The 576,716-nt window shown below is 33.4% G+C and overlaps 44 protein-coding genes, 2 long non-coding RNA genes, 6 other non-coding genes and 1 pseudogene across 82 annotated transcripts in view; 27 read left to right on the top strand and 26 right to left on the bottom strand.

The window, feature by feature from the left end:
- Window positions 1–9,552: 9,552 nt before the first annotated feature.
- Window positions 9,553–23,019, bottom strand: LOC109605800 (uncharacterized). 2 transcript variants are annotated; one of them, XM_049963644.1, is made up of 3 exons: window positions 22,864–23,019; window positions 11,323–11,521; window positions 9,553–10,620 (listed from the first exon to the last, which is right to left on the bottom strand). In XM_049963644.1, exons 2-3 carry the CDS (start codon window positions 11,512–11,514, stop codon window positions 10,027–10,029), a joined length of 786 nt encoding a protein of 261 aa, XP_049819601.1. In that variant the 5' UTR covers window positions 11,515–11,521; window positions 22,864–23,019; the 3' UTR covers window positions 9,553–10,026. The 2 variants fall into 2 exon arrangements, with proteins under 2 accessions (XP_049819601.1, XP_049819602.1); XM_049963645.1 differs by lacking the exon at window positions 22,864–23,019 and adding an exon at window positions 15,589–15,781.
- A 2,956-nt stretch (window positions 23,020–25,975) lies between these two features.
- Window positions 25,976–29,112, bottom strand: LOC109599936 (RNA exonuclease 5). 2 transcript variants are annotated; one of them, XM_020015993.2, is made up of 6 exons: window positions 28,993–29,112; window positions 28,445–28,666; window positions 27,520–27,980; window positions 27,011–27,464; window positions 26,773–26,940; window positions 25,976–26,719 (listed from the first exon to the last, which is right to left on the bottom strand). In XM_020015993.2, the coding sequence occupies exons 2-6, from the start codon at window positions 28,633–28,635 to the stop codon at window positions 26,086–26,088; spliced, it is 1,908 nt and encodes a 635-aa protein (XP_019871552.1). In that variant the 5' UTR covers window positions 28,636–28,666; window positions 28,993–29,112; the 3' UTR covers window positions 25,976–26,085. The 2 variants fall into 2 exon arrangements, with proteins under 2 accessions (XP_019871552.1, XP_019871551.1); XM_020015992.2 differs by lacking the exon at window positions 28,993–29,112 and adding an exon at window positions 28,820–28,944.
- A 319-nt stretch (window positions 29,113–29,431) lies between these two features.
- LOC109599938 (protein TSSC4) lies at window positions 29,432–30,457 on the top strand. Its single transcript, XM_020015995.2, has one exon. It carries the CDS (start codon window positions 29,544–29,546, stop codon window positions 30,198–30,200), a length of 657 nt encoding a protein of 218 aa, XP_019871554.2. The 5' UTR covers window positions 29,432–29,543; the 3' UTR covers window positions 30,201–30,457.
- Window positions 30,458–32,413: 1,956 nt separating this feature from the next.
- Window positions 32,414–44,278, top strand: LOC109599951 (axotactin). The gene is made up of 20 exons (XM_020016010.2): window positions 32,414–32,768; window positions 34,208–34,459; window positions 34,576–34,732; window positions 34,786–35,141; window positions 35,192–35,476; window positions 35,530–36,756; window positions 37,024–37,372; window positions 38,349–38,566; window positions 38,620–38,793; window positions 38,853–39,329; window positions 40,288–40,713; window positions 40,797–40,994; window positions 41,196–41,484; window positions 41,535–41,851; window positions 41,908–42,089; window positions 42,142–42,408; window positions 42,465–42,660; window positions 42,718–42,839; window positions 43,883–43,964; window positions 44,018–44,278. Exons 2-20 carry the CDS (start codon window positions 34,213–34,215, stop codon window positions 44,188–44,190), a joined length of 5,742 nt encoding a protein of 1,913 aa, XP_019871569.2. The 5' UTR covers window positions 32,414–32,768; window positions 34,208–34,212; the 3' UTR covers window positions 44,191–44,278.
- Window positions 44,279–44,348: 70 nt separating this feature from the next.
- Window positions 44,349–49,097, bottom strand: LOC109599942 (histone deacetylase HDAC1). 2 transcript variants are annotated; one of them, XM_049963104.1, is made up of 8 exons: window positions 48,899–49,097; window positions 48,426–48,538; window positions 48,132–48,350; window positions 47,836–48,073; window positions 45,794–46,368; window positions 45,532–45,733; window positions 45,236–45,279; window positions 44,349–44,771 (listed from the first exon to the last, which is right to left on the bottom strand). In XM_049963104.1, exons 1-7 carry the CDS (start codon window positions 48,945–48,947, stop codon window positions 45,260–45,262), a joined length of 1,416 nt encoding a protein of 471 aa, XP_049819061.1. In that variant the 5' UTR covers window positions 48,948–49,097; the 3' UTR covers window positions 44,349–44,771; window positions 45,236–45,259. The 2 variants fall into 2 exon arrangements, with proteins under 2 accessions (XP_049819061.1, XP_019871558.1); XM_020015999.2 differs by lacking the exon at window positions 45,236–45,279 and having other exon boundaries at window positions 48,899–49,092.
- Window positions 49,098–51,482: 2,385 nt separating this feature from the next.
- LOC126264619 (cyclin-dependent kinases regulatory subunit-like) lies at window positions 51,483–52,023 on the bottom strand. Its single transcript, XM_049963203.1, has one exon. The coding sequence runs from the start codon at window positions 51,789–51,791 to the stop codon at window positions 51,531–51,533; it is 261 nt and encodes an 86-aa protein (XP_049819160.1). The 5' UTR covers window positions 51,792–52,023; the 3' UTR covers window positions 51,483–51,530.
- Window positions 52,024–52,260: 237 nt separating this feature from the next.
- Window positions 52,261–53,315, top strand: LOC109599943 (uncharacterized). Its single transcript, XM_020016000.2, has 2 exons — window positions 52,261–52,445; window positions 52,521–53,315. Exon 2 carries the CDS (start codon window positions 52,527–52,529, stop codon window positions 53,136–53,138), a length of 612 nt encoding a protein of 203 aa, XP_019871559.1. The 5' UTR covers window positions 52,261–52,445; window positions 52,521–52,526; the 3' UTR covers window positions 53,139–53,315.
- Window positions 53,316–54,087: 772 nt separating this feature from the next.
- Window positions 54,088–67,519, top strand: LOC109599941 (puromycin-sensitive aminopeptidase). Of its 2 annotated transcripts, XM_020015998.2 has the most exons (7): window positions 54,209–54,631; window positions 58,542–58,724; window positions 58,780–59,018; window positions 60,040–60,324; window positions 60,559–61,609; window positions 63,525–63,896; window positions 63,958–64,466. In XM_020015998.2, exons 1-7 carry the CDS (start codon window positions 54,224–54,226, stop codon window positions 64,282–64,284), a joined length of 2,865 nt encoding a protein of 954 aa, XP_019871557.2. In that variant the 5' UTR covers window positions 54,209–54,223; the 3' UTR covers window positions 64,285–64,466. The 2 variants fall into 2 exon arrangements, with proteins under 2 accessions (XP_049819151.1, XP_019871557.2); XM_049963194.1 differs by lacking the exons at window positions 58,542–58,724; window positions 58,780–59,018; window positions 60,040–60,324; ... (1 more) ...; window positions 63,525–63,896; window positions 63,958–64,466 and adding exons at window positions 64,812–65,239; window positions 65,288–65,572; window positions 65,627–66,662; window positions 66,712–67,083; window positions 67,135–67,519 and having other exon boundaries at window positions 54,088–54,631.
- A 122-nt stretch (window positions 67,520–67,641) lies between these two features.
- On the top strand, window positions 67,642–70,283 carry LOC109599932 (puromycin-sensitive aminopeptidase-like). The gene is made up of 3 exons (XM_049963195.1): window positions 67,642–67,828; window positions 67,881–69,979; window positions 70,033–70,283. Exons 1-2 carry the CDS (start codon window positions 67,706–67,708, stop codon window positions 69,636–69,638), a joined length of 1,881 nt encoding a protein of 626 aa, XP_049819152.1. The 5' UTR covers window positions 67,642–67,705; the 3' UTR covers window positions 69,639–69,979; window positions 70,033–70,283.
- A 130-nt stretch (window positions 70,284–70,413) lies between these two features.
- On the bottom strand, window positions 70,414–191,497 carry LOC109599945 (cyclin-dependent kinase 14). 7 transcript variants are annotated; one of them, XM_020016002.2, is made up of 11 exons: window positions 191,296–191,497; window positions 168,751–168,780; window positions 142,054–142,161; window positions 90,265–90,393; window positions 76,494–76,696; window positions 74,461–74,552; window positions 74,222–74,396; window positions 74,007–74,161; window positions 73,702–73,948; window positions 73,398–73,650; window positions 70,414–73,342 (listed from the first exon to the last, which is right to left on the bottom strand). In XM_020016002.2, exons 1-11 carry the CDS (start codon window positions 191,363–191,365, stop codon window positions 73,278–73,280), a joined length of 1,527 nt encoding a protein of 508 aa, XP_019871561.1. In that variant the 5' UTR covers window positions 191,366–191,497; the 3' UTR covers window positions 70,414–73,277. The 7 variants fall into 7 exon arrangements, with proteins under 7 accessions (XP_019871561.1, XP_049819153.1, XP_049819157.1 ...); XM_049963196.1 differs by having other exon boundaries at window positions 76,494–76,714; window positions 191,296–191,496; XM_049963200.1 differs by lacking the exon at window positions 142,054–142,161 and having other exon boundaries at window positions 76,494–76,714.
- On the top strand, window positions 106,424–106,515 carry Trnai-uau (transfer RNA isoleucine (anticodon UAU)). Its single transcript is given in 2 exon segments — window positions 106,424–106,461; window positions 106,480–106,515. It is a non-coding gene; the product is annotated as a tRNA-Ile (tRNA).
- Window positions 144,544–146,287, top strand: LOC126264618 (uncharacterized). Its single transcript, XM_049963202.1, has 2 exons — window positions 144,544–144,666; window positions 144,721–146,287. Exon 2 carries the CDS (start codon window positions 144,744–144,746, stop codon window positions 146,010–146,012), a length of 1,269 nt encoding a protein of 422 aa, XP_049819159.1. The 5' UTR covers window positions 144,544–144,666; window positions 144,721–144,743; the 3' UTR covers window positions 146,013–146,287.
- A 700-nt stretch (window positions 191,498–192,197) lies between the features above and the next one.
- LOC109599937 (adenosine 3'-phospho 5'-phosphosulfate transporter 2) lies at window positions 192,198–194,215 on the top strand. The gene is made up of 5 exons (XM_049963092.1): window positions 192,198–192,670; window positions 192,726–192,952; window positions 193,008–193,234; window positions 193,288–193,469; window positions 193,524–194,215. Exons 1-5 carry the CDS (start codon window positions 192,393–192,395, stop codon window positions 193,693–193,695), a joined length of 1,086 nt encoding a protein of 361 aa, XP_049819049.1. The 5' UTR covers window positions 192,198–192,392; the 3' UTR covers window positions 193,696–194,215.
- LOC109599933 (xanthine dehydrogenase-like) lies at window positions 194,112–198,950 on the bottom strand. Of its 3 annotated transcripts, XM_049963089.1 has the most exons (17): window positions 198,876–198,950; window positions 198,654–198,826; window positions 198,327–198,540; window positions 198,004–198,276; window positions 197,728–197,954; window positions 197,572–197,674; window positions 197,393–197,520; window positions 197,050–197,334; window positions 196,832–197,000; window positions 196,660–196,778; window positions 196,287–196,608; window positions 196,049–196,232; window positions 195,425–195,998; window positions 195,090–195,377; window positions 194,908–195,038; window positions 194,388–194,851; window positions 194,112–194,334 (listed from the first exon to the last, which is right to left on the bottom strand). In XM_049963089.1, exons 1-17 carry the CDS (start codon window positions 198,925–198,927, stop codon window positions 194,267–194,269), a joined length of 3,774 nt encoding a protein of 1,257 aa, XP_049819046.1. In that variant the 5' UTR covers window positions 198,928–198,950; the 3' UTR covers window positions 194,112–194,266. The 3 variants fall into 3 exon arrangements, with proteins under 3 accessions (XP_049819046.1, XP_049819048.1, XP_049819047.1); XM_049963090.1 differs by lacking the exon at window positions 194,112–194,334 and having other exon boundaries at window positions 194,602–194,864; XM_049963091.1 differs by lacking the exons at window positions 198,654–198,826; window positions 198,876–198,950 and having other exon boundaries at window positions 198,004–198,263; window positions 198,327–198,452.
- Window positions 198,951–199,367: 417 nt separating this feature from the next.
- Window positions 199,368–201,254, bottom strand: LOC126264610 (uncharacterized). Its single transcript, XM_049963130.1, has 2 exons — window positions 200,795–201,254; window positions 199,368–200,721 (listed from the first exon to the last, which is right to left on the bottom strand). The coding sequence occupies exons 1-2, from the start codon at window positions 200,970–200,972 to the stop codon at window positions 199,481–199,483; spliced, it is 1,419 nt and encodes a 472-aa protein (XP_049819087.1). The 5' UTR covers window positions 200,973–201,254; the 3' UTR covers window positions 199,368–199,480.
- Window positions 201,255–201,509: 255 nt separating this feature from the next.
- LOC109599944 (CCR4-NOT transcription complex subunit 1) lies at window positions 201,510–217,103 on the top strand. The gene is made up of 11 exons (XM_020016001.2): window positions 201,510–201,991; window positions 202,283–202,489; window positions 202,554–204,423; window positions 206,679–207,085; window positions 207,354–209,338; window positions 210,015–210,459; window positions 211,646–212,179; window positions 212,236–213,168; window positions 215,840–216,177; window positions 216,236–216,499; window positions 216,769–217,103. Exons 1-11 carry the CDS (start codon window positions 201,890–201,892, stop codon window positions 216,842–216,844), a joined length of 7,161 nt encoding a protein of 2,386 aa, XP_019871560.2. The 5' UTR covers window positions 201,510–201,889; the 3' UTR covers window positions 216,845–217,103.
- A 1,277-nt stretch (window positions 217,104–218,380) lies between these two features.
- Window positions 218,381–223,370, bottom strand: LOC109599946 (glycerol kinase). Its single transcript, XM_020016003.2, has 10 exons — window positions 223,229–223,370; window positions 222,804–223,044; window positions 220,629–220,721; window positions 220,355–220,572; window positions 219,925–220,140; window positions 219,680–219,869; window positions 219,450–219,627; window positions 219,191–219,371; window positions 218,920–219,088; window positions 218,381–218,865 (listed from the first exon to the last, which is right to left on the bottom strand). Exons 2-10 carry the CDS (start codon window positions 223,036–223,038, stop codon window positions 218,666–218,668), a joined length of 1,680 nt encoding a protein of 559 aa, XP_019871562.1. The 5' UTR covers window positions 223,039–223,044; window positions 223,229–223,370; the 3' UTR covers window positions 218,381–218,665.
- LOC126264136 (cytochrome c oxidase assembly factor 4 homolog, mitochondrial) lies at window positions 223,320–224,041 on the top strand. 3 transcript variants are annotated; one of them, XM_049963134.1, is made up of 3 exons: window positions 223,320–223,461; window positions 223,680–223,851; window positions 223,902–224,041. In XM_049963134.1, the coding sequence occupies exons 2-3, from the start codon at window positions 223,762–223,764 to the stop codon at window positions 224,007–224,009; spliced, it is 198 nt and encodes a 65-aa protein (XP_049819091.1). In that variant the 5' UTR covers window positions 223,320–223,461; window positions 223,680–223,761; the 3' UTR covers window positions 224,010–224,041. The 3 variants fall into 3 exon arrangements, with proteins under 3 accessions (XP_049819091.1, XP_049819090.1, XP_049819089.1); XM_049963133.1 differs by having other exon boundaries at window positions 223,424–223,515; XM_049963132.1 differs by lacking the exon at window positions 223,320–223,461 and having other exon boundaries at window positions 223,589–223,851.
- On the top strand, window positions 224,033–224,562 carry LOC109599950 (peptidyl-tRNA hydrolase 2, mitochondrial). The gene has a single exon (XM_049963131.1). The coding sequence runs from the start codon at window positions 224,033–224,035 to the stop codon at window positions 224,453–224,455; it is 423 nt and encodes a 140-aa protein (XP_049819088.1). The 3' UTR covers window positions 224,456–224,562.
- Window positions 224,563–224,866: 304 nt separating this feature from the next.
- On the bottom strand, window positions 224,867–229,137 carry LOC109599948 (transmembrane protein 145). Of its 3 annotated transcripts, none has more exons than XM_020016006.2 (6): window positions 228,421–229,137; window positions 227,618–228,023; window positions 227,428–227,565; window positions 227,120–227,375; window positions 226,818–227,064; window positions 224,867–226,337 (listed from the first exon to the last, which is right to left on the bottom strand). In XM_020016006.2, exons 1-5 carry the CDS (start codon window positions 228,906–228,908, stop codon window positions 226,826–226,828), a joined length of 1,527 nt encoding a protein of 508 aa, XP_019871565.1. In that variant the 5' UTR covers window positions 228,909–229,137; the 3' UTR covers window positions 224,867–226,337; window positions 226,818–226,825. The 3 variants fall into 3 exon arrangements, with proteins under 3 accessions (XP_019871565.1, XP_019871564.1, XP_019871563.1); XM_020016005.2 differs by having other exon boundaries at window positions 224,867–226,348; XM_020016004.2 differs by having other exon boundaries at window positions 224,867–227,064; window positions 228,421–229,136.
- Window positions 229,138–229,438: 301 nt separating this feature from the next.
- On the top strand, window positions 229,439–231,424 carry LOC109599949 (U3 small nucleolar RNA-associated protein 18 homolog). The gene has a single exon (XM_020016007.2). It carries the CDS (start codon window positions 229,589–229,591, stop codon window positions 231,074–231,076), a length of 1,488 nt encoding a protein of 495 aa, XP_019871566.2. The 5' UTR covers window positions 229,439–229,588; the 3' UTR covers window positions 231,077–231,424.
- Window positions 231,425–232,221: 797 nt separating this feature from the next.
- LOC109599952 (transcription initiation factor TFIID subunit 4) lies at window positions 232,222–241,480 on the top strand. Of its 3 annotated transcripts, none has more exons than XM_020016011.2 (9): window positions 232,222–233,163; window positions 234,131–234,310; window positions 234,377–234,475; window positions 234,545–234,748; window positions 234,881–235,285; window positions 237,324–237,591; window positions 237,647–237,907; window positions 239,181–239,446; window positions 239,504–241,480. In XM_020016011.2, exons 1-9 carry the CDS (start codon window positions 232,474–232,476, stop codon window positions 239,654–239,656), a joined length of 2,526 nt encoding a protein of 841 aa, XP_019871570.2. In that variant the 5' UTR covers window positions 232,222–232,473; the 3' UTR covers window positions 239,657–241,480. The 3 variants fall into 3 exon arrangements, with proteins under 3 accessions (XP_019871570.2, XP_049818694.1, XP_049818695.1); XM_049962737.1 differs by having other exon boundaries at window positions 232,224–233,010; XM_049962738.1 differs by having other exon boundaries at window positions 232,224–233,010; window positions 234,146–234,310.
- A 5,735-nt stretch (window positions 241,481–247,215) lies between these two features.
- LOC109599940 (uncharacterized) lies at window positions 247,216–249,541 on the bottom strand. 2 transcript variants are annotated; one of them, XR_007547229.1, is made up of 5 exons: window positions 249,293–249,541; window positions 249,108–249,126; window positions 247,880–249,045; window positions 247,595–247,818; window positions 247,216–247,507 (listed from the first exon to the last, which is right to left on the bottom strand). It is a non-coding gene; the product is annotated as an uncharacterized LOC109599940 (long non-coding RNA). The 2 variants fall into 2 exon arrangements; XR_002191584.2 differs by having other exon boundaries at window positions 247,216–247,818.
- Window positions 249,542–262,093: 12,552 nt separating this feature from the next.
- Window positions 262,094–271,277, bottom strand: LOC126264642 (uncharacterized). The gene is made up of 3 exons (XM_049963316.1): window positions 271,134–271,277; window positions 263,063–264,035; window positions 262,094–262,140 (listed from the first exon to the last, which is right to left on the bottom strand). Exons 1-3 carry the CDS (start codon window positions 271,275–271,277, stop codon window positions 262,094–262,096), a joined length of 1,164 nt encoding a protein of 387 aa, XP_049819273.1.
- Window positions 271,278–273,491: 2,214 nt separating this feature from the next.
- Window positions 273,492–274,299, bottom strand: LOC109599934 (uncharacterized). Its single transcript, XM_020015990.2, has 3 exons — window positions 274,138–274,299; window positions 273,862–274,083; window positions 273,492–273,802 (listed from the first exon to the last, which is right to left on the bottom strand). Exons 1-3 carry the CDS (start codon window positions 274,297–274,299, stop codon window positions 273,548–273,550), a joined length of 639 nt encoding a protein of 212 aa, XP_019871549.2. The 3' UTR covers window positions 273,492–273,547.
- Window positions 274,300–281,083: 6,784 nt separating this feature from the next.
- LOC109599939 (uncharacterized) lies at window positions 281,084–282,137 on the bottom strand. The gene is made up of 3 exons (XM_020015996.2): window positions 281,881–282,137; window positions 281,609–281,830; window positions 281,084–281,403 (listed from the first exon to the last, which is right to left on the bottom strand). The coding sequence occupies exons 1-3, from the start codon at window positions 282,040–282,042 to the stop codon at window positions 281,107–281,109; spliced, it is 681 nt and encodes a 226-aa protein (XP_019871555.2). The 5' UTR covers window positions 282,043–282,137; the 3' UTR covers window positions 281,084–281,106.
- Window positions 282,138–282,619: 482 nt separating this feature from the next.
- Window positions 282,620–283,705, bottom strand: LOC109599935 (uncharacterized). Of its 2 annotated transcripts, XR_007547318.1 has the most exons (3): window positions 283,671–283,705; window positions 283,399–283,620; window positions 282,620–283,343 (listed from the first exon to the last, which is right to left on the bottom strand). It is a non-coding gene; the product is annotated as an uncharacterized LOC109599935 (long non-coding RNA). The 2 variants fall into 2 exon arrangements; XR_007547317.1 differs by having other exon boundaries at window positions 283,399–283,688.
- A 1,187-nt stretch (window positions 283,706–284,892) lies between these two features.
- LOC109607484 (uncharacterized) lies at window positions 284,893–290,083 on the bottom strand. 2 transcript variants are annotated; one of them, XM_049963349.1, is made up of 3 exons: window positions 289,884–290,083; window positions 289,608–289,829; window positions 284,893–285,209 (listed from the first exon to the last, which is right to left on the bottom strand). In XM_049963349.1, the coding sequence occupies exons 1-3, from the start codon at window positions 290,043–290,045 to the stop codon at window positions 284,955–284,957; spliced, it is 639 nt and encodes a 212-aa protein (XP_049819306.1). In that variant the 5' UTR covers window positions 290,046–290,083; the 3' UTR covers window positions 284,893–284,954. The 2 variants fall into 2 exon arrangements, with proteins under 2 accessions (XP_049819306.1, XP_019879519.2); XM_020023960.2 differs by lacking the exon at window positions 284,893–285,209 and adding an exon at window positions 289,177–289,548.
- A 2,105-nt stretch (window positions 290,084–292,188) lies between these two features.
- Window positions 292,189–293,140, bottom strand: LOC109607489 (uncharacterized). Its single transcript, XM_049963317.1, has 4 exons — window positions 293,041–293,140; window positions 292,918–292,985; window positions 292,642–292,863; window positions 292,189–292,582 (listed from the first exon to the last, which is right to left on the bottom strand). The coding sequence occupies exons 1-4, from the start codon at window positions 293,138–293,140 to the stop codon at window positions 292,253–292,255; spliced, it is 720 nt and encodes a 239-aa protein (XP_049819274.1). The 3' UTR covers window positions 292,189–292,252.
- A 793-nt stretch (window positions 293,141–293,933) lies between these two features.
- LOC109607625 (uncharacterized) lies at window positions 293,934–294,845 on the bottom strand. Its single transcript, XM_020024099.2, has 3 exons — window positions 294,669–294,845; window positions 294,394–294,615; window positions 293,934–294,334 (listed from the first exon to the last, which is right to left on the bottom strand). Exons 1-3 carry the CDS (start codon window positions 294,828–294,830, stop codon window positions 294,008–294,010), a joined length of 711 nt encoding a protein of 236 aa, XP_019879658.1. The 5' UTR covers window positions 294,831–294,845; the 3' UTR covers window positions 293,934–294,007.
- Window positions 294,846–295,898: 1,053 nt separating this feature from the next.
- LOC109607485 (uncharacterized) lies at window positions 295,899–296,852 on the top strand. Its single transcript, XM_020023961.2, has 3 exons — window positions 295,899–296,099; window positions 296,184–296,405; window positions 296,463–296,852. Exons 1-3 carry the CDS (start codon window positions 295,923–295,925, stop codon window positions 296,799–296,801), a joined length of 738 nt encoding a protein of 245 aa, XP_019879520.1. The 5' UTR covers window positions 295,899–295,922; the 3' UTR covers window positions 296,802–296,852.
- A 1,955-nt stretch (window positions 296,853–298,807) lies between these two features.
- Window positions 298,808–299,737, bottom strand: LOC109607486 (uncharacterized; the record flags this gene model as incomplete). Its single annotated transcript, XM_020023962.2, has 3 exons — window positions 298,808–299,192; window positions 299,250–299,471; window positions 299,555–299,737. Coding segments are annotated over 3 exons (744 nt in total), but the record flags the coding sequence as incomplete, so codon positions are not given.
- Window positions 299,738–301,400: 1,663 nt separating this feature from the next.
- LOC109598796 (uncharacterized) lies at window positions 301,401–302,266 on the bottom strand (the record flags this gene model as incomplete). Its single annotated transcript, XM_020014717.2, has 3 exons — window positions 301,401–301,739; window positions 301,797–302,018; window positions 302,084–302,266. Coding segments are annotated over 3 exons (744 nt in total), but the record flags the coding sequence as incomplete, so codon positions are not given.
- A 454-nt stretch (window positions 302,267–302,720) lies between these two features.
- On the top strand, window positions 302,721–303,470 carry LOC109598797 (uncharacterized). The gene is made up of 3 exons (XM_020014718.2): window positions 302,721–302,882; window positions 302,951–303,172; window positions 303,225–303,470. Exons 1-3 carry the CDS (start codon window positions 302,721–302,723, stop codon window positions 303,447–303,449), a joined length of 609 nt encoding a protein of 202 aa, XP_019870277.2. The 3' UTR covers window positions 303,450–303,470.
- A 21,640-nt stretch (window positions 303,471–325,110) lies between these two features.
- On the top strand, window positions 325,111–337,680 carry LOC109598812 (BTB/POZ domain-containing protein Tiwaz). 2 transcript variants are annotated; one of them, XM_020014734.2, is made up of 4 exons: window positions 325,111–325,342; window positions 326,766–326,972; window positions 336,013–336,218; window positions 336,727–337,680. In XM_020014734.2, the coding sequence occupies exons 1-4, from the start codon at window positions 325,284–325,286 to the stop codon at window positions 337,185–337,187; spliced, it is 933 nt and encodes a 310-aa protein (XP_019870293.2). In that variant the 5' UTR covers window positions 325,111–325,283; the 3' UTR covers window positions 337,188–337,680. The 2 variants fall into 2 exon arrangements, with proteins under 2 accessions (XP_019870293.2, XP_049819751.1); XM_049963794.1 differs by lacking the exons at window positions 325,111–325,342; window positions 326,766–326,972; window positions 336,727–337,680 and adding an exon at window positions 334,346–335,926 and having other exon boundaries at window positions 336,013–336,175.
- A 14,167-nt stretch (window positions 337,681–351,847) lies between these two features.
- On the top strand, window positions 351,848–362,305 carry LOC109598809 (H(+)/Cl(-) exchange transporter 5). Of its 2 annotated transcripts, XM_049963792.1 has the most exons (15): window positions 351,854–351,989; window positions 352,139–352,230; window positions 355,354–355,480; window positions 358,425–358,451; window positions 358,782–359,116; window positions 359,175–359,336; window positions 359,394–359,541; window positions 359,767–359,906; window positions 359,957–360,139; window positions 360,194–360,408; window positions 360,465–360,771; window positions 360,826–361,079; window positions 361,258–361,421; window positions 361,650–361,863; window positions 361,918–362,305. In XM_049963792.1, the coding sequence occupies exons 2-15, from the start codon at window positions 352,153–352,155 to the stop codon at window positions 362,006–362,008; spliced, it is 2,445 nt and encodes an 814-aa protein (XP_049819749.1). In that variant the 5' UTR covers window positions 351,854–351,989; window positions 352,139–352,152; the 3' UTR covers window positions 362,009–362,305. The 2 variants fall into 2 exon arrangements, with proteins under 2 accessions (XP_049819750.1, XP_049819749.1); XM_049963793.1 differs by lacking the exon at window positions 352,139–352,230 and having other exon boundaries at window positions 351,848–351,989.
- Window positions 362,306–364,711: 2,406 nt separating this feature from the next.
- Window positions 364,712–373,099, top strand: LOC109598810 (nocturnin). 4 transcript variants are annotated; one of them, XM_049963797.1, is made up of 5 exons: window positions 364,712–364,907; window positions 369,442–369,686; window positions 371,720–371,940; window positions 371,995–372,060; window positions 372,112–373,099. In XM_049963797.1, exons 2-5 carry the CDS (start codon window positions 369,619–369,621, stop codon window positions 372,957–372,959), a joined length of 1,203 nt encoding a protein of 400 aa, XP_049819754.1. In that variant the 5' UTR covers window positions 364,712–364,907; window positions 369,442–369,618; the 3' UTR covers window positions 372,960–373,099. The 4 variants fall into 4 exon arrangements, with proteins under 4 accessions (XP_049819754.1, XP_049819752.1, XP_049819755.1 ...); XM_049963795.1 differs by lacking the exons at window positions 364,712–364,907; window positions 369,442–369,686 and adding an exon at window positions 366,388–366,734; XM_049963798.1 differs by lacking the exons at window positions 364,712–364,907; window positions 369,442–369,686 and adding an exon at window positions 370,475–370,840.
- Window positions 373,100–373,530: 431 nt separating this feature from the next.
- Window positions 373,531–374,728, bottom strand: LOC109598803 (uncharacterized). The gene is made up of 2 exons (XM_020014724.2): window positions 374,136–374,728; window positions 373,531–374,072 (listed from the first exon to the last, which is right to left on the bottom strand). The coding sequence occupies exons 1-2, from the start codon at window positions 374,557–374,559 to the stop codon at window positions 373,576–373,578; spliced, it is 921 nt and encodes a 306-aa protein (XP_019870283.2). The 5' UTR covers window positions 374,560–374,728; the 3' UTR covers window positions 373,531–373,575.
- A 1,439-nt stretch (window positions 374,729–376,167) lies between these two features.
- LOC109598801 (uncharacterized) lies at window positions 376,168–378,020 on the top strand. The gene is made up of 4 exons (XM_020014722.2): window positions 376,168–376,274; window positions 376,326–376,899; window positions 376,952–376,996; window positions 377,058–378,020. Exons 1-4 carry the CDS (start codon window positions 376,257–376,259, stop codon window positions 377,936–377,938), a joined length of 1,518 nt encoding a protein of 505 aa, XP_019870281.2. The 5' UTR covers window positions 376,168–376,256; the 3' UTR covers window positions 377,939–378,020.
- Window positions 378,021–378,097: 77 nt separating this feature from the next.
- On the top strand, window positions 378,098–379,426 carry LOC109598798 (proteasome subunit alpha type-1-like; annotated as a pseudogene).
- A 1,885-nt stretch (window positions 379,427–381,311) lies between these two features.
- Window positions 381,312–382,014, top strand: LOC109598804 (respirasome Complex Assembly Factor 1). Its single transcript, XM_020014725.2, has 3 exons — window positions 381,312–381,531; window positions 381,599–381,702; window positions 381,752–382,014. The coding sequence occupies exons 1-3, from the start codon at window positions 381,415–381,417 to the stop codon at window positions 381,936–381,938; spliced, it is 408 nt and encodes a 135-aa protein (XP_019870284.1). The 5' UTR covers window positions 381,312–381,414; the 3' UTR covers window positions 381,939–382,014.
- A 1,205-nt stretch (window positions 382,015–383,219) lies between these two features.
- LOC109598805 (F-actin-uncapping protein LRRC16A) lies at window positions 383,220–394,150 on the bottom strand. 2 transcript variants are annotated; one of them, XM_020014726.2, is made up of 17 exons: window positions 393,915–394,145; window positions 393,185–393,282; window positions 389,601–389,651; window positions 389,334–389,543; window positions 389,048–389,277; window positions 388,738–388,997; window positions 387,842–388,029; window positions 387,693–387,770; window positions 387,305–387,638; window positions 386,251–387,247; window positions 385,152–385,374; window positions 384,633–384,831; window positions 384,280–384,581; window positions 384,051–384,228; window positions 383,799–383,996; window positions 383,547–383,605; window positions 383,220–383,394 (listed from the first exon to the last, which is right to left on the bottom strand). In XM_020014726.2, the coding sequence occupies exons 1-17, from the start codon at window positions 393,949–393,951 to the stop codon at window positions 383,290–383,292; spliced, it is 3,747 nt and encodes a 1,248-aa protein (XP_019870285.2). In that variant the 5' UTR covers window positions 393,952–394,145; the 3' UTR covers window positions 383,220–383,289. The 2 variants fall into 2 exon arrangements, with proteins under 2 accessions (XP_019870285.2, XP_049819747.1); XM_049963790.1 differs by lacking the exon at window positions 383,547–383,605 and having other exon boundaries at window positions 393,915–394,150.
- LOC109598808 (adenylate kinase isoenzyme 6) lies at window positions 385,556–386,243 on the top strand. The gene has a single exon (XM_020014728.2). It carries the CDS (start codon window positions 385,636–385,638, stop codon window positions 386,176–386,178), a length of 543 nt encoding a protein of 180 aa, XP_019870287.1. The 5' UTR covers window positions 385,556–385,635; the 3' UTR covers window positions 386,179–386,243.
- On the bottom strand, window positions 389,857–392,942 carry LOC109598807 (DNA/RNA-binding protein KIN17). Its single transcript, XM_020014727.2, has one exon. It carries the CDS (start codon window positions 392,806–392,808, stop codon window positions 391,660–391,662), a length of 1,149 nt encoding a protein of 382 aa, XP_019870286.1. The 5' UTR covers window positions 392,809–392,942; the 3' UTR covers window positions 389,857–391,659.
- A 169-nt stretch (window positions 394,151–394,319) lies between the features above and the next one.
- On the top strand, window positions 394,320–397,556 carry LOC109598800 (ubiquinone biosynthesis protein COQ9, mitochondrial). Of its 2 annotated transcripts, XM_049963799.1 has the most exons (5): window positions 394,320–394,480; window positions 396,504–396,781; window positions 396,831–397,043; window positions 397,098–397,307; window positions 397,362–397,556. In XM_049963799.1, exons 1-5 carry the CDS (start codon window positions 394,435–394,437, stop codon window positions 397,395–397,397), a joined length of 783 nt encoding a protein of 260 aa, XP_049819756.1. In that variant the 5' UTR covers window positions 394,320–394,434; the 3' UTR covers window positions 397,398–397,556. The 2 variants fall into 2 exon arrangements, with proteins under 2 accessions (XP_049819756.1, XP_049819757.1); XM_049963800.1 differs by lacking the exons at window positions 396,504–396,781; window positions 396,831–397,043; window positions 397,098–397,307; window positions 397,362–397,556 and adding an exon at window positions 394,593–396,417 and having other exon boundaries at window positions 394,333–394,480.
- Window positions 397,557–397,633: 77 nt separating this feature from the next.
- On the bottom strand, window positions 397,634–399,488 carry LOC109598802 (suppressor of cytokine signaling 6). The gene is made up of 4 exons (XM_020014723.2): window positions 399,071–399,488; window positions 398,878–399,015; window positions 398,581–398,827; window positions 397,634–398,525 (listed from the first exon to the last, which is right to left on the bottom strand). Exons 1-4 carry the CDS (start codon window positions 399,338–399,340, stop codon window positions 398,236–398,238), a joined length of 945 nt encoding a protein of 314 aa, XP_019870282.2. The 5' UTR covers window positions 399,341–399,488; the 3' UTR covers window positions 397,634–398,235.
- Window positions 399,489–399,610: 122 nt separating this feature from the next.
- On the top strand, window positions 399,611–407,761 carry LOC109598813 (probable helicase with zinc finger domain). 3 transcript variants are annotated; one of them, XM_020014736.2, is made up of 7 exons: window positions 399,611–400,056; window positions 402,684–402,725; window positions 402,783–402,880; window positions 403,092–403,416; window positions 403,473–404,428; window positions 404,481–405,050; window positions 405,106–407,761. In XM_020014736.2, exons 1-7 carry the CDS (start codon window positions 399,771–399,773, stop codon window positions 407,233–407,235), a joined length of 4,407 nt encoding a protein of 1,468 aa, XP_019870295.2. In that variant the 5' UTR covers window positions 399,611–399,770; the 3' UTR covers window positions 407,236–407,761. The 3 variants fall into 3 exon arrangements, with proteins under 3 accessions (XP_019870295.2, XP_049819745.1, XP_049819746.1); XM_049963788.1 differs by having other exon boundaries at window positions 402,684–402,880; XM_049963789.1 differs by lacking the exon at window positions 402,783–402,880 and having other exon boundaries at window positions 399,965–400,056.
- Window positions 407,762–407,834: 73 nt separating this feature from the next.
- LOC109598811 (discoidin domain-containing receptor tyrosine kinase B-like) overlaps window positions 407,835–576,716 on the bottom strand; it is a 198,896-nt gene continuing 30,014 nt past the window's right edge. Inside the window, exons 3-16 of the mRNA XM_049963791.1 lie at window positions 573,951–574,059; window positions 499,539–499,770; window positions 487,492–487,639; window positions 468,595–468,774; window positions 462,645–462,778; window positions 455,432–455,639; window positions 441,017–441,607; window positions 438,145–438,341; window positions 428,928–429,080; window positions 423,749–423,861; window positions 422,510–422,701; window positions 412,435–412,527; window positions 410,630–410,771; window positions 407,835–410,572 (exon numbers count right to left, since the gene is read on the bottom strand). Of these exons, the coding sequence (XP_049819748.1) occupies window positions 410,261–410,572; window positions 410,630–410,771; window positions 412,435–412,527; window positions 422,510–422,701; window positions 423,749–423,861; window positions 428,928–429,080; window positions 438,145–438,341; window positions 441,017–441,607; window positions 455,432–455,639; window positions 462,645–462,778; window positions 468,595–468,774; window positions 487,492–487,639; window positions 499,539–499,770; window positions 573,951–574,059 (2,804 nt within the window). The 3' untranslated portion in view covers window positions 407,835–410,260. The remainder of the gene's footprint in view (window positions 410,573–410,629; window positions 410,772–412,434; window positions 412,528–422,509; window positions 422,702–423,748; window positions 423,862–428,927; window positions 429,081–438,144; window positions 438,342–441,016; window positions 441,608–455,431; window positions 455,640–462,644; window positions 462,779–468,594; window positions 468,775–487,491; window positions 487,640–499,538; window positions 499,771–573,950; window positions 574,060–576,716) is intronic.
- Trnag-gcc (transfer RNA glycine (anticodon GCC)) lies at window positions 537,452–537,522 on the bottom strand. The gene has a single exon. It is a non-coding gene; the product is annotated as a tRNA-Gly (tRNA).
- Window positions 538,073–538,146, top strand: Trnan-guu (transfer RNA asparagine (anticodon GUU)). Its single transcript has one exon. It is a non-coding gene; the product is annotated as a tRNA-Asn (tRNA).
- Window positions 545,569–545,642, bottom strand: Trnan-guu (transfer RNA asparagine (anticodon GUU)). The gene has a single exon. It is a non-coding gene; the product is annotated as a tRNA-Asn (tRNA).
- Trnan-guu (transfer RNA asparagine (anticodon GUU)) lies at window positions 545,798–545,871 on the top strand. Its single transcript has one exon. It is a non-coding gene; the product is annotated as a tRNA-Asn (tRNA).
- Window positions 546,552–546,625, top strand: Trnan-guu (transfer RNA asparagine (anticodon GUU)). Its single transcript has one exon. It is a non-coding gene; the product is annotated as a tRNA-Asn (tRNA).

A 576,716-nucleotide genomic window follows, 5' to 3' on the forward strand; every position in this document is an offset into this window, starting at 1 on the left:
CAGACTCGTTGTGTAATATTGGCTTATTTTATACCCGAGTGAGTACTTCAAAAGGTAGTTTCCATAGAAACACTAAAGTGTGCATGATTACATAAAATTAATTGAATTTTCATATTTATTACAATAATTTATGGATATATTTTGTGTATACTTTATGAGAATAAGAAATTTTGAAGAAGCCATTTCTATTCAAAAAAATTGAAGCCAAAAACTGAAACGTTCTCACAGTTATGCACATGTAAAAGTGTTTGACAAAGAGAATGGTCGCATTGTAGTTCAAGAGCTAGATATTGTCGATGGAGGCAAAACATATCGTTTGCAAATTGGCAAGTTTTCACGCCTCGAGCCGAGTCCATTACCGCTTACAATGGGACGTCGACCGTGCCCTTTAGGTCCCGATGAAAGAAACGGAATAGAAAAGTGGGTGGGACCTGTTTCACAGCGTGGGGCTGAATTTAATGTTTTTTTGATGAAGTGGCTCTTTTTTCCTTTCGGTGCCCCGACTTCGGACAATGGAATCGAAATGGGAACCCTGTCCTCAGACACGCGGAGAAACGTTCCTTTTTTTTTTGCTTACAACGAACAGGTCAGGAATTATGAAAAGTTCAACGAAACTGGTGACTAATTAATTGTGTTGGAAATATGTGAGGAATCCCCCACAGCTGAAAGGAGCGTTTATTTTATTGGACGGGCTTTGATTGGCCTTTCGCTTTGACAATTGGAAGCCCCAATATTCAATATTGTTGTGTCTCGTACATATAATACAAACGTAATGTATTCAACCGGACTAGGAAATCGAAGCCTGACTGTTCTCATTTTAAATAAAACGTGAGTCACAGCTGTTGTACGCCGTACTTCACCATTTTCAATCAATAACATAAAGGCGACGGAACAACAATCTTGATTATCATCGTTACACGTTCACCCCGTGTAGTAACCTTGACTTCTTTTACACTAAATTATTACCTAATTAGTGGCACGTCTTGTGTGCATCAGACAATGGAATTTAAAATAGTCCGGAGGAGAATAACCAGACGTTTTTTGTCTACATTATTCTTCTCAGTCGGTCCGAGTCGAGTAACATTTTTTACCCACACCAAAAATTCCACAACCTAATTGAATTTTAATATTGGTACATTCGAGCGTTTCCAACGTGAATTGCGTTCCATACGAAATATCGCATTCCATGAAGGAATTTTATTGGGTTAAAGGATGACATCATCGGACCCGCAAATGACTAACGAATCCGGCGTTGCATTGGAACGAAAAAAGACTTCCAAAACGAAATTGTGTTATTGCCCGGTCACGGCGGCGTAAAAACACAGCGATGACGCCCGCAAGATGCGAGAGATAAAGAGACGCAACCGAACAATGGACATGGCAAAAAGTCCACCTCTCGTAAATATTCAGTGGAAGAATGGACGCGGTTGTCCCCCGACGGCCACAAAAAATTACTATAATCGGCTTTTAAAGGTAATCATCTTTAACATCAACAGGTCGGTTGATTGTTGTGGTGGAAACAGTCTCGGCAAAGCGGCGGTGGAATGCGGCACGTCGATTGGCCCGGCAATCCTCTTATCGTTGAATGACCCCCCGAAATACGTATATTTTTTATTGGTAATGTCACGTTGGTACGCAAGAGTGTTCATTCAAAGCGGGGCAACTTCAGCTTTTACTAATAATGGAATTTTGAGTAGTGTAGTCAAGTGCTAATTTACTTTATGAGTCAGCTTAGAGGAACAGGAGCAACGCGTTGCATTCGCTAATAGTTTGGAGGAGATACTCCAAGTTTCGCAGGTTCCCAATAAATATAATGAAGATGAACAATTTCATTTTCCATAAACTTTTATTGAATAAATAGGTGAATTGCCACGTATGTAGCCTACCTGGGTGTCATACTTGACAAGAAACTCAGTTTCTCTCGCCAGGTCGCTTTGGTAAAGGGGAAAGCTCTAGCAGCCTTTGTTGCTTTGAAATCTTTCTTCCTTTCTAAACGTCTTTCCTCTTCAGTTAAGCTGCGTGTTTTTAACGCGACAGTCCACTCTCTCTTCACCTATGCTCTTCCTATATGGGGCACCGCCGCCCCTTGGCTCATTAGGTCCCTGCAAGGGACCTACATGAGGCTAGTGAGGTCGGCCCTGGGTGTCCCATACTATATTCGTAACAGACAAGTCTGTTTCGAATACAACATTTCCTCTCTTTTGGAGCTGCGGCGCAAACATGCCCTCAATCTCCGGAGATCTATCTTTCAACACTCTAATCCGGAGATTGCATGCTTGCATGACATCCAACCCTGTGAATCTGACAGATGCAAGAGACCTTGTCTCTTGGCTGTCTAGACCTCTGCGTCTCTCTGGGACATCTTTTCTTTAGTATGTGGCGGTTAGCCGCAAACCTCTTTAATTTTTTCTTTCTCTCTATTTTCCTAAACCTATATGGTAATACTCTTAGGCCATGATCTTCGGATCGGTGCCCGGAGAGGGGTTTTTAGTCGGTTAGTCCGACACTGCCTTCGACTTACAGCAGAAGGCGTCTTGTAGATTTTCCCCTCTTTGACCCAATAAAAAAAAAAAAACGTATGTAGCCTGTGTGTGTTTGTAAACAAGCTTCGTTTATAAGTTACTGAAAAGTTCGTTCAATGATCCCCCGAAATACGTATTTTTTGTCAGCAACGTCACGCTAGTACCCAGGAGTATTCATTGAAAGCGGGGCAACTCCAGGTTTACCATAAAATGGAATTTAGGTGATGTAGTGAAGTGCTAATTTCCTTTATGAATCAGCTAAGAGGAACAAGAGCAACACGTTGCATTCGTCTGTCGTTTGGAGAAAATGCTCCAAGTAAAGAGGTCGCAGGATTTTGGATTCGTATGTTTAGAATAATTAAATTAAAGAACAACCCCATTCCCCATAAACTTGTAATGAATAAATAGGTAAATCGCCCCGTATGTAGCCTGTATGTGTTTGCAAACTAGCTATTTATAAGTTACTAAAAAGTTTGTTGAATGACCCACCGAAATACGTATTTTTTTATTGATAACGACACCCTGGTACGCAGATGTGTTCATTGGAACTTCAGCTTTTTCATAAAATGGAATTTAGGTGATGTAGTCAAGTGCTAATTTACCTTATGAGTCAGCGTACAGCAACAACAGCAACAAGTTGCATTCTCAAATCGTTCAGAGAAGATGCTCTAACTAAAGAGGTTGCAGGATTTTTGTTTCATAGGTTTAGAATCAATGTGCTGAAGATGAATAACCTCATTCTCTATAAACTTCTAATGAATAAGTAGGTGAATCCCCTGTTTGTAGCTTGTATATGTATATTCAGCACTGACCACTTCGTGTATTTCAAGTGGCAATAAAATGAAGGTCTTAAATTTGTTCAATAAATTTGTGTGTGCAAAACAACTATTAAAATTTTTTCTTCCAAACTCAAGCTATAATTGTCTACTTATTTAGTTACGTAAATGTTTATTAATAAATATCAAAGAGATTTTAGTAAAAATGTGTAAACGATATAAAATCATTATCATAATTAAGTGCAATAAACAAATAAATAACGTAAATTAAATTAAAAACGTTTGCTTTAATATATAATTAAATGAAATGGTTAACAAACACAAATAGTGTTTCAATTGTTTTAAGCGCAAACACTCGAAAGTCCATAATCGAATTTAGAGTCAAAGCAAATATTTTAAATTTATCGGGTTTGTTAAATTAAATATCACTAATTTGTAAAATCACGTTTTAAACGCATCTGAATGTGTCCATTATTTAAAATTATCTCGCAATCATGACTGCAGTTAATTTAGCTGTTTTAACGTTGCTTTATGTTAATATAAAGCCGGGCAACAATGGATTTTAATTATGTTTATATTAATTAGTTCAGATAAAATTGATAAGTAATCATTGTTTTCCTTTTATTTTGAAATAATTCATATTAATAAATTCGCAAAATCGGTTTGATGAAGGTCGACAATGTGACAAAATTAATATTCAGCGTGGCTCCCGTCATCTTTTGATACTTAATTATTATTCATGTTTTACAACCAAGCCGAACCCGCAGAATGACATTGTTAATACAATAACAAAGGTGTGCGATAATCGTGCATCGTTTCAATTGCAATTCGTAATAATTTAGCGTTAGAGGATACTATTAACAACTTTCTTTAAAATAACGTTTATTGAACACAATAATTAACAATACAATAACAAAAAGATTAACAAAATTGAAGGTATATAACGAACACTCTGTATAAAATCTGGATCCAAGATCTCCTTGGTTAACGCATATGCCAAAAATAAACTTTTCAAAATCATTTTAGTTAGACCATCAATCTGTTAAAATTTTTGGAAAAAAACTAATAACTCAGAAACTATTGTGTTTACATATTGGACATGGTATGGCCATTTTATTTGTAATTACATGTAGAATTTAAAAATGTATATAGATACAGGGTGTTTCATTGAAAGTAACAAAGTTGATGTGTTTTCCGGCCAAAGTACCTTTTTCTGTTCTTCATAAACTTTTAAACTTAGGTGAATTCGCTTATATCTTAAATTAACATAACCTCAAAATAAATATGTTGTCAGCACTGAGGAAGAAATGATGAGTAAAATACATAAATTATTGCCAACAAATTGTACATAAAATAAAATTGTATATGTAAAACAGTTATAACAAATTTTTAACTGTTACTTGCGCATTCGCCATAATTTTATCAGTTTTTCAAAAAAAAAAAATAGTTAAAATAAATACACAAATGTGCAAATTCATGCAAATAAACTGATGTTGAATTTGAGATGACCCACAAAACTGAATTACTTAACTACGCGCATAAATATAAATGAGTACACAATTATGCATGTTTGATAAATTTGTTTACGAAATCGCTATCTGGACACAATGATTAATAATTCAATTTCGGTTTTTACAGTAGTCAACATCAAACGCGTTATAATGTTTACAATGGATCAAGTAAACAGACTGGCAAGACTATCAGGAATTCGAAAAATATAGTTTCTATAAATTACAAGATTAATGTTAATGTAATAAACCGGTATTTTATTGATAATCTCAATGTCATTAAAAATAACTTATCTACCACATAGAAAATTCCGTTGAACTTATATCTCCGGCCAGGTTTTCTATAAATAATCCGAACAATGAACGCAAATAAATCGTTATCCTTTATAACGGCTGTAGTAACAATTACAGCCCCAATTATCAGCTTTTATTGTTTACAATTTATTGTCTAATTGAATTATAACTGTTATGCTAATAGACCGTCGAAATCAAAAGTCAGTACAATAAACAAAACGTCGTTTCTCAACACCATTTTAATTAAACCACTCTACCCAACTAACTATATTTTGCAGTGGTTAAACTTTGCACAGATGTTCGAAACAATGGAGCCATTAAATGTGAGTCACACGTGGTACGTTCATTTCATATTTCCATCCGAGCTGTTTACGTTTTTACTACGTATCACGAGTCTAATTGTCTTGGATAAATTTAATAGTGATTTGCGGTGAATTTTAAGTATGCAGCTCGGACACCATATAATTATAGCGGATGTGACTCAGTTCGGTTCGAGTTTTTTTAGATTTAGATACTGTAGCCTGCATATTAAATGCGGTTTGTTGGTGTTAGTTGTTTTTTTTTTTTAGTTGTTGCGGTTGATCTTTTGTTTGGGTACGTTGTGTCCGACATCGTCATTGTTATTGTAAAATGCGCCGCATTTAATTGGGTCTTTTATTACGAAATTAACAAGTTCTGTGGCGTTACATGGAAGAGCTGGTTAATTTATGCAGATGCTGCAAAATGATATTACTATGGGGCTGAAAAAACGTTTCTGTTTTAACTTGTCCGAATGTCTAATTGTGATGTTTATTTGCGGCAACAAATAAAATATGTGCAGATAATAAATTTTATTGTGGAATTAATCCAATTACTACGGACGTGCTGTTTACGAACAAAGCTCGATTAATTTATAACACACACGATAATCGAACGAATAAAAAAAACGTAAATACATAGGAATTCGTAACTACTATGTGTACGATTAAGGGAGGTTATCTGTTGCTGTCGGTCAAACAATGATATGTTATCATGTGGCACAGCTGCTGCGGTTATAAAATAATGTTTACGCATCGGGAAAGGGCAAAGGGTTATGCAACAAAAGATTTATTCTATCGTAGTTTTCAGAAGGCATCAATTAATTATCTGAATTTAGTAGTAGAACAAGCAATCGTCTGTCGTATTTATTAATTTTCCATTAAAATAACATTATCTTCGTAATGATATTTTACATTACTAAAGATTGTTAGTTCAATGTCAATTGTTGCTTTAAAATGTATAACTCCATTACGTCGTATGTGGTCCACTATTAAAAAAATACAATTAATTTTGCTTAATAATTATTTTAAATTAATTATTAAAACATTACGAATTTGTTTCATCTTTTCTTTTGTGTGGAATTTACCGACAAACGTATTGCCGCGCCATCTATGAGTGTTAGAAAAAAACTCATTATTTTATACTGATTCGTGTATTTAAAATTATATCTTGCAGGGAGCTGCTTTAATTTTTTTCATTGCGCCATCTGGTAAATTTGATTATAACTTTACTAAATTTATACAGTTTCCTATTAAGGGAAAATACATTACTTACACCATTTTTGTAGACGAAGTGTTAAAAAAACTTGATACTTTAAAGAGTTTTTAAAATAAACGTTTCAATTCAATTCTTTCTCATATTTCCGTAATATTTAATCGAAATGTGTTTAAATTTGGTGTGTTGTATTCTAAATTCATGTTTATAGTTCATTTTAATAATTTTTTTTCATAATGGTACAGTAACTTAGATTCTGCGGGGTTCCCATCTTTTTCTCACTCCATTTTTTGGTAAAGTTGCAGAATCGGTCACTCTAAGGAACATTATGTAGCGCATGCGTCGTGAGGCGCTGATTTCGCGCTTCTTGAACATTTTGAAGTGCAGTGTTGTCGGTTTGCAACGGTCAAAATATTCGAATCATTTTTTATGGTTGAATTATTGTTGTGTTGTTGAGTATGTATTATACTTTTTATTTTTTTGGTAAGTATATTATTTCTTCTAATTTGATGATTATTGCTCATTATTAAAATATTATACTTTACAGATTATATACTCATGGCTTTTTTAAAAACAATATATTATTTTCCTATTCTTCTGCTAATTACTTTCTTAATTTATTTGTATGCTCATTTAATATATTTTACTTCATAGATCTTTCTCATTTTTAAAATATTATACTTTTATTCCTTTAGTAAGATTATTTTTAATTTGTTAGCAGTCATATTTTAAGTTATCTTACTTTATAGATTATTTGTGTGCTGCATTAATTATTTTTTTTGTACAATCTTAATTTATTGATACGGGTCGTTAATTAATTAATATATTTTACTATATACATAATTGTATTGTATTTAATTAAAAATGTTTTTAATTTTTATTATTTTTTAATTTATTCCAATTTATTAATAAATTTATACTATATTTGCATTGAACAATTTTTTTCGAGTTACATAGACCATGACTGTTCCTCGGAAGATCTGTTTCCATCGTACCTCCACGAATTCATATGGAGAAATAAATTTAAAAATCATAATATGTTTATGAGCATTTTAAATTGTATTAGGGAGCAATATCCAGTGGAATAGATTTTTTTGTTTTAATTGATTTTGTTTTTTATTATAAAATATATAAATATATCTTTTTTGTTAATTTTATATTAATGTTGTAAATTTACCTAATTTACCTTTGAAAATTTACCTAATTATTTAATAAAGAACTTTTAATTAGATAGTTAAACTACCAAAGAAATATAGAGTAAATAAAAAATGAATATACTAATTAATAAAGTGATTTGAATTTTATCTCTTTTCGAATTCAACCACATAAATAATATAAGTCATACATAAAAAACATAATAAATTACATATATATTTTTCTAAAAATCATTTCTCTACATATTTCGTTAAAAATGAAATCTGGCAACTATGCTGTCTAAAATCTCCGAAACAGACGATTTCAAATCCAGTTGACGCATGCGCTACAAATATTCCTTAGAGTGACCGATTCTGCAACTTTACCCATTTTTTAATCTAGTAAATTTTTTGTAAAATTGTTAAGGATTTCATATAATTTTCACAATTTCGAAGACAAAGTATAAGATATATTATTCATTTTGAAAAAAAGACACTTTTGATTAGTTTTAATAATAAAAGAATGAAATCTTTTATTATATTTTTTTATTAATCTAATATAAACATAAATTTCATTCACATTTCTATTTGGATTCATATATAAATTTATTTTTGTTTTTGCAAATTCTCTTCTCTGGTTTTATTAAATACTTATCAATTGTTTGATGTAGGTAATTTTTGAATGTTTCTGACTGACTTAATATAGACCCTCTTTTGAATCTATACTATAAAATCTAATGGCTAATTTATAGGAACGTCATTTCCACAATCAAACCACTGATGTAGAAAATTTTCGCATAGCTCCTGACGCTATTCCTGACCAAAATCGTAGGGACACCATGACGTATATATCAAATATTATGTCTTCTATTCAGTGGTATATCTTCGAGAAACTGGTAAAATCGTGTTTCTAGAAATTGAAAATACATTTCTCTAGTAAAATTGCAAGGAAGAACAGTATGGCCTAGTAGTTTATTACCTAATGTTACACCTCAAGCATTTATTTTAAATGCAATTTTTATTACATTACAATTGCCTTTAGCCAAAACATTGTCGTACATATTAAAAAGATATATATTTTTGATTAGACGTGTTCATGATATGCTTGGAACCATTCTCATAAAAGATCATGAGCTTGTCAATAACGGTAAAGATGCATCGTTTTTTACAGTTTTTCGTAGTACTGATGGCGATATATTAGTTTATTGAAATAAAGGTGTAATAATTAAATATATGTCAACTAATTGCAACATATTACCTTCTTTTAGTGGAAATATTTTCTAATTAGGTAAATGTCTTCAGAGATATATTTCTGCTTATCAGCATAGCACGGGCACTTCCAAGATATTCATCTAGCCTTAATAACATGTGTGTATTTTATTTTTATTGTTTACAAATACAAATAACAAATACAACATAAATACTATCTCAGACTATCATATCTTATACCTACTTGACTTTTTATTTCGTGGAAACTACTGAAATATCTCAACTTTTTTTCTAAATTGTTAAAATAATATGACAAACCTAACTGTTTTATAAAATATAAAACGTATAAACTAGGGCAATAAAAAGGGCGAACTCCCCATAATGTACGATACTGTGTGGAAAAAATTAAATAATTAAAATAATTATTAATTATTATTAAATTGATAAACTCGATTGGACCAAAGGTTACAAAAATATAAAAACACAAACAATTTTTAAATTTGAGGCTATATTTCTTCATTATTCTAGCTGGTCCCAAACTTATTTTAGGCAACTTGTACATAATTGTACAGACTTATAAATTATAAATAAAACAAAATTTCTTTTAATTATTTTTATTAACAACACATTTAAAATTCACATCAATAATTCATCGAATCAACAAAATAATTAAGAATTTCATACTTCTATTTTAAAAAGAATTCCTTTATCACATCTATCACAATAATATTTTCTATATTAAATAAATTTATATAAGTAAATTATCTATGGAAAACATTCGTCCCATGAACACTGATATTGAATATACAAAAGTAGTATCAGAGAGCTTTATGTAATAAGTTAATAACTAATAAGAAAATGAATTTTCGTTTTTTTATTTTTATCTTTTATACATCTATAATCATTAACAATAATTCGTTTAAGAGTTAATAAGTTAACTCATCGAGACGTTCGTCATACAACCGTAACAATGCATTTAATTTATTTTATCATTTGCTATATAACTTTGCATAACAATTCTCTCATTTATTTTATTAATTTAGAGATTCTTCCAGAAAATATACTTGCATCCTCAGTCGAAAACCGCGCTCCAACAAGCCAAACAGTTCACCAAACCCCTTTCTGCCGAATTTAACTTATGACTCTTTCGTTCTTGCGTTCGCGACGGAGCCTCAAAATTGTAGTACTTTTCCTTGGAGAAAATGCGTTTCTTCGAACCGTTATACGGCAGAGGTCTCGTATTTTCTTTGTTTATATAATTTAGAATTTTATTAATTTCGATTTCGTCCAACAAATCTTTCCTGTCCGGACCCTTGAACGGTCCCACCGTTCGCTGAAGGAACTGCTCCTTCGTCATCAAACCGTATCTAGGGGCCATAATTAGTTTTTTCATCTCCGGTGTAATTTCGTTGAGACATTTGATGTTCTCGCTGGCCTCTTTGTTGTTGGTGACGTATTTCCGTTTGTGCAACCATTTCATCACCGCCAAATAAACGATCAGTTCGTTTTTCACCTGTAACGTGTCGCTTGTGGTTATCGTTACTATGTCGTCGAAGGAAAGGTCGGCGATTTCGTCCTGTTGCAGGACGAATTCGGCGTTCCGGTCGATTTCCCAAAAAATATTTGACAGCAGTTGATCTTGCAGCTTGGTTATGAGAGCTTCGCCCTGTAATGGAAATAACGTAGTTAATATTAAGCAAGGTGTTTATGTTTGAATGTAAAATTAAAAATCATTTGTTCTAAGAATTTATCACTATTCAATTAATTGTTTTTATCGATTTGTATTTACATAAGTTGTTTCTTAAAATATATCTTTTTTATCTAAAAAAGATATCATTTACGAGAATAATCAATTATCAATTACTTGACTTTAATTTGATAAACTTAATATTACGTATAATAAAAAATGTTCTAAAACATAAAATATATATAAATTGTTAAAAAATGGGCAATATTAATAAAAATCAATATGAAAATTATTTTACTGACTTTAAAGGCCAGCTATAAAATTAAATAATAATAATTTGGTAATATTTATTATTTATTTATTTATTAGATCTAATTTATATGTATACGTGAAAAAACATAACATTAGATTTTAAAAAAACCTCCACGTTTCAAATCTGCTATTTTTAATAAAAAATAATTTACGTTACAATTTACTATTAAAATAAATATTTAAATTTGACAAAATAAAAATGATGAAGAATGAAGATAAAAAATTGACAACTGTCCGAATAAGATTTAATTGAAAATATAATAAAAAAATAATAATTCCGTTTTTATAAAAATCTTAATTTGGTTAATTTATATATTATTTATTTATTTTGATAAAAATATTGAAATTTTTTGTCATTTTTATACTAACCCTGGTTAAGTCCTTCTGTGGAGGAGCGGACGGCGTTGTCATCACTTCCCTTAATCTTTTTAAAACTGGTAAGAGATTTTCTCTTGAACGTATTTGCTTACCAAGCTCCAAGTATATTTCGTAACCTTCATGAGGACGTTTATTCTCACTGGAACAACCCGAGTTGTCGGGTGGGATGTATGCAACACCCATGGTTTTTCTATAAACAGACCAAACTAGGACGATTACTTTTCACTCATATATATATATACAATAGATAGAACGTTCGTTATCAACGAGATGCCTAACCGATACTCCCGTCGAATTAAAATATAGCTGTACGTATTTTTTAGAGTAATATATACAGTAAATGCATTCATTATATTTAAAATTTTGGCCGCCTTTAATTGGATGCGATAAGTCTGTTTGCAAATCAACATGAATTTATTCTTTACAAACACTACAGTTGAAAATTATGCAAAGCCTAATTAACGAACAAAGTTTTGTATGTCTATTGCGACCGTGACCGTTAAATTTAATGCGGTCTTAAATATTTAATCAACAATGGTCATAGGTTAAATGTTGTTACCCAAACTATTCATTTCCGTTTCCCCGCTAATAATTTCTGACTAACGTCATATCTTTTTCACTTGAAGTTCATTTTTTTGTAAAATAATAAAACACAATATTATTGTAAAAATGAAAAAAAAAATAATAATTTTAATAAAATTGCATTATATTTCAATAAATATCTTGTCAAAATAAATTTTAATAAACAATGTCATCTTCTGTATAAATTGAACAAAATTGCTTCAGCTAATGGCACCAAATTTATTGGTAAATTAATAAAACAGTATTATAGTAAAAATAAAATAAAAAAATAGAATTTCATTATATTGTGATAAATATATTATTCACGTCAGTTTTAATAAACAATGTAATCTCTTGCACAAATTGAACAAAATTGCATCAGCTAATGTCACAAATTTCTCCAACCAGTACATGGTCGGTCCCCCTTGCTCTACGAATAGCTCCCATCTTCCTGGGCATACTTATTCTTTCAAAAATTGTGTATTTTTTTAAAAAAGAAAAATACCTAACAATTTTTTATTTTATGTTCTTTCATTGCTTTCTGTGAATTTAAATTGGTTATTCACTAGCTTTCTTTTGCTTATTATAATTATTTAACCTTTGGTCGAATTGAAACTGTAAGAAAAAATATAATTCAGCTTTACCAAGACCGAGAGATCCAAGAAGAGTTTACGGCTAAATAAGTCAGTCGTTTCTCATATTATTATAAAATTTAGAAAAAATGGCCAAGTGGTAGCTGCGATAAAATTTATCTGGGTTCAAAAAACTTGAAAGAAAATCGATAACTGGATAGTTAAAATGTTCAAAAATAATCTAATCTTATCTGAGTTCAAAAAACTTGAAAGAAAATCGATAACTGGATAGTTAAAATGTTCAAAAATAATATAAATTAGAAAAAATGGCCAAGTGGTAGCTGCGATAAAATTTATCTCGGTTCAAAAAACTTGAAAGAAAATCGATAACTGGATAGTTAAAATGTTCAAAAATAATCCAATCTTATCCGGGTTCAAAAAACTTGAAAGAAAATCGATAACTGGATAGTTAAAATGTTCAAAAATAATCCAATCTTATCGTCAACTAAAACTAAAGCCAATCTGGAGGAAGTGGAACTAGCTGAAATTACTTCAAGGATTATGAGAATATGGTTAGTGGATGGGGGTTGGTTTAACCTTACACCTACAAGGAAAACCCTGACTTCCCCACATACACTACCGCTCATATGTAGAGGAACTTCAGAAATGTTCATATGTTTTGTTATAAGTGGGTTTACTTAGGTATTCAGATCGTTATCGTGCTGGAAGATCCATCTTAAACTCATGTTATTTTCGACTCTCTAGAATGTCACGATAAATGAAACGATCTATTATCCCCTCTGCCTTAACCAGCCAGCCAAATCATAACGCCTCCTTTACCGTGCTTAGGTAGGTGTAGGTCTAGTGTACTAAATGCCATCAAATTTGAATAATTGGAATCGACTTTCGTCCATTGCCCATCTGTCCAGATCACATATTCTCTTGCAAAAAGTAGCTTCGTTGCTCTATTTTTGGAAGAAATGAATGGATTCTTTGCGATTTTCTACAGTAGAGACCAGACTCTTTTAGTCTCCGTTTTATAGTACTCACCGACATACTGACTTCGTATATTTTTGATTTATACGGCATGTGTTGATTAAAGGGACCCCAAGATGAATCCACCTTGTCGTAGTCCCGTTGCTCAGTACCACTCCACAACCCAGTGGGTGTGGGAAGCTAACGGATCCAACCGCAATTCCAATCCATCTCCCATCTTTCTCGATTGGTCTTGTTCTTTCCGAACCCAGTTGACTGGGGGCTGACATCTTTGCCTTCATTGTGTCTTCTGGTTCAGTTAACCCATGTATGCCTTGCATATATGTCTGTCATTCCTATATGAATGTTCATATAGGAATGACAGAGAGGGGTTTTTAGTCGGTGGGAATCCAACACTGCCTCCGAATTTCATCAGGAATGCGTCTTTTATAAGATTTTCCCCTGTTTGTTCCAAAAAAAGATAAAAGGGTTGCGAACAGCAAGCATTTTTATTTTCTTATCTACGGCTCTGTCAGTCTTGCGTTTTCAACCACTTTTGGGAACTCCTTTCAGTGTAAATCGTTCTTTTAATAAAATGTTTTGTTGCTCTACATATGACCAATAGTGTGAAAGTCCAATTTTGACTTGCATAGTATCACATTCACTAAACCAAATAGAGGGAAGCTTTTAGTGACTAGTTTAATTTAATTTATAAAAAAAATGGTTCTACGTCTAAACATTCTACAGGGACATCCAATGGAGACGTTTCAATTTGCTTCTACATATTAAAGAAATGATGCTTTTAATAAATGAGTTTAAACATGAAAACGATTTCAAATAAAAATTAAAAATTGTGACTGATTGATTAAAAGACCAAAGCATTCGTCCCAATCTCCAAACAACAACACTATAGAATACATGTGGAATCATTTTTATAACCAATTATTTATAACTCACTATAGCAATTCAAGAAACTTGAAGGAATATAAACTTGTTGTATATTAGAGAAATGGTAGAGTGTATGTCTCAAAAACTTAATTCAAATTTACAGTTACCATATTTATGTTTATGTTATTTTTATTTTAAGATATGTACCATAATATTGATGCCTGTAGAACAAAAACGGCATAACTGATAATTTATTTATTTAGGTTATTAAAAAGTGTTACCAAAACCATCCAATCTTTCTCACTTTAGATTCATAAATGACAACATTCTGTATAGCAGTAGAAAGTATATTTATTAATCATTGTAAAAATAAAAAAAAATATACAATATATACATTATAAAGTCCCATTCAGCATTAATTAAAAAAATAATAAATAAATAAAAAAATTTGATTCAGAAAACCGGAGTCTTGGCCAGATTGAATCCGAATTTGAAGGGGCTGGCAGGACAGCTGCAGGCGGTGCAGCCGGTCGAGGCGCATAGCTTGACACCAGTGTAGGCGCCCAAGTAGAAGCAAACGGCAAGTATGGCTATGACGAGCGGCAGATAATAAACGGAAGTCTTGTAACGCTTCAGTCTGCCCCAAAACGTCTTGCTCTTCTCCAAATCCTTCCTGTACAGATACATGCGGGCGGACAAATGGTCCATCTGTTTCTTTATCTTCTTGACGACGGGACATTTTACGTGAAGGATGCGATGCATCATGGGCGCTTCATCGTACGGAGCCAGCTCGCCGCAGTTGCAGTCGCTCATTATTCCGGATTCGACTTGAGTTTTAAATGTCAGTTTGTTTGATTTGAGTTTTATTTGTTGCCATGAGGGGGTTTATTGTTGGCCGCTTTTTATTAGTGCAATTGTTTGTCGATAAGCGTTTTTATTGGTGTGTATTAACCCTGAGTCGAAATTGTTCTGTGTTGATACCGCCACGTTAATTGTTAGACAAAATAGAACGTCCTAATTAAAAACTACTCGCCACTTTGTTGACTCATTGTGTATTTCGGATAAACATTTTAGCATAATTAGCCAAAACAAATATGATGCGTCGCGTGGTTATCATTATACCTTTATAGTTAATTGAAAACGTAATATGTACTAGAGTTTATTAGATTTTTTTTTGGTCATTCATATTTTCCTGGCTTTTGATAAGAAAATTCGATTAAGATCTCATACTCATACAATTAATACTTATATATCCACTTACTTTTTTTTATTATGAGAGTTGTTAATCTATTTTTTTCTTGGGGTTTTAAATGCTCCAAATTTGTTTGAAGCGGTACGAAAATCGCCGAAAATTCCACTGTGAAAGGTTAAACAGCAACACGGCATCACTAAATTTTACAACAAACACAACTAAGGAGAAACATTTGCACGAAAATACTATAACGAATTTACTTAAAAGTTTGAATTAATTTACAGAAAATGCTCAACATTTATAACTTGCTGTGATTGAAATTTTATCATTTGATTAATGTACATTTTATCATTTGATTGAATATTGTGTAGACAAAACTAATTACGGAAAATAATTAAATTTTTCGTCCTCCACTATTTTATGCAGATAAAATCTTTATAATAATTTATTATATATAATAATTTAATAATAATGGCCCATTATTATATTAATAGGAGTATTTTCGTTAGTCACATATATAATTTTATCAGAGATCACTGATCTACTATATACTTTAATACTTGTAAATTTCAGATCAGATATAATCAGAATATATGCCTTTAAATATGTTATATAGGTATTAAAATCGTTTTGATATGATGACAATATTAAACATTGAAATTTATCAGCAATATTAATTTTAGTTAGAGAGAATTTACATTATAGATAAATAAAATCTTAAAGGCAAATGAAATTGTGGTTTTCTTTTGAACTAAAAAATATACATATTATATCGACAATTTAAATTATCATATGTTTTGAGATAAGCACAAGTTTTAAAGTCAAAATTATATTATTAATGTAACAACACTGTGAGTGTTACAACACATATATAAAATTATATAAGTGAAATATTGAAGGTAATATTCATATTTTTATTTGAATTAAATATTGGACAACATAATATACATAAAAAGTGATAATATACAACAAAAAAATTGAATATAATATAAAAAAAATTCTCAAATTTTCTTTTTAATAAACATTAAAAAACAAAAGTCAAAAATGGACAATCAATGAGTTTAAAACATATGGCAAAAAACATTAAAACAATAATAATTAATTAAATACATTTACAATACAAAAATGTAATTTTAATTCAACAAAATAACAATAAAATTGGAGTGTCTGTTTGTAAATTGAAATAACCGTTTTTTACTATATGCATATGAATATAAATACGATACATATACCAAAATAACATTCTTTACAATTTTTGTCTCTCTGTCTGTCTGTTTGTTCCGGCTAATCTCTGAAATGGCTGGACCGATTTTGACGGGACTTTTATTGGCAGGTAGCTTATGTAATAAGGAGTAACTTAAGCTACTTTTATTTTAGAAAAATTGTTTTATTTTAGAAAAATAAAGTAATGTTGCAATGTCCAAGTACTGTCCAGTACCACGCGCAGCTCACGCGCATGCCACCACTGAGCCGTCACGTCGGACGCTCTCGAATGAAGTTGCGGATACAGCTAGTTAATCATAAAATTAATTTAAATTAAAAAGAATTATTCTTTTAATAAAATGATTATGTCTTTTAGGTATTTCTTACGTTTGTAGTAATTTTTTGGGAATCCAGGAAGAATTAGAATTATTTATTTTTACTTTTTTAATGATTTTTCAGGAAATTAGTATTAGCAAAAAAAATAAAAATCCATAAATTTTTAAAGTGAAACATTTAATCAGTACGAATTTAACGTATGAATTTTATCCTATGGATTTTAATTGTATGGAAATTGATCGTATGGATTTTGATCATATGGAAGATGATCGTATGGAAAATGATCGTATTGATTTTAATCGTATGGAAAATGATCGTATGGATTTTCATCGTAAGAAAAATAATCATATGGAATTAGGTCACTTTACGTGTTTTTGAGATTTTAGTAGTTTTTTACGTTTTTAGTAAATTTTTACATCGTTATATTTATATATATATACTGTATGTATATATATTTCTTTAAGGCTACCACTCGTAATTGTAGCAATTAATGCACCAAGAAATTTTGAAAGTATGGCTCATTAGTATTTACTACTCATACGGGAAATTTTCTTCGAAACTAAATTGTTCGAGAGGAGCGAAATTTCTTCCAATTTTGCTTTCACAAGAAATTTATTTCACAATAATTTTCACATGAAATTTTTATAATTAAAAATTTTTTGGTTATAGAAGTAATGTATATGTTCTTCTTGAAAATAAATATTGAAGAAAATAATATATAAAAAGGTAAATAGAAACAAAACAAAAATCACTCAAATTTTCTTTTAAATAAATGTTAAAAGCTCTTCAAACAAACATAAAAAATGAATCTAAAATATATGTTAGGTTAAATATTAAAATATTTGTAAGAAATATTTAATAAAAATTAAATTAAATTTATTTATAATATTAAAATATAATTTAAATAAAAATAAATAGATATTGAAGAAAATAACACGCAGTATGACTCACTACAAAATAAAATTTGTACTTTTTGTTCGATTTTGACAAAATTTTTTGAATTATAAATGATAAAATGTCACATATTTTGACCCAAAAGCGAAACCTATTTTTAGCCCTGAAAATTGAAAAAATCATATTAGCAAATTTTTTATAATAAATAAATATAACTACACTACCGGTTTAAGCACCCTTTAAAATAGGTATATGCAAAATTTCACAAAAAAAATTATGTGTATTCATAATTCTGTGAAAATAATATTTTTACTAGCGATATAGACATTTATTTGTGGTTATTTTAACATTAGTAATTTTAAATCCTATTAAAAAAAGTTTCTAATTAACTTAAAAACTGTTAGTCCTTAGTTTTAATTTTCTAAATTTTATTGAACAAGCAAATAATTAGATCCTAAAAATTCGGAACTAACTTAAAATCACATTTCTTGAATTTTACAAAGACTGGACTAAATTGCACTGCATTTCATTCAGAAAGTTACTGTGAGTGAGAATTGTTTTTTCCGGTTAATGTATTCTGTACGGGAGAAATACCTATTTATGTGAGAGGGCTACACATCATTGAAATGGTATTTGACATATGTTACGTATCTTTAGGCTTCACAACGGACATAAGTAATATGTTGTTACAAAAATCTTAGAAAAATATTACCACTCTGAGGTAATTACTTTAATTTTTAGTTAAACTAAAAAAATGGAGGGTTAAAAAACGCCTGAGTAATATGTCGGGATCCACAGCGGTATATTAAAATATTTGCAATATTAAAACACCATTTTAATTCAATAAAATAAGAATAAAAACAATGTTATGTTAAAACATATCTTAAAAATGTTGTCACACTAAATCCAAGTAATAAAAAATTAAAAATTATGTTTATAGCACTCATACATTAAAAGACCACCAATTTAGTCAGTTTATGTAATTTAGTTTGGTTATTTTATTTTCTATCAAATATTATATAGGATTTTTCTCCGTTTATTATTGCAAACTTAAAGCAGTATGGTTTCAAAACATCATTCTGTATTCACTCCATTAGTATCCGGATTAACCGGATTATCAGTCCTATAATTGTGAGTGAATTAAAAGGGCTCATATGAAATTCAAATTTGTTACACACAGAACTTTTATTTATATTTAGAGAACCATTCACCATGGGCATTCCACAATCGAATTGCCAACTCCCTACAGTCTATTTATAAACCGACGAAAATAATAAATTCTTGGATACATAAATTATCGAAAGTGCATCCCGAACGCGGAATCAGGTTGATCAACAAGTTCGAAATAGACTGTTGCAAAATCACGAACATTTCGTCCGGTATAAATAGTCAAGATTAAAATATACGTCGAGGTTAACATACTGCGAAGAATGGACCGAATGTTGAATTTAAAGTGCAGGTGTATAATATTTGTGTTTAGATCCGAAGTGTACGGCAAATACAATATTTAAACGAGCATTATAAAAGTAATTAAACACATTCTTATCGCTGTGTTAATTACCGGGCAATAGAGTACAGTAGATAGTTACACCAGTTAAAAACTGAAACAATTTCAACATGCTAATTCGACCATTTTATTGTGTGCAATATATTTCCTCTTTTAATTTAATGATGTTAATCAATTTCAAGTGCACGAAGGATGCGGGTCCACGTTCAAGTGCAGAAAATTTACAATTAACATTGAGAATTAACATGTGGGTGCAAGTACACGTTTTTTATAACCACAGGACCGTCACCAAGAACGGAATAACCCCCTACGACTTAAAATATGCGTTAAATTATTGATTAAGGCCGTTTTCTCCTTGCACAACAGTTGGAAAACGATCGATTGTTGAGAACGAGGGAAGTTAACGTGAAACTCGGTGGTTGATAAGTAACATCGCATGACCTAAACGTTGTTGCCATCACGGTTTATTTTTAGGAATTATTTTTCCAGCCCTCTCGCATATTTGCAAATAGTACCGAAATAGATTCGTGTTATAAGGAGGTGATGAAAATAGTTGGGTTTAAAATAAATTCGATTACACTTTCGGTGGAAAATTGTTTAATTTAACGTCTAAGTTATTTGGAATACATTAAATGTATTTTAAAAAATGACTGGATTAACACTTCTAAATAGTAATTAGAATTAATTATAAATTCATATATTGTATAAATGTTTCCTTTTAGATTAATTGAATTGACCCGATGTTCAGTTCAATATCAGATTAATACATTTCTGTTAATTAATATACAATGATACACACTTTTAATAATTCAACGCTTTAAAATGTTGTCAATTAATATTGACATAATATTATTCTATGATGCATTAAAAATTACGTTTTGGTCCTTGAAATTATGCCAAAATCCTCTTTGTTCATGTGTATGAATCAAGTGACCAAAATAAATTTAATGAAATCTTACTTATAGTTAAGAGTATTTATTTCTTTTTGTGGAACTATGAAATTAGCGATAAACTTCATGTAAATTATATATGTAAAATATTAAAGTAATGTTTATATTTTTCTTCGAAATAAATATTGGAGAAAATAATTTGTATAAAATGAAAAAAAAAAATAATAATAATAATAAAAAGTAAAACAAAAATCACTCAAATTTTCTTTTTAATAAATGTTAAAATGTCTTCAAATATTCATAAACAATGAGTGTAAAATATAATTCGAGAAATATTAAAATATTTGCAATAAATATTTAATAAAAATTTAATTAAACACAATTAAAATATTAAAATATAATTTTAATTAAACAAATAATAATAAACGCACTGTTATGTTACAAATTTTATAAAATCCTAAATATAATTATATGTGACAAATATTAAAGGTAAAAAAGTAAATACAATGAAAAAAATTAATATAAAGTAAAACAAAAATCACTCAAATTTTCTTTTTAATAAATGTTAAAATGTCATATGTCAAGAAATATTAAAATATTTAATAAAATACATTTACAATATTAAAATATGATTTTAATTCAACAAAATAATAATAAAAATAGTGTTATGCTGAAATATGTATTAAAAGATTTTGTCATACAAAATTCATATAATAAAAAATGGAATATAATATTTATAAAACTCTTACTCCTACATTAAAAATGATATATGTATGTTTAATTTATATAAATACAATTGTTATTACAAAATTCAAAATCAAACTGGGCAGATTTATTAAAAATTTACAAAATTAAAAATATGTGTTTTAGTTGAGAACTAAAATAAAATTCTATATGTATTGTAAGAAAATATTTATATTTTTTGCCAAAATAAATATTGAAGAAAATAAAATATTGTTAAGAAAACACATATAATAAAAAAATTGAAAAATAAAAATCACTCATTTTTTTTTCTTAATAAAGAGTAAAATAAAAAAAAATCATGTTAAATGACCGTTTCGGAATAATATAGGATGACATGGTGCATACGGTACTATCCGTGCTTTCCTTGAATATTCTCGCGGAAGATGTTTTACCTCCTCGATCAAACCTTCCGGCGTTGCGTCAAATCATTTTAATTCAACAAAATAATAATAAAAACATGTTATGTTGACACATGTTTTAAAAGATCCTCTCCAAATACATGTAATAAAAAATGAAAATCTTACATTAAAAAAGTTATATGTATGCAATTATAAGATTAAATATCATTAAAAATTGCTCTTTGGTCCTTGAAATAGTGCCAAAATCCTCTTTCTTCAAGTGCATGAATCAAGTGATAAAAATAAATTCCAATGAACCCCACTTATAGTTAAGCTTATATTATATTATATTCCTTTTTGTGGAACCATGAAATTACTCATAAAACAAAAAACTGACATTCAAACTGAAACATTAATATTTTTAATAACAATGTGAACCTTGATGAATTATCGAACGAAAATTGTAAAAAGCAACCATTTACTTGTCCATTTAATGTGTAAATAGTTTTGCGTTACTCATGATTTCATTGTCGCGGTAGACACTGGTTTCTTTGTGTCGCAGAAGATTTTAAGCCTAATTGTTATTGGAATATTTATAATAATAGTCTGTCAGATTGAATTGAAGATAATATAAATAAATCATAATTATATTATCTTATAAGTGACATTATAATCTTAGAAAATTTTTTTTATATCACCTGTCGATAATCTGTGTATATATAAATACCAGTTTCACTTTTCTCTCACGCATTCACTGATCGGCACATAAACATCCAACGACCCCCAAACAACAGTCCTGGGCGACTGAAGACGCGTGTAACCCAGTTTCTCATTTCTAGGTCACCCGCTTCCTCCCCTAAATCTTATTTTTTCCCCTTGAGCGTCGCACGCTCCTGAACACAACATTAATACACTTCCCATTGGCCAATGCGCTACAAACAAAAAGTAAAAAGCAATTCGGTCCGGATTCAAATAATTAACTTATGATTGTTTATCGGCGTATTAAATCTGCATTTACGATTTACCTTCCCGAAACCAGCTAAGCGTGACCGATCTGTTCCACTTATGTTTAATAACTTTGGTTCGCTTGAGACCATCTTAAAAAGTGTTCGTATGGTTTTGAATTTGTTTTGCCTCAGTTGTACCCGGTATGTCTAACGATGGTGGCGGTTTGTTTATTCAGTTAATTGGTTTATTTGAAACAGCCTAATTGGAATGATGATTTTACGATGTTTATTTTACAGCTGAATTCACTACCCGACCGTGGCGTCAGACGGTGTCAGAAATTAATCTGATCGATACACATTTAATCAGCCAAAACTCTCGCTTGTCGTCATCTGGCAATTGAACGTGTGTGTCGAAAATACCGAAATATTGCAATGACACAAGTCTGATTTGGTTGTAACGATGCTCAATAGATCGTGACACTCACCAGGATCAGTTAATCCAAAGTCAGACAATGAAGCAACGCACTGAAAAGACCACCGATCCACCGCCACTCCGCCAAAGTTTCAGGCGTTAAACTGACCTGAACGCCGGGCGGTGAGCTTGAGCTTTTCCTGCTGCCGGTGTACGCAGAATCATGGTAGGTCGTCGCGACGCACAGTAAACACCATTGCCCAGATCCTTGGGATATTCTGCAGTCGGTTTTATTTCGCACACGTATTTTTTATTGATTGTGATTTACTAACAGTCAATGTGGCAATATTTTTTAAATATTAGTATCTAATTGCATAAATAGTGCGCATTTGTTTTATTTATTTATCTTCACATATTTATGTATTTTTTTTGTAATAGGATTACAAATAGTTTTATCACACACATTAAATAACAGAGTGTTTTTTAAATTTTTACAAAAACAATTAATCATTGGGAAAATGATGTTTATATCATTATTTTTATGAATAATATTTATTAAGTTTGTAAATTGGTTTCTTGGAGGGGCTACTGAGACACACATTTCAGACCACTTTAAATAAACACTTTTTTTGCGACTTCACAAATTCCCGCAACTGATATAAAGTGATTCATCTAGATAAGCACTAAAAAAAATATAATCTCACGGAAAACTTCTATCGTAAAAAAAATCCCATTAATGATTCATTTACAATAATCACAAAATAGTAGTTACAACTTTTTACATATTTTACATCTGGTGCAAAATAAACAAACCATCAGGAATGTTATGAATAATTTGGGTAATTAGTCACGGGCATAAAACAAATAATTTGGGACCCGGATCAATACGAACTTGACCGACTGACCTACTTAAGGGAAAATAAAAATTTTACAGTATGTTGTGGATAATAAGATGGAAATATTTTTCATGGCCCTTATAAACAAATATTTTTGTATGTGATTTTTATAGTTTTATTCTCTTTTACTGAACGTTAAAAATTGGTGCATGCGCCAGTTATGAACGTTGAACTTGATATCAAGGGCAAATATATACTTCATAAACATATACTTCAAGGTGTCAACATTTTTTTATCTTAAGTGTAAAAATAAAAAAATATATTCAAATAAATTGATAAATTAATAATTAATGATATTGATCTTTATATTTTCGGATAATCGATTTATGACTATGAATTTATTATATCATAAAATGATATCTCAGAAAAATTCCCTTTTATTTTTTTGTAACATGCGAGACATGTTTTCAGGACTATTTTAATTAGTTTAAGTTCATGTAAATATTTACTTCATTAATTAAATAACTGATTGTTGCACAATATTATCCAAAAATAATCAACCAATATAAAATAAAAATACTAAACAATTAATATCTTTCTTCTAACCCCCTTATCTGAAAAGAACTATAAAAGATACGCTTCCCATCACTGCATCACCAAAGAAAATACTTTTCTTGAGCTTCAGTGACCAATGAATTCTTTCACGTAAAAAATTCCTTTGAAAAAGTTTGCAACTTCGTTTTCTTAAATCTTTCCGAAAATGATGCTGAAAATAAAATTGTTATAAAAAGATTATTAGTCTAGCTGAGTAAAATTATTGTGAGTCGGAAACTGGCTCTGGGTCGATGAAAAATCACACAGAGACAAATATTCCACGACTATAAGGTTAACGCTGGTCAGCCTGTTCTACTTCTCTAGGAAGCACCAGCAAGTTGGCGAATGAGCACCCTATTTGCGAGTAGAAGATCAGATGCTGGATGTCGGTCAAGCACGAAGGCATCCTGTCGTTGAGCTAAACGGTGATGAAGGCGTAGTGGATCATGTCACACAGGCTTATGTTCGGATTCATAACAATTCGTAGGCAACCAATTAACCACAATTTATTATATTATTTATTGTTATCTTAAAAAGACTCAGTTTTATTCTCTTACGTGATATATTGTGAGCAATATTTTAATTAGTTCAAGTTTCTAGACTAGGCATTAAATATAATAAAAAAATCTGTGTAAATATTTATTTAAATAATTAAATAATAAGTAGTAGCACAATGAATATACAGTATACAAAAAGTTATCAACCGGAACGAAATTAATAATACTATAAATATTAATTGAAGAATTAATATCTTCCTTTTATTTTGTTGAAGTATATAAAATATATTCCATTTCCTTTTGATGTCCACTAAATATAGTTAATTTCAAACTCGGCTTATTGTTGATCATCGGATATTTTAACGTGGCCAGTATTTAAATGATTAATTTTCATGTTATCGCACATCTTCACAACAACTTCTTGTTTACTTTCATCTGAAGACAACTTAATGCTCTTGGAATCCACTTCTTCCTTCTTGGAAACGTAAAATTATATTTATCCACCAGATCCGCATTCGCTGTGACAGTGGTAGTGTAATCAGCTCTGATGCACAGTTTTAACATACTAGTTGTATAATAATATGATTGATGACTTTTCTTCAATTGTGTTAAGATCATGCACGTCCTCTGTCGAGTAATGCCTTCTTTTACCTTCTTGTATTCTTGAATTCTTTCAAGCAAAAATTCCTTTGATAAAGTTTGCAGCTTCTTTTTCCTAAGTTTCTCATCAGTTATGTTGAAAATGTGACTAAAAATAAAAAAAAGAAAATTAAATCATTGTTTCTTCATCTTTGGGATTATTCCTGAAAACCTGTAATTTTATACCAAATTGCAAGAGTCAAGAAAATAAAGGTAAATGTCAAAGCTAATCTGGACAGCACCTTGTTAAGTAATCAACGATTTTGTTATCTGGTAGGAAGGGGTGATCACCTCTAGCTAACGCATAAAATTATTGAGAGTCGGAAACTAACTCTGGGCCGACGAATAATGATACAACAGTAATTTCTCAACGATTATAAGGTTAACGCTGTTGCTTGTTGTAGTTCTCCAGGGAGCACCAACGAGTTAGCGAATCAGGTGAATGGTCCTCTATCTACTCTATCTCTGTCAGCATCAGATTTTGAATGTCGGACAAGCACAAAGACATCCCTGTCGTCGAGGTCGACGTAGTGGTCTACGTCGCACAGGCGAATGTTCGTCATATTGTGAGCAATATTTTAATTAGTTTTTAAGTCAGGCATCAAATAAGATAAAAAACTTTCGTGTAAATATTTATTTAATTATTTAAATAACAGACAGTAGCACAATGAATATATCTCAAAGTAATCAACCAAGTAATCAAGATACTGTACAATTAATATCTTTCTTTTATTTAAAAATCTCCTTGTTGAGGTATATAAAACAAATTCCATTCCCACCCTTTTGATGTCCGCTAAATATAACAATGTTCAAACTCGGTTTTTTGTTGTTATCCACCATTTCTTTCACCCAACCATTAACTGCAGCAAAAGTGTTGTCCTTATCATTGTTTAATTGATCATCAGATATTTTAATGTGGCCAATGTTTAAATGATTAATTTTCATGTTATCGCACATCTTCGTAACAACTCCTTGGTTACTTTCATCTGAAAAGAACTTGATACTTTTGGAATCCACTTCTTCCTTTTTGGAAACGTAAAACTTATATTTATTCGCCAGATCCGCAACCGCTGCGACAGTGGCAGTCTGATCAGCTCTGGTGCACTGTTTTAACATACTAGTTGCATACTGATACGATGCAAGATCTGGATATGCTTTAATTTCATTTACACTTCCCATCACTGCATCACCAAAGAAGAGGCTTTTCTTGAGCTTCAGTTGTGTCAATTTCATGCACGCTAAACTGTCCTCTGCTGAGCAATGCCCTCCTCTACTTTCTTGGATTCTTTCACGTAAAAATTCCCTTGATAAAGTTTGCAGCTTCGTTTTCCTAAGTCTCTCGCCGGTTATGTTGAAAATGATGCTGAAAATAAAATTGTTATAAAACAATTATTATGTGAAAATGTTGGGGCATACCTTGTGTCTATCACATAAGGATGCATCATTTTTAGTGCATGGAAATCGTTACTTAGTGACTGACCAACAATTATGGCATCTTTCGGCAATAGTTTTCTTAAATCATCGTGAATATCTTTCAGTTTTGTGGTAACATTCTTCATCATCTTTGGAGTTATTCCTGAGAACCTGTAATTTTATATCAAATTGTAAGAGTCAAGATAGTAAAGATAAATGTCAGGACCAGTTTGGACTGTACCTTGTTAAGTAATCAACGATTTTGTTGTCTGGTTTAACCAATTTGTCGTAAATTGTTTTATGTTTCTCATCTACTATAGACACCCTGGTGAGTTCCATTTCCCCAGTAGAAGTCTTGCACATCTCACAATCCAAAGCCAACATTGGGCTAAATGCTGTGACAGGACTGTACTCGTCCTTGGTGAGGGCGTATCCCTGATATTTGCGCTCCATCAATCCTTTAATGGGCAATGGGTAGTTTTCTTCAACCATCTGCCAGCCAGAAAGTAAAAGTTTCGTTCGAGAAAATTTATCGGTTGGGGGCAATTCACCGGATTTGGACGCCTCATTTGAATCAGTTTCTTCAGGCGATTCTATAGGGAAGGTATTCCTAATCGTGTCGAATACATCGTCGCTTTTCTCAACAGCCGACTCGATAGTTCCAAACTTATCGATGAACCTCTTCATTTGTGTACCTAGTCAAGTTAAATTTCTTAAGAATTAATACAGTAATTAGATCAAACGCCTTACCAGTGATTGGCACCATAGACAAATCTTTAATGACGTCGCTCATGTACGACTTCGGCGTGACCACTTCGAGCTGATGAGTAAAATTATTGAGAGTCGGAAACTGGCTCTGGGCCGATGAAAAATCATACAGCGATAAATTCTCCACGACCATAACGTTAACGCTCGTCAGCCTGTTGTACTTCTCCAGGGAGCACCAACGAGCTGGCGAATAAGGTGAGTGGACACCGATCTGCGAGTACATAATCAAATGTTGGATATCGGACAAGAACAACGGCATCCTGTCGTCGAGGTCGACGGTGATGGAAGCGTACTCGCCCATGTCGCGCAGATGGAAGTTCGGGCTCTGGCGGAGTTTGTTGGAGCGTTCGCGGAGCATTTTCTTCAGCTCTGCGTATTCGGCGCCGCTCAACTTCGGTTTACCGGACGTTCCAATCAACGGGGGTTCACTTTCATTTGCTACACTAAAATCATAAATTAAACTCTTCAAGTTTTCAAGTTCAACATATAAATATGTTTTTCACTTAAAGCAAGCTGTTTAATTTTTACTACCATATTATTTAAGAATATAAAACTAATATATGGAGTGTGTCTCTGGCTGTTAGGACTATTTTCAGACTAGATACAGGAAAACAAATAGTTTAGTTTTTATCTATCTAATGTGGGAGTAATTACAATAACCAAAGAATATCATCATGGAACCTCCTGTATTAGATACTTTTTAATTTCAAATACAAAAGTTTATAACAATCTTTCTTATTTATGGAACCATATAATATTTTAAACTAATAATCCCGATAATACTAAAGTATTATGATATGTATATGTAATCACATTTTAAAATAGGCAATGAAGTCAAAGACATATGTTATTGTCTGATAAACTTGTTTTGTACATGTAAAAGTTAAAAATCAAAATATATACATACATTTCACTGTTATCAGATATCTTTACACGTTTTGGATTGGGTTCTGCCTCAGATTTCTCAACCTCTTTTACTTCCTTGGACTTTTTCTGAGCTCGATCATATTCATTCAATTGTGATATGCCAACCAAAGCAGCCATTTTCTTCTTTTTGTTCTTAAGCCTAAGTGTTTTCTTCGTTGAGACTTTTTTCATATTTTATGGTGCACCATGTAGAATGAAACACCTGAAAACAAATGTTTACTATTATTTATGTGTTGCTGTAGGACACACTGAAAAGCGTGCTCAGAGTTATTAAAAACGAAAACTTGAAATTTAAACGAATTATCCTGTTCAGAAAAATTCCTTGAGGTTAAAAATGCTTTTAACAAAAAAATACCTTGGACATTTATTCACAACTACTAATAATTACTTTTACACAAAGTCTAATAAATTTTAGCCAACTTTTTCTACTATTTTCGGTATAATTTGAAACAAACTGCAACACGTGGATCTTAAAAAAATGTTTTGAACGTGTCTAGAGCTTTACTACAATAATAATCAATAACATACCTTCTTACAAATATAATCTGCAGTAATGTAAAATAATTATATTTAAATACTTTCTTTATCACAATATGTATTTCCTATGGTCGAATTCAAAAATTTAAATCGATGTTTTTAAAGAAAGTCTTAAAAATACTTTTGGTAAGCGTGTACTGCCCCCTAACGGTTGCTGTAGACCCACGGAAAAGGAATTCTTAAATTGAAAATACAGAGAACTTTGAGAATTTGAAATTTTAAATTTATATGATATTTTAAATAGTTAAATAATCTATGTGTTGTCATCGCTTTCAATTAAACGACTCAATGAAAAAAATTCAACACAACGATTGACGGCAGTGCAAGTGTGAACCCCACATTATTTCGTAAATTCAACTCAACTTAAAAAATGTTTAAATGATAATGATCACAGCAATAAGTATGCCGTAAATACCTCATTTATATAATTAATTTCCATTTTGAAGCAACAACGTACTTCCTCCTGGTTGTCATCTGATACACGAAACGACCATAACCTACAAACAAAGTAAACTTGTCAAAGTCTATCGATCAACAATAAAATGGTCGACGGACATCAGCCGTTCAGCTTGAACTCGGGTGACAGTCAATTCAAAGAGCGCCAGAAAAATGTCTTCACACAGCTGGACTTCCTGGAGACCAGCCGAACGACGAGAGGTACGCAAACTCCGTCGGAAGACATGGAAGTCGATCAGAAACCCGCGGACAAAAAACTGTATCGCAGGGCCACCAAACAGTTCAGGGGCAAGGAGAGCATATTCAAGAAGCCACAGAATCCCGCCCCCAAGAATTACATAAACAAGATACCCGATTTCAAAAAGAACCCGCACAAATGGACCAAATACTCCTTGGATGATGTCAGAGATGAAGACATCAGTGACAGAAGCAATACGAGGGCGGCCCTGTCGTTTCTGAACGACTTAAAATCTAGGAGGTCGATTGAGAACGCTGACAATGAACAGGCAGAGTCTGATCGACCAGCAAAGGTTTTGTTCAACAGTAGCAGGCTTGAAAAACCTGAAAAGCAACCAGACGAAGAGAAACCTTCATTCAGAAGTTCCAAATTGGTTATGCCTGAATATGTGGTGGGGCAAAAAATGAAGAAAGACAAAAAAAATGCCAGCATTAAAAAGACCAAGATAAAGGAATTAAAGCTGGACCATTTAATGGATGATGATGATGATCAGGAATCAATTTGATTGATAGATGATTCCTCATTGTATGATTTAAGTTAAATTAGAAATGTTTTATATAGATGACTGCATTAATAAATTTTTGTATAGTTACAAATATTTATTTATTTTTTAATTATATAAAAGTGGACCATCTGCGTTTTATATTGAAGGTGGTCCAATTAAGATTGAAGAAAATTTTATTATAAAAAATACTAATAAGTCTCAATAAATGAAATTTTGTAATTGTTCTGTAACTTTCAATAAAATGTGAATATAACAAATCTTTTATTTAATATTTATTATTAATTATAAATATTTAAAAATTGTAAATAAATACGTATATATTTATGTAAATCAACACTTTTCACCTTGAATAGTTTACTGTGACTATCCCAAATACACATGTATTGTAAATAAATAATTATTTTTTTATTTTTCCATTTATTAATTTATTAAATAATTATTGTTGTGTGAATTTAAAATAAAATTGCCACTTACGTATTTTAAAATTTTTATATATAGCTTTAATATAAAGCCTTGAAATTTTACTTCAATAACATATAAAAACTAATTGCTTAATAATTTAGCTTTCAACAAATTTAAGAATTACTGTCCTTGATTTTTGAAAATAATTATTAAATATACTCAAAAGTATTAATATTCATTTTTTAAATGCATTATTGTTGAAATGTAATTGAATTTAACGCACGTGTTAAACTCAACAGAAAAGTAGCATTTTTTATTGCACTGCAGTTGAAAATCTATTATAAACATTTTGTGCAAGTTACACTGCACGTCTTTTAAATTATTTCAATTCACAATATTACTGGTGTCAAATATATAAGAAAATAAGTTTTAATAAATAATGAAATCTGCTAACATTAAATAATATTACTTCAATAACAGAACTTTTAAACTAATATCACCAAATTCTTTGGAAAATGATTCAAACAAAATCAATTAAAATTAAAAAAGCATAATATTAAATGCTTGGCCATTCCACTCTTGGTCTATGAACAGCTTCCTTGGCATACTCACAACTAATGAACCAATAAATTTTTGAGTCTTAGCTTACCATTCTTCTATAACAGCATTATCAATTTCCTCCAAATATTGAGCTAATGATTTTGAATATATCTTTGAAAACTGTCCCATACCTGTTCAATTGGATTGCAGTCTGGTGAGCACGAGGGGCACTGCATCCGAGTAATGTCATGATTTTAAAACGCTATTCTTGAGCAAATAGTATAATAATTGGTTGAATATCCTAGTCGTAATATCGTCGAGCTTTCATAGTTTCTTGGTTTAATATGAGAAACTCTGTGCATGTCCCCAAATAAATTTCACCCCACAGTGTAACAGTACCACCTCCAAAAGTAACAGTTGGAACCATTTTTTTCTCAAGATATCTTATACCTAGACTCATCTGTGAACAAACAATTAAGCAGTCCACAGCTGGTGATATGTGGCCCGTACTCTGCAGACAACTTAATACTCCCTGTACTCCCTTCAGGTGTCGAAACGTCTTCTAGCTCTTCAAATTTATTTAACAAAAATAATTGGGAAACGGTCGTATATTGGCATTATTAGTTTGCCGATAACGATTACACTTTAAAAACAAACGTTTGAGCTTCTTATAGTTGACTCAGTTTGCCATATTCCAAAACACCAATTATTGTGGCAAAATCTTCAGAAGAAATCCTTACTTGAGACATGTTGGGGTACTACGCAACAGATAAATTAAAAATGAACCGACTAAAATGTGTTCAAATTTTACAAGAAATTGTATGTTGTTTATTTTTTTTATTTAAAAAGTAAAGTATTTTTAAAATGGTATTCTAGAGATACATTTATTTCAAAAGATGTACAGTGTATTAAACTTAAGCAATAAAAAACTTAATTGAAATATATATTTATTACGTTAATTCTAATTAAGCAACAGGATAATTTTCTAAGAAAACATTTAAAAAATTAAAAGCAAAAACGGAGAAGTCCCGGAACTGCCCACAATTTACGTGGTACGTGATTCCAAAGCCGTATTACCATATACTCCTCCAAACTGTCCATAAACACCATCATTATAATAATCGTTGCAATTATTCACAAATCAAAACTAAATCTGATACCCATGTGCGCGACAATGTCGACACAACCTTGATCGAAAAGAAACGCGTCTCGCGCGATGGACAGAAGCGAAACGGGAGCGCGGAGCCAGAACGATTTGCATATCGCGTAGCCGCACGAGGAAGGGCAGAATTAACGGCAATCTTATCGCGACGCGGCTCCGTCGTCTTCAGAGAGTGCCCAACAGTCCCCGGACGGTCGTGCACCACGTCGTGTCGCCGTGTACCCGTTCAATTGTTTCGTGCGGCTCTTGGACCGCCGTAGTGGCTTATCTTGTTAATGTGAAGGAACTGGTGTATTTGTTTATCGACAGACAGTGTTTTTTTCGGGGGTCGCGGAAGATGGCCGATTAATATTTAAGGGGGTGGATTTGGTGCAGACGTACAGTTTCTATAAGCAAGTGGTTAATTTGGCACCGTGTATAAGTTCAATTGTTCTTGTGACGTCATTGGTTTCCGGTGCAAGAGGGTAAGTCACTCTTAAGATTTAAATTGACGGTTATTATTTATAATGGATACAATTTCGTTTATGGACAATTGACCAGGCCTGGGCAGCTCACTGTTTTATTCGATGATTGCGCTCTGTGTTGTTTAAATTAAATTTATTTTAAAAGTCGGCGATTACTGATGTCGGCGGTTGGAATGGGAAGATTCATCGTCTGCCTCCAAATTAATTTTAGTTTAAGTGGTATAAATACACTTTTTTATTTTATATTTCATTAAAATTAATTATGTGCTTTGGTTTCTTCATTAATAAAGATAACAATTGTTATCTATAAATATTTCAAAACATTGAATTTGTTGTGTGTGATGGGGTGTAAATTATGTTTCAATTTTTTTTATCTCATCATATAAATATTTCACCTAATAAATCTAAATAAAATCATACATTTTCGGAATCTGATAACAATGTAAATCTTTATGATTCATTTTAAATAATCATTTTATGTTAGTAATTATTTTTATGTTTGGCCTAGATCAAGCCTAGTGGAAGCACATTCCTAGTAAAACATCAAATAGTTTTCAAGGTTCAACAATAAGATTATAATTTATTTAAATATACAAGATGCTAATTGTCCAAAACAAATTTTGATAACATTGTGGACAGTTCATTAGTTTCCAATTAGCTGTTTACATCTAATCAAATTAATTCAAGAATATTGAAGTGCTGAACTTATGCAATCATTTAGCACTCTTCCAAATGCATATTTGTACAGTCACACAAAACATTTTTACTTTAAAATTGGTCGTAATTAAACTATTATTTTTTTAAAACAAGGAAACAATTAGTTGGTTTAGATTTAACCAGTATTTTTTATTAAATGATTATAGCCTTCCGTAAAATTTACGTGAAACGGACCAAATTGTGGGAAAAAACCTAGGGGATTTTCGTAGATCCTCAAAAATCGTAATATAAACTAATTATAATAAAACCTGTTTAGTTAATTGATTTGATTCATACGTTTACTTTATAATATTTAATCGATTGGTTCACTGTAGTTGTTTTTGTGTTTAGTTGCATTTTAATCACATTATAATTATAAACCATAAAAGTAATTAAAAGATAATGTTGTTGCGCAACATTAACTTAATTTTGAACGTTGTGATTAAATTTTAAATTCATTCATCGCCACCATCCCAATAGATCTTTTTTTGACAAACGTGTTGTAACATTTTGACCTTAATCGTAGACTTAGATAAAAAGAGAATTATTACAAATTGTGCAAATAAGTTAATTGTACAGTACAGTAGGAGTATTAATGCTGCTAACTTGTTTAGGTGTCAAATATTTTTGAAATATTAAAGAAATTATGGTTAAACGAAAGTGTTTTATAAATAAATCCGGTCATGCTTCAAGTGGGTGGTTGGTTTAATTCAAATTATCATTAAATGTAGTTCTTTCCCTAGGTATAATGTGGTTGCACTTCTTGCACCTCAGCACATTGGTGGTTGTCATATTAGCTAGGCCTAACACGAACGGTAACCGCCCCTGTCAGGGACCGGTTGTGAGGGGCACGTGCAACAGCAACATACAAAAATGGGCCTTCAACCACGACCGGCAGTCCTGCGTCAAGTTTATGTGGAGCGGTTGCGGCGGCAACGACAACAACCGCTTCGACAACGAACAACTTTGTCTTTTGAAATGTCAACAATATAAAGGTAGGCTTTGTGGGTATCAATGTAATCTGGCGGAGAATTTTGATGGTGTTGTCAAACCGGGTTGGAGGTTTACTGACGTCTGCAAAGCTGCACGAAATAAACAGGATCTCTTTCAGGGAACACGTCCATAACACCCATCGAAACGATACTAAAGGAAAAGAGGGGGTCCCAACTGACGTTCCAAGAGACTGGTACAACGACCACGTTCATGTTCGCCCAGTCCAACACTTTCATCCAAATTGATGGTGACATCATTCAAACCTTCCAGCTGAGGTACTCAGCTAGTGCTATTTTAAACAGCCTTCACCAAAAAAACGTTGTTCCAGGTTGTGCCGACAGATTTCCTTCAGCTTCCGCACACGGCTGCCCCACGGCCTCCTCGTCTACCACAACGTTCAGGTACCAAAGGGCGAGTCTTTGTTACCCTACGCTTTGTACGTTATAGTACAGCAGGGACAGCTCAAAGTTGTGCACGTTTACGACAAACACTCAACGGTTTTAACTGTGGGAAGAGGCCTGAACAGAGACGAATGGCACTCAGTAACGGTCAGAATAGATGTGCACAGCGGAAGACTTATAGCGATGGTTGACGAATTAAAAGAAGAAACCGACTTAATGGGTCTGGATAAAGAAACCAACTACGGCGTGAAGGCCAACGTTACGTCAGTAATCCTTATTGGAGGTGATGAACTAACTTTTAGTTTGTCTCCAATATTTAGTTTGATGTTTTAGGCTTAAGCTCGGAAGAACGACTGCACGGCGTTAAATACATCATAGAGTCGTTCGTTGGTTGTATTAAAGACGTGACACTTAGCACGGGAAAATCAGCATCTGATCTTCTACCAATCACTCCTTTGATCGCAACGAAGCACGAGAATGTCCAGGAGGGTTGTTTGGACAAGTGTCGAACGATAGAGAATTTGTGCTTTCAAGGGTCAAGGTGCATAAACCATTACAATTCATTGACTTGCGACTGCTTTGGCACCAAATATGAAGGGGAATATTGCGACATGTATAGTAAGTATAAGTCTTCAGTAATCAATTAAATACTTATAAACGTTTCTTCCTAGCGGCAACAATTTTGACTTTGCGAGGGTCCTCGTACGTCTCATATAGAGTTTATGACTGGAAGGATCGAGTTCACTCTTCCACAACCCGCTTCTCCATGATGTTTAAAACTCGCTTCGACGACTCAGCGTTGCTTTACGCTGCTGGAGGTGAACAGGACATCGACCACCACATCGCAGCTTCTATCAAAGACAACTCGGTGCACGTGAAGATTAATCTAGGTTTGGAGTCAATTTATAAAGTCCTGGGACAAACTGGCGACTTCAAGCTACACCAGTGGAACAACCTAACCATTTATCACAACAACGACAAGATTCACTTGATCTTGAACGAGGAAGTGGTGACTGTGAACGTATCTAACAATTCGTTTTTGTACATCGACCCGGAAATTTACATTGGAGGCGGACCGGAATTGCGGAAGAAGAACGCCCTGAAGTCCGACAATAATTTCGCCGGGTCTTTGAAGTATGTGTTTTACAACGATGTCTCGATAATTTACGAGCTTCACAAGAACAACCCGAAGGTCCACTACATCGGAATACTGCGGCCGGAGTTTTACGAAGCTGACGTGAAGGAAATCCCGATAACATTCCCATTCTCCGCCTCACACATCTGGTGTTTAAACAATTTCACAGACAGTTTAAGCCTTTCGTTTTACTTCAAAGCCAGCAGTAACTTGAGCGTGGTCGCCTCCAGTGAGGTGCAATCGGGCATGTACTGGGAATTAAGGATAGTCAACGACGAGATGCGATTCGAACTGACCAACAATCTGAAAAACACCACGCATCTGATAAGCGTGAAGAAAACGCCGGGGATCTGGCATTTCCTCAACCTGACTTACGCCCACGGCGAGGTCACCCTCATTGTGGATAACAGGGAGAAACAGGAACGTTTGGGCGACATAAAGTTTTCGATCGGCGACAAGATTAAAATATCGGCTGGCTCACGTGCCAATGCAGGTATGGTCGGTTGCATGCGTGAGATCATCATAAACGGTGAACAGATAGAACCTCGCAGGATCCTGCAATCCGAACGCACGGTCGGCGAAGTCACGCTGGACGACTGCAAGTTCATAGACGCGTGCAAAAGACCGAACACGTGCGAACACGGTGGCAAGTGCAGTGTCAAAGAGGATGGACTGACGTGCGACTGCACCGGCACCGGCTACATCGGGAAGAATTGCCATTTCACCTTGCACCGGAAAACCTGCGAGGAACTGGCATTGCTAGGTGAGTTTTTTCGTGATTGTTTCGTGCATGCAATCGGTTTTCGAGGATGTTGGTGTCGTGGTTCGGTTGTTTAGTAATTTAGTAGTAATCATTGAGTTTCCTGATTAGGTACTTATGGGGTATTGTCACACGGTGTAATTTATTGTGGAAAAACGCTATTAAACTAATCAGAAAGTCGATTTTTCCGGGAAGGTTGCAATTTGGTTCCACTAATCACATAATATTTAATAGAGGCAAACAAACAAAATTAAACCAATAAATTTACAGGTTACACAAAACCGGACGTGTACCTGATCGACATAGACGGAAACGGCAAGTTTCCCCCTGCTTACGTACGATGCGAGTTCCAAAGCATCGAAGAATCAACCAAGACAATCGTGGAACACAACCTGCCTAGCCAAATCGATGTTAGATCTCCATCTGAGAAGGACTTCAGTTTCAGCATCAAATACAGAGAGTTCACACCCGAAATGCTGCAGGAGTTGGTGTCGCATTCGCTTAATTGCAGTCAATACATCAAGTACGATTGTTTCAAGGCCCCGTTGCAGCTTCACTCGGCCACGTGGTTCTTGAGTTCCGCCAATCAGACCGTCGATTTTATTGGCGATGTTAAAAGGTGTGTAAGGTGTTTTTATTTTGGCACTTGAAGTTTTTCGTGGTTAAATTTGGCTCCAGACGCGCTGGTGTGTCATGATAATTATTTTGTATAAGAGAAAATTGACCGGTATTTCCTGTTGCAAATGATAGTTTAAAAATAGACGTTTAGATTACTTAAACGCCTTATTGTTGAAGTAATCCCAGAGAACTTGGTCGCATTTACATTGGAAAATGGTTGTGTTATATTTATTATGACGATAGAAATTTAAGCTAAATTTATTATTTAACATAATGAAATTTCACAATTAATTGCCAGTTTTGTAATCAAATTTCCCCAATGATGTAACAGTATAATTGATAGGTGATGTGGTCGCCCAGAAACTGCTTGTAATTTGTAAATTATTTTAAATAATAAAACGAGTTTTTTAATCTCCTGTTATTATAGTAATGACGATTATTGGGCAGAAAGGTTAACTTATTACACATTGTTTATTTTTAAATGTTTAATTAAGTATATTATTTATTGATTGAGCACTTGTGCATTATAATATATACTGCGGTTCCTTTGAAGTGGATAATTTGAATTTCCTAGATTATATAGATTTAAAAACATTTTCCATATGTTATGTTAAACAGAGAGCATAAGAGTATGCCAAAGAGGAACTGATTAATTATTGATTGGATATGTGTAGCAGTTAATCATGTTTTTTATTTCATTTTAATTAATTTTGTTTTATTAATATTTCAAAGAATTTGATGATTTGGTGAATTTTATTACTGGTTTAAAAGATCTGTTATTGATGCACTTTTGTTTAATTTATCCAAAAGATTACATTGTTTTTTATAATATATATGTAGCACAGATTTGAACTAGTTCAAAATATTCCTACTCCAGTTTAATTAGGACAGAAAATAACAACTTAAATCTTCTACTTCTACTTCTTCTAAAGAGGTCTCGCGCATTAGATTTTTGTACGCTAAATAAAGATTTACAGGGGGACTTGTCCATGTTCGATAGGCAAGAAATGCGAGAACTCATCGCAGTGGTGCAATTGCGATGACATCAACGATGACAAGTGGAACACCGACGAGGGGCACTACACAATGGCTAACAGTTTGGGAATCACCGAAATGGTCTTCCTCCAACAGCCAGACTTGCCAGAAGATGCGGTTGGTAGGATCACCCTTGGTGCTCTGGAATGTGTGGAAACAAGTAAATTTTGTTCTTAATATTCTGCTTACTGGTGTTTAGTGGGGACTTTTCAGATACACAAAGATATGTGGTCACTTTTACCACCAGTCAGTCGTACATCGAAGTGCCGGGTTGGCGGAAGGGTGATCTGGCCTTTTCCTTCAGGACCACGGGGAGGAAAGCTATTCTTCTCTATCAACCACCGATCAGGCCCAATTATCCTAGCTTTATGGTTGCACTTACTAGCGGTAATACAACAAGCATTAATTAATTGTTACATTAGTCATTTTGATTAATTTGTTTGTAGATTATAATTTGACCTTTAACTTCACGTTAAACACTGGAGTGTCTAAAGAATTGGTGATTAAATCCGCCAAAAAATTGAACGGGGGCGAATGGCACAAACTATGGATTGACTACAACAAGTACCACGTTAGATTTATGATCAATGAAGATAAGGCTTTTGAAGATCTAAAGTCCGAAGAGGAGTTTGGACCTTTCGAAGGATCCATGTTCATTGGAGGGGCACCATCCAATTTATTGGACGCAAAATCCTCGGTTCATCAAGGACTAATTGGATGCTTCCGTGGCTTGGTGGTCAACGAGGAGATCTTGGACATCTACAGTTACATGAGCGTCCACCTAAGCGAAATTATCAAGGATTGCAAGCCGTCCTGCGTTCCGAATCCATGTCAGAACGGAGCCCAATGTAAAGAACTGTGGAGCACCTTCGAGTGCATCTGCCCAAACCCCTGGGCTTACAACGGAACTTATTGTGAAGAGAGTGAGTATATTTTATTATAATTAGACTAGACGAGTTTATCATTATTCGAAAATATTGCGAAATTCAAGGTTAAGAAACAATAAACTAATACATTAGCAGTCCACAGTAACAGTTAAATTCGACAACACCGTTTGTTGCATGTTACCTCATTTGTTAAGTAAATATCAGTCTAAAAAATTATCTTTGACACTTAAATGAAAACGATTATCAAGTGAACCAGTGCGATCTTTTCTAGCGCGATGAAATGTTATCGTTCGTTGTAATTAAATAAATTTATGTAATTTATTAAAAACCACAAAATGACTCCACTTGTTTGCCTGTTGGTATTTTTGCAAATCAGTGTAGTTTTTTCAAAACCAATTGATTATTTTGCATATCTGCGAAGTGATCAGACAATTGGTAAGTAATATTTTAATTTGATTAGTTAGTTGATTGAGTCTGTAATTTATGTAATTATATAGTTTTGAATGACGCAAAACTCATATTTTTATCAGATAAATGATGAAACAGGAAAAATTGAATCAAAATAAGTATGGATTATTTAGGAATGTTTTCAATTTGATTAGATACATTAACTAGAAAAAAATTGTTTAGTAATATTCAAAGTAGAAAGTACATTTATATCTTTAATTGTAAAACTATAAAAATGTACGACTGGAATGCTAATAATTTTTCTTCTAGATTTAAATTTGAATACTTAATGAATAATTTATAAATAAAATTCATAAAACTTTTGACAAATTATAAAAATTAATTATAAAAGATTTAAAAAAATAATGCATCATATTCATTTATTTTTGTATGATACAAATATATTATCTTATGTACTTAGCATTTATGCGAGTTTGCTAAATGAATTAAAATGACGAGGTCACAACTTTTCCACTCAGTAAAGATGTAAAAGATCTTAAACTAAATCATGCCAATAAACGTCAATAAATATTTAATTTTGTACCAGATATCAATACCAATGGGGTCACTTTCACCCAACCGGAGTCGTTCTTGCGGCGCAACTTCCTAAGCACCGATTACAGTAACGAAAAACTCGTCCTGCGAGAAATGTTTCAAAAACAAATCCTGGTCAACCTACGAACCTACGACGACGTGGCCCTTATATTCTATGCGAACGACCACTTAAATAATTTCGTTCATCTGTACATTGAGAACGGAACTCAAGTAGTTTTCCTGTTCAATCATGGAAACGTCATACATAACGTGACCGTGAGCTATGCCAAGTTGAATTCAAGCAATCCCGTGCAAATCGCAATTGAAAGAAACAAGCAGAAGACCACGGTGCATGTGAATGAGAAAAACCAGTCCATTCCCTTCGGCGTGCTACTTCTGGATGAGTACTCGCCCAAACCTTGGACCAACCCAGATGACGGTGAGATAATTTGTTTAAGATCCAAATCACTTTATCTTAAGTGGAGTACCAATTTATCTAAACGGTCTTGTTTACATTTTCAGAGGTGCTCGCACCGCAGAGACCTCCGGCACCACCCACCGAATATTTTCAGCTGAACCTAGGAGGATACGACCCCGAAACGCTACTCAAAGTGTCCGATTATCCCCCCAAGTTGCCCGGCTATGTGGGCTGCATGCGCGGCTTCCAAATCGGCGAAACGCTCCTTGATCTGCCGTCCAAGATTAAAAAGGATGATTCAGGTAAGGAAGAGGAACTGGAGCGGGAAAGTGAGAGCGGATTTAGTGGGTTTGTAAATTGGGTGATGTCACAATTTTGTGCGTGACTTACGGCTAATTGGTTAAGTGGCGGCGCATGGGTTTGTAATTGAGATTTTCCTGCTACTTCTTTTCTGGTTGTAATTATTAAATTGTGTCTAACATTTATGAATTATTTTAATTCAGGAGTCATTCCGAACTGCACGATGAAATGTGACGAGGAGCCGTGCAAACATGATGGGATTTGCATAGAGAATTTCAGACAGCAGGATCATTCTTGTGACTGCGAATTCACCAGTTACTACGGACCGTTTTGTAACGACGAAAAGGGTGCCGATTTCAGTGGTGAATCCATGCTTTGGAGGACTTACGTCTTAAATGGAACGGTTGAATATGTTAAAATTCAGCTGGCTTTCTCCAGTGCAGACGACAAGCAAAAGAACACCGTATTGCTTCTTCTTCAAACAGAGAATAAGTAAATTTGCTTCAATAACAAAAGACCACAATTTAACACATATGTTACAGCCGTAGTTATTACCTGTTGGTGGCACTTACTGAGAAAGGACATCTGATTGTCCAAGAAGATCGAGAGGGTGAAGTGTACTCAGCTACCTTTAGCACCAAGAGCTTCATTAACGGGGCCAGACACTCAGTCTATTACAGAAGGGACAGAAACGAATCCGAGTTATTTATAGACAGAGAAGTAATTCCAATGCAGCAAATTCCTGCAGAAAGTTTCACCAATGTACCGGAAAATGGAGCTAACGATGTGCAAATTGGTGGACACAACACGCAAGATCCAAGATTCGCCATTTATAAGTATTACAGTGGATGTCTTTCTAGTAAGTCATAAAATTAAACAGCTTTCCTTATTATTATCATTAATTGTTGTTAATAGACATATTCATCGAAATCAACGAGCAATTGATGAAGCCATTGGATGAGTACATGTTGTTCAAAAAAGATGGATCTGAAAAAGTAAACGTTTCCAACCCAGCAGGAGTGAGAAGTGCTCAGTGTAGTTCCGACTTTGACTTGCACGAAAAAATTCCTGGACCCACAAATCTCAATCAGACTATTGTAGATGTAATGTAATTTATTTTTGTTCATCTCGTTAACACTAAGTTTTTAGGGAAAGGACAAAAGTTGGGTACAAGATGCACCTCAAAGGATTTTATACACTTCCCTGTACTCCACGGATGATGAAGAGGAAGAGCACACGGAACAAATCATCGTTATCGTGCTGGCCACATTCTTCGTGCTTGTCATAATAGGAGGTACTTACCATCTATACAGAACTGATAAGAAGTACAGGGAACGCAAGGAAAGAGAAACAGATGCTAATATTATATTGTCGAAACAACAAGCGGCGATACTTCAACAAGAGAATTCAAAAACTGTAAATATTAAATAGGTATAAAGGCTGAATGAATTTTTAATTGTTGTTTATTGTAGTTGGAAATGGAGGAAAAACTTAAGCCAACGTTGAACGGCAAGTTACCCAACGAAGAAAAAGCCCCAGTCATAGTGAACGCGAATGGCAAAAAGGCCCAAAACGAACATCCTCCTGAAGTTGTGCCAAGCGAGGAAATACCGCTCAGACCTTTAAAACGTGTCGACAGCAAACGAGAGAAACGAATCAGTTTTAGAGGTACTAAAGCATTAACCTGTGATACATAGTACACAAATTAATAATGAATTATTTCAGATAGTGCTAGTGAATTAGCTTGGGACACGCCAAACGAAAACTCCGATTTGTTGTCCAACGTGCTGGAGGAAGACGAGAACGAATACCAAAGCGATTCAGAAAACGAAGAGAAGAAGCCGCCTGTAAGTAAAAGCGCTGAGATTGCACCTCTAGCAACAATAAGTGAATTTAACTTATTAAGAAATTCTATGTATGTAGAAAACAAGCATGGGACCTAAGTAGCTTGTAAATTAGATCTAAAATTAGAGATTTTTGTCTATTTTGCATGTGTCTTTCGATGAAAATCTCGAATAACAGTATTAACTAGAGCATGTACATATTAACATAATACATATATATCAAGGAAATTATTTCCATCTTCACCTATCACTTTTATAATTCGGTATTAGTACTTTCTATAAGACTAAGGCCTACTATATAGTCTTCTGCATGGAGCCACTGTAAGAAACAGAAGAATTAAAGCTAATAAACAGAGATGACTTTAGGTGGTACCGTTAACACCTGTTCGTCCAAGGATTAGAAATCCGCCACCGCACAGCAATCCATTATCTACACAACTGCCCTACATGATCGATGAAATGGCATCGGTGGAGGTCGGCAGTCCGTCGTAACGTGTTAAAATTCTGAAGCTTGCAGACTATTTGCGGTGTAACACAGTGATAAGTGATACGAGAGAGTATACGAAGTCTAGTTTAAAATCGTAAAACGGGACTGTACGTTGAACGAAAGTGCTATTAAGAGAATTCCATTAACAATATTTAAAATTCATCGCTTGTAGAATTTTAAGGTACCATGTCTCGGTTCCTGAGCACTACAACTCATTTTAGAAATCATCTTTCATTGTTCATTGGAATACAGAATTATCTATTTGGACGTTCTGTGATTAATGGTAAACTATATGCAGCCCATAAAAAGTAGATCATTCTGTATGTAGCAACAGCTTGATGTTTGGGTGAAATATTTTTTGATGGTAAGCTGTATTGACTGATTAGGTTCTTTTTGAAATACATAATATATAGAAATGTTGAGTTTTATTATCACCCTTGTACCTAACACCCATCGATTTACGGTACTAACAAACATCTTAACAGAAGGGGTTTAGCTTTTGAAAGTGACTATTCATTTTTAACACAGAATTAATCGATTCAACTTCGTTTAAAAACAGATTGTGGACGTGGAGGTGGACGTAATGGATACGCCAAACGAAGAAGAGCAAACAAATCGAAGACCGTCATCAAAATCAATTGGTAAGTATCTTTTAACACTATTATGTATTTTCAATCATCAATGTTTTATTTAGGAACGAACGGGGTGGCAAACTCTAAAGGATCTAATAAATTCAATCCGATTTTGAAACCAATATTTTTAAATGAACAGCAAAGAACGTTTGGGAATCCAATCAGTTATTTAGGAGGTCCTAGACTACCAGCCAGAAACAGGTCCAGTGTTGAAAGCGTTTTGTCTCTAGATTAATTTTTATTAATCTGTAGTTTTGTAGCAAAAGACTGAGTAGTATTATTATGTATTGTACATATTATATTATAGTAAATTATTTATAATATAATAAAAAACACGTTTTATTACACCTTTTCAACCAAGATTTTTTAGGTAAATAAAGAAAAACAACTATATATAAAAATGATTATTTAATAAATAATATTCTTCACAAAAGAACATATTAAATCTACTTTATGAATCTGATACAAATACTGCATGACACAGAAAATGACAATAAACATCACACACTATCATAATTCAACACATTCTTCCAGGCAAACAAATCACAGGTCAAATGCACAGTATAAAAAATAGGAGAGAACATGCTTGATATCTGTTAACTAAAAGTAAAAAATAAGATTGTACAAACTGTATGACTGTACAACTGTTATTTATATTATTTAAAAAAGATGTAGTGTTCAAATTGTCACTGCACTGAAACACTCTGTTCTTAATGGATATACAAAATAATAGTTTGTATGAAAACATCGGGTTTTACAAAGGCATGGGGTCAAATATCTTCTTTACCTCTTCCGTACTAGATTTATCGTCATCTCCTAAAAAATGAACGCTATTAGTTACCTCATATTATCAATCAATAAAACAGCTAGTCAAGAAACGTTGATCGTGCAAATAATAAATCATATAACACATTTAACATGCATATTATTATTTTAGTTGAAACAATAAAAAAATATTAGTTAATAAATGCGCATCCAATTGTATGTCAAAGCGTTTTTAAACTGTCTCGATAATCGACGTACCGAAAATAATAAAAACCTATAGGCTACACGAATTTGACAAGTGGAACAAAGTACAAAGAAAACTACAAAAACATGCTACAGTTATACAGTATCTGCACTTGCGAATTTCAGCTGAAAACTGAATACAAGATAGTCGCTAGTGCGAATACAGTAGAATCAGAGAACATTGTAAAACAGCCATCCTACTGGAAAGTTAAAGGATATTTTCAATAATAACGCAACCAAAAAACATATCCTGGTATTTGTGTTATACACACCTATTAATTACGGTATTTAAGTTTTCATCTACCCTCCTGTTCCACTGCAAAATGGAAAACATGGGTAATTGTATGTATGTTTGATGATCATTAATAAAAATATTCGCCTTTTTCATTTTAAAATGTTCCAACTCCTTAATAATTTAGCCAATGTGTTACTTGTTATTTACTCCAAAATTATCACTACAATCTGTGTCAGTAATACACATTTGCAAGCGATTTTTAAACCGTTGATTAATACCGTCATAACCAGTTCACACAACACATCTCCAATTTAATAAATTAACAATGCTTACCTTTTTCTGATTTGACTTCATCCTTGACTTTTTCGTCACCCTCTTTGGCATCGCCCTTTTCTAAGCGCGGCCTCTTCCTACCCTTGTAACTTCTGTTGTCCCTTCTTCCACCTTCACCTTCGTCTTCGCTGTCCGAAAACTCGTTCTCGGGCACGATTCTTTTGTCGAGATCTTTCTGAGGTAGGCGCTCGTCTTTGTCAACCTAAATAAACAACACAACAGTTATAATAAATTGATAACAAAGATTCAATTTAACACATACTTTGTCCTCGTTATCTGATTCATCATTGATAGCGTCTTCTGGAATGGCGGTGACTTGGACGCCAGGAGCGTGCGGCAACATCCTCAGATTCTCAAACAGTCTGGTCTTGATCTTCTCCAGATATTCAGGCGTGTTTTGGTTGGCCATGTTGCTAGGGCTGATGTGCAGCTTGAAGTCGGGTCCGAAGTACTCGAAGTAATCGTTGTAGGGCAGCTCGTTGGCGATCTCGACACCGAGAGCGACGGACGTCTCGTACGTCCACGCCCTCGACACGTTTCTGATCGTGTAGCCACCGCCGCCGACCATCATGAACGGCAGATTGTACTTCTTGACAAACTCGACGCACTTGCCGTGACCGCGCACGGTTAAGTTAAAGCAACCCAAGCGATCGCCGGTCAGCGAGTCAGCACCGCACTGCAGCACGACGGCACTAGGCTGGAACGTCTCCATAACTTTGCTTATGATGGGCACGAAAATGCTCTCATAGGCATCGTCGTCCATGCCGTCCCGCAGTGGGATGTTGACCGCGTAGTATTTGCCTTTGCCGGCGCCGATGTCACGCAAATCACCCGTACCTGTTATCAAAATAATTTTATTAAAATACTTGAATGAGTAAAAACACTGATTTTAATGTCCATGTTAAATTGTTTAATCTTACAAAATGATCTAATTAATGATGTTGCAGGCCAAGGAAATTTTTGTTAATCAACCTTATACTAAATGATAATTTAAATTCAAATTTTGATGTATGCGTACATCTGTAGAGTTGTACGAAATATTCTTGAGATATGGGTGGCAGAAAAGAGATTTGTTGAATTTATGGAAGTGAAGTGTGAACACACTAAGAAAGAGATTTATAAAACTAGACAAATGTCATGTGTTTGTGCACTTTTTTCAAAGGTTTGTAGTTGAGAAAATCTGCACCCCGCACTTTGTCAAAACGGCATAATAATTACATGGGATTTCGGGTTAATTTCGGCCCAAGAGTAAAAATGTTGGGCTTCAAAAATCGATTTTTTATTTAATTGTTAAGTAAGATTGTGTCAACTTATTAAAAATATACGGAGGGATACGGTGAGTAAGAAATTTTTACAGCATGGGAATTTCAGGTTTCTTACATACCAAATAATGTTCGTAAGTAAAAAATTTAGACAGTTGTCTCATTGAGTTTAAATGTTTCTGTCTATCATAAACTAATTTTGGGATAATATGAATTACCGTTTTGGTAAGGATTAACTTTTTTATATTTTAAATAACTTTATGTAATAGCAGTCTCGTTGTTAAATTTGTTGTTTAAATAATTGTATCTTTCAGATTAGATGTATTTTGGGTTGAAAAACAATTTTTTGTAGTTTCAGTACCATGTTTATTCAAAAAATAATTTAAAAAAATAAAATAGGTATATCTGAAAACCTTTACTAAGGGATTTTCGAGTATATTATTATATGAGGTTGGATATCTTTATTTTTCAGAGGAAACTCGCCAATATTTAGGTCATCGATTTCTGTCCACGTGCGATCTTCATAATAAATTGCAGCAGTCTAATTTTGCGGTAAAGCTACACCCCGCATTTTAAAATTTTAAAAAAAAAAACTGGTTATTTTTAGAGCCCAAAACTTTTACTATTAGGCCGAAATTAGCCCAAAAAGAGTCCGAAATTTCCATGTATATGTTATGCCGTTTTGGCGAAGTGCGGGGTGCAGCTTTTCTCACCTAAGGTTTGTTAACGTATGTATTTTATATCATCCCCATATGCAAAAAAAAAATAATATTTTTCTAAACAAAACTCTGGCATCAACCTTTTTAAAAATAGTTTCTGATTCTTTCACTTTTAATGAAAATATTTTTAAATTGTATATGACATATTTTCAACTTTTTCCACACGTTTTAAAAAAAACATACTTCTTCCACTACTATTATGATTTAGACATATTTCAATGTTATTAAACGTCTCTATAAAACGTGTTCCATTACTTTAACCATATTTTTTACTGCCTATTAACTTACAACTTTACAAAATGTCTGATAAAATATTTACATACCTGGGAAATATTCTCCGTATTTGTGGAACGACACAGTCATAACGCGATCTGTTGTATAAAATGCTTCTTCAACGCCATCGCCGTGGTGAACGTCAATATCGATATACAACACTCTTTGGTGATACTTGAGCAACTCCAAGATGCCCAGAACGATGTCGTTTACGTAGCAGAAACCAGATGCTTCCGATTTTTTAGCATGGTGAAGGCCTCCTCCCCAATTAATGCAAATTTCTGAAGCCTGCAACAAATATTAAATCATAAAATGGTGCTTTGTTGCCTCTCTTAGTTTTTCTCACCTGTTTGTTGAGCTTAACGGCGGCGGCCACCGATCCACCAGCGGACAATTGACAAAATTCGTACAGTCCGTCAAAGACCGGACAATCCTCGCCCACGTTGAAACGTTGCATCTGTTTGTTGTACTCGGACATGTTGTCCGGCCTGATGGATCTGAGGAATCTTATATAGTCGTCCGAATGGAACTTGGTCATTTCCTCGGCGGTCGCCTTGTGTGGACGCTGATGGAACAATAGTTTATTTGTTATTGCCGTTTTTTATACGTTGTTTGTTTACAACAGCCAAAATATACTCACATAAATTTCCATTTTTCTGTACAGTCCATAATTTAGGAGCAAGTTGTGGGTCATGCGTATCCTGTGCGGTTTCATGGGATGTCCCTGTCCATAGTAATAATTGCCAATGTCACCTGCGAACAAAACGTAAACGACATTGTAATCGTCGATAACAAATTTTCGTGGAATCGGTTGAGATCGACGGCCGACTTTTCGTGTCGGCATCGGGTGACCGCGGTAAGTAGCGTCATTTCTACGTCGCGCCTAAACCTGACCAATCACAGCCCCGGAAAACTACGGTCGCCGCCGTCGGCCGTGGACGCCTGCCCTTACGGTTTCGAAAACAGTACGTCGGAAGGCACATAAAATCGGCGCCGCATTTAGGTTATACGGGTAATTTTTATACACTTTCCGCCGCACTAGCGTGCGAAACTGAACTGTTTACGTGCAAGGGACGCCAGAAAGAAGTTTTAGAAGAAAGCGTGGATACTCACTGTCGTAATAATAACAGACTCTCTTTCTGCTGTGCGGCTGAGTGGACATTTTCGCTGCGTTCAACAAAACTCACAACCTACACAAAAACCGCAACGAAACGGCTGATCAATCGGGGTACTAGCGCCCCAAAACACAACCACCCACAACGCTGTTTCGGAATAGACGGAAGAATTGGATGTGCCGTGTGGTCTTAAAACGGCCGGTGTTTGCGCATGTTCCCACCAAACAAACAGTCCGTGGGGTGGGGATGGGATAATCATGGTTCTGCGAAATAACTCCTCTAAACGATAATCTGTATTTCGGCTTTCTCAATAATCCTTTGTTTTATGCTAGAGGGGTGACCGTTTTAGGGCCTTTGCGCTTTCATTTTAGTCACATGACTCCCTAATAAATAAAATAAAAGAACTTTAATGTTTCTTTGCCATTTTTTAAAACTGATGAAAATTAGGAATTAAGAAAAATTTGTTAGCTACTTATTATATTACAGACATATTTTATTATTTTAATTTTTGTTTTCGTATGCAGTAAAACAGGGCGTTAAGAAGTGTCATAAAGTTTAAGAAATGAATAAAAGCCCCAATAAAATCCCCAAAACATAATGGGGAAAAAAGGATTGATCCTTTACAGACCTACAGTTGTGTCCAGAGAAATGTTATTGATAATTAGGTAATGCACATCTCTAATAAAATGCAACCAAATTATTTTAAATTTTATATAAAATAATTACACTATTATTCATTTTATAATTAAATCAAAATAATATTTACTTAAATTAAATCTTCTAATAACCACAATTCACATAAATTTAATGGTTTTTGGTGTTTTAATCGAGAACTCATGTCGTTCAATAAGTTTTCAAATGAATTTAGATCCGGTTTTTACTCCGGCTAATCGAGGACTTCAAATGATTATCTTTTAACCAATGTTGAACAACTTTGGACGCACGTTTCTGTTACTTAATACATGTGAGTGGTAAATTATAGTTGGCCAGTGGTTGTGTGACATTTTACACGATGTACTGTAATGGTACTACACCGTGTTTCATATTTTTTATAATGTATGAAGGGTCCAAACTTTTATTTGGAGGACGACGAACGTATTGTTTACGTCCGATCTTATTTTATTAAACTTGCATTAATCACTCCAAACTTCTTTTCGTCAAAATTCTGGAGGTAAATTAATATATGTTTCTGTGAACTCAGTTTTGTTCGAATAATATGTTGATACCAATAGTTTCTTTACAGTAATACATTTTTGTTGGTTTTGTTCATTCAGTCGACGTCTAATTACTCCGCTGGGCACACTATTGTTTGACTCAATTAATACATTTTTTATTTGCTTAGTTACTGATTCTTCCAATTTGTCTGTCTATAAAAGATGTTTTTTGTTAGGTCGTTTTCTTATTTTATTTTCAAATGAGTGTACTGTGTCATATTTGTTAATAACATTAAAAACCAATTTCAGGGTTCAGCGACTTCAGCAATATTTAAACTTTGATTTTTTATATTAATTATTATTTCCCTTTTCTCTGGAGGACAATGTTTCTTTCTTTCTACAGAAAATGATTGTTCAATAAAATAATATAAATCCTACTAAGAATAAATTCTTAGTATCACTAAATAATGTCATAAGACGTAAATAAATTTGAATATCTATTTTTTTGAACAACGAAATCATACTATGTTCTTTTAAAGCATATCTTCGTCGTTTTTAAGGTGTGTAACAAAAAAGTATAGAATATTAAATTATGTTTTATATACAGTGTCGCCCATTTGAAAGTCAAACTAGCATTTTTTTTATTGAAAACCTAACTATCAACTGTATTAAGAACCCCTGAAATAGGTGTACACTAGATTTCATAAAATCATTATGCATATTCATAATTCTGTGGAAAAATTAAAAATCATTTTTTTTATGCATTAATTTTTTATATTAAGTTATCTATGGAATAAACCGATAAAAATAGCGTAAATTATGTTATTACTCAACGATATAGGAATTTTATACAAATTATACTATACAACTTATATTAATATCCTTAAATACTAATGGAAGAAAATAAAATTTGTGTATAAAGAATATTAATATAATAATTCCAATATTCTTGAAAAATAAAATATGTTAATTTGTGCTATTTTTGATAGTTTATTCCATAGACAAGTTGTTAAAAATTAAATTCATAAAAAGAATATGTTTTTTAATAATATTTTTTTACAAAATTATGAATATGCATAATTTTTTATTAAATTTGGTATACACCCATATCAGGGGATGCTTAATCCAATGATGTACTTAGATTTTGTAGAAAATATTTGATAGTATGATTTACTTGTTAAACTTTTGTGCTATTTCTCTATCCATCACTGTGTACACACCCTTTGTTCCTTAATAGTGAAAAAAAGTTCACTGTTGTATAGAAAAAAATAATCCTAAACATTTCCATTAGGACTTTTCTTTATAACTTGGATCAAGTTAAGTGTTCCTGTGCCTATAAATTTTTGTCACCATTTAATATTTAATCAAAGGTAACTATCTGGAAATGTTTATTAGTAAAGGGAGGTTCCAACAATAAAACAGCTCATCTAAAAAAATATACAAATATATTTAAATGAATATTAAAATAACTACAATCTACTGGTTTCCATTTTCTGCGTCCGTGATACGTCTCTTGAATAAAAGTATGTGGGGCTCAGGCGAGTGGATCATGTAGTGAACCCATCCTCTACTTTGTTGCACCCCAATTCCCCGCCACTCATCCTCGGACATCAGATGCGACTTCGGCACCAACTTCACCATCTCCTTAGGCAATATTACGTGTCTGTACTCATACTCGTCATCACTGTACTTGTCCGAATAAAATATCTTCCGTTGCAGATCCTCCCTCCTGATCATGGCAACAAGAACCGCAAATGTTAATTCACCCTGACAGTTCCTGACTGTTATTTCAAACGCGAAACCCGCGCACGAAACTTTTGTTGGTACTTTCTGCGGTACTGCCCAAATATAGGTTAGGTTAGAAACACCAGATGAAATTTGAAAATTTAACTTTTTTCTACTGCGGTGCTCTTTAAATTAAATTAAACAGAGATTGCTGAATTTTTTGTTTTTTGACATATGAAAATATTTAGAAATATGAACAATAAAAACAAAAGTATTTAATAATCTTTAGTTTTAAACATTTTACTCTGACATACATAAAATATTTTACAAGGTATGTGTTAATTTTGTCGTTACATAATGGTTTTTATTTATTAAATGACCAATTTCGTTACGTATTTCCTTTTCTGCTTGCTGTGAAATATATCAAATTTTTAAATTATGCATAATTAAGGAGTATAATATATTTGAATGCCGCGCTCCTGGGGTCCAATGGCAGCACTGGTCGTAAAAGGCTGTCATTAGTCATCGTTATTTGTGTTTTGTTGTGCGTGTTTACATAAATTCGTAAACATTTACCAGTTTTGCAGTTGGAAGCAAATTCGTAAAGAGAAATTCTGAGTAATTCGTGTTACTTGTTTCTGATAATGCATATTGATTTCACAAACGGTAAGCGAAAATTTTCCCAGGAAATGTTTTTCTCTGTCAAAAACCTTGACCTAAATGTAGTTTATAATTTTCCAGCTGAAAATGTCACAAGAAGACTTGAATTTATCGACGTGTCTGAACAAGCTGGAGCTAGAGACTAACGTCAAGAAACCACAGATCGAGGGCTGCAATCCATTCATGAGACGCCGTAGATCAAAATCATTGTCTAGCATAAACTTTGGATCTGCATGTGATTGTCAGAAAAAATCGCAAAACGTCAGACACACCGTCTCATTTAAACGTAACAATAAGAAACTGTTGAGAGACCCAATTCTAAAATTCATAAAATGTACACATAGTGAGTGTAAAGGTAGATCTGTTAAATTTAAGCACAGGGAAAGACTGTTTGGACAATGCTCAAAATTCGAACAGAAAAATTTCAAGTCCATAGTTGACGCCTGTGAACAATTGACACTAGATGCAACCACAACGGATACACCTAGTTTCAATTCACCTAGTTTCTTGAATGCTCGTTCTCAATCTGCTAGTAATATCTCAAAGTCTGAATCTAATATAGGGAGTTGCTCTCACCAGGCACGTATGAACGTGCCGCCACCTTGTGATGTCACAATTGATGAATTAGCTAGTTACTTTGAGACATTCGTGCACATACCCAAAAAGATGAGCTCTATGGCTGAAATGATGTACATTTGATTTAACTTCTCTGTGGTAGAAAAATAATGAATTTCTTATACTATTTTATTGTCTAGTTATAGTAACTGCTCATTATTTTGACTTAATTAAGGTAAATTATTTAGTACAGGATACAAGTGACATATATGGCATTTGTTGTGCTTATCGTGATACAATAATAAAGAGTAGTGACATGAAGGCGTGTTTTATTGTTTATTGAATCAAATAAACACAAAATTGAATGTAATTGAGAAATCCATCAGCAAAACCGACTTTCTGGGATTTTGGAGGCTTCGTATTCGTTTACTACGTTCGTGTGAATAGAACATTTTTATTTTAATATAATTATATGAAATTAATAATTTAACTACAATTATAAAATAAACCATATTAGGTTATTAGTATATAAAATTAATTATAAAATTATTTAAATAATCTTATACAATAAAATAATTCTGAGAGGAATACTACCAAACTTATTAACTAAGCGCCTTGTAAATATCAATATTGTTCAACCTACAAATTGTTCAATAAATTCTAAATTATTTAAATATATATTTAATTTAATTATTAAAAATAATTATACAATTATAGAAATGTAAATGTTAAAAATTAACAAACCATTTGTATGTGTAGGAATATTATTACATCATTCAATTTTGTTTGGATAATAAAATGAGAGTAAACATTTATTTTATATCTAAAGTGTGAAAAATAATGGTTATAAAATTTCTGGTAAATGTTAAACATTAGTACTTTATATAATGACTATTTTTAATAACAAGTCTGCAAGTTTGCCCTGTAGTGTGAAATATTTACTCTCTCTTACATGACCTCCCCTAAAAATTCAGTTGAATTCTTTTTGATCGGTATATAAGAAAAAGATAAAACACTTGTTTACTTCAAAAACCGAATCGTGTCGAACGTTTTTAACGAAAATGATCAATCCACAGAAAGTTGGTTTACCGAATGGCAACACCGGCAACCCCGATTACACGACGGCAATGGGATTGCCTAGACCCCGGCCTCCACGATTAACCTAATTCGGGATTCACGTGTTTCCCTGCTAGGCACCCGTCGTAAAAAAACAAAACTGCCGTCCGCTCATGTCAAACAGTTTGATGCGTAACGGCGTCGCGTTGGCCAGACGTGCAGCGAAAACCGGCGTCCTCCCCACGGTACCGTTACACGGACAGCAGAAGAGCGGTTTCCGCGCGAACCGCCCCCTACCCCTCCCACTAGCTCGCACACGAAACGGTTCTCGTTGCGTTCATTCGGTTGTTGTGTCAGTGGGGCGCAGCGGCTTCGATTTTCGCCGCAGCAGTGATTTTAGTTGTAGTGCCAGCAACAGATTTTCGTCATCGTGTGCCGCACAGACCGCGGGAAATAAAATGCCTGAGGGAAAGCCGTTCGAGAGACTGCCGAAGAGCGTCAGGCCGATCCACTATCGTCTGGAGCTGGTGCCCGATCTGAAGCTGCTCACGTTCCGTGGTGTGGTCTCCATACGGATTGAGGTAGGTCTCTCTTGTTGGTAAGACGCGACGGCACGGGATGGTCCCCGCATAACATATGCCGGTTTTCACGATGTGCGTCGCGAACGGGGCCAGCGCGTAATTCGCCAGTCGCCGCCACTCACTTGGGTTTCTGCGAAACGTACGGATTTTTGCGGTGACCATTTATTTTTAACTTTTTTGGAGGCGAACCAATTCAATATAGAATTCGGCGTTTTAAATTATTTCGTTTTTGTTTTCGTTCAGCACCGTTGTTTTCGTCGCCCTCGGGACTTTCGATTGTGCAAATGGAACGCGGTCTTATCTTATCAGAAATTCGAGTGTAATCAAGTGATTTTTTTATAGCGTTCTATTTCTTTGATACGGTTTTTTAATGTTTCATATCGAGCGAATAAAAACTGCCATTTTATATTTGTCATGTTAGTATTTTACAATTGGTTGGAAGTTTAGTGAAAGCCACCCAAATACATAGAAACGACAGATATTGTTAAAATCAATACTTATCTGAATCACCAGTTATTTTTTCCGTCTACGGGGTTCACCACTGTGTAACATGTTATCCATGAAATTAAACTGTTGAAGTCTAATTGTTACTTATCAATTGTCAAATTAGACATTCTACTCATTTTCTTATAGTAAAGTAAAAAAAATCTAACTGTACATTGAAAAAAAAATTAATGGAAAGACCGGACGATACTTCATTGAATTCTCTAAAACATCACCTACTGTATATATTCGACTTTTTTGTTTTTTAATTGAATTTTAAAAGATAACCTAATAGAAATATATTTATGCAATTTTAAAATATTTTAAACATTTTGAAATGGTTAAAAGTAGTACAACTATGTCACATTTCTGTATAGTGTCTCAAAATCGAATAAAATTTTATCAATATCCAGTTAGAATCTAATTACTTTACAATAAGAAAATGATAAAATCTAAGCAACAATTAGACTTATTTTATATTTTAATTTCATGAATGATACGTAATTAATTGTTATACATTTTTTATTGTTTTATACAATTTTTAAAATATAAACAGATGAACACATATTCAGGAAATTTTTGTTTATTTTATATATTTTGGAATGTTAAAATGTTATCCGACATCTGTAGATATTCAGTGAAATAGTTTTGCTTTATTATAAATAAATCGCTTTATTATAAATTTGAGTAGGAATTTATATTTCCTATATTTTTCCTGACTTTTATTGATGTATACGATTTTTAAAAAGTTATTTAATAAACACATATTCAGGAAATGTTTCTTCAAAAATTTTTAGAGATTTTATATATTTTAGAATGGTGAAAATATTATCTGACCTGACCTCAGTGTACGTTTACTGAAATAATTCTACTTAAATAAACCTGAGATAGGAACTTGTGTATTTCTTGTATTTTTCGTTTATTGATTCATTCAATTTTTAAGAGATAATGTAATAAAAATATATTCAGGCAATACTTTATCATATATAAACCTGAGATAGGAATTTAGTTACTACATCTATTTGTCCTGTTTTTATTGATTTATACAATTTTGAAACATGAACTATAAAACACATATTCAGACAATGTTTCTCCAATAATTTTTGAATATTTTATACATTTTAGAATGGTTAAAATATTGTCAGACCTCTGTGTACATTCACAGAAATAGTTTTACTTTATTATAAATATATCTGTGGTAGGAATTTATATATTTCTTCTAATTTCCTGTTTTTATTGATTTATACAATTATTTATTAATAAATTTTTAATATTTTATACATTTTGGAATGGTTAAAATATTTTTTGATCCTACTACATTTACAAATGTCAAGGAATTTATGTATTTTTCTATTTTTCCTGTTTATACTGATCTATACAACTTTTAAAAGATGAATTAATAAATACATTCAGGTAATATTTCTTCAATACATTTTTTAATATTTCATACATTTTGCAATGGTTAAAATATTGTTTGACTCCTGTACATTTAAATGAAATAGTTATCCTTTATTCTAAATATACCTGAGGTAGGAATTCATGTATTTCTTCTATTTTCCTGTGTTTATTAATTTATATAATTTGTAAAAGATGAATTAATAAATGCATATTCAGGCAGTGTTTCTTCAATAAATTTTTAACATTATATTCATTTTGGATTGGTTAAAATATTGTGTGTCCGCTGTACATTTACTGAAATAGTTTTTCTTTATTATAAATATATCTGAGACAGGAATTTATTTATTTTATATTTTTCCTGTTTTTATTGATTTATACAATTTGAAAAAGATCAACTAATAAATCCATATTCAGGCAATGTTTGTTCAATAAATTTTGAATATTTTATACAATGAATGGTTAAAATATTGCATGATCTCTGTGTACATTCACTGAAAGTTTTACTTTATTATAAATAGGCCTGAGGTACGAATTTATTTATTTCTTCTATTTTTCCTGTTTTTAATGATTTATATAATTTTTAAAAGATGAAGTAATACACACATACTCAGGCAGTGATTATTCAACTATTTTTAAATATTTTATAAATTGTGAAATGGTTAAAATATAGTCTGACCACTGTGTATATCCACTGAAATAGTTTGACTTTATTATAAGTTACGAATTTATGTATTTCTTTTATTGATATATACTTTATGTAAATCCGCTACATGTTCAGTCATGTTATATTGATTTATTGTACAATTTTAACACGATAAACAAATACACATATTTGTGTAATGTAATTCTTCAACCGTTTTTGAACACTTATTAAAAATTGCCTAAATCAGCAAAATCATTTGACCTCTCACTTAAGGGAATTTGTGTTATCAGCTTGTTTGCAAGTGAAACGAAAGTTTCGTAAGGCGAACGTGTCGAATTTTCATTTTCGGATGCGTCCCGTGACCGGCACAGCGTTAAACTGCAAAACGACTAGCATCCGATGGTCGTGAATTTCCATTGTTCGATTTAATTGGCGATTGTAAAAAATAACGGTAACCAAGTAAAACAATGAATAATCTCATGCGCCGACCGAAAATAAACCCAAGTGCTAAATACATATGCAAATTGACGGATATTACAAAACAGGCAATTATCGTTCGAATGCAACTACAGAATTAAAACTATTTCAGTTTTTTTATTACAGCTGTTACTTAGAGTAAACTCTACTAACTGTTTTTAGTTGTTTTTTATATGTTTACAAATTAATCAATTATCATAAACTAGGAAAAATACTACCCCGGACATGAATAATTTAATGACTGATCAATATGTGGCGATTTCATGTTGTAACGTAACGTACCTTGGAACTGGGAAAAGGCAGTTTTTCATTTCCATTAATTACCAGTCCTCCAATCATGTAACATGTGAAAGGTGAAAATCGTATGCATATTTCAACGATATTTTCCCATAAATTTAATTATAAAATGCGTTTGCCTTCAAAAGGCAATAACTTGATATGAGATGTCGAAATGTTATTGTTGTTGTTTGATTTGGGAAATTTTGATTTTCAAATTTTCCGTCAGTGAACAAGTGTGAGAGGTTCCACATGAGGGTCTGAGTATTGCAACTTAGGTAATTGCTGATTAAATAACCAGTCCATGACCTCTTATTGCACATTTTAAGCACCTAAGTCTAATTAATTGAACACCCAATTGGTAAAATGGGAAAACAGTAATTTACTCTCGTAGTTTAATTCCAAGTAAAACATTTACAGATGTACGGTATAGAATGTTGGTCATTGTTTCGCGACCTCGTATTTTGATCCCTAAAAGTACACACCATAAAATTCTACGGTGCTTATTTGCATTGCATTTGGAATCTACGCACTTGAACCGACCCCAAAAATAAAATTATTGCATGTACAGAGGTCATGGGTTGGTTAGGAGTTTTGGGACGTACATCTCTCCTACAGCCGCATTGATTTTAGGTTGTGCAAGCCACCGACCAAATAGTACTGAACGCGCTAGACCTACAACTAGACTCCGTGACGGTGAAGGGCGACAAGGAGCTGAAGCCGGAGGTGCAACTATGTGCCGAAGAGGAGGTCGCCAGATTCAAATTCAACACCACCCTTCAACCTGCCGAATACGACCTCGACATTATCTTCAAGGTACGAGATAAAAACTTTTAGTCACTTAATTTTTAATCCTTTGTTTTTTTATTAGGGGGAGATCAACGATAAAATGAAGGGTTTGTACAGAAGCAAGTATGTGAACGAAAAGGGCGAGGAGACTTACGCTGCTGTGACGCAGTTCGAGTCCACGGATGCTCGTAGGTGCTTCCCCTGTTGGGATGAGCCCGCCCTCAAGGCCACTTTCGACATCAGTCTCACTGTGCCAAAAGATTTGGTTGCCCTGTCCAATATGCCCGTCAAGAACTCCACACCGGAAGGAGATTTAATCAGGTAAAAGTCGATCATCATGACGTCTAATTATCTTTCAGGTCCGTGTTCCCCAAATTTTGTTTTCGTTTTCTGTTGTTAGGATAACAGGCAACCTAGTTGTTGTTTTTAGAGTGCTCAATATTTTGTAAATTATAATTACCTTACAAAGAGTGGTACAACTGAATTCCTTTCAGCAACAGTTATCTAAAAATGTAATATCTATTTAAAATTCAATCTTTTGAATTTCGTTCATGATATCTAATTAAACTTGTCCTCCAAATTTTATTTTTATTTTTTAATAATTCTCGAGATATTGCCTAGAAATAACATTGTACACCACCCTGTATATTGAATGTAAAACATTCAAACCCTGTTTGAATATTATGGACTAAATGAGCATTCTCAAATTTGGAGAATTAATTTCAAAAATGAAATTTTTTAATGTTATTTTTCTAGTTATTGCTTAATTACTGACTTGTTAACATTCCTTTGTCATTAAATACTATTTGCTCGAAATATAAATAATAATCCAGGTAATTACTGTAATTAAACTGATCATCGTTTTAATTACCATTATTTTATTATGGATTATTTCAAATAATTACTTAGTTATTTAGTTTTTCTGAATGAATGAATTTAATTTTAAATGTCTATTTCTGCATCCATATTAATGTTATTATTCATTCATAATCTTGATGATATAACTGCGTTGAGTAAAATCAATACAACATCTAAATTGAATTTATTTGAAAACAGTAATTGACTTCTATTATTAAAATAAACATTTACGTAAACGAAACACTTTGTAATTAAACAACATTTTATAGCCATTACCAATCCCTTACTACTAAAAAAGACGTTGATTGATATTGCGCCGTATTTATTATGTAAATTTTATTTATAATAATAAAACATGGGTACAGTTATTTCGGTTGCACAATATTATTAGAAAACGTATAAAAAATCCTCTTAAAAAAATACCTTTCCCATGCGAGTAAAAGTTCGCTGACGCAACCACAATTAATTTATTTCGTTTTGCTAGATACGATTTTCAAAAAACCCCCATCATGTCCACGTACCTGGTGGCTGCTGTTATCGGGGAGTACGACTACGTGGAGGACAAATCGTCAGATGGAGTTTTGGTTAGGGTGTACACGCCCAAAGGCAAGAAGGAGCAGGGTTTGTTCGCCCTGGAAGTGGCGACCGAAGTGTTGCCCTACTACAAGGACTACTTTAACATCGCCTATCCGCTCCCCAAAATCGATTTGATCGCCATCGCCGACTTCAGTGCCGGCGCCATGGAGAACTGGGGACTCGTCACCTACAGGTAACTGTTAAATTTATTGTTATTTTGAAATAGACTACCAATATGGATAACGCATGAATATTAATATTCTGTCGTTGATTCTTCACGTGGCCAGAAGTGATTTACTGTCACCAATTAACATACAAACGGTTATGCAACTGGTGCTGTCACTAATTTGTATCAATCAAGGTAGCCGGCTAATCGATTTGAGTGAATAATATTAATTGGTTTCTTAATGTAATGTGTTTTTTGTAGGGAAACTTGCCTGTTGGTCGACCCACAGAACACCTCGGCGGTGAGCAAGCAATGGATCGCTCTGGTCGTAGGCCACGAGCTGGCCCATCAGTGGTTCGGCAATCTGGTTACCATGGAATGGTGGACCCATCTCTGGCTGAACGAAGGCTACGCCTCGTTCGTCGAGTTTTTGTGCGTGAACTATCTGTTTCCCGAGTACGACATCTGGACCCAGTTCGTCAACGATTCGTATATCAAAGCTCTGGAGCTGGATAGTTTGAAGAACTCGCACCCCATTGAGGTGCCGGTGAACAATCCGTCCGAAATCGACGAGATCTTTGATGACATCAGCTACAACAAGGGTGCATCGGTGATCCGGATGTTGCACCACTACATCGGCGACGCCGATTTCCGCAAGGGCATGCATTTGTACCTGACTAGGCACCAGTACAAGAACACCTTCACTGAAGACTTGTGGGCTGCTTTGGAAGAAGCCAGCAACAAACCGGTGGGCGATGTCATGTCCACCTGGACCAAACAGATGGGTTTCCCCGTTGTAACTGTGGAACAAAAGAGCTGCGCCGAAGGAGGCGTTACCCTTTCGTTGTCGCAAAGCAAATTCATCGCTGACGGTTCCAAGCCCACTGAGGAGTATCTGTGGATGATCCCCATTTCCATTTCGACCTCCAAGAATCCGGGTAAGGAGGCCATCAGCACCGTGCTCAGCACCAAGCAGGCTGATGTGCATATAGCGGACGTTGGACCAAACGACTGGATTAAAATCAATCCAGGAACCATAGGCTTCTACAGGACCCAATATCCTCCTGAAATGCTGGAGAAGTTGATCCCCGCCATTCGCAACAAATCTTTGCCACCTTTGGATAGATTGGGTTTGCTAGATGACTTGTTTGCGATGGTAAAGGCTGGGCATACCAGCACAGTCGAAGTGCTCAAGATGCTTAGGGCGTACGAAGACGAAACTGATTACAACGTCTGGTCCTCCATCTCTAACATCTTGGGCAAACTGGGACAACTCATGAGCCACACCGAGTTCGAGGATGCTTACAATCAGGTGAAACATTTAATAATAGTTTCGTCCAACACATCATTAAGACTAATTAAATTCTCACGTATATCAACAAACAATTACGTCCGCCGGTGCCCCAACTCGAATTATGCAAATCCCTGTTTTATATAATAAACCAGTAAACAACAATCTAACGGGAAACGAAACGCACGCTCGTCCGATCATTGTACATTGAAAGCGATCAATTAATTACGCCCGTTTACCGTAATAAATCGCCAACCGTACTTTCTAATCTGATATTGTTCTTTGTGTACGGGGCGGCATTTGCAAATTGGGCGTCGCGCGTACAAAACAGGTTGAGCGGCGCGTGCGTTTTTTTCCTCGCCGAAGATTCAATTTACATTGCACGCATTAACATAATTAAATGATCGTAACAATGTCGAGAGAGCCGTTTGTGCACGTGCTATCTAGCTTCATTAATATTCATAATGGCGTAATTAATACATCTTGTAAAAGGGGATAGTGCCGATGAATTATGTACGAACGACGTTCTCGGAATTTTTTATATGTAATGGCTCATTGTTTATTGATATTATTGCATGATTTACACAGATTGCACTGGCGGTTTTTTTTCGTTGTGCAAGGTGTATGTAAAAATAATTACTAGATAATTGATTACATAGTTCCTGTTGCAAGTAGTTCACACGTAGATAAATATTTATGCGAAGTGCCTTCCAAAATAAACAGGATTTGTGGAATAATAGGGCATTTTGTGGAGGTAGCTCCCATATGCGATCATTACCTTGTGGCATTATGTTTAATCACTATCAAAATGATCAAACATTGCTCAGAATTCAACATTTGAAGAATATCATTGATTAGGTCCAAAAGAAAAAAAATACAACAAGAACTCCAGAAGATCAAATGTCCTGAATTTTGATTAGAAATTTTTCTGAACAAATTTTGATCATTTTTGTACTAATAAAATAAAAATGCAGTCTTCAAAACATAGGAAATCCAGAGAACCAAATGTCATGAAATTTTGTTTGAAAGCTTGTCTCCTCAATATTTTTTGAATTTTTGTACAAATAAAACAAAAATAGTTCTTCAAATCACAGAAATTTCAGAGTTCAAACTCTTCTAAAAAGAAGAGTTTGAACTCCCTCCTTGTTAATATTTTTTTGAATGTTAAATTCTGAACAATTTTTGATTATTTTCGTACTAATGAAATAAAAATACAGCCTTCAATCACACAATTTCCGGAGGGCCAAATTTTATGAATTTTGATTAGATGCTTTTCTTGTTATTCGCCTCCTTATTGAAATTTTTTGAAGGTTGAATTCTGGGGAATTTTTGATAACTTTTTTGTAATAATGAAACAAAAATACTGTCGTCAAAACAGAAATTTTAGAGGAACAAATGTCATGACTTTTTTATTGGAAGCATTTCTTTTTTTCGTCTCCTTTATAATAGCAATTTTTGATCATTTATGTACTAATGAAATAAAAATACAGTCTTCAAAACAGTGGAACTTCAGAAAGGTTGAATTCTGAACAAATTTTGATATTTTTGTACTAATAAAATAAAAATATAGTCTTCAAAAGACAGGAATTCCAAACGGCCAAATATCATAAAATTTTGATTGAAAGCTTTTCTTCATTTTCTCCTCAATATTTTTTTAAGGTAAAATTTTACTAATGTGCTAATAAAACAAAAATACAGTCGTCAAATCACAGAATCTCCAGACCACCAAATGTCATGAATATTGATTAGAATTAGATTTTCTTCTTTTTCGCCTCCTTAATAATATTTTTTGGAGGATGAATTCTAGGGAACTTGATAACTTTTTACTAATGAAACAAAAACAGAACTAAATATCATATGGGTGGTACTATCAGAAAAGGCTCTGTGACAAAAGTCCCGTACATGTATCAATAATTAAAATATTGATCTTTTCCAGTACCAAAAAAATCTGCTGGACAAAGTATACGTCCGCCTTGGTTGGAATTTAAAATCTGGCGAGACTCACCTGGACACCCTACTACGCGGCTTGGTGCTGGGTCGTTTGGCCTGGCTCGACCACGAGCACTCGACCAAAGAGGCGCGTGAACGCTTCGAAGCCCACGTCAAGAACGAGAGCAACCTGCCGGCCGACCTGAGGAGCGCTTGCTACAAAACGGTGTTGCGTGCCGGCGGCAAAGAGGAGTTTGACACGTTGCTGAAGCTGTACAGATCCACCGATCTGCACGAGGAGAAGGACAGGATCAGCAGGGCGCTGGGCGCCGCCAAAGATGTGGAGTTGCTGCTCAAAGTCCTCGAGTTCGCCATGTCGGTAAGTACTAATAAACGGTACAAGTTAATTATTGTTTTATTCTAATTGCCCACAATTTTAGGCTGAGGTTCGTTCTCAAGACACGGTCTTCGTAATCATTTCCGTGGCATTGACCCGTTTGGGCCGTGAATTAGCCTGGCAGTTCTTCAAGGACAATTGGTCGAAGATCGTGGAAAGATTCAGCGGATACCTGCTCACCAGACTGGTGAAATACCTGACTGAAAGTTTCGCCAGCGAGGAAAAGTCCCGTGAAGTCGAGGAGTTCTTCAAGGAACACAAGTCGCCTGGCACCGAAAGAACCGTGCAACAAGCCATCGAGACCATACAGTTGAACACGGCGTGGCTCAAGAGGGACTCCGAGGCCATACGCAAATACCTCACCTCGTAATTGTACTTACATGTACTTAATTCTTTATATTTTGTATACTTAAAAGTTTTTTAACGGTAAATCATGCCAGTGACTGTACCTAGTTTATTAATTTTAGAATTTTTGTAATTGTTTACGATTAATTATATATAAAAGTATTTGTTTCATATTCAGTTGTAAAAATATATTGTTGAAAAAATAAATGTGTGTTTTAATTTCACCATAATCCACCATGACATCATAGGCACTCGTAAATGTTGATAAGTTATTAGATTAAATTATAACCCTTGAGCAATCAACGTTATCACCATTTAAATCCTTTTATATAATTACTAGAATTTCATACATACGTGTGTCTATGAACCATTAAAATATGTCTAATGAAAATATATTTCAAAGACTGCCAAAAAACATAAAGCCTTCCCAGTATGAAATTCATTTGAGGCCAAATTTGACTTCTCTCACATTCTCGGGAACAACATCAATTAAAATTACGGTATTCAATTAATTAACATCAATTAATAAAACCCATTAACGTTTATTTATAGATACTGGAACCGACTGATCAAATTATCCTGAACGCTATAAACCTCAACTTCGATTCCGTCCGACTCGAAGGCAAAGAAAATCGCAACCCCACTAAAACCATTTTCTGCTCCGATGACGAAAGAGCAATAATCAAATTCAACGAAAAAATCGAGGAGGGCGAATACAACCTCAACATCACCTTCAACGGTACAATAAGCGACTCCTTAAGAGGATTCTATCGCAGCAAATACGTCGGAGAAGATGGAACACAAAAATACGCGGCCGTTACACAATTCTGTGCAACCGACGCCAGAAGTTGCTTCCCTTGCTGGGACGAGCCGGCCATCAAGGCGACATTCAATATCAGTTTAACAGTGCCTAAGAATCTTACCGCCTTGTCTAACATGCCTGTGATACAAAGTAGAGACGAGTCCAACGAATTGATCAGGTAAAATGGTGTTATTTTTGTTGCCCATGTACTAATTGGTATTTTCAGATATGATTTCGATAAAACCCCGGTTATGTCAACCTACTTAGTGGCCTTTGTCATTGGTGAATACGACTACGTTGAGAAAACATCTTCTGATGGTGTTTTGGTACGTGTATACACACCTAAAGGAAGAAAGGAACAAGGTTTATACGCGTTGGATGTAGCAGTCCAAGTTTTGCCTTTCTATAAAGACTACTTCAACACCGCATATCCACTGCCAAAAATAGATTTGGTGACGGTTGCAGACTTCAGTTTTGGAGCTATGGAAAACTGGGGCCTTGTAACTTACCGGTAATTTTTTCTGGAGTCAATAAACCTTTGTTTATTTTACTAATAATTTTGCAGTGAAACCCGTTTATTAGTCGATCCGGAAAACACGTCAGAAATGAACAGGCAAGCCGTTGCAATGGTGGTGGGTCACGAACTAGCCCATCAATGGTTTGGCAATTTGGTCACAATGGAATGGTGGACCCACCTTTGGCTGAACGAGGGTTTCGCTTCCTTCATTCCAAACTTATGCCTGGACAAACTATTTCCGGATTTCCACGTTTGGGTTCAGTTCATAGACACCTACAACAAAGCCCTAGAATTGGACGGCTTGAGGAATTCCCATCCCATCGAAATTCCCATTAACAATCCGTACGAGTTGTTTGAGATTTTTGATGCTATTAGTTACAACAAAGGGGCGTCAGTGATACGAATGTTGCACAGTTATATTGGCGATTGTGATTTTCGCAAAGGCATGAACTTGTACTTGACGAAGCACATGTATCAAAACACGTGCACGGAGGATCTGTGGAACGCTTTGGAGGAGGGGAGCGGAAAGCCGGTTAGTAAAATCATGCCCAGTTGGACCAAGCAGATTGGGTATCCCATGATATCTGTGTCGGTAGCACCTGCTGAAAGTGGAGTTCTATTAACCTTTACTCAGGATAAATTCACCTCCGACGGTTCTGACCCTCCTGAGGAATGCTCATGGATTATACCTATTGATGTGACTACTGCAAAAAATTCTGTAGTTAGTACATTGTTGGAGGCTAAGGAATGTTCTCTTTTCATCCCGGATGTCACCATAGATGAATGGATAAAAGTGAACCCATTGAGTAACGGTTTTTATAGAGTGAAGTATCCTGAAGACATGCTGGCGAAATTGATTCCCGCTGTTAGAGAACAAACTTTATCCACTATTGACAGGTTAAGTATTTTAAACGATTTGTTCGCAATGGTTAAAGCTGGACACGCCAACACGGTGCAAATTTTAAAAATTTTAAAGGCATACGAAGGGGAAATGGACTTTAATATATGGGCGTCCATTTTAAATATTCTTGGAAGTTTGGGAAAACTTTTAGCCAGCACTAATTACGGACCCGACTTCAATAAGGTAATTTCTTAGAAAATAACTATTGCATGAATTAAATGGATTTTTTCAGTATCAAAAAGAGTTGTTGAAAACAATATCTGGTCGAATCGATTGGGAGGAGAAGCCAAACGAGACTCATTTGAAGAAACTTCTTCGAGCCACTATTTTGGCAAGATTGGCAAGTTTAGGTGACGAAAATGTGATTCAAGAGGCACGCAAACGGTTTGAAGCTCACGTAAAATGTGAGAAAACTTTGCCGGCCAACCTACGAAGTGTGTGTTATAAGGCTGTGATCCGCTGTGGAGGTAATAAGGAATATGATACGCTGTTAGGACTTTACCGGTCTACGGATTTACATGAAGAAAAAGAACGAATAATTGGTGCTTTAGGGTCTACTGTTAGCCCCAGATTGTTGTCAAACACTTTGGCGTTTGCCATGACTGTACGTGTAATTAATATATTTATTTATTTGTTTCTAACTGAAATTTTTTAGGATGAAGTGCGTGCTCAAGATATGCCTTCAGTTATATTATCAGTAGCTACCTCACTTGTGGGAAGGAAACTAGCTTGGAACCATTTTAAACAGCATTCTAAGAAGATCAGTGAAAGAACAAGTACTGTTTTGTTGACTAGACTTGTGAAAACTCTGGTTCAGGATTTTGCTAGCGAGGAAATGGCTCTGGAAGTAGAAGAATATTTTTCGACAAACCCACTTCCGGGCACCGAAAGGAGTATTCAACAGGCAGTCGAAACCATCAGATTAAATTCTAAATGGTTGAAACGAGATTCCGACAGCATTAGGATATTTCTTAAAGAATGTTAATACTTGAATTTATTAGTTGATTGTCCCATATTACTTTTATATAGATTTTACATTATTACATTGTTTTATTTTCCATAATCACCAAAAAATTAACAATGAATGTATAAATTTAAAAATTATCTAATCTTATAATGCAATTGTTATATGGTTATCAAGGTATTGTATGGGACTGTATAGATATAAATTAATCACCAAAGTTTGTTAGAATGAATATGTTGAAAAATTATTATAACAAATTAAAATGTGTAACCGGAACATTCCTCTGAGGCTACCTAAAACAGTGATTCCAATTCATTATAATTTGACAGTAACACCCGATTTAAATTCTTTCACATTTCAAGGCAATTTGTCCATTAAACTTCAGGTAGGATATTGTAATATATTAATTTGAAATAAACGCTTATACTTGTATGTAGATTTTAGAACAAACAAAGGAAATATTTTTACATGCAGTCGACCTTAATATTAAGGAGGTGAAAATATTTAGCACACATTCGGAAAGTGTGAACATTATAAATAAATACGATTTTGTAAAGATTGTATTTGAAGATTTTATTCCCCCAGGAATCTGGCACCTTCACTTTTTATATGAAGGCATTATAAACAATGATAAAAGAGGTTTATACAGGAGTAAATATAACAATGAAAATGGTAATGAAAAATATATGATTGTAACACAGTTTGCTCCAACAGATTCAAGAAGATGTTTTCCTTGCTTCGACGAACCTTGTTTTAAATCAACCTTTAGTTTGACTGTAGTCGTACCCAATAACTTAATCTCTCTCTCAAACATGCCTGTAAAGGTAAAAGTGCAAGAAACAAACCTGTTAACAAGATTTGAATACCAAACCACTCCAATAATGCCGACGTATCTACTGGCGTTTATTGTAGGTGAATTTGATTACGTTGAAGACAAATTTAATAAAATTAGAGTGTATACGCCCAAATTAGAAAATAAATGCGCTACAGTGGCTTTAAAATATGCATCAGAAAGCTTGTCTTTCTATAAAAACTACTTTGGAATGGATTACAAAGTGCCAAAAATGGATTTAATATCAGTTGTCGAATTTGACTTCGACGCTATGGAAAACTGGGGACTAATCATCTTCAGAGAGGACGTACTACACCCAAGTACCGAAAAACCGTCCCTGCATTACAAAATTAGAGTAGCCGAGGTGATTGGTCACGAATTTGCCCATCAGTGGTTTGGTAATCTTGTCACGATGGAATGGTGGAACAAATTGTGGTTAAATGAGGGCTTTGCATCGTATTTTCAATTTATCTGGCTTAGTCACGCTTTCAGTCTAGATGTTTGGGAACAATTTGTGGATGTTACGTTGGAAGCGTTGCATATAGATTCACTGATAAGTTCGCGCTCACTGGAAGCTCCAATAACGGAGGCGGAAGGCATATTGGAGGTATTTGATGTCATAACTTACAGGAAAGGTGCTGCAATCATAAAGATGCTGCACGATTTTGTTGGTGACGATGTTTTTAAGAACGGCATCAGAAAGTATTTGAATCAAAATAAATTTGGAAATACCTCAAGTAGACACTTGTGGAAAGCGTTTGGTGATTTTAAAAATGGATTGGTTGGGGAAGTAATGGCGAGCTGGATCAATCAAACTGGGTATCCTTTACTTGAAGTAAGTCGGAAGTCAGAGAAAGGAACTGTTAGGTTGGTCATCAGCCAGAAGCACTTCCGGCATGAGTTGCAAGAGTGTAACGTTTTATGGAAGATCCCCCTAATAATTTCGTATGTGACAAGTGACCTAACTGTTCAAACAATAAAGTTGTTATTGGAACAAAGAGAAACTGAACTTAAGCTTTACAATATTCCTACAGATTGTTGGATAAAAGTTAACAGAGGATATTATAGAGTTCAGTACACACCAGATATGTTAGAAACTTTAATACCTGCAATTAAATATAAAACAATTTCCTCCTCTGACCGATTAGGAATCCTCGATGACATGTTTGCATTAATGAAATACAGGAAAATTACAAGTGTTTGTTTCTTAAATTTTTTAAAAGCATATGAAAAAGAAACATTTTATATAATTTTGAAAAGGATGTTAAGTATTTTTCGATACATGTCTTGTTTATTGGAGTACCACGGATTGAAGGAAGTTTTTAATAAAGCAAGTATTTTAATTTTTTTATGTATAAATTAACTTTGTAACAGTTTCAGAGGAAGTTCCTTCATAGTGTTCTGGATCGCATTAATTTAATTGAATATGATTTACGAAAAATTTTGCTGGAACACATGATGACATGTGATTATGAGTTTGTATCTGATAAAATAGAACAATACTTCAACAGTGAATTATTTAAAATTGAAATATCGTATTACATGAAGCACATGGTTATTGGTAAGATGAGTGAAAATGATTTAAATCGAATATTGGGGATGTATACTTCATCAGACGGAGGCGAAAAATTAAAAATTATCAAGTTATTAGGAAATATTCGTCAAGAAAATTTACTAATAAAACTATTGAGTTTTTCTCTTTCAGTGAGTAAAATGAATTAATTATCTATTAATTAATTTTAAATTTGCTTTTTCAGGATAGAATAGTTTCACAAGAATCTGTACAATTAATTTTGACCATCTCATCGTCTCTGTTAGGAAGAAATTTAGCTTGGAACTTCATAAAAACAAATATAAATTATATTTTTATGCGACTGAAAAAACAGTATTTTTATATTCTAGTCAAAAAGTTAACTCTTTATTTTGCAACTGAAGAAATGGCTGTGGAAATTGAGAATTTCTTTAGAGGCTGTGAATATTTGGGCAAAAATCTCGTCCACCAGTGTGCGGAAAATGTGAGAATAAATTCTAAATGGCTAAACAGTAATGCCAAAACAGCATCAGAGTACTTGTTATATTATTAAGTTAATAATAAAATTAGTAACCATTATTTAATAATAATCCAAATAATACAAATATTTTATACAAAGACATTTATTTATTATTAATATTTTCGATATTCTTATAATTATCTTATTATAAACAACTATTTCTATATACAATGCAACATGGTACAGTGATTTACGTACACCATTATTCCTTGGTATTCATAAATATACCTTTAATAAATACATCATTATATAACAAATCAAAATAACAATTCAACTCTATCACATAAGAGCAAAAACATACACCAATTTTGTACAATGTAAACAAAATGAAATAAAAACTGGTGCAATCAAAGAGCAATAATGATCGAACGGTGCGTCTCAACTTGCCAATAAAATAATACACTCATCAATTATATAAGGCATAAAAACACACGGTATTATATTACATTAAGCCGTGCACGCCCTCATTTAACCAGGACTGAGACGCAGCGTTCCAATATTTTGATTTGTCTTTTAAATGAAATAAAAATGTGCGCATCAAGCGTGCACAGAGCATTGGATGTGTTTCCATATAATTTTTCTTCTCTAAAGCTAATTTGAACATGTCGCTAACGATGTAGAAAATCAGTGAACGGCATGTTTTAATTCTTTCATTATTTAAATAATTGGACGTACCATAGGAGGGGTGCATTGCCGCGTTAACTTAGTGCCTTCTTCCAAAGATGGACTACACTACAGATTACGATTTTTTTTCGCTATTTTCCATTTTTTTGTACAGACTAAAAAGATGGTGTTCTAGAGCTCACAGCGTTCTATGTGTCAACTAAAGAACAAATTCATCAAAATTACCTGAACACAGTGAAATAACACATTTTCAACGCGTTTGGACCCGCCGAAATAAAGCTGTTAAACTTGTCTTGTTCCATCACATAAACTAAGCGACACGTTGTTGATTAATTAATTGCCGAAAATTAATTATTTCACGTTTTCCGATAACAAAAAATAAATCACTTTTTGTAAGAAATACCGTGTCTGCTCTAATTATTAGGCCTAAACTCTCTTCAATATCCTAAATATTTTGAAACCTCGAAACAAACTGAATCAAAAACTTGAAACTAAACAGTACAAATGCGCCTAAAAAATTATTCTATTTTTCACTAGAGCTAATGCTTAAGCTATTGCCCTTTGGCACTTCAATTTAATCACTTTTTCTACACATTTACGATCAGATTTTCAATATGTGTATTCTTCTAAACGTGACGGAACCACAACTATTTAAAGGACGTGATAATTATTATATCGGAAATGATTTACTTTATGTTATTGGCACTGTAGGCTTTTGCCTTATATAATTTGGTCCTTTACATATTTGTACTTCTGTGCTGTGCAGTAAGAACGTAAAAAACCAGTTTATAAATCTAGAAGACAACGTTGCAAAACAACAAGGTGTATCAAATTAATTTCAACAACAATTTGTACATTATTTACAAGAATATTAATATTTTTAAATCTGACGGTAAATTCTTGACAGTTGCTGGCTTACGCAAAAGTCAAATGTTAAAAATAATTTATACACAATAATTACATGTGGTGAAGGGCAAAATTTTTAATACTACGTCAATTGCTACGTTATTTTTATATAAAAACTCTAAATCTATCATATTGACAGACACTCTAATTCGCTTAAGTAAGACACTACGAACTCGGATTTATCCTCCTCTAAAATGTTTCGGATTAAAGAGAAGTTGTTATAGTCTAAGTGGCTAAGTGATTGATTTAAAAATTCTGTCCTTCACCGTAAATATTTCTAAACAAACAAAAAAAAATTTGTGCCGGCAAGGCAATGGCATATCCCAGCCTTGTTTTATATCAGTACCACTGCATAGCAGTGTTTAAATTTTAATTCTTAAACAGCCCCATGTTTTCGACCAGACACTTAAAGTCTTAGTTTTCTTTTTAGTATTAATTGAGCACCATGGAAGGAATGGATATTTATGTTTTGAGTGTACATGAAAAGTGTTAAAATATATCGTGATTACGTCATATAATGCTCGTTAAACGAGAGTAACAATTACCTAGTGAATCTTTGCTTGGTCCAGATTGTCGAATTGTTGGCCACAAAAACGTCATTTACCATTTATTGTATTAAAAATGGTTTCGAAGCGGGCGATTCAGCGATTGTTACTCAGGTTCAAAAGAAATTGCTACGAAAATGCTCAACTAAAAATACCAATCTATCTAAACCTTTACACACTACCTCAACTGGAACCGTTAACAAAAAGTCCTTTATACAAAAAAAAAATAAACCAATACGTGGATTCGTTCAAAAGGTAACTAAATCCGTACAATATTCGATAAAGTTTAAAACTAAAAATAAACAAAAACATGATTGAAATGCGACATTTGAACAACGTATTATCTAGAAACAATCCACAGTGAATTAGAATCGAGTCAAACAGCTAACAAAGTTGAGTTTGAGATTCCGATTCACTGCGGTTGGTCGGTTCTCTCAGACTTTCTGAATGGATTTCAGTTCGGAATTTCGTCTAGCCTAAAGGAAAAAATAACATAAGATTCGTTGACCCTTGGACGTGTGTTTGCAATCCACTCAGAACCTTAACGATTAAAATGCAGTCTTCTCTCAAACGAAAAAATCAATACACAATAAAAAAACACCGGACTCTCCAAGTTTCAATGTATATAACAAATTGTTTATTATAAAAATATTGCACTCCTATAATTAAAATCATGACGTAATATGGATAGCGTCTTTAAAAACTAAACAATTATGCATAAACATAGAATGTATAGTAGCATTGTTTTGTAAGATGTGAGGGTGGTTGGATGCATAAGCTTGCACATTAATGGGGGGTGTGGGAGGACAGCTTTGACTAAATAATGGTCACTGAACGATGAACGACGTGTTTCTTCCTGAGAGAGATAGGTAACCCTCATTTAATCCCCGAGTACGGCTCCGGGTAGAGGTGCACACCTTCGACACTGAATATCGAAACATCTGCAGAAAACAACCACGTAAATTAAACAAATAAATGTAATAGCTAAACGCGTACCATCTGGCAGTTCTAGTAGTTTGTTGGGTAGCTCGCTGAAGTAAGGGTGAACCATGGCATCTTCGGCGCCGAGCCTCCTCAAAGGATCGAGCTGTAGCAACGACGTCGCCATCGCTTCGCCGTGCATGACGTCGTGCAAACGGGGCCATGTCATGCCCAGACGTCGCGACTTGTAGGTGCCTATCCTGTGCGGCTTGTAGCCCGGCAGTCTCGTCACCCCCGGCCAATCCTCCTCCGTGGGCGTTCCCAAAACCTGTACGAATTGCATTACAATTGCTCCACGTCATTAACCGCCAATTATTACCTTGAAGATTTTGTCTAGCTGGTCGTAGGTGTCGCGAACGCCGGGGAAGATGGCCATGCCGGTGATCATTTCCACGAAAATACAACCGACGCCCCACATGTCCAAAGACGTTGAGTACTCGGTGCTGCCGAGCAGAACGTCGGGAGGTCGGTACCAGAGCGTCACCACCTCGTGCGAGTAGGTGTGCGACGGCACTGATTTGGCTCTGGCCAAGCCGAAGTCAGCCAACTTGAGTTCACCCATTTCACTGAAAAAAATAAATAATAATCAAAAGTTCCGTGTGACCAAACAACTTGATGGTATACCTGATGAGCAAATTTTGGGGCTTGACGTCCCGATGGAGCACCCTGCGTTTGTGGCAGTACGACAGTCCTCGCAACAGCTGGAACAGGAACAGACGCACGTTCCTGGGATCCAGACCGCCGCTGTGTCTTTCCAGGTACTGAGACAAATCCGTGTGCTATAGAAAAATAAAAACTAGGTCAATTTACCGCAATAAAACAATCACAACAACACTTACGACATATTCAAACACGAATGTGAGCGTCTCTCGGGTATGTACAATGTCGTGCAACGTTACGATGTTGGCGTGTTTCAGTTCTTTTAGTAGGGAAGCCTCGCGGATCGCGGTGAAGGGGGCACCCTCTTCTTCCTGCAGACGGATCTCTTTCAGGGCCACCACCTGGTTTTGTAAACTGGAAAAGGACACGTTTGTTTTTAAGCACGTGACGACACACTTACGTTAAGGGGTGCACTCACTTGCTAAATCCTTTGTACACCGTTGCATAAGAGCCTTCACCTAATTGTTCTAATTTTATGTACGCCTCCGTTTTCCCGAACGGAGAATCACCCTAAAAAAGAACACAATTCAATTATCACTAGTAAGTAAATTTGTGCAAAAAACGTACAATGAATATACTTGATTATTTAAGTAAAAAAATTTTAAAATTTGATTTGGATTGTTTATGCATTTTTATTGATTTAAAACTTCTTTATATATTTTTTCTTTATTAATTTAATTGAATTATTTTCAACAACCAATGTGTTCCGCATAATACTATTCATTTTCATAAATTTGTAATGTTTTAAAAGTAGTTCCACCAAAATATTTGGCAACAAGCTGTAGAACTATAAAGTAATTTATGTAAAGTTGGTTTGAAATATGGTTTTCTTTATTTATACTTTTGAAACTTCTGAAATTTTATACTAATTAATTATTAAACCACTAATGTGTTTAATAATAATATTTTATTATTCAGTTCAAGGTTTGTAAACACAATTATAAATCAACTCAAAATATTTGTTGAATGTGATTCAAAAACTTAATGAATAGAAAATATTTGTATAGAAGTGTCGTAGATAGCAAGACGTAGTTCCTATAGTTACAAAAATTGGCAAAAGTTTTAGAAGTAAGTATATAAAATATTTGATAACAAACTGTAGAATATTAAAGTTTTAAATTGTTTTTAGTTTTAGACAGTTTATAAGTTAAAACTTTAGTTGGTCTGTTTATACAAGGTTTTCTTGTTTTATGTTCGAAACTTTTTAGATTTTCTTTTCTTATTTGTAGAATTAAATTGTTTCAAACCACTCACTAAATTAGCTCAAAATATCTCTTGAATATAATTCACAATTTAATGAGGAGAAAGTGTTTGTCAACTTTCCTAGATAAAATTATAAGAAGATTTAAATGGTAAGTGATTTCACAGCATGTTTCCAACGAGTGAATCATAAAGAATCTTTATAAAACAAACCAAAACAAAAGCCGTAACTATTTCAAAGTACAATATAAAATTCGATACGCGTTCAAACACTACTTTTATCTACTCACTGAGACCATGATGGAGAAGCTGCCTTTTACAAACTCCGCACCGTTAACTGCGACCGGCGTAAACATTGCCCGACGTATTTTTAACCGTATTTACAGGAGCCGCGGCCACGCAAACTCCTATCGCCGTACCGGCGAATTAAGCAAAAAAACGCGTGTGTAAATACACGTCAGTGCGTTTACCGTTTCATTAATTAATTAAAGGGGGGTAAACAGCGTGATAATTAGTGGAGGATTTCTTCGTCGTAAATTGTGTCCTAGAGGAAGCGGTCCGAACCGCATCCGAATTGTAAACGAACCAATGTTTGCAATAGGTAACATCTATTTGTCCGACCTGGTTTTTACGAAATTAATCGCAATTTTAGTGACGTGGTGCACGAGGAATTTTATGATTGCATTTACATAATGACAACGCGAACGGAACGGAAACCGATTCGCGATTCAAAGATGCAAGGGCATCATCGGTGCGTGAGAATCCGGCGGAAATATATCAAATAAATTAATCGTTTAATGCACAGGATATGGCGCAGTCTGGTTCATTGGGCAACTGTGACGTTTATTTTTAGCTGCCCAATCGATTGATTGTCCTCGCATCGTTTTAATTGAATGTGCAGAAACTCGTCCCTAATTTAGTCAAGACATCCATTGTCTATAGTCTCCAAGATGTTATTCGACGATAAAGGCATTGTTTACTTTGCCCGGCGGTCCGCGATGAGCATTTCATTAAAACCAAATTAGAGGTATTCAGGCAAAAATCCTACTTCGTTCGGGACAATTAAAAACTTTCTCGACTTGTAATTAAGGCACAATGCGGAAAGCAGAAAAAACTGCGTTAATTTCAATTTGTTCCTTGGAGCGACAACAATTTCGCCGTACGAAGAAGGCATAAATTTCACTTAGTAAACTCGATAAAATAAAAAGTGAACTTAATGAGTTTTTTATTTGCACAAGTCCCCGTACTTACCCCAAAGGCGGAGTAGCGCTTCGTCCTTCTGTGGTCCGAGCCCTGGTTGAGCAGCACCTCGCTCTTGGGCCGTGGCGGCTTCCTCGGCCTCAGTATCACCTTGGTCTCCTCGCGGATGTCGTCGTCGAGCAGCTTGCTGTCGCTGGAGACGCTCAGCTGCCGCTTGACGCGGTCGTGGCCGCCGCCGCCGCCGCCGTTCCATTCTGAAACAACGCAGGAACCTTGCGATCTCATTATAGCGGTCCGTTCACACTCAGGGATTGGGGAGAGGCGTCGGGACGGGGGATCGGGGGACGCGTGGACGCGGTTATTGACAAATTGTGTCGATAATTTTTTTATCAGGTTCATTTTGCGGTCAGCACCGGAAATATTTTCCTCGATTACTACTGATCGAATGGTACTGACTGAAAGCTTGCCAGATTTGTGCGACACAGGTAAATATTTATTTTCTATACCTGATATTATGGCACTGGTAATAAATAATTAATATTCAATCTGGTATGGGGGAAATACCTGATATGTTGGTATACTAACAGATCCCCAAAGGTTTAATAGCATAATGCAATTTTATGATGTACAAATAACTTAATTATGTTATTAACAATGCAAAATATGTGTATTATATTACATTATCGGAGTCATGAAAATGTATTTTAATTAAATTATTACATACATTGAATATAAACATCAAAATAATTTAATTTTGTTAAAACACCCATATGATTTAAGCTATTTTTATCACAAATCTAGTATCAATGCGTGTCTTTTGAAGTGGATAATTGGAATTTGACTAGTAATTTATTATTATTATTATTATTATTATATTTGCTGCTTTAACAGCCATTATACGTTGATTTAGAAGTAGCAATCAATGTATTGAACATTAACAACTTCAAGGTCGTTCTAAAACCTATACCTACAGAGAAATTAACAAAATTGTTCAAAATTATCTTACAATATGTTTGAAAATAGGCTTGTCATTAAATTACGATGAATCAACCATTAGAAGAAGCTTTTCATCATCAAAGTTGAAGTTTCTAGAATTAATAGCTTTAAAAACATTATAAATATGTTTTATTTTGTTTAATAATATTATTTGAATATTTGTATCTCTATCTGTATCTATTTTAAATCCGTATTTTAAATTTGTAAAACTTTTTTTAATTTTAATTAATTTTGTTTTATTAGTTTCCCCAGGAATTAGGTATATTATTTTTATTATTGACTTGTGAGGCATTAACAGATGTGTCATATTCTTTTTTACTTCTTCCAGTAAAATTGTCGAATTTTTTACGATTAACTCTGAATTGGATGTCGAACCTGAAGTTGATTATTTCTTCAGTTCCAATGTTGTAAAAGAATGGCAAAAATTCTTGATTATAAAGGTGATTATTTTGTTGAAGAAATACAAGTTAAAACTATAAATAACTTTTTCCAGTAACTAATAGCTAACTGAATCTAAAAACTAATGGTCCCGAGCTGCACGAAAACATTTGCACCCGAAAATAATAAACATAAATTTCAATAAAGACACACACGTGCGGATGCGGTGCACCCCATACATCACCGCAATAAATGTTTGCGGTGGTCTTTCCGTGAGCACGTAGGCGAAATAAAGCTCGCAGTCTTCGACGGTCGCGTGCGCCACTTCGCTAATGAGCCCGTCGCCGTCGTGTGTTGCGGAGGTGAGAAGGAGCAGCACACGGCCGATATAATCAAATTAGTTAATGGGAGATGGGAATTTCAGTCAAAAAACAGGGGGGCCCAACGTTTTTATGTAAGTTAAAGAGTAGCAAGTTTCTCCCCTCGGCGAAATCTAAAGAATATCACTAATAAGTTTTCTATAGAACCAACTTAATTAAGTCATTCATCGAGTTCGTCGAGTACCATTTATTTTATCGCCGATGCAAAGCAAACCGGGGGTGGTTTTAACTTATTCATATTTCCCTCGATAAAAACCAACATCAATTAAAAACGAAAAAAAATCGGCTCTTTCACTCCATAAAATCGCTGGTCGTTATCGACGGAACGTGAAAAAAGTGGATTTAATTTTTTTCCGCTCGTTTCACACCCCATCTAGGACACCTCATTAAAATTTATTAAAAACGTAAACTAATCCATCTTCACGTGGAAACTTTAGCGTTTTAATCGTGCCCCAGACCCCCCATTCCAATTTGAAAAGTGAATTCCCCTGCACTTCTCGAATCTCGTATTCAATTTTACGTGAGTAGTAGTAAATACAAGAGCCGAGGGGTGGATCCGAGTTATAAGAGGCTTTTAAGACTTAGCATTGTTCGAAGAAATTGCTCCGTGTAATAAGACCGGAGGGGCATTTCGTACAAATGTAAGCTAATGTAGTTTAAGGTGAGTTATTGCGTCGAAGTTATTAAGAGAACTCGACGAAAATGAACTGGAGCAGTAACGAGAGATGCTAATCCCCTCGTAACGATTACCGTGTACACGTACACACACACAGTCGTATTTTCCATGATTTTTAAGAATGTCGTTACGAAATTAGGTGCGAGCAATGTCGTTGCCTGCTTAGAACTTATTTAAATGTAAAGTGCGCAACCGGGCGTCTTGTTTATAAACGGGGAGACTTCTTAAAATGCACGGCGTCGGAGAGTCGTTTTCCCTTATTTACTCACGGTTTGTATTTACAAATGGCCCATCTAATTAACTAATCCAAATTACTCGGTGCACTAACGACGCCTTTTGATCGGTCGCAATGCAAAGTTTAGGAATGTGTGACGAAAATTAATGCGAGGGAACTCGATTAGTCGCCACAGGAATTAATCATGCTCGCGTATAGTTTATGATCCGGATTGGACGGTGTTAGGATTAATTTAATGTATATTTGGATTTCGGTTTGGATTATTTACGTCTGGCCGGTGGTTAAGTGAACTGTGATTTATTGTTTCAGAGCTCCCATGTTCTATTTTAGATCATTTCGTCGAAATTTATAATCCATATTTGATGTTATATGAAATAATGTGTAGTAAAATGTAACAGGAAGAATTTAATTAGTTTCTTATCAAACAATCATTATCAAAGGTTATTAATAAACAACCGTATACATTCATAGATGAATAAAATAGTATACTACAGCAGAGTAATGTCATGCTATAATTAGTTTTGTCTCTCAGGAGTAATGTTTCATAGCTTGTCTCCTGGGTAACCTTTGACAGAATTAATGGTGATACGTCGTGTGTGCAGCTCATTGAAGAAGTAACATATGACCATAAAATTTTTCATTCTTAATTAAAGTGTGCACTTTCATCATCATTTTTCTATATACTAAAATTTATACTAGATTTATGGCAATATTAATTATTGTTGTCTTGGCTATTTGTTACAAAGTTATCCACTTCTAAACATCTGATCTTTCACTGTTTCTGAAATATCTACGAAAATTTTTCCTTTTAATTTGATGGTTTATAACGTTTTTTTTATTGAGACTATGCATCGTCCCATAAGTTTTCAATTAGATTTAGATTCGGATTTTATTCTGACTAATCGAGAACTTATTTCAACATGATTATCTGTGAAGTAATTGTGAACAACTTTGGACGCTTGCTTGGGATTATTATCATGCATAAAAATCCTTGCAACTAGTAAATTATTGTTGGCAAATGATTTTATTACATCCCCTATGATATCTCTACACACGAAACGGTTCATGTTACCAATAATTAACTTTACTGATCTTATATCATGCCAAGAAAGGGAATCCTAAACCATAAACTTTAGTCTTGTTCGAATATTCTTTTTTGATATCAACAGAACCTTTACTGAAAGTATATCTTTGTAAGTATTTTTTCTTTCAATCTACGTCTGATTGTTCTATTAGTATTAATTAATTAATAGTATTAATTAATTCATTCATTTTTTACTTACCTGGAAAACAAGAAAAGATTTCATTTACTGATTATTCCATTGTCTGATTGTTTGTCTATAAAAAGAGTTGTTTTTTGTTAAGGCGTTTTTTTATTGTATTTTTAATTGAGTGTGTTGACTCGTAATAACATTGTAAACCATTTTCGGGAGTTATTCAATAAAATAATATAAATCCTTCAAAAAATACATTTTTAGGGTATTGCTAAATAGTGTCAAAAAATGTAAACATATTTAAATGTCCTCTTTCTTCTTTTACTATTATTTCCGTTGTTATTACGATGTGTGAAAAAGCAAAAAAAAGTATGTAAAAATAATGAAAAATAATTTATTTTTAAGTGTAATCTTGGTTGCATATACACACACAATAGACAAAATATTTATCTTGGTTTTTAAGAGTAACTTGAACACGACAAACACTCATTTTTTTAATATTTTTAATTTACGTTCAGAGTCAATGTGAACGAAAATAAATTAGATTTCTATATAAAGATGTATAAGCAATTCTTTTCGATTACATAAAAGAAAGGGAGTTAAATTAACTAACGATCAATTTTTTCACCTTTTTTGTCACTTGCGCAATTTTTTCCAATTATAAATAATTTTAATGATCTTCACAGACGTTTAAGGCTATAATAGATATATAAAATCGAATAAAAATAAAAATGTTATGGTAGAGGGGACATTTCAATTTGCTGAAAATGACTCAATTAAGTTTAGCAATGAAATTATTGTTTCCTTCTTTCCATCGTAACATTTACAATTTTTAATCCAATCTAAATCTCCTAGGACTTAAAATGTTTGTAATTTAGTAAAATGTCATTTAAAAATATTCAATTACTTTTTATTAGAAAATTTTTTTCTGGATACCAATTATTAATAAAAAAATAATTAAAAAAATTATACATTATATCTAGGAAAATGTCCCAAAAAAATAATATATTTTGCGCTCTCAGGCCACCGAATCGACTAAATTATTAAAATTAAAATTTGCAAACCACTAAAATAAAAGTCATGTTATTGTGTCTGCATTTTTAAAACCGTCCATTTAAAAAATTGAAACGGTCCTTTTTTTTGCCGCGTTTTGTTTTTAATTACGCCGTCTCGTCCATCCGTACAATTTTCGTGCCGGTTAATTAGCCCCTAATAGAGTCGTCAACGTTGTGACAAGCTGCGGCTGCATAAAACACGAGTCCCGGAATGAAACATATTTTTTTTGAGCGGCATAAGAAATTGGCTCCGGGAAAATGCATGCCGGAAACAAAGGAGCCGCCGCCCGCACGTTTAAATATACATCGTGCCGTCCCGTGCGGGGGACGTCTCTCCACCTACCAATTCAATTACAACTTTTCGTCTGCTCATCGCCCGGCATTATTTGCGTCAGCTCGACACTCAAAAAAATAAAAAAAAATACAGAAAACTGAACCTGAGCAGAGGCAGAATTGAATTAGCGTCTGGCGGATGCATTTATTCCGTGTGAAGCTGGGCAATTTTTTCGTCCGTAATCTCGTTACGTCCGTGTCCTGCGATGAAAGTTTGAAAGTTTTATGATGCACGATACTTTTTGCATTCGAATCAATTACCCTGTGAGGAAAACACTGGTCTGTTTCCATAGTTCGTTATGTATTATTTAGCGGGCTGAAAAAAAAAAACACAAACATTTTCAAGTTTAATAGCATTTTTTGAGTTTTCCCGGATTTACTGGTGGTATTCGAAATATGGCAATCTTTTCATTCGAAATTAAAGATAAAGATGTTTTATCAGAAACATTATTTAAAATGTCATCGAAATACGGATAAAATCATTTTAAATTCAATTAGAAATTAAACAACCTTTTAATTTTTTCAATTTAATTTGTTACTTTGATATTTTCAATAGAGTGAATTTTTAATTTTAAAGATTTAAATTGATAGAAATATTTATAATTTTTAAGCATATTTTTTAAATTTTATAAACATAAATTACTAATTTTAATTTATTTTACATTTAATTTATTAATTTAATAATAAAAATTTAATTTTTTAAATTTAAATTAATAATTTTAATTAGGAGTGAAACACTTAACAGTTCCCCCATCTATTATACCAATTAAAGGTACATTTAAGACATTTAATTATTTATCTTGAGAAAATTTGCTATCTTATTTATTTTCCATCAACTGTTAGAGAGATTAAATAACCACTCTATAAAATTGAGCCCTTTCAAAAATGTTTTCAAAAGAATATAAGCTATTCTAAATTACCACTTAAATGGAGTGTCTGAACACACACAGACATCAAAATCTATTGAACGAAACAAGAAAATAGGATTCCCTTTCAAAATTTGACTCATCGAATTTAGTGCCAAATATTTTAATAAAAGTTCTATTGTTGTATTATAAACGTATTGCACTTTTTGCACCCTATGAAGGATTCCTAAAAAACGTTCTGGGCTTTGTCCATCTGGGGAAATTCAATGCTCACCCTGGTAACTTATGAATTATAAAACCAGAATCAAAATTTTAGCAGCTGAACACTAATCTGAAACATTAGAATAAAGTTGTAATGGAAATGCAAATTTCTGGTGACGTAGCAGCAAAATGGAAGCTATAGGTATGCAAATCAGTTTTAATAATCGTTTATTAATTGTACTGATACAGTTTGCATTTTAACCGAAATAAATGGAATATAGCGCATGTAAAGTAAGTCCTAAACGTTCGTCTGGTCTACAAATAATCTCATTTGTCCATGTATGAATAATTTCCATTGTTTGCCGAAGGCAAATGAATAAATTTACTCCGGCTGCAACATTTTTGTGTTCCGGTCTCTCTGTGCGAGGGCTAATAAACTAAACAATTAAATGTAATAAAATGTTTGCATTTAGCAGCTCATAAATTGGCACGTCATTCTCATTCGGGTCCTAAAATTAGTTAATTAATTCAACCCTTCCTATTAGAAAAACTAGTGGGAATATTAATTAATAAATTCACCAGGCCGGAATTACGACCAAAGTTTTCTCCGGGGATCGCCCGATAAGCTTAACCTTTTCGTCAACGCTGGTGATAACAAAAAATTAAACCAATTATCGTTGGTTTTGTAATGGGTTCGGAAATGCCGGTTTTTTATAGCCATTATCTAAATTATGCCAGCGCTGTCTAGATAGGATTACTGCCAATAAAACCCCTGGCCTGGTGACGTTTATTTTTCAGATAAAACCACCCTTAAATATTAAAACTGACACCTCAATTTGTTAATACACTTTATTGATTCAAACCGCATTAATTCCCAAACTCCACCAAACTAAACGGCAAGTGCTCTCCGTCGTGCCCTTCCATGAATCCCCGATATGCAAATAGTTACAAGATGGATAGTCGAGATTATTTCGCGCGCCCTTAAATCATACCGTAACGCCCGCGCCCCCGTTTAGCATATTCCTCGGGCATAAATCGCACGTAGGTGAGAGCGTGTGCCCCGTCGTCTAATTGGACCCGTTATTTCCGACCGGAGACATTTTCGGGACGCAAATCCCCGCACCGCAACGTTTAATGTAGTGTGATGTACGGTTTTATATCGTGGGAATTGGATGCGTGAACAATCAGATGTCGGGGGTGCGAAAATGCTGTTTGCAATTCGAATATTTATTATTAAAAGTAATGAAAGCCCCGCGCCATCGAAACCCGAACAATAAGCCGAGCATTAAAATGTGAGGTGCGTTCCGAGGGGGAGAGTTAAAAAATTTAAAATCCTTTCGTCTGTGGACTTAATAAAGGAGCAATGGCGAATTTTTAATTGCAAATTTTCTCGCTAAGACAAAAAAAAAAAAATAGAAAGACGAAGGAACGTGATTCTCGATTACAGACTAAACGAGACGTAGTGCAATCTGCGTGTCTCGTTGCGGATTTGCATTTATATACGATGCTCGACTCGGGATTAGGGAAGAATCCGCGAAATTACTTTAACGGTACAAATGGTGCCGGCAAGAATTATAATGTCCGACTGATTGCACTGAAAATTTGGGGTTGGCTTAATGAATGTTTGTTTTTTAAGGAGGTTGGACGTTTGTTTTAATTATCTGGATTTGCGTCCAATAAATTTCGGTGTACGCATGTAAAATTTCAGTTGTTGGTATTACTAATTTCATTATACGATGAATGTTCCGGGTACAGAATATAATTGATAGGAATTGGAATTGTGCAGGATAGCCCAACAAATAAACTGATTTAGGCATGTGGAAATTCAGCGGGGTTATTCGCGTAGTTTATGTTAACAGAATATTAAGTGAAAACTACATACGTACGTACATAATTATCTGAGTAATGTTAACTCAAAACCAGAAATATACAACCTAAATACGCTTTATGTGAAATATTTAACATCAAATTTAATATATTGTATAACAAAGCAGAGGGAAGAAATCAAGATAGGAGTTTGTATTATCTCCATGTATAAGCTATCATCGGGAAGATGGCAGTCTGATCGCATGTATAGATTAATTAATTAATTGATAGAATCGAAGAATAACTTAAAATGGGTGTAAGATAAAATCCTTGCAGCATAAAATATTCTGCTGGTCGAGAACAAAAGTTTCATCAAAAATTGACGAATCTTCCCACACCTCTTCACGATTGCGTTAATGGAAACCAGCGATTTTCGCCGGGATCATCCGGAGGGGACGAATGAACAAAGCAATCGAAATTCGGGACCAATTTGCCGGCGCCTGTGTCGCCTTAAAAAGCCAATTCGCCCCCGAAAACACGTAGCCAATTGATTTTTTATTATGGCCAGTTTGTTCGACGATCGACGGCCGCGATTTATTCGGTCGAAAAGTTACGGCCGCCCTTCGGCCTCCGTAAAGTCACATTAGTCCGGTTTTCGTACACGAAAGCCGAACGTAATTATTTTTTGATGTTTTAATGCGAGCACACTCGAATTTAAACGTGTTTTCCGCGAGACGTGTCACACGACAGCCACCCCCCGAGCTTTGATTTAGAGCCGTCAAAGAAACCCTCTACCGGATGTCGCACAATCACGATGGTAATTCGCTAATTGTGCGGCCCTAGTGCGGCGTTTTTATCCTTCGAATAAAGAATCATTAATACGGAAAATGGGAGGGTGGAAAAACCGGCTGAAACGGGTTGAAAGCGGCCGAGTGACACATCACGTTGCGGGGGTCGCCTCGGGCGCGAATAATAAAACCCGGTTAAGTTGAAAACCGGGAATATGGGCGACTCGGTTAAGTAGAATGTATTACGGTAGGACGGCACTAATCGGAAACCGCAAGCATGTTTATTACGGTCGAGTTTCGCTCGAAAGCTCCCGGTATAAATTGAATGTACTGGCGATAGAATAGGCGAATTTTTAAAGTTCGTAGAGTTTTCTAAGCGAACTACAGTACGACAGCCATATGAATAGATGATGGCAACGTGAAACAAGCGAAGGAGGAAAACACGAAAACGCGATTTTCCCTTTTTACAGTCTCGCAAAATGGCTTTCGGAATATTATTTTTACGGGTCGCGTCTCCACTTACTTTGAGTTCGCATTTACATCGGCAAATTGAAATAGTAATAAAAAACTTTTTATTTTTAGAACTGGGTTACGAACAATACTGGTTAGGTAAGGGTAGTTAGTTGTGGAATATGGTTGATTCGTCAGTAGGATTGTATTGTTTATAAAGTCGGGTGATTCATCAGTTAAAATATACTTATTAAAAAATGGAATAATATTAGGGAGATTAAACAGAGGAGTTTAATAAGAAGAATATGAATTCTGATGTAGTGGATTTGATAGACTGATCAGTACTTAAAAATATACTGATCAATTATTGGAACATCTTGATTAATCAATAGAATATGAATGAAATCGTTTTCATTAACAAATGGAACTGACAGATTATTCAGTGAAATTTATAGACTAATGAGAACTGATTTATGTATAGAATGTGTGTGACCAAACAATGAAAATTTACTAATAAAAGTTAGAATTATACTGATCAATCATTGAAATTTACTGATTAAAAAATGGAATTAATTATATCGGTTAGTCAGTGGAACATGCCAATTAATATATAGAATTTGAAGTGTAATTATCATAGAAATAATGAAATTTATAGATTAATAATGTGGCTTATTCAAATATTGAAACAATCACAGAAAATTTACTAAAAAAATCAGCATTTTTTCCTGATTCACATTGAGAAAACGATATCAAGGACGACTCCACACAAAAAAATGTTTTATTCGAATCCCCCGATATCAAATTTGTCTTAATTCGTTTATTCCAGTCGTCTTAACGCAAAAACTCACGCCAAGAGAGAAGAAAAAAAAAACACGTCCATGAATTATTCGACATTTTCATCTTCTCCCCGATATTTCCCCGCGGAATTTATGCTTGCACGTTACACCGTACACACGACCGACGTTAACGTTGATATTCATTTTCCGATCGAGTTTACGGGCGATGAATCCCGCGGGCACCGGAACACAACATGCTCCCCGGAAAACAAAGCGTGTCTGCGTGAAAGTTTCCCATCGCGGGTTCTGCCGCTCGTTCATTTAAGTTTCGCCGATGGGGAGAGGATTACGAATTTATGGGGCAGCGGTATCCGACACCCGTGAAAAACTGACAACGAGGATTTTCCTTTGCCCGAAACGGGAAACTGATCGATTATGGTTTTCTTGCAACTTTCTTATTACGGACTTTTATCAACTTTCTAATTAAATTACAGCTCGCAGTGCGTTCTATTACTTTCTTTAACTTAAAGGATAAAATTGATAGTCTAAAGTTCACAAGTTTTCAGATTTATAATTTAGTGCAATAAATAATTTCTTAAAAACAGAGGATTTTATAACCCCAACGGAAAACTTTTGTTATCTATAATGAGACATTTTAGGGAATTGCTAAGCCCTTCCAATACAATATTGACAAAAATATGAATTGTTCTTGAAAATATAATAATAAATTAATAATAATAATAATTAAAGCAACTAAATATATAAAATCTATGCTATAGATCGTAATTACAAAAATCTCTTTAGCAACTTTCGTAATTTGTTTTTTATTCAAATATTTTTTTTTTATTATTTATTATTTCTTATAAGTTCATATTTCGACATTTGAAAAATGTCGACCAAATGGAAATTATTATTTTGATACTCCTACAATTTTATTTTGTTAAGAAAATGAAAAAAGAATCAGAAATAATTAATAACTAATTAATGACAAACTCTGTGACAACTGTCGCTGAAAAATAGAAATTAGTAGAAAAAAAACACCTAAATTAAATAAAACAAATTTCATTATAAAATATTGATATATAAAAACTTAATGATTAAAGCTACTCGTATAACTTAAAAAAATTAAATATATTTAGAAGTAAGAGATTTTTTTGGGAGTACTGATTCTGCTACTAAAAAGTTGATAAAAAACAGAATTTAACAGTAGACTAATTAGCCTAAATAAAACAGCTTATGTTTAATTAAAATGGACGCACAACATAAACGCAAAAATCTCTGTAAAATGGGAAAATAAGCTGCTAAAATAAATAAACAAAAATTTTGCGGCACTTTCGGTCGTTTACGTCCGAAATAACTTAATGATGATGACCGTAATGAACATTAAACATCCCCCTCCTCCATTACACCTGTTAAGTATATAAATTACGTCCCTCCGTTGCTAATTCTTGACTACACTCTTCATAGCAATCAACCGTTTTAAATTAACGTGCCCGTAATGCATTGTTGGAGAATGTTTTGAGTGGAATTAATTAGAAGTAATGCGCTTTCGACATTTATTTAATATAAATTCCAGGTAATTAGTAGGTAATCCTGTACTAAAGTTCAGACAGTTCTAATCTGGTGCCATAGTTCTTCGTCGTTTCACCCTTCACCTTTTTAATCCTGTTTTCGGCGTGTTTAATTTTAGCTCGGCATTCAAACTTTGTTGTATTCGCAAACAGTTTATTTCAAATTTGTACACAACACTGGAATTTAATTAATTAACCGTAAAAGATAATTAATAGGTCGCAGATTCGTTTAACACAAAACGATACCAGGTGAACGGTTCCAACGACGAACGAGATAATTTCCGCCTGCAGACGTGCCAATTCCGAGTTTATAAACTGTTTCATTAAAACAACAATAACACTTCCAATTATATTTGGCAGAAGTTACTGCGATCGCAGCATAGATTTACTAATTAATAATTTGCATAACTGCATATCCTCGACGTCTGTAGACGGCTGACGGCCTCCTTTTAATACAGAGCCCTTCAGGATTTAATCGTCTTTATTAAATCTAACGTGCCGAAATTTGCATGACACATCTCCATGTATACGAACAGTTTACGTTTACAGAATTAAGTCGGGCTCTTCAGAAGGACCGATGAGAGTTAATATCGCACAACTTCCGACAATGAACACGTTCTGGAGGCTGGGATTACACTAATTATTCGGCAATTTCCTAATTTATGAATCGCTCGAAAGTTTTAATTGCAAAGTAAATTACTCGGTTAATTGAAAATAAGCCGTTCCTTGTGGGAAGGTGCGAAAATCTATCGTCACATGTTCCTCTTCATGGATATTCGGTCATTATCGGGGTTATTGGGCGTTAAAATGGGTTTTCGATACATATTTTATGTGCAGGCATCACTGGGGAACTACTTATTGGATTTTAATGGAATTTGGCTTAGCTATAATTTACATATGGAATTAATATTTAAGATAATTTTTATGTCAAAATTTCCATAAAAAAATTGTGTGTCAACATCTTTTATTGAGTAGCAACCTTTCGAAACCATCATTAAATATCGATAAATAGAGGATTTACACAGAAAAATGTGATTCCCTTTAGTGCTCAATAAGTTATTTCAGTCACATATCTCTTAGTGACGAAATTAACGCAGCCCTGAAAAGGTTAAGTCTCGCCTTTTAAAATTAAATTTAAATTTATTTTTAACACAGAAGTTTTAACAAACTGTCCCCAAATTTAGGATAAATGAAGTTGATCAACTACTTCTTCGAACCCCTCAAATATGCAAACGAAGTACAGGACATATTATAACCAATGTAAATTGAATTCGTATTTTAGATTTAACATTCTTAAAATATGCAAAACATTTGCTTACATTTATTCAGACGCAAATTCATTGATTTTACTTGCTAACATGTTTTAAAAAAATATTGTTGGGCCACATTTTCATTTACATATTAATTTGTGCTTAATAAATTTTTAAATTACACTAATTGCGTTATTTTTAATTACGATCCCCTCCATTAAATCAAATAATGAGTCAAAACAGCGCACGGCCCCCATAAAAAATAATAAAAACAACGCCGTTAGGACCCTTAAAACCGTCGTACAGATTAAAATGTGCGACCGCAGTGATATTAAGACCCGGTAATAACGCAAAAACCGATTTAAAGCGGGACTAACGAGCCGTCCCGGGTGCACTCGTTTAAAACGCAGGACGTACCGAGTCACTTGTTAAGGAAAATGGCGTGGTTAAAGGTAAATTTTCCGGACGCAACGATCCAATTAGACCATTCAAATTTGCGTCAATAAAATCGACTAAAAAATAGGGGTTGCAAAGTGTACTTGTTACACGGATTACAACGTCGACCCGCGACCTTTTTGGAGAGATGAGCGAATTTAGAATCGAATTAAACTCCGTTAGCGGAGGCGCAAAGTTGGCGTGGGCACATGCAGAAACTTCCAACTTGCCACATCGTCTCGCCAAGTTTAAACGCTTGTGCATACAACGGGACTCCTTTGTTCGATTCCCCTTTGGAACTTTTCATAACAAGTTTTGCCCGATTTTTTTTTTAAGCGCCCCGTGACATTTAGCGACGACTATAAGGGTCGGATGGGATTTTCGGGATTGCCATAGACAGAAATCTACTTACCATATCTAATATCACCTTTCCCGGGCGGTATGTTACCATTCGGCTCCAAACGATCTAGGAACTCATCACTGTAGCCGTTATAGGGCAGTTTTCCGTGGTTGTGTTCGTCCGCTTCCTCCTTTGACACCGCTGCAACAAACAAAAAAACATTCAATTTTAACGTACAGAACGGCGGGGATTCCCCCAATGTAACTGACACTATGGTTGCATTGTTCGCGTGTAATTAACGATGAATAATTAAGCGGTGGCAAGGAATTGCCTTTTTGGAGCCGTTTGGGAACTGCAAATGATTAAATATTAACCGGACAAGATATATGGGCGCCAGGCGAGGTGATGGTGGTGAATTTAATTATTAATCGGTGATGGGTCTGAATTAATTAATATGTCGGCATAATGTTATTAAATAATTATCTCTCTATTAAATATTTAAGAGCAAAGTTGGTTGTTGTTCTGTTTATTCTTCCAATTCCTCTAATTACTCCTTCAAGACGGCTTCGTTTACTCAGAACCGATGTAAAATTCGTACTTCTCAGGAGGATACAGACAATTTCTATGTTAATGACGTGTTTCAAAATTCGCGTCGGTTACAAAGCGATGCCAATTTGTGTTTTCTGCGTGCGAATAATAACAATATTTGTAAAGAGATTGTAAGAACGAGTCAAAGAGTGGGCGTATTTGCATTTAGAGGGCGAGCTCACGTTGAAATATGACGGATTCTTTTGATGTGAGGCTGAAACGCTCCTCCAGGGGGAAAACCGGCCTGAATTATGCCCCTACGACAGCGCATCATGCAGATAGAGTCAGCATGAAAAATCAACTAGATAAATTTTGCGTCGTGTCGTGGCACCGACAAAAAAAAAGAGCTCGTTTATGAAGAGATTTTTTATAAAGAAAATACAAGCCGGTCACCCCCTAGAACAACTTTTTCAACATTTTACAATGTAATAAACTTTTTATCGCACCGACAACATTTTCGGAGCATTGAATCATTTTAACCGAGATAGAAAAGAGAGTACACGGTGGCACATCCAGGGGGTTTATCTCGGTGCAAATCCTCCGGAGGCGGGACGTGCTTGGAGCGCTGCCGCCACCGCCGCCGCCACCGAGGTCGGCCGATCGATATGAGGGTCACGGGACTGGGAGGAAGGAACTCCGGGAGTGCGGGAGAACCGGCTGGCAAATGGGTCAACGGTGTGCGGATGAGTCATCCGCACCGGAGCAGGGCCGCCGCCCCAAAACAGACCCGAACATATTTCATTTCTTTGTTAACAACCTCCTTTATCGTTATGAATTTAATAAATTAGAAACAATTATGTATGTTTGTTAATTTATACGTTTAATTTAAAATAAAACTTAAACAAATGAATATTTTAACAATTTTGATTATAGTAAATTATATGAAACAGTTTGTAATATTTCTGTTGACCAAAAAGTGATTATTTTATAGTTTTCTACCACTATTCACATATATGTAATTATAATTATTAATTATCTCTGTTAATTAGGTCAATATTGATTAATATTTTATATTAATAATTATCACTGATAATCTAAATAAATATATTTAGTTTAATAATTATGAATAACTATATTCTTGTTAAATATCGACATTTATTAAGGTTTCTTGTGTACTAATAATTATTATTGATATTATCACTGATAACTTGATAATTGTATTGGTATTTATGGTTTAATAAAAAATCAAGTGATAATTGATAATTATATAAATGTTAATTAGAAATTTTTGAATATTAATAATGATCACAGTATACTCTTATCTTAATGATAGTTACATTAATTTTAAAGATTCGATAATTATCAAGTGATAATCAGATGATAATTAAAACAGATTAAGAATATTTGTTATAGTTATTTTAGATATTTGTAATTTGTTAATCACTTGATATTACATCAAGAAGTTTTGCATTACCTCAAAATTCATGTAGAAAAACTTCTGAAATAGAATGAACAAAAAAAAAACAAATAAATCACATTTTGATATACTTTATTTAAATCAAATATTAAAAATAACACATTGAAAATAATTAAAAAACATATATTAACAACAATCATATTTCTCAGCCATTAATAAAAAATAAGGCCTAATTCCAGTTAGGCCTGTTCGGGAGCTTCCGATTCCTGCACCGGAATTCTACCGACGAAACGCCGACAGACTGGGTCTGTGGAATTGTGGAACGTGTTCACGGGTCCTTGGCAATGAAAGATCCGCCGAAAAATCAGCCCCACAACACGTACATATTGATCGGGGCAGTTTTTCTCCTCCGCACAAAGGTTCATTTATTAATCGTTAAAGAAACTGACGTGAATCGATTACAACCACGCGAAATCTTTATGGAACATAAAGTGAAAGGACTGTTTCGCCTGTATTTTCGAATATTTCGCCGGCGACAAGGATAATTAGGTTGCGGGCCATAAAATCGACTGCGGCGTAGAATGATAATCCAGGAGAATGGTTCGGCCGGAAATTTCGGAAACCGGGTGACCCATTTAAAGTAGCTGCGGCGATTAATTTCTACCCGGAGACAGAAGCAAGTTAATAATTAAGCCGTTTCATTATTGTTTATTCCCGATAGTTGCCGTTCGATTTTATGGAAAGCAATTTCGTTTGCGTTTCGGATTTAGATCCAATCAATGCGCATTTTTCAACGGGCAGACAAATGGAAAAATGGGCTTCCCGTCCGTGACTTTTATAAATGTCCGTTTAATATTTACCGTGCGACGTTGTTTGAATAATCGATTTTAATTTCTAGATAAAAACTCGTATAAATTGAAAACAACAACGGCAGGAAATAACATAACGAATTAAATGTCAGAAATATAAATTAACTCGCTCCTACATATAAAAACCGTCTATTTTTCATTCCCAGAACAAAGACAATTTGCATAGTCATAGAGAAAAAGGGGTGTATGTTCCATAAATCAGGTTGTGAACGTAATTCTCGGCCAATTTGCAACTAAACAAGATATTTCATAAAACCGGACTTTAATAAAATGAAGTAAACGTCCCCCAGAACCCAGAATCCTGCACACACCGAACATTCTCTTCCTGGTATTTCGTCGTTGATATATATCATGGTTAATGCTCAGTGGCGGGACAACTCCACGACAAAGTTTCAACTAGCTCGGGGCATAAATAAACCTCTAAAAACATTTTATAGTCGGCCAGACAAAAGAAACTTTTATAAATTGAACATTAGCAACCGCGTACAATGTTTAGACAAAGGAGTTCGTTTTTAACGGCAACGAGTTATCGGCAGTTCCCGTTTATTTTTGACCCAATAAAACTGCTGCGGCAAAATATCATATACAATAATTTCTAGGAAAATCCGCGGGAGTGAATGTCGCACACGAACACACAATGAACCACTTCTCGCGACTGCAACAAAACGGAAACATTGTTACGACGAAAATCCACATTTGCACCCGAGCTCGTCATTGTTAAAGTTAATGTAGGTTAGTGTAAGTGGATGTTTGTAGTGCAAATGCAATTTTCAAAGAACCTACTGTGCAATTGTCACCTGCAACGATAATTTTTTTATAAAAATGTGTTTTTGGTTTGAATTTCTCCACTCCCCGAGTACCAGTTAAGTGTGAGATACGACTAGCAATATTTGATCACGTCCGAGAGTGACCGCATAGATAGTGCACAAGGGCGGAGGGCAAATACGAATTGCACAGCAGTGGCGTCCGCAAATCGATCGATGGTTAATTAATCCACGTCGATACAATTAAGGGATGTTATTCGGAACAACTGGCCATTGTGTAATGATTACGCAGGCACAATTGGCCCGACAAATTCGTAATTTAGACGATGACATTTCTATATAAACCGCTCAGTTTGATATTGGTCGAATAGTTTATTGAAGTCTATTGAATTGTGTCAGACCGGTGAACAGATAATTAACCCATCGCATCATTCATAGCACACACGACATTACATTACATTAGTTAATGAAAAATACATAATTGAAAATAATATACTCTATATTCGTAGAAATCAAAAATATTAAAGGTTTAAAAGTTAAGTTTCCCCTTCGAAATACTCGCCGAAAAAACATATTTATGCAATTTTTTTTATGTGATTTTACTTTGTATTTTATAAATTTCAGGAGAAAAATAGACGTACATTTTATCATTAAACTATTATAGTTTGGTTATTATATTTTGGTTCGTTTTCTATATGTTTTGGTTTACAAGTAGCATGGAAAACAAAAATGTTTTTACTTATTTGAATGCAGTGAAAGCACTATTAGTTATGTAGGCAGTATTAATTAATTTTTTCCTCTCTTTATAAACTTTTAATAAACAAATATTATATATATTATATATTAATAAAAAGTAAATTTATAATTGAACAAGTTTTAAAAATACTTGATTTTATCAAGTCAATTCTGATTTATTTGTTCAATTTGAAAATCAAAAATTTTTTAAGATTAAGATACGTCTGTCCTCTGAAGTGTGAGGGAAGTGTGAGTGCTGAATTTTCGCCTGTACTTTACTTTTAAAACACTTGAAAAAACAATAATTATAAAAAATAATATTAAAATAAACGCTCTGTGTATTAAAGTACAAAATAATAATAAAACACGGTCTAAACTTATATATTTCGGTGTTTTAAAAAATATTATAAGAAGTAGACAAATATCCAGTTATTCTCTAAGAAATAAGTTCGGAAACCTCTTAAATTTAATTTATTTTGACCATCTATCAGAATTGTTTAGCTTCTCATTGTAACATAGTATACGAATTAGTTTTAATCAAATCAAAACGAAAGCAAATCCAAATAGCCTTGTAGATTTTAGAAATTAGAGTATGCCGTATAATCAAATTTCTGAAATTTTGTACATCAATAAAGGGGCTATATCAGAAATTAAGTATAATTGATACTTGTGGATCTGTTGCGGATGGTTCTCGCAGTACGGAAACAATTTTAGAGGGCCTCATAAATCGTATATCCCAGAAAAATCCCAGATTGACAGCCAATGATATCCATCAGGAATTACTGCAGGGTAATGTACATAATTTATCCACCAAGACTATGTAAAGAAGACTGCAATGAATGGGACTGTTTGGAAGAAAACGCGCAAAGAAACCCCTCATATCATAGAAAAATAGGAAGAACAGATTTAGTTTTACAACCAACGAAAAGTGGAGATTGGTGTTATTTAGCGATAAAAGTAAGTTTGGTGTTATTTGGAAATGATGGCAATGATGACAGCACACAATAAAAAGTAAGATAGAGTCACTAAAAAGGTTTCAAATGAAATGGCACAAAATATAGATTTAGAATATACCAGAAAATTGATTGATTTCATGAACAAAAGGTGTGCAGCAGTGACACAGACTAATATTTACACAAAAAATATTAATGCTTCTATTTGTTTTTATTATTATTATTATTATTATTATTATTATTATTATTAAATTATTTAATAAGGTTTCCAAACTTATCTCTAAATAATATTTTAGGTGCTTTATAATATCTTAATAAAATTAAATACAATTTATAGAAATATTTTTATTAATTCCTTATACAGGAGGAAGAACAGTAACATTACCTATCATTATTTATTAATTATTTGAACAATAAATAATTTTAGGGTTTCCAAACTTTTGTCCAGGAGTGTATTAGTTCAAGTCGATTCTGATTTAGTTTTCATTTTGAAAATTAAAAAAATTTAAAAATAAAAGTAAATGTTCGGTGAAAACAGTGTGTGTTAAACATTTGTCTGTACTTTTAAAACCTTTAAAGTAAAAAAAAAATATAAAAATTTTTCAAAATATCTCCACTGAAATGAGAGGTAACCTTCATTTCTATTCTACATTATTATACTGTGCCTGAAATTGAATAAAATATCTAAACTAGTGTAATTAAATGTCACGTTAATAATTACTGTTGTGTATAAATAAATCAAATTCAAAGTAAACACAGACAAACAAAACAAAGCCGGTTTTTTCGATTAAATTACAAAAACATCCGGCACTCCAGCTCCGGGACTTTTAATCCTCGCAAATGAAATTCCGTGTGCGAAATCGCGACCGCATTTGCACGTTCAAACAGGCGTCGGCCGCGTCGTCCGAACCGATGAACTGTTTACGCGCAAAATTACCAAACACAAAACTGAAATCACGTACCGTGCTACGGATCACGTAGGAGCCGATTTGCGAATAAAACTGCCGGTGCAGGCGTCCGCGAGGCACGTTCTCGCCAGTCTGCACTTTTAATCCCAACCCCGCGGGGACGACGCGGATGTCTTAATTATGTTGATGGAGCGATGGGGCGCGAACGGTAAATAAAAACGGTGGTGGTCGTTTTTTTGTTTGTTCTTTTTTTTTTGTTCTCAAGCACAAAGGATTGCAATAAATCACGTTCGAGCGGTTTAATGCTGTCGATATATCAAAACAAGTATTGCTTAGAACACAGCTATTTTCTGTCGTATAAATCAAACGGATGATTTACGTCCGCACTTTTTCAAACGACTTTCTTTCGGATCTCCGTTCGTATGGCACCGATCTGATGTGATCTGATCTGATGTAATTTCCCGTTTAAATAACACGGGAACGGTGTTCTCTGGGATTTTGAAATTTTTTAACTCTCGAGATAATATTTCAAAATGATTAAAACAGATTTTTCTAGAAAATTTAACACTCTACAAAAAATGTCTCTTACAGTTTTTTGATATATTCATTTTTTCAAAAGTTATTTGGATTGATTTAAAATTTTGATATTTTGCTCATTTTCTGACGCAACCATCAACTTTATGGGAAAATTTTACATGACATTTTTTGTAGAGAATAACTAGCAATAAGTATTGTAATTGTATTTTTCGTGAAACGCTTATTGCTAGTAATAAGTGAATAAGAAAGAATTACCAAATTGTAGTAAAAGTCTGTTAGTGTAACGATATATACTACTTTGATTATAATAAACAATCAATTTTTTTAGTAAATATCTATTTATTTAAATAAAATGCTTAATTTTAAGCACTAAAATAACATTTATTTAATAAAATTTTTAGTTTTTTGCAGATAACTTATGATCTGTAAAAAATATCAAAAACTTTTTCGGAGATAAATTATTAATATTACTTAATTTATTTTAAAAAGTATAATTTTCTTTATATAAATTTAAAAAAAGCCTAATTGTTCTTGAATATTAACAAAATATTATTTAAATAAAAGTAAAAGCATCATCATCACTAAATTTCAAGTCGAAGTTGCATTGAAATGTTAAATTAATTGGTGAAAAACAAAATAAAATATTAATTTATTATTATATTCATATTATTTACTTTATATTAAAATAAAATTAAATATTTTATATTTTATTTTTGTATTTTGCATTTGAATTTTGTATTTTATATATTTATATATTATTTTAAATATTTTATATATTTTGAATTGTTGAAATGTTAATTAGTGTAAAACATAATATAGTATTAATTTAATATTAATAATAAGAATATTTTAATAACCACTTTTTGTTACATATTCATAATCTTTTAACAAATACATTTGCCTTATTATTTGAACTCAGTTTATTTTCCTCCTCTTAGTAAACGATATTTTCAAATATTTGACATTTATAACTTCGTACTTGATCCATAACTTTAAGTATTATAATTTTTGATTTTATTTAATAAAAGAATTGTAATATATATTATATAGGTTATTTAAAAAAATATATCTAATTGTTGAATATTAATAAAAGACTATTTAAATAAAAGAAAAATAAAAAATATTATATTTTTTATTTAATATTATCACTAAATTTCAAGTCGGTGAAGTATTGAAATGTTAATTAGTGGAAACCATAATAAAGGATTAATTTATTATATACTATACACAATATAGTATTTTCTTGACTAATTAGACAATATTTTTAATAATTTTACATTAAAACGTATTAGAAAATATCAATTCAATTATCTAACAAAACTAACTCAATATTTTGTTAGAACTAAATTCTACATCTTTCCAGAATGTTTCCCGAACTCGAGAGACTGACTTAATGACGTCGAAATGTGTGGAGCAAATGGAAATTTGGACAAGTTACTTAGTTTAAAATTATGTTTCCACGCAAGTTATAATCGCTAATTTAATACGGGCTCCACATCAATCACCCCCGGCGCACCGCGTTCACGTGTAGCGTGTCGACGACAGCCGAAAGCGCAAATTAAAACAACCCGTTGACGAAGGACGAGTGCGAAACACTTCTTGTTCGCGAGTTAAAATCCCATCAGCACTCATAATTCCGTCACGGTGAGAATGGAAGACACGAGTCGCGTCAAGTTTATGTTAAAAGGATCAAATCCGCGTCGAACTCGCAAGGAATTAAACTCGACAGAAGTTGTTTATTGTTTTACTGGAGCGCTTTGTTGGCCCGTCTCTCGGGTCCAAATCGTCCTCTTGTTTTGTCGTCGTCGGATTTAATTACTTTCGCTTGTTCTGGGGCCCATTGTGTTTGGGCCATTGTCGGATGGAATTTACATTTTATTAGGGAAATCGGGTTTTCCGTGGCTGCTTTTGTTTCTTTATTTTTTATTGAGTTCATTCGATTTGTGGTGATGTTTTCTTTCATCAAATACAATCACTAAAGGCGTTACGTCAAGAAAATAATGAGGAAAATAAGATAGTGTGTGTTTAACAACAAACGAATCGTGATTGTAGGTGTTTAAGGAACAAAATCAAAGGTATTAGTATTTTTTTAACCCTGAACTGAATTTTTATAGAGCGTCCCGTTTAATTAAACGCCCCCCAAAATTTGTACACAATCGATCATAACGCTCATCGACGATAAGTCAGCAGCCGGCAATGGAACAAACGACCGGAGACAAAAGAAAAGCGATACAAGTCACCCGGATCCGATCCCCCTGTGTCAGCGTTTCCGCAGCGATGCTCTCGACGCTGGAAGTAATTCAATAACGTCCCATAAGCTCCGACGCTCGCAGATGGATTCCGGGACGGAACCCGCCCCCTTTTGCAGATGAAAACGTTAGTGCGAGCGAGTTAACAAACACCCGGATGCCCGAGCGGCTGATTGACGCGTGAGGTGCAGTGTCTAAGGAAGATCAGGAACGAAAGCAAAGTGTGGGTCCTGATGCATTATTTATGGTTTTTGCGGCGGCAACTTTTGAGGGCTTTGCATACGTGAATTATGTCCGGAATTGAGTAACAAGAATAAATAATACGAATATAATATTTCGCCATTCGTTCAAAATCAGACAGACTAAATGTTAAATTATTGATATTCAACATTTATTTATTTATTTATATGTTTTAATATATATAAAATTGTATTTTTTAAAATAAAGTAATAATTATAAAATAATATAATAATAAATTAATATTTTATTATATTTTTCAAAATTAATATAAAATTTTAATAAACAAACAATTGAACTTTAAAAAATCAGTTGTTTTAATGATATCCAGTAACATTTATTATTATTATTATTATTATTATTATTATATATACAACAATCTAATTAGACAAATTAATAAGAGGGAAATAAATTATTAGTTTATTAAGAAAAGAGCAAAAAAAACAGAAAAAGTAAATAAAAATGTATCCAAAAAATAATAAAAAATTGAGTAGTTAATTAAATTTAAAATTAAATTAATTTTTTCTAATTATATGATTTTCTTATAACAATGTCAAATTTATAACAAAAATTGTTTTCATTTATATTTGTAAAAATGATGTAATTAGATGAAAAATTAAATATTATTAATTAATATATTAAACTATACTAAAAATATAGTATATAAATTGTAGAACTAAAGAAAAAGTAAAAAATGTAACTAATTCAAATAACAAAAATTGATTAGTTACAAAAAATAGAATATTATTGATAAAAGAATTTTAATTAAAATATACTCAGTCAAGTATTTACCCAGAAAAATTGAATTAAATTAAATTAAATATAAAAGAACACACCCCACTGTCTCCTCAGCAACAACAGCAACAAAAGCAACTATAATTATAAAAATTACTTAAGACAATAACTTTTATAAAACACCAGAATTAACCATTTTTAACGGACCCGTAAATTCCAGGCAGAATTTACCTTAAACGAAGTGTGTTTTCGCGTGTCCAAAGAATGAACGTTTATATTCATTACGCCTCGCTTGAAATTCGCAGCAGCGAAATAAATTTAATAAGAATAATTGCTCGACAATTAAACCATTAATAAATTCCCGTGCAAAATTGCATGGAAAAAACCTTTTAAAGGCACTCACAAAACTCACTGAACTTGCATTAGTAGCGTACAGTGTGCCAGTTAGTCACACCTGGCTCATCACTAAAAATCTCCTAATAAATCGAATATTAACTAGTTTATTATACGGAAAGTGCATTTTCCGTCCGAGCCTCGGATGAAATAAGGCGGATATTATTTCCAGCGTGTAATTTAAACGGGCCAATAAGGATTTAATGCTGGATTTTATGAAGCCGGGTTATAAAATATTACACTTGAATCCATTTTTACGCTGGCAAAATTGCACCCCACCATCGTAATTCGAAATCTATTTTTCCTGTGTGTTTTCCAGGTGGAATTCGTATGGATATTGCATTATCTATTTGAGTAGATGCACTTTACGAGTTTGTTTTCGGTGCATTACCGTTACTTTATTACGTCACGCCGTCTAAAGCTACTATAAACTATCGATAAGGCGTCAGGCCGGAAAAAAGAAAATTAAAATGGAAATGCGCATCTAGGAGGAGGCTATAAACCAAATGTAGGTATGTACCCTATCCGATGTAATAAACGTTCCAACTTTTATCAGTCCCATATATCACCCCTTTCGCTTCGGCATGTATCTGTTTATTTTCCAATATACGATCGTATTTCACTTATTCATATTTGGGAGCGCTCCACTTTCCAAAGTGTCAGGCGAAAAAGTTGCCATCCAAGTCGTACACCATCAACTTTCGTGTCTAAATTGATCAACTTCCAACAAAAAATTGAATATAATTCTTCAGCAGCGTTGCTCCCTTTATTAATTCCACTCGAGTCGAGTGTCATAAGTTGGTCGGCACATTTCTGACCGCCCTCGGCCTTCTGCCGGAGCTGTCACATCACGTTCCCCCGCCAGACGGAACGAAGTGCCTGGAAACGTTTCTCATCTCGACTTTATTACACGCCGGCAAACACCGAGGTGAAATTTTTAGGGCAAACAACTTTTATTGCGGCGAGGCTGATTTAGTTCCATCTCTGATTAGTTAAACAATCAAGACCTGAACAACTTCGCAGACGTTGCGCATTAAACTGGATTCAAATCAGGGCATCTCAACTTTTACATAAAATGCGAATACATTTTCTAGATTCTCTCAATTGCCTCCACAACCTTCGTTGAAACATTTTTAAATATATATGAAAATATCGATCGTTTAGTAAAACTCAAATACATCCAAGATTTAAAATTAATTTCCAACTGATGGAAACATGTCATCAATCATATTTAATTACAAAAAGTAGAACGAGAATGGGACATATTCATGAAATTTTTAGGCAGGCAAACAACTTTTATTGCGGCAAGGCTGATTTAGTTTCATCTCCATCTATGACTAGTTAAACTATCAAGATCTGAACAACTTCCCAGACGTTGCGTATTAAACTGGATTCAAATCAAGGCATCTCAATTTTTACATAAAATACAAACACTTTTTCTAGATTCTCCCAATTATATAACATATAACATTCGTTGAAAAATGAATCAATTCCATTTAAATATACGCGAAAATATCGATCATTTAGTAAAACTCAAATACATCCAAGATTTAAAATTATTTTTGACCAACTGATGGAAAGATGTCATCTTCAAACATATCGATTAGAAAAGTACAACGAGAACGAGACATATCCATACCACTTAATTTTAAGACTATAAAAATGATTGTGAATTGTCAGTTCCCTCCATCATATTCGTTAAAAAATGAATCTATTCCTTTTAAATCTACGTTAGAAATATCCTCAAATAAGATTTTTTAAACGTTGCCAAAAGTATAGAAACTTACGTTAAGTGAAACATCTTCTCCCCTTTATTCCAGCTCCTTAATTAGTTATTACAGGCGAGGTTACGTAGATTGTGACACCTGTGAGTTCGATACGAGGGATAAGGGCCACGAATTACATCCAACGATTACTCGGATTTAATAGACATACCTAGTGTCACATGGGGAATTTTCGTACGGCGCCTTATTAGAACCGAAGACCGCAGGATTATCTCGTTTAAGTCAACGTTGATTTGGTTACCAAAGCCTGGAGGTAAATTATCCCCATTCTCGTTTGGATTCCACCACATCTGGGTTTAAAGGAGAATGTATTTTAAAGATCATCAACAAAATTAATCTGCTAGTGCTTTAGGCAAATATTCGCGATTTCAATATCTGGAGGAATCGATGTTTGGCTTTTGGGCACAATCTGTCACGGACAAATTCTAATTATTAACCTGTCATAAATTAATACGGGACTAACAATAAACCCTTGTCGTCTGTTCAACGCCTTCCCAAAGGATAAATCGCTTGAAACAACATCGATCCAATCTGGGATAGAGATGCGTGGGAAGAACGTTTCAAGATTGATGAATTCCCAATAAAAGAAACGACTCCGGATGAAATATCGATGGAAGGATTTATTTGACGAGGCGACTATTACATCGAGGATTTAATTTAAGGAGTCGTTTCTAAGGTACATAAGTTTCTAATTAAACGTCTTGTTAGGAGCCCAAACAATTGATCTGTCTATACGAGTCGGAAACCCCAAGAGTCTCCTAGTAATTAACCAATGTTATTAGCATCAGAATAAAGCGAGTGTATCGAGAAACGATCGTCTCCAGACAAATAAGGGATGAGTATTTGTTTGTACAACTCAGTCCCCACGAAACAAAGAACCAATCCCCAAATTTATAACGATTTACACCCCATAATCTGTTTCGCTTCTGTTCGGTTTTCGGGAATCGTCCCGCACGTTATTGGCAGTATATCAGAAAAAATCTCGTTACGTCTGGCCATTTATCACGTTTATATCGACAAAACGTGTTACATTAGTGGACAAATTAGCAGAAAACCGGGAGTCGCACACGGAATAAATCAACCGCCGTCATAATGATGATGTATCATCTGGGGACCGCCGTTGCGATTGTCCATTAAGAGAGCAGATTCGAATCAATTTATTACGACCTTTAAACGTATTTATGTATGGACAAAAGGACGACGAGAAAAAGCCGACACGATAATAAATCGCGGCGATTTTTCGTGCGGGGGATTCCCGGCGACGGGAAGAAAAAACCGATGGAGTGCGGACTGCGAGAAAGGTTCGCATTATTCACCACGTCCGGTGCTTTAAAAACACCTCCGAATCAAGACCTGCAATCAGCGTTCTTCTCGAAGCAGTCGATAAATCACGGAAGGGTCTGGGATAACCGATTCGCTGCCCGTGCGAAAAAAACGATAGAAAAATGTGTTTTGTTTTTAAATAACTTTTTCTGCCGCAGAATGAACGGAAAAATTATTTTACGCACAAGAGTTTGTCGGTTTTTCTTTGCCGAGGCGTTGAAGAACTCTCGAGAGTCGCAGACGTGGATTGGCACGTGAGATAAACACGGCGAACGTGTCGTGAATCGTTGCGACCGGACCAGGGAAAATGATAGTTTGAAGGGGGACAAATTTGCCCTGTTCTCGACCGCAATGTCTCTCCGTGTCAATTGACTCGATGGTACTTGGCTTTATTATTGCTGTGAGTGGAGCGTTTCGTTCTGTCCTCGAGTTTCTGGTGACAGTCTACAGGATGATTGCTGGAGGGACAACTAAGATAAAAATCCAAAATAATATTAAAAGTATAAATAATTATATGAAAATATAAAGATTTTAAGATACATCTCTAATATTTCATAGATTTTATACTTTGAAGAAAAAAACACCAGAAAATTTTGGTTTTAAATATATGATCACTACAATTTTTTGTTATAGTTTTACACTTTGTATTTTTAGTTGATTTTTTTGTATTTTGCCTGTAAATGCACGAAAATTGTCAATTATATATTTGTGAAAATGAGGGAATAATCAAACAAGTAATTTAATTTTTTATTTTTAGTATACCATAAAAAACAATTATTTTAACGTCAAAGCCAAAATGACAATATATACGCTTTTAAAACATATTTTTATATTTATTTATAAAAGGTAGAAAACAAAAAAGGAATCGTAATTGATAAATTGGACTGGAATGCCTCATGGCCGAGTCTTTGTTTCGGCAAAAATTCATCACCGAATCGTAATTTGGGTGTATTTTATTGTCACCGTAATTTTGTGATGATTAAACCTTCAAAAACGGTCGAAGCGACATTAATACGATCATTATTCTGCGCTTCTAAAATCCGTGAGCTCCGTAGTTAACAAACGGTGAAGCAAATGGGAATTTTTGGGGTGCCATTAGTCGTTTAAATGCCGCCCCAACGGCGGCACGATTACAATGCGGGAGCGGCTAATTTATTTCGAGAATTATTATTCAAAAAAAGGCAGGGGTTTGTCACCCACCATTAATATTTGGATGTTATTTTTTTGTACCGCCCTGCAATTACAGGTGATTTTTGGAATATGACACGCACGTCGGTCTGATGGGGAGGAATAATTCTCATGAATAAAAAATGGATTTATGTGAACGTCAAATTAGTGTAGATGGTATTTGCCATAAATATAATTATTACAAATTGTTTTGAGATAAAATACGGTATAATAAATATTCTTTTTTATTTAAACACAAAAAATATATGAATATTAATTTAAGAACTAGTAATTTTGTCCATGTTCCCAGATTATCTCAACAAAAACTATTTTTAAAAATCCTAATATTTACATTCTCACATAAATCCCGAAAAAACAAACAGGAAACAGACATTTGCGAAAGACCGTGCAATTCTGGTCGACTTTAATTTAACCGAACGCCATTTTTATTGCATTAAAACGCAAAAACACGCCGTAAATTTCCATCAAACCCTCCCGGTGTCCCGTAATGGATAGCCGGTGGCTGAAAGGGGGACGAAACACGGGGTGGGCGACCATCATAATAACTTAATTAAAAAAAATCCCGTGTCTTAACGTGAAATTAGTCCTGGAAAAGGATCGCGCCCATTAATTACGGTTGCGGACGGGTTGCTCTAATGAATGCTGAAACCCTTGATTAAATTTAGGAAAGATTCCTTTTTGGGTTATTGATACAAATGTGTCTGGTACATTCAAATGGGGGTGATTGATGTGTGGTTCGAACGTACGAATTGTTGTGGCGTTTTATTATGACGCAAATTTGATTTATGTCTCACATCCAAAAGTCGTCGACTAATCCGATTGATCGGTTGCCAATAGAGCAGCCAACGTTTATCCCAACATTTAAAATGCCCGAAAATTGATTTAATTCAATCATTACGGCCATTACACAACAGGATAGTTATCAAGCCGAGACTCGGGCCACTGGACGGGCATTCGAGGCTCTTTGTCCATCCGAAATGAATCCTAATTGCGTTAAATTCCCCGAGTCCGTTTTCGAAACTTCGGCCGAGGCAAATTGCCTGCCGAATACGAAAATTGAGTGTGTGTGTGCGTGGATTAGATACGATGAATATCATTTCGGATTCGGTAGCAATTTGCGGTCCGGTCTGATGTAATTTCTGGGGGGCCGTTCCGGCCCGCGGGGCTTTGATGTCGGACAGACGGCGGTGCACGGAAGTGGAATGATGGGGATTAAAACTCATAATTGAAAATGTTGGCTTCCAGTAGATAATTCTGTATTGGATCAAAAATTTGTGTCATACACGTACGTATGTAAGATATTGTTTATTGTATATGTGAAAATCACACATAACATGGTAAAGTAAAAATGATAGGACTGTGAATGTTCGTTCAACAAACTCGTATAAAAGAATACAGGTACAAATTCAAATTTTGTAACGTATATCGAAAAGTTGATTAAAAACCATGAAATGTTTATCTCCACCTGTACTACTACTATTGTGCTTTATCAACACCAAATAAGGTGTTTAAATTACGTCTGACTGATAAATAAACATAAAGATTGTGAAATAATAGCAATTAAACATAACGTGGTGTATTTTTATTTGTGGGAACGTTGGAATCGCCATCGCTCCAGTGGCGCAATTGGTTAGCGCACGGTACTTATAAGGCAGTAGCCGTGAGCCATGCCGGGGTTGTGAGTTCGAGCCTCACCTGGAGCAAATATTTTTGGATTATAATGTCCCAAATTTTGACTACAAAACAAATTACAAACCTCGAGTTGTACCGAAAATTTATTGAACATTGTTATATTATGTTTTTCCATAACTTCGAATATTTAATTTTTCATAATTAATATTTTAAATTATTTATTAATTATTTATAGGACGAATAGAGATTTAAACAATAATAAATATTCAATTATATTTGTTCATTTTTTACTTTAATTTTTTTTAATTTGCGTATGTAATTAGTCATTTTTGAAGTAAATAAACAGACATATTTTAAAATTTTGTGTCTCTTTTATTTTTATAATCAAAAATAATGTTTGTAATAATAATAATATATATTAATATTTATTTTCCATGTTTTTATTTATATTTTCAATTCTTAAAAGTAAAAACAAAATGAAAAAATATCATCATAATATTTAAAATGTCATTTGTTAAAAGCAATTTTATTTATTTATTTTTTATTTTATTTCACAATATATGTATTGTTGGTTGCTCAACATGAAAAGGTCTACGTAATGGCCTCTGCATTTCATAATTATTAAACAATGTGTGTTCAATAATATATGTTGTTACCAAATTTATAATTGATCATAAAATTATTTATTAATATTTTTCAATATGTTTCTTTTATATTTAGTTTATAGACACTAATTTTTGAACTATAATAAATATTAAAAATTATTTCAAAATTAAAACAAACATGGGCAATATTACTAAAATTTCTCAATTTATTTAATATTTCTCTAGAAATACGTACTTCATCAAAAGAGCAAATAAATAATTAGTACATCATCATTTTCTTACATTTACGTATAATATCGTGATTTTGTGAAAATTTATGTTTTGGTTATATTAAAATTTAAATGCAAGCTTTTCTGTCCACTAATGTCGTACAAAATATTTCACATTTAGGGTGAATAAATGTTACCTCCACCGTAAAAATAAACATTTTATTAAATCAAACGTCGAACGTTAAAAAAGACCACAACCTAACAACCCTTGAAAACACAATACAAGTACAAATATATTTATTTTAAAAAGCAGAAACGGAGCCAAATAACAAACCACTTAAGACGGCACAAAAGAAACCGAAACTCCCCCGCAAAAACCGCCGCGAAAACTTCCAACACACTTCGAGCACCGAGATCAACAATTTCGAACGCAACAAAGCACGCCGCATCAAAAACACCCCCGCCAAACAACAAATAATAATTCGGGGTCAACGGGGGAAAAAAGTTGTTCGATTACACACCCATAAAAAGTTCTGCGATCCGATGAACCTAGCCATCGAATCAACCACGGCTTAACAATTTTATTTGTGAGAGGATGTTTTTTATTGGGGAATGGAGAGGGAACGATTTTTTAAGGGTCGGTTTTCGACGTTTCCATTTTGATTTTCGACAACGGATTAATAAGTTCGAGTTAACAACACAACTTTGTGTTAGCTCGAATAATTTAAAAACAAAATTAATTTATGGAAGCTTCGATTTCATCCTGAAAATATTTATTCAGCACAAACCACCGATGTGCAGTCGATTAAACGACCCCAAAGCATTTACATTCAATTAAACTTTATTTAACAATTTCGGGGACGTTCCGCTGACATACCGCGAATTTCCGAGATTGTCCGTTCGCCCGGGGGGATGAGGGAACAGGGACAGATCGAAAATTAAAATTAATTATAAGTTGTAAAGACGTTCGACGGCATTCATGGAATCGGACCATCGAATCCTGCGGCATTCTCCGTTGTCAGCCCCCTCCTTTTACCGCCTGCAAGATATTGTTTTGGAAGTCGGCGTTTTTTGCCAGCGGCAGGAAAGTTTCGATGCTGATGAAGTTGTTCGAACGAATCTAAACTAATTAAATTTCAAAAGTTCCAGTGCAATGTTCAAAGTAAGACTGGTGCATATATTAATTTTGATTGAAACTTGAAAATTGAATAAAAAAAGCCCTCCCCCACTGATTTAACCATGATTAGACCCTTTTCGGCCACCCTTCGTCTGCAGAAAAACTTCTGCGAGTAACTTTTAAAAGCATTCAAAGGCACAATTATATAAGAACTATTTAGAGAAGTAGAAAACTCGAGGCTGAAAAAGCCGCCCTCGGGCAAGGAAAATAAACCGCGACGTCCAGAAATAAAACGGCACCGCCGAACGCTATCCCAAAAGTAAAATTGGCCTTTGCTCCAGAAACGGACGTGGAACTTTCGCCTTGTGAATCGGAAGGCATTGTTCGCGGCACGCGGTCCGCAAAACCGCCCCTTTATTCATCCCGAAACTTCAGTTCAGTGGATGAAATTTAAAAGTCCATTGTTCCATTTCTGTTTAATTGTTTCGCTGGAAGTGAAACTGTCTGTGCGGTCCGGACGTCGTAAAACACTTTTCATTGCGCAAAATTTAGATTTCTGCAGACGAAAACGGCAATCGATGTTTTCGCACGTAATGGAATTGTGCACTTCGGATGGTTTATTGGTGTTTGTACGTGGAACAATCGTCAATGATCACGTATTTGTGAGGGTGTTATCGTTGGGTCGAAGGAAATTCATCAACTTGTCGACCGGTTAATAACGCGAAAGTATATACAGGGTGATCTATTCTAAGAGTTTCTATAAATATATTAGGATAGTAGAAATAATTTAATAAAATTAATATAATTTGACAAAAATAAGAAAAAAAACATATAAGCTTTTAAACATTTTTAGAAACCTAATTTTCTTATGTGAATATTTGAATAATATTCCTTAAATTACATATTTTCAAAAAAATTAAGACAACAGGATACAAAAATTTGATAAAATTAAGATTTTAATCATTTTTTATATTTTTTATGAGGATATTAATTAAATTTTTTGGACTAATATTATTTTCCTGAGAGAAATCCTCAATATTACATATTTTCACTTCATCGTTAGAAATCAATGTATTTTTTTTGAGAGGTATATTATTATTAATTTCTTTATTATGCTGGGTAAAATATTTTCTATATTTCTATCTAAATATAAAAATAATTTCATATTCTTAGACGAACAAGAAAAACGTCAAATTACCCACTTCTAAGGTAATAAGTTAATAAATAACTTAATTATAACAAAGGGAAGAAACCCGGAGAAGTTTTACTTCTTTGTTAGCATTGTACTTCTCAAATAAATCTTGAATGGCCGAGTGTGTTTCATTTTGTGAAATCCCGCACAAGTTCCAGTATAAAAATCCACTAAAACCATATAGAAAATCCCCAAAGAATAGTATTCCTTTGAGAGTCACCGAATTGCATTACTTGTTGCATTATCTCGTCCCCGAGATTTACGTGCGTTTCCTTTAATACCGGTGGCAAACATTATATAACGGCTGGCCTTATTGCCTTCCGTGGAGATTAGGATTAATCGGGTACGGGGGACTGTACACTCACTCGAAATCCGGGTGGCGGGTCTTTTTGTGTTTGCAACGCAATATCGTGTGTTGGTTCAAGTTTTTTGTGTTTGCTGTCTTATGGTATTTGTAAGGGATTAGCCACAGCGGCCGCCGTGGGATTAACGATCGATAATCCACTTTATAAATTGCTTTTGCCGATGCGATAATGATTAAGTGTGGGAAACGTTCGACACAAAACCTAAACACGGTTAACAACGAAATTGTCGCATTCGCTGCCGAAAACTTTCGGCCCCGGAACGTTAATAAACACAAGCCGAATTAGTGTCGGGTGTAGTTTGCGTTCATTGAACACGTTCAAGCAGTCGGCGAAATCGTGTGTTTAACAAGAACGCCATTTCCATAAAGTTTCCAGACGGCTTTCGAACTGTTGCGGTCCCCACAAAGCGGCCGCTTCTGTTTAGGTTCCCACTGACGAATGGGATTTAAATTTTGTTGAGGGCCATCATAAAACCAACCAACGCCATAAACCGCATCTGCGAGGAGAGTTTTATACCATGTCGACGGCAAAACAAGCAATCGGAATCAGGTACGCGCACGCTAATTGAAGGGGGGCAGTTTCGTCTGGTTGCACATCATTTTGACCCTTCTGCTGCGAATTACGTCGACATGGGGGGTGCAACCCTTTCACAGTGCATCCCATTACCGTTCGAATTGAATTCGTTCGTTCAACGAGAAACGTTTCAATAACTGTTATGAGAGTTGTGTGTGCACGCATCACGAGAAAACTACTCGATCAATTTTCAGGAAACTTGACACGTTGCACGAATATAACCTCCCCAAAAATTTGGAAACACTTCTACTTCAGGAAATAAATAAAAACTAAAATTTACATCCATCATCGAGTAGTTTAAACATCAGCCTTTGTCAATATTTGATAATAAATTCGGACACTGATGTTGAAACGAAACAAAATACATAGATTACCTAATAATTAAAAAAACAAAATTCTAATTAATTGCATCTATTATCGAGGAGCAACATCCTTATATGTGATATCTTGAACTACGAACTATTCGATAAACCAGCCAGTACACAATTAACTCAAATTGTCGACTCGAAAGTCTCTTTGAAGTTGATGATGGAACAATCTCACATGCTAATGCACCCTTAAAATTGCAACTTAGAGACGATAGAGGCGCGTACATCTTACAATAAGTGCCGAGAATGTGATACATCAAAACTTTCGGAGCACTTTACGGTATAATATATCACGGTGTCTTGTCGACTTTAATATTATCGCTGTTGCGAACAATAGAGTATAATTGCGTTGTACGTTTTCTCTTGGGAACTGGAATTAAGACGTGGCCCAAAATGCGTCACCATAACAATACGTCAGGGTGAATGTAAGTTACGAGATACGCTTTTATTAAACTGATTTTTTAGCCATCTTACCCTTTGTACCGAGTTAGATATGACGGAAACTTACCTGCAACAAAAGAACAAACAATAAATTAAAATGAACATGAGGATTGTCACGGCGAAATTTAATGCCCAGGCCATTGAAACCAGTACGACTCCCCCGCAAAAGGACCCCTTTGAAATGCACGCCCTAAATAACAATTTTATATAATTACTGTCCAATGTTTGGCATAGTTGAAAGCTAGAATGGATTTTTCTGACCCGAACATCTGGTTGGAATTTACATACGTCGCCATATGGAGAAAATTGTTTATGCGAACAATGGAAATTATTATGATACGCTAGGTAAAATGTAGCAAATTGCATGTTGCACCAGAATTATGGACTGAAACCGGCGGTATTCCATTAGCCGTTAAGCAGCTAATTCCCGATTGAATCAGCCCGTAATTAATAACATTTGGCACGAACTCCGCTCTATCGCAAAATCAGATATCAGATATTGTCGGTTATTGGTCTGGCCCGCCGGCCAATTAAACATTTTCCGAACAATTAAAGTGGAATTTCACAGTCAATGCCGGGGCCATAACCAATTACCCGGGGAAGGCGAACAATGAACGAAGACGTTGTGGACTCCCCAGCACGCACACGCACACACACAAAGAGTGACAACAATTAAGGCGAGATGGGCAGACCTGGAGGGGTCTCCTCTTTGAACCGTCACCCCTTTTGTCTTCCACGTCCCTTTCATTAAGGCAATCCGGCCGCAAAGACGGGGAACCCCGTATGGGGAAATGCGAGACGGGCTTTGTTTCGTCGGGACCGGCTCCCTTGGATTGTCCAGAATGACCCTTAATCATCCGAAAAACGAACGGATTGTGTCTATTCGTGAAATGTCTCAAGGGAACTGGACAAAATTGATAAAGTTCCCCAATTGGTTCATCACTGAGAATCCAACATACATATGCATGTCTCATCAAGATTCACTTCACCTCCGTCTGTAACATTTGAGTCGAAACCCCACATTGCATCACAACATGTAGTAGTAGCAATCAGGTGCATATTAATATCAAGTTAGAAAACAGCAACTTCCCGAACCCACAAAGTTTCAAGCGATGTCCGAGATCACGTTTGGTGCTTTATAAACAACTTGAGACAGTTTAATTGCTCCGGGGTTGATGGCAATGAAGTTCAGAGTTTGCTAATTGCAATTTATGAGGAAAATTATCTATCAAACCTGACTCAAACAAGAACTGTCGTAATATCGCACCGTAAAACGTTTCGGCGTCAATTTATTCGAATTAATCCGTCGAAAAATTCTGACGCGTGTCTGGGTGTGCGTAGATACCGAACGAACGTCAAAATTAATGCGATTTACAACCAAATGAGTGTCCAATTTCAACTGGCACTGTCAACTTAATTGTAGCAATCTCCCAGACTGAATTCCGAGAGGGTGAATCGATGATGGGGGAGTCCCAAAACCGATTATAGCCTCACCACGCATGAAACCCTACTCAACATCCAGTAGCCTACCATTATGCCACGAGTGTGGAAGACAGTTTTGCTGCTTTTTCAAAACGTAATTAAATGCGGTAGGAACATGATTAAAGCCAATAAAGATAATTGTAGACATTTACACAAACTTGCTTAATAAAGAAGCAATCTTAAATCAATCACAGTTCCAATTACTTCGAGAGTTTAGTGCCATGATTAAAGCTTGTATCAGAATAAATAGTAATAAAAACTACTTCCCCGATAATGAAGTCGCCGTAAAAACGTTATTATGAACCGTTCAACATTTATTGGACTCTTTTATTACTTTTATGATAATGCAACAGAAAAAACTATCAACTTCATTATGGCCATTAACTACCAACTACCGAAATACATCTTAATCTCCCCCCGAAATCCATTTCGTCCCGCATAAATCTCCGTGTCTGAGGCACAAGAAACTGTCCCGTTTGATTCATATGGTCCGACTTATCTTGAACTACTACCACAATACTAATAACTACAAGTGCTTGGGGAATGATATTTTTCCTCAGTAGGAAAAACGTCAATATAAATCAGATCCTCGGGGCGACCGCCGAACGAAATTTAAAGACGCAACTTCACAAAATTTAACATAATCGTATTCCGATCGTCGAACATGCGGCGGCTTATCATAAATCAATTTGCGTATTAACACTGCGTAAAGACGCGAACGCGATAAAGAACACCCATCAATTTTATTATGCTCCGGTCGCGAAATATTCTTTGGCTTTTGTCGTCCTGTAGCATGGATGGAGGAGTCGAAAGCGGCTAATGGAGACGTTGAGGATTTTACGGTTCAAATGACTTTGACGGGGGAACTAAAGTCGATGAAGCGTGTAATATTTTTATGGGATAAAGATAAACAAACGGAATATTGTTTTCATTAGTGTACATATTAATTCAAACGTGCACTGAGCAAACTGATTAAATTAGAACGTGAATGTAATGTTTGTTTTACGTAACCAGACGGTTAAAACTGGCTTTTGGTGTTAAGGAGATACACACAATATCAATTTCTGGCATCCACTCGTGTGCGTTTGCATTTAAGCCATTAAAGCCCTTTTGTTGGGCGCTCTGTAGCTGGTATAAGCCAGAGATAATGGATATTTACTGCACGCACGGGACAACCATTATTTAGCGCCACTAAAAACTATTTACTACAAAACCACAATTTTTACATATTATTATACAATTGATTAATTCCTTATATTATTTACACAATTAAGTAAAATTACTCTCGTGAAATAATCCAATATTATTTAAATCAAGTATTGAATATTGAAATCGCAGGATAACTTTTTATTTAAATTTTGAATCAATTCATAGTCCAATTTCAATTAATTTGTGAGCATGAATTGAATGCAAATATTGATAGTGAAATATATTGCTTTTTACATTATTGAATTTGCTGTAATAAATTCTAGTAGGAGATAATTGGTACAAAAATTTAGACAAATTGAATATTCGTTTTTATGCAAATTTGTAATTTACGAATCATGTATTTTATTTAACCTCTATATAAAAGTAACAAAAATACATTTTGCATATTATTTATTAAAATAAAAAATATGGCCAATTTCGTTGGTTTTTATACAAACTAAAATTAAGACTTCTTCGTTTATTTAGTACAATTTCTATATGAGAAAATATATTCAATTTATTATTCCTAAATATATGATACTTGCAAACCAAATTTTATGTATAATGTATAATTCATGTAAGAAATTATTTAATTTAACAAAAATTTATCTATCTAGTATCTAGGCTTATATTAATTTAGTGTTTGATTAAAAATATGTTAATAGTGTCAATTATTTAAAGAAAATGTACTCAAAGCATGATTAGTTAGTATCAAGAAATTTTTGAAGAAGTATATCCCATTAAATAGGAAGGTTAAACAATTTCTTACTATGTTCCTATGTAATTAAAATAAAAATTCGTTCAAATTCGTTGATTTTTATTGCAAATAAAATAATAATGTTAAAAAATACTATAGTTTTTCTGTAAAAATAAACGACAAAACAAAATTCTCCTTCTAAAAATACTATACAAAACCATATCAAAGAAAAACGATCACTTTCAGTAAATTCATCAATTTTTCTTAAACCCATCATTTCTACCCTAAATCGCGTCATTACCAAAGGCCGACCGAAAATGCGATACACCACAAAAAAACGTCTAATCATCACATTCGCAGCGGCAGCTCCAAAGAGAAATCCCCACCGAAATCCCGTCCCGTTTTTTCACATACAACTCGAACAATGACCGGACTACGTGTATACCCATCATTTTTCGTTTGAACGATTCCTTTCAATCGGCGGTCTTATTGAAAAATACATACAGGTACGTTTTCGCATTGTGCGGCCAAAAAAATATATCCAGCCCCCGTTTTGGGGAATAATATTGGATTAGCAGTGGGGGATGGACGGACCGCGGAATGTACGCTTTCCATTTCACGTGGCCGAATATTTTTGGCTTAATCGGTTTCGGATGACGTATTTTGTATTTAATATGTTTTTTTCCGTGGGCACACACAACGTTTTGTCCGCTTCAAACGTGGGGGATTTCTTTTGAAAGTTTGATTAATTACATTTTTAAACTGATATAGAAATAATTTTGTTTGTAGATTCAGAATGGGATGAAAGTATTGTGGTCGTAACGTCGGGGCTTTAAATAGAATTTGTTTGGCAGAAATGCATCCGCTATTAAACGTTTGATGTGTCCTAGTTTTATGACTTTTTAAAAAGGAAATGGAAGCTTCACGAATTTCTTGGCGAGACGCATAAAGCAAATGGGCACTAACAACGAACTAATGGATGTCATAAAACTGTATTGTCCCGGGCAATGATAAAAACACGTTCGTTCACTTTACGAGTACGAAAATTGGCGGATGCGACATATGTGTTAAAAATTGGCGGATGCGCCGGTCGAAAGTTACAGTTGAGTATCGCGTTTACAAAATACATTTTCAAATCTATTTTTTTAGAAAAATTGTCAATATGTTAAATTTGTTTTAATTTTTATTCCCAAGAATCGCATTTTGTGGTTTTGAACACACAAGAATTTGGTGATATTAATTTTATTGGATATTTAAAAGTTATATTTTTGATGTAATTTTGTCTATTATGCAGAAAATTACACTGTTTGTTAAAATATACATAGTCAAAGTATCTAGGGAAAATTCAGAAGAATCGAATTAAAAAATAATTTAACTTATAAACTATAAATTAACATAATGAAATTTAAAGAACACATTTTTTAATGCAAAAAATAATGTTAAACTGTGCAATTTGTGTCACTGACCCAATATTCATCAAATTATAAAAATAATTTAATTATTATGGAAAGGCACCATCTAAGATTTTTCTAGATTACATATTAAATTTCCTCAGGTCGTTTTTTTTCTTCAGTTTCAGACATTCAGATTTTGTTTTCGTGACTCCAAGTAGCTTGTCATATATTTAGCATTGACAGTATCAATTTCTACTGGCATTGAACTAAATTTCTACAAGACATGTTTGATACTACTCAGCTCAGAAAGCAACTACATTGAAGATCATGTTTTACATGTAAAAATTTAATATAAAAATTATTGTCATTGTCAACACTAGTTGTTGATTTTTGTTTTTATGTGAAACAATATTTTTACAAGTGAATTTATTGTTAAAAACCGTCTTTACACAAAAAATATTTGTTTAAAATGAGTACATCAAAAAATCATAAAATAATAAAAATATACTTGAATCAAATCAAAGTTTACCATTTCAGGTTCTTTCTTTTATATTATTTTTTTTTATATTATAATGTAACGTAAATTTAATTTTAAAGCCCTACTGAAAAAACTTCCTTAGAAAGTATCTATTTTTGAATGAACTTCCGTCTAATTCAAAGAACTGTAAGTAACAATTTAGTAAGCAATCCCCTGCTATACAGGAGAAATAAAATTTGATCATTCAGACTTTGAAAGGTCAAACGCGTCCGCTTTGTGGTCCCCGTCGTAATGGACGAAAAATTCGCCATAACTTAATCCGACAGCCCTTATTGAATTTATATTGAAGTTTTGGGTTCACGGAATCGAATTATTCGTTTGCTGCCTTCGAGTCGTAAAGAAAAAACGACAAAACTATATATATGCACACAGAGACACGAATTTGTGTCGTCATCAATCGCCTGGTCGGATGTAATTGCATTATGTTAATCTGTGGCATGATCGTGCGACTGGAAACTGGAAGTAATCCCGAGTCAGACAGCCCGTCTGCGAAAGCATGCAACTTACTCCACTTGCAGCCAGTAACACAAACTGCGTCTGAATTGCAACTTGATGTATATCAAATGAAAACTGTATTTGTGTGTTGAATTTAATTTCAGCACAAGTATATGAAACTTGTGCGGCAATCGTAGGAAACTTTATTAAAACAGACTCGACCAAGCGGAATCGAATAATAAAATTGCCGAGCGATTCTGCGTCGTAAAAATGAAAATTCCACCACATGCGGATCTTCATAACGGCGAACATTGTCCGTTTAATATGGTTTGCCGCACTTTACGTTACGGGGAACAATTCGGCACTCAAAGCCCAATTATCCCCGATTATGGACGTGAGTGGCGGTAGCCGGTGCACGGAGTGGACGCCACTCTCCGGTTTATTATGCATTTGCGATGTATACGCAATAGTGGCGTTGATCTAAGGGACGTGTCTGCACGTGCTCAGACAGGTCGTTGTACCACTATCACTGTGTTGCATTGTCCGCACGACAACAAACAAAGACGGGCCAAAGAATGAACAACGGAGGAGACATTCCGGATTTTACGATCCGTCTGTCTCCCGTCGGAGTTTTCCGTGAATAAATTTTTCCTTCGTCCAATTATAAAATGAAATTGCGGTTTCGGCACACGAAAAACGTTAATTGGATCCTTGAACTTAGCATAGAAAAACGGTGAGCCCACACAAAAGTGTGCGATAATCACGGGCGAAATCGACCGTTTTACGTTGGGACGTAGCATTTTTGGTTCGATGATTTCGCGGCATTCACTTCTGGTTTTAATGTACGGACGCCGGAATCGCCTCGGATTATTATTAGTTGTTGGCGCTCGGGATTTTTGCACGCTCAATTGTTCAACTTGTGTCAGAGGAAAAGGAATTAGCAGAGTAAACTGTTATTTTCATTATTATGCATTTTTACTTTCAGACAATGAAACTGCAGGAGTATCACAGAATTCAAAAATTAACCCATGGCTCAGAATTTTGTCAGAGAAACTTTATTTCAAATACTTTTCATTTTTACTTTTTGGCAATAAAATAACCTGGGACTCACCAAATTGAAAAATTGATCGATAAATCTCATGATTTTATCAGGGATACAATTTTATTTTCAAGGAATGAAATAATCAGACGCTCAGGAAGCTTAAAAATTTGTCGTTAAATCTCAGTATTTTTTCAGAGAAAAAGGAATTAACAAAGCACATTTTAATTTTAATACTGTTGATTTTTACTTCCAGATAATGAAATAACAAGAAACTCATTAAATCTCAGAATTTTATAAGAAAAAATGAAATTATTCAAGTAGTTACTTCCATCATTATTCATTTTGACTTTCACATAATAAAATAACCAAAGATAACTTAAAATTTAGTCGTTAACTCTCAGAATTTTTTCACACCTATTGTTTAACTTGTGTCGGAGATGAACTAAAGTACAGATTTTGACATATTGAAAAATGACTTTCAATCGTAGTGAGTCAATTGTAATTGTTTTAGACATCAACGAGTCAATCAATTTATTTATGCGGGCGCCTCCTTGATTTACTGCCCCGAGGCACAATCATTCTTTAATCGGAATGTTATCTTAATTATTTTAATTGACGTTAAATAAGGCGCTTTGTCATTGTTTATTAACGAGACGTGTCGTTAGTTCAACAACACATTTCACACACTTTCAGTTAATTTTTTTCAAGGATCATCTAAAAATACAACAAACTCACCGATAGAATACTTAAAAATAACGGTCATACTGAGCACCAAAACATACATCAAACCCTTAAGATGTTCTGCCACCAGATGGATGGTGCTGTAATTAAATCCACAAAGAATAACATTAGCCATGCCATAAAAACGTCGAACATCTTGTCTGAACTGATTAAAACTACATGAAGCTAACCTACATCAGTCCCCGAAAATAAACAGTCGATGATGTGCCACTTGAACGCTCATAAAATTCGCGCCGTTAAAAATAAATAATAATCGCGATCGGTATTTTTAGATTGAGTGAGCGCCTAATTTGAGAGGAACGGAATCGAATAATCGTTATCGACGGATGATGTATTATTCAAATACTGCGATATATGGAGAGTCGGGGGAAAAAATAATGATAGATCATTCGAGTGAAAAATAAGCGAACATCAGGTTTTAAAAATATACCGAATAATTCGATTGTGTTATGAATTACGAGTAATGATGAGCGCAGATATTTCTAAACATACTTAGTTTTAATTATGTTTGTTCATGTTTAATTTGTTGTTATTTATATAATTATTATATATTATATAACCTTTTGTGCAAATGTATTTTACTGTATTTTGTGAACGGTACAATTTCATTATTATTATTGTTTTTTTTTTTTTGGAATTCATATGATTACATAATCATTGTATATCTTTTTATATTAATGACCATTATTATTTACTGGATTTTCCGGATTTTACAAATATGCTTTTGATTGAGGATTTCTTAAGAATTTTATAGGATACTTTTAGAAGATTTGAATACTTATATATACCATAATTTATTTAATTTTCTAATATTCTTTTAATAAATTACTATATATCATGAATTCCTTTCTATTCAACTATGAATTTCTCAAATTTTACAAATTTTGTTTTTTACCTCATTATATTATTATACACAGTCAACTGAAAGGTAATAGGGAATGACGGAGGTGGATGTTGATCCAATATGTCGTAGTAATGAAATGATGACGCAGCTTCTTACTGCGTATTAAGTAGGACTATTTTCTGACGACAATATACGACTGCGATAGATGTTTCAACAAGACAACGATCGAATGTAGCAAAGAAGTGGTTTTCAGACAATAATGTTTAGCTTTGGTCTGTTCATTCACCTGACCTAAATCCTATCGAGAACTTGAGGCATGTTGTGAAGATAGCTCTGAGGGGTACAAGTGTCACTAATAAAGAAGCCCTCTGGTTCCTGGTGAAGGAAGCGTGAAATTCAATTCCCCAGGAAACGTGCCAAAACTTGATAGACTCAATGTCTTGTCGATGAATGGCAGTTATTAAAAATAGAAACTTAGCAACTAAGTACTAAATACATTAAAGAAATCCATTAAAACATATACATTTTTGACAATTCTGAAATTGTTCCTATATTTTTCGAATGAAAATTTAAAGAACTTTATAAATCAATTATTTTTCTTTTTTTTTATGAAAGGAATTTGCAATATTTGTTATTACTGGTTGTACACTAGAAACATAAGAGTACTTAAAAATAAATACTCATTTTAAAACGTATTGAAAATATTGGTTTAATTTGCATTTTTTCGGTATACCGACAAGGGGCCTAATTATTTTTCACATCTTATTATTTTAATAAATTACTATATTTTCTGAATTTCTCTGATTTTGGACTATTGATTTCAAAGATTTTATATGTTTTTATTATTGTGTATTATTGTCCTAATAGGGTTGTATTCAATAACAAACAATTAATTAATTTAATACAAATGATATTTTGGATATTGAAACATTTTTCCTTACAAAGGATAAAATGTTTTCGTTTGCCTTCTTTCGATTTCCCCTTCAAAATAAAGGAAATTCACAAAATGGCTGGTTATTCAAATCACTTCAATACTGAGTAGTCAATAACGTGGTTATTGAAATAAGTGGGTTATTCCCTTTTAATTTTTATACTACACCCTCTGACAAAGCTGCAAATTCCACGGCTTAACTTGAAGCTTCAAATTTACATAATCAGCGGTTCTGGTTTCTTGGCGGTTTTGGAGCATCTACGGGAAAGTAATTAACACGGCGTGTGTGCACGTGTCTTCGTCGTAAACGTGTTAAACGGTTTTAAGCCAGGGGTATTTGCATTGTAAGCGGGCTTTTCCACCTGGGGCGGTGGCTGATGCAGTTTCGTCGGGATAAATGGGTAATTGATGTTAGAAAAGTGTAAGAGCTAAATCGCAGTTTAGAAGCAGTCCGAAAAACCTCTTATCCACGTTCAGACAAACATAAAAACACACTTTGGCCGAGGCGGGAGGGGACATTGTTTAATATTGATGTACGTCGGGCCGGGGGCAAACCGGCCCACTAAAACTGCAACTACGCTCTCGTAAACAATTTTAATGCAGCATAAACGGGATTATAAACTCGGATACTTTTCTGGTTAAACGGGAATTTATTGCGCTGGATGGCGCGATGAGGGCGTACGGTTTATTGGGCGTCATTAGTGGCAGACCGACGAGATGTGCTAAAAGATAATTCGTCTGGAAACGGAGGAGGATAGTGAAATATTCAACAATTTTCTTGCTCGCGCAAGACGCAGTGCCAACATCAAACGTTCAACTGACAAAAACGCGTGCTTAAGACAATGGCGTCGCGAAAGGATAACAAATCACTAGGCGCTGTGTAACAACAGTGGCTCGGGAAACAATTTTATTCATTTGCGAATGTCGGCTGTCACGTCATCAATCTTCATAGTGCGGAAACATTAGAAGCGACTGCGAGTGTAAAAGGTTTTCGTACTTCAATTTACCATGATAGATATTGTCAAACGACCGGGAAAATATTTTCTTAGCCCGTTCCCCCGAGGGCCTTATATATCTCGGTGCCGGGCTCAATGTTTTTCTTTGTGTTGCGACATTTTATTCGCTTTTATTTGTCTAGGCGGAGACGGTCGGTCAATACAGACCATCGCATCGGCTTAAAACAAATAAATCGAACCCAACTACTGGAAAGCTCAATTTCAATTCCAATTTAGTCGCTGGAAGTTAATTAGTCTTTTATCAAGCGCCATCTCGCACATGTCTTCAAATTTCGGTTATCGACTCGATTAAATCGGCTACAACCCAAACGGCGTCGAAACGCAATTACGGGGAACCCCCGGTTCGACCCGGTTGTCGTTTTTAGCGCCCCGCCATCGGATTAATTGTTAATTATTAATCTGGCAGAGGTAATTGGTGGAAGGGAGACGGATTGCTCCATCCAGCCACCCCCCTCGAGGGGCTCAAAATACTACAACGCCGCTCACACGGTTTAATTTTTGTCCGCGAACCTCGGCAATGATTTGCTGCACATCTGGGTGGTCCGGGGTGTTTAGACACACGCGACAATCCGCCGCCGGTGATTTATTGTAAACAGATGCGGCCACTTAACTGGATGAGCTGCTGAAACCGGTAAGGAGAAATCTGAAAGAGGAGACATTTTCGGTCCCCCATATGCTTTCAATCAAATAAATGGGGCGGAGAAGGTGCATCTAGCTACTGTTCCGCTGGACAAAGTCCAGGAAGGCGATACGTCATTAGTGTCGAGTGAGGTGATGTCAACAGTCAACGGTGTAACAATGGTCACCGTAATTAAACTGAGCCGGAAACTCCCCTAAGTAAGTCTCAGGTGACGCGGACCATGTTGATGTCCACACTCCAGTTACTTATTTAATAACGTTCACACCATTAATTAGTCCATTTATAAACGAGAAGAGAAACATTTGTGGTCAAAGATCTTGGGGGCGGTTCAACAAACCAAATTCATATTTCAGAGGCAGACGGGCACGAACTTTCATCCCCTTTTCGGCTATAAATCGGGAAAAATTCCCGTACAGAAACTCATAAGGATCTTTATGCAATGGAATTTATTTGTGAGCGGGCCCAACGGTTTTATGAAGTCGAGATTTCTCGGACGGCGGTCCCATATCGTCGATTTGTGCAGATGTTTTCTCCCCCCTCAATTTCCATATTGGAAATATGCACAATGCGTTCGTTCATTTCGGTTATGAAAATGGCATTTTGTACTTACGGCAACCAACTGGCGGGGTAGATAAGGAATGGCAAACTTACCTGAAACAAAAAATAAAAAATATTAACATCTGTTTGTGTTTGATCTGTACGCGGTAACATCTAGAATATCGATAGTTCCGCTCTCGGATCTCCTCCATGAATATTTCAGAGGCAGCTTCTTATTCTTGGTAAGTGGCGGACCCGGAAAGATTTCCCGGGACGCAAGAAACAACTCGAAGGGGGATCGTTTAATTATTTCGCAACGCCTACAGCTTATCTAAATTGCCGATCAGGCGGTTACATTTTTTTACATCTGTCCGGAATTGCGTCGAGATTTTCGATCGTATCTTCGTCCGGTTTATGAAATTTAATGCTGTTGCAAATGGCTACAAGATCCGTTACGTTGTGTTTAAAACCGTGGCACAAAAATGAGCAAATTTTTTAGACCGTCCTTTTTTCGTTTCTTTAGTTACCAGAGCTAATTGAGCCGAATTTAAAAGGCTTCTTTGCCTTCCCTACAGATTTATTTATTATGCAACCGGATCCTACGTCGCCCTAAATGCTAAATTTTCCAAGGGGGACCCGGACATCATCCATCCCGAAGGCCTAATTGGAATTCTTGCCCTTATTCTTTTCATCAAATCTCAAAGTTTATGAAATGCAAATCGACAGTTTCTGAGCTTGATTAAAAGTGCGCCCGCCCGCCAACCACTCCAGAAACCGGATCGATAAGTTCAGAGGTAAAATCAAATCGAATGTCCAAAACCGTTCGGACGGCAAGACGTCCAAGTGAAACTCGCGGGATTGCAATGTTTAATTCATGATCGGTCGACGCGAACCAGTTCGGAGCTGCCAAGTGGGCAACGGACCATGTGGCCTGACCGCTGACGATAAAACACAACACCCGCATTAGCTGTTCATTTACGGTACCGGGAAGTTTTATGGGTGAATATTATGGAAATGGCGTTTCGCATGTGGGAGCGTAAAAATTAACATCTGGAGAACCGCAATTATTATCTCTCATCATACCAGTTTACAACAAAAATCACAATGTCAAAATGCATTTTTTATGGTGAAATTTTTGGTATAATTTGAAAGTGTTCTAGGGTTTAGCAAAATATCCACAAAACCATATTTTAAGCCAACATGGAGACATATATTAGTCAGAAAAACTGTATTTCTGATGGAAATTTGCATGATTTCTTTTTCTTAATTGTAGGAAAACAATAGACAAAGGTTTTTGAACCACTAGTCGGTAGACTATGAGTCGATGAATGTAAAAAAGATATTCTATCCCATATTCCATAAGTATTAGGAATCACAAAAGATGATTTAGAATTCAGTGATGTTCACTGTGAGAAAGAAACTTTTTTATACTTTCAAATAAAATGGATATATATAAAAAATCAAGTTTGACTAATGAAGTGCCTCCACGTATTGTAATTTGCATAACTATAACTTTTAAGTGGACGTGGGATTCTATGGAGAGCTGTTTTTCATACACAGTCCCTGAAATTTGTCATAAACTGTAAAGTAATGTCATAGCAACACCATAAATTTTAAATCATTCCCTCGTGTTAAAAGTTCTTATTACTGCTTGTTGTAATTGGAGTCATGTAGTTTTCCTGTATCATTATGCACTTTCCTGTTTCTAAACTTTTAACATTCACGTAGATCTAGAAAAATAAACGAACAGGAGGCTTGAAACACAGTCGGGGATTTATAACTTTTCCATAAAGGCACGACATCTCTTTCAGACGACTACAATGGAGCATACATCCACTATATGCGACACACAGGCCATTGTGTTGCACTTTTTCTTTCCCCGTGTGACCGTTTTTCCCTCCCCCGAACTTTTGAACTAGCTCTTTAAACCCATAAAACGTATTTGAAATGATGGATTAGTTGTAATATTACATTGATAAAAAGCACAACAGGTTTGTTAGCGTAATTGCAGATTCTTTCAATTAACCATCAGCAGCAACAAGGTCATACGGAAAGCATTCCGTTTGCTTTTATGGTAAATAAATAGTAAACATGATAGGAATTGTTTACATTCTGTGCATGAGCAAAAATATGGAAGAATGTTGTATGCAATTATTCTCAGCCGGTACTTTAATGAATTTCGTATTGTATGAATAATTTACATTCAACAAACTTTGCGCCACATAAAATATAACATTTACGAGAGGAATCAAAACTAATCCATTAATCTATAAGGCTATCCAACAAATATTCCGAAACTCCGAAAGTCTGATATAATTCCATACATCCTCTTCACGTGTCAACTTACAAATCTGTTCCTTCCAACCCCCGAGTACCGACTTGTTGCCCCTCGCGTTTCTCATTTTGGCGCACATGCCGCCTCCCGAAAAACTCATTTTGACGCACGTCACGACTAATGCCGCCGACAAAATGACCGCCGGCAGGAACACGCCAGAATGATCGATCTCCAAACACGAGACGGGATTTACTGATACGTACAATAATTGAAAAAACTTTTTGTGAATTTGTGGCACCCTTTCCTGCTGTTGCGACCAAAAAATAGGTAAAAAGAGTCAGCTGCCCATACAGCTGACTCTTGAAATTTCCTGCAAATTACTCCACCTGTTCCTTTGTCTCCGGACACCCGATCTCACCGGCGATGCAGCTGCCCCTTTGATTCAAGATCATCGCCATCGACACAGACCGCAACAACCGGCCGTATGATTTCATAAACTGGTCCATTAAATCGTCGGTCCGTGCGGTAATTCAATAAACGGTCAATTTGCTGCAATAAACTAATCAAAGCGGAGACCGGGATTGACGCATAAATCTCGGGAAGTGCCGGGAGCACGTTGCAAGAATCGGTAAAAGAACGTTGATTAATTAATCTCGGTGTATTGTTGTTTGGGATGGTAATTATAACTTTAATCACGGCGTAAAGTGTTCTAATCAGTTCTGTATACAGTGTCGAAGTGGCAATGAAACTTTGGGGGATGTTTGTCTTTGTAATGCGAACGACGTAATTAAACAAATGGGTCGAAATTGGCCTTATAATCGTTCTAGTCAAGTTAAACAAAAAGAAAATAATATTCGACGTTCACAATGCATTCAGTATTCATCATTGTTTTCTCGATGCGCTCCAATAATCCAGATTTAATGGCACTTTTACTATATTTAATTTATCGTCGAGAAATCCACGAATTCAAATCGGAAACGTAACATTGACAGGTACAAATAACACAGTCTTCACCATTTCCAAATATAATTCAGGTTGCGGCATGTTTATTTAGAGCATACCAAAATATTTACGGGCATAACTCATATTTAGAAGATTGCAGTTGACACATTTTAAAATTTACAACCTCTTATACAATCTTATCTGAGACACTCTAATCCGGTAAGCACCACATAACAACGATTAAATTTATTTATCTTGCCCCATAAATGCAATTTAATGTTACATTACATGCCTTTAAAATTTAAATCGACCCTTAATATTCTCCTTACAATCACCACGGAGCACATAAAATAATACAAAGCCAGAAAATTCCTCCCCGGTGGCAAATGTAAAACAGAAATCCCGTTGAAATATTATTTCGCCCGACAATGTTTCAAGCGTAACGAGAAATTCGATAAACTTCAATCACATACATCGAGATTTTGTCTGCAACATTTCAAATTGCAGCAAACAAGAACTGTTTACTTTTTTTTAATGCCACAATAAAATACCGAACGCGAAAATCAAACCACTGGAAGTCTTTTGATGTGTGCTTTCGTTCTACCTCTTAGACACAGGAAACGATTATTGGTCGGCAGTGATACGAAGACGCGGGTTTACTGAGTATATTTAAACGATTTTATTTGTTTAATGAAATATGTTTGTGGCTCCGCAAAACTTCTGAGTATTTGCGCGTGTAAATTTACTAGAACGTATGTCATGTGAAGGGATTTTGTTTGCTTTTCATCATGTTAAGATAAGTTGACGAAAGTTATCTGTTAAAAATACCACTATATATAAAATTGAAAAAAAGTTTATTGTACTATTGTTCATATTAACAATTGCAAATTATATTTACATAATGACTGACTGTATTTATCAAAATCTCTAATTGAAATTTATCATATTATTATTTTCTATATTAGACTGACAATAATTTTGTTGAATAACAGTCATATTATTTTTTTACTAGTATAAACGACAAAATTAATTTTCTCTAAAATTTTTAGAAAATTAATAATTTTATTAAAAATTACAAAATTTGAGATTTATTTATTAAAATTATTATTTTTTTTTCTAAAATATTTTAAGAAAAGCTAGATTTCATGTAAAAAATTATTGTCAATTTAATACAAATTCTGAATTATCATTATTACTTAATATTATTTAATTAATTTAACTTTTTATTATTATATTGACAATTAATTTTATTGAATAACAATCATATTATTTTTTATTTAGTTTTTTCTAAAATTATTAGATAAAAAAATTAATAATTTTTGTAAATAATACAAGATTAAAAATATTTGTCATATTTTAATTAATATTCAAGGTGTGTGTTTATAAAATATGTTAAAAAAGTTAATAAATGTATTTTTTTATTTAAATGTGACGCATATTAATTACACAAATATCAAAATTAATTAGTAAATCTATATTTTAATATAAATATTCATTAAACTGGCAATAATTTATTAAATATTCTTACAATTAGGTATAGATGGATATTTAGATACAACAACTATTAAAATAAATGATTAACAATAAAAATGTAAAAATAGATTTTTTTAAAACTTATATTAGAATATTTTTTATTTTTCATAGATGATAAATTATTTATATTTAGTAGCTTAAAACACAGTAATTTTTATATGTTTTTATGTATTTTTATACTGTCTATAATATACATTAGAGGAGAAATTAAATAATATTAAATACTTATTTTTTCTTAATTTTAGTTTTCTTTAAAAATACACAATTAACAAATTCTTTTGCGATTTTATTCATTATTTCAACGATATACCAACTTAATTTATGACTGCAACTTACTTAATTAAAATAAAAAAACAAATATCATCCGTCAACAATATAAATAACATAGGACAAAAAATATTTCATAGTTGACCAGAGGCCGTTTAAAAATTGAGAGAAAGATAAAACATCATGGGGTCATAAATCTGCACCCACTTTAACCTTCCCGCCGATGGTTATTTTATTCACTATTTGGAACCCCCGGAATAGTCAAATCGGGCTATTTTATGATGAAAATAAACGATATATGGACGTTCTACGATTCCCCTCACATCGAAAACAATCCGTCCGTTATCCGATCGGTCGCAAAACGTCGAACGTATGTCGCGATAAAGCCGTTTTCGAACGGCTTTCTTCAAGAATTATTACGTGGCGGAGAGCAGCGAGACGAATCTACAAAAACTGGGTCAATTTACTAAATCGAAATGAATTACGGGGGCTAAAAATAAAACGAAAACGGCGATGTAAATCGCGATCCTACATTTTAAATTGTCTGAATTAGATCGTCCGTCACTGATTCACATCTCGTCGTAGTCCGTTTTATGTCGCTTCTCAGGTCTCTGGGTTTAATTAATCGGCGTAAGACGGCCGGATTTTTTTCCAGACCCGAAACGCCGAAGATGAACATTTGCGGTCGGCATTCCCGGGACCGTGACGTGCGTAAGGGCGAAATAAAACGACCGGTTAAACGAAACCCGCACAAAAACCCTCGTTAACACGCAACAGAATCGAATTTAATTGTAAAATACGAACGAAACGTTATATATATTTTTTTAAACTAAATCAGTATACACAATGGTAAAATAAACAAAAAACGGGGTCGTGTTAATTACGGGGCAATTACATAAATTACATACGTCGAAACGTTATTGCGGCCGTGCACTCGTGTACCTATGTGCGCCGCGGTCGGAATGCCGGTAATTACTTTTGAACAGTGCAATTACCAGTTTTCATTCATTTTGTCAACGTCCTGAGAAACATCCAGTCTGCAGGGCACACACAAACACGCCAAACGCTTTTCCGCTGATTGTTCATTTTGTTAAAACGCCGCGTGTAAAAAAAAATGCGTGTTTTTTGTATTAATGGGAAAAGGGAGGGAGCAGTTTAATATTTGGATTTGTGGTCGTTTCGTTGGAATTAAAGTGCGAATTGTACGGTGTGAAAATATGTTTTTTTAATGTATTATTACTGAAATCTGAATCAAATGTTGTTAGGGCTGTGATTTCTCTAAAAATTCATTTTCATATTATTTGATCTAACCACATAAAACTTGAATGTATACCAGTACCTATGATGTTTGTTTTGCTTGTTTGTTTTTTTTTTTTTTGTTATTGTTAATTCTATTATCCAACTGATCAATCTAATTTTATTCATTAAAAAATTTATTAATTAAATTAAAATTGTTTAATTTAATGATAATATTAATAGTATTTATAATATTTTTGCATGTTTAATTGAATTAAAATTTTAAAATCTTATGAATACAAAAAAATAAAATACCCTTCAAAATTAATTACATTTAGAAAGTTCTCCCCTAAGTAGAGCAACTTTAGAAATTTTCAATGTCTTCATAAAAATATACTTTTAAATATCCATATTAATGTCAGTTATGCAGAAGGTATAAAAACAACAATACAATAATATAATACATTTTAGTGGGTTTATTAGTTAAGTTAGTATTATTAATATTTGAAAAAAATTCAAGTGTCAAAAGTAGAGCAACTATAAAATAAAAAAACTTTATGTACATTTAGTCTTCCTTTATTCAATATTAAGAAGGATAATTTTTTAACTTCTAAACACTTTATTTTCATTGATTTCAGTAGCTTTTCAATCATTCGATATTTCTTTCCACTGATATTGAACTTCTTCGTAGAGATCATTGAAATTTGATAGGCTTTTTTCATGGATTTTCCCATCAGTTTCACTTCAAGGTATTCAGTTGGATTGAGGTCTGGCCTCTGTGCTAATCTAAAGAATCTAAAGAATCTAAAGAATCTAAAGAATCTAAAGAATCTAAAGAATCTAAAGAATCTAAAGAATCTAAAGAATCTAAAGAATCTAAAGAATCTAAAGAATTTAAAGAATCTAAAGAATCTAAAGAATCTAAAGAATCTAAAGAATCTAAAGAATCTAAAGAATCTAAAGAATCTAAAGAATCTAAAGAATCTAAAGAATCTAAAGAATCTAAAGAATCTAAAGAATCTAAAGAATCTAAAAAATCTAAAGAATCTAAAGAATCTAAAAAATCTAAAGTACTCCTTGAGAAGCAGGTCATTCTTCAACTAACTTAAACTTTAACAAAATATTAATATTTCTGTTTTTGAAATTTATCTCCTAAGTAAATTAACTGTCAGAAATTAATAATTTTTAATTATAGTAAGACTTTTTTTATTTAAGATCTTAATTGCCATTTTTTATAAAAATCTGATTAGTGAAAATTTACAAAATTGTAGTTAAAACATTACTTTGTCATAAAACTAATTTAATAATTAAGGTTGTAATTGATTTGAACATTTACAAATATTAACCTCCTGTAGTAAATATAAAAATCAACGACTGAGTTTAGATCTCTTCAAACACAAATTTATGGAATGTCAAATAAAAATGATAAGAAAACTTGATTACTTAAGGTAAATAACATCACATCAATATATACGGTATTTCCATTTTATTTCTTTATAATAATATCTAAATAAATCAAATACAAAATCTGAATGTGTCCATCAAAGTTTAATTTAATTTTTTGTGTCCCTATAATTATTGAAATGAACGACACAAATATAACAACAAATAATTAATGGGAATAGCAAGTTGATTAAAATCACAGTTTATTTATACATCTAGGTATTTATTTAAGCCGTGTCAAGCTTGACGTTCCCACATCGTAAACTATTTACGACACGAGGGCGGGCTATGAAAATAAAAACTTCAAGCATTATTTTGTTTGGTGATTCCGTCAGTCCAAACTGTAGTTTAATATAAATGAAAGCATTAACAGGTAAATTAATGTCGTTGCGCTACAACATCTGGTTACACTTAAACGATACTCGTGTTTTAGTGAACATCTGTGCGCAAATCGTATTGTTGCTTTTTTTTTTAATTTAAAGTCTAATTTACCACGTAATCCGGCTAAATATTATTAATGATCGTGGATTTATTTAAGGGCGAGGAAATTAATTTTAGGAGAAAATCCTATATCAATAAGCCGGCCGGAAATTAAATTTAAACAAGAAACAAGATGAAATTTTCGTCTGCAAATATTTACGCAGCATTTGACCTGATTTTAATCGAGAAGACAAACATAATGCTAGAACAAATATGGAAACTACCTGTGGTTTTAAATCCACACGGATTTTATCTTTGTGAAAAGTTTATAATTAACCGTCTTCCCAGCTGATTGAAATCAGTTTAAAACAACGGAGTTGGGAAACATTCAATTAATTAATTATGCGTTACCATTTTTACCGTTTGCAAATTTTAAATATAAAAGTGCAGTTTCAGCAATAGCGTTATTTTTTTCCTCAACCTAATATATTATGTAAAAATGTGGATGTAGAAAGTTTCCATCACTAGTCAAAAAAAAAGAAAAATGAGAAAATGATATGTTTCTTACACCAGGGTTGAGAATAGTTCAATTAACCACCACTTAATTAATTATGCATTACCATTTTTTTACTGTTCGAAAATTAATAATAGAAAAATAAAGTTTCAACGATCACGTCGAGTTCATTAATAAAAGCGAGCTCCATTAGATTAATTGCGCCCGAATGAATTAATCAATCAATTAGGGACGCCGCAATTAGAACGCGTTTTACAAACCGCGGTCGGAGATGAAATTAAAGAAAACGACAGTATAATGGAGCCGTTTTTACGTCGGGAGAACAATTTATCAAACGTTCATTCGTAAATAATTTGTGTGCAGCTTTATTAAATTCCCGTTTCAGCATGAAATTTCGATTCCTATCGTCGTGCACTCAGTGTAACAGATGCTCGGGGCCGTAAGTGCGATAGAACAAAGCCAAGTGAGAAATCGAAAAGGGGCACAAACGAAAATGGACTGTTTATTATTTACAATGAGGCAAAACACCGTTATGCGTTAGCAAAGCTATTTGTTTCGTTCGGGTTTTGTTGCAGGAGTCACTCTGCAGAATTACAATGAAAATGTCGCATCAAAGAAGAAACAATTTTCGCACAGTTTATCGGAATGAATACAATAAAACGTCAGTTTGCTGAAGTTGATTATACAGGAAATATTACTAAGATTAGTCTCAAGGCTACAAAAAGTATTACTGGTATGATAAATTGAATGTAAACGATACGAAATGTTTATTATTCGCGGAATAAAGGATTTGCTTGAGACTGGTTTTATTTTATGCCGTCCATAATCTGTAAAGATCTAGCAAGTCGCCAGACAAATTTATTAATCAAATACAACTTTGGTATAAATCTTTTTTTATAAAATTTTCATATATTTTCTCGACGAATTGCGACTAAAAAAGGCGCCTTATTTATTAACGTCTAAAAAACGATTTAAAAGGTTCGTTCCAGGCCTTGTTTCGCCCACGTGAAGGATTTGTTTTCGAGTCACGAACTTCAGTTTGCAAATTGCTGGGAAAATGTGTTTTCCCTTAAAATATCACACGAAAGCTCTCTGCAACCAGTCAATTTCTTCGATAACTAGAAATCTTTGTTCCAGATTCTTTTGAAACGAAAAAATATGTATTTATGCAATGCTGGCTAAACAAATAGTAAAAATTTAAAATTAGAACATTTTCTTAGAAATTTCATAAAAGGATTAGTTCAAATTTGGTCCAGTCAGTGTTTCAGTATTCTACACTTTTTTTAGTTATTTTGACAAACTTTAAAAACGACAGAAATATTATTTTTTAGCCTGATTTGCTAAAGAAATAGCACATTCAAATATATTTAATTTTTATGGTTCTATTTAACAATACTCTTAATGAGTGATAAGTGACAAAAAAGAAAAATTTCAATCCAAAGAATTGGGAAATAATAATTAATATGAAACATCAAGTTCTAAATATTGTTAACGTAAGTAAAAGCCTATAAAGCTCGTGAAAATGGTTTACAATATTGATAATAAATATAAAACAACACACTCAATTGAAAATACAATAAGGAAACACATAACAAAAAACGCAGCTCCTTTTATAGACAGACAAATTGAAAGAACTAGAATACGAAATCCTTTCTTGTCTTTTAAACAAAGAAAAACTGGATAATAATTGAGATATGTGTCTAGTAGAACAATCAGACGTCAACTGTATTTTAGTAAAGAAATCATTGGTATCAAAAAGAGTATTCGAACAAGTCTAAAGTTTGCACAAAAATATATTACTACTCTCCAGAATTTTGATGAGGAGTACTTTGGCGTGATGAATCCAAGTTAGAATACGATCAGATGATAAACAATACCTTCGCCGTTTTACAAATCAAAATTTAAACCTTAAATACACTATAAAAACTTTGAAACACGGTGGAGGTAACGTTATGGTTTTGGAGTTACTTGTCTTGGCATAGTATACGTCCTTTAGAGAAAGTTATTGGTAAAATGGACCATTTAATATCTAGAGATATCATGAGAGATGTAATGGAACCATTTGCCAACGATAATTCACTAGTTACACGGGTTGGTATAACATACATTCAAAGTTGTTCAAAATTAATTAATCATGTTGAGGTTCTCGAATGATTATCGCATAGTCTGGATCTAAATCTAATTGAAAACTTATGGAACCACATGAAGTTACGATTAAACAAAAGATACGCAACAAAATATTAACAATTTTTTAAGTTACATTTGCCCAATTACATTGTTCAAATTTGGATTTAAGTAGAAATTAGTTTGATTTAGGTACAAAATAAATAAGGGTAGAAAGAATATAACGTAATTAATATTTATAAAACATAAAATATTTTGTCTGCAGTTAATTAGATGGGTAGATGTCCTAATTAGTATTATATATTAATATACGCTATTCCTCTGAACATCACTGTATATAAATCAAGTCTGGTACTTGTAAACAGGAAGCATTTTGTTGATTATTCGTTCACTTAACGCAAACATGCAAATTACTTCGTTAAAGAAGTGCATTAAACACTTGTGTCGTAGTTTTCGTACAATGTGAATAAAAAAAATCTAATAACCAACTGGGCCACTATTTGTATCTTTTTAATTTTGTCGCACGATTCGTTTTCCGGTCACGATTCCCAACGTGGCAAATTGCGGACAAAATGTCCTTTGCCCGGCATCCTTTTAAAATATTTCGAAGCACCGCTGCAATTTTGTAAATAAAATTCCTGCCCTCAATTTCGACGGAAATCAATTTTTATTACGATAACAGTCTCAAACAAACATCAGTCGACGATTTTCCTTAATACAAAGGGTAAACTGTTAGGAGAGCACAATATAAATTCAATTCGTCTTAATTTAAACTTCCTCGCGCTTTTAATTGAAACTTTCCCGTTTCATTTCCATAACGAACATTGTGCAATTCGTGTTGTAATCATAATCAACCAGTTGTTCGGTATTTCATAAAGATGCAAATCGAGATGGGACACAAAACGGCACGAAACATTCCATTCATTAATTTGTTAAATGAAATGCTTTCATTATCTGGATTATACACTGTTTTTTTTTCTCTCATTAAACACGGGTAGCGTGAAAACAACTTATTAAATTTATACAAACATTGTACAATTACTGCTCTTTAAAAATAAACCATAGTAAATATGCGTAATCTAAATATAAAAATATTAAAAAAATTTAAAATGAACGGTTTTGATTTTTAATATTTCATCACCAGATTTACAGTTATTATATATTCGCTCACACATCGATCGTTTTATTTTTACAAGCACTAATCCAATTAGTCTCAGTCTCATGCATCAGCTAATAAACCGGCCTTAAAATAACCCGAATTTGTTGCCGTTGTCAGTTAGTTAGTGACTTGACAAATTTGACCGCTAATAAATTTAAGGTGCGAATTAAACTTGTCTAATGAACGACCCAAACAAAGTTATTCCACATCCACTGCGGACCACTTTCACTGTCTATTATATAATTCCACCTACGAGTATTGCGAAAATTTGCATTAAGGGAGTCCGATTTGTCGGATCGCAAGGATCAATCGTATTTCGCACGTTTCTGTTTCGAACGATCGCATCATAATCCCTGGAAAACGAGTCCGATTGTGTTTCGAATAAGGCGCTTGAAACTACAACATAATGGATCGTGACACCTACAGACCGCACGATTTTAATGTGATTACTCATTAACGCGATTCATTAATAACAATTGTTCGATTGTTCAACCACACGGACAGCTGGAACCCAACACATGCCTCATATGATTCATACAAGTGCATCTTCTTACATCTTCTCACGTTATGGCACATCTGTGATACAAGTGGAGCAATTAATTGTGTTTTAATAACTTTCGCACATTGTGACTCATGGTTTCATTCATTTTACGGCCGCAAGTTTAAAATGTTGTTTGCTTTGTTATTTTCATATTTTATGTTAGTCACATTCACTGTATTTTATTTTTATAACGCAATTCATTGTACAATATTTATGTATTTATATATAAAATGTTTATATTTTTATAAGGAATTGTTAGTTTATGATGTGATTTTATATGTTTAGAAATTTAATGAATAGTTAAAGATGTCCTTCCAAAACAAATTAAAAGTAATGTTTCTCATATTATTATGTAAAATAGAAAATTTCATTAAGTAAATGAATAACATAATAAAAAGTGAGAAATTTTCACTAAAATGTTAATATATTGCTTTTTTATCTTAACTTGAGAAATTATGAATTGAGTTCTTCAAAAATAAAATAAAATAAAACCGTTTAATAAAATTAATAGGACGACGCATAAGGAATCTTGCACCCCCAAATAACCTTCAAGAATTAGTTCAACAGGTTCAGAGAGAATGGAACAATGTACCCCAAAACTTGATCCTTCAGTTGATACAATCAATGCCTCAGCGTTTAGCTGAACTCCTTAATTTTTCGACATTTTATAATCTTACATTAATTTGAATATTAGCGCATATTTTCATATTTGTTACACCCTTCACTACTATAATTAAATTCTGCAAAATTTCATATATTAAATAAAAAGTTACAAAGACTTTTTGTGATATCTATTTTATTGTGACTTGTTTATATGACATTTATAACTTAAATTAGCCAATAAAAATATTATACATTTATTTGAATTACAAAACATCATGTTTTAATTTACTTTTTTAATAAGGTTTTCATTAATTAAAATGTTAATATTTGCAAATAAATTCTTAATACATAATATACATTACATTCAATTACATGACACATAAACGTTCGATTTTCATATTTAATACAAAAAAATAAAATTTAAATGTAAAAAAATATTGAATGAAATTAAATTAAAATAAATAAATACGTCAAAGCATGAATATTTGTTTAAATATTTTGTAACTCAATTTGTACACTTTAATACCATGAACAAATTACTAATGTACAATTTAGGGGGAGAATATGTTATCTATCCCCTAGGTATTGAATATTTAATTTAACAACTTCCAAGAAGTGCGTATAGTTAAACTGTATATCGATTTCCCGATGGCAACGTTTTTAATAATTCCCCAGAATTTTCAGCCATCATTAAACATTGATCAATTCTTAATGAATCTATTACTTAGATAAACACCTTGCATTACAATTTTAACAACGAAGTTAATGTGGGCAACACGTTATTTATTTTATATGAATATAAAATCATATTGACAGTTGTTTTTATAGGCCTCATAAAACCACAATGGAATAAACATTTAAATAACTTGAATCAATTACGAATTAAGAATAGTCAATAAATTCAGGTGTATTTATTTTCCGCCTGCGTAGATTCATAAGCACGGGGAAAATGAAGTTAGTTAACCCGGAAAAACAACGGACGCAAACAAAGAGAGAGTCGAAAACGGGAACCGGTATCGGATTTCAGGAATTACTTTGCCGGCAAAAACCAGAACCAAACAATTGCTTTCCCGAGACAAACAACCACTGTCTAACGACCGGGGCTAATTTGCGGATTTATGAACGTCGTTGCCCCCGACACACACACCAAAGAAAAAACTAAATTACAGCGAAAGGGGTTCGTTTCTTTTAAATCGTATCGATTTATTTTAAGCACCGTTGATTTAATTACGAGCCTAATGCGTCAGATTCGAAACGAAGCGAAAACAAAGGTTCGGCAGGAATCTCAGACAAGTGGAGTAAGCGAGTGCATTTATTTCCACAAAGCGTTTCATTTAAGCGACAAAAGCTGTCGTTGATCCGGCGCTGGAAATAAATAACGTCGTCGCATTGCTCCGCACTCCCGAACGGCTTAAACAGATGAGATCATTACGGGGATTTTATTGCGGAGGGCTTTCCGATGTACCAATGTCGCGAGCTTTTCCGGGACCTGTGTCAAAAATCCGGTTCAACGTTCGCGGATCGTATGCACGGCGTAATGTGGGCAGGTCGTTAATCAAAAATTATGTTGCGTTTTATTGAATCGAGTTTAATGTTGGGGCGTGTCCGTTGACTTTTGCACCGGGAGCACCGTTTTAAATATTTGGGTCATTTGGTCTCGCAAGCGGTGGTATCCTATCGAATTGGCAAAGGATTTGATTTGTGCGAAAGAAAGGCTTCCATCTTGAGCAAGTGAAACTGGCAATTCAAGCGATGCTAAAACTAATGAGGACCGAATTAACCGGTCTTTGTTCGAGGTTCGTACCGATAAATTACTTGTTTTATTTGACTCGAGGAAAAATTACTTTCCATTCATAAGATTCATGACAAACTGTAAATATCACTGGAAGAAGCCATGAGTCAAAGTAATAAAATTATCAAGAACAAGAAATGCTTTAATAGCATCCGTTTATAAACTGTTTAAAAATGACTCACGAGAATAAACAACCATTTAAATATATATATAATTAATTACATTTTAGGACAAAATTAAGTTTAATATTAATTTGAAAATATAAAATTCAAAATATCTAATATTTTGGGAGATGCTCCAATTTTTTTAAAATTTAAAAAAAAATCAAAACATCAAAAAAAAAAATTTTTCTAATAAATAAATAAAATAAATTAGTTTAAACTGAATAACTCCATTATTGATATTTTAGTTTGGATTCAATACACAATTTACTGAACATTTTAAGAAATACCTCAAATCCGAAAATATGGGGACAAAATAAAGATATCAAAGAAAAAATTCTATTTATTCTACCTATAATAATATAAGATTATTCTGAATTGATTAAATGTTTCAAATTTCAATTTAATAATTATTGATTTTTAATTTTACAGATTTAAAAAAATGTTTACACAAATTTTGATTAATTGGAAAATTGAAAATTATTTTTTATGAATTTAAATGTTAATAACAACAACAAACAAAATTATGAAATCTCAATTTAATAAAAATGATATTTTATTTTAAATATTAATTTAAAAGTATTCTTAAATAAAATTCAATATATCATAGAAAATTGTGTCATTTTTATCTTAATTTTAATTTAATTCTCTGAATTTTATAAGAAATGTTTCAGTTTCCAATCACAACAAAATTTAAAAAAAAATCATTATATATTATAATTATGAGAATTTTATTATTAAGTATTAAACAAATTACTAAACAGTTACAGTTTCCAAACACTATCAAATATCACTAAATTCTTTTATTTCTAATAATAAATAAATTATTTTAAATTGATTTAGTGTTTCAAACTTCAATTAATTCTAATTATTTATATTTTATTTATCAATATTAAACAAATTCTTTAACAAAATATCACAGAAAACTGAAATTCAATTTTACCATGAATTTAAATATACACTTCTAGACACAAGGGGGAAACCCTAGGATATAATTGTTTAATATGGGAAATACACAATAATTATAAAACATAATATTAAAATAATAATAATAATTATAATAATAATATATATTGCAGTTTATTTCGGTATTATGAAAACAAATTATAGGCTTTAGAAATGAGGGTATGTCAGAATTTCTGAAACTATACCTATATTTTATACATTTTTAAAATTAATTAAACAAATTCATAACAAAGTGAGATTTATTACCCAAAAATCAATACAGATATTTATATTCATTTAATATTATTTAATTTAATTTAAGTTTAATGTTAAATTTAATAACATTTATATCTTTAATTAATTAATACTTTTAAAGATAATCTAGTTGTATTAAAAACTGCTTATAAAAAAATTCAATTAGTTATAAGTGGCATTTTGGCATCCGACTTGTGATTCTAAATATACACTTGTTCAAATCCACCATCATCAGTCTGCCAGCAGAAAACGTAAGGAGTTCTTAACGCTGACATGGTATGCATTTGTTAATGTCACTCATGTCAGCAATCGGGCTAAAATCATTTCATACACCTTGTTAACCGTCCATCACGTTTTTAACATTCCCCTCGCGACTTCAGCTAATTCCGGACCTCCAAGTTCTTGTATCAGTCATCAGCACAACAATCCGACAACAAAGACCATCCGCTATTAATCAGAAAAAAAAACTTTTCCCCGGAATCTCCTCACGTGCTCCACCCCCTTTCATTATTCTTAAAGAGATGATTGATCACCAACTTTGAAAATCGCACGGAGACAACAGTTATCGTCCAGATTAATGCGCAGAGGCAACAACATAAATCGGCGGGAGCCAGTTCCAGTGCCCCGTAATATTTCAAAGGACGTCCTATGACAGTTTTTATTCCGCACTTATGAATATTTCATTCACTTCGGGAGTTTCAAAAGTTTACAGCACGTTCCTTTCCGAAAGACTGCGGTGGTTCCCCCGGAATTTACGACAGATTTGTTGGCTTTGTTCATCGATTTTATTGTTTTAATTGTCGGAGGGAAGAAAGTTTCAAGATGTTTATTGTGCAATATGCACCGAAATGGGACGAGGCGCAATAAATATTTGATGAAAACGTTGATATTCCACGTAATGGCGCGTAATCTACATGACAAAAGGATCGCGGAGCTTCCGCCGTCGATTCCCGATAGAATTTTCCCCGGCATACCGATGCCGTAAGAAAATGACTCGGTTCTCTCATGTTTTTATTTTTTTTTTTTTTCTTCTCTTTCGATCGAACGTGCATACTGTGACACAATGGAAACAAATAGCTTATCGGAAATTGAAATAAAACGCCAGACTTTAACGGTAAGTTGGCTGTTGTTTACAATACACGGAACACACAAAGGAATGAAGTCGTAGAACGTGCTCGATAACCTAGACGAAAGTGGAAATGAAAACTGTGTCTGGAAGGAAACGGCATAAAAAATTAATTTTTCTACTGCTATCAGTAAATTGGGAGTTTATCAATTGGGATCGGCAATATGTTATTGACAGTGGAACTAAATTAATTGGAATCATCAATCAAAATGCCTTATGGTCTATAACACCAGCATTGTGTGCTTTTTTCGTGGAGTTTTAATTGATTGGTGATCTTTTTTGTAAGCAACAGTGAATTGTTTCACTGATTGCCAAATTATTAATTATCTTGATCTTCTTAGCCTGTTTTGGGTGTGTGCAAATAGCTACAACAGTTGTTTGTTTATCCTAAAGGGGGATTATGTATCTATGGCATAAATCATATCGGCGTTAGATACATTGGCCGGGTTTCAGATTTCATCTCTGGACGTTTTCAATTAAATCGTGATTTATGCGTTCACTGTGCTTGGAGGACACGGCCGGCCAAAACTTTGTACCAGTTTCAAAATTAATTCGATTGTTTACAATTTAACACCAAAACAAACAAAAATTAATAGTTGTAAATGTTCGACCTTAGCTTGTATCATTAATATACTCCCCACAAAGAACTTTAAACTATAAGGCGCGCCGAACGTTTTAAATCAAACCCATTCCAATTTGGCCGCACACAGAACGGAAACCACCTTGACATTTAATTATATATTTTATCCGAACCAAGGATATTACAATCAATACAGCCAGACATGTACGGTTTGCTACGCTGCACATTGTGCACATGTCCCGACATTTCTATTTTTGGTCGTTACTTACTTTATTAACTACCATCACCCCCTAATCTCATCTACTACCCATCTACTTTAACTAATGTCGGCTTTTTGGGCCACATGGGAACTACCTGAAACTAATAACGTTCGTTTTAGCCAGCTCCTGATAACCAGAGAGCGCGAGCAGGCGAAGGAACTGTCAACACAATGAATGATCTAGAAATGACAACATCCACTACCAAAATCTCCCCTGTATCAAAGCCAAAACGCGTTAAAAAGTAATCACAGTTAGTATCCAGCTTGATCCATGAATTGATCCGGTGAAATCGTTTATTCTTATAAATTGAATACAATTTATCAAATACTTTAAAAGTCGTTTCAATGTCCAAACACTGATTATGCGTTTCAAACTTAAAAAATACTATTAATTTAAGAGCATTAAAGAAAATCTTTCAGTTAGGCATCATTAATATAAATATAATATATAACTTACTGAACATTTTAAGAAATTATTCAATTTCAAAATGTAAAATAAAATTGTAGTAAAAAAACAAATTTAAAATATTTATTTATAATTAAACTTTTCTTTGAACTACATAGAATATTTTTTATTATAAAAAATAGAATTTTATTTTCAAATCCAAAAAATAAAATATCTATAATAAAAGTTTTTCATTTCATACTTCAATTAAAAATATTTTAAATCGAAATCGTAATATGACTACAAATAAATGCGATTTATACATAACGCAAATGCTTCTAAAAAATTATTATCATTTTGTTCGTGTTTGCATTTCGAAACACTTCAATAGTTCAATTTGCAAACATTCCAAAATTTTAGTTAGGATTCAAAATATCTAAAGAGATGTATTCTAAACAGATGTTTCAAATTTCAATCGAAATTATTTATATTTATTCCAGCATACTGCTACTTTAGCTGATGTAGTTTTTTTGCTTTTACTTATGACCTATGAATAACATAAAAATGACCCACCACCAGGAAACCGAAACGACTCAAAAGCTCACGACAGTTAGTAACGGCCTGACACATGAACTGATTCAAATGTGGAACGTCCAGGAACGCAAGGGAAGGGAAACTTATACAACAAACTTACACAATCGTCCGAAGGAATGCGACAGCCTCTTCCGCAGCTTCTGCATCCTGGAGAGGGCGCCGCTTTTCTTCTCCCGCATCGTGACTCCGGACGTCGGCAGACCCACTCCTGCAAACAAAAAACACATTTCAAATCGATCCGTACAGATTTTTCACTCGTCGTCCCGAGTGCAAACACTCCGGAATTATGTAACCAAACAATGTAGATCGAAAACAAACACGTACTTCATTTGACACGTGCGGGGAGGCTTCGAGTCGAACATGATGGATGGGGGCGTGTTGCGATGTTATGAGGGAAAATTATACGCGTTGTATTATTGATGTTGACAGTTGTGGCGAGTGGATTTTTTTCGTCTGGAGTACAGAAATAGACGCAACTTTCACTTTTACGTGGAAACAAAGGTGTAGTTATACAATAGTGACCGCATCGATCCGTTCGTACGTAGCGCCAGGAATAGATCTTTGCATTAATAATTAATGTGTTGTTTGGGGGGTGAAAATAATTGAATTTGAATTAAGCGAGTTTCCTTGAGAAGACGATTACCAAATCGGTCGCCAAATGTATAAATGTTAACGTTTACAGCTTTAATCGGCTGAAATATCATACATAAAGTGGTTGTGTGGGCACCGAGTACAATTACAATGTTAATAACTGTCTTGGTTAATAATGCCATAAAAGTTATACACCCACGACAACGCTGTAAAAATAAAAGCCAGCTGTGAATGGAACATTATTGGTTTACATAATATTAATTAGCATATTATTGGTAATTTACGGTTTGGCCACTGTCGAAGACTTTACAAGGAAGTATCCGCAGAATCAGAAAAATGAGAAGCATAAAAGTGTGCCAGTGTCGCGTAGCGAGCAACTTTTTATCGTCTGACAGCGACCAGAAATGCATATATGGTCCTTTCAAGTTTTTAATGGGCTCGCACAGTTAACTAGCTACCTTGCCCCAAGCGTATCTCTTTCTCCGCGTTCTGAAATCATAACACACTTCTCGTTAATGCGAGAACGGTCAGAATGAAATGGTTCAATGAACAGTGGCAAATCAAAATTAATTTAAAAAGTTGGGGTTGGCTTAGACGAAATTCCGTTGACAAGTAATTAGGGATGAAGGACCAGAAACGCAGGACGTGAAACACGCCACCTAGAAACAGCTAAACGAGAACCACTGGAAGTTTTGTTGAAAGATTAGCTGTCTGCTATTGTCGGGTACTGTTTCGATTTGAATATGACGTCCGCGCTTCGAATTCTAACTAGCTGATATGGATCCAGGACTGTTGAACTTGGATAATCGAAATTTTGCTGTTGTCAAGGTTAAATCGAATTTACATATTGTAAAAGCAAGAGTTCATTTCACTTTTACATAGTTTATTTGTGTATACCAAACCACAATATTTACACAGCTAAGGAAAGATGGGTGTTTCTTTATTTTTACAAATTATCTTCATGTTTATACCTTGATAATTATCATGTGAAGATAGCAGAAATTAGTGATGATTATCTTGATCAAGATATGGTCGATGATTATGAAATGTACGTAGCAAGGACTGATGATAATTATCATGATATTCATGCACTGATAATTAATCAAAATCGATTAAGAATTTGTTTTGCTCCAAAATTCCAAAATAACAAACAAAACATTTATTAATATTAATTTGAGTAAAAATCTTTCCCTGTGTTATTTGCGTTGAAAATTGGCAATTAACAGGAAATATGATTTTAGGAAAATCGAACGTTTAACGAAGTTTAAAATTCATTTGCACGAGGTCGAAGTCCCCGTTCGAGGCTGCGTTGCTGTATCAATTTTACACTAGAGCAGTAATTAAGCAGTGACTCACCGAGTTAGCGCTAAATTAAATTATCAAGCGGTCCGTTTTTAACTAGGAAACAGGGTGGGTATGTGAAATACAACCAGAATGCATGTGTGCATGTACCGAAGAATCAAAAAAAGCTGCATCAGAATGAAAAAATGGTTGATGGAGTCCAGATAACTAAAAAATACTTCAATGAAATAAAACGAACGAGGGGGTGCTTTCAATTTGTAATTAAAAAAAAAAATAAACCAGACCGAACATTCTGTTGCTTTATGAGACTACGTCAAAAGCTTTAATGAACGCAAATTAATTAACGGGACACGAGCATTTAGTTTGTTTGAAAGAAACTTCCAATTGTTTATTAACACTTTTATGGTCTCCTTAATTATTTTTGTTTTATAATGTCCAAGTAAATTTGGAAAGAAACGTGTTTTTGTCAGCCTTCATTTCACTTCACATAAAAGATTCCCAATTATTTAGAAAATTGACAGATACCAATAAAAACAATGTGTTAATGAAAATAATAAAATAATTAACTAATTATAGTTTTGTAAAATTGTTTTATGAACGCACTGTAGATTTTTATTGTGCAGTCATATAATTTTTTGTTGCAAATAAAGCGTTGTAGGTGACACAAGTAAATTAAAACCTATCGATAAAACAACAACAATAACGTTGGTTATATCCTAACTTGATTAATAGAATATAAATTAATATTGATTATAATATTATCTATATATAGGACGACTACCTTTGTGCGTTTCATATAATAACAATAATTAACATTAAGGTATGTAACGTATTATAAATATGATTGCCCTAAACTCATAATACCCTGTTATAGCAAGTTAACCCAAATATACCAATATGTCTGAATTGCTTATATATGGATCTACTCACCGTGGAAACAAAACACTGACGTATCAAGGTTATAAATACCTAAGACATCGTACAACAACTAGTTCCGTCATCCACTGGCATTGCATAAAACGGCCTACCCAAAACTGCAAATCTATCATGCATACAAAGGAGGAAAAAATAGTCCAGCACCCTGGCGAACATAAGTGCAATCAAACCAAATCAAATCCAAATCTACCAAAGAATTCGAGTAAAGTTAGAAATACCCAAAAGGTAGTCCAGACACAGCTGGAGGAAAACGCCAAAAGCGACCAATCAACCCACCCCGTTGAAAATAACCCCAACTCACAACTCGTACAGAATGAGTTAAAAAGTACAACAGATGTTTCCAAACATACTATGATTCTTTCGAAAAAAGGCGAAGACTTGGAAATGCGAACTGTTTTAAACATAAAGCGAGAGATGTTAACCGAGCTGGAGAATTCTGATATATCCAGAAATACATTAGAAAATGAGGAACATCCAGACGACATTTTCACTGAGGAACCTGACACTTCAGTTACTATGATTATGGACCATGAGGTTGTGCGAGATAGGGTGGAGGGAGCAGCATGGACACCTTCGCTCGGCGAACCCATGTTAACATTTTCAGAGAAAGACGGACACCTGTCGCAAATGCACACTGTTTTAAATATAAAGCGAGAGATGTTAACTGAGCTGGAGAATTCTGATATATCCAGAAATACTTTAGGAAATGAGGAACATCCAGACGACATTTTCACTGAAGAACCTGACACTTCAGTCACTATGATTATGGACCATGAGGTTGTGCGAGATAGGGTGGAGGGAGCAGCATGGACACCTTCGCTCGGCGAACCCATGTTAACTTTTTCAAAAAAAGACGGACACCTGGCGCAAATGCACACTGTTTTAAATATAAAGCAAGAAATGTTAATTGGGCAAAAAACCAACCAAGAGTTGAGACAAGAACAGTTAGATATAAAGGGAGACGACTCACAGGATGACGAGAGTATCGAAGAGTTAGATGAAGATGATATTTTTCCTCCCACACCTGTGAGTAGTAGAAAGAGGAGAAGGAGCATATATTCCGTTGACAAAGACAAATTATTTAAACTTCGATTGCATGTGGCAAAGTTAGATAAGCAGATAAAGGAAGAGGAACTAAATTTGGTTAGGATAAAGGCAAGAAACGAGGAGCAATACCACGAAATGAGAATTAAATTAATGAACAATGAATTTAACAATTGTTACTATTAATACTATTATTATTATATTATTATATTTTAATAAATTGACATCCTATTATGAATATTTACAAAATTGGATTACAATCAACAATTAAGATAATAAAATTTTTAATATATATATGTTAGCTTACGTCATCACCTTCATCGATGGACCGATGCGACGTGCTCACATCTATTTAGACTAGTTTTGTTTTATAAGCAAATCTGAAGTATTTGTTTACATTTAATATTTGGGGCAGTTCTTAAGAAAGAACCAGGCAGTCAAGCTTTAGATGTCGAGGGTTAAACTACGTTTGTTGTAATAAAGCGTATTATTGTGAATTTAGTGTTTTAATCAAACTAAAAAGACAGATTAACAGTCGCTAATCTATCATATATATATATATATATATATATATATATATATAAGTTTGTATTCCTTAAAATTACTTTTACACTAGAAAAACAGGAAACAGAATTATTTTCTTCAAAATAAAGAATCGTGACTATTACAAGTAAATCAGATTCTACTGATCCACAAACAATAGTGGATCTTATATCTTAATCTGATTAATAGTATTTAAGTTAAAATTGAATTAATAGTACCTGTACTTAGGGCGACGATTTATATAGTAAATAACTAAGTAATTAACACTGACAGGTATATAATGCATTATAAAAATGACCACACTTTAAACATTGTATAAACTCAGTCACAGTAAACCCAAGAATCCCAAGATGTCTGAATTGTTTAACTACGGACTTACTAGACGCGGACACAAAACTCTGATTTATCAAGGCTATGAATACATAAGGCATCGTACAACTGTTAGCTCTGTTTCCCACTGGCGTTGCATAAAACGAACTAGTGAAAATTGTAGGTCGATCATGCATACAAAGGGGGTAGAAATAGTCCAGCACCCTGACGAACATACGTGCGTCAAAACGATATCCCCAAATCAACAAGCTAATTTGGATATGTCCAAAAATTCTCAAGAGTTGGACCAAGAACAGTTTACCAAAGATGTGAGAAGCAAGCAGTTGATCCCTGAAAACCCCGTGCGTGATGAACTAAAAAGTACAACAACCATATCCGAAGATATATTAATTCCGTCTGAAAAAGACGAAAGCTTGGAGCAAATGCGCACTGATTTATATATAAAGCGAGAGATGTTAAACGAACAGGAGTGTTGTGACATATCCAAAAATCCAGACGACATTTTCACTGAAGAGCTTGACACTACAGAGATCAAATCCGAAAATCAGACATATTTGGGGAAAAATGCGGAAGAGGGAGAAAGCTTGGAGCGAAGTCAAATAAATATAAATCAAAATATGTTATCTGAGCAAGAATCTAATCTAGAGTTGGTCCAGGAACAATTGGACATAAAAGATGTTTTTTCACAGGATGGCAACAGTCAAGACTTAGTTGAACTCAAGAATCTTCCTCCTACTCCTGCGAGTAGTAGAAAACGGAGAAGGACAATCCGTTCCTTTGACGAGGACGAATTACTTAACATTCGGTTAAAAGTGGCAAAGTTAGATCAGCAGATAAAGGAAGAGCAACTAAATTTGACGAGGTTGAAGGCAAGAAACGAGGACCAATATCACGAATTGAGAATGAAATTGAAGCTGTATGAATTTAACAATTGTTAATACTATACTATTAAATTTTAATTTATTTAATTATTTTAAAATTTGTGAAGATTTGTAGATATTACAATTGAGAATTAAATTGAAGCTGTATAAATTTAACACTTATCAATAAAACTATTAATTAATTTATTTTATTATTCTAAAAATTGACATAATCTAATATGCATAATTACAAAAATGAACCACAATCTTTATATTATACGATATATGTAATCTTAAAATCATATATGTATTAATAAATTTATATTCTTCAAAATTACCCATAAAATACAAATAAGTATTATTGTGAGCCTGAGTAAATCTATTACCTGCAGGGCATATATACATACACCTAAGAGTACGTTGTCACAGCATTGTTATCTCCTTCTTCAACAGTATCGGAATGTCAAATAATACAATTACATATAGACCAACTCGTCGGGGAGGTAAAGTCCTCATATATCAGAACCATGAATACGGAAAACATAAGACGACCACAGAAAAAATCACTTACTGGCGTTGCATAAAACGATCGGCTACAAACTGCAAGTCGATCTTGCATACCAAGGGGGTAAAAATAGTGAAATTTCCTGCAGAACATACATGTGAGAAAGTTGGCACACCGAACAGTAGCGATGGTATATCACTAGATGAGTCCATTACTGAGAACTTTAAGACGGAGATGGACGAAGATGAGATCGAGTTCAACATTGTGGGTGAATCTTTGCAACAAGCGGACTGCAGTTTCGAATCACCTGAAATTTCTACATCGGTCAGGAACCAATTGCTTGATCTTCAGTTAAAGACGGCAAAATTAGAAAGAGAGATAAAGGAAGAGGAGTTACACCTGGTAAGGAAGCAGAGGAAGAACGAAGAAGAGTTTCACAATTTGAAAATTAAAATATTGCAATTAAAATACGAAAACATGAAAATGAATCCTCAATAAAATCTTATATCTTATATCTATATTTTGTTGTTTAGTTCTTTAACCCCAATATTTCCATAGAAAATATTATGTTGCAAATGACATGAAAACTAATGGACACACTATAAATAATAGTGTAGATCAAAACCAGCAGAATATTCATATTTAATCAGAGAAGGGAAAAATACACGAGAACAACGGTTGTAAATAAAATTGTTGATAAATACATTCGTAAGTAAAATGGAGCTTTTAAAAAATTCCCACCGCCATGTCCCACAGGGAGACCTTCTCGCACGCAGCCATAACTAGCTCGCAAAACGATTCAGGACTAATTGATGGATCCGAATTCCCGGACGACATTCGATTTCCCGGATTTCGTCAGCCCCTCAAACATTGTGTAACTACGTTATGGGGGTTTTGAATTAGGTTATTAAAAGTGCTGTCGAGACAAACCGATACCAGATCTTAATTTAGTTTAGTAGAAATTGCTTGGCTTTCGAAACAATATCATATTTCATTCGTTCCAAAGGACTGAACGATTTCTCCATTTAGTCAGAAGCTTGGAGCATATCAAATTGCTTTGCTTCCTGACGTTATCTCGTCCCTTTGTAGAGACATTAAAGAAATTTATTTCAGTTTAGTGTACTCCGAAACAAAACATGAAACAGCTTCAAACATCTGCATGTCTCACTTGAAAATGAATAGAAAAGATGACACACTTCAATCCTTTTTCCCCGGGCATTCCATTTGAGAGAACGAGGCCACGGGGCTGCATCCCCGCACCCTTCGGAGACATTGTATTCGGCGTGGAAACGATAAACGACAATAAATGTCGGGAATCTCTGGCGAGGCGTCGCGGCGTTTCAATGTGGGTCACGAGCTTTTATCGCGGCGCGTGGGTTTCCCCCGCGTTCTTATCGTCATCACACCTGCGTTTCGTTATCGCGTTACATGTGTTGCAGTAACGGAACGGAGAAACAAACGGGACTCGTGAATAAGATACGAGTAGTAAAATTTCTCTCTGCCGTTCTACAACAACTAATCTCGCGCTAGCTGATTCAGGTTAATGCGGCATTATGGTCGGACGTTCAGTTTTAAATCAGTCTGTCGTATGGTTTTTTTCATTCCGCACCACCATTGTGCTTAATTCGACTCATTCACCCGTACATTAATGCGACTAGTTCAAAAGAAACTCGTTTACCTCATTAACGTCGAATTAGCCTAAATTAGTCCGATTATGGGAATGTCGTAATGGAATTAGACTCCCCGAAAACAGCAGTTTGTGTAGCGGGCATCGTGCAACCCGCGCGTGGACCGGGGTGGAAACGGTTCACGTTAGGCGGATAATTAATTTAAATTTTGTACGAATAAAAACGGAAACTTAATTATCCTCATGGATAGAGTACGGCTTACGTTTTCGTACATTAAAAACGCCGTGCATCATGTGCATGTAGTTTGGGTAGTATTTTTTTTTGTTTCATTTTGTTCAGTGTCTGAATTACTGAATAAAACGAATTATTATTCAGATATGTAGTTCACTAATTTACTAGTGATAGTGAAGACAAATAAAAACCATAATATAATAGAAAATATGTCTAATAATATTATTATTAATATAATTTAATAAAATTTATAAAAACTATATTATTTTTATTTTTATAAATTTAAATAAACTTTCTAATGTGAGTTTTTAATATTATTATATTAACAGATACTGTATACTATTCTAAGAAATGAAATAATAACTGCCATACACTTTATTTTTTTAAAAATGTGTTTTATTTATATTTCTTACTCTTAATCTTAATAAATATTGTTTTTCTAAAATAATTACGAATTAAGAAAATTTGATGTTAATAAGTGGATGGATTAACACATCAACTATGAATAACAGTCTCACATCTTCTTTTCACACTCGAAATCTGGATTCAAATTTCATTTTGGTCCAAATTCTCACAAATTTCGAGTAGAAGACGCTCCACATCCTCAAGTTATTCGGACGGTTAGGATGGCCGATTAAACGTTTCCAAAGAATGTCTCAGATATTGAGTTAAGACCTGGACTGTGAGCTGGTCAGGCCATAGCTTAAATTTAAAGTGCAAATAACAGGCCAATTGAAAAGTCCCCAGTGTGACACACAGCTGACGGTGCTAGTATTAAATCCATATGATTTTTAGTTAGTATCAACATTCAAACGATACGTGTCAAAATTTGACCGCAGCCCGACCATCAGTTTGTGAGATATTGCGTTGCAACTGCAATAACTTTTGTTATTTGAAAAAAGATGGGAAAAAAATGAATTTCGTGTGCTGATAAAATATTGCTTTTTGAAGGGAAAAAATACAGTTGAAGCAAAATCTTGGCTTGATTAAGAGTTTCCGGGGTCTGCACCAGAAAAGTCATCCATCATTGATTGGTATATTAAGTTTAAACGTAGTCAAAGGAGCACCGAAGACGGCGAACGCAGTGGACGGCCAAAAGAGGCTGTCACCAACGAAAACATTAAAAAAGTTCACAAAATAATTTTGAATGACCGTAAAGTGAAGTTGATCGAGATAGCGGACATTGTGAAGATATCAATCTGAACGTGTACATCATATCATTCACGAATATTTGTACATGAGAAAGCTGTGTGCAAAATGGGTGTCGCGCGAGCTCACAATCGATCAAAAGCAACAACGTGTTAATGATTCTGAGCAGTGTTTGAAGCTGTTCAAGCGCAATAAACCTGAATTTTTGCGTCGATATGTGACAATGGATGAAACATAGCTCCATCATTTCAGTCCGAAGTCCAATCAACAGTCAGCTGAATGGACTGCACACGATGAACCGAATCCAAAGCGAGGAAAAACACAACAGTCAGTTGGCAAGGTTATGGCATCAGTACTCTGGGATGCGCAAGGTATAATATTCATTGGTTACCTCCAAAAGGGCCAGACCATCGTCAGCGATTTTTATATAGCGTTATTGGATTGTTTAAAGGATGAAATCGTTAAAAAACGGCCCCATTTGAAGAAGAAAAAAGTGCTCTTTCATCAAGATAAAGCACCGTGTCACAAATCAATGAAAACAATGGCAAAATTGAATGAATTGGGCTTCGAATTGCTTCCGCATCCACCGTATTCGCCAGATCTGGCCCCCAGCGACTTTTTCCTGTTCTCAGACCTCAAATTTAGAAGAAATCGCCGAAACTGAGGCCTATTTTAAAGCGAAAGACAAATCTTACTATAGAAACGGTATCGAAAAGTTGGAAGATCGCTATAATCGCTGTATCGTCTTCGAAGGCAACTAAGTTGAATAATAAAATCTAATTTTGCAAAAAAAATGTGTTTTACTATGATAGACCGGGGACTTTTCAATTGGCCTGTTATGTAATTTTAAAATTTTATTTAAGTTTCGTCAGAATTTAAGAACAAAATATAATATAGACTGAATAAGTTTTAAAATTTAAGTCAAGAAAACATGTGAGATACTATATAAAATCATTTTTTATGTCAATACGAGTTATTCAAAAAGTATATTATACATATTCTTAAAATTGTTGAAATAATATCTGAAACTCATTTCCATGGTAACACAAATCCAAACTTGAAAGTGGAACCTTACGAAAATCGGCGACATCCGATCCTCTAAAATAAAAAAGGGACAACCATTATGCGCGCAACCTTCCATTATCCCGTTGAAAGTAATGGGCCTGGTACAAAGCGGCAGTAACACTAGACAGTAAAACGCACGTACGTATTTTTTGTTTACAGGCATGTAAAAGACATTCCCGGGGATTTGTGTAAGTGAAACGAGGCCACCGGGTACGCTGCACGCCCTTCCCGCGGGCCATTGTGCTCGGCGACGGGCGGAAGCGATAAACGATAATAAAATACGGGGGGGAAAGGAGCCCGAAGACGTTCCCGCGAACCGACAATCGCGGACGTTTCAATGGGGGACTTTTTAATATTGTTCGGTCGGTCGAATAAAACTTTTTTTCGGTGAGGATCATTTCGCATACGTACCGTTCGCATGTTACAAGCGACAAGTGCAACGCTTCATTATAATCGCAATCAACAATTCAATTAACCTCTGCATGGCCGGATACGCAGCGAACTAACTAATGAAACGCGGCCGGCGCGCCGCGGCGTCGTGGAACTCGTTAAAAAAGCACATTCCCCGGCTGCACGGCCCTCCGGTTATTGCCTCACTTTTGGACGTTGGTGAATAACGAAGCTCGGGCGTCCCGGACGTTATTTCGTCTAAGGAACTTGCCCGGAAATAGGTTATATGTAATAAAGGGTAAAAACGACAAAAAATAGTTCTATTAAAAAAAATATTGGGTGTTTTTTTCAAGAGAAAATAAACAAAGGTGTTTATAATTTAATAAATACAACAAATATTTGATATTTGTCAAACCTTAAAGAAAATATTTATCTCTAGATTACGAAAACATTTCATAATATAAAATAACATTATTCTTTCTAATCCAGAAGAGAATATACACCAAATATTTGGATATAATGAAACATAAAAATATACCTTGTTATTTACATTTAATTTGTATTAAATATTATGATTTTTTCTGTTTTATCTTACCTACTTTTAAACATTCTAAAATTTTAAATTTTATTATTAAGAACAATTTTTATATATTGACAATTTATTCATATTCAGCATATTAGACATATATTTTATTAATTTATAATATTATACGTTATTTTTAATAATTATTAAGATACAATATTAATCTTTTCATAAATTAAAAAAAATCATTCATATCATTAATAATATAAAAAAGACATTAAAAATAGTAATAATAAATTCATATTAAAAATCTTTTTGTAATTATTGTTAATGTATTAAAAAATAAAATTCACAACAAATTTAATAACCATATTAAATATATCAATAAAATTCTTAAAAATTGTATTCAATCATGGAAACATTTCTTAAAATTCATATTTTTAATATATCTTTTAGAAAGCATAAAAAATTTAATAATCATATTAGAAATTTCATTAAAATTCATCAAAATCATATTAATAATATACAAAAACATGACAGCAAATATATTAAATTCTTTAAAATGCACGAAAATTATAATAATTATGTTTTAAAATTCATAAAAAATTAATAACCATATTACAAAATTCTTTAAATTTACAAGTTGTTTAAAATTCATAATCCATCAATAAAATCTTTTAAAAAAATTAATAAACAAATTAGAAATTACATTTAAATTAATAAAAATCATATTAATAATATAAAAAAATATGAAAATGACAATATTATATTAAAAATATTTATAAAAATTCATAAAAAATGAAATAACCACGTTAAATATTTTATTAAAATTCTTAAAAATTATAAATTATAAAAAAAATTCATAATCATATTCAAAGCCTTTTAAAAACGTAAATAAATTAAAAATCATGTTAAAAATTACATTAAAAAATTCATAAAAATCATTTTAATAATATATAAAACATGAATTTATTTAAAAAATTATAATAATCATATAAAATCATTAAAATTTACGAAAATTACAATAATTATATTAAAAATATTTTTAAAAATACATAAAAAATTTAATAATCATTTTAGGTACCTTATTAAAATTCTTTAAAATTACAAATTAATTATAGAAAAATTCAAAATCTTTTATATAACAGAAAAATTGTTTAAAATTAATAATCATATAAAAGTCTTTTAAAAAGCGTAAAAAAATTAAGAAAGAAATTACATTGAAAAAATTCATAAAATCATATTAATAATATAAAAAAAACGTGAAAGTTCTTAAAAAATTATGAAAATTACAATTATATTAAAAATATTTTTAAAAATTCATAAAAAAGTTAATAACTATATTAGAAAATAACATTCATAAAAATCATATATAATTAATTATAATATAAGAAAACATAAAAATTCCTAAAAAATGCAGTGATCATATAATTTTTTTTAATTCATGAAAATTATAATAATAATATTAAAAATATTATATTATTTATATTGAAGTGTTAAAAAAGTTTATATTCTATAATTTTGCAATTTATAAACAAAATAAAATTTTAAACTCACATTATAATATGTTTGTCATTTTGAGTAATATTAAAATAACTCCATAGTTTAAAACATTTTTCTCTATCTTACAAATTCATAAATAACTGTCAGATGTTTTATTTATTTAAAACCTACTTAAATTTAAAAAAATCAGTTTTATATAAGAATATAATATCATTATTTAATATAAATGTATAATTAATAAGTGTAATAAATAATTAAAAACCTAACATATATGCAAAGGAAAAAAATTATGAATTGCGGAAATCTGTTTAGTTACAAAATACAAATAGGATATACATTAAAAATCAAATTAATTGCAGAAAGAATAATTGTATGTGTATACTAATTAGTTAGTAAAAACTTACTGGCCTTGATAACTTACCTAAAACAAAAAAAAATCAATTAACAATCTACCAAAAGAGTACACATATTCCACTAACAAGTTTTATTTATCTTATCAAACATCAATTCCAATCACCGATTTCGATTCATATCATCACGATAAAAAAGATCCTAAACAACTCATGCAAATTTTCATTCAAACACCTAATAATAAACAGCAAAACAAAGCGATTCAAAATAACTAGGCCAAGCCATAACAACATAGTTTCGCACGTCCTCCAATTTGATATATGAAAAAATCAATGAGACTATCGCATCGTCCCAAAACGCGTGTTTGTTTTTATCTGCGTTCGGATAACGAAAACGCCGCCGTCTCCCTTCTCAGCACAATCTTCGTCGCTGACTCACGCCGACCGTTTCCCATGCAAATGAAAGACGATACTTGTGCTATGTCGTCAAAACAACCTATGTAAATGTAGTGTTTATGTATTTATTTGTACGACAATTGGAATAAAGGAACGACGATAACTACATACCTATTTATCATCTGCGATTAAGATAAAAACGCTTCGGTTTGCGTCACACGAATTCGCCTTCGAATTGTGGAAAGCCATCAAACTGCCATAACATTAACAATCCACTTATCGTCGTTTATTGTGCCGGCCCGAACATGTCACCCCGGTCAATCATTCCGGACGGCTCGTACGCAATGAAATCGAATCGCCGGACCTCGATGTCGATTGCGTCCATTGAATATAAATGCGAGCTCATTAGGCCGGACAATTGTCCAATCGGATGGGTCGCAAAAATTTTAATTCGCTTGTGGTAAATTTGCAACAGAATATAAATTAATAAATGTGCATAATTCCACTTATATAATGAATTGCATTCTTTGCATTAAAACGTCACGAATAATTGTTGTATGACGAACAACAAGCAATAAATTATGTTGCGTCGACCGACGATAATAGAATAACAGATAGTTTTACTAACATTTTTAAACTGTCATTTTTTATCATGAAGCGAGGAATGTGCGCGGGCATTGTTTTGAAAACAATGTGTGCCGGTGTAGAAAAATATGATATTATCACTCATTGTTTTGGCCATGGATTTACATACACTGTTTCCAATTTGGAACGACTGCAATTAAAGTTAGTTAGTCGATCAGATTTGTGACTCATTGGATAATGTACAAACAAAAAATTACGCAAGAAAGAAACAATTTAAGATTAATGCCATATACGACACTAGTCTTTGAAATGAAACACTACACTCAAAGGTCAATTAAAAAATATATCTAGATCAAACCGCTGAAATGCTAAATTTAACATTTCTACGTATTCCGTATCAATACTGGGAATTATAATAGTTTGTGTCACCTTTATTTTAGATTTACTTTTGATTATTTCATTTTTCTTGGAATTCTAAATTATGTAAAGTATAAAAAATCATCTTCAAATGTCGAAAGCATTTAATAAGATGTGTGCAAAAGCTTCTTAACAAAAACCTGTTTCGTTTGATGTTTACATTGGTTGAAATCATCGAAAAATAAAATTTGTATTTCATATAGTAATCAGTCAAACATGTTTATAGCATCAATAAAAAATAATAAATTATTTTATTTAATACAAATAAACGTTTAGAAAAAATAAAATTCCCAAAGAAATAAAGTAAAACAGATACATCTCAAAATGTCATTCTCATTACGTAAATTTACATAATGTAAAAATAAATACGGATTAAAATTTTATATTATACAAATATTTAAAGAAAAATAATTTATTTTTGCAAAAATAATTAAAAATTCGACAGTTTTAATGTTAAATAAATAAATAAATAAATAAACATAAATTGAATATAATTTATTTGTCGGAAATTTTATGCCCAAATTATACCATATATTATTGTTAAAGAAAATGAAAATATTTATTAAAATCTAAGAAAAGCAGTTATCAATTAATTTTGTAAATTATAAAAATTTATAATTTACCTTAGAATATTAGATTTTTTTGGAATTATAAATTATATATAAAAAATCATATTTAAATGTTAAAACATAATTGCAAATTTTAAAAATTATTAGTTTCAAAAATATTAAAAATCTTGTATTATAAAAATTACTGAAAATATATTGAAAACATAAAAATCGTTTAGAAATTGTTAAAAGCCAAAAAAGATTAGAAAAAATTTTGAAAATTATTATTATTAAAATAAGTTGTTCTTAAAAACCTAATAAGTTAAATTAAATCATAAAATACACATTTCGTGCGTATTTTCACTTTTTTTAATGTATTCTTTAAATATTAACAAATATCTTCTAAAATAACAGATACAAAAATAATGTTTGTATTTTTCTTATTGCACTTGAAAAAGTTCCTAAAATTCATGACTCTAGACCAGAAACCCTCTTTTGACAAAAATGATGAAAATCGTAAAAATCGCATAAGAAAATTAAAAAGTTGTTATACTTGTATATAAAAAGAAATTATATTATTCAAACTTTTAAATCAATAAAGATTACATCAAATGGAAAAAAAACTTCCTTCCAGTATATAAACATCGGATTTAAAGAATTAATCTTATCAACGTGAGAGAGCAAATTCTAAATTTAAACATAACATCATTTCGATCTCAAAACACAACGCAACTCTCAGATTATACATTCCACAAGATAAGGACCCAATCCGTAAACATTTTCTCACGTTCGACCGCAATCAAATGATCTCGCGAAAAAACGAAGATCGTCGGTAATCCCGGGCACCGGACCGATAATAACACAGCAAATCAGGCCGTAACAATAATTATGCTAACAGATTAAATTATATAACATTGTGGTAGGTTATAATAACTGTTCAAATATCGCATGGCTTTACAGTTAACTTTCCTTTCCAGTTCTCGTCGGATCGCGTTCCGACCGGCAATCGAATAGCATTGCAGGAAAAATATTTTACCTGTACCGCCAGCAATAATTACGCATGAACGAGCAAAGTAACAGACATATTTTCGGGGGGGCGCCATTTGAATTCTAATTTCCTGCGTCAATAGCAAATGACGAATGCTCGTTATCAAATTAATTGTGCGGCATCCTGTTTTATTATCGTTCGGTGGCTTGAATGGACGGCTTTGTGTGCGTTCGACTGGTTAGGGTTTATTTTTGTTTAATGTTGTGTTTCCTATTTTAATCAGCGAATGTTTCCATACAAGAGACGGATTGTGGACTAAGTAAACAGATTACTGAGTCAATGTCGGGTTAGTGGACGAATGGGAACGGCGATAATGTTTCCTGCATTACTCACAAAACTACCAATTTCAACTTCTACGAAAATATAAGGAATCGGAATTACTCCAATAAATTTTAAATAACAACTTACAAATAGTGAATCACAGTCGTTATGTTCTCGTTACAAGAACATTCCGAATCTATGATTCATACATATCTATACCTGAAACCCGCATTTCATATTTGGATGGTGACTTTCAAAGTGGTTGTTGTTCTAAGAAGTCTCTCGCCTATGGACCAAAAACTTTAAGATTGCAATTCCTTCATGCAATAAACGAATTCTCAAATTCAACTTTAGTTGCTGGCCATAAAATGCATCAAATTTTAATGTCGCTTTTAATGTTATATTGTCTAACTGGGAGAAAATTCCTTTCTAGCGCCAACAACAATTAACTAAATTTTATGTATATGTATGTGCAATTTTATGTTTATTCTCTCTGATGTGAGGTGAAAACGCTTTTGCAAAAACACCGTTAAATTTGTTAATAATTTAATTAAAATAACATGAAAATTTGAATTTTAATTAGGAAAATTTATATTAACATATACTTCAAACTTGTAGAAGATTGTGGATAAGAAGTTTAGAATAAATTACATCACAAATAAAGCAAAGTTGTTTGAACAAATCAAAAATGTTTGGAACAATATAGACGAGGAAAGAATTTACAATCTAATCTCGTCTATGCTAAAAAGATATCAGAATGTTATAGGCAATAAGGTATACCGGACGAAATTCTAAATATTAGGATATTTACGTTTATAGTTTTATTAAATTTATATAAGTGTGCTTTATTATTTCATACAACAAAAATCAGTCTTGTTAGTATTGATTCATATTTAAATAAAAATAAGATCGTTGTACATTTGCATGATACTGTACATATATCTTTCTGTAACGAAATAAATAAATAAATAAATATGAAAAATATAAATAATAAAATATATAAATAAATATTTAGTTAATATAATTGTTTCTAATCAAAAGAAAATACTATTAATTTTCAAATAAAAATTAACAAATCAGGAAAACATTAATTGGAATATTATTATACCGTGTGACTCGTAAAAATAAATTTACCAACTATGTGAAACGCAAAAAAAAAAAATAATCTCGTTTAATTTGCATCCATGCAATTCAATTGTATTACACGAATCGTTAACAGCACACAATAAAATTATCGGATTTCAAGGACGAATCGGTCCCATTGTTCCAATACCGTTCAGAAACGACAATTTCCCATTATGTTCCCATTAAAATATCGCTCCCGTCGAAGATTGTAAGTACGTTCGGCCAAGTCGCGATGGAAGGCTCCGCAATAACTGTTCAAACACAAGATCCTCATTAACGAAACAGTTAGATCTTGTTCCGTTTTATCCGACGGGAAAGTAGGTAAGCAAATAGCTGAGATAAAACCGAAAGGCTGCGTGTGTGCTTCTTCGTAGCTTAAACATTCCGTGGATGGCATCGGATGACCTATTACCTTTGGGCAAGCACGATTAATGTGTGCAGAATCCAAGCCGCTCTTACAATCGTACAAACAACAAATATGATGATTTCGGACACGTATTCGTTCAAATTTATTCCGTCATTGACGCTTCCGGTTGACGGAGATCGATGCCCAAGACTTTTGAATAAAACTTAATAAACATGAACCTGCGGCACGTCGTCCTTACCAATTTTTCCATCGGCTACACCTTGAGATCCGTTCTCGTTTCCAGTAGTTTTTATCGATAATTTTAGGTATTTACGGCCGGTTTTATGGTACATTTTCAATTTATCTTTTATCTGGTTGATGTAAACGATTTGCGACGCGCATATATTTTAATTAATCGACGTAGGAAAACATGAATTCGTAATTATCCGTAATGGAGAACGCAAATTAAATTTGCAGACACAATATCGGTGTTATGGATCATTATTCCCGGACGAATAATTTTAATCCTGTACTACACATACTCAGGTTTTAAATTATAATTTGATATGTTCATTAATGTTTTTAGTTTTGATTGAAAATTCAATTAATCTTATCATACACATGCACGCATGCACAAACTCAACAACTAGATTTTAATAACTTTACCTCTTTTAATGCTAAAAACATAGTTTCATATATCTATTTTTATTTAAGCTAAACTAAACTTAATTAGTTATTTTATTTATTATTTATTTTATATTACTTATTATTTAATTCTTTAAATTACTGGAAAAGAAAATTTACTCGAAGGAAAGCTGTAAATTTTTTAACATATGGTGGTGGAAAAAAGTATGGAATATTTTTAAAAGTTGGATTTTATCCTTTGAGATTTTTCATATCTGTTGTAATGGTACTAGTGTTGCCGTTCATAATGTTCCGTTTAGGTCTTTTTGTCCGATACGTATTTTTGACTTGGAAACAAGTATGGAATATATAAATATAACATGATGGCGGAAGCATTAAGGTTTGGAGGTGCTATTCTCGATCCAAAACTTGATTCAAATGAAGAGTAAAATGGATCATTTTCAATAAAGGGACATATTGGAAATCACCATTCCATTTACCGAGAAAGAGATGCCACTTTATTAGTTATTTCAATAAGACAACAATCCCAAACACATCTAAAATTATTAAAGAGTCCCCCGATCTAAATCCTATTGAGCATCTTTGGGAAGTATTAAACCGTCGCATCCGAACAAAAACCATCAAAAGCAAACAAGAACTTCTCTAAAACACACAGGAGCAGTGGCAACAAATTCCTATTGACACATTGGAGAGACTGGTAGATTACATGCTTAAAAATGCCAAGCAATAATAGAAGCCAAAGGTTACGCCACAAAATATAGAAATATATGAGTTATTGTTATTTTTTATGAGTATTAATAAAATATTCCATTACCAGATTATGCAGTAAATTGGATTTCTTCCGATTACCAACAGATTAGAAGAAAACAACTAACTTTTGTAACAAGTAAATAAATATTCCATAGTTTTTTCCATCACTGTATATTATTATTTTAAATTTTTTAGATATATAATTTAAACATTTATTAAGTTAATTTTTATTCATTTATGAAATTTAAGTTTAATATATATTATATATTTATTCCTATCACATTGTTTTATTTTATTATTTTTAACGAAGTTTACAGTAATAATTACTTCATTGTTACATATTTCTCAATATAATTTATATATTTATCATACTTCCTGGCATGACTCTTATGATACCCTCTTATGATTATTTAGTTAATATCGACAAGTTACAATGTTACATTACTTCCACAATCCAATGTTTTAATCAGCTTTGTAATTAAACTCTTGTGACGGTTTCATTTCACTTTGATTTATATACATATACAAAATATTCACATTAATATAACTAAAATCAATGTTTTACACACATGAAAAGATAAATTTTTAATAAATTTAATCTAAAATATTTAATCTAAAGTACGGAGTGAATTTTATACATATTTCAATAGAGTATTAATAAAATTGTGATTACATATTTCATTTTCCATCATATTACATTATAATGGATATTTCCAAGAATATTATTAAATATTTAATACTCGTAATTTTTTGTATATTTTCTATTTAAACGAACAGTAAAACACACTTATAAAGTAGACGTATAATACGTACTTCATTCTTATACATAAAAAGAAAGAAAAAGTATCATCGCTTATTATGTATTTGTAATAGAAATTATCTAATAATTTAGAATAAATACCAAAAACTAATTGTAAAGTACATTTTATAAATATGTTAATTAATAGTAATATGTTAACTAATTATTGAATTCCGATTTGAAACTTATATTAGTATTTTTTTACATTTTTAACCGAAACCTGTATAAAAATCCATTTATAACGTACTCTCATAATACGTACATAACTTTAAAGATTATATGGTAGAAAGCAGAAACAAAACAGAAAAATTCACGTCGTTAAAATTACAAATATTTTCGTAACAAAATTTTATAAATCGCCAAAAGTAGTTGTCTTTTTCCCAATTATCTGTTTTCAATAATGTCATACACATGTATTTTGTTATTTTGTTGCTTTACTTATCACAAAGTAATAAAAACAATAAAATATGGTTTTTAACTGTTAATCTTTAACGAAATATGAATTTTGTTATTTTATTGTTTTTTTATCATTCTAAATAAATAATTTAAACGAATCTTTGTGTTTAACTTCTGATTTCAGTGTTCATGCTTTTTATCTGTCGCTAAAGGATACCAATAATTAAAAATATATATAATTTCAATAATATTTTATTCGTGCATTTGTATTAATCAAACATGTATCGTCTTGATTTGTACATTTGCACCGATATGTTTACAAACACGCAACCGAGGACAACACCACCAACAACACCAAAACAAACCTTTCAGTCTTCCGCTCAGAACTCCGTCGAGCACCTCAGGCCGAGCCGACAACACTGCACCAAAACCAACCCGAGTACCGGTCGCCAAGTCCTCTCACCACTCGCACACTACCCCAACAACCGCGTCGGGTAGGTATATGAAAAGGAGCGGCGGCCCTCACCACCGACCGATTCGATTAAAATCCATTAGCGAAATTGACGGCGTGAACGTGCACGGCTCTCGCAGCCACAGGTAAAAACGAAAACAGAACCAAAACCCGGTGCACAGGTGTGTCGTTGCGTGCACGACGCGCACTGAACGGGGGAATGAATCAGTTCGTTTCGTACTTTTCGTTCCACCACCACCGCCGGCCGTCCGCCGTACGTACGTTCGTTCGTTCTCCGGTGCGTCGTGCTGCGACGGATGGATGGCGTGTGCGTTTCGCGGCGTTCCCCAAGCGACACTGAAACGTCCAGGCGGGCGTCCCGCGTGTCGAGCACCCCGGGACCCGTTGGTAAACAGACGAGGGGACGGGCGGCGGAGGGTGGCGTTGCGTCGAGGGGTGGCGGCGAGGGTGTCGATCGGCGTCGGGGACGTTTTTAAAAGTTTTGTTTTTTAATCGATTCCCATTAGCCGGTCGGTTAAGATTCGACCTGAACTTTAATTGAGGCCGGCTCAGCATCTATTGGTTCGATGGTTCGATCGGCGATTAATTTGTTGTGCATTAATGATTGGAAAATATGCTCGTATGAACTTAATTAATGTGACATTTCAATCTAGTTTTGTAATCTGATAAGAAAGATGAAATATGCTAAATATCAATATTAATGACAAATCCATTTTGCGTCATATGAAAGTAATTAGTTTAAAATTGTAAATCAAATTTATATATGATATAGTTATTTTATCATTTATATAGTAAATGGTTTTACAAGTTTACAATTTTAGAACAAAAAATGAATCTTAAGATCTATAAATTTAAATAATAAATAATAATAATGATTAATATTAATATTTAATACAAAGGACACAAACAACCATTAATAAGTTTATTAATTATTAATGGTTTATTAATATTCAATTTTATATTAATTATATAATTTTATAGTAATTACTATTATTAATATTTTATTTTATTATTTAGTTTTTTCAGTATTTTTTCAACGTATTTGTATAGAAAGAAAGTTATTAAAATCTTTAATTATACTCTCGATACCTGTAGAAATTGTATCCATTCAAACAGACATGAGATTTACATTTTTTAACATGTGTCGGGCCATTCATTTCTGGAAATGCATATATTAGGATAAGGGGTAGCCTATGAATGAAGCCGCGTACACCCTCTTTTTATTAAACAATATTCAAAAGAGAGCAGATTTATGCTTTAGTAAAATAAAATTAACAATTCGTTTATATACTATTTATAATATCAATATTTAATAATAAAGTTGATGCTATACTTAAAAACAAAAATATTTTCTACATTAATATAATTAATTATATAATATTTATAATAAAAATTAATACTATCCTTATGTCGACATTTTTTTAAAATTAATTAAAAATTAATAAATGAAATTCAATTAAAGGTAATTATAACATACTCAAAGTGTCTAGGAAATACCCAGAAAAATTGAATTAAATTAAAAATTATTCAACTTATATATATTATAAAATAGCACAACTAGATATAAAAGAATACATTATATAACACATTTTTAATGCAAAAAGTAATATTTTTTTACCGTTTATCGTATTTCTGGGTACCCATTAAATGGTGCAATTTAGTTTATCTTGTGTTATTGTTCCAATATTCATCAAATTTTTATAAAAATAAGTTTATTATTATGGGAAGGCACCACCTAAATGACAACCAAAAATTAAGAGCAATTGGGATGATAGAGAGTGGATCATCACAACGTAAAGCGACTCGTCAAATGGACACCTCTGTGAGTATTGTAAATAGCTTGTGGACACATTACAATGAGTAATTATACTCATCTAGGTCCAGGCCGCAGTAGGATAACTACCCTTGTACAAGACCGCTTTTTGCTTTTACAAGCTAGGAGACACCCGAAAATAATAGCTCCCGAGCTAGGACAAGAGCTTCTTGGGATCCACGATGTGATTGAGTCAGCTCAAACTGCCACAAACCGTGTCCGAGAGCAAGGTCTATTTCAGAATGGTCCTTTAAGGGTACCTCTATTTCGGGGTTGGGCACAATAACATCTTAATTGGGGTTCTGATGTTTGGAGTTGTATTCTCTTTTCTGATAAGTCAAGATTTTGCTACCACCCAGTTCTGGAAGTATACATATCTGGAAATAACCTGGAAACCAAGTACGCCCCAACATGCTACTGAGGTGGTGAACTTTGGAGGAGGTGTAGGGCGGTCGTAAACAACCGAGGAGGAGAATTAGTCTTTAATAACAAAATATACGTGGCATAATTATTATAATTAACATAATAAATATTTGGATATTTGGTGGAGTTAATAATTTAATTATTGAAGGGGTTATAACCTCATTTTATAATATATTATTTATTTAATTAGTTTTTTTATTGTAATAATTTAAATATATTTAGGTGTTCCTTAGACACTTTGACTTTCACTGTATATATATATTGTATTATAATTTTGTAATTTATAATATTTTAAATAAGATTAATAATGTTAAATTTCATTAAAGGGAAAAACATGTTTTAATATATATTTTCCGCGTGTATGAGTCATTCAACACCACATAAAAACACAAGGGTGTCGAATTAACAAAAGCCAGGCGGGGGTGGTGGCGAATTAAAAATGTTTCGAAACCGGCAATTTGTACGTGCACGAGGAAAACGTTTTAATTAAAAGTACAACTCCCCGTGACCTACATATTTAAATTATGCTTTTTCACCACATAAATCACCCCTTGCAACAAGATGCGAAGTTGCGTGACAACGCAACGAAACGTTGTGGGTGACTGCGGGGTAGATTAGAGCCGTAAAATCTTTACGAAATGGGTTTCCGAAGCGAAGAACCATACAGTAACTACCCCGTCTATAAATCCATCTCGTGTGCCGGTACATCGTTAAATAATGCAGACGCGTTGCTTTGTGTGGGCACCTGAGTTAAAGTGAGAGATTAGTGACGTTGAGGGGGGGGGGGACAAGACTTGAATCACCCCCCGGTTATTAAAGGTTATTAGAAATATTGCATGAGGACGAGGCCGACGGATTACCGAGATTCGTGGGGGCGAGATCGGGACGGAGTGGCTGCTTTACGGCCACTTAAAACGTCTCCCGACAACGTATACACAAAAATTATCGAACAACGTTGAATGGGATCAGATAATGAATGATGGCAAACAAAAAGGAGGGGTGAGGGACGATTCAATCTAAAAGTTTTCGGAACGGTTATGAAAATGGTTTCGAATGGTTTTTGGAAGCGTGGCTGGAAGAATGTTTTAATGGAACGGTTCCAACTACAACCAGAAGGCATTGTTCTGAAACCTGCTTGTTTTTGTAGCAAAAACATTGTTTCAAGTAAACAAGTACGAGAATTTCACATTATTTTTGTTTAGGTGTATTTTGACTTTGGCTCTGATACAAAAATGACAACTTGAAATAAAATACATTTGTAGAAATTCAGTTCACAAAAAATCTGTAATTTTTGTCCTTACCGATTACAATTTAAATCAATTAAGCAAAATTTTATAATGTATATTTTTAACCATCTTCCTAACAATAAAACTAGAAACGACACCCAAACATTTATTTTAAAAGAAATCGTCAATCAACTATGACATATGTAAATGATTTTTTATTTTTTAATCAAACATCAAAATTATTATTAGATTATAATTTGTTCAAGGAAAATAAAAAAAATATATATAGAATTGGAAAAAAATAAAAAAAAAGAACCAGATACTTAAAATATGATGAAAATATTCAAAAATTATAGTTAAAAATAAATGTTTTTAAGGAAAATGATATATTTTTTGTAAAAAACTAGATTGAAAATCAGAGTAATTTTGTTCTGTTCAAATAAAATTTAAATCAATTAAACAAAATTTTAAAATTTCCATTTTTATCGATCTTACTAACAATAAGACTAGAAATGATATCCCACACATTTTTAAAGAGAAATTTTTAATTAACTCTAAAATAGGTAGTTGATTTTATATTATTTAATCATCATACAAAAATTATTAGAAAATTATAAATTTTCTAAGCAAAATAAAACTAATTAAATAAGTGTAAAAAATAAAAAAATTGACTTAATAAAAAAAAATTTTTACAGAAATTGTAGTTATATATAATTGTTTTTTAAGAAAAATTATATTTTTTTTATAAAACTAGTTTAAAGTAAATCACAGTAATTTTATTTTGGTCGAATACAATTTAAACCAATTAAACAAAATTTAAAAATGTCTATTTTTAACCATTTTACTAACAATAAGATTAGAAATGACACCCACACACTTTTTTAAAGAGAAATTGTCAATTAACTCTTAAGTAGGTAGGTAGTTTTACATTTTTAATCATCATATAAAAATTATTAGTAAATTATAAACTTTTCAAGGAAAATAAAAATAATTAGAAAATTTGAATAAAATAAAAATAGAGAATTAATGAAAACATAATTTTTGTTAAAACTAATTATTTTTTAAGGAAAATGATAAAATTTTTCTCGAATACTAGTTAAAAGAAAATCAGAGTAATTTTTTTTGGTCGAATACAATGTACCGATTGAGCAAAATTTTAAAATGGCTATTTTTAAACCATCTTACTAATAACAAGACTAGATAGAAATCTAACCTACAAACATATTCAAAAAGAAATAGTTAATTATCTCTAAACTAGGTAAATAATTTTAGGTTTTTATAATTACTCAAAAATTATTTTCAGAATAATGGTTTTTCAAGCATGTCAAAAAAAAAAAAAAATGTAAAAAAATTAAAGAATAGACAAAAACAAAATTATACAAAAATAGTTATTCAAAATTGACTAAATTGTACTAATTTGATGTTATCAAAAATAAAAATAATTAAAGGAAACTAAAAGAAAATAAATAAACTTAACTTAAGAATCTTAAAAAGAAAGGTATAAATGAAAATTATAAGATATGTTTAATTAAAAAATAAAAATAATAAAATCTTAAAGATAAAATGTAATTTAAGTGAAATGAAGTAAAATCTAGAATATTAAAGAAAATTAATTTCCAAGTTATGTATTCAACTTTTATTTATCTAGCAAACAAAGAAAATAATTATAATATTAATTCATGATCCTGCAATAGCAGGAGCTGTTGCAACTCGTAATCAATATCGAAACAACGGTTACTTGGCAAGATGCGAGTTCATCGCGTATTGCCAATAAAAGCATCATAAATTACAAAACAACCAGTTATTAAACATTATATTAATTGTCTATAGAAAGCCCGTCATTACGACGCGCAGAATGAAAATTTCAATAATGGAAACATTGAAAATGTTCACTCGAGTATAATTAAAAAACAAAACCGCGACCGTTTCACTTTCTCGGGGAGGAGAAAAAAAGACAATCTTTCACGATATCTCATGTGCACCAGACGAAAAGTAAATGCATCTCGGTTTGTTTGGGTGACTCACACGGTCTCTTATTAAGGAGTCCGTGTACAAAAAAAAAATAAACAGGCGTGAAGCTTGTTTACAGACAGTGCATCTCCCATATGGTTTTCTAGTTTTATGAATGGCTATTTCGAGCTTCCACTACAAACAATCCATTGGACTAATTTTATTTGATTGAAAAAAGCCCCAAACAAAACGTTAAAGAATTTACAGCGTCTGGAAACAACTATTAATCATTCTAATCGCGTTTTAAAACTCATTAATTAGCCGCACCAAATAAATTCAGATAGGGCAATCCAATTATTCTTTGTTGACCCACTATTAGAAAAGTTTGCGGGTCAAAAAAAATTAGATCGATCATTTTCATCCAATTCAATTAATGGGTCATGAACGTGGCAGGCAGAAAGTCGTAAAGACCGGGAAAAATTTACATGAGTCATGCACATTGTGAGTGGTGAACGAAAAAATTATGCACGCCGTGAATTACGAGCGAGACGATTAATCTAGATGGTCTAGAATGATTCAGTGTGCAAAGCGAGGCAAAGGAATGGGGAATTTTAATTTATTAAGTATATCCAAATGGAATTAATTACCTTCGAGTCTGTTGGGAAATGGGAACTCACCTGGAAATAAAATTAAGAGTCAATAATAAATACGACACTATTAAATAAATCGACTACGGTTTAAATTGGTTTTGATTGATAACTTTCATCAGATTTTGTTGTTATAGTGTTTACTCATTGATTATAAAATATCTCAAAAATATATGAGATTTCAAACTACTTTAAGATTATTGGGCCTACGAAATTAGTCAATATAAAGTAAAAATCTTAGCTCCCTTCTAAAACATGGAGTATCAAAATTCAAAACGAAATATCATAGGGGGAGGAAATCAATTTAGGAACCTGTAATTTGTGTATTACCTATTGTCGGAGAGGTGGCAGCGCGAACACATGATACAGACACAGAATAAAATGATTTGAGCAATAAACTGGCTGGACATGGCATACAATGTTTAATTATAAATAATTATCACTGCACCATTGTGTTGCAAAATAAACATCAATTTTAAAATAATTATTTTATTACTTAACTGTAGATAAAGAACAGTACTTGAGCATAATGGTACTTTGAGTACTTCGTGTTTTATTTTGTTTTGTTGCGATTTTCAATTAAATTCTGACACCGTAATCGGACATGTACTTGTTTTTGTTATCGCCCGTAAATCACTTATCAATTACACACAATTTAAATTAATGGATTCGAAAGGCAGTTATGGACAATTGCGTCTGTAAGTACCAATCAGCACCGACAGCTTACACTGCCCGTAATTGAGTGCAGCTTCAAACGTTCAATCAGTGCCACATTTCTAATTTTCACACAAAGAACGGTGAAATGATTATTTGATTAGTTTATACATCAACAAAATCAGAACAGCGATAAATTAACATATTTATCTGAGCCAATGAATTTATTTTGGTACAGAGCCTGGACCAGACATTTTAATGTTATGTTAGTGTTACAGTTTGTCACCGGTTTGGGGTCAATAAATTTATCAGTAAAAAACTTTTATGTATTTCGATGTTTATGGAAAAACAAGCCTATAAAGGATGAAAGTTTTACTTTAATGACTCGTAACGGACTAAAATTATTAAATATAATTGCATATAATTATTTCATGTGCTATTATAAAGAATTATAATTTTTGTTAACAAGAAAGTAATCAAACAACTGATGAGGCAAGCTTCCTGGAAAGAATATAGAATAGAAGCGTCGTAAATTTATAGTTATTATTACATAGTCAAACGCCACGAATGTGTTTTATTGATTTTAAACGGCGGCATTTATGGTACTTCATAAATCTAAAGGACAAATCACTTACCCCGAAACTTCCCCCAAGAAAACAATTGTAACCGCGTTATCGGTTTGAATGTTTGTCGCCGTTTGCAACCCCCCGCTTATGAAGTAGTTCTACGATCAGGTAACAGACGAAATGGCGCGTAAAGATTTATGTGCGCTCTCCCTTTTTGGCACTTCAAGGGGTACGTCTCAAACTTTCGGACTCTAATGAAGTCACGGCGGAGGCTCGAGGAGCACTTGTCGCGTTTCGAGTGCCACGGTTGAAACAATGGTTGGTTTAAGAAATGTCTGGGCTGAAAATGGAAATGAGACTAATACGGCTGGAGTGGCAGCTGCTGATTTCTCGCATAATGCCCGAATTGATTTACATGCTCCGATATGGTTTGCACGAATTGCAAAACAACATTTCGACAAAAGTGTCAACACCACAAATTACACCGGAAAAGTAAAGCGTTTAATTAAATTGACGTGTCCATTGTCATTGGTAGGCAATCGATACGCGTCGACGAGGTGGGACTTTTTCCAGTTTCCTGAAACACCCCCATCAAATCCATTTAGCGCCGTAATACCCAAATCCTCGGGGCGAAAAGGGGCCCGGCATGTGTGGGGTGCCGGGGGGGACAACATGGCAACAAAGTTAAACGGGACGACCCCTTTTAATTCGCCCTGGATGCTGAAAGGAGTCGAAGATCATTTAGCACCTCTTTCCGATCCGTCTCCGCGACTCGATCTCGTTATGATTTTTAATTGACGCTGGTGAGGAAGTGCTGAGGTGTCTGGTTTGTTATTAAATCGTTCGGGGTTGGGATTATTCGCGATTGTCTGGATTTCAGACGGGTCGGTGGGAAAACTGTTCCGTGCAAGGGGCTCGGCTGAAGGGTGGACGAATTATTGGGTTGTACGAGGTGTCGTTTGCCATTTCATGAGATGCGACAAAGGAAAAAGAACAAAAAGAGTCCCCTTCAATGCATTACATATTTCTATAAAAAGGGTTGAATGTTCGAAGAAGAAAAAAATACAAATGCAACTTTACTAAACAATATTTATAAAAATTTTTACGAAATTGACATACAGAAGTGTATAGCCTCAAAGCATTACAATGTTTGATATAAAAAGTTCAAAGTTTGAAGAAAGGCGAAATTACTCGATATTAAAAAAAAGTGGTGTATTTTTCATGTGGGAATAATATTTCTTACTTATTTTATAAAATAAATTTTAAGTTGCCTTTTTTTATTTCTTTCATTAAAATTTTACTATTCAATTTCCATTTTTTATTTTTTATTATTTAGTTTCTAGAACTGAAGAAGCAATTTCAAAATTCACAAGTTTTAATAAATTTTAAATGACATTTTTCATATAATTATTAATTTAAATAAAATGTTAATTGTTTCAACTATCATATTTCTGTTAATTTATTTTTTAATTTTTAAGTCAATTTAAGAATTAATTATACATCACTAACTCAATATTATTATGTATTTGTTAATTATCTATTTAAAACTTGTTTGATTTTGAAATTAGAATGTTATCTAAAGTGTGGCATCCGCAAACAACATTGTTAATAAACATTGTTTTATTTCCTATGGTATTTCATAAGTAAACAGTACTATTGTATTTTTAAACTAATGTACGTCTTGTTTGTAGCTAAAATGCGTGACCTCTGTCTAATTATATTAATATTCCGTTGCACATACATAGATAAATGATACTAATGAGTTATGTGTATTAATAGGTTATTTACAATTTATTAAATAAATTTGATTGCGGCACTTGAATTTTTTTAATTCCTTAAATATCCCCAGATAAGAATACATCGTAAATAATCCAAAAGCCTTGTAAATCTCGCTCCCAAAAACAATATCTGATCAATGCCCAAAGGAATGCGGTGTCACGTTACAAAAGAGACATTTTACAAATTCGTTTGTGGGGAACGTTCGCCCCCTTGATTTAATCAGACGTCTTAAGAGTCGAACGCGCGGTCCATTTGAAAGATTACGTTTAGAACAAAAGGAATAAAAAATACACGACAACGATACAGGGAAGATTTACTTCCTGCACTGATGAAACGATTTATCCCCGTCCTGCGATTTGGTTTAATTAAATATTTGACGATACGGGGAATATTAAATGCGTGGATAAATTGGGATTAGGGCGCGGGAAATTATGACAAATGTTATATGAATATGTATTATAGTTTCATTTCTCTATGTTCACTTTTTGCGAAACAATTAAGCCATTAATTAACGCGCATGTGAAACGGCTAATTAGTACGATTATTCTCGTAATTATATTCAAATATCGATTTATGAATGTTAACCCAACACAAATAGTTAACAGGTCATTATTATATACCAATATTTGTTCAATATAATTTGATATGTTTTAATTCAATTATACACATTGCATACAGAAATTTTTTAAAATATTAAATAGTTTAGCTAAAATGTGAGCTGTTAATGGCATATACACTTTTCTCGACACACACACATATAAATTTGTTCAATTTTTTTATCGAATTTGGTTATAAACGTGATCTCCATGTTTTCTATAGGGTTTATAACTGGATATTAGAACGGGATGATGAAACATCGATATTTTATACTTTAATCAATCCATTACAGTTTTGGAATTATATTTAGGATCGTTGTTTTCATAAGCATCATTTCTTCCATATATCCCTGTACTTAAATCAACTTTACGTCAGAAGAATTAAAACATCCCCATAGCATAATTGAACCACCACCATGTTTCACAAACAAACAAACTTTTTCTGTAGTTTCGACTATGTAGGATGTTTAATGTGAGCAGGACTACCATTTTTTATAAATTAATTATAGACTCGTCTCTAAAAATCACTCCCCACTGTTTTGTGGTCCAATGGATGTGATCCTAAGACAAAATTGGACCCATGGTTTTAATGTGGACGCTAAGATCCACTTTGTTTTTTTTTTTCAAGTTTTTCAAACTCAGGTAAATTTTTTCGTAGTTATCTTGTATCCATTGAAAAATAAAAAACTACGCAAATTTTTAACACGTTGAAGACCGCATGGACCACCGGTGAGTCACTACGCAACAACATTACCGTCATGAGTGCTCACGGGTGGGCACACGACATGTTTTTCATGACCGTTTGTACACCGGTAGGCATGGTTTAAATACAATTTATGTACAGTAGCTACTGCAAATCTAGAGGTTATATAATGTCTACCTCAAATTATTGTACCCTAAAAAAATATTTAAAAAATAATATACATAATTAACAATAAGAAAAATTCCGGTCGTGAAAATACGATTTTGCAATACGGTCTTCAACATGTTAAAGAATAAAATTAGATTGACCAGTTGCATAGAGTAAGGTTCATAAGTAAAGCAACCAAATCGTATATTCAATACAGTTGATTTTATAATTTATTATCCTTCAAGCTAAATGCCTAGAGGTATTCATTTATCGATACAAATTAAAAAACAAATTGTAGACCACATACTTGCTGACGTTGGGATTAATGCTATGGCTTGGCCAGATCGCAGTGTTCACCTAAATGTAATAGAACATATCTGGGACATTCTTGAGAGACGTTGAAGGGACCATTCTAACTGTCCGAAAGAATTTTGAGCAAATTGAATACAGGTGAAAATACCCCATATTATATTATACCTTTTTATTTCTTAAAAACATTAAATGTATTTGATTTTTATTTTTTTTTTAGAAAAACAATATTTTTTGTAACAATTATAAATAAAAACCTATTTTTAAATAAATATACAAAGAGATTATACGTTTACTTTTCCCGTTTTCAGAAAATATTAATAATCAATTATTATAGATTTCTTGGAACAGTGTATTTCATGAATTCGCATTTCTTTAATAAAAACCAATAAAATTATCAGAATATTTAAAATTTCATCATTTTAAATTCTTGATTTATTCATACAATTAAGTTTAGAAGGAAATATTATTCAATAAATAAATAAATATAAATATAAATTTTAAAATTCTTAGACTTTGGCCTAAAATCACTTTAAGATATTGAAAAAATCTAAAATTCCATCTAATAGTCACATATACACCAAAAAAATACACATTGTCAAATTTACAAGTGCTCAAACTGCAATCGCACGCCAAATTAAACAACGCCCGACTCCCGCGACGTTTTCGTGTTCCGCTGCATCCCGCCACGAAATTCAGTGCGACACATAGAGTTCCCCAGCCTTAATTCCAGATTCGCAGTGATTTCCCGGTCGGATTCGTAACGTCTGGCCCGCGACGATGTTTTGCAATTCCACGAACCGAATTAAATCATTGCCGCTCTTCTGGCCCGCAATGACAGCGTACACGGCGCTGGAAACTTACCAAATAGCGACCGCAAAGAAAATCCAATGCGACATTTCCGACCTCCTCCCAAACTGCACCAGTCATTCCGTTCGGTTTGCATTAATTTTTGTTTCAATTTCGCATCGACGTGTTCGAATGGAACGCTTATTGAGACGGGAGCGTCGGGAGTAGTTTGTCTGGAGAATTAATTAGGAAAACTGGCCAGCCTTAGTGGAGCCGTCAATTGCTCAGCGGAGTGCAGTTTAAATAGAACGGGTATTTAAAGCTTCATGGCGATCCGAATTGCTTTGGACAACTTAAAGTGGGAAAATGCCGTTCAAACTCAACTGCGGTTAGCTTCGATATCGGTTTGATTTAATTGTTAACTGCATCAATCATAGGATATGTACGTGGATGTTGATTAGCTATTCAAACCGCAGATATAGTTGGGTGGATGAATTATTAGGCAGTAGAATTGAAATTGATTTTCCCGTCATGGTGCTTAATAGTCCGACCGCAAGATTTCGGTGTGCGATCTGAAATGAAGTTGGAAACTGCTAATTCTGGAGCCTGATACGTTGCGTGATTTCATCGAATAAACGTTGGACTCAATCAAAGTATCAATTTACAACGTCAAAAGGCAGAACAATAACACGAGAGCATTTGCTTTAGTTAATTAAATCGACCAGAAATTGTATTACTTTGAATTACAAAACGTTGCAAATTAACTTATTGTAAATGTTTTAAGAATAAAATCGTACAAAAATGAGTATGGTATGTAATGTTTTAATTATGTTTTTCTATTTTTAGATAAAGTCAACATTTTTAATATCTAATAAGATTCATAATAAATTTATTTTTTATTAACGTATAATAAACCTAACATATCAAATACTGTTTAATTTGTATTTTATTATATTATACACAATTGATTATCAAAATATCTTTTAATTAAATTTAAATGAATGCTTTATAATTAATTATTAGAATTTAATAACATGTTTTCAGGTGAGAAAAGCTGCACCCCGCACTTCGCCAAAACGGTATAACAATTACATGGGAATTTCGGGCTCATTTTGGGCTAATTTCGGCCCAAAAGTAAAAATTTTGGGCTCGAAAAATAACCGCTTTTTTTTAATTTTAAAGTGCGGGGTGTAGCTTTACCGTAAAGCTACACCCCGCACTGAGTTACAAAGGCTGGGGCTATCGAATCAAAAAAATTTTCATGTAGGAATTTCGGGCTCTTTATGGGCTCACGAATGATAAAAAGAAAAAAAATGTGGTTCAAAAAATAATGGGTGATTTTTTAAATTTTAACTTTTCTACGTACTTGCACTTTTCTCATTGACATTACAGGGTTAATTTTGTCGATTCCGAAGTGTTCTTGGTATTCAAATTTCGGACTTTTTATGGGTTAATTTCGGCCCAAAAGAAAAAATTTTGGGCTCGAAAAATAACCGTTTTTTTATTTTTAAAGTGCGGGGTGTAGCTTTACCGTAAAATTCGACTCCGCTCTGTGTTTCAAGGGCTGGGGTTATCGAATCAAAAAATTTTACATATTTATGAATTTTATAATTTAATATATTTTTGTGTATAAATTATTTTAATTATTTTTTTTTATTATTATTAATGTTATAAACCTAACGAAATCATCAAATATTTGTAAATTTTATAATTTTCTAAAATATATAAATATTATTTTTTATTATTATCAATTATGTTATAAAATTAAACTTAACGAAATCATCAAATATTTGTAAATTTTATTATTTTCTAAAATATATAAATATTATTTATAATTTTAATACGTTATTAATATGTAATTATTAATACTTGTTTTAATATTTTAAAATATTTATAATTTATATTATATTTTATTTTTTATATTATAGAAATTATATTGAATATTAAAGAATTTCATAATTTTTATGAATTTCAATGAATTTTTAATATTATTTTTTAAATAGTTATATTTCCTAACTGTCAGAAAAGTTTACAAAACTTAAAAGTTACAAATTTAATTTTCTAAATTTTTATGAATTTAATTTTTTTACATGTTATAATACATTTATAATTTATAACTATTTTATTTTTTAACATTAAAGTAAAAATAAGAAACATTTTTAAACTGTACTTATATTAATTAACTATTAAAAATAAATAATATGATTAATATTATCTTTATAAATAAAAAAAGATTTTATCAATATTATAATTTTTATAAAATTTGAGGACATTTTTCTTGGTTCTATATTATTTTTATTAATAATATTTATGTAAAATTTTAACAGTTTAAAAATTGGCGGATGCGCATTATTACAAAAGTCATTATAAATCTTAGCTATGAAAAATATTAAAAGTTATCAATCAAACTAAATTACTTCATGTACAGTTGCTTTAAATATTAAGAAAAAAACAATTATTTTTTTATGTGATAACTTTTCCATTTTTGCCTAAAGTAAATCACACAACCAGAGATTTACAGCATCCAAACACGTGCAATAAACAACCCAAGTATTGGCGCAAAACACGCTAATGGCCTGTTCCAACGGTTTTTGTTCAATCTATCCGGCGGGCTCGTAAATATATCGCCGGTCCACCCACCGAATTTATCCTCTCAAAAATTCGGATTATGATTTATTTTAAAGCAAGTTCCGCTCACGGAACTTTTTCCCCCTCGAGTTTGATGAGATGATAATTGTAAAAGTTGTGGTGTATGGCCGCAGTGGAAATCGGCACTTACGTGAAAGTGTATCGGACTCAAAATAATTCTGGAATCGAGCCAAAAGAATACTTTCGCATACTTGTCCACTGCATCACCCATTTCTTCGTATTAATAGTATGCTCCTCTGGTGGAACGACGACATTACTACGATGACTTAACCGTTAAACAACTCGGGGTATATTTGTTTTGGTCTTTTTGCACGTTTCCCCGCAGCCCATCAAAATAAAAGCCAGTCAGCGTAATTTCCATTTCGTTTCGCGACAAAGCATATGCACGGCTGATACGGCCGCAACGTAAATTACAAAGTCAAATGCAACGAAAACATAAACATGACGGAGCTCGTTAGTTTTTGAATATCGAATCGGTCATAATATCATTCCGGATTTCCATGTGATGTGCATGGTTTTTTTCTCCAGACTGCGTTGGGGTATGTTCGGAGAGGCCAGATTGAGCGCAAATGCAGATTTGATTATTAGGATCATAAAATTAGAAACAACGTGAACCATAATTTATTAGTTATATACTAGTTTCAACCGTTGGTATAATAAAGTATCTTTGACTACATTGGTTTTTATTTAATCCATATGAGTTCTCAATTTAAATAAAATAATAATTTTATTAGAATTATCTTAAAAATTCATATTAAATTTTTATTGTTTAAATTAGTTAATTTTTATCACTAATTTTATAAATTTAGTTTTTTAATATTATAATTCATAATTTTTTATAAAAATTCTATCATTATTTTCATTAATTATAAGGAATTTTAAAAGTATTTTTTACGTATTTCTATTAAGATTAAAATTTTAAAATATATTTATGTTTTATTGTACAGTGTGGCCCATTTGAATAGGACAAATTTGTATTTTTTGTCCTATTGGGATATTTTTTTTCCAATTATAAAACATGAAAATATGTACTTATAAATATGATGTCACGTTTTTGTTTTCTTGAAAAATAAGATATGTGCTATTTTTGACAGTTTACTCCATAAACTACTTAATTAAAAAATAAATTCTAACAGAAAATATGATTCTTAATTTTTCCACAGAATATGAATATGTATGTTTTTTACAAAATTTGGTATATATACATTTCAGGAGGTGATTAATACAGTATTTTCATGCATAAAAAATGATCAAGTAGGTTTTGGTCTAAAAAACGTGACATTTTGTCATTTTTAAGCTTTACAATTAAAATAAAGTTTGTCAAAATCGGACAAAAAATACAAATTTTATAAGGGTGTCCTATTGTAAAATGAGTATATAAGAAATTTATTTAATTTTTTGTCCTGTAAATTAAATTAATATTATAATTATCAGATAATTTTAATTATATTGTACTAATTAATATATAATAATTTAAGATGTCAAAATTAATTGACTAAATTTCAAAAGTAGAAAAATATTTACGATAGTTGTAATGTGATTTTTTAAAATGTACTTATGACAACTCCCAAATGTTTGTTCGGGACGGTCGAATTCTGTCAATTCGATTCTACTCGGTTTAAACTTTTAATTTTGCATTTGTACCCGTAAGAGTGAAAGAAAAAGACATATTTGATTATGAGAGTTAGAGAAGGATGAATGATGCCTGTCTAAGTAGGCTGTGCATTTTTCAACGTCCTTCGTAATTACTTGTTTTTCTTAGAATTGTAGAAGGGGTAAATATTGGATTTTTGATGTTTGCCAAACATTTCGATAAGGTTCCACTAACAATGTTATTATGTTTCTATTTCAGTTCATTTCATCTTATATTCATTTCTTATATTTGTGTTATTTATTTATAGTATATTTCAATTTTCTTCATACTTGTCTAAATGTATGTTATAATAATGTAGTACATATTGAAATTAGATATAAGTACCAAGTAAAGAAATTACTTAAATTTTAAAGAAGTGTTATTTAATATAATGTTCATAATGTACGAAACCTTTATCAAAATGAAATTAATTCCTAAAATAACCCAATAACGCATACCCAAAATTCTTATTAAATATTCTACTATTATATTAACTATAGTTAACTATGATAAAAAGTAAATGCTCTTTAGGCCAACATTAATAAATAATATCGATATGTTTGAAAATGAGTTTAATTCTCAAATTAATCTAATAAACGGTGTCAACAAAGCATATCTGATATTCTGATAAATTTTTGTAAGTCCATAGAAATCACATCACACAAACCAATCAGAGGAATCATAAAACACAACACGACGCATTACAATAAACAAGACTCAAAAATCAGTGAAAATCGCCCAAAGATTGGAGACAATTCGTTAAAAACCTAATAAAAAATTAAATTATTTTTTTATATATTTTATTATTAAATTAACTTCCTTTCTCAGTCGCCGCCATAACAGATTTAAAGCCAACTATAAAGATATGTGGTTAAAAATTTGCATTTTTTGTTGTACATATGGAATTATATTTAGATAATTAATTTAAATGATAAGAAAGTGTTGCTTAATACAATTTTATTAATATCCATGCGTCTCAAAAAGAAATAAATCCCGAATTAAACTAATAAAGGTCTCAATTATGCATACCTCAAATTTTTTCAAATTTTCATAAAATCCTGGTTTAAATTCACACATAGCAGTCAAAAGAATCTTATAACACCACATGACACGTTATCGAACTTTACACAATAAAAAAATCATGAAAATTGTCGAAAAATCGGATGAAAACCGCGGACGCGTCTTAACTTTATCAAAACCTTTAAAATGCACTTGCTAACCGTCGACCAATTAGAATGGTGCGTATTGCCGCGAGACGCGCAAACAATACTCGGTACCCCTATCTAACTTGCAAATCCACAGCCTACTATAAAAATATGTGTTGCTAGATTCGTAGCTGACAATAAAAATATGTAATTTAAATTTACACTTTTTCTTAAAATGTAAAATTATATTTTCACTTGGAGTCATATTTTGATATTAGTTTAAATGATAAAAAATAAGTGTTGTTTAGTTCAACGTGGGCCTCAAAAGAAATGAACTCCAAAACTAACCTAAAATATTTTGATCAATAAAACATACCCAATATTTTGATTGCATTTTTGTAAACCCGCGTGAATATCATGCATATCAATCGGAGAAACATGATACAAAAACAATGAAAACCGGCAAAATATCGCAGACGTTTCAAAAAATGCATTCACTCAACGCCAAACATTTGGTGACACTTGGAAGCAATACTCAGTGCCCCTATTTAGCTTAAAAATCCCTAGCCAACTCTACAAATATGTAATTTCAATCTTAAAATTTTTACTTTATTTATAAACACAGATATTCAGATAATAAACTACCATTCACCTAATTCATTTATTTACGTTTCAAATACACATTGTAATTTCATTTTTTTAAATATTTATAATATATTTTATTGAATTAAATATTTTTCTCAGCCGATGCCATAAAAATTCATAGCCAACTATATAAATATGTATAAACATTTAAAATTTTAATGGAAATTGAAATTTATCTACAGATAATTTGTTCTTGAACGAAATGACCAATGCTCTTTAGAAATAAATTCATTCCTAAATTAAACTAATAAAATATTTTAATAACGCATACCCAAAATATTTTCAAATTTTCATAAAAGGCTGGATTAAATTCACTCATTTCAGTCAAAGGAACAATAATGACACGTTTCCAAAGTCTCCACAATTGAAATAATCGTCAAAAATATCGAAAAACTTTAAAAATGCACATGTATTGTGATTCCTGGAAACGATACATATATACTAACTGCAAAAAAGGCAACATTTAGATATTTTATGGTATACATCTTATTGAAGTAAGAAATGATTAAGATTTGAAGACAATCGGAAACCGCATTTTCGGTTTTTTGTTATTTTTTCTTCATATCTTCAAGATATTTCAAACGTGTATTTAGTTCTTGTGATAATTTATTATATTTAGTAATTTTTACTAAATGTTTAATATGTCTAAAGTATGAAGAAGAAATAGTATTATATATAATTAGCCAATTAAACCAGTTTTATAGAGATATAATAGAAAGCCTGGAAGAAGCAGAAATTTCGTCGAAAAATACGATGTTGATAGTCATGGAGTAAAGAGGGCAAAAGAGGTAGAGCAGGAGGTTCTAGAAGATCTAGACCTAGACCTACCACAGAGTCACAAGACGTCGTCTTAGATAATTGACCCTAAGGGAGAGGATGAGAACAACGCAGATGATTGCCGATGAAAGTAAGTCAATTGGTATTCAATGTTTACCTTCGTATAAGGTCTTTTGGCCTATGGATTTATCTCCCCTTTTTTGGACTTAGTTCTACTGGCAAACTATAGGCACCAACGTAGTGACTGGCATATGGAACAGCAACAATGGGATTGGGGAATGGAACCACAACGTGTACAATAGGCATGTGTTAGTAAGTCGACGACGTGGAGAAAGACGTGATCCTCGCTTTGCTGTGGACAGTCATATTCATAACTCTGTGAGTAAAATAGTATTGCTTAAAGTAAGAGGTCACCTTTAGTTTTCATTAGTTGCAATATGGCGTCCCAGTCATATGTGGAAAACGTTTTGGAGCCTTATTTTCATCCCTACAGAAGAGATCTCGGACTAATTTTTCCGCAAGAAAATGCCCGTCCACATATTGTCAGGAATACATTAAACTTCATAAAAGCCTCCCATGTGAATATAGTGCTTTGATCACCCAGATCTTCAGACCTTTCCCCAATCGAACATGTGTGGGACATGTTGGGGCAACGCTTAAGGAATTTACAGAACCATGCACAGCCCTTAATAAATTAATACGTTAGGTTAGATTCAGTTCGTGTGGGATGAGATACCACAAGCAAATGTCGATAATCTCATTAGATAGATACCACAACACGTCAATGAGTATCTTAATCAAAGAGGGGGTTCCGATCCATTATTAGCTTCCGACAATTTATGCATAATGATATGTATTATGTTAATATTTTTCTGAAAAAAAATTGGAAAAAATCAATTATTTCTAGGTGTAGTGACCTATTTAATTGTGTTAAAAAACAATGTTTTAAAATATAAAATTACATTTAAATATTTTTTTTCAATTGAAAAGCATGAAAATATATATTTATTGACAAAATTTCACTTTTTTGACACAAAAGCAAAACCTACAGGGTAACTTTTTAGACATGAAAACTGAAGAAATCATACTATATAGTCTATAAATATAACATATTAGAAATACACTTTTAGAACAATAAAGGCACTGTTATTGTACAACAGTAATAAAAAAATGAAAATCCTCACCTAATAAACAATTCCAATAAAACTTACCAGGAATACCCTCAAATTTTCAAAATGATTTTTTCAATGGAAACATGAAACACTAAACGTCACATTTACAAGATCAAACAAATTCATGAAAATTAATGAAAATCTAATGTAAAATCTAGGTCTCCACTTATTCCCAACGAAATCCATCTATAAAACTGCGTTAATTCACTGGTTCACGGCCGACCAGTAAAAATATTGTGATTCCTGGAAACCATAGGCGGTTAACCTATCCAATTTATTTTTACAGTTATTTTTAAATATACTTATAAAAACCATATTTTCAAACCTAATATGATGGAAGGAAGGAAGTAAGTATTATTCGAGTCGTACATTAAACTTGAACCGCAGTCCGTCGTTATAAATAACAAAAATTTTCGATTCACAACCCCAACATTCGACACACGCCGAACGCCAAGTTGAAAATCACTTGACCCCATTATTCGGTAATGACCGGGACCCCGTCTTATGTGCGATTACAACGGGCGCGATGTCGCCGTGTATCACCGCGGGGCATCGGATGACGAGCCATTAATCAAATTACACCTAATGAGACGGGACGAGACCCTCTTGTAACGGTGCGCGCAGATTGCCATGATGTACGTACGGCCACGGCTAATTTCCGCGTTTCCTGTATTCGATACGTGCGCCGTGTGAATCCCACACGTCCACTGAATGTTGATGATGCTACATCCTGGGATACGGTGATTAATCACTCATAAATGAATAAGTGGGTATTATTTTGCACAAGAACCGGGGGATCACGTAACTAAATGGCAACGTTGATTATTAATTTAACATAATTAATTTAGCACAGGTTTACCAATTCCAACTTGTGTAATGAGTAAGAATCATAGTTTTTTAAATAATTAGGATGGATATGAAGACAAAATTCATATTCAGTTTTATATTTTTCGTCTGGACTATGTACTAATAATGGCTTCTTATAAAATGATTCTTGGTTAACGTTTAATCCAAAAGTGAACTTTCTAGCAACAAAATTGGTAATTTTACAGACATTCTAGTTAGACCATCAATCAGTCGAAATCTTTGGAAATATTAGTTCAACCCAAGTTAAAATTGCTGTAAAAATTTCAAATCAATACCTTTTTTCGTTATCCATAAACTATGTATAAGTTAAGTGAATCTCCCTGTATATGATGATTCACCAACATACTTACACACGACGTCATTTCGTGTAATCCACCGACAGTTTGCGACTGTGGAAATCTAATTAATGAAGTCAAACGATTGTTCGAAAGTCAAACATAAACAAGGGAAGTGGTTCACGTAGGAAACTGACTCCGGAAAATTATACACAAGTTATAACTGGAGTTGCGAAGCGTGTAAATTGATGGTGTTATCATTACTGTGTTGCTCCAGCTCGTCGCTTTTGTGATATACGTGCATTTAAATTTTTTCCTCTTGATTCACGGAATCTTCTCAAATAATTACGAAAGCTCGTTACGGATGTGAATAATATTTAAAATACGAATTTGTAAAGTGGACGTAAAAATGATTGTTTTATGTCTTCTCCTACACGTTTTCATAAATTTTCAGGAATAGTAAAGGAGTCGTTACTCATTCTATGGAAGCCGCAAAAGTATTTTAGCAATGTGGCGGTTTCAACAACTTTATTTATCGATTGGTTTCAACGCAGACTCGTAATTTATGGTTCAAATAAACGTTTTGCATTTCTTTAAGTTATATATTTTAGCAGAACAATAAAACATGCTTAAAACTGTTTACAACAGGAATTAGTAATATTGTTTATATGCATTAAAAATAGAAAATAAAATCAGTGGAATCAATTTTAACAAAATTTATAAAATCAAGTTCTAGAAAATTGTGATGATAGTTAATAGAGTATTTTTTTATATTTAAAATATATTTAAATGTATTATGGTTAATTATAACAATTGTTCATATTTATTTATTCAGTTTTTTTAATATAATTAATACAATATTTATGAATTTTACCAACAAATATTATTAATAAAATTACCTGTAATAATAAAATACACAAAAGAGCAAAACGAAATAAGTCTTATAAACAATTTTTAATACGAATTACAAATCTTAACCAATCTTATAAGTTTATTTTCATTAATAATAATATATATTTTAATAATTTTATTTTATTCATTTTTAATAATTTCTAAAATAATTACAATAATAACATAATTTTGAGTAATTTCTAATATAATTTTTATGAATTTTATTTTAATTAATTAATTTATTAATTTGAAAAATTGTTTATAAAACTTTATTTACATCAAAAAAATTATTTACAATCAAAAATCAAAGCGATATTAAAAATACAGCAATTATGAACAATTTTAGGATTTATTTATTCAGTTTTTTAATACACAAAACTTTTTTATTTCTTTAATCAGTAAACGTTAAATATATTTTATTTATTATAATTTTATCTTGGTACTAGGAAAATTCTTAAAAATTATTTAAAAAAACACCTTAGAAATGTGTATGATTATTTAATATACTTATTAAACATATAAATCTATATTTTTATAAATTTCTAAATATGCAACATAATTTGGAGGGAAGTGTAAATAAAACGAAGGAAAAAATTAAAAATAAAATTTATTTCAAAAAATACTATTCACAACAGTAAATTTAAATTAAAAGACTGACACTATAATTAAACACTTAAAACTAATACTAATAATAAACTATTCACTCATTTATTTTTAGACGCATGATATTTATTTTAAGACCGTCCGTTTTTCATTGATTAATGGTGATTTAAATATAATTTTAATATAATGTTTGTACTACTAAAAATTTTATAATTGTTAAAAATAATGTAAATAATGATTGAAATTTAGTTTGAACATTTTCAAAAAAAATTATTTTATTTTATTTATTCACTCAAAATTATATAATTTCTACAGATATGATAAGAATTTTAAGGTAATAAAAATTTGCGTATATTAAGAATTTTTATAATTGTGTTTTATAATGTTTATTAAATTCGTCGAAAATTGTACACGAATTTATATTTACAAGATTATCTACAATTCAATATACGTGAGCAGAGGGCAAAATAAATACAAGTGGAGGACAAAGGAACAATTCGACGTGCACCTCAAAGAAATCATATTTCCAAATAGTTATGTCACAGCTCAAGCGGAAACAGCAAACTGTGTGATCTATGAAACCCATCCGCTTTTCCACAAAGGCCCGACACAAATTGTGTCCGTATAACCATATTTCGAGCACGACCGACCGGAAAAATCCAAGAAGAAAACGAAACTGCAGACATTTAATCACCGTTCAGGTGAAACAAGCGTGTCGGCGACGGTCGCAAAAACTGCCAATATAACGTTTTACATTCGCCAATATAAGCCGAAACTCTCGTTCGGTAACTTTTACGGGGACAGATTGCAGAAGTCGACGAGACTGCACCGACTCGCGGATTAGGACGGGGAGAGCGACAGCTGAAGCCGCAGATCGCCGAGATTATGGAGATATCAACGCTAATAAATGCAGGTGCCCGGATAATGAGACGGAAATGCGACTTTTATTTTTGTTTCATCGGCGTAGTTGATCATGTTGATCCGATGTAGAGGAATTGGGATGCGACGGATGGCGTGGATGTTTTCCCATGCCGATGTTTTCACTTATACATCGGCGATGATTTTAAATAATTAAAACACTGTATACAGTGAGGTTGTAAAAAGTCTCTTTCCTTTTTTAATTTAATTTGTTCATTTTTTATTTTACGAAATTAAATTAATTTTTTTTTTATTTAATTAATAGGATATTTCATATTTTTTAAGTTTAATTATATTTAATTTTATGAATGAATTAATTAAATTAAATTAATTAATGTAATTTAAATATTATTATATTAAATGTATAAGATTTAAAATATGTTAATTAAATTTAAAACAATAAAATAAAAAAAGTAAATAAAAAAATAATAAAAATTAAAATTAAAAAAATCAAATTTAGCAATTTATTATATTATATAAATATATATATTATAAAATTAAAATTAATTATTTATATCTTACTTAAAAGTAAAATTCAGATTTAAAAAAGTTAAAAATGTTAAATTTAAATTGTTAGTTTTAATTTTGTTTCAAATTTAATTGGTAAATTTGATTTTTGAATTTCTCATAAATTAGATATTAATTTTAATAAGTTATAATGTAACATTTTAAAGCATTTTTTAACATTTTATAAATTAATTAAATAAAGTAAAATCATTTAAATATGTAAAATTTAAAAAATTAAAATTTACCAACTGAATTTAAAAATTAATAAAAATTTAAAAATTAAATTTATAACAGTTAAAAAATTAAAAATTACCAATTAATTGAATTCAAATTGTCAGTTTTAAATTTAAAAATAAAATTAATTTATAAAATTTAAAAAATTAAGAAAAAACATTTAAAAAATTAAAAATTTTCAATTAATTAAATTTAAATTACCAGTTTTAAATTTAAAAATAAAATTAATTTATAAAATTTAAAAAATTAAGAAAAATCAATTAAGTTAACCTTTTAAAATTATTAATTTTGATTTATAAAATTTTAAAAATTAATCTAAAAAAAAACAAATTTAACTAAAAAAAGATAAAAATAAAAAAAAATAAATTCATATAATTTAAATAATTATAATTAAAAATATCCAGTCAATCAATTAAATAAATTTATTTTATTTTTTTGTTTTAATTTTATAAATCAATTAATTAAAATTGTTAAAATTATTTATTTAAATTTATAAAATTTAAACAAAAAAATTAAAATTTGCCAAATGAATTAAAAACATAAAACTAAACAATTTTCAAATTTAATTGAATAATTTTAATTTTTTTATTAATTTAAATTAATAATTTTATTATTATTATTATTTAAAGTTAATTGCTTCTTTTTAATTTTGTTTATCTTAATTTTTAATTATGACAATTTAAATTAATAATTTTATTTATTTATTTTTATAATATAATTGGTTATTTTTATATTTTTAAGCTTAATTTTTTTTAATGTTATAAATTTTTAATAAAAAATGGTGAAACAAAGAAAACAGGTCGATTTACGATGTTACAATATTACAGTACAGTTGAATTTCTTGATCAATCAGACGGGCAAATTAGTATTTTAAACCACAAAACAAATAAATCAATGTAACTTGTAGATGGGCAGGTGGCGAGGCAGATGGTGAAATCCTCCTCCACTGATGCTGATGCCAAAACAAAAGTGATGGTCGAGCCCCAAGAAGAACCGGTGCACTCCGCGTCGAGTGGTGGTGGGTCGACCGACTTGCCGCAGATCACGGAAATCGGTCGATCATCGAGGACAAACGTGACGACTACATATTCCAGTGATTGTCGTCTTCTAATAATTCATCGTTGTTCAAACACAAGAGTCAGCGGAAAAAAGTGCCCAGTTTGCGTTCTACCCGGACGCAGCATCACGATGCAAATTCCAGTTGGCGACCAGACGGTCAACAAACCTGCCCCGAACAGTACGCAACACCACATTCGAATGTTCCGCGTTCCTACAATAATACGCACGCCAATTAGTCTAATTGGCTGATTAGGTGCGTAAAAACTTAATTAAAACACGCATTACATTGACAGATCGGCCAGGTTGGTTGAACACTTGTTGCTCCGCAATGCAAAATACTTTGCGCGGCGGATCGTGCCGATTGCGGCCGCAAACGGCAAAGACACCGGCCTTCGACCTTCGTCGCGGCGTTTTTGTCCGTAACCGGCCCCCACGGTCTGGCCAAACACACTGACACATCGACTGTTTGTCGATCGAACAATGGATCCGTTTTGCTGGTTACTTTCACGTGGAGTTTTTTTTCGCCACAGCATGCAGAAAATTTTTCTGAGGAACGGTCGAGAAAGTCGCAACGCTTTGTGCAAATAAAATCCTGAGAACTTTTAGCACAACGTGATTTATGAGGAAACATCCTGTTAGTAAAAAATACACAGCATTTAAATGTGGAGCAGTTTATGCGAAGAGTCCCAAATTCACATCCTGTGTATAATTGAAACGTAAATGCTTCAAATCAAAAATACAGGGTAATTCACTTATCTTTAGATATTTATCAGAAACCGAAAAAAATTCTAATTTAAATTTTTATAGCAATTATAACTTGACTTAACTTAACTTTTCTCATTTATTTTGAACAAAATTTCATTTCCGGTTTTGCCGGAAGTGACATCAACTCTATTATTTTCAATGGAACACCCTGTACATTTTGGATTTTTAAATTCTACATATAATTACAAATAAAATGACTAAATTCAATGTCTGTAAAATCACCCATTTTAATGCTAGAAAGTTGATTTTTGGCATACATATTAACCAAAGATCATTACATAAGGAGCCATTATTAATATGTAAATAAAACAAAATTTATACATGGTGTTCGTTATTTACGTTCAATTTTGTGCATCTTAAAACAATAAGAACGGAAAAATGAATTGCTTTGAAATTTTTATAACGATTATAACGTGAATTACTGACACTAGTGACAACTTTATTATTTTGAATGAGACACTCTGTATATTTTTGCATGTTTGAATTCTACATGTAATCATAAATAAAATCACTATACAATGTCTCATTCCTACTTAATTGTTTTTGAGTTATTATTTTTTCTCCAAAAATTTCGACAGATTGATGGTGTATCTAAAATGTCTGTAAAGCCACAAATTTTGATGATGGAAAATTCATTTTTGAAATACAAGTTAAGCAAAGATTATTCTATAAGGAGCCATTATTAGTACCCCAAATTTTATACAGGGTTTTCGTTATTTACGTATAATTTTATGCGTAATGAAACAACAAAAATGAAAAAAGGTATTGATTCAAAATTTTTATAGCAATTTTAACTTGACTTGAACTACTTTTCTAATTTAGTTTCATTTCTGGTTTCGCAGGAAGTGACATCAACTTTGTTATTTTCCATAGTACATCCTGTATATTTTTAGATTTTTAAATTCTACACCTAAACCAAATAGTTTGAATTTTTCCAAAAATTTTGACAGACTGATGGACCTGTTATTTGCACATTAATAATTTTGTTATTTTCAATGAAACACCATGCTTATGCATCATCTGACAACATTAGACTACATTTTTATTAATGTTAAAAATCACTTCATGACATAATGAATGAATAAGTTACGTGAATCACCCTGTATAAATCAACGCTTCACTGTCACGTTCCAATAAAATTTAATTCAGTTAAGCGATTGAAAACTGACATAATTTTCATTGTGCAGTCCCATAAAAATTTGTTCCCTCCATTTTATAGCACCGAAATTGAAAAGATTGAGTGATAATTACCGTAAAATATTGTGCCATAGTCAACAAAAGCCCTTTGTGCTTTGTCCACCAAAACGTGTACATATTCATCATAAATAACAACAATAGATTTCAAGAATGAAGTATTCAAATCATAAAAGTTTATACACTTTAAAAAAATATACAAATTCCAAAACATTTTTATATACCAGAGTGCTAATAAAATCTATTTTTAAAAATCCCATTTTGCTAATGCACTTGAAATCCAGCAAATAAAATTTACGATGTGATCCAATACGTTTTACACACCTCAACTTAAATAATAACAATCAGTTTTCTACAAAGTTTCAGTAAAAACCTTTGGTCACAATTAACCAGAATTTCAAAAACACATGAACTCAAATAATATCCAGTTCTCTACGTAACTTCTACAAGAACCTTCGCCAACAATTAACCGGAGAACGAATTAAAAATGTGTACAACAATAAAATTGAATTGTTTGCACCATAAGTAGCAAACAATCCTCGGACGTCGTCTAATAAATACAAGTTTAAAATGCAAATGAATCGTAGAATTATTAATTCGCAGACGTAATTATAAATATGAAATTACGTCACACATGCAATCAAAGCAAATTCAGTTTTTCCATGCACACGTCGTGTGTTTGTTTTCCACATTACGTGCTATTTGTTCATTGACTTTTTAGAAACTGGTTTGCAATTTGTTCGACTATATAAAAAGCGGATTGTAATAGAATTAAATTCACAGTTTCACAGTTCATTTTTATCCAGCTGCCAAATTATTTTAATACTACTATTCGGTATTAAAAATAGTTTTATTTATGCCTTATTGGACTCGTTAATCAATTAGCCACAAAACACAAACGTGACTAACGAAAACATTAATTAGGAATTTATAAAACACAGTAATTAATTATGCAAGGTTGTTAACGAGTATTATTAACGTCCATATCGAATTAAAAATGTGATATTACATCACAAACATTAAGAAAACTAGAGTCCTGAAGTGTTTATTTTTGAATTTTTGTCCATTGACTTTGGAGAACTGGTTTTATCGAACTGTGTATTTATAAACTCGATAAAAATACATAAGTTGTATTAAAATTGCAACCCAATAAATAAGCACAGAACACGCGTGGGATCTATGCCCAAAACCATTACGAAAGTGTATCTACATATTGGAAGAGCGGAATAATTATACACGAACCATTTACAGATAAATTCTTTGTTATGAAAACTAATTTGGTGGTTTTGTGTGGGCAGATTTATCTACGAGATTAGCCACAGTATCAGGTATCTCTCTTTTTTTATTTGAAAAACTCTTGTTTGTTTTGTCTTAGCTAGATTTTTTTTAATGAATAAAACACAAATAAAACGCATGAGAGTTACGAGTGTATTTGTAATGTTAGAAGTAAAACTGGAGGAATTACACTCCGTTTCACTGCATTGTTTTTGTTATTGTTCATGAAACTTTCTCACAAACTCGGCGACTTAAAAACACACCGGTACCAGTGCTGAACGAGCGAAGTTTGACTTGAAAATTCCAAACTGTTCTTCCACTTTTCTCCGGTTGTCCGTGCAGAATTTTTTTCATGTATAAATAGTGGCCCAACAAGAAAAAGTCTACACTTACCATCCTTCATATTTTTAGGTTGTGTGCTGGTACCTTCACTACAATGACTTTTGTCAACCGTACAATACATAATAACACACTTTACCACTAGAATTAAAGTCACTCTCACCGAACTAAAATTATCATAATTATATGTTTGGTAGAATTAAGTTTTATGCAAACTTATCTATACCACGAAGAACACTGCCAAAATTCAGCGGCCATTACTATTTTTGTTTACATTTTGCTATGCAGATGGCGTTGAACCCGCTGCTGTTTGACCTTGATTATTTACTATGTCGCAAATATTAAATATTTATTAAACTAAACGCTTTCAATTTATCCAATATTTGTTTATGCAATACTAATTGCTTACTATAACAATTATAGCCCATTAAAATTTAAACGCACTGTTCATTAAATGCTTTTTTTGCATTAATTTTAAACCACTATTTGAGTTAGTATTTAAGTAAATACACTCCCAAATAGTTGTGAGTTAATTATATATAAAAACAAATGATTATTTTGTGGTTATATATTAAAAGTTTAAAACATTAACAACAATATTTAGGTTGGCAACTCTGAATATATTTTATTCAAACATTTCGATCTGTTTTGGACACAAACTTAAAAAGGTAATTTTAACATTACTTCTAATTATTCTCAAATAAAATTATTTGAATGACATGTAATATACAGTTATATTGAGACAAATTTTATGTTTTTAAACGTGGCATTTCAAAAAATACAATAAATATTGTTGCTAAAATGTCTGGGTTACTACAGTTTTATAAATAAGGTATATTTTAAATGTGTTGTTATACAGCAAAGATTTTATTGATAATAACAATTTGCAACAACATTTAGGTTGGCACCCCTGCATATATTTAATTCGAAAGTTTTTGAGGTCAATTTTAACATAGTTGACTCAAAAACGCAATTAAAACACAAATCATAATTGTTCAAATAAAATACGTTCAATAAAATGTTCCACTCATTTGAAATGCAACGAATTCATGTTTACACACCTGTCACGTCAAAACATGGGGACGTCAGCTAATGTCAAAATTTTAGGTTAACTTACAATAACGCGAATATTTTATTCCGACTAAATTAAAATGTACTCTAAAAAGAACCTGGACCTAGATCCCGAACCGGAAAAACCTAAAATAACCATCTTATGCCTGGACATAACGAACACTGGCCAAACCAATCAGTTTTTCATATGCACTGCGGCCGTTTTTATGTTTTTCTTACTTTATGGGTACATGCAGGAGTTGATTTTCACCATTGACGGTTTCCAGCCGTACGGATGGTTCCTGACATGTCTGCAGTTTGCTTTGTACAGCGTTTTCGGGTTCATTGAGACTCGAATTCGGAGTCTTACTTCCAGAAAGTAATACCACTGTATCTTACACAAACGACAACTTTTATTAACACAATAATTTTAGGATACCGATAAAAACGTATTTTCTTTTAGCCCTTTTAACATTAGGCACAATGGGTTTGTCGAACGCCTCTTTAGGCTACTTAAACTACCCAACACAGGTCATCTTCAAGTGCTGTAAGCTAATTCCAGTACTGATTGGGGGTATTTTAATCCAACAAAAACGGTATGGTCCGTTGGATTTTATTGCCGCTCTTTTAATGTGTGTTGGTCTAACATTGTTTATATTGGGTGTGTATGCTTTTTAACTTGCAATTAACAGCATGAGTTTTTGTGTGGTTTTTAGCTGATTCACAAGTGCAACCAAACTTTACTACTAAGGGAATAATAATGATTTCACTAGCACTGCTGTGTGATGCAATTATAGGTAATGTTCAGGAAAAGTCAATGAAGAATTATGGTGCATCAAATGCTGAGGTTGTCCTCTATTCATATTTCTTTGGGTTCCTTTTTATTTTTACAGTTATGATCCTTTCTGGAGAATTTATTGATGGTATACAATTTTATGCAACTGTAGGTTTTATTTGTTAGTTTTAACAGACAAGTTTTTAATTAGTACATTTTAGAATCCCAGAAAAACTTATGGGTATACATTTTTGTTTTCCCTGACTGGCTATTTAGGTATACAAATAGTTTTAACTTTGGTGAGGACAACAGGGGCTTTTACAGCCATAACAGTAACCACCTGCAGGAAAGCTGTGACAATCTCCATGTCATTTTTGTTTTTTAACAAACCTTTTACATTACAGTAAGTTGTTATTTAAATCTTTTATTGTCTGATTGTCTGATATATTGTTTATAGGTATTTATGGTCTGGATTGATAGTAGTAATAGGAATATATATGAATTTATACAATAAAAAAAACCCAATGTCACTGACAGATTTAGAAGGAATATTTTTCAAATGTATCAACAGGTTCAAAGGTTCCCTACACAGAAAGAAATATAAGGATGGGGAATATATGTCTGTTTAGGTTTAAAATTGAACTTTATTGCAATATTAGGCTCTAAAAGTAACTGTTTGTATAGTACAAATTATTAAAAATCCGATTTTAACATTTTAAAATTCAACAGACTTGCTTTTAAATAAAATTAACATTTAAATAATTTTAATTCTAGTCATAAAACTAATTGTTGTATTTCTCTTTTATAAATGCTCAAGCCACACAGTTTTCAATATGGCATTATAGAAAAAATAATAGGCATAAATACCAGTTCCTGCATATTATCTTACTTAAAGGTGTTTCTTGTATATTACATGAAAATCAAATTACTAACCCAATTTTGTGATATGTTTTTAGTAAAAGTTATCATTTTTGTATTAACTAGTAAATACATTCAAGTTAATAAATAAGAATATTGTTAACGTTTCTAAAAATTTATCATATTTTTCATTATTTAAATATTGTGATATGTAAAATATATGTATGTAAATTTTTAACGTAAATTATGTTGTTTTGGAATTATTTAAAATATATGAGTTTTACAATTCGACTGTTTTTTTTATTTATCGAGTAACAAATTAATTTACTGCTGTACACAGATCTAAAGTATATAATCCTTTGGAACATTTAAACTTTCCAAAAATGTTTGTTCAATATTTGTGCATCCATCTGCAAACAAAATTAATTAGTTTATTTATTATATTAAAAAAAACACTCTCTACCAAATTTAAACCATTTGTCTACGGAACTGTCCGCATCTAATCTGGCCGATGCCACTGCATTCCTTATTGCCAGTGCCACAGATACGGACAAACATAACGGTGGTTCAGCGATGGCTTTAGAGTGCAAAACGCCGACTTTATTTGGATTATTCGACGGAAATTTTATTCTGAAATTAACGGGAATGTCCTTCATTCCCGGTGGATAATAGTTCCATGTTCTGTTCGTTAAAACTTCACCTTGTGGACTGAGTATAATTTTTTCTTTTGTGTGATAACCTAATCCCATAACGAAAGCCCCTTCAAGTTGCCCCATATCAATAAGGGGGTTCATACTGTCACCTACATCTTCTATAATATCTACGTCAGTTATTTGCATTTGACCTGTTAAAATGTCCACCTCGACTTCTGTGGTTGCTATCGCATAAATTGGATAGTTTACGATTTGTGGTGGTTCTGCACGATACCTGATGAAATAGACTATTATTATTTGTTACATAATAGTTTACAAAGTGAAATTTACATGGAATTGGCGCTTAAAAAAACATATTCATCATGACATTTATTAACCAGTTGAACCCACGTTGGGTTGATCATTTTGTCTTTAATTGGTTTCATACGGTCTAGCAGTATATCACAACACTTCAACAAGGCCTTAAATAAACTGAATGTTGTAGTGATTCAATCTAATAATTATAAACTTACCCAACAAACTGATTCGGTGGTGTTACTTCCACCAGATGCGAAGCTATTGGGATTTGCCAACGTGTTAGAGGGCTTAACAGACACCAATTCGATTGGAATGCCCAGTTTGTAAGCACATACTTGGGCTACCTTAGTGTTAATCCCTTGTCCCATTTCAATACCACCATGGGCGATTGCAACACTCCCATCAGAGTGGAAAATGGACACGATCACCGCAAAATTACTGTGAACGTCATAAGGCCACACCATTGGGACAACTGAAATGCCCCGTTTTTTCCAACGGTTCTCCTAAAATACAGTCAATTAACTAGAACATTTTTGAAGTTAAATAGTACCTTATTGAATTTAGCCGCATCTTGCTTCCTTTTAGTAACATTCGCCAGAGATTCCATTTCACTTGAAAACTCTACCAGCAGTTTGTGTTTGTCTTTATTAAAATTATTGAATTTCAACTGATAGGGGTCCATCCCCAGTTCGGTGGCTACGTGTTCCATAATAGCTTCGATGGCTGCTAAACCTTCAGCAGTACCGGGAGCTCTAGCCGAACAATTAGATGAAGTATCAGTCTTGACGGTGTGCGTCTTGAAATTCCAAGTGTCGGAAATGTAGCCACTCGGAAACATATTGACTATCAACGGGTCCACAGCTTCATTTTCGCTGGATCCATTATCAGAATACAATTGGGAGTCCATGTATTGAATAACTCCTGCGTTGTCCACTCCAACTTCGTATTTCACGTAAAGTGGCAACCTCTTCCCAATAATCGACATGTTTCTTTCCAAGTCCAGCCGAAACTTAACAGGTTTGTTTTGCTTGGCGGCGGCCAATGCAGCTGCTACCGATACTAATCCGTTCCGTAGTAACTTACCTCCGAATGATCCGCCCAAACGACGCACCTGCATGTTAACTCTAAAAATTATTATTATGTAGTTTGTTCAAGTTTGGTTATTTCGTAGTACTTTGTTTGAGATATTCCCAAAACGTTAGCAATTCCTATTTGAATTGAGTCCATCCATTGGGTAGCTGAATAGACATTAAGTCCGTCTTCAACCGGTACTACACTGCAGCACTGCACCTCCATATGAAAGTGATATTGCATGTCAATAAAGAACTCCCCTTTTACCACCTTTTTCACGTCGTTTCCTACAGAGCTAATCGTTAATTTTGATTAAATCTTTCAAAAATTAGTCGAGTAACCTTTTCTTTTAGCATTATGTGTGGTCACAACTTTAATTCTTTCATTCTGAACATCTTGAGGTGCGTTAAGAACATCACGTACGTTCAGCAAAGGCTTTTGACCAGTGGCCGTATAAGTAACAACGACCAAATCGGCGGCTTCGTTCGCTATCTCCTGTGATTTGGCCACAATTATCCCGACCGCTTGGTCAAAATACTGAACTTTCCCACTGCAAAATAGCTCCTCTTTTACTTGAACGATCGGCCCCATTATTTTCGGTGTCCAGTTGTTCTCTCCTGGGATGTCGTTGTGATCGTAAAACGTCACGACACCAGGCAATTTCTGAAGCACACCTGTTGTAAAAATATGCAATTAAAAACTGGCGTAAATTACCAAAGCTGCAGATGGATCGATCTTTTTAATCATGGAGCTGGGGGGCGCTCTTGCTTTTACAAACTGTACGAACAGTTGTCCAGGACGATCTGGCATATCCTCTATATACTCAGCTTGACCTTATAACACAAATAAAATTCAAATTAAAAAAAATAATAGTTCTTTTAATTACCTGAAGTTTGAGCTAAAGCCTCGAGTTTGACTAAAGGTTCACTTAGCGGGTACAGTTTTTTATTTGAAGAGTAATCTTGCACCCCAGAAGATAGAGGCCTTTGTAAAAGAGTTCCACCAGACCTATTTCGATCCGATAGTTTATCAGAAGGTGCAATACTCAAAACAAACTAAAAATAAACATAACTAATTCCAAATCTTAAGCATAATATTTCGTACCTTATAAAACAATGCAATGGCCAGATTTTTTCTGAACTGAGGAGTGTCATCAGGTAAAACATAATCGGGCTTGAGTTCGTTCTCTAATTGACCATAGACACCTTGCAGAACTTGATTGTCAAATAAACTTTTGTTAATCAAATATTTTTCTGTTTCACGTGCATGCACAAATTCAGAATTAATTCCACCATAAACAATGGTTGATTTAGAAACCACACCATGTTTTAATTTGAAGAAAAATCCGGCGTTTACCACTGCATGGACGTTCTGAGCTCTGGGCATTATCTAGAATTGTTATAACGATTGGACAAAATAATAAAAGGAAAAAATATTGACGTGATACTTTATAACTGGTATAGACGTGTTGGTCATCAGTTCCACTAAAAATTATGTGTTTTATCAACTTTTTATTCATGTTAATTTTAAGAAAATGCTCTGGTGTTACCCTGGTCTCATTTTCATGAGAATCCACTAAAATTACACAATTAATAGTTGTTTAACATTATTGTTTTTATTATGAACCTATTACAAGAGTGGCGGCAACGGTTTCCAATATTAAAAAAATATCAGAGGGAAATTCTTGGTGAATATGTTTCAACATCAAATTTCCGGCAATAGTTCCAATCTATAATAACACATATTCAGTTATCATTAATTTTAGTCAAAACAATTTCTTACATTTCGGACAGGTACGTTTGCGATGAGATCTATGTGATCTGCAAGTTTGCCCAAATACAGCAGTTTTGAATTCTGCTTGGATACGTTTTGAAAAATACGTATTGTCTCATTCAATGATATATTTCCTCCCAGGATTAGTGTATTGTCCACTAGTTTCCAACTGATGAGCTCTAATACGCTAGTAACATCAATGTAGGTCTTTGGAAGAGGATCATGTTTATAAACTCCTACAATTGTCATTAAATATTTTTAGGTTTTATTAATTTTGTTGTGTACCTCGTGCAGTATTTCCTGCAACCAGTCGGTAAGTATCTGCTGTTTCACTAATCGTTTCTAATAGATCGTTAAAGTTATAGACCTTCATCCACTTTGATTTTTGATGATCATAAAGTGTTGTTGGTTTAGATTTGTGACAAGGTGTTGTGCATAGTTTCTGACACTCATCAGTAGGACATAGCTTAAAGTCTTCTATGTCCTCAATATTGGTTGTTGCAAATTTTCTGAAGCTATCAATAATTGGACGATAACCTGTACATCTACAAATATTACCTAAAAATGGAATAGCCAAACCTGATAAGATATTAGTTGGCATAACCTACCTCCAAAGGAATTTTCAATAGTTTCAGCAGACACAGGTCCATTTTTAGTTAACGCAAACATATTCATTACCATACCACCTGAACAAAAGCCACATTGACTGCCATTTCCTTCAGCGAGAGCTTTTTGGAGTCGATGATAGCCTTGTATGGGGTTACCAATTCCTTCAATCGTATGAATTTTCCAGTTTTGACATGAGAAAATGGATACCAAACACTTAAATAAAATATATTTTATGAATCTAATAACCTTGGATGGATTACGAAATTTGTGATAATCCTAACAGCAATAATTAATGATCAATATATATGTAAAAATTTAAAACTCACAGAGTTTACAGCAAATATTTTATTAGTTTTGGTAACAGGATCGACATGTTCAACGGCAACAACGCAACATCCGCATCCACCTTCCAAACACATCCTTTTTGTTCCCATCAATTGCACCTTTTCCCTTAAATATGCATTAAGGGTTGTTTCTGGTGTGACATCATCAGGAGTAACTGAAATATGTTTGTATCGACACTATTATATTTTAAGGCAGTTTTATACCTGTATGCAGTTTCTCCCCTATCAAAAATTTTAGAGGCATTGTTGAATTCATCACACACTCTTACTAAAAGTCCGTTCAGCTTGGAAAATAACAAACAAATCAAGTTCCTTGTTTATTAAATCTTATTAATATGCAATATGGCTGATAACATTTCTAATGCAGGTCATTCAAAGTTTTAAAAAATGAAATTATCAAATTGGTATGTTGTTAATATTATTCATTTTTTTAATATACAAATGTTTACTCATATACATGTATATGATAAATTTCAGAATGACTTTGAATATTCATCATTATAAAAATAATTTATTTGAATATATTTAATTTTAAAATGCTTTTACTTTAGAATTTTATGCCAACTGTTCTAAAACTAACAAATAATTACGCTAATATATAATTTTAAAATATTCTTTTATTTTCATAAATATTTGAAAATTTAAGCGAATGTTTAAATAAGTTTTAACATAAGTTGAAATAAAGGATGAAAAATATACACTTAATATAAACATAATTTATTTAGTCAAAGTACAAACAGTATAAATAACATTTGCTATTATCAGATTTAAAAAAAACAGTATAAAATAACACACTTTATTCAGTCCAGCTAAAATTTATTCAGGCTTTCAATAAAAGTTAAAACTTTTGAATGCAAGCCTTTCAGTCCATGTGCTTTTACATTATGCACTTTTAGTATCTGACCAATTATTACTTTAAACATATTTTTAGGAACACCCTTAGCTTTCAAAATGTTTTGTAAATACTCTTCAGCAATACTATCATCAAACTCATTTAAAACAACGAGTTCATGATCTGTTTTAGATTCATCAAAATCCTTTCGAATTACATCAATAGCTTTATAATTTACAGAATAATTCAAATCATTGTCAGTTGTATGAATGTTGTAAATGATTAAAACTGTTATGCAACAGTCCTTGGGTAAACTATCCACAAATGAGAACATGGCTTCTGAATCTTCATGAATTAGATCATCAATCACAACCAAATTACAAGCACTGGGAAGTATTGCTTTAACAATAGTCTTTTCCTTATGTACCTTACCCAAGTCATGCCCAACCATGTCATGGATCAGGGGAGCTTTAAAATTTGCCTTTAAAATATTAGCAATAAATGTCTTGCCCACTCCTGAGGTTCCAATTAAACCAATAATTTTTAAATTTTTTATATTTTTAGGTCGATTGTTTCTAGTTTCCAAACTCTGAATTATTGCTTTAATGGCAATGTTTTGCCCTATAACTTGGTCAGTTAAATTCAACTTTATTTGTGCCAGTTGTTTGTCATGGTCTTCGAAAATGAAAAATGATTGCAACACTACTATAATAAGACCTACAATCCCAACTAGAACAATAAGTTTAGTGACAAAACTAAATATTGACTGTTTTTTCTGTGGCTGTATGGTTGTCAAGACTGTTCTGTTCTCTATCTCTGTATCACTTGTTCCAATTGTTTGAACTTCATTCGTTCTTAAATTTTTAATTATCCTTTTACGTGGTTGGTCAACATTTTTATTTATTACAGTTGCATTTACACCATCTGGATTCATTTCATCCATTGATGTATCAGTTAGGTCAATAGTTTCATTGGTTCTTAGATTTTTTATGCGCCTTTTTCGGTGTTCGCCGACGTTTATTTCTTGCATGTCCTGTTTTGTTTGACATGGAGTTAATTGTTCATCAATATCCATAGGTGTAATATCCTCAATTTGAGGCCATTCAGGTTTTACATTTAAATTTATGGTATCTATTGAAGGATATATGTTAGGGGTGGATACAAAATCCGTCTGTAGACCACCGCTTCGTGGTAACGCAAGGGCACAATTTTTTGGATCTAAAATACGTTATAATTATTATGATTATGAATTAGGTTAAGGCTACTTTGCCGATATAATGGTGTCACTCACCATAAATTTGCTCACAGCTGATTTGTCGGTATGAAATTGGTTGAAAATTACCAGTGAAGTGCTGTTCAACAATTTGGACTCGCCGCAAAACCGACCCCCCTCCTTCAATCTTATCGTTCAGGCATGACAAATCGGGCGAAGACAGGGAACGATTGAAGGCACTACGGGGTGAATACATCGTCGACTGTCACACTAATAAAAGCGTACGAAACCGAACTTCAAATTTATGACGTCTTTTAACAGTTTTTATTTAGTAATTTGAAAATTCGCACACGGTGACATCTGTCCGCCATGAGGGGTAGTAAAATTTGCGAATTGAGAAGGTCAGTGATTTTTCAAAATTTTCGCATGCACTTTAAACTGTTCAATGTTCGAAACATTTGCGGTGATTTTACTTAGTTGGATTTTTTTATCAATTTTTTAAGTTCCGTTTTTGTAACTTTTTCATGTCCGCTTATGGATACAATCTGTGCGTAAATTGGTGTGTTTTTAGTTTTAAGCGGGGTGTCGAAATTTTTCAAAATTTTTGTAGATCCCAATTAAATTGAACGTAAAGCTGTCAATTTTATGGAGTAAATGGAATAGTTAATTAAATAAAAAGTTATTTCAAACCAGTTTCTTTTTATTTTAATGGTTGGCAACGAAAAATTCAACAAACTGAAAAATAAATTTGAGATATTAACCGTTTAATCATTGCTCATTCGGTTGGTGCCATTGAAAGTCATTTTCTAATGACACATTTTGTCAATTTCGATCAGTTAATAATTTAAATGAAGCATCAAAATTTGCAGTGAACAATACGGCCACATTATACATCGTCGGTGACATGAGTCGAAGAATTGGTTTCGAAACATGCGCATTGGCCGATCCATGTTTTATTTTGTGCATGTGTTGTGTGTTGCGTGATTGAGTATCTACGATGATTGTGGTAAATTAAAGTGGAGAAAGTTCATTGAAAGACTCGATGATGGTCTTGGACCATTTGAAATTTAGTTATTTTCTAAAAACAAATAAGACTCAGTGGATTAAAGCACCGTGCATACGTAAGAAAGCTTCAAACGTATTTGAAGCTTTCGAGGCCGTGTTCATGGAACTATGAACCTAGACTCGTTGTCCTTTACTTTGTCACAAATAAGTTATTTAGTTGAGTCGCTCACTAAAAAGAATCATAAACAAGTAGTAGCGGACCTAACGAAGGTGAGTTATGTGCATGCGATCGAATTCGATGATCGACGTGTCGTATGATTGCCCATAAAGCCCATTGACAAATTAGATCATCCGCCATGTTCGTCGCAAGCATTTCGGCGGCCTTCATTACCGACCGAGTTGTTAACGATGAACAAAGGTGTTTTGATTATTGTTTTTTTTGTTGGTTTTTGATGTAAAAATGTCACGAAAACCATCAATGAACATGGCCCGTGTTCAGCAACGTTTTTGTAGTATTGCGCGGAGTCGAGCGGCGTCTGATTTTTGTTTTTTTTGTAACAGTTAGTCAGTTTGCATGGTCTGGAGGCGGACCGTCACTTGCTCCAATGTCTGTTTTCATCCGTGGACTTTTCTGAGTCTGCAAACAAGAATTCAGTACCATCAATCCAAAGTCAGGTCCTGCTGAATCAGTTTGCCAACTTACTGAACAAACCATCACTGTTAACATCTGTTTGTTACCTCACAGACAATCGACTAGTTACCCACAAGGTAAGTTGTCACTGTGACATAAGCTGTCATGCTTGGCATAATGACAATTCAAATTATTTTCCAGACTTTGAAATTTGGACCCCATTTCTTTGTTCAGTTGAGCAAGTGCCTTCGCCTCTCAGCTGTCCAGGAAGTTGTATTTGCCCTTGCTTTGCGCCACTCTTCCAACCCCGAGGTCGCAAATCTTGCCCAAAACCATTTGAGAGCTTGTGTACCTGCTCTTGTTCAATCCTATATTGACACTGAAGGGAGCAGCCGTCAGCACGAGGGAGGACTTCACGAAACAACACCAGAAGTTCTCCATCTCATCTTATCTGCTGTACTTAAAGCTCCCAAAGAAGTAGGACTTACTAATAACATCCACACCAGTTTTTTAAGCACCTTGCAAAAGGATTTCCCTAAAGAACTAGTTCCCGTAGTGCTATCACCATTAGTGTACCCAGAACAGTGTGAAATTGCTCCAGAAATGTCATCGGAAGGCCCCGGTCTATCCGGGGGTATGTTAGAAACATCACTTGCTGATGTAATTGGTGAAATTGGTTACACATTTACCGCGTCAGTGGAAGAATGTCGAAATCATTTAATCAAACTTGGGGGCAGAGATATCACCCCAGGTGTTGTAGCCAGGGTTCTATCAGTTATGTGCAGAACACACAGTGGCCTTGATGACGCCTTCAATAAAAATTCAGAGAGAGTCTCATGGAACATTGAAGTATTTATACAAGCTCTAAAAGAAGTTGTACAAAACATTCAATGGAACAGTGTGGCCGCTGAACTTGATCATCCTGATTTCCTCATCAAAGATAGGCCTGGATTGGCTCTTCTCATTAATGCCATTAGACAAGGTATACAATCAATGGGTTTCCATCCAGAAACCTTCCCCATTGATCAGTTTTACAAAAGGTGGGTCAATGTAGATGGTCAGTTTAGTCTGATCCATTCCATCCTCAAGAATCCTGACATATTCTGTTTTTCTGAATATCCTTGTGTATCAGTATCAGTAGAAGTTTTAAAAACTCCCCCTGAACAAGACAGCAAAGATTTGGCCAACTGGCGGTCACTAAACCTCATCGAGTTACTCCTTCACATGTCGGAAGTCGGCCTCTATAATCACGTCCAAGAACTGTTCAAATTTCCATTAAATAATTGTCCAGATGTTTTAGTACTGGCCCTCCTACAAATCTCAGGTCCAGTCACACTTTTAAGGCAGGAACTATTCACCAACCTTATACCTATTTTCTTGGGCAATCACCCTAATTCGGCCATAATCCTGCACAACGTCTGGCACACCCAAAACCTCAACATCAAACCCATTATAATGCATGCCATGGCCGAATGGTACTCCAGAGGCGAGTGCGATCAGACCAGACTATCCCGCATCTTAGACGTAGCTCAAGACCTTAAAGCTCTCTCCATGCTTCTTAACGCGCAAAACGCCCAATCCTATCCGTTCATCATCGACCTGGCCTGTCTGGCATCGCGACGCGAGTATCTCAAACTGGAGAAATGGCTCAGCGACAAGATACGCGAGCACGGCGAACCGTTCGTACTAGCGTGCATCAAGTTCCTGCATCGGCGGATACAACAGGTCACCAAATCGGACGAACTGAGCATGAAGAACGCGGCACTCCCCACCGAAACACTAACGACGATGATAGTCTGTCTGCAGAGCGCGATCCAGTCGGTCGGGCCCGAATGTCAGGATCACATCGTGGCCACCGTGAACAACGCCAGCATGATACTCAAACAGAGGCAGCAGCAGCAGCAACAACAGCAGCAGCAGCAGGCACAGCAGCCGGCGGCGATACTCAGAGGTCGCGGCGTTGAGGGGGCGATGAATCCGTCCGTCTTCGCGACGGGTCAGCTCTACAATCACACGGCGGTCGATGCGATTCCGGGACTCGCAACAAACTTAGCCGGCCTCAACTTGACTGGTGAGTTTGTCGACTTGCTTTCACTTCCTTGGATATTGACAATCTGTTTGACAGGTGGAATAAACAGATTGTAAAAGAAATTGGATGTGACAAGTCACAATTGAATACAATTGTTTAGATCTATTTTTACATCACTAAGTTCTATTTTAAATACCTGATTATTCCGTAGTCAAAACTGAGGTGAATCATTTTTTATTTTCAGGTTGTTTCACTTATTTTTTTTTTATTTTCCGAACTACTTTTAATATTTGATTATTTAATCGTTTCCTTGGTTACCACTTCATTTTTTTTTATTTTATTTTATAGATTTAGAAGAAACTGGATAGAACACTTGAATAAAATTTAATTTCTTAATTTACCATATAGTAATGTGATTTAGTTTTATCAATTTTTATCATTTCTTTGAAGAACATGACTATAGGTATCTGTTATTATTTAAACAGTATAATTGTTTTAAAATAATCCATTGTTTCTTACCTTAGTGAAATTTGAGTATTCACTATCAGTATAAATATGAAACGAAACATTAAACAATGACTATAGTTGTTCGGGTTTATTGGTCGACGTTTGTTGGAATTATTTCCTAACGTTTCGCTAGCACGAGTGGCTAGCATCTTCAGAGGTCTGGTTTGATTCGTGTCACTTTGACATCTTATTGACAACTAAATGACAACTTGGACAACGTTCTAGAAATTTCGTTTTATTAGTTTGCCGTTTTAGAACAACAATTGTCCAAGTTGTCATTTAGTTGACAATCAGATGACAAACAATCACGAATCAAATTAGACCTCTGAAGATGCTAGTCACTCGTGCTAGTGAGACGTTAGGAAATAATTCCAACAAACGTCGACTAATAAACCCGAACAACTATTAGTCATTGTTTAAATATTTCGTTTCATGTTTATACTGATAGTGAATACTCAAATTTCACTAAGGTAAAAAACAATAGTCACGAAAGCCTCAACCTTTTCATTTAAACAATGGATTTACGAATCTTTTAAGATAGGAATTACTTATTTTATTTACCCAAATTGATTTAAGTAGAATAATTATCCGCATGTTATAATTATAAAAGAATACAAAAGAGTATTAAAATACTATTTCCATATTTTATGTCAATATTGTAGAAATAAATAATTTTGAAGTGATTATACAAGTACAGCAGAGAATTGTGAAAATATTTTTTTTGATACATTAATGTTTTTTTTTTTATTTACTAAGATAATAATGTCTATAATGAGAAATTATTTGTAAGCTCATAATTATTGAAGAGCTTAAAATTAAAATTCCATATTTTTATTGTTAATATTGAAGAAATTAATAATTTTAAAAAGAGAATATGCAAGTACAACAGACGGTTTATTAAAATTATAATCTTTGACACCTTAATATTGGCCATTTTTTTTATTTATTAAAATAATGACTGATGAAAAATTATTCAAAGGTCTATTTTTATTAAAGAATATATAAAATATTGCTATTAAAATAATTTATCCATATCATATTTTCATAGCTACTATTGAAGAAATAAATAATTATGAAAAGAGAATACACAAGAACAGCAGAGGATTTATTAAAATTATTTTCTTTGACACCTTAATATTGACAATTATTTTTATTTACTAAATAATAAGCTATAATAAAGAATTATTCGCAGTCTCATAATTATTAAAAAGGATAAAATATATTCAAATAATCTGTTCATATTAGTATAGTAGAAGATATGTTAAAATTATTTTCTTTGACACTTAATATTAAGTCAATTTTTTTAAAATATTATTCTTTTTTTGGAATTTTAATTTATTTCATTTTAGTTTTATTATCAAAATTGGTAAATATAATTTAACTACAAATTAAATAATAATAATAATTGAGTTATTTAATAGATTTATCTCATAATTTTTAAGTCAATATTCTAAAAATTTTGTTATATTTAAATGTTAAAATTAGTAGACTTAATGAAATAATGTTTTTTAAACTTATAATCTTTTACTATTATGTTCTTGACATTTTTTCAAATAGGTTATGTTATGTTAAATAGTCATAATGACATAAAATCGAATTCATTTTCGAAATAAGTCGAAAAAGATGTTGCCAGATATAGACTTTACAAATTGGCCTCTAATTACAAAAGGTTTATTTTTTTACATCGACGATTTCCGATAAAAAAACTATTGCAGGCAATGTCTGTACGGTTGAGTTCAACCATTCGACGAATATGGAAAGAACGATTAACACAAACAGCCACGTTTCAGGACCGGCCAGTTCTGCGTTCAGCATCCAGGCCGGTCTGGGCCAGCTGGTGTCGTCGCCGGGCTCGCCGTCCCGCATCCTGAACGCCGGCCCGTCCAACAGTCCGTTCCCGATGATGCCGATGGGTCATCAGGGTCCGGTCGGCGGCACCAGTTCGTCCATAGTGCTCGGCGTGAACCAGATGAACAACATGGGACGCATGCCGAATCCGACGATCGACAAGACACGACTGCCCGACTACAACCTGTTCCCGGAGGTGTCGCCGAACGTTTCGAAGGAGATCGAGGACGAGGCGAACGGCTACTTCCAGCGGATCTACAACCATCCGCCCAATCCCATTTTGTCCATAGACGAAGTGTTGGACATGCTTAGGCAGTTCCAAGACTCGCACAAACAACGTGAGAAAGAAGTAAGCTGTATACGTTGTCTATATTTTTATGTCCGTGGTTTATAAATTTAGTAATGGCAACACTTCTGGAACTTTTTATTTTTGTTGTCCCTGGAGACAATTATTATTTGAAAGACGGTTTTTCTAATGGTGTTACCAGTCACAAAGTTATTGCTGCTTGTGTTGCTTTCTTCATGTTGTTTTTTCAAATTGAACCTAGTTCTGTTTGTTCAAATATAAGAAAACCGTAAAATTTTAGTTTCCCAAGTAGTAAATTGTCCGTTTCCAGGTTTTTAACTGCATGCTGCGCAACTTATTCGAAGAATACAAGTTTTTCCCCCAATATCCCGATAAAGAACTGCACATAACTGCCCAGCTATTCGGCGGCATAATCGAACGAGGCATAGTGACATCCTACATTGCTCTAGGCCTAGCCCTACGCTTCGTCCTGGAGGCACTTAAGAAGCCGGAAGGCTCCAAAATGTACTACTTCGGCATCGCGGCGTTGGACCGTTTCAAGAGCAGACTGAAAGAGTACCACAAGTATTGCGAACATGTGCGTGCCATACCACATTTCAGTGATTTCCCACAACACCTGCAGGAGTACGTCGAGTACGGCTTGCAAAGCATGGAACCGCCGAACAAACCACAAGGTCAGGTTCTACCCGCCAACTTGGCGGCAATGCTGGCGCCACCCACCACGCCCGTCACTCAAGTGTACAAATCAAATTCATCAATAGCTGCGATTTCGAACAGCAAAACGAGCACGACGACGGCGTCCAGCCAATCGATGGGCAGCAGACCATCGATAGCCAATGCAACGAACATCGACACTCTTCTAGTGGCGACGGAAAAGGAGGAAAAATTGGTGGCACCGCCCGAAGTCATTCAAGACAAGACTGCGTTTATATTCAATAATTTGAGTCAGTTGAATTTGAAGAACAAATGCGACGAACTTAGGGATCTGATAACGGAGGAGTACTACGCGTGGCTCTCGCAATATCTGGTCATGAAACGGGCATCGATCGAATTTAACTTTCACGTGTTGTATTCGAATTTCTTGGACACGTTGGCCGTTTCGGAGATCATGAGGATGGTCACGCGGGAAACATTCAGAAACATCAAAGTACTGTTACGATCCGACAAAGAAATCGCCAATTTTTCCGACAGGTCTTTGTTAAAAAATCTGGGACACTGGCTGGGTATGTTGACCCTGGGCCGCAACAAACCTATATTGCAAATCGACATCGATCTGAAAGCCCTGCTAGTCGAGGCCTACCACAAAGGACAACAGGAACTGTTGTATGTGGTACCCTTTGTTGCCAAGGTTTTAGAATCGTGTTCAAAAAGTAAGGTCTTCAAACCGCCCAACCCGTGGACGATGGCCATCATGAACGTTCTGGCCGAGCTGTGGCACGAACAAGACTTAAAACTGACGCTAAAATTTGAAATTGAAGTTTTGTGCAAAAACCTAGATATAGACGTATCACAATTGAAGCCAACGATGTACCTGAAGGATCCCGAACGCATACGCAAGATTGAGTATCAACTGTCCCCGCCGACCAAGAAGGAGACGAACGCCACTACGATGGCAGTTAACGTACAACCCGGCAATCTCAACGATCCCGAACTGTCGAACATAATGCCCAACCAGACGGCCGGTTCGCCGGTGGTCCAGAACAACAGCACGACGCCCACATCGTCGATGGCCGGCCCGCCAGATCCTCGTTTCTCGTACAGCGACATCCAGATCGTTGGAATGGTCGCCTTCCAATCGCACACGATCGTCAGTCCCTCCATTATGCTGTTCCAGAATCATCCGCAGCTTAAGCCGCTGGTGAAGACGTCTATCGAACGTGCCGTCCAGGAATGGATAGCACCTGTGGTCGACAGATCGATCAAAATCGCCCTGCAAACGTGCGAGCAAGTCATTAGGAAAGACTTCGCCCTTGACGGTGACGAGAACCGAATGCGTATGGCCGCCCATTACATGGTGCGGAACCTCACAGCCGGCATGGCCATGATTACCTGCCGCGACCAGCTGCTGACCGCCATCAATACGCACCTGAAAACCGCCCTGTTGGCAAACTTGGGCACACCCACCGTCCAACAGAAGGAAATGATCGATCATGCCGCCACCGTCATCGCCAACGAGAACATGGAGTTGGCATGTGCTTTCGTACAGAAAACAGCGGTGGAGAAGGCTATTCCAGAGATTGACAAACGATTGATCAACGAGTATGAAATGAGGAAACAGGCCCGACAAGAGGGAAGGTAATAAAGACAAATAAATGAATTTTTTATCTTTTTACTTCGTTTATATAGTCAGTGTTGTTCTAGGAGGTTTTCATTTTGATTGTCTTACCACACTTTGCGTATTTTCTAATAGCTGTTTTATAGACATCAATTTATAGTCGTGTTATACAGAAATTAATAAATTGGTCGAACCCACTTTTAGCCATTTACTTGGAACTTCTTAGTAAGTTATTGGATAATTCCAGTACTACCAACTTATAAACAAAGTTTACGAACTTTATAATACGGAAAGTGTTTGATCCGTCTGAATCATCTGTCATATATGATGTCTCTCACAAAATTCAGACGGATTAAACACTTCGTACTGTATAGGTTGTATGTGCGACATAAAAACATAAAAATTGCAATGTTTTGCCAGAAAAATATTAATAATTTGGACAATAAATTTTTCAATTAATTAGTGTGTGTAAAATACTCAACACCAAAGAGTTTATATCATTGGATATTATCATGTGATTCCCAAACATGCAGGATTGTTGTTTCGTAGCATGCATTATATTTCTATTTAATTCAATATGTCAACTATTAGAATCTTTGTAAATCTCTTTAGTTTTTGATATTTAATATAAATATTAGGAAATATATTAAATACAATTCTATTATTCTGTATCGTTAATTAACGTGCACCTTGTAGGCGTTACTGCGACCCGGGCGTGTTGTCGTTTCACGCCGAGCGCATGCCCGAGCCGATACGACTGAAAGTCGGCGGCATTTCGGCCGCCCAGATGGCCGTCTACGAGGAATTCGCCCGCAACATTCCCGGCTTCTTGCCGAACGAACGCGACACCATACTGATGTCGACGAAACAGACGACGCCGATCGATGCGCAGCAACAACCGCAGCCACAGCCACAGCAGCCGCATCCGTCGACGCCGTTCCAATTGGCCCAGGCCTCCGTCCACAACGACGAGCTCGGAGTGTTGTATGAGAAGCTCGCACTGGAACTGGAGCAGTTCATACAGGCGATCGGTGCGCAGGCCCAGTATCAGTTGATAGCGAACTGTTTGACGATGCAGCGGGATTACCTCATGCATTCGATTCGCAGCAGAGAGACGCCACCAGCCAATATCGTGCAGAAGGTAAAGGATTCTTTAAGAAGAATAGTGTTATCAAGAGCCAGTCATACTAATACTCTTCTTAATCATCTGTGGGCTTTGGTAGCCCATTTTTAACAAGAGTTGTCATTCTATATAGAGTATAATGTTAAAGTATTTGTTTAAGAAACATTTAATTTAATTATTTTTATTAAATACTAGAAGAAAACAAAGGACATTATCAAGATGTCAATTATTTTTAAAGTTTAATTAAGTCACCTCCGTACTGAGGTATACTCTTCTTAATTTTCTGTAGGCTTTGGTAGTCCATCTTTAATGAGTTTTCATACAATATTAAGTTTAATATACCTCTTGCTATAAAATTGATTTCATTTGTGTCTAGTTGTAGTATTTATAAATCATTGCGAGTTAAAAATATTAAAGTGATAAAAGTATTTGTTTAAACATTTAATTTCATTATTTTTATTAAATACTAAATGGGAGCAAAGGATATTATCCTTTATTATCAACAATTTTATTTAATTAAGTTATTTTTGAAACTTAACTAAGTCATCTCCATACTGAGGTATACTCTTAATATTCTGTAGGCTTTGGTAGTCCATTTTTAATAAGAGTTCTCATACAATATTAAGTTACTAGAAATACTTTTTTGTTTAAAAATGTGCTCATTTGCGACTAGTTGAACTCTTTAATTATTATCATGAGCCAAGTTGTCAAAGTGTTGAAAGTTTAATTATATTAATTGAAGGATGAACAAATTCCATTAATGCTGTACCGATCTTTGTTGACATTAAGATAATATTTTTTGTTTTCATAGTAAGTTTCAGAATCAGTAAAACAAATTAAATTGTTGATAATAAACACATATTGTTGAGATCCTGATAATAATTTGTTTCCTTCTCATAACCAATAAAATAAATGAAATTATGTGGTTTCTAAACAAAAACTTTTAACTTTAAATCAATGAAGTATTTATTAATCTAATATATTTTGTCCCCATTATTAGTTATGAAGGTTATTAATCTTTGTATAATAAATATTTTTTTAAATATTTGTAACTTTTATGACTAACTTTGTTCGTACAAAACTATTTTTAATCAATAGTGAGTTTGTTCAATTAAGTGAAATTTAACTGATCAATTGATTTGATTGAGATTTTGCCTAAACATTTGAAAAATATAGAGAATGTGCAATTTTTTTGGTTTTCCAGTCCGTGGAGTGCCTGCAAGAAGGTCTCACGCCCACGATGAACGACACCGATCTGGTGGTGATCAAATTCAAAGAGATTATCGTCCGCATCTTGAAATCATTGCAAGATCCGCGTGTCTTTGGCCAACAATGGACGAACAAGGTCGTCACACGTTGCCTGACCGAATGTCGCGAGGAGTTACGTTACAACATCGACGCCTTCGACACCCTCCTCAAATCCGGTCTGGTCAACATCAACCAATACGACATGGCACTGGCCAACTGCATGGAGAACGGTCTCAACTACATCGCCGTCACGTTCGCTATGCAACTGGTCCAAATGTATCTGATCGACGACCGAACGAATCAATACATAGTCGACGCGGATCTGTGCAACACCATCGACATGCTGGCGAAAATCAATTCGCACGCACGACAGCCGCCGGAAGGACTGACGAACATGATCGACATCTTGAGACAGTCGCACGAGCCCAATTTCTTCGGCGAACGAACGCCGATCGGACCCACTGTACATATTCACAACGGTATCATGCAGGTTCGTCAAATTAAAATCTGTTTTTACTAATTAATATTATGTGATTGCCGTGATAGGTGCGTGCACCAAGCTATGAGGACCCGCCAGGTCTGGTGGAGAAGACCGACTACCTGCTCAGGGACTGGATAACGATATACACGTCGCAACATCAGGGACGCGACTCAACGAAGGCCTTCAGCATGTTCGTCCACCAGATGAACGTGCACGGCATACTCAAGACGGACGATCTGATCACGCGCTTCTTCCGCCTGTCGACACAGCTGTGCGTCGAGACTGTGTACCGATCGCTGACCGACAAGAGCGTCAACATCGCGTTGATGCGTCCCAAGTGCTACCACACTTTAGACGCATTCGTCAGATTGGTGGCGCTCCTCGTCAAACATTCCGGCGAGGCGAACAACACAACGACGAAGATCCATCTGTTAAACAAAGTTTTAGGCATCGTGGCCGGTTGTCTGTTACAAGATCACGAAATGCGTTCAGTCGAATTCCAACAGTTGCCTTACCAGCGCATCTTCACGATGCTCTTCCTCGAACTGAACACGCCCGAACCTGTGCTCGAAGCCATAAACTATCACGTGCTGACCGCCTACTGTCACACGTTGCACATACTGCGACCGTCGAAGGCCGCAGGTTTCTGTTACGCCTGGCTCGAACTGGTGTCCAATCGCGTGTTCATGGGACGCATGCTGGCCACGACGCCGCAACAAAAATGTTGGCCGCTCTACGCCCAACTGCTGATCGATCTCTTCAAGTACTTGGCGCCGTTCTTGAGGAACGCCGAACTGGCCAAGCCGGTGACGATGCTTTACAAGGGCACGTTACGGGTGCTGCTGGTGCTGCTGCACGACTTCCCCGAATTCCTATGCGACTACCATTACGGTTTTTGCGACGTGATACCGCCCAACTGTATCCAGATGAGGAATCTGATTTTGTCGGCGTTCCCGCGTAACATGCGCTTACCAGATCCTTTCACACCCAACCTTAAGGTGAGTTGTTTATGTAATTTGCATTTGCCAAAGAATACATGATTAGCACTCATGTAACTATTACTGAAATAGCCCAGTTTTAGAAGACATTAGTTTACACTATTTATTTACAGTTTTTGTAATTTTTAATAAATTTTGTTAAAAAAACATTATCGACTTTATCTATGGGAGAGCGGTTTAATAAAAGCAAGGGACAAAAACTCTTTAAAGTGATTCAGTGAATTCTTGTCCTGTATTTAGGACACGCTGTTTATTTACAGTTTTTGTAGTCTAATGAATTTTGTTGAAAAATTCGTCTTTATGTGATAAAGCGGTTTTTCAAACATCATATAAGGACAAAAAATAATTGAAATAACCCAGTGAGAATAACCCCCTGAATTTTGGCCCTTTATTTAGACACCTTGTATACTTGTAGACGAAAATTCGCTTGTATAAGAGTAAAAAATTGAGACTTGTAATTTTCGATTATTCGACATTTTGATAGATTTAAACACGTTAATTAAGATCAGCCAAAAAATAATTATACTCATAAAAAAATAATTTACCTTTTTATGAATAATATAACATGGGATAATACAAATAAGTTAGAAAGATTATAAACTGTTTTATGTTATAAAATATTAGATACCATTAATTTTTCAATTTTATTTTATTTAATAACAATACAAGTAATAACTAATTTTGAGGATGAATATTGGAATGAAACATATAATAGAAATCGTGTTAATTAAAGGATTATCCAGAAGTTTATTAAATGAAATCATTGATTTAAATTTTAATTATTTGTTTGTTTTTATTAAAATACAACATTCGTAATAACTAAATAATGTATTACATTACAGTATTATTCAATATAGCTAACTGATTAACGTGTAATTTTTATTATACTACATTATTCAGATTAGCTATTATAATATATAGAATTAATGTCTCTCATTTTTAATACTACAACATTCAGAATAGCTAATTAAAATTATGTATGTCATTTTTTTGTGAATTTGTTTAAATTAATATAATTTACACTCAGTATTCAGAATAGCTAACTGTAACAGAGTTGGGCTGAAAAATTCGTAGATTAGCATAGACAAAAATCTTTTTTTTTATAGAATTTGATTTTATTATTCAATATAGTCTTTAGCCTCAAAATAGGCTTCAGTTACCTCTTCATCGGCGAAAAATTGGACACCTGTATGAAATGATTGAGCCACGTTTCATCCACTGCTCAGAATCATCAATTCGCTGTTGTTTTTGGTCGATTGTGAGCGGAACCCACTTTGAACATATCTTTCGCATACCAAAATATACTTCACAATATGATGTCCAACCCGTTCCTTTCATATATTTAGGGTCTTAGCTATTTCAATCAACTTCACTTTACTGTTATCCGAAATTATTTTGTCGACTTTTTTGAAGTTTTCCTCGGTAACAGCTTGAGGTGTTCACTGCTTGCATCGTCCTCCGTGCTCATTTCGCCTCGTTTATACATAGAAAACCACTTCTCAAGGAATGCTTCACTAACTTCAACAAAAGTTGCTGTAATAGTACGACAGCTGTCAAATTTATACACGTGTCTTTTGAAGGTTGGGGCTAACTGAAAATCAAAATCAGTGGATTTAATACTAGTAGCGCCATTTATGTGTCAGCCTACGAACTTTTTAGAATTTTTTAAATTGTTTCTGTAGCTACTACTGCTACTACTGTAAGTGTTAAGATAATTAAATAGAATTGAATGTCTTTTTGCATATTTTTTAAAACTATTATATAACAGTATTAAGACTTAACTGAAATTAATGTTTCTTTTTTTGAACATTTGTTTAAATAGTTTTATTACAATTATAACTAATTACAGAATAACTACTGATAAATAATATTTTTAGAGAATTTTTCATTTGTTTCACTATAATATTTAGAATAACCATCTGAAATTAACTAGTTTGGCTTTGTAAGATTATTTTTTAAACACTACATAATTGAGATTACCTAAATAGAATTAGTCTATTTTATTATTATTATTATTATATATATAATATATATATATATATATATATATATATATATATATATATATATATATATATATATATATATATATATATATATATATATATATATATATATATATATATTATATTATGTAGTTTAAAACTATTATTTATACTACAATATTAAGAAGAGACATTAAGAAATTGTATTAATTACACAACAGTATTTAGAATAGTTTAGAATACACAATATTTAAAATAATCAACTGAAATCTACTAAACTCTTTTTTTATATTTTTTTAAAGTTTGTTGAATTACATCACAATACTCAATTTAGCTATAAAGAATTAATCTTTTATTGTACTACAAACTGAACATATAATAATATAAGTTTCATTTTCGGAGACACCGTATTCGGAATAACTTATTTATTTATTGTTCTTTAAATAATTTTAACAAGAATTATCTCCGTAATAATAATGTTGGATAATAAAAAATTACAAATTTTTATATAAATTTTTACTACTGTACATGAGAGTATTTGTCCACGAGTATGCTTCTCTAGAGTGTGACGGCAAACGGATATTAAGTGAGCATACTGACAATGACTATGTAAGTTAAACCTTTGCCTTATACTCTGTTGCATTTATGTTTTCACCATTTTTCATAAATATGTTTTTTACGTCCAGGTGGATATGCTAGCTGAGATAACATACGCGCCGCGTATTCTGACGAACATCTCTCTACTCATCACTCCCGCCCAATTCAAGAAGGATCTGGACTCGTATCTGAAGGCAAGGGCGCCCGTCACCTTCCTGTCGGAGCTGCGAGGCAATCTGCAAGTGTCTAACGAACCTGGCGTCCGATACAACATCCAGCTGATGAACGCGCTGGTGCTGTACGTCGGTATTCAGGCCATCAATCACATAAGGAACAAAGGCCACCAGCCCAACATGTCGACCATCACGCACAGCGCACACATGGACATCTTCCAGAATCTCGCTGTCGATCTCGACACGGAAGGACGGTACGTTAATTGGCACTTTGACACAACGGGCAAGTTATTAAGTTGTTGTTTGTTACAGGTACTTATTCTTGAATGCGATCGCGAACCAATTGAGGTATCCGAACAGCCACACGCATTACTTCTCGTGCACGCTCCTGTACTTGTTCGCGGAAGCGAACACCGAAGCGATGCAGGAACAGATCACGAGAGTGCTGCTCGAAAGGCTGATCGTGAACAGGCCGCATCCGTGGGGCTTGCTCATCACCTTCATCGAACTTATCAAGAACCCCACCTACCACTTTTGGGAGCACGAGTTCGTCCATTGCGCACCGGAAATTGAAAAGTAAGTTTCTCGCACGTTTCGCTTTTATAAATGTTTAATTTCTCGAACTTATAGTGAGATTAACAATGCATGGAGAGCTGGTAATTGTCTTAGAAAAGATTACAAGGTATAAACATATGAGACATTGTTGAAATTTGGTAAATGTTCAGCAAACGATTTAAGATGTAAAAAATAAATTTTGAAAGAAAGTGCTTAATATTAACTGGTATTACTACATTTTTGTTGTTCTGCAATTAATTGTATTAACAGTAAATTAATTTTATTTTCAGACTATTCGAGTCGGTTGCCAGATCGTGTATGGTAAACAAAACTGTCCAACCACAAGAGGGGGAAATACAAGAGTGATAAACATTTTTGTGATCTGTACATAGTATAAAAAACGATTATTCTCTGTGAATTTTATTTTGTTTATAATCGATTCATTAATTATAATTAGCTTATGTTTAAGTTTCGGGAAATGCATTTTATTTTTTTAGTTATAAGGTACATAGTGTATAGTACAGTACTGTAATATATTAGATATTTTTAAGAAATTTTCAAGTATTTGTAACTATTATACATATAAAATTGTGGATGTAATAAATGGTTTTCAATGTTTTGAGCATTTAAACAAAATTTTATTTAACATCTTCAATCAATTCAACCAATTCAATTAAAAAGATAGGAGAAATCGATTGAATTAGAACCCAATTAACATCTTTAATTAAACGTGTAATATCCACAAAAAAGACTGTCATAATAACAAATACTTTGAATCTTAAATAATAATAATTGACTGAATATTAAAAATAATAAATTTGAATTACCAAGTTTCATATTTACAAAAGCAGTATGTTTGAGAATTATTTCATGTGGCGTTTTTTGGAGTATTTATTGGCTTTCGAAGGACCTTTCCATCTTCCACTTGGTGTACCTTGCGTCGCGTTCTAAATTTTAATAGACGTTAAAATCATAAAGTAATCTAAAGATTAAGAGTACCGTATTCTGTAGACGTGAGCAGAGATGTGTCGCTAGATGCGATCTTTCTTCCTTCCAAATTCATGTCCTAAACTTCGACTCCTTTGGCTGAGCGCGCCACGTTAATGCGCTTATATCCTGATTGAGCCCCTATCACTGGAATACCACTAACGCCCGCATTGAAAGTTTAATTATTATCAAACAACAATAACTGAGTAATGTTTATTCGTTTTATTTTTATGGCGAGTTGTAAAATTAAGAAATGCGTACTTGTAGTTGCATCGACAGTAGTTCGTCGTAAATAATCTCGTCCACGAGTAGTTTAGTTAACGAAAAACCACAATCCTCCATTGACTCCAAAATATGTCTGGTCTGGAAACAGTGGAGAAGCCCTAACTATGTGCTCTTTGTCGTAAAGCCGCAAATAATTTTCAAACAGTAAACCTTAATAAACAATACTTTTACTTGTAAACTCACAAACTGATTAAAGAAAAACTTACCTTCTAGCATCTTTTCTCCATAAGGAGTGTATAAAATCTTAATGGCAGAAACGAGGTTCATATCGTTGAAAACTTCCTGAATCAGCCACTTCTTTTTGTACGCTTAATAAAACCCATATTGTCCGACAGCCAAATCATTGTTGCCTCAGTCAGCAATACTACCTGAATAAATCAATTATGAGTACAACAATCATAAGTAATCATTCAAAGGTACCTTGTAAGGTGTATATATATTGGTTGTTCGTTGCCGAATTTATGGGTAACAGCTGCTCGTGTATAGTGATAACGTATATAGTACATATACTGATCTATTTTTTGAAAATTTCAAGTGTTTGTAACGATTAAACATTTAAAATTTCAATGTTTTGAGGACAAAATTTTATTTAACATTTAAAGGATGGGGAAAGGTCAATTATCATATAACCCAATTATAAACAACTTTTATTCAAATGTATAATATCCACAAAACATAACAACCAAATAAAACAATTAAGTACAATAACAAATTTAAAGGTACTACGACTTTAAAGAAAATATATATATTCTTTAAGACTAAAAACTGTCATGATAACAAATACTTTAAATCTTAAATTATAAATGACTAAATAAAAAAAAATTGGAATTACCAAGTTTCAAATTTACAAAATCAGTACGTTTGAAAATAATTTCATGTGGTGTTTTTTTATTTTTTGGAGTATTTATTAGTATTTTAGGCTTTAAGTCCAGCATCTGGTGTTAAATACGACGCCCATGCGATGAGTCCGAAACTAGTAATCAAATATATACCCGCCGGCACGCTCGCCAACATTTTGTACCTCTCCTCCGTCATTACTGCCGACTTCTTCGGCAGTGCCCATCCAAGGGACCTTTGCACGGCCATCTTCCACTTGGTGTACCTCGCGTCGCGTTCTAATTAATTAATTGACGTTAAAATTGTATTGAAATATAATAGAATAAACGTACCGTCTTCGGTAGAAGTTGGCAGGAATGTGTCACTTGGTACGACCTCTCTTTCTTCCGCGTTCACGTCCCAAACTTCGACTCCTTTGGCTGAGCCTGCCGCCATTGCCGTGCCCAAGGCACTTATGTCTTGTGATTGAGCCCTTATCACTGGAATACCACTAATGTCCGCCTGGAAAATTTAATTATGATTAAACAATAATTAAGTAATGTTTATTCGTTTTATTTTTATGATCAGTTGTAAATTTTATAGTTACAATTAGAAAATGCGTACTTGTAATTGCATCAACAAGTTGTTTGTCGTCATAATCCCATCCACGTGTAGTTTAGTCAACGGAAAACCACAATCCTTGTCCATAGCTTCCAGAATATCTCTTGTTTGGAAACAAACTGCTTCGAGTGCTGCTCTAACTATGTGCTGTTTGGTTGAGAACGCCGTAAGGCCGCAAATAATTCTAAAACCACCAGTGATCGTCAATAAACAATACTTTTATTTGTAAACCCACAAATTAATTAAAGAAAAACTTACACACCCTCTAGCGTCTTTTCTCCAATAAGGAGCGTATAAACCCTTAAAAGCGGGAACAAAGTAAACGTCCCCAGTGTTGAAAACTTCCTGAGCCAGCGACTCTGTATCTTTTTGTACGTCTTTAATAAAACCCATATTGTCCCTCAGCCAATTCATTGCCGCCCCAGCTACAGCAACACTACCTAAATAAATCAATTATGAGTACAACGAATATAAGTATTCATTCAAGGGTACCTTCTAAGGCATATACTGGTGGTTCGCTGCCGAATTTATAGGCAACAGTGGTGACTAGACCGTGCGTAGATTGCACTCTGGTGTTTCCGGTGTTGTACAACAGAAAACAGCCGCTCCTATAAGTATTTTTGGCCTGACCCTCTTTGAAACAACTCTGACCAACGAGGGCCGACTGTTGGTTACCTAAAATCTACAACCACTTCCATATACAACAAAGAAAACGTGGTCAAAAATAGAAAACTTACACCTGAGATTGGCAGTCCCGCGAGCGGGTAACCCTGAGCGATTTTGCCATAGATTTCCGAGCTACTTCGGATTTCTGGCAGCAGTTCGGGCGGAATTTTGAAGGTGTGCAGCAACAGGGGGTCCCAGTTTAACGTGTCCAAGTTCATCAGGAATGTTCTTGAAGCGTTCGTAACGTCCGTCAGGTGAACGCCACCATTTGGACCACCCGTTAAATTCTAAGGGAAAATTTTCATTTAATACAGAATGACTGTGCAAATTGGATCTATTCAAAGATTGATAGTAATTTTTAAAACAAAACAACACACGCAAATTACATGTGTAAACTTTCACTTCTAATGATAACCCCTTAGTCACATGTGCAGCAATAAAAATTATATTGGCTTATGAATTTATGCCTCGTAATTTAGGATAAGGATTAAAAAATCGTACCCACAGTATCCAGGTATCTACAGTTCCGAAAAGGCACTTTTTGCTCTTGACAGCTTTCTTGACATCCGAGGAATGGTGCAACAGCCATTTCAGTTTGAAGGCGCTAAAGTACGGTGAAATTGGAAGCCCGCAAATGGGTTTATAATAATTCTTGTTGTGTTCAGGCGTCCTGCCAATGATTATATCTACTGTCGAGTCTGTTCTTATGTCGTTCCACACTGAAAAATCGATACTCTAATGAATTGTAACAATAGGTGGATTTGTGTGGATTTACCGATTGCGTTGTACAGTGGTTGGCCGGACACCTTGTCCCATACTATTGTCGTTTCTCGCTGATTTGTTATGCCTATTGTTACAATACTGCTGGCTGAAAATTCAATAATATATTATAAAATTATATATTTAAAACGTGTCTCCTCATAAATAAATTAATTTTTATAGAATATTAAGCAATAAAACTAAATTTATACGTCTGTAAAGATTAATTTATCAGCATTAGGTTAATAATTTAGTCGCTTTTATTAAAATTCTATAAGAAAATTTACAACAGATACAGAAACTCTAAACAAGCCAGGTCAAAAAAATGACCCATTATCATCTGGTCAATTAAAAATGTTGTGCAAATAAATTTGGTGACCCCAGACATTCATTAATTGATATCACAAAATAATACTGAGAAAGGAAATAACACAGTAAGCAATGGTTATCTGTTTATACGCAAGTTGACGCTTAAAGACAAAACCTTGTGTTTAAAATAAACAAAATTGTGAAACGTACACACGTGTGACGACCGAACGCTCACCCACAGGTAGTATGAGATCTCGCGTGACCGTGGCGACTCCTTGAAAAATGAAAATCACGCTGGTATTTAATATTATCTAACCTGGGGTCACTGGCTATTAAATTTAAAAAAAATCCGGAGATATTTCTTTGAATGGAAGAATTTTGAATGACACGGGGATTTTCGCAAACCCAGTGGGCTGATAAGAAATTGTTACCAAGATATTTTTGTAAAATGTAGAAAAACTAATCAAGAACTAATTATACATCCGCCAAAATGAGTTTCTTGTGCGTCATTTCAGGGGTACAGAAATAAATTCTTTCTTTTTTTAACATCCAGTTTAATTTTTCCATTGTGTAAATAACTGATTGACGAACAATTTACATAAGCAAATATAAATGCGACATTCAAGTAAATAACAGTGGGGAATTGTTATCGTCCAAGTCAATCTAAATTTATGTTTATCAACTATAATATAGTGAACATAATTGCTTTTTGTATAAAAAATAATATTGATAGACCAATTATTAAAATATTGAAGTAAATAGGCTCATTATTAATTTGATAACGTTAGATTTTGGCGAGATTTTTTACTAATGATACTATATTTATTAGAATCTTAAAATGATATAATGTAATTGCTTGGTTTTAGTAAATAAATTAGAATTTAATATATGTATTAATTCTGTTTCATGGAAATGTAATAGTCGTTACTGAATGTGTATAATTTAATACATATTAACAACATTTTTATAGTAATTATAACTTAACTTGAACTACTTTTCTAATTTATTTTGAATCCTGTAGTTGTTGAGTATTTTTTAAGATTTTTGATAGATTGATGGCCCAACTAAAATGTTTATAAAGCCATCAATTTTGTTGCTGGATTGTTCATTTTTGACATACACATTAACCAAGGATCATTCTATAAGATTGTGCATCTTAAAAAACAAAATTGAAAAAAGGTATTAATTTAAAATTTTTATAGCAATTATAACTTGACTTGAACTATGGAACACCGCGTATATTTTTGATTTTTAAATGCAATATGTAATTATAAATAAAATGGCTATGCCATGTCTTATACCTAAATCCAATAATTTTTGAGTTAATATTTTTCTAAAAATGTTTACAGATTGATGGTCTAACTAAAATGTCTGTAAAGCCGGCAATGTTAATGCTGGAAAGGTGATAAATTAGTAATTTTATTTGCAATTACATGTAGAATTTAAAAATAAAAAAGTTGATGCCACTTTCAGTGAAAACAGAAATAAAATATTGTTCAAAATAAATGACAAATAGTTCAAATTAAGATATATTTGTTACAAAAATTTCCAATCAAAACCTTTTTTCCATTCTCCATAAACTTCTAATGAATAAGTTAAGTGAATCACTCTGTATTGTTAAAATTTATACTTTATTAATTGTTGTTTTTATATGACAAACAACAATGTGGGAAGTAATATCCTTATCAGACAATCTATTAATATGCAATTAGTAGAAATATTCTATTGTGTTTTAATCTGAGATAAAGGTCAGAAAGTGAACTTTTACCCAAGTCAAAAAACGTGTTGGGCACACACCTTTACATAATTAATTAAAACTAATTGAACTATTTATAACCATTGCACAAAGCAGTACTAAAACACACAATATAAACAATCTCACCTCTGGGACCCAAAATTTCTAGCACCCTTTCAATGCATTCCCTGATTGCTTTCAAAATCTCCAGTGGGTCCTGTTCTGACCAGCCCTCCCTAGGCGTTATCCTTTTCACATCGATAGCATGCTCCGCAATTTCTTTTGTGTGTTGACTGGCGAAAACGCAGAATTTAACAGTCCTCGTTCCAGCATCAATCACCCCAATGAGTGGTCCTGCATCACCTCCACCCTGTTCAATCATCGCTCACTGAAATCGCAATTGCGATTAATTAATCGTTTTGGCCGACAAATGAGCGTATAATTAGTGTTGTGCCGATGCGAGCCAGGATCATTTAAAATTCAAATCGGGACCCGATTGGAAAGTGAAAACGGCGTGGTCGGTGGCAATTTAAGCGGGCGATTTTTATTTACTTATTTTTAAATCAACTTACGTAATGTCGCGTCGGAAAAATCTACACAAAAATTATGATTCAAGCTGTTGTTTTACGTTGCGTCTAACCACATGCAGCACACACCTCCACTACGTCACTGCGCTCAATTTGTACTGCTGTTAATCTACGGCCGGCGATAAAGTTCAAACATCGCATCGTGACACATTATTTATGTACGGCCGTGGAGTTGGTAAACAGTGATAATTGTTGCAATTCAAGGGAATGGATTAGAGGTTATTTATTTGACTTGTGTCAGTCTGTGACAGCTTTGTTCACGTTCTTATTTGGTAAAATTGCTTTGTACAAAAAATAAACAATCTAGCATTCTTAAATTTACAGACTTGTTTGATGTTATCATATTTAACAAAAAATTCTTATAAAAACAGATAAGAAAAATGCTAAATTTAATAATCTGGAATAAAGGTGTAATCTGAGTTGCCTCCATTTTTAGATTCAGTCACGCCAACATCAATTCATGGTACTTATGAGGTTAGGATTCAGAATTTAAATAATAATTTAATTTCAATTTTACCATGTCCGGCCACGGAAAAACAGAGATAACAGACCCCGTGGAGGAAATGCTCAAGAAAACCGGCTGCCTCGAACTGCATTACAACGTTCAAGTAACGTAACAATTCTAACCAGAACCATTTATTAAAAATAAAATTTTTAGGAGTGTATCGCCGATAAAAAGGACTGGAGGAAATGCCAGGACCAAGTGACCGAGTTCAAGGAGTGTATGCAACGTTACCAGCAAAAAAAGGGTGCGACATCCCCTTAACAAATATTACATAACATTTTACCATGGGCATTATTTTATTAAAAAGTAAAATGCTTGGCAATGTTTTAAGGACTTTAACGGACTTTGGTGCCGTGAAAATGGTGATAATTGTGCGGACTGATCTTAACATGGGCAGGGGCAAAATTGCCTCACAAGCTGCCCATGCAGCAGTTTTGTTGTACCAATCTGCTATAGACGATTGTAATCCACACTTAAAAAGTTGGATGCGATATGGGCAACCCAAAATAGTTTTAAAAGTGGATAAAGATGCACACAACACTTTGGAGAATTTGTACAAAACAGCACACGCAAATAATTTAAATGTTACCAAGGTGTGTGATGCAGGAAAGACACAATTGGATAGTGGTACTTTAACTGCAGTAGGAATTGGACCAAACAAAACTGAGGATATTGATCAAATTACAAAGGACCTGAAATTGTTATAACTATTACTATTTGTTGCATTATTAGGGTAAAAAAACATCTGTTAAGTTATATGATTTATTTTATAAATTTGTTTTATTACAATAATAATTATACTTTTTAAAGCAGGTATTTTGTATTTTTATAAATTGACATCATAACACACAAACTAAGTAAGTAAATAGTTAAGTTAATAGTGTTCACATTTTTAATTTCATTAAATTTTCGTTGAATACTTTTTAATATTAAATATATTTTTTAATAAATAACAAGAAAAATTGTATGTAGGTAATTACATAATATAAATATTGTGACAAAGGTAATTATTTGGACGGATATTAAAAGTTTTATGTTCAAAACAAATTGGGGAGACCACAAATTGTGAAGGTTGTAATTTTCATTATCTTATGGCTTTCACATAATGTAAAAGAAAATTCAATACAATTGTATTATTTATTTTGTGTTATAAGAATATTTTTCTTGTTACAACAATAAAGTCATTTCTTTTAAAATTGATCGATGTGTATTTATAAATTGACTCTATAAGACACAAACTAGTTTGAAAACATATTGCAATAAATGTGACAAACATCTATAAAAAACTTGCGTGGAATTGTTCATTAAACACGAATCACAAAAATGGTAAAATCTATAATAACATCAGCAGTTACAGTAATTTTCAAACGTGGACAGAGACAGATTTTTTAATAATTTACTTTAAGAAGAGAAAGTTATCACAAATATATCACATAACTTTAATAAATTATGCAAAGTTAAAAAGTTTTCGACTGTTACAGCTGACTGTTGTTAAGATTTAGAAAAAAATACACCTTATATATATATATATATATATATATATATATATATATATATATATATATAGAGAGAGAGAGATCACAATAAAAAATATAAACGACCGATGCTAAAAACTGAATCTTACGTCCTTCTTGTCCTTATGCTAACAATAACAATACCTATTGACGAATTGACAGACTTTTCAAAAACCTAAGGTTCCGAATTAGCACCTGGAACCAAGTTAAAGCAATTCACACCATGTATTTGGTGGTATCAACTTGGCACTATTTTCAGTTTCAGCTTGTAGGAAAAATCAACTATAAGTTTTTCAAAATTTAAAATTATAGCACAAGACAGGCACGAGATTGTACTGCGAAATGGAAAAATAATCCTAGGTCACAGGATGCATAAACAACACTACATTCACGCGTAATATCGTAACACCCTGTATTTTTTCTAATTAATCACAAGGATATACTATTGAGCAATAAATAATGTTTCCTTGCAGGCTCCACACCAAGCTGCTTTTACAATGGCCTGTGGAACCTGCAAGGATCTTAGTCTAAATTATATTGAACTAAAATACGTATATTGATCAGCTAAGTCTTTCTTATACATAATCTCATTGGCGAACAAAACTTTACAACCAATATTCTTCATATATTAATATGCATATTTATATCTAAAGTACTTTTAATTATCAGTTTATGTATTTAAATCTAGTATTTACAAAATTTGGTGCACTGGTTAGTATATAATGTACAAAGATTGTGCATACAAGTACCCTTTAAACGATTCGTCACACCTAACAAATTCGTGTTGTTCACGTGTATTGCACATTGAACCAGGTATACTTATGTAGTAACACACCAATTGATTATTGGCTGACATATTTATAATGTTAAAACGTGCTTCAACTGTAAGGTAAAACAACATAGATGTGCGACATTTTCTGTGATACATTGAGAAAAAATTACGTCCTGGTATTTGGGCGATGTTGGTGAAAGTAACACCTGATATTACACTAACAATAAGCATAAATCTCCGTGGATTAAAAACAGTTCATAAGACTAATTGGCAAGACGTTGGGATCGTTCTCTTCGCCTCCAACTATAAAACAACTTTCCAAGTACGTCATAAAAATACATAAAATAAATAAATCGTAATATATATTTACACTGCAATAATTAAATATGCAATTAACGATTAATTAAAATTTAGAAAGTGTAACCAAGGTAAACAAGTGATTAAAATAATATTAGGGTAAATTTAAAGTTTTCTAATTGGGCTTGAGTATATTTTTATAACAATTTTCGTCTTAATAAATAATAATTTTTACACCATATAATCTGTATATAAAATACTTGTCTTATAACTTAAATGATAAAATAATTACAAAAATGATAATAAAGTGCTTGAGTAACTGTGACATAATACTAAATAAACTAACAATAAACCGCATCTTTGGCTTTAAATCATTTAAACACTCTCATCCGCATAATACTGCCATCAAACCCGGAGAGAAAACCGATACCATGTCCCCATCGAACAATTCATGAGGACTAATCAACAACAATCGAACTAACTTACGTAACATCTCACGCCTCCACCGAGTTTTTCTTGGGCGGATCCTCGTAGCGACAGATCTCCATCGACGCCAAAGTGCTGAGCGACGTGTAGGAATTGTTGACGATGTGCGGCGCCTCGTTGAACTCGTTGAGTTCCTCGATGTCCGCTGATGAGGGGCCCTTCAGCAGGAAGTACTGCTCAGACCGCGTCGGCCACAACAAGTGCGCCATCACACAGTAAGCGAAGCAGTCCGCAGAATACGTTATACCTTGGTATGGTAAACATTATCAGTCATTAATTACACACAATATTGTAAAACTTACCGAGAAGTAGCTTGAACCTCCACAGGGCGGAGACGTGAAGGGCAATAAGTGCGAGGATGGGGAGGTAGATGAACCAGACAAGGCTGGATGCGGCGAAGTGGAGCAGAAAGTTAAGTTTTTCAGAGTTGTGCTCGTAAAGCATCGTTATGCGCAACTCGTATAAGAACCAGATCATTATCAATGACCTGAACACAATAATCAGCCAACCAGGCCATGTCTGGTACTCGTCTATGTCTTCTATTATGTCGACTTCCGTCTGGAAATCATAAAAATTAAAACTTGTTATACGTGAATAAATAAGGCTTTACCAAATTCCAAACGTAGAGTAAAATGTGTACAATTCCATAGCATAGCCAAATTGCGAACACCAAAGGTTTTCCTGTTAGATCTATTCTTGTCACGGCCCAACCTTTGGCCAACAATAGTAGCAACAGCATAAAAGTAGTCTGAAATAATACACTCATTAATACCCTCACACATCACTTAACAAAGTCTTACCCTAGACATAATATCAAATATATCCCCAGTCATCTCCAATTTCGGATAACCAACCCCATCAAGTGCGTGTTTTAGTGTGTGTATCAGAATGAAACACAGGGCGACGAAATCCAGTAACAAACTGACGGTGAACAACCTGGTAACTGGATGCCGTTGAATCTTAACGGCGTGGCATTGCAGCGGTACCAGCACCATGTAACAAAGCCAGAAGACTAGATAAAGTTCGAGGGTATTTTGACGGTCGAACGAGAACTGGTACGTGAGGGTGCTGAGGGAGGAAGAGTTCGGGTTCCCATTCACCAGCCACATGTCATATTGGATTTCAAGAGGGTGCGGGTAGTCGTAGTGACGCCACTCGCACATCGTCGTGTTGTGGTAGCACGCCACCATCGACACATACCAAAATCTAGAAAGATTTATTATTTATTTATCAATATTTTAATGTTATATATTTCAGAAATGGACATTTCTATTAGATATAAAAACTTGTGTGACAAGTTTTTTTTTTTAATTTAAATCATTTCTTTAAATAAATTTTGGGAGCTTGGTCTAAAAATTTATTTTATTAAAGAATTTACATTAAAGAACATGAATGAGTTTATGTTAAATATCCTTTAATTAATATAACATATTCCAACACTAAATGTCAAGCAGATTTGAATGCCAATTAACTATCTTCATTAATATTCATTACCCAAACAAATATTTATATTAATACATAACATATGAAACACAATGGAAATATCCGCTTATCTACATACTTTAATCCACCTATCACAAAAATACCACAAAATGGAACTTACGAAGGTTGTTTGAAGTCTTGAACAACATAAGTAAATTGATTATGTTTGACCACATTGAAAGGATCTGTCTCATCAATACACAATTTGCCTTTGGGACAGGGTATCCTCCTCAAGTAGTCCTTTCCTTTGGGGCTGCATTTAGAGTCGTACGCAGTAAAATTAAGCCTCCGAAACATCTGCTTGCATATTTGGTCTTTGTTGAAGACATTGTCTGAATGGCTATTTTTGTAGAATTCCAAAAAATGATACCTGTCCAGCACAGCCAATGTGACCGGGACTGGAAAACGGCTGTTTGACGTTATGTTGCCAAATATATAGCCGTGCGTTAAATCTGGCTGATGTCTGTCTGTCTTTTGGAACCCGAACTTTATTAAAAATTTAAAGAACTCGTCAGTCCTGAACGTCCCTTTCAAATGTGTACAATCACTTAACACTAAGCACGACACAAGTATAACACTAAATAATGAAATATTACGGTCGAGTAACATTTTTGTTTGAAAATATGGGAATAATTGACAGGTTATGTCAATCTGACATCGTTGATGACAGTTCTTTATCTTGTTGTTCGATTGGCCATTTTGATATTTTCCAGCTGATTGGATATGTGACAATTTATTAAAGCAATTAAATTAATAAAATTGTTACGACTTTTTAGCACTATTAACTAAAATACTACTCCTTGATAGAACTATCAGGTTCTAATTTAAACTAATTTAAAATCGGTGACGTCTTCTGATGCTAACTTCAAGTATATTATTTCAACCATGAAATCAAAGACAAAAACAAAACGATTTTTATTGATATTAATTATTATATTAATTTTTACTAACAACATATCTTAGTATAAATTTATTATAGAATATTGTAATTACTAAGATAATCAAATTATAAATTTTGCATAGTCCTGCACTGAAGTGAAGTTAGTCGCACATTTATTTGCTGCGGAAATGATCATTCACGAATTTGTGTTCTCCAGTATTTATAAAGCATAGTATTGAACAAATAACGTTACTGAAAGTAATTAGTTAAAATAAATATTAGTCAAAAACTCGCCCACAAAGAAAAAACGCAGTACCAGTTCTGCCAACCGACCACCCTCAGTTGACATTCCGAAGAACGTGCGCGTTAAAACTCCGTGCGCCTTGTTTTCGGAATAAAAACCGTCGCCATGCCCAAACAAGCAAAGAAACGTAAACACAACCCGAAAACCGAAGATGTCGAGTACGAGATCGACGCCCCGAAACCGAAATTCAAGCCGTTCGACGAGGCGGCCGCCGCCGAGGAGGAGCAGCTCTCTCAGATTCTGTTCGGCGGACCCACCAGTTTTTTGAAGTGTCTGGAGGAGGCGGAACAGGAGGCCGGACCGTCCAACATCGATTCCGGCGTCGGGGAGGACGATAGCAACGAGAGTGATGGGGTGGTTGACCGTAAGCCCGTGTGGCACGACGAGGACGACGACGGGATCGAGGTGGGACACGCACTTAAGGCCCAAAGGAGAAAGTTACCGAACGGGGGCATCAACAGCAGGACCAACAAATACTCAAAGTTGCTCAAGAGCAAGTTCCAGGCAGCTGTCGGCACACCGAAGTGGGCCCAGCTGGATAAGGACAAAGCTGAGGGTTCTGATTCGGACGACGAAATTTTGCAGTCGTGCGGATTCATCAGGAAGACCACTAATGTCAATTTACCAGCTTCCATGCTTGAGTTCAAGAAAGTCAAAGATTTGAATTGTGAGACTTACACTGAGGGTCCTTACATAAACGCCATAGAGTTTCATCCGACCTCAAGTGTGGCATTGGTTGCTGGCAACAAAGGCATTGCCACTCTGTTTGCAGTTGATGGTAAAAGGAACAACAAACTACACAGTATTGCATTTGAAAGATTCCCAATACTCAAAGCAAAATTTGTTCATAATGGAAATGAAGCCATTCTGGGCTCCAGACATGCACACATCTTCAGTTATGACTTGATGACTGCCAAACCAATCAGGTACAACCTTCCCCATGGTTTGACTCAGTGCAAGAACTTCATCATCTCACCAGATTCCCAATTTATGGCTGTGGCTGGCAAATGGGGTGAAGTGCATATTATGTCTGCAACCACCAAAGAAACTGTGGGAATGTTAAAGCAAGAAGGTGAAGTAACAGCCTTGACCTTCAATCCACAAGGCACCCTGTTGTTTGGCCACAGTGATACTGGAGAGGTGACAGTCTGGGATATGAAAACAAGACGGGTAAAACACAAGTTCTATGATGAGGGTTGTCTGCAAGGAACATGTTTATCAGTTTCTTCATCCAATCAGTTCATAGCAACTGGCTCTGCTCAAGGTGTGGTGAATTTGTATGGAGTGGAGGATGTTTTGCAGCAGAAGACACCAAAGCCCAGAAAAACAATCATGAATTTAACAACAGGAATCTCTAGTTTGGAGTTTAATGCGTCCTCTGAAATTCTGGCACTCGCCTCCCCTGATATTCAGAATTCAGTTAAATTGTTCCATGTGGGAGCTGGAACAGTTTTCAAGAATTTCCCAACCTTCCAAAGCAAGATGGGACATATAAATGTACTTAATTTCTCACCAGGAAGTGGATACGTTGCATTTGGTGATAGAAATAACACTGTGGCACTGTACCGTCTCAAGCATTTTAAGAATTATTAATCAATGTGATTTTATATAAGAATATGGGCAATTATCACAATGTTCTGTTGATATTAGTCTACTAAATATTACACGTATATTTAAAATTCTTCCATTTTGGTAGTAATGGAATTCAAGACAATTTACACATATACAATGTTTAGGAGTTACACCATGATGATGTATTCAGTTGGTTTAGAGATTCATTTTACGTTCATTCAATTCATCATTTTTATACCCGTTTTCTATGTTGTAAATATATGTCTGACTATTGAATTATGTTTCTATTGTGTTAATGGTAACTTATTCAAATTATTTTTTAATTTATGGATTGTAAACTTTTGTGTAAATAAAACTGTTAATGATTTACGCTGGAATTTTATTTATCTGATATCTTCGACTGAAAAGCAAAATAAACATATTTTTATATATCAGTCGTATAAATGCCAAAATCCCACTAAAAAGAATTTTATAGAAATCGTAAAAGATATTTGGAAAGTTACAAAAACCTGTTTAAGATATACATAAATTTCAGAATTTTTTTTAATAAATTAAAATGTTACCAAAAGCATATTGTTTTCATAAATCCAAACTTATGGAAACCACACATGAATATTACAGGGTGCTTATTATATTCATAAATCCAAATATTTTAAAAAATTTACATAATATAACTTGTAATTAAATGTTTCTAGTCATCCTGTCCCTTTGGGTGACGTTGACTCGTACCTAATTTTATATATCATATAACTTTCGCGAGTTGTATTTGCAAGTAATATGAAAATGGGAGGTTTTAAAGAATGAATAAAACGGAATACGAATACTAAAATGTGTGAATGTGTTAATTTTTGTTATTTAAAGGTGATTTTTACCAGTAAATAAAATACTAAAAGTATTATTCTATATTTTAATATTGAATCACCTGTCCTTTATTGGTAATAAACAAGATTACCTAGAACACCAAAATGTATTTAAACCAACCATATAAATTGCATTTAAATTTAAAATAGGTGGTTTAAATTGAACTATTATGTTATATAGGTAAGCTGAGAAGTAATTTATTTAGTTGCACCTGAAAAGAGCGTTTGAACACATCGCCAAAAAGAAAAATAAAAAGTGCGTAATTTATTTGAATAGTGGCGGGAACGTGACGTGTGATTGGTGATTGCGGGATCGGAAGGTGAAACTGGTGCGAGAATGTCCGCGTTAATACTGGTACTGAGGCAATTTCGCGTTAGAGTTCCGAACGAATTTCGCCCCCGAAAACATGCACAAAACAAGTTGTGTGGTTTATAGAGGCGCGATCGGAAGTTCTGTTTCATATGCTTTTCTGCATCGGCCGAGTCGAGTGGCCGGTACGCGCAGCCGCCGCGCGCTAAGACGCGTGCGCTCCTCACTTTTCAGTTGGGTCTCGGAAAATGGCGTCGGCAAAGTTTCTCGAGGAAGCTCTGAGCACGGATGTCGACGAATCGGCCGTGAACGCGATCGTGGGCTCCTTGGAGAACCAGCTGGTGACGTCGACGCCCGCCGCGTCGGCACACGGGACGGCGGGCGCCGTCCTCTCCCAGAACCACGTAAACAGCGCGATCCCGAACGGCGGGATTGTCGGCCCGCAACAAAAGCACGGCACCGTCGCCAACGGGGACTCGATCACGGACCCCGCTAAGTCCGTCAACAGTGCCATGATTGTTGGGGGGCCCGCACTCACCACCAGCTTCGACGCGAGAACGGCATCGGAGCCTGTGAAGATAGTGTACACCCAGGGCCAGGCTTCGCAAGTTCTGCCCAGAGTCTCCATTCCCAATGGCACTTTGGGCCTGCAGCAGACGGTGCTACAGTCCAATGCGGCGGGCAAACAGCCCACGCTTGTGTTAAAGACGAGTGGGGCGCAGGCCCCTAGTGGTATCGTGACAGTGCCCATGAACGTTACGTCGACAGTGCCCCAAGCCAATAACGTAGGTAGTCCCAGCACCCAATCCCCTAACATCCTATCCAATCTCCAAGTGGTCAATGTCAGACCTGGAGTTCCCTCACAGCAGCAGAAGGGACAACCAGCCCGTGTAGTGCTCAGTGCACCTCAAATTGTAGGGGCCCGACCTGGAGCTCCAGTAAGTTTACCAGTCAATTGAACGGAACGGGAGGATTCTTTTTTATCTCATCCATGCACCCAATACTAATAATCGACATCATCAGAGCTTAACACATCAGTTACTAATTACATGCTAGACACTATATACTCCTCAAGGAATCCTCCCATTCCACTTTGATTTTGTGTTGTATTTGAGCATGTCAATTCTGTCAGTTTTGAATTAGTCATTTGACACTTTCTATTTGAAAGTCCAGATTCTTAACACTGACATTAATTTTGACAACTAGGTTATGTAAACAACTTGCTAACCTTATTGTCAAAACAAACGTTTTTAAATATCTGGTCAAAACTGCATTATTGATTTTAAGAAATTTGGAATTTAGCTGTTATTGTTGACATATGGTTTTATTGGAAACATAGTTAGGCCACAAGCCACGATAAACCTTCTTAATTACTAATCATCCACACAAAGCTGTAATGTTTAGATTTCAAAACAAAATTATTACAAGTAAATCAGTAAAACACAGTGCTGGTTGTATTTTAAAATAGAATTAACATTAAGTGCTTAAAATAACATCCTCTCTGTGACTAACAATAATTTTGACAATGATAATTTTACAATCAACTAAATTTTTAAATCTGACAAGAAAAATGTGTATGAATGGCTAGTTTTAGAAGCCAGTCGTCGGCTTTGCTTTTGTGTAGTTATTGGATTATTTTATATGAATCCTTTGCTGTAGTTTAGTTGCTTTTTATAAACATTTTTCTTTTGCCAAGTATAATTCGTAGCACTTGTAGTTGGAGTTCATGTCACTTTGTTGATATACCAGTTTAAGGCAAAATATTTTGACGTTTTTTATTGCCAATATTCCAAAAACTGTATCAACGAACTCGCATTGGATTCCATTGTTTTCTTTTTGTAGATATTGCGCGACCTAACACGAAAAACATAAAATCACTATTAATTAAACACCAACTTATTTTAGCAATTAACTCTTCAGTCATTTCCTGGCCTGCAACCGGGTCAGCAAGGGGCACTGTTATTGAAAACAGAAAATGGACAATACCAACTACTGAGGGTGGGTCCACCAGCAGCCGCCAACCTGACGAACACATCGCAGCCCTCTGGACAGCCGGTGACGTTCAGAATGCAAACAGTTGTAACAGTGAGTTGGCGGCCTTCGTTTAATTAAATTGGTTGCGGAGTTTTAACACAAATTTGTTGTTTACAGCAACCACAGATCAGTACAGCAACAAGTCCTGCACAAGCGGGAGGTACAACGACGGTCACATCAGCGCCACAAGCCGGACAAACGGTCCAGACGCCGCAGGTGTGTTGTTCATTGTTACTTGCGCTTTGACACGGATGTTAATGCCCGCTTTTGTCGTGCCATTTACAGAAAGACAATACCAAAGAAAAGTGCCGAAAGTTCCTAGCAAATCTATTAGAATTGTCCAGCCGAGAGCCGAAACAGGTAGAAAAGAGTGTCCGGACGCTGATACAAGAACTAATCGACATGAGGGTCGAACCGGAAGATTTTTGCGACAAACTAGAAAAGTTGCTTAACGCCTCCCCACAACCGTGCCTCATTGGATTCTTAAAGGTAAGTATGTTACGCATGTTTACCTCATGCAAGGGCTAAAACACTTAACGTGGCGGCTTTTAATCATTTTAACCGCTTAATAACGCATTCACCTGACGCAAAATTAATGCATTTTTTTACGTACGATTGCAGAAAAGTCTACCGTTGCTGCGGCATTCGCTGGCGACGCAGGAACTGACGATAGAGGGCATCCGTCCGCCGCCCGCGAACGTGGTGTTCTCGATAGCAGGCGCCACGCCCACCGTGCAAACGGTGGTGCGACCCGCGATGACGACGACGGCGCAGTCCGGCCAACAGCAGGTTACGGGCGCCGTGCAACAGCAACAGGTGAGGATCGTGGGGCCGGCGACGGTTGTGCGGCCGGCTGGTGTGGCATCAACGGCCGGCGCCCAGGTTCTTCAACAGAGGCTTGTCACACCCGTGAGGGCGACGGCACCCGGAGCCACGCGTATGGTGACGGCCATAAGGCAGCCGGGCAACGTGATAGTGAGCGGGTCACAGCCGCCCGCTCTTCATCCAGTCTATCCCAACAATCAGGTAATTAATAAGTGTGGTGATTAATTCAAATCAGCTTGGACTATTACTTGAATTGTTATGAGCAAAAATTCTTAAATTAGATTGTTGTGATTGCAATACTGATATTATTTATTACAATGTTTCATGGACTAATTTTTCTGTTTTGCTGAACTGGATGAAAGTAGCTACTTCTATTAGTATATTATAATTTTTTTTTTTTTTGATTTTGTCATAGAGAGGTTTAAAATGGGCATCGCTCCATTGTGATATCCCATATCGTTTTTCAGATATCTAACAAAGTTGATATTTAGCATATTTTGAATTGTTACAATTATTCAAAATCTTAAGTAGTATTCTTACACTATAAATATCTTACTTATATTAAAAAAATATATATTTTTCGGAGATTATGAGATAACATTCATATATTTTTTATTGTAAATGAAAATATAATTGAATTTGTGGAATTAAATCAAATTTTCCAAAAATATATAATCTGTGATATATTAAATTATCTTTAGCTAAGATTTAACAAGTTATTTCTGGTAAATTTAAAGATAATAAGATAAAGATTTTTTTATTCTCTGAAAGACGGAAAAAAATTTCTACAGGCACTTTTACATAGTATAAAATACTTATTTCATAAAAATATGTTTCAATAAAATTTTGTGAAAATATGGGTAACTCTTACCAAGATACAATGATGCTTCTCGTAAATATCAAGATACAATTTGTATATTTTTTTTTATCTTAAATGTAAATTATAATTGAATTTACTTTGAAAATGTGGTATAAAATCAAATTTTCCAAAAATATATAATCTATGATATGTTAAATTATCTTTAAAATATGTAATATGTGATGTATTAAATAATATTTAGTTAAGGTACTTCAATAAATTTCTGGTAAATTTTAAGATATTTCATTTTTTTATTCTGTGAAACATGGTAAAAACTTTCTGCCGGAAGTTTTTTACATAGTATATATACTTATTTCACAAAAATAGATTTCAGTAAAATTTCAAGATAATATGGGTATGTCTAGCTAAGAAACATATACTTTTCCTGTAAATATCAAGATAAAATTTGTATACTTTTTATTTTAATAAGAGACTAGTTGAATTTGCCTTGAAAATGAAAATTTCCAAAAATATATATTTGTTGTATATTTAATTATATTTAGCTAAAATATAACAAGATTTTTCTGATAAATATTAAGATATTTATTCCATTTTTTAATCTCTGCAACATGGTAAAAACTTTTTGCGGATACTTTTTAATATAGTATAAGATATTTATTAAAGAAAAAATCAATAAAATTTTGAGAGAGAATATGGGCATCTCTAGCTAAATTACAAAGGTATTTCTTATAAATTTCAAGATAATATTTGTATATTTCATATTTATATATTCTGCGATATATTAAATTATTTTTAGTTAAGATATAAATATTTCTGGTAAATTTCAATAATATAGGCATCCCTAGCTAAGATACAAGGATATTTCCATAAATTTCAAACTAACATCTCTTATTTAAAAATCATGATTGAATTTGCCTTAAAAATGTGGAATAAAATCGAATTTTCCAAAATATTGTCTGTATTATATTTAGCGAATGGTATCTTTGGTAAATTTTAAGTTACATTTAACTTCTACGGAACAATAGAGTAAAAACTCACAATAATATTTATTCAGTTAATTTTGTATGGAGGTTAGTTTCTTGCATAATTTAAATGTTAATGTTAATTCTTTCAAGATGTTTCTTGATACTCAGTGTTAACCCAAACATCCTTTCTACTCGAAATTATGCAATAAATGATAATCAAACTCAGTTTACGTAAACTTTAGACATAGTTAATTCGATTTAAAAAGAATCTTGAATTGGTCCATTTCTAACATATTTTCTTTATTTTAATAATCTATTGTATGATCATATTAACAATGAAAGTGTAACTAATAAAATTCACCTAAATCAACTTCCAGATTATTTTACATTGTTTCACTGTTTTATAACTGAGTGTTTAACATAATATTATTAAATGAGACATTATCGTTATTAGGTTAGGACGGTGGGCCCCGGCGGACAGATTAGGCAGCCCATAACCATCAGGGCGGGCACGCCGATCACCGCGGCCAAACAACCGGCCGTCGCGCAAGTCAAGATAGCCGGCGGCCTGAAAACCACAGTGCCTTCGGCCGTGAATCGGCTTCAAACCAAGGAAAAGGAGAAGAAAACGTTCTCGTCCGCATATACGGGCGACGATGACATAAACGACGTGGCCGCCATGGGCGGCGTCAATCTGGCCGAGGAATCACAGAAAATTTTAGGTAACTTGTTACTTGTAAACAATTTTGGCACAAGTTAATTGTTTGTTTTGTTTAGGCTCGACGGAATTCGTCGGTACGAAAATACGTTCGTGCAAAGAGGAGGTGTTGTGTTCTATGGGCCCGTTGCAACAAAAAATAAGACTGGCCATGGCACGGCACGGCCTCGAAGACCCCGGTTCGGAAGTAGCTGCCTGCATATCGCACGCCGCCCAGGAGCGGATCAAGAACCTCATCGAAAAGATGGCCATTATTACTGAGCACCGCCTTGAAATCGTCAAGGCTGACCAACGATACGAAATCACACACGACGTGAAAGGTACATAAACCGCCCCCACATGAATTACACTAGTTTACATTAATAATTAAAAATTCTTCTAATTATTCTTAGGGTAATTCGTCTAGATTGTGGCAAATTTTATTTAATACGTCTTTCAGAGTAAACAGCAGGTCTGATCAAAATGAACAATATTTCATTAGAAAGGTGCCTAATTTGTTTCAAACGGAAGAAAAATGAAACAGCTGCAGAAAGCTCAAATTTCATGCAATTTCTGACTATTTTCATGCCCTCAAGATTTTCATTTTTAATTGATAGTTTATCAATTACAAGCATTTCAAAATCTGTCACATTATTATTGAATAAGATGTGATGGAAATGGAAAAAGAAATTTCAATTATTTATCTTTACATCATAATATTATCACCTTTTACTTTTTCTGTTGGTCTTAACCACTCATAGCCTGACATCATTTGTTGCTACCTGAAGCTTTATCTTTTTAATTCAAAATCTTTCACTTTGTTCATCTCTTTGACCTCTTAGAGACTGAAGAGAAAATGAATCTTATTGTCATTTTTGAACTTATAATCGCCTTAGAATAAATACGTAAATTTGTTTGACGTATGTGGGACATTTGTATTATTCCAAAAATATATTACAAATACTCCCTGGAACTTCTCTCCCTGAATTGCGTTCATTAAATATGTTCTTGAACATAATTTTGAAATGTCTACTTCAACTGAACTTTTGTCAGAAAGCAGATCCTAATTCCCTTTTTCATCGTTTTATTGTTTATATTATTATGAAAATATTAAGACTTGGTAGTTAGCTTATTTACTTTATTTACTATATTTATGTTCTTTGTCTGAGATCATTTGCATTTTTCATTTAATCTTGGTCTTCTAGAAGTTGAAATACAAGACATTGAATAAGTTCTCGATTATAAATGTAAAATTTGAGATATTGAAATTATTTATTGTTGAAAATTACTCCAATGGTGATGGTGACTGAAAATCGTTAGAAATTGAATGAAAATTGAACATTCTACAGACGTAGTTGTTAATTACATCCGGTCAAAAAGAATTAGGTATAACTGAATAAATAATTTATTCACCTTTCCAATGAAATATTAATTATTCATTTGAATCCCGTTTGTTGTAAATTCTGGACGCCTCTTGATAGGTTAGGTCAGGTTAGTTTAAAATAATAAACCGAAAAACACAATTTATCATCTAGATGTACCCAAATATGTATGTGTAAATTTGTAAGTTTGTAAACCAGATATTTAATTACTAAAGATTCCATTGCGGTTTAGGTCAGTTGAAATTTTTGGAAGACCTTGACAAGGCTGAAAGAAAGAAGCACGAAGAACTGGAGAGGGAGATACTGCTGCGAGCGGCGAAGAGCAGATCGAAGACGGAGGACCCGGAACAGGCGAAGCTGAAGGCTAAAGCCAAGGAAATGCAGCGAGTGGAGATGGAGGAGCTGCGACAGAGGGAGGCAAATGCCACCGCCCTTCAAGCCATCGGTCCGAGGAAGAAGCCACGGCTCGACGGGGACACGCTTTCCGGCAGTTTGCAGGTACGCATCGCAAATACATTTTTATAATAACAAATAAATAATATGCGTCGTTTTCAGGCGAATGTCGGAGGGGTGAACAGCGGGATCAGGGGCCAGATGCCGCTCAGACAGCGAATGAAGAAGGTTACCCTGCGGGATTTGCAGTTCCTGTTCGAGTCGGAGAAGGATCTGTGCAAAAGTAAACTGTTGTTCAAGTCGTATCTCAAGTGATGCAAGCTTCTTCTTGTCAGTGTTGTGATATTTACCACGGACACGTTCGTCGTTGGTTGTCTGCGCCGACACTTGTTCTCAAATTGTTTGTTTCATCTGTTCACGAGAAGTGTATGACGCGCCCGTTTTTTCTATAAATGTTCTTTGTTATTTGTACATTTGTATAATTGATATGATCGAATTAGTTAAGCTTAAAAAACATATTGTTGTGGGTTTTGGCGACGGCACGGGCAAATCTGAGCGTTCAAAGCGGCGAGACTTGGCCTCGAATGTGTAATACAAACGAAAAATGTTGTTATAAGACATTGCTAGCTCAAATTAAGGCTCAAATACCATTTTAACTATTTAATCAGAACGGATTTGAAATATACAAGATTCTTTATTATTATGTATTTGATCTCTTTATTAAATTTAATTTTAAATCTGACTTTACAAGCAGTTAACATGACTGAAAAAGACCACAGAGAAGTGTCATTGCTTGACACCACTTATAAAACAGATAAAACCAATGGTACAAACAAATAGATCAATTTTAAAATATATCCAATATAATATTTATCTTTTTTATAGGTAATTAGATATAATATATTTGATAACGTGGCAGTATTCGGTTTAAATAAGTCTTATCGTCGACCACTGAACTAAATACATGCGCACTCTCCAACCCATGGATTCATCACGGCACATTTAATTTAAATCTAGTCTAAAAAACGTCCAACGCGTCCCCCAGATGAAAAAGTCCGCGACTCGCGCTTTTCCATATTTATAATTCTTCCGATTTTCATCTTGTGGACGGGCGAACGCGTGATGACCAGCCCTCGGGGCACAATTTTGGCCAGTCTTTGACGTATGGCGGTTTTTTCGGTGCTACCCAAACGACAGTGAGCGTCAATCAAATACGTAAATTGGAAAACTATTCGGATTTGCCGGCCGGTCACCTCCGATATATCTGTGTGGTTGGGTCGACTTGTTGAGGGGCACCTCGACGACCGTTCTGATGAGGGTTTTCTTATTGTAAATGACGGAATTATTATCGGTAATGATTTATTGTGGAATATTTTTGCCCGTGGACGGCCGTCGATGGGGACCAATGAGGACTGCAGTCACAGAATAAATATTATATTGTATAGTTGGAAATTTTTGGCACCAAGGGAGAGAATGTGAGAGAGAGCGAGTGATGTTGTTTTGTATCAAAACTGTAGCAAATATACCTGAAATTAGAACCTGGTTTTGCACGCCAGTGTCCGTCGACAGGTGCAGTTGGTTGTTCATTGAATGCGTAATTTATTCTAAATTTGCGTAGATAATCATTGTAGTTAAAAAGAGAATTGTCCGTAAACATTCCATTTTTCAGAGGTTTTATAAAATTTTCGTGCTGCGGTAAGATAGTTCTCTATTTAAGCTGTGATAAAATTTTTATTGAACAACAGGGTTGATCATTTTTTACATGGAATTACCGAGAAATTCAATTTATTTTTCTTACGGACCCTCTGCACTTTTTGGTGGGCATCGGCGCATTTATTTTCTTACTTTAGAACACTAATAGAATCGTTTTGAATATAGAGTTTTGTTAAGAGGATGACACATCTTCAGTAAAATAATAAATATATATATCATAATTTTTTCTACAATTTCATGTACATATACTGTAGATTTTCTATACCAATATCAATTTTTTCTTTATAAGAAAATATTTTAAAAAAAGGTCATGTTAATAATCTGTAATTAGTTGTATAATTGTTTTTTTTTAAATCTAATATGAGTATAGATATATAATTTTTGTTATAGATTAATATTTAATATAATAAAACGATAAAAGGCGAATTTGTTTTTTTGTTTGTTGTAATTGTCAACATCGTTGGACAAAGATTTTTGTATCTATTTATTTTGTAACATCAATGAATCTATTTTATTACGATTAAATTATTTGTACACTTTATAATGCGTGTTTTCCTGTTTGAAATTGTGAAAAATATCCCTGTAAATTCAGCAGTTTGTGAAAAAAATCTTTGTTCAACACTGATTTGTTTTTTTTTAGTTGTTTTGAGACAAAGATATTGTTGCATTATTATATTTTTTTTATCAAAAAATAAAGTCATTAAAAGCTACAAAGAAAATTTAACATTTCATTAGTTAAATTTAATGAGTGTACTTAATTAAAAAAACGCATGTAATTGTAGATGATTCAGAATTAGTTTTAGAGACCGTTAAAAAATTTATTATCTTTGAAGATAATTTATTAAATTATTTTTGTACTGAAATATGTATTGCTAAAACCACCAAAAATTGAATAATTATAAAGAAATTAAAAAAAGTGAATTTTACTATTATTCCTTCCTCCGATACCTCACGTCGAAATTATTTCAACGATGTGCTCAAAAGGAAAAACCTATTCATGCATAATCTTTGCGTAGTGTTGGCCGTTAATTAAATATATTTAAAATTGGGGTCAATATTAATGAAAACGGCCTCGCTTTGGGTGAAACGACCAATTGAAATTTCGTAATCGGCTTTGCCCAATATTGCCCATTTCGATAAACCATTTTCCGGTTAATTGTTCATTTTAATGTAGAACGCTCGCGGCGACAGCGAGGGCGGCTTTCTGGGGAGTTCGCCCCCCACATCTTGTTCTGACACGGGCCTGCCTCGAAAAATTACGCGCTGGATGTTTTGTTCGGCCCTTCAGGCCATTCAAAAATAATCCCACTCTCGTTCTAATTAACTTGGATACCGTCAAACTTAAGGTAAATATACGAGTAAGTTTTCGAAGAATCAAAATTGGCTAGAGTCGAGTTACTCTAAGGAAAAAAGTATGCTCGATTATTTGCGAAGGTACATTGAAAAATCTCAAGAACAAGCGCAGAGATGCTAAATGCTAAATGTTGGCAATTGTAATAACCCACCGGTGAAATATTGTTAGATATGTAAATTTGAAATACCAGTCAACAAAGGCGAATACAATTGTATTTTCTCAGTTCTTGGGGGCGTGAACAATTTCCATATCACTCAAAGGAATATTTATATGCGATAGATTATTCGGTGCGGTGTTTCTTGTTGTAATTTCACAGGAAGTTATAGATAATATGCATGTAACGTGTTACGGTATGCGGTAAATGACGAAACGCATAAACTCGATTAAAATTAGCAGAAGTGTGTCGTGTTTTGAAAAGAAGGAAACAGGATATTATACTTAAGAAAGGTTAACATCAAGACCACCAGAGGTGAACTGAATCGTTAAAACTGGGTATGGTGGCCCCATTTTAATAAAAACAATGTAAATAATAACTACAGAAATTTTGAAGGCTGTCGAAGAGTTTTTGTGCTACTTTTTATTTGACTATTTTTGTGTTCATTCATATAATACAGATACAGTTCAGTATCCATTTCACTTTTGTTGTGTTCAGAGGATTCATTCATTTCAAATGCCATTAGTATGAAGACGTTCAAATTTTAAGTATCTAAGTGAGTTTGTGTGGACTAATTATTGGTTTAAAAGAAGCAGGACTGTTCTCATCAAGTGAAGGATGAACATTTCTACGATATCACTTTATGACTACTCGTCCAGTTATCAACCAGTAATTCATAGAAGAAACAATGTTTCGTAACATATGAAGTGTTTATCATAGTTGGTCTATTTGATGATTTTTCTTATCATTCTTAGTTTATCAGATATTGAAACGTAGCTATCAAAGATTGAGGAGTGCAGAGAATGATAACTTTGAGATTTTAAGTAGGAAGAGATTTTATTAGTCCATCAGTGAGTTACAATTTTCTTTGACCATGCAGGATCGACATGCAAGTCTCAGAAGGCATAACAAATGAAGGAGAAATTCACAATTTTTTGTAGAGAGGTTTATACATCTAACAGTTGAATGCCATTGTACCTGATAATATATCATCTTTAATTTTTATTTGAGCTAATATGATCGTCTAGCGATACCTCCAGAAAATGGTGTTCTAGCTTCGGGCCCTTTAAAATCCAGTTTTCCAACAGGATTGTTTCGGATTGAAAGAGTTACCTTGAAGTGTTTCCAACATTCTAATATAAAATTGTTGTCATGACCAGCAACATAGGTAGGATAGGAGAAATTTAACTCTTTCCACAGTTTTTGGTGGATCTTCAGTTCAATATATTCAATATTTTTGTATGCATTTTAAAGATATTTTACTATTTATTATCCCAATCTAAACTCCAAAAATCAATGAATTCTGTCTATTGGACATATGTGTTCTATTGTCTATGTTACTGAGATCAATTTTAATATACAGGATGATTCACTTAACTTATTCATTATAAGTTTAAGAAAAATCAAAAAAGTTATTGATTTGAATTTTTTATAGCGTTTATAACTTGACTTGAATTAATTTTTAAATTTATTTTGAACAGAATTTCATTTCCGGTTTTACCAGAAATAATATCAACTTTGTTATCTTCAATGACACCCTGTATATATTTGGGTTTTAAAAATTTACATATAATTGTAAATAAAATGACTATATCACGTCCTATATCTAGATCCAATAGTTTTTCAGTTATTAATTTTTTTCAAAAAATTTTGACAGATGGTCTAATTAGTCTGTTTAGTTATCAATTTTGATATTGAAAAGTTCTTTTTTGGTATATGTTAATTAAAGACCATTCTATAAGAAGCTATTATTAGTACTCCTAAAATGATCGTTACACTCATTTAATTTTATATATCTTAAAATATCAATAACATGTTATTTTCAGCGGAACTCCTTCTATGTTTTAGAATAATCAAATTGAATATTAAAAAACCTTTCAATTAGTATTTATAGTTTCCTATACATAAAATGAATTTTAATAGATATTTTGGTAAAAATGTAAAAATAACGCTCGTGTTATTGATGTTTTAAAATAAACAAAGTTAAACGTAAATATTCCTATATAAAATTTAGAAGTACCAGTAATGGTTTCCTGTAGAATGAATCTTGGTTAACGTGTATGCCAATATCAAAATTGGTGACTTCACAGAGATATTAGTTAGACAATCAATATGTAAAAATTTTTGGAAATAAATATTACTTATTACTAATAAGTAACATAAAACTATTGGGTTCGGATATAGGATATTGTTTAGCCATTTTATTTGTATTTACAATTTAAAAATCCAAAAATATACAGAATGTTGATGTCATTTCTGGCGAAACTGGAAACGAAATTTTGTAGAAAATAAATTGAAAATGTAGTTTGCTGTAAACATTTCAAATTATTACCTTTATTCACTCTCCATAAACTTCTTATGAATAAGTTAGGTGCATCTGTATATCTAACGACATATTTATATTTTGATGGGCATTTATGAGTAAAATAATATAAAAAGCTTTATTGTTGTAATAAAGAAATCTGGAAATTTGGTAACATTTTTTAAACAATAACATCGACCAAAGTCTTTGTGTTGTTTCAAATAAAATCGATACATCTTGTAAACTAAACTAAAATCACGGTTGCGCATATTGCGACCCTTTTAATTGCAAGCCTTCAACGCTTTTTCGTCCCGTCGACAATTAAACCGAAATGAAAATTTCCCAAGTTTGATTAACAAAACGTAAGCGTGCACGAAATAAGACAACGCGATTGTGGCGGTTGTCGTGGAGAGAGGCCGTGCGCACGGTGGTGGCGGTCGGGGCAGAGCGTTTTGAGTTGTGGAAGGGCCCGGGGCCACGTTGGAATGAATTCCGCCCCGGGCTCATATCGTCCTCTGCGTACCGCGCACCGGTCCTCCCCTCCTATCCCACTGCGCCCTGGTCCGTGTGTGCACACCGCGCCCCGGGGCGAACCAGCCTTCAATACCGTTTTTATTTTACAACTCCTTCAAGGTATATCGGGTCGTGTATTGTTTCCCGGTTTTATGGATACTACATTTGTCGGACGGGTACGGGTTAATTTCGATTTTTACATTGTCACCAGAGGCGGTACAGTTCCGGACAAGAATAAACACGACCGACTACACATTTAAATGTGATGCGGTGCCCGTTCCTCCATGCAAATACAACGTTTCTGTGGTTGGGTTAGGTTGGGCTAACACTCAAAATATTTATGACAAACCTCAACTACCAAAGCCATGTTGAAAACAGTGGGAAACATTAATACGGGAAGACGAGCCAAACGCAGAATCCCGACATTCAAATAATATAAAACCGTCCGAGAATTAACAAAGTTTAATTAAAAAGCCCGTCCGTGGAAATAACAAAACCGAAAGAACGACGAGGAGGGCTGCAAGAGGGGGGGGGGGCGTGTATCCGCGGAGAATGGAATTTTAAGGCCCGGGGTGGATCGGGTCTGAGTGGAGAGAGAGGAACGAACGGCCCCGGGGGCCCGTGTATTTTATATGGCGCAGTGGAGAGGCCGTAGGCGATTTGGCCCGCAACCCGGGGCCAACAACGCTCCGCTCCGCTGTTTGTATAATATACAAATTATTCCATCTACCTCTGCGACGACGAGCTCTCCGCCAGACTCACTTCCACCGCTCTGGGGCCGTGATTAGGCACGAACGGAATGCCGGGGTCGGCCTTGTGTCGGGGGACGCCGCCGGTGGTGTTTTTAATCCGCCGAATCCGATCGAAGGATGTTTTATCCGTGATGGGAAACTACGAGGCAATAATTTCGTACGGAGAAAACTGTGGAGCAGCTATTCAATCAGATACTGTCAAAAACGGTACAACAGTCTCGCGCAAAACTTTAAAATAACTCCTGGGCAACGTTAAGAACCGGCCCTACGTTTGCAAAGTTCTCGGTGTGCGGATGACTGGACTGGAGGGCCGACTGCAACTGTGTCTGTGAATTGGACGTGTGCACAAATAAACCACGTACCTTCCTGATTAGTACATTAAGTACCTGCCAATAATAATTAGTTTTGGTTTGTTTGTAAGGGTGTTTCGGATCCGTGGGTAATTAATTAAGTGAAGACGAGAATTTGGTGGAAGATAAGCGACGTGAAGGCTGTCGATTGTTGCAATTGCACCGGGTTGTTTACCCAACTTATTGATTAAAATATTCATTAAATTAAAAATATTTTTAGGACTTTAGTTCAATTTTATATACGAGTACATACGAACAAAACAGAAGCTTTGTAGCAAATTATTATCTGGAATTTTAATTGCCCGAGGGTGGAAACATTGTTTCACAAAATAACTATCCATCCATAAATATAAGTTTATATAACAATTGACCTGTGGCATTTGTTTTGTGCAGTATTGCTCCTAAACAAATTTCAGTTTTCGATTTTTATACACTGTTAATTTACGTGCACTAATGCCTTTATTGCAAATTAATTAATGTGCACTGGCTGTTTAAATATTAGATTTGTTATTTGTCTACCCCAAAAATGTATTTGAATGGATTTAATATCCTACTGGGTTCACGAAATCACATTTCATTTTACATTACTGATTGCAAATAAACCAACAATGCAAAAATTACACCACAAACTGCAGGGTAAAAAAATTGTTCGTTGTCGAATTGCAAAAGTTTAATATTTTGCAACAGAGATAGTAAATGTTTACCTATAATTTACACCAAAAATTACTCATTATGTTCGTGAACAAGTTTTTATTTGGCGAAGCCCATTAATTGAACGTTTTAATTAATTTGAACCATTAACCATTTCCGCCTCTCAATGCGCCTAGTTTGTTAAATAGCTCCACACTAGTGCCTATATCGGTCTATTTCACGCCTGTTCGCACCTTCGTCCCATAACTCAGTTTCTGGCTGGATCAACCCACGATCGATTCCGCAAAAATGCCATTACATGTCAATTAGTGAGTTTAAATTATGCATTATGTGTCACAGACCTCAAATTACATTGAGCGTCTTTTGAAGTGGATAATCTGAATTATTTCAAAAATTAAAATACCAGTAAATAAAACAAAATTGCACCAACAATAGAACTACTATTACAATTAATATCAACAAACCTTCTGGGAAATTAATAAAACAAAGTTAATTATAATAAAAAAGAATATTAAGCACTTCTTTTCCAATTTGGTCGGTTCCCTTCGTGTACGAACAGCTTCCACCATTCTTATCATACATTCTTCTTTACCATTCTTGACATAACTAAGCTCCAAATTTCAGACTGGTAGTTTAAAATGTAAAATTGTCTCTGAAGGCCTCTGCATCCTCGCATGAGCTTTATCGTCTACAAATATGAATCGTCGAATAATTAAGTTGTGATATTATGCATTGAAATTTCATCCTACATTGTTACAGAAACTCAACACGCACTACAAGAAGCTCCAAAAACAACAGTTGGAGCCATATTTTAATCATGATATCTCTCATCACGTTCATGCTATATCCAGGTCATAATATCTCTTTAGAATTAGTCTTTCATCTAGGTATCTCTTGAAGTAAAAACTCTTACTTCCTACGTCCCAGACTTAAAATATAAAAAATGATCAATTAAAAGCAATTTCCAAAAATGTCTAACAAAAACAAATGGCAGAGTGTTCTGCTGCTGATTTTGACCCAGCATTCCTTGGGGCTTTTATGTATATGCATGGTTATGGGTGGACGTTAATGAATACCACATGGACATTCATTGGAGCAAATGAAAAGTTCTGGCACTACGTGCCAAACTGGTTGACCCAAATTTTTTTTACATATAATGTCATGTCTGTAACTACATTTTAATGATTTTTGTTTATTTCTCCATTGAACATTTAAATGAATCTTAAAAACCGGTCCGGAAAATAAGTTGAATTATTACACTGTAATATTTAATAACATTGATTGGTAGCACTTTACTTTAATTGATGACTGTGTGGTGATGAATTAAAAATAATAATATAGAAATTATTGGAATTGCTTCTCGAAAATAATCACATTCACATTGTTTCAAAACCACCTCCAAAAGTGACAGTTGGAGCCATGTTTTGACAATTACGTCATTCGGCTGCAATCCAGTGGCGGTGATCAGTGGCCCACCCATTACAGCCAACCCGATGCTCCTTGAGTAGCAGAGGGTTTTAAATACATCTTGTGGCTCTAATACTAGCTTTATGCAAACTTTTTCTGATGATAGTCATACTTACAGTAATTCCACCGTCTGCACGAAGCTTGGTCATAGAGAATGTGAGACTTCGTCTAGCAAAATTGATCTGAAAACGGCTTAGTCTTCTGCTGGTAGTTCGTTATCGACAACCACCATGTCCAATATTGACTAATGACAGATTCTCGATAGTGATTTCAAGAGCAATCTATTATACTTTGTGAAACATTATATATTTGGGCTTCAAAATTTTTAGAAGAAAATCATCTTTGAATCACTTTACGATATAAAACATCAGATAAATTAAGAATTAACCAAATAATATGTGCTCAAATCCACAAAATTCATCTTTTGGAAACAGATTTTGAATCTAATCTAAGAAATTCAAATTACCCACTTCAAAAGAATGTTGATAAAAAATTAGAGTAAAAACTTACTTTTTATGGCCAGTCTCACCTATAAAAAATAACAGAACAGTTAAATTAATTGTTGTTTATAAATACTGAAACTGAAATACTGATGTAAGATAACAATAATTCAATTGATGCACTTACATAAAATGGAATCTTTAAACAAAATATACCTGCCCATTTTTAATCTATCTAATTTAAATTACAAATACCTTTATTGACAGTTTTTGTTCCCTCTTCAAAATGGTCCATTAAAAATGTCAAGAGTAGTCATTATTGACATTTATATAGTGGCTGATGTTTATGACATTTTCCTTTATATCTTTAAAATATGTAAATAACAGTGATGTTAACGTTAGGCCCGAAGCGATGCGCAGTCTAATTTCGATTCAGCATTTTGTTAAACACCTCAGGGTATTAGCCTACATCATTTTACTATGAATTTGTAAATTTAATTTTGAACTGACGTCTATACGTTCCCCAACGTCGATCTAAAAACTTTTTGATATTCATGCGTAATTTTATTTACGAACAAACTATTTGGCAACAATTCAATTTGTTAGCTTCAATCGCGGAGTTTAACACCATTGATTCTTTGTTCGTTGCACCGGATTCTTTGAGCACCTTATGGCGAACACCGTGGACTTCATTGTATGAAACGGTTCGAAATAAAACTTTTAATTTACATCGTCAGCAGTGACGCTAAGGACCTGGCAAAGAAGTACGTACGGTAGCATTATCCCAGTGCAATCACCGTGTGTCAGCTGGTATACGTGTACCGGCCCCGCGGTATCCTCTTGTCATCCCGAGGCTGATGATCCCATCCGGAAGGCATCACTATCTAAAAATAGATTGTCTGCAACTGAAAAAAAACTACTTGTACAAAAGGCACAAAGACAAACAACGACATTGTGTGTGATTGGTAACGGGTTCGAGTTGATGTCTTGGATGCTGCTGAGTTTAACGACTTGACCTTAGTCTATAAATCGTCTTTGCGTTGCTGGTGTTAATATTAACGAAGATTCGCAGGGGTTGTCAATAGATCGTCGACAAAAACAAAAGCAACACCTGTTGAAAGTTGAAATCATTTTCTGCGTATTTTTACTGTGCCGTTTCTTTGTCATCCATTCAATCTGCTCTTGTACACGCTACCCCGCAGCAATTCAAAGTTGACAAAAAATAAATATTTAACCGTCAGGAATTCTTCTTGTTACGTAGCGGCGCCCCACAGCGGTTTAATGAATGCCGCCGTGCGTTTGAGTAGAATGTAGCGAACCGACGTCGATGACGAAAACTCTAATTAGCCGGCCTGGTAATTTTGTTTTAGCAGAAGCCAGAAATTAATAATAAACGCGCTCTGAGGATTTAATACGAGCTACTCTTTATTTGACTTGGATTCATTCATATAACTTTTGCCTCAGAATTTTCCGGCAATTGTCATCCCCCCAGGGGGGGCACGAATCACATCTCTGGTTTATGTACTGGACAGAAAAAATGTGTGGGCAAGTATTGACTTGCGAACAAGCAATTGGAGTAATATTTAATTAAAAAGACAAAATATTGAGTCAAACAACAAAAATAAATGTTAAAACTGGTGACATGGATTAAGAAAATTAATTCCGACAGCCTTTTACATAGTAGACATAAAGAGCATTCTACTATCTATTGTGATAACCAGTATAATTTATATATTATTTTATGACCAGTGCAACTAATGGTTGAATCATAAATAATTTATAGCAATGTTAATGATTGAGTATAATTTACGACCGTGTTTGAATTAACGCTCCACAATAATGGACACAGAGCTAAAATAGGAAAACGTTCATTCAAGTAATCTCGTAAAATCTTCGTATCACACTTTGAGCGTTCAAAATCGTTGTAAATTCACAACTCGTTAAGGCATTACTTACAAATTAAACGTAACAGATTGCAACACGTTATAACGTTTTTAAGCGTCCAAAAGGTCACATAAGTTCCGGTGAAAATATTGATGAATTGTAGGTGTTCGTCAACATCCCAGCAAATTGCAAACAGTCTGGGTGCACCGAGTGCGAGTTGTAAAAAGCACGCCTATGTCGGTGGTGACTCAGTCACTCCACTCCCTTCGACTCCTCCGCAAATGTCATTCATTATTCGACCCAGACCGGTACCGAGGAAGTATAAATTACGACGATTTCTTTCCTTCTCTTTGCTCTTGTTCGTGGTACGTTTTGCGAGGCGACGGCTCATGTCTATCGTTAACCTACAACTATACGGCCTTATGCTAATGTGCTCCAGGTCATTATCTTTCTTGTAAGTGATTGTGGGCTGTTTGGGTTCTAACGAGATATGAATCGCAGGGTTGGTGCCAAGAGATTTCCTTCAATTTTATTCGGAAGGTTTTCTTTAAACTTCTCTTAACCTGTGGTCTTAAACCTCTTTGATCTTATTAGTATTTGTCCTCCATCTTGTCATCTCTTGTAGTAAAATAATAGTGTTTACTGATTTCCAGACTTAATATATAAAATGTGACCAATTAAAAGCAATTTTCCAAAAATGTCTGATAAAAGTAGAGAGTGGCTGAGTGTTCTGCCACTGATTGTGAGGTGTAGCCTCGAACATTTTACAACAAGCCTTCAAGCCACGACCCAGCATTCCTTGGGGCTTTTATGTATATGCATGGTTATGGGTGGACGTTAACGAATACCACACGACCACGTTTTATGGTCCACTTCATGGACCATTCGTTGGAGCAAATGAAAAGTTCTAGCACTACGTGCCAAACTGGTTAGTTCAAAAATTTTATTACATACAATGTCATGTCATGTCATGTCTGTAACTAAATTTTGATGATTTTTGTTTACTTCTCCACTGAACATTTAAATAAAGAAATTTTAAAAACCAGTCTTACTGTAACCTTGATTATCTTGGTAGTTTATTGTTAATTAATGACCTAATGGTAAAAATATTGGAAGTTGCTTCTCGAAAATGATCACACTCACACTGTTACAAAACCATCTTCAAAAGTAACAGTTGGAGTAATGTTTTGCTCATGTGTGAATAAACCATTACACCATTCGGCTGAAGTGTTTTTGTAATGATCATTGGCCTATGCTCTGCAGGCAACCCGATGCTTCCTGAGTAACAGAGGGTGTTCAACATGTTTTGTTGCTCTAATACCAGGTTTAAGCAACCTTCTTCTGATGGCAGACAGACTTACAGTGATTCCAACGTCTGAATGATGCCGAGATATCTAGCAGAATTAATCTGCTCGTAGTTCGTTGTCGACCACCACCATGACCTGATTGCTGATAACCATTTCAAGAACAACTTATGAGACATTATACATTTGGGCTACTTCTTGTGGACTCAGATTGAAATGTTTCAAAATTGCAATTGTAGCGATAAAATCTTAAATTTTCAGGCATTTTATGATATTAAACGACATATAAATTAAGAATGAACCTAATAAAATGTGCACAAATCCACAAAATGCGCTTTTTGGAAATTATTGTTTATTTTTATGTCTATTAAATACTGATCGTCGAGGGCTGAAAATATTCAAAAAACATGGATATTGGACTGTTGAGTTTCAACGAGATACGAATCATAGGGTTGGTGCAAAGAGATTTTCTTTAATTTTATTTGGGAGGTTTATTTTAAACTTCCGTAACTTTAAACCTCTTTGATCTCTTTAGCCTTTCATCTCTTTAGTATTTGCCTTTCATCATGTCACCTCTTGAAGTAAAAACTTCTACTTACTAATTCTCAAGCATAAAATATAGCCATCAGTGTTCTATCAGTGATTGTGAGGTGAAGCCTCCAACATTTTACAACAAGTCTTCAAGCCACGACCCAGAACTCTTTGGGAGTTTTATGGTCTACTTCATGGGCCATTCGTTTGAGAGAATGAAAAGTTCTAGCACCACATGCCAAACTGGTCGGTACAAAAATTATGTCATCTCCTCAACTACATTTTGACGATTGAATAAAGAAATGAACAATTGAATGAAGAAATCTTACAAAAGAGAGACTAGAGAAACTATTGGAAGTTGCTTCTCGAAAATAATTACACTCACACTGTTACAGAACCACCTCCAAAAGCAATAGTTGGAGCCATTGGTGGTGATAATTAGCTCATGCTCAATGGGCAATCCAATGCTCTCTGAGTAACAGAAAATGTTCAACACGACTTATGGTTTTAATACTAGCTTCATATAACCTTCTTCTGATGGCAGACAGACTGACAGTGATTGCAACGTCTGCATGATGCCTAGTACCTAGGGAATGTGAAATTTTGTCTTCTTCTCGTTGTCGACCAACACCACCTCCTATATTGACATTACCAGTTTGGGTAACGATTCCAAGAGCAAATTATTACACTTTATAAGACATTATACATTGGGGTTTCTTGTTGTTGACTCAGATTGTGATGTTTCAAAATTCAGGTATTTTATAGTGCTAAACAAAAGATAAATTAAGAATGAATCGAATTACTGTTTATTTTGATGTCTATTAAATTCCGTCGAGGTCAGCAAATATCGAAATAATATTACTGAATTATGGACTGTTTGGATTCTAACAGGAGGTACTAATCACAGGCTTGGTGCCAAGGAATTTCTTTCAATTTTATTCGGGTGGTTTTATTTAAACTTCTTTTAACTTTAAACCTCTTTGATATCTTTTGTATTTACCTTTCATCTTGTCATTTCTGGAAGTATAAACTTCTACTTACAGGGTTGGTGTCAAGAGAATTCTTTCAATTTTTTTTCGGGAGGTTTTCTATAAACTTCTTTTAACTTGTGGTCTTAAACTTCTTTGATCTCGTTAGTACTTGCCTTTCATTATGTCACCTCTTGAAGTACTACTTACTAATTCCCAGATTTAAAATATAAAAAATGATCAACTAAAAGCAATTTCCAAAAATTTCTGACAAAAACATGTAGTGGCCGAGTGTTCTGCCATTGATTGTGAGATGTAACTTCGAACATTTTACAATAAGCCTTCAAGCCACGACCCTGCTTTGCTTGGGGCTTTTATGCATATGCTTGGTTAACGAATACCACACGACCAAGTTTTATAGTCCATTTCATGAAGCATTCGTTGGATCAGATGAAAAGTTTTTAGCCTACGTGCCAAACTGGTCGGTACAAAAATTACATATTATGTCACGTCTGTAACTACATTTGTACGATTTTTATTTACTTCTCTTTTGTAAATTTAAATAAAGAAACCGGTCCGGAAGATAAGTTGAATTATTACACCGTAATCTTGATTAATGACGATCGGTAGCAGTTCATTGTTAGATTTATTGATTGATTGAAGACTTAATGGTAGTGAATTAAAAATGATTATATAGAAACTGTTGGAAATTGCTCCTCGAAAATAATCACATCATCATCAAACGCTAGTCCACTTTCTAACCATTACCTTTATCACTTGACATTTTTATGGCTTGGCCCATTATGTCGCGTCTATTGTCTTAGACTGGACAACGTAGCAGATAATCCACATGTTCCAATGTGGATTACACGAAAGCAATTCACTATGAGCAAACAAGTCCTGCACAAATAGAACGCGAATGGCCACAATTATAAATTACTTAAAATATACTGTGATATATTATAGTTAGTAATTTTTGGACCTCCGGAGGCGATCGGTATGAATATTTATCAGAATATGAACGTACATAAACATGGCTTTCGGCGCTTAAGGCCACGCAAAAGAACATACCCTCATATTGTGTGCGTTCAAACCGGAGCTTTAATAATATAAAATTAATTTTAAATTTCGGCATGTGGCCAAGACGAATCCATAAATCATACCGAATCGTACATTCGGTAATGCCATGTAATAATACCTGTACAATATTAGGACGGGGGTATTGATTTTATTTACAACAACTTAGTGTGGAGGCCCGACGAACCGGAAACAACATGTAATATCTATCAATTTACAGGCACAGATAATTCAGTGAGTGGTTCGACTAGTTTAAAAATGAGATCTAGCGCACGTTCCACAACAAAATAATCGCCTCGAATCTTAATAATAGTCATGAACACGAACCTGATCGGAATTAACATGGACCACTTCCAGTGTTACGCACGTCACATGTCGACCGTTACGGTTTATGTTAATGCCTCTTTGGTTCACGTCCACTAAAACTGAAGTGCGCCATAATTAAATCGCCATGCGGCCGGCGAATATTTGCATATGGTACTTATAGGTACGTTTCGCGACCGGAGCGTGTGGAACATGTGTGTGGTTGCTGGTACCCCGGGATCTGTTTACGAGACAATGTAAATTCGTTGGCGCTTACGTGCACTCCGGTGGTTTTTTAGGGGGTTCAGATGCATTTTCTTTGTGTTCTACCAGCATTAATTGCGTCCCATTTGAAATTCATCGTTCGGACGCAGCCACTTGCAAACCCGTCCGACTTGATCAAAGTCTATGACACAATAATGATTTTGCTTCTGGGAAAATTGACGTTGTGCACGTTGTGGAAACGAAAAACTGTCTTGTCCATAATTAAAAGTAACGACCCGCATTACATTTCAATTTGCGCATAAAATTCTTCATTCAATATGTAGATAAATAAATAGGTTGGTGGCAAGGCATTGAGTAAAGTAATTTGTGAAATGCGCCAGTATTTACGATAATGAGACTGTCTATTGCGTGCGAGGTGATTACTGTTATAAAACGTGTGCCGCTAATTTCATCGGAATTGCTTACATTAAAATTAATTTCGTTTAGTTCCACATCAATTACATGTAGTTTACTTTGGCTGTTAGTAAATTAACTACTGCATTTACATTTGTACTATTGTTAGTAAACATTTATACTTGTTATTTGCATAGGGAAATTATTATTGCATCTGTATTACTAATTATAATTTTATATTATTATATAAATTTCATGATGAATTACATAAAGCTTAATATTTTAATTTTAATACCTACTATTAATTAGTTTCAATGAGGCTAATATTGCATGGTATAACTTAAAACTAATAAATAATTTGTTACTATTTTGTCATAAATCAAAAACATTCATAACCGTAAAGTGTGTTTCAATATAAAACAGTAGGAAGAAATTAATATAGAAATCTGGATTGTCTGGTTATATCTATTCTCAGATAGATGGCAATACTACATCCTGTTATTTAAATATTTTGTAAATTGTAAAATATAATTGAGTAAATTGATATTTATTTTATATAAAGTAATTTATATTAATTTGTTGCAAATCTATGTATGTAGAGTAGCATGTTAAAAATGCTTGCTTAATTTTTATATGTGCTATATATATTTTTTATATATGCTAAGTAAATTTGTATTTACTTTAAATATTTTTTTCTAATTTACTTTGTATTAATTGTGAACAAATTAAAAGTTTCTTATAGTAAATAATATTTACTATTGTTATTAAACATGTAAACTTCTTATTTGCATAGTGAACATTATTATTACACCTGTATTACTAATAATTTTGGTATTACATAAATTTCATTATAAATTACATAAAACCTTAATATTTTAGTACATACTAACAATAAATAATTTTATATTTAACTATTAAATAATGTATTTATTACCTCCTTTTAATTAGTATTAATGAGGATATTATTCTGGTTATATAACAGGGCAGCGTGTTAAAATACTCACATGATTAGGTTTTTAATAATATTATTTAAATATTTTATAAATTGTAAAATATAATTGAGTAAATTTATATTAACTTTACATAATGTGAGCTTTTTTTTAACTCTTAATTTGTTGTAAAAATTACCTTGTATTAATTGTTATAAAGTTAACAGTTTATTATAGTAAATATTATTTATGAACTCTTGTTAGTAAACATTTTAAATTCTTATTTGCACAGTAGAAATTATTTTTGCATCTGTATTACTAATTACAACTTTTGGTACTATATAAACACCACAATGATTTACACAAACCCCAACTTAAACTTTTAATACAAACTAACAATATATAATTTTATCTATAACTATTGTTTATAAATATTGTTTCTACTTACTTTTAATTAATTTTCATGAAATGATTACTTTGAGGCTGACACTAATAACATTTTATTGTTCTTGACGTCGACACAAAATTTTCACAACTGTCACTATAATTTAATACGAAATAGTAGGAAGAAATTAATATAGAAACCTGTATTACTTGGTTATATTTATATTCAGGGAGATGGCAGTAGGATGACATTTTAAAAATACCCACTTAATTAAGTTAATATTAATTTTTTGAAAAAGATTTCTAATAATATCACTTAAATATTTTTTGAATCGTAAAGCATGATTAAGACAATTTATGTTTATTTTGGTAATATTGCAGAATCCGTGACTTTAAGGAATATTTTTAGCGCATACGTCAACTTGATTTGAAATCATCTGTTTCGAATATTTTAGACAGCATAGTTGCCAGATTTCATTTTTAACAAAATATGTAAAGAAAATTGTTATTAGAAAAGTCTATACTAGCCCGGCGCATTATCTCTGAGAGTGGGGATTCCTACTATCGGGCAAATTTTACTCTCTTTGTCGTGCATCCATTTTTTACAACATCCAGACACGGAGAGCATTTTTCGCACTGTATGTAATTTATTATGTTTTTCATGTATGACTTATATCATTTATGTGGTTGAATTCTAAAAAGATAAAATTCGGCAAATCACTTTATTAATTAGTATATTCATTTTTTATTTACTCTAAATTTCTTTGACAATTTAACTATCTAATTAAAAGTTCTTTATTAAATAATTAGGTAAATTTACAAAGGGGAATGAATAATTTTTATAAAAATTAATACATTAATTTAAAATTAACAAAAAAGTATATTTATATATTTTAAAATAAAAAATCTATTCCACTGGATATTGCTCCTTGATACAATTTAAAATGCTTATAAACATATTATGATTTTTAAATTTATTTCTCCATAGGAATTCGTGGAGGTACGATCGAAATAGATCTTCCGAGGAACAGCCATGGTCTATGTAACTTGAAAAAAATTGCACAATGCAAATATCGTATAAAATTATTAATAAATTGGTAATAAGTTAAAAAATAATAAAAATCAAAAACATTTTTAATTAAATACGATACAATTATCTATATAGTAAAATATATTAATTAATTAATGATCTATATCAATAATTTAAGATTGTACAAAAAAAAAAATAAACAAAGCACACAAATAATCTATAAAGTAAGATAGCTTAAAAAATGACTACCAACAAATTAAAAATGATCTTACTAAAGGAATAAAAGTATAATATCTTAAAAATGGGGATGATTTATAAAGTAAAATATATTAAAAATGTAATTACCAGAAGAATAGGGATAATATATTGCTTTTAAAAACACCACGAGAATATAATCTGTAAAGTATATTTTAATTAATGAGCAATAATTATCAAATTAGAAGAAATAATATACTTTCCAAAAAAAAAAATAAAAAGTATGATATACAATATTAACAATAATTCAACCACAAAGAATAATTCGAATATTTTGACCGTTGCAATGCGACAACATTGCACTGTAAATTGTTCAAGAACCGCGAAACCAGCGCCTCACGACGCATGCGCTAGAAAATATTTCTTAGAGTGCGGATTCTGCAACTTTATCTTTATTTTATATAAGGTAAGTTTTTTTATATAAAAGTTCATTTTAACGCTTGATTTATATAATCGACGTTCGCGTCCGCGTTTGCGCTCTCATTTGTCAAATTTGGTTTATTTATATTATCATAACCTCAAATTGTTTGTAAAAGGTTCAAATATGTATTTAAATTTGAAAATTATCAGATATATATATGTATAAACAAATGTCACGTGACCCAATAATGAAACCATCACATTTACATTGCATTAAATGTTAAAAAGTTAATAGTTTATTATGTTAAATATTATTTACGTACTATTAAACATTTAAACTTGTCATTTATATAGTTTTAAGAAGAAGTTTTTAAGAATTTAAATTCCATATTGAATTCCACAAACCTAAATATTTTATTTTTAGTTCAAATTAACAATAAATAATTTTATCTTTAACTATTAAATATTGTATTTATTATCTCCTATTAATTAGTTTTAATAAAGCAATTATTTTATGGTATAATTGACACTAATAAATGTTATATATTGTTATAATTCAAATATATTCACAATCTTAAAGTATTCTTCAATATAAAATAGTAGGAAGAAATAATATAGAAATCTGAATTATTTAGTTATATCTATTGTCAGGTAGATTGCGGCAGAGCAGAGCAGAAGATTTTTAATAATATTATTCAAATACTTTATAAATCATAAAATTTAATCGAGTAAATTTATATTTATTTTATATACACAAGTTGTTACAAAACCAAATTTATCTTTCACTATGTATGTATGTGAGTTGAAAACAAAATAGTAGGAAGAATTTAAAACAGTAATCTATATTGCTTACACTATCGTTTCAGAGATGGCAGTGGTATAGTATGTTGAAATACTCTTGAAATTTTTATACTTATAATATTTTATGATTATAAAATGTGGTAAAGTAAATTTATATCTTCTTTGTATAAGACAAATTAAAAAAAAATGTAAAATTTATTTTCCATTAATTATTAAAAAGTTAAAAGTTTGTTACTAAAAGGTACAATATTGTACCTATTAGTTACTTTTTATTAGTTTTATGAAGCCATTTCTTTGTGGCCTTAGCATTAATAATATTTTATTGTTTTGAAATCAATAAAAAATATTGACAACAATTGTCTCTATACTTCAATACACTATGAAGAAATTAATATAGAAAACAGTAACATCACATTTATATTGTGTTAAATGTTAAAAGCTTAATAGTTTTGTTATATTAAATATTATTTTTGCACTATAATTAGTAAACATTTAAACATTATTTATACAGTGAAAATTATTGTTGTATTTGTATTATTATTGTTTTTGGCACCATATAAATTCCATATTGACACAAACCTAAATATTTTAATTTTAGTACAAACTAACAATAAATAATTTTATGTAACTAATAAATATTGTATTTATTTCGTATTATTAATTAGTTTTAATGAGATTTTATTGCCTTGAAAACAATTAAAAATATTCAGGACTGTCAATATAAAACAGTATGAACAAATAAATATAGAAATTTTGTATTGCTTAGCTATATCTATTTTTAGACAGTTGGTACAAGGTAACATGTTAAAAATACCCACAAAATTAAAGTTAATATAATAAATACACATAAATATTTTATTCACGATTTATATAATTTTTATTTATATTATAAGAGGTTTTCTAATTATAATCTACATTTAAGCTAAAATATTTGTTATATTAACAAATTAACAGTTTAAAACAAAACAGTAGGAGGAAATTAATACAGAAATCTGTATTGTTTGCTCTATTGTCGGTGAGTAGGGTAGCATGTTAAAATAGATACAATTTAATCAATATTTTTCAACATTAATATTTATACCATTTTATGAAACGTAAAATGTGCTATGTAATGCTTTATATGAGATAAGTTGTTCTAAGCTTTTAGTAAAATATTAAATATTATTTATGTACGTTGTTAAAACATAATTCCACCGATAACAGGTAATTATGACAGCAAAAAAATAAATTTCCGACCGGCATAATTAATCATAATTAATGTTATGTTGTGTAAATGACCGGTACAAGTGTGTAGGTATAATTTAAGATGCGTCCGATAAGTTCAAGACTTGGGGGTTCGTTCGTGGTCTTGAAAAACATTCGAATTCCCACCGCGTGGGATCAGGACGGATGCATTGTTTCGTAAAAAATCGTCTCAGAAAAGTCTCAAGGCTAAAATCCATATAGCCTATGGGTGACAGTATTTTATTCAATAAATTACAAGCTGAATCGCATAATTATCGGTTCGTGATGAACGTTTGGCCGGTCAGAACGTGAAAAATTCTCATGAAAAAAAAAAGTCAATCATGGAGGCATTAGCGCAAGAGAGTCGCGTCGTTCTTGTGCGTTTCGTGTCAAACCATCGTTACTATAATGACGTTATTATAGACAAATTGCTCCGGGTGGCGTGTGATTTACCGAATATCACAATCTTCTGATACCTTCCGGTCAAATAAAATGGTTATTAGGTCGTATAGAGTTACAACAATATAACAATCGATATGATGCATAACAAATTACGTGAGAGAGAGACGGAATAAACCGCGAGGTCGTGAGATACCGACGCAAAAATTATTAATTTACGATCTACATAAAAAGCCTCCAGTCAAACGGTTTATATTTAAATTCCGATCCTTTCGACGTGTGCATTTGAAAAATACCTACGGAACAACGCACCCGACAGTAATGGTCTTTTAACGATACGACCACATTAAAACTGTTGACCGTTTTGTCTCTTCACCGCTATGAATCTGCAGAGTGACACTGATACTCTAACGATGCGTACTCTTTCAAAGCCAAACAGAAATAGTACGGCGTCAAATGGCTCCTTCCGTGATTGAGGTGGCCGCCAGACTCATTTGCCAGTGATTACAGTGATTATTGGCCCAGGCCGACTTAACTATCGGTCGACGAGAAGTGAACGCGGTAGCAGGAACATCATCCGTTAACGCCTGCCTACTTTACCGCATCAGCTCCTGCTGCTACTCTTCTGCTACGGCCTGAGAAATGACCGTCTATGATTGGATAACACGTGTGTTCTCATCTTTGTCTGCGAGTGATTAAGGAAGTCATTATTTTAACATTAACAAATATTGCAGCAGGATTTGCATCGATGGGAAGGTGCGAAGATATCTACAGCAAATTATTATTATTTACTTTTGTTATATATTATTGATTTGTAAACCTTAATTTGCGAATACTTAATTAAATATATAGTTAAGAAGAAGTTAGCATTTATTGATGCATAATAAATATAAAATCACACTAACACCATTAAACTGATAAAAACAATAAGTTTATTAAATAAAGTTCACATAAAATAAGAATCTTCAGCTTTTAGATTTGTGTTGGTATTATTCCATGTCCTTGGGGTAAATACAAATAATAATCATCCTTTCCACTACGAACAACACAAAACTGAGGCTGTGACTAATAAGAAGTTAAAAAACTGGCTGTAAGTTGTATAAATGTTTATCCAAAATTTTATTTTTAATTTTTTCTTTCCCAAAGGCCTCTGAAGAGAAAGGTGATCACAAGTAACTGGCTCTTCCACAGTATGAAACAGAGGATAATCATCTCTCTCAGCAACTCTAGTACTCTAACTGGTGGCCAACTGTTACTTACTAAATAAGCCCCTTCGTTATGTCCTGTTTCGATTATTTGTATTAGTTTTGGTTTTTCCTGCTGCAACTTTTCTGATGCCATAGGAACTAATAACGGTTAGGTTAGTTCTTAGAAAACCATCCAGAGTGACAATGTCAGAAGGGTTTCTGGTTGTTACAAGTGCTTGAAATAGTTTTGCTTCGAACATGCCACATACAAACATTATTGTAACGTATCAGCACATATATAACGGTGTAGGGAAAAATAAAACTGGTACTTAGAGATAATCTTAGATTAACCAACACAATGGTGTAAGAAACTACCAATAAAACACACAAAATAGCAATATAAGGTCATCCATAAGTAGCTGATTTCATTTATTGAGGCATAATAAATATTAAATCACACTAACACCATTAAAATAAAAAATAACAAGTTTATTAAACTTCACACAAAATAGGAATATTTAGCTTCTAGTTTTATGTTGTTATTATTCCAAATCCTTAAGATAAATAGAAATAATATAAAATATACTTTAAATATCATAGCTTTCTAAATTATTCTCATCCTTTCCAATAAAAATACCACAAAACTGAGGCAGTTACTTACAATAAGAAAGTAAAAAACTGTTTGTAAGTTATATAAATAAAAATAAGTTGTAACGTCCGTATGTTTGTCTAAAATTTTAAATTTTTTCGTTGTGATCAAATTTCTCATACCGTAAGCTTTCACCAACAAAACTATCTTTCTCAAAGGCTCCTGAAGAGGGGAACGATGCTGGACCAAATAAACCAGGTGTCCACAAGCAACTGGCTCTTCGACAGTATGAAACAGAGGATAATCATCTCTGTCCACAACTCTTGTACTCAAACTGGTGGCCAAACTGTTTCTTACTAAATAAGCTCCTTCGTCATGCCCTGTTTTGATCATTTGTATTAATTTTGGTTTGTCTATGAATTCAAAGTTGGCCTGCTGCATCTTTTCTGATGCCATTGAAACGTAGGCTCTTGCAGTAAAAACGGTCAGGTTAGTTTTTAGAAAATCGTCCAGAGTATCAATGTCAGGAAGACTTCTGGTTGTTACAAGTGCTTGAAATAGTTTTGCTTCAAACATGCTGCATACAAACATTATTGTGACGTACCAACACAGATATAACATTTTAAACTTCCTGTTCCCTTCCAGTTTAATGGATATTCTAAACAAAGCGGAGTAGGCAAAAATAAAACTGGTGCTAAGAGATAATCGTGGATTAACCAATTTAGTGGTGAAGCAAACCATCAGTAAAGTACTCAAAACAGCAACATAAGTAAACGGTTGCATGGTCATCCACAAATAACTGATTTGTGGAATGACTTTAGACTTTGGTACGATCAGCACCATATTCTCAAACGTATTGAAAAAGACTCGGTCAACTTCCTTTAAAAAACTAACATCGTACATGGCGTTGATACAAATATCACTTTTGTTGGCCACAATGTTTTTCACAGCGTCAGGAAAGTCAGCTGGATAATCTAATTCCACAACACATTCAGTAGCGTTGAAGGCTTTGACGAATGACTGGAACTCCAAATAGTCCTCGCCCACCCAAACTCCATCTTGTTTAACCAAATTTGGATTGCCTGGGAAAATGACACCTCTTAAAGGATAATTGTGCATGTTTCCTACTCTGTCCTCGAACAGTTTCGTGTAAGCCTGAAGGGTTAGATTTAAAACCTTTTTGGGGGTGAAGGGGGTGTAACTAAGTATTTGTGTTTGGTTGTTGTGATTGTAAACGGTTATAAATTTGTATACAATATTCCATATGTATTGCAGTTTTGGTTCAATTTTATTCGATGGATAATTGTTGAGATATGTTAAAATTATTGTTGGCCGAGTTAATGTTAACAACTTTGATAATTTTGTTATCCGTTTGTGCATATTATCTGGCTCTATTAGAAACACGTTTATGTCAATTTGTAAATTGTTACTGTCAAACATTTGCCCTGAATTAACTATGTAACTTGTTGGTAGTGCCTTTATTATTCCTTCGATTTCATTATTTTTCTTCATTCTCATATCCATTACCAGATACGTTTTATAAACATCATTATTTAGTTCAGTAAACCTCACGAAAAAATTTAATAATTCATAATTTTCTGGTTTGATATCAAATGAATATGCTGAAATAACAGCTAAAAAACATAGTATTGATTTCATTTCCAAATTGATGATAAATTAAATGTTCATCAAACAAATTCAGATATTACAACATTAAAGTAATCTATTACACAATAACGCAGAATTAAAAAATGTTAAATATTTTCGAATTGGAGGAGTTAAAAACTCAAAACTCGAAACGTGCGTTTATAAAATTACACTGTTTCAACTCCCTATTGTTACTGAAAATTGTATTATTATTATGATAACCAAACCACAATATTTACCGTATATATAATTGAAATTTAATTTAAATACACATATTTTTACACGGAATTGCTTTTTGTGCTTAGTATGAATATATTAAATGAAACGTTCTATTTTTTTAAATTTCTTATAAATCTAATTCATTGTTCCTTCCATAAATTAAAATTTCTGTAATAAAAATAACAATACTTATGAAGTAACTGAAACCCAACATCACAAAGAAATACTTGAAAGTATCAAATCGAATTTTATCATCTTTTGCCAAAATATTCTTTTTGTGTGTACGGCCTTTTTTCTTATGACGATTATTCAGTCCAAACTCTTTTTCTAAAAGTATACTTTTATCTAGGATATTTATGTAAGGTGAATTTTCTTGTAGGATAAATTGATTGTACCCATATGTTACAACTTCATCAAGTATGACATAAATTTGATCACCATCATCGTTAACAAGGTCGTTCACAAGAAATTCCGCTGATTCAAACCGTAAAAGATACGATTTGCTGATATTAATATGATCCTCCAAAGCATTCGCCTCGTGGTTGGGCAAAACTACAGTGCGATTTACAAGATCAAGATGTGGGGGAATCAGTTTTACGAAATATTCATTAGTATAAACAGTTACATTCAAGTCGGTCAATTCTTTAATACTTTTGATGTTGGGGTTGAAGATTGGGGCTAAAAGAACGGTTAAAATACCACTGACAAAGGTGGTAGATAAAATTATGCACCCCAAGATCCATACCACAAGAAACATTCTCAATTCTTGACTGCCGTTTCTTAGTTGTGGTACATTAACTTGAAAGAATATCATCCAGGGGGTTAGGAAATAATCCCAGTTCGAACCGGTCTTTTTGTTCAAGGTTTTTATGATGAAAACGAAGCAGATGAAAAGGACCATGATTGAAAGCCAAACGAGTTTATCGAAAAGTCTGAATAGTTTTAAATATGGAGACACTCTTCCTGCACTCGGTGTCATGACAACCAATCGTTCCAGTCTTAAGGGATATGAAACATACTTAAAGATATCCATCGTTCTAAAATTGCTCACTATGATTATATCAGCCAAATCGTTTGTTAAATGATCCTTGGACGTATAGAAATATTGATCAGACTCAATTAATAATTCGGATGCGTTTAAGATGTCCACATAGGTTAAATAATTATAGTAGTCCACACCTTCCCAACCGTTTTCAGTTTTACCAGCCAATGGTTGAAATACGAAGATGCTTCCACGAAGTGGGTCTCTGTGGAAGTTTCTTTTAACTTCAGAAATATCTTTGACTGTGAGATTTTTTGGAGTAGATATTTTGGGGCTTTCGAATTTGTTGTAGTGGTAAACTTGAACCTCTTTTATGTAAACAATTAGATGAAAATTTATCAGTTTCCTTGAGCTTATTTTTTCGATTAGTCGGATTGGATAATCTCTTCTGGTGACATTTTTTAACATGATAAATACTGTTGGTCGAGATGGATTCCATATTTTTATTTGGAAAAGGGTATCAAGGTGTTCTTCCAGATGTGTAATATTAGAAACCACAACGTAGGCTACATTTACTACTGGAAATGCTGTTGAGTTAACCCCTAGAAAGATATCGTCCAGCATGCAAGGACATGCATTGGCTTTTATTAATTTATCTTTTAAATCATTTTCACCAAAATACAAACACATTGTGTAATTATGTGATGACACTAATTGGGAGTTCAATGAAAGGTACTGCTGAAGACTTTCCTGCACTTTGTCATCTTCAGACTCTATCCAAGACAGTATTTCAGTGGTGTTTAATAATAAGAAGAAAATGGTAATTATTAGAATACTTAGAATATGCATGTCTTAGTATATTCTGTATACACAACTGAATGTCTGTTTAGTACAGAAAGAAATTTAATGATATTTTTATTAAAGTTGTAAAAGCAAAGTTTACAATTAGTTGTTCTCAATAATTTTAGAAAAAATATTTTGTGAAGTTTAATGGCAGCAATAAGTTATTCAGTGAGTTTTATTCATAAGAAGTAAAATAAATGTTCCCTTTTATAATATTTTTTATACAAAACATATGTGTATGAATATTCCTGTTTTCTTTTGTTAGAAGTAATTTTTATTAATAACATTTTAAACTTATGTATCAAAATTTTAACTGAAAGATACATGATAATTATTTTAATTAACCAAGGAAGTTTTAATAGAGTTAATGTACGACAAAACAAAATGTTAAGAAAAATAATTAGAAATAATATGGTAAATGTTTTTTTGTAAATTATACTTCCTTGTCCACTTCAAATTCCATTAAAACTTCCTCACACTATTAGTATATATATAATAAAATATTCCTAAATTATCTTACACTTGGGCAAATATTCACACAACAGTACCAACAAAACTCTGATTATGTTGATTTATAAATGTTTCCTGATGTGTTTTAATTACAAGTTAATTTCCACCTTAATTTTATTAAACAACAACACCCAAGAAAAATTATTGGAAAACCTTTTTGTAGAAGCAAACGTAAATCTTAATTATACAATGTGTTTATATGTGGGAAAATCAAATATTTTAGATTGGCTTATTGGTTTTAACAATTGTCCATTCGTGACATTCGAATCAAAGATGAGTACAAATTCCAACCTTTTAGTAACAGACGCAACCTTTGTTTTTTTCGAGAACGTAACAGTGCTTGAAACTTATTTGTCCCTTTTAAAATCGTTGACTTATTGGAGTACCCATCAATATTCTGTTTTTGTAACAAACTGTAAAGCAACTAAAGAAGCTGTAAATTTTTATTTGTATTTCCTTTGGGGCCAAAAACTGATAAATTTCGTGGTTGTTTTCCTCCACGACACCATCGAACTGTACACTTACAAACCATTTCAAGTCGGTCGCATAAAAAAGCTGCAATCCTTAAACGACATGAAATCCAAGAAATTAATAGAAAATTTTCGCGGATTGCCATTACGAGCAGCTATGTTTGAATTAAGACCAATGCTATTCAAGAGGCGCAACGCTTGGAATGGAAGGGACTACTATTTTTACCAAAGTTATGTATCTATGTTGAATGCCTCAGAAGAAATTATTGATTGTAGTGGATTGAATGACTCTGAACGGATGTTACAAGAGAATAAATCCGACATTATCATGGTGTCGTCTTATAAAATCAACAATGATAGAGGTACAATGGGTTTTGATATAGAAAAGTTGGTGGTGTTGGCACCAAAGGGTAGGAAAGTGGATGATTTTATTAGGTTAATCGTCGCCACTGACAGTGCGGTATGGATTTTTCTCAGTCTCAGCTTTTTTTTGGTTGTACTTATCATTTACCTTTTCGGTTGGTTCTACAATTTTCACTATAATTATTATTTTGATATCTTTAGAATATTATTACAGATTAGTTTGTCAACAAAAATGCCAGCAGGCAAATATCCACGACTATTAACAGGAGTTTGGATCGTTTGTACTTTAATTTTCAGTGTCCACTTTTCTAGTATCATGTTTAATGCTTTAATCGTACCAAACTACTCTCAAGAACTTAAAACTATAAAAGAAGTAGTAGATTTGAATGTACCAGTTTATACAGTCGGATATTATGCAAATCTAATAGAAGAACACGAACCAGAATTGAGATCTAGATGTGTGGAACTCCAAAGTATGGCCAACTTCACTGATACCATTTTGAAATTTCAATATCATCTTGTTCGATACAATATGGCCATGTATTATGAAAGTAGATATAGGGACAATGATGGAGAGCCTTTATTTTACATCCTAGAAGAAGCTGTCTCTTATGGAGTCACTCAGTACGTCATACAAGAGCATTCGCCATATTTGGACATTTTTAATAGAATAATTAGTTTGGAAAAGGAGTTTATGTTAAGTTTTCCTTACCAGCAAAGAAGAAGAAGAAGAAGGCGACTGAATAAAGTTAAGTCCGGATTCGTCAAAATTAAAATAGGCATGTTGAAAGGAGTCTTCTTTGTGCTTGGTCTGGGTTATTTGTGTAGTATCATAATTTTTTTGGTGGAGCTAGTATATTGGAAGAAACGTCATTAAAAACATTAAATTTTATTTGTTTTTCGAATTTTTAATAAACTAATGGAAACTTGTAATAACACGTTATTAATGTGTCATTTGAGTTTTTCATAAAAAAGTGTTATTAATCACACGAAAGTTATTGTTGTTTAAAACAGTTCACTCACAGTTTCAATATGTTAATTTATAAAATATTACTTGTGACTTTTAAAGTTATTATGGTGCATTCGTTACTTTTAATAAACGATAATAAACGTGAGGAATCATTTAAGTCCCTCTTAAGAACACCAAATTATAGTATGTGCTTGTATGTGGGTACCTCAAACATTTTGGACTGGTTGATAAAATTTAATGACTGTCAATTTGAATGTTTTCTTTCAAATTTGTCTTCAAACACAAGCTTTCAGAGAAAAGCAGACGTAACGTTCGTTTTCTTCGACTCAGCAACAAATCTTGATCATTTTTTGTCTATCCTCAAATCTATAACATGCTGGACCAATCATCAAGAAACTATTTTTGTTACAAACTCAAACGCAACCCAAGAACTTATCAATTGTTATCTTTATAAAATATGGGAAAACAACCTAATAAATTTTGTCGTGGTTTTCATCCACGACACCATAGAGCTATACACCTACAGTCCATTTCAAGTTGGCCGAATAAACAAAATTACATCACTGACGAGGCAAAAGAAACCAATTGAAAACTTTCAAGGAAGTCCACTTAGAGCTGTGGTATTTACATTTAAACCTCTTATGTTTAATCATAACAATACCTGGCATGGACTTGATTACGAAAATTATTTAACGTATGTTTCGATGCTCAACGCTTCTATTGAACTTATGGAATCAAAAAAATCATTTTCAGCTGCCAGGGAGATATTGACGAATAACAAGTCTGACGTAATAATGGTGGCTACTATTAAAACGACCAATGAAATTGTTACCTGTCCAATAGGAATAGAAAAGATAGTACTGTTAATACCAAATACTAGTAGAGTCGACGGAATTATTCATTTGTTGACTTCTGTGAATCAAGTTTTCTGGATTTTAGTTGTTGGAAGCTTCCTCTTTGTCGTATTTATAAATTACTGTTTTGGTTGGTTTAATAATTGGAATAATGATTCGTTTTTTATAACCTTAAGAATATTGTTACAGTCCAGTGTACCAAACCAGAGAAGATTGTATAAGTATCCAAGATTGTTGTTGGGAATGTGGATTTTGACCACTCTGATTCTGACTAATGCTTTTGGTAGTATTATGCTAAGAAAACTAATCATACCTGACCGATTAAAGAATTTTAACACCATAGATGAAGTACTAGATTTAGAAGTACCAATTTACACTGTTAGACATTTAGCAAACTTCATAGAAAACTATGAACCGGAATTAAGATCTAAGTGTCGTATTGTTGACAATGTACAAAATTTAGTGGGATCATTGGGACAACCTCGTCATTATCTGCTACGTTATTCAATGGCCAAGTACTTTCAGTTAACTATGAAAACAGAGCATGGAGATTCAGTATATCACATAGTTGAAGAAGTGGTGGCTTATGGTTATAATCAGTACATAGTACAACAAGATTCTCCATACTTGGACATAATAAATAGAGCCATATTTCTGGAAAAACAGTTCTATTTAAGCTATCCATTTAAAAATAAAGAATGGTTACGGTTTTCTGAGCCTGCATTCTTGAATCTTGGATTTCAGAGATTGAAAGGAGTGTTTTATCTGGTTGGTATTGGTTACATTCTCAGTTTGTTTATTTTTATTATAGAATTGATTTATTGTTTATAGTTTGTGTTGTTTGTATATTTGAAATAAAACCAGAAGCTAGAAGTAGTATTTTATTTATTGTTTTAACCTCCGAAAGTTATTTTGAATCCATCAGTATTGCATTGACGGTTCAGGTCAGCATTGGTCATAGTGATGGTGTCAGGACAATCGTTTGAACACCAATCTGTGTATTTGTTACTATTGCAGTTATCACCTGAGTAGTCGCCAGAACAACAGTACTCGTTGTTGTTGAAAGTCACGCAGGCCGATTTGCAACCTAGAACACCTTGAGATGTGTCCTACTTCAGTTCGTCTGGGCAATCGTTGTTGATTCTTGTTTAGCAGGAGATGGAGTCACAGTTTCCAGGCAAAGACTCAACCTTTAAAAATGTGTGATCAAATAAAATTAAATTAATGAAAATGTTAACTTTGCTATAAATATTAGTATGTGATATTTTAATGTGTCTATTAAAATAAATATAAAAAACATAATCAACTTGAACATCAACCATTAATGTAATTATGTTATAATTGATTAGTGTATTGTTGTAAGATTAGAAAGTTTCATTTCATTAGTTCAGTTACCCTGGCCAAGATGTTGAAGCCTCTTTTGATCGAGATAGCGTATCTGTCATGTCCAGACGGCTGCATCTGGAACTCCACCAGCGTAAGCGGCGGTTTAGGATCAGCGCTAGCACAGTAAAGCTTGTTACCGCAATCGTCTCTCATCGCTGCACCAAGTCCTGGCCCAAATCCTTCCGTGTCAATTCGGCGAAGTGCACAACCTGACCTAAGCTCATAAAATTAGTCGTACGATGGTATACGAAAAGTTTGCTTGGAACCAATTACGACTCCCCCGTAATTCAAGTAGGCGTTGTTTAATTATTTTTATCCTATAAATTGTAAGTAAAAGTACAATTATTCAGTAAATAAATAATGTTAGGAAGATAATGGTAAAAAGTAAAAATAACATGAAAAAGTTATAATTGAAATTTATCATGTTTGTTTACATTTCAAATCACTATAGACAACTTATAGATTTTTTTAAACCAATCCTTGTTTTCATTAATAGTTGCCATGTGTTTTGTAAATTATATCACCCACTTTTTTGATATTTGTCTCTGACCATTTTAAAATGTAATGTGTTACAATTTTGTTTATAGCAACAACCCCTAAAAATATATAAACATTTCAATTATTAGATATCAGATAATTTTAAATTTTTCAATGCAAATTTTTATATTTACTTTAAACATACACACTTAATATTTATCCACCGAAAGTGATGATGTAATATAAATGCAACTAATTTGCAATTCAATTTCAATTATTGGATATCACATAATTTTAGATTTTTTAATGCAAATTTTGCATACATTTTAAACGTACACACTTAATATTTTTCCACGTGATGATGTATTATAAATGCAACTAATTTGCAATTCATCCTATTTGTCAATCTTTGTTTTATTAATTTTCTTTGAAACATTCCGAAATAAATTGTACAGATTGAAAAGCAAATAAAAAAAAAAATTCGAGCTATATATTTATTTGTAATAAACCCCAAAGGTGACTTCGTACTTGTCAGCTCCACAAGTGAAGATACTGCTGAGATCATTGTAAGCATACGTGTAGGCATCATCATCCCTTGAAGAATTTTGTCGACTTCTGATGCTTCAAACAGGACGACATGCAACCGAGAACTCCTTGTGGTGTGTTGAATTTCAGTACGTTGTTAAAATATAAATGGGTTTGCTTATCTTCAATAATTTCAATAAAAACAAGAGTGTGTCATTATTAACCACTCTACTTTTAATCAACTACAATTCAGCTTATAATGTTTGTAAATATGTTACAATTTTGTATCTATAGCAACAACCTCTAAAAATATATAAACATTTCAATTATTGGATATCAGATAATTTTAGATTTTTCAATGCAAAATTTTATTCACTTTTTAAACGTACACACTTAATATTTATCCATAGAAAGTGATGATGTACTACTACTGTTGTCAACATACGTATTGGTACCCTTATCATCAGCTGTAGGCGTCCGGACATTCCTGTAATTTTAGATATTTTCTTGAAACATTTTTTGTTAACAAAATTTAAATTAAAAATATTCAAGGTTTTTTGAATTTTTTTAAATTCATAAATCACTGTTGTAGGTTTTATTACTATTGGAATATTTAATTGTTTGTATTATCTTTATGAAATGTTCATAAGGATAGTGTAAATGTTCGATATTATAGTTCTGTTTTATTGGGTAAAATAAAATAAAATATTTTTTGTTTGAAACATTGTCTTGAAAGTGCTAAAAAAACCTCGAGTTCGAACATTTTAATTTACAATCTCAGATAGATTGATAATTAAAATATATCACAATTTTTAGTTGCAAAGTTTTTAATTATCTTGCCTATTTATCATAGAATAAATAGAATAAATAGGAAGAGGTATTGATTGAAAATTTTTATAGCAATTACAACTTGACTTTCATTACTTTTCTAATTTTGTAATAAAATTTTAATTCAGTTTCATCCGAAATGAGATCAACTTGTTATTATTAATGTAACACCATGTATATTTTTAAATTCCAAAAATTTAGACAGATTGATGGTCTAATGGTCTAACTAAAATGTCTTTAAAGCCACCAATTTTGTAACTTTATTTGTAATATATGTATACAAATAAAGATATAATATTTCATTATTATTTATAAATAAAATAGAGAAGTTCATAAATTATAAATGATATCTCTTAATTTCCATAAATTACCAACTTGAATCAGTAAAAAATATATGCAACTTATTTGCAATTCAAAACATTTCTGATTCGTCCTATTTGTCAATCTTTGTTTTATTAATTTTCTTCGAAACACTTCGAAATAAATAAATAACAAGTTGTAAAACAAAATAAACAAAATTTCAAGCTATATATTTATTAGCAATACCCTCTGATTGACGCAGAAAATACATAATGTTTGAAAGATTTGTATTGTTATCCCCCAAAGGTGATTTCGTACAGGTCAGCTTTACAAGTGAAGATACTGCTGGGATCATTGTAAGCATAAGTGTAGGCATCAGGACAATGTTCCTTGAAGAATTTGGCCGAGTATTCATGATTCATACAGGACGACATGCAACCGAGAACTCCTTGTGGTGTGTTGAATTTCAGTTCGTTGGGACAAATATAGTTGATGCGGGACTTGCACTCAATCGCTTTGCAGTGCCCTTGACCATCTATTGGACGAATCTAAATTAAAATTAAATTGGAGGGCACTCTTAAGAATGTAATAAATTAAAAGTTATTACCGTCGCAAGAGTACTGAAACCTTTAACCAAAGAGATGTCATAAAAGTCCTGGTTTCCGGAACCTCTGAGTGTAATTTCTACCAATGTAACTGGAGGATTTCCACTCCTTCCATGACATTCCACTCCGTTGCAATTGCCAACCAGGCATTGCCCGGTACTAATGTCACACCACTGCCTGGACCAGAATTTTCCAGCCCAATTATCTGGTGCATATACGCTTCTCTATAAAAAATACGTGATAAATAGTTGCTACCTTAACCTAAATTATAATATTACCGTTTCTCCAAATTCCAGTTTGAATCCACCACTTTCCAAAGATGGCTTATTACTATTGCTCTGAATGCCTATCCAAATCTCACCATCGTCTCTGTTCGCGATGTCGAACTGCACACCACAAACTGATGCTACTAGAAGGAAATAACTCAGTGCCTTGAACATGTTTACTGGTTTGATGCATTTGATTTTCTTCACTGCTTTTATATTATGACGAGCTGTAGGCTATGAATCGGCGCGCCAGAGAAAAGTATGGAATGATCTGCCGACGATCGCTGAGTGCAAATATTCTAGAAGAACCGACTGAGAGTTCCCGAAATGATGAAATGGTACTTCAAGAGGCGTTTAGAAATAAATCGCACTAAATCTGTCGCCTTATTCACTCAGGGTAAGCGATAGCCAAAATCGATATCAACGACCATCTCATTGATTGGAATCCCCCATGTCAAGTATCGTGGTGTAATTATTAACCGGAAACTTTCCTGGTCACAATTAAAGCTGTTAGAATCAAAATCTTTGCCGCTTTTTCCTCTCTTAAATCTTTCTTAATGTGTAAGAAAATCTGCCAATCCACCAAATTGCATGCTTTCAACGCAATTATCCACTCCATTGCCACCTACGCACTACCCATCTGGGGTACCGCAGCCTGCTTTCTCAAACTTCAGGGTACATATATGCGTTTGGTCAGAAAATCTCTGGACATTTCATATTATATCCGAAATATCCAAATCCGCTCGGCTTTTCGTCAAAAACCTCCGTAATTCTGTCCTTGCCTGTAAATTATCGTCCCCAGAACTACCCCGACAGGTACAAGAGACCTCTCTTGGCCGTCTAAGTGGTACCGAAATATCCTCTTGGATTATGGCTATATTGAGCCGATCCCACAGGAGAGGGGTTTTTAGTCAGAGAAAATCCGACACTGCCTCCGACATCAGGAGTGCGTTTTTGAAAGATTTTCCCCTTTTCAAAAATACACACAAAAAACAAGAGTAGTCAGACAGCGTGTCTCAGACTTACAGCCATGAGGGTTAGATAAAAATAACTATAAGGGTTGAAAATAAATATCAGTGATTTGTATATAAATAACTATAAATAGTATAAATATTGTTTAAAAGAGTTTAGTTTTTTGGCGTTCAACCGTAGATTCAATACCTAGTTATAAATCTTCTGAAGTAAATAATGGGTGCACGAATTCCGGCGTTATACAACAAAGATGCAACTGAGTTTTGCTTAGGTTTATTGATCGGTGTGAATTTAAGGAGAAGCTGGTTGAGAACGGGAGGAGTACGGATGAAAGCATGAGAGTACCTATTTCTGGACGTTTGACTGCATGCTTAGCTGACTGGTCGAGATGAACTGACTGAGTGTGAGAGAATGAGACATCGAGACAGGAGGTTCAGGTGCTCCTACATCTGATGTGCCTTTACGAAACTTCAAAACATTATAAAAGAGTACATCGAAATATTTATTTAATAAATAATAAATAAATAATAAACGCTACTATTTACAGTAAAATATAATTATAATATATTCCAAGGAATTTCCCTGGGGAATGGGCCCTACAATATCAAATGAATATGCTGAAAAAGCAGCTAAAAAACATTGTATCGATTTCCTTTTTAAATTGATGAAAAATTAAATTTTCATCAACAAATTCAAATATTATAACATTTAAACAATCTATTACACAAAAACGCAGAATTGAAAAATGTTAAACATTTTCAAATTGGAAGAGATTAAAACATGAAACGTACTTTTATAAAATTATGTTAACTCCCTATTATGTATTATTATTATAATCAAAACATAATATTTACGATATAGATAATTGCAATTTAATTTAAAACATTTTTAATAAAAACACGGAATTGCTTTTTGTGCTTAGTATGAAAATATTAAATTAAAGGTGCTATTTTTTAAATTTTTTACTTTATATAAATCTAATTCATTCGTCCTTCCATGAATTAATATTTTAATAATAAAAATAACAATACTTATGAAGTAAGTGGAACTCAACATCACGAAGAAATACCTGAAAGTCAAATCAAACAAACTTGGTGGTCCTTTGCAAAAAAGTTTTTTTTGTGTATAGGGTCTTTTTTCTTATGACGATTATTCAATACAAAATTTTTATTCCAAAAGTATACTTTTATCTAGAATATTTATTTAAGGTGAGTTATCCTGTATGGTAAATTGATTGTACCATAAGTCTCAATTTCATGAAGTATAACATAGAGTTTATCACCATCGTCGTTAATAAGGTGGTTCACAAGAAATTCCGCCGATTCGAACCGTAGAAGATACGATTTGCTAACATTTATATGATCTTCAAAAGTATTAGCCACGTGGTTGGGTTAACTACAGTATGATTCACAAGATCGATACGTGGAGGAATCGTTTTACGAAATATTCGTTAGTATATACTGTTACATTCAAATCAGAAAATACTTTAATACTTTTGATGTTGGAGTTTAAGATTGGAACCAAAAGAACAGTTAAAACACCATTGACAAAGGTGATAGATAAAATTATGCACCCCAAGATCCACACCACAAGAAATATTCCCAATTTTTGGCTGCCGAATCTTAGTTGTTGTACATTCATTTGAAAGAACATCATGCGGGAGGTTAGGAAATAATCCCAGTTCGAACCGGTCTTTTTGTTCAAGGTTTTTATTAAGAAAACGAAGCAGGTGAAAAAGACCATGATTGAAAGCCTAGTAGTCTGGTTTATCGAAAAGTTTGAAGATCTTTAAATACGGAGACAATCTTCCAGCACTTGGGGTCATGACAACCAATCGTTGCAGTTTTAAGGAGTATGAAAAATATTCATCAGACTCGAATAATAATTTGGATGCGTTTAAGATGTAGGCTAATTAATCATAGGAGTCCACACCTTTTCAAACGTTTTCAGTTCTACCAGCCAATGGCGGATGCTTCCACGAAGTGGGTCTTTGTGGAAGTTTCTTTTAACTTCGCAATTATCTTTGATTGTGAGATTTCTTGGAGTAGATATGGGATTTTCGAATTTGTTGTAATGGTAAATTTGCACTTCATCTATGTAAACAATTAAATAATTTTATTTGGAAAAGGGTATCAAGGTGTCCTTCCAGATGTGTAATATTAGAAACCACAACGTAGGCTACATTTACTACTGGAAATGCTGTTGAGTTAACCCCTAGAAAGATATCGTCCAGCATGCAGGGACATCTTTAGGCTCTGTTCAAGACAGTATTTCAGTGATGTTTAATAATAATAAGAAAATGGCAATTATTATTCTGTATATACAACTGAATGTCAGTTTAGTTCAGAAAGAAATTTAATGATATTTTTATTATAGTTGTAAAAGCAAAGTGCACAATTAGTTGTTCTCAATAATTTTAGAAAAAATATTTTGTGAAGTGTAATTGCAGCAATAAGTTGTTCAGTTAGTTTTATTTATAAGAAGCAAAATAAATGTTCCCTTTTATAATATTTTTTATATGTAACATATGTGTATGGATATTTCTGTTTTCTTTTGTTAGAAGTAATTTTTATTAATAACATTCTAAACTTATGTATCAAAATAACTATTTAAAACTTTTAAGTGAAAGATGCAGGATAATTAACCAAGGAAGTTTTAATAGAGTTAATGTACGGTAAAACAAAATGTTAAGAAAAATAAATAGAAATAATATGGTAAATGTTTTTTTCCTACATTATACTTCCTTGCCCACTTCAAATTCCATTAAAACTTCCTCACAGTATTACTAAATGTATAATAAAATATTCCTAAATTATCTTACACTTGGGAATATTCACACAATAGTAACAACAAAACTCTGAATATGTTGATTTATAAATGTTTCCTGGTGTGTTTTAATTACAGATTAGTTTCCACCTTAATTTTATTAAACAACAACACCCAAGAAAAATCATTGGAAAATCTTTTTGTGGAATCAAATGTCAATCTTAATTATACAATGTGTTTGTACGTGGGAAAATCAAATATTTTAGATTGGCTGATTGGTTTTAACAACTGCCCATTCGTGACATTCGAATCAAAGATGAGAACAAATTCCAACCTTCCAGTAACAGACGTAACCTTTGTTTTTTTCGAGAACGTAACAATGCTTGAAACCTATTTGTCCCTTTTAAAATCGTTGTCTTATTGGAGTACCTATCAATATTCAGTTTTTGTAACAAAATGTAAAGCAACTAAAGAAGCTGTGGATTTTTATTTGTACTTTCTTTGGGGCCAAAAACTGATAAATTTCGTATTTGTTTTCCTCCACGACACAATCGAACTGTACACTTACAAACCATTTCAAGTCGGTCGCATAAAAAAATTGCAATCCTTAAATGACGTGAAATCCAAGAAATTAATAGAAAATTTTCACGGATTGCCATTACGAGCAGCAATGTTTGAACTAAGACCAATGATATTCAAGAGACACAACGCTTGGAAGGGAAGGGACTACTATTTTTACCAAAGTTATGTATCTATGTTGAATGCGTCTGAAGAAATTATTGACTGTAGTTCATTTAATGACTCTCAACAGATGTTACAAGAGAACAAGTCCGACATTACTATGGTGTCGTCTTATAAAATTAACAGTGATAGAGGTACGATGGGTTTTGATATAGAAAAGTTGGTGGTGTTGGCACCAAAGGGTAGGAAAGTGGATGATTTTATTAGGTTAATCGTCACCACTGACAGTGCGGTATGGATTTTTCTCAGTCTCAGCTTTTTTTTGGTTGTTCTTACCATTTACCTTTTCGGTTGGTTCTACAATTTTCACTATAATTATTATTTTGATATCTTTAGAATATTATTACAGACTAGTTTGTCAACAAAAAGGCCAGCAGGCAAATATCCACGACTATTAACAGGAGTTTGGATCGTTTGTACTTTAATTTTCAGCGTCCACTTTTCTAGTACCATGTTTAATGCTTTAATCGTACCAAACTACTCTCAAGAACTTAAAACTATAAAGGAAGTAGTAGATTTGAATGTACCAGTTTATACAGTTGGATATTATGCTCATCTAATTGAAGAACACGAACCAGAATTGAGATCTAGATGTGTGGAACTCCAAAGTATGGCCAACTTCACTGATACCATTTTGAAATTTCAATATCATCTTGTTCGATACAATATGGCCATGTATTATGAAATTAAATATAGGGACAATGACGGAGAGCCTTTGTTTTATATCCTAGAAGAAGCCGTTTCTTATGGAGTCACTCAGTACATCATACAAGAACATTCGCCATATTTAGACATTATCAATAGAATAATTAGTTTGGAAAAAGAGTTTATGTTGAGTTTTCCTTACCAGCATAGAAGAAGAAGAAGGCGACTGAATAAAGTTAAGTCCGGGTTCGTCAAAATTAAAATAAGCATGTTGAAAGGAGTCTTCTTTCTGCTTGGTCTGGGTTATTTGTTCAGTATCATTGTCTTTTTCGTGGAGCTAGTATATTGGAAAAAACGTCATTAAAATATTAAATTTTATTTGTTTTTCAAAATTTTAATAAACTAATAGAAATTTGTAATAACGCTTTATTAATGTATCATTTGAATTTTTCATAAAAAAGTGTTATTAATCACATGAAAGTTAATTGTTGTTTCACACACAGTTTCAATATGCTGCCAATTTGAATGTTTTCATTCAAATTTGTCCTCAAACACAAACTTTCAAAGAAAGGCAGGCGTAACGTTCGTTTACTATATCTAATCTATAACATGCTGGACCAATCATCAAGAAACTATTTTTGTTAAAAACTCAAAAGTAACCCAAAAACTTATCAATTCCTGTCTTTATAAAATATGGGAAAACAACTTAATAAATTTTGTCGTGGTTTTCATCGACGACACCATAGAGTTATACATTTACAGTCCATTTTAATTTGGCCGAATTAACAAAATTACATCACTGACGAGGCAAAGAAACTAATTGAAAACTTTCAAGGAAGTTCACTTAGAACTGTGGTATTTACATTTACACTACTAATATTTAACCGTAACAATAGCTGGCATGTACTTGATTACGAAAATTATTATCTTTCGATGCTCAACGCATCAATTGAACTTTTGGAATCAAAATAATCATTTTCAGCTGGCAGGGAGATTTTGGCGAATAACAAGTCTGACGTAATAATAGTGGCTACTGTTAAAACGACCAATGAAATTCTTACTTGTCCAATCGGAATAAATACTAGAATGTGCGAATTTATTTATTTGTTGACTTTTGTGAATTAAACTTTCTGGACTTTAGTTGTTGGAAGATTCCTCTTTGTCGTATTTATAAATTACTATTTCGGTTAGTTTAATAATTGGAATAATTTATAACCTTTAGTAATATTGTTGCCGTCCAGTGTACCAATCCAGAGAAGATTGTATAAGAAGAAAACTAATCATTTCTGACCGATTAAAGAATTTTGACACCATAGATGAAGTACTGGATTTAGAAGTACCAATTTATACCGTCAGACATTTAGCGAAGTTCACAGAAAACTATGAACCGGAATTTTAATCTAAATGTCGTACTGTTAACAAGATGCAAATGTTAGTGGGTTCATTGGGATAACCTCGTCATTATCTGCTACGTTACTCAATGGTCAAGTACTTTCAGATAACCATGAAAACAGAGCATGGAGATTCGGTATATCACATAATTGAAGAAGTGGTGGCTTATGGTTATAATCAGTACATAGTACAACAAGATTCTCCATACTTGAACATAATAAATAGAGCCATATTTCTGGAAAAACAGTTCTATTTGAGCTATCCATTTAAAAATAAAAAATGGTTACGGTTTTCTGAGCCTGCATTTTTGAATCTTGGATTTCAGAGATTGAAAGGAGTGTTTCATATGGCTGGTGTTGGTTATATTGTCAGTTTGTTTATTTTTATTATAGAATTGTTTTAATGTGTATAGTTTGGGTATTTGAAATAAAACCAGAAGCTAGAAGTAGTATTTTATTTATTGTTTTAACCTCCGAAAGTTATTTTGAATCCATCAGTATTGCATTGACGGTTCAGGTCAGCATTAGGCATGGTGATGGTATCAGGACATTCGTTTGAGAACCAATCTGTGTATTTGTTACTATTGCAGTTATCACCTGAATTGTCGCCAGTACAACAGTACTCGTCGTTGTTGAAAGCAACGCAGGCCGACTTACAACCTAGAACACCTTGAGATGTGTCGTACTTCAGTTCGTCTGGGCAATCGTTGTTGATCCTTGTTTGGCAGGAGGTGGAGTCACAGTTTCCAGACAAAGACTCAACCTTTAAAAATGTGTGATCGAATAAAATTAAATTAATGAAAATGTCAACTTTGCTATAAATATTAGTATGTGATATTTTAATGTATCTATTAAAATAAATATAAAAAACATAATCAACTTGGACATTAACCATTAATGTAATTATGTTATAATTGATTAGTGTTTTGTTGTAACATTAGAAAGTTTCATTTCATTAGTTCAGTTACCTTGGCCAAGATATTGAATCCTCTTTTGGTCGAGATGGCGTATCTGTGATCTCCAGACGGCTGCATCTGGAACTCCACCAGCGTAACCGGCGATTCAGGACCAGCGCTAGCACAGTAAAGCTTGCTACCGCAATCGCCTGTCAAACAGTGGTTATTCAAACCGCTGCACCAAGTCCTGGCCCAAATCCTTCCGTGCCAATTCGGCGGTGCGTACAACGTGACCTAAGGTCATTAAATTAGTCGTACGAAAGAAACCTTGATGGTATACGAACAGTTTGCTTGGAACCAATTACGACTCCCCCGTAGTTCAAGTGGGCGTTGTTCGGGTCGCCTTGGATGCCTACCCAAATGTCGCCGCCGTCATCGTTTCCTATTTGGATTTCCACTGCCTGGGTACATGCCAAAAGCAACAGGCTCGCCACCAAGACGTACATTGTTTATAATTAAACCAGTCCGTTTGTTGATTACACCGATATTATTTATGTGTGTGGAACTGAGTTGTCGAAATTGTTATCATTGGAAAACACTTGTAGATTGCTGGTTTATTTTGATATGCGTGATTCACGGGCAAAACCACTTAGCAACGTCCCAAGGTTTTGTTCTAATTAATACGTTGCGCTGTTGGGCTTCGGGTCCAGTTATTGTTTTTGGAACGTGCTCAGGATTTTTGGGATAGAACTGTTATCGGCACGTGAATCATCTTGACAAATTTTTATAGGGGAAATTTTTGGGTCTCATGCTGGTAAAAAATTTAGTTACATATTTATACTTTTATAATTAAACTTCAAATATGAAAATAAAAGTATTTTAGGACTATTTTTTAATTAAAATTTTAACTATAATTTACTTATATTTATTATGTTTTATACTATTATTTCTATTATTTCTGTTTGGTATTGTAGCTTTATGATTAATTATTTTTATTCTTTATTTAAATTGTAAGTAAAAGTACAATTACTCAGTAAATAAATAATGTTAGGAAGATAATGATAAAAAGTAAAAATAACAATAAAAAGTTATAATTGAAATTTATTATGTTTACATTTCAAATCACTTATACACAACTTATAGGTTTTTTTTAACCCAATCACTGTTTTCATTAACAGTTGCCATGTGTTTTGTGAATTATATCAGCCGCTTTTTTGATATTAATCTTTGATCATTTTAAAATGTAAATGGGTTTGCTTATCTCCAATAATTTTAATAAAAACAAGAGTGTCATTATTAACCACTCTACTTTTAATCAACTACAATTCAGCTTATAATGTTTGTAAATATGTTACAATTTTGTATCTATAGCAACAACCTCTAAAAATATATAAACATTTCAATTATTGGATATCAGATAATTTTAGATTTTTCAATGCAAATTTGTATTTACACTTTAAACGTACACACTTAATATTTATCCACCGAAAATGATGATGTACTTGTTGGCAAGACACGTATTGGTACCCCTATCATCATCAAAGGCATAACTGTAGGCGTCCGGACATTGCTGTTTGAAGAATGGCTCAGAATTTGGCTGGGGCCACTCGTTAACCTTACAAGTTTCCTTAGTGTTGTAACTATTCTTGCAACAATATTGATCCGTATTGAATTTAGCACACGACGACATACAACCCACGACACCATGATCGTTGCTATTGACTTTCAATTGGTCAGGACATTGACTGTTGATTGGGGCGTTGCAGGAAAGTGCCTTGCATTTTCCTTGTCCGTTGTCCGGTCTAATCTAAAGTTAACTTGTTTAACAACATATAAATGAAACAACTCAGGAATGTTCTTACGCTGGCTGGAGAACTGTAGCCGTCCACCAGAGAAATGTCGTAGAAATCTTGTCCCTCGTGACCTCTGAGAGTAATTTCGACGAGTGTGACCGGCGGTACACCTCCTCTTCCTTGACACTCGAGTCCGTCGCAGTTGCCAACTTCGCAGTGACCGGAACCATCGTCACAGTACAGCCTGGACCAAAATCTGCCCGCCCAATCGTCTGGTGATTGGACGCTTCTCTGAAAAAACTCTACGTAACATCAAATTTGCATTGTCTGAATTACTTTACCGTTTGACCCGACGCTAATTTGAAGCCACCGTTTTCCAAGGGGTAGTAGTACTTATTACCTTAAACATGTTTATGTGTAGTTTGAGGCATTATTATGTTACTTTTATAATTTTGCTGAACTAATGGAATGTTTTAATAGTGCTCCTTGTCAATAAAAATGGTGATAAGGCCTAAAATGCCACTTTTGTAAACACCAGGTAATTTATTATGATATGCAGGACGTTTGTTATCTGAAAAGTATTTTTCCTGGCAAATTATAAACATGCAAATAATAATTTAGTAATTTGTATACCAATGTTAAATATTTAAAAATCATAAATTTATTCATTCTGGTATTAAACCACATTGTTACTTATGGAGTTAATTTTAGATATTTTGTTGAAACATTATTTATTAAAAAAATTTAATTTAAAAATATTCAAGGTTTTTTTGCATTTTTTAAATTCATAAATCACTGTTTTTGTTTTTGTTACTATTGTAATATTCAATTGTTTGTATTATCTTTATGAAATGTTCATAAAGATAGTGTAAATGATATTTATTATAGTTCTGTTTTATTGAGTAAATAAATATATTTTGTTTAAAATATTTTTTGTTTAAAAGATTTACTTGAATGTACTAAAAAAGCATTGAATTCGAACATTTTAATTTACAATCTAAATAGATTGATAATTAAAATATATCACAAATTTTGCAAATTTTTTAATTATCTTGAATATTTATCATATTTATTAATTATTAAAAAAGCATAACACTTTTTTATACATGATGATTCACCAAACTTATTCATTAGAAGTTTTTGGAGAATAAATAGGAAGAGGTATTGATTTGAAATTTCTATAGCAATTTCAACTTGACTTAGTTTTCTATTTTTTTTTAATAAAATTGTATTTCAGTTTCATAGGAAATTACATCAACTTTTTTATTTTTAATGGAACACCTTGTATATTTTTAAATTCCAAAAATTTTGGTAGATTATAGATTTCATTATTATTATATTATTATATCTATAAATAGAATATAGAAAGTCATAAATTATAGATGCTTCATATCTTAAACCTCGTAATTTCCATAAATTACTAACTTGAATCAGTAAAAAATACATGCAACTAATTTGCAATTCAAAATATTTCTGATTCATCCCATTTGTCAGTCTTTGTTTTATTAATTTTCTTCGAAACACTCCGAAATAAATTGTACACGTTGTAATTTCAAGCTATTTATTTATTTGCAACACCCTCTGATTGACGCAGAAAATACATAATGTTCGAAAGGGTTGTATTGTTAACCCCCAAAGGTGATTTCGTACTTGTCAGCCCTACAAGTGAAGATACTGCTGGGATCATTGTAAGCATAAGTGTAGGCATCGGGACACTGCTGCTTGAAGAATTTTGCCGAGTACTGATGCTTCATACAGGACGACATGCAACCGAGAACTCCTTGTGGTGTGTTGAATTTCAGTTCGTTGGGACAAATATCGCTGATGCGAGATTTGCATTCGATTGCTTTGCAGTGTCCTTGACCGTTTATTGGACGGATCTAAATTAAAATTAAATTGGAGGACACTCTTAAGCACTTAATAAATTAATAGTTATTACCGTGGCAAAAGTAGTGAAGCCGTTAACCAAAGAAATGTCATAAAAGTCCTGGTTTCCGGAACCTCTGAGTGTAATTTCTACCAATGTAAATGGAGGATCTCCGCCCCTTCCATGGCATTCTACTCCGTTGCAATTGCCAACCAGGCATTGCCCGGTAGTACTGTTACACCACTGTCTGGACCATAATTTTCCAGCCCAATTATCTGGTGCATAAATGGATTTCTATAAGAAATAAGTGATAAATAGTTGCTACCTTAATCTAAATTATAATATTACCGTTTGTCCAGATTCCAGTATGAATCCACCACTTTCCAAATGTGGCTGATTACTGTTGCCCTGAATGCCTATCCAAATCTCACCACCGTCTCTGTTCGTGATGTCAAATTGCACACCACAAACTGATGCTACTAGATAGATGTAACCCAGTGCCTTGAACATGTTTACTGGTATGATGCATTGGATTTTTTTCACTACTTTTATACGGAGCAGTTATCGTCATTCTGTAACGGGTTACCGATGATAATTCAGTTGGTATAACCAAAGTCTTTTTGAAAGACTCGTTACAACAGGTTAAAGGGAGCGATTTAATTTTACACAAAATATTTATGAGGTTAGACTATACAATTCTTACTCCATAATTAATTTCAATATCACTAACCTTTGTTTTTGTTGAACAGATCTTCTTCAACTAAGGTGATGTATTACACTCAATACTCACACCTTTCACCAAACCGAAATATTAGATAATTTCTACTCACTGTTTTATTGTTCTTTAATTTCTAGTTCGGAATTAATTAAAACTCAATTTTAATTAACCTAACTATATTAACAAAATAAATATAAGAAAAACAAAAACAAATAAATATAAATAGAAAAAAATTGAATAATTTAAATTTACTTAAATTCTTGGCAAAAAGGTTGAACTTTGACAAACAGTAAGTAAAAACAACTAAAAGAACTTCGATCTCGACACTTGAAAAATTCGGGTAAAAATCTACCAAAATAAATGAATCCCAGAGTTTTATAAACTCGGATTCTAGGAAGGGGTGAAGTAGGTGGTGACTTAAGACCCTTAAGAATCTGAATGTCTCCAACAACGATCCTACTTCAACCAATCAGATGAACTAAACAAATGTTCCTTTTCTCAACATTGTTGCCAAATTAATTTAAGAGTTTTTCTATATGAAACCCTAATCTAAATAATAATAATGTACTTGGTCTAAAAAACCTTAATGCAATTCAAAATACAATACAATTCATTGTTTCAATAATATTACAATTCTGATGTTATTTGCATAAGGAAAAACCATTGTACTTACAAACATTTTCAATCTTTTTTAAAAATCAATTCATTAACTTAAATAAGACAAAATAAAAGAACAAAGTTACAATTTTCTAAAATTTCCTGTTGGGGTAAATTATTACATTTTCCTTTAATTAATTTAATTTAATTACTGAATAAGTTCTACATAGAAATATCACTATTTAAACTTCGAACCCACTGTGCGACCACACCCTGACACTAGATAAGGGTTCGAAAAGAACACATGTGTTAAAAAAAATCAACGAACGTTTAGATTAAGATAAGTAATTTTTAAAATAAATTTTGTATTTTACGACTATTTTACGATTACCAAATGTAAGATTAATTTTAAGAAAACCCATAAAAATATGAAAAAATTTGTGAGAATCTAAACAAAGTGGTGGTCTAAAAATTCTCCCACGAAGTCATTTATTAACGGTTTTCTAGCTCTGTTACAATTCGTTAATTAATAATAACTGTTTACTCAAAGTTGATATCACTTCCGGCGAAATCGGACATTAAATTTGGTTCAAAATACCAAGAAATTAACGCACCACACAAAGAAAAAATGTATACACTCTTTGTATACTTATTTAAAAATAGGTTTTTTTAAAATTGTTAAAAAAATTTTGAAAAATATTGTTTTTCTAAAAAAATTAAAAATTAACAAAATTTAGACTTAATATGGAATACTTCCAATTCTACTGCGAATGGCAGCCCACATCTTCTGTTCATACCAATAATCTGAATTCATATTTCATTATGGTCTAAATTCTTCCAAATTTCAAGTAGAAGACGCTATCCTCTAAGTTATTCGGATGGTTAGGGTCCCTCAAACGTCTTCCACGAATGTCCTAGATATGTTCTATTACTTTCTAGCACAACTTAACCAGGCTCTGCAATAATCCACTGTTAAGGTTGGACCTCGATAAGTAAACGGAGTTGCAAATTATCTTCCCTAAGTTGATGTAAAATTATGTCAATACTTATTCAAACCCCTTCTACGTTTTTTAACCGATACTGTAAACTTCTTTTAGTCAAAAACCGTTGACTCAAAGTTAAAAGTCTCGAAAAACGATTGGTCTCCTAGTAGAGTCACCTGTCCCCGTGTACCGTTGTAACATACGGGAAATGCCAAACCTCTTGTGATAACTCCAACCTTCTTCCACTAAATCAACTGTTTGGGCATACTCATCGCGAGTTAAATTGCTAGATCGCCATTGTACATTGACAATTATCGAAAATTAAAAAGCAAATGGGGATAAATGTGTTCTAACTAAACGGAGTATTAAGACCATAGTTTAACCTGTTGTATTAATTTACAAGAATCGCTATATTTAAAATAATAAAATACGAGAGTGGTCTGAAAAGATTCCGACCTAACAATGATACAACAATTTTTTTCTTAAATTTTTTATTTATTTTTCTGTATAGTTTCCTTGTACCTCTACACACTTCTCTCAGCGATGCTCCCATCTCTCTAACCCGTCCAAATAATACTCGGCGTTTTTCTCTGCAAAATAATTGTTCACAAAGGTGATTGCCTCCTCATTTGGCGAAAATCTCCGTCCTCCTAGTGCAGTTTTTAGTCACTTGGGGATGGTCAAGCAGTTCAAACTGTAATTCGTGGTTTTTGCCATAGCAACCGTAGAGGTGTGAAAGAGGATTTGCTTTTTCTGCAAATGTGGCCGTTTTTCTGCAATTTCTTCCTTCAGTTTGTCAAGTAATGATCCGTAGTATGCTCCTGTAATGGTTTTTCCTTTTTGAAGATAATCAATTAAGATAACTCCATGACTATCCCAAAAAACAGTCGCCATCAATTTCCCAGTCGAAAAAACAGTTTTTGTTTATTTTGGAGCCGGTCCCCATTTGCAGTCCACTGTTTTGACTGTATTTTTTTTTGGGCGTATAATGGTGTATCATTTCATTTACAGTAATTAATCTACGCCTAAACTCGGATTTATTGCGCCTAAACTGCGCCAACAGAGCGTTGGAAATGTTCATTCGAACACGTTTTTGGTCTAACGTGAGCAAACGCGGCACCCAACGCGTGGACAGTTTTCTCATGTCTAAATTTTAATTCAATATGTAACAGACACGTTCTTTGGACATTTTCATTACCGCTGCTATCTGTCTCACTTTAATGCGGCAGTAATTACAGTTTTTGGACGTCTCGAACACCCAAAATTTCACTCTCATAAATGATGGTGCAGAGTCCTCATACACACAGTCCAACTCTCACTCAAACGACTGTCAACTAAAAACTGCGAGTCCAAAATGGCCGAAACTTTGGTGAGTAACTGTAAAAGATGTACAACTACGTTCACTAGTTTTTATTGACAAGTGCCACCTTCTTTAGGTTGAGGTCGGAAACTTTTCAGACCACCCTTGTATATCTTGTATATTTGTTATTATTTATAAATTGAATGTAAAAGGACATATTACAAATACTTCATATCTTAAATTACTGAGTTGATTAAGTAAAAAGCTAAATATAAGTAATTGGAAATTCAAAATAATTCTGATTCATTCCATTTGTTAAGTTTTGTTTTATTAATTTTCTTCGAAATACTCAGAAATAAATAGTACAGGTTGTAAAACAAAATAAAAAAATCAAACTATACATTTATTTGTAACATTTGTATTATTAACCTCCAAAGGTGATTTCGTACTTGTCAGCCCTACAAGTGAAGATACTGCTGGGATCATCGTAAGCATAACTGTAGGCATCGGGACAATGCTGCTTGAAGAATCTTGCCGAGTTGGGATTCGGCCAATGATCAATATTGCAAGTTTCTCTGGTACCGTATTGGTTTCTGCAGCAGAACTGATCATTATTGGTATGCTTCAAACAGGACGACATGCAACCGAGCACTCCTCGTGGTGTGTGGAATTTCAGTTCGTTGGGACAAATGTTGTTGATGCGGGACTTGCACTCGATCGCTTTGCAGTGTCCTTGACCGTTTATTGGACGGATCTAAATTAAAATTAAATTGGAGGGCACCCTTAAGAACGTAATTAATTAATAGTTATTACCGTGGCAAAAGTACTGAAGCCGTCAACCAAAGAGATGTCATAAAAGTCCTGGTTTCCGGAACCTCTGAGTGTAATTTCGACCAATGTAACTGGAGGATTTCCACCCCTTCCTTGGCATTCCACGCCGTTGCAATTTCCAACCAGACATTGCCCGTTACCACTGTTGCACCATTGTCTGGACCAGAATCTGCCAGCCCAATTATCTGGTGCATGAACGCTTCTCTATAAGAAATACATGATAAATAGTTGCTACTCTAACCTAAGTTACAATATTACCGTTTGTCCAGATCCTAGTTTGAAGCCACCATTTTCCAAAGTTGGCTTATTACTGTTGCCCTGGATGCCTATCCAAATCTCACCACCGTCTCTGTTCGTGATGTCGAACTGCACACCACAAACTGATGCTACTAGAAGGAAATAACCCAGTGCCTTGAACATGTTTACTGGTATGATGCATTGGATTTTCTTCACTGTTTTTATATGGAGCAGTTATCGTATTTTTACCACCATATATACAAAGAATTGTTGCAATAATACAAAAGATAAGCTTTTCTTAGTAAACTTAATTATATCATATTCATATTTTATAATTAGTTCAATTGCTTGCAAAAATTGAACTGATTATATTAGGAATTGTTTGCCTAATAATAAATGTTTACCCACCGTTAAATATTTAAGGCATGTAAGGTTCCAAAAAACAAATTGAAACACATGTAAATAATTTAATTTAATTGCGAATTATATTTTTTATTTGACATAAATTGACCTCAAGCAAATAACAAGAAATAGTTTGAATTATTATCATATCGACATTACATTGATTTAAATAAATAAATAAACGTTAATCATTATGTTGGCAACTAAGAACTGGAAAAACTATATTTGTACGAAATCTTTATTATATAAATGTTTTTATTATCAGACCTTTGCACTATAATTTTTGTTGTTTTAATCATTATAAGCGTTATTTAAATAAATGTTAATTTTAGACACTTGCTAAAGATAATATTCTTAATAATTTATCTATAAAATCAACAATAATATGATTTATTAGTTACTATGTAAAGTAACTATGTTATTGATGTTTTAAGATGCACAAAATTAAACGTAAATGACAAACACCCTGTATAAAATTTGTGAGTACTAATAATGGATGCTTTAAGCGAAGTCTTTGTGTATATCAAAAATTAACTTTCTAGCATCAAAATTGGTGATTTTAAAGATATATTAGCTAAAGATCTTTTTTTGTCAAAATTTTGGAAAAAAAAATATGATTGAAAAATTATTGGGTGTATGTATAGTACAAGTTGTATCCATTTAATTTACAATTACTTGTAAAATTTGAAAGTCTAAAAATATACAAAGAGTACCAATGAAAATAGCAAAGTTAAATTTTGTTCAAAATACACTATTCCAAGAAATTAACGCACCACACCAATAATAATTGAATAATATTAATATTTTCCGAAAAATATTTATTTAAAAACAAGTTTTTATTTATAATTACTACAAAAAATTTTGAAAAATATTGCTTGCCTAAAAAAATTAACAAAATTTGATGTTTATAAAAAATAAAATTTAAACTTAATATGAAGTACCTCCAACTCTACTGTGAATGGCAGCCTCACGTCTTCATACTAATACTCTGGCTTCATATTTCATTTTGGTGTGGTCCCTCAAACATCTTTCATGAATGTTCCAGATATGTTCTATTGGGTTAAAATCTGGACTGCGAGCTGGCCAGGCTATAGCATTAATCATAGCGTCAGCAAGATAATTGCGGACAACCTAGGCAGTATGTGGTCGTGTATTATCCTGCATTAGTAAAAAATTTGGACCTATAAAAGAGATTCTCTGGCAAAACCTAACCAGGCTTTACAATGATCCACTGTTAAAGTCGGACCTCGAATAGGCAAACGGAGTTGCAAATTATCTTCCCTAAGTTGTTGTCGAATAGTGTCAATACTTATTCGAACCCCATCTACGTTTTTTAGCTGATACTGTAAACTTCTTGTAGTCACAGATCGCTTTCCTAAAGCTAAAAGTTTCGAAAAACGATCTTGAGTAGGAATTGTAGCACGATTTCTACCCTGATTTGGTCTCCTAGTAGACCCACCAGTCTTCATGTATCGTTGTATGGGATACACCAAACCTTTAGGCTATTCTGCGGTAACTTCAAACTTCACTAAATCAACCGTTTGGGCACACTCATCGCGAGTTAAATTTCTACATCGCCGTTGTATATTGACAATTATCGAAAATTAAAAAAAAAAAAATGTGGATGATAAATGAATTCAAACGAAACGGAGCGCTGCGTTTATCGTTTAATGTTGTATTAATTTATCAGAATCGCTATATTTAAAATGACAAAATATATTTTGTATATTTATTATTATTTATAAATTGAATCTAAATTATAAATACCTCATATCTTTAACCTCTTAATTTCCATAAATTACTAAATCGATTCAGTAAAAAGCTAAATGGAAGTAATTGGCAATTCAAAATAATTCTGATTCATCCCATTTGTTAAGCACTGTTTAAGATTGTAATACAAAATAAATAAAATGTTTCAAGCTATATATTTATTTGTAACATCTTCAATTGACACATAAAATGCATAATACTTCGAAACAATTGTATTATTAACCTCCAAAGGTGATTTTGTACTTCTCAGCCCTACAAGTGAAGGTACTGCTGTGGTCATCGTAAGCATAACTGTATGCATCGGGACAATGCTGCTTGAAGAGTTTTGCCGAGTTGGGATTCGGCCATTGATCAACTTTGCAAGTTTCTCTGGTACCGAATTTGTTTCTGCAGCAGTACTGATCATTATTGCTGTACTTCAAACAGGAGGACATGCAACCAAGCACTCCTCGTGGTGTATTGAATTTCAGTGCGTTGGGACAAATGTTATTGATGCGAGACTTGCACTTGATTGCTTTACAGCGTCCTTGACCGTTTATTGGTCGGATCTAAATTAAAATTAAATTTGTGGGCACTCTTAGAAACGTAATAAATTAATAGTTGTTACCGTGGCAAAAGTATTGAAGCCGTCAACCAAAGAGATGTCATAAAAGTCCTGGTTTCCGGAACCTCTGAGTGTAATTTCTACCAATGTAACTGGAGGATTTCCACCTCTTCCTTGGCATTCCACTCCGTTGCAATTTCCAACCAGGCTTTGCCCGGTATCATTGTTGCACCATTGTCTGGACCAGAATCTTCCAGCCCAATTATCTGGTGCATGAACACTTCTCTATAAGAAATACATGATAAATAATTGCTACCCTAACCTAAGATATAATATTACCGTTTGTCCAGATTTCAGTTTGAAGCCACCATTTTCCAAAGATGGCTTACCACTGTTGCCCTGGATTCCTATCTAAATCTCACCACCGTCTTTGTTTGTGATGTCGAACTGCACACCACAAACTGATGCTACTAGAAGGAAACAATTCAGTGCCTTGAACATGTTTACTGGTATGATGCATCGGGTTTTCTCCACTGCTTTTAAATGAAGCAGTTATCAACATTTTAACACCATAGTATATGAAATATTGTTTCAATATTACAAAAGATAAGCTTTTCGTGGTAAACTTAATTATACCTTTTGTAACAATAGAAGTGATTGTATTAGGAATTGTTGACCTACCATTAAATATTTAAGACAGGTAAGGTTCTAGAAAACAAGTTGAAAAACACGTAAATAATGGAATAATTTTAATTGATTAAGATCAACGATTATGACATAAATTGATCTCAAGCAAATAACAATAAATAGTTTGAATTATATAACATAATTATTATGTTGGCAACAAAGAACTGGAAAATCTAGATTTCTATAAAATCTCTAATTACATAAATGTTTTAATTTCAGAACTTTGCACTATAATTTTTGTTGTATTAATCATTTTTGGACACTTACGAAAGATAATATTCTTATTAATTTATCTATAAAATCATCAATAACAATAATTTGATTTATTAGTTACTATGTAAAGTAACAACGTTATTGATGTTTTAAAATTTGTGAGTACTAATAATGAATGTTTCTAGGGTAGTCCTTGCTTAATGTCTATACCAAAAATAAACTTTCCGGCATCAAAATGGCCTTACATATATTTTAGATTATCAATTTGTCAGAATTTTGTAAAAAAATAACTCAATAATTATTTCTACATGATACATTCATTTTATTTGCAAATACATCAAAAATTTTAAAAAAACAATATATATATATATATTTAGACTATCTTTGTTTTATTAATTTTCTTCAAAATTCTCTGATATAAATAGTAAAGTTTGTAACACAAAATAAAAAAATAATGAATCAAGCTATATATTTATTTGTAACACCTAATTGACACTAAAATGGATAATATTTCGTAATAATTGCATTATTAACCTCCAAAGGTGATTTCGTACTTGTCAGCCCTACAAGTGAAAATACTGCTGGGGTCATCGTAGGCATAACTGTAGGCATCGGGACACTGCTGCTTGAAGAGTTTCGCCGAGTTGGGATTGGGCCATTGATCAATATTGCAAGTCTCCCTGGTACCGTATTGGTTTCTGCAGCAGTACTGATCCGTGTTGTACTCCAAACAGGACGATTTGCAACCGAGCACTCCTTCTGGTGTGTTGAATTTCAGTTCGTTGGGACAGACGTTGTTGATGTTGGCCCTGCACTCGATCGCTTTACAGTTTCCTTGACCGTTTATAGGTCGGATCTAAATTATAATTATATTGGTATGCACTCTTAAAAGTATAATAAATTAATAGTTATTACCGTGGCAAAAGAACTGAAGCCATCAACCAAAGAGATGTCATAAAAGTCCTGGTTGTCGGAACCTCTGAGTGTAATTTCTACCAATGTAACTGGAGGACTTCCACCCCTTCCTTGGCATTCCACCCCATTGCAATTGCCAACCAGACATTGCCCGGTGCCACTGTTGCACCACTGTCTGGACCAGAATCTTCCAGCCCAATCATCTGGTGCGTTAACGGTTCTCTATAATAAATTCATAGTAAACTGTTGTTAATCTAATCTTAAGACAATAATACCGTTTGTCCAACTCCCAATTTGAATCCACCATTTTCCAAAGTTGGCTTACCACTGTTGCCCTGGATGCCGATCCAAATCTCACCACCGTCTCTGTTCGTGATGTCGAACTGCACACCACAAACTGATGCTACTAGAAGAAAATAACACAATACCTTGAACATGTTTACTGGTCTGATGCACCAGGTTTTCTTCCATGCTTTTATATAGAGTAGTTATCGTGTTTTCACACACACATATTATATGTATGTTATGCAAAGAATTGTTGCAACAATACAAAAGATAAGCTTTTCACGGTAAACTTAATTATACCTTTTGCAAAAATAGAAGTGATTATATTAGGAATGGTTGACCTAACACTAATTGTTCACCCAACATTAAATATTAAAGGCAGGTAAGGTTCCAAAAAATTAATTGAAACATGTGATTAATGAAATAATTTAATTACTTAAGATCAACGATCGATTTTTTTATTTATATTTTTAAAGTAAATAACTTCAAGTAAATAACAATGGAATAGTTTGAATTATAATGTTATCGACATTTCATTGATTTAAATAATTATGTATGTAATCACCGTATTGGCAACTAAGAACTGGAAAAAACGTATTTGTATGGACTGTCTAACTGCAAAAATATTTTCTTTATTATTTGCACTATAATTTTTGTTGTTTTAATCATTATAAGTATTATTTAAGTAGGTATATTATTTTTAGAGACTTACTAAAGATAATATTCTTATTAATTTATCTATAAAATCATCAATAACAATAATTTGATTTATTAGATACCACGTAAGGACAGATTTTCCTCGGATATAATGATAATGCACTTAATAATAATAAACTGTCTCTTCTACTTATATACATGAATATTTCAAAGAAAAATGCAAAAATCCTTTATTCCGCAATCACAGGCCAATTAAATAACGATTAAGATGTGAAATTGTACACAAACAACAAAAAGCATATATAATTAACACGTGCGAATTAATTTTTAATATAATAAAAATTTTTGTTGTTAATTTTCTTTATAAATAAACAGATAAATCAGTATTTTTTTCAATTCAATTAATTAATTTAGTGTTCAATAAAAAAATTAAACTTTTATCTATACTTGTCTAGAATAATCTGCATCGAAAATAATCTTGATAATTCATCGTTTCGAGTGCTAATCTAAAGATAATTAATAAAAGTGACGAAAGAAACAGTATATATAAACAGAAAAATCTCAGTGACAGCATTATCGAAACAAAAATGTTCAAAATAGTCGCGGCTTTGTGCCTAGTGGCCACAGCTTACGCTGTAGAATTCGAAATTACCAACCACGACGGTGGAGATATCTGGGTTGGTATTTTAGGAAACGGAAAACCAGACGGCTCACACTACGAACATTTGCACAACGGAGGTTTCATTTTGGGATCCCAACAAAGTGTAAGTTTTCTAAGAATTTTTTTTCCTTAAATTTTATCCGATGTTGAACCGAATGGTTTATTGAGAATTTTTTTAACCCAACAGATCTCCATCAGTGCTCCCGATGACTGGCAAGGTCGTTTCTGGGCCAGAACCTGGTGTGACGAATCGACTGGTCAATGTTTGACTGGTAACTGTGGAAGATTGGAATGTGCCGGTGCTGGTGGTGAACCTCCAGCTACTTTAGTAGAAATCACCCTCAGGGGATGGGGTGGAATCGATTACTACGACATCTCTTTGGTTGACGGTTTCAACACCTTGGCCACCGTAAGTTACTTCTTCAGTTAAGCTGGAACAGTTTTATTAACTTTCCTTTCCAAACAGATCGAACCCATTGGAGGATCCGGTGATGGCGGTGAATACAGTTGCAGGAAGGCCGTCTGCGAATACCACATCAACAACGACTGTCCTGATGAATTGAAGGTCGATGGTGAACACGGTGTTATCGCCTGCAAATCTGCTTGTCTTCGATTTGGAGGTGAGGAATACTGCTGCTCTGGATCTCACAACACTCCCGAAACTTGCAAATCCTCCGACTGGCCCGTCGACTATCCCAAATACTTCAAGGACCGTTGCCCAGACGCTTACAGCTACGCGTACGACGACCACAAGGCCACCTTCACCTGCTTGGCCAACAAATACGTCATCACTTTGGGAGGTTAAATATTGTAAAAAATTTGGTTATTTTTAAATAAATTTATTTTCACAACACAAGATTTTTTGTTATACCACATAAAATGTAACACCAATATCTTTATTATATTTTAGTGCTTAATTCCAAAAATCTATTTTTACTGAATATAATTATTACATAAAATAATATAATAATATTAAAAATAATCAACTTCAACTGCACTACTTACCTATAATTGATAAAAGAGTGATTAGATTGTTATTAAGATAGACATTTTGAAGTTTAAATATTTTCAAGGCATCAGTGGGTGAAACAAAAATAAACATATGTTTTTAATATATAAACTTAATGTAAATTACTACAACAACTAATAACTAAATGTTTTAATAAAAAGTTAATTGTTCCAAATGAAGTATTTCATCTAATCTTTTTAATTTGAATATACATTTGCCTTTAAATGTGGTATATTAAATTGATTAGACTTTGTAAGCTTTTTTCTTAAAGCGTTCAAGTTAACAACGTAAGCTTAACGTGACTATAAATTTGTAATTACCACCTGAAGCAATAATAAGTCTTTAGAGGTCGGACTTCAGGATGTTATGTTTTCAATCTTAATGATGTGATGAAAGTAAATTTCATATAATTTTAATTTTAAATATCTTTATATTAGTAAGTTAGTTTCTTAGTAGTTAATTAAAATAATAACAATTAATACAGAATTGAATAGTTAAATATAAATAAATAAAAATGTTTAACATTATTTAAAAATCAGTGATTATTGAAATTTTTTATTTTTAACTTCCTTACCAAGGTGCTTGTGTGAGCACTATTTTATTTTCAAAATTTTAAATTTTATACATTACAATAAATTACCATTAAACATCCTTAAAATGCTATAAAACCTATTAATAGTTGTTCTTGCTTTGTTCCAAATGCAATATTACATCCAATATTTTGAAATTTAGACCGTATTTGTCATTATATATACTAAATTGATTAGTCTTCGGCAGCTTTTTTCTTAGGCGTCCAAGTTGACAACGTAAGCTTAACAAGACTATAAATTTGTAATTATCATCTGAAGCAATAATTTTAGGTCTACAGAGGTCCAATTTTAGCAGTTGTTACGTTGTCAGTCTTAAAGATGATAATTTCATAAAACAAATATCTTCAGTTTAAGAATTCTATACAATTTTAGTATTAAATATCTTTTTTATTTTCATATCCAACTGGTACTTGTGTGAGAAATACCATATAACAAAGTAACATTGATGAAAGGAATGGAAAAAGTCAAAAATGTACTGTATTATTCTTTATTTGTAAAAAAATATTCTATTACATAAATTTCACCTCCCAAAAAAGTTATAACTTATTTACTGGTCAAACATCTGAAGATAACCTTGTGGTCATCGTAAGCGTAGTTGAAAGCGTCTAGGCAACGATCCTGGAAGTATCCCATTGAGGACAATCAGACTGGAAGGCGATTTTATCACGACAGTTATTGTTCATGTGGTATTCGCCCAAGACTTTTTTGCAGCTATATTCATCGCCATAAGCGGATTCTCCAATGGGTTTGATCTGTTAATAAAGGATGTTAATAGGACTTTCGGAATTTTATTGAAGAAGTAACTTTTGGTAAATAACTCTCCATCCTTTAATTAGCTGGAGGAGCTCCACCGACATCGGAATATTTTAGTCTTTCATAGTTATCAATCAGACATTGGATAGGTCACATTAGGTTCTGGCCTAGTAACGAACTTACCAATTATTAAGAGCACTGATAAAGATATGTTGGGTTTGAAAATTACTTGCTAAAATATTTGTATATTAAAAGTCCCAATAAAAATCTTTAGTAAAATGCTATTAATGAATTATCTAAAATAACTATTATATATTTAAATAGTATACAAAATTCAGTGAATCTTTATATTTTACTGTTGTACTTTATCAGTTAGCACTTGCTGTGCGTACCAGAGATTTATTTCCAAAATTTTTTGTGTATAACAATAATGATGAAGGGAATGGAAAAAGCTAAAAATGTATTGATTTTGTCTTTTATTTATAAAAAATCCTATTACAAAAATTTAACCTCCCAAAGTGATGACGTATTTGTTGGCCAAGCAGGTAAAGGTGGCCTTGTGGTCATCGTAGGCGTAGCTGTAAGCGTCTGGGCAACGGTCCTTGAAGTATTTGGGATAGTCCACGGGCCAGTCAGAGGATTTGCAAGTTTCGGGGGTGTTGTGAGATCCAGAGCAGCAGTATTCATCATTTTTAAAATGAAGACAAGCAGATTGGCAGGCGATAACACCGTGTTCACCATCGACCTTCAATTCATCAGGACAGTCGTTGTTGATGTGGTATTCGCAGACGGCCTTCCTGCAACTGTATTCACCGCCATCACCGGATCCTCCAATGGGTTCGATCTGTTTGGAAAGGAAAGTTAATAAAACTGTTCCAGCTTGACTGAAGAAGTAACTTACGGTGGCCAAGGTGTTGAAACCGTCAACCAAAGAGATGTCGTAGTAATCGATTCCACCCCATCCCCTGAGGGTGATTTCTACTAAAGTAGCTGGAGGTTCACCACCAGCACCGGCACATTCCAATCTTCCACAGTTACCAGTCAAACATTGACCAGTCGATTCGTCACACCAGGTTCTGGCCCAGAAACGACCTTGCCAGTCATCGGGAGCATTGATGGAGATCTGTTGGGTTAAAAAATTTCTCAATAAAACAATCGGTTCAACCACCTAGTAAATTAAAGTAAAAATTATTATTAAAAACTTACACTTTGTTGAGATCCCAAGACGAAACCTCCGTTGTGCAAATGTTCGTAGTGTGAACCGTCTGGTTTTCCATTTCCAAGAATACCAACCCAAATGTCTCCACCATCACGGTTGGTAATCTCGAATTCTACAGCGTAAGCTGCAGCTACAAGGTACAAAGTTGCGATTAGTTTGAACATATTGACTCAACTGTGCCTTCAGTTTTTTGTTTTCTGTATTTATACAATTTTTCAAGGAATCCACTTATCACTGATTTAATCTAAAGTGTGCCATTCAAGATGTTTGTTACGAGGAAAAAATCATAAATACCCAAATTTTTTTAGTTTTTATCAGCTAAATTAATTTATACCCTAGTTCAATAGCACAGAAGAGTTAATCTGCATGAGATAACCAATTATATTTTTCATTACTGAAATCATTCTTATAGATTATTAAAATTTTTAACAATTAATATAGTAAATTGTAATTCCTTTTAGAATTTTCTTTAACTTTTATAACATATTCTTTAAATATTATTCATGAAATTAAATATGATTAATGATATGATGAATCATGGAACACTTGACGTTGTTTCTTGGCACCCACAATCAGTTGATAACATAATAAAATGAGTAAAATAAATATATTTAGTATATACATCCTTAAGATGCTATAAAACCTATTAATAGTTGTTCTTGCTTTGTTCCAAATGCAATATTTCATCCAATATTTTGAAATTTAGGCCTTATTTGTCATTATATACTAAATTGATTAGTCTTCGTCAGCTTTTTTCTTAGGCGTTCAAGTTGACAACGTAAGCTTAACAAGACTATAAATTTGTAATTATCATCTGAAGCTATAATTTTAGGTGTACAGAGGTCCAATTTTAGCAGTTGTTACGTTGTCAGTCTTAAAGATGATAATTTTATATAACAAACATCTTCACTTAAAGAATTCTGTACAATATTAGTATTAAATATTTTTTTTATTTTTACTTTCATATCCAATTGGTACTTGTGTGAGAAACGCCGTTTTATTTTTAAATTTTTTACATATAACAAAGTAACATTGATGAAAGTAATGGAAAATGTCAAAAATGTACTTTATTATTCTTTATTTATAAAAGAAATTCTATTACATAAATTTCACCTCCTAAAGTAATAAATAACTTATTTATTGGCCAAGCATCTGAAGGTAACCTTGTGGTCATCGTATGCGTAGTTGAAAGCGTCTAGGCAACGATCCTGGAAGTATCCCATTGAGGACAATCAGACTTGAAGGCGATTTTATCACGACAGTTATTGTTGATGTGGTATTCGCCCAAGACTTTTTCGCTATAAGCGGATTCTCCAATGGATTTGATCTGTTAATAAAGGATGTTAATAGGATCTTCGGGATTTTATTGAAGAAGTAACTTTTGGTAAATAACTCTCCATCCTTTAATTAGCTGGAAGAACTTCACCGACATCGGAATATTTTAGTTTTCCATAGTTATCAACCAGACATTGGATAGGTTACATTAGGTTCTGGCCTAGTAACGAACTTGCCAATTATTAAGAGCACTGATAAAGATATGTTGGGCTTGAAAATTACTTGCTAAAATATTTGTATATTAAAAGTCCCAATAAAAATCTTTAGTAAAATGCTACTAATGAATTATCTAAAATAACTATTATATATTTAAATAGTATACAAAATTCAGTGAATCTTTATATTTTACTATTGTACTTTACCAGTTAGCACTTGCTGTGAGTACCAGAGATTTATTTCCAAAATTTTGTGTGTATTACAATAATGATGAAGGGAATGGGAAAAGCTAAAAATGTATTGATTTTGTCTTTTATTTACAAAATATCCTATTACATAAATTTAACCCCCCAAAGTGATGACGTATTTGTTGGCCAAACAGGTAAAGGTGGCCTTGTGGTCATCGTAGGCGTAGCTGTAAGCGTCTGGGCAACGGTCCTTGAAGTATTTGGGATAGTCGACGGGCCAGTCGGAGGATTTGCAAGTTTCGGGGGTGTTGTGAGATCCAGAGCAGCAGTATTCATCATTTTTAAAATGAAGACAAGCAGATTGGCAGGCGATGACACCATGTTCACCATCGATCTTCAATTCATTAGGACAGTCGTTGTTGATGTGGTATTCGCACACAGCTTTTCTGCAACTGTATTCACCACCATCACCGGACCCTCCAATGGGTTCGATCTATTTGAGAAAGGACTTTAATAAAACTGTTCGAACTTGACTGTAGAAGTAACTTACAGTTGCCAAGGTGTTGAAACCGTCAACCAAAGAGATGTCATAGTAATCGATTCCTCCCCATCCTCTGAGAGTGATTTCTACCAAAGTAGCTGGAGGTTCACCACCAGCACCGGCACATTCCAATCTTCCACAGTTACCAGTCAAACATTGACCAGTCGATTCGTCACACCAGGTTCTGGCCCAGAAACGACCTTGCCAGTCATCGGGAGCATTGATGGAGATCTGTTGGGAAATTACTCAATAAAATAATCGGTTCAACAACCTAGTAAAGTAAATTAAAAACTTACGCTTTGTTGAGATCCCAAGACGAAACCTCCGTTGTGCAAATGTTCATAGTGTGAACCGTCTGGTTTTCCATTTCCAAGAATACCAACCCAGATGTCTCCACCATCACGGTTGGTAATCTCGAATTCTACAGCGTAAGCTGCAGCTACAAGGTACAAAGTTGCGATTATTTTGAACATATTGACTCAACTGTGTCTTCAGTTTTTCGTTTTCTGAATTTATACAATTTTTCAAGGCATTCATTTATCACTGATTTAATCTAAAGTATGCCATTCAAGATGTTTGTTATGGCTCCAAATTTTTTTTAGATATTATCAGCTAAATTAATATACATCCTAGTTTAATAAAACATAAAATACTTAATCTGTGCATGATTAATAATTTGTTCATTTGGGAATTAATTCCCAATTATTATATAATATATTATAATTTTAACCATTTAATTATTAAAATTTACTTTATTTTTTATATTATTCTCTTTAATTAGTACACATTTAAATATTAATCCAGGAAATTTAAATACGATTAATGATATGAATTGTGAAACACTTGAGATTATTGCTTGACACCAACAATCAATTGATAACATAATAAAATAATTAAAAACATAACACTCAAATTCAACCACGTTTAGTCAACATGATGAAAATACTGTGGTTGCTAGGAACATTGGCCACCGTTTACGGTGTCGAATTCGAAATTTACAACTACGATGGAGGAGACGTATGGATTGGAATCCAAGGATCCGACGGCTCAGAAAATCTTAAAAACGGAGGATTCATTCTAGGATCCGGTCAAAGCGTAAGTATTTGTTTAACTATTTTTATCAAATTTGTTCTTAATAAACACTTGTGTGTTTACCTGTGTAGGTGTCGATTGTGGCATCAAACAATTGGAGAGGCAAATTCTGGGGTCGCACCTGGTGCGACGATAGCTCAGGAAGATGCTTGACAGGCGACTGCGGTAAATTGGAATGCAACGGTGCGTCAGGAGAAGCTCCAGTCACAATTGCTGAAATCAACTTGTTAACTAGCTCCAACGAAGACACTTACAAAGTGTCCCTGAGCAACGGTTTCAACACCTTAGCTTCGGTACTATCAATTAAATCTCCAAGTGGGCGCAAATACTAAGGTATTGTTTCAGGTGGAGCCAGTTCGTGGAGTTGGAGACTGTCAGAAGGCGAAATGTGACTATCATATTAACAACGATTGTCCTGACAGTTTGAAAGTGGATACTGAACATGGAATAATTGCTTGCAGAGTTTCATCAGATGAGGAGCAATACTTCAGGGATCGTTGTGGAGATGCGTACTTTTCCAAAGAATACAAATGCAAAGCTAGTAAATATATTGTAACCATAGGTGGTTAAAAATAAATTACTTCAATTGTCTATAGATTGTTTCAATTTATTTTAGTATCAATATTTGATCTGTGATAATAGTACAAGTTGAGTGAGGTAAGTGATTTTGTTCGTCTAATCACCTAGCAACCGTTACTTTATTTAATCTGAAGTGGTAGATGCACAACTTTATAGTTACATTGGACATTAATTCCAAACTTTCGAAACAATTGCATTCGATGATTGCGCGGCCACTCCACGTAGCATCAGTTCAGCCGTTATTGGAGTGACTGAAGATGTCCGGGGGCCGTCGAATAAACACTTCAAAGAATGGAAGGAACCCGCCAACCTGAAAAACACCAATTTGTCTGGAGGGTCGTACATCTGCATTTCGTGTGTGTGTGTGTGTGTGCGGAATGAAGTTAGATACATCTCGCTGGCCCCAGGTGGGACTGTATCGTCATAAAAGCGGGGAGTGGCCGCGTGGGCCGCTTTGCCTCGGGGGGCAGAGGGTGCGGGTGGATACGTTCGGTCCGGTCCCAACCGCAAATCCGATTCTGGTGCCCACGAAATCGTACGACAAGACGACACGATCGGACCGACGCACTGCAAGACCCAAATCTGGCACAGTGAACGTAGGAGCGAAGATGTTTATTTTAAAAATCTTCCGCAGATCTCTTAATGGGTAATAATTCAACGGTAAAATAATTCAGTTCACACTGATGTTTATCTGCAACGATGTGGTGCATTACCAGCCTGTTGCATTCCATTAGAAGGACTTGTTCAGTAGAATCTTACGTTGTCCATCTGTCGGGCATGTTTATAGAATCACGAGGCTCACTTCAGTTTGTCTTCTATTTAGAATATCGTGTTTCCCAGTACTGTACTCGTAAAAAATCCTAAAGAAGTTTCCACCACAGTTACAATCCTTTTGATAATCTGAACGAAATGTGCTCATCAACAGGTGGCGAACGTCTGTACCTCAACCATACGAAACCTGATTACGTCTCTAATTATGTTTTAAAGCGAATAAAAATCACAAAGGTGGAAGGAGTCCGGTTCTGTGTGCACGGTTTAATTGATTCGTCAAAGATGCGTTCCGCAGATGGCATTTTCTATTTGCAGCGTTCTCACAATTTGCTCCGTACATATTCATTGCAATAAATTTGTATGATTGATTGGATAAAAGTGAGACAGAGCTGTTATGAATGGCACCTACTCACGCACGTTCTAAAGGAAAGACGACGAAAAAGTGGCGTAACAAAATTAATTAGAAGGATGCGCTAGGTAATTAAGATAGTTTTTACCAGATTAACACCGCAATTATTAATCTACGTTGGATTATTAATTAAATCACAAATGAATCAAGTGGCGTGCTTAAGTGGTAGCGTTTTAACATCCACAATTATGCCAGAATGTAAAACGCATGGAATCGTTTAATTTTATATTGTGATCGTGAAAGGTATGTTGGCCAAAAATTCCTGCATGCGGATGAATCACGGTTCTCTCGCTCAGGATCAGCCCTAGGCCAACATCCACTCACAACTGTTGATTGACCATATGGGACGAATGGAACGGCTCTGTCGAAACGCATTGTTTTCGCCATAATCTGATTAGTCGACGACGAAAAAGGAACAAGGATTGTTAAGTTAAATTTCACGTTACAGTTTGATGGGATCACGCCGCCAGTAACCTCGCGCATTACCTCTGTATTATGTTCGCTAGTTTATGGCCAAGATTTAGCATTCAGAATAACATACAGCCAGTAATATCTTTTATTTCAGTCAAGATTTATGTCCTAATATGTTATTTAACTTAGCTATGAATGAAACAGATACCAACCTCTTTTAATAACATATGTTAGCTATAAATACAAAGATGCAAACAAAATAACAAAAACCCAAACTGCCAGAAGTATTTAAATGAAATTGTATTAATGTCTTTGTAACCATGCTTCTTTTTTCTGTTTAAATCTATTATCAAAATCATATTTGTTGAATTCTAATTGTTTATACAACAACATTATGTCATTAAAAATATTGACATATGGCTACTCAGGAATCGTACTTAATGGTGTAAGCACTTTTATTAAGTTTAAAAACTGTTTAGTTTTGAGTAAATATTCTCTAGATCAGGAAATAGTTAACCCGAATTGATAATTTGTTGTGGTGAGTTATTCACAACTACCGCAAGACACAAAAAAATCTAAAATGATCCAAGAATGCTTGTTAAGTTAAATTTCACGTTAGATTTTGATGGAATCATCCAGCCATCAACCTCGTATATTACCTTTGTATTACTTCATCAGTTTATGGCCAAGATTTATTAAGCCTTCAAAATAAAACACTGCCTGTATTATTTTTTTATGTCAGTAAAGGTGTCAAAATAAATTTTATTACTACTCTATGGATGAAACAAAGGTGCCAATTCCGTTTAATATAAGTTAGTAACTCTATAACACATTTCAGCTATGAAAACTAAAATATACAAAAAATAACAGATACACAAACTGACAGAAATATTTAAATGTCTGAAATTATATTAACGCCTTATACTTGTTGAATCCAAACTATTTATACATCAAAATAATATCTTTAAACATGTCCACATGTGGAGAATTATAAGTATTTTGACTAACACTAAATGTAACTGTTTCCCCCCATATTCAGTGTATCATGGTTTCCTCCATAATGTGGAAGTGATCTTGTCCTTGATCATCAAGATAAGATTATTTGATGAAGGAAGCAATGTCGTGTCTCAACAAATATGAGTAGTTAAGATTTACATGCTCCTTAATATTTATGACTACTTCAAAAGGTAATATAATACAAAGTGCTTTAAGATTTTCAAGCTCCTCAGCAATTAATTCTAGGTAGTTCTACTAAGTACCTCTTTTATTAGGCCCCAAAAACTCCTTTGATGTATTAATATTGTTATTGTATCGACACATGAAAAGTAAACTTAAGATGTTTCTCAATTATACAGTAAATATTGATCATGAAACACATGATCCATACTGAGATGAAGTGTTTTTATTTTCATACATTTTAAATGCCGCACGCTGCTTTGAACAAGGTTAAGAAGTTGATCAAAATTGTCGATTCGTTGTTGTGTAAATATTTTACAAGCATTGCAACATACAGTTTATGTCCAAGATTTAATATTCAAAGTAAAACACAGCCAGCATTTTTTTTATTTCAGTTAAGATTTATGTCACAATATTATTTTACTTTAGTTATGAATCAAACAAAAATAACAACATCTTCTAGTATAAATTAGTAATTCAATAACACCTTTCAGCTATGAAAACTAAGATGCAAACAAAATAACAAAAACACAAACTGATGCAGAAATATTTAAAAGTGTGAAATTGTATTAATGCCTGTGTAACTATGCTTCTTTTTTTCTGTTTCAATCTAGTATCAAAATCATATCTATTGAATCCAAACTGTTTATACAACAGCATAATGTCATTAAAAATATCAACATACGGAGAATTATTTTGAAAAAGATAGTTATTAACACCATAAGTCACTGCTTCCCCCACAATGTGAAAGTAATCTTCTCCTTGATCATCGATAAATGTTTGTTTGATGAAAGAAGCAATCTCGTGTCTCAACAAATACGAGTAGTTAAGATTTATATGCTCCTTCAAATTTGTGACAAGTTCTGGAGGCATTAAAATACAACGTGCCTTAAAATCTTCAAGGTCCTCAGAAATTAAATCCAAGTAGTACTTAATAGTATACACATTATTATTTTGTTCCAAAAATTCCTTGATTGTATCAATATTATTATTGTATTGGTGCACCAATAGCACACTCAGTACGTTACTGACAAACACACTAAATATTATCATGGAACAAAGAATCCATACTGAAATGAATAGTTTAATTTTCCCTTCCATCCATCTTAAGTGTGGCACGCTGCTTTGGGTAAGTATCCTCCAGGTCAGGAAGAAGTTGATCCAAATTGATGATTTGTGGTTGTGTAAAAATTTTACAACCATCGCAACAGACAGAAAGGAACTGGCTAAAAGGATCCAAGTATATTTGTCAACAATCTTACTCATTTTAGCAAACGGTGTAGCTTCACCCGAACTTGGAACGAGCAGTACCAGCTTCTCCAATTTGATGGGGTATGAGGTGTATGGATGAACGTAGGTTTCAAAGTTACTAACTGCCACATAATCAGTTTCGTCATTATAAACTTGATCTTCGGCTGTTCTGTAACTATTATCAGAATTCATACATACATATGGAGAAGCATTTAGCATTGTAATTATTGTATTGTATTTGTAATAATCCAAACCAGTTAGCTTCTTACTTTCCTTAAACATCAGTGGTTCATATTCGAAAAAGCTCGCACGTAAAGGATTTTTGTGAAAGTTTATTTTATGATCTATTTCGTATGTTACAATTAAAGATTTATTGTTGGTGATTTGTTGTTGTTGAAATTTGTAATAGTTGAAAACTTGTACGTCTTCCCTGACAACAACCACGTGGAATCTAACAAATTTTCTCTCAGATATGTGCTTAATCATTCCAGTTACACTAACACCTTCTAAAGTTTTCGTTAATATAAATACAGTAGGATGAATTGGTTTCCAAAAATACATTTTAAACAATAAATCAAGATATTCGTCAAGAGCAACTAAATTGTTAAAAGCAACAAATGTGACACTAACTGTTGGAAATAATGGAACGTTCACACCCAAATCATCAATCAAACAAGGACAATTGTTATTTTTGATTAGCAAATCCTTGAAATCAGCTTCACCCAAATAAAAACACAATTTAAAATGTTTGTCTTTAACAACGTTTTCACTGAGAAAGTTTTCCAATTTATCTGGCCCACCTAATTTTGATTTGATAAAATCTACACAATATATTTCTTTAGAAATCAAAAATATAAGAAGAAATGACATTACTAATATCATATCAGTAGCAGTTTAAATTCAATGTGGTCGTGTATTTGATTATTGATTTGAATGTTGTCAGGCTTCATAATATTGTACTAAATGGAGTTTCCGCAATAAAAACAATTTGCTGCGTTTGTAAAACATTAAAATTCAAATTGATAATTGGTAATCTAAATTTGTATCTTGTATGTTTTAGGTGTGTTACTTTGTTTAAATAAATTATGTCTGTGTTAACAGTATAATGAATTATATATTTGACAAATTAAAGTAAATAATGAAATACAATTTGAATATACAGACTTCTCAAATGTAAAATATAATATATGAATATCCAAAATAAAATCCAAAAAATCACTAATATATTTAAAAAAATTGAAAAACGCTTGAAAGTAAAATGATGTTATCAAGAATATCAACTAGTGAACTTATAAATAGTTCACTTTTCATTAAAAGACCTTAGTTGAACTGTGATTCTTAAATAATGACTAATAATACTAATTTACAATTACAACAATTGTTTTAATAAACTTATAAATTGTTGATTTTTCATTAAAATATGAATTTTTATGAGGTTCTCCTACTGGAAAAATGTGTTATCTGTGTTAAACTTTGTTTCTGGAAGAAGGAAGTGGTCTAATTTTTTATTAAAAATGTCAATGAAATTTTTATGAGGTTCTCTTACTGGAAAAAAGTCTTGCCTATAATACTAATTAGTGAAGTATACCATATAAGAAATGTAAACTTTTCATTAAAATTTCTATTCGTAAATTTTTTGAGAAGTTGTCTTGCTGGAAAAATGTTTTAGCTATGCTCACGCTGTGTTTCTGGAAGATGAAGTTGACTGTAATAGTGATTATTGAAGAATATTTCTGATAAATTCTCTCCTACTTGAAAATGTCTTAGTTATGCAGAACTGTTTTTATAAAAGAATGAATATGTTTATAATACTAATTAGTGAATAATATTTCTAATAATCTAATGTATATGTATATATTTCATTATAATCTGTGTTCGTAAATTTTTTGTGAAGTTGTCTTATTGGAAAAATGTCTTAGCTATGCTCAACTATGTTTCTGGAAGAACGAAGTTGGCTATAATACTGATAATAATATTGAAGAATATTTCAGATAGACTTATAAATTCTAAATTTTTCATTAAAAAATGTCAGTGAAATTTGATGAGGTTCTCTTAGTGGAAAATGTCTTAGTTATGCTGAACAGTGTTTCTAGTAGAATGGAATTGTTTATAATACTAATTAGTGAAAAATATTTTTGATAAACTTATAAAAATATAATATTATATATTTTTCATAAAAATCTGTATTCGTGAATTGTTCTACTGGAAAAATGTCTTAGCTATGTTCAACTGTATTTCTGGATTAATGAAGTTGTCTATTATACTAATTATTGGAGAATATTTCTGATGAACTTATAAATTGTAAATTTTTCATTAAAAAATGACGGAGGAATTTTTATGAGGTTCATCTACAGGAAAAATGTATGAGTTATGCTAAACTGTGTTTCTAGAAGAATGAAGTTGTCTATAATACTGATTATTGAAGAATATTTCCGATAAACTTTTAAATGTTGATTTGTCATTAAGATCTGTATTCGTGAATTTTATGAAAAGTTGTCCTATTGGAAAAATGTCTTAGCTGTGCTATTTAGGATAAACTTATAAATTTTAATTTAATTTTTTAATAAAATCTGTGTTCCTGGATTTTTGTATGAGATTTTTATAATGGAACAATATCTTACCTATTCTGAACTGTGTTCGTAAAAGAATGAAGTTGCCACTGATACTAATTAATATTTTCTGATAAATTATATATTGTATTTATTAAAACTCGTATTCGTTTGATTTTTTGTGAGTTTGTCTTATTTAAAAATGTCTTAGCTAAGCTGAATTGTACTTCTATGATAAATTAATTTTATATATTAACAGGAAAATCATAATTTTGTCGACTATATATGAATTTATCCTTTCATGAATTATTAAGATCATTAAAACAAAAAAATAGTTAAGTCAAGAAAATGCATTTTTTGCTATTTAGTGCATAATTCGTTAGCCTTAATTAAGATAAGATTGCTCGGATTAAAGGAACGGTTCTAGCTGCATTATAGATAAGAATGTGGAATATCCGGAACATCATTTTTCTGCACGCGCACTTACATAACAAACCTAATAAATAAGCAATGAAACGAGCGGTCAGAAAATAAAGCCCAAGTGGAACTCACTCATTACAACGTCTGTAATTATGACGATATAATCTTCCTTTCGCATCCACCAGATCGCCTATCAGAAGCTGTCACACGACGCAGTCTCGTTTTGATTACGAGAACCGCGTGGATTTTAATAAATTGTTTTTTTGCTTGCGTTTCGCATTATTTCTAATAATGGCCGTGGTAATTGATTTGACGGATGCCGGTCGTGAAATTATCTAAATTTTATCTGACGTCTTCAATCTAAATGACTGACGTCCTAGAAAGCAAACATGAGTTATTACCCGCTCATTGTTTATCGTACTCGCGTCCGAGTCGCAAACAATCGGCCCCCGGACTGCGAACCAATTAACCCGACCCGCACGAAATTTCATCGGTTTTCGGCCCCGTCGGAAACGCCGCGTTCGAAAAAAAGACCAACCGGAAAAAGAAGGCAGAACCGTCCAGTTGTGGCGATTTTATCGACCGCTTGCACGTGAACGGCCCGCGGCCAGGCCCCCGGGGCCCCACCGGTTGACAGAGACCGGTGTGGCGCCGATAAGACGCGGAGCTCGGGGTCGTCGACGACCCGCTTCTCCCTCGGTCTTTCGTCGGCCGCGCCCCGGGGGCCACACGTCCACTTTCCAACGAGGCACGTTGGAGGAACGGCGAGGCGGCGGCGGGTCGCCGAGGCCTACGCTCGTAACGTCGGACCACTCGCCGTCCTCGTCCTCTTGTAGGTGGGCACGGAATTGATTTCGGGACGGGAATGTGTCATTCGATTTATGCGGATTGTTTCCAATTGACTTTTATGGACGGCGTTGTAGTACGGCGATAATTTTTCGGACTTATCAGATACCATTTGGAATTGTTGTTCCTCAACTTAACAAAACGATAATTCAATTTTCGACTTTACAACGGTAACCGACTAGATAACAGTTTATAAACCCACTCCTAAGAAAAAAAAAAAAAAAGAAATAATGACAGACCGATTTAACAAGTTACAGAAATATGGGTGAGCATTGTTTGTAACGAACATCGCTCCGGGGACTCAAGGTTTCTGAGAGCTGCTTTCGCAGCCCCATATGGTCATATTTAATCAGGTTTTCGACCACTGAAACCGACCGTTTACTAATGTTTCCACTTTCGTTTTGTCACTGAATTATTATTTTTTAAATGCATCGGTAACGAGCTTTGTTATGATTGATAACTTACTGTTTGCGATAGACAAACGTCAAGGTAACTAATGCAGTACTTACTTGTATCAGACATACAATTTCAAATACAACCGTTTTTATTTATTATTATTTTTTTTAATTTATAACATAAATGATTCTTACCTGTTTCTTTTATAAATTGATTACTAAACCCAAAAATGAAAGGTTAAAAATTTATTATACATTGTTGTTGTAGTAGGTAAAAACTAAATATAATTATATGCAATCCTCTCTTCAAAATAATTATAAAGGAGTCAAATTTAAAATGGAAGCTAAAAAATAACATTTGGTGCAATTTTTAAAAAGTTTTGGGTTATAAAATTAGATATTTCGAGTAGTTTTCATAAATTTGAATTTTTTATTATTATACAGATATTACTTTATAATATAAAACATATTTTTAAACTTTTTATAAATTTTAGACAAATACAAATAAGATTATAAAATATAAAAAGATATATTTAAACTGTCGATGGAAGTGAATACTTTTAGTATTATTAGTATTAAAATTTGAAATTTCATAATGAATTAAAATTATCAATCAATCTGGTTTTCACATCTATTGACACTCCGAGCAACAATTATATGCATGTTTATATGGTTTTTTATTATTCAAATATATTACGGGCTGTACAAGATCATGACAAAATATAAATACAAATCAATTGAAATAACAGTTGATTCAAATTTATCTAAATATCGCGTAAAAACAGCATCGATTGTCTTTTTATATTTTGTAGTACTGTAACTGTAACTTTTTTCTTTTGTCGAAATTTAGAAACTAACTAAATTCTCAGACAAAGGAAGGACGAACAACAGAAACAAAAAGTCACTCTGAACACGATTCCCTGGTTGTTAACCAAACTTTGAACAATTGATGAACTAGCATGTCGGTGACGCGAACCCATAAGATTTTCCCCTACCAAAAACTGCTCAACGCGGCTAAAGAAATTTTCATATTAAAATTTAAAACTTTTTTTAAAAAGTTGTTATTTTAAAAGGTTATCATAAATTTTTATAAATTATCTGAAATGTCTAAAATTTGCAAAGTTGATGTTAATTTAGAATACAGTCGAATTGATAACTTGAACCATGATTTGCCAGAAAAAAAATCGAGTTATCAAGACTTCTGTGTTATAAAGTAAAAACTACACATAATTTTTACCCTGGTCTGAACCAGTGTACTAATTATTAAAACTATGAAATATCAAAGTTTTACTGTATTTTATAGTTATTTTATAGATATTTTATAGATATTTTATAGACATTTTATAGATATTTTATAGACATTTTATTGACATTTTATAGATATTTTATAGATGTTTTACAGATATTTTACAGATATTTAATAAACATTTTATAGATATTTTATAAATATTTCATACATATTTAATAGATATTTTATAGATAATTTTTAAACAATTTATAGACATTTTATAGATATAATAACTATTTTGCAGATATTTTATATATATTTCATACATATTTTATAGACATTTTATAGATATTTTATAGATATTTCATATATATATTTTATAGACATTTTACAGATATTTTATAGATATTTCATACATATTTTATAGACATTTTGTAGATATTTTATAGATATAATATCTATTTTGTAGATATTTTATAGATATGTCATACATATTTTATAGATATTTCACAGATATTTTATAGACATTTTATAGATATATAGACAAGTTAATGACAAATGATTGGGCAATGTTCAATTATTGAATGAAACTTTAAGATCAAAACGTTTAAAAAATTATCTGATTTTTTTATATAAATACATAAAATTATAAAACAAAGGGATAATTTTTAAGATTTCAAAAAAAGTATGTATATAAAAATTTTCGAGTGGAAGTTTAGTGTTAAAAAATAAAAATAAATATAGATTTGTTAAAAGAATATTTTTTAAAGAAATCATAATCATAAAATTATTTGGTTAATTAGAGGAAAAAATAAAAGTTGAATGCCCGAAAATTGAAAAAGTTTATTGTGAAAATAAAATTAAATTTGAAAAGAAATACTAATAAAGATTAAAAACTGAACGAGATATAGAAATTATTAAATGAAAATACAAGAAATAAAAATATCCCCAATTATTTTTACTAAAATTCATAAAAAAGTTGGAAAAAAATTCTAATATCATATTTGAAAGTAAAAAATAATAATCTAGAGGAACTAGAAGTAAAAAATACAAAAAATAAAGATTCATTAAATTCTTTTAACTGAAGAAAAGGAAAAATTTAATAAATATGTCCTCTATCTAAGAATTATTTGAATTTTCTATAAATTATATAAAAAAATTATTTTTTATAAGAATTTTAACACTGTTCAAATAAATAGACACAATAACCAAACGTAAAAAAAACCATCTTCACAAACTTCTTAAAATCCATAGAACCGGCATAATATTTCTCGCGTTCATTAAACAGTACAATGGTACCAATCAGAAAAATCCCGACTCAAATAATTGCAATTAAACGATCCAACATCCTGGGCAGTGAAAATAAGAGAGCGTAAAATCGACCGTCAAACCGGGACGTAACTGTGGCACACCGATTGTGGCAGATAGTGTAGACGTCCGATTCGGTTCGTTTTGTGCCTTGGAACCATTTTAAAATTGTACATTGATTGTACCCGGGGCACGGATCGGTCGGATTAATGTTTTCCGGGGGCCATGGGATGGGTCCATAATTTATTGATCTCGGACGATGAAAGTGACTTCGTTTCAAATCCACGGAATTGCATTTATCTGCGCGCTGCAACCTCAGAAAATTACTCAGGTTGTTTTTGGTACTCTTTTTTTTTTTTTGAAATCTTCAGTAATTACTAACAAAACATTTCTTTCATTTAACTCCAGCTCAAGCATCTCTTGTTCACGTTGTCTCCAACTTGTTCATCCGAGTCCCCCAAGACAATTCTAACGTGTTGCCTGATGTATGCCGGTTTGTTTGCTCCAAACCTAACATTCCAATGATCACAAGTCCGAATCCCCTCATTAATTCCATCCCATGCGAAAAGAACATGCCTTATTTAAAAGATGTCCCGATAGCGGATAACCGTGGGGTTTTGTCCGCGGGCCAAACGAGACCATTCGATATTTTAGCGAATATCTCTCGGTCGTGACTGAGGAGATAGAGAACGGATGGATTGATGTATTTAACGGGCTCGCGGCATTGCAGGCCCCGGCTTCATCAATGTCACACTCTAATGGACTTTATCTTTTCCATCCCGGTTAAGGATTTCGCCATTTTTAAGATGCGGATGGGTAATTTACAGGTCGGCGTAATAGTTTTTAATAGATTATTGTTATCACTTATGTGTGGTAGGTAGGGTACCGTCATTATTAAGATGATTATGCACTGACAAATGTAATTATTACGATAAAAATTGGACCCTTTTCAAGTTTAGAAAGTTAGAAATAATGATTGTAACGTGTCACTTTTAATTGCACAGGTAATTAAGTCTTTTAGGAATCATATTCAATGATTTTTCCTCGTCCCTTAATTATTGGTATTAAATCATTTGGCCTGGAGTAATTTAGCTCGCCTACATTGCGACGCATACCTTCTCCTTTGGCTTGCTGTTTGTATTAACCTTTAAATTGTTACCATAATTCCATCTTATTATACTACCCACATGTCACGGTGTAATTTTCATCATTCTGAATTGGATAAACAATAGTTAAGTTTTAGTTAAAGCATTTAACTCTAAAAACAAAACAAAACACTTGTTATTTATGCTGTTGTATGTTAATTTCTTGGGTCAAAATAAGATATAATTAATCAATTTAAGCAAATTAATGGATGATAATCGAATAGCCCATTAACAATATTAATAGGAACAAAAAATAATTTGTAGACTAATTTATGTTTATAATCACTAGTTAACTAGTAAACTTAGTTATTAATCTCCGTTTAAGTACTTTCATTTTAAATGGCTTACAAGCACTTCTGTTTACGATCTATTCCGTGTAACGAGTTAGTAACGATAAATGAGCTTAATAATTAGGCGAGTAAAAAAGCGTCGGTCTATTAATATCTGGAGAAATTTTAACGCTGTTATCCTCTAGCTACTGAAAAACGTGTTAATTACTTAGAACATTATTACTTTGAGAGTTTCACAATTACGTTTTGCCTTCACGTAATTGGAAGAGTTTTGTTTGTTTCTATTTGATTTAAACAATTGGTTGATCAAAAATATAAGTTTCAAATACCGTTAGTTAACATTTTTAATTAAGACTCTATAGATTCTCTTGAACTTATGTAGGGAATATTTAGATAATCTACATTTGTGTATATAGAAGTTACACATAGATTTTACAGATTTTATAAATATTTATAGATATTTAATAGATATTTTATAAATATATAGATATTCTATAAATATTTTATAGATGATTTATAGATATTTTATAGATACAGTCGAATTAATAATTTGAACTATGATTTGTCAGAAATAAAATCGAGTTATCAAGTAAAAATTACACATAATTTTCACCCTGGTCTGAACCAATGTACTTCAAGTTATCAAAACTGCAAAATATCAAAGTTCGACTGTATTTATAGATATTTATTTTATAGATATTTTATATACATATTATAGATATTTTACATAAATTTTACAAATATTTTATAGACATTTTATAGATATTTTATAAATATTTTATAGATATTTTATAGACATTTTATAGATATAATATCTATTTTGTAGATATTTTATAGATATTTCATACATATTTTATAGATATTTTATAGACATTTTATAGATATTTTACAAATATTATACAGACACTTTATAGATATAATATGTATTTTTTAGATGTTTTATAGATATTTCATACATATTTTATAGATATTTTAAGACATTTTTTACACATTTTATAGATATTTTATAGACATTTTATAGATATTTTATAGATATTTCATACATATTTTATAAGCATTTTATAGATATTTTATAGACATTTTATAGACATTATATAGATATTTTGTAAAATATTTTATAGGTTTACATAATATTAAATATTATACATATTTTACATACATTTATATTTCACATACATTTACATTATACATTATTTCATACATATTTTATAGATATTTTTTAGACAATTTATAGACATTTAATAGATATTTTATAGATATAATATCTACTTTGTAGATATTTCATACACATTTTATAGATATTTTTTAGACATTTTTAGACATTTTATAGATGTTTTATAGACATTTTATTGATATTTTATAGACATTTTATAGATATTTTATAGAAATTTTATAGATATAATATCTATTTTGTAGATATTTTATACATAATTTATAGACATTTTATAGATATTATAGAGATATTTTGTAGATATTTCATATATGTTTTATAGACATTTTATATATATTTTATAGATATTGTATAGGTTTTATAGATTAGATTTTATAGATTATTATAGGTAAATTTTATTGATATATATTACAGATTTATGCAGATTATAATTTTTTTATAATTTATGGATTTTAAGTAGTAGAAGATTTATCATATCATAAAAGAGATTTTATACAAACTTATGCAGTTTTTAAAATTTTTATAGTTTATGAATTTTTTGTACTTAATATATTTAACAAATCTTAAACGTTATAGAGATTTTATACAGTTTATAGTTATTACAGACTTATGCAGTTTATTAATATTACAGATTTTGTACAGTCTATAAGTGTTAATGATTTTATACAGTTTATAAATCTTACAAATTTTAAATAATTTATTTTATGTACTTTTAATATTTTATAAAATTTCCAGATTTTATACATTTTTTATGGATTTTGTAATAATATATTTCTCTAACGTTTGAAACCAATTCATCCCATCCTCATTATCCTTAAGCCTTATCTCTTCGTCAACACAACTTAGCGTAAACTGTTATGAATGTACTTATAACTTTTAATACTTAAGTATTTAAAGTCGTGGCATTTTTGTGATCAACGAGATGGAAGAATGGAATCGATCCCTCGGCGACTTCGTAACGGTTAGCGTGGAAATGCAGTAGACGGTATCAAATGGCGATTATGTAGTTATAAAGAAAAACGACTTCCCTGAATAAGTTGCACAGATAAAAACCAGACGTGTTAGAGATATTGTGGGAATCGCCAGCAGCATCGGTCGAGGACGTGTTCTCTTTTGGTCTCCGTGCACTTTTTTTTTTATAATCGCCACGCACTTTGTCTCAGTTCCAAGTAACCGATCGCGTTTCGCAACAGATAAATTTCCCATTTACGGTCTCTATTCACAATTTAATTTTTATTGCGAGAACGTTTTCGTCCGCCACAGCGACCGCATTCGTTTGCTAGTTAACGAATCAGATATTTCCGGCCGCAGAAATTGAAAAATCGCGTTTTCACCGGACCGTTACATTTTGTCGAACCCGGACATGAAAGCGTGTCGTTCGCATTGTCCTCGCCGTACGTACGGTCGTCCTGCGGCCAAACCGCAGGGTTAAGAGACCACATCCTCTCGACAATGTAAACAGAACGATGGTAATTGACGTGCAGGCTCTAAATTGCATTCGCCGCTACCATCTCTTGTCGGCTACCTTTGGTCAGCACCTGCCACCGGGTAACCGATTCGAAGTCGACGGGTAATTTATGGCGGATGATTTTACGTAATTTGATGCGGGGCGTCAGACGTTTTGGTATTGACGGTTATTGTTCTAAAAGTTCTTTTGTACATCGTAACCGATAACGGCCTAATTAATTACGGTGGTTGGGTAATTTTCGACTTTCGTAACACCGAAAACGGTGAAGGATTAGGATGTAATTTGCCGGGCACGTTCCGACTGGTTCGAATAAACATTTCACTCGGCAGATCGGTGTGTCCGATAACAGAAATAAGGCGCGATAATATTTACATAGATAGGTTACCTTGTTAGGTTGTTTACCCAGAGGTGTGTAAGACAGAAGCATAAAGTAGACGCCCACAACGCGTCACGATCCTGATATATTGCACATGTGTGTCTATTACAAGAATTTGTGTAGTTCACACATTAAATTAATTACTATTAACACAAACACACAAAAAACAGACACAGTAGTAACAAGACCTCTCTTTTGATGTTACCGTAATGTTTTATAATAGTCCCCCGTCTATGAAATATCTATGAAATATCTATAAAATCCATGAATTCCATGATAAAAATAAAATCTGGGAATTTGAAATCTGTGAATGTGTATATAAAATGTATAAGTGTATAAGTGTATAAGTGTATAAGTGTATAAGTGTATAAGTGTATAAGTGTATAAGTGTATAAGTGTATAAGTGTATAAGTGTATAAGTGTATAAGTGTATAAGTGTATAAGTGTATAAGTGTATAAGTGTATAAGTGTATAAGTGTATAAGTGTATAAGTGTATAAGTGTATAAGTGTATAAGTGTATAAGTGTATAAGTGTATAAGTGTATAAGTGTATAAGTGTATAAGTGTATAAGTGTATAAGTGTATAAGTGTATAAGTGTATAAGTGTATAAGTGTATAAGTGTATAAGTGTATAAGTGTATAAGTGTATAAGTGTATAAGTGTATAAGTGTATAAGTGTATAAGTGTATAAGTGTATAAGTGTATAAGTGTATAAGTGTATAAGTGTATAAGTGTATAAGTGTATAAGTGTATAAGTGTATAAGTGTATAAGTGTATAAGTGTATAAGTGTATAAGTGTATAAGTGTATAAGTGTATAAGTGTATAAGTGTATAAGTGTATAAGTGTATAAGTGTATAAGTGTATAAGTGTATAAGTGTATAAGCGTATAAGTGTATAAGTTTATAAGTGTATAAGTGTATAAGTGTATAAGTGTATAAATGTATAAGTGTATAAGTGTATAAGTGAATAAGTGTATAAGTGTATAAGTGTACAAATGTACAAATGTACAAATGTACAAATGTACAAATGTACAAATGTACAAATGTACAAATGTACAAATGTACAAATGTACAAATGTACAAATGTACAAATGTACAAATGTACAAATGTACAAATGTACAAATGTACAAATGTACAAATGTATAAATGTATAAATGTATAAATGTATAAATGTATAAATGTATAAATGTATAAATGTATAAATGTATAAATGTATAAATGTATAAATGTATAAATGTATAAGTGTATAAGTGTATAACTGTATAAGTGTATAAGTGTACAAGTGTACAAGTGTACAAGTGTATAAGTGTATAAGTGTATAAAATGTAGAGACTGTAGAAAATGTAGAAAATGTAGAGACTGTAGAAATTGTAGAAAATGTATAAAATGTAAAAAATGTATAAAACGTATAGAACGTATAAAATGTATAAAGTGCATAAAATGTAAAAAATGTATAAAATAAATGTATAAAATGTATAAATTGTATAAAATGTATATTTGTATATAATGATATATCAATTATATAGATTTATTGTACAATATATAAATCTGTAACATCCATAGATTAAAAATGAGTATAATCTGTAAAATTTATTAAATGTATTAAGTTATAAAATATATAGTATATGTATATGTTTTAATGTAAAAACTGTAATTTTAATACATTTTATCTAGTATTACTAGAAGTCATGAATGTATAATATCTTTAGTTCCCAATTCATTAAAAATCAGTAAGTGATTTCAAAATCTATTAAATAAAAGACTGTTACATAATTCATAAATTTTTATGATCCAATCAGTTTAAATATATTTGAAAAATACCTGTTGTAGAATCTCAAAAATAACTAATAAAACTGAACAATGAACAACCTTGTCAAGTCATCTAATATTCCGATTCGTGCTCTCAAAAAGAATTCCCGATTAGATAGACTAACCATTTCAAATGCATTTTAACGATCACCCAATCATCGCCATTTCTACTGCGGTTGGATTTAAAAACAGTTGTAATTATTTTTGTACGTGTTTGTTCTACTTGTTTTTATTGCAGAACTGCGAAATTGATTTATTTAATGGAAATTTGATAGGTCCAAATTAATCGGTCACGGGAACAGTTCTGTAAGTTGGATAAAAGAAAGATTGAGTTTTATTTAAATGAAAGAATGAAATGTAACAATAATTAGAATGTTTTTTTTTTTAAAAAGGCGTATAAGTAATTAAACTTGTTGTTTTGCATTGATCTGATTCTGAAAAAGAAATGTCAACCAGTAGCACCAATGGTAAAAGAATTTTGTTGCACAATGTTTGGCACACAAAAATGTCACAACCATATTAATAAATACCTGATTGTTATAGTTATAACCCAGTAGAAATGTAAACCAATAAAATTATTATTATTAGATCACGTATATTTGAACAATTTTTAATTAAAATGCACATATAATATCTCGTTAAAGTTGTAAAATCAATAAAAATAAATTGAATAAAATATGAAATAGAGTTAATTAAAATACGAACAATAAAATATAACCGAAAGGAGAGCATTATTATTACACAAAAGTTTTGGACCAGCAAATTTTAAGAATTAAATTATTTATAAAATGAATTATTATAAAATACATTTTCATATCTTTGTACGTAATTTAAAAAATCCACGTAAATATAACCCACATCCGCACAAAATTTATTCAACGCTTGTTATTTTTTTCTCTTCTCCAGTTAAACACTTTCATTTTACCTGTCCCGGGGTGGAAAGCACAACGCGAACAGGGACACCGCACTTTTAAATTATTAACCGACTTCGGCCTTTATTTAATGCGGGCGAAAACTTCTTAAAAAAGCACCGAAGGCGCTATTTTGTCATTCGCCAAAATAAATATTAGCGTTCCAAGGGGCTGTGTATTAATTTGTGCTTTGGCGTCGGTGCCGGTCTCATTTTAATTTCAATTAACTTGAACAAATATCACACGACCGACCCGAAATGGTGAAAAACGAAAATAATAGAACACCAGCGAAACGATACGGCCACTCGACTATTATGCCACTAACGCGAGTGGTGCTCTATTAACTGAGCCCTCAGTACAAAAACATACTACATACACTCACTCAATAACGTTTATTTAATTAACGCATACGGTAATGGCCACGGAATAATTCCGGTGTCACACCTTACAAGTTGCCTCTACGTGTTCAAATTAAACGAAAACACGAATTTTAGCAGGTGCATTTCGGACCGAATTTTACTTGCAAAGAACCACAAGGATTGTGTTATTGAACTTTTGTGGTCTGTTTCTTGTGGATGAGAGAATTATCCTGGTCTATTCAAATTGAAATAGACAGTAACCTGTAATAGGTTTATTTGAATTTTATTAATTTACTCTCAGATATTTATACAGTGTGGAACAATTTATTTCCTGTCCTGTTCTATTTTTCTCTCTATTAACTATACCATAGAGATATTTCAATTTTAAAATTTGAAGAAAGTTATACAATACAAAATAATGTAAATATGAAACTAAAATCCTACAAACAAACATTTATTATTTCTCAACAAAGAATAACATAAATATAAGTATTTAATAAGAAACTCTCTTAGGCTTAACAATATGTTATGTACAATGGAGTCGAAATTATACTTGACATTCTCTGATGTGCCACAACGATATAATCTGAGGACTCTTCTTTTCCTTCTACAATCTATACATATAAATAAAATTGGAGTGTCTGTTTGTAATATTGAAATAACCGTTTTTTACTACAAGCATATGAATATAAATACAGTGCATACACCAAAATAACATTTTTTACAATTTTTGTCTCTCTGTCTGTTTGTTCCGGCTAATCTCTGAAATGGCTGGACCGATTTTGACGGGACTTTTATTGCAGGTAGCTGATGTAGTAATGAGTAACATAGGCTACTTAAAAAAATAAAGTAGTGTTGCAATGTCCAAGTACTGTCCAGTACCACGCGCAGCTCACACGCATGCCCCACTGGGCCGTCACGTCGGACGCAACCCGGACGATGTCGCGGGTACAGCTGGTTAATCATAAAATTTATTTAAAATTAAAAGAATTGTTCGTTTAATAAAATGATTATGTCTTTCTTACGTTTTTAGTAATTTTTTGGGAATCCAGGAAGAATTAGAATTATTTATTTTTACTTTTTTAATGACTTTTCAGGAAATTACTATTAGTAAAAAAATAAAAATCCATAAGTTATTAAAGTGAAACTATGTAATTTAATCAGTATGAATTTAATCGTATGGATTTTATTCTATAGATTTTAATTGTATGGAAATTGATCGTATAGATTTTGATCGTATGGAATTTGATCCTATGGAAAATGATCGTATGGATTTTAATCGTATGGAAAATGATCGTATGGAATTTGATCGTATGGAATTAGGTCACTTTACGTTTTTAGTAATTTCTCACGTTTTTAATGAATTTTTGAGATTTTAGAAGTTTTTTCCGCTTTTAGTAAATTTTTACGTTTTTCATAACATCGTTATATTTACATATACTGTATGTATATATATTTCTTTAAGGCTGCCACTCGTAATTGTAGCAATTAATGCACCCAAGAAATTTCGAAAGTATGGCTCATTAGTATTTACTACTCATACGGAAAATTTTCTTCGAAACTAAATTGTTCGAGAGGACTGAAATTTCTTCCAATTTTGATTTCACAGGAAATTTATTTCACAATAATTTTCACATGAAATTTTTATAATTAAAAATTTTTTTTCTTATAGAAGTGTAATAAACAGCTTGTAATAAATAAAATCTATAAAATATTTTTCTTCTATTCATTAATGATTTACCATTGTTCATTACTTGTAATAATTTATTGTTTACTGATGTTTTCACTAATTCTGTCAATCCTGTCTCCGACTGTAAATATTTAAAATGATAAGTTGTGATGCTGTGTGAAATATTTATATATATATATAAATTTGAGTATTAATGTGTCTCTTTTATTAATAGAATCAAACCCATTGTTTTTAATTACACCATGAATAATCAATCCTTTTCTTCAGCACAGCTATATTAAGATTTATGAGATCTGTTTTATGATAAATTAACTTTTAATAGTCATATTAGGAAGATCTTTATTTCAGCACATAAGTTTATTAAGCTTAATGTCTCAAAATTACCTTATTACAGTTATGTGCAATCGAAGTTGGATCAATTTGGAATCCATATAACAAAACAATGATTACGCTAAAGAATCCCGTATTTGAGTTTTTTTTTTTAAATTTTACCAATCTACAAATAAAAGTTTCTTTTAGGTATACAGTGAGTATAGACAGTTTTCCATAGGTTAAAAAAAGAGTCAAAAAATTCTTTCTTGTGGGGAGAGTTATTTACAATTTATCAGCTTCTGTAAATGAAATCTATGAAACATATGAAATCTATGAAACATATGAAATCTATGAAACATATGAAATCTATGAAACATATGAAATCTATGAAACATATGAAATCTATGAAGCATATGAAATCTATGAAATCTATGAAATCTATGAAATCTATGAAATCTATGAAATCTATGAAATCTATGAAATCTATGAAATCTATGAAATCTATGAAATCTATGAAATCTATGAAATCTATGAAATCTATGAAATCTATGAAATCTATGAAATCTATGAGATCTATAAGATCTATGAAATCTATGAAATCTATGAAATGTATGAAATCTATGAAATCTATGAAATCTATGAAATCTATGAAATCTATGAAAAATATGAAATCTATGAAATCTATGAAATCTATGAAATCTATGAAATCTATGAAATCTACGAAATCTATGAAATCTATAAAATCTATAAATTTATAAAATCTGTGAACAAAAGGCTCATTTGCTTTGCATGCAAGGAAGGCATTTATTTTTGTCATTTAAATTAATTATGTTATGTACGTGTTCAGTGTTTTGATTAAATTTATTAAAATTGGCCTGTTTCTACTACTTTCTTCCCCTCAACTTAATGACTGGCCCATTTTCAAAGTTGTTGCACAAGATATTGCTCAATTTCTCCGCTGATGCAGGTTTTGGGACGTCATAGAATTTATTCATTGGTTGTACATGATAAAATAGCAATACTTAGATGTTTTCCTCAGCCAAAATTATTAACAAATCAACAACTTCCCCGTAAAACAAATTAACAGTCCCATCCCCTTACAAACGTGTCTGTCAACGAAACGATCGGGAACGACGAACGGGCCGACCATCTGGCAATTGAGACGCGTCGCGACGAAGAACGGGACGGCACCGTACGAACATTGGGTCAGAAAATGCGGACCGCATTTAATAATCGGTCCGCGAGCCCGTCAGAAATGATCCCGAGCCAATTTCCAAGCCCCACTCCGCGTTTTCAGAAAGTGCCCTAAGGGCACCGCCGAAACGCGAGATCGTGCAGTTTGCCACAGCGCTCGGGCTCTCTTGTATCAGTGTTACGTCGGCCGGGTTGGCGTTCTCATCTCGTCCGCGTTTATCGGCGCACGAACTGGCCGCGATCGTAGTTGTTGTGTTTGGGGTTTTGATTTTGATTTTTTGGTGGATGAGGACTGGTTTGTGGACGCCAAGATACGTTGGGACGTCGGGGTGAACATGCTGCTGGGGAAGAGGAAACACAATCATGTGGTGGTCAAGCAGGAGGATGTTGACAGGTAAACAACGTTTCGTTTGTACCACGTTGGGACTTGGTAGTGAGTCATTTGTGTGGCCGTCGATTGCCAATAATGGTAATTATCCTTTAGATGAATGCAAGTGACATTAAAGACCAGAACAACTTTCAGGACACAGTATTGAAACGTTTCGATCAGTTCTATGATTTTGTATTTAATTCAATAAATTGATTGATTAAATTTGTTGTTTATATTACATTTAATTAAAAATTATACAACTATTTTAGTTTATATTAACAGTCAATTTAACATCTTTATGATTTTCTAGTTAAACTTTATCACTTTAAACCACTTGTTTTCATCTCCGTTAATGGTGTTTATTATCCTGAATAAATTTTAAGGGAGTTAGCTATGTTTAATGTTGATTCTCAACTTCAGTCAAAATTGCACCATCAGTTTTAAATAATTGTAAAAAGTTATACTTAATTATTTTTGTTAATTGAAAAACATGCACAATTATTATTAAATGAAATTAGAAATGTTTGTAATTAAAATGTCATAAAATCGGCATATTGCTATTAACAACTTAAGATTTTGATGTATTATATTTACTTTGTTCGTTTCGTATTGTTCATTGAAAAGGAAAACATAATTTTATTAAAACATTTTTTTATTAAATAACATTTATGAATAAATATCAAAGTCTTTGTTTTGGTTGAATTAAAATTGTTAATAAATATTCTATAATTATTATTTAATTGTTTAACAAGCTGTTAAAAATAGAATATAATGTGCACAAATTTACAATAGAAATAATGAATATAAATGATATATTTTAATTAAATTTATGTTCATGTGAAACAAATTAATTATATTGCAACATATTAATTTTTATCAAACTTTCAAACATCCGGAGGAAACGACCGTACCAAACAGTCGTACCACTCTCATACATCTATATTTCTTGTAAATCACTTATATAAATAAACGTAACAACTTTTCCTTAAAAATACCTTAAATATGATTACATAAGATGGTTTTTAAGCAAACACGACTAATAGCTTTTGCTTGTGTTAAACAGTTTGACCTACAAAACGGATTGTTTGTTAAAATTTTACGTTACTTAAGAAAATGTGAGATGCAATAATTGCTGTCGACTACCATTTACAGTTGTTTTTGAATATTTATTTCCTCGAACCAAACACCGACATCTATCGGTTTTCCTAATTTATGATGATTGGACGGCTTTTAATCGTCCTAATTAGCATTTTATTAAAAATCACGCTGCGGGCCCCTCTCGACTTTCGACGTGTCGACACTTTCGTATCTTGAATTTTACTATGCACTTTTTTGTTTAAAGATGGCAGATGGAAAGTACACAATTGATTCACAGGTTTATCGAAAAACGGTTGGTTTTAGTAGGTTCGTCGTCTGATCGCAGGTTGAAGTCGCCGATTTGTTTCAGGCTGATGTCGCCGAACAGTTCGCCGGCTACGTCACCGACGATGTCGAACTCCTCGTCACCGACGCCGCCGTCAGCGTCAGCGTCCAACTTGAGTTACACTAAGATCACCGGCATACCGTGCGTTGCGGCGGCGTCGAGGTACACGGCGCCGGTGCACATAGATGTTGGTGGCACCATTTACACGTCGTCGCTGGAAACTTTGACTAAGTAAGTTGAGCAACATAAATTTTACGATCTTTCGACAGGGCGGGCAACATGTTTATTTTTGGGTTAGGTTATTTAAATATATATAACCTGTACTGTTTCCTGGCAAACTTTATTTATAAGTTGGTAGTATAAAAAGTTTGTAAAAATTATTAGAAACTTAACTAACTAATTCTACTTTTCAACAAAATTTTGATGTATTATTATTATTTTTTTAATTTCAAATGGAATTAATGACTTAATTTGCATTTAAAATATAGGAAAAAACAAGCAAAAATATGCAGGGTGATTCACTTAACTTATTGATTAGATGTAAATCGAGAACAGAAAATGTTATTAATTTCATATTTTTATAACAAGTATAACTTGATTTGAACTTCTTTCCTAATATGTTTAAACAATATATAATTTCCAGTTTCGACGAAAGTCACATCAACTTTATTATTTTCGATGGAACGTTCTGTATATTTTTAGATTTTTAAATTCTAAATGTCACTGCAAATAAAATGGCTATACCTTATCTTATACCTAAACCCAACCGATTTTTAATTATTAATTTTTTCCAAAAACTTTGACAGATTGATGGTGTAACTAAAATATTTGTAAACTCACCAATTTTAATCCTTTTCAGATACCTCACAAATGGCCATTGTAAAAGATATTTACAAAATACACCACTAAAAATATTAAAAAAATGAAATGTTTATATTCTAAGTTAGTACACAGGGTGATTCGCTTAACTTATTGATTAGAAGTATTTTTAAAACAAGTATAACTTGATTTGCACTAATTTCCTAATTTATTTTGAACAATATATAATTTGCGATTTCGCCGTAAGCCACATCAACTTTATTATTTTCAGCTGAACACCTTGTATAATTTTAGGTTTTTAAATTCTAAATGTAGTTGCAAATGAAATAGCTGTAACAATATGTTAGTTTTTGACATGTTAATTTATTTCTAAAACTTTTAACAGAAAATTTTAGAGAAATTAAACTTTTATTTTAAGTTGGTAACTTATTCATTAGAAGTTTATGGAGATCAGAGAAAAATATTGATTTGAATTTTTTTAGCAATTATAATTAGGTTTAAACTATTTTTTAATTCATTTTAAACCGGTACGTCAGATGTATCAGGAACTTTGTTATGGAACGCCCTGTATATATTGATATATTTTAATTATAATATTATAATACACATAATTACAAATAAAATGGCTATATCATATTCTATATCTAAACCCAATACTTTTTGAGTTATTATTTTTTTTCCAAAACTTGAGAAATGGATGGTTGAACTAAAATTTTTGTGAAGCCACCAATTTTGATTTGAATTGAAAAGTTAATTTTTGCAGACCATTAACCATCCTATAAGCGACCATTATTAGTACTCCCAAATTTTATACAGTGTGTTCGTTATTTATAAAATATCAGTTAATATTAATTTTATGTTTGAACAATGCTTATACTAGTTGATAGATTTTTTAATATTCAATTTAATTATGTTAAAACATACATAGTTTTCAATTGAAAATAACGAACACCGTGTATAAAATTTGGGAGTATTAATAATGGTTCCTTATAGAATAGTTTTTAGTAAAATTTTTTAATAAAAATGAACTTTCCTGCAGCAAAATTGGTGGTTTTACCGACATTTTAGTTACCCTGCCAAAATTTTTAGAAAAAAAGCGATATTAAGTTTAAATATGTAATCTGTATAATTTTAATATTAAAGTTTCTATTTATGTATTTTTAAAATCAAATATAAAATAAATCATCAGTTACTCATTCTAAGTGAGTATCTTAGCTAAAGAAAATTTAATGTAAAACAATTTTCCTCAGGTTTTAGTTACTTGTTTTTCTCTTATATCCTGGAAATACTCATAAAAACCAAAACCAAACAATTTGAGACACACTCTACTCTTATTTGATTTATATTTTGTATATATTTTTTCTTTAATTAATTTATCTAAACCTTTCAAATACAGAAGCCGGCCAGCTCCATAAAATAATTATTTTTAACCAAAAACGTTTGTTTGAAATTACCGTCAAAATTTAATTTATGATGTTAAAATATAAATAATTTATCTGACGTTATTAATCATTCAACAAATATAACAGGCCAGTTAAACATTTACATTTCCAACATCCTGTGTAATATTGGTCGTCAATTTCGGCCGGCATAATTTAATAATATTGCCAAATTAAGTAAATACAAGTGGATTATTAATTATTTAATCATTAATTTCGAAATAGATTAATTGCGAATGATTTGTTTGTGAAAATATGATGCAAAATCGAACAATTCATTTCCTATTGCGGCTAATTAATTTGCCAACAATCGGTAATAATTATTAATTTGCTAGTGCACGCGAACAAACTTGATACAAATAGGCGGCGGATGTACGATTATTTGAATAATTAGATCCGAAGTAAATTGAGATCGACGTATCTATTTAATGAGCGGTCGCCTTGTTTGCCATCGGGTAAAATATGAGAAATGGTTGATTTAGGTTGTTACTGTCAGTTAACTAGCGTCATGTACTTTATTTTTGGGAACGGAGATCAATTCGATGATGTTGGAATTTTGCTATAAAATCGAAATAATGGTTCGATTATTAAAAAATAAAAACAATTTTATAAAATAAATATTCTATGCTCTTATTTTTTGACTTTCTTCAGTTTTACACGATTACTTTTCTACTAGTTTTCAACAAAATCGTGGACTTTTATATTTTTAAGCCAGTGCACTTTCTTCCTTTTTTTTATTTAGGCCATTCAATTTTGATTGAAAATTGTCTTAAATTTCATAAAATTTGAACTTTAGTAGAAAGTTGCTAGAGAAAATTGTGTTTCAAAAGTGTTTAAATTTAATTTAATTAATCTAGTCTTAATTTCATTTAGTTAATTAAATGCACATATGTTTATTTTTAAGTTCATCCTTTGACCAAAAAACATAAATATCACAAGAAGCATTTACATATGTTCAAACTCATTAAGATGTGCATTTATTTACATTTTAACAATCATTATCTTTCACTCCAATCAAAGAATTAGACGAATTAAAGTCACCATTTTTTTTTTAATTTCCTTTTTGTTTAGTAATTGAATGAAAGAATTTTTAAAGAAACTTTTTGTAAAACATTAGAGACATTTTCCGAAAGAATCCTTGAAACAGGCAGACGATAAAAATCCGTCAAAAACACCAATTAAACCCGGCATCGAAGGACCGTGCCGTGGGCCGTTGCCGTCTGCACGACCTGCCCGATCGGCCGCAATGAAAAATGACGAAATTTCGTTGAAATCACGCCCGCCGTTTGTGCGGCCTCCTCGCGGGGTCTTATTGATGCGTTCGTGCGCCGTGTGCGAACACACCGGGTCCCCCGTCCTCGGAGATCGGTGACCCGGGGGTCTCGTGATGACCACGGGGTGACACCGTCATGGGAACCCGCACCGAAGGCAGGGAATGCGCCGCGGGTGCGACACGGGGTGACCGCAGGTGTGAGAAACCAGGTATCCCACACCCACGACTCGGCTAATGATTCGGCCTGCGTTGCTCGCTTCACTTGGGGATGTTTCCCAGCGTTCTGGGTACTGCAGGTCCGATGATTAGCGTCTCGGAATCGCAGCACAGGCCTCTCGCTCCATCTGTGTACTGAAGAAAAAACTGTCTGTTAAATTTGGATGAATATTTTACAATAAACTGTCAAGTCACTAATGTAGATTCCTGCACATCATTACAAGTGCACGGGGTTGCATACAGTTAATATTTTTCAGACTATTTAAAATTGCCTTGAACCTGATTCCTGAAAAAACTCTTCAGACATATTTTCGAGCTCGTTTGCATGAACCATATTTCACGGTTGTATCTCGTCCTTGACGATCATTATTATGATTCCAAAGAAGTATCGAAGTATCGGCTCATATTAGCGTAATTTATGGACTAATCGCCAGCCGATCTGGGCATTGTTTTCTCCATCCATAACTCATCTTGTGTCGTTCGACTTAATCGCCCTCGTATTTATTCGCTAAAAGCTATGTGCACACACACAATATTTTATTCTTTTATCGTACTTTTGCTTTGGTGCCCACCTCCAACAACTGATTTATAACCATACAGATTCTGATAAGCGATTGCGTAAACACTTTAATACGTTTGTTAGTTAACCTTTAGAACATGTTCTAATGAGACATAAAATATGGTCAACCACACAAGCTCATATTCCTTAAAGCAACTTCTAATAATAATTAATCTCCGCAATAAGAGTAATCGATATTTTGCTCCATAATAGGGTTTTGGCACCATTATTCAGGCTGGAAGTTACTTATTTAAACATTATATACCTATTTTGGCATTTTAAAAAGGAACTTACTTTGGACACTAATAGTATCAAAGAAGTTTGAAGAAACGATATTTTCGAGACGTGGAGGTACCCAAACGAAGTTTCCCCAACACTTGACCTACATCGTACGTTGAATTTGTTTCGTAAATAGTGTTTTGTCGTAAGCAACTCTTTACCTTGCTAATCTAACCGAAAAGCCGGCTTGTGCAAATGCTGCGGGCGATTTTCGGGGCCTTAGCGGGCTCACATGCACTTTTGTATTCCAACGCCGGCGGCACTTTCCAACACAATGACGCCGTTTGTTGTTAGACTAATAATTTCGTTATGTTCTTATTCATGCTCCAGGTTTATTATGCGCTCGCAACAGCCATTGTTCGAAATGACTTGACACATGAAACGTTTGCTTTCGAATGGTAAAAAATAGAACTTTCGCAAATTTGTTCTCTGTATATCCGCTGTGTTGTTAACGATTTTCAAACGCATATCTTTATTAGTAAGGCAACATATGGTGTTTTTATTAGATGCGGTAGAGTAGTAAATACACCACAGTTAGTTTTTATTGATAGGACTATAAATAAACTAGTGAAAAGAATATATTAAAAATGATGTGACAAATTTCAATTTTAAATAAGAGTCTTAATTGAGTTGTAGCATATCATTTCTACTTAGCATAATCTCAAGGTTATTAATAATAAATTAAAAATATGGTCTAAAGAAAAGTTCAGTCATCTACTTGTGTATGTAACAAGGATTTATTTATTTCATCATTGTATATTATAATCGGTAAAAAATGAATTATCAGTACTATTTTTACATAATACTACATTGATTTCCACTCTTCTTTGAAACACCTTCAAAAGACTTTTGTTGGTAGTTTATGCCCATCTTATTATCACCAGCTGTACTCCGAATGTTGTCTCCCACTGGGCTGTTGTGCATGGTATACGAAGACTGTGTGTCCAATTTATCTTTAGATTTGTCCATTAGATTCCTCAAACTCTCCTCTAGAGTAAGCTTTTTGTCAGAAAATTCGCTGCTCTCCGTCGTGCCAATTAGAACTTCATTTTTGCTGAGCACCGAATCAACTTCTTCCTGCAGCTGATTCTTCTCCCTCTCCAACATCGAAATCTTGTCCTGCAATTTGCAATACTCGTCGGCAATTTGCTTGGTCGACTCCTCCAAAACCATCTGCAATTGGTTCAAGAGTCCAGTTCTTTCCTGCTCCAACTCCAGAATCAGGCTGGCCTCCGGCACATCACTTTCAATGCTGCTTGCCAATGATTTATGGTAATCACCCTCGACCTGCTTCTTCAGATGTGCCAATTCGTACTGTAGCTCCCTAAACTCCGACCTGCTGTCGCTGGTGTATAGACTTTCACTGTCAGTTTCGCACTGAGTCGCTTCGTTCAGTTTCACTTCCTTCTTAACTTCTTCCGTCTTCGTGGCCAACCTACCCAGAATGTAGTTCTTGATTTTTTGCTTCGCGACGTCGATGTGCAACAGTCGTGGCACTCTAATAAATTCTCCAGGCACCTGTAAAATACCGACGAAATTGAGGTTCGTCGAGTCGAGCAGCAATTTCTTCAACGTTTCGTGATCTTTGCGCAACTCGTCCATACTGCTCGAGTCCATCTTGTTTTTCTCCAAAAGTACGATCAACTTCTTCCTCATGTCGATGTTGTCGGCTTCCAATTTTTGAATCTTCTTGGCAATATCGCCCTGCGGAATTTTGTTGATAAGGGTCTGCAGGAAATTTTTACTATTTGGGTCCACGACAGGTTCTTTCTCATTTTTGATTTTCTCCTTCTCGTTCTCCAAGAACAGCAACGTTTGTTTTATGAAGTGAGCCTCATCTCTCAACCTTGTCAAACCCAATGTCTTTCTGATTGAAAGCTCGCCGGTCAGTTGCAGTAGCCTCCTGAAATTTGCATTTTGAATGTTCAACTGCTGGATTCTCCTTTCATATGTATCTTGTGTGGTCATTTTCGGTGCAACGATTTTACAATAATTTTACATGTTTGACAGAATATACAGTAATCATTGTCATAAAGAAAAATTGACGCATTCAGTATAACCTCAAATGTTGTATTTGTTTATTACATGTACAAAATTCATATAATATACAGTAATGCAAATGTAAAAAATGTATATTTATTTATTTTTATAACCTAGTCGCTTTATAAGTGACAGTCTCGTTTCTTTATCATGATCGTGGACGTTCCAATAAGTTTCATTTTCCAGCCCGAGGACATTTTTAATTTGACTCAAAACTGAATTTCCATCCCCTTGAAGATTTACTGAGTCGCCACTACAACTTGGCAACTCCACGGCTAAACATTCGTCGTCTGAAACGGGAAGGCTCCTGAAGTCCCCTGACGAATCCTCACTTCTCTTGTAATACTCCAAACTTCTTACAGATCGGCCTGATCTAGGCTTTACCTTGGTTAGAACGAACTCTTTGATTTTTCCTTTGCCCTCTTCCAATGAAATGAACTTTGGTGAATCGAGTTTTTCGCCAGGAATTTGTAAAATGCCCATTAAATTAGATTCGTAGATGAAATTTTTTATTTCTTCTTGTTCCTGGTTAATTTTTGTCAGTTCTGATAAGTCTCGTGATAGTTTTTCGATTACATCCAATAATTTGTGTCTTAAATCTACGTTTTCTGCGTCCAATGTATTGAGTTTTTCCAAAAGTACATCTTTTTGTAAATTTTCTGATTCAGTTGAAGGTAATGTAAACGTTTCCATACTAATAATATCATTATGAAGTTTTTCTGATTGTTTTTTCTCATAGTCCAAGAATAATAATGTTTGTTGAGTAAAACGAGTTTCGTCATCTAATTTTGAAATACATGCAGCCTTATTGGAAGAACGCTTTTTGGCTAACAGCAATAATTGCTTGAAATGTTCATTTTGTAGCCGTAGTTGCTGCACCGCTGTATTAGAGGGATTTATATCTGACATTTATAACAATAAATAGGTTATTTTATTTTAATACAATATACATAAACTACTTGGACAACAATTATCAAATTAGTTGTCATTCATAAATTCATCCGTCAGAATCACTCCTCAAAATTCTTAGTGTAAATCTTTACTAGACCTGCCGTAATGTCCGATTTGTTAATTTTGAGGAAGCGGGTTATCCAACTGGAAGTACAAAATAGCAAATTCAGGACTTTGCTCAAATCGGCAGTAGATTTGATAGAAAACAAGGACAAAGTGGCAGGTAATGACGTACAAGGAAGCCAAATTTTAAATCAAACTATTGAAAGATTGGAAAGAGAGAAGGCATTCTTAGAGAATGAACTTCACAACGTACTCGAGGTGGAGGGCCAATCACCTGAACTGGTCGAACGGATTAAGACTCTAGAAAATGAGAATCTAGACCTCAGGTCCCAACTGAGCGATGTCTTGGTCAAAACGAAATTGATCGCAGGAAATATAAAGGAAGTTTCAAGTAAGAACGTAGAATTAAAGAGCACCTTGGATAACTTGGAGTCTGAGAGACAGAAATTCGTGGATGAACTGACCAGATTACATCAGATGAGTGAGAATTTACCCGATCAACAATTCTCCCAGGAAAGCTTGAAACTCCATTTAAAAATTTTGGACCTGGATGAACGTAAGTCAAAAGTACAAAGGGATATGCAGAAACTGGCTTCTTCTGATGTGACTAAGAAAGAATCTTTCAGTCACAAGTCAGATCAATCTAGTGAAGATTTGCAGTTTCCAACACCTATTCAACCGCCCACTTTACCTTCAAATGCCAGCAGCGAACTACCAACATTCAATTATTTTACAAACTCCAGTCCAATTACCGGAACTGTACCTGCTGCAAATAGCATATTTTTAAACCAGCCACCACCAGCTGCTATAACAACGGAAATTCGAAGTTCAGCCGATACCTTGAGTCAACATGCTGAATCTACAGCTCCTACGCCAAAACCAGATAACATTCAAGTACTTACAACTGAAACATACGTATTGGAAGACGATGGAAATGTTTATCCACCGGCCCCACTTCTTCCACCAGCTCCAAATCCAGTTTCTGACCAAACATCAGCACCAGTTCAAGAATCAAATCCAACTCCAACTCCACCTCCAACTATTGGTTATTTAGCAGATGCTGGTCCTCAACTTGGAGTACCCACACTCATCATTGAAAACGATATATCCTCAGTTTACAACTCGGAACCGCAGCAAATTCCCAGTCCGATTTTCAACAACTTCTCATTTTCACCACCACCGTCGGTACGTGCAAATCCAATAAACTCCGCAGTTCCAAGCGTAGAAGAGAATGTCATATTCAACTCCTCGAACTTTGCCGCCAAGAGCGAGTCCGAAGCAAAGTTGGAGCAGAAAATTGCCCAGTTCGAGGACAAATTGAGGGACAACATAACTAACTTGAATCGGAGCGATTCCACCGAAGGGGCGGCCAAAGCGGATGAGCCGGCACAAGGTGAAGAACAGGAAGGCGGTGAGAATAAAGAAAGTGGTTACGCCAGTTACTTGAACCCAATGAAACTACCAATTATTAGAAATTTGGGGGCCATTACGCGGAGAAGCCAGAGCGATGAAAATTCACCAACATCGAATGAAGACAACATCAATGGTACACCATAATACTCGCATTCTACTTGTTTGTTTTTGATTGATTACTTTTGAAGGATTGATAACTAATTATGTGCTTTTTTCCAGATACCCAGAGTCCCGACTAGCTAAATTATTCAACGGTAGCATACCCATTGTGTTGGATTCCCTGAAACAGCATTATTTCATCGACAGGGATGGTGGCATGTTCAGGCATATTTTAAACTTTATGCGCAATTCACGACTACTCATTCCCAACAATTTCACCGACCTGGACCTTCTTCTCGAAGAAGCAAGATATTTTGACATTGCACGTAAGTTGTTTCTACAACTTAACCCCCTCATCCCCTTCAAGACAAGTTATCGGACGAACAGACGTCGAATGTAACCCACTGTGTCTCAACCAACAAACTATGATAAAACAAGTACAAGATACTAATATTGTATTTAATAAATTTCGTACATCATGGACCAGTTTTTATTTATTATTTGGATGATTGGAAGGAATGATTAAAGTTATTTCAAGAGAACTAATTGGATCTTCATATTTGTAGAAGATAAAGAAATATAATTGAATATAATAGGATAATGCTCTCAAAATTACATATAATTAACTTGTTAGTATGTTAAATTTATGTCCATTTAATAGGTGTTTTTATACTAATAGATCATTCTGACTAACATATCTCATGGACCTTATAATATGTTAAGAAGACGTTAATTTATTACTGAACTCATGCTGTAGCATTATGTCTGTAAGTTCTAACCCAAAACATTCATATTTTGTTGTACAGTGTCCTTATAACTCAAAAACATTTTCAGCAATGATCCGACAACTGGAGCAACTGAAGAAAGACCGAATCAAGAACGGATCATTGTCCCCAAACAGCCTTAAATCCATGGACGGCAACACGGGAAGATCGCAGGCCTCATCAGAGAACACAAGACAATTGGGTCAGGACATTTACGAATGCGTCGCCTTGCACGTCAGTCCGGACCTGGGCGAGAGAATAATGCTATCGGGCAACAGATGTCTTCTCGACGAGGTCTTCCCCGAAACGAACCAGGCGGTTATGGACGCAAGATCGGGAGTCGCTTGGAATCAACAGGACACACATCACGTCATCCGTTTCCCTTTAAACGGTTACTGCAAGCTGAATTCCATGCAGGTTATTACGAGACTGTTGAACGCTGGATTTAAGATTGCTGCGAGCAACGGTGGAGGCGTTGAAGGTCAGCAGTTCTCGGAGTATTTGTTCGTTAGGAAGGTGTTACCGGGCTGATGCAATTTAGCTTATAAGTCTGACAATCAGCGTTCGAAGAAACGCCAAAATTTCATATGTTAAAGTTTAGATAATATGCACTAAAAGTGTTTCGGATGATACTTAATAAGTACGATCTAATATCTTGTTGGTGCTTTTCTTTTGAGAGTCTACTTAATTGTTACTTTGCCAGTTGTTTTTAACTTCTTGTAAATACTAAAATAATTCTAAATCGGTGACTACTTAATTATACGCAAATTTATTGGCTGATCTCAACACACCTTTACTCGGCTGTGATCCGTTCTCGACTGTTGAAATGTCCTTTATAAGCCGTTGATGCAAAACGTAATGTACGAACTGACCGTGAATGATACGTTAACGATTTGCTCGGGCATTCCAAAGACAGTCCTAAAATGAAAACAGCGATGACTGTGATGCTGACTTAACAGCTGGCGGATCAAACATTGTACTGTTGTAAAATGTAATTATAATTCACAATAAATCTTAACTATTATATCTGTGGTCTTTTTTACTCAACGTGAGAAGGAAAGGGCGTTCAACTTCGAAGGTAAGTACACTTTTGCGTCGTACAAAAAAACGTCGAAGCCCTAGGTGCAAACCCCAAAAGAATAGACCCGTCTCCGCGCTAGGAGACGAGCGTACGGATAGTGTGGGCAGGGTGGTTGCGGGCGGGTGGTTCGGCGTACATGTATTTATGCGGCTTGATGCGGTGCACCCGCGGCAACGTCATTATCTATGCAGATGGGCCCCCGGGACCCGAAACCGGGACTCTTTGTCTGTGGCGCGGCCAGCGTGGCGGCCTCGTGGCCCCGGGCCCCAGATCAATAGGTCACAACCTGGCGTGCCTTTCAATTCTTCCACTGGGGCTTCGGTGGCCGCGGGCGGCGGCCGGATTGTGTGCCGAGCCCCCAGGACGGACCGAGAGGAACTCGAGGGCCGAAAGGAGATTTGTGGGGACTGTAAATGTTTTAGGAGGGGGTGCATGTTTAATGAAGGATCGATAGAAAAAATCGTGTATCTTGTTCTTGGCGATCCGGACGATGAGGTTCTGAAAAATGGTACGTGAACTAAAAGTTAAATGACTGCGAAAAGCAATTACAATTGAAAATTTGATTTAGTTCGGTTCTGCGTGTTGTGAGGCAGTTTAGCGCTGGAGGTGAAGTGTGGGTGATTATATTCGTCGAATTGGCGAACGAAATGGACTGCATTGGAACCCCCCGAGGCTTGATTGGTATAAGAATGTTGTTCCCGGGCAATAATAAGCGAAACAGCGGAACAGAACCCACTCACTCGTATGGACAAATTCACTTGGTTTTCTTGTTCTGATGCTAAATATAGAAAACGCCTGTCCATGTTAATGTTTTAATCTTTGATTTGCCTCACTTATAAATTATTTATCACTGTGGCTACCAGTGAAGGAATAAAATATTTTTCTCCACGTCACAGCTATTTCCAAATTAAAGAAATTGTCATCCTTGAACTCCAAAGACATGGACACACAAAAGCAGTCAATTATTTGAAACATCAGAATTACGTCTTTTAATAATAGTAATAATGGAAAAGCTAAATCGATTAATGTAGCCAATGGACACATTGTCACAAAAACCCTTAAGCAAATTGTATCGACTCCATTTGCAGACAATACATTCCAATAATGAATTTTTTGATAATAATTTTATCTGTTACACTTGTAAACTCCTTGTTCCTGCCAAAACTTAAAAACGATTTAACAAAAGACAATGTGTCACTTCTTTGGTTTCTAGAATTGACACCAATTGTAACAGACGATCAATGTGTAACAGTACATGTACTGGGCAACTTAAATAACCGATCCAATGACATAACAGAATTGTTCTTAAAATACTTCGAAGTACCAATGGTGCTATTGACTAAACCAGTGCCATCAAAAATTCCAGTTACATTGTTGATAATTTACGTCGAACATTTTCATACTTTCGAAGACTACATGAAAAAAATCAACAGAAATATCCTTTGGACACCACGCACATTCATATACCTCATACCTTCCTTTGAAACAAACCAAAGTGTGTTACTATCCATGGCGGTAACAATGTGGCATTTTAAGATAATTAACTTCTTGATTTTCACCAAGTCCGAAGCTATATCTTACAATCGTTTCACGAACTCACTGTTGTCGTTTACAAAAAGTGAAGACTTAGAACGTTACTATAGAAAAAAACTTGAAAACCTCTACGGTTACCACTTCAAATCAACAATTTACAACGAGTTCCCAAAAAACTATCAGGCCTCCAATTCCGTATGGGTCGGAGATGATGTAAGATTGTTTCAACATTTCGCAGCAATCAAAAATGCAACCATTAAATTAATCGGAACATCTCGAAGTAACTACACTAGTTTATTAAGACGTAGCAAATCAGACTTCCATATCAATCCAGTTCTGCTTTCAAAACGTGACTTGAGATCTACAAGAATCAGTTATCCGATGAGAATGGACAATTTGATTGCTTTAATACCAAGCCAACGCACCCTTTACGGTTATAACCATTTATTTTTCATAAGTGAAGCTGAGATGACTTTTATATTGTTTTATTTCTTTTTCCTTGGCATTGTTGCCAAAATTTTTTCCAATGCTGACAGTTGGTTGAACTTTTGCTTGCAAGCCCTGAGAGTGTTCTTCGGACAATCAATCGTGGGCATGGAAAAGAAAGAAACAACCCTTAAAATTATATATTTCTCCTGGATCATCATTGGATTGTTATCATCAGTCGTCTTTCAATCACGACTAACGTCCTTGCTCTACAAACCTAAACTTACAAATAACTTTAACACAATTTCAGCATTGGCAAAGAGCGAAATGAAGATCTATCTCATAAACAGCTCCGCCTCAATAATTCCGAAAAACCTTAATCTCCATAAACAATTTGAGATTATAACCCACGATGAACTGATTCATGTGTTCGAACTGGATAATAACAAAAATGCAATCATCTTACTACAAAGCACGTTAATGTTCTACCTCCAATACATGTGGTCATCAGGATTATCTTTCGGATACAGACCGATGAGGTCTACTATTGTACCGGGATTCACTGCATATCTATTTCCTAACAAGTCACCCTATTTGGAAGACTTCAATAAGTATTTCATGAGGCAGTTTGAAAGTGGAGAGAGAGGCGCTGATAGACTGGTATTTCAAAGACTCCATAACGAAATGGTGCGAGACAGAAAAGAATTGGGTTATGAAGACTTGAAAGGAGTGGTCAATTTGTTGGTTTTAGGTTTAGGGCTAAGCACTTTAGTTTTTGTTGGTGAAATTATTTATTACAAATGTTGGGATAATATTAGAACATTCTTTTACAGATTTTAAACTGACACATTGTTATTAATTAAGTAATATGAAACTAAATAAAAAGTAAAACCACAGTTTATTTTTCTATTTGACAAGTTTATGGAAAATATTTTGAGTAAACAATTTCCAAAGCAAAAACAACCATACTAATACTCAACCCCAGTAATAATAAATAAAAACTTCCTTTCAAATGTTCCAGGCCTAAATCTCTTCCATGGTGATACAATCCTCTTCGACGTTTTGCGTGGAGATTAATATAATTCCATGCAATTCCACCTTCGAAACTGCGAATGATGAACTTGTTAACATCATTTAAATATGGCGAATTTACTGGAAACATATATACACTATAACTAGGAACAATATAATCTCTCATTTGCCTGTATCTTCTGTCGAGGTGCTCTTCGGGAAAAATTGCAACCAAAGCTTCCGCCTTGCTACTTGGTAATATAAAAGCTTCGTTCACATTATCACTGATTTTCTTAAATATTTTACTGTAAGGTGCAACAATCATACGTTTATGGAGTCCATAACTTTCTGGTATCATGTCTAGAAATAATTCTTTGATATTAATGTTCATATCGCTGTTGCTCAAATCTCTAATAGTTTCAATTGTATTTTGTGACTCAGGCTTTACCAATTTAATTATGAGAGTAGATTCAAATGATATTGTCATAACAATTCCACCTAACATCCAAAACATCAAAAGAAATTTAATTATTGTTTTCCTTCTTTTAAAACCTTGCAAGGACTGAGTTATTAAAACAGACAGAGAATCATAAAACAGTTCTGAAGATGCACGAGATTTGCTCCCAAATAGTGACAATATAATAGAAAGTAATACCAAAATAATTAAATGATCCCAACTAAATACGAACAAACTCTTTGATCCATATGTCATATCCGATTGTGGAATGAGCGCTATAAAATTATCTTTAAAAAACGGATAGTTGATGTGGCTAAAGTTGAAGTACTTCAGCTTCATTTGAACTGGAATAAATAAAAAATCAATCGATTTATCGATCAATTTGTGAATTAGGTTGCCAAATTCTTCAGCTTCTACGAGTTCGACGGTGGCATTTTTGTGTTTTAGGTATCTGTTCAAAAGTTTAATGTCATCGCCGGTCCAAATACCATCTTTGTTTTTCATATTTTTGGGGTAATCCTTAAAAACTGCAACTTTAAGCTTGTGACCATATAAATCTTTAAACTGTTTTATGTAAAACGGTTCATTAGTCTGGTTAATTATTTTGTTTTGAAATGGGTCATAAGTTACGACGTTCACTCCATTTAGTTGGTAAACAAGGGAGTACTTAAGGATTTTGGATTTCCAAATTTCGGAAACGATAAATTCTAAATCCGCTTCTGAGCTTAAAGATTCACATAAAATTATTATAATAAAACGAGGGTTGTAGTATCTTCTAATAGTCACGTTTTGTAATGTGAGTGAGAAATGATTCAGTTTACTTACAAAAATGAACAAAAGCGATGATGGAACATAATGAATATCCTCACTGTTTATTATCATTACAGGAGGTTCAAATGTTGTAAAGAAGTAGAGAGATGCATACTGACATTCTCCTAAGAAGTCACCACTTACACTAATAGTTTTGAGGTAGTTGTCCTCAGACAGTTGTTTAATATTATGAGTGGACCAAAGAAAGTTCATGTTTGTTGAATGTTGTATTTTTTCTATGGAAGCTTCAGCTAATATAAAATACATGAACAATAGAAACATCATTAGATAACAAGCTTGCACCCCATAAAACATGAATGGTATTTATTTACAGCAGCAATTTAATTATACATATATTTATGACAGCAGTAAGAAATTAGATAATTGAATTATTTATTACTTCATTAAATAAAGTGTAGATAACACACAGTAGTTTTGAACCCTAAAAAAGTGCCAACGATCAATCAATGAAATTTATAATAAGCAATCTCCAGTAGAAACACAATTAAACTAAGTGCATAACCGAATATCAACAAATAAAAAGCACTCCTAATGTGGTAAAGTTGCAGGATGGATGGTGAGGTTTCTTTATGTCGAGTGAAATAATTTGTCAGCCTGTTATGTGAGATACCACTTTCAAAATTGCGAATTAAAAACTTATTCACGTCATTGAAATACGGCGAATTAAATGGAAACAAGTAAACCGAATAACTTTCGACAATAAAATCTTTCATTATGTGGTATTTTCCGAGGATCATTTGATCGTTAGGCGATTTCAAAAGAGCTGCGGTTTTACTGTTAGTCAAGAAGAAGGCTTCATTTAGCTGTGCTCCAACTATGCCTTTATAAATTGTGGAATATGGCACAGGTTTTAAGAGTTTTTTCAAACCATATTCTTCAGGTATGACTTCAACCATGGTGTTCTTTATGTTGATGATTAAACCGCTTTCTCGCAGTTCTTTAATCGTATCGATATTATTTTGGGCTCTTGGTTTTAATAGCCGAATAGTAAAAGTACACTGGAAATTAATACTTCGAGTCATTCCAAGGAAAATCAAACTCAGACACAGGAACTTGACAATAGACTTATTTCTTTCAAAATTATTTATGGGCTGCAAGAGTATGAGTCCTATTCCATCAAAAAACGAAACGACATTGAAACGTTTTCTTTGGTCAAATTTGTACATTAGTACAGAGAAAATTATACATATAAAAAACCAAAAAGGAATCGACCACCAATGGAAAATAAAATTCTTGCTTCCAACAATTATTTCATTAACAGGAACTAAACCTACTAAACTATCCTTTACCATTGGATAACTAATTTGGGCAAACTTCAGGTAGCGATGCTTCAAGAAAACAGGCACAAATAAAAAATCAATGCTGGTGTTGTCTAAGTGGCCATCAATATCGTTAAATTGTAGTTCAACGTATTCTACTGTAGCATTTTTTTGTTTCAAATAGTCATTGAGAATGTTTATGTCTTCGCCGTGCCATACTCCATCGTTACCTTTTATATTTTTTGGGAAGTCTCGATAAACTCCTACTTTTAATTTATAGCCGAACAAGTTTACTAGTTTCTTTTTTATAGATTCAGCTACAGTTAATGTACGGTTTTGAAATGGATTGTTTGATACGGCTTTAAACATTCCGTTGTAGTACAATAAAACCATATTTAGTATTTTGAATTTCCAAATTTGTTTAAATAAGGGCATTAAAAAGTCTTCAGAATGTTGTTCTTCACATAACCAAAATATGATGTACCTATTAGTGAGGAAAGGATTGGCGGTGGCGGTCTTTAAGATCCACGTAGCACTTTCCAAATTGGAAATAAAAATAATTGATATGGAAGTACTAAAATATGAACTGTTAACATTTTTGTTGCGGGAAAAGATGGGATAAATGGAACCTTTGTAGAAAGAATCAATTTGTGAATTGCATTGATGATTGAAATCACTGATTAAATTGATTGTCGGTTTGTGTTGATTTTCTAAATAAAGTTGAAAGTACTTGATATTTTTCGGATTCCAAAAAAAATCCAAATTTGGAGGTTCCTGAATTGGTTTTAAATAAGCATAAATACATGTTAACTGCAACAGTATAATATACATTTTAGACTAAACAAACCAGGGACTGACTGGTATATTAATTAAATCAGGTAATAACGTTTTAATGGACGTTTTTACTTAAATACATTTACAATTACCAAATGTAATTTTTCAAACAAGAACGTTTAAAAATGAATTATCAGTTGTAACAATGTTTTTATTAAATTTTATTTGAAATGTTTTAAAAATATTATAAAAACTTATATAATGAGTATTTAGTTGATAGTTACTTGGATTTAAACTAAATTACTGGTTAATAGATACATGTGTACTGAGCTTTGGTAAAAAATATTAATTGTAAAGCCAATATTAATTAATAACGTTCTCGGAAAAAGTTTGTTTATTTCAAGATTTTCTTTATTCACAGTTTACTTTAACAACAGGAAGTTCAGACATATCTTAATAGTAATATTTTAATAAGATATCATCACTTACAATAATTTTATGCAAAAATAAAATACATAAAAACTTTATTAGAGAACCAGCAAGGACTTACATGTATTTTTTTACAATAACACTCAGAAATTAGACAATTGAATTAATTACTAATAGATTAGTAAATAGTAAAATAGTTGTGAGGCCTAAAATAGTATATAGAATTCCTATAATCCATTAATGAAGTTTATAGTAGGCAATTTCTAGTATAAAAACAATTGTACTAAAAATAAGCCCAAATATCAAAATATAAAATGCACCCCTAATTTGATAAAGTTGCAAATTGTGTTGTGGAGTTTTCTTATGTCGGTTGATGTGATTTTTAAGCCTGTTGTATGACATACCACTTTCAAAATTACGGGCTAAAAATCCATTTATATCTTCCAAATACGGTGAATTAAATGGAAACAAGTAAACCGACTAACCTGGTACAATATAATCGTTCATTATGTGGTATTTTTCAAGTATCATTTGACTGTTGGACGATTTTAATAGAGCTGCAGTTTTACTGTTAGTCAAGATGAAAGCTTCGTTTAAATGGCCCTCAAGTACGCCTTTATATATTGTTGAATATGGCACTGATTTTAAAAGCTTATTTAAACCATATTCTTCAGGTATGAGTTCAACCATACTGTTTTTTATATTTATTATTAAACCACTTTGTTGCAAGTCTTTAATAGTGTCAACTTTATTTTGGGTAGTGGACTTTAATAGACTAATAGTTATAGAAGACTGAAAATAAATATTAGAAGTCAGTCCATAGAAAAGAATACACGCCCACAAGAATTTGACAAAATATTTTCTGCCTCTCAATATATTTATAGGTTGTGATAGTATAAGACTAAGTCCATTAAAAAATAATAAAATGAACTGAGTTTTTCCATAAAATTTGTATAATAATATGGCGAAAATAGTACATAGTAAAAACATTGGAAAAATCGTCCATAAATGAAAGATAAAACCGCTCCCAAAAATAACCTTATACATGGGAACCAAACCAACTAAACTATCATCAACCATTGGATAACTAATTTGGGCAAACTTGAGGTAACGATGCTTCAAGAAAATAGGCACAAAAACAAAATCAATGCTGATATTGTCTAAGTGACCATCGATATCGTTATTTTGTATCTCAATGTATTCAGCTGTGGCATTTTTGTATTTCAAATAGTCTTTGAGAATATCTATGTCTTCGCCGTGCCATACTCCGTCGGTACCTTTTATATTTTTTGGGAAGTCATGATAAACTCCTACTTTTAATTTATAGCCGAACATGTTTACTAATTTATTTCTTGTAGATTCACCAACAGTCAACGTACGGTTTTGAAACGGATTGTATGCCACAGCTTTTATCTTTTCCTTATAGTACAATAAAACCATATTTAATATTTTGAATTTCCAAATTTTTTTCATTAATGGCATTAAAAACTCTTCAGAATGTTGTTCTTCACATAACAAAAATATAATATACCTATTGGTGAGGAAATGATTGGCGGTGGCGGTCTTTAAGATCCACGTAGCACTTTCCAAACTGGAAATAAAAATCATTGACATGGAAGTTTTAAAATATGAATAATTAACGTTCTTGTTGCTATAAAAAATTGGATAAATAGAACCCAGGTAGAAAGAAGCAATTTGTAAATTGCATTTTTGACTGCAATCACTGATTAAATTAATCGTCGGTTTGTGCTGATTTTGTAAATAATGTTGAAAGTACATGACATTAGTCGAACTCCAAAGAAAATCCAAATTTGGAGGTTCCTGAATTGGTGTTAAATAAGCATAGGCGCATGTTAACTGCAACAATATAGTAAACATTTTAAACTAAACAAACTTCTAACTGGCTAGTACATAAATTAAATTAGGTAATAACGTTTTAATGTACTTTTTGCTTGAACACATTTACAATTAACAAATGCAATTTTTTAAACAAAACGTTTAAAAATGAATTATTTGTTGAATAACGTTTTTATTAAAGTTTATTTGAATTGTTTTTAAAAATATAATAAAAACTCATCATAATGAGTATTCTGTTAATACTTACTTTGATTTAAACTAAATTACTTATTAATGGATACATGTAAATGGAGATTTGGCAAAAAATATTAACAATCAACTTAAATGTACAGCCAATATTACTTAAATGCCTACGATAAAAGTTTGTTCGTTTCATTAAGGAAACTGAAAACAACGACAATATTTTGGACTTCCTCTTAGCATTGCTTATAAAATTATAATATTACCATCAGGCTTTCATTGATCATAATTTATTCTAATAACGGGAGGTTCAAATGTGTTAAATAAAGAGACAGTAACATTTTTCTAAAAAATCACCACTTACATTAACAGATTTATGAAAAGGGTTTTTAGATAATAGTTTGAAATTATCACTAAAAATAAATACATTCATAATTGTTGATTGTTTATTTATATTGTACAGAAATAAAATAAATAAGAATAAAGAACCAACATAAACTTCATAAAACATACATGTATTTTTGATTAATATAATAAAACTAAGAGTTATTTGCCAATACATTAAGTAAATGGTAGTTACAGATAAAGTATACAATTGTTGTGAGTCCTCACATTATGTGTAGAATTCTTATAATCCATTAACGAAATTTATAGTAAGCAATTTCTAGTATAAAAACAATTATGCTAATAACTAGCTCAAATATCAATGTATAAAAAGCACCCCTAATGTGATAAAGTTGCAAACTGTATTGTGTGGCTTTCTTATGTTGGTGGTTGTAATTTTTAAGTCTGTTATATGACATTCCACTTTCAAAATTTCGGACTAAAAATTTATTCACATCATCCAAATACGGCGAATTAAATGGAAACAAGTAAACTGAATAACCCGGAACAATAAAATCGTTCATTATGTAATATTTTTCAAGTATCATTTGACTGTTAGATGATTTTAACAGAGCTGCAACTTCACTGTTAGTCAAGATGAAAGCTTCTTTTAGTTGCCCTTGAAAAATGCCTTCATATATTGTAGAGTATGACACTGGTTTTAAAAGCTTATTCAAACCATGTTCTCCTGGTATGACTTCAACCATAGTGTTTTTTATATTTATTATTAAACCACTTAGTTGCAAATCTTTAATGGTATCAATTTTATTTTGGGGATTAGATTTTAATAGTCTGATTGTTAGAAAAGACTGGAAACAAATATTACATATCAGTCCATAGAAAACAAACATCAACCACAACAATTTGACAAAATATTTCCTGCTTTTCAAACTATTTATAGGCTGCGATAGTATGAGTCTAAGCCCGTTAAAAAACAACAAAATGAAATGTGTTTTTTGATCAAATTTGTATATTAATACGGCGAAAATCGTACATAGTAAGAACGATGGAAAAAGCGTCCATAAACGCAAGATAAAGCCACTGCCAAAAATCATCTCATACATGGGAACCAAACAAACTAAACTGTCCTCAACCATTGGGTAACTGATTTGAGCAAACTTCAGGTATCGATGCTTCAGGAAAACCGACACAAATACAAAATCAATGCTAATGTTGTCAAAGTGGCCATCGATATCGTTAGATTGTATCTCAATGTATTCAGCTGTGGCATTTTTGTATTTCAAATAGTCTTTGAGTATATCTATGTCTTCACCGTACCATACTCCGTTATTACCTTTTATATTTTTTGGTAAATCTTGATAAACTCCTATTTTTAATTTATAGCCGAACATGTTTACTAGTTTGTTTCTTGTAGATTCATCAACAGTTAAAGTACGGATTTGAAACGGATTGTATGATACAGCTTTCAAATTTTCGTTATAGTACAATAAAACCATATTCAATATTTTGAATTTCCATATTTTTCTTAATAATGGCATTAAAAACTCATCAGAATGTTGTTCTTCACATAACCAAAATATGATATACCCATTGGTGAGGAAAGGATTTGTGCTAACGCTCATTAAGGTACACGTAGCACTTTCCAAATCGGAAATAAAAATCATTGATATAGAACTGCTAAAATATGAATAATTAACTTTTTTATTGCTGGATTTTATTGGATAAATAGAACCTTTGTAGAAAGAACCAATTTGAAAATTGCATTTTTGGCTAAAATCACTGACTAAATTGATTGTCGGCTTGTGTTGATTTAGTAAATAATGTTGAAAGAATTTGACATTTTCCGGTCTCCAAATAAAATCCAAGTTTGGTGGTTCCTGAATTGGTGTCAAATAAGCTTGGACGCATGTTAACTGCAACAATATGATATACATTTTAAACTAAACGGATCAGTAACAGACTGAAATACGTATTAAATCAGGTAATAAATTTTTAATGTATTTTTTATTTGAATGCATTTACAATTATCAGATGCAATTTTTTAAACAAAACATTTGAAATTGAATTGTTAGTTGCAACATTGTTTTTATTAAATTTTATTTGAAATATTATAATAACTTATTTAGTTAAACCTGAATTAAATTACTTGTTAATTAATGCATTAAGCTTTGTCGACAAACGTTAACAAGCAGTTTTATTGTAGAATCAATATTACATAAATACCGACGATAAAAGTTCAATTCAGTCCAGTTCATTAAAGAAACCCAAAAGCAGAGTTCCTAGCGGTGAACATTTTCGGCCTCCCGTTCGCATTCCTTGTAAAATTATCATACCCCGTCGATCGCCCGATTCGAAAGGCCTGCGGCCTCCTTTTCTTTGATCGAAAAGAAAATCGCCGTGACCGTCCACCCGTCCGCCTCATCACCATAAAACATTAACAAGAGCACGCAGAATAACCGGAGGTGGGTCGGAAAACGTCTCCTCGGGTGCCAGTTACCATGGCGATCCCGCGAACTCAATACCATCGACAAAGAGTGGGACCAGTTCGGGGGGCCGCCGGGCCCGGGGCACGGTGCCGGCGTGCCGCCCCAGGGCGACGTAACCGGGCGGCCCGCGGCCTTCGGAACGGAGACCCGCGGGCGGCCAGACGATCGCGCCGCTGCTGCCCCGGGACGTCCCGACTCTCCATCTCGCTTCGCACAGACCGCCCCGGGGCCATTGCGTCCTCTACATCTACAAATGAGGATCGGACGGTTTTCATTAAAATCCGGCTGTGAAAATTTGTTTAATTTTTCGTTTGTTCAGCACTGGTACAATGGTGTTGTTGCAGCAGTTTTCTTTTCCAGTTAAACTAAACTATAACTGCAGCGAGGAAGTAAAACGTATTAGTTAGTTACCAGCTAACTAACAAAAAACTTTAGCAAAGCCCCAGGACTTAATTAGGTACAAAATCATAATAAACTTATATTTAACTAGTATTTTATTAATATATTTTATCACAGTGATATTAAAATAAATCAACATTCACATTTATAAAATTAAAATCAAAAAAACAATTTTTAAATTTTCATATCAACCGTGCAGTTTTTTTGTAATTTGCACTCGATAAAATTTCACGCGGTCTCCTCCCTGCCGATGAATATACTCGGTGCGGGTCTGTTAAGTGCCTGGGGCGCGCGTTCAAACAACCTTCCTTTAGTTCGCTCTTTGCCTGTTTAATAACCCCGCACGATATTATTTTATATTTAAATAAATCGGAAATTTACACAAAACCTACTACACGCCTGAATTACAATTTTATGTTCATGCGGACCTTTCAGACGCAAAAACCATTTTAAATGTCACCCACCCCCAAAAATTTCGCAAGTGGGTCAGTGATTCATGAAAATAAAAATGGTCAGTGGTTTTTATGAAAGTCCTAAACGGTTTCATTAATGTTTTCAGATTGTCTACAAATCAACTATGGTGCTTTGATGTCGACAATCATATCGTCAATCATTTTCATAATAATTGAAAATGATTGACTAGAATTCGTATTTTACCATCTTCCTTAAACGTGTCTATGTTTCATGTTGGTGACACTTTATTTTTATTTTATTTTAAGAGAAGTAATTTTTTCAAGCAAATCGTCTGACAATATCGTCTCGTCACACTAATCCTAATATTTATAAAAACCCTACACACCAGGACTATTTGAATAACGACAACATCGTCATAAAAATTGTCCTGCCCAGTAGTCAAGGTTAAATTGTTGTTTCTGTTTTTCACTCAGTCTCGTCACTCTAATTATAATATTTATAAAAATCCTACAAATCACAACTATTTGAATAACCATTAGACTGATGAAAATCATCATTTTGTGTCTCGTTATTCCAATCATTAATAATATCATCGTATGATCTGCCTAGGAATCATCATCAATTTTGAAATAATATTATTTAAAAAAATTGACAATGCAAATGACAATGTTTACGACGACATTGTCATAAAAATTGTCATGTCATGTCCTCAAGATTAAATTGTTATTTTTGAGTGTTTTTCAAATAAAAGTAATTAAAGCATCACTAACGCATAACATGACTATACTTCTTGACAGTCATACTTAATTTTTATCTCATTTTAAGAGAAGTAACCCAAACTTCTTCAAACCTATCGACTGGGAATATCGTTGACGATCTGCATGACGTGTCGTCATTCTAATCCTAATATTTGTAAAAACTCTACAAACCAAGATGGTTTGAATAACCAATAGAATGATAGGAATGGTCATTCGTTGTGACCCGCCAAATCGTCATTCGTAGTGACTCGCCATCCAAATCATTAATGATATCGTTAAATGACAATATTAACGACGTCGTCATTTTTCAAATAAGAGTAATTAAATCATTACAATACTTCTTGTCAATCATACTTTATTTTTATCCTGTTTTAAGAAGTAACGTGAACTTCATGATGTGTAATCATGAAACAAACGAGTCTCGTCATAATAATACTAATATTTATAAAATCCCTACAAGCCAGTACGATTTGAATAACCATTAAAATGATGAGAATCGTCATACCTTGTGACTCGTCATTCCAATGATTAATGATTTATCATCAAATCTTCTGAATCATATTATTACAAAATTGATATGAACTTCCTTAAATAGATCATGTGACCATACAAGTGACCACGTAAATGATGAATTCGTCATAAGAATCGTAATGTCGAGTTATTTCTGAGCGTTTTTTTTTTTTAATGTAAATAAATCAGTTAATGCAGTTTTAATTTTACACATAATAAAAGCTGAAAACAATTTTCGTTATGAATAACGATTGCAATAACGTCATGTCGTCATAATTTATAAAAATTTAAAAATATCTGTAGTTTTGATATATGTGCCGCCCTCTTTGGATAAAGCTGAGAATCCATTACAGTAATCTGTGATTACACCGTGCGTCAGGTTGTCAAGAGATGCCTTCCGAGAATATCATCGTCGAATGACATTGACAGTAACAAATGTGACGTTTAGTGACGCATATTACTTTTTATCAGTCAGTAGATTTTAGCGTGAAATTTCACGGACCCGCCACCACCGTGTGTTCGTACATTATTGCATGCGACGGTCCACTCGTAGGAATTCCGCGTCGATGTGTGCAAAAAAATGGTAAGTTCCGTAAGCGACAGGACCGATACGGTTTCTGTGCACCCCCCGAAAAATGATTTGCTTTCACTGGCCGATCGTTGAACTGAGCCGCCTCTCGCGGCTCCTTGAGCGTGGCGATATGTTGCAGTGTATCCGATGCGATTTTTTAGGTTCTTGAGTGAATATGGAAAAATACCCATTAAAACGGACTGGACTGTCGTCGCCGCATAATTCGCCCACGTATCAGTCCGTAAACAAAAAGGTAATGATCCTTTTAATTCTTCCAGTTGCCTCTGCAACTCTAGTTAACTCTATTAGATGCTATGATTTAGATGTAACGAGCGTAACTTCGTTTGTAAATATTCGAGGCTTTGAGGTAGTTTTAGTTGAGGTCTTATTGGGACATTTTGGAAGGTGTTGAAACTGTTTTTGTTTGCATTTTTGTCACGTGATAACTAACAGGTACATTTTGAAAGAGATAACAAATAAAACCGACTCTTTAAAATAACAGTAAATGTCCCAAACATATGTTAATATATTTATTTAACAGCAGCACTTCGTGACGTATTTATTTTACATATTTTATTTATGAATCTTGTGCTTTAGTATGCACAAAAAATAACGATCAAGTAAATGTGCAATTAAATTGTGAAATGTGGTTACGCTTGTGTGGTGTTTATATTGTAAATGGAATGGAAAAATAATGGAATATAAAAGTTAAAAATATGTTATTACTAAGATGCATAAAAACACAATAAGTAGTTCATAAAAATAGAATAGAACGGAAGGATAGAAAACATTTACCTTTAAACAAACATAATTCATTAAAATGAATTAATTAAATATCATTGAATCAATTTGAACAATTTAAGAGAAAAAGTTTTATCAGGCTCTATATGAATCACATACACAGATAAAATTTTTATTGTAAACCAGATAATAAAATGTTCGAGTAAATCCATTCAAATATTTGTGCAGGATTAGTGTCTAATTAGATTCCCGGAAAGCAGATATGCCAAGCTTTACATTTTACTTATTGGGTTACAATGCAGGTGAAGGCATCAGCTTCAAAAATCGATTTGAACAAACTCCTTAATTCGGCTCGTCTAGACAACTAATGCTTCGTAATCCCTCGTTGAACTCCCCAAAGATGCAACGAAACCAGTTTATGGTTTTACCTTTAACAGATAATTTTTGCAAAGGTTACATAACTTCTGCCAATCTCGTTTTTCCCATGAAACCTTGATCAATTGTCTCGTTCGTTCCCACGCAAAAACCTAAATCATTCAATAGAATTGCACCGAAGTATCTAATCAAACAAAAACCACATGTACACATATGAGATTTCCTCGCAAAGATCGAGTAACATTCGTGTTGATGTAACACAAAACCAATCTGATTTATTTTTTAATTTTAATTTGTGTAAATGAGAGTGGCAGGAATGTTTCGACGTCAATGAATCTACGTTTAGTTTTATTCGTACTGATTTATCTGAAAGCTGTAGTAAACTGTAACGACTGTTTTTGGATCGTCCTTGTCCTTTGACTCATTCATTTTACAAGTGCAACGCACAGTGAAATGAATTTGACTCTTGAACTATAATAATGTACATTAAATGTATGCTACAATTTTTAAATAACAGTTGTGTCCTAGCAAATATTGTAATGTTTTCTAGGGTAAAACTTTCCCCACAATTATAAAATAAAAAAAATTATGTTACATTTTACATCTTATTCTTTATGATATATTTTGTATTTCTTATATTTTAAGTTTCTTAAATTTTTTAGGTTTTATATTTTATCAATTTTATATTTCTTATATCTTATATTTTTTGTAAATTATATTTTATATTTATTTCATATTTTGTATTTTATAAGTTACATTTATTATTTTATTATTTTATATATTTATTTCATATTATATATTTTATAAGTTACATTTATTTTTTATATATTAAATATTATAATAAATAATAATTAAAATATAAATTAACTTAAAATACTTATATAGTATATATTTTTATTATTTATATTTTACATTTCTTATATTTTATATGTTATATTTTTTATATTTTGTGTTTTTTGTATGATATATTTCTTATATTTCATATTTTTTGTAATTTATATTTTATATTTATTACATATTTTATATTTTATAAGTTACATTTATTATTTTATATATTAAATATTATAATAAATAATAATTAATATATAAATTAACTTAAAATATTTATATACTATATTTTACATTTCATATATTTTATATTTTTTACATTTTATGTTTTTTATATGTTATATTTCTTATATTACATATATTTTGTAAATTATATTTTATATTTTTGGTTTTATATTTTTTATATTTATTGCATATTTTATATTTTATAAGTTATATTTATTATTATATATATTAAATATTATAATAAATAATAATTAAAATATAAATTAACTTAAAATATTTATATACTATATGTTTTTATTATTTATGTTTTACATGTCTTATATTTTATATTTTACATTTCTTATGTCTTACATTTTTTGTAATTTATATTTTATAAGTTACATTTGTTATTTTATATATTAAATATTATAATAAATAATAATTAAAATATAAATTAACTTTATACTTATAAAATACTATTTGGTAAATGTACTATCCAAGACATTAATTATGAAAGTGTTAAATATCAAAAAGAAATTGACATGTAGAACAAGTTTTTATATGATTTAATTTCACTTAAAATACAAAATGTTCGAAAAACATTACGAGGCACTGTTTCAGTAAAACTACCTTATTTATTCTATGTAGGAAATACATTGCCCATTTCTGTGGTCTCAAAATAGTCGTCATATATAGTAAAGACATCATTGGTTTTCATGTTTCTATGTTTCTAAATGCTTGAAAATTCATAGTTATAAAGTCATACAATGGTTTAAAATGATCGTCATTTCTCTAAGTTAGAAAAATATCAAAATAAAGTACCAAAAAAATGCAGTTTTAAAAAACAATATTAACTTGTAGAATAATTTTCAAAAACACGGATAGTTTTTGTCAATATTTTAAAAATTTTTACCCAAGTAAAATTTTACTATGGAAAAGTCAATTTCCACTTGACACTAGCCTAATTAAGTCATTTAAATTTTGCCAAAAATTTCATCCCACCGTGCGACGCAAACTGACCCGATAAAGTATCGATCGTGCGCCGCCTCCGCACACCCGGTCACACGCCGTTACGCGCCTGTCCCGCGGCGCCGCTCTTCCCGTCCGCGACTCCCGGCCCACGGCATCTTCTGGTTTGATCCCGTGGACGCGACTACGATCCCGCGACAATCTGGACGGCGTGCGGCTGCTGTACAGGGGCGACTCTGACGATGTGATTGTGTTGCAGCACTACAACGGGAACGGTTCGAGGGCCACCTACACGGCCAATGACGATATGATCGACATCACGACGTCGGGGGGCGGCGCCGACCGCACCACCAGGCTCGGCGAAGATGAGGACGGCATGTCGCATTGTAAGTATTTTTCTAAGGTTTTGCCTATGGGGGCCTCCATTCGGCATCGGTTTTGATGTATGGTAACTACTATGCATATGGTCGACGTATGGGTAACGGTTACATATAATCGGTGGCGGTTTTAATATTTAATTTCGAGTGGGAGGTAATTCATTGATTGGTTCTTCCGTTCCTATTTTATATACGGGTCAAATGTTACATATTGGTAATTATCTCGAAAATACTCGTTTATCATTTTATGGGTGCTAGATAACAAATGACTGACTTAAAACATAACATTTTGATCACAAACACTAAATTGCCAAGTCATTACTATAATTACATGTTCTTAATTGGATCAGTGTGGTAAATACAGAAAAGTCAGTTGTTCCATGCAAAATTACTTAAAAACAAATATTAATTTAATTAACTGGTTCTTTTTTCTTCTTCTTCTTCTTTCTGTTGTAGATACAGGTCAATAGTTATGACCAATATTATATAAAAATTTGGTTAAATGAATTAGTACTGATCAATCATTTTATAAAATACTCAAATATTCTTGGTTGTTTTTCATTTTGTGGTTTCTGGACAAATGAGCGACTTGTAACATCAACATTTTTATCACAAACACAAATTTATTAACTTATTATTCTAATGACATGTTCTTAAGTGAATGGTAAATACAAAAAAGTCAGTTCTTCCACGTAAATTACTAAAATACTCCATAATCTTGATTATTTGTCATTTTATGGATCCTAGATAGCAAATGACCAAGTTGTAACATCAAAATTTTCCTTCCTGCTTCGTCTTACTATTTTAGATTTAGATTAAAAGTTATGACCAATGTTTTATATAAAAATTCAATTAAATGAATTATTACTGATCAGTCATTTATAAAATACTCCATAATCTTGATTTTTTATCATTTTATGGGTCCCAGATAGCAAATAACCAACTTGTAACATCAAGATTTTTATCATAAATAAAAATTTATTAACATATTATGATTACATATTCTTAAGCGTACCAACATGGTATGTATAAAAAGGTCAATATTTCCACGTAAATTACTTAAAAACAAACAAAAATTTAATTAGTTTTTCTTAATGGCTTCTTCGTGCTTCTTCTATTTTAGATTTAGATTAAAAGTTATGACCAGTGTTTTACATAAAAATTTAATCAAATGAATTATTACTGATCAGTCATTTATAAAATAATCCATAATCTTGATTTTTTTATCATTTTATGGGTCCTAGATAGCAAATGACCAACTTGTAAAATCAAGATTTTTATCATAAACAAAAATGTATTAACATATTATGATTACATGTTCTTAAAGGTAAGTACCAACATGGTATATATAAAAAGGTCAGTTGTTACACGTAAATTACTTAGAAACAAACAAAAATTGAATTAGTTTTTCTTAATGGGTTCTTTCTGTTTCTTCCTTCTATTTTAGATTTAGATCAAAAGTTATGTTTTATAAAAAATAAATTAATTCTGCTCAGTCGTTTATAAAATACTCCATCATTTTAAGTAAGTATCATTAGTAGGTAGCCAGATAGCAAATGACTGACTTGTAACATAAATATGTTGACCACAAACACCAAATTATTAAGTCATTATTATAATTACATGTTCTTAAGTGTACCAGCATATTAAATATAAAAAAGTCAGTTGTTCCATACAAATTACTTAAAAACAAACAAAAATTTAATTAGTTTACCTTAATTGGTTCTCTCTTCTTCCTTCTGTTTTTAAACACAGTTCAAATTTTTATATACAAATTTGGTTAAATTATTTAATACTGAACACCGATTTTTAAAAACATATTCTTAATTATAAAACATTTTATGAGAGCTAAATTCTAGAATGATCGACTTATAGCATAAACATTTTGATCACCAACACAATATTAACACACTATAGGCGGGTAGCAAAATGATCCAAACTAAGTTGTTGAATTATAACAAAAAATAAGAGACAATTCTTTCAGTTCCGTATATAAACCAATAGAGTAAAATTATCTCACCCCGCTTTTAAAGTAAGTACATTCAAAAAGGTAAAAATTACCCGATCAGTTAACAATCAACAGTTCTCGAGACGGGTATTTTTACCCGACCCGCCTATAGTGTGTTAATATCAATTCTTATTATTAATACGCGTTCTTAATTGTATCAGTGAGTAATCACATAAAAGTTAATTTTGACAACAAAATTACTTGAAAACAAACAAAAATTTAATTTAGTTTTCTTAATTAGCTCTTCCCGTTTCTTATAAATATTTGATTAAATGGATTCATACGAATCAATCATTTCTAAAATATTCCATTATCTTGATTATTTATTTTTATGAGTGATAGATATGAAATAACATAAACATAAACGTTTAGATCACAAACACAATGTTAACATCCATTATTGTAATTACATATTCGTAAGTATAGTAACACAGAAGTCGTTTGTTACATGGAAATTAGCTAATTATTTAAAAACAAACAGACAAGAAGTTAATATATATGTAGGTTTGTGTATTATAAAGTAGTATAAAGTATAAAAATATATAAAAGTTTTATTAAGGGGATTCATACCGTCATTTTTAAAATACTCGATAATATTCATTATTTAACAAACATTTTGATCACAAACACAATATTAATGACAATTATTATTATAAATGTATTTTCCTAACAATACCATTACAGTAAGTACACAAAAATCGTCTGTTGCATGAAAATTACTTGAAACGAACAAAACCTTAATTGGTTTATTTTAAAACCGTTCATATCGTTCACCACGATTAATTAAAACAAACTTCGTATCGCAGTTAGTTTCCTTAATACATGGTTTTAAACTTGTTTGTGGCAGACAGCTCATCAGATTTAAACGTAATAGTTGATAAATTCATTCAAACTGTATACGTGATTTATGAACTGAAATGATTAAAACATTCAATTTGCTTGCAGATTCCGTGGCGTTTGGAGGGATTCAAGGTAAGTGAGAACTAGTTTCACCTGTGTATGGGATTTATTTTTTATATTTTCGATTTTAACACGAACAATTTTAGTATTGGTACGTTTGTCCTGAATTAAGAATAATTCAATGTACATGTAAAACGGTTGGAAAATTATGAGAAGAATCGATTGTGAGAAGTATACGTCATTGCTAGAAGGTCTGAAAAAACATATAAATACCTTCAACAATTTATTGAAGTGGTCAAATTTAATTTTGTTTGTTTATTATTTTTAATTTCAACCTTATGTTTTACAATTTGCCTATTAATTATACTACTTATGGTAATAAAAAAGCATTTATTCATTCAGAATCCGCTGATATACCGGGCATTGGACAGTACGATGACTTCCACACAATCGACTGGCAACGCGACATCGCTCGCGACCGCATGCGACACCGTTACATCGTCAAGCGTAAACAGGACTCGCTCTGGAACCTAATAGAAGGAGCACACGATGCCTGGTCCGGGTGGTTATGCGTCCTGATCGTCGGTCTGTTTACCGGAGCCGTGGCAGGCGTCATCGACATCGGCGCCAGCTGGATGACGGACCTTAAGTTCGGCATTTGTCCTCAGGCGTTCTGGTTGAACAAGGAACAGTGTTGTTGGTCGTTCAACGACTTCGAAGAGGGCAATTGCCCACAGGTACAGTAATTGCTAACCTGAATTCACTGTGTACTTACTCATTGTGTCGGTTTTTCAGTGGTTATCGTGGTCAGAAGTCTTGGGGCAGACCAGAGAAGGAGCTGGTGGTTACATTATTTCTTATTTGTTTTACGTCTGTTGGGCCCTGCTCTTCGCCGCACTGTCCGCATCTCTGGTGAGGATGTTTGCACCGTACGCCTGCGGTTCAGGTATTCCAGAAGTAAGTCCAGCTAACCACCTACGAATTAACCATTAAAAACTTCTTTGTCTATTTTAGATTAAGACAATCCTAAGCGGTTTTATTATCAGAGGTTACTTGGGAAAGTGGACACTTATTATTAAGTGTGTGGGCCTGATACTGTCGGTATCTGCCGGCCTGAGTCTAGGTAAAGAAGGTCCAATGGTGCATATAGCATGCGCAATAGGTAAATACAAGTTTTTACTACTTTACTAAAGTCATAAACCAAAGGAGAAATGTCCTAGTTGCATGTCTTAGTTTAGAAGTTGATACACAGTCGATTACAGTGGTGTGTTAATTTCGGACACCTGACATGAAAACTGAAAACCATATTACTGTTTAATATCGTTTTTTGTTCAAATGTCGGCTTAAATAAACAGATAGAAACATACTAGCGACCGAACACTTGTAGGCAATATTTTCTCATATCTATTTCCCAAGTACGGAAGGAATGAGGCGAAGAAGAGGGAAATTCTGTCGGCGTCTGCGGCGGCCGGCGTATCAGTGGCCTTCGGAGCACCCATTGGAGGTGTACTCTTCAGTTTAGAAGAAGTAAGTCCCGCCATCATCGTTTAATGGGTTTAATAATTGTTCCCTTGCAGGTCAGTTATTACTTCCCACTGAAAACATTGTGGAGATCCTTCTTTTGTGCCCTGATAGCAGCTTTCATCCTCAGATCTATTAACCCCTTCGGTAACGAGCATTCTGTATTGTTCTACGTTGAATATAACAAACCGTGGATATTCTATGAACTTATACCTTTCATTGGATTAGGTATTATTGGCGTAAGTCGTTGTTATTTCAGCCGATGAGTTATGAAACTAAATTGTTAATTGTAGGGGGTTATTGCAACGATTTTCATCAAGGCGAACTTGTACTGGTGCAGATACAGAAAGTTCTCCAAATTGGGACAATATCCAGTCACTGAGGTTTTGGTTGTCACAGCTTTAACAGCAATAATCGCATATCCTAATCCTTACACCCGTATGAACACTAGCCAGCTAATTTATCTTCTGTTTAGTCAGTGCAGCATCTCGAACTCAGACAACTTATGGTATTAAAATTGTTTAACAATGTAGCAACTAATTAACTAAATTACATGGGTTGTAGTGACTACAATCGTAATTTTACTGATGTAAAATCAGCAATAGAACTTGCACCAGCTGGTCCGGGCGTATACACGGCGATCTGGCAGCTACTCCTAGCCCTCATCCTGAAGTTGATTATGACCATCTTTACCTTCGGCATGAAGGTCCCCTGCGGACTTTTCATCCCCAGTTTGTGTTTGGGTGCCATTACAGGCCGTATTGTAGGCATAGGCGTCGAACAACTCGCCTACAACTATCCCAAACTGTGGTTCTTCAGCGGGGAATGTTCGTCCGGCGACGACTGTATAACCCCCGGCTTGTACGCCATGGTAAATATATTTATGCCATCTCAGCTAGCAAAAATTAATAGTAAATTGTTTCAGGTGGGTGCGGCAGCTGTTTTGGGCGGCGTCACCAGGATGACGGTGTCTCTGGTGGTCATTATGTTCGAGCTGACGGGCGGTGTCAGGTATATAGTGCCGTTGATGGCTGCCGCCATGGCCAGCAAATGGGTGGGCGACGCTCTAGGCAAACAGGGTATTTACGACGCTCACATAGCCCTAAACGGTTATCCGTTCTTGGACTCCAAGGACGAGTTTCAACATACGTCTCTGGCAGCCGACGTTATGCAGCCCAAGTGAGTGTTACATAACATTTTTGTCAACAAATAGAATTATTTTAATCAATAGTCCATTTACTTTTTTGTGTCACTGGGTCAAGTTCATACAAAGTCTAAAACGTCAAAAAACAAGATAACTTCTATGCGTTTTTGTACATTTTATAAAACAACGGAAAAATATTTGTTTTTGTTGCAGGAGAAATGAAACTTTGAGCGTGATAACTCAAGACTCCATGACGGTGGACGACATCGAATCCCTACTCAAAGACACCGAGCACAACGGATATCCTGTTGTGGTGTCGAGGGAGTCGCAGTACCTCGTCGGTTTCGTCTTAAGGAGAGACTTGAATTTAGCTATAGGTAATGCCATTAAAAGCGACAATAGAGTTATTAATCGCTTTGTTTACGTAACTTGTTCTAGTTTTCCTGGTAGCATATATTTACTATTTGTGTTAATCTAGAATTGCGATAACAAGTCTGTCTGTGCTTGCGAATTGGAAAACAACAAGCGATTTCTATTTATGGGAGATTAATAAACTTATTGTTCTGGAATTCCACACATTACTATAAAAATTGTTTGTTTCGCAGCAAACGATAAAAGAATGGTAGACGGTATTTGCGGACAGTCGCTCGTCTTGTTTACCAGCGGAAATCCGCCTCAGACCTTGGGGCCACCACCGCTGAAGCTGAAAAAGATATTGGACATGGCTCCAATCACCATCACAGATCAAACGCCGATGGAAACGGTGGTGGACATGTTCAGGAAATTGGGACTGAGACAAACCCTAGTCACACATAATGGGTAACACTTTATTAGGCAATAAAAGTTTACGTTTACTAATACAAAATTTTTCAGTCGACTATTGGGCGTGATCACAAAAAAGGACGTCCTTCGACACATAAAACAGATGGACAATGAAGATCCGAACTCAGTTCTTTTTAACTAATCATATTTCAATTTTGTATGATATATAGTTGTTTGTATATTGTTTGAACCTTACATAGACCTATACATACGTTTATATAATTATACTTAATATATTATTTATTTTGTAAGTAATTATTTTAATTATTTAGCGACGTTATTAAGTTAACGTTTTAACAAGTCTTCCCCCTGTATTATTTTCTTTTATTCTGTCCTAATGATTAGACCTTAAGCTAAACAGCAAATATTTAAAGATGTATATGTTATTTTTGATTAATGCTCAGAACAGGTATATAAATAAAAAGTTTTATAAGTATTATTTCCAAAGTAATTTTATTTAAAGGTAAATTTCGTTGAGGTGAGTGATTTGTAAGATAATGGTATGAAAAATTCCAAACGTTAGTTTTAACATTTCCATACAAAGTTCATATCATTTACAATGTTTTTTAAACAACTGTTATCGACATGCAAATAAGGTTTGATTATATGCGCATCATTTTAAAACACCAAAATTAAATTTTTGTTGATTACAACAAATTTAAATAGTGGAAAGGTCACTTAGATTAATCTGTTATTTTTTGGTAATTATCAGTTACTAGAAAGTACATTCAATCTAACATTTTTATTATAGTGACAGATATCAAAAATGTACGTAAGCGACGTCTAGACACGGCATGTGGTAAAAAAACACCTAACATAACTGTACTTTTGTCCAAAGTATCAGATCAACTTTAAGACCTTGTGACATGTTAAATTATTTTATTTTGGTGCGTTTATTTATCAAAGACAAATATTAAATATATCAAGCTTTAAAGATAATATTGGCATGCCATAATTAAAAATTGGTAAGTATAGTTTTCAAAAAATGCGTTTCTAATAGTAAACCAATTTGGGCGCTGCTCTCTTATCGGCTAACTGTACTTTTGTCCGAACTATCAGGTCAACTTTTAAGCTTTGTGAAATGCTAAATTATTTTATTGTTTCTTTATCACAAACAAATAAACTTTATTTATGCTTAAGTGCAAGTAGTTTAATTTATTTAAGTAAATATTAGTTTATGATAATTATTATTTAACTAAATATTTTTCAAAAAAATTTAATTTAAAAGCAGTTGTTTTTTGACCTTGTTGCTGTTCATTTTACAATAAAAAATTAAATAGTTTTTTCATTATTTTTTTGCATTAAATTAACAACCCATCTCAATAAATAATACTAATCTTGTTTACCAGTACTTATTATCTATTAATTTTAATTCTTTAAAGTTCTACTTTGTCCTTATCAACACTCATTTATAAAAAAAGTGGTACACAAAACAATTAAATGCAATTAATGAATGCATATTTATCTCGAAGTATGATAAAACACATCTTATCAGATTAAAGTCTAACGAATGAAAATTCGGAAATTAATCTGTAATAATTTTATATAATAAAATTTACGTAATTATTTACAATATGTGTTTAATAAAGTAGTATATTAAAACGGAAGAAACAGTTCCCTACTATTAGTGCTTATTATTTACCTTTAAAAACAAATATCTCTGCAAAAATTCAAAACAGAACAAAATAGTAAAATCGACTATATTATTGAACCTCTCGTAAAAAGAATAGTAATTGTTTAATGAAGTGGAATATTGAAGCTAAAAAACTAGAAGAAACAGTTTTCTGATATTAATGGTTCGTATTTACCTTCAAATACAAATACCTGCAACTGCAACTGCAAAATAAAATACTAAAGTTATATTAACGAATAAATCAATGAACCTCACTTAAAAGGAATAGTAAATAATTCCATTGTTTGTTTAATAATGGGGAATATTAAAGAAGGAGAAGCAGTTTTTTACGTTAGTGCATATTATTTACCTCCAAATACAAATACCTCTACTAAAATTCAAAATAGAATACGAAATCTCTATTATCGAATAAATGAATGAACGTCACTTTAAAAGAATAGTATATAGTTCCTTTGTTTAATAAAGAGGAATATAAAAGAAGAAGAAACAATTTCTTGCTATTAGTGCTTCCTGTTTACCTTCAAAAACAAATACCTCTGCCAAAATTCAAAATAGAATTCAAAATTATATTACCGAATAAATTAATGAACTTCACTTAAAAAGAAGAATATAATTCCTTGTTTGTTTAATAAAGTGAAATATTAAAGAAGAAGAAACAGTTCTTTGTTATTAGTGCTTTTTATTTACCTCCAAATAGAAACAACTCTGCTAAAATTCAAAATAATAATATTATAAAATAAAATAATGAATCTCACGTAACAAGAATAGTAAATACTGTTAGTCCATTGTTTAATGAAGTGGAATATTGAAGCTGAAGAAGCACTTCTCTCCAAATACATACACCTCTACTAATATGGATAGCACAATTAGAAATGGAACATTATCGAATAAATTAATGAACCTCACGTAAAAAGAATAGTAAATACAATCCATTGTGTGTAAGTGTACAAGTGCAAGTGACACTTGACCCGCACTATCAATCGAATGGTACATTATTCAATAACTTTTTTACAGACAAGTCGGCAAACAGCACATCATCGATCCAAATCCTTCCCCCCAAGACAGTGCGTCGATAACCCACAAATCATCTACTTGGCAAACACGAACGGCTCTATAATTAAACAACTGATTGACCTTATCGCCACCACCAGCAAATGAACGACGACGCTACACACTATCGTCACTAATAAATTGAAAATTATCCAGATTTATATTTATAATTTGTCTGACGGGCGAGAAGGTTGGACACACGCATGTATCAGCAGTCATCCGAAATAGCAGTACGTACCAGTGGCTGTGTGAATTAATGACTCGCACTTCGGACAGTCGTTTTTAGTTAGTTAGTTAGTTAGTTGATTAGTTCGTGAAGTGTACCCTCGGGATAAAAGACATTCAGCTTGATATGGTGGTAAGTGAACGGTCTCAACTACGTCCGGTTTGTCGTTGCTAATGGTTGTTTTGCGCGGAAACGCGGAATGTCTAGGTGAAGTGGTTTTCTGGCACCGATTAACGAACGAAAACGTAATCGCTGCGTGGGGGGGCCGCAGGTAGGAACATGCGAATAAAAAGTAGCAGGTTCGACACGTGGGTATTATCAAAAATTAAATAAACATTGTTTACGACCATCGTAAATTATAAGGTGAATTGAACACGATCGATTAGCCAGTTTTTCTAAAGTGCCTATAATTTCATGATTTGCATGTCTAAATCATGCAAACTATAATTCCATAACTGGTGTTCAGTTCGTGCCGATAATCAAATTGATATATTCAAAGCATGAACAACACAACTACATTACACAGATGCGTAAAAATAAACAAACAATTTTCCGCATTTGTCGATGGAAACATGTTGTCGTGCCAAAGGTAATTATGATAATCGTTGCTGGTCCGAAGGTGAATTCTACGTCTGGTAAAGTAATAAGTTTTCCCAATATAGAATGGTACTCACATAATGTTTTTCTCAAATTGTAATAAAGCAATTACATTTGCGTACGGTGAAAATAGAACGTGAGGCTGTGGAGGTGTTGAGTTGGATTGTATATATATATATATAAAACTGGTTGTGCTCGCCAAGTTCCAAATGATTAATATTAATGAGCGCCATAGTAGTAAGGAAATGATCCACATTCGAAGTAAAGCACAAACAACAAGAAATACTGCGGCTTGATTTCCATATATCATAACGTGATGATGTGAATTTGCATACCTACTGATTTATGTTGCTTTTTAAAATTTAAATGTACCCGATAACAAATAAAACATACATCAACATGAAAATTACCAACAAAAACTGATAATGGTATTACGACGTAGTTTAATTGTAAAAAATGTAAACAGTTGTAACAGTACTTCTTAATGTCTAACACGGTACTACTACAAAGATCTTTGATTCATTTTGAATGTTAAACATGCTTTTCACAAATATCTTGCGTTGGAAGCCTAAAACTGAAACATTTTTATGCAAGAATGTCATTAAGTTGATATTTGGTTAATTAAATCACATTAACATTCTAATTAGCTCAGTTTAGTGTCACTTTTAAGGGTTTTACGAGTGCCAGAGATAATTTTCCAGTTCACATTAATACACAGGAAATCGTTTAATTGATGACTCAGTAAATCCTTATTGACACATTTTTTATCAATTAAACCTTGAGGAAGTGATAAGAACAAAAATTTAATATAAAACAATGAACATCCGCGGCAGTCTTAACAAATTACCGAAAACCTCCTTTAATAAACACCACGAGTATCTGCGTGGTGACGCCTATGTAAACATTAAATTGAGCGCCGCGACGTTCACCACACACCGACTGACCACTCCTCGGAAGCTGCCGGCTCACATGTGACCGCAAAGGTCGCGACTACCAGACGTGTACCATTAATACCGGTACACAGCCACGCACCGATCCAGTCTCCGTTGACCGTTCTCTGCGAGTTTACCATTTGCGATACGAACACCGGAAGAACGACACGATTTGATAGTACCGAAGAGTTAGCCCCAAAAACACGTGCGTCCACAAGATGATGGTTGACGAACAGTGTCCGACCCTCGATCTGAAGAGGATCAAGGAGGATCTGGAGCTGGCCGAAAGTTTGGCGAGGGCCAGCCTGATGACGCCCACGGCGGCGAAGAAGCGTCTCCTGGCCAGAGGGATGCAGCTCAAGTTCGGTTACATGGACGAGACGTCCGGCGATTTTGTTCCGCCGAAGGAACTTCTCTTGTATCTTGTGAGGTAATTTTTTGCTTTAACTATTGGAGGGGTTTGAGCACTTTAGTTTCTTCCAATTGTCTTTGTCGTAAAGTTAACGTTGCAGCAGGAAAGATACTGCTTACTAAAATTGATTTCTAAAAATATTAACGGTTACCATATCCAACAATGAATATTTATTTAAATAAAAATTCTTATTTGTGGCCAATATTATAAAGGTCTTGCCAAAAATTATTATTAGATTACCCACTTTTAAATTTATATAAAATCTTAGGACAATGCACATGTGTTGATTGTTTATTCACATTAAAAGAAAAAATTATAAATTTAGTAATGAAGTAATTGAGGTTTTTAATGATTAAAATGCAATCATTTAATATTATGTGTCAGGTTTAGGACTAATAAAAACATTAATTTATATATTTGTTATAAAGTTAAGGTACTATTCTATATAATATCACTTTGATGTACGGACAATTAATATCAAATCTTAGGTCAAAGCACATGTTTCTTAAAAAAGCATTGTTTATTCTGAGTATTAGAAACCGCACGAAAAAAATCCCAAATTTAGTAATGAACTATTTGAGGTTTTTAATGATTATTATGAAATCATTGGATATTTTTGTATGTGTTTATATATTTTATATAAAATTTAAGGTAATATTTTACATATTGCGCTTTAATATACGGACAATTTCCGATACGATTTATCTTCGGATTTAAAAACGAGTTTTATTGACACGATCGGAAATATCTTAAACTATCACAACTAGTTTTCTATCTGACTTTTCTATGTACAGCATCCAATTCTGATAATAGAACCTGTTCGGCAGATTAAAAAAAAATTGGTGTCTTTAAATGTCAACTTGTAAATATTCCAATTCAAAAATTCGTGTGCCAACTAATATTAATGTACAATGGCGCAATTTTTATTGCCGTTTAAACAATATCTATTGTTTGAGTAACAGATATCAGAGTTACTAAAGCTATTTGAAAAAAGAAACCTTGATCTTTTAACAATCGCAGAATTTGAAGATAAAAACGTTGGGGAAAAACGTTTCCAGAAAACTCTGTTGTTAAATTGCTTATTGACTTTTTTATTATGTAATAAATGAGTACTTAACTACTCATTCATGTAAACTGAGGTGGATTTTCTGGGAACGAAAGTTTATGACTAATTGATATCGATTAAGCTATAAGCAAACATTTTTTTCTAAATTTGTTTATGCGAATAAATTTAGATTATCGGTAAACAGGCTATTTGTGCCGAGAGGAGCTGCAAAAAGTTTTGGCGTAAACAACTCCATCAAAAATAGTTATAATTATACCATGTATTATAATCGATCATTTTAATAAAGTGATTGTTAAGCTGAAGACAGCGGAGTTCACAGACCTCGACGTTAATTTGCCATTAACAAACATTGTAAAGTCGTTTTTGGAGTTTCTGGAGCGGATTTACTTCCTCCATGGCATTCACAATTCCGCAACACACTGAAATTACTCTTCCGCCTCCGAACGGCTCGACCAGTTCCTTGCATAAAAATAATACACATCGGCACATCCGGTACTTCTGTTTGTGTCTACAAACAGGTCCGATATAATAACCCGCCAATTAGAATCAATTCGTTTAGATAAAATATAGGTTTGTGGGACAAAAAACACTAATAAAAAATAATTACCGGCTGATTTTTTTACAAGCACGATTAGCGTGTAATGGACTTACGCAATGGATTTTTTTTTTTTGAATCGGTACCATTTCCGCGGTACGACTCCGACAAATTATATAAATCCATCACCGAAAATTTTTGCACAAACACAATTCGGATCAGATATTTTTTTTAGAAACTATAAGGAAGACTTGCACAACACTTCCTCATTGTTTATACGGAGATATCCACGTGACCGATTTAAATAAATAATCTTATTCGTATCGCGTTGGTTGGCGAGGAACTAACATGAAAGGCATACAATCGTTGCTTCTTGGTCTTTGTCCCTACACTATCGGAAACAATTAAGTCACACAAAGCAAACTATTTGAGAATATTAACTTCTTGTTAATATTTGTCACGTAGCAGAGAAATATTTTGTTCCAAGATTAGCTTTTACTTTACAAATCTAAAGTTTGGCTGAATTGTATGAATTTCTTTTTGTTACATAAATAATTAATATAAATAGAAACCATTTACATTCATTGCAATTATTTAAATTTCCACAATTGAATAATGTTATGGCGGAACTTTGCGAGTGTGTTTAAAATCCAGCATTTGACATAAATCGGCTTGATTTATTGTTAAAAGTTAGCAATTAATTATACAATACAATATTTTATGATTGTGCTAGGCAATAAATTTTCGTTTTGTTTGTTTATTAAATTACTTACATTATTACAAGTGAGTTTTCGCACGTTAATTAAGAAATTAATTGAAATTCAGATAATTTACGTGTTTCAACAGGATAATGAAAATGTAAATTTGTAAATTTATCTCTCCAATAATTTTTTACGTTCCCACAAAGAATTTAAGGATAAAATTTAACACGAATTCTTTTTAAATTACATAATTAAGGATTTACGTCATAGAACTCAGACAATTCCCTTTCACTTCGGACCAGAACACCATAGGGATTCCCGCGTCGCTCCAATTTATTTGATCCACAAACAAAACAACCATCAGCAACAAACCGTACAGACAAAAAATTTATAATATGTCGTCAGCATTTTTTCTCCCCACAGGGCAACAAACCTAAAATACTCGACGTACGTCAGGTGATGGGACAAACGTTGTACATGTACTACGTACAGAAGTGTTTCAGAACTTTATCTTGTGCTTTCGAGGAGTTCTTGTAGTGTCGTTACAAACAAAAACCGCAAAAAAATCTGTTTGAATTCGTAGTGAAAGTGTTATTAGCAATGGCATCTAGGGGCTCACGTCTGGTCGTTTCGGCCAGGAGGTTCGGACGTTTGCTGGCGATGCAGAGGTAAGTGAAACAAATCAATTGGGTCAATGAATCGTGCGAAACAATCCAACGCTGCGGTGTGTGTGACCGTCGAGAATGCCGATCGTCACGTAGAATTTAGATCAGGGATGATTGAGACCGTGCAATTAACGTACAATTTCGTACCGTAATCGTCAACCTCACATCTCGGCTTGGCTGAGGTCAAGTTAAAGGTCGTACGTGTGGCACTTCCTCGATCTCGTTTCCCGAAAATTTTTTCTCGATTTGACGGCGAAGAAAATGGATAACCCATTTTTGATGTAACTGGTTTGTTAACCGCTGACATTGACGGTACAATAAAGATGTTGAATGGCCATAAAAACGACGGCAACTTGTGTTGATGATTGATGGACTGAATAATGATAATGATTGTTGCAGAGTGCGCTGCCGAAAATACGATTACATATGCACTTTTGAAACCTTGAGTTATTAACAATGGGAAATAATTGAGAAATAGGGCGGGGATAAAGTTAAAGAAAGAACCTTAATTCCAAGTAGTTTTTCAAGGGAACGAGAAAGCGGCTTCTGGAACCTTCACAATGTTGGAAACTTCCTGGGTAATCAAAGGACTGAAAATCTTACTATTTGACGTAACCTTCTAGCCACATAAAAATAAGAGAATTAATAGAACGATTATATAAACAACAGATAAACGAGATAAATTAACTAATCTAAAGTATGTTAACCATTAAAATTTTGGAGAAAGATAATCTACCAGGAAACATTGACACAAATGAATCACCTACAATTTACATTAATATTCAATTTGGTGTTTTGAATTGGCCATAAAGTTACTTATTTGCTTATTTAATCCTGAATACTGACACATTTGTCTACATAAAACATTGAAAATCTTATCTTAAAATGCCCAATTATCTCCTTGCATTGTCTATAAGACAACATTATCAAATAGAATTAGTGGACGTACGTGAATCGGCACGAAACAATACCGGCTGCACCAAAAGCAAAAGCACTTTTGTTACATCAATACTCATCATAGAGTTCACATTGGTGCGTCATACGAAACGAATTTAATTAAATCGCCTTCTAAAAGTCAAGTCAGTCATCGAGATGAACTGTTTAGATGATATGTCCCAATCGCACGTGATCCTGACTTATTTGAAAAAGCAGCAAAAGTAAGTCCCTTGTCTTATCGGTTAAATGAACGGGTTCGTGTTCTTTGTTCAAGCGTTTCGGAGCGCGGTAATTGTTCGAAATATATTTGTAAACAGAAAGCAGGAATTAAACATAACCTGAAATCATTGAACTTGAACTAATACGTCATAGGTCGATCGGTCTCCTGCTAATCAGCAGGATTTCGTATGGTTTTGACGCAACCTCACAGATGTCGCCTTGATAATCAATTATAGTTTTTTTTAAATAAATGTATAATTAATTAAAACAAACATGTTTGAAGTCAATATTGAACATGTAATTTTAATTAACTGTAATAACAATGCATTAGACCTATTGGAAAACAAAAACTGGAATAATCATGTAAAAGACATTTGCATATAAGCAAATTAATGTGTATGATTATTATGAACAAATAAGTCCAATAATTTCTTTATAAGGACATTTATAACCGTATTAATTTTATCGCCTAAAATAAAACTGTAAATCTTCTTACAAAACCCGCAGGAATGGTAGTTACTTAATAGAACTTTGAACGGTTTCGGCATTCTAAAATTATTCACAAATGTGTAATCGCGATGAAGATAGTGGTGTTTGTTTGCACCTTTGCCACTTCTAAACTCACATGAGTATTGTGTGGATTGCCAGAAAAGAAATTCAAATTAAAAACCGACTGAATATTTATGTGTTTATCTCAAACAAAACGTTTGTATATAAAGACCGTACTGGGAAATAAATTTTTAGTACATCCTCGACAATGTTGGAGACGACACAAATTGAAAACAAACTGCTGCAAAATGTTAAAATACAAAAAGCCATTTTGCAGAGGTCCTCACTAAATATTTGTTTAATTCAAAGATAAATTCTTTAATTCTTTGCAGGATGGGCAGCTTCAGTTCGGCGCCGAAGATCCTAAACGACGACGTCCAAGACAATGACTTGGTCATACCAAAGAGCTTAAGCCGAAACGAGCTGCTGCAACATTGTCAGAAGCAAATCCGCATCGGCTATCCCATTTTCAAGAGGGCCTTCAAGAAGGCTCGAAATCCCAACGACCACGACTACGGTTTCAAGTTCAGAAAGCTGAACGCTGTCACTAAAGGTACTTTCGTTCTTCACCTATTGACCAACAACTAACAATTTTGACCTTTTCTAGGATGCAGCGATTACGTTACAAGCCCGGACAGCTTGCGAGTGTTCCAGTGGAACGTGCTGTCGCAAGGTACGTTCGAATATTTAGCCCACTTCGAAATATTTAATTTTTTTGTTTCAGCTTTGGGACAAATGAACGACAACTTCGCCAAATGTCCGGACGAGGCCTTGGAGTGGAGCCACCGCAGATTTTACATAATTGAGGAAATCGTCGAGTATTGTCCGGACATAATTTGTTTGCAGGAAGTCGACCACTTCAACTTCCTGAAGAACATACTTGGAACGCAGGGATATTCCGGACTGTTCTTCCCCAAGCCCGACTCCCCGTGCGTCTACATCCATGGCAACAACGGACCGGACGGCTGCGCCATATTCTATCGCACCGACAAATTCGAGCTGCTCAGTTCATTGAGCCGAATTTTGGAAATATGGAGGGTGCAAAGCAACCAGGTGGCCCTGATGGTAAACCTGAGAATAAAGGAAACGGGAAAAGAGGTATGCATCACCACCACCCATTTGAAGGCCAGGAAGGGTGCGCTCCTCTCCACCCTTCGTAACGAACAGGGAAAGGATCTGTTGAACTTCGTCAGCGAGAACTGCGGCAACAGACCGGTGGTGCTTTGCGGGGATTTCAACGCAGAGCCGATCGAGCCTGTTTACAGTACCATTTTGAACTCCACCACCATGGGTTTGTCCAGCGCATATGCGGACTGCGACAGTTCAAACGGACATTCCGCGGATCGGGAGCCGCCCTACACCACGTGGAAGATTAGAGACGAAGGGGAGATCTGTCACACCATCGATTATATATTTTATACAAAGAATAACTTGGAAGTCGAGTCGGTTTTGGAGTTTCCGAGTGGTGAGGAGATTGGCGAGCACAGAATACCTTCGTTCGCCTATCCTTCGGATCATTTTTCATTGGTGGCGGATTTCAAGATTAGTGACCAGCCGATTTGCTCGTTGTGATGGGATTGAAATTTTCATTGTGATATGTTTTGTTTAGTAAATATGTTTAGGTTAAGCAGTTCTTGTGTATTATAGCTTTAAATTATTTGTTTGGTATGTCTGTATATTTTTATAGATTTTAATAAAAGGTTTACATGAAATTTTGATTTAATTGTTGATAACTTTTAAATATATAGTGCGTTTCCTAAAATGGGTAATTTGAATTATTTCAAAAAACAATATATTAATGGCTTTATATTGCAACAAGGTATATTTTAATATACAATGTAATCTTCTGCATAAATTAAACAAAATTGCATCAACAACAGAACTTTTACACCAGTATTAAAACAAATATCACCAAGTTCCTTGTGAAATTAATAAAACAAAACAGATTATTAACTGCATATATCTCCAGTGAATACTTGGTCAGTACACCCTTCAATTGTTCAGTTGTTTTAAAATAATAAAGTTGATTATTTTTATGATCAAGTTGCAACATGCAGGGAATATAACAAATTATTAAAAATAATGGTCTCTTGTACTATCATTTTGTAATTAATTAGGGAATTATATCAGGAAAAATAAGGTATTTAGGCATTAAAAAAAGCTTTATTATTTTTTACACAATTACAGTTTAGAACTTAAAATTATTTTTTTTTATAATCCTTATCACTTGCTCACAACATTCGTTATTACGAATTATTGAATCAAAATTGATGTTATCTTGCTCAATATAAAAATTGTAAATATCACAGGTAGAATCAATTACGGGTTTACATTTTTCAAATTCCAACCCATCTTTCAATGGGCATAAAAAGACACAAAGTAGTGCCGCACACAATCTTCTAGAATCACTTAATGGTCTTTGAGACCACTTCTCCATTTCTGAGTTCTTTTCAATTGCTTTATAAAGTACATAATCAGGAATTTTTAAAACATCTTGCATTGCTTCATCCAAACATCTACCAACAAGCATAGTCTGATGAGAAAATTTGTTATAAATAAGTAATTCCCATTTTTGTGTGTCATAAACATTATTCAATTCAATATTAATTTTTTTTAGGTACTGTGCATGTTCTTCTCCATGAACAACTTTTTGATGGATTTTTGACTGCAATATTTCAGCCAATTCTTTTGGAAAGTTTTCTTCATTAAAATTCAAACAATCAAATACATAAACATTAAACTTATTACCCAGAATCAGCAGTGCCATGTTATTGTGTCCTAAAACTGACAATCCAATAGTTTCAGTCATTTTTAGTGTATCAACAGCCTTTTGATATGTGCTGTCTTCTGATGATATCAATGGTGCACACTCAGCAACTTCTTGAAGTCTCTCAATTTCTTCCATTGGTAACATGTAACTATACAGACGTCCGTCGGAAACTTTCGACGTTTCATCCCGTTTTTGATCTTGTGAAATATTTTGCTGTAACTTTTCAATTTCATCCAAGTTAAATGAATAAACTCCCAGCAATTGTTTACCCTTCTGATCAACTACGTTGTTTATTTCTATTACACCTACACTACCGCCACAGAAGGTCCCAATAAATACCTCGCCCGTGTCTTTAATCTTTAATCGAATTCTGCAATTTTTTTTTAGTATTGAATTGCTCATGTTTGTTTTTAAAATTTAGTGCGTTTTCCTATTGGAATGTTCTTTGTTCATCATTAAAGAATTATGTACATTAATATATTATATTTACGACATAACTACAAGTATGGAAGTCACAAAAACATTTGAGGCAAAGACTATATCACTCTCACTACCGTATTATAAAAAGTTAGGTTATGACTATTATATGTGACAAATTGTCACTGACAATGCCTCACATTTGTACATGTAACTTGGGTTGCCAATAACGTTCTTAAAATGTACTGTACTTATATATACTTATATGATATAATTCAATAATTAATTTCAATGCAAGTTAACAAATTAGAAATTAGTTATATTTTCGTTAAAGTATAGATTATTATTAAGTAGTAGCTTTAGTTAGTTATTTATCAAGATGTAACCTCATAGAAAACCTGGCCAAACCAACATAACATAGTTATGATATTGCTGATATATAAAAGTGCTCATTAAATTACATTTGTCTAGTTTTTTTTTCAGTTTTTAGATCATCAGTACTATTTATTAATCTGTATACGCAACCTGGTCAAGCCAACGTATATATCATAGTGACTTAAGGAGTTGCTAAGATTATAAAAGTATTTATTAAATTACTATGGGCTTGTATTTTAAGAAATTTACCCCAAATCATTAATTTTAAAATTTTAGTATTTAGTATTAGTTAATTAATATGTATAACCTGATCAAACCAACGTAGTTATGACACTGTCTTAAGGAAAATATTACTGAATATATAAAAGTTCTCATTAAATTACTACGGTCGTGTTTTTTAAAAACTTAGTTCACCGACTTTAAAATTTTAGTACTATTTATTAATTAATGTACATTACGTATGTACGTAACCTGATCAAGACTGCGTAGCTAACACACTGTCTTAAGTAGTTTCTGTGAATATAAAAGTATTTATTAAATTACTATGGACCTGTTTTTTAAGAAATTTACCCCTCAAACAAGAATATTGTCAAGTACTATCCTAAATCTTTAATTTTAAAATTTTAGTAATATATTAATATATAATTAATCAATATAAATAACCTTATCAAACCAATGTAGTTATGACATGAGAATATTACTGAATATATAAAAGTACTTATTAAATTACCTACAGTTTTTTTAAAATGTTTACCCTTCACACCAGTCTATTACTAGCTTAGATTACCGATTTTAAAATTTTAGCATTGTTTATTAATCAATGTACACAATCTGGTCGACCCAACATAGCTATGAAACTGCCTTAATGTATTGAAGAGAATTTAAAAGTACTTATTAAACTACTATGGACCTGTTTTCTTAAGAAATTTACCCCTCAAACAAGACTATTGTCAAGTTTTAGCTGTAGATAATTAATTTTAAAATTTTTGTATTATCTATTAATCAATATTCAAACACTTGAACATTGTTATATTCCTTGAATTTAATATCTAATTCCGGTCAATCTCTAAATCTTTTCAAAATTTAATATAAACGGACTGAGGAAGTCGTAGTTTTGGTCAAATAAGTCAAATAAATATTAATAATTCTTGTTGTTTTATTTACAGTAGTTTCTTGCATCTTGACTAAGTGTATAAAGTCAGAGCAACAAAAAATAATGAAGGTTAAAAAAGGAAATAAATGGCTGGCATAAGTTTTTGTTGTGTTATAATTGAAAATAGTAATCGTGTTAATTTATATGTCCCAAAATGAAGGATTTCAAAAGTGTAAGTCCAAAAGCCTTGCGACAATAGGTTGAATTAAAACTGAACTTTTAGAATCACTGCAGGCTGTGTACTTTGGTATTTTGTTGCGTTCAGTGTCGGTTGAACCACGAGAAATCCGCACACAATTTGACATTTCCAGAATGCGACTTTTGTTTGTACGGGATAGGAACTATTAAAAATCCAACTGTCGAACTAATCGAACACATAATACAGACACATTGGCCCATACATTGTGTACTGTGTAAGAAGGTTTTCAATTCACCTGAAGATCTGTTCATTCACGGTAAATGCACACCTACTATAGCCGTATACAACTCACCAACGGTCGCTGAAAACAACAAGGAGTACGACTCGCCACCGATCACCGCACTCTTCGGTAAAGACGGAACAGGAAAGAAATATTTGGACGTCTTGAAAAACCTGGCCACCAGCACACCCATGCAAGTTAACGGGGACACATCAGTCGATATAAACCCTTTCAGTCTCAGCAGTGTAAATAAGACTGAAGGTGATAAGAATTATTGCGAAACTCCCAATCAGGAGTTAAGCAAAAGGAAGGTTACATTTTGTGAAACTGTAAGTGTTGAATATATTGATCCTGAATCGTCGCATAATCAACCTAAAGGTAACACACACAACTAATTAATATTATGCATAATTACTAGATTATATTTCAGGACAAAATCAACAACACAGTCCAGCCAAGAATATCAGTTCACCAGGTAAAATATCACTTATCTGTCGCCGTGTTTCATTACTCGAATTATTTCATTTATTTTACAGTGATTGTAACGCCAACAATCGAATACCAAACAGCAAACACCGAAATACAAGAACCACAACTTCAAGTACAAGAAGAAAAAGTAGGTTCTCCAAACTGCACACTATGGGAAAGTGCTACAGACACTTCTCTAATGGATTCCTCAGCCAATCATAACGATGAAATAAACATTTTTAAAGTACCTCCGGTAATAGATAAGTTCGCACCTGCTTCAACGAATTCAAATAAAGTAACAGAAAAAGTAAATCTATCGGAAACATATACAGATTCTCCGGAACCCCAGGCCAAACGACCAAAAGAAGCTGATGAAGATCAAAATATTTTTGCCAGCACGCATATTGAAACTTCTGGTGTGTTTAAAAATGTATTTAACCAAAATTATATGTCGAACGAGAATCTGTCGTCTATTAAAACGGATGTCGACAAGGAAACATCTCATAAACAATTGTCTTCTATAAAGTGCATATACGATGGAGATTCATCTACTGCACACAAATCAATACAGAGTAGCATGGACTCAGAAATTCCTGCGGTTGATGGATCACAAACAAAAGACAAAGGTTTGTGGTCTTCAGTGAGGAAAAAGGTGAAAGATGTTATCATTTCGTCCATTCAAGAATTGGCAGGTAATTCAAAGAAAAGATCTTATTCCGATGATGATGATGATGACTCGTTGACCAGCAATAGAAAGGAAGTGAAATTTTTGAAATTTTCCGATATTAAGGGGAGGAAACCAATTAGAGATTTAAATGTACCTATTCCGGTGAATAATCAAAGAAAATTGACGCCTTTGAAGGCGACGTCTTTAAAAGAAAATGTTCCAGAGGATCCGCCAAAGCAGATTAAAAAAGGAATTGATAAATGGACACAGACCGATTTTTAATTGTGATTTTGTTTACTTTTACCTATTTACTATTTATTTTTATAAAAGTCCATTAGATGATTAAACATATTGTTCTATTCAACAGTTTTTTGTTTTATACAATATTAATTATTATATATATATATATATATATATATATATATATATATAATTAATAAGTTTTTATAATTTAAACATTTAAATAATATAAATTATTTAATAGAATTTTGACAGGTTATGATAAATCATTTGACTAGTAAAACCAATTACTTGATACTTGTTAATATTAACACTAATTACAACCTGTGAAATATTCAGGTTTTCTAGTCTTTTTATTTTAAAAGGTATAAATACACTCAGACCCTTCCAAAGTGAATACAAAAATTCAATTCATTATTAACTTATACGATTTAAAGAGAGACCTACTGGTAAACTTGTTAATACCATTAGAGAAGACCTTCAAATAGAAAATGTGTAAATTCTTTTTGCAAAACAATTCATCAATTGATAAACAATAGTTATTACCTGGTTTACAGTTCTCAATTAGAATATATCATGATCACATTAGAAAAGCGATGCGATATTAGATAAGACACGTAAAATCCTAAAAAAATGTTCCGAAACCAATACGACAGCGACGTGACGATATGGAGTCCCCAGGGCCGCCTCCATCAAGTGGAATACGCCATGGAAGCAGTTAACTTGGGTTCGGCGATTGTCAGTTTAAAAAGTAAGACTCATGCTGTTCTAATCGCTTTGAAGCAAGCATCTTCTGAACTGTTCGCGTATCAGAAAAAGATTTATACCATCGACAATCACATTCGCATTACGATTTCCGTTTTGACAGCTTATGCGAGGATATTAAGTAGATATATGAGGGTTGAGTGCTTGCATTATAAATATTTCTATGATGATTATTTTCTATTAGACAGATTGATCAATCAGTTGAGCAACAAAATGCAGATTTGCACTCAGAAGTATGACAGGAGGTCTTATGGCGTAGGGTTTTTGATTACTGGATATGACAAAGACCCACTCACTTACCAAACGTTCATCAGCCAACTACTATGACTGCAAATCTATGTCAATTGGAGCCAGATCGCAAGATCCCAGGACTTATTTGGAGAAAAATCTGAATGAACTAAAAATGGTAGTCTAGATAAATTAATCAAATCTTCTCATCTTAACAACAAGAACATTTCAATTAGTTATGTAGGGAAAGATAAATCCTTCAAAATTTTGGATGAGGAATATGATCCCTATCTTGCAATGATCCAAGGTGAGGAGAGAAGAGGTGGCAGTGAGTCAACCGAAGGGGCTCCACCAAGGAATGATGCAGGGAAACAAGATCCTACATAAAAGTAAATTTGTAAATAAATTTTATATAATTTTTTTTCTATAAATTTGTATTTTGCAGAGGTCCTGCAGAAACGATGGATAATGTTTTTGAACTATTCTTAAGCTTTATAAGTCTACTTTGTATTATAAATTTAATAAATATTTGCTTATATAATGTTTTATTTCAGTCAGTTTATACATGAATTCAATTATATCAGACTGCTTTTAACCAATTACTCCTTCCCTTAGTTCTTTCAGTTTACTATCCAATAAAGATTCATCTTGCTTAATATAAGCATCAGCAATAGTAATAATTTATTGTTCAAGACTTCTGGCAATATCTTGTAAAACTCCCTTCTTTTTACATATTTGTTCTGTAAGCCTTCACTGTGTTCTTTAGTCACCCTTAAAAACAATTTATTAAGAACAAAATTGTAAACTTTCTGAGTAATAGGAATAAGGAGGAAAGGTTAATTCTTGATTATTCTATAGCTTTTAAAACTTCTTTGTTATGTTGAGGGAAAGTGACCAAATTCACAATGAAGGATTTTTTATTACAGTCTCAACAATTTCACATAAGATGTGTTTTTTGTCATTAACAACTACTGGTAAAGATTCAAATGCTGCTGTTGTGAACCTTAATGATAATTGTCTAAAAATTCATCTTTTAAAATATCTATACATTTACCCATTTAAATGTTTAAATGTTCACCAATTCTAATACTTGTTTATCATTTACATGTATTTTTCTTTTGCCTAAAACAATTAATTGAAATATATTTTATGTTAATAATATTTTTTCCTTTTTGTTGTCCTACCCTGTGGCATTATGTCTGCTAAATATATGTGAGGATTTGTTAATCTCGTAAAACAATGCACTTTTTTCATTATTAAAACTATTTTACTTTTCTAATGTAACATTTTCAGAGGAAAACTGAGTTTTGGTTTATTTAAATATTTAATAATAATCGCATTAGCTTTGTTTAATTACACAAAAAATTAACAGATTTGAACTCTTAGTACAGTATTATAAAAAGTTAGATTGTGATTATTAGATGTGACAATCAAAGACTACATACACTTATACACTGATTTGAGGTTTGTTTTAGTGACGGGCGATTATGAGTGATATAATCGAAATATATCGATTATGGCCGATCACTCGGTCATTCGATTATTCCAAACGATTATGAATGATATCTCGAAAACTCGAATCTGCGCATGATTCTAAAGGATAATCGAAATATTTCGAAAAACCGAGTGATGAAATATTTCGGATGAACGAATGATTTGTATCACGCTTCTGCGCATTTTTGTTGAACATGAAAGCAACACTGCCAAGTTGACATTGTTATTTAAGTCTTCAGAAAAATTAATTTGCACTGAATTTATATTTTGATCTTAGTTGTCCCAAATAAATTTATGTGGTAAAGTGATCTATGATTTATAGTCTAAATATTTCGATTATCATTCAATATCTAAATTTTGGCACAATACGCTTCTTGACAACGTTGCATATAAACGACCGAATATAGAAACACACCTAAATAAATAATATATAGTAAATAATATTTGATTTTTTATATTCATAACCTTCAGTACAGTTAAAACATGCATAAATATTAAAAATTTACAGAATCGAATAATCGAAATACTACATCATTCATTGGAAATATTTTGTCACTCATTAGTTCGAAATGTGCGCAGACAACTCGATGTCTGTATGAGATATGAAGTATTTTGTCATTCATAATCGATCATTCGAATGATCATTCGATTATTTGTATCGATTATTTCGAATCATTCGATTATTGAAATATATCGATTATGCCCAACACTAGTTTGTTTATGCAGAGTTGTATAAATTTATAATCAAAACACAAGTATTGTAGTTATTACAGATTTCTGTTTGTAGTTTTCATTAATATATAGGCGCAATTAAAATTAACAACTAGGCTTAAGTGACACAGAAAAAAAGGTGAGGATTATATATTATACTTTTGCTTTTATTAGGAAAAATTTAAAACGCTTTTTTAAAAAAATTAAAATGCCTTGTGGTGTGATTCTGCGCCGTCAGAGTGTAGCACGTCACCAGTCAAATGACTTGACAGATGAGACGTCATTAAGAAAAACTTTATTTATTTAATTAAAAATTTTAAATGAAAGAAACAATGAGTACAAAGACAAAAACCCTCGAGAAAAATGGCGTTTCTAAAACGTCGACCGCTTCAGTATGGTCTAGAGCGTTTACTTCCAATTCAGAATGGCCAGATAAGGTAAATAATAGGTTATGTGCGTTTGAACGAGATAGATTTTTACAAAATGTGTTTAATTATTTTATAGGAGGAATTTTTAGACGTAATTTATTGGGCAAGGCAGGCAATAGGTATCATTTTAGGGGTATTTTGGGGTTTTCTACCATTGAAAGGAATTATAGGATTAGCTTTGTAAGTAGACAACAACCATTTAAATTGAATGTTCATATTTCCTTTTCAGATTTGCCCTGATTAATGCGGGGATTATTTACTTTTACTTTACAAATTTCCAATGTATTGATGAAGAAGAATTTGGTGGTGCCTGGGAACTTACAAAGGAAGGTTTTATGACTTCATTTGCTGGATTTTTGGTTACATGGATAATAATATACTCAGGACTTTATTATGAAGTAGGGAAAGAAACGTAACGTTACACGACTCATTTTATATGCAGCAATTTTTTACCAAGTCCTATTTATTCCCATAATATATTACAGAAAATTTTATTGGGTTTTACTCTTCCAAATTCCCTTTTAGATTATTGTACGTTTTGTAAATTAAATAATAAAATTTTGGCATAAAAGAAAACAATTAAAATTTGAGTACTTTTATTTTTTGAAAGTATAAAAAAGATTAATACAATAAATGGAAGCATTATTACACTACATGTGTATAAAAAAGTACATATACATAATACACATGATAAGATAAAATGATAAATTGAATGGCTTCACATAATCTAATTCACAAAGTAGAACATTTCATATTTTTGTTTAAGAAAATAATTTATATACAAAATTGCATGTTGAATACAACCAAACAAATGTAACTAAAGCTATAATTTGATTAACATAATTGGTTATAGTTTGTTCTTAAAATATCACAATGTAACTGAAATCTATGCAAAAATATCTAAACATAAGATTCGAAAGTTTTGTATATGGCTACAAAATTTAATACTAATTTATGCTGGAATGAATTTTTTTTTTGGAAATTAAACTGTATATGGAGCATTTCATACTTATTAAGTGATATATGAATGCCAATGGATTGACATCTACCAAACCATTTAACAAGCATTACATTTGATGTTCTTGGTTTGAATAGACTTAAAGATTGTATCCTACAGACACACAGAAGCAACAAAAATTTAGGAACAAGTAAAAATTCATGTATTTTAAGTGCCAAAATTTTTGCTGTAAATTTATGTGTCTTTACAATTATGTAACATTTTAAAATTTCTAAAATACTACAAAAATATTTAGATAGAATTTAATGCGTCACTAATTGAAATTCTTTATCTAAAAGACGATTAAAACCTTCTTAAAACAACTATGAAAAGTGATGTGAACTCCACCAGATTATAAAAAATATGTAGTTTAATTTGTTTTCCAAGCTGTCTAGTGGCATAAAATTTTAAAAGAGCAATTTTAGTGATGTTAGATTAATTAAAATAAAACACATAGTCAATAAAAACATTTCCTCCCAAAAATAAAAAAAGGCGGAGGAAATCCGAACACGAAATTCCGTCATTTCCAGTCGATCGTATAAAAAATACATGAAAATCTAAAAATTAATTTTGATCCTATTCAGTACAGTGGCAGTCAAGAATTTTTAATACTAACGAGTTATAAAAAATAAATTCGAAAATAGTTGCCCTAACATAGAAGCTAGAGAAGAAGAACGGAAAATAGCAACAATATTAACGCTTTAACGGTGGGAGGGGGCTTTAATCTACACATTTTTTTCCTACGAATTAAGTATGCCTCCAAATGGTTTTTATCTACCTACGTGTGCATCTTCCGTGTCTCTACAGTTGAAGTTGTTGTCGCGACGTATTGCATTCGCACTCGGAGCCTGATCTTGTTTATTAGTTACCGTCGCCTAAACAAAAACACACAATTCATTCAGGATAATTCACACATCCAGTCCATGGGGATTAAAACAATATTTTTGTGCAAATTAATATATTAACAGTACATGAAGCAACGCGATAAGGGTAATAAAGTAGCAAATAAAATTAAAAGAAATAATACCTTATAACGGGATAAAAACTTGTAATCACCACGATCGGGAAAATAACTGGTCAAAATTCCTTAAGAACAGAAAAAGAATATTAAAAGCTGGCAAACACACACACATAATACTTGAAGCAAGACAATGATTTTTGTAAAGCTTCATATAAAGTAAATTACATAAAAACAATATACATGCTTTAAATTAGTGTGGAAAAGTAAAATATAATTAATGCGCTAATATTTGCAGTAAGTTATTTATTTTAAACCCACCAGCACGTTTGAGTTTGATGTCCTTGCCGATCCGGCGATCAATGGATGAAGACTCGGAGCTGTCCAACGCTTCGGCGGAGTCGGGCGTGTTGCCTGTGGAATTATTTGGCGAAGAACCGTCGCTCAACAAGCTAAGATCGGTGCCACCACCCGTTTTTGCCTCGGAATTGACCATCGACCACGGACGTTGTTTGGCAGCTGCATAATTTTAAGTTATAAGCAAGATTTATAGTTTGTGTCTCAAAGGGTTACCTAATTTGGATCCATCAGGCGAAATTTTTGAAAGTGTGCTGCCTGGTGAGTTATCCAAGCTCGCTTCCGCCGCCAAACTACCGTCGCTGCTCTCCTGCGACAGAAGGCTTTCGCCAGTGAGACGCCTCGTTAAAGGTGACGACTCGCACGTCGACTTCCTGCCAAACGATGGGGAACACTGCAACAGGCATGTTAAATTCGATTTTACTACATGCAAATTACGCGGTACCTTGTCAAGGTTATCGATAGACCGCGACCTCGGTGTGGGGGTCATGACGCCCCGCAGCAGAGGCGAATTGCGGCTCAGTTTGGGCGTGCGCCTATCGTCGCTCATGTTGGGCGAGGCGAAATCGTGGTTGGGACTGCCGTCTGCTTGGAACGAATGACAATCGTCCGACGTCGGCGTCACGGAGCCGGGTCGGAAGAACGAGTCCAGCCCTTCGACCAGGTCTTGGCTTATCGAGTCCGTGACGTCGGGTGGCTTGACTAGCGGCCGCGTCGGCGCCCTAGTCTTCGCTCTTCGTGGACGACCTGAATAAGTTTAATTTTTAACTTATGTCAGTTTGTGGGAGGATATCTTACCTTTGACTAGATGTTGTAGTTGGTATGAGGTGTTCGGTAGCTCAGTGACCGAGTCCTCCTCTTCGGAATTCCTCGGTATTGAAGGCAACAGACTGGGTATGTCGTCGGCTGATAGGCCTTCAACGCTGTCCACAACAGATTTTGGTCGCAGTTTCCTGCCGTGCAAGCTTTTCCTTTTTATGGATAAATGTGGTGTTGCCTAATAAATAAATATTTATCATTTATTTTGTAGAAACTAATTTAAATTGTATACAAAACTTTAATTGTGCCATTTAAATAAAAAAATATATATACGGGAAGTAAATGTTTTACGTGTGTATTTCTACCTAAATAATCTAATATAATAAACTACAAGGATATAAACATAATATATTAAAAATAACACTCATGCTTTTGGGGACACACGACCTCATTGAGTACTTACTAAATTTAAATATTCCAACTTCTGCGATAACACAATTAAAAACATTTTATTAGTATAACTTTACGAAATATGTACATCAGTTTTAATTGTCTTACCAGTGGGGAGTGATCTGATTGATGGCTGCTGTCAGTGATGGATATATCACTGGCTCCATGTCTGGAACTGTCCGAGCTGCTCAGTCGAGATCTTCTGGGCGGAGAATCGATTCTTATTGCACTTGCGTCCCCAACCAATATTTTATAGCTGCGCATCAACGCCTCGTGTATTTCATCGGTGATTTGTTCAGACAAATGTGAGGCTAATACTACGTTTAATTCTCTGAAAAATTATCAAATAATTAATAATGATAACAAACATTTTTTACACATATAATGTTTATATAATATTTATTATAAATATACAAAATCATTGTCACTGAAAAAATATATCTATAGTAGTTTTTTATATTTTATATAACTAATGGATTTCCCCCCGTATATGCAGATTGCCACACCTTCGTATACTTTTGACATTACCCACTTTTGAGGTTATGTTTACATGAGAACTTTCACATGTTTTAACATTTGAATCATTTTAATCATGGAAACAGTGCCAAATACTAAAAGACAGGCCCCAAATATACTGGTGACTGGTACCCCAGGCGTAGGAAAGTCGACGTTGTGCCAAAAACTATCCGAATTGACAGGACTGCAGTGGCTAGAAATTTCAAAAATAGCCAAAGAGTACAATTGTTTAGAAGAATATGATGAAGTTTATCAGTGTCCAGTGTTGGATGAGGACAAACTTCTTGACGGACTAGAGGAAGTTATGAGCAAAGGAGGTAATATTGTTGATTATCACAGCAACGAGTTCTTTCCAGAACGATGGTTTGATGTGGTATTTGTGTTAAGAGCTGACAACACCACACTATTTGACAGACTGACAGCTAGGGGATATACTGGCAAAAAACTGGAAGACAACATTGACTGTGAGATATTCCAAACAATTTTGGAGGAGGCAAAAAACTCATATAAACCTGAAATAGTTCATGAAATGTACAGCTTAACTCCTGAACAACTAGAAGATAATTTGAACAAAATATGTCTGTGGCTGCAACAGTGGTTCCAGGATAATAATAGTTGATTTATGTTAATGTTAATATAAAGTGTGAATGACCTTGTTTATAATAAAATTGATGACTAAATCTTTACTCACTTTAATTTGTTCATGATATCAGTCCCAGCTTGTTGTTTGATGCATGTTGTGACAAAATCAATGGGTATCTGTTTTTTTTTCTTGCACTCCTTCTTGATTTCCAGCACCCTCTCATCATCATGAAGCACATAGGGGCATTGTTCTTTACAGCATTTTAACATCTTATCAGTAGTAGCCTGCACATAGTCACAGATACTGTTGTGTATATCATTGGCAACTTGCTGCAGTTTCTCTTCAAGCGGATGAAGCCGTCGATCGTCCCGATGTTGGGCCACTTCCTGCAATCGCACCAGCAATTGTTTGCAGTTCTCCGCGTCTTTAATAACATCCGACGCATGATTGACGTCGTTTTTAGATGCCATTCCATCTCCCGCCACCGTTTTAATCGCCTCCTGGGTCTGAGCCACCAACCTTTCCAGCGCTTGTTGCTTGGAGGCCAAAAGGAAACCGGGTTGTAACGGCAGGGTTTGTGTCATATGTTGTTTTAAAGACACATTTCTGTTGAGGGCGTCTTGGATTTTACGCATGACTATATCGGTTTTCTCTGCGTTTGCCTTCATGCACGGACCTATGTCAAATATTGGGAACGGCATGTATTGCACTGTCTTATTGCTTTCAAGGGCGTAAGCTATATCGTTGTACCCTTGCAGGGTAATATTATTTCGATCGTAAATAATCGTCTTTAACTTGCTGTTAATCTGCAACGCCTTGGCCAACAGTCGGGCGCCTGAATCACCGATCATGTTTCCACTTATGTCGAGTGTTTCAAGCGATTTGTTGTCACCCAGGGCGTTCAGCAGATTGAACAGGTCTGAACGTAATCGGCAGTCGGGAATGATCAGCGATTGCAACAGACATTCGTCGTCTTGCACGATCTGCACGATCGAATCCATTATCAAACCCATGTGCTTCTTCATGCTTCTACCCATGTTTAAGTGCTTGAGTGATTTGTTCTTACTTATTGCTATCACAACGTTACACAAATCTGAGTCCATATCTGTAATTTAAATAATTATTATCATCAGTCACTTTAAAGTAAGTTTCATACACTTACTGTTATCAGAAATGTCCAGACTAGAAATGCATCGGACTCCGTGGACACAGGATTCAAGCACGTGCGCCCCTTGACTCCCCAAACCGTTGTTGCTGATGTCCAGGCTCATCTCCTTCGTGAATTCATTGCACGCAAGTCCAAGGAGCAGGTTTTTTAACGCCTCCTGGGGCAGTTTGCAGTGCGACATGTTCAGGTATTTGAGGTTGAGAGTCGTGCTGAAGAACTGCTTGAACGAAATGGGAGCCTCTTTGCTTTTTTTACTGCTGAATGGATTGCGCGAGATGTTCAGATGCACAAGATTCGTTGTGCAACCCTTCACCAAAGCACCGAAGAGCTGCGAATAATTAATTATATATTACCTCTATACTTATATTATCTGTACACTTACATTTTCTAAAATTACATCCGTAGAAGAAATATCGATGTGCTGTAGGGCGTTAGGTTGCGACAGAAAGTTGTGGAAGTTCTGAAACAAGATTAAACCACACACCGTGTAAATTAGGATAGTTTTAGAGTTTCCACAATAGTGACACTTACAGATATATCATCTTTGAGGCTGTTCCCGCTCAAATTGAGGTAGGTTAAAGTGGTTAATACGCTATTGTTATCGCTCAGGGCGGCGGCGAGATTGTTAACGCCCTTGGAACTAAGCCCGCAATGTGACATGTTCAAATGCACCACACCTTTGTTGAGCCGTTTTATGCAAGCCGCCGTGTAAGTAGCACCTGCGAATTTAAAGTGAAATTTCCCCCACAAACCATGCACGAACCGGAAAAAATCAGAACCGATTATCCACAGGCAAACCGTTAGTTCCTTAAATAGATACAGAGAGTCTCCCCTAACTTATTCATTCAAGTTTGTGGAGAAAGGGAAAAGATATTGGTTTGGAATTTTTATGGCAATTATAACTTGACTAAAACTTTTAAATTAATTTTGAACAAAATTTCATCTTTAGTTTTTAGCCGGAAGTAAGGGTGTTCTATTGAAAATGAAAAATGTTTTAGGTGCATAAATTTAAACATAAATAATGAACACTCTGTATAAAATTTGGGAGTACTAATAAAGGTTCCTTATAAGATGGTCCTAGGTTAACGTGTATCCCAAACATGAACTACCCAGCATCAAAATTGGTGGCATTTTTGTTAGACCAAAATTCAAAATTTTTGGAAATAAAATTATTAACTCAAAAACTATTGGGTTTAGGTACAGCGAGAATTTGAAAATGTTAAGTTATAATTAGTATAATAATTTTGAATCAATATATTTTTCTGATCACCACAAACTTCTAATTAATAAATCAGGCGAATCATCCTGTACAATCCACCACCTCAGATTTTACATTAAACCTTAATTGTTCGTCCTCCACATTCGTGCATTGTGGAAAATCGGTCCCTGTATTTTTCCTTGTCCATGTTATAATCGCTTCCCCTTACCTTTATCTTCGATGGGATTGCACGATAAATCGATGGTGTGTAAAGCAGTGGCTGGATTCTGTTTCAACGTGTTGGACAGTTTATTGACGAAATCCGATTTGAGACCAAGATTATCCAGATAAATTTCCTCCAGGTTCAGCGAGTTGCGCAGGACATGGAAAATCCTATCTATGTTGTCATGGGAGAGCTTAACCTGGTTCGCCCTCAGTTTCGTGAACCAGGTGTTGTATTCTAGGGCACTTATTATGGGTATCAAGTCCCTGAAACATAAACCGTGAGTAAAACGCTATCTCACGTCTTCCCCTCATACTTTTGATCCAGGTATTCGAAGTCTTTCAGACTTAGTTCGCGGGTGTTGAGCGAGACATAGATGTTGTCCACGTCCCACGCTACCTCCTCGCGGTACGTCATGCTATGGAAGTCGCACATGCAGGCGTATTGCGTCGAAAAGCCGCCGCAGGGTCCGACTTCCCTCCTGCTGCTCGCTATTGCCTCCATGTCCCTCAATTGTTGCAGCCTCGTGATCGGTATAACTTCGATCTGAAACGTGTTAAATTGTTTATCAAGTTGGGAAAACATACAAGTTTTTCAGTTACTTTTTTAATTATGTGTTGGAGGGGTACGGTTGGAAATATGTTCCTGATTGCATTGTTTAAGGCTCCTATCATGTTGTCGACTTCTGTGCTACACGTCGAATCCTCTCCGGTCAAAAACGAATAGACCTTGTCGTTGACCGTGAGGCTTAGATGGTTGCCACGTTTGCTCTCCAGCGCCTGTATTTCCAAATAGTGGAAGTGGCAGTCGATCTATGGTTAAAAATAAATTTTATAATATTATTAACTGGGTATTGCCATAAATGTTACCTTCGTTGGAACTTTCGCCGTGAGCAACAATATTCGACATGGTGAAAACACCTAGAAATAATTTAAAGATTAATAAAATATAAATATATAAATAAAAATATAGTTTTTATATCATGACATGTCCAGTTTAATTTATGAATAGGTTAACCACAAAACTTGTTGTAAATATGACTAATATAATTGCAACAAACAGGACGTGGTTTGTCAGTCATCCAATAACTAGTTCAATTAAACAGTAAAATGAAAAAATATCAAATTGACAATTTAAAAACGATTTATTTGTATATTACATTTATTGTATAAACAGTCTTTATTAGGTATATCCTATTATATCCTATATATAAATCTGGACGAATTACTATAAATTTGAAAATTAAAATTAAGTCAATTTTATAATTATTCACACATTTGGCAAATGTCTTTATAACTGACATCTGGAATAACTCTTCCTTTTAATATGCCAGACGTAATTTCAACTTCAGAGCAACGTTTAATTTCATTAATTGACCGAATCAATGCAGTTTCACCCTTAAAAACTCCTCCGACTAATTTCACTAATCGTCCAACGTCTGGTATGACAGTCTCCAAATATTCTTGAGGCAGACTTATTTTCTTCCCCGTGTTCAATAGTTTAAGCGCCGCTATATTTCTATTGACTACTTGTTTAATGATTGCAGTTTGCTTGTAAAACTCTTTACCCAGATTTTTTTTGATAATCGAGACAATTATTCCTTCAGTCAGCCAAAAATCGGTTTTTGTTTTTAACGCCGACTTCCTCATCTTTGGTGTTTCGTTGGTACTTAATGAAGGATTACCTCTTTTGGACATACGTTGAAGAATTAGAGACTTCAGATCATCAGTTTGTAAGTCATTATCGTTCGTTGAGTTAGGTTCCTGTGATTCATCTACCTTCTCAGCATCTGCGTTTTGCGTTTCTTCATTATCGGGCTTCTCAATTTTTACGGTCGCATTATTAATTTCTTCATTTTCTGTAATACAGGAATCTTCTTGTTTATCTTCATTATCAGTTGCTTGGGCTTGTACATTTTCATTTTCCAAAGCCTCTGTTAAAGGTGCAGTTTCCTCACTAACATTTTCACCTTGGGTTTCTGTCAAGCCTTCATCGATTTTACCCACATTCATTGACCAAGCTTGTCCTGCTTCTACCGGGCTCATATCCTGATCTATGTAAGTAACAAACCATCCTCTTTCCGTTTTCTCCACGAGACATTTGCCAGCCCACCCTAGCCATTTAAGAAAATCAGTCAATGAGGTCCATTTCGTCAGGGTAATGTTTATGTGATCCTCTGTGGAAACGTATCCCTCGTAAACTTTGGTGGCATTCACTCGTCTACAATTATATTTCCTTTTTAGGAATTTGAGGAAACTTATGACAAAATCGCTGGACGATCCGTCAAGGCATTCATTCTTGTTGGTGCTTACTGCCCGGTCGCATCGAATGTGAGAGTTGGACTTGATGTGAAAACAGAAACCTCTTCCGTTTCGGTACTGCTTCAAGCACACGCGGCAGTACCACTTCAACTTCTGTAAGACCTTCGTTTTGGATGAGAACGCGTTCTTATAGGGCATGTCTGCGTCGAATTTATTTTTGTAAAAAAGTATAATATTATCCAGACACTGAATCTATTATATTTCATAAGTTGTTAATCGTTGTTATAGAAATGTAATGCCAACTTTGTTTATACAGTCTAGATATCAAATTTTACTTAAAAAATTAACAACTGAAGAAAGTCAAATAATACATAGTTTAAATTAAATTTAAATAGTTAATGGAGTAATGGTAAAATCTCCACTCCAATTACAATTTGACTGTAGCACTGCAGTTTCTGGAGACCCTTCGTCTTCATTTTGTTGACGTGGTGCTTGAATGTATCCTTATCAGAGTGTAGATTGTATTAAAAAACAATTTAAGGAAATGACACATGGTTTAAACTTAAAAAATCATTATTTATTGTACAATAAATACATACAATTTATCAACTTGCATATCATCCAATCAGTTCTAATTATGTACATTATTATATAAGTAAAAACAGTTTCATGAATCATCTAGTTTACATATGTCTTCATATTGTATACCAGTAACTATCCGCCCTTGTAACAAGCCAGAAGCAATTTCAATTTCAACACAAAAGTTCTTTTCATCTATTGATAACAAAGAAGCTGTTTCACCTCTATATGCTCCATTAACAACTTTCACCAATTTCCCAATTGCTGGAATGACAGTTTCTAAATGTTCCTGGTCCAACTTCAGTTTCTTACCAGATTCAAACAATTTTACTACAGCCACATATTTGTCTATAACTTCTCTAACTACCCCTTTTTGTTTGTAGAACTCTTCACCAATACTTTTGGTGATAACTTTAACAACAATGCCTTCAGTTAACCAGTAGTCCTTCCTGTTTTTCTCTTCCTTTTCTTTCTCCTGTTGCTCCTTGATTTCATCCAAAGCAGTTTTCTTCCTGTTGTCCAATTTTGACTTTTTGACTGCAACTTCTGGGATGGCAGGTTTTTTAAAAATCTTAGTTAATGGAGTACCAGTAATATTTTTTTTCGTTTCAAGTTTAATGTCTAACTTTAAAGTCTCCTCTCCATTCCTCTCCAACTCAGTACACTCAGGTTCATCTGATGGCCCAGCCTTTTCTTGTGCAATTTTAACTTGTTTCTCTATGAACTTCATAGTTTTTTCTTCGTCTGTTTTATCCATTTTTAATTTCTTGTTCTTTCTCTCCTCCTTTTCAATTGTGTCTGGATCTCTGTCTATGTAAGTAATGAACCACCCCTTTTCAGTCTCATCCACAATACATTTCCCAGTTCTTCCCAACCACTTAACGAACCCAGTCAACGTGACCCATCTAGTACCGTTCATGTGCACGTGATTCTTATCCGAGATATATTCCTGGTACACCCTGTTGGCATTCACCCTCTTTGATCCAAACTGCCTCTTCAAAATCTGGAGGTAACACTTAGCGAACTCATACGAAAAGTCGTCGATGTACCTCTTCGAATTGTCGGCGAAAAGGAGCAGTTGCCGTTGGTGCGACTCGGACATGGTGTGGCATTTGAACCCATTTTCATCACGACACTGTTTCTGACACATTTGGCAGTACCACCGCAGTTTCTGAAGGCCTTTTGCCTTCATTTTGTTAGCGAGGTACTTGGGCGTACCCTTTTCGGCGCGCGGCATCTTTGTTTTGTATTTGTGGACCTTTGTATTCGATTATTACAAAATTATTTGACGTTTTCGGAGTCAAAACAACCACTGACAGCACTATTGACTGTTTTTCGCAAATTACGACTGAACTTGACGTTTCCAGTGTTGCCAACAGTGGGGCAGTGGGAAAAAAGCGTACGAAATTTAAATATTTATTTATCGATTACTCTTTTTGTATAGATCAGATGTTGTTTCATTCAATTACTTCATATGCTTCATAAGTACTTTGCGAAGGTATGTAGTTATAAATTACGTGATCAAACACAACTAATTAATTTAATAAAGTAAAGCTTGTTTCATTTTTTAAGGCATTTTCAAAAATTTGTGGTAAGTAAACTGTTGTACTTACCAAAACCCTATTTTCAGTCTTGTCTCCTTTTGTTTCCAGACGCACCACATTTTTGAAAAGGATCTTCACCTTATTGCCAACCGAAGATTTAATACTTTCTGTTGAAGCAGAGAAAAATTGTATTAGTATTTAAATAATGTGATAATGGGACAATGAGAAATTGTAGGAGATAATGTTGATGTGATTACATGATTAAATAAAGGAAAGTCAGTTAAAAAGACACACAATTGCTTAATGAAGAGTAGAGATTCTTTTAATTACCATCAGACATATCATAAACATCATCAATCTTAACTGTAAAACATTTCGAGCACATTGTATGATTGTTTACTGAATATATTGTGAAACAACAAGGAGCTGATGTTGACTTATCATTGTCTATGGTTTCACTGAAATGTGGGTGATTAGGTGTATGATTCACTTGAGATTGCATATTCTGGTCACAGTTTCAGCCATGTACAATTTAATAATGATCAATTACAATTCATTAATGCATTGTTTAGGGTCAGTGGGTCAAATAATATTGTTTTGGTCAATTGATGCTACCTATTTGACCATTTTAATTCATCTCGTTTTTGGGCGTGAACTGTAATTTTAAAACACGCATCCCAATTATCAGCTACTCGACACGTCAGAATGTAAATATTTATATTTTGAAATTATTTCCTTGATATTGACACTCCCCTTTCAAGGTTTCGCAAAACAAATGAAACTTAAAAAATGTACATACCATTTAGATCCTTTGTTAATTGTGATCTGGTCGACATAATTTACACAAATATAAATCAGACTCTTCATTTAAATACAGTTTATTTCACTCATTTCATTATTTAATTGATTACAAATTAAAGTCATTTAGCTGTCACACTCATTTTTTGGGTTATTCGGGTGGTGTCAGTGGGTTTTTGTGTATTTTGATTGTAATTCTGCCACCATAAACAAAATCCCTAGTTTTTGCAATGTACGAACTCATTCAAAACAAATTTCAAACCGAGATACAATTTAATACATAAACAAACATTGTTTATCACTTTATATTTTTTAACTGATTGTGATCAAACGAAATAAATAAAACGAAAGTACATGTCAATAACTTCGTCTTCTTCTTCCACGTTTCAATAATTCGTCTTGAGTCAAGACTCTTGACAACGTGAATTCCCCTAGGATCTTAACCCTGTTTAGTTAAAAAATATGTCAAAGGCGAAAGTTTAAGGATATTACTGTTAACAATTCATAAATGTAATTGAAGCATGTCCCTTGCTACCCTATTAACCGCCGTACGGATTAACTTCAGATGTAAGTACCGCTTAGCTGTCGTAACCTAACTTAACCTATAAGAACTGAGTTTTGAGTGCTCGCATTCGCCGAGAAAATAGTCCGGTCGTGTCAAATTATCGTTTGTTTACAGACTTTGGTGTTGGACTTTGAATGCCCGACAATGACATCGACCGATGACTATAGTGATTTTGTGAAAAGTGTTCAAAGGAACCTCGAAGAGGGCAACACGGTTCACGCGCTAACAATCTTTACCGACAACAAGAACAGTGTCGAGGTGCAAAGGAACTCATGGGACCTGATCCCGCTCATTTGCAAATATCTCACAAATAAATATGAAACAGAGCACATTGAAGTGTTCAAATGCTGCGAAAAACTATTGTCTATTGTTTCTGAACAGTCCAATCCAGAGGAGTCTCTTTTACAGTTCATTGAAGAGATTGAGGAGTCCAATGATGATACCAAATTTATAGCCCTCCTTAAGCCTCTGCCTAAGGTTTTTTCCAGAATTCCATTGAAAAGGCTGAACTCCCTTGCCTGGTGTTTGAATGCCATTGAGGTGTACTTGAAGAAAATTGAGCCTCCCAAAGCTGTGAACCTGGTAGGAAAGGAGAAGCTTTTGATGGATACTGATGAGAACAGTGTCAGGATAACCACTTTGTATTTAGACATGTTACCATTCTATGATATGTTCTTGCGAGAAGTTAAAGTAAATAAGAATGAACAAAGGGTTGGAGTCATTCAAAAATTTATGATACAATTGCTTGGAGATCCTTTAGTCTATCTGGATATGGAAGTTTTTGATGGTATTAAAAGTAGAGCTAGAACTATAGCAGAACATATAATTGAAAAGCTGTTTCAAACTGTATTAGACCCTGTCAAGTTTTTAAAAATGACACCTAATGAGAAGGATGGGGACATGTATGTGCCAAGTTTGTTAGGAGTTGCTGTGATGTTTTATTTAGTTTATTCAGAGTTTTTGCAAGTTGGAAATTATCCTAAGGTCTATGCTTCAGACTATTTCTTCCAGAATTCCTTATATCTGGTGACTGAACTGCTCAAAAAAAATAATCAAATTACTGTAGAGAAAGGGCTAGATTTGGCTGCAGCATTGCTAAAACATGTCGAAGGTATGAATTTATCTTATTTGATGCTAGATTCACCAGATCATAGTGAATTTTGCAAAACATTATCAAATGTAATAGTTTACAATGAACTAGAGCTCATAAGAAAGAAAGCTATTGAAGTATACAAAAAATATTTGTGGTGTTTTGACAAGCATGGGGTGTATCTTTTAGTATACAATATTGTTACTAATGAGACTCACAGTGGTCTTATTGGATTTACAATAACTCAGTATAAAGAAGTTTTATTCCAGCAGTTTGCTAATGAAACTGAAATCTCAGAGTATTACAGAGGTGAGAATCTGTTTAAGTTACTGAAACTGGTTTGTTGTTTAAAAAAAGGACCAGAAACAGATTTACTGGAAGTTTATGAACAGATATTGTCATCTTTAAATTTTTTGAGATTTTTGGCTTTGCAAGACAAGGAAAATAGAACAAATATTTGGAATTATTTCCCACACTTGGAAGAAAGCTATTTGTCTCCTTTAAGAAAGGGAATTGAACTTTCCAGAGCACATTATGAACTTAAAGTTAAAGAAGTTAAGGAAGAGAAACCAGAAATGTCTGGGTCTAAGGAGACAGAAATGGTTGTGACAGTTTCTGGGCAGGATCTCCCACATATGGAAACTAGTGAGAAGCTGCAGCTATTGCATTGCTCATTAAATAGATTTGATGTAATGGATAGTGTTTTAAGCAGGGTGATTGAATTAACTGATAAAAAGTAATCTGTTATCATAGTTACTCAAGCAATATGCTATAGAATATAAGAATAAGAATTATTTATCTAATTTATAACTTTTATATCAAGTATCAAATACATTAATTTAAGTCCAACCTGTGTTTTATTTTGTTATTGAATAAAATATACATAAAAAAACTATTTAATCTTGAAACGATGAATTAAATTAAACATATTTTAGCGTCATGCAACTTGAGGTCAACCATTCGTCTGATTTCAAACCAGTCGGCGAACCCGGAGCCCAATGACAGCTACGAAGACGACGTGAAAGAAAAAATTCTATGCGCATCCTTAAAATTTGTACCGGAACTGGGATGGACCAAAGAAGCGTTAAGTGCTGGTGCACAAACCGTAGGTTACCCCGGAGTCGCCCACGGCATATTCCAGAGTGGCGGTGGAGACCTGGTCCACTATTTTCAGCTTTCATCGAACAAAAAATTGGTGGACATATTAAAAAAAGTAAACAATATAGTTGGTTGACGTTTAAAATGTTGTATTTTTCGTGTAGTTTCAGGGAGAACACGCAAATGACCCGATACCTCCGGCTCAGTTCGTGGAGAGAGCCTGTAAGGAGAGGTTGCAGATGATTGTGCCGTATTTGCAGAAGTGGCCTCAAGCTATTGCTATTATGTCGCTTCCGCCCAACGTTCCTAACGCACTGGCGGCCTTACTTACGATGGTTGACGATATTTGCTACTACGCTGGCGATAGATCCGTAGATGTATACGACTTTGTGTGGCTCAATTTTAGTGTATTTTTAAACTGTTTGTTGTAGTTTAACTGGTACCTTAGGAGGATAGGAATAGCGGGTGTTTACAAAGCAACTGAGTTGTATTTAATACAAGATAAATCAAAGGACCATGAAGAGACGTGGAAATTCTTAAACAGACGGCTTATAGAAGCAGTGCAGTTACATGACCTTATAAGTAAATCAGATGTAGCTAGTCAAGGGGCCAAGGATGTCGCTGCTTCGGCATTCGTGACGGTGACAAAAACATTTAAATTTTGCATAGTTCAAATTTTATTGTTTGCTTTTTAGGCAAGAAACATTCTTGGACTAAACTGGAATAGATAGTACAGGATGGAAGTACAAATTTAAACGACATATTTTTATATACGCTCCACCCAAGATAGTTCAAAGTATTTGCTGTAATATATTAACATTTTTGTTGATTCATTCAATTTGTTATTATTTTATAATTATTTAATAAAATGCTGTTGATTTAAGACACCATTTTTGAATTTTATTGTCAAAATGTCCTTTATAAATACATATAAGATAGGTAATTAAAATACTTTATTATATGGAACAAAATTTAATAGAAATTATTTTACTGGAAGCCATAATATAAAAACCAGCTAATTTAATATATTAATAAGCCCATTTTTATATTATTTCTTTCAAATGAAATATATCACAAATTCATAAATATACAGTCAATAACAAGGCATAACAAATATATACTTATATACTATGAAGCAATATTTAAACAAAAAAAATTATATAATTTTAAAAAATAGTTCTCTAATAGTTGTCTCTTTATAAAAATATACTACTGTAGTTATATAGACTTTGAAATGGAAGAAAACCTAGATGGGCGGAAATACAACAATTTCTCCTTATTATCTCATAATACAAACATAAATAAAAATCTAAGACTAGTCATAAAGATATTGAAAACTGCTCAGTCATGGTTAAAAAATATTCAAAAACCTACACGTTTTCTTACACACAAAAATAAAAATCCAAAAATTGCTTTGGATTGTTTAGATCAAAATAACTTACTAATAATAAAGTAACAAATATATCTAGATATATTCTTCATAAAATCTCTCTGCTTAAATATCATGAACTTGGAAAGCAAATTAAAGCCAAGTGGAAAATGATAATTTCAGGGTGCACATACATTAATCTAAAAATATGGTCCATCTTCTTGGAGATACACTATAACCAGAGGTGGTAGTGGTAATTTAGATATATCATTAATATTGGTACACTGTTTTATGACAAATCTACACAAATACTTGAGCGGTCTAACACTTGTAAATCTAGAGATTGGCTTTGTTAATCTAACTGGATAATTTGGTTTTGAATCTTGGCTTTTTGAGTAACAAAAAATTGCCTCACTCGAAATGGTCATGGCATGATCTATGAGCTCCCTAATTGTTGAATAACCTTCCTGGTCAAAAAGACTGTACGTTCCTGAAAATAGTAAAATATAATGCAGTCATGTAATATTAAACTAATTGAAATTTACCTCTTGTGTGCTCAATTCGGGTATGAAGTGTTTTGCCAACACTCCGGAATGATATACTGAATAAATAACTAGAGGATGATGAATCTCTGATAAGGAAAGCCCCATCAGGGCAGTTTTTGAGCTTGTCTTCAGCTTCTATTCTGGATAATGGTCCCCAGTACCAGTAACAATTGGACAGACTAGATATTTCATCAGTGGGAACCCTGGCCACCTCCTGTGACCGTGGTGAAATTTGCAATCTTTCAGGCTGAAAATAATTCATCATGAACTGTATATTTAATATAACAACAAACAAACATTTCTCAAGGGTAGTTCTGGTGGTCTACCATTAGTTGAACTGGCAAGACTTAAATCTGGACTTGTATCAGATTTCTCCCTAACTGGATCCAGGGTGTAAATATTTTCTGGAGGCCTACTTGTATCTGCTAATGTTACCTAAAAAGAAACATCTAAGCAATTGATCTAATGAATGAAAGTATTTCACGTTTACCCTGAGGTTGGCTGAAGATGTGTCCCTTGTAGGACTGTTTGTATTGTGAATTGTGTGTCTGTTGCTTCTGCTTCTGGACATAGCGTTTTTCACTCTAGTTTGGAACTTGATGAAGCTCCTCCTAAAACTGTTGCGGGTCCTCGAACATGTTGTGGAAGTTTCGTTTGCATGTCTCAAAACGACATTATCACTGCTTGTGCTCCTCTCCCTCTGTCTTTTACCTAATCTCAAGTTTTTGAAGCTGGTGAACCAGCTCTTATCTCGTTCCATGCTATCTGTACTACATACGGTTATAAATGTGTGATTTATAACTAATTTGTATTAATGAAAAAATGTTTATCAACAAGAACTTATCTAGTCGGCGTTGCCATTTCTTATCTCTTTGACATTTCCTGGATGTGTCTGCAATGACGTACTAGTTAATTGTCATTAATTACCAACGTAACTGACGGTCAGACAACAATAAACGACACGCAAATGAACGTCATAACTAATTGTTTACGAAACAGTAGTACTGAAATAAAAATGCACCAGTTCAGAGTAATTCGGTAATGTGGTTGGGGATTCCCGTGATCTGAACCACAGTATTGGCAGACCGTCATGTAAACCGAGTTAGGGACGAAGTGTTTTAAAAATGTTTGTGACTTGTGCTTGTAAAACTTCAATTTTTATTTTTATTATCACCCTTTAGTCCCGTCCCATGTTTCGCCCCATCAAAATGGGGCTGCAAGCAAATGAATATTTGAGACGTAAACATGATAATGTGTCGGACGGAATTTTGGAAAACAATCGACTTGACGAACAATACACGGTTGATTGTTTATTGAAAAAGTCCGAATCCCTTTTTGAATTAACAAACTACCAAGATGTGATCATTGTTTGTAAGAAAATTATCGAAATGCTGTCAGACAAAGTTCATGATGTTAAAGGATTTTTGGCACGAAAGAGGCTGTTGCATGCTTTATTTTTGATTAAAAACACTTCAGGTATGATTGTATATTTGGGGGAATGTCTTGAATAAGTATTTGTTTGTATTTTAACCATTGATGTTTTTTTTTTTAATTTTTATTCAATACATTATGTTATTTATATTGTTCTTATTATATTTCATTTAATCAACAACAATGATGGTTGTTTTAAATGAAACTTATATTAAATAAAATGTGTGTAAAGGATTTGAAACAAGTATATGGATGTTCCCTTGATAGTTGTAAGTAGCATTCTGTTACTGTTGAAATGAATCTTTCTTTATAGCTTTTAAACAGTTTCATAAATTTATTTCCATGTGCAGTAAACATTTATTACACATTACATAAGAGTATAGGTGGTGACAATAAAAAAGTTTAATAGATATATAGTTTTATTAAATATTAAACATAAGAGTATTTAAAAAAAGATTCTTCATAATGTTTTTTTCCTTGTAAAATTGTAAAATTACATCTGTTATTAATACATGTTAATATAAACATAAAAAATGATTTTAATCCATGTAATCGACAATATTTTGCTGTATAATTAAATAAATATTAATGACAACACTGACAAATTTTATTTACATTTTTTATTAATATAATATTTTTATGTATTTTGTAACTGCCAAAATTATTCTAGCTCATTTATTCATTATACTGTTATTGACGCTTGTTACTAAATAAACACAAATGATTTTAATTCATTGTAATCAGTAGATTTTTGCTGTCCAATTAAATGAAAATTAATGACAACACTGTCAACAAAATTTTATTTACATTTCCAATTAAAATTATATTTTTATGTATTTTGTGACTTCTTTTTCAATTGTAATTCAATAAGATGTAATATTGTTCCAGACCATTTATTAATTATCCTGCTATTGATTTTTGCTAATATATAATCACAACAAATAATTTTAATTCATTGTTATCAGTAAGATTTTACTGTACAATTAAATGAAAATTAATTACTTTACTGACAACACTATTTTATTTACATTTTTAATTAATATTATATTTTTATGTGTTTTGTAACTGCCTATTTATCAACTGTGATTTAATAAGTTGTAATATTATTCCAGCCATTTTCATTATCACTTTAAGATAAGAACACATTCAGAATCGTGTTACATGGCTGATTAATTGTTGTTTGATTCAATTGCTAAACAATATCATATAAATCAACTGACACCTAAATATATTAATATGCATGTATATGTATAATAACAATAAATTAATTATTTTATATCTAATGTTTACTTTATATTTTCTTATACCTTAATTTTTGCCGACAATTTAAATTGAATCTTACACTTACCATGTTTAAACTTTATGTGAATGAAACAAAAATATTGAAACAATATTTATATTTTATATATAAATTATAAGGTCATAAGATATTCGTGTGACTAACTCGTGTGAGAGAATATGAGAATGATAAATGATTGTTGAAGGAATCATTTCAGTTTCAAAAAATAATTGTTGACCTATTTATGAACATTTTGAAAAACATGGAAATTAATGCATAAATAATAATAATATTGAATAAAATTAATTAAAATGAAGTACATATTTGAAAAACAAAAATAAATATATTTTAGACTTATTTATTATCATGTTTATGTAATTATCATTAAAATAAAAGTTTATTCAGAAAATAAATTATTAATTTTTTTAATACAATTATTTTATTTTCTAAGTACACATAAATTTTACACGGGGTCTACGTTATTTATATTAACATTTAATTTTATACATCTTAACCAATAACTTGGTTATGCCATGCGCTTTTAGTATAACAAAATCGAATATAGAACAATATTAGACATTTTTAGTAAAATCTCTGTTAATATTTCTTTTATGTTTAGGATACGTTTATATCAATCGAAAGCTTTTTTAATATTCAATTTTATTGCGCTGGAACATATATATTGTTCCATTAAGAAAAGAAAGTTTTTAAGAATTACAAAATTAAATTTAAATAATGAACATCCTCTATAACGTGTATGCCAAAAATGAACTTCCTAGCATCAAAATTAATGGACCCTTAATCTGTCAAAATTTTCTGAAAAAAATTAATAACTCAAAAACTATTGGGTTTAGGAATAGACATTTTAATTCCAATTTCATGTAGAACTGAAAAATCCAAAAATGTTCCATGAAAATAACATATTTGATGTTCAGACGAAACCGGAAATTAAATTTTGTTTAAAATATTGTGTATTTCGTTAATTATATATTAAATTAATTAATAAAACTTAATAAATGAGTTAATTATTTATATTATGTAAATATAAAATAAAGTTGTTTATATGCAATTTTCTTTAATAATTCTTTATCAAAAGAAAATAATTTAAGCTTATTGAACGGTATATGTTCTTATCATTGAGTGACAGTGAGTAATGTGAATGCATTATAATAACTTTACATCTTATATCATCACAATTTATAAACAGATATTTGTAACTTAGATTAGATAAACATTTTAAAAATAAATAGAACATTCATTCATAAAACAAGAATGCTATTTGCAGTAGCTCAGTAACTAACAATATTTCTTAAGGTGTGGTTAAATAATTACAATATCTATCTGTAGATTTTTATTTAAAAGTTCATAGTAGTACATGTTTGTTTTTTTTCAGAAGCGGAATTGGTTGTGAACGATTGGCTGATATTAATAAACGGTAATGACCAATTAAAGGAACTAGAATGCATACTTAAAAAAATATTATCAACTTTAGGCCTTGTACAGAGTAAACCTAATCAAAAGGATTTATTCCACTCTTTAGAACAAATCATTGAGACTAGCATGCGCACTGCAATTCAAATACAACCAAAGGTAAAGAATATCATCAACAGATAGAGTTTTAGGAAAATTAATAACATCCATTGAGTTGTTGCGTTTGCATGACCGTTATTTTGTACAGAATTACTTACAGCTATATCACGAAAATATTTACAGTCTCTTATCAATGCTGTGTTTTTATGAAAACAATACGGTGTTGTATAGTACACATTTTTTACTTCCTATAAAGCTATGAATTTTCCAGATGGAGAGACCTGGGTCGACCTTCCCATGCATTTACTGCAACGTGTCGTTCAACGACAAATTAGAATTACGGGCCCATTGTCAAACCGAAACGCACGAAATGATGATCATGTCGGACGAAGGTCACGACTGGCATTGGAGGGCGCCGCCTCGTGGCGCCAAGAGCGACAACTACGTCCTTTGCGAGAGCTTCCGCGAGACCGGAAACTGTAGATACGGATACCAATGTGTGGAGGCGCACGGCATTGATGAACTCGAGGAGTGGAAGCAGCGCTTCAAATACAGAGAGATGAAGCTGCAAAGGGCCAAGGATAAAGAGCTGTTTGGTTAGTGAGATGTTATGGCCAATCTGTTGTAAAACTAAATTTTTGTTTTCAAACAGGTAAATCGTACACTGAAGAGTTCTTGGAGAAACTGATAAAGACTGCCAATCCTAGCCGGCTGATGAGGGAAACATTGGAGGAAGTGGAGTTTTCCTCCACCATGCCCTTGACTTCGACGGTTTCTTCGAAAAACAGTCAACACGAATGGACGTTGTTCATCCACACTAAAAGACCTCTTAGGGCTGTCGCTCTGTTACAAGACACTCATAGAAATCACTATTACATCTCCAACATCATCATCAAAACCGCAGAAATCGACATAAAAAACGACCAGGAATGGTTGTCCCCCATTCAGATGGCGGACGAATACAAGTTTGCCATTGACTACAAGATCAAAGTCGTTTTTAAAACTGACATTTTCGGCACCTTCCGCCAATCGATTGTGTTCGACTTCTATACGGAACCGGTTCTGGTAAAACATTTATGCGTTGATGTGATTCCCGACACGGAAATCGAGAAGATTAACGAAATTCGGAAGGAGGTTTCAATCTCGACCGAACGGTGGACGCCGCAGAACAGTAACATCCTCACCTTTTGCTCGCAATTGGTTGGGGGAAGTGCCCATGAAGAATGGGAAGAGGGGTTGAAGTCCTTGTATCCTTGTCCCCAATCGGAAACATTCTACCTATCAAACTCAACGGTTAATGATAAGTTTACCAAAAACAATTATAGGGAACGCATGCACCAGTTGTTGTATGTCGAGGAAATGGCGAGGTATGAGTTAATCGCACAGTACAACTTGACGACAAAGTTGAGAGTTACCCACAGTTACATATTATCGCCAAATAGTATGGCTGCCAGTACCGCTAAATATTCCAGTAATGGGGAACTGTTCGCCTCTTTATCATTGGGAAAACAACTTTCGGAGGACACTTCCGAAGGCCGGCTCATTCTTATGCACTGCACCATGGTGCTGTTAAGTCCATCCCACGCCGAATTCAGCGACAAACGAGAGGTACCTTTGTTTTATCCTTCTTTATGAAAACATTACATTTTAGAAATTCTAGGTGTATGAAGCATTAATTGAAGACAAGGGAAAGACAACCATTTATCTAAGACTGTCATCGGAGACCGTAAAACACTTAGAGTTGACTCCCGATACTGAACTCGAAGCTCACATACAATTCCAACTCAACCGGATACCGTATTGTCAATGGCACTTCGTCCTCGATAAAATGTGTAGTTTTAAGATGATTTTCCCGGAAACTTACATTGAACCAACCATACCTTGGTCCCCTTCAAGGCAGTGGTCCGGTTCTATGGACTCAAGATTGAATGGCAAGCAAAAGGAGGCCATTATGGCCATCACAACACCTCTACAAATCGTCCTGCCGCCAATTTTGGTAATAGGGCCCTTTGGAACTGGAAAAACGTTCACACTCGCTCAAGCCATTAAAGAGTTAATCAAAGAACCGGGGAATAGAATTTTGCTTTGCACACACTCGAATAGTGCGGCTGATCTTTATATTAAAGATTATCTGCATCCTTTAGTGGAAGGGGGCGACGAAAATGCCCGACCCTTAAGAATTTATTACGAAAAGCGTTGGGTTACCACAGTGAGCAACATCGTCCAAAAGGTAACATTCCATATTGTTAATTCGACTCGCATCCAACTTTGTTTTTTAATTCCAGTATTGTTGCATAAAAACAAACGCCGGCCTGAGAAGCTTCCAAATACCTACATTGGAGGACATAAAGCGTCACAAAATCATAGTCGCAACCTTGTCAACGTCCGTGTTCCTCTCAGCTTTGGGTTTACCCCAGGGACACTTCACGCACATCCTCGTGGACGAAGCGGCTCAGGCCATCGAATGTGAAACAGTTATTCCTTTGGCTCTAGCCAATGACCATACTCGAATCGTGTTAGCTGGCGATCATATGCAGTTGGGTCCGGATATTTTCTCCGACTTTGCCCGAGGACGAAACATGCACATATCATTGTTGGAACGTCTGTACGATCACTACCCTCCAAAGTTTCCGTGTAAGATCTTGTTGTGTCAGAATTACAGGGCACATGAGAGCATCATCCAGTTCACGTCCGAGTCGTTTTACGACCAGAAACTGGTGTCGAGCAGTAAACAACCAGCACACAGCAAATTTTTCCCGTTGACGTTCTTTACGACCAGAGGGGAAGATGTTCAAGACAAGAATTCTACTGCATTTTACAACAATTCTGAAGTCTATGAGGTGGTCGAGCGGGTGTTGGAGTTGAAGAGATCCTGGCCGCCGGAATGGGGGAATTTAAATGATCAGTCCATTGGCGTCGTTACTCCATACGCAGATCAAGTATTTAGGATTAGGAGTGAATTGCGGAAGAAACGGATTGACAATGTATGCGTTGAAAGGGTACTAAACGTCCAAGGTAAACAATTTAGGTCTATAATTTTGTCTACAGTTAGAACAAGGGGTACATGTACAAATGATTCGAATAATAATGTTGATTATGGATTTTTATCCAACTTAAAATTATTAAACACTGCAATTACTAGAGCACAAAGTTTAGTGGCGGTGGTTGGAGACCCAATAGCATTATGTTCAGTGGGTAGGTGTAGTAAAGTATGGGAGAGGTTCATTGAAATTTGCACGGAAAATAAAAGTCTCTTCGGAATTACATGGTCGCAGTTAAAGCTCCAATTGGACGGAATCGAATTAAAGAAAATTTATACGCTAAATCCTCTCGCACCAGAATTTTATCCAAGGTCATACCCCACACACAAGGTAGAACCAGTTATAAGACCCACAATGTCTAAAATAATTCCTGCAGTGCATTCGCCATTTTTGCCGGAGTATAGATTTTACCCTCCTATTATGTTTTCTGGTGCCCCACCGACTGCAATTAAAATACCTCAACCTCCAGTTCCTCCAATTTATTACAACATGCGTCCCCCTCCCGTTCCGAATCTGATGCCCTCTCCTGGATTTAATCCACCGGTGAGGATGATGAATCCTCACCATGAACTCGGTCCTCCAAGGCCTCTTCCCCCTCCTTTAAATCCGATGATTAATCCAGCCGTGCCCATTAATATGGCAAAAGCTATGCCCCTCCATCCACCACCACAACAATCACCTATCACCAACAACAATTGTGCACCACCCAAACCCATTCCTCCTATTCCTCAGTCAATACCAATCCAACAACCGACTTCGTCGAGCAACAAACTCATTCAATTTATGAGCAACGTGCATTTCCCAGAAGCCCAAGTCCTGAGCGACTGCATCAATTTGCTGCCCCAAAACATGTCGCTTGCGGACATGCTGCTACAGCCGCCCAATTTACAAGAACAGTGGTACAAGTACCTGAGAGAATCCTCTGGGCTCGAGGCCGCCGAAAAGTTCAAATACCTGCTGCAAACCACCAACCAGAAGGGCACGAGGGTGTCGGACAAAAACATATTCGAACGGGCCACTCCACAACCGTGCGACTCGCCGACCTTCAATTGGTACGACAGTCCCACAAATCAGATAAACTTCAACAAACCCGTGTATATGAGGGAAAACCTCCCGAATGGTACTAACGCGACTGCTGGTCGGACTGACAGAAATAAACCGGCAGGTGCGAACAATAACGTTCCTCAACCCGTTAACTTCAATCCTCCCGTAAATCAGGCCGACGTTCAAAGAAGGGTGAACGAGGAGTTCGCCAATTTGAGAATTAATAACGAACACGTGGACGCATTTACTCCTTTCCACAACAATGAACGTCACGACAACGTTAGTACTAACCACCAGGTGGCACCTAGGTTTTATAAATATTTTAATTAACTTTATATGATTGTGTAAATATTGCCCAGAAGTATTATTATGATTTAAGTTCTTTATTTTCGTTGATATGTTTTTTAATTTTTTAAATTTTAAAAATCTCTTTTAATTTATTATTTTTTATATGTAAATTGTTACATAATTTATATAGATTTCCAAATGAAATAAATATTTGATAATATAAAATGTGTGTGAGTTTTGAACGTGAATCAATGTTTCCTGGAATCTCTCACTTTATCATCATTTAGTATAGTCATTTTATAATAAATGTGATATAATTGTACTCTTAATACTCACGTTTAAACCGTATACATTTCTATATAGGATCAAATATTTGAGGATATAGATGTTTATTTGTTCTTTCCACTCCAGTTTCTCCAATATTTTTATTAGATGTTAAATCTTAATGTGCATAATTGTAAATATTGTGAGAATGTTACTGTAGTTAGGTTTTAGTTATTTACGTTTTGTACTGTATACATTTATATACATCTTATGATATAATTAAAAATATAAGATGTTTCTGTATAAAATGAGTATTATTTACATTATTTAGGGAATTTGAATGGAAGGTAAGTGGGTAATAAAAAGCAACATTCGAATTGTCATGTGTCATTTATTTATCATCCTATCTGTAATATAAATAAACATATTTCATGTATGTATGTACAGAAAACACATATGTCTGACACATGCTAATGGGGGAATCGAATAAACTTATTTATGATATGTATTTAATATAATAAAACACCTATATAAAATTTTTCACATGAAAGGACCAATACTTACGTGATATCAACAGTGAAATTACACAAGAGAAAAATTTATTATATTCCGTACAATAATAATGCTTTTTATCATATTTTATCAATGATTCACGCGAAGGCAACGGACAAATTTGCTGGAGTGGAGACAGTGAAATGGCAAAGACAAGCAACACCGATACTGTAGGTGTTTTTATGCTGGAAATGGTCAGATGTAAACAGGAAAACTCAGTCTTTTCAACCGGAAAATTAAGTACTTTGGTTTTCTTTTTACACGCGGTAATTTAAAAAATCATTTGTCCTGACCCTTTACAAAAACCACTTCCAACAACCCTGATCTTCCGATATAATTTATTATTTCTTTTAAATTAAATTTCTAGAACCCTGCTCTATGTGTGTGTGTGTATGTCTAAACTACGGGCGTTTTCTAATCCATTCCACTGACAAATTCGTCCTGGTTGTCTCAAAAAAAATAATCATGCATAAGTAATGAAAATGTGATACTAGTTTCATTTTTTTTTTTGCTGAATAAGCATACGTTTGTGCAACACATCGAAAATCTTTGACCGTCTTTCAAAAACTTGCTAATTGCTAAGAAAACTATGCTTTCTATCCAAGCATAAATTAAAGCACTTGATTGTCGTGTGCCTTAAAAAAATGATTAGTATGATTTGCATGTGTAAAAAGTTAACAGTAGTACATCATCTCCATTTCTGCGAAGTACAGCGTGGAAAGAAGTAATTGGCGCATCCACCAAAAACCACACATCTTAATGCTAGGCCATTTTAAGATTATTACATTTATTTATTTTGGAATTACACATATATAGGTCAGTAAAACGAATATAATTAAATACAATGTAATAAAAATACTCAAGAAACAAACACATGCAAATCAAATTAATGTCTATTTTCTGGAATGAATTCAAATATTAAGTATACGTTATTGGTTAATTTTTAACAAGATTCCGTGTTTATAGAAAATACGTTATAATACTTATCTCTACTTATATCTAAAAATAATCATGCCTGTATACGTTCCTTGGTACTTGAATCAAACGTCATTATTTACAAAAAGGGTCACATATTTACAGGGCAAAATGGCACTGGAAAAGTCGAAACATCAAATAAATAAAAATATATATAGTCGAGGTTTACAGCATTCCACCACAAATGCGACGAAAAAAATTGGTTCTTGGAATGTTATAAGCTTGCAATCAGAGTATAAAAATAACTATATGTATGTACAAATATAAAATACACTCAAAACTGAAAAAGTAACGTTGTAGATCTAAGTAGAAAACACAACAGGTGAAAAAATAAAAGGGAAAATTAGGTACATACGGCTAGACTTTCGCATGACATTGAAATTATAATTTCCAATTGACAAGACGCTTAGGAGAAGTTCCTGCGCACGTCGATAATGTGTTAATCACAGAAAGTATGACGAATACGTACCTAATTTACAATTTTTAATGCTACAATAAATTTAGATCACAACTTTGACACAGTTTCGGCAGTTGTAATTAGTCGAATCGAATAATATTATAAATCCAATTATTTATAATACTATATTACAACAACATTATATCAGATTAAGTCTTATGCGCTAAGTAATCTTGACTAGAATTCTTTATACAAGCCCCTTTTCTTAATAAAAAGGTAATTGAGGGTTATCATTCATTGTAAGTGAACCGTGGTTTAGTAGATGGGATCTACTAATCAAAAAGGTATGGTACAAGACAGTGTAAATTAGGAGAGGAAATTAAACACACTATCGTAACATGTACACACATCGAGTGAGTTACATGAGGAAGCACATAATTAAGAAATAGGTCTTACACCTAAGGAATTTACAGAAATCGTACAAGATGTTCCGGGACAAAATTTTGTTTTACTCTGCATCAATGTGCTCAATTATGAGACCAAAATGTTAATTATTGGAAATCATCTGTTTCTTGTACGGTTTCCCTAAAACATTTCATAGAAATTTTATAGAAAGATATGATTAAATTTGCACAACAAGTTTGCGCGATATCACAATTGGGTTTACATCGAGTTCCAAAAACAGACTGGTACTGCAATCGTAGAGTACGTCGCTTCGAACCAAAACGAACCGAAAAAGTAATCGTGGGAACATTATGCCTAACAGTCTCTTAAATCTACCTTGCAATTTATAATAAAACATTTAAATTTATCTCATCATCATATTAAAAGAAACATTGATCACACGAAATTCATAGAAAAAACAGTCGGCGCCGTCCGTTAGACCTGCTGGTTCGGTGCGGGCATGTAGCCCAGGTTCTTCCTCTGCAAAAAGAGATGAATCTCGGCGAACCTAGGCCTGTCGGAGGCGTTGCGCTTCCAGCACTCGCCCATCAGATCGTAGATCTCACGCGGACACGCCGGTGGCCTTGGAAGGTAACGCTGACAGCCGTCGTTCTGGTACCAGTGGTTGCAGTTCTCCACCACCTGTTCGCTGGTCAGTTCCGCGTACGGCTGCTGAGTGCACAACATCAGGATCTCCCACAGGGTAACGGCGAACGCCCAAACGTCGCTTTTCGTCGTCTGTCGGCCCTAAAAACAAGATTGGGGTTGTAAACATAGGGTTCGGTTCGTTGGGAAGGTTCTTACCAGAAGCAAACTCTCCCACGACATCCACCGAATGGGTAGTCTGGCTTTAGTATCGCTGATGTAGTAGTCCTGGTCGTATTGGTTGCAGTACATCGCGTGATCTGATACTTTTACAGTGAAGCTTTTGTCTATGACACAATTCCTGAAACATACACATGTTTTTATTATTTGAGATGTTATTATATTTCACACAAATTAATAAAAATGTTTCAACAGGATGAATGTTATTGAATAAAATAATAATCCCAGTGAAAAATTTAAGTTTCAATATATTTTATCATATTTAACATATATGATTGAGGACTGTATTTACGTTCTAACACTGAAGAATCTACATTGTCAATATTACTCTTTAAACTTCTTGTAGCTCTTCTTCAGTTAAGTTAAAGTCAAATTCTTTTTTTTTTCAAAGTCATGTAATAATATGATTATTCATTTACTGGATTAAAACTAATTGATTTTCAAGAAAAATATTGTATCTATTAAACTAAATCCACTTCAAGCAAGAGTATATATTGTTTTTAGTAATGTCATTTTTATGTTTACTATAAAAATAATCCATAAATATATTCAAAATTAAAACAATAACGTTTATTGGCAGTTAAACTTTATTACATCTTATTGTTAGCAGAGTTATTCATTATTTCATGGACCATAATTTACGAATGACTTTTTTGCTGTGCCATATTTCAACCGGTTTACTCCACTGAACTAAAACTAAACAGAAATTGTGACAAAATCACGGCCTTCCAGGCAGGGAATTCCCCAAATATTGGTGTAATTTTAATGAGACGCCGACGGCGGCAATTAAAATGAATTCCTAAAATGGCGCATCCAGTTGTTTTCAATCGTGCATAGGTGAACAATGGCTTTGATGTCTTTTTGTTTGTCGATAGTTGGAAATTGAAAATACAGTTTATGACGGAATCAATAAATTGTTCCATATGTCCTGTACAAGCTTGTTCCGATTAAATTAAACTTGACCAAAGTTTTGTGTTGACATTTGTAAATGCATTGCAAACCAAAATAGTGGTTGCATGTTTAAATATATAAGCGAGATGATTAAAGTTTCAGAAATGAGAAAATTAAATTTATTTTAAATTACGTAATGGTTCAAGTAATTTAAAGTTTGTAGAGATATTATATGGAAACTGTATTTGTTCATGTTATTTAGTTTTAATTTAATTTATTCAGTAACTTTTATATAAATTAGTATTTTTGAATAACATTTGGTGGCTTCTTAACTTGAGATGTTAAATTTTTATCATTATTTTGATGTATTATATATTAAAGGTAGTACGTAGGTTAGGTAAGGTTGGTTATGTTAGGTTAGATTAAGTTAGGTTAGGTTAGGTTATGTTACAAAATATTTAATTTTAAATAATATGCTATTTCTCTGGTTACCACTATATGTTATATCATGACCCATTAGTTAAGGGACACAATGAATATAATCCACATTAAAAATCAATATTACAATTAATTAGTTTTGGGGCGTATATAATGTTCATTTCGATGGTGTTTTCTAACCGACACATATATTTATTTGTAGTTAAATAATTATTTAAATAAATAATTAACCTGCAACTCGCATATTTTAAAATATTAATTACAACGTTGAAATCAAAACAATTAATATGGTTTGCGATTTACTTTAATGACTGCGGCCATTATTTATGAATTCATTAACGTGTTGTTATATAATGCGGTTGCAAATTGTTTTGGGTTTAGTTTAAAACAGAAATTGGCACATATATTGCATTTGTAATATTCATTGTATTAAAGTTTGTGACGAATCTACTCACCTTGCAGCTAAATCTCTATGTACCAAGTCTAATGATTCTAAGTATTTCATTCCTGAAGCAATTTGGGTGGCTACATACACTAAGCATCCATAACTGAAAACAAAAATGTAATGTTTAAAACGACAAACATTTGAAATTAAATACAACAATATTCGGTCAATAAAAATATGATTGCCTTTTATCTGAAATATGTGTACCGAATAAAATTACCGTTTATTGTATTATGTTCACAATAATGAAACGGCATTTTTTAACTGTAACATTTAATATGCATTAAAACGAGACTAAATAATTTAATATAGTGATTGAAATTTAATTTTGGACCGGGAAAATATATCCGACGTGATAAAACAGAGGAAATTAAAACTGAACGAGTATTGATCCGCAAAATATTAAAATTGGATCAACGAATATAAATAGAACATAAAAATAAATTTGTCAGTACCGTAAAACGGCCACATTTTAACCGTATCGTGTGCAAAAAAAATGTCATCCTGGGACTACAATACAAAAATATGATACAACAAATAAAAAACCCGCCGGACTATTTTCGTTTGTTCGTAAAAACAGGTTTTCACAGCTAGTGGATGTGGCGGTTAACAAATCGGCAAGTCGATATTTGTATCCAATTAGTCCGGATTTATGCCGAGGAGGTCCGTTTCGGAATTTAAACTGGAACGGGCGTGAATAGTATTTAGAGGACCCATTCGGAATTGTGTTTTGCTGGCAGCCCCGGCAACTGCTCCAAGGATTATGGGATCACGTTAGGTAATTTCCGCTCAGATATGTTTAATATTACGGCGGAATGAAACATGAACGTTTCGCACAATGTTCAAATTTATATCTGGGAAATTCGTAGGAAATTGGAAGGAAATTTTATTATCTTATGTCGGATTAAAAAATACATTTACCGACGTAATATCCTGCTAGACACCGTCCCCATAACACGCCCACGTAAAATACTTTTGCAACTGTACGTAAGATAATTTTCGGTGGTTCGTTGTTAATGTACGGAGCCCCCCTTGATTATTTAGTAATACGCGTCAGAAGCGTATTAAAGTTCAAAAAGGACTCGAACACGATAAAGCCCATAATTCCTGCGATGTGCTGCATGAAAACGGACTACTAAATTACTAATTAGCCTTATTTGCCGCGGCATCTGGTTAAACTTTACGCCATTCCGGCCCGATTCCCTCAATTCGATGCCGTGAAACAAGACCAAACGAGTTTTAGCTCGTTAATTTTTTCTTTTCTTGTTCGACGAGACAAGCCGTTTGGTAATTGTCCCCAAGGAGATGTTCGTCGATTAAAACATGGAAATTATTAATTGTCGCTACTTTGTTTAGGGCACTAGTTTATAGATTTTGAGAAATTTCATACGCATTCTCTGAAACATAAATTTTCTGAGGTAAAATTTTCCTCTAGAATTCGTATTTTTTAATTAAATTCTGTTTTCTAAAAAAGTAATTTTTATACAAATGTATATTTGATCCTGATCTGTAAGAGCGGTATTTTTTATGGGATTTAACTTTATTTTTATTGGATTATAGAGAAAACCTAGATAAACATTGTAAACAATTAAATGACTAAATTGGATAACTATGACACATTCAATGTAGAAATACAATTATTTTTTCATATTTCTCCACATATAAACATTCAGAGTTATTGATAATATCTAAAACAATTTGGTACTAGACTGCAACAAATTTAATAAACAAACTCATTTAACAATTTAACTGTCTTCTTTTGCATTCAATCTATTTTAAATATTATAACACAAAATAATGTCACTCACTGTTTTTACTCAGAAAAGTGTATGTGCGGAATTTTGTTCTAATAATCTTGATGCTTGATTTCCATAGTAATTAAATTTTGACCTTGTTCATCATTTTTGGCTACCCAATTAGGTGGAAGATATTCTAGATCTAGCGCATATTGTCGTTTATAAAATGGTTGTTTAAAACGTAGTAAATTCTAAACCATTTTTATATAACTATTAAATGCCTGTAACAACTAAGATCCTGTAAATTTTTATACAAATTCGCCATCCTTCTGCATCAGCTTAGTATCTGAAGGTTTTTCAAACATTCTTAAATATTTAAAAAAAAACTGATAAACAGACAACATCTAACAACATTTTTCAGTTTTTTGTTAGATCTAAAACTATAGAAAAGGTTTTAACTCTGCTTGCTTTTATAATGGCTGGATTAGCAATAGATGCTTTAAATCAGTTTGTCAAATTGAACGGATATAATATTCTGATTTTTCTCAATTACAAAGAAAGAAGGAAAATGAGGTTGTCTATCATATTCAGTTTCTAAATTAAACAACTCTTTTTATTTGAAAAAATGAATGAAAATCGGGCATTTATAGTGAAATTTGACATTTTTCTGTATCAATTTGCGGATTTGAGAGTCTTTAAACAAATGTTTTATGATCGAGAAAGCTTCAGTTTTTTATTACGTCGAGATTTATTATATGGAGAGACTTGTTTCTGTAACAGTTGGATTACTTCGAATTCTTTTTATAATGGTCAATTGAACGTATCTTTCTCAATGACAAAGAAAGAAGGAGAATTTGATCAAAAAGTTCACCTTTTTCATCATATTCAGATTCTAAATTAGGAAATTAGGAATTAGGAAAGTTATCTCTCTTAATTTCAAAAAACTATAAACTAAGAATAATATTAAATCACAATCAAAATTGATCAGCATTTACTTTCATTAAATTTCTGCTCAAATTCGTCATCTCTCTGCATCAGTTTATATATTCTAGAGTTTTTATAGGTTCTAGGTTCTTTAATTTTCTTATTTTAAGACAGTTTCTGAAAAACGATGACGAGATATTGAAATACACGTTTCTTAACATCTAAAGTCCCCAGTTTTTTCTTAGGTCCAGATTAAATGGATTTATAACAAAAATGAGCTTTATTCTGTAAGGGTTGGATTGGTTCGAATTCTTTTTTTAATGGCAAAAATTGAATGTATATAATATTCTTATTTTGCTCAATTACAAAGAAAGAAGGAGAATTTGGCAAAAATGTCCATCATATTCAGCTTCTAAATTAGGAGAAAGTAATCTGTCAATTACCTTAATTTGAATATCAAAATCGTGCATTTTCATTAAATATTTCCTCAGATACGTCATCTTAAAAAATCATTAATATTTTCAAATCCAACGTAAAATTTTATTATACAAAAGATCATTTCCATTCGATGGGAGGCAAGTAACACATATGTAACCATTTCAGTGGTCAAAAATATTAAATTAAGTAGTTTTCTGTTCTATTTTTTGATGTCAATTCTTATTTGCCCGTTTAGCGTCGTAGTCTCGAGAGTGGATCCCCACATTTCAGGAACTAAATGGACCATCTGGCAATCCATCTGGAAACATTTCAAATGTCTTTGGCGGCGGGTATTTGCATACTGTTGCTTGGCATAATTCCCTGATCGATGCGAATGCCATTTCGTTCTCCGGAAAAAGATTACACCACAATTTGCATATTTATTGACAGTTATTCATTGTGCAGTCGTTTCTAGGTTTTTCATTTTGTCGTAAACCGCAACAGAACTGGCCGAATAACGAACGGAAGTTGTGATTATTTCGCAGTGTCGCCTAGGTGCTAGGCTCCCGGCATTACCGGGCGTAAATGGGCCCGATTTAAGGGCTTATTGTTCATTTGTCGGGCCGTATGTTCCAGGTATTAGCGAGTTCGCTCCTCTCAATACAAATTGCCGACTTCGACCCGACTACTGGGTACTTGTAGCCCACTTTATGCCACCCGGCTTTCGCCATTGTTTCAACGGAGTAATTGCCGTTTTTCCGTAGTCTTGCATCTGCATTCGAACGTTTCGGTGTACATTTTTAAGGAGTGCACAATGAATGGCCAAATTAGCCGAAAGTTTCGCCTCTGCAATACTAAGATTGCCGTATCCATTATACATAATCACTCGAGGAATCCGTAACGTGGACTTCCTTTCAAACTTTCGCACAATACAACAGAGATTGAAAAAGCCGAATTTGGCGGCCGTGCAATTATCGGGGGCTACGTTTTAACGAGAATGCGAAATAAAACCGATACAAATAACACAATAAAAAAAAATATATATCGTACAGCATTTCAAATATGTTGGAAAAATTTCATATTGTGCCGTCGGACCGGCAGAAAAATTCTATTATATGATTTTAGACAGGGATTTTATCCCGTTCATAAAAATTCCGCATTGTGCGACGACGGAGTTTGAACGGGTGCGGTTTTCAACGACAAACGAATAAACTGCCTACGGTAATAGAGACTGTATCCATAACAACAAAATATTGCCAGCACTAAAATACTTACAAGTTGTTTTTTATGGGGCTCCGAATTTAACTGCATGCGAGCCCAACATATTGATGTGCCGCATTACCATATATTATCGCGTCGGGGCCATAACCCAAACTAAATTCCCTTTTATTATTTATGGCACCCGCACTCTCTATTTTATAGGTATTTATATTGGCCGTCGCTGCTTCCTAAAATTCCTTTCGCAATCTACGCTGATACCATTTAATACATTAAGTACCGATTCCGGGCAATTTCGTTCTGTCTCCAAAATCCAACCGTATAACTTACATATGTTACTTCTTTAAATACTAGCACAGACAAGATGATATATTTCATACAGAACAGTTTGAATTTGTACAAATTTTCTTACAAATGTTTACAACTGTTTTAATTTATAGAAAGCCTAAAAATATCAGAACATTTCATATATTTGATATTAAAGTTTCTCATTTGCTTTAGTTTTATACAGAACTACTTATAAAGTTTAAAACTACCTGTGGTAGTTAATTTGTTTACAAAGTTTTTAAGTAACTAAGTAAGTAATTTTATACATAACTGGTTAGGAAGTTGAAAAGTGTACATATTTTCGAAGCTCTTCATGAGTTTTAATTTTATACAAAATTATTTAGAAAGTTATCTGTATGGTCTATTTATAAATTTTAGATTCAAATTCTCTAAACCTTTAATCTTATAGAGATTTATTTGGGAAGTTTTAAACCGTCTCAATTGTTTATTAGAAAATTGAATACTATCTATAATTTGTATAATCTATATTTTGTATAATTTTGCATATTAAATATCTAAAGTGATTTTATTTTATACAGAAATTCAATTTTAAAGTATCTATATTGTCTTTATTATCAAATTATAGAGACTACAGAGAGTTTTAATCTTCTTAAAGAGTTTTATATAAAAGTTTTTCAAATGTCTTATTTTTTACAGAATAATTTAGTAAGTTTTAAAGATATGTATTGTTTATAAATTTTCTTTCAAAGTTTCTCAACTGTTTTAATTATGTAAAAATGTAAAATTGTTTGCAAAGTTGAAAACTATCTGAACTGTCCAAAAATCTGCTTAAAAAGTTACTCAAGTATTATAATTTTATACAAAACTATTTAGGAAGTTTAAAACATATGTATTGTTTATAAATTTTTATACAAAGTTTCCCAAGAGCCTTAATTTAATACAGAACTATTCAGAAAATATAATAATCTTTGTATTGTCTATAAATTTGTATACAAAGTTTCTTAAGTTTTTTAATTGTATACAAAACTCTTTAAGAAGTTTATAACTCTCTGTACTTTCTATAAATTTTAGATACAAATTCTCTAGTTTTTATTTTTATACAGAATTATTTGGGAAGTTTTAAAATATCTCAATTGTCTATAAATTTGTTTACTAAGTTTCTCAGCCATCTTAATTTTATACAAAGTTGAATAATACCTATATTTTGTATAAATTTGTATATTAACATTCTGAACTTCTTGAGAAAATTGTTTCGGAAGTTGAATACTATCTATATTTTTTATAATTTTGCATATTAAGTTTCTAAAGAGTTTTTAATTTATACTTGGGAAGTTTTAACTATATCCATATTGTCTTTTTAATCAAATTTATAGACTAAAGATAGTTTTCATCTTCTTAAAGAGTTTTATATAAAAGTTTTTCAAATCTCTTACTTTTTACAGAATAATTTGGAAGTTTTAAAGTATATGTATTGTTTATAAATTTTCTTACAGTTTCTCAACCATGTTAAATTTGTACAAAACTGTTAGCGAAGTTGAAAACTACCTGTACTGTCTAAAAATCTCCTTATAAATTTACTCAAGTATTATAATTTTATATAAAACTATTTAAAACCATCTATATTATCAATAATTTTTTATACAAAGTCTCATAAGAGTCTTAATTTAATACACAATTTTTGTTTTATACAAAACTGTAAGAAGCGTAAGACTATCCGTATTGTCTATCACCTGGTTTAAAAAGTTGAATACTATTTATATTTTCCATAAATTTGCATATAATGTTTTCCAAGAATACAGAACTCTTTGAGAAGTTTAATAATATTTGTATTGTCTATAATTATGAATTGTGGTTACAAAATCTCTCAATATTTGAAATTTATGCTTCGGGAAGTTTAAACCTATCTGTGTTGTCTAAATTATTTTATAAAGTTTTACAAGTATCTTATTTTTTTAGAGATAATTATAAAGTTTTAAAATATCTGTATTGTCTATAAATCTAAATTATATAAGTATTATAATTTAATTCAGAACTATTTAGGAAATTTAAGGCCATCATATTGTCTACAAATTTTTATACAAACTTTCTCATGTGTGGTCATACATAAAAACATTTTTTCATTATATATACGATCTTAATTATTTTTAAATAGAATAAGAAACGGATTTTAAATATTTCCATATTTTGTGGGGATAAAAAAACTATATTATATTTTACATAAAATTGCATAAATTACTTTTTTCCGCCACTCAGTTTTATAATCTCATATGATATTAAACATCATACGAGATAAACTTTTGTTAACGAACCCCGAAATAAATTATATGGAGATCCGGATCCGCCGGGATTTCATAAACGATCCAGCTCCCAGTACTTTTTAATCCGTCGTCTAGACTTTCCGCGGCAATTTATAAATTGCCCAGACACTTTATGTTTGATTGTTTGGCACTATATATATATATCTATATATATATATATCTCCGAAAAAAAGTCCGTCTCACCCGACGAATTAGTTCTTATTTAAAATTTTCCTTGGGAACATGCGAAAGTTTTAACTACCGGCAGTTCGAGCGTGTGTGTTTGCGTCGCTACTTTTACGCCCCAGCGTCCTGGACGGAGTTTTAAATTAGGCCGAAGAACTTACGGAATTTAATAATAAAGTTGCCCCATAAAATCACACCAAAACGGGAAAAAATGTAACTATTTTAATCGTATCGGCAATTATCTTTTTTTTAAGGGCACCGAAACTTCTATCGAGGCAATTTTCGACTTCTTTTATGTCCACAAAGGTGAAACTCTCCATAAACGTTTTTTTATAATCGAGAATATTATAAACAGGTCTATTAATGCTACATACATATTTGTGAATTAGATTCGAAAATCGTCAGTACTAATTGTACATTAGGAATCTAATCCGCTAATTACAAACGAGCTTTGATGTTCCATAATTGGATAAGATGTGATACGATAATTAGTGACAACAACGAACATATCCACCATTTTTTATCGAACTAAGCCATTACTTTGCAAGGCATTGTTCCAGACTAATTGGACTCTTTCATGTGCCTATTTGATTACTCACTGTGTTATTTACTAATTAAATACCCTTGTTATATTGATCTTTATGAAGCATTTCACTTAATATGGAAATATGGGTCAGAATCAATAAATTAACATAATAATAAATAACATAATCTGTTTATTTGAAATATTTAGTACCGGAGGAAATAATTTACGTTTTTGCTGCATGATTTATTTGAATAAATTTATATATACAGCTATATAGGGTGATTCACTTTACCTATTCATTAGAAGTTTACAGAGAGTGGATTTATGTGAAAGTTTTATAGCAATTATAACTTGAATTGAACTACTTTTCTAATTTACTTGAAGAAAATTTCATTTCCAGTTTCGCCGGAATTCAAGTTTGTCATTTTCAGTGAAACATCTTGTATATTTTAGGATTCCACACGTAATTGCAAATGAAATGGTTTTTTTTTGTTGGAACAGAGAGGGGAAAATGTAAAAACCCCTCTCCGGGTACCGATCCGGAGATCATAACCAAACTGCTTCTCATATGCAATTACTCACATATGGGGAAATAGGGCGTATATTTGCATATACAGGTTTACTGAACCAGAAGACGTGGGACTGACAAAGATGCCAGCCCCCTGTCAACTGGGTTCGGAAGAACAAGTCCAATCTGAGGAAGATCCGAGATCTGCCTGGGTATGGATTGAACTTGCAGTTAGATCCGTTGGCTTCCCACAACCACTGGCTTGTGGAGCGGTACTGAGCCCCAGGACCACGACAAGGTGGATCCATCCTGGTATGAAATGGTTATGTCATATTAATAAACCGAACAGTTTTTAATTTTTTTTTTCCAAACATTTTGACAGGTTGGCTAAAATGTCTGTAGTCACCAAATTTGATGCTGGAATAAGTTTCCATTATTAGTGCTCTCAAATGGCTGTTCGTTATTTATGTTTAATTTTGGACATCTTAAAATATCAACAACTTTGTTTTCAATGGAACCCCATGTATATTTTAGAATATTCATATACACTCCTGGACTAAAGTTTGGAAACCTTAGAATATAATTGTTAGAAACAGCAAATGAACAATAATTGTAAAAAAAAATATTAAAATACACACTCTGCAGATTATTTTGAAAAATATTATAGAAAATAGACAAAGACCTAGTTTTAGACATAAGTTTGGAAACCCCTTAAACTTAATTTATTTTGACCATCCATCAGTATTATTTTGCTTCTCATTGTAGTGTGTTTACTCAAAATATTAGACAAATTGTAGACTTTAGAAATGGGGGTATGTCGTGCAATCGAATCTATGATATCATCAATAAAGAGACCATGTCCAAAATTGTGAATAAATTTGACACTTATGGAAACATATGCTACCTTTCGAGGAGAATAATATGCCACTAAGATGATTGTTTCAACAGAACAACGATCCCAAGTTTGCTTCCAAGTACATAAAAGACTGCAGAAGAAAAAGTATAAGTTTTGCTATGTCCTTCAGAATCACTGGGTCTAAACCTTATAGAATATCTTTGCGATTATTTAGAAAGGAATATATAGCAGAATACAATAAAAAATAAGGCAGAGCTACTGAAAAGACTCCAAATGGAATAGCAAAAAATACCTCCAGAACATACCAGAAAATTGGTTGATTCCATGAACAAATGGTCATACAAGCTGATCGTTATGCAACAAAATATTAATGCTTCTATTTATTTTTTTGTTTATTATTCGAAAATTAAATTATTTAATAAGGTTTCCAAACTTATGTCGAAATAAAAATGTTTAATTTTGAATGAAATTATATTTCACTTTATACTATCTTAATAAAAGTAAATATAATTTATATTATTATATAATTTATTTTTATTAATCCCTTATACAGAAGATAGGAGAGTAATTTTATCTAAATTATTCATTGTTTATTAACTATTCATATAATAAACAACTCAATTTTAGGGTTTTCCAAACTTTTGTCCAGGAGTGTATGTAATGTATGCAAGGTGATTTACCTTATCTATTCATTAGGGAAAAAGTGGAAAAAGATATTGATGTGAAATTTTTAGAGAAATTATAACTTTATAACTTGAACTTCTTTATAATTTGAACTACTTTTCCAATTTATTTGAATAAAATTTCATTTCCGGTTTCGCCGGAAGTGACATCAACTTTGTTATTTTCAGTGAAACACCCTGTATATTTTAGAATTCTTAAATTCCACATGCAAATAAAATGGTTATACCATGATTTATGCCCAAACAGAATAGTTTTTAAGTTATTAATTTTTTTCAAAAATTTTGACAGGTTGATGGTTAGCAAAAATGTCTGTAATGCCATCAAATTTGATACTGGAAAGTTTGACGTCCGCGTTAACAAAGGACCGTCCTATGTTTCTTATGTTATATAGGGTGTTCGTTATTTACGTTTAATTTTGGGCTTCAATATAAAATGCCGCACTTACCTAATGGGTGGCGTAACTTGGTTGCCGTCCTCGTTGACAGCTCTGGCGTTCAAGAACCTCGGTAAATCCCCGGGTTCCGAGTGCTCGAGCAGCGCGCACATCGGCTCGTCCTGACTGCACAGTCCCACCACTCGGGCCAGATTCGGATCCCTGAGGCCCGCCAACCAGCTCGTCTCTCTCAAAAATTCGTGTCTGGAAACAAGGAAAGCATGTAAATTGCGATGATTACTCGTTCGGAGCCGTGTTTTGAAGACATAATGGGCTGTAATTATTGTCCTTTGTTTATAGTATAAACGTAATTAATCATGTTCTGCTGTAACTAAACTAAAATGCGGACGGCGCCTCCCACGAGATACAACGGTACACATGATTTCCTTAATAACCTAATCCAATTTCGCGTAATTTCACTATGGAAAATGTAATTGGAAAATGACTGTGAGTATCTGATGTTAATTATTTGCCCGTTTTGTAACTAACCCGTGCATTATTTTAATGAAGTTTCCACGGAAAATAATTATCAAATCGTAGAAAATGCGGTATTAATTATCCGTTGCGGAGGCTTTATGGCCTGATGATTTGTTTACCAGTTCGATGGAAGGGGCTCCTCGGACGCTTAACCCAGTTTTGCTCTTTCTGATCCATTAAGCATCGCTGCTTCATTAGTCCGTTATTATTATTTAACCTCGACAACCTCAAATTATTTTATTATTATTATTTAATCTAATCTATAACTACGGAGTTTAGATAACTTTCGGAGGTTTAGTTGGGCACACGTGCCCACAGAGTGTCGAACCCGTGATAAATGCGAAAACTTATCGTCTGCAGCAACAAAATTCATTACGGGCCACACACACAGACGCAGCTAATATGCACTTCCCCGAAGTCCTGAAATGCAGCAGGGGATCGTAATGTAATCCACAGGCAAACTTTCCGCCGTACAAAGGGACGCAAATGCACCTGAGGACACTCGGGGTGGTACACAATGCTCAAGTGCCTTCGATTTTTTCCGATGCGCAAGTGAGCATTAGAGGTAATCCTCATGTTAATTGGGGCTTTGTGCGGCACACACGGCGAAAATCCTTGGAAATACACATTAAAACGGCCTCGTTCCGCACCACGCATGGTTAATACTTTTATTTGCCTTTATCAAAACACGAAGCTCCATTTTGTTGTGTTGACACAATTATTTTTTTTTTTAAATGAAAATCGGATTTTGTTGTTTAATAAAATTCTAATTACCTTTTCGCATCCCCGCATCCCCGCCAGAGACTTTTAACGATGACGATCTGCTTCTTGTGGAAAGACGAGCCTCCATTAAAGTCGGGAAGTCCCTCGGCCTCGCAGAGGTGCACCTGAAATTCAAATCAGAGAAAACACTTAGCGGCGCTTGTACATTTAATTGATGTTTGAACAACCACGAGGTGTCTTTTATCTAAATCAACAGCTCGAATGACAACTCCATTTAAAATAAAGCGGACGGGGAATTTGAAATTATATCTTGGCTGTTTTGTAGCTTTGATGAGTTTTAAAATGAAACATGGCGAAGAACGTTCCGAGGATTACATCTTGAAATTAGAACAAGTTAAAAACGTTAAAGGGTACTCGTGTGCATGTTTGCTCGAGTTTCAGATCCCGTACAATAATCTGGGCCAAATCTGGTCCCAGTCAATCTCTTCGGCAAACAAACCGGGCCAGCAAAATGGAAAAGAAAAACACACAGAGAACAGGAAGAGACGAAACTCATATTGCTACGGCTTTTACATTTGGAGCATAACCTAATTGCTACATATTGGCGGAAGAGGAGCCCTTTGTCAATACAAAGGCCTTCGGACCGAGACCGTCTGACAGCGGCCGTCGGTGGAGAAAAGAGTCGTAATAGAAAACCAATAACTGTAATAACTGCACGTTTATATAAAAATAAGGACCCGATTGTGTTCCGCACTGGATGACACGAGAAACGACGCCGCGACGTCTGGAACACTACAATCGGCCTGCGAAGTACTCTATTTTCGTCCATACGGCGAAATCGTCGAGTGGTCGGGGCCAATTGTACCATTGAAATTGCGTTTTTTTTTGGTCCTAAGTGTGATGAAAGTAGTTCGCGAACTAGTAAATTGGCGACTACGGACTTAACAAGTGCGAAGATTTTTCAATGACTCGAACACAATGAATCGTGACATAATATTAAATTTTTCAGATTCCATCGGCACATAAAGCTCTTTTTAAATATTTATACTTGGCACTTCTGTGATTCCATTATTGTTTGGTTCCTGATTTACTCTTATTCTCTTCCGACACGCTTTTGTGCATTTCCCATTATCATAACAATTACATTGGTTTAAACAGCAAATCCCACCATGTAAAAATTAACTTTTCTGAGATTTTTTAGTATTAATCATACAATGAATGTAAACATGATTTCTGTAATTTTATCAAAAAAATCTTTTAGCTTTAACGAGAGTTAAATTTAAAAAGACATCAATATGGTAGACTATAAGTACATCAATCTAAAGAAGATTTATTTCTTCTTTACCACATTGTGCAACTTTCAAGCATCAAGAATTATAGAAAAAGGCCCAAAGAAATTATTTCTTAATTTGATTGTATAAAGAGTATTTTTACAGTTATTTTAAGCCCTTTCACAGGTAAGTAGTACCATGCATAAGTTATAAACTATGGAAAAAGTCTAATATATAGTGCTTTTTACATTAAATTGCTCAGAGTCATCGAACTACTTTAGTTTTGATGGTGTGTAATTATATCAAATGTTTGTTCCACAAAAACTAAACCAATTCCAATAAAAAAACTTTGTCACTTTAAGAACGAGAGTCAACTTCAGAAAGTCATCAACATGATAATTCGTAGACTGTGAGTGAGTAAATAAATGAGGAGATTTTTCTCTTCGTTACTATACTGTATGACTTTCAAACATCAAGAATTATAAAAAACGGTCCAAAAGATTTACTTGATTGTATAAGGAGCTCTTTTACAGTCATTTTTAGCCCTTTCCCAGGTAAGTACTACTGTGCATAGGTTAAAACTAGCGGTTTTTGCATTATATAATTCCCACACTGTGAGTAAATGAATGCAAACATTTTTCTCTTGTTTACTATGTTGTATGAGTTTCAAGGATAAAAAATTATAGAAAACGGTCCAAAAGAATTTTTTCTTTACTTGATTGTATAAGGAGTTCTTTTATAGTTATTTTAAGCCCTTTCCCAGGTAAATACTATGCATGGGTTAAAAACTATGGAGAAAACTAAAAAATGGCGGTTTTTACATTGAATTGCTCAGTCATCGAACTACTCTAATTTTGAAAGTGTGTAATTGTATCAAATGTTTGTTCCCCAATTAGAAAAAAACTAAGCCAATTCCCATCAAAAGCTTTGTTACTTTAAAAATCAACTTCAGAAAGTCATCAGAATGGTAATTCCTAGACTGTGAGTGAGTAAATAAATGTAAAGGAGATTTGTCTTTTCTTTACTATACTGTTTGACTTTCAAATATCAAGAATTATAAAAAACGGTCCAAAAGATTTATTTGATTGTATAAGGAGCTCTTTTACAGTCATTTTAAGCCCTTTCCCAGGTAAGTACTACTGTGCATAGGTTAAAACCAGCGGTTTTTGCATTATATAATTCCCACACTGTGAGTAAATGAATGCAAAGATTTTTCTCTTGCTTACTATGCTGTATGAGTTTCAAGGATAAAAAATTATAGAAAACGGTCCAAAAGAATTTTTTCTTTACTTGATTGTATAAGGAGTTCTTTTATAGTTATTTTAAGCCCTTTTCCAGGTAAATACTATTGTGCATAGGTTAGAAACTATAGAGAAGACTAAAAAATAGCGGTTTTTACATTGTATTGCTCAGTCATCGAACTACTCTAGTTTTGAAAGTGTGTAATTGTATCAAATGTTTGTTCCCCAATTAGAAAAAAACTAAGCCAATTTCCATCAAAAGCTTTGTTACTTTAAGAAAGAGAGTCAACTTCAGAAAGTCATCAGAATGGTAATTCCTAGACAATGAGTGAGTAAATAAATGTAAAGGAGATTTTTCTTTTCTTTACTATACTGTATGACTTTCAAACATCAAGAATTATAGAAAACGGTCCAAAAGATTTACTTGATTGTACTATTGTGCATAGGTAATAACTATGGAGAAGACTAAAAAGTAGCGGTTTTTACAATGAATTGTTTAGAGTCATCGAGCTACTCTAGTTTTGTAATTGTATCAAATGTTTGTTTCACAATTAAAAAAAATCTAAGCCAATTCCCATAAAAAACTTTGTTACTTTAAGAAAGAGAGTCAATTTCAAAAAGTCATCAATATGGTAATTTCTAGTCTGTGAGTAAATGAATGTAATTTTTCTCTTCTTTAATACACAGTATGACTTTCAAGAATCAAGAGATATAGAAAACGGTGCAAAAGAATTTTTTTTACTTTCAGATCTTTTACAGTCATTTTAAGCCCTAAAAGAAAAAAAGTTGATTGGTCATCGAATTGCTCTAATTTTGGAGGTGGTTCATCAAATCAAATGTTTGTCCCACAATTAATAAAGATCTAAGTCAATTCCCATCAAACAACTCTTTGGCAAAAGCATATATAAATAACTTCTGGTACGCAGACACAGATATTTGTCAGAAGCTGCAAACTAACGTTATTTATACCACATTCAATTTATCGTTCAGTGCTGAAACTCTATATGATTCGGTTCGATATTCCGTATCACAAAGAGGTGTAAAATTGATGATCGCCCCAGTTTATAACAATAACAATAAAGCAGCGTTATAGAGACACTTTATTGTTGTAAACTGAAAGATCAATACCCAATAAATCCCGTCTTAACATCCATCTTCCACCCATATATCGAGATTTAGTCCTTTTAAATAATACTTCTGAGAGTCAATATTGTCAGAAATGCAGAACGTATATGCGGAAGAGCGCAATAAAATCGACTTTAACTTCCATGTTAATCGTAAATCTAACGGATTGCCAGCAAGGAAACAACCTTTCCAATCTATTTAGTAAAACAATTTCGGATTCCGGTCCGGTGTTTATTTTCTGTTTTAGCCGTTACAAAGTGGTTTTACTTAGTGGCAAATTGGGTGTAAGCGGTTCTTTTACCGTCTTATTTATCAAGTTACCAGTCTGGTACATAGTAAAACGTATTGCAACCTTGTTTAGAAAATTAGCATTCAGGCCAGCTTAAATATTACGAACATACATCTTTGTGAAATCCCCGCAAGCAATAAAAAGAGGTTAAACTTGAAGAAAACTGGAGCAACTTTATAAAATAATTATTCGAACAAAAGCGGAGGAGACAAAGGCTAGATAAACCGTCCTAATCCTTTCAATAAACGTATCGTGTTTATGATTGCATTACGTTAGTGAATTTATGTTCCTCCAATGCGGATTAGACTAGAAATATAAGTTAATTAAAAGTTCCTACATCCGGAGCTTGTAGCTCCACTGCGGATGTATATTATATTTTACTGTTTTCCTGTTCTTCAAAAGTGTGGGGCATGGAGCAAACGGAATTAAAACAAAATGTGTGCATTTATCTCGACGATTGTCTGGGATATTGAGATTTCTTAATTAAGTGCGGATTAGTAAAAATGAGTGAGGTGTATCGATTGTATATTGTTCCATTGTTTTTATTCGGTTTAAGTGTGTTTGTAGCTTTATGTAATAGATTGGGGGATATTTAAGGGAAACAAGGTGCCGTAAAAGGCGTTATTGGACCCAGGAGCACGTTTGAGACCCTCGGGGTGCGTGGGTGTATCTTTCGTTTCAATCATTGGGAAATTTTCAAGGAAAATGGAGTTCAAGACATATTGTCTGAGCCCCCGTTGTTGTCGTAAACAACTCACCAATTATTTTCCATAATATCGCTATTCGAAAGCGAATAAGCCATATACAAAGGACCTTTATCGATAAACTTACTCATCTTAAAGGCCGATCGGGTGGCGATTGAGAAAAATAAAAGTCCGGATAGAATGTGACAATGAATAACATTAGTGATCCTTATTGTTGCGCAAGGAACAACTTGCAGATTTGCATAACTGTGTGTCGAACGTTTTTGTGGCTTCTGTTATGACGGACGTATTTCTTAGGGCCTCCATAAAATGTTTCCCATGATTGAGACGGGAAACATGCCTAACGCATTATGCTAATATGGAAACGGGACTGACGTATTCAAAAGCCTTTCAATGTTATTAAGAGGATTATACTTTTCCTTTTCATACGTTTTACTGCTAACATTAAGAAGACATATTTTACAACTCCCGTGCATCAAGCCTCGGCATTATCAAATCAGCTATTAAATTTAATTAATCGCCAAGTTTTACGAGGCAATCCTATGCGAAAGGCACAAAATTACAAATACTGTAACACTTGCAAAACGAATGACCACAAACCATTCCGAAGTCGCCTTCGCCGAGCTTCTCCAGCAGCCGGAGCCGATGTCTCGGAAAATCCAATAGGTGCGCCACCCCCTCCAGCGGCGGCCCCTCGGGCAGCTTGATCGGGGTGAAGCGGCCCGGGGTGAAATGTTGCTCCCTGCGTTCGCCCTGCAACAATATACATAATTTACCGACGGAATTTATCGTTACGGCCACTTCTTACGGATGGATATGCACCTCTGCGATTGGATTAAACGCCGTGCCAACGGTAATGGGGGATGTTTTCGTGGGGAATTATTTAAATTCGGCTTTTATTGGTTTCTGTGTCGTTGGAGAGGGGGAGTTATGAGTGTTGTTGCAATAATTTCGGACCCGGCGGACCAGATTAAAAACAATTATCGCCGATGTAAAACGGCGCCGCTTTCGTACTTTATTCGATTAATCCGGAATAAGAGGGGACGTTTTACTTGGCTGTAACGTTTAGTACCTGTTGTAAAAAAGTTTTAGTGAAACGGGACAATGTATGTAAAGTTTGATTGGAGCAGTAAAATTCTAATTCATGGGAGATGTCTCCTAGATTTTTCGGGGGTAGTTCAATGCTAAAGGGTATCAAATAGTTTTATTTGTAACTTTGTGGATGTGCACGTTTTCCATGATTGAATTGACAATCACTTTTAGGAATGTAAATGAAGAAACTTGATTTGCATTCAAAAGAAAAAAGGTGAATTTCGTGTCGTACTAAAATTGTACATTGTAAAATTAATGATTTTTTACTTTACTTTATATAAATTGTAATATTGTCAATATTAATTGTTTAAAAAAAATAAATAAGTAATAATAAATAAAAATAAATAAAAAAAATTTATGGAACTAAAGATAAATTTGGTGTTGTTTTTTCATTGTTTATTTTTTCTTTTTTTTCAATTCCCATTTAAGTTATTTTAACCAATTTTTATTGAACATTTTATAAAAATTATTCTTTTAATTTTATTCGATAAATTTGAATAATTCTAATTCTATAAAGTTGAATCAAAATTTGGTTGTGAGAAAGTAAAATTAATAAAGTTTCGTATGAATAACAAAGTTTAGAGTTGCTTTTCAATTTTTATTATATTTTTTAGCAAAACTGTGCACTCATTATTATATTATTATCAAAAAATTTTTTATTTTACGTTTTATCAAAACTCTGCAATTTTTACTCTATTTATTTGCCTCAAAATTTGGTTGAATAAAATAATATTTAACTAAACTTTTTAAGTCTGAATTTCATTTGTATATGTTAGTTTATATAAAATAAAGTTTAGACTTTTGGTTTTCAATTTTTATTATACATTTTATCAAAACTATGCATTTATTATTATAGTCACCCCCAAAATGTACATTAATTTAAATAAATATCAAATAAAGTTTTTAAAACTATTAAAACATTCATAATTAGAAATATCATGTATTTAAACCAATTTTTATTTTATATTTTATTAAAATCCTATAACTTATACATAAACTATTAATATTATTATTTTACTAATCTTTTTAAAACTATTTGTCATAGACAATTGTTTTATGTAACTTAAGTTGGAATCAAAGTTTGGTTGTAAAATGGAAAATTAATTAATATATATTTTTTGAATACATGAAAACAATATAGAATGATAATAAGGTATTATTTAGTTCTGCCCTCAATTTTTGAGTAGGTGAAAATTGATTGTCACTGGAGGAAATTGCTAATAAGAATACAGAATCTTTAAAAATAATCTTCATTTTTATCAATTTCTAAAAAAAATTAACTTACTCAACATATTTTATTAATCACTGTAATTTTCGTATGAAGCACGATAATAGTACTAAAATTAATCCTGTGTTTTAATATATATTACAGTATGGATAGAAAACATGGTATTATTTCGTTCTTCTTTCTATTTTTGAGTAGTTGAAAATTTATTGTTATTGCAATAATACATAATACTTAAAAATTTCCTTCATTGTATTATTTAATTATAACTTTATATTATTAATTTTACAGTTTACAATCATCAAATTTTGATTCCAACTTAAATTACATAAAACATTTGTTTATGACAAATATTAGTAAAATAATATTAATTGTTTATGTAATAGCAGGATTTTGATAAAATATAAAATAAAAACGGGTTTAAATACATGATAGTTTTTAAAATAATCATGAAAGTTAAATAGTTTTAAAAACTATATTTGATATTTATTAAAATTTACGTATATTTTGCAGGTGAATATAAATGAATAGTTTTGATAAAATGTACAATAAAAGTTGAAAAGCAACTCTAAAGTTTGTTATTTATACGTAAACCAAAATGTATTCAAAAATATATATTAAAACATATCGCATTATTTTTGGTATTATTTTAGTTCTTGACATGAGAATTATAATTATTAATAAAATTGCCCTGTTTTTAATTTACCTATAAATTAAAAAGTTTTTCAACTTATATTATATATTTTATCAAAATTCTTCATTTATTCAGTCAAAATGTATAAAGTTTGATATTTATTTAAATAATTATTAAATAAAGCTTTTAAAACTATTCAACATTCATGTATTTAAACCAGTTTCTTCAGCCAGTTCTATTAGCTTGTTTCAAAATTTGGTTGTATTAATAATTATTACTTTTAGATCTGTTTAGTTAAACTTTTTATTAAAATTGTACAATCTTCATCATTTTTACCTCTTACAATTATTTTTAGTAATCCAGTTGGACTAGTTAGATTAATTACCAGTTAAAATTTTTAACATTTAAACTAATTTAAAAAATATGTTATAATTATAATTAAAAATAAAATACTGCAGCACCCTAAATTAATTAAAACATAACATTTGATTTTATGAATTCCAGTATGTACTTTTTAATTTACAATGTTTAATTTTAATTTTAAAATTGACTAACACTGTTGGTTCAATTATACACATTTGTACAAGTATAATCTTCATTAAATAAATATTTGTTTTAATGTGTAATTAATACTATAATATTCATTTAACTCGGAATGAAATTATGTATTTACTTTAATCATTTTTCGATTATTTTTACATATAATACTTGAAATTGAAACTATAACCATTAGTAATATAATATTTGAAAAGTAAACAATTCATTTGTGTTTTGATAAATCGCAGGCAATTTTTTCCACCCTCGCGGAGTAACCTCATGTGTACACGAAGACATAATAATTTGCGTGCATTATTTTCGCGGAAACGGAGGAGACACTTTGAGAAATGGCTCTATCAACAAAGTGCACATTCGCAACACACATCCCCATATATTTGCAATTCATGGAAACCCATAATGTGATAGTATTTATGGTCTGTAGGTGGGAAAAAAAAAGGAGAGACGGGCTCGTTCTTTATGACGAAAACAGCTCCGTCGTAAAAATGAACCGACTTACTGAAATTACAATATTATATAACGGAGGCCATATTTTACTGGCCCGAATTTGCACTACGCATGTTATTTAGAAATTGTAAAAATTTATGGCGGGACGCGAAATGAGAAACGCCACGGTCGTTTTCCCTCCTTTATGAGCCGTCATTAATTTTGGTTTGTTAAGGATTTTTTATGCAGTTACTAAACACCATATAGAGATTCATATTGAGACCTCTGGAATATTATTTGCTAGGTTACAGTCAGGAATAGGAATTGGTGTCGAGCATTTGAATGTATTTCCACGTCGGCTTAAAATATTAATGTATTTTTTATGGGAGACAAACTTCACCTCTGAATGGACGGGCTGTAAATCTTCGTGTTAAAAAACCCTCACATTGTAACATACATATTTCATTGGGCCTGTTTTGGCTCACTCTCGCAAGTGGAAAAACGGAGGGGGGACAGATGAAATATGGCCCTATCAACAAAAGTGCGCACTTAGATATAGGAAAAGGCTTTATGTTTTTATCGTGTCCGTACACAAACCGACCACAACCGCAGGAACGGTACAAAATACTCCATTTAATTGAACTCTGTCCACCGTTTTGTTCTCTGTCAATTTTATAATTGGGATTATATTAAGTACCGGAAAAAATAATTTATGGGTTATTATTTATTTGAATACATACAGAAGTGCTCATTATGTTAAATATTTTAGCCATATATCTTTTATTTAATGTGAACTGTTAAAATAACATTTAGTATTATTGTTTTATCATAAAAACTATATTCATTAAAATGTTACATAAACACTACCGCACATATGTACAGCAACAAATTAAAAAACCTAATCATTTTATTAAAAGATCGATTCTTTTTAATTTAATTTAACTTTATAATTATTAAATATCTAAATATTTCGTACCTTCTTTTATATTCAGATATCTTTATTGGCAAAATTTTTATTTCAAATAGGGTTCCTAAGTAAAGCAACCAAACCGTATATTCAATACGGTTGATTTTATAATTTATTTCTGCGTTCGACATCGTTCGTTAAAGTTAAAAATGCCTAGAGGTATCCATTTACCGATATTAATTAAACAACAAATTGTATAAAAGTTCCGGAATGGTGAAAAGCAGAGTAAAATTGCAGTGGATTTAAATTTAAACAAATTCATCATTTCGAGGACGATTTCCAACCTTAACAAAAGGAATACAGTGTTCACTGTTCCTTTAATTTTCTTGAATTGCTGTGATAAATTCACTTAAATTTCTGAAATTTTTATGTTGGATTTAGATATGGATATGTTTTCTATAGAGTTTATGTCTAGAGATTGGGAAGGATAAGACAAAACATCGAAGCATTGGTCTTTTAACCAATTCGATACAATTCTGTATTTGTGTATGTATTTGGGATCGCTTTAATGTTAAAACACATTTATTAAGAGTATTGTTTCATCAATATATAGAAGCAAGCAGTTGTTTTAATATATCCTTGTACATGAATTAGTCCAAGGGGGTCTACACCAGAAGAATTGAAGTATCATCACAGCATAAATGGTCGTCACCGTGTTTCACTGTAGGTGTAATAAATTTTTTGTATACTTTTGTTCTCTGTAGAATTTTTACCATAAATAGAACCATATTTTTTATAAATTAAATTTAAACTCGTCACTAAAAACATTTTAGGTACTGGCATCCAGTTCTAGTAGATTAGCTTATATTTTTAGTATATTTTAATAAGTTGCTATTGTATAGTATATTTTAATAAGTAATACCTTATATAAGTATGAAATAATGAAATATATTTATTGTATTGATTGTACAAAATTTAAGTTAATTTTTGTTTAATGAAATATCTATAAAATGGTTAATTTTATATTTCGTGGTATTTTTTTGGTTACGTTACATATTATGTTTCAACTCATTTGTAGATATTTCTTTATATATTTGAATTTCATCAAAATGGAATTCACATAAATTAAGTGGTGATAATATGAATGGTATGAATTATGAAAGTTACTAAAAAATTATTGTTTTTAAAGGATGATATGTTATTTTGAAATTCAACGTAAATTACTTTGATTTAGTATTATATTTTATTTTATAATTTTTTTTATTTCACATTCCAAACATTTTATTTTAATTAACAAAGTACATAAATAAATAACTGTTAAATGGATACACAATTTTAAAACTACTAAATGAACAATTTATTTTTAAATTATAAAACACATGTTTGGAATTATTTAAACAATTTAAAAACGCTTATTTTCAATTCACAGATTAAAATCATAAATCCTGTGATTTCGAACACTCTTCTAAATAACTGAAACAATAACAATACTACTCAAAAATTTTTATGAACGAATTGTTTTAATTATATATTATTTCGGAGATATTGTTCACCAAAAACGCAGTTCGTATTTTCCACCCACAATTGAGAACACCTGAGACCGCCGGAACTGAAGCCACCCCAACCGCAACCACTTTATTGAACAAGTATCGGCGGTGAACTCCGTCGATACTTGTATACGCGTTAGTCACTATTTATGTTTGCCTTGCGAGGCACACGTTACTTACAACCGCCCCTCATCCACCCTACCCCCAATCCCACAGGACAATCCAGATCCGGCGTACACATGAGCCCGCAACATCCAATTTTAAACGTTTAAGACGTGCGCCCATAAAAATACTCGTCTAATTACGGCATTATTGCACCGGCCTTTAATAAAAATTTAATTATCCACCCGCATTAATTAAAAAACAGCCACGGTCACAGTCGAGGGAATCCCCGGGAGCAGCCGGTGTTTTCTTTTTCCGAGCCTCCACTTATTGTTTTATTAAACGGGCAAGAATATAAAACCGCCGCCGAGGGTTATGGTTACGTCGTCGTTAACGTCGGGGAATGCAAAAGCGGATTTTTTTGGTGTCCCCCCCCTAGGTTTTACGTGCCGGGTCGTAAAGTTTCCGGTTTGATTAGTTATTTGAGTGATGTTTATGGGTAGTTTTGACGGTTTAAGGTGGATATTTCCGGAGACATTTGGTTAGGGCAGAAATTAGCCACGGTTTCACCCACTGCGAGAAGTGGATGAAGATTTTGTAGGGTTGTTAAGTAAAATTTTGAGAGTGTGGAATTGCACTAGTTTACACGTTTTGACAATGTACGAAAATTATCTTTTCTAGAGTAAAATTTTCTGAAGAATTTATTAGTCTATATATTTAATTATCCACTTTATTGGCAGCAATTTGTTCTATGTATGAATGAATTTTTTGGCAAGTTAAAACGAAGATACTAAAAAAATATTAGAAACTTGAAAATTGATGTTCTATTTTCCAGAAATTTATTGGTAAATGAAATGAAAGAAACTTTTATATTTTATTAATCACCATTACCAAATCATTATAACAGATTTCTGTAATTTGTGTTATAATAGCTATTAAGTTGCGGCTTCAATTGTTCATCTGTTCTTTCTCTATAACTCATCATCATTACCTCTATAATTATCATCAAATATTACTGTTATCTTCAAAGTAATGTAACAGGCCAATTGAAAAGTCCCCGGTCTGACACACAGCTGCCGGTGCTAGTATTAAATCCATATGATTTTTAGTTAGTGGTCAAATGAGCACCGAAGACGGCGAACGCAGTGGACGCCCTAAAGAGGCTGACACCGACTAAAACATTAAAAAAGTTCATAAAATAATTTTGAATGACCGTAAAGTGAAGTTGATCGAGATAGCAGACATTGTGAAGATATCAACTGAACGTGTACATCATACAAAAAACGGCCCCATTTGAAGAAGAAAAAAGTGCATTTTCATCAAGACAAAGCACCGTGTCACAAATCAATGAAAACAATGGCAAAATTGCATGAATTGGGATTCGAATTGCTTCCGCATCTATCGTATTCGCCAGGTCTGCCCCCAGCGACTTTTTCCTGTTCTCAGACCTCAAAAGAATGCTTCCTGGAAAAATTTAGCGCCAATGAAGAAGTAATCACCGAAACTGAGGCCTATTTTGAAGCGAAAGACATATCATACTACAAAAATGGTATCGAAAAGTTGGAAGATCTCTATAATCGATATATCGACCTCGAAGGCAACTACGTTGAATAATAAAATCGAATTTTGCCAAAAAAATGTGTTTTACTATGGTAGACTTTTCAATTGGCCTGTTATGTTATCATAGCTTAAAATATTCTTTACCACAGATTACTGTAATCTGAAAGATAATCTAATATAGTTGTTAAGTTGTATATTACCTTAAAATGTTCATCTGTTCTTCTTGTATAGGTCATCATCGCAAAACTATTATCACAGATGATAGTAATTAATTTGTATTATTATAGCTACTAAACAGAATAATAGCTTAAAATGTTTGTTTGTTCTTCCGTTTTAATTCATCATCAACAAATTATAGTAATCTGTAAAGTAATATGTTATAATAGTTGTTAAGTTGGATAATATCTTAAAACGTTCGTCTGTTCTTCATCTATAGCTCATTACCAAACTATCATAACATATTTTCTGGTTTTCCCCTAAAGCTTATCCTGACCACACTATCATCAGATATGATTGTAAACTGTATTTTGATTGCTATTAAGTTTAAAATTCTTCCTTTATAAGTAAAAAAGTAGCAGAATACATTCTAATTTTTTTAGAACACTGTGTGCCCTCATGAATTACAATTTGTTTAAATATAATTATTTGATTTGATTTGCTGATCATGTGTGAATTAGTGTTACAAGAGAGATTTTACAGTTGGCGATTCAAATCTTACCTCCACATCATAGTGGTACTTCCCCCGTTTGTTCCGCCAGTCCGATAATAATTATTAGCTGTGTTCAGCAGGAGGAAATAATGAAACGGCAGGCAAATGATGATTTATGAATGTCTAATATCAGTTGCGAAATAGGGGATTTTTTCGTCATTCCGCATGACGGCGCCGTAATAGAATTTTTATTACATCTCCCGCCATTTATCTTTAATCTTGATAATAATTTTTACGAGCCGTACTTGTTGCGTTCCCGCCCGTTGTTTTCGTTGCGGACGTAACGTCTTCTTATGTTTCGGGCATCTTTTACGACACGCCGCGTCATGCCCTTCGTATGCTTTCGTTTCCGTTTATTAAAATATCTGGTTGCATTTGGCGGAGAATGTCGGATTGCATGCCCGCCAACCCACCAAAAACTTCGTGCACAGCGTTCCGAATAATAACTGGTTTCAATTTGTAAACTCCATTCGGCTGGCGCTTATGAGATTATTTAGTTTTAATGGAATGGAAAACTGATTTGTGTCAGGATCGTGCTGTTTTGATTCCATCTGGAAATAAAAAAAATGGGGCGCCGGTTTTACAAAATTCAAATTAAACAACTGCTGTTTTGGCCCATCTGTAATTAAATTGCGGCTAGGAATCGAATCGATCATCGGGATGAATTGCAACCGACACATCCTCTTATCGCATAAATTACATGCGTGCACAAAGATTTGATTTTGGATTCGGAAATACGCGGACAAATTAACTGAAAACAAGATCATATCTGGTGGTGATTGTTTCGGGCTGATGAAATTTCCATTCGTTGTTCGGAATCACGGGAAAAAAAACACATCGCCGAATCCTTTTAAAAGACGGAGTGTTTTTCTTCGGGGATTATGATTTTTTCTAGTGAATTAAACGCGGTGTTTACGCTGCGTCTGGGAAAACAGATATTTTATGGCAAGCTTGGTTGTATGTAATCCAATTTTGGGGATTAAATCGATTGTCGGAGCTCGGTGTGTATTTTTTAACAGTCTGGTGGAATAATTGATGGGATTGCCTAAACAAATATTACCTTAATTATGTCCGTGGCTGCGTAGTAGTTTTCCGAAGGTATTGTCGTTCCGTTGGGGATGTTGTTGGGGGTCTGGTAGTTCTGCGGATCGTAAGTCGGCGGCGGCCTGGAAGTTGGAGGCGGAGGCGGCGTCAAGTTGTAAAAGGACGGTGAAGAAAATTTCAGCTCGTCTCCGAAGCTGTTGACGCTGGTGAAGTCTGGAACAACAAAAAGGGTGTTTAAAGCGACACGAATCGATTTCCTTGGACGGCATCGAACTGTTTGGGGACGTCGGTCTTGGAAACTGTTGACGTCCGTTAAATTCGAAACAATTAACCGGTGATTAGGACGTGGCGGATTAACATAAATGTAGTGCGGGGTGTCCGACCATGGTGACTGGACAGATTTTGTGCAAATATGCTTAGGTCCACAGAATAGTGTGTAATGATAACACAACAACGGGTTCATTATGACCGGCCGGTCCAAAATTCAGGAAAACACACATCCACCACGAAATCGTCTGTTTAAACAATTTCAACTGATTCACAATGCTGATGTACCATATAATTAGTGTGAGCTCAATTAGACAAATAAAAAGCGACGGGAATGGAATGTGGAACGGCACGGCGATTAAACACAAAGGTCGGATTTACCTTCGCACGAAAAATGTGAAAACACTTTTCATATTTTCCGCCGTTTAATAAAACATGCAACACATACGAAGTCTGTAAAGATAGCGTCTCTACCTTGGCGTGTTTATCGGCTTTTATTTTCTTATCTTTTCAGTGAGAGTTTCGCCTTACAATGGGAATATTCATGTGTCTCGGCGTAATTCTCTTGACGGCGAATACCGACGAAAACTCGGGCAGATCCACAGGTCTTCTGCACATTATCATCTGAATGCCCCGACACAAAAGTGTTTATATACCACTTAAGTTGGCAGCACCCGCTTTGAATGTTGCACGCTATTGAAAAATAAAATGTCGCAGGAGGGTTTGCTTTCAATTTCCTCTAATGGTTAATATTTACCTCCAGATATAAGCTCTTCACAACTATTTTTGTTTCGCCCCAAATACAACAAAAAATCTATTCTAGTAAACTGAAACTCATGCAGCTGCAGAGCATTTCAGTTAAATTAATCATTACTTGAAGTTTACAATTTGAAGATATCTTCACCGGATTTTACTCTTTAAATGAAGAACTGATTAAAATGAAGTAACTTATGAAGTTGTGAATGTTTTTTTACTTAATATGATAACAGAGAAAAGCAAATATATTCTGTGATGCAGTTATATGATGAGTAAACAAAAAAATCCTATTTATTTTAGTTTCCTGAAAGTCAAGCAGCTGCAGAACATTTTGAGCTAAATTAATCATTCCTTGAAGTTTGCAATTTGAAGAGTATTTTCATTGGATGTTACTCTTTAAATGAAGGACATACTAAAATAAAGCAACTAATGAAATGTATGTATTTTTACTGAATATGATGATAGAGAAAAAGCAAATATTTCTGTAATGCTGCTGTATAGTGAGTAAACAAAAAAATCCTATATAGTTTTCTGAAACTCAAGCAGCTGCAGAGCATTTAATTAGAATTAATCACTTCTTGAAGTTTTGCAATTTGAAGAGTATCTTCTACAGATGTCACACTTTAAGTGAAAGGCAAATTGAAATGAAGCAACTAATGAAATTTATGTATTTTTACTGAATATTATAATAGAGAAAAAGTAAATATTCTCTGTGATATTGCTCTCTGGCGAATAAACAAAAAAGTCCTATTTATTTTAGTTTCCTGAAACGCTCGCAGCTGCAGAATTAAATGAATTACTGTTTGAAATTTACACTTTGAAGGGTATACTCACTGTCTGTCTCTTTTGAATGAAACTGATTAACAGAAAGTAATAGGTATATATTTATAAAACGGAAAAATAGTGAAAAAGCAAATATTTTCTGTGTCACTGCACTATGCAGAGCAAATTTAATTTTCCCACTGTGTAAATGATACCAGTCTGTTATTTGATTAGCTTAAGACCAAAGCCCGGATAAAATTCCGGAGACGTCACTAATTGTGATTCGTTTATTTAACAAAATTAAATGTTCTTCCGTGACTGAAATTAATAGATAATCCGGAGTGGCAATTAATTTAGTTGAAATTTATGTTAATCGTTTTATTTCAATTTCCACCCAACAATTATTCAGCTGTTATTGTAACAGGAGACTGTATAATGAGCGACTAATTTTAATAAATTAGCACGGGAAATGCAATTTTATGGCGGGAAATGAAGAAGCAATTAAATTAATAACGCGTTATAACGCTAGTCGGTCTTTTCCAGATTTACGTGCACCTTATTGATGTTACAAGAAGTGAAATTTATGGTCGACAATTAACACGGAAACGCAAAACTTTATTTGAACCGTTTGAGACTATTTAAAACGTAAAAAGCTCGACAAATTTGCAAACAAAATAAATCACATTTTACGACTACCCGCTGCATTAATACAAATTTACCATTCAGATTGACTAAATAAAAAAAGCGTATAAACCCGCCGCCTCCCGAACAACTTGTCGCAGCGCAGCTCCGAAAAAAAAAAACGAGAACGTCTAAAACCATAAACCAAGCAGGAAACGGCAATAAAACCAGACGCTCATTTCGGACCGCGTAACGCCCTCCCTCCTCCGTCTTGTAAATCATAAGAGATTCATATGTTGCGCCCCCAAAAAGATTCATGTTTAATAGAAATACGTGCTAAGTGAGACGTGGAGGAACGTCAGATGTCTATCACGACGAGCGGCTTCCAGAAACCAATTTCGTGGAACGCAAATACAAGCTAAAGCCGCATTTTCCGCCCTTCATGATTTTCTCTTTCCGCCACCCACGTTCGAATTTCTTACCTGTGTATTCGCCGCTCTTGCTGGACGCCACGCCGTCCTTCTTCAACAAGCACCCGTACTCCTGCTTGGTGTTGGGGAGTAGTTTGTACGGCTCATGGTACACCGATGAGTTTTCGCTGTCCGACTCCTCGCCGGCCACATTGCCGTACAGGTTGCACTTCTTCTGCTTCTTGGTGTCCACCGTTCCTAGAGTGTTGGTCTTGCTTTTAACCGAAATCCTGGACCTGGACAGGCCGTTGTTGATGATTGGAGTGGACATGTGCTTCAGGTCTTTCATGTTGATAGTGGTGGGTTTGGTGCTGCTGGAGACCAAAGCGGTGTGCTTGTGCAACAGGGCCACCTTCTTCCTTCCACGTCGGATCATGAGGAAGACGGTGCAGGCCAGCAGCAGTACGACCATGGCCAACACCCCAGTGATGAGTCCGATGTAGGCTTGGGTGCTGTTTGTGGGACTGCTGGCAGGTGTGACTTCCTTTCGGGCGTGGGTGGTTTCGCCGCTGGACGATCCGGGGGAGTTCGTCGACGGTATGACTTCGGGTAGAAGGTAGTAACGGTCCAGCACGTCCTCGGTTAAATTATTGGTTAGAGAGGCTGTAACAAAATAAGTTGTGATTAGTTTATGGGCGTTGGAGGAGTGCCAGTTAACAATCGATACGGTCCTTTTGTTATATTTAGCGTTATTACAGGCCACGTGAAATGTGAAAGGCAATTTTCCTCTCTATAATCGCAAATTATTTCCACTTTTCTCCATCGTATCATTAGGCTCCTTTTTTATTTTCAGCCTCATTGACCAACAATGTGACCACTTCGGGCTCTATGGCCGGGAGATCGCGTACAGAAATTTATAACCAGTAAGGAAAATTACCGTTATTTTATGTCCGTAGTGGTTTTACAAAAAAAAAAAACAAGTAACAAGAAACGATTCGACTGAGTACACGGCATAAAACTCTCAATGATTTAACAATGTCGTTTACCTCAGTAAACAATTTTTGCGACCGGTAAATAGTTGTGGTTGGTTAAGTTATGGCAGTTCGGGCGAGGCTTATTTCATCCCTGCACTTAGCGTACGGCCATAATGCAGTCGTTTTATGAATTTAGTACCCTATTCGGCGAAAAGTGTCCACGGTGAAGTGCACGCCGTTCACCTGGTACGTGTGCCGTGTCCCGGTAAGCTCCATCTGCACGTGATTATAAACAACGTCGATAAATTAGCTTTTAACGTCGGGGCCCCGGCGAACAGAAATCATTAGCGAGCGAGCTTTCAAAGCTTATTTCGTCTCGGAGTGCACACCTGAGCCACGGCCATCACACTCTCCGGCCCGCCGTTCCGCACTGTTTTAAAGGGCCGCCACTTAATAACCGCGGGCTTTCCGCCACCAATATGTTGCGGATCCTAAATTAACAACGTCTTTTTATAATTTGGGGACGTGGGCGCGTGCACAGGGGTAAACATTGGTTTAATTTTGGTTTGTACAAACAGTCGAGTTAATAATGTAATAATGCGTTATATTATCACAGAAAACACTAACAGCAGTTTATCTAGGAGGTTCTCTTCTTCATAATAATCGTGGTGCAACATACACACGTCAAAATAAATATTAATATAGAAATAGGCTCATGCAATTACAGTTTTTTTGACGTCGTGCAAGAACATGTTTCCGTCTACCTTTAACAGAACATTGATAACAATTTCTCAGCCTGGTGTAAATATTTACTAAAATAATTTGTATCTATTTGTCGAAAAATGCCTGAAAATCATATTTTTAATTTTAATAGAGCAAGGATAGTCGCCTTACATCAACAAGGTTGCCAAAAATATTGGTAATAAAGCAACAAATTATGTACAATTAATTATAACATTTTATTTTTGTTTATTCACAAAAATATTAGAGCGTCCAAGAGTTTTGACTGTGTATTTGGAAATAGTCCAGTCATTAAACTGACAGAAATCAACTTTTAGAAAGATGTTTTAAGCATCATGCTTCATTAGAGACGCAAAGGAAGCATTAAAATGTTAAATGGGAGTTCTCCCTCACCCACCATGTGCCCATATGGTATAGTTTTGATAAAGAAGTCAAAACTGAGGTTGATATTTACCTCAGTTTCAAGAATTCAGAATTGTTTTCTTGTGTCATGAATATTGATTATAATGCAGGTTATTTTGCTGAATAAAAGTTATGTTCTATGTTTTACTTTTTCCAGTACCTAATATTAACTTGATGAACTTAGAGATGGCGAACATGTACTTGATATTAAAAAACACATACTCAGTATATTCCATTAATTTAACTAATGATTCTCGTTCGTCTTGTCGTTCCCTATTTATTTTATTTTGTATAACTCAGCAATCCAATCCAATTTAGTATAAAAATAACGAGAATGTCGTCGTACCGTGAGCAAAAAAAAAAAAAACGCAACAGTCCTTTTTAATATCAATATAATTACGGCGAACTAGTGTGCTCATAAAAATGGTTGCGGGACATAAATAAATCTTCTACAAAGGGATAATTTTGCACCGGCACACAGGAATGCCACGGGACGCGAAACCTTGGATGGGAAAGGCGTAGGCATGAAGGAAATCATTCACGTCTAAGTTTGCATTGTTCGCGTGGATGATGCATTGCGGCAACCTGTTAAAGAATAATGACACCCTTTTAAATAACTTGTAAGTTAGCACAAGATAAAGCTGTTTGGCGTTTTGTTTTAATATAATGATAAATTTCGCCGACGCCTAACGGTATTTATTCTTAATGGCCGTCTTCGCTTTGAATACCATTAATTTGCACGTTATCTTTCTGCCTCATCTGTCCCTTCCTCCCTGCCTCACTCTCTCTGTCGCTCCCGCTGCCACGCCTAATTTTTCCAGGCGTATTTTTCATCATTTTTTACTGCCCAGCTCAGACGTGGGATGATTTTTAACAATTTCTCCGAGGCTAGGTGAATGAAATTTGTTCTGTTAATTATACTAAATGTTCCCATTAGCATCGAGGGATTATTAATTAGTTTTTTTTTTTTAAACTCCCTACTAACGGCTAATGGAAAAAAATCATACTTTTTACCGCGTTTAATTTTTAACGACCGGAATTATTTTGGCGAAAAATTTACGTTTCAGTCTCCGTCAAGTTTCACCAACAAAACCAACACCCGGAACTATAGTTACACAAACACACGTTACAATTTCGGGGGTAGAAACGTTGCAAATAGCCCCGAGGTCGGTCTGGTGGAAGAACATGTGAGAATGGGCCGACAGGCAGCGTGCACGTGTTTGTCTTTGCACCGGTCCGACCAACCCCCGCACTTGGCAATTCAAAACTAAACAATTACTTATAATTGAATACAATGCGCGAAACCGTATCCCCCGTCTTGTTTGTTTTGTTCCGTCAAGGCTTAATTCGAATCAGACGGCAATTAAAATTACCTTGTTTGTTTTGGAGTTATGTTTATATAATAGTAACAATAATAATATTAGTAAGAATAATAATACTATTAATTACAAACCAGATTTTAATTTATTATATAAGGTGTTTCTAAAATAGATGGTCGTAATTTAGGAGAACCTTTGGTCCAATTGTGTTTGAAATTGGTATCAATTTAAAATATATTTTTACAGTTCCATGTTTTTACAAAATTATACAGTAGTGTAGATTTTAAGCAGGTAACAAACAGATATACACACACCGTCAAAACTTTTGAGCCCCCTAATAATTTAAGGATTAAAAAAGAGTAATTTAATTAATTGTACATAATTTGTTGCTTTATTACAATGGTTTTTAGCATATTTGTTTGTTTAGTTTGATACTGATAGAACGAAAAATAAAAATAAATTAGAACCAAAAAAGTAGTTTTTGAAAATTATTTTTAAATTAAATTGAATTGGATTGCTGAGTTATTAATGGATATACTGAGTATGTGTTTTTGAATATTATGTACATGTTCGCCATCTAAAAGTTTATCAACTTAAAATTAGATACTGGAAAAAGTAAAATATAGAACATAAGTTTTAATCAGCAAATTAACCAGCATTATAATTAATATTCTGTAAAACAAATTTGTGTCACAAGAAAAGAATTCTTAGTTCTTGAAACTGAGGTAAAGATCAACCACAATTTTGACTTCTTCATCAAAACTTCAACTTTATTACGAAAATAATAATAATAATAATAATAATAATAATAATGGGGATATGGTGGGTAGGTATTTTATAGCTTCCTTTGAGTCTCTAATGAAACATGTGGCCTGAAACCTTTTAAAGGTTAATTCCTCTTAGTTTAACGACTGCCAAATATAGTTCCAAATACACATATGTATGTATAACATGATGAAATAACCACAGACTGTATTTATATATGCATATACTTGTTTGTATTTGTGACAAGACTAAAATAACTTTCTGAATATGTTGGTATATCATCTGGATGCTACGATTACAGTTGCAGCAATTGCAAATGAGGAGAATATATTTTGTTGATGTTGATCTATTAGTACAAGAGGTTGTTATAACAAATAATGTATTGCATTCGGTAGTTTGGAGATCTTTGAAAGAACAACAGCTGCATCTTTACCAATATCGACAAACTTAAAATATTATAGAAGGAAATCTGCCACTAAGATTAAAATTGCACCGATGCAAATAGAAAAAACAAAATAAAATAAGAATTCCACGATAATAATAAATACAACAAGTATGTTGGTTGTAGAAAAATAATTTTATTGAAAGGAAGCTGTCTAAATATTAATTTAAATTTTTTACATCATTGTTGACTTGGTGTAGTTTCGTAAAATGTTATTCAAGACGTAATATTTATTTAAGTGAAATAAACTCATATAAAGTATAAACTGATTTCGAATCTCAAAAATATCACATATAAATTTCACGAACAGAAATACGTAACTTCGAGAATTCCCTTTATTGACTCGAACTGCCATAAATATGTATAAGATAGGTGAAATTTACAAACTCCTCTCAACTTTCTTACAAAAGATAACTGCAGCTCAGTGAAAAAATATGTGGAACAAACAGGAATGTATCCAAGATAAACCCGTATATAAACATGCCAATAGCTTCAGCGACACGTACAAAAAGACGAAGTTCGCAATTCCGATAAGGCATTCCTTGAAAAATACTGGTCGTAAATTTGCATTTGCTGAATAATAACGACAGAAAAATATGTGACGAACGAATGCAAACAACTTCATCTGAAATTTTGTTATTTATCCATTTTACCTGGGCTAATAACACATTCAAACCAAACTTTCTTCGATGATTCGCCCCAATTTCTAACTACAGTTAAACGCAGTAAAAAGGTTCAATATGTAAAATAATCAAATACCACACAAGAATGACAGTTAACACTTGAAAAACAATGTTCTGTCACCTCCCCGAGTGTTAAATTGTAACGTCCTCACACAAATACATCGTTTCCCACTACCCCGCCAACGACTACATTTCCCGTCCCGGGTTATTTAATCAGACCCCCGGAAATAAAGCTTTAAACTCGGCAGTTAAATGTCCCCGCGTTCAATCCCGTGTGTGTGCGAGCCGCGCCGCCAGTCATCATCATGTGAGGTTTAATACGTGCGGTGGTTTCGTAATAATAAAAAAAACGCGAGGTGAATGGCAAGAGGCACGGGAGCGTCGGGGGGTGGCCCGGCACTTGCAAATGGGACCCCGCGATCCATAAAACAGCCCGGTGGAAGTTCGGGTTTAATGCGTATGGATTGCGGGGAAGATGGTTCTTCCGCGGCATCTTGATAATTTTTATTATGATAATGCCGATTTTTTGTTGTGGGGGAAGTGCATCCCCTCTATAATATGCAATAAAGAGTAATAAAAGACTTTTTTAAGGATTTCGTGCACGAAAATAATCCGGGATTTTTTATCAATTTTTAACTTTCTTATAAACTTTGGAATTTTTGTAATAAAAATATGCATTTAAATTAGATACAGGCAAAAGTTTAACATAACATTCTTTAAAATAACTTTTATTGAAAACGAATATAATCAACAATTTTGTATAAGGAAATCTATGCCACGAGAAAATAGATTAGTTCTTGGAACTGAAGAAAAGATCATTTTCTGTTTGGTTCTCTTCTTAAGAATTAAACCATTTATTACGTCCCAAATTGAACAATGACAGAAATAAATAAGTCATTTGGAAAAATATAAACAGTTAAAGTATCTAGGGAACACTCAGAAAAATCTAATTAAATTTAATTAAAAAATAATTTAACTTATAAATTATAAAATAACATAACTAAATTGTTTAATACATTTTTTAAGGCAAAATATTTTTCACTACTTATCGTATTTTTGGGTGCATTTTAGCATATCTTGTTTTACTGATCATTATTCATCAAATTTTTATAAAAATACTTCTATTATTATGGAAAGCCACCATGTAAGTGGCAAACAAAAAATTTAACATGATTTTACAATATATTTTTCATTTAATTAGTAAAAGACATTTGTTTTTATTAATTCATAATAATTACACATTAGTTTTTTTGGTTTTATTGTTGAAAAGGTGTTAGATGAAGAAATTCCCAGTTAACATTGTGAAGCTTTCTTTGAGTTTTTAATGTGTCGTAAAGTCTTGCGTTTGCAAAGAACTTCTTCTTTGAGTAAGTTTTTCATGAACTCATTTGTTGAACCTTTTGATGAAACTGGCCTATTACCAAACACGTATTGAATTTCATTGTTGATGCAGCTTTTAAGACGACTTTGACGTTCTTCATATTCAATGGATGCCTTGCCAATATTTTATAACAAAAAGAATATTTTTACATTTTCAAAATCTCTGTGCATCCACCAAAATTGTATCTGCAAATTTCAAATTTTGGTGGATGCACACTTGAGAACCAAATTTTGAACAAACAATGCAGTATTCAGAATTATTAAAATGTCTCAATGATGATGTCAGAAAGTCTTTGCTAGTCGAGTTCTCGATGTGGGTTACGTATTGAGAAATGGTCCCGGTCAATGAGATGCAGGAATGTAAAACGGATTTAATGGGACATTAAGCCCAAGAACCCGGTAAATGTTCGTGCGCCCGCCGTCCTAACCCACTTCGCTAAAATGCAATTTGCCTGGTCCCTGAATAAGTTTCGAGGGGGTGGCCGTTTTATGTTTCTGTATACGGTGTTCTGCTTAATGTTCTGATTGAGTATTTCTTGCAAGCATTGCTTTATTGATACTAATTTAAACTGCTGCAGTTTTCTAAGGTGTTAATTTATTATTACTATTATTATGTTGACTAGAGGGGGTTGTTCAATTTGGAGGAGATAAACCTCTGTTATCTTTATTGGTCACACTTTTATCTGAAAGCACCTACGAATAATTGAAGAATTCGAAATGATGCAGTAAAAAAACTTATTATAGTACTAATATAAAAGCACTCAATCAGAAACACAGAGTGCCTTGTTAATATAAGTCTGGTACGTTTTCAAAAGAACACTCATTTGTTATACTATTAAAGACTAACAAAGACAATATAAACCTGAAAGTAGCTAGGAGTAATTACAGTCTCGGGAATTTTTCACGTATGTATTTTATTAGGTTATAATACAACCAACAGGAAAATTTCCTTTTAAAATTAAATTTTAACTCAAAGTCAACTTTCCTTTGCTTTTTGTATTTTTCATTGATTGGGAATAAACTTTGACAACCTCATGGTGCACTAATTAAAACGCACTTCAAAACCTTTTATCAAGGCATACATATTCGCTTTTCACGTCAAACATTCTAAAGAACATAAAACAAACTTTAAAATAAATAAAAAACGTAAAGTTTAAGGCAAAAATCAGCTTCCGCATTCTTAAGACTGTCACGATACAGTAAACGTATTGTCTGAACTAGTTGTTAGTTTGCAGTCATGACGAGTAGTTCCAGATTCGAGAGAAATATCTGGAAAATGTCCTACTTCGGAAAATTGCAGTAGACTGTACAATTAAACCCCCGCCGTTGCTTCATGTGCTCGGACTAACATCGACGTGGCTTTTCATTTAAAATAGACTGCCGAAATAACTGGGGCATGCAAAAATGTCGGTCGATGAAAATATATCGTAACACAACACACAAGTTCCAGATCAGATTAAATTTCAACGTGTCAATAATTCAGAGTAAAAAAAAAACCACGTTACATAAATCTGTCTTGAGCAATTTTCCGGACGTTTCCACCCCAGCCTCGTTTAAAATATGTTAACTGGCCACACGAGGGACGTGGGTGACCGTTCCGTTCTCTTATCCCCGGGCCAGAAATTTATCGCATAAATATGGATGGACGAGTGACGAAACCGCAAAATGGATTAAAAATTATGCCGCACATTTCTCGCGCATAAAAGGCGTTTCGAGTCCAATTTTTCAATTCGTCGGTGAACGTGCGTTCCGGGTCAATTTTTCTTTTGATGTTTTTATAAATAGAAACGGGGCCGGAGCGTGGAAAAATTAATTTTAGTTGGAAAAGAAGGCGGCACCGGGTTCGCCTACGTACGTACGCTATTCCGTTTTCATATTGGTTGCGGCTATTTACTTTTCCCGGATTCGAAATTACATGTGTGCATATTGGACCTGAATTAAATATCAATAATGTTACGGATAAATGAATGTTCGGGTGCCTTTTCTGAAACCCGAATCAGTTTTTCTTTTTGCATTTTATGCATTTGTATAATCAGTGTTTCTTTCAGGCAGTTTTATTAAACAAAATCAGGGGTGTGGAAGCTTATGCGTATTTCTAGTTTCCTCCGTATCGTATTTGCATCTCTTCCTAGAGTAGAGGAAGAAATTCTGGTAGAAGTATCATATGTCTATATTTTTTAAATTCATAATAACTTAGATTTTGTGCAAGGGCTAAATATAATATGTATACTATTACCCCTTTAAATATTTTACATTTTTGAAGTGAAAACTTCTTTAGCCGCGTTGGGCATCTTTTGGTAGGGGAAAATCATCATCGACATGCTCATCTTTCTTTTGTTAATAAATTCAGACAAAAGAAATAAGTTTTTGATTTGGCTGGTAACCTCGGTTGTCCATAGTTTGGTTATAATTACAATCGAAGGAAGGAAAATATTATGCGTTCGCGTCACCGACATGCTCATGACTGACGCACGCATAGTGTGCTGCGTGCTTTTTGGATGGGTGAAATCTCGTGCGTTCGCGTCACCGACATGCATATAGCAGTATATCTGTAGCTTTCATTTCTTACTTTAGTTAGCATAAGCCTATTATATCTTTTTTAGAACAAAATGAAATAATTGAAAGTACAAAAAGTCTAAGTATTGTTGAAATTAATGATGACAATGATGCAAACAATTAAAATAATGTTAAAAATCAAGTACATTGAAATTTAAGTAAATACAAATATGATTGTATATTAATTGTTATTCCAATTGAATTGTATTTATATACCATACAAACATGTATAAAATTGTTGCTCGAAGTGTCAATAGATGTAAAAACCAGATTGATGTTGATAATAATAACATAATAAAATAATAACATTATAAAATTTCAAATTATAATACTAAAAGTTTTCACTCCTATCGACAGTCTCTATAAGTTCCATTTTTTTTTAAATTCATAATAACTATTACCCCTTTAAATATTTTACATTTTTTTCAATACCATAGATATTAAGTATATTTGAACTTTCTGACAATATTTTAGAAAATTCTCAATGTGTTTATATTTTATAGTTATTATTATTTATAATAACTTAAATTAGGTGTAGCGAAGCCAAGGAACACTAATAAATAATAGTAATTTCCAATAAATCATAATTTTATTAATATATATTACAAAAATAATAATAATTATCAATAAAATCAGAAATCAATAAAAACAAATCAAATAAAAATCATTTTTATTAGACTTGAGTGAATGGGTTACATATTTATTATTCACAGTAACAATCTCGTACAGCAAAGTAACTCAACTGGTAAGAAATAATAATTCAACAAAGTTTCATACAGTATATAACTTGGATATTTGGAAACTTTGATTTATTCTCGACGGCCAAAGTTTTCCCATGCCTCAGTTATTTCACAGTCGATTTTAGATGAAAGGCCATGTCAATGTTAGTCCGAGCATGGAAAACAACGGCGAACGTTTAATTGTACAGTCTACTGCAATCTTCTAAAGTAGGACGAACATTGGGCTCTGACGACCGCTTTCCAGATATTGCTTTCGAATCTGGAACTATTCATTACGGCAACAAACTCACGAATAGTTCAGACAATACATTTTGTGTATCGCGACGGTCTCAAGAATGCATGTTTTTATTTTCGACGTTACGTTTTTTCTTTCTTTCCGTTCATTCAAAAGTCGGTTCTGCGTTCTTTAGAATTTTTTAAGATGGAAGAAGGCGAATACGTATTGCTTTGTGAACGTTTCTGATGTAATAAACGTTTTAATTTTTGCCACGACGTTGTCGACTGTTTACTATCGATTAATAAAAAATGGGGCAAGCACAGTTGACTTTCTGTCATAACTCACTTAACTTGGAGAGCTTTTATATCAGTACTATAATACAAGTTTTACTTGAACAGTGTTAAATCCCTTAATTATTCAGAGTTGCTTTTAGATAAAAGTGTTAACCAGTAAAGGTTGACGCTGGTATAACAGACGTTTACATCCTTCAAATTAAACAACCCGCTATAGTCAACAAAATTATAAATTAACACCATCGAAAACTGCGGCAGACGTTGTATAAATTAGTATCGATAAAGCACAAGAGCCGCTTGCAAGCAATATCCAGCCAGAACATTAAGCAGAACACCGTATGCAGAAGCATAAAACGGCCGCCCCCTCGAAACCCATTCAGGGAGCGGGCAGATTGCATTTCAGCGAAGTGGGTTAGGACGGCGGGCGCACGAACATTTACCGGGTTCTTGGGCTTAATGTCCCATTAAATCCGCTTTATATTCCTGCATCTCGTTGACCGGGACTATTTCTCGATACGTAACCCGCATCGAGGACTCGACGACCAAAGACTTCCCGACATCTCACTATTGAGATACAATTTAATAATTTTGAATAATTCATGGGTTGTTTCAATGTTTCGTCTACTCTGGTGCATTCACCACAAATTTAAAGTTTTATGTACAATTTTGGTGGATGCGCATCAATTATTTAGATTAATTAGACTATTAAAATTGATTATGGGGTTTTCACCACTGTAATATCAAAACTGTATGATTTTTCTTATATAAAATCATAAATCAATATTTACTGACATGTTATTTGATTTTTAGTAATAAGCCAAATAACAAAATTGTATTAAATGAGGTAATCTTTGGGGTAAAAAAACGTAGCACGCATAAAAGATGAAAAATGCCACGACAAACTTTTATCAGAAATTATCTGCAAAGAAACCAGGAAGAGAGCGACTGAAATAGGAGCAAGTTGCAGCCGCAATTTGCGGCACATCAATAGATAAAAGCTAAACGTGTCTAGAGCTTACAAAAGTGTTACAACTAAAAAGTTTTTAAAGTTATCTTTCGGTTTATATCGAGTCCTTTCACATACACGTTCCGAAACTATTTACCCACCCCTTTGGCCGTATTAGACTGTTTGCAGTCTCGAGATTAAGCTAATGCGACAAAAATTGTTTATGTCGTCCGAAAATATTTTTTGTTGTAGAAGTTTTAATGGACCTCGATCGGTATTCATGTCCAGTTTCAGTGATTTTCGAGGCTGGTGTTTGTTGTTTTAGGAAAATACCATTAAGGTGGCCACTTTGCTATAAAAACAAACTGCTTCATTCGTCCGGACTGTTCAAACATGCTTCCAGTAATCGGTTAATTGTTTAGTCCTGGTTTATATTAAGTTACCAAATAATCAACGGCATATTGAATTGTATTCAGTTACACAGGAAATAGAACACATGGTTCTATTAGACCTCGTTCTATAGGAGGTGATTACTGAAGAATTTTTCTCGGTAACTGTTAATAAATTAGTCTTTATCCATAAAAATAAAGTCCCTGCGATATTAAATATGTTACTTCCTTTAAACTATGATATTCCAACGAATAAGGCATACTTAACGTCATTCTCCAAATTTACATGTAATGTTGAGCATTATTACAGAGGAATATATTGTTTTATGTCCAATTGTTGGTATTAAATTTAAATTAAATATCTGGTGAGTACTGAATTCTATATCATCTATTAACTTTTATCCAACAGGCTTTAGGAATATCGTAAAGCTTAACTTTACTAACTCTTTGTTCCAATGAGGACTTAGTTGTTTCAATGATAGAGTCACTTATCTCATATAAAATAAGCAGGGGAATCTTCCATAAAAGGTTTTATTCCTGCAATTCGTGGTGGATGTGCTTCTGCCTGAGGACCAACTGAGTAGATTTAACTTCTGGTTTATTTTAAGTAAAATATATCAAGTTTGTATGATCTAACTCGCCGACATACATTACTAACCTATCCATTTTTAAAGTCACTAAAGACTTTCCACAAGTATCTACTTGAGATGTTACTAAACTTAATTTGTCTGAAATATAGTCTGGTGGTGGCATTCTTAAAAATATATTGTCCAACAAAATTCATTCAACATCTTTATGATCTCAAACTTTATCCTATTAAATACCTTCAATATACCTTCCACCTACATTATTGGAGCTTCCAGTGAATCTATATGCAACGTTTCCAACGTAACATCCACAAATTACATCCAAATATATAGATTGAAAGTGTCTCTAATCCACAGGAACTGAATAAACAATGCGAAACCCTCATTCAACCAGAATTGGTTCCATCATCAAAATAAAATTTGACCACTGATATTAAATCTTATTTTGGTACCTTACAGTCAATTTCAAAGTAGCCTTTGTAGGAAAACAAATTTTTTCATGAATATTTTAAAGGATGTCCCACATTTCTTTTTCAATTTGGATGTATTATACTCTAATTTTATTAAATTTGTCTTCAACGTAATCAAACTTATGTAAAATAAACGCTAGTAGATACGTCAGCATTATTGGAATGAGGAGATTTTGTTAATAGATTTGTTGCTATTTTACATTTATTGGCGTATATTGATATTAAGTTATTGAATGCAACTAGAGTTATGTCATCATGTATTTTTCGTTATCATATTCATGGTTATATTTGCTATTTATTATTTATCTCTGAGTGCTATATTGTAGTGGATTTGAAAATCCAGTTTTCCAACAGGATAATCCTCACCCGAATATTGTGAGGATTACTTTGGAGTATTCCCACATTTTGATATAAATTTGTTGTTATAACTAGCAAGGTCTCAAGACTTCATCAATGATTGTACACAAGTGGGACATCATAGGCAGGGGACTTCGAAATTCAATCTTCCCTCTACAGATTTTTGTGGACCTTCAGCATTATGTTAGGGTTGAAATGAAAGGGTCTCACTAAGTCAATGCTAAGGTATCGACAATAAATATCTGGATCATCCAGGTCTAAGCTCTTACTAGTTTAAAAAATGATTCTGAGCAATATATTCATCATGTATTTGTCTTAATGTTTATTCATTTCTTACTATCTGTTTCTCCAAATATATATCAAATTATCAATGATATCTGATCAATGGATTTGTTCTATTTTTTGTAACTAATTATGTTATAGAAAAACTCATTCTCCGATATTAATATTAATAAAAATCCCCATTACATCTCTTTCAAGATTATTCATTTTCAATTTTTAGTCGGCCCGGTAATTCGAATTAGAAAAACATCTTTATTAAATTAGAGTCTGGAAACGGATCCGCACGTATCACTCCCTTTTTGTGTTCAGCCCGTAACGGGGGGAAACACACCGGCAAACATTAATTTCTCTAAAAGTATCTTCGGGGTCCAAATCATATTCGACTACATTTCCAAAAAAAAAACGTAAAAAACGAAAGAAAAGAAACGCGGCAGAAAAACGATCCGTTTAAGCTAATGTAAAGGCGCTTTACACGTTTGTTTGGAAAATGAAATTGGTCCTGACAGGGGAACAAAACGCGAATTCCATTCGTGCAACATTAAAATTTCACCGTCCCGCGGGACCGACCAGAACTGTTTCTCTTTTAAATGGGCATTTTAAAAACGGCGTGCGTCCCGATGGACCGGCGTGAATAATACATATTAATACCGTCTACTTACGCAATTTAATTAATTACGTTTCCTTCCTGACGGCGGGGGCGGCGGTTGCGGCGATGTATTACGCGGCTACAGAGTTGCGGTTACGATGTTTAAAGAGTTGCGCGTTATTATCGAATAAATTGCTTTATAAAGTGGCAACCGCTCGGAAGAAATCTCTCGGATGAGACGATAAAAATTGAAGATGGTAATTCACGTCGCTCCATCGGGAACGTAAACTTTGTCGCTCCGTTTACTGCGCTGCACGGTAGTTCGACAACGCAACGAATTATATACAGGAATACTCACCGGAATCGAAGGAGATCTCGCTGAGCAGTATCCATTTGTCGGCGAAGGTGAGACGGATCTTGATGAACTTTGCTGGTCTTCCGCGCAGTTGAACGGTGATGTTCCTGGCGGATTCACGCATCCGGTCGATCGGTATCACAGCAATGACCGGCGACGGCTGGTACCGCTCGCCGTCCAGGCTGAACCACACTTCGCACAACGAGAACACCTGCAAACGATTTCGATTTTAAAAACGATCGGAATTTTTCGATTAATTAAAAGTTAATAAAAGTAAGTTTCGTAATGAGTTTTATGAATTTTAGCAATTTGAATGTTTGATTACATTTTTTTCCGTGTAGACATTCGTGCTCCGGTGTTTTTGAGAAATATTTTAATTACAGCTTGGATTACGAGGATTTCCATCTTTTTAATCAAAGCGTTTTCGATGTAAATTAATATCGGTCACTGTCGCATTTCGCATTGATTGATATCGCCGTGAAGAGTTATTAGAATTACGTTATATTTTTTTGACTTATATTTAAGAAATTTTTAATAAATACTGTAAGTAATTAATTAATTCTCTGAATCTTCCAAGCGAATTTAATTAATTAATGGAAAATTAAAATCAATAATGTGAAAAAAGAAAATACAACTTAAACCCTTTAATAATAAAGTCTAATCAATCTCAGAAACTTTAATGTCACATTTTTTATGCTAAATTAATTTATCAACAAAATTAATATACATAAGTGACCATAATTATTAAGATACATAGTGAAAATAGGGAACACCCGGAAAATTTCAATTAAATTAAATTAAAAAATTTAGTATATTTTTGAATGCAAAAAATAATGTTTTTTTTACTATTTATTGTATTCCTGGGTACCCCCAAATTTTTACAAATATACTTTTATTATTATGAAAAGGCACCTCTTAAGTGACAAACAAAAATTAGGATGATAGAGAGTGGATCATCTCAACGTGAAGTGGTTCGTCAAATGAACACATCTGTGAGTGTTATAAAGAGATCGTGGAGACGTTACAATGGGTATAATGATATAAAAGAATGGCATCCAGCCCGTAGAAGGACAACTATCCCGCTATTTGCTTTTGCAAACTTGGAGACACTTAGAAATAACAGCTTCCAAGTTAAGACAAGAGCTTCTTAGGACCCACGACGTGATTGTGTCAGCTTAAGGGTACCCCGATTGCTCCCTGGAAATCGCGCTGCTTGTTTAGTACGTAGTAGTTTGGTACCACCCAGATTCTGGAAGGATATGTATCTGGAAAGAACCTGGAAACCAAGCTACAACATGCTCGTGAGTTGGTTTATTTTGGAGGAGATTCATTGATGTTTTAGGGGAGAAATTAATATTGACAGAAGAACCTAGCTTTTTTTAACGAAATCCATTTTGAGTGCAGTTCGATATCGCGACAACATAGTTTTACCCATTGTGTTACCCTATTTAAACAATATGAGCCCAAATTCTCTTTTCCAGCAGGATAACGCAAAGCTACATACTGCGAGGATCGTTCGAACAGCATTCGAATAGAATAACATAAGTATATTACCTTGACCAGCAAACTCTCCAAACTTTAATCCAATAGAAAAAGAATGGGATGTTATGAAAAGACTTTTGTATCACCAAAACCATTATGGAGACTAGCAGCAGCTAATTTTGACAGTACAATAGGTGAGGCGAAATTTGAACCAAAACTTACTCGATAGACTAATATTGAGTATGTCAAATCGACATTATTATAAATAACATAATAATAAATTTTTGCCTATTTGATAGGTGTTTAATTTGTATTATCATTTTGTATCATTAATTCATTATATTAGGTTTTTGGTTTTATTACAATAATTTAGAAATATTTAGGTGTTCCCTAGACAATTTGACTGTGTTTATATTAAAAATATGTTGTACTACTTGAATGGATGTCAGTATCAAGAATGTTTCTTGTTCTTTCTGTTATTGTTATGTGTATTGTGCGACTGGTTACTCCAATTTTATTGTTTAAAATTACAAAATTGCGTACCATTTGTCAATGGAAAAAATTATATTTTTTAACTTTCATTGCCCTCTATAAATTTAAATCGATTATTTACTAGCGACCTTTTGCTTATTGTAATAATAAAATGATTAGTCCAGGTGAAACTGAGGGAAAAATTATAATTTAGTTACCAACCAGAGAAACAAGAAGAGATAGCAAAGATTTTACAGCAATCAAGTCAATCATTTTCCTTAATTAAACAAAAAATAAAAAAAAAGCTAATCAAGTTGTAGCTACATCTGAGTTCGAAAAAAATGAAAGAAAATCGATAACTGGATAATTTGAATATCAAAAAATAACCTAATATTGTCAACTGAAATAAATGCAACTTAAAGAACATGGGACATCAGACCACAATCACTGGACCACAGAACAGTGGGGATGAGTAGTTTTTAGTCGCGAGTCTAGATTTAATTTATAAAAATATGATGGTTTTGCTTATATTAAACACACTACCGGGGCAAAACTATAATATATAAAATGCTTGTACCCACAGTAAAACGTGGTGACTGTTCAATTATAGGGGGATGCTTCAATTCTCTTGACTTAGGCTCTTTTAGACTGATTTATGTACAGGGATATATTAAACAACAATTTGCGTTCATATATTGAAGAAATGATGCTCTTAATAAATGTGTTTTAATATGAAAACGATCCTAAATACAAATCCAAAATTGTGATGCATTGATTAAAAGAATAAAGGCATTGTTGTCTTGACGGTCCCAATTACCAGACATCTATCCTATAGGAAACATGGGATATCACGTTTAACATGGACTCAAGCAATTCAAGAAGCTTGAAATTTGAGACTGGAGAGTATCTAAATTGAATTCAAATTTAAAAAACTGAAGTTGAAGATATACCTTAATAATTAACCAAGTTAAAATAATAAATTATATTTTCGTCATAACATTCTAGAGAAAATTTCATTTATATTTTGTATAATTAACTGATATAAAATAATCACTCTAATGGATTATTACGCAAATTAAATTATTATATTTATGTTTTACGGAAATTAATATTAAATAAAATTCTACGTTTATAAAAAGACATAAAGTTATAATTTAAAATAAATTAGCAAAGTTAACATACTTTAATGAGTGTTTTGTTACATTAGTCATTAAATTATAGTAGTTTATATTTTAAATTAACGTTTTAATTAAGTAACTTAAGTAATAATAAAATAATTATTTTAAAGTAACTATTAACAAGAAAAAATAATAAATTAGGTTAAGTTAGGTTAGGTTAATTAAAGTTATATAAACATTATTAATTGCTATAAACTTGCTATAAATTCATCACACTAATGGACGATTATGCATATTAAATTAATAGTGTTGTTATAATTTTGTATTAATTATTCAAATTTGTTTAATTAATGTAAAAAAAGTTATGTAAAAACATTTGCTATTCCAGTAATTTTTAATAAATTATCTAAATAAAATGCACTAATTACAATTTAAAAGTTAATTTAGTTTTTACTAAATTCAAACGATTTAATTAATTCAAATATGTAATTTATTTTATGAATTCATTTTGTTTACTGCGCAATGTAATATAATTTAAAATGTAATTTACGTGCGCGTGTACATGCATTTAAATAATTTAAATACCAAAGTTAAAACCAATTTGACGACTGTTCTTGTTGGTCTTAAGAAAAGAAATGATTTCGGTGTCAAAATACAGTTGGAACAAGAATTCCTTTGCTCCAGTTACACTTCCCGGCGGGAACCGGATCCGCGATCAAAGACCGTTCGCAACTTTAGCCTCGTCGGCACGTGAAACTTCTGAAAATCGTCGCCGTCGAACGGGAAGAGAAGGCCGCCGTCCATAACAAGTAATCCTCTTAAAAGAGACTCGAGCCCGCCTCTTATCTGTATCGGAAGTTTTCCCCCGGATTAAAGAGTAGCCAAGTTCGGATCGGATGGCTAGGTGTGCAAACTTCGCCAGAATAAATACACTGTCGCAATCAAATATTTAATTAAAACATCCTAACTGGATGTTTCGAGAGCTCGATAAACACGCCGATGGAATTTTCAAAATACGCATCTACGACGTAACGCTAGTGAAAAAACACGTTCACGCAGCGATGGTTTTTAATAAACAGTACTGCTAAATACGTAACTGTGTTATTTTTTGATGTTGCTATAAACATTTCAAATCAATAACGTTTTCCATGAATTTAGCTTCATATTAAGTTGATTTAATAGGATGTTGTAACATAACAGTGTTACAGTATTGTAATGTTTAATATTTTATTTAATGTGAACTGTTAAAGTAATATTAATTTATTATTGTTGCTTATACAGTATTTTAAAAAATCTTATTCTATAAAATGTTAAAACACTTTGTATAATATTTTTTTTGTTTTATAATTTTGGCCTATTTTCGTGACATAAACTCAACTATTTTCCGAATATACGATAGGTTTATATTTCTTCAAGCTTTTTGAATTATGAATTTTATGTTGAATTTGGATATAAACGTGACCCTCATGCTTTCTATAGGGGAGTCTGGAGATTGGGATGGTCACGACAAAACATCGGTGTTTTGGTTCTTCAACGAATTTGTCACAATTTTGGATTTGTGTTTGGGATCGTTTTCATGTTGAAATGCATTTATTAAGAGCATCATTTCTTCATTATACGGAATAAATTGTTGTTTAATATATCCCTGTACATAAATCAGTCTAAAAGAGCCTAAGTCAAGAGAATTGAAGCATCCCCCCATAATTGAACAGTCACCACGTTTTACTGCGAGTACAAGCATTTTATATATTATAGTTTTGCCCCGGTAGTGTGTTTAATATAAGCAAAACCATCATATTTTTATAAATTAAATCTAGACTCGCGACTAAAAACTACTCATCCCCACTGTTCTGTGGTCCAGTGATTGTGGTCTGATGTCCCATGTTCTTTAAGTTGCATTTATTTCAGTTGACAATATTAGGTTATTTTTTGATATTCAAATTATCCAGTTATCGATTTTCTTTCATTTTTTTTCGAACTCAGATGTAGCTACAACTTGATTAGCTTTTATTTTTATTTTCTGTTTAATTAAGGAAAATCAGTATAAGGGGACCTATGTCTGAAGAATTGAAGGATCTTCATTGTATCATTGAACAATGTTTCACAGTGGGTATAACAAACTTTTTGTGCAGATTTGTCCCTGTATGAAATTGTAGGAATTATGATTTTTCTTGTATTTCTGGGGTCAAACGACTCCCGTCTACTAACTAACTTCTCACAGTTCCTTGAACTAATTTCAGCAACACCCATTTCTTTCAGATTGGCATTAATTTAACACTAAAATTTTATTGTTATGACATTCAGCCAGTTTCTATACATTTTTTTGATAATACGAGAAACGATTGACATATTTAGCCGTAAACATTTCCAACTCTTCTTGTTTCTCTCGATCTTGGTGATCCTCAATTATAATTTGTCTTACAGTTTCACTTCGACCAAAGATTAATTAGTTATAATATATAAAAGATATAGTAATAGATTTAAATGCAATTTTAATGTGCAAAGAAAGAATATAAATGGAAAACAATAAATATTACGTACAATGAAATTAAATTCAAGTAGTACAGCTCATATTTTTGAAATATTTTAATATGTTGTTATAATTATCACCATTACTATATACACTGTCGGTCATATGCAGAACAACAAATTAAAAAATAGGTTCTTTGTAAATTAAATTAATTTTATAATTATTAAGTGGCTAAACATTTCGTACTTCCCTTTCATAAGTAAAGTAACCAAATAAAATATTCAATAAAGATGTTTTTATTAATTTATTTTTGTGTCCGTTAAAGTTAAAAATATCTAAAAGTGTCTATTTATCGATTGATTAAACAAATTGTAGAAAAGTTCCGGAATAGTTAAAAACAGAGTGAAGTTACAGTATTTAAATAAATCGATCATTTCGGGAACGATTTTCAATTTTAACAGAAGGAATACACTGGAAGGAGTTCCTAAAAGTGGTAGAAGGGACTAACAGAGCCGTGGACTGAAAAATAAAAATGCTTGTTGTTCGCTACCCTTTTATAAGCGCAACCCGCATAAATCAAGAAATAAACGAAGTTAGTGTGTCGGTGAAAACAATTTTATTACCGTTGAAAGTCGGTTTCAATTTTTCAATTTTGATGGTAATTCATTCATGAGAAGACCAATTAATGAAAGGCATAATCCCAAGTACACTAATCCTACTGTGAAGCATAGTTTGGGGATGTTTTTATGGGTTTGGCGTGGGCTCGTTGTTTAAGATAGTTTATCGTGATATTCTAGAGAATTCATTTGCCAAAGATAACATGACTTTAAGGTGGACCATCCAGCATGATGACGATCCGAAACACAAGTTAGTTAAAGAATGGTTTGCTTTTTAAGAAGTACATGTAATGTCTTGGCCAGCACAAATCCCTGATCTCAATCCAATTGAAAATCTTTGGGATGAAATTAATCGGAAAATCCATACAAAAAGACTGTCACATTTGAATGAACTCTACGAAGAAGTTCAAAATCAGGGGAAAGAATATTGAAAAACTGAAATTAATAAGAAAAAGATGTTTAGTTATTAAGAATAAAGAATATTTTATTAGATACGAAATAAAGGAGGGCTAAATGCTAGTTTTATTTTAAAATACTACTTTTGACCCGTGATTCCTTTTTTCAAATATTAATAAATACATAACTAAGCCCACTAATAAACAATTATACTGCCGTATTGTTGTTATCAAACACTGCATAATTAACAATAATATGGATATTTAAATGTATACTTTTATCAAGACAAATGAAACATTTCCAAAGTTGCTATATATCTGAATGATAGCGTATATAAAAATTTCACTGAAATCCAAAAGTGGTTGATTTGACATAAACAACCCCGTATATTAAACGGTGGCATGGCTGATGGTTAGGTTGAGCGAAAAACTCCCCGAGCCGGGCCGGTAATTAATAAATGATCAGCCAGATTGTGTACATTAGCATCCTATATATGCGTTACGATAAAATCAATAACGACCGCTAAATGACCACGGGCTTTTTAGACTACGCCGGACTTTTTCATTCGATACATTAATGCCTCTCTTGGTGCGCCGGAATATTCCGTATATCGCTCTTAGCGATAATTATCCGCTCCGGTTGTGCAATAAGTTACTTTTTACCTGGACTCCACGCGTGAACATGTTGTTGGCGTGTAGATGCACTGACGTGAATTCGCGGATGTTGTCGAATTCGAAGATTATTTCCAGGGGATCGCCGTCCCTCGTGTAGTTGTTCCAACCGACCCAGCGGCTTCCTGCAACATAAAAATTGATGCGTACGGTAGTCGGTTTTGTTTTGTTTCATTTCAAGATAAAATTGGTACATTTAGTATTTTATGCAAAACTGATTAAATTCTATAGTAAAATTGCGCATGCATATAAAATTTTATGAATTTTGTACAAAACATTCAGCTTTGCTAAAGATAAAAAAGGTTTATGTATTTATAAATATATAATTTAAAAAATATCCCGCAACAAAATTAAACTCCCACATTAAATTAATTTAAATAAAGAGTAATGGTTTTTAATTATTAAACTAAATTTGTATATTAACTTCAAGTCTAATATACAAATATAAAAAACTGGGTACTTAAAAACAATTAAATTAAATTTTTAAAACAATAAAGGTAACTGTAATGAAATTATAAATATTTATATATTTTTATTACCACTTTTGTATATAGTATATTTAATATGTTTAAATGGAAGTACAATTAAATAGAATCTAAACGTTTTTGTTTTAAAATGTTTTCTAAATACATTTTTTATAAATATTGTAAAAATTTTTATTTTAACAAGTGTTCAAAATTATAAATGAAAAGTTTGTGAAAATAAAAAAAAATAAAAATTTTTATTTCTAGAATAAAATCTATTTATATTGAAGTATAATTGAATATAATTTATAAATGTTGTACAAAATTTGTAATAAAGTTGAAAAGGGTTATGATTCTAAATATATATATATATATATATATATATATATATATATATATATATATATTTCTGAAATTTTTTTACAGTTAATGATACAAAAAGTATGAATGAAATTTTTCTTTAATTTGTGAAATTTATATATATAAAATAAAAATAAATAAACAAAATAAAAATAAATAAAAAAATAAAAAAATAAAATTAAAAACTTAAAACAAAATTGAAATCAGTAATTTATATTTATAAAAATTAGAATTAAAAAATTAAATTAAATAATAAAATTATAAAAGTTAAAATAAATATTTAAATAACAAAAATAAACTTTAAAAACACTAAATTAATAAATAAATAAAATTGGTTTATTTAAAATTAGTCAATTTAAAAAATTAAGTAATTAATTAAGTAAGATTTAATAATTTAAATTTACAAAATTTAAAAAATCAATACTAAGAAATTAAAATTAGTAATTTTAAAATCGTATTAGTAAATTAAAAATTTATAACTAAAAAATTAAAAATAAATGTTTTAAGTAGAGATTATATATAATTTAAATTTGTAACACAGAATTAAACTTTTACATTAATTTTGTTTAATGGTAATGGTTTTTAATAATTAAATTTTAATTAAGACCTGGAATAATATTCAGATTCAGATAATAATGATTTTCAGTATTACAATAATTTTCAACTACAAAGTTTTATGAAAACATACATATATTATATTGTATGTTTTGAATTTTATTGTTAGATACAAAAGTACATTTATTTATTATATTACATACGTATCTATAATTTATGCAATACTGATCAAATTTCATGTACACATAAAATTATACGTTGTTTGTGGAAAACATGAACTTTGTGAAGATAATAAAAAGATTTATGTTGGTTGTAAATGAATAATTTAACAGTGTTTCCGTAACGAGCTCTCCATATTTATTTATTTTAATTAACAGTAATATTAAAGTTTTTCCAGTTAAGAAGTTAATTTTATTAATTATTAAAGTTTAATTTACTAGTTAAAGGATCTGTGACCTTAAAAGTACTAAATAAAATTTTAGTTCATATAGTACGTAGTTTTAAAACAAAATTTATGTGACCATTCAAATTAATTAATTAATAATTAAATTCCTCAGTACGTCAAAGAACAAAAAAAAATTAAATGTAATAAACATTATTGATGTTCTAGTTAATAAAATTGCCCCAATTAGTCAAATAAAGAGTATTTTCACAGCGTAATTTTATTTATTAATTTTAAATATAGCAAATAAAAATATGTGGGTTGTGTATGAACAATCAACATTGGAATTTTTGTTAAAACAACAAACTGTTTGAAAATGTAAAAATAGTAAATGAGAGTATAATGAATTTTGCGAAAACCAGATGAATAAATTCCAATATCTCTTTTATTTAAAATTTTCGCTTCATGCTATTTATTATTTCAGAGTTGTGCATTCCCAAACGAGAACAAAATATGGAAAAAAGTGAATAGAGAATAAAATATTTTAAATTTCCCAACTCGACTTGATAAAAGATAAAAGCACACAATTCCGTCGAGATTTAAGCTTACTTAAATTTAAATTTGAGACATCTGTTTGGAATTAATCTTGCTTAAACCGAAAATTCTATTATCCCAATGACAGAAAGCCGAAAAATGGGTCGACCGTATCAATTCCAATTTTATTCGCGGGCATAATAATTCGTTTAATTCGACGTGCGACGCGATCCCGGAGCAATTTTCTAAATTAAAACAATTGAAATAAAGTGCGAAAAAGGGAACGGACGAATAATATGGATCGGTGCCCGGGACAAAGTCAAAATTAATTTTATTCGCTTAAACTGATATTGTCTATTTGTTTTAGGGTTAGGTTAAGCTATACGTGACACATTCCGCCGTTGCTGCGAGAACGAGAACAAATAAGAAAACGGTGTGAACGGAATTAGCGTTTAATCCTTCGATCGCATCCGTTTTTCGACGTATCGCCACATATTACCGGCAACGGAATTTCGACGTCGAATTTATACGTCAGATTTTTAATTTAAAAACCGCCGCAACCAAACGCTCGCGAATAAATTGTCCCAACTCTAAACACCCAATCTGACACACCCGATGCAAATCCCGGAGATAATCAGCCGAAAAAAAATAAATAAAACGACGGTGCGAGTCGTTTGGCGGGGTCGGACGAAAGTGCGAGACTCCTGTGAACGTGTCCGCACATCCGGCCGCCGAATTTCGACGTTCCGAGCGGAAGATCCGGGGCCGAGATACGCGTCCCGCACACCAGAAAACACGCCTTATCTCTATCCATCCGCCGTCGAATGCACGAACTCAAACGAGTACGTTTTACAGGTGTACGAGATTTAAAAAAAAACGAAATTTTTTGGTTAACGCCTCGCGAATAAGATGCGGAGATACGATGTGTTCTGGTTTGCATAAATTAAGCTTGAGTACGCAACAAGACGTGAGCATAAAATTTACTTGTCGAGCTCGTTATCGTTGTGTAAACTTTTGTAGAAAAGAAGAATCTATATTGTTTGCAAAAAATATTATCTTATTATAGAGTAATAATTGATTAAATAATTAAACAAAAATCTTAAAGTATATAGTGTCTGAAGCTAATAATGGATCGGACACCCTTTTTGATTTGGACATTCATTGACGCGTCGTGGCATAAATTTAATGAGATTATCGATATTTTCTTGTGGTATCGCATCCCAGGCAAACTTAGTCTTAGTTCATTAAGAATCCGTGGAGGACGCTGCAAATTCGTTAAGTTTCGCCCATCACATCCCACACATGTTCGATTGGGGAAAGGTCTGATGATCTGGGTGGTCAAGACAGTAAATTCACATGGGAGGTTTCTAGGAAGTTTAATGTATGGCAATGTGTGGAGGATATTACTTTGTTGAGAAATTAGTCCGAGATCACTTCTTATGTAGGAAAGAAAATAAGGTTCAAAAACGTCATCCATATATCGGTGGGACGTCATATTGCCACTAATAAAAACTAAGATGACCTGTTATCATGAACATGACTCTCCACAGCAAAACGATGATCACGTCTTTCTCTACTTCGTCGTCTTTTCTAAACACAACGTGATTTCAGTCTTCATCCCACTGTTGACGTTCAATACACCAGTCACTACGTAGGCCAAAAGATCGTATATGGAGGTAAACAAATCGAATACCAATTGGCCTATCTTCATCGACAAAATATTCATCAGAAGTCACACGTGTTAAACTCATCCTGTCTCTTACGGCCAATAATCTAAGACGACAGTCTTGTGCCTCTTTGGTAGTTCTGGGTCTCTCGAAACCTCTTGGTTTATCTCTTCTGTCCTCTTCACTCCATGACTGCCAATATCGTATTACAATACTCACATTTCGGTTCAAACGTTGCACTATTTCTCGAACCGAAATTCCTGCTTCTTGCAGGCCCACTATTCTACCTCTATCAAACTGGATTAATTGGGTAAAATTATTTCTTCTTCGTACTCTAGATATGTTAAACGTTTAATATAAATTACTAAACAAAATAAATTTTGAAGAAAAAAAAAACTGTCAATATGTTTTCCCATTGACTCGTATATCAAATTATACAAAAATATCTTAATACGTCCTCGGTGAAAAATTGTGAAAAATTTAAATACACGTTTGTTTGAGATACCTTCAAGATATGAAGAAAAAAAAACAAAAAATCCGTTAATATGTTTTCTGATTAACTCGTAGATCATACTTTACAAAAATATCTTAATACGTCCTCGGTGTTGCGTTTTTTTTACAGTTAGTATAATTTTGAAAATCATATTTATTTCAATCGCAACAAACAAACCGATTGCACCAATTGCTTTGGCAATTAATTAGGTTTTTTGCCACGGAAAATCGTGCCAGTGTCGAAATCCAATTTCGCATCAAACATGAAAAAAGGACAAACAATTCAATGAACAACAATTGGCCAATAAAGTTCCGATGAATGGTGGACGATATTTCGTATATTGCCGCTTTGTCAAAAATTCATATGAAAATGCGGCTTCAATCAAAAATATTGGTCTAGCGCAATTAATATTTGCATGTGAGGCTTATTTTTTTTGGGAAAAGTAGAACAGTATATGCATTTTCTTCGATTGAAGTTAATTTAAAATTCGGAATCCACACAACACTTTTGTCGCCATCTGGTGACGTATAGTTTTACTAATTATATAAAGAAAATATCTTCTTTTATTACGTCCTTTTATATGTTTATTAAAATCTGTAATATAGAGTTTAATATTTCAAATATTTTTTGTACTTCTGGTGCAATTCTTGTATCTACTCTATCTATACGCGAATCTCGTTAATTAGTCTCACCTGCAGTTATTTATGAAAGCAATGCCAATAACAATACGGGACGTAAAACAATACGTATATTCGAAACATGTACATATCATTTTCAGAAACCATAATTAACCACACACAGTTTGTTATGTATCAAACGTCCGGCATGTTTTATATTAATTACGTTTCTGCCGTAAGCACTAATTTATATCTGGAACGCGCGTCGTTCACTCGGTAATTATGAATTTCAGCAGCTTGAAGGAGCGCAACAACGAAACTAAACAAAAAAATGGTTATGGAAATGTTGCATAGGAGGACGCAATATTTTATTCCACGTCTGAGCTCCGGCAACAGGTCTGTGTATTTTTATGATAAACAGAGCAAAATAAATATTTTATATCCTGTGCGGAGACACTTTGCTATATCCTCTTCCAGATCATCCTGCTTAGTGACTTTTTCTATTATGATTTCATTTTAAAATACAAAAGCAGTATTTCGTACCAATCACTCATGTCAACAGAGGCAACGTTTCAATTAAGTCAAATAAAAACATGGCATTATACTTTTAGATTTAATAAAACGCAGCCGCAACAAAGTCGAACAAAAGACAATGACGTTTGACCACCAGAAATGATGTCTTCATTAATCCATACTTAAGTCACAACTTTGAGACATAAATAAAACAATCACTATGACAAGATTAATGGTTGGCCGTATGAAGACGTCTTCTGGGTGGCTTTAAAAAATCAACATAAACTTCTTCGATCGCCAATTTTAAGTAACCCGATGAAAAGTCAATGTGGGCACAAGACAAAGGGTTGCTTTACCTGAGTTCTCCCCTTGAAGTTGCTTTTGATAGTCGTCGTCGCCGTATAAACCGTCGACGAGCTGGCCCAGGCCACCCTTCATGTAATTTCCGTCCAGAATTCCATCGTAGCTGATGTCCTCCAAATCTATGTCTGGTTCCCGAGTCTCCCCTCTCGGGACGTTGTATTTTATTATATTCTCTGCAAAAAAAGGAGGAAACGTATGAAAATTTGTGCATACGTAAATTATTCGAGCTGACATAAAAACTAGGGATTTTATTTCAGAAGTCCCGACCGAATCTCGTGCGGACGAATTGTATGGAATTATTTTTAAGTATCGCTCGTTACACCTTATCTGAGCGTGGCCCGTTACAAAATATAAATTTTCATTTTAACTACAAACTGCAACGAAAGCGTCGCCCGCATTCAAACACCCCGGCGTCATTTTAATGAGTTATCATCATTTTTGCTTGTTTTTCCACATGCACATTTTAAATTCAATAAAAATAATAACGCAAAAAGTTTTCATTGATTACAATGAAACAGGCCGAAACTAAATGTCCGGGATAAATAAGCAATCAAATAGGTAATTAAGCTATGCAAATAGGGGTTGAGTGTGATTCTGTGACGAGAGCCGTTTGTGTTCGATGTGAAAGCTTTATTGAATATTTGGTCACATGATTTCAGTATTTGCTAAACGTTCAAAAGTAACTTTTGTGTATGGTTTATCGAAACGGTCAAAGTTTCATTGTAACTGGATGTTAAATGTCACAAATGTATATATTAAAACATACAGAATATTAATTTGAATTGTAATTGTTTTTAATAAATGAAAAATATTTAAAATTTGAAGCTAATTTGTCATCAGTCTTGAAATAAACCAACATTAATTTTTCTCTGCAATGATGAAAATGAATGAAAAATTATATTTCTTGAATATTTCATACACTAAAGAAGGATAGTGTTAATTTTGTGTGTGGAATCATTTCGAACTAATTAGAAACCATAAAATGTAAGTATTTTCAACGAATTTTTTGAATTTTGGTTATGTACTTTCAGGTTGTATCATACTTTTTCATTAAATATGTACTTTATATAGAGCTATAAATTAAAAATATAATTTATTAAAACAAAGATTCTTTGTAATTTAAATTAATTTTATAATTATTAAGTGTATTAAACATTTCATACCTCCCTTTTATACTTTACTTTTTATATTAAACAGAATTCATAAGTAAAGTACCAAACCGTATAATCAATTCAGTTGATTTTATAATTTATTTCTGTATCCGACATCATTCCTTAAAGGTAAAAATGCCTAGAGGTGACCATTCATCGATACAAATTAAACAACAAATTGTAGAGACATTTAAATTTAAACAAATCGACCTTTTCGAGGATGATTTTCAATTTTAACAGAAGGAATATACTGGAAGGAGTTGGGCAATGGATTCCAATTATTCAAATTTGATAGTATTTCATGGGTGAGAAGACTAATTAATCAAAGACTTACTGTGGTGGAGGAGGCGTTATGGTTTAGGGATGTTTTTCTGGGTTTGGCATGGCTAAAATAGACGGGATAATAGATCTTTTCGTGTATCGGAGAATCATATGCTTCAATTTGCTGAAGATAAAATGAGTTTAAGGTGGACTTACTAACAGGATATCGATCCGAAACACACACATGTTTGTTAAAGAATGGTCCGCTTCTCAAGGAGTACGTGTAATGTCTTGGCCAGCACAAAGTTCAGGCCTCAATCCAATTGAAAACCTCTGGGATGAAATTGAATAGAAAATCTTTCCAAAAAAGGCTGTCAAATTTGAAATTGGTGGAAAGAAATATCGAACAATTATATTGCAAAGGTACTGACTGAAATCAAGGAGAAAAAACTGTTTAGTTTTTAAAAATAATGGATTTGCTACTAGATACTAAATAAAGTAAGGGCTAAATGTACATTTACGTACGTAAGGTTGTTTTATTTTATAGGGTTCTACTTTTGACTTTGAATTTTTTCAAATATTGATAAATACTCTTATAAACAATTATATTACCGTATTGTTGTTATTAAGCATACTGCATAATTGACAATAATATTTAAATGTACACTTTTACCAAGACGATTGAAAATTTCTAAATTTCTAAGTTAGTCGACATATGAGCGACAGTGTACTTACTTTTAACCATTGACATTATTAATCTATATTGTAATCATTTTATAGTAATTTAAAAAAATAATAAAAAACGAGTGTTCTCTATCAAATTTGAAAATTATTACATTAGTATTTTTACTGACCCAATTTACCCTTTCAAAACAAAGCATAGTAGAGTAAACATAAAATTGATTGAAAACTGCATTTTTTAATTTAATAAATTAGGAGACTTTAACTGGGTTGTCAACAAATTAAATATGTATTTTAACCTGTATATTTTTAGTTGTAGCCCCTGGTGATGACCCACTAAAACCGAACCATGCGGCCGAAAATTGCATTGTTCGGTTGAAAACATTATTTTTGAATGGCAGCGCAAACCCATCGTAAACATTCCGATCTGCCGCAATAAACCAGAGTTTGGCGCCACCGAAAACGGGGGGTTAATTAACAATTCAAATGGCGCTCACCCTGAGAAACGATTTGTAACATCGTAAGGAACGTACGGTTGCGGTGGCATACGGGGCGGCTGGGGCGCATGAAACGACACCGATTTTAATATGTCAACGTTTGCAACACGTGTCTGTTTCCCTGAGCGTGTGGAAAGCTTTGTAATCTCACGGTGTGTCTTCATTTACGGTCGAGGGATTGATGATTTATGCGCACGGCAAAGTGGTTTTGTTTGCTGATTGTCCGATTTATCTTGGCTTTATTTAATATCACGGGGGAACAAATCGACTTTTTTCCTTTCCTGAACGTCATTGAAGATTTTATAGTCACTTCTCACCTAACTATTGGTTAGAAAAATGGACACACTTTGTATATTTTTTAATTTTTTAAGTTCTAAAGGTAATTGCAAATAAAATTGTGATATCACCACCAATTAAATGCAAATTCAATTTGTTTCCAAGTTTTTAAGTTAATAAAAATAAATAATTCATTTATCATTCCCGTTTTATTTTTAATTTTCTCTAATGGCCAATATGCAACGGCAATCTATAAATTGAACACGCGATGAGTGTGCCCAAGCGGTTGTTTTAGTGGAAGAACGTTACCGAAGAAGAGCGGAAAGCTTGGTGTATTCCATATATCCCACAACGGTTTGTGATTACAAGAAGTTTACAGCCTCAGTTAGAAAACGTAAAAGGGGATCGAATAAGTATTGAAACTATTCGACAACGATTTAGAGAAGATAATTTGTAACCCTGTGTTCCTGATCGAAGCTCAACCTTCCGTGGAACATTGCAAAGGCCGGCTAAATTTTGCTAGAGAACATGTCAATTGAGCAGATGCGAATTGGGAACGAGTTCTGTTCTGTTCACAGATGAATCTATTCTTGTGGAGAAGCATTTATTTAACAACACGTACCGATTCGGTGGTGATAAATAATGGGAATTTTAATGCTGAGCGTTATATTTCGGACATTCTAGAAGAACATGTCGTGCCATATCCTTCTTTTATAGATTGTATAATTTTATTAAATGATCACAATAAAATAGGTACATTTTAATGTTACAAATAACTTCTTTATTGTTTTTTTAATATTTGTAAAAAACTAAAGTAATTGAAATTATCATATAGTAAAATGCTTCAGAATAGACTCATTGGCCAAAAACATTTTTATCGGTCAACGTGTTGTGTCATGGACAACGATGCTCTTGGAAGACTTATTGTACAAAGAAAACATCCCAATCAAAATGAAGTTGTTAGGACCTCTGCACTTCTGTAAGAAGGTCGACCGCAGAGGTAAGTTGCTCCAAATAAGTCAGTCCATTATTTACAGATTGTGGAGTTGGTGCAGAGAAGTTGGTATCTGTTATAGCAAACCATACAATGCTCATCAGAGACTGACTACTCGAGAAGATCGACATTTAATTCAGATATTACTTCAAGAGCATTAACAGATTTTTCTAAATTTTGAAGCTGTCTTTGAAGAGGGTCCAATTTGCGTTTCGTTGGATTAAAGTCTAGTGAACGACGGGAGACACTGCATCCAAGTAATATCAAGATTTTTCAACGCCCAAACATATTGCTTCCTGTTTAAAAAATGGATTCTAAGACCAGCTTCCTGTAACCTTCTTCTAATGGTAGACAGACTTGCAGTGATTCTAACATCTATACAAAACCTGGATGAATAGGATGTGTAATCTAGCAGAAATAATCAGAAAACGGTCCTGTCAACTGATCGGAGCTTGTTGATGATCACCACCGTATCGTACATTGGCATTATCAGTTTGCCCATAATGGTTTCAAGTTCAACTTACTACAACTTATTATAATTCACCATGTTTTCATGGTGAGCAGATCCGGTAAGCAAATATTATCACATGGAACAGCTGAACGATATACTTGTTGAAGCTATATATTAAATATTTGACATTAGATGTTATCACTGTAATAGTCAATCTATTAATGGTCCCACTACAAACCAATGCTCGTAATTGAATATTTTAGTCAAAAAATACGTAGGAATACCTATAGAATAGAGAATAATACGACATTAATGTAGATAATATCGTTTGCCATTTAAATTGTAAAAATGTTTTGTTTGAAAACAGTTTGTTTTTCTAGGCCAGCCATTCCAAATTTCATATTGTAACAGAGTGTTGTAAAACAGACGAGAATATCTCACAGTAACACACATTTTTGCTGACGGTTAATATTTACAAAGAACAAATTGATTGGTAAGCCATCGTCAGTAAGGCTCTCATTCGTAGTAGAAGTGGAAATACCCCTTTTATTTTTTTTTTTTTTTTTCTAAAAACAAATTTATAAAGATTTTTTGTAACAATTATAAATAAAATCCTATTTTTAAATAAATATAGAGAGAGTATATACGTTTATTTTTCCCGTTTTCAGAAAATATTAATAATAATCAATTATTATTGGTGTGGCGAATTAATTTCTTGGTATTCCTTAAGAAGTACACCTGGTACCTTCAGTCGTCATTAAGGAGGATAAAGCTGGAATCAACTGAGTTCAAAACAGGTTGTTAATTATTATGATAAAATAAGACTTTGCTATTGCTGTTTTCCCAGTTTGTGTGCTAACAAATTCATTTTCCTGGGACGGGGTACACTTTTATTATATTTACCGATGATGTTAATAATTTTTGTTTTGTGATGCGTTAATGCGCGAACAAATTCGATGGGATAATGAAAGGGAATGATGACTGTGATTTTTCAGCACTGACATTTCCACACTCAATTTGGTTGCAACATTTTTAATAAATCACCGATTCGGTCATAATCCCCCGCACACAATTAATAATTATTTAATTGCCGATACTGAGTCTCCACAGTTTGATAAAATATCATTAACATTCCCCCAGTTTTAGTTACATACGGCCTAATTTCGCATTTGGTTTATCAATTAGTGGTAAATGGAACATATCCAACAATAAACAAATCCAGGCAAACCCTTAATTAACAAATTTTAATTCGGGTTATAAAGCTTGCTGCGCGCAAATGGAAAATTCATGATGCGGGTCGATAAACACAGACGGTCCGAAATTTACAAAAACCAATGTGTACATGCCATTTCAAATATTTGGTTAAATTAATTTACACACATCTCATCCGATCGCCGCCCCCATTCCGGCCGACCCGCGATCTTTTGTCGTTCGTTCGCACGCACACTGCATCCGGACGATTTAAACACACGAAAAATCATAACCGTAAGTTGCGGAGGTAAATGAACGTAATTTACCGGGATGCACACATCCACTCCGGGCACGGAAGCGTGGAGCGTGCACTGCGCCCGTTCCCGTCCGGGTTATCATTCATGTCGTGGAATTATTTAGATGCATAATATTCCGGGATCACGCGTCCCGCTTATTACGGACGGGGGCGTTAGTCTGGACCGCACGCTCGTACGTTTCAATCAGCCTGATGGCCGTTCGGGGAGCCCGGAACGCCATCCAGTTTAGCTCAAATGTGCCCCTGTCTGTTTCTCCACCGAACTATTAAGTACCGCTTCAAATCACTGGTTGGAAACTGATAAACTATAAAATAATTACACGATTATGCTAAGTTTAGAGTGCTGTTGAATTCGGTGAGTAACTAATAAAACTAGCATGTATTTTTATTGAAACCACTATCAAATTTGTTTAAATTATTAATTATCAGGTTAGGTTATTGTTTTTGAAACGGTAGAACATTTTAGTGTGGTATGAATAACACCAGAATTTATTTAGTTGGGACGTTGCCACTTAAAAGAAATGTAGGTAGATTATTTTTTTTCAATTAAAAATTTAAAAATCTTAACAGTTTTAAAATATTCAAATACGTGGAAAATAGGTTGAGAAAAATTAGAGACCGATCCAAAATCTACACCACTGTACCACTATAGAAAAAGTTTTCCCATAACAAGTTTATATTCCTTCAAGATTCTTAAATTGCTGTGATGAGATCATTTAAATTTGTAAAATTTTTATGCCCGGACTGAGCTCCTCGATTGTTTACGACAGCGACAGATTTAAAAGTCTTCTTTTCAAAACATTTCATACTTTTTCTATTGGATTAAAAAACCAGGAGAATTTGCTGGCTAAGGTGAAACGCTTATGTTATTCTCTTCGAATGCTGTTCGACCGATTCTTGCAGTATTCCATATTTTTTCTATTGTATTAAAACCTGGGGAGTTTGCTGACCAAAGTGAAACGCTTATGTTATTCTCTTCGAATGCTGTTAAAACGATCCTTTCAGTCGGTGGCTAGGCGTTATCCTGCTAAAAAATGGATTTTGGGCGATATAGAAATGCATTCAAAAAGGTTTCCATTACAAAGAGTTCGTCCGCCAATATTAATTCCTTCCCAAAATATTAATGTCCTTCCAGAATCCGAGTGGTATCAAAATCTTGAGGTAATTATCAGAAGCCCAATTAAGATGTTCTTTGTCCAAGCTGAACGAGTAGCGAGTGTCTTTCCATAATAATAAAAGTATGTTTAAAAAAATTTTATGAAAACACAAGATAAACTAAATTGTACCGTTTAACGAGTACCCAGAAAAACAATAAATAGTAAAAAACATTATTTTTGCATTAAAAAATGTGTTACACAGTGTGTTCTTTTATATTTAGTTATGTTATTTTATAATTTATAAGTTGAATTATTTTTGAAGTGAAAATTTCTTTAGCCGGGTTGTGCACTTTTTGGTAGGGGAAAATCTTATGGGCTCGCGACACCGACATGTTCGTCCTTCTTTTGTTAATAAATTCAAATAAAAAAAAAGTTGTTGACTTGGCTGGTCACCTCGGTTACTACACCAACAAACTATGTGTCTGCCGGCGTTCAAGAAGTACCCGAAAACTAGACCTTAAGAATAAAATCTTAGAAATAGAGGGTGAATTACAACTGTACATTTGAGAGCATTTTGAAATCAGGTAAAATTTTACTACAATTTGGCAATTTTTTTCATTGATAAAGATGTAAATTCTTGGGCTAGTGATGAAAGTTTTGAAGAATGTGTGTTGAATTTTTTACGAAATTAATGGTCGTAAATGATGTGGCGGAGCGTGGTGTTGCATTTATTGAACAGTAAAAGTCTGTTAGTGTAACGATATATACTACTTTGATTTTAATAAAAATCAATTTTTTAGTAAAAACCTATTTATTTAAATAAAATGTTTGATTTTAAGAAGTATAATAATATTTATTTAATATAATTTTTATTTTTCTTCAGATAACTTATGATCTGTAAAAAATATCAAAAACATTTTCGGAGATAAATTATAAGAACTTGAATTCACTATAAAAAATGTTATATAAAATTTTCCCATAAAGTTGATGGTTGCGTTTGAAAAAATGAACATATCAAAAAACTGTAAGAGACATTTTTTGTAGAGCGTTAAATTTTCTATAAAAATCTGTTTTGATCATTTTGAAATATTATCTCTAACGAGAGTTAAAAAATTTCAAAATCCAAGAGAACACCATCGTTCCCATGTTATTTAAACGGGGAATTAAAATTTACGATGCGGTACCTCTTAATATTAATATTAAGAGCGGTAACTTTCACAGTATTTTTTTTACCATTTCCAACAAGATTTTCGATATAAATAAGAAAAAAAAAATTGTATATATATATATATATATATATATACAAGTAAAACATACTTGTTTTTTATACCGTCAACAAAAGTGTGTAAACCAAAATTTAGCCTTTCCTAACACATAATAATAGATTTAATGTATTTTTAGAAGTGAAAACTTCTTTAGCCGCGTTGGGCACTTTTTGATAGGGACATATTATGCGTTCGCGTCATTAATATGCTCATGACTGGTGCACGTGTAGTGTGCTGTGTGCCTTAGACACTTTTTGGGTGGGTGAAATCTCGTGCGTTCGCGTCACCGACATGCTTATACCAGTATATCTGTAACTATACAGTTGACGTATAGTGCTGTGTATATCTTATAAGTAAAATTGAATGGATTTAGTGAAAAATTTATTTAAATATGTCCAATGATCGAAAATTCTGTACTACAAAACATAAAACGACAATCGATGCCGTTTTTTAGGCGAAACTTAGATAAATTTGTATCAAACATTTTCATTTCTTACTTTAGTTGCCACAAGCCTACCGTATCTTTTCTAGAACAAAATGAAATAATTGAAAGTACAAAAAGTCTAAGTATTGTTGAAATTAATGATGACAATGATGCAAACAATTAAAATAATGTTAGAAATCAAGCACATTAAACTTTAAGTAAATACAAATACTATCTATAAATAATATGAGTGTATATTAATTGTTATTTCAATTGAATTGTATTTATATTTTGTCATGATCTTGTACAGCCCGTAATATATTTAAATAATGCATATGCATAAAATTGTTGCTTGGACTGTCAATAGATGTGAAATTTCAAATTTTAATACTAAAAGTTTTCACATCTATCGGCTGTTTCTATAACTGCCAACTTTAAATTTTTTATAATTTGATTTTTCTGGGTGTTCCATACACACTTTAACTGTGTATATTTTAGTAATTTGTAATAATTATGGTCACTACTGTATGTGTCGTTTACTATTATCCACCTTTTTGGTTGAACAAAATAACACATTGGTGATTGTGAAGGTGCGTGGTGCGTTAATCGACGGCCCTTTTGATTAATCACGGCCTTGATTTCCGGTGTAGCGCGAAGATAACTTTCAGACTAATTGAAAATTCGTTCAAATAGAGAGCGAACCGGGCGAACGGTGCTACAGACATAATTAGTTTGAAAGCATTTTCGGTGATTGAGAAGCTGAAGTGTGCAAACGGCTCTGTCCGGACCGGTCTGGTCGTTTCTCGCTCTCGCTCGCGCCCGAATCCATGTTTGAACAGGCAAAACGCCGCTGAATTAATATTAACTGCAATTTGCCTAAGTGACTGACACTAGGTACACTGCCGTTTTGACGTATCAAAATATATTCAAATTAAATTCCTGTTTACTCTGAAATTTATTTTGCATTGACGGAGTTTTAATTAAAATAACGTTCCGGCTCCACGGTACGATGGCACTCGGTTCGTTAGGATGACTTGGCAAACAGTTATGCGGAGTTTAACAGTTTTCGGGAACAAGACGACTCGAGCCCCCCTCTCAATTTTGCTGTGAATTTTCGTAACGATAAAAATTCATACGGATCACTGTGGTATTGAGTGCTGACAATGAAAACAACGCGGGGGGAGACAAATGCAGCAAACACATGACGGGATGTTACAAATAATACGGTAAAAATTGAATGGCTGCCTCCTGGGGAATATATCAATTTTCGGTCGATGAAAGCCCTCATCAATATTGTCGCGACTCCTCCACGCGATATGTCCCAATAACGTGGCAGTCAATTTTCGCCCGTTCCAGTCCCCGAAAATGAGAACAAAGGTAACGTCCGCGGGGAATACTAAAAAAAATTTTCAATGCGCGAGATAAAGCGGATAAAAAAATTTTGTTCGACGGTCATTTGTATTTATTGCAGCCGTTGTATCCACTCCGGGTATGGCGGGCGATACGTTCGGACATACTGTCAGTGCGGGCGATGGCTTGCCAATCGATTTGTTCTTTGTAAATATTAACCGACAGCAAAAATGTGTGTTACTGTGAGATATTCTCGTCTGTTCCACAACACTCTGTTACAATATTAAATATGGAATGGCTGGCCTAGAAAAACAAACTGTTTTCAAACAAAACATTTTTACAATTTAAATGGCAAACGATATCTACTTTATCTACATTAATGTCGTATTATTCTCTTTCCTATGGGAATTTCTACGTATTTTTTGACTAAAATATTCAATTACAAACATTGGTTTGTAGTGGGACCATTAATAGATTGACTATTACAGTGATAACATCTAATGTCAAATATTTAATATATAGCTTCAACGAAATACTGTATATCGTTCAGCTATTCCATGTGATTAATTTGCTTACCAGATCTGTTCACTATGAAAACATGTGAATTATATATATGTTGTAGAACTTGGAATCATTATGGACCAACTGGAAATGCCAATATACGATACGGTGGTGATAATCAACAAGCTCCGATCAATTGACAAGACCGTTTTCTTATTATTTCTGCTAGACCACACATCATCTTCATTCCGGTTTCGTATAGATGTTGGAATCACTGAAAGTCTGTCTACCATTAGAAGAAGGTTACAGGAAGATGGTCTTGGAGTCCAAATTTTAAACAGGAAGCAACAGGTTTGAGCGTTGAAAATATGACATTACTTGGATTCAGTGTCCCCCGTCGTTCACCAGACTTCAATCCAACTGAACACAAACTGGACCCTCTTCAAAGACAAATTTACACTCGAAACTATCAGCTTTAGAGAAACCTGTTAATGCTCTTAGAGAAGAATGGTGAGTTGTTTTTGTTCGCTCTTGAAATAACATCTGAATCAAATGTCGATATTCTCTCAGTCCCTGATGAGCAATATATGGTGTGCTATAACAAATATCAACTTCTCTGCACCAACTCCACAATCTGTAAATAATGGACTGACTTGTTTGGAGCAACTTACCTCTGCGACCGACCATCTTGCAGAAGTGCAGAGGTCCTAACAACTTCATCTCGATTGAGATGTTTTCTTTGTACAATAAGTCTTCCAAGAGCATCGTTGTCCATGACACAACACGGTGAAGGCGACCGATAAAAAACGTTTTTGGCCAATTAAATGAGTCTATTCTAAAGCATTTTACTATACGATAAATTTCAATTACTTTAGTTGTTTACAGATATTAAAAAACAATAAAGAAGTTTTTTGTAACATTAAAATGTACCTATTGTATTGTGACCACTTTATATAACTGTTACAAACATATTATAAATTAACAAAATTTGATGTTTATAAAGCATAGAAATTTGAAATTAATATGGGGTAATTCCATCACTATTACGAATGACAGCCTCACATCTTCTGTACATACTCAAAATCTGGATTCGAATTTCATTTTGGTTCAAATTCTCCTAAATTTCGAATAGAAGACGCTCCACATCCTCTAAATTATTCGGACCATTAGGGTAATCCCTTAAATGTCTTCCAAGAATGTTCCAGATATGTTCTATTGGGTTAAGGTTTGGATTACGAGCTGGCCAGGCCATAGCATTAATCCCAATGCCAGCAATATAATTTCGGATAACATAGGCTATATATGGTCGTGCATGATCCTGCATTAATAAAAAATTTGGACTGAAGATTCCCCAATAGAAAATGGGGATGATGATCAATGAGTTATTTATTTTTATAAATGAGTTCTAACGAAAGTGAGCGCTCCGACGATAGTTTAACCTGTTGTTAGATATGTATATTTTAAATGACAAAAAAAAAAAATAAACAAGTAAAAACGTTTACACACTTTTTTAAAGTCATATACGAGGGTTGTCCTAAAAAATGCATTTACAATATTATTGGTGGTGTCCAGTTTAATCATGCACCATATTATTTCAAATGAGGTATGCGGTAATTCAGTTGTAATGCATGAAGTAAGCATTTAATTCAGAACGGAAACGAGTCGACCACAATCTTTACCGAACAAGTTGGCCAAGAGTTACATAGTTACCAAAACTACATAATGCAATTAGAGTTGGTAGCGAGTGAAACAGTACAATATGCAGGCACTTTAGGGTTTTCAGCCGTGGTATCGGAGTTGGACCTCGCCCGAGGCGTCCCAAATAAGATCATAGAGACTGAGGAGGGTCGGTCCGGGCCAGGATCATATGGCGACCCCGGAGCACCGGCTTTATCAAATTTCTCGTCCTTGATGTCCCAGACAAGACGGCCGAGAGAATGCAAACACTAATTCCTCATGCAAAAATCAAAGACGCCGCAGAGCAAAGTTCGCACCTTTACGACGGTGCTTGGCGGCCATAAACAGCGGCGTATGTCGCCCGTTTACGCCCGCGGCGTCACACAAAACTTTATTTTAATTACGCCCGTTCCGCCCAAACAAAAATAATACATTAGCCGTTGTAATTAAAGGCTACGTATGCCCGGGATATGATTAATACAACCTCCTTAATCCATTAGGCTTTATGAGGCTTACACGTACACTTATCCCGCGAAAATATACGGCTCCCAAACACACATAACCCATTTTCATTTACTATGTTACTAATTTGCATTTCAAGTTTCTCTCCGACTACACAAACACACTCTCGTTTATCAAACCGAGGGGGAGGCCGCTGGGTGGCGGTGGGGGTGGCCCTAAAACCGCGGTCGCATTTCAGGCCTCGTAATTATTTCAAATTTGTCAACGGCAACCGACCACTGTACATGGGCCTCTCAACGGTCACAATCTACATGTGTACGTGTTGGGTATTATTTATTTTTGCGAGGGTGGCGTTCTCATGTACTTAGGCGGATTTTAATCACCGCGTTTTCATAGTCCTTAAAACGTATGATTTATATCGTTACATAACGGGTCCATAACATTGATGAAAATGATGAATGAAGATGAATTACCAGGCCAATATTTACTAATTTGGTGTCATTCAGAAGGAAAGTGAATGAGTAGCAGCTAATGAAAGTTTATATTCCATGAAATTTTTGAATTTTAGCTGTTCTCGTCATTTCAATATTTTTTCTAAGAAAAATACTTATTCATTTCAAGAAATTTGAACTCTAGCAAACCAATATCTGATGAAGAGAAGAGTTACAGCTAATGAGTTCATAACCCAAGTAATTTTTTGATAAATTTTAGCCATTTTCGTCATTTTAATAATTTTTTTAGGGACTATACTGTACTCAATTAGAGAAATTTCAACACTAGCATCCCCATATCTGATGGAGAATGAAAACGAAAGAAAAAAGAGAATGATTACTAAATTATCAGTCCAATAGTACAAGAAAAATAAATGAATTACAGCTAATAAAAGTTCATAATCCAAATAATTTTTGACGAATTTTTGTCATTTTCGTAATTTCAATATTTTTTTAAAGAATTATGCGGTATGCAATCAAAGAAATTTCAGCACTAGCAGACCAATGAAGACAAATTAATGATCAGTACAATAGTACTAAATTGGTTTAATTCAGAAGAAAAATGAATGAGTTACAGCTAATGAATGATTATATTTCATGTAATTTTTTATAAATTTTATTCATTGTCTTTATTTAAATATATATTCTAATAATAATACTGTATTTAATTAAAGAAATTTCAGCACTAGCCGACAAATATCTGATGAGGAGAAGACTGCAAAATATCCAGTCTAGTAGTACCAAATTTATTTAGTATACAAGAAAAATATATGAGTAATTTTTGATGAATTTTCGTCATTTCAGTATTTTTTCTAAAAACAATTCAATTAAAGAATGTTCAACACTAGCAGACCAATATTTGATGAAGAATATAAATAAAAGAAAAAAGAGAATGTCTACTAAATTACCAGACCAATAGTACTAAAGTGGTAATGTAATTTTTGAGAAATTTTAATCTTTCGTCATTTTTTTCCAAGAACTATAATGTATTCAATTAAAGAAATTTCAACACTAGCAGATAAATATCTGAAGAATAATGTAAAAGAGAATGCCAGTCCAATAGTATTAAAGAGGTTTCATCCAGAAGAAAAATGAATGAGCTAAAGCTAATGAAAGTTTATATTTTTTGTAATTTTTGACGAATTTTAATAATTATCGTCAATTCAATATATATTCTAAGAATATTCAATATTAATATTCAATTAAAGAAATTTCAACACAAGCAGACCACTATCTGATGAAGAGAAGACCACAAAATATCCAGTTTAGTAGTACCAAATTGATTTAATATACAAGAAAAATAAATAATAATAATAATAATAATTTTTGACCAATTTTAGCCATTTTCGTCATTTCAATATTTTTTCTAAAAATTATGCTAAATTCAATTAAAGGAATTTCAACAGTAGTAGACTAATATCTAAGTTACAGTTAACGAAAATTTATATTTCATGTAATTTTTGACTTTTAATTTTAATAACTCTCGTCATTTTCATATTTTTTCCAAGAACTATTAAATTATCAGTCGAATAGTACTAAATTGGTTGCATTCTGAAAAAATATGATTGAGGTACAGGTAATGAATATTTCATGTAATTTTTGACGATTTTTAGCCATTTTTATTATTTTATATTTTTAAGAACTATACTGTATTCACTTGAAGATTCTAAAATATAGAATGATAGCTGAATGATCATACAGCCAATGAAAGAATAAATTCCATACAAGCTCTGTAAATTGACAACATGTAAACTTGAAGCAGGAATTACAAGTAACACTGCAATATGTAAAATCTCACTGCAGTCCTTAAAATGGAAACGAATCTCCTTGATACCGAGTTTTGAACATCAAGATAAATGTTTCAAGTTGGGTAGTTTATGCGTTCCGGCTCGCATTAATTATGCATTACTTCGTAACATGAGTGTGTCATGATTGATGTGTGTTTCTTGTTTGTGTTTGCCTGAATTTCATGTTTGGTTAAACTGATGCGATGCCGATCTGCTCGTGGAAGCGATGACACGATTCTTATATCGAATTTGAATATTCCCGTGTGCCGTCGCCGGGACAAAAGAGCCGGCGAAAGAGCTTTTCATTCATCATGAGGGTTTACAGAGGCAAACGCGTTATTCATTTGCCTGATGTCGGGGTTTTTATCGGGTCGACTAGATCTTTTGTAGTTTCAGCGTGCCTAATTAAATATAAACACAACAATGGGGGCGGCTTCCATTCGACGATAAAGAGACTCCTGGCTCGATCTACATCTGTTATGACAAGTTAAATATTCATTTTATGGTGGTTTCGTCCTTTTTGCGCATCGGGGGACTATCTCCATATCTAAACATCTAAGTGTGTTGGTACGGTTTAATCTATTTCAATTATTGCCATGTCTGCGAAACCTCGGGAGCTCGGGCAAATATTTGAGTGTGCCCGGCATTGTCGTCTCGTCCCTTCTTTTCCTGCAATTATCTTCATGTTAATTTCGATGCAAGCAAGCAAGCAAGCAAGGATGAAACGCTTCGCAGTCGCTGGATAATACCAGTAAGACTGTAAACTTGATATAAATGGGGAATTTTTCAGGTCCACAAAAGTTTTCGAAAGCTCCCAAAAATACACACGTTCTGTAATTAAAATGTACATGTTTTTATAAGTTACAATAGTACTTTATTTGCAAATTTTATAATAATTCCGGCACAAAGAACCACCTTGTATTCAACGGCCCGGTCAAATCATTTAATTTAATGCCGTAATTAAATTACACGAACGAGAATACGCCCTTTTGTTTAATTTCCATTATTTAATTTTGCCCGTTTGTTGTTTTCGCGTACATTACCGAATGTTTTTTTTTTATCCAACAAAGAACGTTTTGGATACACGCACACATCGCGCTGTAATGTGCACATAATTATTTCAAGTACACTCATTATTACCGGGACTTGAAAGAAGGCGACCCTCTTTGAAAGAGGCTAAATATTTGCACGGCTCCCCGAGGTAGGGAAATGCAACTAATTGAAGTGTTACACGGCCCGAGACGGAGTTGCTGCGGTGGAGATTTACTTTACTCCTTTTAATTTTTCCAGTTTGGCTCGAGACAAAACGGGAGATTAAGTGGCGGTTACAGTGTTGAACGTTCCATAAACCGACTGCCAACACGAATTATGGATCTAGAAGCGTTACTCACACATTGAAATGCACTAATCAAGTTCAATTGGCGAAGCATGATAAATGTGCCATTTGAATAATGGTCGTACTCATGTCACCCGTTTGATTGCAACTAGAGATATACGTAATTAAAGGTGACACACATAAACATCGTCGGTTTCTGTTACAGGTTCATCTTGTTGTCATATTTAAGTGTACACAAAACTTTACGGATCATCTATAAATAAACGTTTCATATTTGCCTATGTGTTGTGCACACTGATCGCTCTAACGTATCTAATTAATTTCTGTTCCATCCAGGAAATCAATAACTGTAATTAATTCTGTTACATTATGGCGCACATAAAATTAATATTATTAAGTTAATTGATTAAATTCTAAATTTATTTATTGTGATGCTCAAACTACACACGAGTTAATTTTATCATTTTATTAAACGCATTAGCCGTTTATTTTTAAAGTCGCCCCAATAAAACGCCTGCTGTAAATGTTTTAATATTAATTCGCCATTAAAATGGAACACGATTAAATTAACGGACAATCCTATTTGTTAATGCGTTACACGTTGTAATGCGTATTATTTTTTATTTCTTAATTAAATTTACTGTATTTAAAATTAAAAACTATATTCGTTGGTTTATTAATTAATTAATTAAATCTTCTACTAAATATAGTTTTGTGGACAAAAAATTACAAATTTAATTTTTTACAAAGCTCATGATGGTATAAGAAAAAGAAATTTAAGTTTTTTATTCATGATTTATTTGTATAAAGTTTTATATTATATTTGAACATTTTCATATTAATTGCCACATATTATTATACTGTAAAGCTTTTATAAACTCTTTCTAACTGTGCTTTTTGTATTGTATTTAAAAGTTATATCAAAAAATATTTTGAGATAAAGTGTATTTTATTATTTAAAGTGTATTTATATTTATTATATTTTATTTCAAATGGAAATCAAAGTTGACCTTGCTTGAAGAATGTTTTTCAAAAATATATTGTACAATTTGATGTAAATTAAATTATCTCTAGTTAACATATATCGATATATGTAACAATTTTCAAGATATTTTAATATTGTCTTTCAAAGGCTTTTAAAGATATCAAATATTAGTTGTCGGAAAAAGTAATTGTAGTTTTTAGTTCATGATTGTTTTTTATAGGCTAATATTTTAATGATGTTAAATATTAATTAACAGAGACAGAAATTTAAGCTTTTGATTAATGATTTATTTAAATACATTTTTATATTATATTACATTTTCATATTAATTTGTATATATTACTTTAAAGATTTTGTAAACTAACTGTGCTTTTTGTTATTTATACATTGTATTTTTAAAACTTATTTCAAAAAACTACTTCATAAAATTTTGAGATACAATGTCACTTTGTTATTTCAAATGGAAATCAAAATTGACTTTGCAGGAAGAATATTTTTCAAAAATATATTGTATTATTTTAGATAAATTAAATTATTTCTAGTTAAGATATATTGATATAAGTATCAAATTTCAAAATATTTTAATATTATATTTCAAAGGCTTTTAAAGATGTCAAATATTAGTTATCGGAAAAAGTAAATGAAGTGTTTAGTTCATGATTGTTTTTTATGGGCTAATATTTTAGTAATGTCAAATATTAGGTACCAGAGACAGAAATTTAAGCTTTTGTTTAATGATTTATTTGAATACATTTTTATATTACATTACATTTTCATATTAATTTGTATATATTACTTTAAAGTTTTTGTAAACTAACTGTGCTTTTTGTTATTTCTTCATTGTATTTTTTAAATCTCAAAAAACTACTTCGTAAAATTTTGAGATAAAATGTCACTTTGTTATTTCAAATGGAAATCAAAATTGACTTTGCAGGAAGAATATTTTTCAAAAATATATTGTATAATTTTAGATAAATTAAATTATTTCTAGTTAAGATATATTGATATAAGTATCAAATTTCAAAATATTTTAATATTATATTTCAAAGGCTTTTAAAGATATCAAATATTAGTTGTCGGAAAATGTAATTGAAGTGTCTTTTATAGGTGAATATTTCAATCATGACAAATATTAGGTACCATTTTCATATTAATTTGTATTTATTACTTTAAAGCTTTTATAAACTTTTTCTAACTGTTCTTTTTATTATTTCTGCATTATCATTAAACTTATCTCAAAAAATACTTTTTAAAATTTTGAGGTAAGGTACTATTTTTTTATTTCAAACCAAAATTGACTTTGTCAAAAGAATATTTTTTAAAAATATATTGTATAATTTGAGATTAATTAAATTATTTAATTAATATATATATATATATATATATATATATATATATATATATATATATATATATATATATATATATATATATATATAATCTAATTAATAGTGTTTTTCAAAGGTTTTTAAAAATGTGAAATAGTAGTTGTTGGAAAAAGTTTATATATATATACATATATATATATATATATATATATATATATATATATCGATCGAAAAGTTAGGAAAAAAAATCTCACTAAATATCTATATTTATTGACACAAGAATTTCTTAATAATCTTCCAGAACCACTAAATAAGATAATATTTGCCCATCCCCCATCTACGGTTAGCTATCTACAAATATGAACTTACGTTCCCATGGACAACCGTACAGCTCCACCCTCATGCAAACGGTGCGGGGATGCTCGCTGTAAGGGATGAACCGGACCTTGCTGGCCACAAAGGGCAACTCCAGCCGTTGCCTGACCACCAGATACGTATTGCTGTTGCCGGTTAGCACCTGAAAACAAAACAAACGCAAAATCAATGAATGATGTGTCATGAATCGTCAGTCGTAAATCGAGCGAGAAATTTTTGATAACAACTTCCTAATTACAGCAGATTGTTTAAGCGCGCTCGAGCGAAGAGTTTCTTAATCCCCAACTTTCAGAAACATCCTTAATGCAATTAGTGTCGTCTGTTTTTTACACAGTTGACATATTCTTCTGCCTCCAACCCTCTTAAACTTGTTCGCCCGTTCCACCGCCGTCATAGGAACGTCGCTCGCGACGTTTCACACGCGGAATACTAAGCAGACTTTATGGCTTTATTAATTTCGTTTTGTTGTTAATTAAAATGATTTTTTTTGCGTGACTTTCGGCGAATTTAAATGCAGTTTTGAATTTTAAATCCGACTATTCAATCAATTTTGTGAAATATATTTTAATTTTTCGATTGTAAATTGATATTGAAACGGATTCACGGTACAATATTTGTTTTACTTCCAAGTTGTGTGATACAAATGTTGGAATTTATTTCTATTTTTCATAACAAGTTTTAAATAAAATTCATGAAGCTCGTTCGACTGTAATAATTAAAATTAGTTGAACTCATTTGCTTTTTTTAATGGTATTAATTAATAGATTATTACAATTATTATTATGTTTATTTTAAAATTGTATCAATTTCATATTTGGAGTGTTTCATTTTATTTTTCTATATTAAATGCAAATTAATATTTGTTGCAATTTTACTTTTATATGGGGCCAAAAATTATCAACAACAAAGATTTATAAAAAATAGGTTTCCTAAATAATTCTTCACAAGCATAAAATAAATTTTATGAACATTTATGAGAAACAAAGGCTTTGAAAAATATGGAGGTATACTATTATTTTATTGATAACATTAAACTGACATTTTTGTTAAACTATGGGAGATACTGACAGAACTTTCAAATTTCTTAAAAAATTATAGTTCATTATATTAGTGTTCTTAATTTTATCTCGACCTTTCAAAATAACAAAAATGTCTCAAAATTCACAGGAAGATTTTACAATTTTTATAAAACTTGTGATATAAATTTTTTAAATAGTTTTAAATAATTTAATAATTTTTGAGAATAAACAATTTTAATGAAATTTGGAGTCTTTGAAAAACAACACTATTGTTATTTTATAGATAACATTAAACTGACTTTTTTTTTTTGGGACAGAGAGGGGAAAGTGTAAACCCCTCTCCGGGTACCGATCCGGAGATCATGACCAAATGTTTCACATATGTGATTGCATATATGGGGGAAAAGGGCGTATATTTAACATATACGGGTGAATTAAACCAGAAGACGGGACTGACAAAGATGCCAGCCCCCTGTCAACTGGGTCCGGAAGAACAAGTCCAATCTGAGGAAGGTCCAAGGACCTTCCTGGGTGAGGATTGGACTAGCAGTTAGATCCGTTGGCTTCCCACCACCACTGGCTTGTGGAGCGGTACTGCCCGATCATTAAACTGACATTTTTAAGAAACTATGAGGGATACAGAAGTTTTCAAATGTGTTAAAAATTATAATTAATTATATTAGCGTTCTCAATTACAACTTGACTTAATTTAAAGTATGTCAAAATTTACAGGAGGATGTCACAATTTTTATTTTTAGTTATATTTTATTTATTTGACTGACTAAATAAAAAAATTAATAAGAAGTTTTAATATAATTCAAAATTTACAAGAAGATTTAACAATTGTTATGAATCAAAAAATTGAATAAAAGCGTTATGTTAATTATAATTTTAGCTTGTACTGATTTTTCTTAAAATAACTCAAAGAATTTTTATTTTTTTTATTTTCCAATTTTTATGAAACTTAGGATATTAGTTTATTATTTTTTAAATAACGTTAAAAAATAATAAACTAGTAATTTATTATAATTTTATCTCTCAAAAAAATCTTTAAAAAAATAAAAATTTATTAAATGATTTGAAATAATTCAAAATTGGCATACACAGAATTGTTAAAATATACTATCCTAGAGTTATTTGATATATAAGTTTATTTTGAACTGTTTTTTTTTAATGTTTTAAGATAACTTAAAATTCTGTACTATTTTTATATATAACTATATCTTCTAATGAATTTAAAAAATTAAAAAAAAAAATTATGTAACTTGGTATACAGAACTTTTCAGATTAAAAAAATTTTCAGATTAAAAAAATATTATATATATATATATATATATATATATATATATATATATATATATAGTCTAATTTTATTTATATATAAGTAAAAAAAGATCTTAATAAAAGTCAAAATTCATAAAATTAAAATTAAAATAAAAAAATAATTTTTATTAAACTTGGGTTACAAAATGAATATTACTGTTATTTTATTTATAACTTTATTATGGATTTATTTTTTAGAAAATTATTAAGGAGTCTTAAAATAGCTCAAGTGTTGTATAGTATATTTATTTGTATAATAATATTTTATTGAACAAAATTTAGTAAATAATAATAAAAAACATTGACGTTTGTAATTTGAGAAACCCTTTGTTGCATTATTATTAAATTAATAATAAAGTTTTAGTTTAATTTAATTTTTATATAAATTGTGGAATGTACCTGAATAGAAATTTCTCATAATAACTGGCAAAACAATTAAATGAGGTTTTGTATGGCGTTTCATTTGTCAGTCGGTCCATTGTCTGATTATATTATTTGCTGTTCTGTTTGCATCAAGGAGATTAATTCGACATAATGTGGCGGAAAAGTTAAAATTATCCGCTACTCTTTCGGGCGGTTTTGTTGCATTATATTCGATGTTATTCATCGGGCGTAATTACGATAAAATATGTGCCGCGACCGCACACTTTGTTGTTTTCTGTTTAATGTTCTTTATAAATTTTAACCATTGTTTCACTGTCACATACATGTCTGGCACGCAAAAATGAGAAATGACAAGAAAGCAAATTGCGACAGGAACAAAGCACGACAATTTCAGATCAAAATTGCGCTCGTATCGCCGTTCCGTGTAAATAAAAAGTATTCAACATAAGCAGGATTTTGTTCTCATGTTAAAGATGTTATCTGAACGTCACACGAAATTCGTTTGCTTTGTATAAAAATTCTAAATAATAAACGCACAATCGAAAGATCGTTTTGTACGGGATGGCAAAACAACGACTACGAAACCGCATAAAAATCAAAGTGGACAAAAACGCTCATTATTGATTTGACTGGTTATCTGACGTTCCCAATCACATGTTGTCGAATCGGGCCTTTAACTCCACGTTATTTACGGTCTCGCTCAAGTTATTTCTAAGTTTTTCTTGCTACTTATCGTTGTCTGACAAGCAGTTACAATCTGCACGGACTGAATGGAATACCTTTTCGACCCGCGTCGAGTGAGAGCACAAAAGAACGGGAATCGATGAATGGAGACAAAGGCGATTACTTTTCTTTTATTTGGGTCGAATTAACTATAAGAGTCTCCAGTCAGGGCACAAAGGGGAGTGATAGAAGTTTATGAAAATACGCTACGCGAGTTGCATCGTTGTTTTAATGGTGCAAAATGTGTTCGCCGGTCGTTATCAAAAACTCTCTTCGGCACCGTTAACTGTATCAATAAACATGTATCATCCCACTCAAGATCATTACGTACAACGCGAGAAAACTGATGAACAGACACGTTTGATATAAACAAATGGGCTGGTTTTCGAGGGGCTGTAGTAACAAGACGTTCCGGATGGCAACGGTGACAAATGGTATAAAGTATGATTAACGAGGAATGCGGCGAACTTAACGTTATGAGGGACACGTGTTGTCACAACATACATTTGCGTGCAACGTGAAATGGTGTGTGGTTTTAGATACGCGGAATGTCGTCACGAACTATTTGATGTGGAGGCGTTTGCTCAGCACCTGGAGCAAGACCGTGTCGCATTGATCCGGGGTGAATAATTTTGCGAAGCGAAAGTTTAAGAGCAACAAAAAGTTTTTGGTCGATTGTTCCGGAGAAAATTCAGAAATCACTTAAAAAATGGATATAAAACCAGTAGTTGAATTTATTGATATTTGCAAAAATATGTTCAATAAATAAATATGAAGAATATATTATTTTATTTGTCATAAATAAATCTGGGAGCTGCTAAAAGCTTTTGACTATTGTTCTGGAGAGCTATTTAAAAATTGATAAGAAGGAACAAATGTATTTATATCCTTCTTACAAGTATTTTCGAAAATATGTTCAGTAAATAAATATAAAAATCAGATATTGTTATTAGCTTTGTTATAGGAATATACAAGAGCTAAAAAAAAGCTTCCAGTCGACTGTTTCTAAGAAAATCATTCAAAAAATTGATAAAAAAGAATAGTTAAATTTACGATTGTTTAACAGATATTTTCAAAATTTTGATCAGTAAATAAATATGAAGAACATAACACATCGTTCAATAAGTCTCGAGACTAACCCAGAAATGGACCAGGTAGTACCAAACTGGCCACGTTTCCATAGGGTACGAACCTTTACATGAAACGTGTAAAAATTTCACGTCGATCGGACCACAAACAGCAGAGTTATCGAGTCACTTTGTGATTTGTTTGAAAAATGGGGAAAAGTGAGTTTCGCGTGTTGATAAAACATTGCTTTTTAATGGGTTAAAACATCGTAGAAGCCCAGCAATGGCTTGAAAAACATTACCCGGACTCCTCTCCATCCAAACCAACGATTTATCGGTGGTATGCAAAGTTTAAACGTGGTCGTACGGACACAAACAATGCGGAACGCCCGGGTAGGCCATTGGAAGCCGTTACATCGGAAAATGTGAGTGAAGTGTTAAAAATCATAATGAAAAATCGCAAAGTGAAGATCCGTGAGATTGCAGAAATGACACAGATATCATCTGGAAGCGTATTTACAATCCTTCATGAAAAATTGAGCATGAAAAAGGTTTTTTCTAAGTGGGTGCCGCGATTGCTTTCAGTGCCACAAGTCCATGAAAACAAAGGCAAAATTGAACGAGTTGGACTTTGATTTGCTTCTCCACCCCCCGTATTCGCCAGATTTAACTACCAGCGACCACTGGCTTTTTGATGATCTCAAAAAATGAAGATATTTTCAAAATTTTGATCAGTAAATAAATACGAAGAACATATAATTTATCCATTAAAAATATATACGAGAGCAGCCAAAAACATGTGATTATTGTTCCGGAGAAAATTCGGGAGTCACTTAAAAAATGACAAGAACGATAAAGAATTTTTCTATATTCTTTTTAGAAATATATTCAATAAATAAATAGATATTGTTATTCACTATAAGGATATATGAAAGTTGAAAAAAGTTTCTCTCTGGAAAAAATTCAACCGCCATAAAAAAAAATTGGCAAAAAGCAATGGTTCAATGTTTTCCATATATTTTCAATATTACATTCAGTAAATAAATATGCCGAACGTACATTTTTATCCGCCATAAAGACATACGAGTGTTGTAAATTCGTTAAATATTCGCGAATAAAACAGGTGAGTGAGGGTTCAGAAATAAAGACATCAAACGGCGACATGAAAACTTTTATTCCGAATTGAACTATGAACAAAATGCACCAATAACAAACATTGAAAACCATTATCCTCAGCGTCGTGTTACAAATTTCCCTCGGGTATCCTGCAGGATATCTTGCACGACCTATGATGAAACGGTAATGTGTGACTGCTGTTTCTGATATCCTGTTACCCAGAAATCGACTTTCACCTGAATCGCCCAGAAAATTTCACACACCGAATTCAAATTCCCGTTATTTAATGAGTTGCGCGCTCGCCTTGTTTGCATGCTAACGAGTATAAATGAGGGTAATTAGAAAAATCACCCCCGAGGAGTGGCACGAACTTAATGCGGTCGCGAACTTTGGAAATATCGTCCCAAGAAATTCATTCGTCTTAATGCATAAATATACAGTTGTTGAAAACTGAATGAAGATTTATTCATCCCACTTGTGCGTCTCCTTTTCCGCAAGGATAAACTTTAAAACATCCATTTTCATAAGCGCAACGCGAAACATTAAAGAAGGAGGCCAACTAATTGACTGGGGATTTGGACAATTGCCGGATAATGAGCTGCGATGCCGGGAAGCCATTATTAACGTAAACAACGTCTTGGTTATCAGTTGTGAGGAGCCGAATTGCCGCCTTGGAGCAACGTTCCATAAAAAGTTCCACGACGCAATAAGATTATACGAAATGAATGCTTGAACAGTGCTACGCACTGACTGAATGGAAAACGTTGTTCGGACGATATTTATTGCGTTTTCAAATTTATTAGCCTAACCATTCATCATATCTTTTCTTATTTCGTGCCGCAGAGGCCGTATGAGACGCCGACACGTTCTGCTTCCATCACAGCGATTCAGGGAAAAATAATAATTGTGTCGTTCGTCCGGAAGGAAAAAATTAAATCCGTATTAAATTCGGTTTGTGTGCACAAAGCTCTGTTAGGCAAATTGGGCTGATCGATACCTTGACCATTCCCAAAAGGATTATATAATATGGCCCAGTTTAGCCGGTGGGTTTTAGGTGGTCACCGTAAGGGCTAATTTATGATTTGCATAGATTAAACGGTGGAACGGTCAAAACTGACACAGATACCGAAGTGGTGTTCGACAAAATTCACCGAATAATATTAGGGTCCATTCCAATCCTATTATTCCATCGGATTGTCCACACTGGGTGTTTTGTATTAATATTGTTAACATGTGGCTGGAGTTAAGAATTTAAATGTGCATTAAACAAATTTTCTCTCTTAGATTCGTTATAATGGTGTGTGCCAAAAAAGCCACAAATATGTTATATTATATTTTTTACTAGCTGTACTCGCGACTTTGTCCGATAGTGTGTTGAATACGATCGTTTTCTAGACGGTGACCTCGAGATTCCAAAGATTCTTGAGCCCTTAACAATGAATGACGCGTTCTATCTAATTGTAATCGTTCATTCCTCTCAGAACTACTCTCATTCTACCTAGACATGAACATCCGTAATCTACTATTTGTAAGACGACTTTCCCTATCTTGTTCAGATTCATTTTCACGTCGCCATCTTTGGCTTTTGGTCTTTCTCATGTTTTTAGAAAGATTTGACTTTCTTTTAGGCATAACTAAATATTAGAAAAAAACAACGTTACTACGTTACTAACTAAATAAAATAACCTATAAATAATTTATCAATTTCAATGTAAATCTGAATATTGAACACAAATGTACCTAATTTATAATTATTTATAATTATTATTAAAAAGGTAAAAAAGGAAAGCAGTAAAAATGTAACAAAATATTTTGAATTAAGATAAGATAAGAAAAACGGATCGGCGGAATTATAAAAGATCAATCAAATCAAACTATCAATCAATCGTTGGTGGGAGAAGTGGCGGGAGGCGCCCGACGTGACAGCCCAGTGGTGGTATGCGCGTGAGCTGCGCGTGGTACTGGACAGTACTTGGCCATTGCAACATTACTTTATTTTTCTAAAATAAAAGAATTTTTCTAAAATAAAAGTAGCCTAAGTTACTCCTTATTACATCAGCTACTTGCCAATAAAAGTCCCGTCAAAATCGGTCCAGCCATTTTTGAGATTAGCCGGAACAAACAGACAGACAGTCAGAGAGACAAAAATTGTAAAAAATGTTATTATTTATTTATATTCATATGCATGTAGTAAAAAACGGTTATTTCAATATTACAAAGGGACACTCCAATTTTATTTATATGTATAGATTGGAATGAATGAATTCGAATAAAATTTGGACTCAGATTTTGAGTATTAATAAAAGATGTGAGACTTTTTGTGAGAATTATAAATATAAACCTATTTTTAAATAAATATACAAAGAGTGTATTTATTTTTCTTGTTTTCAGAAAATATTAATAATAATCAATTATTATTGGTGTGGTGGGTTAATTTCTTGGGCAGGGTATTAGCAATAATGTAGATTATTTTTTTAAATAAAACTTAAATTCCATTTTTCTTCAAAATCAAAGATATCCAGTTAGTTTTATCGATTTTTCTTCCTTTACGTTAATTTTTTTTTTAATTCTGATGTGTAATAATAATATCATTTATCATCTATAACATATAATTACTTTAAGACTTTATTCTCAGAACTATTACACTTTGTATGAGTGTATGTCTAGTTTTGAAAGAGCACTTCTCAAATGTGAAACAAACGTTTGCCAACTGTAGCGGGATTTTGTGGCGTGAACAGACCGCGTTATAATTTAAATATGTTGTGGCGCGGCGCATCAAAATATTGCGGGCCGGGCCCCAATAAAACGGTGGAGTTTACAGTGCAGTGGAGACGGGCGCCGCCGCTGCCGCCGCCGCCACCGCCTCCGTAACATTAAGCCCAGCGCCGGCAGCTGTTGCATATGCCCGCGTGTCGCAAAAACCGGGCATAAAAACGACCGCAATGCGGGTAGGCTTAGCCGGTTTTGTGCATTTTTACATAAAATGCACTTTAGACGCACCTGCACACGAAACAATGTGCCCGTTTGTCCGTTGTTCGCCTGTCAAAAATACACCTTGTAATTGGGACGGGCGATGCCCGAATTCCGGGGCTTAGCCGCATGTTGCCGATTATTAATTCGCCGCATTTTTTTTCTGTGGGTTTTACGAGGTTTTCGGTTTTTCCGATCGGCGTTTACGGTGTTGGAGATTTTAAGCTAATTGATGTTTACAATGCGGTTTATACGATACACGTGAATCTACTCTATTGCAGTTTATTTATTACCTGCACTGAAAACTTGAACTGTTTGTGCACAAATTAGTATCAAAATTAAACGATAAAAAAATTTATACAATGTTTAGATTGAAATAGTTTTTGATATTTCGTCCAATCAAGATCTTCGACTCTTGAACTGTATTTCTAGTACGTTCAATCAAAATTAAAGGAAATCGTAGGTGTATGAAAAATATCAAAAACTATTTCTTGAGGAGTTTGTAATTATGTAAAATATATACTGTGACCATAAAACATAAAAAACTTTTTCTGTTTCAAACTCTCCATTTTAAAATAGTTTGTGACATTTTTCTCAAAACATTACTTGGATACGTATCATCTAATTAAAAGCTTTGCCTCTCATAATGAAGTTATTCACCAGTTCAGGATATTTGTTTTAGTATTGTATGTTAGGAACATTCCATCAAAATTAAAGATTACATATCGCAGCTGTAAGAAAAATGTCAAAAACTATTTCTTGATAGAGGCTTGAGGTAGAATTAGGTAAAATATATACTGTGACCATAAAACATAAAAAACAATTTCTGTTTCAAACTCTCCATTTTAAAATAGTTTGTGACATTTTTCTCAAAACATTACTTGGATACCTTTCGTCTAATAAAAAGTTTAGACTCTCTTAAGGTCGTTGTTCACCATTTTAAGATATTTGTACTAGTATTGTATGTCAGGAACGTTCCATCAAAATTAATGATTACATATCGCAGCTGTAAGAAAAATATCAAAAACTATTTCTTGATAGAGGCTTGAGGTAGAATTAGGTAAAATATATACTGTGACCATAAAACATATAAAACAATTTCGGTTTCAAACTCTCCGTTTTAAAATAGATTGTGACATTTTTCTCACATTACTTGGATACGTTTCGTCTAATCAAAAGCTTTGACTCAATGAAGTTGTTCACCAGTTCAGGATATTTGTATTAATTGTATGTCAGGAACGTTCAATCAAAATTAAAGATTACATACCGCAGCGGTAAGAAAAATCTCAAAAACTATTTCCTGACAGAGGTTTTGAGCTAGAAATATGCAAAATATATCTATACTGTGTCCATTTTAAAATATTTTTAGATGTTTTCCTCAAAACATTACTTGGATACCTTTCATATATTCTGCCAATTTCTATTTCAAAACCTCCATTTTAAAATAGGTTTTAAGATGTTTCTCAAAACATTACTTGGATACGTTTCGTCTAATCACAGCACAAAACTTAGGTGTAATGAAAATGACAAAATTTATATTCTGACGATGGGTGTCTATACGGAGAATATTTATTATATTTTTCACATTTCTACTCCGTTTAAAAATAGACATTCTTCTCAAAACGTCTCATCTAATTAATTACAACTAAAAGCATTTACTCTTTGAATGAATTTGTTCACCATTATGGTGTATTTACTTTAAAAATTTATCTAGTTAATAAAATTAAAGCTGTCTAAAAGAGTGTATCTCAGCGAAGAACAACTTTACTTAATTGACTTGGTTTTTCTTTGTACATACTGTCTTGTACGTTCTTCTAAAGTTTTAATACTCCATGCTCTTTTTCTGCGTGCAACAAATTTGTTAGTTGATGGTGAATTTCCGTTTCAATTTATATTCCATACTATTTGAAACATTAACAAGCCGCAAGAGATCGGAGTGAATTGATAATGGAACTGTCAGATCCCATTTCCTAATCGGTTCGCAGTAAATTAAAAAAATACTTATTTAGTTATTTAACTTTTAATAATTTTTTTTTCTGCGAAATTCGGACAGAGACGTAGATTAGGTACCTGCCTTCTTGATTAAACCTGCCAGTTTGCCGACGAGATTGTTTCAAACTGGATAAATTCCGAAAATCAATTTCTACTTACTTAGTAATTATGAGGGCGGGTCTTCTCTTTTCACTGCCTAAAGTGTATTAAAAATTCTTTTTGCCGTATTTTTCCCTTAAAAAAGATTCCATAATAAAGTATTTTCACTTTCAATACATAAAAAGAATCGGCACAAAGAGCTTGGGAACTTAAAAACTTCAGTTTGATGTTTTCTGTGCTCCTTTCAGCCTCCATTCTCCGATGCAGAAAAAAAACCTAAATTATTTTATAATTCCTTTTAACAGGAAACGTTTCGCATACACGATTTTTTATATGTATTTATCGATTCGACTGGGAAACATGCGCCGCCTCCGCCAGTTCGTACAGTTAAAATTTTATACGTATTATGTAGAAAATTGTGTACTGTCACAACCAATTTTTTGAATTGTATGTTTAAATGTGACATGCCCGTTTCGTAAATAGGAATTATTAATGGGGCAAAATCTTGTTAGTTTAGGCCCGTGAAATGGGATTAAAATGTTTTTAATATTCAAAGGGTCCAGATATGAATGTCGGCTTCGTATGTGAAAGGGACGTGGCACCGAGCAATAAGTCAGAAAGCTGACCTTTGTAACGGGGAACAGGATCTTTTATTGTACAAAAACGTTTTAAATTTTCAGAAATAATTATACGAATTCGTGATTTCCAGATACTTTCCTCGATTCCGCCCTCGGCAAAATATAAATCAGGCCACATTGACATCCATCAAGTCGTAAACTTTTGCCGGCGGAAATATTAAATACAACAAAACCGAAAAATTAAACAAGATTCATGACTGGCTACATTTTTATACAACTTTCACGCGTAGCGTGAAAACTTAAAGATTTTTTTTTCGGTCCGTCGTGATGTGATGGGGAGTTATGAGCATGGGGAAGGAGGGGGGACGAAAAAGTTTTTAACAAGACGTCAGTGGAAAGAAAGGAAAAGAAGGGCGCAGTGAGCGCGCCCAAGGCGAATTAAACCGTGCGATAAATTTGTCAATAATATATATTCGAAAGCCGCAGAAGTTATACATTTAAGTACTGTGAATTTAATTAAAAGTTTAAAACTCCGTGCCATAAAATATAACTCGAGCAAATAGATTTATGACAGTTTATAAGGACGTATCAATGGTTACGACGACAAATTAGTTTTAAACTTTTTAATCAACTTGTCGTTTAACGCTCTTAAGGCTTGAGTCGCTTAAGTCCTACAAATACAATTATAAACTCCGACCCTAATGTTATTAGAGCATAAGTAAACCGCATGCTGCGAAAGTATGGCGGATAAATTTTCAACTCCTACTTACTTTTTCGCCCCGCGAGTCCTTGTAAGTCACCCACTGGTTCAAACTGTTACGCCAATACTCCACCAGGAACGCCTCGGCGTATTCCTGGCCTTGGCCGTTGCCGAATCTGCCCTGCGTCTCGGTCCAGGTCATCAGATGGTTTTTCTGGAGATCCACTTCTAAGTACTCCCTGACTTCGCTGCTGATTTGCGCTTTGGGGCACCAGGCTCCCCCATTCTTTTCCTGTCGTATCCTGAAAGAAACAAACAAAAAATAACAAAGGGGAAGAGCAAACAGTTTTCGAAATTACTTATGTTATTATACAAATTTATAATAAGGAATTTATATACATATAATCATGAATTGTTAATTAATTGTATTTTAACCACTAGTTGATCGATAGCACTTTGTATTTGAAATATTAGAGTTTTGAGCAATATGTTGTAAATTTGTGTAAATGAACCGAATAATGTTTGTTATAAAGGAAGAATATCTTTTAATAGAAAAGGCTTACTCCTTATATTTTGGTAGCAATGTTGGAGACCAACTAACTTTTGCAGCTAGCTAAGTGGAGAAATACTCTTGGCTATTTCTATGATCTGACGAGACTTCGTTTGTTTCCCGCCATCAAAAAAGGTTTTTAGAAAAAAAAGTCTTCGGTGCAGTTTCCAAATTTACATGATTTGCTCAAGAAAAAAAGTAAAACTATTGGCAGAATTTTCGATTTTAACAATAGAATTTATTTCAAGATGTCCAGTGCTGGACCATTATGAGAGATGTCTCAGAGGCTGCTTTCAAAAACACCAAATGGATGTCTAAACTTTAAATTTAAAGATGTGCTATTTAATAATTTTGTGTAAACAATATATTATTGTATTTTGTATGTGTATACATCGTGTAAGATCATAAATTAAAATTTTATAACAACTAATACATTTTTTTCTCATCCTTTAAAGATAAAAATGTGCTATTTAATGATTTTGTTTAAACAACAATATATTATCGTATTTTGTATGTATATGCATTGTGTATTTTTATAACAACTAATACATTTTATTATGAGTTTTTAATAGGTACTTTTTTAGTTGTTTAAAAATGAATTTTATATTTTGGAGGGTTGTCGAATCCACGGCTCGTGGACACGAAACGAAATCTGATAAGGAAGCGACTTCCTTAGACGAGAGGAACATGGGAGAATCCAAGCCGGTGCCTACAAATTGACAGGATTCACCCTCAGTTGTGTTTTTTCTCCCCCTACCCGGCCGACATTCCCCACTTATTGCGTTTACGTCCCGTTCGGATGTGTGGCGTGCTCCGAGAAATTCCCTAGCACCAGACGAGGGTTGGTAATACCTCGGTTGCGGAATCGAGTCTTAAAAGGTTTTCTGGGGGATACGGTACATTGGCAATTATTTAGGCAAAAATCTCGCCTGAATGCGGGGGTGGGCTGGGACCCCCAGGATGTTTCGATGGATTGGCGGAAGTGTTTAGTAAATGAACTGGAAGTTAATCTCGTTTAGCACTTTGTATGCTGAGGTGAGGAAAACATAAAGTCGAGCTTTATGGATGTAATAATGCGACCATCAAGAAAATTGCTAATTAACATCGAACAAAAGCTATCAAGATTGTTTCGCCGTCTCCCCGTGAGATTGCCGGGGCCGTTACCTTTTAGTACAACCATACAAACAGAAGTTGTATTGCAAAAAAATGCAAAAAAAAAAATTACCCAGCTAGTGGGACAGTTGCACAACTAAACCGGATTAAACAAAAATAAATTCATTCGGTTGTGTGGAATTGTCACGGACCCGCCGTCAAGGAAGCGGACGGACAGTTTCGGAATGAGTTTTTCATAGACCGTGCTCTATTTGGAATTGTATTCGATATTCCATTCAGAAACAAACCGAAGTGCTCCTTAATTGAGCTTTCAAACGCAGAAGTTTCAATTAAACCGAAAATTATTATAAACCGGCCGCAATTCCCAATACCGATTTATAGTTAACATGACTGAAAATGTTATTGTTAATACTCGGGCAATTTGTTTTCGGCAGTATCGATCCGTGTTGAAATGTTATTAATCGTTTGTCGGATTAACGTGATAATTTACAAATTAATTAAATTCGTAGTTTTTTTTTCTGTAGACGACAGAGCCAATTTCTCTTGTCACTGTCAATCAACGGATAATTAATTTTGGAGCCTCCGTTATTAAATATATACGTGTGATATTGATCCGTTTACTTTGTCTAACAATGTTTACATATTTTAATGAGAAAAAGTGTCTAATTAAACCAATATACATAGAGATTTTCAAGTTGATATATAATGCTAATAAAGCAGTTTTAAAAAATTAAATAAAATCAATATACAAGCATCTTGTATGTTATGATTAATTTATTAATTATAACACAGTGTTAATAAAGCCCAATCTACACAGGAATATGAAATTAAATATAAAAATTATATCAATATAAGGGGTTAAGTGGAAAAATATTATTAAAAAAATAAATTAAATTAATATTGAGAGCGATTTTTAAGCTTAATATTAACACATATTAAGTAAGATTTCAAAAAGAAAATGTTAAATGAAAAAATTTAAATGATATCAGTATACAGGATGATAATAAAATAAAACCTGTAAATGGAATATAAAACTAAAAAAATAAATTAAATCAATATACATGGTGATTTTAAGCTGATATGTTAATTTTAATTTACAGTTAGCAAAGCCAGAACTGCAAGAGGGAAAATAAAATTAAAAACTTGAATAAAATCAATATACAGGGTGATTTTTAAGCTGATATATTAATTATAATAGAGTGCTAATAAAGTCAAAATTGCGAGTCCTTTTATAGAAACATTTAATTTAAATTTAATTTGAATTAAAAGTCACTTTGTATATTCCCAGTATTGTTTAATTTTGGTTAAAATATTCACAGTTAAAAGTATATTGTTTGATTAATCCGAAATAATTTATTTTTCCATTAAGCCCAAAAATTTAGCAATTTTACCAGAAAAACAACCAAAAATAAAATATTTGATTATAATGAAGGGGAATAAATTCAATATAGAATAAAGTTTGACAATGAAATAACAACAATATAGTGTTTTAAACGCTTTTCGCAGCAATAAAGGTCATAAACCATGCAAACATTTTCATTTCATAACCATTCATCAACCGACATTGTATTTGGTTCTTTTTTTTTAATTTTGACGCTTTTGTTTGGCCATTCATTTACTATAATGGATAATTTAATTTAAATAATATTTCAAATTTTTATGGTTTGTTCGATGGTTATATTAAACTTAGTTTATTATACCAACAAAAATAAATCAAATTATTTATTAATGTTGTAGTCTGATACGATAATAAATATATTATAACTATTTAATAATTTTATTTAACCTACACAAAACTACAGTGGGATCAAGTAAAACTTAATCAAAATAAAATAATTTGCCATTAATCGTATTAATAAATAAAAAACATGACTGATTTATTGTTTATTTATATTGTTACTAGAAAATAAATCAGCTTTATGATTTAACTACTGAGTAGTAGGTAATTTATGGTTTATACACACGTTAACGTGATAAAAATAATAATTAGCGTCCACTTAACATAATTAATAGAAAATAATATTGCAGCAAGGCCAGTTTGACCAAACAGACAAATTTAAACGGAATTAAATAAAACCAAACACCTCGTAACAAACGGTTGACACCGGAGCCTGCATTTGTTAAACGCATATTAAACTAAAACGGCGTATTTGCACATTTCCCATGCTTTTTGTTGATTCTGCCAACTCCGGATTTTAATGGGATTTGCACTGGCTCCTTTGTATTCAAAATTAAGTATCGCATTGTACAAAAAGACACGCCATCAAATTTGCAACTTAAACGAGGTGCACATTAAAATTTATTCAAATCTTTAATTGCGCTTAAATCGCAAATAAATACGAGTCAAACGATGAAATTGTAACATTATCGTAAATAGAGCGCCTGCTCAGATTTAACGATTATTTACATATTTATGTGTAATCTTTCAAATATTAAAATGTGCCGGGTCGCGGATTTTCGGGGGGAGGGGAGAGCAACCTGTGTTTGCGCTGTCTGCCATTCAGGACGTCTTAAGGATATTATTAATGGTTGGAGCCACTCCGTTCCTTATTGTGAAACTCCACGCACTATTATTATTGAGTGGATACACTTTTTTTCCTAAGCGAATTTCAAATTAATCTCCGGCAAAATGGAAACCGACTGGTGCAGGGACATCTTCGTTACGCCGTCACTAGATATTATAAAATTTAATGAAAATTGATGATGAGAGGCATGAGGCATGAATTTCTTCGGGGGTAATCGGTTGGTCCAGTGTCGGTTAATATCTGTCATCAATAACAGTCGAGTACCACAGATTATAGAGATTCAGGCTCATCGTAAAGAATATATGTAGATCACTTCCTTCCGTTTTTTTAAGCTCAGACCAAGCATTAAGCTACTGGTTAAATTAATTCACTATAATCAAGAGATCGTAACTTGAGAATACAGTATAAAGATATAAAAAGTATGTGTGAGTACATATACTTCGTACAAACAAAATACAATTGGTTTATTCTATTTTTTTTTAGAAATATATCATATTATAAAATAACAATTGATTAAAATCTTAAAGCATAAAGTGTCAGAAGCTAATAATGGGTTGGACCCCCTCTTTGATTAAGATACTCACTGACGTGTTGTAGCTTCGATCTAATGAGATTATCAACACTTTCTTGTGATATTTCATCTCACACGAACTGAATATTACGTCTTAGTTCATTAAGAGTCGGTGAAAGGCGTTAAGCGTCGTCCCATCATATCCCACACATGTTCAGTTGAGGAATGGTCTGGAGATCTGGGTGACCAAGGTAGTAAATTCACATGGGAAGCTCCTAGGCAATGTGTGGTCGGGTCTTACTAACGCAAGACTATAGTATAAGCCCAAGGAAAAGCATAATTCATCACTAAACACACTGTGATTTCATTTCTCATCCCACTGTTGACGTTCCATACACCAGTCACTATGTTGACGTCTATGCTTTGCTGTTAGAGGTATGACCAAAAAGGCCAAAATCTTGTGGCTCTGTGGTAGCTCTGGGTCTTCCTGAACCTCTTTCTCTACCTCTTTTATCCTCTTCACTCTAGGACTGCCAAAATCGTATCACAATACTCACATTTCTGTTAGAAACGATGCGCTATTTTTTGAAGCGAAATTCCTGCTTCAGGGCCACTATTCACCTCTATCAAACTCGTTCAGTTGGCTAAAGGTATTCCTTCTCTCTGTGAGACCATGGGGAACCCATTCATCGAGCTTCGAGGATAGTCCCAGGCCTTTCAAGTGGTCATAAACTGAATTTGATAAAGTTAACCTCAATCCGATCTTGTTATTCGCCGGTTCGCATCAACTAATGCCTTTATCGCGTCTTTATCAGCTTCAACCGGCCTTCCCGAAGGTGGTGCATCTTCGACATCAAAATTGCCGAATCGAAATTTAGCGAACCAGTTCTGGCACTGTTGACAGTACACACACCTCCACACACGTCAATTTCTTTCTGGCTTGAACAGCATTTTTACCTTTTCTGTAGTAAAACAGTATTATATGTCGAAAATGCTGCTTATCGCTCTCCATATTTAAAAGGGCACCAACCAAAAACTACCGCGTAGAATTAATTGGAATTTTTCACACACAAGGCTTGCTACATGAGCTCTCAATGCATCTAAAAATTATACGGATTAAGTGTGAAGTTGGGTGCAAAAAAATACAATTTAATTCTCAGTCGAGAAAAAACGAAATTACTTTCCGAACAACCCAATAAGTACATGCTTGCTTGCAATACTTTAACGAAATTAAGTAAACAACAAAAAACCGACAATACGTTTTCCAATAGACTTTAAATTTCATTTCTTATTTCACTAGGTACAATAGGTATAGGAGTATACCAAATTTTATAAAAAATCTTAATGCGTTCTAGGTGTACATTAACCTCCAACGAAATGGAAACTGACTGATGGAGGGACATCTTCTTTACGCCGCCGGTAGATATTATAAAATTTAATGAAAATTGATGACGAAAATGTGAAAGGCAAGAGGGAAAAGTGGAGTGTGTAAGCCGTGGCGTATTTCTCAAGGGGTAATCCGTTGGTCCAGTGTCGGGTAATACCTGTCATCAATAACGGGCCGAGTACCACAGATTATAGAGATTTCGGACCATTCGGAACAATTTACTATGGAAACATCACCGAAAGAACATCTAAATTGCCAATGAGATTGCGATTTTCGACAATGCCGTTTACTTTTATTCGTCGATGATCTGATATTTATCTCTCAATGGTAGCGAGATAAATCCTTTAAGTGCATATGAATATTTCTCGGTGCGAATTTAATTTAACTGTCCGTTAAACGACCGTGCACGCATATTTTTTGCCGGTCATGTTTTCGTCGGGAATTGTTTATATTTAATTGTGCATGGCGGCAACTCCACGAGGACCGTAATTTAATTCCGCCATAAAGAAGCAATTAACCGGAGTGTATGGTGTCGGAATTTAAATTTAAACCCCAATTATATTTGCCCGAATTAAATATTCAGTCGGCCACAGATTTATTGTCTGAGTGGGTGTAACTATACGAAAGAATTTAATACGGAACACTTTGGTTAAGGTCAAACGTTCTGTTTTTGATTCCAATCAAAAATTAAAATTGTATCTTGGAAATCACGTCGGATTACATTTCCCGACTGGCAAAAAGAGAACGTAAATAAGCCGAAGGGCTGAAATGTTTCATACTGACACGTGCGGGGATAAAATAAAAATCCAATGTTTACCCAATTTCTTGGCTCCGGACCCGGACTGCGGAACGAAGGAGTGGAACGAAGGCAGATAATGCAGATAATTGATTGTATGAAACACGATAAATCTTCATACTGGATTTAAACGTAAATATTGCATAACTACAGCGAGCGGGAAATTGATTCTGCGGTGATTTATACCTTGGTTATTCCGAAAATGTTGATATTAACAGCAATAATTTTACCAAAGGTGGTTTTTATGCAAACGTCGAAATTTATTTTCGCGTTCATCAAATATTCCAATAACACATTCGAAACTTTATAAAAATATAATTCCCAACTGAATTATAAATTCCCCTCGGGGATTTTGACGATGGTCGTCAACCGTCGGACGTAAGAACTGTATTGACCGGTGAATTTTAAATTCCTGACCCTCGGCCGAAATGTTTTAATATTACATCCTTCCTGTGGAGGGGAAACGGGCCGATGTTTCGGCGGGAATCAGCTCGACCTACACATAATTTATTGCTGAATCTAAATTATTCAAATTTCATATTTATTGCCGACCTGTTATATCTGCACAACAAGATTTATGTACCTTGGATTACGGACCCGCTCCCGTTCCATGTTCCAAGCACAGAATTATACTCAGGTAAATAGTGCATATGCGAAAAGCTTTACTAGAATTCGAAATGTTTCATCAATTCATCCATTTTAAATGCGTTCAACCAGTGACTGCCTTTTTGAGGTAATAAGTGATAACTTGAGTGTACATTGTAAAGAAATTAAAAGTTCCTTTCATTTATTTTTGAAGCACATACAGCAAATAATCTCTGGTTGAATTAACTCATTGAAACTGTAACTTAAGATACTTCCTTTCATTTTTATATTTGTTTGAAGCACAGACCTAGAGCAATGAACCACTGCTTGAACTGACTCATTGCACCCATAATTCAAGAAGTCGTAACTTAGTACTTGTCTAGGACATAATTTCGCAGTGGCTTATTGGTCGTATGACTGATGCCACTATTTTTCACCCTGATTAATTACCGACCGAAACCCACCTTGATAATATTTCAGAGGGGGCGTTCGCAATTGCTGAATAAATCATGAAAATTATTAGAGAATGGCTGCGGACTCGGATATTTAAAGTGATAAGTTGGCGGTATGATTGAGTCGGGCGTCCGTAGTTGCCCTATCTGACGTGCGACGCCTCAGGTGAGGCGGACGCGCGGCCCCCGCAAAACGTAATTTATCGCGCCCCAGTTACCGGGATCAAGAAGAATGACTGCAGGTGAAACGGAGAGAAGCCGGGGAAGATGATAACAATGTTGCCGCATTTGAATTTCCGCCTAGTCGGCGGATTTCGTAATAATTTAATTGGGGGATGGCGGATGCAATCGTCGGGCTCCGCTCTCATGATCGTTTGGCTCATTCAATTGCGCGATGCGGTGCTCCAATTACTGGATGTTAACGTCACGTTTTCTGGGTCACACTCAAAAAATTTTAAAGGGTTGAAATGGTAGAGTACCTTCAATATATATGAGTAGTCATAGTTATAGCAATTTATTCTTTTAAAAATTGCTTACTTTTTTATTTTTTAATGAACAAATTTACTTTATGGTGTTTTAGTGCTCTCTATGGATTAAAATCGATTAATTGGTAGCGGTCTTTTGCTTATTGTAATTAATTAATCATTGTAGAAGGGAAACTGTAAGAAAAATTATAATTCATATAATAAAAAACATTTTGCTTCTATATATTGAAGAAATAATGATCTTAATAAATGTGTTTCAATATAAAAATGATCCCAAAACACAAAATGTGACTGATTGATTAAAAGACCGAAGCATCAATGTCTTGTCTTGCCCTTCCCAACCTCCAAACGTCAACCCTGTAAAAAACTTTACAAACTTTACATTTGAAAGATTACGTTTATAACCAATATTCAAATAGCGTTTACTTTTATTTTTCCCGTTTTCAAAAAATAATAATCAATTATTATTGGAGTGGTGCGTTGATTTCTGGAATTTTGAATGATTTTATTTAAAAAATAATCAACAATCAATAATATTTGGTAACAAGCTACAAGTCACAAGAAACGTCTTCTTCTTTTTTGGAACTGAAGAAAAACACACCCTTGACCTTCTCATCAGACAATGACCAAAAATAAACAAAAAGGATAAATATCTGAATTATATGGCGAATGAGATACAAATAATCTTTAAAAATTTAAAGTTTCCTTTGAGTCTTGAATACGAAATCTGAGTAAGCTGGTCATGAAGAAATAGATCGTCTTTTTTCTTGAACATTGGCCTCTTGGTAGGTGGTGCATGAAATTTTTTGTGTTACAGACCAATTGTAAAATACCTCAATTTATTTAGAATCCATTACTCCAACTTACTGATGAGATTCATTGGATGAAACCTCTTCCTAATGGTTGATTCATCGCAACAAAGGTGGCCAGAACAAATAGCAATTGTGTTGTTTTGTTCGCCAGATTCTATTGAAAAATCAATTTGTATAAGTATCATAAACATTTTGAGTGTAGTTCCAATAATAACAATAATCGATTTTAGTGCGGCAAATTGTCCCAAACTAGCGGCCGTTTATCATATTCATCAGTCCCGACGGTTACCAATATATTCAATAATAATCATCAAATTTGTATTCAATTATCCGAAGTGCTCCCCCGGGATGAATTTTAAATTAATCCGCTCCGCAGATATTAAAATTTCAAATTTCCAAAGCTTCCAAAAGTATCAATAGCTATAGGAATAGCTCATTCGTTAAATTTTATTGTTCGAAACTAAATAAGTAAGTGTTGCACTCAAGTATTGATTGACTGCATTTGAACCGAAGGCGATTACGTTTAATTCATTTAATTCTGTGTGTAAGTGTCCATATGGTCGCAGTAACACAAGAACTGCGTTTAATGTTCTGTAACTGATCACTTCTGGAATAGATGCTTGATTATATTGAATCCATGTTGTCCCAAAGGTCCGATATTCCCCCTACACGATAATAGAAAGAAAAGTCACTTTTATGATGATCACAATTTAGCCGGAATTGACAAATCATGCAATTCCTTCCAAAATGAAGGGGAAACCAGACGTTTTGATCCCCCGATTCCAGATCTATTAACGAGAACTGTCACAATCAGGTAAACTGACAGCTCCATGTTTATATTAAAGCCATGTCGGGTTTAATCAGACTCAAGTTTAAAATATTTTTAATAATTCAAACATACACTCGCAGTAAAATTTAATTAACTGTCTTATGAGTGGAAGTTTAAGACAGTTACTTTATGAAACGAGGGCATGAGACGTTATTTTTTTAACGCCTGTCACTCAGACGCGCTATTTTAATTAAATCTTAAATTCTATTAAACTTACTACATTGTTAGTATTTCAGCGCAAAACTTTTTTAATATGCATCTTTTTAACATCGTACAAAACAAACAACAACAGTGCGCCCTTGTTAGCTGCTGAAACCGCCAGACTCTCGCTACATCAAATCTCAAAATGTAACGTGCTTTTCTTCTTTTACACTTGTTAATGCTGAGCTGAAATTACTACGGTTACTAGTGGAGTTATTATCTTGTTCCTAGTTCTAAATATCTTATGTACCGCAATTAAGGCCGACATATCCGTTGTGTTCTTCGGACGATATCACTTAAGAGCTGGAAGAAATGAAATTAGAAAAATGTCTGGCTAATTGGCGTCGTTTGTTCTATTACCTCGACCACTGCATCCCATATTTCAACCTGTTTTTCTTTATTTTCCACCCTTATCCCAGGGATATAACGATGCAAGGCAAATGATGCAAGCAATCCGGGAGTGCCGAAGGCCCACTTCAAGAGTTTGTTCCCGGTGTGCAGTTTGAAAAGGTATTTCAATTAAGGAGTTAATTGAATGTGTTCTTTGCGTGCACGGTGAATCATTATTTTATATGTTTTCGAGTACTTTGGCCGTTTTACGTGACGGACTGCGGCACATACAATAACCGGACAAAGGCAAATTAATTAGTGGCGGGAGTGTTAGTCCGACTTGAGCCAATTGAGGATTGTATTACAACGGTCCGGTCTCTAATCAAACGGGTATTTATTAGACTATTAGCCGAATCGGACTCTATGACGGTCCCACTGGCCGGTACGGGTCGATCCTGCTGCAATATTCGCCTGTTGATGAGCAAATGGCCCGTGTGTTGTGAATCAACAATTGACCGTCTAATTAATAATTAATTCCTTCCATCGTTTTGGATCACGTTGCGCCGACCGACGGAATTCGAACGGCTCTATTGATTATTGCATTCTGCTACCACTTAATCCTGTTATGCCAACTATGTATACACGGGTATGTGTCAATCAATGCCCGATTGTCCTTTGTTGCGGATGTCGTGTTTGGTTCCATTAACAATTTAGAACAGCTCTAACCCTGTTTACTTTTGTCATAATTTTTTCAGCTGTACGTAGTGTAGGACAAGCTAAAGTATTAACGACCCTCCCTTGTACAAGGGTACGTCTTGGCAATGAGAAAAACTCGATAAGCACTGGTTGTGACTCGGCCTTTTTCTGGTCCGAGACAATCCATCAAAGGGGGGTGGACGTCTTCGCGACTCTGTGAGTGTGTGTGTGTGTATCTTTTTATTAAGGATGGGGAGGCGACGTCAAAAGCGCATCCTCATATAAGATCTTTTGACAAATTGCTCGACCTCAGTCACTCTGTCATGTTGAGAATCAATTTGAATAATCAGTCAGTCGGACGTAATGCTACAAAAGTCTAATAGTTATTTGATGATGGATGGAGACTGTGCCTACGTCGGACATTCACCGTATTTAAAATCCAATTAAGATCACTCCGGCTGATAAATCTGCCCATTCACGATAACCGAGGATTTAAACATTATGGAAATGCTCCTGCGACATCCCCAAACTATAAGGCATAATATTTTACACAACGGTTCACAGTTGTGGACTTAATAATCCTGGAGGAACCGGTGGACCGTTTGCACGTGGCCAGGGTCCAGGACTCCCCGCTCGCGCATTAGTGCCTCTATTTGTCTTCGCCGGTACATAAACCGCTTAATCAAGTGGAGGTGTCCATTTATTTCAGTTTTAGCCGTCTCCCCCGACGCACCACACATGTCCTCCGCCGAAAATAATCCCTCCGTTGTCATAACAACGCCCCGCGGTCGGACCAATTTCCCACTCTAAACGCGGCACTAACATCCTTGAGATGCCTGCTGACGTCCCTTATTCAATTAGAACGGGCACATTCGCAGTCAATGATACGAGATGATAATGCATCGGGATGGGTTATGAGTATTGCGCCAGAAGGCATTAGGTTTTAGGATGGTTTCCGGCTGGTTGACTGGCGAAGACATGCTTTTTGCCTGTGACGAGGTGTACGTCCGTCGTTTTCGGATAATTGGATAATGGGTCGGACATTTCGTGTTTCTGGACGACGTAATTAATTGTTCCAGCCGTTAGAAACTTCTTTAAAGCATGCCTTTGCACAAACAAAATGGGAAAAACGGAAAACGATGATGGATGGTTGGAAATTTGACCTTAGGCAAGATAAGGAAGCAGGAATCGACACAACTTCAAACATATGTATACCCGAACGTATCTAATAAATTCATGACCGGCCAAACACGTAGAACCATAAATCCAAACAAACGTCAATGCAAGAGAGCGTCGTTACTCTGTTTCCGCATAAATCTGTGAAACTTTATAAAAATTTATCGTCCGAAAGGTCCAGAAAGTGAATTTTAAATTCGTCCACTCATCTACCCGACTTCACCATCCTCTTCAGATAATTATTGACGACAAACAAAAACAACTACTACAAGTAGCCGACAACCAATAACTCGGGGCAACGTATAAGTCGAGGAGGAAATATTAACATAAGTATCCGTTGGAAACTCCGCGCATCGTTTGGCATCTAGGTGAAGGCTTTTCAAAAGTGCCCCGGCCAAAAGTTCGGCCGGGAACGAGATTTAAAGCTGTTACGGGCGTACGGAACTCCGGAAACATTATCTGGATAAATGTAATCAAACTGTGGGGGTAATTTACATTTTGTTCCGGGTTGAGAGTTTTCCCGCCGTACATATCGGGCTAATCCGGAACCGCACGGATAAACGGCACATGTGACGAGCCGGAGAAACCGAAATCGATTCCTTTGCGGGGACACTGCGTACGTGAACTCTTCCACGAGATTTATTCTACAGATGGTCCTTTCCTACATTCTGTTTCACAAGGATATATATGTTGGAATTGCCTTGCAACTTTCGTTGTTCTGGCGCAATAACAAACCAAACTGTGGAAAATGTAGGAGAAATTCAAATAAAAATATCAGGAAGAGTAATTATTGAAACTAATTGATTTACACCGTTTAAATTAGAGTGTAATGATGTGGTGGACTGGCCCAATTCGACTCCAATAAATCCCAATATTGTTTGTAGCCACGGAAACGATTCACGAACCCAAATCAATTTGTACTGATTCAGTCGCATAAAAGAGTAATTTAGCGAAACAAACATTAAGTGGGGATGGTGGGGGCGGAAACGCGTCGGAAAAACTCCGTTCCTAATCGAGCCGCTTGAATTCGAAGTAAACAAATTTAAAACACGTATAGGAACGGGACCGGTGAAGTCGGATCGGTAGTCCGAATGGAGGCGGTAAGAATTAAATCGGGCGACGATTGATTTCCGCGTTTACAGCCCCCTATCCACCCCACAACCGGGACTCTTCCTCGTTTTTTTTTCCATCGTTTCCTCGACACCCAGACAAATGCCGGGCCCATTTCTTACCGCGGATTTACGATCGCGGCGGATAAATGGCATCGACGGCACCCATTGTTCCGGGACGGCTTGTGTTTACTAGCCGAATTTAGACCCCGGATCGGTCCGGAGTTTATCGGGACGTTTAAATATGTAACGCGATTAATTATTGGGGAAGAATGCGATGGGGCCAATTCATTAATTTGGCTCTATTTTGAGACTGACTGCGTGTGCTTTCATGTGAAGGTTGACTGGAAGTTTTGATTAATCGATTAAATATCGATGTGTGAATGGCAGGTAAAGAGTGAATTATTTAAAATTATAATTAATAATTAATAACTTAACTATTATGTGTAGCTCCCACCAACATACAAAATGAAGTTTAATTCAAGAGTTGTCAAAACATTTATCCAGTGTCATGCCTACTAAAACAACCAAAATTACTCAACATATCCACAAAAATAGCAAAATTGAACAATACTGACTTGTATTGTCTATAAAAGTTCAATTAAAAGTCTTAATCTCTTAATAATTTTCTCTGTTGTTTAATTGTCGAAATAACTCATATTTACTACAATAACTAAAATTCTTCAATATCTTTCCAAAGAATAGCAATATTGCACAATACTCACAATACTTCTATTGTCTATAAAAGTTCAATTAAAAGTTTAACTGCAAGAATCCACGTTTCGATAGATTATTAAAATTAAAGTAATTACCATCTTCAGCTCCCACCAAATAAGATAATAAATTTAAGAGATGTTAAAATATTTGTCGAAATAACACATATTTACTACAATAACTAAAATTCTTCAATATCTTTACAAGAATAGCAATATTGCACAATACTCACAATACTTCTATTGTCTATAAAAGTTCAATTATAAGTTTAACTGCAAGAATCCACGTTTCGATAGATTATTACAATTAAAGTAATTACCATCTTCAGCTCCCACCAAATAAGAAAATGAAGTATAATTCAAGAGTTTTTAAAATATTAAATAATGCATGTCTACTATAATAACAAAAATTCCTCAACATCTCTAGAAGAATAGCAAGTTACAATTGCGCATATTTCAATTAAAAATCTCTTAATAACTACCTCTATTGATTAACTATGAGAGCCCACATTTGGATAGATCATTACAAAATGTTTTTATCTTCGTCCTCACCAAATAAAAAAATGAAGTATAAAAGCCTGAATATATGTCTGCAACAACAACTAAAACTTTTCTCCACAAGAATAGCCCGCTAGAATTGTACATTGATGATTTTTATTGTCTAACATATAAAAGTTCAAACGAAGTATAATTCAAGAATTACTAAAATAATTATCTAAAAAATGGCTGCTACAATAGGCAAAATTTTGACTCCCATTTGAAAATGAGTGTTAACGAGTAAAAAAGGTCAGAATAAGGTTATTAATTTAATTTAATAATCAATTAAAGTGATTAATGTGCAATTCAAATTTCCTATTTTTGTTGGGACGTTTAATAATTTTGGATCTCACGCCATTTAATAATTTACATTCAAAATTACATCAAATGGAAATTATCCTTTGAAATGCACCATAATAATATTTTTAACGTCAGAAACGTGCACTTATAGGTAACATGATGGGAATTAATTTTCGATATTATTTATCATTTCCATATAATTTACGACACGAATTTTAAAAATCGTCCACATTTGTGTGTAGTGTCGAATGTGCCAGAGTAATTAATGTATATTTAACGATAGCAACAGTGAGCAGACATATCTAATAGCGGCCCACGGCCATAAATATCAATATTTAGCAATAATAAATACATGTATTAAAACGATCAATAACTGTCGCCAGGTCCGCAGATGAAAATTAATGAATGATGTGTAGCTCCCAGTAAAATGGCTGATAAAAACGAGTCTCGCTGGAAAATGCCACATGGACACGGCCACGTTTATTGCCCATTTCGGGCTGCAAAATAAACTTTTTGTGCGGCTACCCTTTCTATCATGGTGGTTATTATTAAAATAATAAAAACCGCCATACGGATATTGGACCGTAAAAACGAAACAATTCGACGTAAAAGCTCGATATAATGGACAAAACGAATCTTTCCCTTTCACGTTCTAAAGTTTCGAAAAACGTTAGACGGGATGTAATTCAACGGGGTTCAACATTCGATGCGCATCGTTCATTAATTCCCGTAATTGCATCGGGTCCTGATAAACAATGTCGCCGATGCCGGAGTCGGATCCGGGCAAATTTCCGCGTTAATGCCGCACATTTTTAATCGGCACAATGCACCGGGACTTTATCGGTGCGATCGGTCAGCCAATTCAGCTAATTCGGTTCCATTCAATCGTGGTGCACGAGTTTTATTTCTTGTTACTCGATGTTTTTCCCTTTAAACAATATTGCGGGGCCAATTTAAAAGGATGGAAACTTATAAATAGACAAGGTTTTTTTTTTAATTTCGTCCTATCAGATCTTCAATCGAGGATGGAACGGTTCGTTTTTGATGTTTAAGCGACGTATTTCAACCGTATTCGATATGTTGATTTTAGGAGTTAATTGAATGTCTGATGGGACGTTCGCGAAAGCTTGGATGGTCGCCAATAAAAATTCATTTTATTGTTACGACTAAATAAACATACGGTTTATTCACCAGACGACTTTTTATAAAAATTACCCGACCATCGTTGCCAATCGGGCAATCATCGTTCGCAAATTCGACCGGTCGTTAAAAAAACTTGAAACTCTTATAAGGTTTAACTCCTTACTTGGCAAGTCAGCTGGTATCAATCAAAGAACAATTCGCTGTAAAAGTTTTTATTGGAAAAAATCATTGCTTATTTTACAGAACGGTTTGAGATAAGAATCTTGAATTTATTTGCTTCTTGCTACAACCACTGAATTATATCAAATAATCTGAATTTCATCTGGTTCTAAAATTTTTATGTGTAATTCAAATTGAATTTACAAATTATATTTGTATAACTGTTATAGGAAAATTATTGGTTGTATTACGATCAGTCTAAGATAAAATTTCACATTTGTAGGAAGAAGTACAACTAATAAATTATTTCAAAAATTTGTTTTTAGATGGTTTTAAAATAATTGTGTTAAGTTTAAATTTACCAATTTAATGGTACTTAGTAAAGCTTGTATTTAAATTTTTGGTTGTTTTACCTAAAGAGTCCCGCATTATTTATTTTTTCCTACAACCAATAAATTATTTCAAATATTTTGATTTTTGTATGGTTTTAAAATATTTTTGTGTCATTCAAATTTGCCAATTTAATGGTATTTTGTAAAGTTTTTATTGAAAAAAATTATTGGTTGTTTTACTGACCATTTTGAGATAAGGAGGCATTTATTTACTTCTTCTTACAACCAACAAATTATATAGTTTTCAACTGATTGTGAAATATTTGTGTTTAACTGAAATTTGCCAATTTAATGATACTTTGTAAAACTTTTATTGGTAAAAATTTTTGGTTGTTTTACTGATCATCTTGAGATAAATTATTTCAAATATTATGATTTTTGAAACTTGTATGTCATTCAAATTTGTCAATTTAATGGAATTTTGTAAAACTTTTATTGATACAACTTTTTGGTTATTTTACTAATCACCTTGAGGTAAGGAGTCTTGCATTTATTTATTTCTTCTTTACAAACAATAAGTTATATCAAAAGTTTTCAACTGGTTCTAACTCTAACTGTTTAACTCAAATTTGCCAATTTAATGTAAAGCTTTCATTGATAAAAATTACAATTTGTTTTCTGATTATCTTGAGATAAGGAATCTTGCATTTATTTACTTCTTACAAGCAATAAATTATTTCAAATATTATTATTTCAAAAGGTTCTAAAATTAAGAACTTACTGGTACTTTAAAAGCACTTATTGATAAAAGTTATTAGTTTCTTTTACTTGCATTATTGTACTTATTTACATCTTTCTAAAACATTACATATATGTCATATATTTCAATTAGTTCTAAAATATTTTTGTGTTATTCAAATTTTTCATTTTAGTGGTAATTTGTAAAGATTTTATTATAAAAATTTATTGGTTGTAGCATTTATTTACTTCTTTCTACAACTAATAATTTATATTAAACATTGAGAATTTCATTTATCAGTAAAATATTTGTATATAATTCAAATTTGCAACTTTAATTAAAATTTAAATTTGTTTTCAATAAATTTGGATGCATAATGTAAAACCAATTAATACTGTAGAAATTAAACAACAACCACAAGTTTAAAGTATGTACATTATTATTTTGTGCTTATAAATTCCACAATAAATTATTATTTATTACTACCAAAATATGTTGACATTCAGATGATAACAAATTCACAAATCGAATTAACATGTGACAAAAGCCAGCGAAATCTAGTGCAGTAATATCAAATCTACAACATAGTTCGTACAAAACAAACTCAGATTGAAACCGGGCCAATCAAAACAAGACGAAAGCATAAAACAAACTTAATATCGCAACATAAAGGAAATTTAATGAATTCAGTTTGCTGACGGAATATCCAGTCCCGTAGGCACGCGTACGATTTCCCTTATTTGCTCTTTAACCACCAAACTATATACTTAACTAAGCCGTTTTAACATTCAAATTCAATCCGATTCCATCAACCGTCGTCGGTTGTCGCTTCTTTCATACGCGAATACCCGCATCTCCTTTCCCCCGTTCACGGGATTCGCGAAATGACTAACCTACCCCCTCTAAGTTTATGTATTCGTGTTTGCGTATTTGTTCTCGGGGACGAACGCAAACACCACATATTTAACTTTTCGAATGTCATTTTTCTGCACGTGCACGCGGATGAAATTTGTACGGAGTTACGAAATAGTGTCGCCACCACTAATGTAAACAAGCACTTCGTCGCGGCTGTTTACCCTCCAGACAATGCAATTCGGCGCATTATTCAAGCCGGGAGCTTTTAAAACTTTCGCAATCTAGATGACACTTTCGTTATTATTGTTGTTTCTCAGTCGGTTTAGTTATTTAGTGCACTATCCGGGACACCAATGACACGGAGCTTTTCTCGTCTTCTTCACTTCACCATTTCGCCGGCAATAAAACTCTGTGGGAACAGTCGTTGCGACTGGTGCGGTCTCGGTTCCAATTAATTAATTTCCACGGATCCCGGAACGGTTGTGGCGGTTGTGGAACAGGAAGTTGCCGACGCATAATATTGCGGCGATAAGTACATTAACGAAGTGGAACAAGTGGCTGTTGGGTCGAATACAAAGGACGGGCCTGATGGCAGTCAGTTAGGTGGTATCCGTATCCACTTTAATTAGACAGATCGTCAATTCCAGACACGCTTGCTTGCTGCCTCCTCGGGGGACTTTGGCTAGAGGATTATTACAGACGTTTGATTCTATCCAAAAAGGTCCAAAAAAGAAGGGGTTAAGATCTAAGAGGAGGATGGTAGATATCGCTGGGGAACAGCAAAAATGTTTCCAGGGCCAAAACTGCAAATCTTTCTTATTTTATTATACCAATTAAGTCTACCTTGCAAAAGTCTCAGTTGGATTTGGTTTTATAGATCCATGATAATTATAATAATTACCCATCAGTCCTTAATGTAACTTAGATCATTAAATGAGAAATACTTGGATTTTTTATAAGGAGTTTAAACACATATAAATCTCAAATTGTTGGTGTATTTCAACACCAGTTGCTATTTGATAAATTAGAGAGTTTTGAGCAACATGTAGGAAGTTTGTGCCTTACCACGTATCTTGACTGGAAAGTTGATGATCAGGATCAGGAAAATTGGGCTCTCCATATTTGCTGTTACAAATCTGGTTCAACATTCGTGGCTGGTTGAGTAAAAAAAAGCATAAAGATGCCCTTTGCTCTTCCTTCGATCAACTGATAACCGAAATGTTACGTAACTGACTTTACTTTAGTTGGACATCCCTTCAAAAAAGGAAGAAAAAGTGCCTCACAATATCCAAATATCCAATCATCCATCTAATCCAAAATAAGTCTGTGATTTTGAAGATGATGAATGGATTCAAACGGTAATGTACTGGAAAATATTACTGGCACATTAACCTCGCAAGACTCCGATTTTGTCTGTGACCTTACCAATAAAAACTTCAAAAGGTGATTTAGGAAAGGTTTTGTAATTAGAACTTTAAGATGACTATTACGAGAGGCCGTTTGGTTTCCAGATTCTCTCCAGATACGTATCCTTTCAGAATCTGAGTGATTGCAAAATCTGAACTCATCAGGATTCTAATTAAGATGTTCTTGTGTCCAAGCTAAACGAGCAGCTCCATTTCTAGGGAGCAATCGCGGTACCCTTAAAGGTCGTCTCTAACATAGACCCTGCTATCCGACACGGTTTCTGAGGGTTTGAGGTGACACAATCCTGGCTCGGGAAGTGTCATTTATGGGTGTCTCCGAGCTAACAAAAGCAATAAGTGATCTTGTACTGGGGTAGTTATCCTACTGTGGCCTGAATGTCTTTTTTTTAAGTCATTGTACTCACTGTAATGTCTCAACAATATGCTACAACACTCACAGATGTGTCCATTTGACAGGGCACTTCACGTTGTGATGATCCACCCTTTCTTTCAAATTACTCTTAATTTTTGTTTGTCACTTAGATGATGCCTTTCCATAATAAAATAAGTATGTTTTTAAGATTTGATGAATATTGGGTCAACATCACAAAATATACAATATTATTCTCTATAATTTCTTTGTTCATTGATATGACTGTAAATTGAAATTTTGTGGCAAATAATTCAGATTTTTTTAAAGCCACTTAAAATCTTTAAAAGGTGTTTGGGTGTGCTTGAATCCAAAGAAATAGGTTTGTTCGGGAAATCAAAAAAAGTTGAATTTTGTTCCCCAGTGCTAATATTTGCTAATATCCCCAAACAATCATCAAAACCGGGTGCAGTCAATGGCGCCGAGGTCGATTTATCTTAAATCCCTCGCGGGATTATGCAAACTGCTGGGCGCGACATCATCGAAGGAAATGTTTATATTCCCAAGAATTATATTGTCTGCACTTACCAGTTCTGATACGACATCAGAGATGCCGACCGGCTTCGCTTTATTTAATCCGTATTTACATAAATGGCACTCCATAACGCAAAACGAGCGCCAGATTACCGTAAATGAACGAATTTCGTGAACTGATGGCCCAAACATGCCTCACTGCACGTACCGCATTTTTCTCAATTGGCAACTGATTTCAACGAACGTCTGTGTGTTGCGTCAATATCAGAAACCGCAGTAACAATACCATGCTTCACGTTCGTATTACAGTTGAGCAAACACCACCGACCAGTTTCAATTAAATTAGTTTTCAACAAACACATTTTTCCATTCAACCCGAATTTACCTGTGGGTTGGTCGGCTGTCGAACATCCGCAACCGAAAACGGTTCTGGCAACGTTCCGGTCGACTTTAATTGGTCCGATTTCCCAAAAGGTCTGCGGCGGCGGAGGTCGGAAACGGACCGAGTCCATTTCAATAATAATCTGCCCCCTCGTGTCCCGCGGGGACTTCGCATCCGCACAATGGCGGTTTTCGCATTTCAGGTCGAATATTAACACGTTCTCTGGATGCAACTAATCATGATGTCGGTGTTGTTCTAATGTAACATCATCGCGGGGCCGTTGGAGGATTGACTCCGCCAAATTGGAAGGAAATCGAACGCCTCCCGGCCTGATTGGATCTGTTTTATCTGTTGGTGGAACTTAATGACGTATGGCAAGTGTATGTGTTATAATTAGTCATATAGCACTCATGAATAATTCCGCGTAGGCTCGCCCAAACTAATGACATGTTAATCACATTTGTAGTTATGACAACAAGCATTAACGCGGACATGAGCCCAGAGAAATAGAGATTGGAGACGGGAATCGTCGCCAGTCCGGATTCTGAACTCAAATGGGTTTACGAACGAATTATATTGTCATATTCGAAATCGATACAAAATTAAGTTTCCGCTAACTGGGCATTAACCAGGATCTAATTGGAATTATTCCGCCGGCAGCGACAAGACGCCAGAGCCCAGTGGAGATGGAACAATGGATTATTAGCTAATTGGACCGAATTGGTGGCATTACGACGTAAATGCTAGGATTTGTTTAACGAGTTTAGAGCAATTAATTATCGCAAATTTACCTGTATAATGTAGCATTACTTTCACTCAAACGTCTCATCAATTACACATCGAACCGTCCATGTACAACATTGACAATTTTGGGGAGGATCAACGGACATGTCGACTCGGAATGTGATAACGTAAAAAGGAAAATTGCCAGAATGACAGTTATTGATTGGCGAGGGTCTGTGTGCACAGGATCGCGTGGGGATCCCCCACACGCACTTGTCAGCATTGCAGTTCCTTGAAGGGAGACTGCACGCACTCCAAAAGTGCCTTTCCAGAACCGACTCCCTCAGGTCGTTGCATGTTTGGACAGCCTCTCCTCACCCCCCCCCCCCAAAAAAAAAAAACGTTGCAACCAAGGCAAACCGCCAGACGGCAAACAACGAGTCCGTTCCTGGTGGCGGAATCAGCGTCGCAACCCCTGCGGTTCGTTGACAGGTTGCGGAAAGCGAGAGTCGCATGATACTTACGATTCGGTGGTACGTGACACGCATATCGAGTTCGTTATGAAAGCAAACACCCACTTAACGACGGTGTCTCACCACGAGCTGCGAATCCGGTGCAGCGATGCAGCAATTAAGATGCTGACGGTCTCGCGGGACCAAATATCCAGCTAGGTTTTTAATCAAGCCGAACGTAATTGAATTTGGCATGCACATCGTGACGATAACGGCGCGAAAACCGAATACATCACACCGGAAGCGGACTCGATGTAATTAATCTGGTTTTTTTTGTGTAAAGCGTAAAACAGAAAATAAAAAGAGGTGGGCAATTTAATTCCTTGCCGCGTGCGATGCAATCAATCAAAATAATGTGATAGGTGCTATTCCCATGTATGGAGAACATGACAGCGTACAAAACTGTTTCATTTGCACAGTTGGAAGTTATCATTAAAAACATCTCGCAGGGGACTAGCGTGTCCATTAATAATTTTCGTTTGACCGCGGCCACTGTATGCGAGGCGGATCGGGATTTTCATAAAAATAATATTAATAACGCTGATTACACGACGGAGTAACAATTATTTTGTCGGCCGCGATGACAGATAATGGGTAAACGGTTGGATTTGATGAAGTTGACAGTCATAAATGGTAATGGAGCCTCAGTCACCATTGTGTCACTTTTACTTTTTCTTATTTTATCGTTGATGGTTAATCTAATGATAATTACTTTTATCCCAGTGTCTGTTATTTCAATGCTTTGTACAATCATTTGTGCTGCAGCCTTATTACTGCTTAATTAACTCTTGTCTGGACCGTTTCTTTTGGAATTCTTATGAATAATTACGTTTGTACATCTAATGACAATTAAAAAAAGAAATGTGTTTTGATAGGAACATTGCTTATGTATGTTGGTAAGTAAGCAACATCTCAATTATAAATTTGTGAGTATCATATTTTTATTTAATTTCATTTCAGGTGCATCAGCTTCAGAAAATATTTTTCAACTGACTGCGAAAGAAATAAGAGGATTCTTATAAAAATAATGTTAATAACGCTGATTTTACAGCGCAGCAACAATGACTTTGTCAGTCACGATGATAAACATGGTTGTACTTGATGAAGTTGATGGTCATAAATGGTAATAGAGCCTCAGTCACTACTGTGTCACTTTTACCATTCCTTATTTTATCGTTGAAAGTTAATCTAATGATAATACTTTCATCGCAGTGTCTGTTATCTCAATGCTTTGTAGAAATATTTGTACTAAAGTATTATTACTGCTTAATTAACTCTTGTCTGGACTTGAATTCTTATGAATAGTTACGTCGGTACACCTAATAACAATTAAAGAAGGAACATGTTTTGATAGGAGTATTGCTTATTGCAACATATAGGTCAGTAAGGAAACATCCCAATTATACATTTGAGAGTATAAGTTGGTGTATTTATTTATTTCATTTCAGGTGCATCAGCTTCAGAAAATTCAATTGACCGCGAAGAAAAGAAGAGCATTTTCATAAAAATAATGTTAATAAAGCTGATTTTACGGCGCAGCAACAATGACAATGTCAGTCACTATGATAGACAATGGATAAAAGTACATCTACTTGGTGAAGTTGATGATCATAAATGGAAATAGATCGTAAATCACCATTGTGACATTTTTGCCTTCTCTTATTTTATCTTTGAAGGTTAATCTAATGAGAAAAATCAGTTAACCACGGGAGAAAGAAGAGAAATTTCATAAAAATAATGTTAATAACTATGTTTTACGGCGCAGCAACAATAATTTTATCAGTCACAATGATAGATAGATAGTAAACGGTTGTACTGATGAAGTTGATAGTCATAAATGGTAATGAAGCCTCAGTCACCATTATTTCACTTTTGCTTTTTCTTATTTTATCGTTGAAGGGTCAGTGTTTGTTTCAATCCTTAGTAGAGATATTTGTACTTGTCTAATTACTGCTTAATTAATCCTTGTCTGGGCCGTTTCTTTTGGAATTCTTATGAATAATTAAGCCGGCACACCTAGTGATAATTAAAAAGGAAACACGTTTTGGTAGGAGTATTGCTTATAGCAGCGTGTAGGTAAGCAAACAAACATCCCAATTGTACATTTGAGCGTGTGCGCTGGTCTTTTTGGAAACTCATTTCAGGTGCACTCGCTTCAGAAAATGTTGCAATTTGGCATACGAGCTCGTCTCGGGAGCAGTTCGTGTGCAAATAACGCTGTACAGAGGCTTTGCCATGCTACAATAAATAAATATGGTGTATTTCCTAGTTTCCTCGTCTACGTTTCATTTGATATTTACATTTGAACTTTAAAGGAGCTGTCTGTCAATAAAAATGAGTTAGGTGGAATAGGACCGTGCTCTTTCGGTTATGAAATTCGCCAAGGTGGTTTTATTTAATAACTGGAATTCCGGAAAATTCATTTCCGGATTGGCGTAAGAGTCCTTTGCCAGGATAAATCCTAATTGCCGTCTAACTAAACTGCCAATTAGAGTTAATGGTATCATATTAAAATACCTTTTCAGCTGTGTACGACCGAAAACTAAAAAAAAGAAGGAACTACAACCACAAAGCGATATATTAAAAGTTACCGTCAACCAAGGATTAAAACTGGCACTTTCGCGATTCAGTCATTTACGACCGTCCTAATTAATTCCCAAGCGAAACTTTCAAAACTGGGAACAGTAACCGGCCATAATAGTGCGAAAACTTTTTCCCAACCCCCCCGTGCCACTAGTTGCGGCCGGTGGCGACGCGAAATTGGATGGAGGCCAGCGCACAATTAAACCGGATATAAATTACATTAGCCGAAGTTGGCCTGCAAAATCCGCAATTTTTTATGGAGGCGAGGGTGTCGGGCTGGTTACGCGGCCACTGATGGAGAATCCATGTTTTCCACATATAATGGGACGCGTATGCGAATGTATATTCGACCCGCCCCCGACCCGCCGCCCCACACGCTCCGCTACAACAGCTACAACGCACCGCACTACACGACGACGCTTCGCACGACAAATTCGCCGCAAATGTGCTGCAAGGGAATTAAAAACTCGTTAATTGGATGAATTTATTCGACTCTGCGCCCGGTTCCTCAATTACTCCGGCTGCTTGTTTACCTAGTATCAAATACAATTTCTAACGGAAACACACATTTCATTTCGAATCATTCTTTTTTCAAAGTAATAAAAAAACTGTGTTAATTAAAAGGTGAACCATCCGTTCTACGGTTCGTTTCTGTGTTATTTTAAATTCTGCTATAATTAATAGATGCCTGGTGACACACCTAACATGAAAACATTTTTTTTTTAAATTTTATATATTATTTTTTGGTTTAGCAATGTTCGAGTGCTCCCTAGAGGAAGAGAAGCAAAAGAATGGCGTGTATCAACATCGGCTAAGAAATCTGATGCTTTGTGCAAAAAAACGCAACATCTATAAATAATTGATTTATTTCAATATTTTTAGGAAAATATTAATCAATAACAGAATAATATTTGATTAAAAAACTTAAAAGAAGTCCAGTACATCATTTTGCAAATTTAAGGGGGTATTCTAGTGTAGAAATTCAAAAAAATCGATTTTTTTTCATATTTTCAAAGTTCAACTATTCAAGAATATGTCTACAAGAGGATTTTTGAAAATTTAAATTATTTTCGGATATATAGGCGTTTTACTGGCCCGGCAACCAAATGGGCTCGGCCGGGTATTTATTTATTTATTTGTTTAAATCAATTTATGAGAGTTTATCATCAGAGGAATTATTAACTCGATGTTTAGGTTCAGAAACTCAAAATAATAATGAGTTTCTAAACTCGTTGATTTGGACTTTCGGGCCAAAACATATTCATTCCAGAGCTCAGATAATTGAGATAGCAACATATTGCTGTTTGCATTTTTAATGAAGGTTTCATTCCTATTTTAGAAATAACGACGCTTATGGGAGTGAAAATTGGTTCGGAAGCTCATTCATTTGCTGTGAGACGAGACAACGCCCGGATTGACCGCTCCGAAATACGAACATCCAACGCTTCAAGGGAGGCCAGAACTGCTCGATTGGAAGAAAGAAACGCGGAAAATAGTTTTTTCGAAGTCGAAGAAGGTCCGATGTATGAAGCAGGAATGGCAGATTGAATAAATGTAAGTATACCATATCATTTCATGACATTGACAGCGAAAAACTTTACGCCAAACTTTAAATGCGTTTTTCTCAAAACAGTCTTTTTCAATAAGATATCCACGATTTCTTGAGTTTTACTGAACTGATTTACTTGAAATTTTCAGAGAATCTTCTTTATGGACCTCTCTCGAGTATGAACTATCCTCATCCCCAAATTTCAATTTTTACTATTTTTAAAAAATTCGAGAAAAAGAAAAAAAAAGGTATAAAAAATCGTTTTTTTTTTTCAGTCATTTTGTCAAAAAAAAAAAATTTTAAGTTGTCCCTAATTCATGCAATTGCGACGTCATTCTAAATTAATAATTTTTTTTTTTTTTTCATTTCAGATTGCTAGGAGGGTTGGAATCGTGGATTTGGTCATGTGCCAATTTTTTGAGACCCCCACTTCATCAGCTGCTAATTTCTAAAATTTTTAACTTTTTTTTTTAAATTTTTTTCTGTAATCTTGTAACGTTAATAAATAACTTCTAAAAAAATGGATAGTAAAAATATTGATTGAATTTTTTTTACGACACTTTAAAAATCACCTAAAATTCATGTCTCTACACTAGATATCAGTTCGATAGTATGATCAATTTTCTTTTTCGTTAAAATCTAGATACAAATAAAAGAGTTACAGAGTTATTTAAATCTAATATAGGCCACACAATCTGCATTGACAGCCTGTGAAATATGAACATGCATGTGTAAAAATGATGGATTCATCTATGAGTTGACATTTGAGCAAACACGAGCACTTCTAATATCAGATAACGTGGACGTGGAGGGTGGCTTAATCGACAACTTCTCTTAAAATTTTATTTTAGGTTCAGCACCTTCAAATCGTTGTTTTCTCCGCCGTTTATTTAACAATAGAGTAATATTCGATTAGCAGTAAACCTTTAAGAAATTATTCCTCGAAAATAAAACCAGTGGCCAAGTTTTAGTGTCACTTAGGAGAAGTTTGAAATACACCCTTTTAACTACCAACAAATATTTTATATCCTAACATGGGGGTAACTTGGAAGTTTCAACGTTCCGTGGAACAATGCATAAAACAGCAGAGCGAAACATCCTCTTAGATAATGCAGGAAGCAATTCCGTTTTTATTCCGTAGGCCGCACATATAGCACCGTGGGCGTGCAGTTGTAAAACTTCATAAGTTCCGTGTTCCGGTCAAATTTTATCGCGGGTACCGGCACCAAGTGTGAGTAGAGAGAGCAACGTCCGGCCAATTGCGAGGCGACTTTATGTCCCCATCAAGCGCGGGAATCGCGCCGTAAAACCGCCAGCGTTACACGAGTCGAGTCCCAGCATCTGGGATGCGGCCCCCCTGGTTTCTTTGTATTATTCAGACGGGCTCCTTTTCCACCCGCATAAAATACTGCGGCAAGTATTGCACTTTTGTGCGCGGGACGTGCCACATTGAAAATATATTTTCCAGCAGCTTCTCGGGGGACCCGTAAAAAATTACCTGGAATGCTGTAAATTCCCGGACTGATTTAGAATTTATGAAGAGTGGCACTTACTGCCGCCGGCGCTGGTACTACATAAACTTGGTTATTATGCGATGCGATAAATATAAAGGACCCATTCGAAATTGCTTCGCCGATGTCAGGGATAAATAACAGGTAATGTGCCCTAACAGCACAAAACCAAGATGTAACTGCTCGTGTGGTTTTATAGCCTGCACGTCTTATATTGTCTTCTTGTATATTACTTTTAACTGGAGATGTCGTTGGTCCAACTTCTGTGAATTACTGGTTAACGTGAGGCGCCATCTTTACAGCGGATTACCTAATACACTTTTGATAAATCAGACTTCCATAACTCCAATATATTGATAATTGAAATAGAGTATTTGGTACTCTTGTAGTAGTTCAATGTTGGGGGAATCCTCAAATTCAAATAATACTAAACTCTCTTTTTCAAAATTTAATTAATATGTTATTATGGTTGTAGAATTTTGAAAAAAAAAAATCTTTACAAAAAAGTATTTCAACCTAAAACATAAGAATTTTTCAATTATTTTAAAAAAATCATATATGACCAATATATTGAAAGGAAGAAAGAGAGAAGATGAAGTGTCTTTAAATATCACAAGTGAAGTCAAGAAGACATTCAGCTTCAAACGATTTTATATCAGGTTAATGAACATTCAAAAGAACTACTTGCTATGCTTTGCAAACATAATAAAGATTTAATCACGACATATCTACTTAAAAAAAAAAAACTATGAAAAGACTTCGTTAATGAAAAAAAGCAGTGCATGGAATATCGATCTTATATCTACATCTCTTTAATTGTTTTTGAAAAAGACAGTTTTGACCAATATATAAAATGAAAGGAAGAAGATGAAGTCTCTTTAAATATCATAAATGAAGTAAAGAGAAGGTAAATGCATTTGGAATTATGTGAATGAAAACATGTTTATTTTGGAATTTCCTAGAAACGAAGATATGGTCGAGCTCTGCAGATTTGAATCTGAATTTATATAGTTTGATTTAAAATTTTATAAATATAAACACGGTAAAGATATAACCACATATCTATTTGACAAAAAAGTAACATTTCATTAGTGGATAAGAACCTTAAACATGAGATATTTTCAATTGTTTTTAAAAAAATCTTATATGATCAATATATTGAAAGAAAGAAAGAGAGAAAGAATATGAAGTGTCTTTAAATATCACAAGTGAAGTCAAGACGTCCAGTTTCAAATACCTTTAAATCAGGTTAATAAATATTCAAAGGAACAACTTAAAAATGTTTTGCAAACATAATAAAGATATAATCACGACATCTACTTTTTAAAAAAACTATGAAATGACTTCGTTAATGGAAAAAAGTAGTGCGTAGTATATCGATCTTATATCTACATCTCTTCAAATGTTTTTGAAAAGGACAATTTTGAACAATATATAAAATGAATGGAAGAAGATGAAGTCTCTTTAAATATATAAATGAAGTAAAGAGAACGTAAATGCATTTGGAATTATATGAATGAAAACATGTTTATTTTGGAATTTCCTAGAAAAGAAGATATGGTCGAGCTCTGCAAATTTGAATCTGAATCTGCATAGTTTGATATAAAATTTTATAAGTATAAACACGGTAAAGATATAAACATATCTCTATTTCACAAAAGAGTAACATTTTATTAGTGGTTAACAACCTTAAACATGAGATCTTTTCAATTGTTTTAAAAAAGTCATATATGACCAATATATTGAAAGGAAGAAAGAAAGTCTTTAAATATCACAAGTGAAGTCAAGAATACGTTCAGCTTTAAATGCATTTAAATAAGGTTGGTTAATGAACATTTAAAGGAACTTCTTAAGAATGTTTTGCAAACATAATAAAGATATAATCGCGACATCTACTTTTTAAAAAAACTATGAAAAGACTTCGTTAATGGAAAAAAGTAGTGCGTGGTATATCGATCTTATATCTACATCTCTTCAAATGTTTTTGAAAAGGACAATTTTGAACAATATATAAAATGAATGGAAGAAGATGAAATCTCTTTAACTATATAAATGAAGTAAAGGGAACGTAAATGCATTTGGAATTATGTGAATGAAGACGTGTTGTTTATTTTGGAATTTCCTAGAAACGAAGATATGGTCGAGATCTGCAGATTTCAATCTGAATCTGCATAGTTTGATTTAAAATTTTAGTAAGCATAAACACGGTAAGGACATAACCACGACATTTCTATTTTTAAAATCGAATAAGCACCTCCATTGATTTAAAATTTTATTAAGCATAAACACGGTAAAGATATAACCACGACATCTCTATTTTTAATATCGAATAATCACCTCCATTGTACAAGCTCAGAAAAACTCAGCAGACTCGGTCGAGTAAAAAACATGGATATACGTTATGAACGGTTGGACATTTTAGATTGCGACACGTGAGGGTGGCACGGTGTGACAGAGGGAAACTATCGGCTCGTCCCTGGGGTCCACGTGACGGCACCTTATCTAAACTGAAGGAGACATCTTCCTCTCTTTGGAGCGCGCGCCCGCTCTCATGTTATCGTGCAGCGGCGTTTTGAAAGACACTGCTCATTAATCTTGCTAAACCATGCAAAACTTATCGGGTGCGGCCCTTTTTGGAATACACTGGGCTACATGATATATCGGTATTGAAACTTATAATAGGCCTTTGGGAGTTTACGAAAGTTTCTCTCCGCGGCGCCGCCCCGATCCTTTCTCTACTGCCATTTGTTGCAACTTTACAAAAGACTGGCCCGTGTTCTCCCGCAAGAAAAACGACCTGAATATTTTACCGCCCCCACTCTCCGCAGCCGCCAACTTTTGATTACCTCCACTCCAAACAAACGTAAACCTCATATTGATGTCCATGAAAAAAATGAAACAGCGTCCCATTAATTGACGTCACAGCTACAACTCCGTTATGACAATGGATCGTAGATCACAATTTGCGGAACAGCGTGTCCGTCACGCGTACCCGTGTAAAAATCTTAATTAAAACTAATTAAAGTAACACATTCGTTTTAATTACGGCCGATGCGGCGCCATAATTCACGGCGACGCGTCATTAGTAGTCGGAGTTTGTCGTCCCCGTACACGGTAACACTTTTAAATGATTTTTTAAGCGCCGCCGAACCCACCAAATGCCCTTTTATTCGTCCGCGGCCTTTGTTAACGCGCTCGGCCGATGCTGCACACGTATCCACGTCGGTAATGTGTGTCTTTCATCGTTCCAGGTTCTCTTTTTTTCTGTGCGACTGTTGCACAATCGAAGGAACGATTTTGATTTGAACGAGGTTATTAATTAAGTTTCAGTTTCTTATCTCGGTACGTTGAGAGTTTTATTGGTTGTGGAGGACTGTTGCGATGATTAATGGGTTCTTCAGGAGATGGAGCATAAGGGGCTTAATAAATTCGGGCTTGTGCAGCGGCGATGCCTTTCTTGAATGCTTAACTGATTGCGAAGGGTCGGGAGAGATGGAAATCAAACGGCTTGCGCACAATGAGATGAAAATTCACACTTTCGACAAAACCGAAAGTACAATCTAAACTTTTCGATCTTCAAAAGATGAAGATAATCTGTTATTCCTCATCTGAAACACTTCTATAGTCTTTAGATTAAGGCAAAATCTAATTATTAATATTTAAAATGACAATTGTTGAGTTTGGCGTCACTGTGCGTTGGACTATAAAGACCATGCCTTACGGAAGATAAACACTGAAAATAATTCGATTTTATCTTGGCAAAGTTATTAGGTTTTGATTAAAACGCCGGTTAATGGAGGATTTTAAACGAACTCTCTCAGATGATTAACCTTCCGCACACGCCACCGTTCAATCAAATTGCCCAGCAAATCGAGCCGAAACTTCACAGCGAAGTAATTTCCGCGACATTCCTACGTAGCTACTAATTAGGTTTTTCGACGTGTCACATGGCACTATCATCAAACCATCACATCCAGTATCGATTGTCGTTAGTGAATTGAGTAAAAAATCATTATTCTTTCGGTAATTAGAAACGATGGTCACGAATCCACCTCTTGTAAGTTTACACAAGCGTAGTTTGATGTTGGGGGAAGAACGCCGAGTCTCGGGGGAGTTTTGGATTCCTGCTACATTGATTCCCGGTCCACGAGTGTTTTTAAGGGGGATATTCGACAGAGGTAATGTTTCTTCATTAGCCGATTGATTTTCTCGGCTGCATCTACAGGAAAATTTATTAATGATGATGGAGCGTTATTCTTGTTTGTTCTTTCATTCACCGGGATCGGAACACGAATTAGCGCCTTCCGCAAGATGGATCGTTCTTCTCAATTCTGATAGTATGATGTATAAGTATAATTTATTATTGCACGCGACATTCATTTGATGGGAACGCTCTTGTTTTTATTGGACAGGTGGCACCACGAAAATGTACATGCAGGTTGATCTCATGCATCACTTGATTCGAGCACGAATTTCGCGGATTCTTTCGTCGCATTCAACATTCAGATATTCGAAATATGAGTATTCAGTTCTGATATTCTTCGCCTGTCAATGTGATATATTAAATGCGATGCAAGAATTTACTTTTGAATAATGGATAACGGGGTAGGATGTGCGACGCACTGTGATTTACCTTTACAATCCAGCAGAATGGATTTTTGTTTTGTACTTTTGTTGGCATGTTTGGACAGTGAGAAGTGAGATTTAGAACAGACATTTACTACTTATGTTTTGTAATATGTGAGGCTAAGTGTCTTTCTTGTCTCCTACCTCTCATTGTTTGTAAATGGTTATCAAGCATCTTTAATTATAATGGATAAAACTATGTTGTCTCGATATCGAACTGTATTCAAAGTGGTTTCCATTAAAAAGAGCTCGGTGCTTGGACCAGTATTAATTCCTCCCCAAAACATCAATGAACCTCCTCCAAAATTCACCACTTGGATGTCTTCCTTTTACGTCATTTTATTCATTATAACGTTTCCACAGTCTGCTTATAAAACACATATGTGTTCATTCGACGAGCTTGTGATGAGCCACCCTCTATCATCCTAATTGCTTTTAATTTTTGTTTGTCACTTAGATGGTGCTTTTTCCCTAGACACGCTGACTATGTATATTACAATATAAGAGCAGCTAAAATGGAGAACAAGTTAGGCTTTTCGATATTTGATATTTAAGCTTCTTCTACTTTCTAGCTGTTTTTAATCGTAATTATTTCTCATGCTTTTGTGATGAGAAGTTTAACACATCTTCTAAGAGGAACGAAGAGACTCATCCTCTTTAAAATTTGGTACTTAGACCCGTGTCTTGTTTGTCCCTCATCGGTTGGATAAATTATAATGGTTTTAAGAGAAGCTGAAGGACTCCTTTGTTTCACGTTATTGCCACATTGAAAAAGTCAATGTCTTCCTTCATCAATTATGACTATGTCATTGTTTGTGTGAACGTAAAATTAGCGACAATAGTCAAGAATTGCAATTGGATTAGAGCGATTAACACTATCCCAGGCGTGTTCTGCGCTTTGTCCCGTGCACGGGATGCGCCGTATTTAATTCCGGGAGCGCATTCCCATTAATAATAACGTTTGGCTGGCAGCTGAACCATACATTACATGGCATGTACATACGTTCCGACATGAATGCCTGTATATTACCTGCATGGAGTGGGTGCCCCCGCATCCGCAACGTGTGTGTATTCGTGACCCGCGTTCAATGCATCACGGCATTGAGACGAACAGATCGATGTCTGGTGTTCTGTCTATCGGGCCTATTGTTCGGTCGTCGTAGTTAATCACCGTCGGCTCGGGCAAGTTGCTGCAGGTGATAACATCTAGAGCACCGGGTTCGGATCGTGGTTTCGTGAACGTACATGCATTACGAGGGCCTCCGGCCTTCCGACGTGCTCCACACAATTACTCCACTTTTCTCTCGCGTTTTCGTGCCGATAAATCTGAACTGTCGGGATGGTGGTATGATGAACGAGTGCCGTTAGATTAACACCACTAACTTTGGTTATTAAAAAAATAACTTTGTTAAATCTCCTGTTAAGACACTCGGAGGGGTGTTGATATTGAATCACCCCTAACCCGGTAATGATTTGTTCTGGTTGTCGTCGTCGATTGTGTATTAAAGAAAAGAAGCGTTAAAATTAATGGATTGTCGTGCGCCCATTATGAAAATATTTCAGTGCAGCGTCGAGGCATTACTGTCGATTTTAAAAGCTTATCGCCGTCATAGGAGCAGACATTAAGGCCTGGCTTTTTTACGATTGTCGAAAAGAATTAAAGCGCTAATATAAGTTCGGTGCTTGCAAGGCTTATTCTATTAAAATAAAATTGCCCCTTAATGTCTGAACTTACCCCGACGAGCTCGGCATTATGAATGTCCCGGCTCGTCTTCGAATACTTGAGGATTTTATGGGGTTCTCGAGTGTTTTGCCTGACGAGCAAAAAATAAACTAAGCCCATCGATTACTACTTTTATTTTTTGGCACTACAACAACGGTTTTCAAAGGGTTGTTCGTGAAACTTTCGTCTTGTTGTCAAGGATTCTGAAAGGCTTTTAAAAAGCCGCCGGTTAAAAGGCATCGTCGAAAACACACTCTTTAACTTATTTAATTAGCTACAATAAAACTTAATAAAAGCTTTAAAAGTTATGAATTTAATCAAGCAAGCTTGAGATCAAAGTGGTTTTACCTGCTGTTTGAGAGCTTTTACTCCCAGTTTCTTACTATTTTATATTAAAAACTAATTCAAGATGTGCTCTTTACGTAGTCGACAACAAAGACTAAATTATAGCGTAAGCAGACAATCGAGATTTAAATTTGCTTAGAACTCCCAATAGATGTGCATCACCGGAATTATATTACGTACAAACTTATAATAATTTCAATATTACTTACTACAAAACCGTTGTGTTGGAAATTACCTGCAATAAAGAAAACGTTACATTAGTAAGGCAACACAACAACAAAATGAATCATTCACAAACACGCGCGACCCGAATTCCTTCCGATAAATAAAACCCAAACACAAAATCAATATGTTCGGCACAGATTAACTTAATCGTCGGGTGTTAAAGCAACCCTTGCCTCAACTTTCAGAAACTCGCTCCGTATCTGAAAGCGGCTTGATAAAATGCAACACACGTGCGTCGACAGCAAACCAGAACTATTGCTGGATTATCGGAGGTAAAAATGCTGTTTCTAATTTGAAAAGTTATTTATTGGGATTATGTACGGTTGAAGGACTATTTCGACCAGTTTTATTATTTCAAAATGTTTTATTAATTTATATTTTTATAAGTGGGAATACCATAGTAAGGGGGAATACCATAGTAATGTGAAACTAGTCTGTGAGATCTACTTGTCAAGAAGATTAATTAATAATGTACCAACAATGCTTATGGATGCAATCCTTCAATCTTTGAATCATGACATACAGGTTCAGTATATACTGAAGACTTAAGACATGTAAATAGATGAAAAAAGAAAGTGAATATGTAGTGTAAATGGTGTAAATATGTATGTACACTTCCCACATCTGAGCCATCAATAATACACTTCATTTTTTCGCTTCTCCTCCAGATTATACCAGACTTGTAACCACTTTAGCAATACTGAAGACCTTGACAATCCTGTTTCTAATGATGGTGTAGAAATCAACCGACTTTTGTCATTAATTGGCATATGAAGTAACTCTTTCAAGGGTAGCAAATTGTATTTTACATGCATATCCCCATACAGAGCAACCATAAGTTAATAGACCCCTTGGTCTATCCTAAATGATTCTTTTAAATTAATAGGGAAGGTGCTGGAGCTGTTAATGCACAGAATTCGCTGATAACCTTCTTCGCCCTAATTCTTACATACTCAACTATATAAAATTAGATAATCAAAAAAGATTTATTTTGAAGCCAATATTTTTTATATTTTTTCATTTGTTGACGAATTTTTACTAAAACAAACTGGTACTGGGCATTTTCCAAACATGACATAACGAATAATTCTGGAAAAAAGCAAATAGCCAACCATTATGGAAAAGTTGATTTAAAAAACAAATGTTTCACCCTTTGTAACATTAACAGCATTTTGTCCAGACATTTCCTGACATAACACACACCGATAAAACTTACACGGGTTGGCCGTTAATTTTCATAAAATGGAAATTGAAATATTTCCCATGTCAATTTCAACCTGCAAACTGTTTGATTAAACATAACAGCTATTAGCGTTGTTTTCAAATGGCGGTTCATTCATTTTTCAAAGGTTTGCAACAAAAACTGCGATAAATTCATCATTTATTGAAAAATACAAATAGTAGTAGAGTTTAATCCTTTGTCCGTCGGTAAATACATCAGTTCATCAGTTAAAAAAAAACTAAAAATGTTACAGACTCTAAATTTGGTCCAAAGGACCCGATTGTGTACGTATAAACATGGCGAAACTTTGGCAATTCCGCGGAAAAAACAGGCCGCATTTTCCTCTCGGAATGTTAAAACGAAAATTGAATATTCGGAAACACAGGAACTCGAAAGCAGACCGTAATGGAGTTTTGTGTAGCGTTCGGTTTGTGACGCCGTCGCCGGAGGCCGTGGCGGCGGCGGCGGCGACGGCTACGCGAACGAGCGCGCGCTCCGTCCCCGGAAAGAGCGGCCGTCGCGACGTCGGCAACGTCGCGTCGCGAAAGAGGATACACTTTGGTTTTTGCGACCCGCAGGCATCTGTTTTTAAATGTATTCTATTTTCCTCCTGAACGAGTTTCCCTGCCGATGCCCCGTACGATCCCCGGGGGCGACGTCGAACAACCGCAAACCGACGGCTCGCCCACCTGATTATCGGCGGGTTTTAATTAATTTTTGTTTTATTTTTACAATCGGATAAGGAACTTTCGTTTTCTTTAATCCTTAATATTTTGTCTCTAAAGAGACTACAATAAAATTAATACACTTCATATCAAATTATCAAAAATATTGATGGTTAACTGAACTGTCATTCAATTGTCGACTAGAAGATTCGAATACTCTATTACCCGGGATAATAGGATCAATGTAATTCATACAGTTAACTTCAGTTCGTAGCCAAAGAACCATATTTGACAACCAACTTGAAGTTAACTTCAACCTAAAAGTCCACCTAGTTCATAGTGTGATCAAAAAGAACTCGGTGATCAAAAAGAACTATACTAATAATATATATGCAATGGTGACTATAATTATATCAACTTTTAAAAATATACCGAAAATATGACAGTACTGGAGAACTCTATTATAAAATAAAACAAGGGGTTAAAAGTAAAGCAATAAAATACAATACCTAGGATTTTAATATTTTTATTACTATTTCATATCCTTGATTATAAAAAGAATGACAAATAATATCAATATCTTCAAACAATTCAACTTCCTCATTTTAAGATTTACCATAGATTTTCTATTGGATTACATTATTGGAAGAAAAAGTTTTTTTCAACTTTGGCCGCATGCTTCGGAATTTACTTTGATCAGAAAACAATACGGTTTTGGGAGTTTGGCAGCACTATTTTTTCTTGAAATGAAGGGTTTTTTAGAGAGTTTTTCCATGTAAATTATTGTCCCTTAGACTACGTCTTTATGGTACTTACAAACACCCTCAACTGTGAAGATCTTCGTCAGTTTTATTCGGGTCACTTTTGGATGATCCCCAGTATTGTTGCATAAACTACTAAACAAAAATTAAATGATTTATAATGGTGTTGTTTTACTTTTGACTGTTAGTAAATAAATAAATTCATAAAAACTTTATAAAAAATGAATATAATTAAATTCAAGTGTGATATCAATCAAGTTATAAGGTGGTACACTATCTGACAAAAATGTGGTTCTTTAATAAAATTTTATATATATATATATATATATATATATATATATATATATATATATATATATATATATATGTATATCTAAAATTTTCAAAAATAACAATATTAAAATATTATTTTTTTATTATTATGAAATTAAAGAGGTATAGATAAAATATGCAAGATTTTAAAAAGTTATATATTAATAAACAAATTGATAATTTTTGAAGAAAAAGTTTTTGCATCGGCCGGGAATCGAACCCGGGCCGCCCGCGTGGCAGGCGAGCATTCTACCACTGAACCACCGATGCTTACATAAATATTGGTCCTGCAACCTGCACCGATTGCACCAGTCTGGTACATTAAAGGTGACGTGATGACACGAATTCAAATAACAAAATTCCAAATGATTTATGACGTTCATCTCCCGCCGCGACGTGCCGAGAAGTAGGAGGAAAAACATCGTGGCGATTTGATGTACGACTTTCATTTACAATATGAAACGGTCGATAATTAATAACGGGGCTTTAGCGTCGACCCGATGCATGTGTCTCCCGCCCTCACGGAACCATAATCGAAATGTCCGTAATTCATTGCGACCGTCCCCTGTTTCGCCGCCGCCGCCGCCACGGATACATTCAATAACCGTCGGCCGGCCAATCAAGATTTAACCGGAAAGGGACAAGATCTCGGGTTTATGGCGATAAAAAATTGATCTATTGAACGTTGAAAAGTTCACATTGAAAATGAATTATGACAATTTTTATAAATACAAAGTTCTATTTATAACAAATGAGATAAACTAACGTTATCTTTTAAGAATTGTGTTTAAATTACGACAAATTTATATTTTTTACAAGAGCCTCCGTGGCGCAATTGGCTAGCGCGTTCGGCTGTTAACCGAAAGGTTGGTGGTTCGAGCCCACCCGGGGGCGTAACTTTTTTCAAACAATATTTCAATTTGTGTTATTTATTTTTATTTATTTATATTTTTATTTTTAGTTTAGTTATTATTTATTGATGTTCCACAGAAACTTTCCAAATTTATATTATGTTAAAATTTGCCAAGAGACCTTATTATTATTTCTCAAAAAATAATAAAAAATAGGTCTAAGCTACTTTATAAATCACTGATTTGAGCAACAACTACTCTAGAATATGCCCTTTTAAACTTGCAGATTTTGACAATAATAATAGTTAAAGAATGGGCCATAGTTTAGCTTCATTAAAAATAATTTCAAATGTTATTAATTTAATTAATAAACTACAAAGTAGCCCCAACCATTAAATTAGATGTGCATTAATTACTTTTGTCGTATTTCATATTATTCTTTCAGTATCTCCTAAATTGAAGTGGATTGATTCACAGTAATAAAAGTAATATTTTATTACTGTGAATCGTTCAGGGAATGATTTAAAGTTTGAGAATTCAAGTAAGTGCGAATTAAATTCAGGAACATACAGGACGTGTTAACACACCCATAGAACCATTATCCTTAATTCAAACATTCAAAGTGAGGAAAGGGTCCAGGATATTATTGAATCGATTCGACCCCGACTGTTATAGCCAGAGAGTTACTTACTTTTCCTATTACCTATTATACTAGCGGATGAAATACAGCGATTCAGCCCGTTGGCAACATGTGCCACTCAAACTTATTATCCCCAAATGAGATTTGGACAACTCGGGAAACACACAACAAATTACTAAATCGATAAAACAGATTCGGGGTGCCTCAACTGCTTCGATAGAGCTCTTGTACCATGAAATGATTGCAAGTGCATTCTTGGAACGAATTTATAACACATCTGCACAGGTCCCCCATGAATAAAATTAGCCATAGACATACAAGCAGATGTGAAAATATGTGAACAATGTAAAAATAAGTGCAAATAATATATTTTTTTAAATGATGCTTGGCCAACTTGACCAACTCACATAACGAATTAGAGATTTGGAGTGTCCCAACTACTGGGAGGAACCTTTCCAAAATAATTTCGAGTGCAAATTTGTAATGAATTCGTATAAAATCACCACCGGCATCCCACGAACAAACTAAGTTTCCAACCGGCGTCCCTTTTTGTCGTCGTTTTGGGGCCAGGGCAAGGATTCACGTCCGGACAGCATCGGGACGAACAACACATCCCGCACACTTACATCCTTGCATTCCATTTACTTTAATCGATCTGCTTGATTAATTACGGACCGGGGTTTGGGGAAACTTTGGCGAATAGTTCCGCAACTGGGAAGCTGAAGAAACATCGAGCCACCAAGTGGGAAAATGTTTGCTATGCCGCTGCCGGTTTTTATGCCGGGTCGCAGACAACCGTTTCTTTTGCGCCACAAAACGCCCGAATAGTTTTGTGTTATGGGGAAAATAGTTTTGTTCGGTCCTCCTGTTTTTAATGGGGCTAAATTATGTTCGAAATTCATCGGAAATAGTGGCTTTAGTGTTTGATAATGAAATTTGATGAGGTTTTATAAAAAATACGATTTAAAAAAGTTGCGCCCCCGGGTGGGCTCGAACCACCAACCTTTCGGTTAACAGCCGAACGCTAACTAAACTAAACTAAACTAAACTAAACTAAAATATATTTTATTTGTCTTTTTGTTAAAATACACATCATTGGCTCGTACAGCTCGAGACTCCTGTGGGCACTATATATAGTAGGCTCCGTTCTTGTGGGGGTGGGTTACCGAATGGAGTCCGGGGTTGTCCACCTTCTTGGAGATTGGCACGGCCAATTGCCGGTGTCGTGGCATCTCCGAGCGTCAGCAACGATGTTGAAAGCAAAATGGGTCCAAGGCCCCCCTCACATGGTCGTTGCATTTCTGGGGGCATTTTGTCTCAATATGATTTAGATAATGGAACCTGTAGATGAAATTAGCGGAAACTGTTGCTGGATGGCCAGCTTTGCAATTTAGTGCGCTCGGGAAAAACTTAGTCAAAAAACCCGTTGAAGCATTTTTGGGGGAGGTTTCGCGTTGTTCGGATAATGTTTTATGGTTTAGTGGGCGTCTTTACGTTTTGCGTTTTAAGTGGAAAGTTTTGAGTGCGCGGCAGACATTATGGTGGGAGTTTGTGAAAAATTGGAAGTTTATGGTAGAGGGGTTTGTGTCTGTGATTAGGGTCAATGTTGTGGATTCTGACGTCAGCCATGTGTTTTGTGAGTATCGAGTGGTGTATTTGTTTTTCGTAGAATTTATTAGCCTCTTGGATGATGTAATCCTGTACATATGGCACTCCAGTTGTGTCGTGTATGTGTCGGGTTCTGCTTCTCTGGGGTGCGCTGATTGCCATTCTCAGTATTTTGTTTTGCAGTCGTTGTAGTATGTTAATGGCGGTTATTGAGGCTCCACACCAGATGGGGCATGCGTATGTCATGATGGGTCGGAGGATTGTGGTGTATAAGTTAATTTTGTTATCTCTACTCATGGGGCTGTTTGCAGAGATTAGGGGATATAGTGGCTTAATTGCACCAAATATCTTTGGTCTAATTTTGTCTATATGAGGTCTAAAGGTCAGCCGATTGTCCAGATAGGTGCCTAAGTATTTCACGACTTTTTTGCATGGAATGATGGTTCCGTCTATAGTGGGTGGAGATACTATCCTTGTGTTAGTGTGTTTTTTTGTAAAGTTGATCAATTCTGTTTTTTCAGGATTTATTTTAATTTTCCATCTCTCAAAAAACGCAGTGAGCATGCCCAGATGGATTTTAATCTGTTGGGTGGCGACCTGTGAGCTAAAGGACGAGCTGTAGATGGCAGTGTCATCAGCGTATAGTGCCAAGTTAGTGTGGGAAAACTTAGGGATGTCGGAGGTATAGAAGTTGTAGAGTTTTGGTGCGAGCACCGTTCCCTGTGGTACTCCTGCCGAAGTGTTTCGTGTTTCGGATAATTCCCCGCTGATTTTTACCTGGAAGGTCCTTCCTCGCAGATACGAGTCGATTAGTTTGACCAGACATTTAGGCAGTTTTAGCTGGTCCAGTTTATACACTAGTCCATCCAACCATACGGTATCGAAGGCTTTCTGCATATTTAAAAAGAGTGCAACTGTGTTTCTCCCGAAGTTCCAGTGCTTCTTAGTGTGTTCAGCAATTCGCGCCACCTGCAGGACTGTGCCATGTTTGGGGCGGAATCCGAACTGCTCGTGTGGTGTTATGTGTAGGTGTGAGTCGGCTGTTTCCAGGCGTCGCAGTATAACTCTTTCGGCTACCTTGGAAATAGAGCTTAGTAGCGATATTGGCCTGTATGAGTTGGGGTTATGTGGCGGTTTACCGGGCTTTAGTACGGGGATAACCACAGCGTGTTTCCATTGTTCTGGGAAGTATTGCAGCCTAATAATACCATTGATAATATAGGTTAGATGGACCAGTGTCTTCCTTGGTATGTTTTTTAAAAGGATGTATTGGATACCGTCTGGTCCTGGAGCTTTGTTATTTGGCAGCTTTCGCAGAATTTGCTGCACTTCACTCGGTCTTGTGAGTAGTTTAGCAAGTTCATTGTTTTGAATTACCTCTGGTTGAGCTTTGTGTATATTCTGAGCCATTTGCTGTATGTAGTTTTGTTCCGGTGTGAGGTTTGTCGTATCAGTTTTATGAATTTCTGCAAAGTGTGTGGAGATGGCTGTAGCTTTAGATTTGTTGGACATGTGCTCGATGTTGTTGTAGAGGATGGTCGGGTATATAGGACGTTCCCCTTTTAGTTTCTTTACGTATCTCCATAAGGAGCAATCCGTGGCTTGGAGCCTGCCCAGAAGGTCCCGCCACACGTTATTTCTGTGTTGCCCGATTTTATATGTAATTTCGTTTTTGAGCCGGTTCATTATTTGTTTGTCATTGTCGAGTTTGTATTTGTGCCAACGTTTTTTGTGGTAGTTTTTTGTTTTGATAGCTTCTGTTATATCATCTGGAAGATCATCTGCTGGTGGTTTGGTTTTTGTTACCTTAGTAGTTTTGTTCCTGGCTATTTTTAGATTGAGTGTGAATGAATCCACTTCTCTCTTTAGTGATTCCAAATCCGTGATGTGACCTCTTAGGACCGTCAGAGTGTTTAGCTCGTGCCTGTACATGTCCCAGTTCGTTTCTCGGAAACAGAATTTGGTTTGTTGGAGGACATTTGTTCTTTTTTGTTGGATATTAATTAGCACTGGGGCATGGTCGGAGTCTAGTTCATGGAGTACAGTTGGTTCAGTCACTCTGCGTACTCCATTGCTTATGACTAGGTCTATTGTTGATGGAGTGCCCCCGTTATTGGGATAGTGCGTGGCTTCTTCAGGGAAAAGGAGGTCAACGTCCGAGTTGAGTATATAATTGTACAGGGTGGCTCCGTTGGTATTATTTCTGTGGCAGTTCCAGGCTGTGTGGCGAGAGTTAAGGTCCCCTAAGATTATGGTTTTGTTATACTTTTTGCAGAGTTGGTCTATTTGTGGTGTAGAAAAATTGTTGGATGGAGGGTTGTATGCGCACATTATTACGGTTCCGTCGGCTAGTTTGATTGATATATTCTCTATATGACTAGGTATACTATCTATTTTGGAGTGTGGGATGGAGTTTTTAACAAGGATTGCAACTCCTCCGTGTGTGTGGCGGGTGTGACCCGGGTTGTATTGCCTGTCTTCTCTGTAAGTTAGATAGTTTTTAATTTTGAAATTATGTCTGCTGGACAGTTTTGTTTCTGTTATGCACATTATGTCTATTTTGTGTGTGTGCAGAAAATTAATTAAACATGGTATTTTGTTATTAACACTGTTAGCGTTCCAAGTGCAGATCTTCAGCCTAGATGTCATAGTTGTTTACGTCAAAGATGCAGAATTGTAGGAAAGCCTGGAATCTTTCCTGCTTGGTGCCAGCGTTGGACATTCTTGCGGTTAGGTCGCGGAGAGCTTGCACCATCTCCTTCATGTTAACTGCGTTCTGCAAGTCCCTGGCCACCGAGAACAGAGCTCCCATGTCCTCAGCGCCATCAGTGTCATCCTGTTGGTGCCCAGTTGCTCGTTGGGCGTTGTGTGCGGAGCTGGTAGCTATACTTTTTTGGGCCCTCTGTATCCAAATGTTGCTAGCTGGTGCTGATAGCTTCGGTTTTGGGTTGTTTACTTCGATTGTTGTCCGTTCCAGGGGTGGGTATTCTTGTAGGTTGGTTGGGTTAATTACTCCATTGGTTCCCCTGTTATCGCGTCTGGGCAGGTCAGTTAATGTTTTTGGGCCGGTTAATCGTTGAGCTTTTGGGTTGAATTTGTTGTGTTTACGGCGCTCCTCTAATTGTTGTAGTTTGTATATATATACAGGGCATTTGACACTGTTTGCGGTATGTGCCTCCTGGCAGTTAGCGCATTTGGGGGGTTCTTCCCTCGGCTTGGCACAGGTCTTCGTCTCATGTTGGTTGCCGCACTTCAGACACTTAGGATCCCTATTGCAGTTACTAGTGGCATGGCCCCACAGTTGGCATCGATGACACTGTATAATTTGCTTTTCATTTTTCCTTCTCTCCCAGAAAACTCTGGTGTGAAGGATATATCTGCAAGTTGTGTTCAGCCAATCGCAGGTAACTGTAGAATCTGTGACGACCATGAAAAGTGGTCTTTTCGTGGACCTGAGACGATATACCTGGTGTACTATGATGTCGTGGTTTGTTTTTATGTCATTTACTATGGTGTCTGTGTCTGGCTCACCATCCAGCCCCCTTACTACGAACGCGTGTGTTTTTTCGTTGGTATGGGTGTAAGTGTGGAATGCGACTTTCTCTTTTTGTATTTCGTGTAAGTATAATTTGTATTCGAGGTAGTCGTTGATGTATATGTGGGTATTGTTTTTGGTATATTTGATATTATATCCCTTCTTAATAAAGTCATTCAGTTGTGTTTGTAGTGCTTCGTGTTTTGAGGGTTTCCCATCAAGAACTATTGGCGGCGGGGTGGACTTCTTAGATGATTTTCTTGTGTTTGTCTTAGTTTTGTGGGTTTGCGGGTTGTTCTCAGTTGCACTGTCTTCTGTGTCAGTATAATCGGAGTTTCTATTTTTGTGTTTTTTGGTTATGTCGTGCAAAAGTGGAGACAGTCTTTTTCTTTTGTTGAGTAGTACTCCCGTTTCATTTTCGGGTTTGTTCAGTGATTCTAGTTTCTCAAAACGATTATTCAGCATCAGTTTCTCTTCTATGGCGATGCGCTTTGTCATAATCGTTTTTAATGACGTTGTTTTTCTCGGTTTGAGGAATTTATCATTGATGGTGTTTTCTCTAATTTCAGTTTGCGACGGTTCTAGTGGCTTTGTTTGGGTGGTTTCTACTGTTTCAATTGTATCGTAGTCCATAGTAACAGGTGTTTTACTTTTTTGTTCCCCATCGTATTTTGATTTTTGCTTTGGTGGAATTGTTGTGTTGTCATTTATTACTTGTATTTTGTTATTGTTTACATTGTTGATGCGGGATTCCCTAGTTTCTAGTGATCCGTAATTGTTGTGTGTGTTGTTATCGGGGCTGGGACTCGACCTGGTTGCAGGGCGGTGTACCAGAGCCTCAACCTGCATTAGGCACTGGGGTGTGGGTGGTGACATTTGTTTGCTGTTGGAATCCAGACTTGGTTGTACAGATGTGTCAACAGCCTCGGTAGTCACAGATACTGACTCTGAGGAGTTATTCCCCAGGCTTGGGAGGAGGAAGCTTTCTGGTTTGTTGTGTAGGGGCCCTTCAGGGAAAATTTTACTTTTTACCACATTGATAAGGTATTCTCTTTTTGCCACTTGATCCCTCTCATAGTCTGACATATATAGGTCAGACTGGGAAATATTTAATTTTGGGGTTTGTTTGTTTATGTTTGAGCTATCATTCATTTTGCATGGGGACGTGGCGGATGATAAAGATACATTGGTGGACGAAAGTTGGGGGTCGTCTGGTGTTACGCTTTCAGTACAATTGTCTTCCTTACTAAGGGGTGTACTTACGGATTTTGTTTTATTTTTTGAGTAGTATCGTTTTGCTACACCTGTACCTAGGTTTGCGTCATTCCTTCTGCCGCGCCCGGCAATTGTTCGTTTTATTTTGGGCGGCACTATGCAGTCCAACAAAAACACTGAGTGTTCACAGGGGATGAGTCAAGTTTCTCACATCATTAGAACTAAAACTAATTTTAACGGCACACACTAAACTAAAGTAACAATTAACTGAGTCTATTTCTCTATATGTACGTTGAATCTCATTTGGTAGAATTCGACGGTTTTATGCACTTAAAAATCGGTAATTTACAGAGGTCGTCGTTAATGATGTCAACGCTATCGTGGCACGAGACCAAAGCGAAATGTCTTAAATTAAAGTAATCTAACCATTTTTACTTTTCGACAATCTGAGCCATTAAAAAAAATTGCGCCCCCGGGTGGGCTCGAACCACCAACCTTTCGGTTAACAGCCGAACGCGCTAGCCGATTGCGCCACGGAGGCTCTTGCAAAAAACCTAAATAGTGAGTAAAATAAATTAATGGGTAAAGCATATATTATATAACAATTTCAATTTATGACACCTATAATAATATATTTTAATTTAACGTTTATTACATTAGTCATTTCAGCTATGAAAAAAAAGCTGGTTGACGCAAGCCTCCGTGGCGCAATTGGCTAGCGCGTTCGGCTGTTAACCGAAAGGTTGGTGGTTCGAGCCCACCCGGGGGCGTTATATTTTTTAAACAATATTTTTTTGTGTTATTATTTATTGATGTTCCACTGAAACTTTCCAGATTTATATTATGTTAAAATTGGCCAAGAAAGCTTATTATTGTTTCTCAAAAAATATGAGCAACAACTACTCTATAATATGCCCTTTTAAACTTGTAGATTTTGACAATAATAATAATTAATGAATGGGGCATAGTTTAGCTTAACTAAAATTAATTTTAAATGTTATTAATTTAATTTTATATTTAGAAGAAAAATTAATACTTATTTGCTTATTAAACAGTCGAACTTTGACTTATCATAAGAAAAATTAGAATTATCAGTACGTTGAGTCATCAAATAAACTACAAAATAAATACAAGTCCAGTAGTGGAAATCGTAAGCCATATCTGAGAAACTATTAATTGAACACGTGTAGTGAAAAATGTAAAAATAAAAATGACTCTGTTTCTGGGATGGCCGAAAAGGAGCACTAATTACAAAAATTTTTTCAAAAGTACCAAATAAATTGGCACCTATTCTATCTTGCAGATTTTTATGTTGGGACTTAAATATAATAACCTTCAAATATTTCTGAATAAAACAATTTTTTTTAATAAAACAGAGATAAGAAAAATATCTACATATTTATTATATGATTGTAATTTAAATTTCTATCTTTTCAGGTTTTCAACAAGAGCCTCCGTGGCGCAATTGGCTAGCGCGTTCGGCTGTTAACCGAAAGGTTGGTGGTTCGAGCCCACCCGGGGGCGTCACCTTTTTTAACGTCTACAACAAATTATTAATTTTAAAGGCTGGATTTATTTTTATTTTTTGTTACTAGTTAGACCTTTTAAAATTATTTTTTATTATATTTTTGGAAAACATCTAATGAATGGCATTTTTTGTTAAAATAGAATTTAGGGCTTCTTTGGAAGTTTAACCAATTTATTCATTCATTTCGACAGAATAAAAAAACTATTACATCTAATTAACAGATTAAAAGCTTTCAAGGATTTCATATTAAATGTACTCGCGTATACTTTTATGAAAAATTCTTTCAGTCTTTCAACAATTTTCCGCATGGCAAAATTACATTAGAAAATTTCAGTTACTTATAAAACCGTCGCGTGTGTTATGAATGCAAAGGCCGCGGCCCTTTGATGTCGGAAAATATATTACGGAATTAAAAATTTAAAAATAAAGACCGTGCCGGCGCGGGGGACCAATTTGCCCGCAACGTTAAGCGCTTTTCCTTACCTTAGTTAAAACTTTTTTAATAGAGAATTGTTTGTTCTTTCTTCTTACATTATGCAAACATGACCCGTTAGTTCGCGAACTTTTTATTACCATTTTTCAATATAATCCAATCTCATGAAATCTTAATTTCCGGAACACGAACGGAAAAAGGTCGCACACTTCAATTTATGTAAGTTACGTGTTTGAATTTATAATTTGTAATGTGTGCAAGGAGATTGTGCCGTTTTGGACTCGGCCTAAGTGCCCAACAATCAGTAAAAAATATTAGTCTGGCACGTGATAAATAATGGGAACCTTAATGGTGGGCGTTACATTTTGGACATTTTATGTCGTGCCATATACCCCTTTTATAGGTCCAATTTTTTCTACTAATGCATGATGTTATGCATTAACTCATACGGCCCATGTTGTCCGAAATTATCCTGCTGACATTCGGATTAATGCGGCCTGACCAGGTCACAGTCCAGATCTTACCTCAATGAATATATCTGGGACATTCTTGGTAGACAATTAATGTGAATTGTCTTCTACTCGAAATTTGGGAGAATTTGGACAAAAATGAAATTAGAACCCAGATTTTGAGTATAATCAGAAGACTTGAGGCTTTAAGTTGAAATTTTTATTTTTTATAAATATCAAATTTTTAATTTATTTATAAAAACAATATTTTTTAATTTTTTTTGTAACAATTATAAATTTTTAAATAAATATATAGGTGTACACGCTTGTGTTTCCCGTTTTCATTGATGTGGTGCATTAATTTCTTGGAACGGCGTAGTTTTTTTTTTGAAGTTTAATATGTTAAAATTAAATCTTGACTCAAAAAAGTATATAAGTTTAAAAGTTAAATACAAAAATTGTAGCCAAAATGTCTTTTATAATTTAATTTAACCTTAAACTTAAATATTTTTTAAAACTTAAGTAACAACAGCAAAAACTCCTTCAAAAAGTTTACTTAAGCTGCAAATTATATTTTGCGGAACTGAGCAATTTGTATCGAAACCCGCCATTCTCACACGAACCCAATGAACGTCTAGCTAACGTCGCGAGTGCATTAATTAAATTAGATTTTCGCCCGACAACAAATTTCATACCTGCACTAAAGTTTATGCACGCCAAACGTCATAAAACATTTTCGTTTTGCAGTCCGCGATAAAACCGCCCCATGTTTCGTCTGCACACTCGCACAATCGCAATTGTATCTAATACGCGCGGCAATAAAATTAATTAAAGCGGAATTTTGGCACGAGATTAATAATTTTAATTTGCAGCCGGAGCTTCATCTTTTGGCGCCGGATTAATTTTCATGGAGTTCGTATGCCGTATCAATTTGTCTTAACGCGATGTCCTCGCGTGCAAATTTATTTTGTTTAATTTGCAAAATAAATACGGAGACGGACGCCGGAGGATTTTTAATTAATCTAACGGCCCGCTATCGGCCCAAAGAACGCGGGGGTGATTAATGATTCGTTTTAGCGGCGGTGTTAATCAGTGGGTTAATGTAAAAAACGTGCGAACCTCGCTTTTGGATAAGCAGAAATTAATTAGACGCTTTATGGTAATCGTTCATATTTATTCAACATTATTTTTTAATATTATATATATAGTACGTACAACTTTTTAACAACTTAGCACATAATATTTAAGGGTAATACATTATCTATAAAAGGGCGTCGCCGGTATAACATTCCATTTGCGGCAAACGTAGTTTGTTTGGCGAACCTTTGTTGAGGAAATTGTTACGCCACCAGTTGAAACTCGCATATTATTTACACGCGTAACTTTATTAGCCAAACAAACATGTTATTTGTCGGATTCCTCTATTGTGCTGCATTCGTCGCTGCACAAAGAGCCGGAGAATAACACCGAATATGCGGAAAAATCTTTCGCTTCCTGCGCTTGAAAGAACCTTTGTGCTCCGGTAAATGCCACATACTTTGTGAATAATTAGTCCGAATATGAACTGGTGCATCTGAGGTTGTGCCTGATTCAAATTTTGACTGATTGTTGGGAACTCACATGTTCACTCAATTTCTACATATGCATTACAAATTCTAAATTCAAGCACATAATTCACATAAACTCAGGCTAGATTTTATTAAAAAAATTGAAATGTTTCAAAATATATAATATCGATTAAAATTATACAAAAAGTTCATTCGAATATTATTTTTAATTACAAGTTCCACTATCTAATTGAATTATAAAAAATTATCTTTAACTTAACTTAATTTAATTATATACATGATGTTTTCATTTTTGTAACTAATTTAATCAAGAAAAAAATTGAGAATAATATGTAATGTAAAAATAAATAAGTTTTTACAGCAATTATTCAATTAAACTTAATAAAAATAATGGATGAATATCTAGTATAATAAGTATTTTATATGATTTTAATGAATAAAAATATATTTTAGGGGATTTTAATTAAGATAATTTCAATTTTTTAACTATTTTTATCAAAATTTTAGAGGATTTCACTTATAAAATTTCATTGTTGTAATTTTATCAGGAAAAAATTGAAAAAATATATAAAAAATAAATTAATAAATAAAATAATAATTGTGAATTACTAAGTACTTAAGCATCAAGTTAATACAAATATTTCGACGTCAAAGTTAGATATCTAACATAATCCAATTAGATATTAGAATTTTTGCAGTAATTCTTGAATTAAACTTAACAAAGTATATTTTAGGGGATTTCATTTATAATTTCATTTTTTAGCTATTTTTATCAGAAAAAATAATAAAAAATATACACTTACTTATCAAGTTACCATAAACATTTCGACGTCAAAGTCAAATTTTTATAAATAGTCTTATTAGATATTGGTGTTTTTCTACAATTATTGAATTGAACTTAAATAAAATAACATATTCGCTAAATTAATATTTTCTTTATATTTTATGTGATATTAATGGATTTCACTTATGATAATTTCATTTTTTCACTATTTTTATCAGAAAAAATAAAAAATATATTAAATATAAAAATAGATACACTTATGCATCAAGTTACCATAAATATTTCGACGTCAAGGTTAAATTTTAATAAATAATCTTATTATTTGTGTTTTTCTGTAATTATTGAATTGAACTTGAAAAATGTATTCGATAAATTATTAGAGTTTTCACTTATGATCATTATATTTTTTACTAATATTATCAGAAAAAAAAGATAAAAAATATATTAAATATAAAAATAAATATACAATGAAAAAAATTAAATAAATAGACTGTATGTAAAAATAAATTAAAAAATAAAATATATTTGTGAATGATTCATTTAAGCATTAAGTTATATTTTGCTTACAGGATTGAACTAGAAGTACTAGAAGAATGAATATCTACAGTATTTTTATGACATTAATGAATATATCTTTTAGGGATTTCATTAAAATTCAAATAAAATATCTTTAATAGTAATCTATTTCAGTTCATTTAGTCAAATTTTGATAAACCAATTTGACACTGACAGAATGACTTTATAGAATGTAATTGTATAGATAATGAAAATCGTTATCGTTCATGCACCTACACAGCCCGGTCGTTGGACTCAAAGACACTGATTTATTATAGTATGCAAAAACCCTTTGAAACCAACAAAATTTTCACGAACCAATGAACTAACCAATCGATTACCGTCATCGGAAAACTGTGCCGAATGCGACCGGAATATAAATCAAAGCGTGGAGAGTTGCTTTCGCGAATATTAGCGACCGGATGAATTCCGATTCCTATCGGGAGGTTTTTCATTACGCGGAAACTTTTTGAAACACACCATTAATAAGATGCACATTAGCCCGTTCCAATCAATCAAACCGTGGATAACGTCGAAAGAATCCCCCCTGAACGTACGCACAGTTGGAACCCTAGGTGGGAAATTGTGGAGGTGTGAGACGAATTAAAATTCCATCTAACTGTGGCAACTAAAGTTCCGACGTCTGGAGAGCCTAAAGTAATAGTCACTAAATCCATTATAGTTTGCCGAGTAGTTTTAACCGCCTTCAAAGTCTTCAAAACGTTGTTTTCCAGACGAAGAATTATTTCTAACCACCGTGCATCGACATCAATCACAAAGATCGGATATGATTCGGGCGATTCCTCCACCGACTTGTGCGCCCGCGATTCCCATTACCAACTTCACGGCGACTTTTTTCTCTTTTACGTTCACTTCCGACTGATGGCCGTAAAGATTGGTTTAACATTAATTGAGGACATGCTCCGTCGCAGGCGTCATCCATCAATAATGAGTTGTCGAATAAAAGTTTTATTGAGTTTAAGGGTCGGATTTTATAACTGCTTAAAAATTCATCGTTGTCGAAATTGTTGGATATCTTTGGCTCGCACATGTATCGGATTATTCCATTAACGACGCATTAAAATTTGACGTGCCACTCTATTAAATATATTATGGCGACAAAACTGTCCCCCCCAAAAGCCGGCACCGGAATTTATTTACTATCCAAACACGGTCGAGTGGATAAAACCCTTATTCCTACGTTCCATTATTTTTCACTAGGTGTTTATATAGCGGAAAGATGGAGTTCGATTGTTATTCCGCGGCGGCGTTTTAACAGGCGGATCCAATCATCCGGGTTATTCTCTTAATGACGCAACTTGGATGGAATCCTCCGGTGGCCTCCGGTCCAGATCGACGACGGGACTTTACGACGTACTAAAGCGGAGCTTGATTTTATTTACTTCCGCGTGCCCGACACTCTTGTGAAATATAATAATAACACGAGAACTTCTTTCGTTCGCAATATTTTTAAAGCTACAACAAATTTTTATTATTATCTAGGTGTTTTCTTCAAATTTTATTGAAACGAATAATTCACACATTACACTTGTTCATACTTTTCTATAATAGAATTTTCCGAATAGTTTGAAATTATTAATATTTGTTTTTTGGAAATATAAAACGGAAAGTGTTATATCAAATAAAATAAATAAAATCATTTTTAATTCAAATTAAAACAATATTTGCCTCTATATCAAGTTTTCCAAAAACTATAATTTATAATAAATTAAATTATCCGTAGTTAAGATATAATTTGTGATATATATATAATTATCCCTAGTTAAGATATAAACTTCGAGATAGTGTATAACTTTTTATATCAAATATAAATTTGCTTTTAACGTGCCCAAATAAATTAAGTTTTCCAAAAATATATTATTTGTGATATATTGAATTATCCTTAATTAAGATATAATATTTCTGGCAAATTCCGAGATAACGTATTTAACTTTTATATACCAAATATAATAATTGAATTTGGCTTCAAAATGTCCAAAAAATGAAATTTTCCAAAAATATATAAATTGTGATTTATTAAATTATCCCCAGTTAATGATATTTTTGATATATTTCGAGCTAATGTATAAATTTTTATATGAAATATAAACCATAATCGAATTTGATATAAAAATGTTTCAAAACATCAAGTTTTCTAAAAATATATAATTTGTGATATATTAAATTATACCTTTTTAATTTGTTTTTAAAATGTTAAAATTAAGTTTTCTAAAAATATATTATTAGTAATATATTGAATTATCCCTAGTTAAGATATAATGATATTTCTGGTAAATTTTGGGATAATGTGTATAACTTTTTTATATTGTATATAATTGAACTAATCTTTAAAGTGTACAATATATCAAGTTTTCTAAAAATATATAATTTGTGATATATTAAATTATCTCTAGTTAAGATATAATCATATTTTTATACATTTCTAAATAATGTGCATAACTTTTTTATATCATAAAATTTTCAAAACATTAAGTTTTTTAAAAATGTATAATTTGTGATATATTATATTATACATTTTTAATATCATATGTAATTGAATTTGCCTTTAAAATATCCAAAAAATTAAGTTTTCTAAAAATATATTATTAGTGATATATTAGTGAGTTATCCCTAGTTAAGATATAATGATATTTTTGGTAAATTTCGGGATAATGTGTATAACTTTTTTATATCATATATGAACCATAATTGAACTAGTCTTTAAAATGTCTAAAAAAATCAAGTTTTCCAAAAATATATAATTTGTGATATATTAAATTATCCCTTTTTAAGATGTAATGATTTTTTGGTAAATTTCGAGGTAACGTATATAACTTTTTTATATCAAATATAAACCATAATAAAATTTAATTTAAAATGTACAAAATATCTAGTTTTATCATATATAATCCATAATTGAATTTGACCTAAAAATGTTCAAAACATTAAGTTTTCTAAGAATATATGATTTGTGATTAAATTACGAAATTAAATTAATTAAGATATATTGAGTTAAGATATATAAGATTAAGATATATAAGGACAATTATTATTGCTGACCATAAAAAAGAGCTTCTGGTACTTTTTCAAATATAAACTTTTAATTGTAATATTAAAAATTGGTTTTAGGTATATTGTGCTGCAAATTTGTCAAAACAAGTAATTTTCTTTGACCTGAACAAATATGTTGTCTATCACACAATGAAGCAATGAGCCGAAAAACCTTGTGTTCCTCTCGCGTGTCGATTTTATGGGTAATTAGTCCAGAAACGAATGCAACGTTTCATTCTAAATTTCAAATTAATTGAACGCTTTGAAACACGAACAAAGCTTCTTCAAAACACATAATTCCACGAATCCGAATATGACTCTCATAAATGGGTCACTTTACCGAAACAGTTTCAGTTATTCTCAAAGAACTTTACACTACAAAACAGAAGCGCCAGTAACGATTTCCAAGCTTTCCTACTACTGGCAACGTTATTTTCCGGGTACAAACGTCACGAACGTTCCAAGTGCATTACCGGCTAACAAAGCAACAAAATAATTAGCGCCTTTGAAATATTACCGAACTAATTGCGCAATTAATCGCTCAGTTAAATTCGGCACGAATATGGTGTTTGTTGCCACAGACAGGCGCGGGCCGCCGGCAGAACGGGTCCAGAAAACTGGAACGAGACGTACACGGAAACTATCCATCAGTTGTTGCGTCGGAATAACAAACTTTAAGACAATATTGTTGTTGTAATTAAAAGTTTGCGGACGAAACCGGGAGGCCTTGGGGATGTGGACTCGTGCAACCGAGGTAATTATAACACCTCAACTTTTGCATCGAGTGTTTTTGTTTGATGGAATAATTTTCAGTGGAGTGTAAACGTAACTGTTTTTAATTTTGAGCAATCCCTAATGAATAAAATGGAATGTATCGTTTCTTGCTTGTAGTGCAACTAAAAGCATGAGAATAAAATTATTTTCTGATACCTACATCAAAAAGGGCTTATTTATTCCTTTGTGCTGGTGGTAAATATATACTTTGAAGTGTTCCTAATACATAATTGTTTGTTTTTTAGGTGCTTCTTTGACCATATTAAATATATATTTTACAACAAAATTAGTAGGAAAACGACACAAGTATAAAATATATTTTTGATGTTATAATTAAATGATGTGTACAAACTGTACTGATGATCATACTGGAAGTTTGAGTACCAAAAAAGCCTTTAATCTTGACCAAAAAAATGGAACAAATCTTAAATGTACATCAGAATTAATAAGAAACACAATAAAAAAATACAAAGTTTATGTATAAAGTACATTTACCTCATTCAAAGAATCCAAAAAATATCGATGCAGCATAATCAAATGAGATGATGAAATGAAATGATAAAGAAAATTGTAAAGGAACAAGTAACTTGATAGAAACAACAATAAAAAATCAGACATTATGGTATTAATTGAAGTTTGAGTACCAATAGAGCTTTTAAACGTGACCAAACAAATGAAATGGTAAAAAATAGAAATAATATAAAGAGTAATTATAACACCTCTGTTGGTTGCAACGAGTATTATTCGATGGCATAACTTTCGGTCGTGAGTCTAAATATAACTGTTTTTAATTTCGAGCAATCCCTAATGAATAAAATGGAATTACAGCGTTTTTTGCAACGCAGTGTAACTAAAAGCATTACGAGCTGCGAATAAATTATTTCCTGATACTTGCATCAAAAGGTGCTTCTTTATTCCCGGGTGCTGGTGATGAATATTCACTTTGAAGTGTTCATAATACATAACTCACGATTTTTTTTTGTGCTCCTTTGACGATGTTAAATAAATATTTTGCTTTTATTCGTTTTTTTTTATGTTTCAGATGACACGGAGACGGAGTTTTATGGAAATTTCCTCTTAATTCCGGAATGCAAACGAAAGATCGTAAAAATATTAGACGGTGTGTTTCTGGGGGGGAGCGTCCAATGCATAAACATAAAAGCGACATAAAAGAAATCGAATAATTACCAGACGGGATCAGGAACACTTTCATTATCACTGAAAATTACACTTTTATTCGTTTGTTTTTTCATAATTTTGAGTGACTCCGGTTCGCGGAAAACAAATTGTTAATTAACAAAAGGACGTGGAGGATAATCCCCCCGAAGGATACACACGAACGAGACTAAGAGAACTACAAAAATTGCGGTTCTAGTTAACGGCCCTGTAAATTTTAATGAGTGCAGTAACAAGCTTATAAACAAACCGAAAATTGTTTTGTCTAGAAACCAACGTAGGAACTGGTATAATGAAACGATTCCGAATAAATCCTAAAAGAACAACAAAAGAAATGAAAAACTACAAAAAATCACGTGATGTAAGTATATGATACATCTGTTGGGTTAGTAGAAGTTTGAGTACCAAAGAAATCTTTAGAAATAACTAAGTAAATGAAAAAATCAAATGATTCTGATCCAATCCAAAATAAAACAAAAAATTAATGGAAATAGCAAAATCATAAAATGTTTTTGTGGAATTCATAGAAGCTTGAGTACCCAGAAGTCTTTAAATATAATAAAATAAATGGATTAATGATATAACAATAAAAAAGTCACATAATATAAATAAAAACTATACTTGTGGCATTAATAGATGTTAAATGGTAAATAAAGGAGGTACAAGAAAATTGATACATAATCGTTAAATAAGTTAAATATAAAATTATATTTGTAGTGTTAATTTCTATTAACACTACAAATAGAGTACAATAATCAAGCTATTACCAAATCAAAAGAGAACACGATAATTAATATAATTTGTAGTATTGATAGAAGCATAAGTACCAAATGATTCTGAGAAAATTGTAGAGGTACAAGAAAATATATTAAAAATATCACATATTTTAACTAAATATGTGTGTGGTATATAATACAAGTTTGAGCACACAAGAAGTCTTTAAACATAATCAAATAAATGAAGTAATCAGACGATTATGCAGCAATCCAAAAAGAACAAAAACATTAATATAGACAGTAATAAAAAAATCTATATATAAAATATGTTTATGCTCTAGATAGAAGATTGAGTACCACAGAAGCCTTTAAACATAATCAAATAAATGAAATATTAACACATAAATTAAGGACAATATATATTTAAGGTATTAATAGAAATTTGAGAATCAAAGAATAGCAATAAAAAATGATGAAATATACTTGTGGAATTGATAAAAGCTTGAATACCCACATTTAAATATGACCAAATAAATGATGCAAGTTTAAATCGTTTGTAGTGTTGATATACATGCAAATTTTTAAACGTGTTTAAATAAATGTGTTGAAAAGCAATTTGCAAATTAAAGGCCGGGATTTCTGGGCGTCTCACCTCTCGACACATCATAGTTCCATTTTGCATGCCCATTAACCGATCCATATTCATGACCGTCGCCGATTTCATTTTAATTTCAGATTGATTTTCTAATGGGCAAGAGGACCGTCTGGGAGGAAGTTAATTTATTTAACGGCTAGTTTCCCGGTCGGATGCAGTTATGCAAATCTTTTACCCACGGAATTATTCACCGTGTTAACACATTTTAACCGGATAAAACAATAATGGAACGATGAAAGTTTCAAGGAGTTTCGGGCCGTGCGTTAATTAGTGTTAAATAAATTAAGTTGTAACCCGGTTAAAAATGGAAAACCAAAACAAAAAATTCCCAGGACGGGGCGCGTTGTTTGCCCCAACCAAATAAATTCCGACATTTCACTTTCAAATTACGAAACTTCCACTTTCTTTATCCGAAACTTTTAATTGAATATATTTGCCGAAAAGTTCCGTCCAACCTATAAATTATGCCCGGGTTTATTTTCGGACCCCCCGACTCAAAATCGCTTGAATTAAATGTGGCGACAAAAAGTTATTATTTGAAATCTGCACCTCTTATTAAATTGGCGGATTTACACAAGTCGTTCTCATCCCTTATTCATTATTCGTGCTTAAACAATTTCGGCCGTGAAATAAATCTAAAGTAAACGTGCCCGGGATGATTATCAGCGGTGAATTTTAATATTTGAACTTGGATTTTTTGTTGGTCGGTGATCAAATGAAACTGTTAAACAGACGTTAAAACTTTGGAAGAGGTACGAATTTTCGAACGGCCCGAGGCTAAATGTATCTCGCATGTTTCGCTCGTGCTACCGGGCACATCTCAAGTTTAATTCACGGAAAATTGGCTGTTTGTTCCTCGGAAGAACTAACGTTTCGCTAATAATATGTTATCCAGTTTTCAATTAATATTAAGTGTAATCCAATTGTAGACTCGCGTCTCTAATTGAATGTTCCAGCATGTTATTCGCTTCTTTAAGACTTAAGCTACGTATGGTAAATTTACGGAAGAGTTAGTTTAAAGTTCAAAAATAAACTGTGCCAAAACGGGCGTTCCGGGAAATAGTGGTATGCAAAATAAGCACCGTTTATAGTTATTTGTTGTTGTGGAAGCCGTATAAATTTTATGCCAGTTCAGATTTATTCTGGGCCAAGCAATCTTCCGACAATGTTGTAGTTATATTGAAAAGTTTCCGGTGTTAATGGCACTGATCCACCGACCGAATATATCGCATCGATTTTCCGGTTGACACTCGGGAAGAGCATAAACCGCCATAATAAACAGCAATTATTATTTCTGAACGATAAAAAACCTTTTACCATTTAATGTTCCCATATTAAATTCCAATATAATTTTAGTAACGCGGGCTGTTTTCGCGGCAGACGCATTAAACGGTTTTTCCGCGGAATTGTTACTTTGTATAACAGGTAAAGTGGAATTTCCTATAAAGTTTAATGCATTGAAAAGTACCACCACTAACAGTAATTGTTACTTACAATGTGCTCTATTCCACAATTGCATTCTGTATGTTTTACCTGTGCTTTATTACTTCTTGAATAAATTACAATTTCTACTTTGTTTGTTCTACATTCATTTGAAATTTATTATGTTTTAGAGTTAATTATCATAAAACTGTGAAGACTCTTTTGTGCAGACATCACGCGAAAATTGCTTCACGGATTTTCAAGAAACTGAGCATAGGGATTACTTATTCTCTGGGGCAGCACTTAAGATACTTTTTATCGCAGAAAAGAAAAATCAATATATAAAATAATGTAAAAACTACTATAAAAATTAATCTGTTGATAAGTGACATCTATTGTCCAATAGCAAAACTTTTATGATAAATATGCTTTGACATATTATACATATTTCATTTAAGAACTATTTCAGATCCATCCAACAGTTTTCCATTAATAACATTGTATACGACTAATCTAGAATTAGCTTTGTTTTAAAATTAATTATGATAAAAATGCAGAAAATTGCAGACATCATATGAGAAGTATTTGATTTTTTAGAAACTGGGTATATTCTGGGTCGGCATTTAGGACACCTTTTATCACAAAAAATAAATATGAATGTACAAAAAAAAAATCAAAAATTTTTACCAGATCAAAAATTAATTTTGATAATAATTTTGATAATTTAAGTTGAGACTGCTTACAATTGTGCATTATGGGTACCTAACAGTTTTCCACTAATAACATTAGATGTGACTAAACTAGAATTAGTTTTGTTTTAGAATCAATTGATAAAACTGTAGAGTACAGAATTGTCTGTATGTGTTGGCTTGGTGTGAAAAATACTTGACAGATTCCCAAAAAACTGGACATAGATGTTTCTTATATTCTGTATCAGAATTTAATATTTTCTTTAACTTAGAATGAATTTCCTGAAATTATGGCTTGAAATTGAATAATCGAACGCTAATTTCAAATGTTCAAACAACAGTTTTCTATTAATAGCATTGTACTTGACTAATCCCGAAATTATTTTGTTTTAGTATTAATTGTGATAAAACTGTCGAGAATTGTCTGTATGTGCGCGCATTACATGAAAATTACTTAACCTATTTTTACGAAACTAGGCATATAGATTATTAAATTAATTAAACTGTCCATTAGCGACATCTATTATCCGGCAGCAAAACTTTAATAAATATGATAAATTAAATACTATAATGGATACAAAGGGCAAAATTGGATTTGCCTAAAATGCATTATGGGTTGAAATTGAATAAACGGTAGCTAATTTCAAATGCCCACAGGTATAATAAAGAACAATTTCAGACCCATCCAACAGTTTTCCATTAATACATTGAATGGACCAATTAAATTAATTCGACTGCACCTGCAATTCATCGCCAATTTCCACATAATAGTGGGGCCAATAGGCATTTTTCCATAACCTCGGTCTCAATGAACATGTACAATAAACAGGACGTCGAAATGAATGAGAAAACTTGTTTTGGTAATTTCGAGTGTGCAATCGTGTGTGCGTGCACGTTTATGGCCCTTTGGTCACTAATTTGTGTTTATGAAGGCACCCGTGGATGGTGGATAGTTCGAATGTAATTTTCATCGTAACCGAGAGCGAACATCGGATCAGTTGATTTATCGTAATCAATGAGGTAATTTCGCGTCCAATTAAAGTCGAATCCTTCATTACATCGCGTTCCGTCGTTCTTCGGTTTTGCGAATCAAATCGCTTGTTTAATATCGTGTATGAATCGGTACGTGGCATGAATGCATTTTGCGTTTTGATTACAGTCGGCATAACATCTTAATTAATTACACGTTATGTGCAATTTACTCGATTCATACGACCGAACATCGGATTATGTATTTCGAAGTTTAAAAACACAAATACATTCGAACTGCGGCGCAATTTCGGAATATATGTTAAGAGAATTTTTCGTCACATTTCCAGAAACCAGTAAATCGGAATTAGCGGCTGCGCCACTCGCGAGGAAAACAATAAAGCGACACATAAAGAGGCGCTTACGACATGTTATCAAAAGCTGCGCAGTTTTACTAGTTCCGGACCATCGTATCCATTAGCGTGAAGCTGTTCAAACCGAAATTGTAAAGTGACGTTAACGGTGTCGACAAGCATAAACGACAACCCGAAGACATTTTTGATAAACATTCCATTTTGATTGCACAAATGTATGTTGCGTACGAAATTACGTAAAACCACAAATGACATAGCTGTGTTTATTTGATGGCGGTGAAAAATCGTTGGCTCGCACAAAGGCCGTACAACGATTTCCCGATATTGAATGCCAATGTGCATTGCTCGATGATTATATTGCAACGTTGGCAACGCGGAATTCGCAGAGGTGCATTATTTCCAGCGGTTATGGATCAAAACATGCGTAATAATACCACTCGTTCTCCCAAAGAAATTCCTTATGCCGTCGACTTTATTACAGTATTTGCATACGGACATGTTTTATGGCCTTGTACTGCTGAAATACGTCTCGCTTTCGCATCCCCATGCCAGAAAATCTGACATAAAAATTCATTGAGGTCTTTCGTTCGCCTCGATGCCATCTGCGGATGTTTTTATTGACTGTATTGAAAAATGGCTCGCCCCAATGTAAACTATGTGGGGATTATGAAGCTGGTTTGAGATGAAATAACTATTGAAGACGCTAGCAAACATTATAGATTTTTTAAAATATTTTATAATATAACGTTGAAAAGTACATTTAAGCAGATATATACACAAAGGATATATAGAATTTTTCAAGGACTTAAATTATTGAATCTGAGCTGTTCAAAAGCATATTTTAGCAGATATATTCTTTTTCTTTTGTATATCTCTTTTAGTACTTAATTTATTTTATTTCTTAGAGTTTATAAATTTTATATTCTTTGATTTATGTTTGCTTCATCATTGAATTGTCATGAGTTGTTGCGAAATACCTATGTGGAGAGATTGAAGCTGATTTAAGATGAAATAACTATCAAAGATGTTAGATAGATACAACTTAAATTGTTTAAAGTAAAATGTTGAAAAAGCATATCTAAGCAGATATATTTTTCGTTCTTTGTATGTATGTTTAGTGCTTAATTTGTGTAATTTTTTAGACATTAATTCTTCTTTATCATGATTTGTTGTGAAGTGACCGTTTATCATCCTCATTTTCTTTTTAAGTTTCGCTAATTGTCAATATGCAATGGCAATATAAAAATTTAACTCACGGTGAGTTACCGCAGAATAGCCAAATGGCTTGCTTTACCCTATATACATCCATTTTCGTATGTTACAATGATATATTGAGACTGGTGACCACACTAACAGACCAGGTCAGTGCAGTAATTGTGCGACAACTCCTACTCAAGATCATTGTTTGAGACTTTTAACATTGAGGCAACGGTTTGTGACTGCAACAAGTTTACAGTCGCAGAAAACTATTCGAAAACGACTTTGAGAAGATAAATTGCAAACTCGTGTTCCTGCTCGAGACCTAACCTTAACCGTGGAACATCAAAGAGCCCGACTAACTTTTGCTAGAGAGCACATCAATTGGGCAGGTGCAGATTGGGATTGAGTTCTGTTTACAGATGATGAATCTAGATTTTACCTGAACAAATCCAATAGGCACGTTCGTGTGTTTCGACAGCCAAATGGAATATATGCTCAATGTTACTTCGTAAATATCACCTTATTTGGTGGAGGCCCAATAATGGTATGGAGAAGCATTTCTTTAACAGTACGTATCGACTTGATGGTGATAATAATAAGCGTTACGTTTTGGACATTCTAGAAGACCATGTCGCGCCATATGACTCTTTTCAAATGTTTTACTAATGCAGGATAATGCACAACCACATACAGCCCATGTTGACCAAAATTATCTTGCTGACATTGTAGTTAATGATATGGTCAGGGCAGCTCGCAGTCTAGACATTAACTCAATAAAATATATTTGGGACACTCTTGGGAAGCGTTTAAGGGACCATCCTAGCCATCCGAATAACTTAGAGGACGTGGAGAGTTTTCTACTCGAAATTTGGGAAAATTTGGACCAAAATGAAATTCGAACCCAGATTTGTGTATGGACAGAAGATGTGAGGCTGTCATTCCTAGTTGAGGTGGAAATGGAGTACTAAGTTCAAATTTTTATTTTTTATAAACATAAAATCTTGTTCATTTTTAATTTTTTAGAAAAACAATATTTTTAAAAATTTTTATAACAATTATAAATAAAAATATAAATATACAAAGATATACCTCTATTTTTCCCATTTTCAGATAATATTAATAATAATCAGAAGGTTCTGGGAAATATTAAAGCTGATTTAAAATGAAGAAGTTGGAAAGCACATTTGTCTTCCTTTGCCTTACTATTTAATTTGTGCAGTTTATTAGTCTTTTTCGCTACTTTTTTATGTTTGTTCTGTAATTGGATTAACATGATCTGTTGGGTAGTAAATCATTTTAAAAAAGTAATCATAACAAACAAACCAACATAATCCGTGTTGTGCGTCATTCCCGGTTTCAAAATAAATACTTTAGTATCTGTGCATCCAATTTATTAAAACTTTTTAATAATTTGTTCCGGCAACACACGCCTCGCAGTTCTTTCCACCTTTAATTAAAAGTTATAACTATCAAGGGAATGATTAAGTTCGGCTGCACTATTAATTTTTCCATATAAATTCAGCAATAAATATTATTTAAAAGTTACCAAGTTTAATGTCATAAAATGAAAGTTAATTTAACTTTAACTAGTTTAAAAGTATTTGCTGCAAACAAGTCGCGATCGCGCCTTTATCGCTTTTGCGCCAAATGTCCCATCATTTTTTTCCCAACTAGTTTTCGTGCAGCCCTTTGATTTCGTGCCGCGGATTATAACGACATACATCAAAATGACGCGAGCAAAGGACAAAAAAGATGACACTAATGGGCCTTCTTGCATCCATTCCAAAAGAATTCCCCTTCGAATTATTTGATCCTTTGTTCTTCGGATTTACAAGTTTCAATCCGATGTTATTCCCACCAGCCAATTTAAAGTTTAAATTTTGAACTAATTGGATTATGGCACAACTTTTTGAAATATCGCTTCATTAACCGGAATGAAACTGGAGGAGCAATCACGTGAATATTCATATGTGATATTTTTGTTCGAGCACTTCCCAGAATGACATCGTAATTCCGAGTTTGGAGTGGCGAGAAATGGAGCTTTGCAAATGAATTTCTAGAAGCCTCCGGTGAAAAATCGACAGTAATTAAAATGTTCGTTTTTACCGACATTGTCTGTTGGCAGAGCTGCGTTCACTCCGATGAGCTTTAGCTATTTCCGGTACCGGGGGCGCCGGCTAATCGATGATGTATGGAGATGCAAATCGCTACACACGGCACAAACTGACTTTATTACCGCCTCAGAAACTTGTTGACACTCAATTATTTGTTATCAAGCAATTTTGATAAACGTCCCAATAAATCTTTGGCGTTGCGCAACCCATTTTAATGAAGGACTTCGTCGGGTCGCCAGCCGTGAATACAAAATTAGGATCCGGATTAATAACACCTTCCGAATCAACAACTGTCTCAATTTTTTGATCGTATTGAAGACGATTTAAACTCGACGCCCAGTTGCGAATGCAAATCTCATTCGTAAAGTACCGATTCGAAGGGTCAGCAGATATTCCCGTCGAGGCGGCGGGTTCATCCGGGAAGATTATGGCCGCAATTTATCACAAGCGGGAATCCCGTGATCTGAGCTGCGTGTCCCCTGTCCAGTTAAAGAGGTGCTTGACGCCTTCATAAATGTTTCCCGGCTGCGACGACTCAAGTATAACGGCATTTCGGAAATTTATGGCCGTTTCAACGGTCCCGTTGATTGTTTCTCATGAATACGTATGTGTAAACAAATGTTTTGCGTTTCGGGGCAAATAATAATGCGAGGTTTGTTCTTGGAACGAGGCAAGTTGCAAATGGTAACGCAAACATCCGGGGCCTAATCTAAAACAAACGAAATCACAAACTTCTAATCCCCACGACCTAAAACCCGATAGGCAAACTTTCCGAATCATGTTTTATTAATATTTGTAGTTAAATTTTCCGCACAAATCCCATACGACCTCACGATAGATAATAATGATAATGGATCGTGAAACACGCCGCATTTCGTGTTTTCAGCTTCGTCCCTTTGACACTTCGCCACACCAAAGGGATCATTCCGGATTCGGACGCGAAATCTCTATTTTCAGTCCTTCAAGATGATTAATGGACGTTACCAAAACGCGATTTACAAAGGTTCAATTATTTAGTTCCCGTGACACAATTCCCTAGTATGAAGACATAACATTGTTGTTATATAATTTGTAAACGTTCACTTGTCATCATCATAAACAAATTTATGTAACTCTGACTTACTCAAATTAACTGTCAACATTATCCAAGACCAATTTCCTCAATTTTACCCCCACCATAAACGGGCGCCACTTTATGGTCCATTGTGAGCAAGCGTCCAACACTAAAACCGAAGCACTAAGCTTCAAATCGTACCTGTATAAGCCGCGCAGGATAAATTGATTTCCCGTTCAATGGAATAAGTAATAAACGGTTATAATTGCCAATTATCCATTTGATGGCGCCCGCCGTAAATCCGTTCCGGTTAAATCAGCCATGGTCGGGCCATCAAGTCGTAAGTGTGTGTTATTATGACTCGTATCGCGCCATTATAAGTGTTCTTTGTCGATTCGACGAGCTCCAGACGAGATTATTAATCGTGCATCAGTGAATCTAGATTTAGCGCCGATATGATTATAATGCGAATCTTATCAGTATCTACTGCTTCCTCCAATTCTTCGTTTACAAATAATATAGATTTTTCATAGCTTGTGTTTTCAAATACTCTACAACTAAGATGTACTTTAGTCCTTCAAATGTAAAAGAGAAATGATGATCAAAAACATTAATAATAATAATAATAAATAAAAAGAAAAAGTGACTTTTATGACTTTAAGACAAGAACAAATTTCGTCTTTCAAGTTCATTAAAAACAAAAGTGCAGTTCCTTCAAGAACAAGTGGTAAAATAGACTTTTATGTTGAAACCATTTAAAAACCTCTCAATAATTAAATGATTTAATCTATTTGACAAACAATAGTTCACACGTAGAGGAACAACTTTTTATTTCGAGCAGGGTTCCTAAGAAAAACAAACAAACCGTATATTCAACACAGTTGATTTTATAAGAGGAGTCCATTTATCGATACAAATTAAACAACAAATTCTAATGGGTGGTGAAAAGCAGAATAAAATTGGAGAAAAATGCTGAACTTTATGATAAACAATCATCAAAGAAGCCCTTCAATTCTGCAAAAAAATAGAACAGCGGCACTATTTTTTGCAAATTTTTTGTGAATTGGATAAATGTGCAATGGAAAACAATTTTGGTTTCCGATGAAAGTCGGTTCCCATTATTCAAATCTCATGACATTTCATGAGGGAGGAGACCAATTAATGAAAAGTATAATCCCAAATACACTAGACCTACTGAGGGGGATGGTGGAGGAGGCGTTATGGTTTAGGGATGTTTTTCTGGATTTGGCAGGGACACGCTGGTTTCGTTTATTGTGGCATTCTAGAGAATTATATGCTTCAATTTACAAAAGATAACATGAGTTGAAGGTGGATCAGGATGATAACGATCCGAAACAAACGTCTAAGTTACTTAAAGAATGGTTCGCTTCTCAAGGAGTAAATGTAATGTCCTGGCCGGCACAAAACCCACTCCTAGGTCCAATTCAAAACTTTTGGGATGAAATTGATAGGAAAATCCATGCAAAAAGACTGTCAAATGTGAACTTTGATCTCGAAATCAGTAGAAATAAATATCGAACGGTTATATTAAGACTACTGCAATCAATGAGAAAAAGATGTTTTGAAGTTATTAGAAATAATGGATATGATACTAGATACTAAAAAAATGGAAGGCTAAATGTATTTAAAGTTGTTTTATTTTATATTGTAGTTACTTCACTTTTGACTCTTGAATTTATTTCAAATAAATACGTAACTAAATCCTATAATAAACAATTATATTGCCATATTGTTGTTATCAAACATTCTGCATAACTGACAATAATATGGAACTAAGCCCACTAATAAACAATTATATTGCCGTATTGTTGTTATCAAACATACTGCATTACTAACAATAATATGGATATTTAAACGTACACTTTTATAAAGACTAATGAAAATTTGCTCTATATATGAAAGAGTTATTTATTGTGTCTTTTCTGTATCTCTTAGTTCTGCTAATTCATCTCCCATAGACAATTAAGATGTTGTTTGATGGTCCAGGTGTAATATAAATAAAGAAATTTAGTTAAAAGTGCTTTCAACTCAAGAACAGGAGTGAAGTAGACTTGACATGAAACCAACAATTCTCGTCTTTACATCTCAGTAGTTAAATCATTTGATTCACTCGTCATAACTGAAGTTATTTATTGTCTTTTCATTTCTTTTACTTTTTCCAAATCGTCACACATAGACAATTAACATGTAATTTGATAATTCATATATACCATACCTAAATGAAAATGTGTGAGTAAAGATGCTTTCAGCTCAAGATGAGGGAAAACAGACTCTTATAATAGTATCACATAAATACCTCTTGTCTTTAAATCTCGATTATTAAATCATTTGGTCCATTCGACCTAACTTAAGTTCTTTATTGTGACACTTATATTGTTTTTTCTAAGCCTCTTACTTTCTCCAATTCGTATCCCATAAGTAATTAAGATGCAGTTTAAAAGTTAAAATGTAGTATTAATAAAAGTTTGTGGTCTCAGGTGCTTTTAACTCAAGAACAAGTGGAAAAATAGACTTTATTATGACATGACATGAATAATTCTTGTCTTTAAATCTCAATAACTAAATCATTTGTTTCATTTAACATAACTTGTTGTGTGTTGTCACTCCAATATTGTCTTTTCTGCGTCTTTTACTTCGCCCAATTCATATCCCATAGCAATTAAAATATAGTTTGTTGGTTCAAAAGTAAAATAAAATAAAATTGTGGTCGAAAGTGCTCCAAACTCTGGGACAAAAAGAAAAAACAGACATTTGTGACGGCGCTGTATGAAAATTCCTCGTCCATAAATCGCGGTAATCAAACCGTTTGGTCCACTCGACATATCTGAAGTACAGAATCCGCAATTTATGGTCGCAACGTTCCGAATTCACCGGTGTGACATCACCAGGTGAACGAGATAACTCCGACGAAGCGTCGGTATAAAAAGGTCTGGTGCACCGCCATCCGACCGGGTTTCGGCCTGATATTCGTGTCAAACGGGGTCGATGTGACTTATTATCATACCGGGTTCGCTCATCTGCGTCCAACAAAGTGGAAACATCCAACCCCAAAACGTATAATGCATAACTCTGGAAAAGAAGTTACTTTATGTATCCTTTCAAGCCTGCCCCCATTCCTCTGCGGTAAACTAAGAAGGCGGACAAAAATGAACGGCTTATTCGACTTCGTGCTTTTATCATTCCATGTTAAAAATTCAGTTCCTGTTTGTTCCTGTAGAAATGCTGGATGTAAATGCAACGATTCGTTTTTGTTTTTTTTTCGTTTAAATAATTTAAAAAGGGTCGTGTCAGTTGCATTGGGGCGGATTTTCAAATTCTTTTAATGTCTGATATTAATTTTTAAAATGTGCAGGCAGCGCTTTTTTTTTAATACGTCCGTTTAAATACATATTCAATTAAACAAAAACAATCGCCCCGGGACTGAACAGGTTTTGAAAGCTCTATTTAAATATTCATCGAGTTTTTATATACATGTTCAATTTACCCGTAATGAATATTTTATTGACAAAATTGATTGGATAAAAAATTAAAATGTCGCTTTTTTAACATCACTTTATTCGAAGCTGAACGATGAAAATTTGCTGGGAAACGGTTAATTTAAACAACAAAAAATATCATATCAAAAAATAATAATGAGCTTGACCCTTTTTAGGTTCTCCATTATCGAATGTTGACACGTGTCAAAAAGCCTAAATATAATAAACTCATCGTTTTATTATTTACAGTTTTGCAATTTGATTTCGGCGGTAACCTTTTCGTCCGCCTTAGAATTTCGTTTACCGACCCGACGACGTCGGTCCCGTATCACTTTAACGCGAGATTTGCCGTTGACCCTTGGCTCTTAGACGCTGACGGGCCTGAATATTTTACATATTATCCCATTAACTCTTCCACAAGGACGATAATAATATTCATGTATGCGGAAAGGGAGCAGTAATATAGTCCCACCATCGGTATCACCGACATCCCTTCAGGCACGGTTTTGGACATCATTTTCATGTCTTTTGTAGCACAAGATGTTTTCCTGTGTATATAATTGTGTTTTTATGTTGGAAGAGGTTGTTTGTCCAAGGGATTCAAGGTAAAAACATTATTTAACTGTTTATGACGTAAATGTAATAATTCTTTATCGAAACATTTTTCAAGGTTTAGTATAAAAATGCAGACACATTTAATAGCATTGTGTGTTCAAAAATTAACAAAACAGATTATTATTTTCCATTTAACGTAATTAAACAGGAAATTCCCAAATTCGCAGACTAATCAAATATCAAAAGGAGAATTCAAAAACCATTTATGAAGCTTTATTATAAATATAGTATTTACATCAAAGAGAATTGTAAATAAAAAGTAAAACAATTTATTTATTACAATTTGTAATTTACAAGTAGGCTTTATTCGGAATTAAAATCCCGGAAAATCCAATTTATTTCAGCAAAATTAGACCAACAAATGCAATTAAATAAAAACCACAGTATATTTCGTTTAATGGGTATTTTCAGAAAGTAATGAATTTAAAATCAATTTATTTCATAATGTATAATTCTATAAATGTTAATTCATATAAATAAAATAATGTTGAACGTCTGTTAAAAAATGTAAAATACCACATTTTATTCAATATTAATATTAATTTATTGTTTCAGTAAAAATCTGCTACAATATATGTAAATATCAAATTAAATAATTTATGTAAAATAATATAAATTGCTGTTTAAAAAAAATTTTATATTAAAATTAAATTAATAAAATATTTAAGCTTTAATAATTAAAACTAAATTGATCAAAGCAAATTTTATAAATGTCAATTAATTAATCGAAATAATGAACATTTTCTAAAAATGTAAACAATAAATATAATTGATTCTAAATATTTATAAATGTTAATAACAGTTTTTCTCAAATGAAATAAAACTTTTGAATATCTGTTAAATTAAATAAAATATCACATTTTATTTAGGTTTAATGTTAATTTATTGGTTCAGCAAAAACCTGCTACAACATGTAAATAATAAATAAATAAATAATTTTATATTAATATTTAATTAATAAAATACTTAATTAATTAATCAAGACAAATTTTACAAAATATAATTATCAATGAATTAATCTGAACAATAAATTTAATTGTTTTCTAAAAATTTCCTAAATATTTAGAACGGTAAATAAAACAGTTTTTCACAACTGGAATAAAATTAAATAAAATTTAATTTAATATTAATATTAATTTATACGTTCAGAAAAATAAATAATAAATTAGATAATTTATAGAAAATGAAAATCCCCAACAAATAATTTTATATTAATATAAAATTAGCAAAAGATTTATATTCTAATAATTTGTGAGTCACACATTAAACATTATTTCCGAAACAATTGACCCTTAAAGAAAACGGTTCCGCCCAGACGATACTGCTGGAAAATGCGCAGCAAGAAGTGAACGGCGCCTAATTAATTTAGTCCCCGAAATGCACTTACATTTCGATTAACCCAAACAATAATAGACTAACCCGATTCCGGCGTAGTAATGTCGAAGTAAATCTGGCGGTTTTCCTACCGATACCGCCCGCCGCAAAACTGCCGCGTTTCCACCCCCGTTTTCGCACACGCCGCCTACGACCGGATTCAACAGGAAACTGCGGGAGACTGGTAGCTCGGGGCCGTGTCCTCGGGGAGGGAGAAAAATCGAACAATACATCCGGACTAAACATTGTTACATTTTACATTTGTTTATAAAATTTACATAGGTGTGTCGGAGATATGAATAATTAAAACCACTCCGCTGCGGCACAGGCAAATTCGGCAAGTTGTCGCCGAGATGTAAGACATGCAGTATTCATTAACCCCATCATCCCCGTGCGCCACAGGTCGGGCGGACATCCGCAGACGATGAATAAACATGTGCGGCGGTTCGGAGCCCGATGGGCCGCGGCCCGCGACCAGATAGCCGTCGGCGTTTAATATTTATAACGCAAATAAATCATATCGGGTATTTATTTTTGCGGCGGTCTTCGCTGCGCATTCCATTTCGCCCCGTATTATCGAGCGACGCGGCGCCCGCCAGAAATTATGCCCTTACGTGAGGTACGGGGAACGAGCGACTCATATATTATTCCGCCGGCGGCCCACGTACTTTGCGGATCTTATTTCCGAGCCGCACACACACACACAGATACTTCTGTTATGCATAGAGGGAGTCTCGCGCGATTTAACCGTATTAATTCTATCTGTGAATCCCCGGTGTTTAATCGAATTCGCACTTGCTAACGCGACTACATTGCTAATTTGCTTATGCCCTGTGTGCTCTTTCAGTTTGTCACAAAGCACAAAATATTAATCCTAATTAGGGTAGGTTTCAGAAAAAATTAACTTTAAAATGTCTGTTGACATGCCTTGATAACCACCATTTGTCACAAAGTAGAAAATATAACTCTTAGTTAGAGGTAGATGTAGTAGAATTCAGAAAAAGATGAACTTCAAAATGTTACATTATTGATTGACAGTTCTGAAGAAAAATTTCAACAAGCCTAAAATATCTCTAAATCTAACACTTGTCACAAAATAGAAAATATTACTTGTGGTTAGACTTGATAGATATAGTAGAATTCAGAAAAGGTGTCCTTTAAAATGTTAAATTATTGATCAATAAGTATGAATATGAAAAAGTTCAACAAGACCAAAATATCTCTATATCTAACACTTGTCACAAAGTTGAAAATATTTTTTGTAGTAAGATTTGGTAGATATAGTAGAATTCGAAAAAAGATAAACTTATAAATGTTAAATCATTAATTGGCAAATATGAAAAAGAAAAGTCTAAAAAAACATATATATTTGACACTTGTCACAAAGTACAAAATATTACTTGTTGTTAGATTTGGAAGATATAGTAAAATTCAGAAAAAGATGAACTTCGAAATGTTACATTATTGATTGACAGTTCTGAAGACAAATTTCAACAAGTCTAAAATATCTCTAAATCTAACACTTGTCACAAAATAGAAAATATTACTTGTGGTTAGATTTGATAGATATATGTAGAATTCAAAAAAGGTGTCCTATAAAATGTTAAATTATTGATTAACAAGTATGAAGATGAAAAAATTCAACAAGCCCAAAATATCTCTATATGTAACACTTGTCACAAAGTAGAAAATATTTTTTGTAGTAAGATTTGGTAGATATAGTAAAATTCAGAAAAAGATGAACTTCAAAATGTTACGTTATTGATTGACAATTGTGAAGACAAATTTAAACAAGCCTAAAATATCTCCAAATCAAACACTTGTCACAAAATAGAAAATATTACTTGTGGTTAGATTTGATAGATATATGTAGAATTCAAAAAAGGTGTCCTATAAAATGTTAAATTATTGATTAACAAGTATGAAGATGAAAAAGTTCAACAAGCCCAAAATATCTCTATATCTAACATTTGTCACAAAGTATAAAATATTTTTAATAGTTATATTTGATAGATATAGAAGAATTTGCAAAAAAATTAACTTATAAATGTTAAATCATTGATTGGCAAATATGAAGAAGGAAAATCTAAAAAATATCTATATCTAACACTTGTCACAAAGTAGAAAATATTACTTGTTATTAGATTTGGTAGATATAGTAAAATTCAGAAAAAGATGAACTTCAAAATGTTACGTTATTGAATGACAGTTCTGAAGACAAATTTAAACAAGCCTAAAATGTCTCCAAATCAAACACTTGTCACAAAATAGAAAATATTACTTGTGGTTAGATTTGATAGTTATAGTAGAATTCAAAAAAGGGTGTCCTTTAAAATGTTAAATTATTGATTAACAAGTATGAAGATGAAAAAATTCAACAAGCCCAAAATATCTCTATATCTAACACTTGTCACAAAGTAGAAAATATTTTTTGTAGTGAGATTTGGTAGATATAGTAAAATTCAGAAAAAGATGAATTTCAAAATGTTACGTTATTGATTGACAGTTCTGAAGACAAATTTAAACAAGCCTAAAATATTTCCAAATCAAACACATGTCCCAAAATGGAAAATATTACTTGTGGTTAGGTTTGATAAATATAGCAGAATTCAAAAAAAAGATGTCCTTCAAAATTTTAAATTATTGATTAACAAGTATGAAGAAGAAAAAGTTCAACAAGCCCAAAATATATTTATCTCTAACACTTGTCACAAAGTAGAAAATATTTGTTTGTAGTTAGATTTGATAGATATAGTAGAATTCGAAAAAAGACTAACTTATAAATGTTTAATCATTGATTGACAAATATGAAGAAGAAATGTCTAAAAAAGTATCTATATCTAACACTTATCACAAAGTAGAAAATATTACTTGTTATTAGATTTGGTAGATATAGTAGAATTTATTAGAATAGAAAATATTATTATATATATTTTACAATTTTGTTACACCACTTAATAGATATACATTAAAAAAATGGAACAAATTCAACAAGTGTAAAAAATCTCTATAATACTTAAAGATATATCAAAGACACCACTATTAGTATAACCAAAGAATCAATTTAGTTCAATAACAACCGTTTCCCCAACACAATAAATCGTCCCCCATACCACCTTAAGAAGCTTTTCCAAGAGGGTAAACAGTGAAAACCGCCCGGTCACGTGCCCGAAAAGCGATAGTTAACCGAAAAGACAACTACATGTTTACGTTGTTCGTGGGGATTAGAATACCGTAACGGTGCACCCCGGAATCTTTATTAAATAAAAGGGGCACGTATGAAGTTAAGCGGCCCTATAATGGGGTTTTATATTGGGCCCGCTGTAAAAACAGCCGCGTCACTCCCGGCAAAAAGTTTCCTCTGCATCGCCGCAGGGGGAGAGAGAAGTGCAGGTGCCGTCTCCTAACTTTTCCTCCCCGATCGGTTTATGGGACTTTTTTTTTCATTTAATCCGAACGAACTCGTTTGATTGCTTTTGATGTGCGTGCGGGCATGAAACTGCAACGAACTTTCGTTGGGGTTGCTTTACACTTTCCCGGCTAGTTACTTTTAAATGAAAGTATGAGTGTATTTTGGGAAAAATGCATTAATGGTATTAACGAGGGAAACTTACTTTGGAAACTTGGTATTAATACTTTGAATCGAACTGTAATATTTAGTTACACGTAATGTGTGGCTTTTAATAATTTGGAAGCTAAATGAAAAAGTTAATTTAATTTTCAGACAATTTTATCAGTGTAAGGTATTCCAGGAATCCCGGGAGTTCTCGACGCTGAAGTGCAATATCAAATGACTGGAACAGACAGGAAAAACGAAAAAAAAAAACAAGAAAAAAAAACGTGTTTGTTTACCTTGCGTTCTGCGGTCCGACGGATTTTGCCTCGTAAGAGGAGCTCGCCGAGATAGCGTGGTCCGGAATGCGTCCCTCCTCCATCCCTAGGGCGGCGCGACATTCTCCTCCTGGAACACAAAACGAAACGCTATCACTTTACATATCGATTCCCTTCCTTATCGCCATTCGTTTTTCTTGAACAGTGAATATGAGGATCAAAAATTCACAAACTAAATATTGATTTCTCTATTTAGTCTTCGGACGTGCCGAATGCGGATCATAATCGCCTTTATTTAATTGACGGAATCGAAGAAAGTGAGTTGAATTGGCAAGCGGGCGAGAGACTGGGAGATTGCCGCCGCCGTCGCACGGAACAAAACACGATATCCGTAATTCTGTTTGCCGCCGTCGGTGTACAGGACCCTAATTAATTTATTGCGTTTCATTTTACTCGGCAAGGACGCTTTAGTTCCGGCTCCACGGGCGCGAATCGTCCCCAAATCCCGACGACGCACCGTGAAACAACCCTTCGACAATCGATCTCTTTGAATATTTCAGGATTCACTCTTTCCTTTTACTCCTAACTTCGTCCCACTGTTAAAATTAGCATTTTATCTGTTTGACCTTCAGTGTTCAATCTCAGATCTACCAGCGCACAAAAATTGTTACACTGTGAACAGTTAATAAAACTGCATGAGCAAAGAAAAAATTTGATATTGAAACTCACTGAAATTCAACATACTGCGTATTTTCTCGATTCTTAAAAAAAAGAGGCACTAAATACTGAATTATAATACAATTTGAGGAAATCCTTCAATTCTTCAGAATATTATACATCAGTTATTATACCTTTTCTTTCAATACATGAGCCCTTTTCTTAAAAAAGTTCAAATGTTGTAGAAGAAAAATAAAGTGATTTCTAGTTTAGTCAATCGTTTTGAAAATATATTTTATAATTTCTTTATACTCTCCGATGAACAAAATATATTTGATGACATCTTTAAATATCTAGTGCTAATAAGTATATCTCTTATGACCAAACTAAAATCAAAATGCCGGAATTATAGTTTAACAGTAAAAAACCTCAGAGCAGAATATGCTAGTACTCCTGGGAACTCAAAATACCCTAAGTCTACAGCCTAAGAACTCTTTTTGAAAAACTCTCAAGATTTTGATGAAGTCAGACCTAGATATTCAAAAGTTTTTTCATTTAAAATCAGTTTATGAACTATTCATGATAAAAGATTTACCAATTACCTTAGATATCATAAGACATATCATTTTATGATGGGAAGAGAAAGACAGGGAATTATTTATATTAGATAATTTCAATAATATGAACCAAAATGATCAGAAAAGTTTTAGCCAAATTGTTTCTAATACCCCCATAATAGCTGCTGCTCCTCGAAGCTATTTACGAAAGTACCATATACTAGTGTTCTTTAATTATCCAAAAACAAGATCTAAAGGGTTTGCTTTAAATGATATTGCATTTCATAATACAGATTTGCCCCTTTCCCTTCAACAAGGTGGAAATGCTTTTTCTATTGCTCTATAATGGCAATAAACGGTGAGCATCCTGCAGACACATTTGTTACCTTTTGTCCAAAGGAATATCGTCCAAAAGATCATCCATTCCGTTCGGCAGCACTTATCAATCGGTTTGGTAACATCATAAGACCTAGACACCTGACGCCTACAATACCTATCCAAATGTTTACTGTACCATTACATCATAAGACTCAAACATATGCATTATCAAAATTAATAATTTCATTTCAGATGAACCCAGTTTAACCCACAAAAAGTATTTTGAAACGACAACAAGGATCTTCAACGGATAAAGGAAGATTTTCTAAATAAGAGGAGCACTAATTCCTACCTCGACTGTCAGTGTCAGAATTTCTTCTTATATCTTAGGAGTAGGTACATCCATTGGTCTTTCGTATAAATAGCATTATTTGCTCAGAGAATCGGTATCATGCGATTTTTGGCCAATATTTCCAGAAATGCAGTGCGAAGGAAGCTGGATATGGATAAGTTTAAAGTTGCTCACATTTAACCTATATTACCTGACAGACAAATACTTAATGTTTAATTCACAAACCATCAGCCAACTATGACAAAAAAATGCAAATTAAAAAAGGTACTGAGAAGCCTGTTAAAAGTTGTTCCATTGTGCGAGTTGTTGTGAACGCGTGTTGCCCGGATTTTGGAGCTCCGGATTACGCACTTTCGTATTTATCTTCACTGAATGTAGACAGCTCATGTGTTATGTTTCTGCGTTTGAGTGAATTGGACCGTTCGCACGAGAGGGCCGACGTTCAAATGGAAACAATAGGATTGGGCGAATGTATCGGACACACGCAATAAAAAACATTAATAAATTATCGGAAAATGAGGTCGCAGCAGCCGTTACGTGATCTCATTGTTTATGGTGATCGTTATTTATGTCCGGGTTTGATTGAATCTTGCAGTTTTCCGTGGATATTCCACCGCCGTTATTTATGCGGCGGAACGTCAATTTTTGCAACGTTTCGCAATTATTTTCGGCAACGTGATGGATAATATTTCCGATGGAAATTTCACGAACACACTGGCTGGCACAAACAGCTTCGAAACTGAACAACGTCGAGGCCTCTCGGGACGCGCCGTTCATTGTTTGGAGATTGTTATTAAACAGATCGGGCTGCGCCGTCCCGTTTGACATGTGACGGGACGTCAAAGCCGGAAATTCCCCCGGGTTCGAACTATGTCAGGAGTATCGTCGAAACGCGACGCACGC

The sequence above is a fragment of the Aethina tumida genome, chromosome 2 (genome assembly GCF_024364675.1).
Source record: "Aethina tumida isolate Nest 87 chromosome 2, icAetTumi1.1, whole genome shotgun sequence".
In the NCBI taxonomy this organism is placed as follows: Eukaryota; Metazoa; Arthropoda; class Insecta; order Coleoptera; family Nitidulidae; genus Aethina; species Aethina tumida.

What these genes read in the sequence shown, in the direction of transcription:
- LOC109598808 (XM_020014728.2), top strand. Translation starts at nt 385,636, where the DNA reads ATGGAAACAGTGCCAAATACTAAAAGACAGGCCCCAAATATACTGGTG.
- LOC109598801 (XM_020014722.2), top strand. An exon ending in GTCGCATAATCAACCTAAAG is followed by an intron (nt 376,900 to 376,951) that starts GTAACACACACA and finishes ATTATATTTCAG; the next exon opens with GACAAAATCAACAACACAGT. An exon ending in CAAGAATATCAGTTCACCAG is followed by an intron (nt 376,997 to 377,057) that starts GTAAAATATCAC and finishes TTTATTTTACAG; the next exon opens with TGATTGTAACGCCAACAATC.
- LOC109598802 (XM_020014723.2), bottom strand. Translation starts at nt 399,340, where the DNA reads ATGGAACGAGATAAGAGCTGGTTCACCAGCTTCAAAAACTTGAGATTA. An exon ending in CATCTTCAGCCAACCTCAGG is followed by an intron (nt 399,016 to 399,070) that starts GTAAACGTGAAA and finishes GTTTCTTTTTAG; the next exon opens with GTAACATTAGCAGATACAAG. An exon ending in CAGAACTACCCTTGAGAAAT is followed by an intron (nt 398,828 to 398,877) that starts GTTTGTTTGTTG and finishes AATTATTTTCAG; the next exon opens with CCTGAAAGATTGCAAATTTC.
- LOC126264136 (XM_049963134.1), top strand. Translation starts at nt 223,762, where the DNA reads ATGTCCGGCCACGGAAAAACAGAGATAACAGACCCCGTGGAGGAAATG. An exon ending in AACTGCATTACAACGTTCAA is followed by an intron (nt 223,852 to 223,901) that starts GTAACGTAACAA and finishes TAAAATTTTTAG; the next exon opens with GAGTGTATCGCCGATAAAAA.
- LOC109599949 (XM_020016007.2), top strand. Translation starts at nt 229,589, where the DNA reads ATGCCCAAACAAGCAAAGAAACGTAAACACAACCCGAAAACCGAAGAT.
- LOC109598807 (XM_020014727.2), bottom strand. Translation starts at nt 392,808, where the DNA reads ATGCCGCGCGCCGAAAAGGGTACGCCCAAGTACCTCGCTAACAAAATG.
- LOC109598810 (XM_049963795.1), top strand. Translation starts at nt 366,523, where the DNA reads ATGATGGTTGACGAACAGTGTCCGACCCTCGATCTGAAGAGGATCAAG. An exon ending in CTTCTCTTGTATCTTGTGAG is followed by an intron (nt 366,735 to 371,719) that starts GTAATTTTTTGC and finishes AATTCTTTGCAG; the next exon opens with GATGGGCAGCTTCAGTTCGG. An exon ending in GTGGAACGTGCTGTCGCAAG is followed by an intron (nt 372,061 to 372,111) that starts GTACGTTCGAAT and finishes TTTTTGTTTCAG; the next exon opens with CTTTGGGACAAATGAACGAC.
- LOC109598800 (XM_049963800.1), top strand. Translation starts at nt 394,623, where the DNA reads ATGACATCGACCGATGACTATAGTGATTTTGTGAAAAGTGTTCAAAGG.
- LOC109598809 (XM_049963792.1), top strand. Translation starts at nt 352,153, where the DNA reads ATGGAAAAATACCCATTAAAACGGACTGGACTGTCGTCGCCGCATAAT. An exon ending in GCGGTTCAGGTATTCCAGAA is followed by an intron (nt 359,337 to 359,393) that starts GTAAGTCCAGCT and finishes TGTCTATTTTAG; the next exon opens with ATTAAGACAATCCTAAGCGG. An exon ending in AGACTTGAATTTAGCTATAG is followed by an intron (nt 361,422 to 361,649) that starts GTAATGCCATTA and finishes TTTGTTTCGCAG; the next exon opens with CAAACGATAAAAGAATGGTA.
- LOC109599941 (XM_020015998.2), top strand. Translation starts at nt 54,224, where the DNA reads ATGTCAAACAGTTTGATGCGTAACGGCGTCGCGTTGGCCAGACGTGCA. An exon ending in ACCTCGACATTATCTTCAAG is followed by an intron (nt 58,725 to 58,779) that starts GTACGAGATAAA and finishes TTTTTTTATTAG; the next exon opens with GGGGAGATCAACGATAAAAT. An exon ending in CCGGAAGGAGATTTAATCAG is followed by an intron (nt 59,019 to 60,039) that starts GTAAAAGTCGAT and finishes TCGTTTTGCTAG; the next exon opens with ATACGATTTTCAAAAAACCC.
- LOC126264618 (XM_049963202.1), top strand. Translation starts at nt 144,744, where the DNA reads ATGTCTGAATTGCTTATATATGGATCTACTCACCGTGGAAACAAAACA.
- LOC109599942 (XM_020015999.2), bottom strand. Translation starts at nt 48,947, where the DNA reads ATGTCCACTCAGCCGCACAGCAGAAAGAGAGTCTGTTATTATTACGAC. An exon ending in CCGTTAAGCTCAACAAACAG is followed by an intron (nt 48,074 to 48,131) that starts GTGAGAAAAACT and finishes TATTTGTTGCAG; the next exon opens with GCTTCAGAAATTTGCATTAA. An exon ending in ATACGGAGAATATTTCCCAG is followed by an intron (nt 46,369 to 47,835) that starts GTATGTAAATAT and finishes TTTTGATAACAG; the next exon opens with GTACGGGTGATTTGCGTGAC.
- LOC109607485 (XM_020023961.2), top strand. Translation starts at nt 295,923, where the DNA reads ATGTTCAAAATAGTCGCGGCTTTGTGCCTAGTGGCCACAGCTTACGCT. An exon ending in TTTTGGGATCCCAACAAAGT is followed by an intron (nt 296,100 to 296,183) that starts GTAAGTTTTCTA and finishes TTAACCCAACAG; the next exon opens with ATCTCCATCAGTGCTCCCGA. An exon ending in GTTTCAACACCTTGGCCACC is followed by an intron (nt 296,406 to 296,462) that starts GTAAGTTACTTC and finishes CTTTCCAAACAG; the next exon opens with ATCGAACCCATTGGAGGATC.
- LOC109598797 (XM_020014718.2), top strand. Translation starts at nt 302,721, where the DNA reads ATGATGAAAATACTGTGGTTGCTAGGAACATTGGCCACCGTTTACGGT. An exon ending in TTCTAGGATCCGGTCAAAGC is followed by an intron (nt 302,883 to 302,950) that starts GTAAGTATTTGT and finishes TTACCTGTGTAG; the next exon opens with GTGTCGATTGTGGCATCAAA. An exon ending in GTTTCAACACCTTAGCTTCG is followed by an intron (nt 303,173 to 303,224) that starts GTACTATCAATT and finishes GTATTGTTTCAG; the next exon opens with GTGGAGCCAGTTCGTGGAGT.
- LOC109598805 (XM_020014726.2), bottom strand. Translation starts at nt 393,951, where the DNA reads ATGTCGACCAGATCACAATTAACAAAGGATCTAAATG. An exon ending in TTCGAATACCTGGATCAAAA is followed by an intron (nt 388,998 to 389,047) that starts GTATGAGGGGAA and finishes TTTATGTTTCAG; the next exon opens with GGACTTGATACCCATAATAA. An exon ending in AGTTTTTATCCCGTTATAAG is followed by an intron (nt 383,395 to 383,546) that starts GTATTATTTCTT and finishes GTTTTTGTTTAG; the next exon opens with GCGACGGTAACTAATAAACA.
- LOC109607484 (XM_020023960.2), bottom strand. Translation starts at nt 290,045, where the DNA reads ATGTTCAAGGCACTGGGTTATTTCCTTCTAGTAGCATCAGTTTGTGGT. An exon ending in AACTAGGATCTGGACAAACG is followed by an intron (nt 289,830 to 289,883) that starts GTAATATTGTAA and finishes TATTTCTTATAG; the next exon opens with AGAAGCGTTCATGCACCAGA. An exon ending in GCTTCAGTACTTTTGCCACG is followed by an intron (nt 289,549 to 289,607) that starts GTAATAACTATT and finishes ATTTTAATTTAG; the next exon opens with ATCCGTCCAATAAACGGTCA.
- LOC109599950 (XM_049963131.1), top strand. Translation starts at nt 224,033, where the DNA reads ATGGGCATTATTTTATTAAAAAGTAAAATGCTTGGCAATGTTTTAAGG.
- LOC109607489 (XM_049963317.1), bottom strand. Translation starts at nt 293,140, where the DNA reads ATGTTGATAACTGCTTCATTTAAAAGCAGTGGAGAAAACCCGATGCAT. An exon ending in AACTGAAATCTGGACAAACG is followed by an intron (nt 292,864 to 292,917) that starts GTAATATTATAT and finishes TATTTCTTATAG; the next exon opens with AGAAGTGTTCATGCACCAGA. An exon ending in GCTTCAATACTTTTGCCACG is followed by an intron (nt 292,583 to 292,641) that starts GTAACAACTATT and finishes ATTTTAATTTAG; the next exon opens with ATCCGACCAATAAACGGTCA.
- LOC109599936 (XM_020015993.2), bottom strand. Translation starts at nt 28,635, where the DNA reads ATGAAAAAAGTCTCAACGAAGAAAACACTTAGGCTTAAGAACAAAAAG. An exon ending in GTCTATGGTGCCAATCACTG is followed by an intron (nt 27,465 to 27,519) that starts GTAAGGCGTTTG and finishes TAACTTGACTAG; the next exon opens with GTACACAAATGAAGAGGTTC. An exon ending in CCTTATGTGATAGACACAAG is followed by an intron (nt 26,720 to 26,772) that starts GTATGCCCCAAC and finishes TTTTATTTTCAG; the next exon opens with CATCATTTTCAACATAACCG.
- LOC109599939 (XM_020015996.2), bottom strand. Translation starts at nt 282,042, where the DNA reads ATGTACGTCTTGGTGGCGAGCCTGTTGCTTTTGGCATGTACCCAGGCA. An exon ending in TAATTGGTTCCAAGCAAACT is followed by an intron (nt 281,831 to 281,880) that starts GTTCGTATACCA and finishes TAATGACCTTAG; the next exon opens with GTCACGTTGTACGCACCGCC. An exon ending in GATTCAATATCTTGGCCAAG is followed by an intron (nt 281,404 to 281,608) that starts GTAACTGAACTA and finishes ACATTTTTAAAG; the next exon opens with GTTGAGTCTTTGTCTGGAAA.
- LOC109598803 (XM_020014724.2), bottom strand. Translation starts at nt 374,559, where the DNA reads ATGAGCAATTCAATACTAAAAAAAAATTGCAGAATTCGATTAAAGATT. An exon ending in CATGGCACTGCTGATTCTGG is followed by an intron (nt 374,073 to 374,135) that starts GTAATAAGTTTA and finishes ACTTTCCAAAAG; the next exon opens with AATTGGCTGAAATATTGCAG.
- LOC109599934 (XM_020015990.2), bottom strand. Translation starts at nt 274,299, where the DNA reads ATGTTCAAGGCACTGAGTTATTTCCTTCTAGTAGCATCAGTTTGTGGT. An exon ending in AACTGGAATTTGGAGAAACG is followed by an intron (nt 274,084 to 274,137) that starts GTAATATTATAA and finishes TATTTTTTATAG; the next exon opens with AGAAGCGTATATGCACCAGA. An exon ending in GTTTCAGTACTCTTGCGACG is followed by an intron (nt 273,803 to 273,861) that starts GTAATAACTTTT and finishes ATTTTAATTTAG; the next exon opens with ATTCGTCCAATAGATGGTCA.
- LOC109599932 (XM_049963195.1), top strand. Translation starts at nt 67,706, where the DNA reads ATGTGTAACCGGAACATTCCTCTGAGGCTACCTAAAACAGTGATTCCA. An exon ending in ATTTGTCCATTAAACTTCAG is followed by an intron (nt 67,829 to 67,880) that starts GTAGGATATTGT and finishes ACTTGTATGTAG; the next exon opens with ATTTTAGAACAAACAAAGGA.
- LOC109598804 (XM_020014725.2), top strand. Translation starts at nt 381,415, where the DNA reads ATGAAAGAAACAATGAGTACAAAGACAAAAACCCTCGAGAAAAATGGC. An exon ending in ATTCAGAATGGCCAGATAAG is followed by an intron (nt 381,532 to 381,598) that starts GTAAATAATAGG and finishes ATTATTTTATAG; the next exon opens with GAGGAATTTTTAGACGTAAT. An exon ending in GGAATTATAGGATTAGCTTT is followed by an intron (nt 381,703 to 381,751) that starts GTAAGTAGACAA and finishes TTTCCTTTTCAG; the next exon opens with ATTTGCCCTGATTAATGCGG.
- LOC109599938 (XM_020015995.2), top strand. Translation starts at nt 29,544, where the DNA reads ATGGTCGACGGACATCAGCCGTTCAGCTTGAACTCGGGTGACAGTCAA.
- LOC109599937 (XM_049963092.1), top strand. Translation starts at nt 192,393, where the DNA reads ATGTACTCTAAAAAGAACCTGGACCTAGATCCCGAACCGGAAAAACCT. An exon ending in CGGAGTCTTACTTCCAGAAA is followed by an intron (nt 192,671 to 192,725) that starts GTAATACCACTG and finishes CAATAATTTTAG; the next exon opens with GATACCGATAAAAACGTATT. An exon ending in GTATACAATTTTATGCAACT is followed by an intron (nt 193,235 to 193,287) that starts GTAGGTTTTATT and finishes AGTACATTTTAG; the next exon opens with AATCCCAGAAAAACTTATGG.
- LOC109599951 (XM_020016010.2), top strand. Translation starts at nt 34,213, where the DNA reads ATGTGGTTGCACTTCTTGCACCTCAGCACATTGGTGGTTGTCATATTA. An exon ending in TCTGGAATGTGTGGAAACAA is followed by an intron (nt 38,567 to 38,619) that starts GTAAATTTTGTT and finishes GGGACTTTTCAG; the next exon opens with ATACACAAAGATATGTGGTC. An exon ending in CAAATCTCAATCAGACTATT is followed by an intron (nt 42,090 to 42,141) that starts GTAGATGTAATG and finishes CTAAGTTTTTAG; the next exon opens with GGAAAGGACAAAAGTTGGGT.
- LOC109599943 (XM_020016000.2), top strand. Translation starts at nt 52,527, where the DNA reads ATGTCACAAGAAGACTTGAATTTATCGACGTGTCTGAACAAGCTGGAG.
- LOC109599933 (XM_049963089.1), bottom strand. Translation starts at nt 198,927, where the DNA reads ATGAATTCAACAATGCCTCTAAAATTTTTGATAGGGGAGAAACTGCAT. An exon ending in TATTGAAAATTCCTTTGGAG is followed by an intron (nt 198,277 to 198,326) that starts GTAGGTTATGCC and finishes TTCCATTTTTAG; the next exon opens with GTAATATTTGTAGATGTACA. An exon ending in AGACAAATGGTTTAAATTTG is followed by an intron (nt 194,335 to 194,387) that starts GTAGAGAGTGTT and finishes TTTTGTTTGCAG; the next exon opens with ATGGATGCACAAATATTGAA.
- LOC109605800 (XM_049963644.1), bottom strand. Translation starts at nt 11,514, where the DNA reads ATGGGTGTTGCATACATCCCACCCGACAACTCGGGTTGTTCCAGTGAG. An exon ending in CACAGAAGGACTTAACCAGG is followed by an intron (nt 10,621 to 11,322) that starts GTTAGTATAAAA and finishes TTTCCATTACAG; the next exon opens with GGCGAAGCTCTCATAACCAA.
- LOC109599945 (XM_049963196.1), bottom strand. Translation starts at nt 191,365, where the DNA reads ATGTATTGTACGGTTGACAAAAGTCATTGTAGTGAAGGTACCAGCACA. An exon ending in GCATTCCTTCGGACGATTGT is followed by an intron (nt 90,394 to 142,053) that starts GTAAGTTTGTTG and finishes TGTTTGTTGCAG; the next exon opens with CGGTGTCAAAGGAGGAAGCG. An exon ending in CATTCGTGTTTGAATATGTC is followed by an intron (nt 74,162 to 74,221) that starts GTAAGTGTTGTT and finishes ATTTTTCTATAG; the next exon opens with CACACGGATTTGTCTCAGTA.
- LOC126264610 (XM_049963130.1), bottom strand. Translation starts at nt 200,972, where the DNA reads ATGTATTCACCCCGTAGTGCCTTCAATCGTTCCCTGTCTTCGCCCGAT. An exon ending in CAGCTGTGAGCAAATTTATG is followed by an intron (nt 200,722 to 200,794) that starts GTGAGTGACACC and finishes AACGTATTTTAG; the next exon opens with ATCCAAAAAATTGTGCCCTT.
- LOC109607625 (XM_020024099.2), bottom strand. Translation starts at nt 294,830, where the DNA reads ATGTTCAAGGTATTGTGTTATTTTCTTCTAGTAGCATCAGTTTGTGGT. An exon ending in AATTGGGAGTTGGACAAACG is followed by an intron (nt 294,616 to 294,668) that starts GTATTATTGTCT and finishes AATTTATTATAG; the next exon opens with AGAACCGTTAACGCACCAGA. An exon ending in GCTTCAGTTCTTTTGCCACG is followed by an intron (nt 294,335 to 294,393) that starts GTAATAACTATT and finishes ATTATAATTTAG; the next exon opens with ATCCGACCTATAAACGGTCA.
- LOC126264642 (XM_049963316.1), bottom strand. Translation starts at nt 271,277, where the DNA reads ATGAGAGACGATTGCGGTAACAAGCTTTACTGTGCTAGCGCTGATCCT. An exon ending in GCTTCAACATCTTGGCCAGG is followed by an intron (nt 264,036 to 271,133) that starts GTAACTGAACTA and finishes CTAACCCTTCAG; the next exon opens with GCTTACACGAAACTGTTCGA. An exon ending in TTTGTTGGTGAAAGCTTACG is followed by an intron (nt 262,141 to 263,062) that starts GTATGAGAAATT and finishes TGTTGTTCGTAG; the next exon opens with TGGAAAGGATGATTATTATT.
- LOC109599944 (XM_020016001.2), top strand. Translation starts at nt 201,890, where the DNA reads ATGAACCTAGACTCGTTGTCCTTTACTTTGTCACAAATAAGTTATTTA. An exon ending in ATCGACTAGTTACCCACAAG is followed by an intron (nt 202,490 to 202,553) that starts GTAAGTTGTCAC and finishes ATTATTTTCCAG; the next exon opens with ACTTTGAAATTTGGACCCCA. An exon ending in CAGCCAATATCGTGCAGAAG is followed by an intron (nt 210,460 to 211,645) that starts GTAAAGGATTCT and finishes TTGGTTTTCCAG; the next exon opens with TCCGTGGAGTGCCTGCAAGA.
- LOC126264619 (XM_049963203.1), bottom strand. Translation starts at nt 51,791, where the DNA reads ATGATCAGGAGGGAGGATCTGCAACGGAAGATATTTTATTCGGACAAG.
- LOC109599952 (XM_020016011.2), top strand. Translation starts at nt 232,474, where the DNA reads ATGGCGTCGGCAAAGTTTCTCGAGGAAGCTCTGAGCACGGATGTCGAC. An exon ending in GAATGCAAACAGTTGTAACA is followed by an intron (nt 234,311 to 234,376) that starts GTGAGTTGGCGG and finishes TGTTGTTTACAG; the next exon opens with CAACCACAGATCAGTACAGC. An exon ending in CAGTCTATCCCAACAATCAG is followed by an intron (nt 235,286 to 237,323) that starts GTAATTAATAAG and finishes TATCGTTATTAG; the next exon opens with GTTAGGACGGTGGGCCCCGG.
- LOC109599946 (XM_020016003.2), bottom strand. Translation starts at nt 223,038, where the DNA reads ATGATTGAACAGGGTGGAGGTGATGCAGGACCACTCATTGGGGTGATT. An exon ending in AGAAATTTTGGGTCCCAGAG is followed by an intron (nt 220,722 to 222,803) that starts GTGAGATTGTTT and finishes TTGAATTTTCAG; the next exon opens with CCAGCAGTATTGTAACAATA. An exon ending in ACTTGTTGATGCAATTACAA is followed by an intron (nt 219,089 to 219,190) that starts GTACGCATTTTC and finishes TAAATTTTCCAG; the next exon opens with GCGGACATTAGTGGTATTCC.
- LOC109598813 (XM_049963788.1), top strand. Translation starts at nt 399,771, where the DNA reads ATGTTTCGCCCCATCAAAATGGGGCTGCAAGCAAATGAATATTTGAGA. An exon ending in CAATTCAAATACAACCAAAG is followed by an intron (nt 402,881 to 403,091) that starts GTAAAGAATATC and finishes TGAATTTTCCAG; the next exon opens with ATGGAGAGACCTGGGTCGAC. An exon ending in TGAGCAACATCGTCCAAAAG is followed by an intron (nt 405,051 to 405,105) that starts GTAACATTCCAT and finishes TTTTAATTCCAG; the next exon opens with TATTGTTGCATAAAAACAAA.
- LOC109598812 (XM_049963794.1), top strand. Translation starts at nt 334,423, where the DNA reads ATGTCCGATTTGTTAATTTTGAGGAAGCGGGTTATCCAACTGGAAGTA. An exon ending in GAATGAAGACAACATCAATG is followed by an intron (nt 335,927 to 336,012) that starts GTACACCATAAT and finishes GCTTTTTTCCAG; the next exon opens with ATACCCAGAGTCCCGACTAG.
- LOC109599948 (XM_020016006.2), bottom strand. Translation starts at nt 228,908, where the DNA reads ATGTTACTCGACCGTAATATTTCATTATTTAGTGTTATACTTGTGTCG. An exon ending in TACTCTACGTTTGGAATTTG is followed by an intron (nt 227,376 to 227,427) that starts GTAAAGCCTTAT and finishes TATGATTTCCAG; the next exon opens with ACGGAAGTCGACATAATAGA. An exon ending in GAGGTTCAAGCTACTTCTCG is followed by an intron (nt 227,065 to 227,119) that starts GTAAGTTTTACA and finishes TACCATACCAAG; the next exon opens with GTATAACGTATTCTGCGGAC.